The 576,716-nt window shown below is 39.8% G+C and overlaps 2 protein-coding genes and 1 long non-coding RNA gene across 5 annotated transcripts; 1 reads left to right on the forward strand and 2 right to left on the reverse strand.

Annotated features, from left to right (window-relative positions):
* Window positions 1–5,736: 5,736 nt before the first annotated feature.
* Window positions 5,737–481,311, forward strand: si:dkey-215k6.1 (transmembrane protein 132B). Its single transcript, XM_057831448.1, has 16 exons — window positions 5,737–6,460; window positions 135,001–135,416; window positions 139,892–140,460; window positions 271,216–271,359; window positions 386,087–386,273; window positions 408,622–408,765; window positions 454,199–454,431; window positions 456,572–456,635; window positions 456,712–456,843; window positions 457,819–457,896; window positions 458,133–458,195; window positions 460,462–460,590; window positions 471,125–471,253; window positions 474,914–475,222; window positions 475,446–475,714; window positions 476,006–481,311. Exons 1-16 carry the CDS (start codon window positions 6,376–6,378, stop codon window positions 476,586–476,588), a joined length of 3,534 nt encoding a protein of 1,177 aa, XP_057687431.1. The 5' UTR covers window positions 5,737–6,375; the 3' UTR covers window positions 476,589–481,311.
* On the reverse strand, window positions 363,390–382,847 carry LOC130913115 (uncharacterized). Of its 3 annotated transcripts, none has more exons than XM_057831445.1 (17): window positions 382,457–382,847; window positions 381,492–381,611; window positions 380,500–380,641; window positions 378,138–378,330; window positions 377,924–377,983; window positions 377,722–377,793; window positions 376,371–376,430; window positions 374,177–374,248; window positions 372,936–373,007; window positions 370,383–370,485; window positions 370,222–370,274; window positions 368,029–370,111; window positions 367,582–367,875; window positions 366,673–366,717; window positions 366,334–366,384; window positions 366,163–366,198; window positions 363,390–364,736 (listed from the first exon to the last, which is right to left on the reverse strand). In XM_057831445.1, exons 2-17 carry the CDS (start codon window positions 381,604–381,606, stop codon window positions 364,522–364,524), a joined length of 3,666 nt encoding a protein of 1,221 aa, XP_057687428.1. In that variant the 5' UTR covers window positions 381,607–381,611; window positions 382,457–382,847; the 3' UTR covers window positions 363,390–364,521. The 3 variants fall into 3 exon arrangements, with proteins under 3 accessions (XP_057687428.1, XP_057687429.1, XP_057687430.1); XM_057831447.1 differs by lacking the exon at window positions 363,390–364,736 and adding an exon at window positions 365,364–365,818; XM_057831446.1 differs by lacking the exon at window positions 382,457–382,847 and having other exon boundaries at window positions 381,492–381,929.
* On the reverse strand, window positions 472,645–474,008 carry LOC130913119 (uncharacterized). The gene is made up of 3 exons (XR_009062703.1): window positions 473,852–474,008; window positions 473,736–473,786; window positions 472,645–473,355 (listed from the first exon to the last, which is right to left on the reverse strand). It is a non-coding gene; the product is annotated as an uncharacterized LOC130913119 (long non-coding RNA).
* Window positions 481,312–576,716: the final 95,405 nt, after the last annotated feature.

The following is a 576,716-nucleotide window of genomic DNA, read 5'->3' on the forward strand; positions in this document are numbered from 1 at the left end:
ACTCCTACTGCCTGTTTGTTGAAGCGCGACTTTTTTTGTTGTTGTTGCTGTTGCCCTGTCATAAGTAGATAGGTTTGCTGACAGGTCTACTCATGTGATTTTATGACTATATCAATAGGTGTTATGTAAATTCAAATGTTCCCAGCACCAAATAGGTCCTTGGCTTGTTGTTTTTTGGCCTGTCACAGGGTAAATATAAAGCCTATACATTAAACAATCCTCTGCCCGGCCCTAATGTATCAAATACATCTCAGTAAAACAATAACTATTATACTTCAACATCAAGGTCTTCCTATTTGAAGAGGGAACAATAGCATCAAATAGATGCTGCTTTGACTGGGGCATTATTATTTGATCACCAAGAAATTATTATTAAATTAAAATTAGGATCCATCCAATATTTTCATGTTGCTGTGATTTTATTTTATTTTTCTCCAGGAAGCCAAACATAAAAAATTAAGCGGCGGAAACCCTCAACACGATGAAAAAAGCGTTGCAAGTCAGTCGCCACCCAGTTTCCCAAAATCAAGAGAGAGTGTGTCGAGTCATATGATGACCCAAGTGATGCGGTGTCCAGCGATGACGACTGAAGAGATCCTATGAGGCCTGCCAGATGCTGAATTTCTACCGTCTGCGACATCAGATGATGATGACTTAGGAGAAATAAATGTAGCAAATTTTGATGACATAAAATCATAAACTAGTCATATATACAGTATACATTTTTTAAAAGAAAAATTTACCTTCACATTTTAATGGTAATGCATTAACTTTGTACAGAGAACACTTAACGCTACAGAAAAGAGTAAATACATATTTCCCACTGCGATTATCATTTTTCAATGTTGCGCTAGTCCGTTGCTATCCTAACTTTGTGTTGCTCACTAAATTTATGTTCTTTGATGTGTGCCATTTAATGAGGATAAATGGCACACATCATTTGTGTATAACATTTGGTATAACTTAGCTTATATGTTGTGTCACAATCTGACAGCGAAAGCTGATGCTGATTCAACATGAATCTGGTATAATTTATTATTGTGGCCTATTGAATTTTTTTCAGAATGTAATATAATTACAATATATTATATACCAATAGAATACATTAAACAGTCAACAAAATGTGTCAATGTTGTTTACAATTTATGTTTTTTTTTTTTTTAAATGTAATTCATGCCCCTGTCAGTGCTTCAGCCTCCTCAAGTTTGGCTCTCACGTCTGGGATCTCCTGATGACACAGGCATACTCTTGGAAGGGTAATTACTTGACGGTTTACAGCAACACCTGGAAAATAAAATCGTTTTGTCACTTATTTTGAAAAATCAATAACATATCATTCATTTAGCCACATTTGGGCTAGCTTTACCATATTTAGATCAGTAGGAACTGTCCCATTACCTAATATCCAGTTTTAGCTATGTGGAGAGCGTGGAAAAATATACAACCATGTAATCGCATTCTCTCTAATAAAAAAAAATCACGATGCTGGACTTAGGGGCAGTTTACATGGCGACTCTGCGACACAAAGACACAAAGACTGAGTTGTGGACTCGCCTCGCGTGCATATGGTGCCAGCGAAGACGGAAGGCGAAAACGAAAAATTCTGAATCCTGCCTCCAAAGTGAAAGAATCCGATTGCGGGGGGTTAAGGGGAGCTTCCTCGGCATGCATATCAAAGGCTCCTGCCGCGCGAGACCGCGCTGTTAACGTCAGCACTCGTACACGTCACATCGGGCGTGCGCAGCGCTGCTACTAAACATTAAAAACAGCAAATATGGCGGAATGTCAGCTTAAATTTACTGTTTTAATAATATTTTTAAATTAAATATGTTGAACGTTTCAATTTTTGTGCCTTTTTGAACAAAAGAAAAATGACATCGCTTCGAATGGGCGGGCATATTTTTATCCAGGCTGAGGGAGTTTGGTGGGGTCAAAGTGCATCATTCTTTGTCGCCCGGTAAATCTGCACTGCCCCCTAGGGCTTGGCATGAATACTACATCGTTTTCATGCTGAATTTCGACATTGTTCAAATGGAGACGCAAATGCAAATTTGAATTTGTTCGTATTCTCAGAGAGTCACCATGTAAACTGCCCCTTATGCTTACCACTCACTCTCCCGTTCGTGAAGTGTCGAGCTGTTAATTGGCGTCATGACGCCATCTGCTGTGTCAAGTAAATCGCCGTCATCTGATGCCTCAGGTTAAAACATGTAGGGATTAATTGTAGTTCATCTTTCCTGAGAGTCTTTGCCATCGGTAGCGTCACGAAAGAGCGATCCTGAATGGTTACCTTTGGTGGAAATATCTCTGACATCGTTGTTGCTGCTATGCTAGCTGTAGGTAATCTTCTGTTGCCTACGTCACACTTCCGGGTTTGCGAAGGGACCATTAACGGAGTGCAAAAAACTAAAAAAAAAAAAAAAAAACGCAAATTATCCTTGCAATTACGTGTTGATAATGTCATGGTTGTTTTGATGAACTCGTCCAAAGTTTATATTCGTAAAATTACATCAAAATCCGGAAAGGTCTTCAGTTGCCCTTTAAACAGCATTTGAAACAAATTTTTATGAAGTTCAATTCAATTCAATTCAATTTTATTTGTATAGCCCTAGGGGGCTAGGAGGGAGGGGCAGCAACGACGTCCAACCAGCCAGGGGTCTGGATAGTCAGGAGGCTGCGGCTGAAAAATAGGGGGAAAGGGGACACCGGGTGACTAGTGATGAAGAGACTAGTCAACTAGATAATAAAATTAGAAAAGAGAAATAAAGTAAGACAAAACAAGTCAAGACTAACATTTAAGTCAGGTGTGTGCCCAATCACTGCTGAGTTGTTTGAAGTAAAAACATTTTTAGAAAGTTAAAAGTAAAATTTGTCATGATGAGAAGCATTGTCTGATGTGCATCATGGCTCGGTCAAAAGAGCTGTCTGAAGACCTGCGATCAAGGATTGTTGATTTGTATAAAGTTGGGAAAGGACACAAAACCATCTCTAAAAGTCTGGATGTTCATCAATCGACAGTCAGAGAAGTTGTCTACAAATGGAGGGAGTTTGGCACTGTTGCTTCTCTCCCAAGGAATAGCCATCCACCAAAGATGACGCAAAGATTTCAGCGCAGAATACTCGGAGAGGTAAAAAAGAAAACCCTAGAGTGTCTGCTAAAGACTTACAGAAATAACTGGCACAGTCCAATATCTCACACATCAACTATATGTAAAACTATGGCCAAGAATTGTGTTCATGGGAGGACTCCACAGAGGAAGCCATTGCTGTCTAAAAAAACATTGTTGCTTGTTTAATGTTCCCAAAAAGGCACTTGGACACTCCACAGATGTTTTGGCAAAATATTTTGTGGACTGATGAAACCAAAGTTGAATTGTTTGGAAGTAACACACAAGGTCATGAGTGGAGGAAAAATGGAACAGCTCACCAACATCAACATCTCATCCCCACCGTGAAGCATGGTGGAGGGAGGTTCAAGATTTGGGGCTGTTTTGCTACCTCAGGGCCTGGACAACTTGCAATCATTAATGGAAGAATGAATTCAAAAGTTTATTAGGATGTTTTGAAGGAAAACCTGCTGTCTGTCAGACAGTTGAAGCCAAAAAGAGGATGAATGCGGCCACAAGACAATGATCCAAAAGACAGAAGTAAATCAACTTCAGAATGGTTTCAGAAAAACAAAATACACGTTCTGGAGTGGCCAAGTCAAAGTCCAGACTTGAACCCCATTGAGATGCTGTAGCATGACCAAAAGACAGCAATTCATGCCAGACGTCCCAGGAATCTGACTGAACTACAGCAGTTTTATAGAGAAGAATGAGGCAAGATTAGTCCTGATCGATGAGCCAGACTGATCTGCAGCTACAGGAAGCATCTGTTTAAAGTTATTGCTGCCAAAAGGGGGCACAAAATATTAAATTTGATGGTTCACTTCCTTATTTTCCCCCTGCTGTCATTGATTGCATATTAACCTCATTAAAATATGAACCTAGAAATGTTTGGGTGGTTTTAGTGAAAGCAGACACTGTTTTTTTTCCCCATCTGTGTCATCTTGACAAAGATCAGATCACATTTTATGGTGATTATATGCAGAAATGTGACAATTTCCAAAAGGTTCAGATATTTTTTTTCAAAGCACTGTATATCTGCATTTTTATACGGAAAACGTTGAGCAGTTATGATTGAGTAGCTCGCACGATAGCCGTAGTTGTCAGATTGGCACACGGTTACACTGTTCTGATAAAATATGCTGGTCTGACAGAAAATTGGCCCAGAAGGGTGCAGACTGAATTAAGATACAGCTTTAGAATGTCACTCAGTAGGACACCCTCCTTAAAGAAATACATGTAAAACATAGGTACTACTATTTTAATGACTATTAATTGACTCAGTTTATGTCTTAAAAAAAGAACAAAAAAGTCTTACCTCCTTTGGTAACTCATTAGGACGAGACATGAATACGCACATGAATGCCACTAGAGGGCGCGCTCACTCCTCTCAAAAAGACTCCCCAGAGTCACCTCACACACAAACGCGGCATTCGCGCAGATGCACACGCACAAGAGAGTCAATCGAAAGTGGATGCATTTTATCACAAAGTGGTTCTCCGATGCGCGTTCACGCGGCGCGCGCATGAAGAGTCTATCGATTACACGGAGAACAGGTGTCGCGTGTGTCTGCGGATGAATAATACAGAGAGTACTCACGCCATTCACGCACGCGCAGGCATCCCTGCACGGAGACTTGTGTTATTGATCTTTAATGGACACGTGATGGCATGCGTGTTTTGACTTCAAAGTAATTAGACAAAAAGGTTCAATCGTTTTAAAAAGATGACGTCAAAAATTATGCAGTACGATCAAATAAATTTCATAATGTAAAATATGATACAAAGGTGTGCAACATAAATATTAGAATAATAAAAAATATATACATTTTCAGGGGTAAGTAAAAAAATAAAAGATAACTAATGTGAAAAAATATAAAAATGCAAAATACACCCCCTCAAAAAAATCATAATAAAATAAAGGATTAAAAAAATAAAATCAAATAAAGGATTTAAAAAAAAAAAAAATATATATATATATATATATATTTGTACCTATAGTGGCATATTAAATAAATTACAAATTACAAAATAAAATAACATGTAAAATAGAAACAAAATACATACTGCCTTTTAAAATAATACCTAAAATTTTAAATTCAGGACCCATGATAATAAATATAACAAAACAGATATGTAGAATAATATATAATAATATTATAGCATGCATGAGCATAGTAAAAATAATTAATACATTAAAAATTACACTAATAATTATTAATAATGATTAAAATAAAAAAAATTAAAATCAATAATAAAATTAAAATAATCAATAAAAATGTAAAGAATACAATTCAGGAGTGACAGTGTATGCATACTATAGTGCACAGAATGCAAAATATTGGAAAATAATTATAAATATAAAACAGAAATCACATATTTTCAAATAGATATGCAATCAAAATATACAAGTATATGTATACGTTGAAATCAAATAATTGCACCATGTTTTTTATTTTATTTTTTAAATTAATTATTTAATAATAATATTAATACGGGATATGGAACAATAAACTCATGTATTAAAAATAGAATGTAATGCAGAGTAAGGAAGTAACCACCCCCCAAAATTTAAAAATTAAATGAAAATTGGTACTTCTTTTTTTTGGTCCGTCCAATTGCCACATCCCCTACCCTACCTCATCATGACCATATGCAATGCACCCTTCTCTTCCCACTTCTTCCATGCCGCTTCCGATCGCTCAACTTGAACGCCCCCTCCACCCACCCCTCTAAAAACACACACGCTCACTCTCTCTCTCTTTTTCTTTCACACACCCATCCAGGGTTATAGGCATTGCCCGGTTTCGGAGGACCACAGTGACAGTTCGGTGGCGAGGAGGAGCACACCATCTTCACCACCATCTCCTAAAACCCAAATTGGATCTATTCAACTCACGTGACTCACTTTTTGCGGGAGTTGAAGACTGGACTTATCATTTTTTGGCCTCGTTTTTTTCTTCTTAACTTACTCGCAGGTTATAAAAGTTCGGATTGTTAAAGGAGGTTTGCGCACCTTCCAGTAGTGGATCCGTTTCAGGTCCGCTTCCGACCTCTCTGGTCGTGCATGCTCGAATTCGGATTGTAAACACTTCCGCTTGACTATTCGACTCCGCAATGAGGTCGCTCAGCTCGCCGTAGTCGCTCTATTCTCATCCCCTGCTACCGACGAGACGCTTTCCCCTCCATCCGGAATCAAGTTCCCTCATCGGCGGGAATCGAGTGTCCTCGTCCGTCCGTGTGCGCGGAGCTTCCCCGCCCGTGGAGGCATGGAGGCTACCCGGGCGAGAGCAACGGGAGGACCCGGGGGTCGCGCGCGCTACTGGGGGACGCTGGTGCTCCTCCTATGGGAAGGTAGGAAAAGTTTAGTTGGACTATTTTTTATTCAATAGCTTATGCATTTTAGCGTTGTTTATAGACAAACCGAAAAAAGGCGCACTTAAGCATTTATTTAAGGCTCGAAACGCGCCACTTTTGGGATGGACTTGACCACTTAGCGATCCTGATTTGTTGGGGTCGACACGTTTTGTGATGTATTTTATTCGTTTTAAGAAGTCACTCCATCGCGTAAAAGGTACTTTTACGCTTTCACGTGTCCATTTGGATGATAGACCACAAATAGCGATATTTTGTTGTAGCAAATGCAACAAAATTGGAGTGAAAAATCTTTTGCACTTTTGAGGATGCAAAATGGTCCACGCGCAAATTGCTTCATTTACGTTTGACGTGCCTTCATATGTAAGTTGTCTTGTATCATTACGCACGCGTTTAACGGACTTTTTTTTTTTACTATGAATTGGCGCATGCAAATGCCAAAGACCGTTTTGTAAGTCCGATGCAACATTTGTGCGTGCGTGTAATGTTCTTTTTGCGCCAAAGAGGCGGCAACATCTAAGGATTGGTTGCAGGTTTTGCACGTTATTTTTGGGGGGTAATGGGAAAGGTTGCGTCTGTGGCAGGAGGAACATAAATACTTTGTTACTGCATTTAAATACAACTTCATGTGTTTGAGCTTTACTTAATTATTGTTTTTTCCAAAGATTTTCACTCCCAACATTTGAAATTGATATGATAAAGCTATGGGTAGCATTTTGAAATTGTTTCAAAAAAGAAAGTGTCTGTATCTATACACATATATCAAGGGCGTATGTTTGGTCTCAACATTGGTAGGGACAATATATCAGTATAACCTGCATGTACACTTTTTTTGCTGGGGACGAGACATTAATAACACCAAACAGATTGGGTGAACGGGGGTCAGGACTACATTTCTCACGAATATGAACCTAATTAATTGATAGGCTAAATGATCAATGCAAAACTAAATCTGTATTGATTTATGCTAACTTTCAGGTGATACAGCGTGCGATTCAAACCTTTGTTTAAAAAAAAAAAATAAAATAAAAAAAAAATAAAAATAAAAAAAAAAGAACTACCAAAGAAAGATTGTGAAAAATTCAAGAATAAATGTCAGGATTTTTTTAGCAAATTTAATTTGCAATATTTGAACATAATTAATAATACCATACACACTAAATACACACATGTTAATAATCTCTTAACTATCCAGGAATGCAAAAAAAATAAACATTTGTCTTAAGACCACTTGACATTGTCTAAATAAATGAATATAATTGAAAAAAAACAACAACAACTTAAAAACAAAAATAAAAAATGGAGCCTTCTTTCTGGTAAAACTACTGCTTTTGTCCACAACCACAGCTACAAAACAAAAAATGAAAACTTTTTTTACCTCGATTAATGTATAATTATCTAAAAAAGTGTCTGCATAGGCTGCAAATAAAAATATTTTAAAACAGGGGTGTCCAAACTTTTTGCAAAGGGGGCCAGATTTAGTGTGGTAAAAATGAGGGGGGCCGACCTTGGCTGACGTCCTTTACGCAGAACAATATATTTCAGCAAATTTAGCAAGCCATTCTGTGTGTCACATTTGCTTTATTAGTTTTTTTAAATTAATAATTTCAACAATCTCACACCTGCCGTTCTGTTTCGACACTCGGGCTCTTGCGAGATACTACTGCTGTGAAATTAAACTTGCTTCAAAAGTTGCTTCATTTTCTCGCTGCGTATCTTCCCCGTAATCTTGTCGTACATGTCAGCGTGTCTTGTTTGGTTATATCGCCTCACATTGAATTCTTTAAAAACAGCGACTGTCTCTTTGCAAATGAGGCAGACTCAGTTGTTGTGTATTTTATTGAAGAAATAGTCCAATTTCCACCTATCATTGAAGCGTCAGCCGTCGCAGTCAAGTTTTTGTTGTTGTTGATTGTCGCCATTTTAGAAAATTGGAAGTCAAGGATCACACGGGGTAATGTTGCTTAGAGTGCTGCTGCCTTTTAGTGGGTAAATGAGGAGCAGCATTTAGTATGTAAGCTACTTCATATGCTGGTAGCAGTACTGCTGACCAATTTATTAAGTCTGTGTGCGGGCCAGACGTTATTGATCTTATGACAGAGGCTGGGGGCCGGATGAAATTTGACCACGGGCCGTATTTTGCCCCTGGGTCGCACTTTGGACATGTCTGTTTTAAAATAAATAATGTTGAAAATAAATAAATAAATGCAAGTCATCAGCCAATCAAACATGTGTTTGAGGGGGCAAAAAATCGACCTGCACATTCAGCAAGTGAAAAGGGGTAAATATAAGTCTGAACATAATGAAAATACCTACTTATAGTGGTAGGGTCAATTCTATCCTTACAGCATATGGGAAGACAATCTGAATGACCTATATAATTGAACTCATTATATAATGCAAATAAGGTTCCTTAAAAGTTGGTGGGGACAATTTGAGCATCCTGAAAAGTTGGTAGTGTTATATCCGTACTGTCCCTATGGAAACCTATGCCCTTGATCATTGTGCCAAATTATCAAAATGGGTATTGTAAATGACTGAAATCAAAATTTCATATTCACTTCTACTGATTCACTGCTGTGGACGTTTCTATTTGTCAACTGGAATCCATCACTTGAATGCCGCCAACATGTATATTTTCAGTGAGTATGTTTTGCCATGGTGGTAGAGGTTCTCTTGTCTGTGAAAGTCAGTTTTGTAAACCACTGCACTGGCAAACATTCCTGTAGATGGTAGCGTTACGTCGCCTTGGATTTGAGATCATTGCAATGTTTGCAGAGAGCATGAAGACTACGTTGAATTGAATTATAGGCTCATGCAATGAGTGACAGAATGCCAACACAATGAGATTTAGTAAACCAACATTTGACCAGAGTGGGTATATAGTTACATATATATATCTAGACATATATATATATATATATGTGTAACTGGTTTGATGGTAGAGGTGACATGATTACACGGCATTTCTTATCCCACCCGGGGATTGAATCTGCTTCGTTACCATTAAAATCGAGTGTGCTGATCGCTGAGCTAATAAAGTCAGAACATACAATAGCCAGTACTTTTAGCAGTTTTTTTTTAAACTACACTGTTATCCTCTATTTCGCATTTTCAACCTCCATAATCGATAGCAAAATTCTGTCTTACTTTGGTCCTTAAAAACTTGTCAGTCAAAATACTTAAGAGGTGAATACGCACATTTCCTTTTACTGGATTCTTTTTTACACATGTGTCTGTACTTGGACTGAAGTACAGTGTACTTGTGGCATCAGTGTAACTGAGGCTAAAACTTCTACTTTCAAGGTCTTTCAATGAAATAAAATAGTTTAATCGCACTCATTCGTTTACTGGCGTTTACGTCATCATCTGTCCTTGTACATGTATGTGAGTAGGTTTTTTTGTGTGTGCCTGTGTGCGTATGTATGTGGGTGCGTGTTAATCAAAGCCCGGTCGAGCAGCTCACGGTCCGGTGGAGACTTAACAGGACGTGCTGATGTGCGCTGGCTTGAGACCGGAAAATAGTGCAGCGATTATGCCGGAATGAAAAAAAAAAAACATAACAGCTGGGGCTGAGTTGGCACAAATAAAGTTGAGTCACCAAATATAAATTCAAGAACATCTGAGGTCCATTTTTTTTTCTTGTAAAGAAAATAATTGCACTTATTGTTTGAAAAGGTAATCGCCATCCAATCCTCAATAGCAGTGGTCCCCAACCTTTTTTGCACCACAGAGTGGTTTTATGTGGGCCTTTTTTTCATGGACTGGCATTGTGTGGCAAAAAATTACAGTAAATAGAAAAGAACACAATAGGGCTCAAAATGAACATGAAGTGCAGGGAAATAGGGGGCCAGTGGCTTTTGAAGTGGCTTTTTGAAGTTCACTGGCCCCACAGTCAAAACCCACTGGGCCAGGTCAATGCGTCAGTTATTGTTCCCAATAATCACGAAAAAGAACAATTTATAAAATTAAATAACATGAAAAACATTTTTTTTAAAGGTAGATTTAATGAAAAGTGCAGCAAAATGGTGCAAAAACATGAATCTAGTGTAAATAATCCCACGGGATATGTTATACGACAGAATTAAAACAAAATTTTTTAATGGATGGGTCATGTTTTAAAATAGAGTAGTTAACTACATTACCAAAACACGGAAATCAAGCAAATCAGTGGAGCTCAGTGGCTCCGCCCAGGTGATACAATTTTTGACTACATTGGCATGACACCGGCGAGCGTACCATATTCAATGGATGATGAACCTGGCGAAAAGTATAGATATCCTAACCAGCCTGATTTAGAATTCCCCTCGAGAATGATGGGTAACAAAAAACGCTCATTTTCAACTTATTATTATAAATATTTTTATAAGTTAATTTAATTGCTTACACTGCGTTTCAGGGTCATCAACATGTTGTGCACCCCCAGCCCCAAAAGTCAAACTCCGCCTTTGTGTAGAAGTCCCTGAAAGTGCCCCACTGTTGTATTTGATATATAATATAATGTACTGTTATTTTGTACCTGGGTCAAACTACGGCCTCAATGTGTAACAAGGAGCGCTCCACTGTTAACATCAGGTTTGCTGTGTATTTAGCTACCATTTTATCGTCCCAATTAGCGTGTAGGGCTCACTTCCTGTGTGTTTGTGTGCATTAGGCCTGTCCCAAACGATTATTTTTTTCCCCCCGATTAGTCTGCAGCCTATTTTTTATGATTAGTCGACTAGTATACTTTTTGTTGATGATTATTATTTCATAAAAACATTTTGGAACACTTGCATTCTTTATTAAAGTACAAATAAACACATGAATAACAATAATAAATAACAAATAAACAATTAGGTCAAAAGCTAATGGCATTAACTCGTGGAAAAGAAAGGAATGTAAACAGATTCAGAACACATGACTTCACTTTTCCAACAGGATTCAAAACAATTCTTACTTTCTCTTTTTGATACATGTCTATATTGTCTAAGCATGAGAGCACCATCAGAGTGGATAAGTAAATGTCACATATCACTGGAGTGAAGTACTTGAAAAAACAAACAAACACCTAATGATACACATTGATACAATGCTACGACAGTTTTTAGGGCCTAAAAAATAAATTAAAAAGAGATCAAAGTCGAACTATTGCTCTGAGAAAAAAAAGTCGCATTATTACGTAGGTGTATTGTAGCTGTAAACCGCTACGCACTTTACGTACATGTACCTTAGCTGGGAGCGACGATGAAGTGAATAGTTCTATTGATTATAATTTGATGGAGATGAGGCAAAACGATAAGGATTTCCTTATTTTTAAAACAGATTCTAAAACATAAAATGCTATCAAAATTGTTGATTTTAACAGAGGCGGCAACGCGCTACGTAAAATACGCCGCTGCTTATTCAGCTACATAAACCCAACGTAATAGATGAATTTTTTTCCGCGTACTATTAGTATGAGAATAAGTCTTGTTACACCTACGTAATAACACGACTTTTTTTCCACGTAGCAGTAGTACGACATTGCGACAGCATTGCAGAGAATGCCCATGACAGTGACACCCTCCTTTATGTCTTGAAAATAAGTCCATACTTTGGCCACTCTGGTCTGGTTTTTTGGCTTTGTCCCGCTTTCTCCGCTTGCATCCCTAGTGTCTGCCGTTCTCAACTTTCTACGCATACAGTTTAATTTTTTTTTTTAACTCGACTCTGACCGTCGTTGTGCTCGTCAACGCATTTACTTCATTGACAACGTCGACAATTCGGGACGGCTCTAATGTGCATGTGTATGCGTGTTTAGTGTGTGTATTTAGTTTGTCATGTGTGCGGGGTTTAAGGTTGTGTTAATCAGCGACTATACATTAACTTCACTCGGTTGACTTTGTGCATGTGTGTTGATTGTGGGTTATTATCCCGACAAGACTACTCAGGTAGGGCTCATAATGGATTAACATTTTTAGTCCAACGTCATTTATCAGCATGCGGAAATAATGACCATATATGCGTTTAAGGGATTTAAAGGCACAGCTACGTTGCTTAATCATCATTGGCCGGACAATCGCTCAATTTCAATATACATTTGTTTGTAGTGTTTCAACAAAAACTAAAACAATCCATGTGTCTAAAAGAAAAGACTTTAACTCATTCACTGGATGTGTATCACTGTCAATGGCAGCCACCAATGTTCCCTCTTTACTCGTAACTTTTCATGTGTCTGAGCAGACACACAAGCTCCCTGCGGACCACGGTGAGCAACATCAGATGTATACGTTTTGGCCACACACCAGTTTCACGCCTGTTCAAAACCTTGGGTCATAGCAAGTTACATGGCTTATTAAAAGAATGACATTACGGCACAAATTTCATTAGTTTACTTTTAATATAGTTGGTTTGGCCCACTTAACTCATTTGCTCCCAAGAACGTATAGATACGTTCTATTTTTAATTGTTTCAGTGTCCCAAAGACGTATTTACATCTTTTACGTTTTTTTTCATAAGAGACATCTCTGGGTTCTGATTCAACTGAACTCCAAAGCACAAAGCTAAAAATCCATTTTAAAGCAATTAAACAACCATTGGAGGGCAGTAGTCCATTTGGTACCCGATTCAACGGCAACGAACAGCCGGGCCACACGGCCGGAGTGCCGGTGGAATGATGCCAGGCAGCGGACGACCGAATGACCGGGACCACCAGTGCAGCGGACGATGTCGTTGAGTCTGTGCTGCTCGCTGGCAGACCCTGCAGACACTCAAAAAAATCCATCTTTATGAGACAGGCGCCGATGAGTGAAAAGTTAACCCGGCTGTCGCGACCACATCTCAGTTATTTATGTGTAAATAAATTGTTACTTTGCTATCAAAAGCTCTATTTGTCTTGTTGTTTATGTTATTTTGTAAAAGGAAAACATTATTCAGATGTTTGAGATGTAACTAAAGCAAGAACTAGCTGTGTTAAAGTCAAAGGTATGTTTGAAATATATGCTTTCACAAAAAGCTCAATTTCTCTGTTTTTTCATCAGAAATTGGAGAATTGCTGAAACTAAGCTATTTTCTAATGCTGATTTCTAAAGAATGGAAAAAGATATGAATTTATTTTTTTCCTGCTGAAAGAAGATATTCTAATCTTTCTTTTGGTGGGTTCCATGTTTATATAGCAATAGAACAGAATTTTATGTGGGCCTTGCAAAATCAGTCAAAAACCAGTAAAACTTACGTGAGCGAAGGGCCTTGCTCCGGTGAAAATGGCTGGGAGTGAATGAGTTAAAATGAAAAAGACAAAGATCTCGTTGTTCATGTGATATGGACTGTTATATGTAAGAGTCCTGCTGTAACCATAGGAAGAGTCCTGCTTTGGCCTAGGTAAGGTCCAGTTGTGGCATGGGTGAGCTAATGAATAAAACATAATGAACAACCACAATGGGAGAATATCATATTCCCACATTAAACTGTTCAGACAATAATGACACTCAATATTCCTGTTCCACATGTCTAAGCAGCTATACAGGACAGGTTGAAAAAACATAAAGACACACCGAAAAAAGTCTCACTTAGTTTCACTGCTTGTTCTTCTATTTGCACATACTCCGAAAGCCATTCCATCTTAAAAGAACTGGATTTCTTTTTTTACTTTGGCTTGATGAGTGTAGTATCGCTGCCCGTTCCTTTCGCCATGATAAGGGGTTAGCATTTGCGCCTCTTAACTCCACTGCACTGTTGTTAGCTAACTAACCCGCACTGCGCATTTGAGCAGGGCAAATATGTGCACCTCTGTCAATGCTATGATTGGCTGCGTCACGTAAGTGAAGTGAACTGTATTGTATCAATGGCTAGACCCCTTTTGCTATTGAGTTACACTGCAAAATGGTATGGAAAACTATTTTGTTGGTCTATTTTACTAGATTGATATCAGTTCTAAAATTAGATATTTATTGGTATTGTAGCGCTTGCAAAAATTGGCAACGGAATGTTGCTTCACTAAATCAGCACAGGAGTCTAGCTCACATTTCACTCTTTATTTTTCCCGTACCCACCCAGGTAATCCCCACCAATGGGAGCATCGCGTTGCCGTATCGAACGCACCAATAGGAATGTTGCTTACATAACAAACTGCTGACACATCACCGTGGCGCCGACAGTAGTCCTGGTGACGCTTAGATACATTTCTGATGAATATTACCGTAATTTTCGGATTATAAGTCGCAGTTTTTTTCATAGTTTGTCTCGGGGTGCGAATTATACTCAGGAGCGACTTATGTGTGAAATTACCAACACACTATGATATAATTTCACATGTTATTTTGGTGTTTTGGAGTGATACTGATGGTTTGGTAAACTTCTGCCTTTGGCAATGTGTGTAAAATTGTATTATTGACTTTTTTTATATTGAAATGCATGCTTGTAGTTTGTGGTGCTTTCACGCCCAAGTGGGGGCGCACTCGCACTTGTTTACGCAAAGAAGAGCGCTCACACGCCAGAAGAAGACGGACAGCTACGCAGCGTCTCTGAGCGAGTGGGCGAGAGAGAGAGAGAGAGAGAGAGAGAGAGAGAGAGAGAGAGAGAGAGAGAGAGAGAGAGAGAGAGAGAAACACTGCTGCGAACATACGTTAATTGTTTATGCTTGTAAAACATCTCTACAGAGGCAACACCTGTGTGTATCATCTTTTCTGTTGTTGTCTGTTTTCCACCTGCGATCGGAAACTTAGGGCCAGTTGTGTGGTTGTTTGAACGATGTGCTAATGCTAGCGAACGCATGCGAACCGTTTGTTTCATTGTTGTAATAGCGACTAATTATCATTTATTTACGTTGATGCGAACCTGTTTGGTATCGAGGACGAAATTGATTCAGGAAATTATACGGACATCCAGCATCTTCATTTGGGAGTTAGGGTTAGTCCGAAAAATACGGTATTTTGTGCGCTGCATTATTTTCTTGTGCGTTGAGTATGTGCAAGCAGTGCACGATTGCACACGCGCACAGCTAAGAGGGAACACTGACGGCCACTATGTGTAAAGTCACAGGCTACAAGTATTTTTTTTCTAAACGTTCATAATTTCTCTTATTTTTTGTCAAAATATATGTATTTTGCTCAATGTTTTGTATGTATTCTAAAATTGTACACTTACACCACTTTTACTAGCTTGAGGCCTCCTATAAAAAGATCTGGGCATTGTGAAGTTATTGGAGTTATGTTGATGCCACTTGTATCTGAAATTTTTGTGCCCAAGTCAAAGAAAAATGTTGTCTGAACGTCAATGGTAAAACAGTAGGGTCACACGTATCTCAAATCACCACATTTTTCTCACCTTGCAATCCCCCTGCAATTTACCAAAACTTCAGTGTATTGATATTGAAAAAAATAAAGTAAAATATTATTATTCAAAAAGACGAAAAGAAACATTACTCAAAATTATTGGAAAATAATACTGATACCTTTCACTTGCCATTTCTATTATCTGCTATGGGAAGAAATCTGAGAAGCTTAGATTGGACGCTTGTTTACGACAACCACATCACAGCACACTATTGATTTTTACACGGACACACACACAAAAACGCACAAATACGCACATAAAACCGACAGGCACTTTCAGGGTTGCAATGTGTTTGTGCGGCGAGATGAAGGTTTTCAATTTGATTAGCGTGATCAAATGGAGCGCTGTTAACAGGCGCAGGCGCTAATAGAAAATCATTTAGATCTAGCACACACTCTCTCACAGGAATGTGGACGCGCAAGGGACAGGAGGTGGAGAGTAGCAGGTGGAAGAATTTCTGCAAGAGGTTGGAGAGGAAAGGAGGCGGACACAAAATGGATGAACGAGAAGAAGCGGGATGAATATTTTCTTTCTGTTTGACGAGAAAAACAAGATGATAAAAGAAAGGATAGCAAAAAGTACAGCCAACGGATAACCTTTTCCTCTGCAAACTCATCCAAAAAGTTAGTATCAAAGCAGAGAAAAAGTGGAATGCAATGTGATTCTGCAGGTTGTTTTTTTTCCCTCTCTGGAATTATGTAATGATGTCACGCACTTGGTAGCTCAAGTCATCCTGGGACCAAAGCGTCGGCGGTTCGATTCCTGGCTACAACTGCCGACTGTCCAAGTGCCCTTAGTCAAGACACTGAACCCATAGGCGGGGATTGGGGGGGGGGGGGGGGAGTGCCCCCCGGTGGTCAAAAAAGGTCATTGCATGTAAATGACTTGCCTATAAATGAATTTAAAGTGTTAAAGTGAAGTTCAGAATTTCTGACATAAGGCTCAATCTTCCAGTTAGCTAGGTTTAATTAGCCGGTTATTTGATTTCAGCAATTCTGTGCAGTTTGTTAGTTATTTGTTAGTTTTAGGGCTCCGGAGTGGCTAAGATAGCCCGGGTCAATGGTGCCTGCTTAGGATACCCCTAAAAAACAAGATATGGATGTATGAGAATCTCCAATGTAGTATGAACAGCAGCATTTGTAATTCAGCAGCTCTGCAGGGAACAGGCTGTCGTGGCAAGCATGGCGGAGCAGTGTTGTTTTTGGCAGCCCTTTTAAATTTTAGTCTTAGTCTTTATAATATATCTATACTACTTAATACTTATTAGTCAATTATATTTTAGTCATTTCAAAATGTGTTTGTCTTCATCAAGTTTTTATTGATGAAAACTCAAGACTAATTTCGTCCAGTTTCAGTCAACGTTTGCTAAAAAAGTTTTTCTCTGTAAAATAAAATAATACTCCATAAATAAATAAATAGAGTCGAATGAACATTGATAAACGAGCACATATTGTAGCGTCTACAAGGAAAACGCGAACTTGGTGAGAATACACACAGCAGGAAAACAGTACATTATTTTCAATCAATTATACCCACCTGGATGCCAAAAACCGTATGTAAAAAAAAAAGTTGATGCTTGCTGTTAGCATTAGCCTAATGCTAATGCGAAAGCTATGCTAACGCTATGAGTTACATTTATTGTTTGATGATCACACAGCACAGACCTTTAAAGGCTAAAACAAATTTGCATATTCTCTCTGGCCATGATAAGAAAACATCTTACCGTGTGTGCAAGTCTTGGGACTGGAAAGGACACTGAACTGGTGAGTGGTGAGGTGAAGCATGTCACCTGAGTGACACAACCTAGATGCAGGCTAATTACACAAAAAATGTCACACATTGTGACCGTGACGCAAACTATTGCACATTTTTGTCTTGTCTCGTCACACGAAAACTGGCATTAGGCCCGTTATGTTTTTGTCTCCCAAACACGTTTTTAGCTTGTTTTCATCCCATCATCGTCATGAATAAAATGATTGTTGACGAAATATTTTCGTTATAATTAAAGTTGCACCGATACCGATACCAGTATCGGCAGGGGGCGCTGATCCGGCCCGAATTGGTGGAATCGGTATCGACGAGTACCAACATTTAGGGCGCCGATACCATCTACTGGCATCACTTGAACGCAAATGCACTGTCCTCCCCACGTGAGCTAACTTCCCAAATCCCGATGCATGACATCTGTATGTCTTTGTCTCAAAATTACCAAACGAAATTAACTGCTTCGTCTTCAATTTTAAGGATGTAAACTACAACGCATATCCGCGAAGTTACGCTGCTCATCTAACATGGCATTCACAAACAATTAGCATGCGTAAGCTAACGCCTGCTATTTTAGCGCCGATGGGATCAGAAAGGTTAAAATCGTGGGAGACTAAGCAATATCACGGTTTCATGATGAACAATGAGTGGCAAATTAAGAGCACCGTACTTCAAACTCGTCCTGTTTATGAAAGTCGATTGTCATATGTGTTGTGCAGTAATGAACAGAAGTGACTTCTGTGGCCAGAAAACACTCAAGCGGCGCAGCGCGCACACTAGATATCATCAAATAGCAACCTAGATGTGCTAGATTAGATCCCATGCCATTAGCTGCGTGAGCCTAGAGCGACGCGTAGTCCATATACTACAATGATGAATTAGAAACCGCCATGACTGAACGGAAGTTAAGCAGGCCAAATCAATCCATACCAGTGACTATAGATAATGCTACAAATAGTGTTAATTCAGTACATGTTACAGATGGACTCGGACCACAAATAGGATATTTTTCTTATATGGTAAATATAGCTGCTAAGAGAGCTGCAGCAATCAACAGTGTGCCCCACTGTACAAACAGTAAAGATTGTTCTCAGCACTTATATCCAAAATTTCTTCAGATCACTAAGAAGTAAGCACATAAATATTATGCACTAAAATGCTTTTTTATATGATGTTATTTTTGCTTGTTAGCAAATAATAATAATAATAATGACAACAGTTGTATTTTTTGTTTCAGAGCATTAAATGTATTGAATTGTATCGAAAATCGTACTGAACCATGACTTAACTGTATCGTTGTATGTATGTGTATTTTTTATTTTTATTTTTTGCTAACAGAGTGGTATCGGAATGGTATCGGTATCGGCCGATACTGCACAGCCAGGTATCTGTATCGGTATCGGGCCCAAAAATTGGTATCGGTGCAACACTAGTTATAATCATCTTTGGCGAAAACAACTCTGCTCTCAGCATTGATGGTAAGTGTAGTATCTTATTTTTTATTTTATTGATATGACGTTTAATTCATGTTTTTATATCGTTATTTTGAGATTAAGGGGGTATTTTGGGGTAAGGGTAAGGGTTGATTCCGATTTACGCGTAAATTCGGGTTACATCGCCAGCGTAGGAACGAACTCGTTCGTAACCTGTGGACAACCTGTATTATATATTGGAAAGAAATTAAAATATAAATGAATTCAGAAAGCGTATTCACTCATATGATTTTAAAGACAAAAATAGTAATGAAAAATGTTTTATTTATACTGACACATCCTACACAAATTAAATTGGGTAAAAATGCTCATTAAGATGAATAAACATGTCACAACAATTAAAAAGTAATACAAAATAGTAGAAAAAAATATTAATATGTACAATACTAATAAAATGTTAGGAAAATTTAAAACAATACAAAATAAATGTACTAATATGAGGTTAAAAAAATCAATTTAAAATGTTATAGTACTTAATAAGTGAAAAGTAGAAAGTAGAAATAAATACAAAAAAGTAAACAGAAAAATTTACTCGAAACACACAATAATCAAAGTCTTTTCATCTTTAACATCCATGTTACTGCCTTCCCTCGTCCACGTCCACCCCACCACCACCATCACCACAACCGCAACAACTAGCCTTAATGCTACTCAACTTGAGCTGTCCGCCTTCTACTCACCAGCCTGAAAATGTGCAAAAGCGCAAGCAAGGCAAACTCAAATCTAATCCAATTTGGGAAGAGGCCACGCTGTATGAGTGCAATTGTGTGTTTGTGTGTGTGTGTATGTATGATGTCATTCGACTTCTTGCATTTGAGCGGGGGGGGGGGGGGTTGCCACGGGAACGGAGGACAACACTCGACAGCATCCGCTACATTCCCACAGCGCGGAGGAAGAAGGAGAAGAAGAGTGTGTGTGGGACATTAAAAGGCCAGACGAGGCCAACAAGCTGGATGACACAGAAAGAAAAAAAATGGGATGAAGGGAGATGATGTTGTGGTGTGAAATGAGAATTCGGGCGGCGGCGGAGATGAGCCAAAAGAAAAAAAAGATTGAGGAGGAGGATTGAATGAGAAGTGAGGAGGAGGAGGAGGAGGAGGAGGAAAGGGAAGGATGTGTAAAAACAAAGCAACCAAAGCAGCAGCCTGCAGGCCTCATGGTAAGACACGCTCCTGCGCGTCACAATCAAGTACGCCATGCGCAGCAATCGGCAAGTTGCATTATGACGTTTTGCAAAATAGAAATGTGTACACACTTCATTATAACAACTTCCAACTTGCACAATAGAAGTATCCACAATTCCATATTCCACGCGCTGGCGCAGCTCCAGCGACCCGGGCCGGCGAGAGGCCAACAACACAGCCAAAAGCCCAAACTCATTCACCTTAGTCTTAACCCATTGTACTGACTCCTTTTTGAAAGCTGAAAGAATGCTTCGAAGCAAAAGTTGAGAATTTATTCTGAGTCGACAACAATCATACAGCAAAGAGAGGGACCCAGGCGAGGATCCAAGGTCACCATATCACAAGTCAACAAAAGGTTCCCGAGAAAAATGACCATGTTTAGTTCAACATTCAGTCTTTTAAAGGCTCTCGCTGGGCTGGCAGTGGGAAGAAAGAAGGGTGTGTTTGGGCGTTGTTTAGATTTAGTGCCAGTTTGTGGATTGGACAGGAGGATTCGGGAGTTACTGTTGTGGATTTTGCCACCTCAGCGTCAAAGGGGCTCTTGGAGTCTTGTCAGTCATGTTATTAGTTGGATATCGGGCGTTCTCCGGTGTTCATTGTGTTGGGACACAACGTTCCGCCATTTGTTCTGGACTGTCCGGGAGAACTTGTGTCAATCTCGCTCAGTCAGTTGCATGACGCACACCTTGGGCTTTCATGATAACAAGGCGTCATGTATCTCTTATGCCCTATGGCAAATATATTCTGCTTGTTTTCCTTAAACTATTGTATAAGTGCTATTTATTTTATGTTGGATGTGTTAGAGGAATACAAACAGTTAGACGGTGCCTACAAGAAAAGGTACTATCTCCTTTATTATCCATGCCAACCACCAGTACCTAGCACAATAAAAATTGTACCCATTGACTAATAACTACCATCATGCACAATAGAAATCATGATCTACTTACTTACTATTGATAATAATCAGCTTGCACAATTCAAAGTCTGACACCATCTTTGCAAAGTGGAAATTTGCATGTAAGTATTAAAGCGTACCTCTAGTTGGCGGCAGACAAAATACTTTATCTGGTTCCTGAATCAAATCTCATACAGTTTGATATACATCCTGGGTTATGATATTTGGTTCTGGTCTTGTGTTTGCCAAAATTATTCCTAAGGTGCATTTACATGCGTAGCTACCAGTTGCTATTACCGTAAGTGATCGGTCGTATGAGTGTTATTTTCATATTTTCCTCATTCAAAAGATCATTCTGAAATAACATGTTTCGACACAAAGATGTTTTTCTTTTGAGACATCAAAACGCTTCACATTACGCCATGATAGCTCAGAATTCTGTGTAAGCAGGTCTGCCTGCAGCAGCTCCTGTTAGCGGTAAACGACGCTGCATAACTGCTCCGCCTACTGCGAGCATCATCATTGCATTTGCAATGGCGTCACCACCCCCTTCCCTCCTGCCCCTTCCCACTCTGCTCTCTCCCAGGATGCTCTGACAAATCAGGCAACTCTCATTTCATTCAACCAAACTGTAGTAACGCTCCTCCGTAACGGTTGCAAAGATGGGAAAAGTAATTACTTGATAATTAGTCGAACGAGTTTTGTTCTTACGCTGGCGAAACCCGAATTTCTGTGTAAGTCGGAATTAACACTTCAATTACCCCAAAATAACTATTCAAAAAGTATACCAACAGTATTGCATTTTGTTTAATGGTGGAGTATATACTGGGAAATGCTGCCCGCAAAAAGGCGGTCCAAACCAGATGGGACAGTGACGGAATCTGGAATTTTAGAGTTACCTTGTTATTAACTCATTCAAATTCCCTTGATGGCGACAGATGTCCAATCTGTTTGAACTAGGAGGGATGGTAGTGAATGATCATGTTTCATACGAAACAGTAGAAAACTGACATTGTGACTTATTGGGGGTTTGTGATATATTGCGATATTGTAGCTAGAAGAATTGTCACCAGATGACTTCAATAGCTCTTTTTTGGGAAGACTGTGGTTGACTCACCATGAACACATTGTATTCATATAATACCTTTTAATCCAGGCTGAGGGGTTCATCTGTGAATAATGAAGATTCTTGAAAATAAAAGGGATCCAGGAGGTGTCTCTGCATACTTGCTGCTTTTATGAAGCAAAGCAAAAGTTTATGTTAAAAAAAAAAAAAAAAAAAAAACAAAACAAACAAACCAAAAAAAACCATTAGTCGCATGTCCTGCGATTGGACTATTGCGCACATCGCGATGACGATGTTCAAGCGATATAAATTGTGGAGACCGAGTTACAATATTATTTTCAGTCCATTGTCGATTTCAGCTGAGAAGGGCTGGCAGTGATCATTTATTTAAACTGGATTGATCGGCCATCGCCATCAATGGCAGTGAATAAGTTTTTGATAATTACCTCCCCAGCCTCACACACGCAACTAAACCCCCAATTTGGCTGGACTTTCTGTGCTCGTTTGTTAAAGAAGCAAGGAAGTGATTAGCATCCTGCTAAGAGCACGTCCTCCTTAACCAAGACGCGCTAATGAAGCCCGAGGGCATGGCTGTGATGGCGGCCTCCTAATTAGATGCGCAAATAGAGTAGCTCGTTATGCAAACAGGGGAGGGAGCTCGTTATGCACAACGCTGGCGGCTTTACCTGATACGGTGGCAAGTTCAACAGCTAAACGCCCCGTTTAGCTTGCTGGCTAAAAATAAACAATGTGGACTTTTTGCAGGTCGTCTGCAGGTCAACTCTCAAGTGAGGATGACTTCATGTGTGTGAGCCTGCTTCTTTGCTTGGCATCTGCGTGCGTGTGATGTGAAAGTGTCAGTATGTGAAGACTTAGCTTTGCTCAAGTGTATGACGTGTGTCTTTAAATGTGTGTGTCTGGACCTGTCTGTTCTGGCTGGGGTTGATGGCTTTGACCTCGGCGTGACATCCGGGCTCCTGATGGATAACCCTGTTCTCTTCAATGCGTGCATGCGCACACACATCTTCGCATGTGCATGAGCACAGACACATCAGATCTGTGTTTGACACCTTGCGGAACCAGGTGGGCTACAGTTTGTATTTTGTACACTTTTTTTTTTTATTTAAAAAGGATGGAAGCTGGGAAGAAACGGACAGAGGAGGAATGGAAGGAAACAAGGATTAAAGAGAGAAGTGAATTAGGATAATGAAAGAGAGGAAGGAAGATTAGATACACTACTTACAGTAAATACCAAGATCGTTGGTTTGCAGAGGGACGGTAGTGACTTAACACTACCAACTTTTTAGGATGCTCAAATTGTCCCCACCAACTCTTAAGCTACCTTATTTACATTATATAATGACTTCAGTGATATAGATCATTTAGACTGTCTGTCGTCAGGATAGAATTGTCACTACCATTATTGAGTAAATTATTTTCATTATGTTCAGACTTATATTTAGCCCTTTTCTCTTGCTGAATGTGCCAGTCCATTTTTTTCTCTGAAACGCATGTTTTATTGGCTGTAACGTATACAATATGTCGACAACATGCCGCTTCCTTCTTCCAAGAACAGGGATATTAGAAGTTTTTTTTTTGGCCTGCAGCCGATGTAAGTTATTATAAAAAGACATCAATGTGACACAAATTTTGCTACTGAAAGTCCGACCTGCATCATTTAGCATAACATTAAACTATGTGAATTTGCTAACCTGCAAAACTTGAGTAGGAAGCTGCTTCAAGAGAAATGTCCTCCTGTGTTTTCTACTGTTAACGTTAATTAAACTGTCGTGAACTGAGGTTTAACCCCTTCCCCCCAATTTTCATTTTTATTCTTTTTATGTGGTCTTTAAGCAGCCCAAAGGAGCTTTCATTTTTTGTTGAGTTAGGAAGGCTCCATTTTTATTATTTTATTTATGCCTTGACTAATACCCCTTTCCCTCTGGCCCAAAAACTCGTGTCAACCCGCTAACAATCGGCTTTTGGTGGCAGTGGGAAAGGTGCAGCGATCCGCCTCGACCCGTGTCAATCAACCTGCCAAGCGACCCGCATTAAAATCACCTCGGCTCTGATCGCCATGCAGTGTAAAAGCAAAACCCCGGGTCAACAGTCAACACCCTAATCTACGTGGTGACGTAGGCTAGTAAGTGATGCGTCATAACAAAAAACAAAAAACGTGCTCTAGCCCAGATCCACATACGGCGAACAGTCGGTGTAGCAGCGTTAGCAATAGCCATAACAGATGAAACAAAGGCTCTTCTCCTCCTTCTGTGACATACACGACTCCTTTCAATTTCAAACTAAAATTTACGTCGCCTACGTTGCCTCAGCTGAAGCACAGTGTTGATCCTTTGCTGCATTTCGACCATTTTGCGGGCAGTAAAAAGCATGAAAACAGAGAGCTTTGCATTGTTAACTTCCTTGAACTGAATGAATTCGGTCGCAGTTGTCGAAGCCTATCTTAGCGTGCTGACGTCACGCACCTTACGCACGGCTGAGGAGGGGTGTGGGTTAGACGGGTGAAAAAAAAAAAAAAAAGACACGGCTTTTTTCGTCAATGGGAAAGGTGCCAAATGCCAATTGCTAGTGGGATGCATCGGCTTGGAAAAACGCACGTTGACCCACTAATTTCAGTGGGAAAGGGGGTTAAGACGTTTTTTCAGTTAAATTATTATTATTAGTTTTTATTTAGACTGACAATGTTGAGTGATCTGACATTTTTTTATTTATTACATTCCTGGACAGTTAAGAGATTATGAAAAATTTCATATTTATTGTTCATGTTATTATAATTTTTGTTCAAATATTGCAATTTAAATTTGCTAATAAAATCCAGATATTTATTTTAGAAATTTTCAAAAACTTTCGTTAGTCGTTTTTGAAAACAAAGGTTTGAATCGAACGGTGTAACACTCGAACCAATACATATCCGAATTAGTATAAGTACATACAGATTTATTTTGCATTAATCATTTAGCCTATCAATAAATTAGGTTCATATTCGTGAGAAATGTAGGTTTGACCCCCGTTCACCCAATGTGTTTAGTCTTCTTAATGTCCCATCCCAGCAAAAAGTGTACATGCAGGTTATGCTGTTACAGTATATCGTCCCTACCAATGTTGAGACTAGGGCAGTACTTCTCAAATAGTGGGGCGCGCCCCTTAGGGCCAGGGGTGGCAGATGTGACCTCAGGGAAACATACTTTTTTGCCATATGAGCCATACGAGAATAAAGTGTACTTGCACACCCACTCAGTAGGTGGCAGTGGTGCTCTCATTTTCAGAGTGTACGCAGTATTTTTTAAGAGAATAAGAGCACACACAAAAGAATACTGTAGGAGACGAAGAAAGACCAGTCTGTTTACTCTGTCTAAAAAATGTTTGCAGCGGACAGCGGGAAGCCAAATCGATTAAGACGTCACTTAAAAACATAAGACCCCGATCACATTGATAATCCGCTTGATTGTTTTTCAGTGAAAACCTGCCGAATATTGCCAGCAATCGTCCCTTTTTTTTGATATTTTTGAACTTGACATCAATGTTACAACAGTGAACCAGCATGCAATGTTAGCATGCTCAGTACAAAATAACCCCACACCATAGCAAAGGAGCTGATACTGCCTGCAGCAAAATAAAAACTGTCCCTCTGTCCAATGACACTGTCGTTTAATTTGAATTTATTATTATTGATTGATTTCATCAAGTTTTATTTTTCAATATCAATGTCAAAAAATGTACTTTGTATTTTTTACAGTTTCGATGAGACTTTTTTATTCAGGCAAATTGACTCTTCTGTTAAACAAAACAATGTTAATAAAGTTATACTTTATTCTAAGTTGATTTATATTACTTTTTTCCCTTTAATATAAAAAAGGACATTGTTGTGCAGAAGTGTACTCATAATAATAATTTTAGAGACAATTGGTACTATTTACAGTGGCGGCAGAAAGTTGGGGGGGGGGGGGGGCGTGAAACGTCTTTGTGGGCAGGTGGGCGGCGTAACAGAAAATAATTTAGAAGCACTGGACTAGGGTGACCACTTCCATGAGGTCAGAATGGAGGACATATGTGAAAAAACAAACAAAAAAAAAAAAAAAAAAAAAAAAAAAAAAAAACATCGGACCTGTGGTGTATTTTCATTAATAATGAGTTTTTGCACGGTTTATAGACCATATTTGTGTAACTAAATAGTAAAAAAAAAAAAAAAAAAAATTAAAAGTCAAACCTTTTTTGACTTTTTTATTTAGTTTACAGTAACAAGTTGCAATGTGCCCAAGAACAAAGCTTATTTTGAAACTGTGTTCTGCCAAAATATGCTACACGGTGAAATGTTTTTTTTTTTTTACCTTTCCACTGCCTCAAAATACTTTTGATATGTGTTTTCCTCTGATAACTTTTAAGCATTGCGTGTTTTTGTGGTAGCTTTAAAGCAGAGTGTTTATCTGTTGACCACATTAGTCATGTAGTGTATTGAAACTAACCTTATTTTATATTATTACGTTTAAGTATTTTCTTAAGGCATTTTTGTACGTTCTTCCTGTAGGCATCAAAACACAACAAACTGAAAGTGCATAGTGGTACTTAGGGTGTCAAAGAGGATGTTTGGCAGAACAACGGTATTAACAAGGAACATTTGTAAAAAACTAAATTCTTAAGAAGATTTTATGGTGTAAATACAAGGTGAGCATTGAACTGCTCAAAAGAAGTGAACACTTTAAAAAGGAACAACTTTACAAAGTTCAGCTGCAGTTATTTTGTTATCCAGAGGCGATGAGGGTACTCCAAAAAATGTTTTCAATGTGGACGCACCTGCTGTTCACCTCATTCTTCTATGTTGCGCGCTTTACGCGTGACATTCTACGGCCATTTTGCCCCTACTGCTCATGTCCTCGGCAAAGCGTGTAGAAACTGTGGAACAAATCTCAACTACTTTTGGTGAGGAGATTGTGCTATTTCCTCCATTCAATGTTTTGACATGTTTGCTAGCACTGTTGTAAAATCTTTGCTAGGATATTATGTCGTCAGCCACATGTGAAGCTTTGTTTACATTTTATTGAGCCAGTAATATGGGACTTTTTTTAACTGAAGCCACTCTTGGCCATTCACAGACCAGTTGTGACAACCGTGGGGCTGAGTTGCATCACATAAACTGAACCGCAGCCCATTTTCTTTAAAAGCCGGACAGGTGGTTGCCCTAGTTGGGACCAAACCTACGCCCTTGGTATTTACAGTATATGAGTGGGTGTTTTAGGTCTCTCTGCCCCAGGAAAAGTTAAAGAATAACTCGAAAAAATGTATAACTACTTAACTGTGTTTATGTGTGAGGGAGTGTATGCGTGTATGTTTTTCAGTCATTAGCGTGCTGGTTCCTAGGTGATTATTTATTGTCTTTTCACAGCCTGCTGAGTTGCGGCACAGTCAGCAGCCTTTTTCCTCCCTAATTTTTTAAGCAACCATGCACACACTTGCACACACACACCACCCTACACACCTGTGTAGTAGTTTACACAGTCATTACAATGCTTCATTCTTCAACAAGGTGGGACAAAAGACTAAATTCACAAATAGCCATGAATGTTGCACACTCTAACATTTATTTTGCGTATTTATTTATTTATTGTACAGCCCCTTGTGATGCATCATTTCATTTTAAAGGAAGTACATGCACTCACTAACTTTTTACAACATTTAGCCAAACATGTACTGCCTCTTCACATAAAATTACAACTTTTCTTTCAGTGGAATTTTGAGGCAAAAAAATTTATACTACTATACTGTACGATTCTGCAGAAATAATAGTTTAGACTATGTACTAGTATTACGATATTTAAAAAAACTACCATTGTGATTTATGAGGGGATTGCGATATATTGCGATATTAAATCTAGGAGAATTTTCACCAGATAACTTGAATAGCTCTGTTTGGGATAGGCCTGAGCAATATTAGAGGAAATTAACATTACATGCGATATACAGGGGTTGGAAAAAATTATGGAAATAACTAATATTTTGGCATCATAATCATTGAACATAATTGTTAAAGAGTGGCATGAGGAACATTCTAATGAAATTGAGCATCTCGAATGGCCGGCACAATCTCCTGACTCCAACATTATTGAGCGTTTATGGTCAGTTTTACAGATTCAATTAAGACATCGATTTCCACCGCCATCGTCTCGAAAAGAGTTTGAGGGTGTTCTCATTGAAAAATGGTTTAAAATTCCTTTGGAAACAATTCACAAGTTATATGAATAAATGCCTCCTAGAATCGAGGCTGTAATTGCCACAAAAGGCGGACCTACACCATATCAAATTTGTCTTTGTTGATTTTTTTTTTGTAAAGGTGTTTATTTGTTTTTGTTGATTTTTTAAAGGTGTTTCCATTATATTTCCAACCCCTGTATATTGCCAGGGTTCACACTTTTTCTTCAGGGGCACTAGCCAATAATGTAGGCGCACCCACATTTTTCATTGCATCACCTTTAACGCCATACTTTTAATCACTCTCCATAACATTCATATAATTCATTCATCTTCTGAATCGCTTATCTGCACGAGGGTCGCGGGGGTGTTGGAGCTTATCACAGCTAACTAGGCACGTGCTGGGATGAGATTTTGACGGTATGATAACCTTGAGCAAAAATATTGCGGTTTCACGGTATTACGGTATTTCAATTATATTTTTCACAAGATATTTGCACACTGGAACATCAGCATGAATATAATGTTAAAATAATTAAATAAAAATAAGTAAATATTTTAAGAAAACATTATTACACAATAATAAACAATACACAATAATAAACATTATTAAAATAAACATTACAACAAAAATAATTATTTCCCATAATAAAATAAAAACACACACACAAAAAAAACAATACAACACAATAATTAAACAATATATATATATATATATATATTGTTGTATTGTTTTTTGTGTTTTGTATATATATATATATATATATATATATATATATATATATATATATATATATATATATATATATATATATATATATATAGATAGATAGATAGATATACACACACACATACACACACATACAGTGCCTTGCAAAAGTATTTGGCCCCCTTGAATCTTGCAACCTTTCGCCACATTTCAGGCTTCAAACATAAAGATATGAAATTTAATTTTTTTGACAAGAATCAACAACAAGTGGGACACAATCGTGAAGTGGAACAACATTTATTGGATAATTTAAACTTTTTTAACAAATAAAAAACTGAAAAGTGGGGCGTGCAATATTATTCGGCCCCTATACTTTCATTGCAGCAAACTCACTCCAGAAGTTCAGTGAGGATCTCTGAATGATCCAATGTTGTCCTAAATGACCGATGATGATAAATAGAATCCACCTGTGTGTAATCAAGTCTCCGTATAAATGCACCTGCTCTGTGATAGTCTCAGGGTTCTGTTTAAAGTGCAGAAAGCATTATGAAAACCAAGGAACACACCAGGCAGGTCCGAGATACTGTTGTGGAGAAGTTTAAAGCTGGATTGGGATACAAAAAGATTTCCCAAGCTATAAACATCTCAAGGAGCACTGTGCAAGCCATCATATTGAAATGCAAGGAGCATCAGACCACTGCAAATCTACCAAGACCCGGCCGTCCTTCCAAACTTTCTTCTCAAACAAGGAGAAAACTGATCAGAGATGCAGCCAAGAGGCCCAGGATCACTCTGGATGAACTGCAGAGATCTACAGCTGAGGTGGGAGAGTCTGTCCATAGGACAACAATCAGTCGTACACTGCACAAATCTGGCTTTTATGGAAGAGTGGCAAGAAGAAAGCCATTTCTCAAAGATATCCATAAAAAGTCTCGTTTAAAGTTTGCCACAAGCCACCTGGGAGACACACCAAACATGTGGAAGAAGGTGCTCTGGTCAGATGAAACCAAAATTGAACTTTTTGGCCACAATGCAAAACGATATGTTTGGCGTAAAAGCAACACAGCTCATCACCCTGAACACACCATCCACACTGTCAAACATGGTGGTGGCAGCATCATGGTTTGGGCCTGCTTTTCTTCAACAGGGACAGGGAAGATGGTTAAAACTGACGGGAAGATGGATGCAGCCAAATACAGGGACATTCTGGAAGAAAACCTGTTGGTATCTGCACAAGACCTGAGACTGGGACGGAGATTTATCTTCCAACAGGACAATGATCCAAAACATAAAGCCAAATCTACAATGGAATGGTTAAAAAATAAACGTATCCAGGTGTTAGAATGGCCAAGTCAAAGTCCAGACCTGAATCCAATCGAGAATCTGTGGAAAGAGCTGAAGACTGCTGTTCACAAACACTCTCCATCCAACCTCACTGAGCCCGAGCTGTTTTGCAAGGAAGAATGGGCAAGAATGTCAGTCTCTCGATGTGCAAAACTGATAGAAACATACCCCAAGCGACTTGCAGCTGTAATTGGAGCAAAAGGTGGCGCTACAAAGTATTAACACAAGGGGGCCGAATAATATTGCACGCCCCACTTTTCAGTTTTTTATTTGTTATAAAAGTTTAAATTATCCAATAAATTTTGTTCCACTTCACGATTGTGTCCCACTTGTTGTTGATTCTTGACAAAAAATTAAAATTTTATATCTTTATGTTTGAAGCCTGAAATGTGGCGAAAGGTTGCAAGGTTCAAGGGGGCCGAATACTTTTGCAAGGCACTGTATATATTTCATGGCGGAAAACACTCAGGGTACTTGAAGTTCCGCTCTGAGACCCCCAATTTGACCAAATTTCTGCATGTCCCCCCCCCCCCTCCCCCCCCCCCCCCCCCCACACACACACACCTTCTCTCAACACAGAAAGTCACCAGAGAGACAAAAAATACCACAGGCTGTATTATGAAAATGTTATTTAGAACACATGTTTACAATGGCGGGAGACTTTACAAAAGTATGCTTATAGTTAATAGTTAATGTTAATAGCCTCGTTAACTAGCTTACGGTATACTATATGTTTTACCATCGCTAGACCCAAGAAGCACGCTGGGGTGAACCTTCATAACTGGTGGAAAACGTTCATGACAGCATTTACTTACCTTAAAATTTGCGTAAAGTGACGAATGAGGTCACGTAAACGTGAACTCATGTTGGAAGTTTTGCCTGAACGTCGGATGTCCTTCCCCCTCTAAGCCGCACCCGTCTGTTTCTTTTCAGTAGCCGAAATACTAATACCTAATACTAATACCATACTAGCGACTGTGTTTTTTGAGGAGAGAAAAAGCTTAAGTGTCATGTCACAGACACAGGAGAGAGCAAAAGCTGGAGGGGGAGAGGTAAGCGCTGCCGTTCCAAGCCATTTCTCACTGCATTTTTGAGACATAAAAAATAGCTAATACCTTACTACGGTATGACGGAAAATTTTAGTGGTTTTGAAAGTGTGATGTTTTTATAACACGGTAAACCTTGAAACCGGTAACCGGCACATGCCTACAGCTAACTCCAGGCAGAAGGCGGGGTCGCCCTGAACAGGTTGGCAAACAGTTGCAGGGCACATATAGACACACAACCATTCACCCACACACTCACACATAGGGACAATTTGGAGTGTTCAATCAACATACCAAGCACGTTTTTTTGGGATGTGACAGGAACACAGAGAAAACCCATGCAGGCAGGGAAGAATATGCTAACTCCACACAGGAAGGCCGGAGCCGGAATTGCACCCACAATCCCAGAACTGTGAGGTGGACATGCTAATTGCTAACCACTGTATCACCGTGCCGCCTTAACAATGTGAATTATTTTTAAACTACAATAACATAGAAAAATGCTTGATTTCATAAAATGCTTCATTAAGTGTGTCCACTCAAATTCACTCACGGTGCCGAGAACAGCCTCTCACTTACACAATAATGAGTTGGCACAACACACTTCAGACTAGGCTGCTAGTTTAACAATGATTAAGACATTTGTGTCTTTGATCGGAGAGGTTTCTCATGCCAGATCAAAGCTACAAACCTGTCTAATCGTTAACCTTAAGTACCAAACGCCAGGTGCACTGGTGACCAAGAAAAACAGTTCTGTCGTATTGCCTAGCAGAAGGGAGGGTGAGACGCTGTGGCGCTGTATGAGCATGAAGCAAATAAACTCTTTTCTTTTTACCCAATTTTGATCCTCTGAAAAATGGCGTAATCAGCCCGATTTCTGATCACGTGATCGGATTGGGGACTTACAGAATTTTTCGGACTATAAATCACAGGTTTTTTTCGTAATTTGGCTGGGGGTGCGATTTATAATCAGGAGCGACTTATGAAATGATTAACACATTATGATATAATTTCACATGTTATTTTGGTGTTTTGGAGTGACACTGATGGTTTGGTAAACTTGTTAGCATGTTCTTTATGCTATAGTTATCTGAATAACTCTTAATAGCTATTGCCACGTTCGCGTTCTGCCTTTGGCAATGTGTGTTCAATTGTATTAATGACTTTTTATATTGAAATGTATGCTTTTAGTCTGTGGCACTTTCACACCCAAGTTGGGGCACACTTGCACTTGTTTACGCGAAGAAGAGCGCTCACACGCCAGAAGACGACGAACAGCTATGCAGCGTCTGAGCGAGTGGGTGAGAGAGAGGGAGAGAGACACGGCTGCGAACCTACGTTCATTGTTTATGCTTGTAAAATATCTACAGAGGCAACGCCTGTGTGTATCATCTTATCTGCTGTTGTTGTGTGTTTTCCACCCGCGGTCGGACACTTAGACCCAGTTGTGTGGTTGTTTGAACGATATGATAATGCTAGCCAACGCATGCTAACCGTTTGTGTCATAGCTGTAATAGCAGCTAAATATCATTTATTTATGTTGATGCGAACCTGTTTGGTATCGATGACAAAATTGATTTGTATTATTTCTATTTTTAGTTTCACTCTTCAAACGATGGTGTCATAACGAGGGCCAAAATAAAGTCAGCAAATTATATGAACGTCCACCATCGACATTTGGGAGTTTAGCTTGCTGTATAGCGTCCTGGTGAGGACAATATATTCGCATTTTGCTTGTTCATGCATCATGTAACATTATCATACTGTACACTTATTCAGCATGCTGTTATCTATTGTATTTTTGTATTAAATTGCCTTTCAAGATGATATATCTGTTCTATGTGTTGACTTTATCAAGTAAATTTCCCCCCAAAATGCGACTTATACTCCGTTGAGACTTATATATGTTTTTATTCCTCTTCGTTGGGCATTTTATGGCAGGTGTGACTTTAAGTCCGAAAAATACGGTACTCAATTTATATAATGGTGTTTAATCCAGGTTTGCTGTACATAAACGGAATCCAGGATCTCTACACTTGTTGCTGCAATTAAAAATCGACAACAACAGTTGACATGTTAAAAAAAAAAAACAATTGCACGTTCTGTGGTGTGACTATTGCGCATGTGCACATTGCGATGGCGATGTTCAAAAAATAAATTGTGCAGGCCTATATTGCAGCCCCCTTTTTGAAAAAAAAGTTGTGCTTGCAAAATATTAAACAAGTATCAATTATTTGACATATGCATCAAATACATTTTCAATTTTCTCAAAAAAAAAAACAAAAAAACCCCAAACTTTTTAAAAAATATAGTTCTTACTTTCTGCTTCTCTATTACTGTTATTACTAATTAAACAACCTTTACAAAGTAGCTTTTCATTGTTAAATAATCTCCCAAATTTAAAAGTTTCTTTGTTCGAGTTGTCTTTGAAAAGTTAAAACTTTTTTGAATATTATAATGTGTTTACAAGGTACCTTTTAGCACATACAATGCAGTAGTTTTCTTTTTAATGTATTAACCCCCTTCAATAAAGATAAAAATCTTCTCATTAAATCACTTTATTCACTAACATAAAAAAACATTGCTACGTCCTTTTTTCTTGTACAATTACTTTTCTTATGAAACTGTCAACTTTTTCCTCAAGAAAATTAAACTTGATTTCATTTGGTTCTTATATCATTTGCTGGCAATAAGAGTCAAAATTAAAAAAAAAAAAAAAAAAAAAAGTGTGTGTTTGTTAATGTGAGAGCACGCATCATATCATTGTTTTTCATGGCTTCATGCCTCCGGCTTGCCATTTTGAGGAACAGCTGACATTTGCCTCTTGTCTCCATCAGATGCATTACTGGACACGGCCTCTGACATTTTCAATTGTGTGTGTGCGTGTGTGTTTTTGTGTGTTTGGGCAGTGCCCCTCCCTCCCAACTGACATTTTGTTGGATACTAATACTTATTCATGGTCCCAAAATGGCACCTGTCGCTCACCTGTATATGTGTGGAATGGGGGTGGAGTAGGGCGGCGGCTGTTGTGTGTTTGCTTTCCCGTTTGATGACGACAGGACAGTGGAGTACACCCAGACTTCATCAGTAACATATGCAAACAGTGCTTTTAACAAATGTTTAAGCAAACCACTTTGTTTTGTCTAAGTGATGTCAGCTCACTGAAAGCTAATCTATAATATCAGGCGACATCAACAGGCCAAATGAAATTAGCATGGGTGTAAGTGTGCTGCTTGTCGTATTGTGCCGTAAAGTGGTACTGCACAGAAGGTGTAGCTCGTTTGTGTCCCTATACTTTTGTCTTAGGGTTCGTGGTATTTGTGGGTTGTTACGCGACTAATGGTGGACGCTCAGTGGCGTTGCAGCAATGAGTTTGTGTGTCTGTGTGTGTGTGTGTCTCTGGAGGGCAGGCAGATAAAGGTGTCTGCTTTTTTCCGATAAGGACTCCCACCTCCACCTCTTCATCACTGTGCTGTTCACCCTCCCTTTGCTCCTTTTCCTCCTCATCCTCCTCATGCTTGTCTTCTTCAGCCGCCATTTGCTCCTCAACTTCACCTTGTCACCTTCTTCATTTGTCAACTTTGGTTAAGTATTTTTTTTTTAGCCGAAAGCAAAATTCTTGGCCGAAAAATACTCATGCATAGAATTCATTTTTCATTTCATTTCGAAAAAAAATAGTAATAGATATTTTAATTAGGGCTGTCAAACGATTAAAATTTTTAATCGAGTTAATTACAGCTTAAAAATTAATTAATCGTAATTAATCGCAATTAATCTCAATTCAAACCATCTATAAAATATGCCATATTTTTCTGTAAATTATACATATATTCTGTAAAATAAATTGTTGGAATGGAAAGATAAGACACAAGATGGATATATACAGTACATTCAACATACGGTACATAAGGACTGTAGTGGGCATTTCACTCTACTGTCATTTAAATCTGTCTATGCTGTCCTCACTCCGAAGTGTCTACTTTTTCCATAGCTAGACAGCTAGTGAACGACGCCTTAATAATCAGACTTCTTCCTTTTTCATCTGATTTATTAATAAAATAGCCTTAAACCATTGTCCTCTTTAGACCGTCATAAAACTACAAAAAAAAAAGTACACAAGCATTGCATTAGCAACAACGTTAGCTTAGCACGCTATACAGGTTCACTAAACATAAACAAAAAGCGTCTCATACAAAAAATAGAACATTTCGCTTACTAACAAAATATGTACATTCTTTACAACAACCATACTTACGGACAAATCTTGTCCAACGATCATATAAGCACAACATTACAATGTAGGCTTCAGCCCGAGACGTCGTGCAGCCATATGAATTGGCAAGAAAAAAATAAACCATGTCGCAAAGTGACCACAAGAGTTCGCTGTTGTGCTGCAGCACAAAAAGCCTTGCTGTAAAACTTACCAAAAGGCAGAATACTGTCTGAGCGGGACATGTGCGTTAATTGCGCCAAATATTTTAACGTGATTAATTTAAAAAATTAATTACCCCGCGTTAACGCGATAATTTTGACAGCCCTAATTTTAATAAATGGTTTTTAAGCACTGCAAATGTAATTGTTATGATATAAATGAGGGATATATAAAAGAAAACAATGATTTGTACAATTTCTAAATATTTTTCAATAAAATACTGTATTTATTTATTAATTTTAATTGAAAAAAATCTCCGATAGACTGAGGGCGCAAATTTAAAGGGCAATATAGCGAGGGATCACTGTATAGTTGTTAGCGCATCTGCCCATTCAGTTCTCCGGCTCTGGCTTTCCTGTTTGGATTTTGCATGTTCTCCTCATGCCTGTGTGTTTTTTCACCATCTACTCCGGTTTCTTCCCACATCTTAAAAAGCAAACAGTAGTTGGCTGATTGAACACTCCAAAATTGTCCCTCGTTATGGGTGTGAGCTCAAATGGGTGTTTGTCTCATTGGACCATGTGATTGGCTGGCAACTAGCTCAGAGTGTACAACACCTCCTGGCCATAGAGTGGTCAGTTGGGATAGGCTTTGACAACGCCAACTTGGTGATTATACACACTCATCAGGAAAACAGTACATTAATTTCAATTAATTATAACCACCTGGATGCCACGAATTGTATGAAAAAAAAAGTTGTCCGAAGGTTTAAGAGGACGCTTGCCGTTAGCCTACGGGCGGGCGGGCGGGCAGGCAGGCAGGCATGCAGGCAGGCAGTGGCGTTGCAAAGATGGGAAAATTAATTACTTAGATTACACACCACTGAAAAAAAATAGCGCTGTTAGAAACACTGTTATACTCTAAAGCCATTATTAATAACACTGGCAGCCGTTAGTTTGAAATGACCTTTAAAGAGCATACGACAGGAGCAAAAAAGTCTTAAATGGCATTATTATGTGAATTAGAATCATATTTTGAGACGATTCGACTATATACAACAATTTAGCAAAGCGCAGATGACGAGAAATTAGTCTTTTAATCTGCCGGTTAGCCACGCCTACCATTATAGGGCTTTAGCGTCCCCAACAGGTGGATGACGTCAGCGGTAGACTGGGCTCATCGGTTTTACTATTCAGCCCATTGAGGGGGAATTATTCAGAATGAGGAAAACGCGACGAAGCGAGCCGCAAAATGTCATTGTTTCAGTCTCTCTACTCCAATATTTTTTACAGGATATTCTTTTTATCCAAGTATTTTTCCCCAATAGCTATATAAATGGCTTGAGAAGGACCAGTCAGCCCGTCGAGGGGGAACTATTCACAACGAGGAAAACGCGACGAAGAAAGCAGCAAAATGTCATTGTTTCTGTCTCTTTACTTCAATATTTTTACAGGATATTCTTTTTATCCAAGTATTTTCCCCAATTGCTAAATAAATGGCATGGTCATGACAAATAACAGTCTTGTGCTAAATGGAATATGAAATAATAAAAATGCATTTATTCAGGACGACATGGCAAAATTACTCCATAATGGTCAAAATTGTTGACCTTTACTGTCGCACTTCCCGAACGATATTTTATGACACCTAAATCGGACATATATCATTTCCCTTCCCCGGCTTCGGAGAATGTAAACAAACCAAAAGGATAGCCGACATGCTAACCCGAACCGAGTGACGTTTCAAAGTCTTCGAACCGTCTGGATTATTTGACATGACGACTGGGTTGTCGATTGTCTTCGTGGATCGGCAAACCGCCCGGTGGAGAGCAATTTACAGTTCGTTCCCCAGAGGAGGGTGGCTGCAGTTGTTGTGCAGCTAACGTGCTGCTAATGTGCACGAGGAGAGCTTTTTACATGCCTATCAATGATCAAACGTAAGTAGTCCTTTATTTGAAGAAAGTTTGTAGTGTTTACTTTGTAATCGCTGTATTCGTATTTGACATAATACAAAACAAGATGTTTACTCACTTCCTCGTAAATCCAATGGTCCCACAGTAAATATCCATGGTGAATGGAAACCTTTTGAAACTCCCAAAAGGCACATACGCCTCTCCCTCATACAGAATGATTTTTCTGCAGCCGTTTGGCTGGCGTGATGCGAAAAATAAACGTATTATTCCGCAAAATCAGCTGAATTCTTCGTCCTCATACACAACAGTCCGCTGTACAGTGAAGAGGACGTCTTCTACCGTACACGTCACAGCGCCCTCCTCCTCAATGCAAGACCAAAGCCGGGAGTCACTCATTTTCATGGCGCGGGATTCAAAAAACTAAATAAATATAGCGATCGCTTCCACACAAATCCAATTGGTCCATATCATTCAGGAGCATAAAATACTGCGTGTATTATGAAATAAACATGCTTTTTCGTGTCACATGCACTTTAATCTCCCAAAGCACGTTTTAAGCTCGTTATTGTCTTGTCGGCATGAAAAAAATATACATTACATCAAAGAAAAAAAAAAATTTGGCTGCCGCGAGCTACCCACACTGGCGTTGCAATCAACTGGTCGATCGCGATCGACGTAATGTGCACCCCTGGTATAAGGCATCCTCACCCTTCTGCCTCTTTTGTTTTCTACACTTAAGTGTAGACATCAAAGGAATTGCTTCGTTCCTTGCTTCCTCGTTCTCCTCACCTTCCTTACAGCTGGCTCTTCAAGAGCTGCTTGCCATCTGATCATTTCCTGGGAGAGGTCGTTAAAAGCTGACTCACGCGCTATCTGCGTGTGTGTCTACGTCTTGTTCTAGTTTCCATTTTTGCTTTTTTGCAAGGTTAATGACTCGAATGTTTCTTTGCTACTTGAAGCTCTCAAAGAGGTTTTGATCACATGACTGGAACGAGTCTTGTCTGCCTTCTTGTTGTTGTCATTAGTCGTGTTGCGGCCACGCCCACGCAGACGCTCATCCATCACGGGCCTGCGTGTGCGATTGTCTTTTCATCTGTTCTCTCCTGCTGCTGCAGTTTGTTCTTACGCCGAGATGAAAAGGCAAAAAATAAAATGAACCAAACTCAAGCTTTCGTGTTCATAGATAGCAGTCCTCTTTTTTTTGTATGCTTCTATAAACTTGCACTTTAAACTTTATTGGCTTCCTCTAATTTCTCATTGTTTCTCTACGACTTCATCCAAAATTACACGTGCATATTTTAAGTGAAATAAACGGAGAAATTGTTGAAACCTTCTCACCACTAGACTGAAACAGCACCATGGATTGCTTTTGTTCAATCTGGTAGTCTTTCATTCAGCACCAAGGACAGTTCTACTACACTATTCATTCATTTATTTTTTTTTAAGCCCCATATTCAGAAGCATCTTCAGTGACCATGGATTATTTTAGTGCTTTCCATTTCCAAGTAAAATAAATAAATACGTAAAGAAATATTAGCCAGTTACGGTTGGTTGTAAAGCTTTGGCTGAGGGTTGGAGCCTTTCAATTGGCACCTAGGTTAATGTATATGATTTAATTATTTAGCTCATCCATTGCCTTTGTCCTTAAAACTTTAATTTTTCATTCACAGTAGCTAGATTTTGACTTTTAAAGGGATCCACGGATAGAAAGACATGTAGTTGGTAAAAGATAAATGTTAGTACGAGTTATATTAATATGTATAATAAATTATATTAAAAACCCTCTTCATGTTTTCGTGTTACTAGAATTTGTAAAATGATTTTAACTAGTTGGTCGCCATTTTTGTTGACACCGCAGGGCGGTGACGTCACATGGACACGCTACCGGACTTCCAAAGTGTCACTCTTTAACTACGTACATAAACATAAAGGAATTCCAAAAAAATCTATTATTACATGCATCACGATTCGACGCGTGACACTTCGATTACGATTCATAAAGGTTCAAAATTGATGATTTTCCCTCATAACTTTATGGCAGCCGCTCGTAGAGGAATGAAATTCAAGACACGTCTGCCACCCGGACACCGTCAACGGACACACGCACAATGTTATGATGGATGCTTCCGGTTACTGGGAGAGATTTACTCATTTTTAAAAGACTGGAAAACAAATGTGTGTATGAGACAGGCAGGGACAGAAGTGCGACCCGGCGGTTGTGCTTTTGTTCGCAAGTTATTTTTTTAGAGCGAGAGGGGAAGAGAGATAGTTCGTTGCTCCTTGTCTTTCAGATGTCCAGCTGTAGTTTTAAGGCATTTCAATTGAAAAATGTCCTGAGTGTGTTGCTAAGACCTGTGTGCGTCTATAAGAGGTGAGTACACGAGCCCTCTTGTACTGTTTAGCCTTTGTTGTTGCTGTTTTTGAGATGTTAATAGTAAGCGCCGAGTGCTAAGCTAATTAGCTAATTCGATAACGTGTATTTCATATGCAGAACGTGTAAAACCATGATTAAGTACAGTGGTAACACTACTAACATGTGAAATAGTACAGAAATCTGTTGTTTCCAGTGCTGCTTGGGAGCCGACAGGCAGGGAAAGAAGAAAGTGCACGCGCTGTAATGACTGTGTGTGTGGTATGTTGGAGGCTGCCGGACTTTTTTATGTGCTCGGCAATAAACGCTACAAGTTAAAAGTGATCAAGAGCAGTGATTTCCACCTGTCACTCCAAGAGTTACACAAGGGAGTTAACACTGTAAAAACAAAGTATATTGGTTAAAAGAAGTCTTATTTGTAAAAACACTTTATTTGTGTACAGAAAATGTGGAATTCATTCTACCAGTGTAAATTTTATTGTATTGTTGAGATAAATAAGTACTCCCTTTAAAATGGTTAATGTTTTTGCACTTTCTTGTAAAAAAATAAAATAAATAAATAAAAAATGCAGCTTAAGGAATGATTCCATTGTTCCTGTTGAATCATAAGGATATTTTAAATAAGTAATGGACATACATTTGTTTGGCTGCTTTATTAATCAGTAATGTACGATGCACCGATAATCGCGATAACCGTGATAATCGCGATAACTGTGATCATCGTCAATACTGTGATCATCGTTCAAAAATTGAATTGTAGCACCCTGAATCGTAATCGAATCAAATTGTGGGGTGCCTAAGATGGCACACCCCTAATAAACATGTCGTTGGTTCTGCCCTTCCAATTTGAACCCGAGCGCAAAATTGACGAGAGGGACAACCCTGTCGACATTTCACAAAACGAGCAGCAAAAGCTAAATGAAAATGAAAGACGGGATGAGAGGAGTAGCATACATGTGTCAAGTTCGCTAGTGACAGCTAGGACTCTCCTGCTCTGTCACTAGAGCAGGAGAGTCCTAGGCTGATGATAGACGTGGAGAGCCCTTTTACGTGACAAAAATAAGGTATGCTGTCATTACAATTCTCAGTAGAGGCAAACTATCAACGTTTTCGTGTGATATAGGAAAATTATCAAACTGCTGCCAGCTCTGGGTGCTAACTATCTCCATAATAATATTTGAATTAATTGGATTGCACAATAGTTTACCGTGAAGATCTGCAAATATTTTCTGACATCAAACACTCTCCTGCATTGTCACTAGAGCAGGAGCTAGCTGTCACTAGCGAACTTGACATATGTCTGCTACTCATCCCGTCTTTCGTGTTCATTTAGCTTTTGCTCTTCGTTTTGTAAAATATCGACAGGGCCGTCCTTCTCATTAATATTCTGCTTGGGTCCAAATTGGAAGTGGTTCAGCTTGACAGACAGCAAACAAGGCAATTGTGGTTTTTGAAGCCTTTTACTTCCTTCACTTTTGACAGTTTGTAAAGCTGTAACACACTTATGTTCAAAGCGACACACATTTTAACAATGAAACACTAGACAAAAACAATTTGTGTTCAAACGTCCATTTGGTCTGATACATATGTAAAATTGATAGAGTAAATTAGCCTAATTTGCCTAACAGAAATCCGTTAGGTTAAATGCTACGAATGCTAACGTATTACAATTCTCATAGCAAATCTCTCACACATAATTCCATAAACTGTAGCTGTAAGCTTAATTACAAATGCATACACCTTACGTGGGCAAAATCAGAGCACAGCTGTCTTTTATCCATGTCAGACGAGTCTGCTCCACAGTCATACAAGGCGCCAGTCCAGCCAGATCCCAGACTGCCACCAGAGATCAGTCTATCCTCCATCATTAAACGAAATACAATACTTTTGGACTTTTTGGATCATTATTTTGAGATTTTGGTGTACATAAAGGGTTCATTCTGATGAACGTGGAATTTTGGGTTACGTCGCTAGTGAAAGAACGGAACCCAGGGACTACCTGTATTGACAAACCACAGTTGAATTTCTTTACCCTGATATTTGACATTTGAATACAATTCCAGGATATTGTAAGCATAATTTTTATCCCTTTGTGAAACCCACCGAATTTGAAAAAAAAAATAGAATAAATAAAATTAGCATACAGTGGATGTTTGATATTGTACATGATGGACAGAAGGTGCACTCAATATATATATATTTTTTTGCATCGGTCCCACACAAAGGCTGAGCAGTAAATGAGCAGTTCGATGGCTGTTGTTGTCAGAGCACTCTCAGTGTGCAGATTGGAGAAATTAAACGACTAAGAAGAAGAATGGGTCCAGTGATATTAGCCGGGGTGAGCGCGAGGACAAGCAGTTTTTCTTTTCCCTTTTTTTTTTTTGGTCTTCACTTCTGTTGCTGTTTTGGCAGGCTGCGCAGCACTCGCCTTTTTTCCAATTTTGTCTTCCTCTCTGCTCATAGCCACTCAATGTGTTAGCTTTCGCCTTTAAAAAGCACCCGTGCCAGCTAATCCTCCTTCCCGCTCTTTGAGTGTGTGATGACATCTGTTGATTAGCATTCAGAGTGTGTAAGACAAAGTGGCAGCTTAACCCGTTTGAAAACATCGTCATGTAATGCTGGCGTAACACAAGCCATAAACTAAGAATGAAAAAGGACTTTAGGCTTCATACTTATGTACCCATTTATCAACAGCACAACTTTTTCAAAAAAGTTTGAAATTGACCTTACGGTAACTTTGTTGGGTACACCTGAATCTCAGTTATACCAGTGTTTTTTGAGCCACAGCATTTTTTCTTTAAAAAAACAAAATCCCAAGGCATGCCACCAGCAAAAAAATGTACACATGAATTTCTGCAGACTATATTAACACTTTAATGTCATTTATTGAATAGGAATAAATACTACACAAGAAAAACATATTTTATAATCATATTTTTACTCACTCAGTGTGACACTTGGGCTTTCGTATTGGAGTAGATCACTGCATGCCCACTGAAAGTTAATCACAGTATGCAAAGATAGCTTTTGCTTATTGCCTTACACCAGAGACCCTCCGAGAGGGAATGGTATTTGCTTCCTTTTGACAGCCATTCAATGAATTTTGTCCAATTGTGAGTTAGCATCTTTCAATTTTAAAAAACCCTACCATCGCTGTCACCGTTATAGTTTCGCTGGCTATCCCCAATGCTAGCCCCTTACCTCTTACACATCACTGAACAAAGTAATTAGCTACCTACTGATATGGAAGAGTATTGCACGATTACCGATTTCAGATATTTGGAAATTTGACGTATACCGGCATCGGCCTTTTTTTTCGGGGGCTCCGACCGGCCGATATGAAAAAATCCATTTAAAACTGGGTTATTTCGGCTTAGATGCAACCGCTCCTGCACAAGTATTCACCCCGTCCCCCTGATTGGTTAAATGCTAATGGTAACTGGAGTTACACTTGTATTGCGCCTTTCCACCTTTTTAAGGCCCTCAAAGCGTTTCACCCTATATCCTCATCTACCTACTGGTGACTCAGCACAAGGGATACTTAGACGGACATTTGTTTTCTGTGGAAACATTTCAGAGAGATATTTATTTAACCTTTTATACAACTTTAGAAGAGATATTTCTGAGTCTAAGAAATCCAGGCACTTCTGGAGCTATTATTTTCTATTTTCCATGCTATGCTATCAATTGGAAAGACACAGACACCAGATTTTGCGCATTTTGGGTTCACTGTGTGATTTTATTTTGAAATAAAAAAAAAAACCATTCGAATGGAAATTACTTATTTATTTATTAATTTATGGGTTTTCCCGTTGGCAGTGTATCAAATACTTGTTCTCCCCACTGTATATATATATATATATATATATAAGTATATTATGAACATACTGTATTTGTGTTTATGTACAGTATGTACTCTATATACAGTAAATATTGTATTGCAAAGTTAATTTCCTCTACTTTTGAGAGTCTTTTTTTCAAATGAGTTTAGTGTTGAGCGTGAGTAGAAGTATAAAAGTATGTCAACGGCCGCCACAGTGCTTACGCTAAATCAGCATGAAGGCCTACTCGGACACAAACACAGCAGCGTCACATTAAGCCACTGAGTGCGCGTGTGAGCGTGTGTATGTTTAGACAGGAAACATCTGGCACGATTCGACGGGCCCGCAAGCGAACACACGGGCCCGACGACCCGTTTTTGACGCGTCATGAATTCTTCATTTGCCCAAATTTCAAGAGGACGCTCCGGCTTTTTGAGGCCGCTGTAATCCTTTTAGTATCCGTCAGGCCGCTAATGTGCCATGGCGCGTTTTCAAAGTGCTCCTTGAAATTACTTCTACAACCTTCACACACATACACACACCCCCACACACACCAAACACATTCATAGAGAATTAGAAAGAAAAAAACTACATGGAGTTTGATTACAACTGTCAAAATGTGTCTCATAACAGTTTGAGGACATCTGTTGACAGTTGCAACTGGTGGAAAGATGGATATGGTGTGTTTGTTTCATCATACCAACTTCATGTGAATTGAAAAAGCTCATCAATAGTTAGTCACGATTGTGCTGATTAGCACCCTCATGACATCAACTGCTAATGTAAACACAGATACATGCATATTAAGCATTATTACTTTTTGTTTACAAATTCAAAGCAGATGGCAGGTCGCACTAGGAGCTAGGCCAGCGTTTTACATTGCTCACTGTTCATTCTTATCAAACATCAAACAGATGGACTAAAATAACAGTAGCAGAAATGACAAAATCATCGGTCTTTTGCTCACAAAAGGTTCAGCGAGAATAACCAGTACATTTTGCTAAATGAACACTAATCAACTCCAAGTGCAATGTTAAACGTTATAGTGATGTGCCGATCTGATCATGTGATCAGAAATTTGGCCATTTTTCAGAGGATCAGAATCGGGTGAAAAAGGATCGAGTTTTTAATTAAAAAACATATATTTAGGTTTTTTTTCGCTTCATGCTCGTACAGCCTCTCAATCCTGCTGCTTTTCTTGGTCAGTAATAGCCTAGGGTTAGGTATTTAAAGTTAATGATGATTGACAGGGGTGTAGCTTTGATCTTGCCAGAGTAGCTTAGTAACTCTGACACAGGGGTGGTGTGGCTCAGTGGTAGAGTAGTTGTCCCCCAACCCAGAGGTTGTGGGTTCAATTCTCCACCCTGATGAACTCACCTAAGTGTCCTTGAGCAAGATACTGAACCCCACATTGCTCCTGGTGCTGCGCCTTGAAAGGTGGAAAAGCGCTATATAAGTATAACACCATTTACCATTACACAAAGGCCCGAATCAATTATTGTTTAGTTGGTTAAACACTAGCGGTAGTGTGTTTTGGCAACTCATTGTTTAAGTGAGAGGCTGTTCTCAGCAGCGTGAGTGGATTTGAGTGGACTCACTAAATGAAGCATTGACTAAAGACAAGCATTTTTCTACGGTACTGTTGTTTTAAGATAATTCACAATATGAAGACTTTTTTTCTATTAAATTCTATTAAAAAGGTGCTAAATACTGTTTACATGGTGACGCTCCAAGAATACGACATTCATGTTTGCATTTACATGGTTCCGTCTTGGTTCCCTCTTCATTTGGACAATGTCGCAAATCTGTGTGAGAATGTTGTATTCATGCCGGGCTCTAGAGGACAGTGCAGTTTTCCATTGGGCAATGTTTTTTTTAATACCCCCCACGTTTTATTTTTGATGTATATTTAATTTTTATCTCGTATTTCTAACGTTTGCTGTTTTTACAAGGCCTTTACAAGTTTGATTGTTTGACATTGCTTGAAAAAAAAAACACGCAATGGCGTTTATGCATTTTTTCTTTTTTCTCTATAAGGCACACACACGGGCAAATAAAATATATTTATATTAAAGATATTATAAAAACATTAAAATAAAGCCGCCTATCCCACATGTTTGCTGTTCAGAATGTTTACTAGCAGGTACTGCGCATGCCCAAAGTGACGTGCGCGAGTGCTGACGTCATCGGAGTGAGAGCATTCCATTCATATGGTTGCGGAGCAATACCTGCAATTGAATCGTTCCGCTTTGGAGGCCGGAATCAAAAGTTTCTTTCGTTTTCACTGTCACCATGTAAAGGCAAGGCCATTGCACACCACAATTGTTGCGTCTTGGTGACGCAGCCTCACCATGTAAACGCAGTAGTAGTACAATATAGTAGTATGTATTATTATGTGTGGAAATAGTCAAAATTCTGCTTGTGAAGAGGGAGCACATCTTCGGCTAAATAAAATGTTGTCAAAGGTTAGTGAGTTCATTTTTCTTTTTTTTTTCTGTTATGAACAACACTTTTTTTTCCGATATCGGATCGGGACTCGGTATCGGCAGATTCTTCAAATCAGGTGACTCGGACTCAGGTAAAATCAGATGACTCGGACTAAGGTGCAAAAATATGCGATCGGGACATCCCTAGTATAAAACAAAGTTGATAACTCCAGAAACCAGCTATATGTTTACTTTTTATGTAAATTTTTTTTTTTATTTTCAAAAACTTAAAAACTCATGATAAATAACACGAATCAACATAATGTAAACATACATATTTTGAGCACTTTTCTTACCTGATGTTAAGTCGAACATAAAACTGAAAATAAAAACTTAAAAACTGAATTTTTCCCACGATAAAGGGGACGACAATTTATTATTGCACTAATGTAAACACACATGAACCACTCTACCTTGTTAACTCAAGTGACAAGAATATTGTGGGCTAGCTTTATATCCTACTATAACTGTAACTATCTCAACTCATTGCTCTCACAGATGGACTCAAATGTCCCACGCCAGCCAAAGATACAAATTAGAATTGTCTGTTCACAAAATACTGCTGCCATGACATCATTTCCAACTATGATTAACATTGAAACACTGCGGGCAAGTATTTGGACATCCCCATACTTTTCGGCTGCGAAAGTGTGCCACTACTTTACGTTTGTGCTTCATTCGAAGGCGCTTTCTTTCTTTTTTGTGCACATTCAGCACCTGCCAGGCTGAATTGTTCTGCCTGGTGTCAGCCGTTGACACTTTACTAGGAACATGTTGAGATACACCCTGTGTGTGCGTGAGTGCGCGCAAGAGTGCGTGTATGAGTGCATGTGTGTGTGGAAGTCCGAGAGAGATAGAAAGTAAATCTGTCTTCCCGCTTCTGCCGACAGCCCGGGGAGAGGATGAAAAAGATTTAATACCTCTGCCAAGGTGATGCCCTACAGTGCTGCCTGTCTCTCACATGCACACGCTAACACACACACACCCTCCTGTGTAAAATACAGCACAGTCAACCAGCAGATGTTTAGCTGAGCAAACTACAGACTAACATAAGCACAAACACATTACTAACAGTGTGAGGCTTTGTTTTGAAGCTGTTTAGTTAGTTACAGTAAGGAAGTGAACATGCAAAAAGTTTTGATTAAAAAAAAATGACAACACAGTACACAAACCATCCAATTACGTTTCGTTTTTATTTATTATTATTATTATTATTATGTTTTAAAAAAAACTTTGCCTAAAAAGTGATGAGTTATTCAAAGGTGTGCTGCCATCTCTAACCGCAATTAGGGAATTTCCCAGACAGACGGGACGTTCACATGAACATAAACCATCTCACACACAATGATACATTGGCATCATTACGCCTCCCTCAACAGCTGTGCAACACACACACACTTATAAATACACACACTAACACTTCCTGACATCCTGGTGCGCGTGCGGACGCAACACGTTCGAGGTCAAAGTCAAGAGAAGAAAAAGAAAAAGTGAGCAGGTGGCTAGGGCGAGACGGCAGCCATCTTGCTTTCCTTGCATGACCTCCGGGTGATTTTCTTGTATAGCTCAACCATCTTACTAAAGAAACAGCGATGCTCGTCTCATTAGCAAGCCTCTGACATTTTGTATTGTGTTAGAATCAACGTAGCTAGCTTTCATATGTTTTGTTGGTTGATCACTCAAGGTATAATTGTCATTGTTTGTGTCAAACTTCAACTGGGAATGCAGTAGGGTGGGACAATACACTTTAACTCGCGATTCGATGCACCTCGATATGCCAAGGTCACAATATTATATGTTACGATTAGGGCTGCAGCTATCGATTATTTAGATAATCGATTAATCTATCGATTAATTAGTTCGAATAATCGAATCATTGGATCACGAACATTCGATGCGCTGCAGAATAAATTTTAGCAGATATACCTGCCTGCGATAGCATTTATTTTGACTCGCTAAGGTATAACTTTCAAATTTGCATTAAATCCGAATACAAAATTCCTGAGTGTTTCTTTAAAAGGCAGAATTAAATCATCATTTTTGCATTTTATGTGTAGTTAGCCTGCTACGATCATAACAGTGTCTGTTTGAGTCACTTGTGACGTGCTGTGCCCCCCCCCCCCATTCCCAACTCACCAGTGTGATCATCAATCATTTCACAAGCGCAGTAAATGCATTTAAAACTACTGATGCACCGATACCGATACCAGTATCGGGGGGGCTGGGGGGTGAGCCGTCCCGAAAAGGTGGTATCGGTATCGGCGAGTACCAACAAACAGGGCGCTGATACCATTTACCAGTAAACACTGAACGCAGCATTTTTTCTCCTGAAAGTCACTGCACTCTGTGTTGTGTGATGACAAGTGATCACTTTGCATGCCAAGCAACTATTTTTGCTATTGACCTAATCCAGACCAATGAGAGCGGGCCAATGGCTGCTCTCAACCAATGGCGGGGAAGCTTTTTTAACATGTAGGAAAAACAAACTACGAGATTAAAATACCAGCGGTCGTATTTGCGTCTTGAAAGTTTCGAGTGGTGGAGTTAAATCAGCCAGGTTTAATACCTCGAACCAGATAAAACATTTGAACATGTGACACATGTGATCGAACACAAAGAGTTTGAGGCTGCAACAGCAGGACTGCTATCCAGAGGAAGTGGGCTGGACCGGAGCAACAATCTATGGTCAGTTCACTACGTCTACTTTACTTTTATTGTTTTTACTGAAAGAAATGCAGCAGTAATTTGAGACCTGTTTCCAAAGTAGGGTTGCCACCTTTCAGAAATAGAAATAAGGGACTCCCCAGTCCTGCCGAAAGCCGTACAATCAATGAAAAAAAGGGACGTCCCCAAACTCCTAAAATGCATAGAAATGTATCTATTTATATATATTCCGTATTGGTTCAATACGGAACGCAACTTTTAACTCCCAACTGAGAACGATTCCTTGTTTCAAAGGAGTAGGGTAGCAAGCCTGTTCAAAATTGCAGTAGAAAAAGGTAAGCTAAGTGGCTAAGTGTATGTGGCTGCTGGTGCACAGAGAGGGAGGCTAATAGAGAGACTGTGAGACTGCTGTGGTCAATTATTGCTACGTATAATTTCATGAAAGTTACACTGTTTGGCCTTTGAGAGCCAATACTTGGGTTTAAAAAACTTTTTTCAGTTAATTCACTGTATTTTTACTTTCTCTCTGTTGGGCTGGTATTATACATGTTTTATTTTCACGAATTTAGCAGTAATTTGACCTTTGAGAGCCAAAGGTTTATTTAACTATTGTCACCCATACCATGTATGCAATAAAATGTTCTACTGGATTCACTTTATATATACATTTCAAACAAAGTGATAACCTTATGGTATAAGTATCGGCCAATACTGCACAGCCAAGTATCGGGGCCAAAAAATGCACTCGAAAAACTGATCCAAGCCCTTCTTTGATGTAACACATTAAATTTTTGTTTGATTTGCTAAAACAAATCTATTAAATACGAAATATATGTACTTTTCATAGTGTCAACGTAATAATTTCATCTTCACATGTTGTTCATCCTCGTCTGGACTTGCTTTTTCACCAACAACTTCTTTTGGGACTGCTGCGGGGTTATACTTTACAGAGACGCTCAAAGGTGCTGCAATCCCACTCATTGGTGAGTACGTGATTATGTGATATTTTTAAAAGCTTGCTGTGAAAAGACCGTGAGACAAATTTCACCGTTAGTGAAGTCAGACATTGCGGGCTTGCTAGCTAGCTAGCTAGCTAGCTAAACTACACGAGGGAGAGTTTATATAACTTGTGGAATGCGACAAATGGCATCAGCACTCTTGCACCTTGCATATTTTTTTTATATCGTGGGGCTAAATGTAACTGTGCAATAATATTTTGTATATGATTTTCTGATATTGCACTTTATGGTAAGATTTCATGTTTAATTGGAGTTGGTTATACCATGCCTTAGCCTTCGCAAATATTATACTTGTTGTTGTACTAGTACTTGTGCTACTTTGTTTGAACCTCTTTTCAAGTCAGCAGATTACTAAATGTGATAGGTCATGCACTGTCTTCATCATAGAGGAAAAAACTTAAGAGAATGTTTTTCATCATTATTTTGATGAGTTCCATGTTGATGATAGGTATACTGTAAATTGGGATGCCTTTTATTTGAGTTGGGGCTACATAAATTTAATGGATGGAAATCCTGGCCAAAATGTATTTGTCTTCAGCCAATGAGTTATTTTTTCAGTGTGGTATCAGTGCAACACTATTTAAAACTAAATTAAAATAGTGATCCCTCATTTTTACTTTTTTAACTTTTATGTATATAAAGTTTAATAAATGAATTTTTAAGCACTTGAAATGTAATAATTATGATAGGTTTGAAGGAGGGATGTGCCTGTCCCTCAGAATTATTTTTGAACAAGGAAAAAAAGTAGGCGCACAGTCCATTGAAAAAGAGTAAAAAAAAAAAAATGTTTGTGCCTTGTTAAATGCTTCATTGAGTGTCCAATCAAATCCACTCCAGCTGCTCACTTACACACAAGGAGTTGCCGTAGCAACTGTTTAACAATTTAAACAATGATTGACGCATGAGGCACTTTGAAGTTCAAGTCTCTGGCAAGATCAAAGCTTAAATGTCTGTCAATCATACTTTACTTTACTCTTCACTCTCTGATGAACAAAAATCAGGGAGAGGGAGGGAGTGAAAGAGAGTGAGACTGCGCTATTGGCTCGAGACAGCTACTCTGTATTTATTTTTAAATTTTTGAATTAAAAGAAATTCCGCGATGGACTGAGGGCGCAAAGTTTGAAGCGCGGAGTAGGGAGGGATCACTGTACCTTAGCTTAGCCTCAAATGGTATAAAAAAAATGAATAAATGAGAATCTAAGTACAACAAAAGAACAATTGGCTAACATGCATAGCAAAAGTCCACTAGCTTAAATATAGTTTAAATGCTATGAAATGCTATGAAATGCTAATGATTTATATATATATTTTTACAAAGCTCTTAACAAGTCTTTCAAACACATATTCCCACCAAAAAAAGGCTAAACACACCTATAAGCTAAATTCCGAATGCATAAAAAAAATTAATGTTGTCTCATGTCGGCCCTAACAGGCAGGAGCTGGATTCAACCATGTTAGACGAGTTATAGCATATTCCCTGTTGCCACTGGCAGAGGGCAGTGTATCCACCTAAATCAATAAGACTAAATGCAACACTTTCAAAACAAACCATTACAACCTCACTCTAATTAAATGAATACTTGAAGCAGCGAAATTTGATTCGAAACTTTTTTCTAATCAAATTTCTCGAGTTAATCGATTTATTGTTGCAGCACTAGTCATGATGATTGAAAAAAGTATAAAAAAATAATAACTATTTAATTGAAACTTAGTTATTTTTGTTTCACTTGCACATGCAAATGTATAAAGCGGCCACAAAACAACTGCTTAAAGCCAAACACAATGGGAAAGCTATTATCTCTAAATAAAAATGAAAAACAAATGATTGTTATATCACTTACAGTGACACAAGTACATTCATATTTTCTAAAACAACTAGCCATAGAATTCTCAACACTGCCCAGCTCTTGACAACTCTTTCAGGACAACTTGTTAGAGCCGTCGAGAACCAATTGGCTGCTTCAAGAAGCTTGGCCATCACTGCTCAATTCTCAATGATCACTGAGTTTAATGATTTAATCATCAATAAAAATCCTCGAAAACAGCTGGCACTCTCGCGGCGAAAGCGAGTCAATCCGGGACTAACGGGCACTCAGCAGGTGCTTTGTGAAATGTAATTGGATTGCATATTATATAACACAAAAGATGTACATATATCTTGGTAGTTTATCCGTGACCATTCTTTACATACTACAGGCAATCTGGAAATAATGTAACTACTTATGCACTGCATTCTCTGTGTCTCGATACAATTTCTCCTTATTCTTACATGTGTGACGTCACATTCCTTCTGTTCCCTGGCATTCATTGCTGTAACATGAAAGAAATTGGGGGTCTGGTCAGCATTGTCTTTGGTTTGGCCAAAATGCTGTTTCTGTAGGCGAGAAGGAAGAGTAGACAGATGAAAGAAAAACATGGCGGGTGAGCGCTTGTTTTCACCTGCCTTGTTGCTTATCAAAGCTGGTGACTCTCTTCATTTCATCTTCCCGTTTCTCGCTCATTTCCTTGCTGGCTCGGCTCGCTCGCTTTCATTGACTCTCATTTCCTGGCGTTATTGTGGCGACGGCCCAGCTCGTTGGCTTTCCTCTGTGAGCGGCAACAATGAAGGTGGAGGATGTTCCTAAAAAACAACATCTGACGCTGCGTCTGCGCCGTCACTTTGCCCAAACGCTAGCTTGTTAGCCGGCGGTGCCACTTTTGCCGCCTGTTCGTCAGGCCGAAGACTATTTTCTGAGGTCGACACAGTGCAATGAGAGCCAATCTTTTGGCAAATATCCTTTTTTGTGTTCGGTGTTTGTAAAAACAAAACAAACAAACAAACAAAAAATAATAATTGATGCAAAAAATGTCATTTTATTAAAGTATCATTAAATGTAAAAATGTTTGCAAACTAATTCAACAACGACAAGACATTTTCTTTTCTCTAGATGAAAAGTCAAAAAAAAAAAAAATATATATATATATATATATAAATTTTGCTCAGTTTTTCTTTCTACATCCCAGTTTTTTTTAACTTAATTACAAATATACAATAATTCATTAAAAAATTTAAAATTAATTTCCTAGTCATATATTATTTCACCCTAAAATAATATAAAATATACAAAATAGGTTAAAGTGGCCTTTTCAAAACCAATGATAAATGTTAAAATACTTTTTTGCATGTTATTTATTTACTTCTTGAGAAACAAATACAAAACAAGGGCAACCAAGTAGCAGAATCATTCTTCACATGACTAACATGCTAGAGTGGCTCCACACGTGACTAGGTACCACTAGACACATACTGTACCTGTACATTAAACTGTTGGTACCAGGATTAGCGGTCACATACGGAAACTAAAAGTAGGATGTTGACTCATTAATACTCACAGGTGATTTTTCCAAGTACTGGATTCCCCACTACACATTACTAACATCGATTGCGTGCTTACCTTATCTAATCAATCTTTTATCCTTTGGAATCCCCTCCCCACATAGGTAAAAGTAGTCATATCAACATAGAAACTCTACTTACATTAGGTAGCATGTATATTCAATCATGTTTTTGTATCCCTATTCCCTTCAGCTCTTTCTTTCGAACCCTTTTCTGTACAGCTGCATTCTCGGAGTAAACAGAGAGACTGTACTCAGCTCAAGTTTGCACTGAAATGTCTTCGCATTGCTAATGCCACAACATTGTCACATGTATCTCTCTAAGTAGTATGTTCTCAGACATCCGTCTCAATCTGGGTTGTGCATAATCTGGGTACAGTATATACAATATTTGCAGTTACATTACAGCATTTTTGTAACGTTACATAAATATCTATGCACAAACTGTCATTTGCTCTGTTATATCAGGTCATCCAGCCTTGTGTGAGTACTGTAAATTGTCCTATACACACATCACTACTTGCTGCTAGTCACATGTTCACTTTATTCTCAAACTGTGCACAGTGTAACCTGTGCTTTATATTACCCTTATTGTACTTTTGCTTTATGCGGCACACATTCTATTCTATTCTATTCTATTCTATTCTATTCTATTCTATTCTATTCTATTCTATTCTATTCTATTCTATTCTATTCTATCCTATCCTATTCTATTCTATTCTATACAACACAATATAAACTAGGAATGTCCTGATCGGATATTTTGATATTTCTGCCGTTACCGAGTCCCAACCTGATACTGAAAAAAAAAAATGTACTCACTAACCTTTTACAACATTTTATTTAGCCGAACATGTGCTCCCTTTTCGGATTCAATTACAACTTTTCTTTTAATAGAATTTTTACTGTTTCCACACAAAATAATTTATACTACTATACTGTACTATTCTACAGATTAGAAATAATAGTTTAGACTAAGTATTACAGCCCCATTTTGAAATATATTGGGTAACACTTTATAATAACTATCCGATTTACTAGTTAATAGTTAATAGATCATTAGTAAACTGTTGATAAATGATTTATTGTTGATTTGTGAAGTATTTGTTAACAGTTTGTTAAGCATTTACAGGGTGTTCCAATATGGTTGAACCATTCTAAATGCTCATGCTAGTTGATGGATCTTAATAAAATTATATACACTTTATGTTGAAGGTGATAAGTTCTATTGGTTAAATATACAAAGAAAAGTACAAATATTTGTTGGTTCTATGGCAGATTTTCATAAATGTGCAACATGAGCGCTGCCTGCAAAATGCCTTATCAAAATGCCTTTTCTTTTGAAGTGAACGGCATTTCTTAACCTGAAAAGAAAGAAATGCTAAACGTTACACACAAAAACTTGAAATGTTTCTACACAAACTGTGTTTCAGGTTAAGAACACCCTGTAAATGCTTAACAAACTGTTAACAAATACTTCACAAACCAACAATAAATCATTTATCAACAGTTTACTAATGATCTATTAACTAATAAAATGGAGAGTTATTATAAAGTGTTACCATATATTGTGTATACTTACAAAATATTTAACAAGTATCAATTATTTTACTTCAAAATAAAAAACAATGGAGATTTTACTTTCTATGGTCTAATTTGAGAAGATTGAAAATGTATTTAAACCTGAAAAACTTTTATGTCTGCTCTTACAGTTACAGCTAGGGATGTCCCGATAGCATATTCGAGTCTGAGTCACCTGATTTTGATGATCGGCCGATACCGAAAAAAAGTGCTGTTCAGAGAAAAAAAAAAAAAAAACATGTTACTGTCCCACTCTTCCGCCTTAATATTGTGATTTTTTTTAAAAAGCAAGAATAACGTAGGAAAATATTTGTCTTTATCAAATGCTTCATTGAGTGAGTCCACTCAAATCCACTCACACTGCTGAGAACAGCCTCTCACTAATGAGTTGCCACAGCACACTGCCGCTAGTGTTTAACAAGCTAAACGATGATTGACATATGTGCGTCTTTGTTGGTAGATGTACCAAGCTTCTCTGGCAAGATCAAAGCTACACCCCTGTCAATCATTATTAACTTTAAATAGCTAACTAGTAGGAGTTATAATAAGCTTTTAATAAACCCCCTTTTAATGTTTTCGTTTTAATAAAATTTGTAAAATTTTAAACCCAAAAATTAACGAATAGGTTGCCATTGTTGTTGACGTCGCAGGGCGGTGACGTCACATGCACATGCTGCCACAGTGTCACTCATTAACCACATGAACCTGTCGTCTGTTCTGTCCTTCCAATTTGAACTCGAGCGGAATATTAATGAGAAGGACAGCCCTGTCGATATTTCACAAAACGAGCAGCAAAAGCTAAATGAACACGAAAGACGGGATGAGAGGAACATCTGATAAACAGAACAACAGCAGAATGATCATAGACGTGAAGAGCGCTTTTACGTGACAAAAATAAGGTAAGCCGTCATTAGACGTCTCAGTAGAAGCAAACTATGAACATTTTCGTGTGATAAAAAAAATTATCAAACTGCTGTGTTTCACTGTATACCTTAATCATATGTAAAGCACACGGAAGCTCTTGATGCTAACTATCTCGATAATATTATTGGAATAAGTTGGATCACACAATAGTTTACCGCGAAGATCTGCATACATTTGTTGACATCAAACACTCTCTTGCTCGTCACTAGAGCAAGAGAGTGCTAGCTGTCACTAGCGAACTTCACACATGTATGGTACTCTCGTCTTATCCTGTCTTTTGTGTTCATTTAGCTTTTACTGCATGTTTTGTGAAATATCAACGGGGCTGTCCTTCTCACTAATATTCCGCTCGGGTTCAAATTGAAAGGGCAGAACCAACGACATGTTTATGTAGTTAAAGAGTTACACTGTTGAAGTCCGGCAGCATGTCCATGTGACGTCACCTCCCTTTGACAGCAACAACAATGGCGACCTACAAGTTCAAATAATTTTGCAAATGTTATTAAAATGAAAACATTAAGAGGGGTTTTAATATCAAATTAGTATAACTCGTACTAACATTTATCTTTTAAGAACGTCGAACATCTTTTAAGAAGTCTTTCTATCTGTGGATCCCTTTAAAGATACCAAGATTCAACATTCCCTGCATCTAAGCATCTGAACGGTACATAATAACAACAAAATATTAACCTTGGTTGTCAAATGTCCTCTTTTTTGTGGATCTTTTTTGTTTAAATGTCGAAAATACACACCCTTGTGTCTTTGTGTCCAGTGATGTGAATATACTTAGACACACATGCCACTGCTGGCGCGGCGTGTTCTTAACATGTCACGTGTTTACACTACACTGCTGTGTTCCATGTGCATGCGTGTCCATGTATATTTTTAGTCACAATGACCAAGCCCAGCGCATCTGGTACCCCTGGCCTCAGGGAGGCCGTGAACACACGCATGCCAGTATAGCTGGGCGTGAAAGCGTCCTCGTCGTCATGACAACAAAACATGACTGCATCTCGTTATCTCTTTTAATGGCGTTTTTCCGCTGCCTCAACTCCTGCTGAACCTTCCTGCAAAAGTTGTCTGCATCGGATGTGATTAAAAATAAGACAATGAGTTCACAGGGAAGAAATTGTTTGACAGAGGAGAAAGTATCCCGATTCCTACTTGTTAGCAGTGCTGCCATGCACAAGCAGACGTAGATTTAAAAAAAAAAAAAGAAATTTAACAATAACGAGAAATTTGTGGCGTCTTCTCATCCTTGTTCTATTTTTGCTGATTTGTTGTTGTGATTGACAGGAGAATGGTGTTAACACCAATTGGATTTTGTAACCTGATTTCCATGGGTGTCTTTCTGGTTTGAAATCCAAACAAAAAACACACAGACTGAATTATTTATTTATTTATCTATACATTTATTTATCTATTTTACAAAAACACGTGATGTCATCACACCAATTCTTTAGCATTTTAGAGTACTTGATTAAAAAAAAAAAAAAAAAAAAAAAAACTTTTGTAAAATGATTTTTTGCTTGAGCGGGTTCATCTTCAATTTTAAATTTCTGAAAAAAAAAAATAAATAAAAAATACTGAATTTTTTAAATTCAATTGCTTACCTCTCTCGCAAGTGTTGCAAGTTCTTTTTTTTCACACAAAAAAAATAAAAAATAAAAAGATGTTTTCAAGTTGATATTTTGGAAAACCAGCACAATATTAACCAATATAATCTACTTTTTTACTTTATGTTCCCCTTCATAACTTCATGTGTCATGTCATTATATGTCCATGAAAAACAAAATCAAATGTATATCTTTTGATTAAAAAAACAATAGATGAAGTCTTTTTTTTTTTCAAAACATGCTGTAGATGTTCATTCAAATGAGTTTACAAATCTAGTCAAATGTCTTTCTTTCTTTCTTTTTTTTTTTTTTTTTTTTTTTTTTTTAAAGCTAAGATAACATGGAAAATGATATTATGATATACATGTTCAGGGGTGCAACTACCCCTTCTTGTTAGGGCATGTGAAATGAAAAATGGCACCCCCCGCGTTCCAACCGGCACTAACCCAGACACACACACACTATTTTTTTGGGAGCATCTTTGCTGATTTTTTCAGTTAGTGATATGGCTGTAACTATTATTTTTATAATGAATTAATCAGACGATTAATTAAACAATTAATCATTTAATTGGATAGATTACACTTTTTTCAATTACCTTCATATTTTCACTTGACGTTGTTTTAGTCATGTTGTAAGTAACAATGAAGACAAAATGGATCACTATTACCTTCAAAAATATTTGTTACAGCTTCCTGACTAAGCTGTACAACTGTACTGTTTCAAGTACTTAAACTAAAGTTTTTGATTAAAGTGTTGTGTATAAAGAATTACTGAGTATAGTATACAAATCAGACAAAAGTCCTGTTCATTCAAATAAAAAAAGTGCTGCTGATTGACATTTTTTTTCTTGTGGGAAAAGCGCTGACATAAATTGTGGAAGTGAATCATTTCGTTTTTTTACACAAACTAAACAATAAAATCAAATAAGGAAGAGGCAGACTGTAATGAATCAGTTTTCTTTATCAAACAGTTGTTAATAATAAACAATATAAATCCAATTCCAAAGCACACTTTCATATTGATGATTTACAGTTTAAATGTTAGTTTTTTTTTGCTGAGACCCTCAGCTGTTATATGAATGGGTTTATATGTGTGGTTTATGTATAAAAACAAATGATACAACTTTACTATCTAACAATAACTGAAGTGCTAATATGCTTCTCCAAAACACAATACAAACAGACACACTGATTAGCATGATCTCTAACTAGCTTAGTGCTCCATCCTAAGTAGTATCATCTCATCAGCAAAGAATAAAATTGGCTTCATTTACTCACCTCACCACTGACAGAGGCAAACTGGATCTAACAACACACAAGACAATCCAACTCGCGACACTCGCGACCCGGTAGGACCAGTAAAAATAATGTGTCGATTAAAAAACAAAAAAACAAACAAAAAAAACTTATTTCACATTAATTATCAGTGGTTCCGTGTTTTGACAACGTTACGCTATCCCGATCAAAAACAACCTTACAGTCTATGCTACAGCTGTTGCTCTCTGTGGGGCGTAAACACACCTCGTTCACTCGCTCCTGTGTTAACACGCGCAACCTGATTTCTTATGCTGATTGATTGTCAGTATCTCAGCCCACCTAACGTTATACGGCAAGATGACATGTTTGTGAAACCCCCAGCACTCGGCAAAGCACCTGGGAGAAAAAAAAACACTGAAGAAAGATAGAGTCACTGGAGGAGTTGAGGGAAAGCCAGATCCAATATAAAAGGAAAGTGAGAGAAAGTTACAGCTCCAATTGGCTCGGCTGCGATGAGACAAAAAAAAAACAAACAAGGTTTACTGTGAGGCGTGCAGAACAATGCCCACATATGCAGACAAATCAGAGAAAACTTGTATGAAACCTACGGTATGAACGTAATTCGTATCATCATAACTAGGGATGGGAATCGAAATCCGATTCCAATTCGGAACCGGTTCCTAGTGTTTCGAGGCCTCGACATCATAATGAAAAAGCCTTAACGATCCCTTTAACGAGTCCTGAAGACGCATATTGCGTCGTGACTGTCTTGTTGTCCAAACACATCAAACTAGCATGGTGCCAAGAACCACCCGCTCCAAAGTTTGGCTACACTTCACCAGGAAAGAGGGTGAAAATGAAAGGTTATGATAGTTTAGCACGAGCATTGCAGCCGTAAACATAACAATGACAGCACGTAGGTTCAAACGCACGACAGTGTGTCTTCACTTCACGAGGAAAAATTACAACAAAACGACTTGCAATCATTGCAAGGTGGAGATAACTGCATCGGGAGGGAAGGTGGAGATAACTGCATCGGGAGGGAATAGACTGCACTGTCCTCACCGAGACAGCTATACAGCTAGCTAAACTCTGAAATGACGATACAGAAGACGTTGGTATAATTTGCTGACTTTATTCTACCTTGAAGAGTGAAACTAAAAATAGAAATGAAACAATTCAATTTCGTCCCCAATAACAAACAGGTTTGCATCAATGTAAATCAGCGATGATTAGCTGCTAATTCAGTAATAACGAAACAGTTAGCATGCGTTCGCTAGCATTGGCACATCGTTCAAACCACTACACAACTGGATTTAAGTGTCCGATCGCGAGTGGAAACACACAACAACAACACAAAAGATAATACATACAGGCGTTGCCTCTGTAGATATTTTACAAGCATTACCAAAGAACGTAGGGTCGTAGCAGTGCTTCCCTCTCTCACTAACTCGCTTGGATGCGGCGTGTAGGAGCGCTCTTCTTCACGTGAGCGCGGTCTTCTTCGCGTGAGGAAGCGCAAGGGCGCACCCACTTGAGCGTGAAAGCACCATAAAAACTAAAAGGCATACATTTCAATATACTGGTAAATAATACTTTAACAGGGGTCCCCAAACTAAGGCCCGCGGGCCGAATACAATACCAGAGAGCATTTTGAATTTTTTTTTTTTTTTTTTTTCTCAATAGTGTTAATTACTTTCTGGTCTTTTTCTGTGAAGAACTCAGAGAGGGTTATTTGGTTATTATCTATTTGATTAATCGTGTTATTATTATTAATTATTATTATATTATATTATTATTTTTATTTTATTTACTTTTGCTCCGTGAAATATCCAGAAAGGGTTATTTGATTGTGGCATTCTGAAAAACAATAATTTTTTTTACATTTAGGCACTCCTGCAATCGTCACACTTTTTCTGTTACAAACTGACCCCGGCCCCTCATCAGAGAAGGGAAAAGTTATGTGGCCCTCACTGGAAAACGTTTGGGGACCCCTGCAAGTTTAACACATATTGCTAACGGCAGACCAACGACCTATATGACAATATATACCAATATTTTTTTATTTCTATTAGAAAAATGTTTCAGTAAAATGCTACATTCTTGTGCATTTGCCACTCATTGCCACAGTTAATATTGAGGCTTTGGGCCTCTTTTGACCTTGTTGTGAGTTTTTAAGGTTGTGACTTCTGATTAAACAAACTCAATGCCAATCAAAACGTTTGTTCTTCTTTTTCCCAAAATTAGAATCGATAAGAGAATCGATAAAGAATCGAATCGTTAAGCAATATCGATAATGGAATCGGAATCGTAAAAATCCTATCAATTCCCATCCTTAATCATAACGACGGTCTAGCTTGAAAATCGTTAGCCGTAACTGCCTTAGTCATCTCTTTGACCTCTAAACCACGACAACCTAGCCGGGGGATACTTTTGAGGGCGGTAAGGGGAAGACATTAAATCTTCGCCCGGGCACCCGCCTACCGCTGGTGTTCACAAGAAAAAAATGTTTTCTTTGTGTGTTTGTTTCCTGAAAACATTAACGTCATTAGTTGAATTTTTTGTTTCATCACAGACAAACGTGTTAGGTTGTTTCATTTACCTGACAAGAGTACTTCCGTCTTCATCAGAAGAATTGAAATAGGATTATTTGCACTTGATTCATGTTTTTGCACCGTTTTGCTGCACTTTTCATTAAATCTACCCCACAAAAATTAATGTTATTCATGTTATTCAAGAAAAACATTTTTTTCTGATTATTGGGATCAATAACCGAGGCATTGACCTGGGCCAGAGGCTTTGATCGTGGGGCCAGTGAACTTCAATTTCCCTTTTTGTGTACCCCTGTGTCGATGCGTTCGTAAGTCGAGGTACCACTGTACCACTGAAATACAAAAAAATATTATTTCCAAGACAAAGTAGAAATGTTTTGGTTTTATTGTTAATAAAAAAAAAATGTTGAATAAAATTTTAAGAGGCAGGTATAAAAATAACCAAGTGTACTGAGAAAAATGTTTGTTTTTTTTTGGCAAAAACTAATACTGAAATAAATTAATATAAATTGGAAAAAATGCAATAAAACAATTGAGACATTTTAAAAAAATGTTAGCATTTAGTAAGTCCCAGCAACAGTGCAATTTTTGGAAAATGGCATTTGAAAAGATTTTTTTTTCCTTTGCACATTTATTCATTATATGTACTGCATATCTTCGTGAGGGTCACGGGGGTGCTGGAGACTAATCCAGCTAACTAAGGGCAGGAGGCAGGTCCTCCCTGGTTGCCAGCCAATCACAGAGCACAAAGAGACACACATCCTTTCACAGTCACAATCACACCTATGGAGAATTCAGAGCATTCAGGCTACCATGCATGTTTTTGAGATGCGGGAAGAAACCAGAGAGAACACGCAAACTCCATACAGGAAGGCTGGATCCTGGGATTGAACCCTTGATCTTAGAACTGTGAGGCAGATGTGCTCACTACTCCACCAGTTTTTTTTGTTGTTTTTAATAATAAAAAACGAAACAAAAAAACGTAACAGTCTTCTCCAAATTGTTGCATCATCAAAACGCAAAAACAACATAAAGCGCTTAACTGCTAAACAGGAAGTGACAAGGACGGATTGACTTCCTTTCTCGGCAGCCATGTTGAAATGCGCGGCTGTCAATCAAACCTTCGATGATTCCCCTCACCCCATCCCCCCCGCTCTCAACTTTCTTGGTTCCTGGTTTTTCGTGTTGTTGTGTTTTTCTCCTCGTCCTGGTTTCGCCACCTCCGCCTCCCTTTGCAGCTTGTGTGTCGGCATGTCTGTGTTTTGGCTGCGTGGGCACCATCCTGTCAAAGCCCTGCTGCGTGTGTGTGTGTTTTCTTCAATCACTGTATGTGTGTGGCTGTCAGGTTTGATAAAAAGCCTCTTTTTCTTCTTCTCCTTCGCTTGTTTTTTTATTTTTTTATTTAAAAAAAAAAATAAACAGCTTTTCCCACTCTGTTCGAAGGAGCCCCTTTGATCGATTGCCTTGCTCGAATCCCGTCTTTGATTGTACGGCGTGCTGATCAATGGCTGCTCACACGCTTTGTGCACGCCTTCAGTTGAGTGCTTCAAACGGCGAAAAAGTCAAGTGGCGCCGCGCCGTGCCGGGTCGAGTCAGGTTTTCCTTAAAAGGCGGGCGGGAGAGATACTTCTCCAAGAAATAGATTAAGAAAAGCTAAAATCCTCTGATTTGCTATCGTTTGCCTTGAACGGAAACATTGCGGAATCAACAGGACCATTCATCCGTTTCAGCCACCCACATAATATTATCTTAAATACACCAAGTCTAACTTTCTTTAGTTCTATGTTTACTTTCACAAACATGCAGACTAAATGATGACTTGCATCTAAAAATACCCCGCAGGTGAGCTCACTCGTATGTCAAGGAAACATCAGTAAACAATTTGGCACACCAAAAGTGTTGTGAACAAGCCTGCCATAGTTGAATTCATGAAAGAAATTGCACAGTATAAGCAATAAGTCTTCAAAATGAGGAAAAATAAGTCTGGCTTGTCACATCTTAGAAACTGACTATGCTTACCACGGCCCGCTCATGTGCCCTATTATCGTTTGAACATTGCCATCGCAATGGGTGCATGCTCAATAGTCACGTCACAGGACGTGGAATTGTTTTTAACATGTAATCTTTTGTTTTACTTCATAAAAGCAGCAAGTTTGCAGATCCTGGATCCCTTTTATTTACAGCAAGCCTGGAATAAACTTCATTATATAAATTAGGGATGTCCCAGATCCGATCACGTGATCGGAAAACGGGCCGATCGTGATTCATGTTTTTTAGCTTCATGCTTGTACAGCGCCACAGCCTGTCACCCTCCCTCCTGCAGTGCAACCAAATTCTTTGTCTTTCGCCAGTGTAGCTGGCATTTGGTACTTAACGTTAACGATGATTGACTGGTTTGTAGCTTTGATCTGGTCGGAGAAGCCACTTTGCAGCCCAGTCCAAAGTGTGCTGTGCCAAATCATTGTTGTGTAAGTGATAGGGTGTTCTTGGCAGCGTGAGCGTCAAAGCGTGAGTGAATTTGAGTGGACTCACTCAATAAAGCAATTAATAAAGACAAGTATTTTTCTACATTTTTTTTGTTTAAAACTAATTCACATAATGAAGACACATAATGAAGACGTCCACCTCACAGCTCTGGGGTCATGGGTACCGACTCCGGCCTTCCTTTGTGGAGTTTACATGTTCTTCCCATGCCTGCATGGGTTTTCTCCAGGTTTCTGCCAACTCCCCCAAAAAACGTACATGATTGAACACTCCAAATAGGGTCGTAGATGTGAGTGTGTACGTGAATGGTTGTGTGTCTATATGTGCCCTGCGACTGGCAACCTGTTCAGGGTGTACCCTGCCTTCTGCTTGGAGTTAACTGTGATAAGCTGCAGTACCCTCGCGACCCTCGTGAGGATGAGCGGTTCAGAAGATGAATTCATTATATGAATGTTATGGAGAGTGATTAAAAGTATGGCGTTAAAGGTGATGCAATGAAAAATGTAGGTGTGCTTTTTTTTTTTTTTTTTTTTTTTTTACATTTTTTGCTGGTGCACCTTAAGAAAAAAGTTTGGTGCAAAAGTGAGTACACCCCTCGCATTTCTGTAGATATTTAAATATATCGTTTCATGGGACAACACTGACAAAATGATACTTTGACACAATGAAAAGTAGTCTGTGTGCAGCCTATATAATAGAGTTCATTTATCTTCCCCTCAAAATTACTCAAAATATAGCCATTAATATCTAAACCCCTGGCAACAAAAGTGAGAAGACTGAAGTCAGTGCAGCGTGCCTTCTTCACAAATTTTGCAAAGAAGGCACCAGCCACAAAAGAATTAGGACTTGGCACCAAAAATTTCAAGAAATTTCAGCGAGTTTGGCACGAGCTCGAATACCGACTCGACGTGTGCAGAGTCACAGGAGGCGCTCATTTTGAACATTTATGAAAATATGTCATAGAACCAACAAAAATTTGTACTTTTCTTTGTAAATTTAACCAATAGAACTTAAGACCTTCAACATAAAGTGTATTTAGTTTCATTAAGATCCATTAAGTAGTTTCCGAGATATGGGCATTTAGAATGGGGTCAACCATTTTGGAACACTCTGTATATATGTATAGTGAATCCAGTAGAACTTTTTATTGCATACCTGGTATGGGTGACAATAGTTCAATAAACCTTTGGCTCTCAAAGGACAAAATAGTGCAACTTTCATGAAATTATAATTATTAATTATTGACCACAGCATCCTGTCTCTCTATTAGCCTTCCTCTCTGTGCACCAGCAGCAAAACACACTTAGCCACTTAGCTTAGCTTATTTTGCTTACTTCTACAGCACTTTTGAATGTTACCACCCGTCCTTTGAAATAAGGAGTCGTTCTGAATTGGGAATTAAAACTTAAGTTCCGTATTGAACCAATACGGAATATATATAAATAGATATATTTCTGTGCATTTTAGGAGTTTTGGGGATGTCCCTTTTTTCGTCGCCTGTATGGCTTTGGGCGGGTGGGGGGCATCCCGTATTTCTATTTCTGAAAGGTGGCAACCTTGCTTTGGAAACAGGTCTCAAATTACTGCGACATTTCTTTCAGTAAAAGGCAATAAAAGTAAAGTAGATGGTGAACTGACCTGGGATTGTTGCTCCGGTTCACCCCCCTTCTTCTGGACAGCAGTTCTGCTGTTGAAGCCTCAAACTCTTTGGATTCGTTCACACGTTTCGTCTTCAAATGTTTTATCAGGTTTGAGGTATTGAAACTGGCTGATTTACCTCCACCTCTCGAAACTTTCAGGCCGCAAATCTTGCATGCAGCCATTGATTGTAATCGGCGGAATTTGTATGCTGAATTATTTTCAGACCGCCACCATTTCTCTTGGTTTGTTTTTCCTCCATATGAAAAAAGCTGCCCTGGCATTGGTTAAGAGCTGCTATTGGCCCGATCTCATTGGTCTGAAGTAGGCAAAGTGATCACGTGTCATCACACAACACAGAGTGTAGTGAGCGTCAGGAAGAAAAAATGCTCCGGTCAAGTGTTATAATACTAGACCGGTAAATGGTATCCCCGCCCTGTTTGTTGGTACTCGCCAATACCGATACCACTATTTCGTGCCAGATCGGCTCCCCTTGGCAATACTGGTATCGGTATCTGTGCATCAGTAGTTTTAATCAGCTTATCTGAGAGAACCATACAACAACAGAATCACTTTGCACAGTCAAGTAAAGAAATGGAGCAGGGATTGGAAAAATGTCTCACATTCCACTACATTCGTTGCTTTGGACAACATTACTAGTCGATGTCTAATCCATTTGATCTGTGAATGATTATTGCTAGGATGTCGGGATGTCCTGATCGCATATTTTTGCACCCGAGTTAGAGTCACCTGTATTTGAGAATCTGCCAATACCGAGTCCCGATCCGATATTGAAAAAGAAAATGTTGTTAAAAAAAGTTTTAAACATGTTACTGTCCCACTGTGCCACCTTTGTAATGTGAATTAGTTTAAAAACAAGAATAACGTAGAAAAATGCTTGTCTTTTTTAATGCTTCTTTGAGTGAGTTCACTCAAATACACTCACCCTTTGACGTTCACGCTGCTGAGAACAGCCTCTCACTTACACAATGAGTTGCCACAGCGTACTACCGCTAGTGTTTAACAAGTCAAATGATGACTGACACATTCGGCCCTTTGATGGTAAAGCTACCCAGAGCCATGTAGAAAGAGAGTTTCGACACTCCCATAGCGATCCATTATACGATTTTACTTCCAGATATTGAAGCCTCGAATAGTCCCAAACATGGCTTCGACGAGGGCGGACCCCATTCATTTGAATAGCTGGCTGTCAAGTATATTCGGATGTAAGTTGATTAAAAAACGGCCCCTTTTGAATTTTCAACTGTCTGCATATTATTATTGATCCTTTGAAAAATGGCGCGATCGAGTTGATCGGATCGGGACATCCCTAATCATTGCCTTTGATGGTGATAGATGTGCAATTATTGAACGGTGAATGATAACTGCCAGCCCTCCCAAGTTCATCGCCTCTCGCAGTCAATTGAAACCAATCACAAAAAATCTTTGCACATAATTTGGCATCTCACCATCATATATTTTTATCTCGGCATGTTCCTATCTGTGTATAATGTGTGTGTCTACAAGTACATTCAGCTGAGCAATTAAATGGAGCTAACGAGAGGAAGTGTGGCTAACGACACAGTCACTGGCCTTGTGTGTGTGTAAGTGTGTGCGCGTCTACACATGTGTATGTGAAGGAAGCAGTAGGAAGTCTTTTAAAAGGCATATTAGCGAGTGCCTTGAAAGCCGAGTGGCAGCTTTAATATTCGCTCATAACCGCACGTGCACACACACGCAGTTTTAATCACAAAGTGTGTGTGTGTTAAAGGCTGCTTGATGTTGATAATAACGCCGGCGTAATAGATGTGTCACTCGGCACCGTTAAAACGGCACACTGACTATACAATTTCAAGAAGCCATCTAAGCTTGTGCTTAGACCCATTCATTTAGAGTTGTAAAAAAATGTGGCGCTGGAATGAAGGATTAGGTCAGTGTCTGTCGCATTTGCTCCCCACTTGAAACGAAGTCCAATGTGACACACAAACGCAATCAAAGTCGTAGTGGGCGGCCATTTTAGCTTTCAACCTGAGTAAGATGCTTGTCAAGTCAACGGTGGCAGGCAAATATCCTCCACGAGAGACATGTAACACTTCATTACTGGAATGATAAGAAGATAGGAATAAACACTTAATTTTACTGTTTGTAAACTATGTCTCCAAATTTCCTTGGTCCCAATTAGAGGGTATTTTTTAATTTTATTTATTTTTTGCCACAAACCCACAAAACACCCCAATAGTAGGTAACTGCGTGCGGGATTCGGCCTCAGCTCGCCAGATCCGCATAGCAATCACACCTGCTTAACGTCAGTGCGCCAGATGCGGTCCGGATCAGCACAATTAAAGTCCAAATGATAGGTTACGCACTATTCCGGGGCGGACCGTGCAGAACGGAAGCACTCAAACTCTGAAATTTAACGTGTGACGTCATTTTCAGTGCGCACCTGAAAGGCAACTAAACAGAAGAGCACACAGGAGTCACGACACATCAGCGGACAGCAAATTTGTATGGTAAGTGCTTTATTCAAAGTCATAATCGCGTTGTGAAATCACTCCTTGATTGATAAACAAGTTTTTCAATCGAACTTTAATAAAATGGCCGGTGTATACAAGTGATCTGCTATGCCTGCAAGTTAAGTAATTAAAAATTTGTTGCACAGCAACATATAGAGGGAGAAAGCATTTACTCTGTGTTGCTTTAAATGTTTCGATGTTTGAATACTATTTTTCAAACTGAGCACCTCCTCCTTGTGTTTGTGTATTTGTGTCACTTTGCCTTAATAGTCGCCTTGATTGCACAGATGGGTGAGCCTGGGACCAGGTGCTGCTGATCATTGTCAGCAGCTTACTTTAACCGGTCCTTGGCCTCACATCAACAACTCACCTGCAGGTATGTGACTTTCAGCTAACAAAGAACCTTGTAATTCTGATACTGAGCTCGTTTATGTGTTTTTCCCCCTAGATCCTGTACTGCTTGCCTGGCAAAACGCCTGCCCGTTCACCTGTTCTATCATCAAACTGTCTACCAGATTCTTCGGACACTATCTACCACTCCCTCTCATCGTCAATGAAATAGGTCCCTCGTTACCCCAGAACCTTAACAAATACAATATATTGTTTACAGTCTAAAAATGGGTCATCTTTAATGTGGAGTTGCTTGTTCCAATTAAAATATTTTGTGAAAAAACAATGTTGTATTGTTATGTTGCATTAATATGATTGCATTGATAAATGGCATGAAAAAAGTTGTCATTATTGCTTTTAATAGACAAATTTAATTTGCAATATAAACACATTACAGTATGATACATTGAACAAAATGGCCCCCAAATTTAATACTGAAAACGGTTTTGATACAAATCTGGCCCAGATTGGGTAACGTGTGCCATATCCGGGCCATACATTAATGTCGTTTCTGCAACTTTGAACCAGTTCTGGCCCAAAGTGGTTGCTGATCCGGCAAGTGACTCCTTACTGAGTTTAGGCCATTGTTCAAAAAGACACTGGGGTGGAGCCGTTTTCGAAGTTGGGCCGAAATTTGCAGTACATCTGGCTCATGTCCGCTCCAGTTATATTTTGCTATCTGGGTGTTGGGGAGAAAAAAAGTGTTTTGGTATTCTTTTTTTTTTTTTTTTTTTTTTTTAATAGATCAATAAATAAAACATATTGAAACGATAACAACAATTAACTTTGAGAATGAAATTTATATGTTGTTTATATGTACTGTATATATATTTTTGTTAATAACATGGTCACCACTAGGAATGGGAATTGATAGGATTTTTACGATTCCGATTCCATTATCGATATTGCTTAACGATTCGATTCTTTATCGATTCTCTTATCGATTCTAATTTGGGGAAAAAGAAGAACAAACGTTTTGATTGGCATCGAGTTTGTTTAATCAGAAGTCACAACCTTACAAACTCACAACGAGGTCAAAAGAGGCCCAAAGCCTCAATATTAACTGTGGCAATAAGTGGCAAATGCACAAGAATGTGTAACATTTTACTGAAACATTTTTCTAATAGAAATAAAAGATTTTGGTATATACTGGCATGTAGGTCGTTGTTCTGCCATTGGCAATGTGTGTTAAACTTGCAGGGGTCCCCAAACTTTTTCCTGTGAGGGCCACATAACTTTTCCCTTCTCTGATGAGGGGCCGGGGTCAGTTTGTAACAGAAAAAATGTGACGATTGCAGGAGTGCCTAAATGTAAAAAAAATATTGTTTTTCAGAAAGCCACAATCAAATAACCCTTTCTGGATTCTTCACGGAACAAAAGTAAATAAAATAAAAATAATTATATAATATAATAATTATAAATAATAATAACACTATTAATCAAATAGATCATAACCAAATAACCCTCTCTGAGTTTTTCACAGAAAAAATTCAAAATGCTCTCTGGTATTGTTCAGGGGGCCGGACCAAATGTCGGGGCGGGCCGGTTTGGGGACCCCTGTTATAGTGTATTATTTACCAGTATATTGAAATGCATGCCTTTTAGTTTTTATGGTGCTTTCACGCTCAAGTGGGGGCGCCCTTGCGCTTCCTCACGAGAAGAAGAACGCGCTCACGTGTAGAGCTCGCTTACATGCGAAGAAGAAGAAATGCCACATCTAAGCGAGTGAGCGAGTTAGTGAGAGAGGGAAACACTGCTACGACCCCACGTTCTTTGTTAATGTATGTAAGGTATCTACAGAGGCAACGCTTGTATGTGTCATCTTTTGTGTTGTTGTTGTGTGTTTAAATCCAGTTGTGTAGTAGTTTGAACGATGTGCTAATGCTAGCGAACGCATGCTAACCGTTTTGTTATTACTTTATAAGCAGCTAATCATCGCTGATTTACATTGATGCAAACCTGTTATTGTGGACGAAATTGATTTGTTTCATTTCTATTTTTAGTTTCACTCTTCAAGTGATGGTTGAATAAAGTCAGCAAATTATACCAACATCTTCTGTATCGTCATTTGGGAGTTTAGCTAGCTGTATAGCCAGGACTAAGCCTTAGCGTCTCGGTGAGGACAGTGCTGTCCATTCCCTCCCGATGCAGTTATCTCCACCTTGCAATGACTGCAAGTCGTTTTGTTGTCATTTTTCCTCGTGAAGTGAAGACACACTTTCGAACGTTTGAACCTACGTGCCGTCATTGTTATGTTTACGGCTGCAATGCTCATGCTAAACCATCGTAACCTTTCATTTTCACCCTCTTTCCTGGTGAAGTGTAGCCAAACTTTGGAGCGGGTGGTTCTTGGCGCCATGCTAGTTTGATACGTCTGGACAACAAGACACGCCACGACACAATATGCGTCTTTAGGAATCATTAAAGGGATCGTTAAGGCTTTTTCATTGTGATGTCGAGGCCTCGAAACACTAGGAACCGGTTCGGAATTGGAATCGGATTTCGGTTCCCATCCCTAGTCACCACCTGACACCTTTCTTGCTACCAGATCACGTTGAATAAGGCGCTATTGGAAAGGAAAAGTTAACTGTTGACAGAGTAGGCGTTAACATGGCGCAAAAACAAATTAGCGTTTTTTTTTTTTTCTTTAAAAAAAAAAGACTTTTTCTAAAATTCAATTCGAGGTTGAAAATTAAGATGATTATGATAGTTTTTAATATTACCCAGGGAGGAAATGCTAGCTGCAGATTTAGACCGTGGAGAACAAATCACTTGCATTGGTGTCATATTATTGTTTGTTGAGCTGCCGCCATGCTGAGTGCTGTTGGATATTGGTGTGCAATTTATTTGAGTGTTGTGAAAAGTGGGTGTTAACCCGAGGCTTATTGGACCTAAAAGTTTTCAAATGTGTTTGTGTTTCTTTGCACCGTCTAGCTGCGGGGATTATTTTACATGGGCGCTTTTACTTCCAATACAAAAATTCCAACATGCACTGCAGGTGAAATAGAACGCCTAGAAGTAGTACGTAAACTATCTATCATGCGTGTGTACTGCCATTGTTCACGTCTTGTATGGAGAAAAAGCGTGAGCATGACAAACCGAAACAGCTTCTTTTGGATGGGATAAACAAAATAAGATGTTCAGCAACCCTACTGTGAGTTACTTTCAGGGCCCCTGCCCCGATCTCATATTTTTGCACCCGTGTCCGAGTCATCTGATTTTGGTTTTCGCTGAAAAGCAGACCACACCCTAAACTGGTCACGAGTCAGTCATAGGACAGAAGACAGACGGACACATAAAACCATTTAGACTCACAATCGCACCTCCACTGAGCGGAAATCAATCGCATGTTGCCTGCGCCGAAGTCAGGCAAACGTTCCTCAACGCGAACGGCGACTTGCAAAGGACAGATTTTAATGAATAATTTGTTATCTACCTGAAAAATGAAAATAATTTAGATTGAGAAATAGTTTATCTTCTCTGATCTGCCACTAGTGAAACAAATTTTCTCAGAAATCAACTCATTTTTGGCAAAACCAAGAATGACCTTGCAGTCAGACTGGCACTCGCGCCGACTTTTGGTCCCTAACATTCCATCCAGTGACTTGTTTGTCCTGCCAGCTCTCATTTGCCAGGTCAGCAAATGTGTGCGTGTGTGTATCAGCATGAGGTTAGCGCTGTAGAGGACGGCCAATATCAGTGTTGTGTGAGGCCCCCCGAAAAACGAAAATCCAGTGCGTTGATCCAAAGTCAGTTTGGTGTGCGATCCCTTTTTGATTTCACAGGGAAGTTGACTTTTTAAAAAGTGCTTTTGATTTGCAGTAAGAAGAGAAATAACCCTGCTTTTGAATCATTTAGCGGAAACCGAGGCTAAGCGTCCTTTTCTCGCAGCTTCACATTCAATAATTCAGTATTGTCTGTGTGTGTGTGTGTGTCTGATCTTCTTTAGGGTTTGGCACCAAAGATCATACGATGTTGTCATGCTCGTTTGACGACAAAAAACAAATGCACTAAAGACTAGCGTCACAGCTTATCAGAGAAAACTTCACATAACATGTAGCATCTTGTATATGGTTCATTTTCTTGTCAAAGACATTTTGGCATAAAAGTGTGGAAAGATAACATCTAGCATCAAAAAGATCTCACCTTAAATTTAATGGCACTATTGTGGTGGTGTCAACATCTTCAGCTTCCAAAGAATCGGTCAGTATCATTTAGGTTGTCTGAAATAGTGAAAAACCAGCTGGATTCATTTTTCATACAATAGCAGTATAAACAACTCATTCTGCATGTATTTATGTCATGAAGGAAGTTAATTCACTTTCAGTTTCACTTGCATCTCAGATGCACTGCCACCTTCACTAAAACACTAATGTGAAGCATGTGATGTAAGTACAAACATCTGTTAAATTCATCAGTGTTTCAAGGAAAATGAATGCCATTCACTTGATGCCCTGACATCCAAGGCATAGCGCGATTGTGCAATAGTCCACACATCTATCTTCTAAATCTTCCTGTGTTTAATGAATGATGAGAAACACATTGTTGGGAAGTTGATGCAGTTTGGCACATATGATTTTAGTCTGGGCCCCAAATCAAAAGAAGGCTTTAAATAAGAAGTTGTAGGCATTTTTGAGGAAAAGTAATTCAAGTGTTGTTTCTATATAATTTTTGGGTGCTGAATCCATTTCTGCCATATGGCAATCACGAAAAGTTACGGTTTAGCCGAAAACGACAAAACAAATATGGCCGCCTGTATTTCTTGTCCGTCCAATAACTTTGGAGTCGACGGATGGATTTGCACCAAATTTTGTGTGCTAATACCCTCTAATAGAGAAATGAACAGACACAATTTTTATGGTTTGTATCAACAAAATTATGTACGAGGTTTTAAGTTTCCATTGAACTTCATCGATTGTCAATTACGCCCAATTATGCCTAATATTACAACATGTCTCCTCATTTGCATATGTAATCATAGTATTTTAGAAAACTTGCAATACAAAAAGTGTTTGTACAAATGTAAGCAAGAAACTGGCAAAGTTTTTTGGTGATATGTAAAAGTTAAAAAATGCCTGCAGGGTTACAGAACTGAATATCCTGACCTGGATAAAACCCTGATTTGGACCCTCTAAAAGTTAGACATTTTCTCTTGATATTTGTTGCCTTGAAAACAACAACAATGGAGTTAGCCCATTTGAATTCTCAGGGCCTCAAACCAAGCTGTGGACTGGATGAGGCATGTATTTTTGTGTTTATGTGTGAGCCCCTCTAAATGACAAAAGCCTTTATTCATCACGTTTAGGGTGACCACTTCCATAAGTTCAAAATGAAGGACATATTTAAAAAAAACAACAAAAAAAACCATCAAACTTGCGGTTCATTTTCATCAACAATAATGTTTTGTACAATTATCGATCATATTTGTGTAACTAAATAGTATAAAGTACCAATTAAAGGTCATACTTTTTTGGACAATTTATTTAATTTACAGTACTGTGTTTTCAAATCGCAACATGCCCAAGAACAAATCTTATTTTGAAACGGTGTTTTGCCAAAATTTACTACACGGCGAAGCGTCTACGAATGCTCAGTGCGCTTGTGCACACATGCGCACATCAGTTGAAAGCAGCGAGTACTTATTATTGTAGTTTTTATTGATTGTTTTTATACCTTGCCTCAAAATACGTTCGGCTTGTGTTTTCCTCTGATAGCATTTAAGCATTGTGTTTTCTTGCGACAGCTTTAAAGAAGAGTGTTTATGTTGACCACATTCGTCACATAGTGTATTTACTCCAGTATTATTTGATATTATCACGTTTAAGTATTTTCTCAAGGCACTTTTTAGTACGTTCTCCCTATATGCAAAAAAAAAAAAAATTAAATTAAATTAAAAAAAAAAAGCTGCAAGTGCACAGGAGTAATTAGGGTGTCAAGTTTGCTATTGGTAGACATTTCACCAGTGTAGGATATTTGGTATTCATTAGGAACATTTGGAACAAACAAAATTCTTAAGAACAAGATTTTTTTTGTGTAAAAACAATATGAGCATTGAACTGCTCAAAAGAAGTGAACCCTTTATAAGAGAAACAACTTTACAAAGTTCTGCTGCAGTTATTTTGTTATCCAGAGGCGATGAGAAAAAATGTTTACTATGTGGACGCACCTGCTGCTCGCCTCATCCTTTTATGTTTCGCGCTCTCAGCGTGTCATTCTACGGCCACTAAGTTTCGTGCCATATAAGTCCATGTCACACCAAAAAAAGCGGGCAGAAACTGTGGAACGTGTCTCGACTGGTTTTGGCGAGGAAATTGTGCTTTTTCGTCTATTTAATGTTAAAAAATGTCCACCATTGTGGCGTGTTTGCTAGCATTGTTGTAAAATCTCCGCGAGGAAATGATGTCGTCAGATAGCCACAAGTGAAGCTTTGTTTACTTTTTATTGAACTAATGATATAGGATGTTTTAACTGAAGCTACTTTTTGCCAATCACCACTTGTGACAACTGTGTGGCTGAGTTGCGTCACATAAACGTTGGGCTGATGACGCGTTGGGCTAATGGGTTTTTCCGGATGCCGGAACATCACTGAAAAGGCTGAATGTCCCTCCTAAAACTGGACAGGTGGTCACCCTAGCTGACTCAGATGTGCCACATGATCCAAGTGAGAAATTGGTAGGGAAAAGTCTAAGTTGCAAAGAAAACACCAACCCGAAAAAGAAAGCAACCAAAAAGAAAATTATAGTTTGCAGCTCTGAGGAGATTGATGTCCTTGTCCCACTTGTCTGATGAAGAGAGTTCTGAAGATGAAAGAAATGATTCAGGAAACACAGAACTGGCCATGGGTAATTTTGTCGTATTATTGTTATGATGTATGATGATATATTCTATTATAGTGTAGTAGATCTTGAGTTGCGTTCAGGTGTTTAAAAAAATGTGATTGACCAAACCCAAAGATGCTGTTAATATTCTGACATTATTTCTGAATTGTCTTTTTGTCAAGCTACCTGTAAGGTTTCTAACTTTCACAACATTTGCTATTTTGATTTTTGATATAAAAATGGAAAAGCCCTCATTGGTTCACTTTACCCCTTTCATTTTTCTAGTCTGTCTCAGTTTGCACTTTAAATGGGGTAAATAAGACATAATGCCACTTTTTATAAACTACCGGTAGTTATATTTTAAATACCATTCATCCTTAGTACATTCTGATCATTTCCATTGCTATAAAACATCTTAAATTAATGGAAAATATGTAAACCTTACTATTTTGTTGTTTTAGCTTGCCTAGAGGAGAGCAAATGTAAAAAATGTCTCACATTACCCCAGTCTCAAAATTTACTCAATAAAATTGCGATAACAATTTACACTCATTTTGATAGAGTAAAATTTAACCAATTTTAGTGAGTAAATTTTACCTAAATGCGTCAACAATAATATACTCAAATAATTTGGGTAAGGTTTACTTAACCTTTTAAAACACATTATATCGCGTAATACCTATTAAAATGGAGTATTATTTACTCATGATTGTAACGTATTTTCATGTATATTTCACTTAAGGTTTAAAATAAATAAATAAATAAATAAATAAATCAAATAAAATATCAACTTAATTATTACTATTATAGATAAGGATTGTTTTACCCTAAAGCCTAAAGTCATTGCACACAAGAGAAACATTTGATTGGAAACTGTTTTATTGACAATCCACTCATTAAACATTTAACAAATCTTCTCCACAATATAAATTGCATGCAAACATATTTCCTCATAGTGTGAGCTTAAGTACAGTACAGTATAAACTAATAATGATTAGGTAGATATTATCTTGTTTGTTCAAGTTGAAGCTTTTACTGATTAAAATTAGGTAAAGACAGTTTATTTTAACCAATTTATTTCAGTTCACTGGCTTACCTAAATAATTTTAGTATAATTTATATGGATCATAATTACTACCCACAAAAATCATTTTTTATAGTGTGTGTGAGCCACTCCAAATGTCACAAGCCTTTATTCATCATGTTACATTATTTTAGGAGCTCATTAAAACCCTCAAAATACCCACACCTCACTTCAATAGAGCTCTTTTTAGCTCCATTTGCTATTATTGCACATGCTTTTGTATGCTGCATTATGCCACTGTGTGCTTTTGTTTGCACAAAGATTGTGTAGGTGTGTGTGTGTGTTTATGTGTGTCTGTGAAGGAAAGGTAGGATTACCAGCTTGTTGTTGCGAGATAGACTTGGATTACGTGAGGGGCGAGACACACGGGAAGGAAAAAAGGAAAGGCTGCTGGTGTACACAAACACACACACACGCAGCCCAACAGACACACATACAAACAGGAAGTGGAGACGTGAGGTGCGGGTGAAAGCACGACAATATAGGGTTGACAGAGGACATCCGAGCCGAGTTCAAGACGGAAGCAATAGATAGAGGAATTGCAAAGAGTGGAACCAGCCATGTTGCTTTTAGGCTAATTACACTTAGGTGTCAATTTCAGTCACACACAAAGGCACACCTGGAAACAACTGCGTTGGTCAGTTACCTCGTCAGTCTGAACTTTTACACCACTTTATTGTAAGCCAGCGCAAAGCAGGAAATATTCGATAACTTTTCTGCTGGTTGGTTGGTTTGTTTGGTAGTGCGTTGAATACTTAGTTAATGCTTTGCTAGCTGATAGTTACATGTTTGGTGTGCTGTTTAATTGGCTATTTTTACTGTTGGTAGGAGAGTTAATAAATGTCTTAGTTCATGTAACTAAATCTTTTGGAAGTTTGACTAAAAAGTTTGATGTTTCCCTCAACATTTATCTCTTTACTAAGTTAATAAATCGTTTGGTCATTCAGGCGTCTATTTATACGATAAGTAAATGGTCATGGAAACCTGTTTTTTCGTAGGCGTCTGTGGGACGTTTTCAGCAGACAGAAGGTTCCCTACAAAGAATGTCATTATGAAAATAAGGCAGCCTGCAGCTTCTTATTAATGTTTGTTTATATTTGGCTGCAAAGTGACACGAAAGCAGAGCCAGGCGCTAAAGGTGCGCTGCGGGTCGGACCGCCACTATGCTAATACACGCGCACACTCACGCATGCACTTACGCACACACACACAATCTGCTCAGTGTCATCCAATAAATTGCGCTTTTTTTGCACGTCATTTTCCAGCTGCTGGACTTGGGACATTCACTCACATTGGTTGCTTGTTGACTGATTAGTTGCGTATGAACCCATTCACTGCCATTGATAGCACTAGAGGGCAGAGATCCTTCACAGGGAATGAATTCACAGGAGAGCAAAAGAAAATGTTAATTTTTGATGTGACTTCGGCGTTTTCGCAATTTGAGCGACACAACAAAACCCCACCTTCTTTACGGATTTATTTTCGACAACGCCTACCCTTGTCAGGCTAACGCGGGTGCTGGAGCCTATCCATAGACTCCATTAGTATGGACGTGACTCTTCGTCATTCTTTGCGTAACGCCTTATCAGAGGGGGCCGAGCTTCATTTAGTAATAGCCGAAGTCGGCACACGCTCATGTCGGATTTAAGCTTGGATTTACTTAGGATTGGATTTAACTACGAAAGCTGCACCGCATACAAAAAGAAAAGATTGTCTCAGGAGTGATTTGTTTGAGGATTCAAGGTAAATATTATATTTTTTTGTACCATGCATGCGTGATTGAAGCATTTATTTGCAGGAATTTTCTTCTTTGTTTACACATGGAGGCGTCTAATTTTCGTAAATGACTAGCCTCATAATTGACTTTTAACCAAGAATCGAGACTGTTTTACGTCCATATCTATAAAGAATTCAGGGATTTAAGCATTTATTTACAATAATTTTCACCAGAAAAGCTCTGTTTACACCAGGCGGCTGCTAGCCACATTCGCTAACAGAGTAGCATTGTACTTCGATAATACACGTAAAATAAACGCTAACTGCACGGTTTCTTTGCTTTTAACCAAGAATCGAGACTGTTTTACGTCCATATCTATGAAGAATTCGGGAATTTAAGCATTTATTCAAAAGAACTTTCTCCAGAAAAGCTCTGTTTACAACAGGCGGCCGCTAGCCTTATTCACTAACAGTATATAGTGCATAATGATAATAAAGGGCTATTCTATTCTATAATAAGTTGTGATTGTATATAGAATGTATTAATAATTTATTTACATATAATTTATAATTGATTCTGCATGTTTTCCTCAAGTATTAAGTTTCTGATGTTAAATTGAGTAGTGATTTATTAGCTGGTTAAAACTTGCAGTGAAAAATGAAGTTGCTATTTTGGTCGAAAACCTATGTGATATATTAAATATTACAATTGATCCCAAAAATATAGGTGATTGTCTCTGCTTTTGGTGATTTATGTGCATCTAGTGTAAAATATGAGACTTTTATAGCCATCTTAGGTTGTGTTATACCTAGTGTTGTCGCGGATTACTTTAAAAAGTAATTTAATTACTGATTACTGATTACACCTAAAAAAAGTAATCTAGTTACTTTACTGATTACTTTATTATCAAAGTAACTAAGTTACTTTAAAAGTAACTTATCAGTTACAGCCCATCCCTCCTCTTGCCGCCCAGCAAAGGAGCCACCGCCCCCCCCCCCCGGGACCCAGGGTGGTCCCCCGGGCCACCCGCGCGCCCATCAACCGGCCTTCAGGGATGGCAGGAGGGGACGCATCACCAACCCCACGCCTACACCCACCCCCGCCCGCCCACCCGGGCCACGAGCCACAGCCAGCTCAGTTACTTTTTACCAATTTTTTTCCCTTTTGCTGCCTCAACATAAAAATAACTGAAATATGTCATCGCGTGTAATTGAGTTTCTCACATAAGGCTTAATCTTAGAGTTAGCGGGGGTTTAATTAGTCGACCAGCCATTGACTTGCCCTAGCTTAGCCATTCCAGAGCCCTAAAACTAACAATTAACTGACAAATTGCACAAAATTTGTTTGAATCAACTCCAACGACTAATTAAACCCCCGATAACTCCAAGATTAAGCCTATTGTAAAAAATTCTGAACTTCCCGTTTGAAATAAAGACCTAGCCGTCAAAATGTTGTCTCCAAACGTTGTAAAGCAATAAAACAAACAATAAAAATGAATGAAATGAACAAAAATCCTACAAAGTAAAGTTTTCCTAATGGGTCAAAATCATTTTTCGAACAGATCATGAGACTAGCACCTCGGAGACTATCCTTTGCTATGCTAAGCCAAAACTACACCAGAGGAGGCAAGATGGATATTTAGAATTTCTTTAAACCTAAGCTTTCAAACACTGCCAACAACACCTTGAACAGTTGATTGAACTCGAACAGTGTCAATATGTGTATATATATATATATATGTATATATACAGTATTGGCCAAAAGTTTGGAGACACCTCAAAGGTGGATACTTTGAAGAATGTAGAACACAAAACCTGTTTTCAGTTATTTAACTTTTTTTGCCATTCCACATGTTCGTTCATAGTTTTGATGAAAACTTCGCCTATGATTACAAACTCTAAGTATAAAATGTACATAATTACACATATTATAAAGGGTGGTTACAAACTGTAGAAGTGCTGGCTGTCTCGTTACCTGTCAGCTTTGATTCGAGTTTTTTGGCGTTGTGCTGTAATTCCAAGTGCTTCCTTGTTGAATTGGATGTCGAGTTTTTAGCGGTCGACAGTCTTTCTGAGCCTGTGCAGAGTTTGCAACGCACGGAGATATTTTTGTCATCTTTACTGGACGGATATTTGAAGTAATGGCTGCATCTCCAGTGAGCAAATGCAGCCGTTTGTTGTATCTCTCCGGCTCCTTTACTGTTAGCATCCTGATAGGTAGCCACTAGCCAGGCTATGTTGTTGATCGCCGTGGCAGACGGCGCGCGCACAGGCAGGATGGTAATACACGTGACCAGTTTTTTTCCCCCCGATGAGAAAACGTGAGATATGATGTCACTCCCAAACTCAAGTGCAGTATTTTCTTTTCAAATGCTCTTCGTACATGACTACAATATTCTTCATTCTACATACAGTATGAGGCAACAACAAAATAGTAACGCATAGGCACCGAGGAAACTAACTTTAATCAATTTTAATTTTTACTGGCTTGGAAAAATTAGCGCGTTAGATTGCTCGTTACTGAAAAAAAGTAATCAGATTACAGTAATGCGTTACTTAGTAACGCGTTACTGACAACACTGGTTATACTTATATAAAAAAATAATTAATCGTGATTTTATAAGTGATCGACTTTGAATTTTTTGATGGCGCTGCTCATGGAGACTCATATATGGCTAAGGAAGGTGCCTGTTTTGGTTTTAGGCTGGTAGCAGCTTTGGTTTTTAAAATATTGGAAGTTTTTGAAAGTAGGCCCCTCCACGTATTGGCCCCGTTTCCCGTGTCATGTCAATAGGTTATGAAGTCTATGGCCTATCCCACCTGAACTTTGGCAAAAGACAGACAACACCCTAAACTGGTCACTAGTCAGTTGTAGGCCACACATCTTCTTTACCTACATGACTAATTAACTTTTTTTTTTTTAATAAAACGGAAGTGTAGCACGTGAGAATACCTTCTTGTTTGCGTTTTTACCATAACCAATGAAACGGATATGTTAGCATTTCCTATACACTGAATTTAAGAGCAACAGTTTCAGTGTAAATGATTGTTTGCAATTCAGACACACTCATGCACACACGCATCACACCCGAAGGTGAAACACAGGCGTGACAAGTGACAGTGATGTCAGCCTTTGTTACACCCTGGGAAATGCGAGATTTAGAAAAAAAACAAAATGACTAACATGGCAAAAGTGTTGCGTGTTTTTGATTGTGTGTTCTTTGTGTTCGGATTTGGAATGAATTTTTAGAAGAAATACAACAAATAGAAATTGAAAATGTATTCAGACACAGCAAGAAAGCAGAGATTCTCTCCTTTTTTTACTTTTGATCACTGCTTTGTATTAAATTAAAAATGTTAAATTAAAAGAAAATTCGAATCAAACATAAAAAGTGGCTTTACAGTATAAATAAGATAAGCACAGAAACAAAAAAACAAAAAAAAAAAAAAATTAAAATGACTCAAAAAAAGGAGCATGTCATTACTTAAATATATATTATGAAATGACTGCTCTGTATGAACTGCATAAATGTCAAAAATTGTAGCTTTGGTGCTTAAGCTCACCCCAAAAATCAAGACACAAAAGGTGATTGAAAGTAAAAGGTGGGACACGTTGTTACCATGGCAATCTTTCCTACTCACAACACCCTGCCCCGTTTAAAGGCACACACGTGTATTTTTAACACCCTTTATGTGTGCGCATGTGCTGACTACAGTAAAGTCCAAATGGCACCTCCATCTTTCACAACAACCCCATCCTACACACGTACACATACACACGCATATATACACACTTCTGCGTAAGCACCAACTGTCCGGCTAATGAAGTTTAATGAGCACAATGTCGGATCTGTGCATTTTTTTTTTTTTTTAAAGCAGGGATGCTCACCTGGCTTCTACTTACAAGCTGCTATTACTTATAACCCAGAACAGCCAAGACACAGCAGTGATTTCCCCTGTAACTTGCCTGAGAAATAGTCGAAGAACCTGCCATCTATGCGGCATTCAAGACCGCTGGGATATGGCAAAATATGAGTTATTGGAGTTTCCTCTTTTATGGTGAATCATCCAATTTTTCCCGCGTAGTCTGCTCACTCGCAATGACTAAACCCCATTTTTTTTCCATTTTGCATTGTCCACCTCTTTAGTGTATGTGGTTCAAATGCTATATTATTTATTATTTGTTTCTAATTGTTCAACTGTTTTTCCTACCAAATTTAATAGAGTGGTACCGCTACATACGAATTTAATTTATTCCTGGACCTGGTTTGTATGTCAAAATGGTCACATGTCGAGCGGGATTTTTCCATAAGAATACATTATAATTCGATTATTTCGTTCCACAGCCCAAAAACCTACACTTAATCCTTCATAAATACTGCTGGTACAATTACAAACAGCAATTACACATAGCAAAACAAATATAATAAATACAAATTGGAATAACTTAATGTTTATTATTGTTATTATAATTAGAGAAAACTTTCGGCTGAAATTGCTAAAATTGCCATGAATAGTGTGAAGAACCTTAGTCCTCTTGTGATGACGTCATCAAAACACGGCGAGAAGCAACAGTACAGGCTAACAGCCAACATGTCCAGTTTGGAAGTATTTTGAGGTATCAAAAAAATAAATAATTTTTTTAATGAAGGAAAATGAATTTGCTTCATCACTGCTACACACTTGCTCTATTTTAGTCGTTGATCTCCATTGATGTCCCACGTCACATCGAGTATAGTGCATTTGAGCCCATGCGTGAGTAGTTTGGAGTTCAATCAGTATACAAATAAAGCAGTATTTACAATGGTATGATAAAGTATCTGAACCTTTTGGAATTTCTCACATTTCTGCATAAAATCACCATCAAATGTGATCTGATCTTTGTCAGAATCACACAGATTTAAAAACCGTCTGCTTTAACTAAAACCACCAACATTTATAGGTTTTCATATTTAATGAGGATAGCATGCAAACAATGACAGATAGGGGAAAAATAAGTAAGTGAACCCTCTGCCTAAGGAGACTTAAAGAGCAATTGAATCCAATTTTTACCAAAAGATTTAAGTCAGATGTGTGCCCAATCGCTGATGAGAGGTTTAAAGCTGCCCTGCTCACTATAAAAGACACACCTGGTAAAAATTGTCTTGATGAGACACATTGTCTGATGTGCATCATGGCTCGGTCAATAGAGCTGTCTGAAGACCTGCGATCAACGATTGCTAATCTTTATAAAGCTGGGAAAGGATACAAAACCATCTATAAAAGTCTGGATATAAGTCCATCAACAGTCAGAGAAGTTGTCTACAAATAGGAGAGAGTTTGGCACTGTTGCTTCTCTCCCAAGAAGTGAACGTCCACCAAGGTGACGCCAAGAGTTCAGCGCATAATACTCTGAGAGGTAAAAATGGTAAAAATGGTGTTCATGGGAGAACAAAAAAACCATTGTTGCTCGTTTAATGTTTGCAAAAAGGCACTTGGACACTCCACAGAAGTTTTGGCAAAATATTTTGTGGACTGATGAAACCAACGTTGAATTGTTTGGGAGAAACACACAACGTCATGTGTGGAAGAAAAATGGAACAGCTCACCAACAACAACCCCTCATCCACACCGTGAAGCATGGTGGAGGGCGCATCATGATTTAGGGCTGTTTTTCTGCCTCAGAGCATAGACAACTTGCAATCATGAATAGAAGAATGATTTCAAAAGTTTATCAGGATGTTTTGCAGGAAAACCTGAGGCCGTCTGTCAGACAGTTGAAGCTAAAAAGAGGATAGATGCTGCAAAAATACAATGATCCAAAACACAGGAGTAAATCAACTTCAAAATGGTTTTCAGAAGAACAAAATACATGTTCTGGAGTGAAAGTGGAGTCAAAGTCCAGAACTGATCTCCATCGAGATACTCTGGCATGACCTAAAGACAACGATTCATGCCAGATATCCCAGGAATCTGACTGAACTACAAAAGTTTTGTAGAGAAGAATGGGCAAAGATTAGTCCTGATCAATGTGTTCGACTGATGTGCAGTTACAGGAAGCGCCTGGTTGAAGTTATTGCTGCCAAAGTGGGGGTGCCACAAAATATTAAATGTGATGGTTTACTGACTTATTTTTCCCCCTTCTGTCATTGTTTGCACTGAAATATGAAATCTATAAATGTTTGTGTAGTTTTGAAAAATATCAGATCACATTTGATGGTGATTTTATGCAGAAATGTGAGAAATTCTGAAAGGTTCACATACTTTTTCATACCTCTGTAAATACATACAGTACACGCACCCGACCATTTCCTCTCTTTGTCACATTTTTTCCACGACTTCCACACCCCCTCTGCCTGTCACCGTTTAATCCGGCCGTGAGTGACTTCGCTTGGCTTTGTTGCCGCTAGGACTCGGCCCACTCGCCTGGCTCTCGTTGAATTCCACATGTTGCACAAGAAAACAACAAATCTTATTTTAGGGAGTGTGAGAGATTGTAATAGCCTTGGAAAGAGCTTTACAAGTTTCGGTGTGCACTAAATAGTTTTTTATTCTTGTTGCAGTTCCACACAAACGTACATCAAGCTCTCATTTAGCTTAGCAACTTGGGGCGTGAGACCTATTTTTTTGAGTGTCTGAAACTTCCAAGAAAGCGCTTTTGTCAAATTTTCATCAGCAGTGATGTTCACCGAACAGAATGCTACACCGGCATCTCTCCTATAGGACACGTTCAGAGTTTGCCACAAATGCTCATTGACGCCGTGAACGCACCCACCCAAGGGGTTTCAGAATCTGTATCTTTCAAACAAAATTTCTCAAGCCTCGGGGGTCGTAGAACATTTGGAAAATGTCTGCGTACTTGTGAGAAGGAACCATATTTTACTTCCGCATAGGACCATATTTTACTTCCGCCTAATCGTTCAAAAAAAAAAAAAAAAGGACATTAATCGAGAAAAAATGAAATAAAAATTTTTAAAAATTGTATGCATTGTTCGCATCATTCGGCCTTTTGTTTTTTGTTTTTTTCGGACAACTGTTTTCAATATTCGGTTTTGGCAAAGAAATTTGCTTACAGTACATCCCCAATTATAATGTAATGAATCGGGTGGTAATGTGGCGGTTGTGTGTTGCATGCTGTTCGTGAATCCACCGTGTGACTGATGAGAGAGAGAGAGGTGCGGTAGAGTGGCCAGTTCTTACTTTTTTTTATGTGAGTGGGCAGCGGACGGTAGCCGTGTTGTGTTGCTCAAGTTCGGAAATAAATATTAAAGACCTGACAAAGCTGGCAACTTCGTTGCCAATGTTACAATAATAATAATAATAACAATAATAATAGATGGGTGGTGGAAGAGGAGGAGGACCATCAAGATTGTAGACATGTTCCCATCTTATTGTCAAGCCAGTTCATTGATGCGCACACCACGCTCATATTTTTCAATCATTTCCATGTTAATTTTAATGGTAGGCATCACCTTTTTCCTTTTTTCACCACCTGCACTAACTTTCTTGGGACTCATGTTGATTTCTCTCACAAGAAAATCTTCCGTGCCTCCGTCTTGCGGGAAATCTATAAAATTGCGACGCTGTTGTAACACCTATGTACTGATTACAGCCAAATTAATTATGCTATGGACTAGTGCTAGGTTCGACTACAGAAGCAGTATTTGCGTAAACCAAATAAATGACTCAGACAAATTATGCTTTTGAACTGCCGGCCTATTTTTTATATACAACAATAGACATACAATTAACATAAAATTTGAAAAAATACAAATTTTATACAAACATTTTAAGTCAATAACACTTATAGTGTTAAAGACAGGTGCATAAAAAATAAAAATGACAAGAATAATAAACTCAAAACAATTCAGCAAAAGGCTGAACGACTCCAATAGAAGTCTATCTGTTCGCTGTATCAATGTCTTTTTTTTTTTTTTTTTTCAGCTGTTTTCTTGTGATCCAGATTGGGGGGGGGTCCTCCGCTGGGCAACAAAAAATATGGTGGGTCCTACCAGGTTGAAGGATGTCAAACCGAAGTTTCGCGTGCGTCTCGCTCCTGCGTGAGTCACAGTTCAACAGAACGTCTTTGGATAGCTCGCCATCTCGTCTCTCGGTTGGAATTTTTCTCTCCAACAATTTTTCAGTTGCTTCTGAATCAAGCTTTAATAGCCTACCGATTTAACAAAAATACATATATAAATAAACATTTGCACACTAAAGAGCTCTAAGTACGGTTAAGAAATGAATTTTTTGTCGAGTGAAGTCAACAATAGTGCAATGACGCACGTTAAAACCGATAGAGCAGGTGGCTAGGCTAGACAAAAAGGAGACATTTTGCGACGTCATACGTTCAATTAACCACCAATTTTCGGTTTACAACAATCGTGCGACATTTGTATCATAAAATTAAACACTTTTAACTACGGATGGGAATTGATACGATTTTTACGATTCCGATTCCATTATCGATATTGCTTAACGATTCGATTCTTTATCGATTCTCTTATCGATTTTAATTTCAGGAAAAAGAAGAACAAACATTTTGATTGACATCAAGTTTGTTTAATCAGAAGTCACAACCTTACAAACTCACAACGAGGTCAAAAGAGGCCCAAAGCCTCAATGTTAACTGTGGCAATAAGTGGCAAATGCACAAGAATGTGTAACATTTTACTGAAACATTTTTCTAATAGAAATAAAAAATATTGGTATATTTTGGCATATAGGTCGTTGTTCTGCCTATGGCAATGTCCCCAAACTTTTTCCTGTGAGGGCCAAATAACTTTTCTCTTCTCTGATGAGAGGCCGGGGTCAGTTTGTAACAGAAAAAGTGTGACGATTGCAGGAGTGCGAAATGTAAAAAAATTATTGTTTTTCAGAAAGCCACAATCAAATAACCCTCTGTGGATTCGTCTCGGAACAAAGGTAAATAAAATAAAAATAATAATATAATATAATAATAATAAATAATAATAGCACTATTAATTAAATAGATAATAACCAAATAACCCTCTCTGAGTTATTCACTGAAAAAGGCCAGGAAATAAATAACATTACTGAGGGAGAAAAAAAAAAAAAATTCAAAATGCTCTCTGGAATTGTTCAGGGGGCCGGACCAAATATGGAGCCGTGGGCCGTAGTTTGGGGACCCCTGTTTTTATTTTCCAGTATATTAAAATGCATGCCTTTTAGTTTTTATGGCGCTTTCACGCTTAAGTGGTGGCGTCCTTGCGGTTCCTCGCTCGAAGAAGAGCGCGAAGAAGAAGAAATGCCGCATCCAAGCCAGTGAGCGAGTTAGTGGGAAAGGGAAACACTGCCACAAGCCTACGTTCTTTGTTAATGTTTGTAAAATATCCACAGAGCCAACGCCTGTATGTATCATCTTCTGTGTTGTTGTTGTGTGTTTCCACTCGCGATCGGACACTTAAATCCAGTTGTGTAGTGGTTTAAACGATGTGCTAATGCTAGCGAACGCATGCTAACTGTTTGTTATGACTGTGTTAGCAGCTAATCATCGCTGATTTACGTTGATGCGAACCAGTTTGTTATTGGGGACGAAATTGATTTGTTTCATTTCTATTTTTAGTTTCAAGTGATGGTTGAATAAAGTCAGCAAATTATACCAACGTCTTCCGCATCGTCATTTGGGAGTTTAGCTAGCTGTATAGCCAGGACTGAGCCTTAGCGTCTCGGTGAGGACAGTGCAGTCTATTCCCTCCCGATGCAGTTATTTCCATCTCGCAATGACTGCAAGTCGCTTTGTTGTAATTTTTCCTCGTGAAGTGAAGACACACTTTCGAACCTACGTCATTGTTATTTTTACGGCGGCAACGCTCGTGCTAAACTATCGTAACCTTTCATTTTCACCCTTTTTCCTGGTGAAGTGTAGCCAAACTTTGGTTCTTGGCGCCATGCTAGTTTGATGCGTCTGGACAACAAGACACGTCACGACGCAATATGCGTCTTTAGGGATCGTTAAAGGGATCGTTAAGGCTTTTTCATTGTGATGTCGAGGCCTCGAAACACTCGGAACCGGTTCCGAATTGGAATCGGATTTCGATTCCCATCCCTACTTTTAACATACACTGACGAAAACAATATGACTTAAAAATTCAACAAATATAAGTAAGTATAATTTCTAACTCACCAAGTCCCTTTCAGCAAGCAGTTTGTCACAAAGATGAACAGTGCTTGTGAATAATCCAAAAATACACTGTAACGTAAGCTGATGCGTGGAGCTGTAATAGAGTGTTTAAGTGTTAAAATATCTCTGCCAGCCCCCTGCTTACCCAGTCGTCTGGAGGGGACCACAAAAAAAAAAAAAATCAACTCGCACCCCCCCCCACACACAATTGTCTTGAGGGGACCACGAAAGTGTGGAAGGGCCTGTGAATAATTGTCTACTTGAACCCCCCAGGCCCCTACCGTCGGACAGTTCACTCGGTGGGCTCCCGTTAAAGCTCATCGCACTAGCATGCGTTGTTCGCATTTGTTTCGCAACTAGCAATACCTACGCCTCAAAACCAAATGGCAAACATGCTGTTTGTTTTCTAAGTGAGGCTGGTTTAAGGGAAATAGGTTTGAAAAAGACCTAAAAAATGGCAGACTTCCTGTGGAATTTTGAACATGGCTTCTTCAGACGTTTTTGTGGGTCTACTCAAGATAAACTTGGCCACAAAAATTTCTGGCAGGTTGATTAAACAGGCCTTTCAAAACCGAGGCATTTTGTCATCTTGCTCTCTAGTGAGACTTACTTAGACTTAGTTCCTCTCTAATGTTCCTCCTGGAACATTGGGCGACGAGTCCCCTCCATTTGTTCCGGTCACTGGCCCTATTTGCTCCATGCCAGCTGACTCACATCTCTCTGAGGTCTTCCTTGGCTGTAACTCTCCACATCTTCTTTGGCCGTCCTCTCTTCCTCTTTCCACCTTTCGGCACCCAGTCCATTGCCACACTTCCTGGTCTTTCCCTTGGCAGTTGGAGTACGTGTCCAGCCATTCTCCTGTTTGAGACTATATCACACAGAGGTGCTACCCCTGCCCTTCTCATCAACTCTTTATTGGTGATGTGGTCTCTCCAGAGATTCTCAGGATATATCTGTGGCACCGTCTGTGGAAGACATGCAATTGGGTGGTGATCCCGGCTGTCTTCATCCACGTCTTGCAGGTGTAGGTCACTGTATGGATGACCACTGACATTATAAAGTAACGTACTGATAGATTTTGCTCACCAGATGTTGCGTTGGAAGACTTCTGCGGCTTTTCCGATTCTGATCCATATATGTTTTTATGCGTCTCCGATCTCCTCTAGTGAGCCTTTAGTGTAAACAAAAAAACAATAGAGTGCTTGCATGCATGCTGAATTTTTCAATGTTTTTTTTATGCCATCAAAAAAGACGAATAGCATCACATCATGGTATCTCTTTAGGGACTCTCTGACTCTGACGCTAATTAACGCTCCCGCCGTGGTTGAAAGCATCCATCAACATGACAACGCTGGCTGTTGTCACGTCTTGGCCATTTTTGAGGGATTATTGCACACAGGGACACTAACGCGCACATGTTTATGTAGATGTAATAGCTGTGGATTAACAAGTGGAACATGACTAGTGAATACAAATGATAACCTCTGCTGCTACATAAGAAACAGATGCATTGGCATCGAAAATAAATGGATGACAATACAACAAACAAGCGAATTAATCATTATGTTGGTCTCTGTTGATTTAAAAACAAAAAAACAACAACTGATTGTTAAAGTAGTGATTAAAATGTTGACCGAGTGTTTAAATCTCATCATCTGTATTGTGCTATTTTGGAGTTATTTCCAGGGTGATTTCAGCCTAGCACCAAGTGACCCTGATGGCTCAACATCGACCCCTTGAATTTTTCAAAAAGGCCTCTCCTATTAGGTTTTCTCAACGTAGAGCGGTGAAATTTGGGCAGTCGATACCTTGTGCAAAACTGCTCCAAAAAGTCTCTTGCGCCAATATTCCAAACCCAACAGGGAATTGGGTGCTTTGGATTGAATCTGAAAATTATATCGAGTTACCAGGTGCATATCTGAGACTTTAGCACCTAGGGGGTAAGTTGAATCCTCCTCAAAATTGGTGAGACTGCTCATGAGACATATGAAATCTAAAGTTATGAAAATAGTGGGTTTCCCCTAATGGGCCTGACCTGGGCAGGGTACCAAAGTCAGACTTTTGCTGGCAACACACCAAATTCAGTATATAAGTAATAACTACCTGATCTAAGGTGCAGTTTTTTTCGTATCTGGCACGTATGAGAGGTATCCCTGCCTGAACATGACTGCAATGTAATATTACCCATTAGGCCTGGCGCCACCGAAACGGCCTTTTTTTTTTTTTTTTTTTCTTTTTTACAAGACAGAATCCTCCTTCAAGGGAAAAAAAAAACAATTGATCTCAAACTGAATCAGGGGCTGAATAAAAATATTGAGGTTCCGCTGAAGCAGAGGAGTCCAAAAAGGAAAATGAAAATGACCGTCGACATTTTGTCCCACCAAAAATTTTGAACAGTCGTAACTTTGAAGATATACAACATATTTGCGCCAAAATTCCCAGGCTTGATGAGACTTGTACTTTGAAAGGTTTTGAAGGGGTCATTTGCATCAACCCTACAGCGCCAACTAGTGGCAACAGAAAGTCACCCATTTTACTGTTACATGTCCAGTTCGTTTCAGGTTGGTCAGTTTAGTTACAAGACCTTTTGTAATACTGCATTTTCAGGCCCATGTCCACATGTCTCTGTCTGCTTGCTGTGACGACTTTTTGTTCACTATTAAAAGGATATAGATTTGTTTAGGGACTTAGGCAAATTTTAGAGCCACAAAATTTGGCACACTTGGTCGAATTGTCCTAATCAGAAGATTAATTTTTGTTTTTAATAAGGGCATGGCTGCAAAGCTCAGTAGTGCCTCGTTTTTTGTCAGATCCGCTTTAATAAAGGTTTTTCACCTAGGTGTGTGAATGTATTTCTCATCTCAGGATATACAAAAACATCTCCGTCAGCAATGCCCACAACACAAAAGAGGTTCCACACAAAATACGAGGTGAGTTTCAAGCACTTGTTAGTTTCTCATGAGATGATGAGAGGGGAATGATGTGCCACCACCCTGAGCTGCGTACCGTCCGATTTGCGCCAAACTGCAAGGGCCCATTCAGTCCTGCTTGCAGGCCAAGTTTGAAATTCATTACAGAACTGTAACTTGATTGTGAAATATTTTTTCCCCTTTTATTTTGAGAGACATTTTGTGAATCTTGCTTAAAAGTGACTGCAAACATAATTCGTCTAATTATATTGCCCCGGCTTTGATACCAATTTGGCACCTAATAACGAGCATCAATTCTCCTAAGAAGTACAGCTAAACTGAACTACATCACACATCTAACTTTTTTTTTTTTATTCTGTCAATGTCTAGGCTAATAATATTCGTGTCCTGTCATGCCCTAGTATTAGCTGTGACAGTTGATAGGAGGCAAACAAATCAAAATGCACCATGGTTAATGTGACATGTTAGCTCACACCTCTCATGTGTAAAAGTTACCCTTGGGTCAGTGATGTGATTGTGGTATTTTTTTTCCAGGCTAAATGTGAAATTTTTAAATCGATGTTGCAGATTTTTGGGTGCAGGAAGGTAAAGGTTAGGATTGATTGACTGTAAATGGTGTCGTTGGGAAAATGTCAATCTGTGGAAGTCAATGCATTGTCCTCTGTATTTTTTTTTTTAATATGCTGACAAAAAGGACAGGATTGGCACTGATAAGTCAAACGGACTGTTTAGATGGGCCGCATATAATCCGCATTACTGCCACCCGCAGGACTGGAATGCAATGGTATTGCCCGCAATATCATCAGTGGTCCATTAAACAGATATTTTTAGGTAAAATGACATTTTAAATGGCATCTATGCTTCTACTGTCTACATTTAATCCTTGTTATCACTACCTGAAAGACTGTAATGGAGCAGTATTGCCTGACATGCCATGATTTGTCAATCAAATGGATGTGTTTTGCTAAGCAGATGCGAAGCTGACATTTGAAGTGATGTGCCCACTTAGATGTGCTTGGTTTAATGAAAATTACTGCTACCTGCAGGAAAGGATTGGAATAGTATTGCCTGCTGCATGATGTTTTTAATCAAACACAGCAAAGTGACTTACTTAGCAATGAAGATAAAAAATGTACATCTTAAGTGACGTATGCGCTTAGACAGGCTGTATTTAATGGGCATTACTGTCATTTGACTCTGCGCATCATGATTTGTCAATCGAATGGACATATTTGCTAAGCAGATGCAAAGATGATATTTTAAGTGTTGTCTGTGTTTGAATGGGCCACGTTTAATTTGTGTTACTTGTCAATCAAACGGACATGTTTCGCTAAGATACCGATGTTTTACCTGTATGTGATGTATCTGCCTAGATGGGTTGCATCAATGCACAATTCCAGCACAGTGAAAATTTGTTCTATTAGGCTTGTTAGGGTCCGAGCACTAAGCGTGCGAAGGACCTATTGTTTTGCAAAGGATTATTTATTTATTTATTTATTTTCAGGGCAAATGAAAACGGCCAATTTGGAGGCCTGAACATGCACGAAAAGTCACCAAAATTTGCACCTACGTGCGGAAAATTGTAAATTTCGATAATTTTGCAACGTTGCAAAAGAATGTAACAAAATGGCTCAGTGGCGCCCCCTTGAAATTTTAAAATTCGCCTATAACATGAGGGTCCGTCAGCGTAGAGCAATGAAATTTGGGGAGTCTATACCTTGTCCAAAACCGCTCCAAAAAAGCATTGGCACCCATATTCCAAACCCAACAGGAAATCGGTTATTTTGGATCGAATATGAAATTTTTATCGATTTACAGGGTGCACATTTGAGACCTTATCGCCGAGGGAGTTAGTTGGATCATCTTCAAAATTGGTGAGACTGTTCATGAGACATATGAGATCTTAATTTTTGAAAATGGTGCGTTTTCATTCACGGGTCTGACCTGGGCGTGGTGCCAAAGTCGGCCATTTTTTCGGCAAAATGACAAATTCAGTAAATGACTAATAGTTCCTTGACACAACGTTCAATCTTTTTCATATCTGGCATGTATGTGCGGTATCCCACCCTTAACACGAGTGCATTGAAACATTACTCATTAGGCCTAGCGCCCCCTAGTGAGAACAGGAAATGCCTTTTTTTACGAGACAGGCTCCTCCTCCAAGGGAAAAAAATCTGGTGACCTCAAACCTGTTTTACGGGAGCCTCAAGACATGTGTTCAGGTGCCTGATGAAAAATATTGAGTTTTCGTTGAAGCGGAAAGGTCCAAACTGGAAGTGAAAATGACCGTCAACAATTTGTCTCGCCAAAAACTTTGAACAATCATAACTCGGCAGATATACAACATATCTGCGCCAAACTTCCCGTGTTTGTTGAGAGTCATACCCTGAAGGTTCTTGTAGGGGTCATTTGCATCAACTCTACAGTGCCAACTAGTGGCGACAGAAAGAAGTTTTAAAAAAGGCCTTTCCTATTGGGTTTTTTCAACATAGAGCGAGGAAATTTGGGGAGTAGATACCTTATACAAAACTGCTCCAAAAAGTCTCTTGCACCCGTATTCCAAATCCAAAGGGAAATTGGGTATTTTGGATCGAATGTGAAATTTTCATGGGTTCACAGTAACAGTTTACATTTTGAGGCTTGAATATGCACAAAAACTCACCAAAATTTGCACATACATGCAGCTTTGGATAACGTTCGATAATCTTGCATTGTTACGAAAAAATGTAACAAAATGGCTCAGTGGCGCCCCCTTGAATTTTTCAAAAAGGCCTCTCCATTTAGGTTTTTTTAACATAGAGAGATGAAATTCGGAGAGTCAAAACCTTGTGCAAAACTGCTCCAAAAAGTCTCTTGCACACACATTCCAAATCCCACAGGAAATCGGGTATTTTGGATTGAATGCGAAATTTTTATCGATTTACAGTGTGCACATTTGAGACCTTGGCACGGAGGAAATTAGTTTGATCATCCTCAAAATTTGCGAGACTGTTCATGAGACATATGAAATCTTAATTTATCAAAATGGTGTGTTTTCATTCACGGGCCTGACCTAGGCGAGGTGCCAAAGTCGTCCATTTTTTCGGCTAAACGACAAATTCGGATAATGACTGATAACTCCCTCATACAACCTTCAATCTCTTTTAAATCTGGCATGTGTGTGAGGTATCCCAGCCTGAACAGGACTGGATTGAAATATTACCAATTGTGCCTGGCGCCTCCTAGTGGGAACAGGAAATGCACTTTTTTACGGGACACACTCCTTCTCTAAGGGAAAAAAAAAATCAATCAACCTCAAACCTGCATAAGGGAAGCCTTAAGACGTGTTGAGATGGCTGATGAAAATTATTGAGGTTTGGGTAAAGCAGAAGGGTCCAAAAGGAAAGTGATTATGACTGTCATCATTTTCTCTCTCCACATATTTTGAACAGTCATAACTTGGGAGATGTAGAAGGGGGCTGTCTGCCACCACCCCGACCTGCATGCCGTCCGAGTTTGCGTGGCGTCCGAGTTGCGCCAAACTGCGAGGGCCCGTTCAGTCCTGCTTGCAGGCCTAGTTTTATTTATTCTTTCATCCATTCATTTTTTATACCACTTATGCTCATGAGGGTTACGGAAGTGCAGGAGCCTATCCCAGCTCAGTACGGGCAGAAGGCAGGAAACAACCTGAACTGTTTGCCAGCTAATCACAGGGACATATAGACAAACAACCTATCACACTGACATTTACACTTATGGAGAATTTGGAGTGTCCAATCAGCCAACCATGCATTTTTCGGGGGAGGACGTGGGAGGAAGCTGGAGTACCCAGAGAAAACTTACAGAGGCACGGGGAGAACATGCAAACTCCACACAGGAAGGCCAGGTCGTTCCTGAAACGAACTCTTGATCTTAGAAATGTGAGGCACAAGGGCTAATCAATCATCCACTGTGCCGCCTCATTTTACTTAGTTTAATCAAATTTGGTAGCCATACAGTATAAGTCGTAAGTGGACCCACAAATAGTCTCAAGAAGCCCCATCTGTAAAGACACAGGAAGTCTGCCAAATTGACTGTTGTGTTTAATTCAGGGAAGCATATTCCCGCTGTTAATCCTTGGTATTTACAATCGTGGTGTCAGTGAACACAAAAGTCTTTGTGCCTGCGTATCCAACCAATGGGCGCGTCACGTTGGCACATCGAATGCACCAATAGGAACGTCGCGCTGACACACAATCCCGGAGCCGGCAGTACTCCTAGTGACGCTACAATATAATATTCATTCACATAAGTATGAAGTAATATTTTACTTCAATATTTTACATCATGCGTATGTCCCAAATAAAAATATTGAAAGCGGTTGAAGATGTATGGAGGGATTTATAGCGGAAGCCTCGTTCGCGTCTTTGGTAATGCTCAATTTCAAATACCACACCAGAAGTGAAATAATAATTTATCAGTACCTATCCTTAATGGTAGATTCGTCCAATCAGCGTTGAGTGTAAGACAGGCCGCTAGAGTTTTTTAATTTTTTATTAAATTCAGCGTCCAGACCCAGATTCAGTTGGTGTGAAAACTGTTTGACATAACATGAGAAGACCCACAAAAAGCCTTAAGACACAATGTCTGAAAATACAGTGAATCACAAAAGTGAGTACACCCCTCGCATTTCTGCAGATATTTTATATCTTTTCATGGGACAACACTGACAAAATGACATTTTGACACAATGAAAATTAGTCTGTGTGCAGCTTCTATAATAATTTCTTTTCCCCTCAAAATAACTCAAAATATAGCCATTAATATCTAAACCCCTGGCAACAAAAGTGAGTACACCGCATGGGAACTACGTACATCCCTAAATGTCCAAATTGAGTACTGCTTGTCATTTTCTCTCCAATATGTCATGTGACTCGTTACAGGAGTGTTGTCAGCATTGCTGCAGAGATTAAAGAGGTGGGGGGTCAGTCTGTTATTGCTCAGACCATACGCCACACTCTACAAATTGGTATGCATGGCTGTCACCCCAGGAGGAAGCCTCTTCTGAAGACGGTACACAAGAAAGCCCGCCCGTCTCATCAGACTATAGGACATGGTTCCAGTAATCCATGTGCTTTGTTGACATGCCTTCAGCAAACTGTTTGGGGGCTTTCTTGTGTACCGTCTTCAAAAGAGGCTTCCTCCTGGGGTGACAGCTATGCACACCAATTTGATGTAGAGTGCAGCAAATGGGCTGAACACTAAAAGGCTGACCCCCCACCTCTTCGATCTCTGCAGCAATGCTGACAGCACTCCTGTAACGAGTCACATGACATTTTGGAGGGAAAATGACAAGCAGTACTCAATTTGGACATTTAGGGATGTACGTAGTTCCCATGCAATGTACTCCCTTTTGTTGCCAGGGTTTAGATATTAATGACTATATTTTGAGTCATTTTGAGGGGAAAATAAATCAACTCTATTATATAAGCTGCACACAGACTACTTTTCATTGAGTCAAAGTGTCATTTTGTCAGCGTCGTCCCATGAAAAGATATACTTGAATATCTGCAGAAATGCGAAGGGTGTACTAACTTTCGTGATACACTGTACATACTCCATTTTGCTTTGAACATTTTAGCTGAGTTTCGAAGACAAAGTTTTTCATGATTGCAACACAATTTAGATAGGTATACAGCACAGATGCACAACACTATATTGCTAAACATTGCAGTTTTCCATTGATCAAAGATCTTTATCCTTCTACAATTTATGTGAATTTATTGTGGTGATTACCTAAAGAATGTTTATTGGATTATTTTGACTAGATTAGGTTTATAATAAAATAAAGGATGGATTAGGGCTTTACTTAGTCTAATGCTGGCAATGATACTGCATATTTTGCTCTTTCTAAATCTTGGTGGTCATGAATGTATGAGCGGTCACCATCACATCCCCTTTTACCTGGCTCGATTCCTGTTGGTCCATTAAGTCTGTCTAGGCTGTGAGTCCTTTAGCCCCATTTTTTTTCTTTTTATAAGCAATTTTTACAAGTTGGCTCTCTCCAGTGGAGATGAATGTTAGTTCTTTTTTTACTCCTCCTCGCGTCCATGTGATTCACAGCTAGCCAGGTGATCCCGAGCCTGACCCACTCTGCTCAGCTGGAGAGGTTCGCTCTTGATCCACTGCATCGGCTGCCCTGTTTGTTGAGCCTGAGACTCTGTTGGCTCGATTTATTACACTCCCCCTCCAGCAGATATACTCCAGAGCGTCTCAGTGAACATGTTTCCAAAATTCTGCCCTGAAGCTTGTTTGATGTGGCAACATGACATTTGGTAAGCATGTCTGTCATGTGTAGACCCACAAAAAAGTCACAAGAAGCAATGCCCGGAACGACACGGGTAGCCTGACATTTTGCTTGAAAGCAAAACAATTTTAGGCAATTTGTCGACATTAAGCTAAGTAAGGTTTTCAGCACTCCGTTAATTAAAATGATGACAATCTTGTAAAGGAAATGAAAAGATTACAAATGAGCTATGACACTGTTGATAGTACCTTATCAAAAGTTGATGACACTTTGATGGTTAAAACAAAGTAAAGTGGTGCCGCTACATATGAATTTACGAACAGCAATTACACATAGCTAAACAATTATTGAATTGAATTATAAATACAAATAGGAATAATATTAATAAATGGAAGTTTTAAAAAAAGCATTTTTGTTGTCACCCTAATTTATAGAGCCTGGCGAACAGAGGTGGGAGGAGACGGCGGGTGTATGTGGATACGGTGAGCCGTGTTCTGTCTGATTTGACAAATGCATTCAATAAGACACATGTAGAACCAATAGACAAGTTTCTGTGTTACTTCCGCCTTACTTCCGCATTTCTGCTCGCGACTTCCGATTGACATATTCTCTAACCAAAACAACAACGAAACTGGAGTGGCATTACTCATCAAAAATCCCTCAAAAAAGATGATTTGGAAATACCGCATCCAACTGCCATCATCACGACATGGGAGAGCAACATGAAGAAATGGCTAAGAGTCACCACAACCAATATATTTTTGTATTTTATTGATTTAATGGTAGTGGAAGAAAACGTAATCAGGAACCTGAAAACTTCCGAGGCGTCCAGTCCCTGCACAGCAACAACGTTGAATGTTTCCTAATACATGAACACGGGAGCTTTATTTCATGAAGGCAGATGTGGAATCAAGACAGTGCCACCACGAACATGGGTGCTGTTAATAGAGTTGGGAGTTGTCGATACTGCAGGCTGCACACCCGGCCATTCATGTAGCCATGCTGCCGCTGCGTTATCAAAGGTATGTTCTAAATACTAAAGCTAAAATATTGCGAATGGGACAGCTGAGACATCATTAGCTTTTATAAACGTAGATATACAACGATAAAGAAATGGAAAACGCTCATCGACTACAAGTCATACACAGGTTTTTTACCATAACTACAATTTAACCATGTGAAAAATACCTTGTAGTATGTCCTCGTAACAACAAAATCCTTTGCAGTTCTTCGGCAACTGTAATATTATTTGTAATTTCGCCTAATTTTGGTCTCTCAGGTGGTCGGCGCGTAAATCTACACTTCATGTTAACACAAGTTGTACAGATTGTTAGAATTTTGTCCACGAACGATCAATGAAATGATAAGAAAAAAACATAATCTTTTAGTTTGATCCTTTAAGTTTAAAGCGGCGAGCCACATAAATTAACATATTGTTTGCTGCTGGTTTTGATTTAAGGCATATGGCGGGGAACATCCACACTGGCGCTTTGCAGCTGGTCAGTGATGAAAACATTCCACTTCCAACCATATTTAAAGGCGCTTCCAGTTGACATAACCACGCACAGCACAGAAAGTCTCGGAATCTCATCTACGTGGTGCTGATTCCAGATTCCGTGGGTTTCTCTAGATTGATTTTGAATTTAACTTTGTTTACACACTGCTTACTTCAGCCGCACTTCATGTTGCTCTGTCTAAACCGGAAGTCCGTAGCAGAAATTGTCAAAGATAGTGCCGTACAATTTTCACTCAGGAAACTTATCTATAAATTATGACATTCTCTCACAAGAAAATCCGCTGTGCGTCTGTCTTGTGGGAAAACAATGAACTTGTGACGCTGTCATAAATCGTTGTATTTCGAGCATGTCATCATATGTCGAGACAAATGATGAGTCAAATTTTACGTCAGATGTTGAAAGGATCATATGTCGAGGTACCACTGAAATTGCAGCCTAAGGTTTAGTCTGTTATCATTTAGGATGTACAATTGTTGATAGTCCATATTCAAAGTTGTTGAACCTACCTTGTTGTGACAATCTCGTGAATTAAATCAAGGATGGGACCCAAAATGACAATTATTATGATTTATACATATATTACATTAAACATACTTCATTTCTCTAATGGATATGTGCATGTTGACTGTACAAAGTTGCCAGCTCTTGGTTTGTAACAACATTCAATATTTAAACATCAAGACAAGACATAATTCATGTAAATTTGGTTTTCAGTGCCAATGTTGAACACAAAACAACTGAATGATTTGCAACTAGTATAAAATGCCGCAGCGAAGACAAAAAAGTGTGATCATATTACTTCTATATTGCTCTTAATTTTCCTTTTCACCTGCTGGTCTTGGAGTAGCGTGGGTGAGGAGCTGCTTTCCTGAAGGGCTTGTCCTGTGGCGCTTCATGGATGGACTATTGCGTTAGTTGTCTTCATGCAATGTCCTCTTGGGTGCACTGTTACATTGGTTATGTTAGTTAGATCTGTGGTATGGTTGGCATCCCTCGCGGCCTCGTCAATCCTAGAAGTCTTTGAAAAGAGGGCCCTTTTGTGGTCCCTTCTTCCCTGACTTGTCAATGCCCAAAGTTGTCAATAATGAGTTTGTGTAATCAAAGTAAATTTTTAAAATTCATATTTTGTCTCTTCTTTAGGTCCTTATTTGTTGACAGTATACTGCCCAAGGTTGTCACCCCTCGGTTTATCAGACAAATGGCAATATCCTATATCCAGTGAACACATGATTGATAAAAGTACGATTTCACTCCCATCCCAGAGGAATTTTCTGGGGCACTGGCTTTTGGACCACACTCTTGTTCTTGCCCTTTGGCCGCGTTTCATGTCGCTCTCCTATGACGCTTGAGTCGCCGACATGACACTTAAATGATGGCTCGTATGATCACTGATGACACTTCACACCCCCGTACAACTACATTAAAGCGATCCTATGTAAAGGTGCTGCTGGGGCACACTGGAAAGATGGGAGTGAGGGTGTGTTTGTGTAGTCAGGTTAGCCGGACTGTGTCTGGGGAAATGTGACTGCACTGACCCTCTGACAGGCGCATCAATCAACAAATGTAGTGTGTACGGGCCAGCTCCCGCAGCAGGTAGATAAACATAAACGACTCAAGTCGGACGCTTGTGCTGAATTCTAATTGTTGACAATGTTGCGCGTCCATTCTTCCCGCACGCACTCTTTGTTTTTATTAAAAAATATATATATTAAGAGAAAATGTTAATATTTGAATTGATTTTTTTCTTGAACACCAAGCTCGCGCACAGCTTTTACGACATTTTCTTGATTGATTTTGAGTTTGACATGTAATTTCATACAAGCAATGTTTAGATTTAAACATTTTTATTTCCACCATCAACGGCCATCTAGTGAACACTCAATGTTTTAGTCATCGATGTAAGCTCTTATTTCTGGCCTTTAAAGCACAAGCCCAAGAGCCATTTCCACAGGCTAACATTTAGCTTCCTCTTTGACGTTTTGCCATCTTTCAAGTGAGTAGAGAGCATAAAGACAGGAAGACGAGGGCAAAGGAGACGAGAGACGGCCAAAATAAACCCCCTGATAAATGCCGGCTCCGAAATAGAAAGTCCATCCTTCTCTCCATCGCTCTATTATCTTTTTTCCCTTCCTCTCACGTGGAACGGCGTTGCTGCCTTTGCCTCCTCCGCGGTTCGAATGTTCGCAGACAGCGCGCCATCTGCGTGATCAATGGAGTTCATTCTTTCAAAGAACATTGGGCTGTGATGGATCTTTTCATTCGCCATTCTCAGTGCAGCGCAAACTGAGTTTCTCAGCCAAGGTGTCGTTTTTGCTGTCCTGTCTGTGTTTTTGCTGTATTGGGCGCACATTTGACCCCTAAAAGGGCGGAAATTTACATGCATTTGCACACCATTTGCTCGATCATATCATTGTTTGCTGATGATTCTAATGAAACTTTGTAACAGAATAAAATCTTAAAATATGACAATTTCGGAAAATAGAGTAATTGCACCCCCCCCCCCCCCCCCACACACACACACACACACTCATTATTGGGACTTGATTTCTTAAATCTGGCACCAGATGCTAAACAACCATTTGGAACTGTTGTTTAATTATTACTCCATGCCATACCACTCTACTGAATTTCTTAGATTTTTTAATGGGGCGCTAGCTTCCAATGGCACATGGAAACAAATATAAATAGGTGTAATCTCACATTTTATTTTCTATTTATAGTCAATTTTATTTTACCCAAAACACCCATGAAAATGATTACGTATTTGTGTAAAAATCTCCACAAATGATAACTATGCATTTGAATGCAGCACAAAATTAAAATATATGGAATATCAGTGTTTAAATAGGAGAGTATTTTAGAGATTAATGCAATTATTATTATGTTTTTTTTTAATTTTTTTAATTTTTTTATTTTTTTATCATGACAATACCTGTAAAACTCTCGATTTCGGGTTTACCAAACTGTAGCACCACATCCCAACGAAACATCTCAATCAAAGTCTATCTGCGCTATAAATAACCTATAGAATTTACTCAATATAATTCAGGTAATAATTTATACTCAGTTTAATCATGTAAAGTTTAGCCAGTTTTACTTCGTAAATATTACTTAAAAGCGTCAATAATAATATACTCAAATAATTTGGGTAAAGTTTACCTAACCTTTTGAAACACATTATATCACTTAATACCTATTAAAATTGAGTATTTTTTACTCATGATATTTGTGTTGCAATTTTTACTGAATGTTTGATAATACATATTAATTCAAATATCAGCTTAATTATTACTACTGTAGATAAGGTTTGTTTTACTCTAAAGTCATTGCACACAAAAGAGAAACATTTTATTGTCAACTGTTTTTATTGACAATTTGCTCATTAAATTTAACATTTAACAAACTGTCTGCCCAATATAAATTGCATGCAAACATTTTTTCCCCATTGTATGAATTCAAGTACAGTATGAACTCGAGGAGGGAATCTTTGGGCACCTAACGATTCGATTACAATTACGATTCAGAGGCTCCGATTTGATTATAAATCGATTATTGATGCACCCCCCCTTCCGCTTTTAATTTTTTTTTTACACTACTTCCAAAATTGTTCAAAAATCCTCTCAGGCTAAACAAACTACTATTTCAGTATCAAGTTAACCATTAAAAACAGTAAATAAAATACTCAAGGCCCCATTCTGTATCGGCAGCTTTAAACTACATTCAATTAATTTAATGCTGTGAATCAACCGTTAAAGTTGTTAAAATTGCTCCAGTTTTTCCATAATTTCCCTTCTGTCTACTTTCGACGTAAAAGTTTTCAAACTGTTCCACCATTTAAAGATAGATTCAAGTCAAGATTTTGCCGATTTGTTTTAGTTTTTTTTTAAGATAAAAATTAATTAGGTTCGCTACAACAGAGCCTTCTAGAGAAGTCTACTGCTTTAAGATGGCACCTGTTTACTAGTGCGGGAAAGTTTGTCATTTTGCATCTAGTTCTTGGTATATGATCTAACACCATCGTCGTCTGTCATTTCACATCTAGTTCTAGATATATGTGATATCTACCATAGCCGTATGTTTGTAACAACTAGCAACAGGGCGCTGTTTGTAGCGGCTGACGGCCGCAGTCAGGTATTATTGTTGTTGTTGTTTTTTTTTTTTTAATTTAGCGGCATGAGTTGAACATGATATTTACTCTCGGTCCGTTCCTCATTGCGTCCTGAAGACTGCGCTGACTGTGTTTTATTTCCGCTTTCCCTGGTATAATTCAATAATCGGAAATTTGGATGTTTGTGAATCGTTCTCGAATCTCCCACGGCCGAATCACGAATAATCTAAGAATCGGAAATTTCGCACGCCTCTAGTATTAATTGTAGAGTTAAATGAAGAACACGAGGGCATCAGTCCAAAATAAGTCATTTGCAAACAATGTGAGTTTAAGAACAGTTTTAACTGAATAGTGAACAACACAAGTGCATCAAGCATCAATTTGACATACAAATAGGACAAAAATTCTGTACCATAGATGTTTGAACCCCCAGGAGTGCTGTGTTGTAGCATGTTAAACTACAGTGCAAAATAGTTTCATGAAATTAGTGTGCAAATTATTTAAGAAACAAATATAAAAGGAATACATTATTAGCAGAAAAGACTTCCTAGGGGAGGGGTAACCAGCTGCAGTCCTCGAGGGCACCTATCCAGTTTTTTTTCTTTTCTTCCTTCTCCAACGCACCTGGATCAAATAATCAGGATCACTTTCAGGCTATTGGATATATTGCTGAAGAGTTGTACCTTAATAGATATTGACTAATCCGAGTTGTGTTGGCCTTTAGTGTTTGCCGCCATTACTGGGTGTTTACACGCCTCAGTAACAGCCCAGCGTCACTCAATTATACTGAAGGGTGAAACATTTGACAATACTGTGCGCCATAACTGAAAAGTTATTTAGAAAATAAGGTTAATAAACCACATTACTACCAGCAACTCATATTGCTATGCCCTGAAAAACATTGTTAGCTCGCTATCAGGATATCAGGAATGGGTGTAGAAAGCCAGGAATAAAATATAGAAATATTTTTACTTTAGGGCCTTCTTAATTTAACATGCAGCATACCAAGCTTGTTAATGTTTTCGCGTTGTCAATTTTAAAAGAAACAGTAAGTTCAAACTTACTTGCTATTGTACGATGCCATCCTAGTTGGAGTGTCCTGCCAAATGAAATGGTCCTCCTTTGTGTTTCAAAGGAGACATGTTGGCGCATGTGCAACCTTGAGCACACCTAATATTTTTGGGTAGATACAGTATTATCTTACTTGCTCAAGCTAAACTTTTTACTAGGGGTGTCAAACGATTAAAATTTTTAATCGAGTTAATTACAGCTTAAAAATTAATTAATCGTAATTAATCGCAATTAATCGCAATTCAAACCATCTATAAAATATGCCATATTTTTCTGTAAATTATTGTTGGAATGGAAAGATGAGACACAAAATGGATATATCCATTCAACATACGGTACATAAGTACTGTATTTCTTTATTATTACAATAAATCAACAAGATGGCATTACCATTATTAACATTCTGTTAAAGCGATCCATGGATACAAAGACTTGTAGTTCTTAAAAGATAACTGTTAGTACAAGTTATAGCAATTTTATATTAAAACCCCTCTTCATGTTTTCGTTTTAATAAAATTTGTAAAATTTTCAATCAAAGAATAAACTAGCAGCCCGCCATTGTTGATGTCAATAATTACTTACACAATGCTTGTATGGTTGCTAAAGCCTATTAAATCAGTCGCACCCAAGCGCCAGCAGAGGGAGCCAAAACTCCGAAAAACACAAGTACACGTTTCACTGTGCTGTCATTGTAATCTCTTTGAGCAGGGTATTTGAGCTTTAATTGTGTCAAATATTTTAACGTGATTAATTTAAAAAATTAATTAACGCGATAATTTTGACAGCCCTACTTTTTACTGATTAAAATTTGGTAAAGAGAGTTAATTTTAACCAATTTAATACAGTTCACTTGCTTACTTAAATACTTTTAGTATAATTTATACATTTTACATGGATCATAATTACTACCCACAAAAATCGTTTTTTATTGTGTCGATCAGTACTTCTCAAATAATGTGGTGTGCCCCCCCAGGTACTGAAAAAAAAATTAATTGCACATCCACTCAGTGGGTGGCAGTGGCGCTCTCATTTTCAGACTGTGCGCAGTATTTTTGAACCAAACGAGCACACAGCAAAGAGCATCTGAGATATGAAGAGCAAAGACAAGGAAATATGATGAAGCGTATGTAGCGTTTGGCATTGACTTTTAATACAGTGGGAGACGAGGAAATACCAGTCTATGTCTAAAAATGTTTGCAGCGGATAGCAGGAAGCCAAATCAATTAAGACGTCACTTAAAGACATTAGACCACAATCACATTGATAAGCCGCTTGATTTTTTTTTTCAGTGAAAACATGCTGAATATTGCCAACAATCTAACTTTGTTAGTGTTACATCAGTAAACCAGTGAGCACCGTTAGCAAAAAGTATAAAGTGACATACCAATTTGCTCAGTGCAAAATAACCCCACACCATAAACTGTACGTGCGTTCTTCTTTCGATCAGATTGAAGTTAAAATGCGACCATAAATCCTGTCGCCGTTTCAACTGCCATTGCTATGTTAGATCACCGCTCATGTGCACTGCCTCGGGGGAGAGTGGGGGCGTGCGCAAGTCACATGACTGACAAAACACGGCTCAGGAGCAGGCTGACTATCTACAAACACAAATAAATAAAATAAAATAAACTACGCGCACATTGTGAATGTGAACATATGACAGGTACGATGGCACGTTTTCATGTCGTTCTTGTCTTGTCAGACATAAATTGGCAATCTTTTCGTCATTTTACAGTCATTCAAGACGTGTTTTCAGCTTGTCAAACGTCATCGTCATGAAAAAAATGGTCGTTAATGAAATGTTTTCGTTGTCGTCGTTGTTGACGAAAACAACACTGATTCAGGCAAAGTGAAGGGCTTTATCTTTTCTGTAACAAACAACACAATGTTAATAAAGTTATACTTTATTGTAAGTTGATGTATATTACTTTTTTTTCCTATTAATATTAAAAGGTAAACAATGTTATCCAGAGGTGTACTTCTAATAATAATAATTTTCTAGACAAATGATACTATGTACAGTGGTGGCAGGGAGTTGGGGGGGGGGCGTGAAACATTTACGTCTTATGGGTGAGAGGTAACATAAAATAATTGAGAAGCACTGGTTTAGATCAAGACTGAGAGACATGTTGTTAATAAATGGATCTCATTAGATGCGAGTGTAGCAAATGTGTGTGTGTACACGCTTATGTGTAAAATTGGACACAAACACAGCCAGATGTACAGATACGACTAAGCCCATCTGCCATTATTCTCCACGCCCCCCCCCCCCCCCCACATACACACACATGCAGAAATGCCCATTCTGTTCCATTTTCCCCGGATGCACATATCCACACACGAGGGCAGTCGAAAGCGAGAGTACTAAGCACAAAGTATTACTTGATGCTGTGTAGGTCAATTATTGACACTTGGTTCTCTTACATTACACACAAACACAAGCAAGCCTGGGGGGAGGTATGTCTGTTTTTTTCCCCACACACATATACATACTAATAATAATATACTAGTGGCAAGAGAACCAGAGGGAATGTGATCTTCATTGATTCAAACGCGCACAATCAACAACTGCCATCTGTCAGTATCCTTCCGCTCTGTTTTTCCTGTGTCTTTTTCTTTTTGTGTTTTTGTTTGGCGGCAAACTACGCCCGATGCATGAAATGCCATCTTGCGTTCCGAAACCAGTCTGCCTAATGGAAGGCATGCTAAGGATGCTTATGAAATTTGTATTCAGAGGCAATTAATTCATTAACTGCTGTAATTTGCCAAGCTCATGATTGGGAGAAAGTCCATTTCCAAATGCCTGTTTTAATGTGAAGATCTCCCTGGCCAAAATTTTGTGAAATGCTTAGTAGGTTTGCTTTACTTCCTCTTACTGTACCAAGTAAAAGGCTACATTCGTCATCTGAGCAAATGTATTTCTCCTCTCGTCAAATAAAGGGCGAGATTTGCTAACAAGTCTGTCGCTCTTAGAGGGAATGCAAAACGGTTGCTGATTGGTTTGGTCTATCTCAAGTAGAGATATAGACCGATTATTGGCCGGGCCAATTATCGGCGCCGATATTTGGAAATTTGATGTATATCGGTACCGGCTTTTAATCGGCAATATTGAAAAAAATCAATTTAAAACTGGGTTATTTGGGCTTAGATGCAGCTGCGCCTCTCTCTCCTGCCTGGAGGAAGTGTTCGCCGAAACATGTCAGGCGTTAAAACTAGAGATGCCGATCGATCGGGTCCGATCACATCATTTTCAAAGTATCGGAATCGACAAAAAAATATCGGACAAGCCTTTTTTTAATATATATATTTTTTTTAATTAAATCGTTTTCTAATTATATTTAACGTTACAGACATAATATGTTACACTCATCCAGAGTCTTTAGTTTAGGCTTAAGGTAGTGTTATCAAATTTATCCCGTTAACGGCCGTAATTAATTTTTTTTTTTACAAACTTATCACGTTAAAATATTTAACGCAATTAACGCATGCACTGGACGACCCACTCACCCATTGTCGCATTCAATCTGTAAAGGCACCGTTTTACCTATATATAGAGCTAAAAGGCAGTGTAAAATGAGTCGAGTGAATTTTGGCAGCCTTTGGAGCATTTTTTTAATTGGCTAAAGCCTTACAATCCCCCTCCCTACGATTAGAAATATCGTGGGAAGCAATGTGGGAAAGAAAGGTAGTAATTGATCTTTTTCTTAACACCGTATGTTATTTCCCAACACAGAGAAGATATATCAATTGGTACCACTAAGCACAGTCATGGGTGAACTTCCTATCATGCATTTGGGCACAACAATTAAATGGCTACAGTATCATTTACTGAAAGCTCAACAAATACACTAGATGGCAGTATTTAGTCACAATATACAAAGTCACATTTATCCTTTAAGAATTACATGTTTTAATAATTGGAATTGAATCGGGAGCAAAAAAAAAAAAAAAAGCAATCGGATCGGGAAATATCGGGATTGGCAGATACTCAAACTAAAACGATCGGGATCGGATCAGGAGCAAACAAACATGATCGGAACAACCCTAGTTAAAACAACCTAAAACAATTGTCTAGGATAAAAGAACAATTAGACTAATCTATTAATATAGACAAAATGAACTCAGTACAACTGGTAATGGTAAATGGAGTTACACTTGTATTGCGCCAAAGTGGCAACGTTCGAATCGGCAACGCGACACTCCCTTTGGTGGGTTACTACACCATGATTGTATAAGGTTGTGACGTGCATGACCTGGGTGGATGCAGACAAAAATAAAGAGCGAAAAGGGAACTAGACTCCTGTGCTGATTAACTGTAGCAACATTCTGCTGCCAATTTTACAAGCGCTACAGAATTAAATAGAACTAAAATAAATATATATATATGAAATATCAATTTTAGAACTGATATAATCTAGTTAATTATATCATTTTGCAACTTAACGAAATGCGCAACAGGTGTCTAGCCAATTATATGATACAGTTCACTTCACTTACGCTACGCAGCTATACCATTGACAGTGTTGCGCTTATGTGCCCTGCCCATACGGGCCGTGCAGGTCAGTTAGCTAACAACAGTGCGGTGGAGTAAAGAGATGCAAATGGCAACCCCTTATCATGGCGAAAGCAACAAGCAGTGATACTACACTCATCAAGCCGAAAATCCAAAAGAAGTGTGGTTCTTTTAAGATGAAATGGCTGTCGGAGTATGTGCAAATAAAAGAACAAGCAGTAAAACTGAGTGAGATTTTTCGTTTTTTTTAAAACATTTTTTATTTTTTAACCTGCCCTCTATAGCTGTTTCGACACGGACAAGAGGAATCTTGAGTTTCCTTATTGTCAGAACAGTTTTAATGTGGGAGTTTGATATACTCCAGGATTTCCCCTACACATTAAATATTGTGGCGCACCGCCACACCAAAAAAAAGCCGCCACGCCGTGGAAAAGAGATTTTTATTTTTTTTTAAAGGCCGTTTCAAACTAGCGGCAGCCTAGTGTGAAAGGTTCAGCGGCAACCTATTCATTGTGTATTTTAATGTCCGTAACTTAGCAAGCCCCCTTAAGAGACGATCGGATGGGGAGCTGTGATGAGGGGGCGAGATAGTGGTGGCATGTTGCGGAAGCCCGCTGTTATTTTGTTATTGTTTTCTTGATTATTGTTGCCACAATAAAGTGGGTAAGCCAATACAGGCTCCTCTCCTTCTTCCCCCCATCCGGGGCATTACAGTGTTTTGGATCAGACTTTTCGGGGGAAGTGAGCGGGGGACGGCCATCTTGGACGGAATGGCAAGTTTAAATGAAATTGCACCGAGAGGCGGGCAGAACACCGACACACTAATGTCAACAACGCATTCAATAGCAGAGGGACAGACGTACTTATATCTGTGCTATCAGGCTGTTTCGGCAGACGGATATATGCAATCACGGCTGATGAAACCTTGATAAATGCACTTTTTTATTTATGTTTTGCGAGCTCTGGGACACTCGAAAAATGACTCTCATACCTCTCCTTGCTAAGTTAATGGTACCTCCATGTGCGTTTGTGTCACTAACAAGAACAAAAAACTATTCACCTTCTCACGGAAACTAGTAAAACTCTTTACACGGCAATTAGAATTTCCCCCTACTCATTGAAATGGGTCCATTGGGCGTAGGTTTGGTCTCAATATTGGTAGGGACGATATAACAGCATAACCTGCATGTACACTTTAGCCCGGGACGGGACATTAATAAAACCAAACAATTTAGGTGGTCAGGGCTACATTTCTGACCAATATGAAACTAATTATTTGATAGGCTAAATAATCAATGCAAAAATGAATCTGTATTGACTCTTCTTTCACACCTGACTTTTACTCTGCAAATTTATAACGTTTTAATCTGATGATTTTTCTTAAATCTATTCGAATGATTTTATCCATCTTGTTTTGAGTGTTAAAGACTAGCTAACAGATTAACTGCTCAGTATATTCAATTTACTTGAGGTAAATATTACCATGTGTTCTTATTAAGCCCATACATCTAAAGGTTGGCCATTTTTCACCCAAATCAAGTGGAAAAATGCTTTCAAATAATGTTTTGAACAATATCACTTCTTGAATTAAGAACATTTCTAACGAAAAAAAAAAAAAACCAACACTTTTTTGCCTAAAATCAATGTGTTAAGATTATTTTCAGATAGCTATTTTTCTTATTTCAGGAAATCTGAGTAAAATTTACTTGAAGCACTGGCAGATAATTTCACTTATTTCTAGTAGATTTACACTGAAAACAGGGGAATTGAATTTGTCGTCAGCCAATCAAACGTGCGTTTGAGGGAAAAAATTGGTGTAAATGTAAGTCTGAATATATTGAGAGTAATTCACTTAATAATGGTACGATCAATCCTATCCTTACAAAATATGTGAAGACAATCTAAATGACCTCTGTAACTGAACTTATTATATAATGCATATAAGGTTGCTTAAATGTTGTTGGGGACAATTTGAGCATCCTGAAAAGTTCCTCGTGTTATGTCTCTAACATCCCTATGCAAACCTAGGCCATTGGTCCATTGACAGAAGGACTATTATTTTTGTGTTAATGTAGTACATATTAGGGTCAAATAAAAGGAAAAAGAAGGACTATGAGATGTAAGTCGTGCTAATGCTACGAGAAAAAAAAAAGTATTATTCGTAGGGTAATGTAGCTGTAATCAGCTACGCATTTTACGTACATGTACCGTAGCTGAGAGGTACGACATTAGCCTGGCTAATGAAATATTTCAAATAGATCTTTGTTATGGTTCCTCTTGGGAAACAAAATGTGAAAAAAAAAAAAATTGTCATAATATGACGCAATTTTGCCAGGGCACGAAATGGTGAGGCGGTCCGACTCCGATGCAGCCCACCACCGCAGCTTCAAAAAATTCTAGGGGAAACCCTGTACTCCCATTGTGGTTGTTCATTATGTTTTATTTATCAACTCACCCATGCCACTACTGGACCTTACACAGGCCAAAGCAGGCCTCTTCCTATGGTTAAAGTAGGACTCTCACATACAACATTGTACACATCTCATGAGCAACGAGATTTTTGTCTTTTTCATGATAGGTTGGCCAAATCAATTTTATTAAAAGTAAACTAATGAAAATTGCAGCCGTAATTTCATTCAATTAATAAGCCTGTAACTTTCTATGATCCAAGGTTTTGAACAGGCATGATACTGGTGTGTGGCTACAGCGTACACATCTGATGTTGCTCACAGTGGTGGTCCTCTGTGTGCTCAGGGAGCTTGTGTGTCTGCTCAAACACATGAAAAATTAGAAGGAACATTGCTCTTCACTTATTGATGTTAGGGAGCGCTGGGAATCGGACCCCAAAGCAGACAAGGGAGAATTCCGTTATTATTTAACAAGGTTTATTTTCAGCGGCACGTCGAGAGTCGTTGTAGCACACGTGCACGTCGTGTGGTCGCTGGCAGGCGTAGACGTGATATCAGGCAACGGTACAGGTCAGGGAGCAGGCACGAGGAATCCTGGGACGGAGCAAAGGTCAGATTAGCAGGGAGAATATATGTTGGTAAATACCTGAGTGCTGGACGTGACTGACGGGAATGCCGAAAGAGTTGGTCTGGCGACGAGTGGCAACGACGATCAGGCTTTTGTAGGCAGCTGATGTTAATGGCTGGCACCTGTCGCCGCTTCCCCCCGTCTGGTTTCCAGCCTGCAATCAAGGAACCCTAACAGTACCCCCCCCCCTTACGGGCGCCACCAGGCGTCCGAGACAGGCGACCGGGATTGGCACGATGGAAATCGCGTATCAGGGACTTGCACAACACCTGCCTGGCAGGGATCCAGCTCCGTTCTTCAGGCCCATAGCCCTCCCAGTCAACCAAATACTGCAACCCACGGCCACGGCGGCGAACGTCCAAGAGCTGCCTCACTTTGAAAGCTGGGTGCCCGTCAATTGACAATGGAGGAGGGGGAGTCGGAACTGGTGGGGACAAGGGGCATGACGAGACTGGCTTGATCTGGGAAACATGGAAGGTGGGGTGGACACGGAGAGACTTTGGGAGTTTGAGGCGGACGGAGCAGGGATTCACCACCTTCTCTATTTCATAGGGGCCAACGAACCGTGGAGCCAGTTTCCTGGAGTCAACCCGTAATGGCAGGTGCTTTGAGGAGAGCCATACCCTCTGACCCACAGAGTAGACAGGTGCTGGTGCACGGCGGCGGTTGGACTGAGCCTGGGAACTTTGAGAAGAGCGGATAAGTGCAGCCCGTGTTCTTTTCCAGATGTTGGTGCACCGGCTGATGTGCCTTTGCACTGTGGGTACCGCAATGTCCTGCTCTTGGGAAGGAAACAAAGTGGGCTGATAGCCCAGTGAGCACAGGAAGGGGGACAGGCCTGAGGAGGCATTCGGCAAGGTGTTATGGGCATATTCGACCCAGGGAAGATGGTCACTCCAGGAGCTGGGACATGACTGTGCGACACAGCGAAGGGCCGCTTCCAGCTGCTGGTTTGTGCGTTCACACTGGCCGTTGGTTTGAGGATGGTAACCTGAGGAGAGACTCACCCCAACATCCAGAGCTGCGCAGAAAGCCTTCCATACCTGGGAGGTGAATTGTGGACCCCTGTCTGACACAATCTCAGCCGGAATGCCGTGCAGGCGGAAAACATGCTGAACCAGTAACTCTCCGGTCTCCTTTGCTGATGGGAGTTTTTGAAGTGGGATGAAATGGGCCCCCTTGGAAAATCTGTCAACCACAGTGAGTATTATGGTGTTACCTTTGGAAGGGGGGAGACCGGAGACAAAGTCCAGGGCGATATGAGACCACGGGCGGCTAGGGATGGGAAGAGGGCAAAGCAAACCAGAGCTGGGTTTGGTGGAGGTCTTGCTGCGGGCGCAGACGTGGCAAGCCGTGACAAAAGCCCGAGTGTCCTCCGACATGGTGGCCCACCAGAACCGCTGACGCAATACAGCCAGGGTCCTGCGGATACCCGGGTGACAGAACAGGCGGGACGAATGGGCCCACTCTAGCACCTGTTGCCGGACTGAGGCGGGAACAAACAAGGTAGTCTGAGGTCCCTCTCGGGGGTCAGGGTGCTCATCAAGGGCCTCCTTGACCTTTGCCTCTATCTCCCACTCCACTGAGTGGAGAAAACAGGTGGAAGGGAGTATAGGAGCCGGTTCTTCTTTAGTTTTGCTGGGCAGGAACTGGCGGGACAGGGCATCAGGCTTGATATTGCGTGACCCTGGGATGTAGGAAAATGAGAAATTAAAGCGTTCAAAAAACATGGCCCACCTGGCTTGGCGTGGATTGAGTCTCTTGGCGGATTTGAGGTACTCTAAGTTCTTGTGGTCTGTCAGAACTATGAATGGCTGGCGAGCTCCCTCCAGCAGGTGTCGCCACTCCTCCAGGGCAAGCTTAACAGCCAGCAATTCACGGTCACCAATGCCATAGTTTTGCTCAGCGGGGGAGAGCCTGCGGGAGAAAAACGCACAGGGGTGCACCTTGCCATCGCTGGTCTGGCGTTGGGACAAGACTGCTCCCACGCCCACTTCAGAGGCGTCCACCTCCACGATGAACTGCAGGGTGAGGTCAGGATGCGCCAGCACGGGGGCTGAAGTGAAGCGTCGCTTAAGGTCCTCAAAGGCGGTGTTGGCAGTGTCGGACCAGCGAAAGGGCAACGTAGTTGACGTCAGGGCCGAGAGTGGGGCGGCGACCTGACTGTAATTTCTAATGAACCTCCGGTAAAAATTAGCAAACCCTAGGAAACGTAGTTGTTTCCGATCGGTGGGGCGAGACCACTCCACCACCGCGGTTACCTTGCTGGGGTCCATTCGGAGTTCTCCACCAGCAATGACGTAGCCAAGAAATGAGACCTCCGGAACGTGGAACTCACACTTTTCCGCTTTAACGAACAGTCGGTTCTCCAGGAGCCTCTGGAGGACCTGGCGCACATGCTGCTGATGCTCTGTGGGGTTGGAGGAGAAAATCAAAATATCATCAAGATAAACAAACACAAACCTATTGATCATGTCCCCCAGCACGTCATTGACCAAGTTCTGGAACACTGCGGGGGCATTGGCAAGTCCAAAAGGCATGACGAGATACTCGTAATGACCATGGGGCGTATTGAATGCAGTTTTCCACTCGTCTCCCTCCCTGATGCGGACCAGGTGATAAGCGCTGCGCAGGTCTAGCTTTGTGAACACGTGCGCACCATGAAGGGGGGTGAATGCAGAGTCCATCAGGGGAAGCGGGTACGTGTTCTTGATTGTAATTTTGTTGAGGCCCCGGAAATCAATGATGGGCCTCAACGTGCCATCCTTCTTTCCCACAAAGAAGAGACCGGCGCCGACGGGGGAGGAGGACGGACGGATTATACCAGTGGCCAAGGACTCCGTGATGTAAGACTGCAGCGCCTCCCTCTCAGGCTCAGAGATCTTATAAATATGCCCCTTCGGCAGGACGGCGCCAGGAAGCAGGTCTATGGCACAGTCATAAGGACGGTGGGGGGGCAGGGCCCCTGCGCGGTCCTTGCTGAAGACCAGCCCCAGGTCATGGTAGCACACTGGAACTGACGAGAGGTCGGCCTGGACTGGATCCTGAACAGGATAGGTCGGAGCTAGGGCAGACCGTAAACAATTATTGTGGCAGTGGGCACTCCATGAGGTGAGCTTGGGGTGGGTCCAATCCACCACCGGATTGTGAGTCTTTAGCCAGGGTAGGCCTAAGACCAACGGCGTGCGAGGGCAGTCAATGACAAATAGGCTAATCATTTCTTGGTGATTACCCGAAAGGAGAAGTTTAACTGGGTCGGTCTGCTCCCTCACACTAAACAGCACCTGTCCATTGAGTGCGACGGTTCTTAACGGAGCGGGCAACGGGCGTGTTACGACGCCCAGCTGTTTCACCAACCTGCGATCGATAAAACTTTCATCAGCTCCACAATCAATAAAAGCCTTCAAACTGCAGGACTGGTCTTTCCAAGAAAGAGTGGCTGGGAGCTGGAGCCGGGCTGCAGGATTGTTAGACGCCTGACTCAGCAGTATTTCCTCATCTACTGGAGAACCTGCCCCTCCTCCCAGACGTACCGGACAATGGCGGAGGAAATGTCCCGCCTGGCCACAGTAGATGCATAGCTGGGCAGTGAGCCGCCGAGTGCGTTCTTCCTCAGTAAGTCTGGCTCGCCCTAGCTGTATTGGCTCCGGATTCTCAGCAGAGGGCAGTGAGGAGGCGCCAGCAGGTCGAGGAACCCTAGTAGGAGGGGCCAAACCTGAGGCAACAGAGCTGCGAAACGCGGAAGACGGCAGCTCGCAGCGTTGTCGTCGCCTCTCGCGAAGTCGATTATCGATCAGAATCGAACGATTAATGAGCTGATCGAGATCTCCTGGATCGTCCCTGGAAGCCAGCTCGTCTTTGAGGGATTCGCTGAGAGCGTTAGTGAAGACCTCTTGAAGCGCGGCGTCATTGAAATGGCTCTCCGCCGCAAGCGTGCGGAATTCCACGGAGAACTCTGCGACGCTGCGTTCCCCCTGACGGATGGACATTATGCGTTTGGCGGCTTCCTTACCACGGACTGGGTGATCGAAAACTTTGCGCATCTCCGCTGTGAAATTGGCATACGAGGCGCACGCCGCTGAGCCCTTCTCGTACAAGGCTGCCGCCCAGCTCAGGGCTCTCCCACGAAGGCACCCGATCAGGTAAGCGATCTTGGCCCGCTCGCTACTGTATGTATGCGGCTGTTGATCGAACACGAGACCGCACTGCACTAAAAATGCACGACAAGAGCCCAAGTCGCCATCGTAGGGAGCGGGGGGGGCACGTGTGGCTCACGTGGCGTCGGCGGGGGGGAGACGAAGCCTCGGCGGGGTGACGATGTCGGTCGCTCGGGGAGTGGCGTAAACTGCGTCTGGATAGACTGAATAGCCAGAGAGATCTCTCCTACCTTTTGGAAAAGGTACTCGAGGGCTTGCACGTGGCGGTCCAGGGCGGGGGACGACGGGGAAGCGGAACTCTGATCCATGTCCGCGGGGTCCACGTGGCCAGACCAAAACTGTTAGGGAGCGCTGGGAATCGGACCCCAAAGCAGACAAGGGAGAATTCCGTTATTATTTAACAAGGTTTATTTTCAGCGGCACGTCGAGAGTCGTTGTAGCACACGTGCACGTCGTGTGGTCGCTGGCAGGCGTAGACGTGATATCAGGCAACGGTACAGGTCAGGGAGCAGGCACGAGGAATCCTGGGACGGAGCAAAGGTCAGATTAGCAGGGAGAATATATGTTGGTAAATACCTGAGTGCTGGACGTGACTGACGGGAATGCCGAAAGAGTTGGTCTGGCGACGAGTGGCAACGACGATCAGGCTTTTGTAGGCAGCTGATGTTAATGGCTGGCACCTGTCGCCGCTTCCCCCCGTCTGGTTTCCAGCCTGCAATCAAGGAACCCTAACAATTGAAACCTTTCAGAAACCAACCTACCTTCCACTGCCGATTAAAAGAAAAGGAACATAGCATACTGTTGATCTTGAAAGATGGCTGGCATTGAATGAAATCAAAGAAAGATGAAATAAATACAAGAAAAAAAAAAAACATTTATAGAATCACATTTCGAATGTCAAACCTTCACAAGTTATTGTCTTGCTGTTTTCTTTTGCTTTATTTTGTTTTTGCCATTACTAATACATCAGGAAAAAAAAAAAAGTTTTACAGAACAACCACACACACACCTACGCCGACATGACAAAAAGATAAAAGAAACCCCAAAAAAGATCATAGCGAAACCCCAAAAAGACAAAAATCCAAGACAAAGCCAAAAGTATGTGTCGCTAATCCTCCCCATGCCCATTGAACTGAAATCTCCCAAGATTTATCATTATCTTGCGAGCTATGCGGCCTGAAAAAGGGATTATATGAGATTATAGAATTCAGTGACGAGAGTATGCCTAATATTCCGTCCGGTGTGTGCATGCTCAAAAAGTAAAAGCGTTAGAGTTTCATTCCCCCCTGCAGAGCCCACCAAGAAGGAACAATTTACAAGATGGGAATGGCGAATTGCTTCAAAATGCCAGCGAAAAAACTTTGAAAAAAAAAAGACAAATTTCCGCACTGGTGGATCCAAACCACTCACACACACACTCAAACATCTGTGTGCGTGTGTGTCCCTTGCCAATGTGCCAGTGTAGCAGAGTGTGAAAATATAATGAGGGTGGGACAGTGCATCGCTGTTGGGGCGAGCCATACCAGCGTATCATAACACACAAACGCACACACGCACACACACACACACACACACATAATATTAATAATAATAGCAGCAGCAATACCTCAGAGTGACTTGAATACACGGACACGAGAGCGGGGGTGATTTGTAATGACAGCAAGAGAGCGCAAGATGAGAAACAAGCCAGGATTCTGATGTTTTTTCATGGCATCCAGCATGACTGAATACAAATGATGCTGAAGGAGTCTCTTGAGGATACGTGATTCAAATTTGGGAGCAATTCGGACAAAATCTTCAGGTCAATTTCTGCTTTGATGGACCCTTTAAAATGACGCTTTGGACTAAAATGGTACACTTCAATGTGTGCTTGAAACTGAATTTGGAAAGAGTCTTTTGTAGGTGGAGTTTGTAGAACCACTCGATGGGCCATTCCTACCAAAACGGTGGACTTCTTGCGCATTCTCAATCATCAGTTCTTGAGACTTTGTTGGACTGTTTGTGACCAACCAAAGACTTCATTACTATTGACGTGTCACTTCGTCATTCTTTACTTAATGCCTTATAAGAGGGGGCCGAGCTTCATTTTGTAATAGCCAAAGAAGGCACACGCTCATATCGGCTTTAAGCTTGGATTTTTGAAGAACTACGAAAGCTGTACCGCATACAAACAGGAAGGATTGTCGAAGGAGTGATTTGTTCGAGGATTCAGGAAATTATTCGCAGGAAATTTCTTCTTTGTTTACACATGGAGGCGGCTAATTTTCATAACTGACTAGCCTCATAGTTTGCTTTTAACCAAGAATCGAGACTGTTTTACGTCCATATCTATAAAGAATTCAGGGATTTGAGCATTTATTCACAAGAATTTTCACCAGAAAAGCTCTGCTTACACCAGGCGGCCGCTAGCCTCTTTCACTAACAAAGTAGCATTGTACTTCGTCAATATACATAAAATAAACGCTAACTGCACAGTTTCGTTGTCTTTAACCAAGAATCAAGACCGTTTTACGTCCATATCTATGAAGAAGTCGGGGATTACAGCATTTATTCACAAGAATTTTTGCCAGAAAAGCTCCTTTTACACCAGGCAGACGCTAGCCTAATTCGCTAACATAGTAGCATTGTACTTCATCAATATACGTAAAATAAAAGCTAACTGCACGGTTTCTTTGCTGTTAATCAAGAATCGAGACCATTTATGTCCATATCTATGAAGAATTCGGAGAGTTAAGCATTTATTCACAAGAATTTTCGCCAGAAAAGCTCCTTTTTCGCCAGGCGGCCGCTAGCCTGATTCGCTAACAGTATATACAGTGGGGCAAATAAGTATTTAGTAAACCAATTGTGCAAGTTCTCCCACTTTAAAATATTAGAGAGGCCTGTAATTGTCAACATGGGTAAACCTCAACCATGAGAGACAGAATGTGGGAAAAAAACCCAGAAAATCACATTGTTTGATTTTTAAAGACTTTATTTGCAAATCATGGTGGAAAATAAGTATTTGGTCAATATCAAAAGTTCATCTCAATACTTTGTTATGTACCCTTTGTTGGCAATAACGGAGGCCAAACGTTTTCTGTACCTCTTCACAAGCTTTTCACACACTGTTGCTGGTATTTTGGCCCATTCCTCCATGCAGATCTCCTCTAGAGCAGTGATGTTTTGGGGCTGTCATTGGGCAACACGGACTTTCAACTCCCTCCACAGATTTTCTATGGGGTTGAGATCTGGAGACTGGCTAGGCCACTCCAGGACCTTAAAATGCTTCTTACGAAGCCACTCCTTTGTTGCCCTGGCTGTGTGTTTGGGATCATTGTCATGCTGAATGACCCAGCCACGTCTCATCTTCAATGCCCTTGCTGATGGAAGGAGATTTTCACTCAAAATCTCTCGATCCATGGCCCCATTCATTCTTTCCTTTACACAGATCAGTCGTCATGGTCCGTTTGCAGAAAAACAGCCCCAAAGCATGATGTTTCCACCCCCATGCTTCACAGTAGGTATGCTGTTCTTCGGATGCAATTCAGTATTCTTTCCCCTCCAAACACGTGAACCTGTGTTTCTACCAAAAAGTTCTATTCTGGTTTCATCTGATCATAACACATTCTCCCAGTCCTCTTCTGGAACATCCAAATGCTGACTGACTGAGATTGTGGACAGGTGTCTTTTATACAGATAATTAGTTAAAACAGGTGCCATTAATACAGGTAACGAGTGTAGCCTTGTTAGACCTCATTACTTCTAATGAGGTCTAACGAGGCTCACCTCGTCAAGTTAGACCTCTTTGACAGCCAGAAATCTTGCTTGTTGGTAGGGGACCAAATACTTATTTTCCACTCTAATTTGGAAATAAATTCTTTAAAAATCAAACAATGTGATTTTCTTTACCCCCCCCCCCCCCCCACACATTCTGTCTCTCATGTTTGAAGTTTATCCATGTTGACAATTACAGGCCTCTCTAATCTTTTCAAGTAGGAGAACTTGCACAATTGGTGGTTGACTAAATACTTATTTGCCCCACTGTAGTGTATAATGATAATAAAGGGCTATTCTGTTATATAATAAGTTGTGATTGTAAATAGAATTTATTAATTATCCATTTACATTGTGTTTATAATTGATTCTATATGTTTTCCTCAAGTATTAAGTTTCTGATGTTAAATTGAGTGATTTATTAACTTTTGAAAACTTGCAGTTAAAAAAAAAAAAAAAGTTGCTATTTTGGTCAAAAACTTATATGATATGTTAAACATTGCTTTGATCCTGAAAATATAGGTGATTATCTCTGGATTTGGGGATTTTTGTGCATGTAGTGTAAAATTGAGACTTCTATAGCCATTTAAAGATGTGTTAGACTTACATAAAAAATAATCGGGATTTTATAAGGGAACGACTTTGAATTTTTTGATGCCGCTCCTCATGGAGACTCATATATGGCTAAGGCAGGTCCCTGTTTTGGTTTTAGGACGGTAGCAGCTTTGGGTTTCTAAATATTTGGATTTTAAGTTTTTGACAATAGGCCCCCTACAAATCGACCCCGTTTCCCGTGTGATGTCAATAGGTTATGAAGTCTATGGACAAACATGAAAAACGAACTTTATTAAATAAAACAGTGTTTTAGGGGGGCATTTTTAATAACCATCATGCAGGGGCGTCACTAGACCTAATACAGTACTGGGGCACAGTGGGGCACTGGCGAGCGAGCACTTTTTAAAAGCACTTATGTATTATAAAAATTCAGAAATAGCACTTTAAACTATATGTAATCAAACCAAAATACAATTTTCCTAAAAAAGTGACTTTTTTTTTGGTTTTTTTTCCAGCCATCAGTATTCAAAATCAAAATTGGGACATCCTTTGTTGATAGTCAGTCCACCTCTGCTAATGCTCATCAACATCCATCTGTCCTTCACCTCTACCTGCACTCTGCTGCTCTATTTTGTCTGGACAGAAATGGGGATATCGCACTGTAACCGTAATGCAATTAATCCGTGTTTTTCATCTGGTAGGTTGTGACCTAAAAGTGGTTTATGTTGCCTAGGTGGGTTACTTAGCTTTTACCTCTCTCATTCTTCCTTGCTGCAAGCAAATAACTTTCTAATATCTATTTGCAAGATTAATGTTGTTTGAGTCAAATAGAAATAAGTAAGACATCTGATTACAGATTACAGGGACTGCAGTAACAAATAAAATGCTTGTAAAACAGCTGGAGATTGTGATAAGCACACATGCAAATTGTGAGATGTTATATCCCAAAAATACACAACTCATTCATCCAGATTGATTCTACTCATTTTGGTCATATAAACAAATAGCAATAATTAGCATCAGGATTGATACAGTTCACATACCACATATCAGATCAACACAATATTAGACAAAGAAAGCTCTTGAGTGAGAGCCTCTCTCTCAAATCACATTTAATTGTCATTGTATTCATATCCAATGAGCTAAAGGACAGCAAGTAATCTGCTACTTTAAATTTGCAACCAGAGTAGTTTACGGCAGTTAGCTGCCTGATACCTAAATAGTAAAATTGAACAATTTAAATGAACAATTCAATGGAATAAGCGACCAAACAAACATTAACACAGAGGTAAAAACGAACGACAAGGATGAGCACTAACCTGTAAAGCAGGTGGGAAGATGTCATTTGCACCATCGACTGTATGATTGGCACACGCACCGTAATATTGATGCTGCATTCACGTGTTGCTGGAGTAATAGAAAAAAATGATTCTCTATTACAAAGTGTGTATAAAAAGCGCCAAACATTCACTCAACTTGTGATGTGCCGTTGGATCATTAAAATAGGCTGCCCTTCTTTGTATCAACCATGTTTTTTATTCCACATTACGACTTTACAACACAACAGAACAATTTTCCAACTTGGGAGATCAGATCTCCCGAAAGTGCTTCGCAGAAGTATCAATGCATATGCCCCATATATTAAAGAGCCATTTGCAGATTGTGTATATGGAGTGAATAGTAATATGACCATATTAAATAGGCACATTCTGCAGATTATGCTATGTAGACGTTAAGCCTGTCGCAATATGCAATAATTCCATTTATCGCGCGATAAATAAAAATGAAGGCGGTAATTTTTCCGCGTGCGTGTGCGCGTGCGGCAGACGTGCTGTTAAAAGTTCGGATTCCTCATTACCAACTGCGCAAAATGCATCTTCGTTCCAGGTCCGGCAAAAACTAGCGCCGGAGCCAATCGTTCCCATTAAATCCTATTGTTCAATGTATAGCGGCCGCGTCAGTGCTCCGGAGTGACTGTGGACCATCTGGCGCGCTTGTGTTTTTGACGTGTGGGAGCTCCCGTCAGGAGTGACATTTCACGCGGGGCGGCTATTTTTCGGCACAACACCGGATATTTACGACAAAGTCCGCCAAAACATTGTTACCGACTTGGCTGCTACGAACAACCTCGCTTTGACAACGAACAGCTGAATGAAATTAAGAGCGTTGTGCTTCAAACTCGTCCTGTTTATGAAAGTCGATTGTCATATGCTGGTGTTGTGTAGCAATGAGCAGACGTGACTTAAGCGGCGCTTGCTAACTTTTTTAATGCGCCCACACACTAGATCACATGAAATGGACAACTAGGTGTGCTACTTCCCATGCCATTGGTTACGTGAGCCCAGAGTGATTATGGGTCACGTATTCCATATACTACATCGATGAATTCTAAACTGTCATGACTGAATGGAAGTTAAGAAGGCCAAATCAATCCATACCAGTGACTATAGTTAATGCTGCAAATATTGTTAACTCAGTACGTGACAGAGATGGATTGTGACCACAAATAGGATGTCTTGTTCATGTAGTAAACCTAGCTGCTATGAGAGCTGTAGCAATCAACAGTGCAGGCCCGGATCTAGGATTACCCACCAGAGTGGGCACTAAGAAATCTTGAGGGGGCACCCCCAATGCAGGCTTTTTTTTACCCTCTGTATTTCTCCGGGCTTGGGACTGGCACAAGTAGGACAGTGGCTTGTGTCACGTTGAAGCTGCATTAATTTTTGAGGGGGGTTATTTGTTTTTTTTCCCATTCATCTATCTACTTATTCTCGCGGTCGGCGTAATGTCACGATGAAGTCATCTCGCATCGCAAAGTGTCACCATTTTGAGATGGGGGCATGCACCGGTAAACATCCGTAGACAAACGTCTGAAATTCATATATTTCAGCTGTGTTTTGCGTCTTTTTTTCATAAAAACGTCTTAAACATGACTTATTATTATCACGAGTCACTGCCGATAGACACGAGGAGGCAATACAACTTAAAATAAGCGTGTATTGGCCTACAAATCTGCCCATACAAAGTCGCAGCTGATAGCTGGATAAACAATCCAAAGGAATTGCCTGCAGTGGAGTTCGGAAACATCTGCAACTACCTCATAAAGTCACCCAGTAAGTTGACCTTCATCAATTACGTGGAATATGTACTGTGTGGAACTAAGAAAACTGGTAGTATATACGGAGGGATTATTTCTGCCGTAACCGGTAATTCCCCTCCAAGCATTACTGTATTTAGCCGTGAACACGTCATGGCAAAATAACCAATTCCCACCAGGCCAATAATATACCGATTGACCGATCAGAGCAGATAACGGCAGAAAAAAAATAACGGTTTGCAAGTTGTCGGTTACGGTAATAATAACCACTGCCTAGTCTATTGAATCCTAGCAGCTAATTGGGGCAAAAAAAAAAAAAATCCATTAAAGTTTACTCATCAGTAATAAAATGTCGGCTGCAAATGTAAATGTGCCTGGATTTAGGTTTCCACTGGCGAGAATGGTCCACGGAACAGTCTTCTTTTACTGTTCCTCGATTGATTGCTTTCAGCCATTTGCTTGTCCTGTTTTTCTCACGAGGAAGAATGAAGAACTTCAAATGCGGCTCTAAACTCTTCCTTGTGTTACAACCCGCAACATGGCAACTTTTAGTCATTCCGACGGGGAAAAAAAAGACCGCAAATAAGACAAAAGTTCAACGCGTTTGTACTACAATGCGCGACAGAGCAACTGCTTGTGACTCGTGTTTTTGCCCCCATATCAATATGGCGACGCGTTGTTGTGGCTGGTGACGTCATTAATGCCGGATGTCCGACTGCGAGAATGTGTCTGGAAGAGTGAGAGGAAGCGCGCGGATAACAAACGAGGTTGGAAAAACAGCTTGTTTTGGTGATTGCTTGTTAGATGTGTGTGAGGATTTGGGGGTCGGTGACAATATTGCCGGCTGAATATAATCCTCCGGTCAGAGAAGATGCAGCAACTTCAGTTGATTTGATGAAATTAAATTACAGTTTTTTCATTCCTTTGAGCCGTTTGAATGCATTTGGACATTAATTTGAAAGTGTGTTGTTTGTGTATCAAAAAGAAATAAAGAAAAACATCAATAAACGTATTATAGTGAAATAACATGTACAATTCACAATAAAATGAATTGAATGAATTCCAGCCTAAACTGAACTAGGCGTTATCCAAAAAATGACCACTAGATGTCCACATTGGACAAGTAATGAACCATCAATAATAAATGGCAATTCCCACAAACAAGAGGGCTGCTATAGCTGCAAGCTAAGCACTCGGTAGCTAAATGAATCAGAAAACTACCATCACGATGGACAGCGATCTCAAATCTGAACATTGAATGGGATTAATTTCGGATGTACCCTTAGCGATCCAATACAGTGCAACTTGTACATATATTATCACGCTCTAGGCGCTACGTTAGCAATAGAATGCTCCGTTAGCAATGGGATGCTACGAGCGGCGCTAACGTGCTACGAACTACAAACAATAATAAAGAGTACTGATACAAGCACAAGCATCACATATATGATTGCAGTATACGTGGAGAACATTATAACTTACTTATCGGCCGAGAACTAACTTTTTTCCCTCAACCGCGGTCTTTTTAGAATACTCTGCGCATGTGCAACAACGCAGTTGTCCCAAAGCGAGGCAGTTCGCTGTCCAGCCCTCACAGCATGGAATTCACAACAGCGTGGTTGCGGCCAACAGTAACCGTTAATCGTGCAATAAAAAACTAGGTGAGACCAACTCTCCGTGCGTTCTCTATATCCAGTGTGACGCTACAATAGATATTCCCGACATTTTTATTGGGTGGGCATGACTCACGTATGGGTGGGCCGTGCCCACCCCGGCCCCCCCATACATCCGGCCCCGCAACAGTGTGCCCTGCCTCACTTTACAAACAGTAAAGATTGTTCTCAGCACTTTTATACAAAATTTTTTCAGCTCAGTAATAAGTAAGCACATAAATATTATACACTAAAATGCATGTTTATATGATGGCAATTTAATTTTTGCTCGTTAAAAAAACAAAACAAAAAAACAAAAACGTAACAGAAAATATAATTGTTATTTTTTTACAGGGCATTAAATGTATTGAATCGGATCGAAAATCATGTCCCCCGTATCAAAAATTGTACCGAACCGTGACTTAACTGTATCGTTGCATCCCTATGGAACACCACTGCAGAAGCTATGACGGGAAAAGTTTTCATTTGCCTAAATGCTTAAGTTATTAAGTGAAATTTTATTATTATTTTTTTTTAAACACATTTTATTTATTCTGTGTTTCTGTGCGGTATCAATATTGTTGTTTTTTACTTAAGAGGCATGGTCTATTGTTTTGAGTTGTGATTTCTTGAAAAATATTTTTGAATTTAAGAGTAAATATGTGTCGCGTTTAAATGGGTGTACTTGATCTATTAATATATACTGTATTCTCACTGTGTTATTGTAAATTGGTTTAAAAAAAAAATTGGGGGGCGCAATAATATCGCATATCGCAATAATTTATGAGAATAATTATCGCACACTAAAATTTGTTATCGCGACAGGCCTAGTAGACGTAAAACTCCGACATACAGTGGTACCTCTACCTACAAAATTAAATGGTTCTGGAAGTAGTTTCTTAACTTGAAAATTCTGTAAGTAGAGATGTGTTTTCCATGTAAATGCCCTAATCTGTTCCAAACCCTGCAAAATTCAGACATAAATCTTTTATAATGCTTAAAAATGCATCAAAACATGTAAAAAAAATATGTGTTACAATTAGATTATTGCACAATAAACATCATATCTGAGTTGTTTGTAAAGTAAAAAATCAAGAATAGAAAAAAGAATAAAAGTTTAATACACTGAACATGAGGGGCGAATGAAGAGACCGCTGGGATACACGCATACACATACAGTAGCGGTCCCTTTTAGCCAGGACTGCTAGGCAATAGCTAGTGGCAGAGCAGCTTTAAATATGTTACGTTCAGTGAACTCTGTGAGCTGCAAGTACCAGACTATACTTTTGCCTTTCTTGTCCTTAATTTTCTTTAACAAGAGGCAATATTTTCCCATTGAGGCCTGTCTTAACCTAAAAAATGCTCTATGTAGAGACGTTCGTAAATAGAGGTACCACTGTATTTTATTTATTTATTTTTTTTACTGGTGAAATTTATACTGGGGCACTGCAGATCAATGCTGGGGCGCGTTCCCCAGTGAAATATGTCCGGCAATGCTGATGCTGTCTTGTATTTTTTCAAGAGTTTTGTATTCTGTGGTGAGTTGTAAAATTTTACTATGCATCATGCCCTGCACCCATGGATAACAAATTGAAATCTCTCCCAATTTCATCAGGATCCATCTTTTCGGTATTATACACGATAGCAATTGGAAAATTGAGTTGTTTGTCTCTGAAAGAGCCCTTAAAACACAAAATGACCTTAAAATGTTTCCTTAAAACTGAAACCATGGAACTGCTATGGTGTATGTGTTTTTGTGTGTCTGTGCATTTGTGTCCGCGGGATCCTCATGAAACATATGTCATGTCATGTCCTCATACAGAGAATGAGGTCATCATACTCACACATCGGTGTGGGCCTGACTGAACCTCGTGTAGAAGCGCTAGTGTTGCATGAGTTAATGCAACCAAGCAGAAGAAACAAGAAGAATCCTGACATTTACTTGAACTGATGTTTACTGACATATATATTCACTTTTTTGTAATTCCTAATGCTTTGCAAGGGGGAGCGGATTGGTGTCACCTCAGTAGGTGGTGCTACGCCTGATGTCACAGCTTTGCAAGCTGGCACCTTGATTGGGCGCCATTAATGCTGGGTTTAACTGTTGTCATTGGCACCAGAACAGCTCGAGCAATGACCCACTGATGCATGCATGTATTGGTTGAATGGATCAGTGCCACTACAGCTTTCACTACTAATAATACTTGTGAATGGATTTATTAATTGATAATTTATTGACATACTGAGTAAAGTCAACAAACAGTAATTCTGGATTCATTTTGGGATTAATCCCTGAATAAAAATTAAAGCCCTGGAATGCACCTTCTTCTGGGCAAAATGGCCTACTTGAGTCCTTGAGTTTTTTGAGTGTTCTGTAATGATATACAGTACATATCCACCAAATTTCAGACTGATGAAACAAGAGTAAGGGATTGAGTTCTCGCTTACATTCTAGGGTGTGCTACCAAGTCCCCCTATTTTTCGGACTGTAAGTCACAGTTTTTTCTTTTTTTTGTCCCATAGTTTGGCAGAGAGTGCATTTTATACTCTGGAGCGGCTTATGTGTGAAATTTTTAACATATTGTTATATCATTTCAAATGTTATTTGACGTTTCAAATGATATGAGGGCTCTCAAGGCGTGTATTTCAACATTGGCGGTAACTTATAAAAACAAAACCAAAAAAACTGAGAAGGGCTGAACAAAATGGCACCGAAAAGAAAATTATATTCTGCATATTACAAGTTGCAAGTAGTGAAATATGCAGCCGAAAACGGTAAGTTCTCAGTTTGTTGTTTATGCGTCGTGTAACCTTAGCATACCATGCAGTTATTCAGCCTGTTGTTCTATATTCCATTTTTATTTTAAATTGCCTTTCTTTTTATTTTTTTAAACTTGTCCTGTTCAGCTGCTATGTCACAGAATGGGAATCAGTGTCCTTAAGGTGTGAACAGTTTTAATGTATCACAAGGGAGTATGATATACTCCCTCTGTGATTATTCATTGTGTTTCATTTATTAGGAGAAGGCAGCGAGCTGGAAGGGTTATGGGGGGACAGAAAGGAAAATAAAAGAGGGGAGACAGGGACAGAAAAGGAGAAGAACAAACAACAAAAGGAAATGCATTGAATGCCGACACTACCTGACATCCTATTCTATGCTGCCTGATCGCAAATCCTGGCACCGACATTCTCTCTATTTGAGTGTGTCTAATTTTTACCCTGTCATGCGTGAATCCCATCAGACGTGATAAGGTCCGCCCCAGGGCCACGGCCCCTACCCAGCCAATCGGGGAAGTGAGCCAGTGCAGCCCATCCCTCCTCCCACAACTCCAGCAATTGGGCTGCCGCCATCCCCCCATGACCCAGGGTAGTCCCTCGGACCATCCGCGCCCCCAAATAACTGGCCTTCAGGGAAGGGATGAGGGGCGCCCCTCACGCCCGCCCCCACCACCGCCCGCCCATCCGGCCTACCAGCCACTGCCGCAAACCCCCAATCGACATGGCACACAGTGGGAACTCCACAGCCTATGAGGCCCGTGGCAGGACAGGATCCCCACCCGGAGTGGGCAACACCCCGCCGACCCACTGGCACTCAGTCACCGACCGCGCTGCAGCCCAAGGAGGATAGGTAGAAAGAGGTAGAAAAGAGAGGGGAAGAGCTGGAGCCCCCGCCTCTCCCTGTAAACAGAAGCCCAGACGAAGAGGAGGCCACGCCCGGGAGTCACGTCGTAGAGAAAAGTGCGGGACCCAACTACCACCCTATTTCCGTGGCTGCCAGGTTTTAAATTGCCTTTCAAGATGACATATCTGTTCTTGGTGTTGGATTTTATCAAATAATTTTCCCCCAAAAATGCGACTTATACGTCAGTGCGACTTGTATGTTTTTTTCCTCTTCACTGCGCATTTTCGGCTGGTGCGATCTATACTCAGGGTAGGGCTGGAGGTATCGAATATTTTAGTAATTGAGTATTCGACTGAATATTATATAAATTAATTGAGTAATCGGTTAAAACACTTTTTTTTAGGTAAAGGGCAATTATAAATATACATGAGAAAACAAGACATTTCACCTAATGTTGAACCATTTTCAGACAATGTCTTTATTTTTTATGGACATTGTTGAAAACAGCCAACAATTTCATCTCAGATGTGACTAGAAAAAAACAACAAATTTACTGCTTTCACTTTAAAAACTTCTAGATCTTATTAAAAATAATCTTATTTCTTACATAAAAATGCCATTACGCTTGATAACACACATCAAGTATTTTTTTTGTGTGTTTTTGTGTTTTTTCCATTTTCAATTGATTCAATTCATTTGATTGTTTCAATTGAATTTCCATTCGTGTCAAACTATTTTTAAGTTCTAGTTTTAAGTATAAGTCTAAATTGTAAGTCCTAATAGGATTTTGAGTTTTTGCAGTGTTCAAAATTAATGTATGATAACTGTTGTATACCTGCGCATTAGGCACCAGTGCTACTTGTTTTATCCATCAATGACTACTGAGCTCAAATTGACAACATCTCAGTTATTATGTTTTATTTTACACCCTCATCACTCTACAGCGCTTTTTTCCCCACAGATTAATTAAAGCCTGTATGAAAGGAACGTTAGTCATGCATTGACAAAACCTAGCCCTCCGCAGGGCTAACGTGACGTTAGCAAGGCACAGTAACGTTAATCTTATTGAATAGCGCTTTGTTAACTTCATTTTACCTTGTCCCGAGTATCGCCATCGGTAGCCGGAGCCGGGCTGGGGTATTGTTATGCAAGCAGTGAATACATGAAACAGTGTTCGCAATGGTCTCCAGCTTGAAATGCTCCCAAACTTTTGACATTTTCTGCTTTTTCTTGGTGCATTTCTCTTGGCTTTCGTCAGCTTCTTTGTCGTAATCTTTTCATCCATGCATGGTTGAAATTAAATATATCTGCTGCTGCTGTTTTCTACCGGATCGTACGTAATGTCAGCGCGCTGTTCCACATTAAAAGTAGTCCGGGCAAAACGTGATGCTGAGAGCTGGCAAAATTAAACAATTCCTCGAGGCGAATAAAATGACTCGGATCAAGTTTTAAACTCGAGTTACTCAAGTATTTGTTTCATCTGTACTTGGTGCTACTGATAGTCTGAAAATTACCATAAGTAGGTTTTGGGAGGTCAAACATTTTACTGCAGGATACAAACATGCTTAATACTGCTACTGCTTTAAATACTTGTTTGTTTACAAGTGAATGTATATACTTCGGTTCTTTGTGTGTTATATTGTATATTGTATTGATATTGTATGTGATATTACGTGTATGTCAATCTTTGATGCTTTGAATAACACTATCATCTCGTCCATTACTACAAAACACAAAAACAAAGTGTCATCCGAAATAATCAATCCTCAAACGTTAATTATCTACAGTTTCCACATATTTTGTAACTGTGGGGCGCTAATGCATTTATTTTGATAATCATACGCAAGAAAAAAATACAAAATTGCTCTCCTGGTGGAACACTGTCACCTTGTCTTCTTTTGATAAGAAATGGGCCAGAAAAAGCCGCAGTAATCCTCCCTCGCAACCTCCCTGAATTGTATCGTAAATACTGGTGGAATTGGATAATAAAGTGCACGGGAATATATTGTGCCGGAGCACTGTGTGTCATTTTGGCTGCACGCCGCTGTAAATCCTTTTGGAATTGGGGATGGAAAAAGCCACGCGTCAGAGTTAGATCCCTGTGCGATGCCGAGAACTGATGCGCTGGTGTCCAAATATGAACAATTCCCGGGAATGTGTCGTATCATGGCTAAATGACGCGAAAAATGTGTGGCTTCATGCATTATTCGCCGAGAAGCATACACAGTACTAAAAATGACAATGTGATGATTTTACTGAGTGGCAGATCTTCATTAAAATTTCATGTTTTTTTGTCCTTCCCCCACACTTAACACCACTAGAAATATTCTTCTAAATCAGTCAAGATGTTTACGTGCAATCTTTCTGACAGAGAAACAGACGGGCGGCAGACATAGCATCTTCCAGAAGCTTATTCCAGAGAGCCAAAATTAACGAGTTTGATAAATCTTTTTTAGACAAATTGGTGAAGATAGCTTCCTAGAGTTTCAAGCCAAAATGGCAAACATCCTGTTTTTTTCATGCATGGTTTCCTGAGATTTTTTGTGGCATTAATTATGCGAGACAAGTCCACTTAGTCAAGCCATCTCCAGGGGTCAACAATATAAATGGCCCGGTGGCCCGGATTTAAAACCGTCAGGGCCACCAGAATGCTTGAACCACTGGCCCAGTGGGGCCAGTAAAAATAATTTGTGACAATTTAAAAAAAAAAAAAAAATTAATTCCCTGCGGTTCCGTGTTTTGATGACGTTACACTCTCCCAATCAAAGACAACCTTACAGTCTATGCAGCCAGGCGTTGCTGTCCGTGGGGCGTCCTCCCTCCCACGTGAACGCGCACAACCTGATTACTGCTGCTGATTGATTGTCGGTATCTCAGTACCCACCTAAGTATGGACTACGAGACGACATGTTTCTGAAACCCCCAGCCCCCGGCCAAGCAGTGGGGAAAAAAGTGGAGTGATTATGGATTTGCAATAGAAGCACAGTTTTGCTGCACTTTTCATTAAACCTCCCTGAATAAAAAAATGGTTTTCAAGCTAATTGTTCTTTTTCGTGAATACTGGGATCAACAACTGACAAGTTGACCTTGGCCAGTGGCTAATTTCCCTTATTGTCTACCCCTGTTCTCTAGGATCTGAATTTTCAGAAACGTTTTTGAAGAACTACACAAGACCCCTAAAGATACCGCTAAATTGTTGAATTCAAACCAAAATGAATATTGTTTTTCTTTTGAGGCATGGCTTCTTGAGACTTTTATTGTCGCTTTACTCATGATCGAAATGCCTACCAATGTGCACATACTAGTCCTTCTCAAAAAATTAGCATATTGTGATAAAGTTCATTATTTTCTGTAATGTAATGATAAACATAAGACTTTCATCTATTTTAGATTCATTACACACAACTGAAGTAGTTTGAGCCTTTTATTGTTTTAAATATTGATGATTTTGGCAAAAAAGTCAAGACCCAAAAATCTAGAAAAATTAGAATATTTCATCCGACCAATACAAAAAAGTGTTTTTAATACAAAAAAAGTCAACCTTCAATTATTTCAGCTATGCACTCAATACTTGTTCAGGAATCCAGCTGTGTGTAATGAATCTAAAATATATGAAAGTCTAATGTTTATCAGTACATTACAGAAAATAATGAACTTTATCACAATATGCTAATTTTTTGAGAAGGACTAGTGTGGTCAAAATTTGGATTTATAGAATTTACTGCTCTGCCAATACCCAAACAGCAGATAACATGTGCCTTTCAAAGCGTGTGCCCTTTATTAATTTTCTGTCTTTCATTTACATACACTTAAAACAAAAGTACTCCTGATTGGAAGTCCGCTTAGCTCATAGAAAATTTGGCTGCCAGCTGCTGGGGAACATAAGCAATTTTTCTGGAACACCCTATATATTAATTACCAGACTTAGAACAATTAAGGAACTATGCTTAAATAATACACTTCACTGGTCCTTGGCATACATTTAAGGGTATTTGATAAAGCTCTTCTTCTGTCAGCTTTACAGGTTGAGTTTGTTGGCGTCCTGCCCTGGGCCGTCCCGTCGCTGGTCTTGGCCCCGGGATTTTCAACTAGGGCTTGTCTGGTTGCGTGTGGTGCAAAGGTCCCGTCGGACGCGCGCTGGTCTCGCCGGCGGGTGGGGGTGCTGCGCGGGTGCCGATCCGGGGTCGCGGACCCTCCCTGGCCGGCCGGGGTGGGGGCTGGGTGGTGTGTGTGGCGGCCATAGCTCCCTCCCGGCTCGGCCGGGCCGGTGCCGCGTCTCCCTGTGCCGGGTGCCGGGGAGGTGCCCCCTGGTGTCATACCGCGCGCCCCTCCTGGCCCGGGGATGGGTTGGAGGGGGGTGGGCTTCCGTCCCCTTGGTCTGTCTCCGGCCCTGTCCGCTGCCCTCCTGACGGGGCGGGGTCGTCGACGGGTCCCCTTGGGGCCCGCGGGGCCTTGGGTGGGGCTTGCTGTCCCTTGCCAGTGGGGTGGATGTCCCCTAGTCTCCGGCGCTTGGCCTAGCGCCTGCTCGAGGTGTGGGGTGGGTGCTCGGGTGGTGGGGGGAGGGGTGGGCGGCCCGCCTCCACATTTGGTCCGGCCCCCTGAACAGTACCAGAAAGCATTTTTTTTTTTTAATAGTGTAAATTATTTCCTGGCTTTTTCTGTGAAGAACCCAGAGAGGGTTATTTGGTTATTATATATTTACTTAATAGTGTTATTATTATTCATTATTATATTACCGTATTGGCCCGAATATAAGACGGATTTTTTTGCATTGAAATAAGACTGAAAAAGTGGGGGTCGTCTTATATTAGCGGTCTAGACATTATACCCATTCACGACGCTAAATGGCTCCAGATATCATTGAAGCGATGTTCTGTCATGACAGATCTCAAGTTTAACCAGTTTGCATTATTTTATTGCAATGTTTTTCCTTATTCAGATTTGTTTCAAGACTACAGTTACAGTTAGACTTCACTTTGATGGTTAATGCAGTTATTGCAATTTTGTTGTCTTATCACAATAGATTGGTTTATTTACATTTCAAAAACCTGAAGCCATTCATTTACGAACGTGATTGCACTTTAGTTTACATATTTAAATGTTCAGATATTAAGATTTGAATGAGGCAAAATAACATGATTTTTCTCTCAAATATATTGTTATAATCATATGTTTCAGATGTATTGTAATTATTTTCTGTATAAAAATTAATCTGGTTTTCAAAAAGTCTTTTTTTCAAACTTGAGTCTTTAAAAAGAGGGGGTCTCTTATAATCATATTATATTATATTATATTATATCGTATTATTATTTTTATTTTATTTACTTTTGTTCCGTGAAGAATCCAGAAAGGCTTATTTGATTGTGGCTTTCTGAAAAACAATAATTTTTTACATTTAGGCACTCCTGCAATCGTCATACTTTTTCTGTTACAATCTGACCCCGGCCCCTCACCAGAGAAGGGAAAAGTTACGTGGCTCTCACAGGAAAAAGTTTGGGAACCCCTGGTGTAGGCGTTCAATGTATTTCTTGGTGTAATTTGTGTACTTTTCTTTCTTCTCTTGTGTTTCTTTTCTTCTGTTCCCCCATAACCCCTTCCTGTTCGCTGCTTTGTCATAATAAACGAGGTATGTTGAATGATCACAATGGGAGTATATCAGACTCTCAATGTGAAACATTAAAACTGTTCAGACCATCCGGGCACTTAGACTTCCATTCCCCATGTCAAACAGCTGAACAGGACAGGTTTAAAAAAAAATAAAAAAAGATAAAAAAAAAAAAGGAAGTCCGTTTAGCTTAATACACTAGCTTAATGTGTCGTACTCTCAACAAGACGGGCCTTTTTTAATTTCACATGTCATTTCAAGCTAAGTGCTAATGCGCTAATGCTAATGCTCCTCTCCTTGCTGCCCTTGTGCTAAACAATTTGGTGTTCCTGAATTTCATGTTGCTCAGTGAAACATTTGGCAAGGATTTGACCTTACTGAATTATAAGACACTCATGTAATATTGTAATTTATCAATTATTGCAGTCCATAATCCATCCACATCTACAGCGAAAACCTTTCACCATTTAATACCATCCATCAATAAACTAGTGTACTAGATAACACTTTGGTATTAATCCTACAAAGTTTGTTTTTTCGGTCTTTTGGGTCTTAATTATTAAACAATATTTTTATGTCATTTACACAGGCTATTAAAATTCCCTACTACGCTCTGCCAACATGCAATAGCAAAGCCTCTAATTTTACCAAATTTTGCATAAAATAAGAATTTCAAATTTGATAAAAAAGCTTTGGGACAACATTGTTAATGAAAGGGTGCCTTGAAAAGCTGCTTCAAATCAAAATGAACCATTTCCTGTGTCTCTTCAGGCTGAACTACTTAAAAGTTTCTTTGTAGGTCCACTCATGATTGAAACGAACTACAAATTTATGTTGCTACGAGAAACATTATGTTGAGATTTTGGTGTATTCTGTGACGTCAAACCAATCACTTACCTTTTTTTCTTTCTTTTTTAGTATGTCGGAGTCACTCTGGATCTTCGGGTCCCGGCCAGGCAACACCGGACTCGGCCCAGCCCCGTTTTTCCACTTCACTTCCTACCTATCTGCCTGTGCAGTGCCACCTAAGCGGTGCCGATACAGCCTTCTTCCTGCGCGAAGCTCACCAGGATGTTATGCGTAATGGCAGCCTATCATCACGCACTGAACCTTTCTTCCTGCATCGGCTGGAGGCAGGTTTGGCCGCCCCGCATGCCCTGCCCAGTGTGGCATGCAGCTACGCCAACATGAGCGCTGAGCAGCAGATCCCTGTGGAGCTACTGCAGGGGCCACCACCTAGTCTCCAGCACACCGCCAGTCACATCACCCTGAACTGGAAGGTGAAGGGCCATGTTGTGGTGTCCAAAGTGGGGTCCACACAACCCTGGATACAGGTACTGTTTATCATTAATGGATATTTTCAGGGCTTTACCATGCTTGAACATTTACTTTGGAGAACGTTTAGTTAGTATTTCTATTACGAGTAGACCAAAAAAATAGTCCTGCGGCGAGTCAGGAAAGGAGTTGGAGACGGAGTATCGAACCACGGAGCTAATCTGTGTTGTTTATTTGACATGTATGCTGAAACAACTCTTAGCAGTATATACAGTATCTCACATTCAAGCCGCGGGAGATAACTAACTTCCGGCTGTTCCCTAAACGAAATAATTCCCACTGAGAACTACGCAACGTGCCAACATAAGTTCCGCCGGTGAATTCTGTTAACACTCGCTACAGGCCATTGAAGCTAAATTAATTTCTTTGGAGCCCCTTTGTCTTCGGTTCATTAAATTTGGTCGGCATTCTTATCATGAATAGACCCACAGAAAATCCTGTAGAAGGGAATCAGTCATCATACACATATATACACGGTTTCGTCACATATTAAATATTGTGGCGCGAATAAAAGTCATATTACTACGTAGGGCTAATGTACAGTAGCTGAATAAGCAGCTATGTACGTTTTTTTCGTCGATGAACACATTTTTCATGACAAAGACGAGACAATACCGAGCTAGAAAGGTGTCTTGGGAAACTAAAACAAAACGAGACGAATGTTTGTTTCCGTCTGACAAGACGAGAACGAGACAAAAATGCGCCATAGTTTCAGTCATATGTTCACAATGTGTAACATTTTTATGTGTATTTAAACTGCAACGTAGCAGTGTCTGATTGTGTCACTCATGTGACGTGCTGCGCCCACGCACACCCCCAACTCGCCAATGTCCTCTCCAGGCTTGCTTTTTTTGAAAGATACATACCAATATTTGTTTTATCTTGGCAAGAGACTCAGCACAGCACAGCACATATTGCTGTAGACTTAAAGGTCTGTGCTGAGTGATCATCACATAAAAAATCTAACTCATAGTGTTAGAAAAGCATTTGCGTTAGCCTTAGGCTAATGCCAACAGCGAGCGTCCTCTTAAACTCTCTGACGACTTTTTTACACACAGTTCGTTGCGTCCATGTATGTATAATTAATTGAAAATAATGAACTGTTTTCCTGCTGAGTGTGTATTCTCATTAAGTTACTTACCAGTACTTGACAATAAATAATAATAATAATAATAATAATACATTTTATTTGTAGAGCGCTTTTACCAATGCTCAAAGACGCTTTACAGTAGGAACAGAAACAGCAAACAACGTGGACAGAACAAAACAAGAAAATAATTATAAGTTAAAAGCTAGTTTAAAAAGGTGAGTTTTTAACAGTTTTTTGAATGTGGGAAGGTCTGAACATGAACGAATGGGTTTTGGGAGTGAGTTCCAAAGGGAGGGGGCGGCAGCGGAGAAGGCTCTGTCCCCCCTAGTTCGGTGTGTTCTTTGTTTGGGCGGTGCGAGGATGCTTCTGTTAGAAGAGCGGAGGTGACGGGAAGGGGTGTGGGGACAGAGAAGGTCTGTGAGGTAGGGCGGGGCCAAGTTATTGAGTGCTTTGTAAGTGAGAAGGATGATTTTGAACTGAATTCTGTATGAAATAGGAAGCCAGTGCAGTTTGTGGAGGACGGGGGTAATGTGGTTCCTATAGGGGGTCTGGGTGAGAAGGCGTGCAGCAGAGTTTTGGATATATTGTAGTTTATTGATGAGTTTGGATGGAGAACCGAAGAGAATGCTGTTGCAGTAGTCAAGTCTGGAGGTTATGAAGGCATGGATGAGGGTTTCAGCAGTAGAGAAGGTGAGGGAGGTGCGAAGACGGGCTATGTTCTTGAGGTGGAAATGATTTTATGAACGCCGCTCACAACCGCTAGATTGAGCGAGTTCACAGTAACGTTCATGAGACAAAAATATGATGTGTTCAGTTCACGTTTGCCCAAAATATAAACATGTTAATGAACGATCGTTCATTCAACGCGTTCATGCACAACAATGATCCCTACCTATGCTACCGATGAACATAGTGGTGCTATCGTTATCGAATTATATTTACCCATTGACACTGTGGGGGCCCTGACAGGTAAGTCGAACAAAGTTAGGCGGTATGAAGTGTACATAATTGAGGTGGGAAACCCAGTATTATGCAATTCACCTGTAAATGTGGATATATGTTGACATCCTATTCAATTAGGGTGACCATATTTTGATTTCCAAAAAAGAGGACACTCAGCCCGGCCTCAAGATATTTGAATTTTACTCGAAGTTCTCTCAAAGATGCCTATATCACTTTAATATATTTAAAATGTGCCCCTCACTCTGGATGGAAAAATGCAGTTTGAAAAAAATAATGACTTTAAAAAAAAAAAAATATATATATATATATATATATACATATATATATATATATAAGGGCTGTCAAACGATTAAAATCTTTAATCGAGTTAATTACAGCTTAAAAATTAATTAATCGTAATTAATCGCAATTCAAACCATCTCTAAAATATGCCATATTTTTCTGTAAATTATTGTTGGAATGGAAAGATAAGACACAAGATGGATATATACATTCAACATACAGTACACAAGTACTGTATTAGTTTATTATAACAATAAATCAACAAGATGGTATTAACATTATTAACATTCTCTTAAAGCGATCCATGGATAGAAAGACTTGTAGTTCTTAAAAGTTGAATGTTAGCACATGTTATAGAAATTTTATATTGAAACCCCTCTTAATGTTTTCGTTTTATTGAAATTTGAAAAAAAAAATAATGAAAAAATAAACTAATAGGTCGCCATTGTTGATGTCAATAATTACATTTCTTACTCATGGTGCTGAAAGCTATAAAATCAGTTAGAGCCAAGCGCCAGCAGAGGGCGCCAAACACAAAAAAACAAGTAACAAGCGGACATTACACTACTGTCATTTTAATCTGAGCAGGGCATGTGATTAATTTTAAAGAATAATTACCGCCCATTAACGCGATAATTTGGACAGCCCTAATATATATATATATATATATATATATATGTATATACATATATATATATATATATATATATATATATATATATATATATATATATATGTATATATATATATATATATATATATATATATATATATATATATATATATATATATATATATATATATATATATATATGTATATATAACCCTAACTAAACATTTTTATAAGTTACTATCACGACAATGGTCCTTGACAAATTTTTATTTTCATTCAATTGATATTCTCATTCAATGGTCTAGATTGTACACAAACAAAAACCGAAATAAACTGACAAACTATTCAACCAGCATGTTTCCAAACGTAGCAGCTCAAAACTACCTTTCCCATAATGCCTAGCGCGGTTTAGCTTACTGATAGCTAGCTGAGGCAAAAATCAAACGTTGCTATAAAAGTTTACAATCATTGGCAGTGCAACGATGCGACACCAAATGGGATTTTACAGTCAAAGCGCCAACAGAAGTCAACAGTTGCCATTATATACGTATTTATTGTAAAAAACATAACAACTGGGCAGGCGTTGTGGCCAAATCATACGGTAATGCCTCATAATAGGGGTAAACTGCCAACAAAAACAAGAAGAACTACTCCTTCCCTCCTTTCTAGTAGGAGCCATGTCAACTGCAACTGTCAACTGATTCTCTTCAAATTGGTCCCGTGAAAAATCATAAAAAACTGACATTTTTATGAATTTATAAAACCCGCCCGGACGACGAGGATACTACATGAAAGTAGGACTTGTCCGGGCAAAAGAGGACGTTTGGTCACCCTATATTCAATGCTACCTGATCGCTAATTCTTGTCACCGCCGTTTTCTCTGCCTGAGAGTGTCTTATTGCACCCAGTTATGCGTGAACCCACTCAGACGTTGTAATAGTCTTGCAGAAAAGTGGAAATGCTGCCCCAGTACTGGCCCCACATATCGTGGGGGGCGTGTACGGCACACCCCTACCCCACAGCTCCGGCAAAGGCACCACCGTCCTCCCCCGGGATCCTTGGTGGTCCATTCCCCCATTTACTCCAGGCATTCTTCAACGACCACCCCATGAAACTAAAGCCCATTTTGATTAGCAAAATGAAATGTAGTAAGCAGGTTAATGCTACAGTAATTAGACAAAAAAGTCCCAAGAGGCTGTAGCCTACCTAGAAAATAAGAGGAGGTCAGCCATTTTGGCTCAATATGGTCATTTTATGGGTCATTTCCACAGGTCCCTTAAAGCCAAACTTGTCAAGGAAATATCGTCTGATTAATTAAAAAGCAAACATGTCAAAAAATACATATAAAGTCTGCCATTTTGGTTATGTCAGGCCATTTCGGGGTCATGCTAATGTTGTCCAGCGATAACCAAATTTTCACATAAACCTCATAAATGGCTTTGATGCTTACTTTTGTCAAACCTCAGATCGTATTACAGCCTTGGTGAAAATGTATTTTCCATTATGTTTCTTCATTTGGTTTTCAGGTTCTGTTTTATTTGGTGGGCCGGCGTTGGGACGAGCCTGACCCAACTCCTCCGAGCCTCCTCCCATGTGTCCGAGCCTTGGCGGTGCGAGACCCAATCGAGGCGTCCCCCTCGGCTGGCTGCCGACTGGTGGGGCCATCGGGCATCTGCGTGGTTCGTTTGGAAATCCCCCCAGCTTGGTTTGTACCCCTTCAAGCCAAAAGACGACCGGCTGAAGGGACACTGCCCTCCCTGGATGTGTACTTCTCTGTTATACCAGTAGAGGGACCAAGAGTGGAGTGTCCTTCTTTTGTAAATGAACCCTGGAAAAGTCCAAATGTGAATACTGGGCCTCTTGGAGGTCTGGGCATGAGCCCATGGAGCCCCCTGGTGGAAGGAGGTCTTCAGGACATGCAGAAAGCTGGTTCAGTGGCTATGCGCGTGGGCCCAGTGGCACCCAAAGGGGAAATGCTCACTCTGGACCGCAATGTGGACATCCTTGTGCCTCCCAGCCCCGTCCGGTTGGGGAAGATGGTGGCGTTCGCTGTCTATATGAAGACTGAGTCGCTTGCTGAGCAATTCATCCTGAGGTAGTATGCAAATCCTAAATCTCTGCCTGCTTTTTTAAAAAAAAAAATTTATTTGTAACCTTGTGCTCAAGGCCACACGATCTGAGACAAAGAATTTTCTGAGATCAGATCTCACTGAGACATAGGGCGCTTTCGCATTAGACCAAGAGGACCAGGTTTTGGTTGGAGAACTACCTCACAACAACACTTGCAAAAAGCAAATGACTTGTTGAAAAGGTTCAGCAGTCACACTGCGCAAACCAAACTTAGTAACATTACGTGGACGCAAGGTGCACTCATTGATTGGACAAATAGAAAAGGAAATATCTCCCTCCTGGAAGGGGGATGGAGCGTGGCGCTGTGACGCTGCACGTAATGTATCATATTTAAGTCGCCGCCTGGCCAGCCGTAGGGTCAGTCCCTCCCGACTCGATGTTGAGCGAACTGGATTATATAAAAAATGCACAGGGGAAAATTAAACCACAAAAGGGAACCGCGTGGTACCCTAAGTCACACAGGCAGTATCGCTCCCTCTTTAGTGACTTTTTGGACTGTCAAATTGTCCCAACTTCCAGGAGAGCAAGACTCACAAAACGGCTGTCCCGGGAAGCTTGTCCTGGCCACTGTTTTTCTCACACAGTGCATTCACGAACAGCATGCAAAACACAACCGCCACATTAGAACCCAATTCTGTGTGTCAAATGCAACTGCTTAGTGCAACACAACAAAATTTGGCCATGGTTAATCGTTTGTCATCTTGAATAGCAAGCACGCCGTGTTCCGCTTCAAAGGACACCCTACGTGTAGCATTACAGCTGCATGCTGTGAAGCTGCACTTAAGGTAGCAAAAGCCCACCCTGCCCCGGTTGGATTCACAAACGAAGCAGGGTGCGCTTAAAGCGGACTAAGACCCACGATTTTTTAGTGGACCAGAGTTTGTTTGTTTGGTCCGATTAGTGCGCGTTCACATTTAGAAAACGAAGTGGACTATCTGAGAATAAGAACTCTGGTCCATTGAAAACGAACCATAGAGTGTTAGTATGAAAGTGCCCATAGACCCTTTGGGATTCACCTTGAGTCCAAAAGATGATTATTTTTTTATACATTCTGCCACCATGGCCAGCTTAACTTTGATAGGTTGATCCACAAAAAAATAAAAATAAAAAGTCTCAAGCCGTGCCCGAAAAAAGCACCACAGAAATCGAGCATTTTTGTTTTAATGTGGTTGTTTTTGGCCACTTCCAGGTGTCTTTTGTGTTGTACAGCCCCTGAAACTCACTTACCTTTTTCAAAATTTATTGTACCGGTAATAACCATGTCCATCAAAAGTAGACCCACAAAATAAAATCACAAAAAAGACATGTTTGAAAAGACACATAAAGTCTTGACAGCTTAGTTTAAAACGTTTTTCTTATTTTAGGGTCATTTGAGTCATTTCCAAGTCAAAGGCGAAAATTCAGTTCAAACTGAGGTAGGAATGCTAATTCTCCATCTCCGCTGGCTTTTCTCCCCCTGTTGTTTTGACTTCTTTTCTCAACTCCCCCATCCACCTTTTTCTGTCATCGCTCAACGGTGCAGCCGCCGCCTCCCGAGCTTGATGGCTGTCACCTTTGTGTACTCAGCCTCTTTTCAGGAGGCAGCAATGCAAATAACACACTCATGAATATGCATGGTGCATACCAGGAGAGTGGGAAAACAGAAAATGAGACATAGGTGAGGGAGATGTAGACTGAAGAACGTTTTACGATGAGAACTGCCCGTAGGCTACAGGACAACACAAATATTTGAAAACACACCTCAAACAGCATGGCGAAGTGGCGTGTTTTACCCTGGTTCAATTTGTTGACCAATCAATGGACAGCAGTTTACATAGTTGGGCTAAAGCTTAGCAAAGTAGTGGAGTGGTACAGGTCAGCTATATGGGGATACCTTCCGTTTTGTGTGTTTGTAAACGTGCACAGTTCTGCTCGGTGTTTGTGATGTTAATGGGGAAATTGTGTAAAACAAATGAAATGTTACTGTATGAAAAAAAAAAACAGATATTTTAAGTCAAGTAAAGCCGTGGCTGAACTTAGTGGGGTGCTGGCAGCTGGGCCCTGGCCTCTAAGGGGCTTCACTTCCCTCCCCCTCACACCCACACAATCCACTCGGGGTGTCCCATTTATGCTCATCATACCCGGGTCCTGAGGTTTTTTAAAAACATTTTTTATAATTATTATTAATATTATTATTAGTGTTAAAATTACAGAAAATGCTGAAAAATACAAGGAAAAAATAAAGCTTAAATTCAAAAACACAAATACAAACCATGTTAAAGCAAAAATAAAATCCATTAACCAACAATTTTACTTTATAAGTATACAAATACAGAAGTTACGACGACGTAGAAATATTGAAATTAGGACTGCAACTCCCAATTAGTTTTATAATCAATTAATCAGATGATTAATCAAATGACTAATCGATTCATCATATATATGTGTCCTTTTTTTCCAATTATTTTCACAATTTATTTATTTTTTCATCTTGCTTCAAAAGGTACAAAAAATTCGAAAATGAAGTATATTCAAATTAAAGATATTATAAAAAGAGTAAATTAAAGCCGCCGATCCGCCACGTTTGCGGTTTTAAATGTTTACTAGCAGTGACTGCGCACGCCCAAAGTGTCCACTCCACTCTAAAATAGGTTTATGTGTGGGGTTTCTTTGTAAAAAGAAATGATACAAATTTACGATCTAAAACTAACTGAAGGGCTAATATGACTTTCCAAAACACATCACAAACGGACATTTATGACACTGATTAGCATCATAGGGACATCTCATCAACAAAGAATCCAAACAATACAATTGGCTTCATTTACTCACGGCTGACAGAGGCACACTGGATCTAACAACACAAAAAATAATCTAACTCTCGACCCTTCGTAATGTTGATTCAGCAACCCAACCTGAGTGGCGCAGTGAACTCTCTCTCTCTCTTGGTCATATCACTGGCACGTGCGTGCAGCCTCACATTACACACAAACAAGGACCCCAACGGCTCATAGTTGCCGGCAAAAATCAAATATCAGATTAGTTGGCAACAAATGTATTAATTGATTTTAATTGATTTATAATCGATTAGTTTTTGCAGCCTAAACTGCAATGCTGCAAACAGACACTTCTATTACATGAATTAAAAATTTAAATACATTAAAAAAAACAACAACAACAACAACCTAGGGAAGATTCATAAAATACCAGAGGTAATGCTTTAAAAACAATGATGAAGAAAGTACTAGATATAAATCCTGAAAACAAAGGCAAGATAGAAAATAAAGCTAATAAAATACAGGGTGATTCAAATAGAATGCACCAAAATCCTCATGCAATGTGTAAAAAACAACGTAACAAAAACATTCTAGCTTGGACACATGTTCAAGATTTGTACAGCATAATGTTTTACAAGCGCTGATTGCTGCCAGGAGCACGGACAACATTAATCTTTGTTTTTTTAAAGGAATATATACATGTTTTCAAAGGATTGAAAATGTTTAACTATGTATATATATATATATATTCTGAGCCCCCCAATTTGGCCAAATTTAAAATTGTCCGATATGCATGTGTGATACATCATTGGAAAGCTTAAAATCTCAATTTTCTGGGGGAAGAAAAAAATTGAACAGGAGGGAGGGCATTTAAAAAAAAAAAAAAAAGGTTTTTTAAACAGCAAAACCCTATCTGGAGGCGAGAGCACGTGAGAGCAGAAATACAGACGCCATGACTTTAATGAGATATTGTCGCGTACTTACCTTGTTTTGATCCAAAAACTCCATATAGCATGTATCACTGAGTGTCAAGACACAGTTGTGAATGCCCACAGCTGGACTTTTTGGGGATTTTATCGGTGAAACATGGCAATATAACAAGGGTCGCGATGCAGAAATTGCAGACATCAAGGAGTGGTCGAGGTTTTCTTTTTCATATATTTACCCCTTTAACGTATTTTTTTTCAATTTTTCTTTGTTTGGATAGATTATTTACCATCTAACATATCGGAGAAAATGCGACAGTAACAAAATAAATACAATTAAGCGATAGTTATATGAGGTAGATATCCGTGACTTTTTTACAGACGCCATTTTTTTCATTGCGACGTCATTTGTTTAAAAGTTTCAAATATGCAAGTGAATAATTTTTTTTTAAGTTTTTTTTTTTTTTTTTTTTAAACGAAATATTAGACATCAATTAATGATTCTAAGCTAAAAATGACATACATTTTGAGTGATAAATATAATAATTACCTTAGTTTTATGGCAGGGTTAAAACAAAAGTGGTTGTGCGACTTCTGTAAACAGGGGTTTTCAGGGTAAAACACAAATTAAAAATAGTTTGGGGGCTTAATGCGCCATGAATCTGCTATGGCAGCATATAGACATATTGTTCTATCAAACACAACAGTTGTTGTGGCTTAAAATACAGCAGTTTCACTTTCAGAGGAGTGCAAGAGCAGAAACTGTTTTTTCAGTCTTGTCTGTGTTTTCTGTATATATATATTCAGTGGGGCAAATAAGTATTTAGTCAACCACCGATTGTGCAAATTCTCCTACTTTAAAAGATTAGAGAGGCAGGTAATTGTCAACATGGGTAAACCTCAACCATGAGAGACAGAATATGAAAAGAAAAAACAGAAAATCACATTGTTTGAGTTTTAAAGAATTTATTTCCAAATCAGAGTGGAAAAAAAGTATTTGATCTATACCAAAAGTAACTTAACTTAACTAAAGTAACCTAACTTCTTCTAACGAGGTCTAACTCGGCTCCACCCGTTACCTGTATTAATTTCACCTGTTTGAACCCATTGTCGGTATAAAAGACACCTGTCTCCATGGGCTCCATGCAAGATCTCACCCCGTGGCGTCAAAAATGAGAACAAGAACGGTGAGCAAAAGTCCCAGAACCACACGGGGGGACCTAGTGAATGACCTACAGAGAGCTGGGACCACAGTAACAAAGGCTACTATCACTAACACAATGCGCCGCCAGGGACTCAAATCCTGCACTGCCAGACGTGTCCGCCTGTCGCTAGACAGCATTTGGATGATCCAGAAGAGGACTGGGAGATTGTGTTATGGTCAGATGAAACCAAAATAGAACTTTTTGGTAGAAACACAGGTTTTCGTGTTTGGAGGAGAAAGAATACTGAATTGCATCCGAAGAACACCATACCCACTGTGAAGCATGGGGGTGGAAACATCATGCTTTTCTGCAAAGGGACCAGAACGACTGATATATGTAAAGGAAAGAATGAATGTGGCCATGTATCGAGAGATTTTGAGTGAAAATCTCCTTCCATCAGCAAGGGCATTGAAGATGAGACATGGCTGCGTCTTTCAGCATGACAATGATCCCAAACACATAGCCAGGGCAACAAAGAGGTGGCTTCGTAAGAAGCATTTCAAGGTCTTGGAGTGGCCTAGCCATTCTCCTTATCTCAACCCCATAGAAAATCTGTGGAGGGAGTTGAAAGTCCGTGTTGCCCAACGACAGCCCCAAAATATCACTGCTCTAGAGGAGATCTATATGGAGGTATGGGCCAAAATACCAGCAACACTGTGTGAAAAGATTGTGAAGAGTTACAGAAAATGTTTGGCCTCCGTTATTGCCAACAAAGGGTACATAACAAAGTGTTGAGATGAACTTATGGTATTGACCAAATACTTATTTTCTACCATGATTTGAAAATAAATTTTAAAAAATCAAACAATGTGTTTTTAAGTTTTTTTTCCCCACATTCTGTCTCTCATGGTTGAGGTTTACCCGTGTTGACAATTTCTGGCCTCTCTAATATTTTCAAGTGGGAGAATTTGGCCAACTTTCAAAATTGTCCGATATGCAGGTGTGATACATCATTGGAAAGTTTAAAATCTCAGTTTTCTGGGGAAGAAAAATTTCTAACAGGAGGGCATTTAAAAAACAAAACCCTATCTGGAGGTGAGAGCACACGAGAGCAGAATTACAGACGCCATGACTTTAACGAGATATTATCGCGGACTTACCTTGTTTTGATCCAAAAACTCCATGTAGCATGTATTACTGAGTGTCAAGACACAGCTGTGAATGGCCACAGCCTGATTTTTGGGGGATTTTATGGGTGAAACATGGTAATATAACAAAAGTCGCGACGTAGAAATGGCAGACATCAAGGAGTGGTCGAGACTTTCTTTTTCATACATTTACCTTTTTAAAGTTTTTTTTTCCAATTTATCTTTGTTTGAATCGATTACATATCATCTAACATATCTGGAAAAAGCGACAGAAACAAAAAAAATACAATTAAGCGATAGTTATGAGGTAAATATTCGTGACTTTTTTTACAGACACCATGACCTTTTTACAGACACCATTTTTTTAATTGTGACATAATTTGTTTAAAAGTTTAAAACACGCTAGTGAATAATTTTTTAAAGTAGTTTTATTTTTTTTTTACTAAATATGAGACATCAATTAATGATTCTAAGCTAAAAACGACAGACATTTTGAATAATAAATATAACTAGGCCTGCAAGCAGGACTGAACGGGCCCTCGCAATGTAGCGCAACTCGGACGTCACGCAACTCGGACTGTGTGCAGGTCAGGGTGGTGGCAGATCCTCCTCTCTAATCATCTCATTAGAACCTAACATGCTCGAAAGTCGCCTATTTACATTCCCACACCCAAGAGATAAAAACCCCTATTGGAGAGAGTACTACAAAAAAGGAGCCACTACTGAGCTGTGCAGCCAAGCCCTTATTCAAAACCAAAATTAATCTTCTAACTGGGCCAATTCGACCAAGTGTGCCAACTATTGTGGCTCTATAAGCTCCCTGAGTCTCTGAAAAAAAATATTTCCTTTAAATGGCGAACAAAGGGTCGTCACGGCAACAGACAGAGACACGTGGACATGGGCCGTAAAAAAGTATTTTAATAGGTCTTGAAACTACAATGACCAACATGAAAAGAACTGGACATGTTTTGGAAAAACGAGTGACTTTCTATCGCCACTAGTTGGCGCTGTAGGGTTGATGCAAATGACCCCTACAAGGCCCTTCAGGGTATGACTCTCAACAAGCACGGGAAGTTTGGCGCAGATATCTTGTATATCTGCCGAGTTATGACTGTTCAAAGTTTTTGGAGAGAAAAATTGTTGACAGTCATTTTCACTTTCCTGTTTGGACCCCTCCGCTTCAACAAAACTTCAATATTTTTCATCAGGCACCTGAAGACAGGTCTTAAGGTTTCCCTTATGCAGGTTTGAGGTAGATTGATTTTTTCCCTTTAGAGGAGGAGTGTGTCCCGTAAAAAAGGGCATTTCCTGTTCCCACTAGGAGGCGCCAGGCACAAATGGTAAATTTTCAATCCAGTCCTGCTCAGGCTGGTATACCTCACACACATGCCAGATTTAAAATAGATTGAACGTTGTATGAGGGAGTTATCAGTCATTTTCCGAATTTGGTGTTTTGGCGAAAAATTGGAAGAATTTGGCGCCCCGCCCAGGTCAGGCCCGTGAATGAAAACACACCATTTTTATAACTTAAGATTTCATATGCCTCATGAACAGTCTCACCAATTTTGAGAATGATCAAACTAATTCCCTAGGTGCCAAGGTGTAAAATGTGCACACTGTAAATCGAAAAAAAGTTCACATTCAATCCAAAATACCCGATTTCCTGTAGGATTTGGAATGTGTGTGCAAGAGACTTTTTGGAGCAGTTTTGCACAAAGTATCGACTCTCCAAATTTCATCACTCTACGTTGAAAAAACCTAAATGGAGAGGCCTTTTTGAAAATTTCAAGGGGGCGCCACTGAGCCATTTTGTTACATGTTTTCGTAACGTTGCAAGATTATCGAACGTTATCCAAAGCCGCATGTATGTGCAAATTTTGGTGAGTTTTTATGCATATTCAAGCCTCCAAATGTAAACTCTTACTGTGAACCCATGAAAATTTCACATTCGATCCAAAATACCCGATTTCCTGTTGGATTTGGAATACGGGTGCAAGAGACTTTTTGGAGCAGTTTTGCATAAGGTATCTACTCCCCAAATTTCCTCGCTCTATGTTGAAAAAACCCAATAGGAAAGGCCTTTTTTAAAACTTCTTTCTGTCGCCACTAGTTGGCACTGTAGAGTTGATGCAAATGACACCTACAAGAACCTTCAGGGTATGACTCTCAACAAACACGGAAAGTTTGGCGCAGATATGTTGCATATCTGCCGAGTTATGACTGTTCAAAGTTTTTGGCGAGACAAATTGTTGACGGTCATTTTCACTTCCAGTTTGGACCTCTCCGCTTTAACGAAACCTCAATATTTTTCATCAGGCACCTGAACACATGTCTTGAGGCTCCCCTGAAACAGGTTTGAGGTCAATAGATTTTTTTCCCTTGGAGGAGGATCCTCTCTCGTAAAGAATGCCATTTCCTGTTCCCACTAGGGGGCGCCAGGCCTAATGAGTAATATTTCAATGCAGTCGTGTTCAGGCTGGGATATCTCATATACATGCTAGAAATGAAAAAGATTGAACGTTGTATCACGGAGTTTTTAATCATTTTCTGAATTTGGTATTTTGCCTAAAAATGGCCAACTTTGGAACTACGCCCAGGCCAGACCCTTGGATGAAAACTCACCATTTTGAAAACTTAAGATCTCATATGTCTCCTGAATAGTCTGACCAATTTTGAAGACGATCCAACTACTTTCTTCAGCGACAAGGTCTCAAATGTAAATCGATAAAATTTCGCATTTGATCCAAAATTTCCGACTTCCTGTTGGATTTGGAATATAGGTGCAAGAGACTTTTTGGAACAGTTTTACACAATGTATCGACTCACCAAATTTCATCATTCTACGTTGAAAAAACCTAATAGGACAGGCCTTTTTGAAAATTTCAAGGGGGCGCCACTGAGCGATTTTGTTAATTTTTTTCAAAGATTATCAAAATTTACGCAAAGTTGAACATATGTGCACATTTTGATGAGTTTTCGTGCATGTTCAAGCCTCCAAATGTGAACTCCAACTGTGAACCGAAAAAATTTCAGATTCGATCCAAAATAACCGATTTCCTGTTGGATTTGGAATATGGTTGCAAGAGGCTTTTTTGAGCAGTTAGGCATAAGGTATCTACTCCCCAAATTTCATTGCTCTACGTTGAAAACCTGAGAGGAGAGGCCTTTTTGAAAATTTTATGGGTCAAGGGGGCGCCACTGAGCCATTTTTTGACATTTTTTCAAAACGACGCAAGATTATCGAAATTTACGCGAATCTGCACGTATGTGCAAATTTTGGTGACTTTTCGTGCATGTTCAGGCCTCCAAATTGGCCATTTTCATTTGCCATGAAAAAAGAATAATAATAATAACTAGGCCTGCAAGCAGGACTGAACGGGCCCTCGCAATCTAGCGCAACTCGGACGTCACGCAACTCGGACTGTGTGCAGGTCAGGGTGGTGGGAGATCCTCCTCTCTAATCATCTCATTAGAACCTAACATGCTCGAAAGTCGCCTATTTACATTCCCACACCCAAGAGATAAAAACCCCTATTGGAGAGAGTACTACAAAAAAGGAGCCACTACTGAGCTGTGCAGCCAAGCCCTTATTCAAAACCAAAATTAATCTTCTAACTGGGCCAATTCGACCAAGTGTGCCAACTATTGTGGCTCTATAACCTCCCTGAGTCTCTGAAAAAAAATATTTCCTTTAAATGGCGAACAAAGGGTCGTCACGGCAACAGACAGAGACACGTGGACATGGGCCGTAAAAAAGTATTTTAATAGGTCTTGAAACTACAATGACCAACATGAAAAGAACTGGACATGTTTTGGAAAAACGAGTGACTTTCTATCGCCACTAGTTGGCGCTGTAGGGTTGATGCAAATGACCCCTACAAGGCCCTTCAGGGTATGACTCTCAACAAGCACGGGAAGTTTGGCGCAGATATCTTGTATATCTGCCGAGTTATGACTGTTCAAAGTTTTTGGAGAGAAAAATTGTTGACAGTCATTTTCACTTTCCTGTTTGGACCCCTCCGCTTCAACGAAACTTCAATATTTTTCATCAGGCACCTGAAGACAGGTCTTAAGTTTTCCCTTATGCAGGTTTGAGGTAGATTGATTTTTTCCCTTTAGAGGAGGAGTGTGTCCCGTAAAAAAGGGCATTTCCTGTTCCCACTAGGAGGCGCCAGGCACAAATGGTAAATTTTCAATCCAGTCCTGCTCAGGCTGGTATACCTCACACACATGCCAGATTTAAAATAGATTGAACGTTGTATGAGGGAGTTATCAGTCATTTTCCGAATTCGGTGTTTTGGCGAAAAAATGGCCGACTTTGGCCGCCCGCCCAGGTCAGGCCCGTGAATGAAAACACACCATTTTTATAACTTAAGATTTCATATGCCTCATGAACAGTCTCACCAATTTTGAGAATGATCAAACTAATTCCCTAGGTGCCAAGGTGTAAAATGTGCACACTGTAAATCGATAAAAAGTTCACATTCAATCCAAAATACCCGATTTCCTGTAGGATTTGGAATGTGTGTGCAAGAGACTTTTTGGAGCAGTTTTGCACAAAGTTTTGACTCTCCAAATTTCATCACTCTATGTTAGAAAAACCTAAATGGAGAGGCCTTTTTGAAAATTTCAAGGGGGCGCCAGTGAGCCATTTTGTTACATGTTTTCGTAACGTTGCAAGATTATTGAACGTTATGCAAAGCCGCATGTATGTCGAAATTTTTGTGAGTTTTCGTGCATGTTCAAGCCTCCAAATGTAAACTCCTACTGTGAACCGATAAAAATTTCACATTTGATCCAAAATACCCGATTTCCTGTTGGATTTGGAATACGGGTGCAAGAGACTTTTTGGAGCAGTTTTGCATAAGGTATCTACTCCCCAAATTTCCTCGCTCTATGTTGAAAAAACCCAATTGGAAAGGCCTTTTTTAAAACTTCTTTCTGTCGCCACTAGTTGGCACTGTAGAGTTGATGCAAATGACCCCTACAAGAACCTTCAGGGTATGACTCTCAACAAACACGGAAAGTTTGGCGCAGATATGTTGCATATCTGCCGAGTTATGACTGTTCAAAGTTTTTGGCGAGACAAATTGTTGACGGTCATTTTCACTTCCAGTTTGGACCTCTCCGCTTCAACGAAACCTAAATATTTTTCATCAGGCACCTGAACACATGTCTTGAGGCTCCCCTGAAACAGGTTTGAGGTCAATAGATTTTTTTCCCTTGGAGGAGGATCCTCTCTCGTAAAGAATGCCATTTCCTGTTCCCACTAGGGGGCGCCAGGCCTAATGAGTAATATTTCAATGCAGTCGTGTTCAGGCTGGGATATCTCATATACATGCTAGAAATGAAAAAGATTGAACGTTGTATCACGGAGTTTTTAATCATTTTCTGAATTTGGTATTTTGCCTAAAAATGGCCAACTTTGGGACTACGCCCAGGCCAGACCCTTGGATGAAAACTCACCATTTTGAAAACTTAAGATCTCATATGTCTCCTGAATAGTCTGACCAATTTTGAAGACGATCCAACTATTTTCTTCAGCGACAAGGTCTCAAATGTAAATCAATAAAATTTCGCATTTGATCCAAAATTTCCGACTTCCTGTTGGATTTGGAATATAGGTGCAAGAGACTTTTTGGAGCAGTTTTACACAATGTATCGACTCACCAAATTTCATCATTCTACGTTGAAAAAACCTAATAGGACAGGCCTTTTTGAAAATTTCAAGGGGGCGCCACTGAGCCTTTTTGTTAATTTTTTTCAAAGATTATCAAAATTTACGCAAAGTTGAACATATGTGCACATTTTGGTGAGTTTTCGTGCATGTTCAGGCCTCCAAATGTGAACTCCAACTGTGAACCGAAAAAATTTCAGATTCGATCCAAAATAACCGATTTCCTGTTGGATTTGGAATATGGGTGCAAGAGGCTTTTTTGAGCAGTTAGGCATAAGGTATCTACTCCCCAAATTTCATTGCTCTACGTTGAAAACCTGAGAGGAGAGGCCTTTTTGAAAATTTTAAGGGTCAAGGGGGCGCCACTGAGCCATTTTTTGACATTTTTTCAAAACGACGCAAGATTATCGAAATTTACGCGAATCTGCACGTATGTGCAAATTTTGGTGACTTTTCGTGCATGTTCAGGCCTCCAAATTGGCCATTTTCATTTGCCATGAAGAAAGAAGAAGAATAATAATAACTAGGCCTGCAAGCAGGACTGAACGGGCCCTCGCAATCTAGCGCAACTCGGACCTCACGCAACTCGGACTGTGTGCAGGTCAGGGTGGTGGCAGATCCTCCTCTATAATCATCTCATTAGAACCTAACATGCTCGAAAGTCGCCTATTTAAATTCCCACACCCAAGAGATAAAAACCCCTATTGGAGAGAGTACTACAAAAAAGGAGCCACTACTGAGCTGTGCAGCCAAGCCCTTATTCAAAACCAAAATTAATCTTCGAACTGGGCCAATTCGACCAAGTGTGCCAACTATTGTGGCTCCATAAGTTCCCTGAGTCTCTGAAAAAAAAAATTTCCTTTAAATGGCGAACAAAGGGTCGTCACGGCAACAGACAGAGACACGTGGACATGGGCCGTAAAAAAGTATTTTAATAGGTCTTGAAACTACAATGACCAACATGAAAAGAACTGGACATGTTTTGGAAAAACGAGTGACTTTCTATCGCCACTAGTTGGCGCTGTAGGGTTGATGCAAATGACCCCTACAAGGCCCTTCAGGGTATGACTCTCAACAAGCACGGGAAGTTTGGCGCAGATATCTTGTATATCTGTGGAGTTATGACTGTTCAAAGTTTTTGGAGAGAAAAATTGTTGACAGTCATTTTCACTTTCCTGTTTGGACCCCTCCGCTTCAACGAAACTTAAATATTTTTCATCAGGCACCTGAAGACAGGTCTTAAGGTTTCCCTTATGCAGGTTTGAGGTAGATTGATTTTTTCCCTTTAGAGGAGGAGTGTGTCCCGTAAAAAAGGGCATTTCCTGTTCCCACTAGGAGGCGCCAGGCACAAATGATAAATTTTCAATCCAGTCCTGCTCAGGCTGGTATACCTCACACACATGCCAGATTTCAAATAGATTGAACGTTGTATGAGGGAGTTATCAGTCATTTTCCGAATTCGGTGTTTTGGCGAAAAAATGGAAGAATTTGGCGCCCCGCCCAGGTGAGGCCCGTGAATGAAAACACGCCATTTTTATAACTTAAGATTTCATATGCCTCATGAACAGTCTCACCAATTTTGAGAATGATCAAACTAATTCCCTAGGTGCCAAGGTGTAAAATGTGCACACTGTAAATCGATAAAAAGTTCACATTCAATCCAAAATACCCGATTTCCTGTAGGATTTGGAATGTGTGTGCAAGAGACTTTTTGGAGCAGTTTTGCACAAAGTTTTGATTCTCCAAATTTCATCACTCTATGTTAGAAAAACCTAAATGGAGAGGCCTTTTTGAAAATTTCAAGGGGGCGCCACTGAGCCATTTTGTTAAATTGTTTCGTAACGTTGCAAGATTATCGAACGTTATCCAAAGCCGCATGTATGTGCAAATTTTGGTGAGTTTTTATGCATATTCAAGCCTCCAAATGTAAACTCTTACTGTGAACCCATGAAAATTTCACATTCGATCCAAAATACCCGATTTCCTGTTGGATTTGGAATATGGGTGCAAGAGACTTTTTGGAGCAGTTTTGCATAAGGTATCTACTCCCCAAATTTCCTTGCTCTATGTTGAAAAAACCCAATAGGAAAGGCCTTTTTTAAAACTTCTTTCTGTCGCCACTAGTGGGCACTGTAGAGTTGATGCAAATGACCCCTACAAGAACCTTCAGGGTATGACTCTCAACAAACACGGAAAGTTTGGCGCAGATATGTTGCATATCTGCCGAGTTATGACTGTTCAAAATTTTTGGCGAGACAAATTGTTGACGGTCATTTTCACTTCCAGTTTGGACCTCTCCGCTTCAACGAAACCTCAATATTTTTCATCAGGGACCTGAACACATGTCTTGAGGCTCCCCTGAAACAGGTTTGAGGTCAATAGATTTTTTTCCCTTGGAGGAGGAGCCTGTCTCGTAAAGAAGGCCATTTCCTGTTTCCACTAGGGGGCGCCAGGCCTAATGGGTAATATTTCAATGCAGTCGTGTTCAGGCTGGGATATCTCATATACATGCTAGAAATGAAAAAGATTGAACGTTGTATCACCGAGTTTTTAATCATATTCTGAATTTGGTATTTTGCCCAAAAATGGCTGACTTTGGGACCACGCCCAGGTCAGACCCTTGAGTGAAAACTCACCATTTTGAAAACTTAAGATCTCATATGTCTCCTGAATAGTCTGACCAATTTTGAAGACGATCCAACTATTTTCTTCAGCGACAAGGTCTCAAATGTAAATCGATAAAATTTCACATTTGATCCAAAATTTCCGGCTTCCTGTTGGGTTTGGAATATGGGTGCAAGAGACTTTTTGGAGCAGTTTTACACAATGTATCGACTCACCAAATTTCATCATTCTACGTTGAAAAAACCTAATAGGACAGGCCTTTTTGAAAATTTCAAGGGGGCGCCACTGAGCGATTTTGTTAAATTTTTTTGTAGATTATCAAAATTTACGCAAAGTTGCATGTATGTGCAAATTTTGGTGAGTTTTCGTGCATGTTCAGGCCTCCAAACGTAAACTCCAACTGTGAACCGAAAAAATTTCACATTTGATCCAAAATATCCGATTTCCTGTCGGATTTGGAATATGGGTGCAAGAGGCTTTTTTGAACAGTTAGGCATAAGGTATCTACTCCCCAAATTTCATCGCTCTACGTTGAAAACCTGAGAGGAGAGGCCTTTTTGAAAATTTTAAGGGTCAAGGGGGCGCCACTGAGCCATTTTTTGAAATTTTTTCAAAACGACGCTAGATTATCAAATTTTACGCGAATCTGCACGTATGTGCAAATTTTGGTGACTTTTCGTGCATGTTCAGGCCTCCAAATTGGCCATTTTCATTTGCCATGAAGAAAGAAGAATAATAATAATAATAATAATAATAATAATAATCCTTTGCATTACAATAGGGCCTTCGCACGCCTAGTGCTCGGGCCCTAATAATAATAATAATCCTTTGCATTACAATAGGGCCTTCGCACGCCTAGTGCTCGGGCCCTAATAATAACTAGGCCTGCAAGCAGGACTGAACGGGCCCTCGCAATCTAGCACAACTCGGACGTCACGCAACTCGGACTGTGTGCAGGTCAGGGTGGTGGCAGATCCTCCTCTCTAATCATCTCATTAGAACCTAACAAGCTCGAAAGTCGCCTCTTTACATTCACACACCTAACAGGTAAAAAAACTATTGGAGAGAGTACTACAAAAAAGGAGCCACTACTGAGCTGTGCAGCCAAGCCCTTATTAAAAACCAAAATTAATATTCTAACTGGGCCAATTCGACCAAGTGTGCCAAATATTGTGGCTCTATAAGCTGCCTGAGTCTCTGAAAAAAAAAATTTCCTTTCAATGGTGAATAAAGGGTCGTCACGGCAACAGACAGAGACACGTGGACATGGGCCGTAAATAAGTATTTTAATAGGTCTTGAAACTACAATGACCAACCTGAAAAGAACTGGACATGTATTGGAAAAACGAGTGACTTTCTATTGCCACTAGTTGGCGCTGTAGGGTTGATGCAAATGACCCCTACAAGGCCCTTCAGGGTATGACTCTCAACAAGCACGGGAAGTTTGGCGCAGATATGTTGTATATCTGCCGAGTTATGACTGTTCAAAGTTTTTGGAGAGAAAAATTGTTGACAGTCATTTTCACTTTCCTGTTTGGACCCCTCCGCTTCAACGAAACTTCAATATTTTTCATCAGACACCTGAAGACAGGTCTTAAGGCTTCCCTTAAGCATGTTTGAGGTAGATTGATTTTTTTCCCTTTAGAGGAGGAGTGTGTCCCGTAAAAAAGGGCATTTCCTGTTCCCACTAGGAGGCGCCAGGCACAAATGGTAAACTTTCAATCCAGTCCTGCTCAGGCTGGTCTACCTCACACACATGCCAGATTTAAAATAGATTGAACGTTGTATGAGGGAGTTATCAGTCATTTTCCGAATTCGGTGTTTTGGCAAAAAAATGGAAGAATTTGGCGCCCCGCCCAGGTCAGGCCCGTGAATGAAAACACACCATTTTTATAACTTAAGATTTCATATGCCTCATGAACAGTCTCACCAATTTTGAGAATGATCAAACTAATTCCCTAGGTGCCAAGGTGTAAAATGTGCACACTGTAAATCGATAAAAATTTCACATTCAATCCAAAATACCCGATTTCCTGTTGGGTTTTGAATATGCATGCAAGAGACTTTTTGGAGCAGTTTTGTACAAGGTATCGACTCTCCGAATTTCATCCCTCTACGTTGAAAAAACCTAAATGGAGAGGCCTTTTTGAAAATTTCAAGGGGGCGCCACTGAGCCATTTTGTTACATGTTTTCGTAACGTTGCAAGATTATCGAACGTTATGCAAAGCCGCATGTATGTGCAAATTTTGGTGAGTTTTTATGCATATTCAAGCCTCCAAATGTTAACTCTTACTGTGAACCCATGAAAATGTCACATTCGATCCAAAATACCCGATTTCCTGTTGGATTTGGAATATGGGTGCAAGAGACTTTTTGGAGCAGTTTTGCATAAGGTATCTACTCCCCAAATTTCCTTGCTCTATGTTGAAAAAACCCAATAGGAAAGGCCTTTTTAAAAACTTCTTTCTGTCGCCACTAGTTGGCACTGTAGAGTTGATGCAAATGACCCCTACAAGAACCTTCAGGGTATGACTCTCAACAAACACGGAAAGTTTGGCGCAGATATGTTGCATATCTGCCGAGTTATGACTGTTCAAAGTTTTTGGCGAGACAAATTGTTGACGGTCATTTTCACTTCCAGTTTGGACCTCTCCGCTTCAACGAAACCTCAATATTTTTCATCAGGCACCTGAACACATGTCTTGAGGCTCCCCTGAAACAGGTTTGAGGTCAATAGATTTTTTTCCCTTGGAGGAGGATCCTCTCTCGTAAAGAATGCCATTTCCTGTTCCCACTAGGGGGCGCCAGGCCTAATGAGTAATATTTCAATGCAGTCGTGTTCAGGCTGGGATATCTCATATACATGCTAGAAATGAAAAAGATTGAACGTTGTATCACGGAGTTTTTAATCATTTTCTGAATTTGGTATTTTGCCTAAAAATGGCCAACTTTGGGACTACGCCCAGGCCAGACCCTTGGATGAAAACTCACCATTTTGAAAACTTAAGATCTCATATGTCTCCTGAATAGTCTGACCAATTTTGAAGACGATCCAACTATTTTCTTCAGCGACAAGGTCTCAAATGTAAATCGATAAAATTTCGCATTTGATCCAAAATTTCCGACTTCCTGTTGGATTTGGAATATAGGTGCAAGAGACTTTTTGGAGCAGTTTTACACAATGTATCGACTCACCAAATTTCATCATTCTACGTTGAAAAAACCTAATAGGACAGGCCTTTTTGAAAATTTCAAGGGGGCGCCACTGAGCCTTTTTGTTAATTTTTTTCAAAGATTATCAAAATTTACGCAAAGTTGAACATATGTGCACATTTTGGTGATTTTTCGTGCATGTTCAAGCCTCCAAATGTGAACTCCAACTGTGAACCGAAAAAATTTCAGATTCGATCCAAAATAACCGATTTCCTGTTGGATTTGGAATATGGGTGCAAGAGGCTTTTTTGAGCAGTTAGGCATAAGGTATCTACTCCCCAAATTTCATTGCTCTACGTTGAAAACCTGAGAGGAGAGGCCTTTTTGAAAATTTTAAGGGTCAAGGGGGCGCCACTGAGCCATTTTTTAACATTTTTTCAAAACGACGCAAGATTATCGAAATTTACGCGAATCTGCACGTATGTGCAAATTTTGGTGACTTTTCGTGCATGTTCAGGCCTCCAAATTGGCCATTTTCATTTGCCATGAAAAAAGAATAATAATAATAATAATAACTAGGCCTGCAAGCAGGACTGAACGGGCCCTCGCAATCTAGCGCAACTCGGACGTCACGCAACTCGGACTGTGTGCAGGTCAGGGTGGTGGCAGATCCTCCTCTCTAATCATCTCATTAGAACCTAACAAGCTCGAAAGTCGCCTCTTTACATTCCCACACCCAAGAGATAAAAACCCCTATTGGAGAGAGTACTACAAAAAAGGAGCCACTACTGAGCTGTGCAGCCAAGCCCTTATTCAAAACCAAATTAATCTTCTAACTGGGCCAATTCGACCAAGTGTGCCAACTATTGTGGCTCTATAAGCTCCCTGAGTCTCTGAAAAAAATATATTTCCTTTAAATGGCGAACAAAGGGTCGTCACGGCAACAGACAGAGACACGTGGACATGGGCCGTAAAAAAGTATTTTAATAGGTCTTGAAACTACAATGACCAACATGAAAAGAACTGGACATGTTTTGGAAAAACGAGTGACTTTCTATCGCCACTAGTTGGCGCTGTAGGGTTGATGCAAATGACCCCTACAAGGCCCTTCAGGGTATGACTCTCAACAAGCACGGGAAGTTTGGCGCAGATATCTTGTATATCTGCCGAGTTATGACTGTTCAAAGTTTTTGGAGAGAAAAATTGTTGACAGTCATTTTCACTTTCCTGTTTGGACCCCTCCGCTTCAACGAAACTTCAATATTTTTCATCAGGCACCTGAAGACAGGTCTTAAGGTTTCCCTTATGCAGGTTAGAGGTAGATTGATTTTTTCCCTTTAGAGGAGGAGTGTGTCCCGTAAAAAAGGGCATTTCCTGTTCCCACTAGGAGGCGCCAGGCACAAATGGTAAATTTTCAATCCAGTCCTGCTCAGGCTGGTATACCTCACACACATGCCAGATTTAAAATAGATTGAACGTTGTATGAGGGAGTTATCAGTCATTTTCCGAATTCGGTGTTTTGGCGAAAAAATGGAAGAATTTGGCGCCCCGCCCAGGTCAGGCCCGTGAATGAAAACACACCATTTTTATAACTTAAGATTTCATATGCCTCATGAACAGTCTCACCAATTTTGAGAATGATCAAACTAATTCCCTAGGTGCCAAGGTGTAAAATGTGCACACTGTAAATCGATAAAAAGTTCACATTCAATCCAAAATACCCGATTTCCTGTAGGATTTGGAATGTGTGTGCAAGAGACTTTTTGGAGCAGTTTTGCACAAAGTTTTGACTCTCCAAATTTCATCACTCTATGTTAGAAAAACCTAAATGGAGAGGCCTTTTTGAAAATTTCAAGGGGGCGCCACTGAGCCATTTTGTTAAATTGTTTCGTAACGTTGCAAGATTATCGAACGTTATCCAAAGCCGCATGTATGTGCAAATTTTGGTGAGTTTTTATGCATATTCAAGCCTCCAAATGTAAACTCTTACTGTGAACCCATGAAAATTTCACATTCGATCCAAAATACCCGATTTCCTGTTGGATTTGGAATATGGGTGCAAGAGACTTTTTGGAGCAGTTTTGCATAATGTATCTACTCCCCAAATTTCCTTGCTCTATGTTGAAAAAACCCAATAGGAAAGGCCTTTTTTAAAACTTCTTTCTGTCGCCACTAGTTGGCACTGTAGAGTTGATGCAAATGACCCCTACAAGAACCTTCAGGGTATGACTCTCAACAAACACGGAAAGTTTGGCGCAGATATGTTGCATATCTGCCGAGTTATGACTGTTCAAAATTTTTGGCGAGACAAATTGTTGACGGTCATTTTCACTTCCAGTTTGGACCTCTCCGCTTCAACGAAACCTCAATATTTTTCATCAGGGACCTGAACACATGTCTTGAGGCTCCCCTGAAACAGGTTTGAGGTCAATAGATTTTTTTCCCTTGGAGGGGGAGCCTGTCTCGTAAAGAAGGCCATTTCCTGTTCCCACTAGGGGGCGCCAGGCCTAATGGGTAATATTTCAATGCAGTCGTGTTCAGGCTGGGATATCTCATATACATGCTAGAAATGAAAAAGATTGAACGTTGTATCACGGAGTTTTTAATCATTTTCTGAATTTGGTATTTTGCCCAAAAATGGCCGACTTTGGGACCACGCCCAGGTCAGACCCTTGAGTGAAAACTCACCATTTTCAAAACTTAAGATCTCATATGTCTCCTGAATAGTCTGACCAATTTTGAAGACGATCCAACTATTTTCTTCAGCGACAAGGTCTCAAATGAAAATCGATAAAATTTCACATTTGATCCAAAATTTCCGGCTTCCTGTTGGGTTTGGAATATGGGTGCAAGAGACTTTTTGGAGCAGTTTTGCACAATGTATCGACTCGCCAAATTTCATCGTTCTACGTTGAAAAAACCTAATAGGAAAGGCCTTTTTGAAAATTTCAAGGGGGCGCCACTGAGCCATTTTGTTAAATTTTTTTGTAGATTATCAAAATTTACGTAAAGTTGCATGTATGTGCAAATTTTGGTGAGTTTTCGTGCATGTTCAGGCCTCCAAATGTAAACTCCAACTGTGAACCGATAAAAATTTCACACTTGATCCAAAATATCCGATTTCCTGTTGGATTTGGAATATGGGTGCAAGAGGCTTTTTTGAACAGTTAGGCATAAGGTATCTACTCCTCAAATTTCATTGCTCTACGTTGAAAACCTGAGAGGAGAGGCCTTTTTGAAAATTTTAAGGGTAAAGGGGGCGCCACTGAGCCATTTTTTGACATTTTTTCAAAACGACACAAGATTATCGAAATTTACGCAAAGCCGCACGTATGTGCAAATTTTGGTGACTTTTCGTGCATGTTCAGGCCTCCAAATTGGCCATTTTCATTTGCCCTGAAAAAAGAATAATAATAACTAGGCCTGCAAGCAGGACTGAACGGGCCCTCGCAATCTAGCGCAACTCGGACGTCACGCAACTCGGACTGTGTGCAGGTCAGGGTGGTGGCAGATCCTCCTCTCTAATCATCTCATTAGAACCTAACATGCTCGAAAGTCGCCTATTTACATTCCCACACCCAAGAGATAAAAACCCCTATTGGAGAGAGTACTACAAAAAAGGAGCCACTACTGAGCTGTGCAGCCAAGCCCTTATTCAAAACCAAAATTAATCTTCTAACTTGGCCATTTCGACCAAGTGTGCCAACTATTGTGGCTCTATAAGCTCCCTGAGTCTCTGAAAAAAAATATTTCCTTTAAATGGCGAACAAAGGGTCGTCACGGCAACAGACAGAGACACGTGGACATGGGCCGTAAAAAAGTATTTTAATAGGTCTTGAAACTACAATGACCAACATGAAAAGAACTGGACATGTTTTGGAAAAACGAGTGACTTTCTATCGCCACTAGTTGGCGCTGTAGGGTTGATGCAAATGACCGCTACAAGGCCCTTCAGGGTATGACTCTCAACAAGCACGGGAAGTTTGGCGCAGATATCTTGTATATCTGCCGAGTTATGACTGTTCAAAGTTTTTGGAGAGAAAAATTGTTGACAGTCATTTTCACTTTCCTGTTTGGACCCCTCCGCTTCAACGAAACTTCAATATTTTTCATCAGGCACCTGAAGACAGGTCTTAAGGTTTCCCTTATGCAAGTTTGAGGTAGATTGATTTTTTCCCTTTAGAGGAGGAGTGTGTCCCGTAAAAAAGGGCATTTCCTGTTCCCACTAGGAGGCGCCAGGCACAAATGGTAAATTTTCAATCCAGTCCTGCTCAGGCTGGTATACCTCACACACATGCCAGATTTAAAATAGATTGAACGTTGTATGAGGGAGTTATCAGTCATTTTCCGAATTCGGTGTTTTGGCGAAAAAATGGAAGAATTTGGCGCCCCGCCCAGGTCAGGCCCGTGAATGAAAACACACCATTTTTATAACTTAAGATTTCATATGCCTCATGAACAGTCTCACCAATTTTGAGAATGATCAAACTAATTCCCTAGGTGCCAAGGTGTAAAATGTGCACACTGTAAATCGATAAAAAGTTCACATTCAATCCAAAATACCTGATTTCCTGTAGGATTTGGAATGTGTGTGCAAGAGACTTTTTGGAGCAGTTTTGCACAAAGTTTTGACTCTCCAAATTTCATCACTCTATGTTAGAAAAACCTAAATGGAGAGGCCTTTTTGAAAATTTCAAGGGGGCGCCACTGAGCCATTTTGTTAAATTGTTTCGTAACGTTGCAAGATTATCGAACGTTATCCAAAGCCGCATGTATGTGCAAATTTTGGTGAGTTTTTATGCATATTCAAGCCTCCAAATGTAAACTCTTACTGTGAACCCATGAAAATTTCACATTCGATCCAAAATACCCGATTTCCTGTTGGATTTGGAATATGGGTGCAAGAGACTTTTTGGAGCAGTTTTGCATAAGGTATCTACTCCCCAAATTTCCTTGCTCTATGTTGAAAAAACCCAATAGGAAAGGCCTTTTTTAAAACTTCTTTCTGTCGCCACTAGTTGGCACTGTAGAGTTGATGCAAATGACCCCTACAAGAACCTTCAGGGTATGACTCTCAACAAACACGGAAAGTTTGGCGCACATATGTTGCATATCTGCCGAGTTATGACTGTTCAAAATTTTTGGCGAGACAAATTGTTGACGGTCATTTTCACTTCCAGTTTGGACCTCTCCGCTTCAACGAAACCTCAATATTTTTCATCAGGGACCTGAACACATGTCTTGAGGCTCCCCTGAAACAGGTTTGAGGTCAATAGATTTTTTTCCCTTGGAGGAGGAGCCTGTCTCGTAAAGAAGGCCATTTCCTGTTCCCACTAGGGGGCGCCAAGCCTAATGGGTAATATTTCAATGCAGTCGTGTTCAGGCTGGGATATCTCATATACTTGCTAGAAATGAAAAAGATTGAACGTTGTATCACGGATTTTTTAATCATTTTCTGAATTTGGTGTTTTGTCCAAAAATGGCCGACTTTGGGACCACGCCCAGGTCAGACCCTTGGATAAAAACTCACCATTTTGAAAACTTAAGATCTCATATGTCTCCTGAATAGTCTGACCAATTTTGAAGACGATCCAACTATTTTCTTCAGCGACAAGGTCTCAAATGTAAATCGATAAAATTTCACATTTGATCCAAAATTTCCGGCTTCCTGTTGGGTTTGGAATATGGGTGCAAGAGACTTTTTGGAGCAGTTTTGCACAATGTATCGACTCACCAAATTTCATTGTTCTACGTTGAAAAAACCTAATAGGAAAGGCCTTTTTGAAAATTTCAAGGGGGCGCCACTGAGCCATTTTGTTAAATTTTTTTGTAGATTATCAAAATTTACGCAAAGTTGCATGTATGTGCAAATTTTGGTGAGTTTTCGTGCATGTTCAGGCCTTCAAATGTAAACTCCAACTGTGAACCGATAAAAATTTCACATTTGATCCAAAATATCCGATTTCCTGTTGGATTTGGAATATGGGTGCAAGAGGCTTTTTTGAACAGTTAGGCATAAGGTATCTACTCCCCAAATTTCATTGCTCTACGTTGAAAACCTGAGAGGAGAGGCCTTTTTGAAAATTTTAAGGGTCAAGGGGGCGCCACTGAGCCATTTTTTGACATTTTTTCAAAACGACACAAGATTATCGAATTTTACGCAAAGCCGCACGTATGTGCAAATTTTGGTGACTTTTCGTGCATGTTCAGGCCTCCAAATTGGCCATTTTCATTTGCCCTGAAAAAAGAAGAATAATAATAATAATAATAATAATAATAATAACTAGGCCTGCAAGCAGGACTGAACGGGCCCTCGCAATCTAGCGCAACTCGGACGTCACGCAACTCGGACTGTGTGCAGGTCAGGGTGGTGGCAGATCCTCCTCTCTAATCATCTCATTAGAACCTAAGATGCTCGAAAGTAGCAAAAACCCCTATTGGAGAGAGTACTACAAAAAAGGAGCCACTACTGAGCTGTGTAGCCAAGCCCTTATTCAAAACCCAAAACTAATCTTCTAAGTGGGCCAATTCGACCAAGTGTGCCAAATATTGTGGCTCTATAAGCTGCCTGAGTCTCTGAAAAAAAATATTTCCTTTAAATGGCGAACAAAGGGTCGTCACGGCAACAGACAGAGACACGTGGACATGGGCCGTAAATAAGTATTTTAATAGGTCTTGAAACTACAATGACCAACCTGAAAAGAACTGAACATGTATTGGAAAAACGAGTGACTTTCTATCGCCACTAGTTGGCGCTGTAGGTTTGATGCAAATGACCCCTACAAGGCCCTTCAGGGTATGACTCTCAACAAGCACGGGAAGTTTGGCGCAGATATGTTGTATATCTGCCGAGTTATGACTGTTCAAAGTTTTTGGAGAGAAAAATTGTTGACAGTCATTTTCACTTTCCTGTTTGGACCCCTCCGCTTCAACGAAACTTCAATATTTTTCATCAGGCACCTGAAGACAGGTCTTAAGGCTTCCCTTATGCAGCTTTGAGGTAGATTGATTTTTTCCCTTTAGAGGAGGAGTGTGTCCCGTAAAAAAAGGGCATTTCCTGTTCCCACTAGGAGGCGCCAAGCACAAATGGTAAATTTTCAATCCAGTCCTGCTCAGGCTGGTATACCTCACACACATGCCAGATTTAAAATAGATTGAACGTTGTATGAGGGAGTTATCAGTCATTTTCCGAATTCGGTGTTTTGGCGAAAAAATGGCCGACTTTGGCACCCCGCCCAGGTCAGGCCCGTGAATGAAAACACACCATTTTGATAACTTAAGATTTCATATGCCTCATGAACAGTCTCGCCAATTTTGAGAATGATCAAACTAATTCCCTAGGTGCCAAGGTGTAAAATGTGCACACTGTAAATCGATAAAAATTTCACATTCAATCCAAAATACCCGATTTCCTGTTGGGTTTGGAATATGCATGCAAGAGACTTTTTGGAGCAGTTTTGTACAAGGTATCGACTCTCCGAATTTCATCCCTCTACGTTGAAAAAACCTAAATGGAGAGGCCTTTTTGAAAATTTCAAGGGGGCGCCACTGAGCCATTTTGTTACATGTTTTCGTAACGTTGCAAGATTATTGAACGTTATGCAAAGCCACATGTATGTCCAAATTTTTGTGAGTTTTCGTGCATGTTCAAGCCTCCAAATGTAAACTCCTACTGTGAACCGATAAAAATTTCACATTCGATCCAAAATACCCGATTTCCTGTTGGATTTGGAATACGGGTGCAAGAGACTTTTTGGAGCAGTTTTGCACAAGGTATCGACTCCCCAAATTTCATCACTCTCTGTCAAAAAAACCTAATAGGAAACGCCTTTTTGAAAAATTCAAGGGGGCGCCACTGAGGCATTTTGCTACATTTTTTCGTAACATTGCAAGATTATCGAACGTTATCTAAAGCCGCATGTATGTGCAAATTTTTACGAGTTTTTGTGCATATTCAAGCCTCCAAATGTAAACTCCTACTGTGAACCCATGAAAATTTCACATTCGATCCAAAATACCCGATTTCCTGTTGGATTTGGAAAATGGGTGCAAGAGACTTTTTGGAGCAGTTTTGCATAAGGTATCTACTCCCCAAATTTCCTTGCTCTATGTTGAAAAAACCCAATAGGAAAGGCCTTTTTTAAAACTTCTTTCTGTCGCCACTAGTTGGCACTGTAGAGTTGATGCAAATGACCCCTACAAGAACCTTCAGGGTATGACTCTCAACAAACACGGGAAGTTTGGCGCAGATATGTTGTATATCTGCCGAGTTATGACTGTTCAAAGTTTTTTGCGTGACAAATTGTTGACGTTCATTTTCACTTTCCTGTTTGGACCCCTCCGCCTCAACAAAACCTCAATATTTTTCATCAGGCACCTGAACACAGGTCTTAAGGCTCCCCTGATGCAGGTTTGAGGTCAACAGATTTTTTTCCCTTGGAGGAGGAACCTGTCTCGTAAAAAAAGGCATTTCCTGTTCTCACTAGGGGGCGCTAGACCTAATGGGTAATATTTCAATGCACTCGTGTTAAGGGTGGGATACCACACATACATGCCAAATATGAAAAAGATTGAACGTTGTGTCAAGGAACTATAAGTCATTTACTGAATTTGTCATTTTGCCGAAAAAATGGTCGACTTTGGCACCACGCCCAGGTCAGACCCGTGAATGAAAACGCACCATTTTCAAAACTTAAGATTTCATATGTCTCCTGAACAGTCTCACCAATTTTGAAGATGATCCAACTAACTCCCTCGGCGAAAAGGTCTCAAATGTGCACCCTGTAAATCGATAAAAATTTCATATTTGATCCAAAATAACCGATTTCCTGTTGGGTTTGGAATATGCGTGTAAATGCTTTTTTGGAGCGGTTTTGGACAAGGTATAGACCCCCCAAATTTCATTGCTCTACGCTGACAGACCCTAATGTTATAGGCCAATTTTAAAATTTCAAGGGGGCGCCACTGAGCCATTTTGTTATATTTTTTTGCAACGTTGCAAAATTATCGAAATTTACAATTTTCCGGACGTATGTGCAAATTTTGGTGACTTTTCGTGCATGTTCAGGCCTCCAAATTGGCCGTTTTCATTTGCCCTGAAAAAAAAAAAAAAAAAAAAAAATAAAAAAAAAAATAATCCTTTGCAAAACAATAGGGCCTTCGCACGCTTAGTGCTCGGGCCCTAATAATAATAATAACTAGGCCTGCAAGCAGGACTGAACGGGCCCTCGCAATCTAGCGCAACTCGGACGTCACGCAACTCGGACTGTGTGCAGGTCAGGGTGGTGGCAGATCCTCCTCTCTAATCATCTCATTAGAACCTAACATGCTCGAAAGTCGCCTATTTACATTCCCACACCCAAGAGATAAAAACCCCTATTGGAGAGAGTACTACAAAAAAGGAGCCACTACTGAGCTGTGCAGCCAAGCCCTTATTCAAAACCAAAATTAATCTTCTAACTGGGCCAATTCGACCAAGTGTGCCAACTATTGTGGCTCTATAAGCTCCCTGAGTCTCTGAAAAAAAATATTTCCTTTAAATGGCGAACAAAGGGTCGTCACGGCAACAGACAGAGACACGTGGACATGGGCCGTAAAAAAGTATTTTAATAGGTCTTGAAACTACAATGACCAACATGAAAAGAACTGGACATGTTTTGGAAAAACGAGTGACTTTCTATCGCCACTAGTTGGCGCTGTAGGGTTGATGCAAATGACCCCTACAAGGCCCTTCAGGGTATGACTCTCAACAAGCACGGGAAGTTTGGCGCAGATATCTTGTATATCTGCCGAGTTATGACTGTTCAAAGTTTTTGGAGAGAAAAATTGTTGACAGTCATTTTCACTTTCCTGTTTGGACCCCTCCGCTTCAACGAAACTTCAATATTTTTCATCAGGCACCTGAAGACAGGTCTTAAGGTTTCCCTTATACAGGTTTGAGGTAGATTGATTTTTTCCCTTTAGAGGAGGAGTGTGTCCCGTAAAAAAGGGCATTTCCTGTTCCCACTAGGAGGCGCCAGGCACAAATGATAAATTTTCAATCCAGTCCTGCTCAGGCTGGTATACCTCACACACATGCCAGATTTCAAATAGATTGAACGTTGTATGAGGGAGTTATCAGTCATTTTCCGAATTCGGTGTTTTGGCGAAAAAATGGAAGAATTTGGCGCCCCGCCCAGGTGAGGCCCGTGAATGAAAACACGCCATTTTTATAACTTAAGATTTCATATGCCTCATGAACAGTCTCACCAATTTTGAGAATGATCAAACTAATTCCCTAGGTGCCAAGGTGTAAAATGTGCACACTGTAAATCGATAAAAAGTTCACATTCAATCCAAAATACCTGATTTCCTGTAGGATTTGGAATGTGTGTGCAAGAGACTTTTTGGAGCAGTTTTGCACAAAGTTTTGATTCTCCAAATTTCATCACTCTATGTTAGAAAAACCTAAATGGAGAGGCCTTTTTGAAAATTTCAAGGGGGCGCCACTGAGCCATTTTGTTAAATTGTTTCGTAACGTTGCAAGATTATCGAACGTTATCCAAAGCCGCATGTATGTGCAAATTTTGGTGAGTTTTTATGCATATTCAAGCCTCCAAATGTAAACTCTTACTGTGAACCCATGAAAATTTCACATTCGATCCAAAATACCCGATTTCCTGTTGGATTTGGAATATGGGTGCAAGAGACTTTTTGGAGCAGTTTTGCATAAGGTATCTACTCCCCAAATTTCCTTGCTCTATGTTGAAAAAACCCAATAGGAAAGGCCTTTTTTAAAACTTCTTTCTGTCGCCACTAGTGGGCACTGTAGAGTTGATGCAAATGACCCCTACAAGAACCTTCAGGGTATGACTCTCAACAAACACGGAAAGTTTGGCGCAGATATGTTGCATATCTGCCGAGTTATGACTGTTCAAAATTTTTGGCGAGACAAATTGTTGACGGTCATTTTCACTTCCAGTTTGGACCTCTCCGCTTCAACGAAACCTCAATATTTTTCATCAGGGACCTGAACACATGTCTTGAGGCTCCCCTGAAACAGGTTTGAGGTCAATAGATTTTTTTCCCTTGGAGGAGGAGCCTGTCTCGTAAAGAAGGCCATTTCCTGTTTCCACTAGGGGGCGCCAGGCCTAATGGGTAATATTTCAATGCAGTCGTGTTCAGGCTGGGATATCTCATATACATGCTAGAAATGAAAAAGATTGAACGTTGTATCACCGAGTTTTTAATCATATTCTGAATTTGGTATTTTGCCCAAAAATGGCTGACTTTGGGACCACGCCCAGGTCAGACCCTTGAGTGAAAACTCACCATTTTGAAAACTTAAGATCTCATATGTCTCCTGAATAGTCTGACCAATTTTGAAGACGATCCAACTATTTTCTTCAGCGACAAGGTCTCAAATGTAAATCGATAAAATTTCACATTTGATCCAAAATTTCCGGCTTCCTGTTGGGTTTGGAATATGGGTGCAAGAGACTTTTTGGAGCAGTTTTACACAATGTATCGACTCACCAAATTTCATCATTCTACGTTGAAAAAACCTAATAGGACAGGCCTTTTTGAAAATTTCAAGGGGGCGCCACTGAGCGATTTTGTTAAATTTTTTTGTAGATTATCAAAATTTACGCAAAGTTGCATGTATGTGCAAATTTTGGTGAGTTTTCGTGCATGTTCAGGCCTCCAAACGTAAACTCCAACTGTGAACCGAAAAAATTTCACATTTGATCCAAAATATCCGATTTCCTGTCGGATTTGGAATATGGGTGCAAGAGGCTTTTTTGAACAGTTAGGCATAAGGTATCTACTCCCCAAATTTCATCGCTCTACGTTGAAAACCTGAGAGGAGAGGCCTTTTTGAAAATTTTAAGGGTCAAGGGGGCGCCACTGAGCCATTTTTTGAAATTTTTTCAAAACGACGCTAGATTATCAAATTTTACGCGAATCTGCACGTATGTGCAAATTTTGGTGACTTTTCGTGCATGTTCAGGCCTCCAAATTGGCCATTTTCATTTGCCATGAAGAAAGAAGAATAATAATAATAATAATAATAATAATAATCCTTTGCATTACAATAGGGCCTTCGCACGCCTAGTGCTCGGGCCCTAATAATCCTTTGCATTACAATAGGGCCTTCGCACGCCTAGTGCTCGGGCCCTAATAATAATAATAATAATAATAATAATAATAATAATCCTTTGCAAAACAATAGGGCCTTCGCACGCTCAGTGCTCGGGCCCTAATAATAATCCTTTGCATTACAATAGGGCCTTCGCACGCCTAGTGCTCGGGCCCTAATAACTAGGCCTGCAAGCAGGACTGAACGGGCCCTCGCAATCTAGCGCAACTCGGACGTCACGCAACTCGGACTGTGTGCAGGTCAGGGTGGTGGCAGATCCTCCTCTCTAATCATCTCATTAGAACCTAACATGCTCGAAAGTCGCCTATTTACATTCCCACACCCAAGAGATAAAAACCCCTATTGGAGAGAGTACTACAAAAAAGGAGCCACTACTGAGCTGTGCAGCCAAGCCCTTATTCAAAACCAAAATTAATCTTCTAACTGGGCCAATTCGACCAAGTGTGCCAACTATTGTGGCTCTATAAGCTCCCTGAGTCTCTGAAAAAAAATATTTCCTTTAAATGGCGAACAAAGGGTCGTCACGGCAACAGACAGAGACACGTGGACATGGGCCGTAAAAAAGTATTTTAATAGGTCTTGAAACTACAATGACCAACATGAAAAGAACTGGACATGTTTTGGAAAAACGAGTGACTTTCTATCGCCACTAGTTGGCGCTGTAGGGTTGATGCAAATGACCCCTACAAGGCCCTTCAGGGTATGACTCTCAACAAGCACGGGAAGTTTGGCGCAGATATCTTGTATATCTGCCGAGTTATGACTGTTCAAAGTTTTTGGAGAGAAAAATTGTTGACAGTCATTTTCACTTTCCTGTTTGGACCCCTCCGCTTCAACGAAACTTCAATATTTTTCATCAGGCACCTGAAGACAGGTCTTAAGGTTTCCCTTATACAGGTTTGAGGTAGATTGATTTTTTCCCTTTAGAGGAGGAGTGTGTCCCCTAAAAAAGGGCATTTCCTGTTCCCACTAGGAGGCGCCAGGCACAAATGGTAAATTTTCAATCCAGTCCTGCTCAGGCTGTTATACCTCACACACATGCCAGATTTAAAATAGATTGAAGGTTGTATGAGGGAGTTATCAGTCATTTTCCGAATTCGGTGTTTTGGCGAAAAAATGGAAGAATTTGGCGCCCCGCCCAGGTCAGGCCCGTGAATGAAAACACACCATTTTTATAACTTAAGATTTCATATGCCTCATGAACAGTCTCACCAATTTTGAGAATGATCAAACTAATTCCCTAGGTGCCAAGGTGTAAAATGTGCACACTGTAAATCGATAAAAAGTTCACATTCAATCCAAAATACCCGATTTCCTGTAGGATTTGGAATGTGTGTGCAAGAGACTTTTTGGAGCAGTTTTGCACAAAGTTTTGACTCTCCAAATTTCATCACTCTATGTTAGAAAAACCTAAATGGAGAGGCCTTTTTGAAAATTTCAAGGGGGCGCCACTGAGCCATTTTGTTAAATTGTTTCGTAACGTTGCAAGATTATCGAACGTTATCCAAAGCCGCATGTATGTGCAAATTTTGGTGAGTTTTTATGCATATTCAAGCCTCCAAATGTAAACTCTTACTGTGAACCCATGAAAATTTCACATTCGATCCAAAATACCCGATTTCCTGTTGGATTTGGAATATGGGTGCAAGAGACTTTTTGGAGCAGTTTTGCATAAGGTATCTACTCCCCACATTTCCTTGCTCTATGTTGAAAAAACCCAATAGGAAAGGCCTTTTTTAAAACTTCTTTCTGTCGCCACTAGTTGGCACTGTAGAGTTGATGCAAATGACCCCTACAAGAACCTTCAGGGTATGACTCTCAACAAACACGGAAAGTTTGGCGCACATATGTTGCATATCTGCCGAGTTATGACTGTTCAAAATTTTTGGCGAGACAAATTGTTGACGGTCATTTTCACTTCCAGTTTGGACCTCTCCGCTTCAACGAAACCTCAATATTTTTCATCAGGGACCTGAACACATGTCTTGAGGCTCCCCTGAAACAGGTTTGAGGTCAATAGATTTTTTTCCCTTGGAGGAGGAGCCTGTCTCGTAAAGAAGGCCATTTCCTGTTCCCACTAGGGGGCGCCAGGCCTAATGGGTAATATTTCAATGCAGTCGTGTTCAGGCTGGGATATCTCATATACATGCTAGAAATGAAAAAGATTGAACGTTGTATCACGGAGTTTTTAATCATTTTCTGAATTTGGTATTTTGCCCAAAAATGGCCGACTTTGGGACCACGCCCAGGTCAGACCCTTGAGTGAAAACTTACCATTTTGAAAACTTAAGATCTCATATGTCTCCTGAATAGTCTGACCAATTTTGAAGACGATCCAACTATTTTCTTCAGCGACAAGGTCTCAAATGTAAATCGATAAAATTTCACATTTGATCCAAAATTTCCGGCTTCCTGTTGGGTTTGGAATATGGGTGCAAGAGACTTTTTGGAGCAGTTTTGCACAATGTATCGACTCACCAAATTTCATTGTTCTACGTTGAAAAAACCTAATAGGAAAGGCCTTTTTGAAAATTTCAAGGGGGCGCCACTGAGCCATTTTGTTAAATTTTTTTGTAGATTATCAAAATTTACGCAAAGTTGCATGTATGTGCAAATTTTGGTGAGTTTTCGTGCATGTTCAGGCCTCCAAATGTAAACTCCAACTGTGAACCGATAAAAATTTCACATTTGATCCAAAATATCCGATTTCCTGTTGGATTTGGAATATGGGTGCAAGAGGCTTTTTTGAACAGTTAGGCATAAGGTATCTACTCCCCAAATTTCATTGCTCTACGTTGAAAACCTGAGAGGAGAGGCCTTTTTGAAAATTTTAAGGGTCAAGGGGGCGCCACTGAGCCATTTTTTGACATTTTTTCAAAACGACACAAGATTATCGAATTTTACGCAAAGCCGCACGTATGTGCAAATTTTGGTGACTTTTCGTGCATGTTCAGGCCTCCAAATTGGCCATTTTCATTTGCCCTGAAAAAAGAATAATAATAATAATAATAATAATAATAACTAGGCCTGCAAGCAGGACTGAACGGGCCCTCGCAATCTAGCGCAACTCGGACGTCACGCAACTCGGACTGTGTGCAGTTCAGGGTGGTGGCAGATCCTCCTCTCTAATCATCTCATTAGAACCTAACATGCTCGAAAGTCGCCTATTTACATTCCCACACCCAAGAGATAAAAACCCCTATTGGAGAGAGTACTACAAAAAAGGAGCCACTACTGAGCTGTGCAGCCAAGCCCTTATTCAAAACCAAAATTAATCTTCTAACTTGGCCAATTCGACAAAGAGTGCCAAATATTGTGGCTCTATAAGCTGCCTGAGTCTCTGAAAAAAAATATTTCCTTTAAATGGCGAACAAAGGGTCGACACGGCAACAGACAGAGACACGTGGACTTGGGCCGTAAAAAAGTATTTTAATAGGTCTTGAAACTACAATGACCAACATGAAAAGAACTGGACATGTTTTGGAAAAACGAGTGACTTTCTATCGCCACTAGTTGGCGCTGTAGGGTTGATGCAAATGACCCCTACAAGTTCCTTCAGGGTATGACTCTCAACAAGCACGGGAAGTTTGGCGCAGATATGTTCTATATCTGCCGAGTTATGATTGTTCAAAGTTTTTGGAGAGAAAAATTGTTGACAGTCATTTTCACTTTCCTGTTTGGACCCCTCCGCTTCAACGAAACTTCAATATTTTTCATCAGGCACCTGAAGACAGGTCTTAAGGCTTCCCTTATGCAGGTTTGAGGTAGATTGGTTTTTTCCCTTTAGAGGAGGAGTGTGTCCCGTAAAAAAGGGCATTTCCTGTTTCCACTAGGAGGCGCCAGGCACAAATGGTAAATTTTCAATCCAGTCCTGCTCAGGCTGGTATACCTCACACACATGCCAGATTTAAAATAGATTTAACATTGTATGAGGGTGTTATCAGTCATTTTCCGAATTCGGTGTTTTGGCGAAAAAATGGAAGAATTTGGCGCCCCGCCCAGGTCAGGCCCGTGAATGTAAACACACCATTTTTATAACTTAAGATTTCATATGCCTCATGAACAGTCTCGCCAATTTTGAGAATGATCAAACTAATTCCCTAGGTGCCAAGGTGTAAAATGTGCACACTGTAAATCGATAAAAAGTTCACATTCAATCCAAAATACCCGATTTCCTGTAGGATTTGGAATGTGTGTGCAAGAGACTTTTTGGAGCAGTTTTGCACAAAGTTTTGACTCTCCAAATTTCATCACTCTATGTTGGAAAAACCTAAATGGAGAGGCCTTTTTGAAAATTTCAAGGGGGCGCCACTGAGCCATTTTGTTAAAATTTTTCGTAACGTTGCAAGATTATCGAACGTTATCCAAAGCCGCATGTATGTGCAAATTTTGGTGAGTTTTTATGCATATTCAAGCCTCCAAATGTAAACTCTTACTGTGAACCCATGAAAATTTCACATTCGACCCAAAATACCCGATTTCCTGTTGGATTTGGAATATGGGTGCAAGAGACTTTTTGGAGCAGTTTTGCATAAGGTATGTACTCCCCAAATTTCCTCACTCTATGTTGGAAAAACCCAATAGGAAAGGCCTTTTTTAAAACTTCTTTCTGTCGCCACTAGTTGGCACTGTAGAGTTGATGCAAATGACCCTTACACGAACCTTCAGGGTATGACTCTCAACAAACACGGGAAGTTTGGCGCAGATATGCTGTATATCTGCCGAGTTATGACTGTTCAAAGTTTTTGGCGAGACAAATTGTTGACGGTCATTTTCACTTCCAGTTTGTACCTCTCCGCTTCTACAAAACCTCAATATTTTTCATTAGGCACCTGAACACATGTCTTGAGGCTCCCCTGAAACAGGTTTGAGGTCAATAGATTTTTTTCCCTTGGAGGAGGAGCCTGTCTCGTAAAGAAGGCCATTTCCTGTTCCCACTAGGGGGCGCCAAGCCTAATGGGTAAAATTTAAATGCAGTCGTGTTCAGGCTGGGATATCTCATATACTTGCTAGAAATGAAAAAGATTGAACGTTGTATCACGGAGTTTTTAATCATTTTCTGAATTTGGTGTTTTGCCCAAAAATGGCCAACTTTGGGACTACGCCCAGGCCAGACCCTTGGATGAAAACTCACCATTTTGAAAACTTAAGATCTCATATGTCTCCTGTATAGTCTGACCAATTTTGAAGACGATCCAACTATTTTCTTCAGCGACAAGGTCTCAAATGTAAATCGATAAAATTTCGCATTTGATCCAAAATTTCCGACTTCCTGTTGGATTTGGAATATAGGTGCAAGAGACTTTTTGGAGCAGTTTTGCACAATGTATCGACTCACCAAATTTCATCATTCTACGTTGAAAAAACCTAATAGGAAAGGCCTTTTTGAAAATTTCAAGGGGGCGCCACTGAGCGATTTTGTTAAATTTTTTTGTAGATTATCAAAATTTACGCAAAGTTGCATGTATGTGCAAATTTTGGTGAGTTTTCGTGCATGTTCAGGCCTCCAAACGTAAACTCCAACTGTGAACCGAAAAAATTTCACATTTGATCCAAAATATCCGATTTCCTGTCGGATTTGGAATATGGGTGCAAGAGGCTTTTTTGAACAGTTAGGCATAAGGTATCTACTCCCCAAATTTCATCGCTCTACGTTGAAAACCTGAGAGGAGAGGCCTTTTTGAAAATTTTAAGGGTCAAGGGGGCGCCACTGAGCCATTTTTTGAAATTTTTTCAAAACGACGCAAGATTATCAAATTTTACGCGAATCTGCACGTATGTGCAAATTTTGGTGACTTTTCGTGCATGTTCAGGCCTCCAAATTGCTGCTCAGGCTGGTATACCTCACACACATGCCAGATTTAAAATAGATTGAACGTTGTATGAGGGAGTTATCAGTCATTTTCCGAATTTGGTGTTTTGGCGAAAAAATGGCCGACTTTGGCACCCCGCCCAGTTCAGGCCAGTGAATGAAAACACACCATTTTGATAACTTAAGATTTCATATGCCTCCTGAACAGTCTCGCCAATTTTGAGAATGATCAAACTAATTCCCTAGGTGCCAAGGTGTAAAATGTGCACACTGTAAATCGATAAAAAGTTCACATTCAATCCAAAATACCCGATTTCCTGTTGGGTTTGGAATACGCATGCAAGAGACTTTTTTGAGCAGTTTTGTACAAGGTATCGACTCTCCGAATTTCATCCCTCTACGTTGAAAAAACCTAAATGGAGAGGCCTTTTTGAAAATTTCAAGGGGGCGCCACTGAGCCATTTTGTTACATGTTTTCGTAACGTTGCAAGATTATTGAACGTTATGCAAAGCCGCATGTATGTGCAAATTTTGGTGAGTTTTTATGCATATTCAAGCCTCAAAATGTAAACTCTTACTGTGAACCCATGAAAATTTCACATTCGATCCAAAATACCCGATTTCCTGTTGGATTTGGAATACGGGTGCAAGAGACTTTTTGGAGCAGTTTTGCACAAGGTATCGACTCCCCAAATTTCATCACTCTATGTTAAAAAAACCTAATAGGAAACGCCTTTTTGAAAAATTCAAGGGGGCGCCACTGAGGCATTTTGTTACATTTTTTCGTAACATTGCAAGATTATCGAACGTTATCCAAAGCCGCATGTATGTGCAAATTTTTACGAGTTTTTGTGCATATTCAAGCCTCCAAATGTAAACTCCTACTGTGAACCCATGAAAATTTCACATTCGATCCAAAATACCCGATTTCCTGTTGGATTTGGAATACGGGTGCAAGAGACTTTTTGGAGCAGTTTTGCATAAGGTATCTACTCCTCAAACTTCCTTGCTCTATGTTGAAAAAACCCAATAGGAAAGGCCTTTTTTAAAACTTCTTTCTGTCGCCACTAGTTGGCACTGTAGAGTTGATGCAAATGACCCCTACAAGAACCTTTAGGGTATGACTCTCAACAAACACGGGAAGTTTGGCGCAGATATGTTGTATATCTGCCGAGTTATGACTGTTCAAAGTTTTTTGCGTGACAAATTGTTGACGTTGATTTTCACTTTCCTGTTTGGACCCCTCCGCCTCAACGAAACCTCAATATTTTTCATCAGGCACCTGAACACAGGTCTTAAGGCTCCCCTGATGCAGGTTTGAGGTCAACAGATTTTTTTCCCTTGGAGGAGGAACCTGTCTCGTAAAAAAAGGCATTTCCTGTTCTCACTAGGGGGCGCTAGACCTAATGGGTAATATTTCAATGCACTCGTGTTAAGGGTGGGATACCACACATACATGCCAAATATGAAAAAGATTGAACGTTGTGTCAAGGAACTATTAGTCATTTACTGAATTTGTCATTTTGCCGAAAAAATGGTCGACTTTGGCACCAGGCCCAGGTCAGACCCGTGAATGAAAACGCACCATTTTCAAAACTTAAGATTTCATATGTCTCCTGAACAGTCTCACCAATTTTGAAGATGATCCAACTAACTCCCTCGGTGAAAAGGTCTCAAATGTGCACCCTGTGAATCGATAAAAATTTCATATTTGAACCAAAATAACCGATTTCCTGTTGGGTTTGGAATATGCGTGTAAATGCTTTTTTGGAGCGGTTTTGGACAAGGTATAGACCCCCCAAATTTCATTGCTCTACGCTGACATACCCTAATGTTATAGGCCAATTTTAAAATTTCAAGGGGGCGCCACTGAGCCATTTTGTTATATTTTTTTGCAACGTTGCAAAATTATCAAAATTTACAATTTTCCGGACGTATGTGCAAATTTTGGTGACTTTTCGTGCATGTTCAGGCCTCCAAATTGGCCGTTTTCATTTGCCCTGAAAAATAAAAAAAATAAAAATAATAATAATCCTTTGCAAAACAATAGGGCCTTCGCACGCTTAGTGCTCGGGCCCTAATAATAATAATAATAATAATAATAATAATCCTTTGCAAAACAATAGGGCCTTCGCACGCTCAGTGCTCGGGCCCTAATAATAACTAGGCCTGCAAGCAGGACTAAACGGGCCCTCGCAATCTAGCGCAACTCGGACGTCACGCAACTCGGACTGTGTGCAGGTCAGGCTGGTGGCAGATCCTCCTCTCTAATTATCTCATTAGAACCTAACATGCTCGAAAGTCGCCTATTTACATTCCCACACCCAAGAGATAAAAACCCCTATTGGAGAGAGTACTACAAAAAAGGAGCCACTACTGAGCTGTGCAGCCAAGCCCTTATTCAAAACCCAAAATTAATCTTCTAACTCGGCCAATTCGACCAAGTGTGCCAAATACTGTGGCTCTATAAGCTGCCTGAGTCTCTGAAAAAAAAAATTTCCTTTAAATGGCGAACAAAGGGTCGTCACGGCAACAGACAGAGACACGTGGACATGGGCCGTAAATAAGTATTTTAATAGGTCTTGAAACTACAATGACCAACCTGAAAAGAACTGAACATGTATTGGAAAAACGAGTGACTTTCTATCGCCACTAGTTGGCGCTGTAGGTTTGATGCAAATGACCCCTACAAGGCCCTTCAGGGTATGACTCTCAACAAGCACGGGAAGTTTGCCGCAGATATGTTGTATATCTGCCGAGTTATGACTGTTCAAAATTTTTGGAGAGAAAAATTATTGACAGTCATTTTCACTTTCCTGTTTGGACCCCTCCGCTTCAACGAAACTTCAATATTTTTCATCAGGCACCTGAAGACAGGTCTTAAGGCTTCCCTTATGCAGGTTTGAGGTCGATTAATTTTTTCCCTTGGAGGAGGAGTGTGTCACCGTAAAAAAGGGCATTTCCTGTTCCCACTAGGAGGCGCCAGGCACAAATGGTAAATTTTCAATCCAGTCGTGCTCAGGCTGGTATACCTCACACACATGGCAGATTTAAAATAGATTGAACGTTGTATGAGGGAGTTATCAGTCATTTTCCGAATTCGGTGTTTTGGCGAAAAAATGGCCGACTTTGGCACCCCGCACAGGTCAGGCCCGTGAATGAAAACACACCATTTTGATAACTTAAGATTTCATATGCCTCATGAACAGTCTCGCCAATTTTGAGAATGATCAAACTAATTCCCTAGGTGCCAAGGTGTAAAATGTGCACACTGTAAATCGATAAAAAATTCACATTCAATCCAAAATACCCGATTTCCTGTTGGGTTTGGAATACGCATGCAAGAGACTTTTTGGAGCAGTTTTGTACAAGGTATTGACTCTCCGAATTTCATCCATCTACGTTGAAAAAACCTAAATAGAGAGGCCTTTTTGAAAATTTCAAGGGGGCGCCACTGAGCCATTTTGTTACATTTTTTCGTAACGTTGCAAGATTATTGAACGTTATGCAAAGCCGCATGTATGTCAAAATTTTTGTGAGTTTTCGTGCATGTTCAAGCCTCCAAATGTAAACTCCTACTGTTAACCGATAAAAATTTCACATTTGATCCAAAATACCCGATTTCCTGTTGGATTTGGAAAATGGGTGCAAGAGACTTTTTGGAGCAGTTTTGCACAAGGTATCAACTCCCCAAATTTCCTCACTCTATGTTGGAAAAACCCAATAGGAAAGGCCTTTTTTAAAACTTCTTTCTGTCGCCACTAGTTGGCACTGTAGAGTTGATGCAAATGACCCCTACACGAACCTTCAGGGTATGACTCTCAACAAACACGGGAAGTTTGGCGCAGATATGTTGTATATCTGCCGAGTTATGACTGTTCAAAGTTTTTGGCGAGACAAATTGTTGACGGTCATTTTCACTTCCAGTTTGTACCTCTCCGCTTCTACAAAACCTCAATATTTTTCATTAGGCACCTGAACACATGTCTTGAGGCTCCCCTGAAACAGGTTTGAGGTCAATAGATTTTTTTCCCTTGGAGGAGGAGCCTGTCTCGTAAAGAAGGCCATTTCCTGTTCCCACTAGGGGGCGCCAAGCCTAATGGGTAAAATTTAAATGCAGTCGTGTTCAGGCTGGGATATCTCATATACTTGCTAGAAATGAAAAAGATTGAACGTTGTATCACGGAGTTTTTAATCATTTTCTGAATTTGGTGTTTTGCCCAAAAATGGCCAACTTTGGGACTACGCCCAGGCCAGACCCTTGGATGAAAACTCACCATTTTGAAAACTTAAGATCTCATATGTCTCCTGTATAGTCTGACCAATTTTGAAGACGATCCAACTATTTTCTTCAGCGACAAGGTCTCAAATGTAAATCGATAAAATTTCGCATTTGATCCAAAATTTCCGACTTCCTGTTGGATTTGGAATATAGGTGCAAGAGACTTTTTGGAGCAGTTTTACGCAATGTATCGACTCACCAAATTTCATCATTCTACGTTGAAAAAACCTAATAGGAAAGGCCTTTTTGAAAATTTCAAGGGGGCGCCACTGAGCGATTTTGTTAAATTTTTTTGTAGATTATCAAAATTTACGCAAAGTTGCATGTATGTGCAAATTTTGGTGAGTTTTCGTGCATGTTCAGGCCTCCAAACGTAAACTCCAACTGTTAACCGAAAAAATTTCACATTTGATCCAAAATATCCGATTTCCTGTCGGATTTGGAATATGGGTGCAAGAGGCTTTTTTGAACAGTTAGGCATAAGGTATCTACTCCCCAAATTTCATCGCTCTACGTTGAAAACCTGAGAGGAGAGGCCTTTTTGAAAATTTTAAGGGTCAAGGGGGCGCCACTGAGCCATTTTTAAAAATTTTTTCAAAACGACGCAGGATTATCAAATTTTACGCGAATCTGCACGTATGTGCAAATTTTGGTGACTTTTCGTGCATGTTCAGGCCTCCAAATTGGCCATTTTCATTTGCCATGAAGAAAGAATAATAATAATAATAATAACTAGGCCTGCAAGCAGGACTGAACGGGCCCTCGCAATCTAGCGCAACTCGGACGTCACGCAACTCGGACTGTGTGCAGGTCAGGGTGGTGGCAGATCCTCCTCTCTAATCATCTCATTAGAACCTAACAAGCTCGAAAGTCGCCTCTTTACATTCCCACACCCAAGAGATAAAAACCCCTATTGGAGAGAGTACTACAAAAAAGGAGCCACTACTGAGCTGTGCAGCCAAGCCCTTATTCAAAACCAAATTAATCTTCTAACTGGGCCAATTCGACCAAGTGTGCCAACTATTGTGGCTCTATAAGCTCCCTGAGTCTCTGAAAAAAATATATTTCCTTTAAATGGCGAACAAAGGGTCGTCACGGCAACAGACAGAGACACGTGGACATGGGCCGTAAAAAAGTATTTTAATAGGTCTTGAAACTACAATGACCAACATGAAAAGAACTGGACATGTTTTGGAAAAACGAGTGACTTTCTATCGCCACTAGTTGGCGCTGTAGGGTTGATGCAAATGACCCCTACAAGGCCCTTCAGGGTATGACTCTCAACAAGCACGGGAAGTTTGGCGCAGATATCTTGTATATCTTCCGAGTTATGACTGTTCAAAGTTTTTGGAGAGAAAAATTGTTGACAGTCATTTTCACTTTCCTGTTTGGACCCCTCCGCTTCAACGAAACTTCAATATTTTTCATCAGGCACCTGAAGACAGGTCTTAAGGTTTCCCTTATGCAGGTTTGAGGTAGATTGATTTTTTCCCTTTAGAGGAGGAGTGTGTCCCGTAAAAAAGGGCATTTCCTGTTCCCACTAGGAGGCGCCAGGCACAAATGGTAAATTTTCAATCCAGTCCTGCTCAGGCTGGTATACCTCACACACATGCCAGATTTAAAATAGATTGAACGTTGTATGAGGGAGTTATCAGTCATTTTCCGAATTCGGTGTTTTGGCGAAAAAATGGAAGAATTTGGCGCCCCGCCCAGGTCAGGCCCGTGAATGAAAACACACCATTTTTATAACTTAAGATTTCATATGCCTCATGAACAGTCTCACCAATTTTGAGAATGATCAAACTAATTCCCTAGGTGCCAAGGTGTAAAATGTGCACACTGTAAATCGATAAAAAGTTCACATTCAATCCAAAATACCCGATTTCCTGTAGGATTTGGAATGTGTGTGCAAGAGACTTTTTGGAGCAGTTTTGCACAAAGTTTTGACTCTCCAAATTTCATCACTCTATGTTAGAAAAACCTAAATGGAGAGGCCTTTTTGAAAATTTCAAGGGGGCGCCACTGAGCCATTTTGTTAAATTGTTTCGTAACGTTGCAAGATTATCGAACGTTATCCAAAGCCGCATGTATGTGCAAATTTTGGTGAGTTTTTATGCATATTCAAGCCTCCAAATGTAAACTCTTACTGTGAACCCATGAAAATTTCACATTCGATCCAAAATACCCGATTTCCTGTTGGATTTGGAATATGGGTGCAAGAGACTTTTTGGAGCAGTTTTGCATAATGTATCTACTCCCCAAATTTCCTTGCTCTATGTTGAAAAAACCCAATAGGAAAGGCCTTTTTTAAAACTTCTTTCTGTCGCCACTAGTTGGCACTGTAGAGTTGATGCAAATGACCCCTACAAGAACCTTCAGGGTATGACTCTCAACAAACACGGAAAGTTTGGCGCAGATATGTTGCATATCTGCCGAGTTATGACTGTTCAAAATTTTTGGCGAGACAAATTGTTGACGGTCATTTTCACTTCCAGTTTGGACCTCTCCGCTTCAACGAAACCTCAATATTTTTCATCAGGGACCTGAACACATGTCTTGAGGCTCCCCTGAAACAGGTTTGAGGTCAATAGATTTTTTTCCCTTGGAGGAGGAGCCTGTCTCGTAAAGAAGGCCATTTCCTGTTCCCACTAGGGGGCGCCAGGCCTAATGGGTAATATTTCAATGCAGTCGTGTTCAGGCTGGGATATCTCATATACATGCTAGAAATGAAAAAGATTGAACGTTGTATCACGGAGTTTTTAATCATTTTCTGAATTTGGTATTTTGCCCAAAAATGGCCGACTTTGGGACCACGCCCAGGTCAGACCCTTGAGTGAAAACTCACCATTTTCAAAACTTAAGATCTCATATGTCTCCTGAATAGTCTGACCAATTTTGAAGACGATCCAACTATTTTCTTCAGCGACAAGGTCTCAAATGTAAATCGATAAAATTTCACATTTGATCCAAAATTTCCGGCTTCCTGTTGGGTTTGGAATATGGGTGCAAGAGACTTTTTGGAGCAGTTTTGCACAATGTATCGACTCGCCAAATTTCATCGTTCTACGTTGAAAAAACCTAATAGGAAAGGCCTTTTTGAAAATTTCAAGGGGGCGCCACTGAGCCATTTTGTTAAATTTTTTTGTAGATTATCAAAATTTACGTAAAGTTGCATGTATGTGCAAATTTTGGTGAGTTTTCGTGCATGTTCAGGCCTCCAAATGTAAACTCCAACTGTGAACCAATAAAAATTTCACATTTGATCCAAAATATCCGATTTCCTGTTGGATTTGGAATATGGGTGCAAGAGGCTTTTTTGAACAGTTAGGCATAAGGTATCTACTCCCCAAATTTCATTGCTCTACGTTGAAAACCTGAGAGGAGAGGCCTTTTTGAAAATTTTAAGGGTAAAGGGGGCGCCACTGAGCCATTTTTTGACATTTTTTCAAAACGACACAAGATTATCGAAATTTACGCAAAGCCGCACGTATGTGCAAATTTTGGTGACTTTTCGTGCATGTTCAGGCCTCCAAATTGGCCATTTTCATTTGCCCTGAAAAAAGAATAATAATAATAATAATAATAATAATAATAATAATAATAATAATAATCCTTTGCAAAACAATAGGGCCTTCGCACGCTGAGTGCTCGGGCCCTAACTAGGCCTGCAAGCAGGACTGAACGGGCCCTCGCAATCTAGCGCAACTCAGACGTCACGCAACTCGGACTGTGTGCAGGTCAGGGTGGTGGCAGATCCTCCTCTCTAATCATCTCATTAGAACCTAACATGCTCGAAAATCGCCTATTTACATTCCCACACCCAAGAGATAAAAACCCCTATTGGAGAGAGTACTACAAAAAAGGAGCCACTACTGAGCTGTGCAGCCAAGCCCTTATTCAAAACCAAAATTAATCTTCTAACTGGGCCAATTCGACCAAGTGTGCCAACTATTGTGGCTCTATAAGCTCCCTGAGTCTCTGAAAAAAAATATTTCCTTTAAATGGCGAACAAAGGGTCGTCACGGCAACAGACATAGACACGTGGACATGGGCCGTAAAAAAGTATTTTAATAGGTCTTGAAACTACAATGACCAACATGAAAAGAACTGGACATGTTTTGGAAAAACGAGTGACTTTCTATCGCCACTAGTTGGCGCTGTAGGGTTGATGCAAATGACCCCTACAAGGCCCTTCAGGGTATGACTCTCAACAAGCACGGGAAGTTTGGCGAAGATATCTTGTATATCTGCCGAGTTATGACTGTTCAAAGTTTTTGGAGAGAAAAATTGTTGACAGTCATTTTCACTTTCCTGTTTGGACCCCTCCGCTTCAACAAAACTTCAATATTTTTCATCAGGCACCTGAAGACAGGTCTTAAGGTTTCCCTTATGCAGGTTTGAGGTAGATTGATTTTTTCCCTTTAGAGGAGGAGTGTGTCCCGTAAAAAAGGGCATTTCCTGTTCCCACTAGGAGGCGCCAGGCACAAATGGTAACTTTTCAATCCAGTCCTGCTCAGGCTGGTATACCTCACACACATGCCAGATTTAAAATAGATTGAACGTTGTATGAGGGAGTTATCAGTCATTTTCCGAATTTGGTGTTTTGGCGAAAAAATGGAAGAATTTGGCGCCCCGCCCAGGTCAGGCCCGTGAATGAAAACACACCATTTTTATAACTTAAGATTTCATATGCCTCATGAACAGTCTCACCAATTTTGAGAATGATCAAACTAATTCCCTAGGTGCCAAGGTGTAAAATGTGCACACTGTAAATCGATAAAAAGTTCACATTCAATCCAAAATACCCGATTTCCTGTAGGATTTGGAATGTGTGTGCAAGAGACTTTTTGGAGCAGTTTTGCACAAAGTATCGACTCTCCAAATTTCATCACTCTACGTTGAAAAAACCTAAATGGAAAGGCCTTTTTGAAAATTTCAAGGGGGCGCCACTGAGCCATTTTGTTACATGTTTTCGTAACGTTGCAAGATTATCGAACGTTATCCAAAGCCGCATGTATGTGCAAATTTTGGTGAGTTTTTATGCATATTCAAGCCTCCAAATGTAAACTCTTACTGTGAACCCATGAAAATTTCACATTCGATCCAAAATACCCGATTTCCTGTTGGATTTGGAATACGGGTGCAAGAGACTTTTTGGAGCAGTTTTGCATAAGGTATCTACTCCCCAAATTTCCTCGCTCTATGTTGAAAAAACCCAATAGGAAAGGCCTTTTTTAAAACTTCTTTCTGTCGCCACTAGTTGGCACTGTAGAGTTGATGCAAATGACCCCTACAAGAACCTTCAGGGTATGACTCTCAACAAACACGGAAAGTTTGGCGCAGATATGTTGCATATCTGCCGAGTTATGACTGTTCAAAGTTTTTGGCGAGACAAATTGTTGACGGTCATTTTCACTTCCAGTTTGGACCTCTCCGCTTCAACGAAACCTCAATATTTTTCATCAGGCACCTGAACACATGTCTTGAGGCTCCCCTGAAACAGGTTTGAGGTCAATAGATTTTTTTCCCTTGGAGGAAGATCCTCTCTCGTAAAGAATGCCATTTCCTGTTCCCACTAGGGGGCGCCAGGCCTAATGAGTAATATTTCAATGCAGTCGTGTTCAGGCTGGGATATCTCATATACATGCTAGAAATGAAAAAGATTGAACGTTGTATCACGGAGTTTTTAATCATTTTCTGAATTTGGTATTTTGCCTAAAAATGGCCAACTTTGGGACTACGCCCAGGCCAGACCCTTGGATGAAAACTCACCATTTTGAAAACTTAAGATCTCATATGTCTCCTGAATAGTCTGACCAATTTTGAAGACGATCCAACTATTTTCTTCAGCGACAAGGTCTCAAATGTAAATCGATAAAATTTCGCATTTGATCCAAAATTTCCGACTTCCTGTTGGATTTGGAATATAGGTGCAAGAGACTTTTTGGAGCAGTTTTACACAATGTATCGACTCACCAAATTTCATCATTCTACGTTGAAAAAACCTAATAGGACAGGCCTTTTTGAAAATTTCAAGGGGGCGCCACTGAGCCTTTTTGTTAATTTTTTTCAAAGATTATCAAAATTTACGCAAAGTTGAACATATGTGCACATTTTGGTGAGTTTTCGTGCATGTTCAAGCCTCCAAATGTGAACTCCAACTGTGAACCGAAAAAATTTCAGATTCGATCCAAAATAACCGATTTCCTGTTGGATTTGGAATATGGGTGCAAGAGGCTTTTTTGAGCAGTTAGGTATAAGGTATCTACTCCCCAAATTTCATTGCTCTACGTTGAAAACCTGAGAGGAGAGACCTTTTTGAAAATTTTAAGGGTCAAGGGGGCGCCACTGAGCCATTTTTTGACATTTTTTCAAAACGACGCAAGATTATCGAAATTTACGCGAATCTGCACGTATGTGCAAATTTTGGTGACTTTTCGTGCATGTTCAGGCCTCCAAATTGGCCATTTTCATTTGCCATGAAGAAAGAATAATAATAATAATAATAATAATAATAATAATAATAATCCTTTGCATTACAATAGGGCCTTCGCACGTCTAGTGCTCGGGCCCTAACTAGCCCTGCAAGCAGGACTGACGGGCCCTCGCGTATGGCGCAACTCGGACGTCAAACAAAGTCGGAGGGCAGGCAGGTCGGGGCGGTGGCAGTCGACAACAGACAGATATCCAGGCAGATATATTGCATGTCTGAATGTTCAGAATTAGTGGGGAGAGAAAATGGCGACGGTCATGATGACTTTCTTATCGGACCCCTCTGCTTTAACAAAACAAAAGTGTTTATTAGGCACCTGAACACGGTCATTATGACTTTCCTATTGGACCCCTCTGCTTTAAGGAAACAAAAGTCTTACCCGAGTATAAGTCGCATTTGTGGGTGAAATTTACTTGATAAAATCCAACACGTAGAACAGATATGTCATCTTGAAAGGCAATTTAATATAAAGATACAATAGAGAACAACATGCTGAATAAATGTACAGTGTACAGTGCATAAACAACGAAATGCGAATATACTGTCCTCACCAGGACGCTACCGCTCAGTCCTGGCTATAGACAGCGAACTCCAAAAAGACAATTCTGGATGTCCGCATAATTTGTTGAATCAATTTGGTCCTCGATAGCAAACAGGTTCACATCACCGTAAATAAATGATAATTACGTACTATTACAGCAAAAATGTAACAGATTAGCATGCGTTCGCTAGCATTAGCACACCATTCAAACAACCACACAACTGGCTGTAAGTGTCCGCTCGCGGGTGGAAAACACACAACAACAGAAAAGATGATACACGCAGGCGTTGCCTCTGTAGAGATATTTTAAAGGCATAAACAATGAACGTAGGTTCGCAGCCGTCTTTCTCTCTCGCTAACTAGTCCACTCACTCACTCACTCTCACTCACTCACTCACTCACTCACTCACTCACTCACTCACTCACTCACTCACTCACTCACTCACTCACTCACTCACTCACTCACTCACTCACTCACTCACTCACTCACTCACTCACTCACTCACTCACTCAGAGCTACGTGGCTGTCTGTCTTCTTCTGGTGTGCGAGCGCTTATTCACGTAAACAAGTGCGAGTGCGCTCCCAGGTGGGCGTGAAAGCGCCACAAACTAAATGCATCCATTTCAATATAAAAAAGTCAATTATACAATTGAACATACATTGCCAAAGGCAGAACGCGAACGTGGCCATAGCTATTAACAGTTATTCAGATAACTATCGCATGCTAACAAGTTTACAAAACCATCAGTCCAAAACACCAAAATAACACGGGAAATTATATCATAATGTGTTAATAATTTCACTCACCAGGGGGCACCAGGCCTAATGGTTTTGTAAACCTGTTAGCATGCTATAGTAATCTGAATAACTGTTAATAGCTATGGCCACGTTCGCGTTCTGCCTTTGGCAATGTATGTTCAATTGTATAATTGACTTTTTTATATTGAAATGGATGCATTTAGTTTGTGGCGCTTTCACGCCCAACTGGGAGCGCACTCATTATTATTTTTTCATGGCAAATGAAAATGGCCATAGCTATTAAGAGTTATTCAGATAACTATAGCATGCTAACAAGTTTACAAAACCATTAGTCCAAAACACCTAAATAACATGGGAAATGTTATCATAATGTGTTAATAATTTCACACATAAGTCACTGCTGAGTATAAGTCGCAGCCCAAACCAAAATATGAAGAAAAAAAAACACAACTTATAGTCGGAAAAATACAGTAGTCTTTTACTGAATTGTATTGTCAAAAATAAGACACATTTGCTCCCCTGCCCAGGAAAGGGCCGTGAATGAAATGTCACCATTTTGATAACCTAACATCTCATATGTGTCATGAACATTCATTCATTCATTCATTTTCCATGCCGCTTTTCCTCACGAGGGTCGCGGAGGTGCTGGAGCCTATCCCAGCTAACTCGGGGCAGTAGGCAGGGGACACCCTGCACTGGTTGCCAGCCAATTGCAGGGCACAAGGAGACATACAACCATTCACGCGCACACTCATACCTACGGACAATTTAGAGTGCTCAATCAGCCTACCATGCATGTTTTTGGGATGTCTGACCAATTTTGAGAAGCATTCAACTTACTGCTTCGGCGTAATGGTCTCAAACGTGCATGCAGGTTTTTGACAAAAATGCAAGATTCAATCCATAATACCCGATTTCCTGTTGGGTTTGGAATATGGGTGCAAGAGACTTTTTGGAGCAGTTTTGCACAACGTATCCACTCCCCAAATTTCATCACTCTACGTCGAAAAAAACTAATAGGACAGGCCTTTTTTAAAAATTGAAGGGGGCGCCACTGAGCCATTTTATTACATCTTTTGGCAATGTTGCTAAATTCATGAAATCTACATGAAGCCACATGTATGTGCACATTTTGGTGAGTTTTCGAGCATGTTCAGACCTTGAAATTTGCCATTTTGAGAGAAAATGCCGAGGGTCTTTTCACTTTCCTGTTTGGATACTGCAACATCAACGAAAACTCAATATTTTTCATCAGATACCTAAAGACATGTCTTAAGGCTCCCCTGATGCAGGTTTGAGATCAATTGATGTTTTTCACCAGGAGGAGGAGCCTTTTTCGTAAAAAAGGGTGTTTCCTCTTCCCACAAGGGGGCGCCAGGCCTAATGGAAAATATTTCAATGCAGTCGTGTTCAGGTTAAGACACCTTACATGCATGCCAAATATGAAAAAGATTGGACCTTGTATCAGGAAGTTATTAATCATTTACTGAAATTGGCGCGTTGCCAAAAAAACACCCGACTTTGGTACCCCGCCCAGGTCAGGCCCGTGGACGAAAACTCACCATTTTCACAACTTAGTATCTCATATGTCTCATGAACACTTACACCAATTTTGAGGAAGATCCAACGTACTGGCTCGGCGCAACGGTCTGAAACGTGCATGCTGGTTTTCGCCCAAAATGCTATGTTTTTCAACATTCAATCCAGAATATCCCATTTCCTGTTGGGTTTGGAATATGGGTGCTTTAGACTTTTTGAAGCGGTTCTGGACAACGTATCCACTCCCCAAATTTCATCGCCCTACGTTGAAATACATCAAAGCAAAGGGCATTTTGAAAATTGCAAGGGGGCGCCACTGAGCCATTTTTTATTTTTTTTTGTAAACGTTGCCAAATTGTCGAAATTTTCGCGAAGCCGGATGTATGTGCAAATTTTGGTGAGTTTTTGAGCATGTTCAGGCCTTCAAATTGGCCATTTTCATTTGCCATGAAAAAAAAATAATAATAATAACTAGCCCTGCAAGCAGGACTGACGGGCCCTCGCGTATGGCGCAACTCGGACGTCAAACAAAGTCGGAGGGCAGGCAGGTCGGGGCGGTGGCAGTCGACAACAGACAGATATCCAGGCAGATATATTGCATGTCTGAATGTTCAGAATTAGTGGGGAGAGAAAATGGCGACGGTCATGATGACTTTCTTATCGGACCCCTCTGCTTTAACAAAACAAAAGTGTTTATTAGGCACCTGAACACGGTCATTATGACTTTCCTATTGGACCCCTCTGCTTTAAGGAAACAAAAGTCTTACCGGAGTATAAGTCGCATTTGTGGGTGAAATTTACTTGATAAAATCCAACACATAGAACAGATATGTCATCTTGAAAGGCAATTTAATATAAAGATACAATAGAGAACAACATGCTGAATAAATGTACAGTGTACAGTGCATAAACAACGAAATGCGAATATACTGTCCTCACCAGGACGCTACCGCTCGGTCCTGGCTATAGACAGCGAACTCCAAAAAGACAATTCTGGATGTCCGCATAATTTGTTGAATCAATTTGGTCCTCGATAGCAAACAGGTTCACATCACCGTAAATAAATGATAATTACGTACTATTACAGCAATAATGTAACAGATTAGCATGCGTTCGCTAGCATTAGCACAGCATTCAAACAACCACACAACTGGCTGTAAGTGTCCGCTCGCGGGTGGAAAACACACAACAACAGAAAAGATGATACACGCAGGCGTTGCCTCTGTAGAGATATTTTAAAGGCATAAACAATGAACGTAGGTTCGCAGCCGTCTTTCTCTCTCGCTAACTAGTCCACTCACTCACTCACTCACTCACTCACTCACTCACTCACTCACTCACTCACTCACTCACTCACTCACTCACTCACTCACTCACTCACTCACTCAGAGCTACGTGGCTGTCTGTCTTCTTCTGGTGTGCGAGCGCTTATTCACATAAACAAGTACGAGTGCGCTCCCAGGTGGGCGTGAAAGCGCCACAAACTAAATGCATCCATTTCAATATAAAAAAGTCAATTATACAATTGAACATACATTGCCAAAGGCAGAACGCGAACGTGGCCATAGCTATTAACAGTTATTCAGATAACTATAGCATGCTAACAAGTTTACAAAACCATCAGTCCAAAACACCAAAATAACACGGGAAATTATATCATAATGTGTTAATAATTTCACTCACCAGGGGGCACCAGGCCTAATGGTTTTGTAAACCTGTTAGCATGCTATAGTAATCTGAATAACTGTTAATAGCTATGGCCACGTTCGCGTTCTGCCTTTGGCAATGTATGTTCAATTGTATAATTGACTTTTTTATATTGAAATGGATGCATTTAGTTTGTGGCGCTTTCACGCCTAACTGGGAGCGCACTCGTTATTATTATTTTTTCATGGCAAATGAAAATGGCCATAGCTATTAAGAGTTATTCAGATAACTATAGCATGCTAACAAGTTTACAAAACCATTAGTCCAAAACACCTAAATAACATGGGAAATGTTATCATAATGTGTTAATAATTTCACACATAAGTCACTGCTGAGTATAAGTCGCACCCCAAACCAAAATATGAAGAAAAAAAAACACGACTTATAGTCGGAAAAATACAGTAGTCTTTTACTGAATTGTATTGTCAAAAATAAGACACATTTGCTCCCCTGCCCAGGAAAGGGCCGTGAATGAAATGTCACCATTTTGATAACCTAACATCTCATATGTGTCATGAACATTCATTCATTCATTCATTTTCCATGCCGCTTTTCCTCACGAGGGTCGCGGAGGTGCTGGAGCCTATCCCAGCTAACTCGGGGCAGTAGGCAGGGGACACCCTGAACTGGTTGCCAGCCAATTGCAGGGCACAAGGAGACATACAACCATTCACGTGCACACTCATACCTACGGACAATTTAGAGTGCTCAATCAGCCTACCATGCATGTTTTTGGGATGTCTGACCAATTTTGAGAAGCATTCAACTTACTGCTTCGGCGTAATGGTCTCAAACGTGCATGCAGGTTTTTGACAAAAATGCAAGATTCAATCCATAATACCCGATTTCCTGTTGGGTTTGGAATATGGGTGCAAGAGACTTTTTGGAGCAGTTTTGCACAACGTATCCACTCCCCAAATTTCATCACTCTACGTCGAAAAAAACTAATAGGACAGGCCTTTTTTAAAAATTGAAGGGGGCGCCACTGAGCCATTTTATTACATCTTTTGGCAATGTTGCTAAATTCATGAAATCTACATGAAGCCACATGTATGTGCACATTTTGGTGAGTTTTCGAGCATGTTCAGACCTTGAAATTTGCCATTTTGAGAGAAAATGCCGAGGGTCTTTTCACTTTCCTGTTTGGATACTGCAACATCAACGAAAACTCAATATTTTTCATCAGATACCTAAAGACATGTCTTAAGGCTCCCCTGATGCAGGTTTGAGATCAATTGATGTTTTTCACCAGGAGGAGGAGCCTTTTTAGTAAAAAAGGGTGTTTCCTCTTCCCACAAGGGGGCGCCAGGCCTAATGGAAAATATTTCAATGCAGTCGTGTTCAGGTTAAGACACCTTACATGCATGCCAAATATGAAAAAGATTGGACCTTGTATCAGGAAGTTATTAATCATTTACTGAAATTGGCGCGTTGCCAAAAAAACACCCGACTTTGGTACCCCGCCCAGGTCAGGCCCGTGGACGAAAACTCACCATTTTCACAACTTAGTATCTCATATGTCTCATGAACACTTACACCAATTTTGAGGAAGATCCAACGTACTGGCTCAGCGCAACGGTCTGAAACGTGCATGCTGGTTTTCGCCCAAAATGCTATGTTTTTCAACATTCAATCCAGAATATCCCATTTCCTGTTGGGTTTGGAATATGGGTGCTTTAGACTTTTTGAAGCGGTTCTGGACAACGTATCCACTCCCCAAATTTCATCGCCCTACGTTGAAATACATCAAAGCAAAGGGCATTTTGAAAATTGCAAGGGGGCGCCACTGAGCCATTTTTTTATTTTTTTTGTAAACGTTGCCAAATTATCGAAATTTTCGCGAAGCCGGATGTATGTGCAAATTTTGGTGAGTTTTTGAGCATGTTCAGGCCTTCAAATTGGCCATTTTCATTTGCCATGAAAAAAAAAAAATAATAATAATAATCCTTCGAAGAACAATAGGGCCTCGCACGCTGAGAGTGCTCGGGCCCTAACTAGGCCTGCAAGCAGGACTGAACGGGCCCTCGCAATCTAGCGCAACTCGGACTATGTGCAGGTCAGGGTGGTGGCAGATCCTCCTCTCTAATCATCTCATTAGAACCTAACAAGCTCGAAAGTCGCCTCTTTACATTCACACACCTAACAGATTAAAAAAAAACCTAGTGGAGAGAGTACTACAAAAAAGGAGGTACTACTGAGCTGTGCAGCCAAGCCCTTATTCAAAACCAAAATTAATATTCTAACTGGGCCAATTCGACCAAGTGTGCCAAATATTGTGGCTCTATAAGCTGCCTGAGTCTCTGAAAAAAAGTATTTCCTTTAAATGGCGAATAAAGGGTCGTCACGGCAACAGACAGAGACACGTGGACATGGGCCGTAAATAAGTATTTTAATAGGTCTTGAAACTACAATGACCAACCTGAAAAGAACTGGACATCTATTGGAAAAACGAGTGACTTTCTATTGCCACTAGTTGGCGCTGTAGGGTTGATGCAAATGACCCCTACAAGGCCCTTCAGGGTATGACTCTCAACAAGCACGGGAAGTTTGGCGCAGATATGTTGTATATCTGCCGAGTTATGACTGTTCAAAGTTTTTGGAGAGAAAAATTGTTGACAGTCATTTTCACTTTCCTGTTTGGACCCCTCCGCTTCAACGAAACTTCAATATTTTTTATCAGGCACCTGAAGACAGGTCTTAAGGCTTCCCTTATGCAGCTTTGAGGTAGATTGATTTTTTCCCTTTAGAGGAGGAGTGTGTCCCGTAAAAAAAGGGCATTTCCTGTTCCCACTAGGAGGCGCCAAGCACAAATGGTAAATTTTCAATCCAGTCCTGCTCAGGCTGGTATACCTCACACACATGCCAGATTTAAAATAGATTGAACATTGTATGAGGGAGTTATCAGTCATTTTCCGAATTCGGTGTTTTGGCGAAAAAATGGCCGACTTTGGCACACCGCCCAGGTCAGGCCCGTGAATGAAAACACACCATTTTGATAACTTAAGATTTCATATGCCTCATGAACAGTCTCGCCAATTTTGAGAATGATCAAACTAATTCCCTAGGTGCCAAGGTGTAAAATGTGCACACTGTAAATCGATAAAATTTTCACATTCAATCCAAAATACCCGATTTCCTGTTGGGTTTGGAATACGCATGCAAGAGACTTTTTGGAGCAGTTTTGTACAAGGTATCGACTCTCCGAATTTCATACCTCTACGTTGAAAAAACCTAAATGGAGAGGCCTTTTTGAAAATTTCAAGGGGGCGCCACTGAGCCATTTTGTTACATGTTTTTGTAACGTTGCAAGATTATTGAACGTTATCCAAAGCCACATGTATGTCCAAATTTTTGTGAGTTTTCGTGCATGTTCAAGCCTCCAAATGTAAACTCCTACTGTGAACCGATAAAAATTTCACATTCGATCCAAAATACCCGATTTCCTGTTGGATTTGGAATACGGGTGTAAGAGACTTTTTGGAGCAGTTTTGCACAAGGTATCGACTCCCCAAATTTCATCACTCTATGTTAAAAAAACCTAATAGGAAACACCTTTTTGAAAAATTCAAGGGGGCGCCACTGAGGCATTTTGTTACATTTTTTCGTAACATTGCAAGATTATCGAACGTTATCCAAGGCCGTATGTATGTGCAAATTTTTACGAGTTTTTGTGCATATTCAAGCCTCCAAATGTAAACTCCTACTGTGAACCCATGAAAATTTCACATTCGATCCAAAATACCCGATTTCCTGTTGGATTTGGAATATGGGTGCAAGAGACTTTTTGGAGCAGTTTTGCATAAGGTATCTACTCCCCAAATTTCCTTGCTCTATGTTGAAAAAACCCAATAGGAAAGGCCTTTTTTAAAACTTCTTTCTGTCGCCACTAGTTGGCACTGTAGAGTTGATGCAAATGACCCCTACAAGAACCTTCAGGGTATGACTCTCAACAAACACGGGAAGTTTGGCGCAGATATGTTGTATATCTGCCGAGTTATGACTGTTCAAAGTTTTTTGCGTGACAAATTGTTGACGTTCATTTTCACTTTCCTGTTTGGACCCCTCCGCCTCAACGAAACCTCAATATTTTTCATCAGGCACCTGAACACAGGTCTTAAGGCTCCCCTGATGCAGGTTTGAGGTCAACAGATTTTTTTCCCTTGGAGGAGGAACCTGTCTCGTAAAAAAAGGCATTTCCTGTTCTCACTAGGGGGCGCTAGACCTAATGGGTAATATTTCAATGCACTCGTGTTAAGGGTGGGATACCACACATACATGCCAAATATGAAAAAGATTGAACGTTGTGTCAAGGAACTATAAGTCATTTACTGAATTTGTCATTTTGCCGAAAAAATGGTCGACTTTGGCACCACGCCCAGGTCAGACCCGTGAATGAAAACGCACCATTTTCAAAACTTAAGATTTCATATGTCTCCTGAACAGTCTCACCAATTTTGAAGATGATCCAACTAACTCCCTCGGCGAAAAGGTCTCAAATGTGCACCCTGTAAATCGATAAAAATTTCATATTTGATCCAAAATAACCGATTTCCTGTTGGGTTTGGAATATGCGTGTAAATGCTTTTTTGGAGCGGTTTTGGACAAGGTATAGACCCCCCAAATTTCATTGCTCTACGCTGACAGACCCTAATGTTATAGGCCAATTTTAAAATTTCAAGGGGGCGCCACTGAGCCATTTTGTTATATTTTTTTGCAACGTTGCAAAATTATCGAAATTTACAATTTTCCGGACGTATGTGCAAATTTTGGTGACTTTTCGTGCATGTTCAGGCCTCCAAATTGGCCGTTTTCATTTGCCCTGAAAAAAAAAAAAAAAAAAAAAAAAAAAAATAATCCTTTGCAAAACAATAGGGCCTTCGCACGCTTAGTGCTCGGGCCCTAATAATAATCCTTCGAAGAACAATAGGGCCTCGCACGCTGAGAGTGCTCGGGCCCTAATAATAATAATAATAATAATCCTTTGCATTACAATAGGGCCTTCGCACGCCTAGTGCTCGGGCCCTAATAATAATAATAATAATCCTTTGCATTACAATAGGGCCTTCGCACGTCTAGTGCTCGGGCCCTAATTAATTAGTTTCGTTTTATGGCTGGGTTGAAACAAAAGCGGTTGCGCGACGTCTGTAAACGGCACTTCTCAGGGTAAAACTGACAAATTAAAAATAGTTCGGGGGCTTAATGCGCCATGAATCTGCTATGGCAGCATATAGACATATTGTTCTATCAAACAACCGTTGTTTTGGCTTAAAATACAGCACTTTCTTGTAGAGCGCAGTGCAATAGCACAAACTATACAGTATATATATAAATATATATGTTTATGTCTATATATATATAGAGAGAGAGAGATATATGTATGACAGTGTGAACTAGTGGCCTGGCATGCACATTAAAGATATTTTTTCCTTTTATGTGCTCATCTAAACTTATTTTCGAAAAGGTTGCAGTTTTGTGGGGAAAAATGGCCTCATATAAAGGGTATGCGGAATTGGTTCTCAGGTGTGATTTCAAGGGGTCGCCTCCACACTTTCTGCCAACTATTATCCTGGGAAACAAATGTATTCTCGCTTGGCCGGCTGAAAATAATCCACTCCAAACGGTGCGTTCATGTCCGCCTCGTCATTGCTTTGGCCGCTCTCGCCATGACAAATGACATGTCTGCAAACAAAAAAGCAAAGAACATTTACATAACAATCAACTGCAATTCAGGATTTTTTGTGCATAAATTTACTGTTTTTCCATCTAAAGAATTCTGCTTTGGGTCAAGGAAGCGGAAAGTCATTATGTGAGTGGATTGGCTTCTTTCTATACTTTTTGATTGGTAGGCTGAAAGATGTTTCATTTGACATCAAATAACAATTTTGCCTGCCCTTTATTTGCCATATTTAGCTATCTTTGCCTTTAACACGTTTAATAACTAGAGATTGACCGTTGTGGGATTTTCAAATGCCGATACGGACATTTGAAAAAAATACAGCTGATTTTGTCAGCCGATATTTGAGGGGGATTTACTCTTTTTTTTTTTTAAATCACTTAGATTGTAAAGGCATTTAAAAAAAATGCTTCAACATCTTCAAATTCACAAGGATGACCTGAGACTTAAAGGATTGATTTTTTCGAGTGCTACCAAACCAACGAATGCATCACTTCTTTTTATAATTATACAAACTCGGCAAGATCAGTATTTTCAAAAATTAAACCCATCAGGACCTCAGGTCGCGTCGTAAAAAGGTGAGAGTGAGAATTTAAGTGGATGCTTGCCATACTAAAGCGAATGCTAAAACGAATGGTAGGCTCACGCTACAAGTTACATTTAGAGTATAAGGATCACTCAGTAAACCCTTTAAAAGTCTAAAGTAACATTGCTTATCCTCTCATACAAGATAAAAAATTAAATCTTTCAATATTTCCAAATCAGGAAAGCCTGAAGCTTCCTGTAGCAGCCTGCCTTCAAGCTGCTGCAGGGTCCTTCCGAGGTCCAACCGTCAGCGGCGGCCACAGTTAGCCACACAGATGCCTGATCAAAATCCAAATCCATTTTTATTGGCTTATTTGTTTTGTTAATCGGCCGATGGTTGGCCGATACATCGGTCGACTTCGAAAATGACGAAAAATAAAATTACATTCCTTGATCATTTAGGAAGAAATACGGGCACTTTCTGACAAAACAAGGAAAATCGAGGAAAAAAAGCACCAAAAAATCTAGATAAATTGAGAAAACACAAAATAATAAATGCAGTATGTATAAAAATTAGTGAAAGAATAAAACGGTACACATATAAAACAAAATATATCAGAACAGCAAATGAATAACCTGTTGTTTTGTGATTACAGTTTAGAAAAATATACAACCCCTGAAAAATTATGTAACCACCATTCTCGGTGGATGTTCAGTTGTTCACTGCAGTGTTTCATTCATTCATTCATTCATTCATTCATTCATTCATTCATTCATCATTTGAACCGCTTATCCTCACAAGTATCGCCGGGGTGCCGGAGCCTATTCCAGCAGACAACAGGCAGGAAGCAGGGTACACACTGAACTGATTGCCAGCCAGTTACAGTAGTTATTTTATTATGTAGAAAAAAGGAAAAACTTACAGAAGACATAAAACTTCATTCATTTCAAATGGCAACTCTCTGGCTTCAAGAAAGACCAAATGAAATAATGAAAAATAAATGGTAGTGCCTAGGGGTGAAAGTGGCTAAAATTCCAAGAAAACTGCTTTTTGCAGTTATACCAAAACACACAATAAAAGACAACAGGTTTTACACATGCATTAAGCTACTGCATTACACTTATAAACAGGCATACATTAGAAACTGTTTTTTTAAACGCACCACGCACATCATACTCCACAGGAGAGCTCTGGCAAAGGGCGGTGGGACGGGCAGCTGGGCTGAATTTCCATGCTGCGGTCCCACTGCCCCAAGCCAAAATCTCCTATTTTAATGCATACAATTAACTCCCCTCCCCTCACAATCCCATCACGGTGCTGGGTTATAGCTGCCAGCAGGGAACCTAGCAGCCACAGTAATAGGGTGGTAGGTGGGTCCCACACTTTTTTTCTATGGCATGGCTTCCGAGGCGTGGCCTCCTCTCTGCCGGCCACGGGAGTGGGGGGAGGTCGGGGCTCCGGTCTTGCGTTGCCCCACGGCGGCTCCTCGGCGTTCTCCTGCCTCCGCCTTCCCCTCTCTTCTCTAACTGGGTATCCGCCCAGTGCTCCGCCGCGGATCGCTGGCTGGGCTGCGGTGTATCGGCTGGATGTTGCCTGCTACGGCGGGGGACCCTGCCCTGCCCTGGGCTTTGTGAGCCCTGTGGCGTACCGTGTCGGCTGGGGGACTGCGGCGGCGGCTTGTGGCCCGGGTGGGCGGACGGGGTTGGGGTTGGTGGTGCGTCCCCTTTTGCCATCGCGGATGGCCTGGGGGACCACCCTGGATTCCGGGGGGGCGAGGGCTCCTTTGCTGGGCTGCGGGAGGAGGGATGGGCTGCGCTGCCCCCCCCCGGAAGGCTGGCTGGGTGGGGGGCCGTGGTCCCGTGTCTCCGCTCGTCTGCGTGGCTGCTGTGTGCCCGCCGGGACTCGCGTGGGGCTGGATGTTATTGGGCGCGCTCGGGCGGGGGGTCCCGGTGCCAGGATTGGCAATGGGGCGGCGTAGGGTCTGTTGCCAACGGGCTTACACTCACAAGGGATTCACACGATTACTGGGTTCTAGATCACAGAGATGATTAGTGTACACTCTACCCCTTTCTATCACTTAGCTTATAGACTCCCCCACCTTCTTCCCCCTCTTTCCCTGGTCAACAGGCCCACCACATGGTGTCGACCGGAAATACATAGAGCTGACGATAGCACCAACATATTAGTAGTTAGTTTAGTTAGGCGTTCAATGTATTTCTTGTTGTTTTTTGTGTTTCTTCTCTTGTGTTTCTTTTCTTCTGTTCTCCCATGACCCCTTCCTGTTCGCTGTTTTGTCATAATAAATGAGGTATGCTGAATGATCACAAAGGGAGTATGTCAGACTCTCAATGTGAAACATTAAAACTGGTCAAACTATCCGGGCACTTAGACCTCCTTTCTCTGTGTCAAACAGCTGAAAAGGACAGGTTAAAAAAAAAATAAAAAATTGAGGTGCAACAGGTCTCACAGCAACTCGAAGCAAGAAAATGTAAACATTGACTTATACAGTGGTACCTCTACATAGGAAGTTAATTCGTTCCAGGACCTTGTTTGTAAGTCGAAATGGTCGGATGTCCAGCATAAGAGTACATTATAATTCCATTAATTCGTTCCACAATCCAAAATCCTACACCAAATCCTTAATAAATTCAGCTGGTACTATTACAAATAGCAACTAGGCCTGCAAGCAGGACTGAACGGGCCCTCGCAATCTAGCGCAACTCGGACGTCACGCAACTCGGACTGTGTGCAGGTCAGGCTGGTGGCAGATCCTCCTCTCTAATTATCTCATTAGAACCTAACATGCTCGAAAGTCGCCTATTTACATTCCCACACCCAAGAGATAAAAACCCCTATTGGAGAGAGTACTACAAAAAAGGAGCCACTACTGAGCTGTGCAGCCAAGCCCTTATTCAAAACCCAAAATTAATCTTCTAACTCGGCCAATTCGACCAAGTGTGCCAAATACTGTGGCTCTATAAGCTGCCTGAGTCTCTGAAAAAAAATATTTCCTTTAAATGGCGAACAAAGGGTCGTCACGGCAACAGACAGAGACACGTGGACATGGGCCGTAAATAAGTATTTTAATAGGTCTTGAAACTACAATGACCAACCTGAAAAGAACTGAACATGTATTGGAAAAACGAGTGACTTTCTATTGCCACTAGTTGGCGCTGTAGGTTTGATGCAAATGACCCCTACAAGGCCCTTCAGGGTATGACTCTCAACAAGCACGGGAAGTTTGCCGCAGATATGTTGTATATCTGCCGAGTTATGACTGTTCAAAATTTTTGGAGAGAAAAATTATTGACAGTCATTTTCACTTTCCTGTTTGGACCCCTCCGCTTCAACGAAACTTCAATATTTTTCATCAGGCACCTGAAGACAGGTCTTAAGGCTTCCCTTATGCAGGTTTGAGGTCGATTAATTTTTTCCCTTGGAGGAGGAGTGTGTCACCGTAAAAAAGGGCATTTCCTGTTCCCACTAGGAGGCGCCAGGCACAAATGGTAAATTTTCAATCCAGTCGTGCTCAGGCTGGTATACCTCACACACATGGCAGATTTAAAATAGATTGAACGTTGTATGAGGGAGTTATCAGTCATTTTCCGAATTCGGTGTTTTGGCGAAAAAATGGGCGACTTTGGCACCCCGCCCAGGTCAGGCCCGTGAATGAAAACACACCATTTTGATAACTTAAGATTTCATATGCCTCATGAACAGTCTCGCCAATTTTGAGAATGATCAAACTAATTCCCTAGGTGCCAAGGTGTAAAATGTGCACACTGTAAATCGATAAAAAATTCACATTCAATCCAAAATACCCGATTTCCTGTTGGGTTTGGAATACGCATGCAAGAGACTTTTTGGAGCAGTTTTGTACAAGGTATTGACTCTCCGAATTTCATCCATCTACGTTGAAAAAACCTAAATGGAGAGGCCTTTTTGAAAATTTCAAGGGGGCGCCACTGAGCCATTTTGTTACATTTTTTCGTAACGTTGCAAGATTATTGAACGTTATGCAAAGCCGCATGTATGTCGAAATTTTTGTGAGTTTTCGTGCATGTTCAAGCCTCCAAATGTAAACTCCTACTGTGAACCGATAAAAATTTCACATTTGATCCAAAATACCCGATTTCCTGTTGGATTTGGAAAATGGGTGCAAGAGACTTTTTGGAGCAGTTTTGCACAAGGTATCAACTCCCCAAATTTCCTCACTCTATGTTGGAAAAACCCAATAGGAAAGGCCTTTTTTAAAACTTCTTTCTGTCGCCACTAGTTGGCACTGTAGAGTTGATGCAAATGACCCCTACACGAACCTTCAGGGTATGACTCTCAACAAACACGGGAAGTTTGGCGCAGATATGTTGTATATCTGCCGAGTTATGACTGTTCAAAGTTTTTGGCGAGACAAATTGTTGACGGTCATTTTCACTTCCAGTTTGTACCTCTCCGCTTCTACAAAACCTCAATATTTTTCATTAGGCACCTGAACACATGTCTTGAGGCTCCCCTGAAACAGGTTTGAGGTCAATAGATTTTTTTCCCTTGGAGGAGGAGCCTGTCTCGTAAAGAGGGCCATTTCCTGTTCCCACTAGGGGGCGCCAAGCCTAATGGGTAAAATTTAAATGCAGTCGTGTTCAGGCTGGGATATCTCATATACTTGCTAGAAATGAAAAAGATTGAACGTTGTATCACAGAGTTTTTAATCATTTTCTGAATTTGGTGTTTTGCCCAAAAATGGCCAACTTTGGGACTACGCCCAGGCCAGACCCTTGGATGAAAACTCACCATTTTGAAAACTTAAGATCTCATATGTCTCCTGTATAGTCTGACCAATTTTGAAGACGATCCAACTATTTTCTTCAGCGACAAGGTCTCAAATGTAAATCGATAAAATTTCGCATTTGATCCAAAATTTCCGACTTCCTGTTGGATTTGGAATATAGGTGCAAGAGACTTTTTGGAGCAGTTTTACGCAATGTATCGACTCACCAAATTTCATCATTCTACGTTGAAAAAACCTAATAGGAAAGGCCTTTTTGAAAATTTCAAGGGGGCGCCACTTAGCGATTTTGTTAAATTTTTTTGTAGATTATCAAAATTTACGCAAAGTTGCATGTATGTGCAAATTTTGGTGAGTTTTCGTGCATGTTCAGGCCTCCAAACGTAAACTCCAACTGTGAACCGAAAAAATTTCACATTTGATCCAAAATATCCGATTTCCTGTCGGATTTGGAATATGGGTGCAAGAGGCTTTTTTGAACAGTTAGGCATAAGGTATCTACTCCCCAAATTTCATCGCTCTACGTTGAAAACCTGAGAGGAGAGGCCTTTTTGAAAATTTTAAGGGTCAAGGGGGCGCCACTGAGCCATTTTTTGAAATTTTTTCAAAACGACGCAAGATTATCAAATTTTACGCGAATCTGCACGTATGTGCAAATTTTGGTGACTTTTCGTGCATGTTCAGGCCTCCAAATTGGCCATTTTCATTTGCCATGAAGAAAGAAGAATAATAATAATAACTAGGCCTGCAAGCAGGACTGAACGGGCCCTCGCAATCTAGCGCAACTCGGACGTCACGCAACTCGGACTGTGTGCAGGTCAGGGTGGTGGCAGATCCTCCTCTCTAATCATCTCATTAGAACCTAACATGCTCGAAAGTCGCCTATTTACATTCCCACACCCAAGAGATAAAAACCCCTATTGGAGAGAGTACTACAAAAAAGGAGCCACTACTGAGCTGTGCAGCCAAGCCCTTATTCAAAACCAAAATTAATCTTCTGACTCGGCCAATTCGACCAAGTGTGCCAACTATTGTGGCTCTATAAGCTCCCTGAGTCTCTGAAAAAAAATATTTCCTTTAAATGGCGAACAAAGGGTCGTCACGGCAACAGACAGAGACACGTGGACATGGGCCGTAAAAAAGTATTTTAATAGGTCTTGAAACTACAATGACCAACATGAAAAGAACTGGACATGTTTTGGAAAAACGAGTGACTTTCTATCGCCACTAGTTGGCGCTGTAGGGTTGATGCAAATGACCCCTACAAGGCCCTTCAGGGTATGACTCTCAACAAGCACGGGAAGTTTGGCGCAGATATCTTGTATATCTGCCGAGTTATGACTGTTCAAAGTTTTTGGAGAGAAAAATTGTTGACAGTCATTTTCACTTTCCTGTTTGGACCCCTCCGCTTCAACGAAACTTCAATATTTTTCATCAGGCACCTGAAGACAGGTCTTAAGGTTTCCCTTATGCAGGTTTGAGGTAGATTGATTTTTTCCCTTTAGAGGAGGAGTGGGTCCCGTAAAAAAGGGCATTTCCTGTTCCCACTAGGAGGCGCCAGGCACAAATGGTAAATTTTCAATCCAGTCCTGCTCAGGCTGGTATACCTCACACACATGCCAGATTTAAAATAGATTGAAGGTTGTATGAGGGAGTTATCAGTCATTTTCCGAATTCGGTGTTTTGGCGAAAAAATGGAAGAATTTGGCGCCCCGCCCAGGTCAGGCCCGTGAATGAAAACACACCATTTTTATAACTTAAGATTTCATATGCCTCATGAACAGTCTCACCAATTTTGAGAATGATCAAACTAATTCCCTAGGTGCCAAGGTGTAAAATGTGCACACTGTAAATCGATAAAAAGTTCACATTCAATCCAAAATACCCGATTTCCTGTAGGATTTGGAATGTGTGTGCAAGAGACTTTTTGGAGCAGTTTTGCACAAAGTTTTGACTCTCCAAATTTCATCACTCTATGTTAGAAAAACCTAAATGGAGAGGCCTTTTTGAAAATTTCAAGGGGGCGCCACTGAGCCATTTTGTTAAATTGTTTCGTAACGTTGCAAGATTATCGAACGTTATCCAAAGCCGCATGTATGTGCAAATTTTGGTGAGTTTTTATGCATATTCAAGCCTCCAAATGTAAACTCTTACTGTGAACCCATGAAAATTTCACATTCGATCCAAAATACCCGATTTCCTGTTGGATTTGGAATATGGGTGCAAGAGACTTTTTGGAGCAGTTTTGCATAAGGTATCTACTCCCCAAATTTCCTTGCTCTATGTTGAAAAAACCCAATAGGAAAGGCCTTTTTTAAAACTTCTTTCTGTCGCCACTAGTTGGCACTGTAGAGTTGATGCAAATGACCCCTACAAGAACCTTCAGGGTATGACTCTCAACAAACACGGAAAGTTTGGCGCAGATATGTTGCATATCTGCCGAGTTATGACTGTTCAAAATTTTTGGCGAGACAAATTGTTGACAGTCATTTTCACTTCCAGTTTGGACCTCTCCGCTTCAACGAAACCTCAATATTTTTCATCAGGGACCTGAACACATGTCTTGAGGCTCCCCTGAAACAGGTTTGAGGTCAATAGATTTTTTTCCCTTGGAGGAGGAGCCTGTCTCGTAAAGAAGGCCATTTCCTGTTCCCACTAGGGGGCGCCAGGCCTAATGGGTAATATTTCAATGCAGTCGTGTTCAGGCTGGGATATCTCATATACATGCTAGAAATGAAAAAGATTGAACGTTGTATCACGGAGTTTTTAATCATTTTCTGAATTTGGTATTTTGCCCAAAAATGGCCGACTTTGGGACCACGCCCAGGTCAGACCCTTGAGTGAAAACTCACCATTTTGAAAACTTAAAATCTCATATGTCTCCTGAATAGTCTGACCAATTTTGAAGACGATCCAACTATTTTCTTCAGCGACAAGGTCTCAAATGTAAATCGATAAAATTTCACATTTGATCCAAAATTTCCGGCTTCCTGTTGGGTTTGGAATATGGGTGCAAGAGACTTTTTGGAGCAGTTTTGCACAATGTATCGACTCGCCAAATTTCATTGTTCTACGCTGAAAAAACCTAATAGGAAAGGCCTTTTTGAAAATTTCAAGGGGGCGCCACTGAGCCATTTTGTTAAATTTTTTTGTAGATTATCAAAATTTACGCAAAGTTGCATGTATGTGCAAATTTTGGTGAGTTTTCGTGCATGTTCAGGCCTCCAAATGTAAACTCCAACTGTGAACCGATAAAAATTTCACATTTGATCCAAAATATCCGATTTCCTGTTGGATTTGGAATATGGGTGCAAGAGGCTTTTTTGAACAGTTAGGCATAAGGTATCTACTCCCCAAATTTCATTGCTCTACGTTGAAAACCTGAGAGGAGAGGCCTTTTTGAAAATTTTAAGGGTCAAGGGGGCGCCACTGAGCCATTTTTTGACATTTTTTCAAAACGACACAAGATTATCGAATTTTACGCAAAGCCGCACGTATGTGCAAATTTTGGTGACTTTTCGTGCATGTTCAGGCCTCCAAATTGGCCATTTTCATTTGCCCTGAAAAAAGAAGAATAATAATAATAACTAGGCCTGCAAGCAGGACTGAACGGGCCCTCGCGATCTAGCGCAACTCGGACGTCACGCAACTCGGACTGTGTGCAGGTCAGGGCGGTGGCAGATCCTCCTCTCTAATCATCTCATTAGAACCTAACATGCTCGAAAGTCGCCTATTTACATTCCCACACCCAAGAGATAAAAACCCCTATTGGAGAGAGTACTACAAAAAAGGAGCCACTACTGAGCTGTGCAGCCAAGCCCTTATTCAAAACTAAAATTAATCTTCTAACTGGGCCAATTCGACCAAGTGTGCCAACTATTGTGGCTCTATAAGCTGCCTGAGTCTCTGAAAAAAAATATTTCCTTTAAATGGCGAACAAAGGGTCGTCACGGCAACAGACAGAGACACGTGGACATGGGCCGTAAATAAGTATTTTAATAGGTCTTGAAACTACAATGACCAACCTGAAAAGAACTGGACATGTATTGGAAAAACGAGTGACTTTCTATTGCCACTAGTTGGCGCTGTAGGGTTGATGCAAATGACCCCTACAAGGCCCTTCAGGGTATGACTCTCAACAAGCACGGGAAGTTTGGCGCAGATATGTTGTATATCTGCCGAGTTATGACTGTTCAAAGTTTTTGGAGAGAAAAATTGTTGACAGTCATTTTCACTTTCCTGTTTGGACCCCTCCGCTTCAACGAAACTTCAATATTTTTCATCAGGCACCTGAACACAGGTCTTAAGGCTTCCCTTTTGCAGGTTTGAGGTAGATTGATTTTTTCCCTTTAGAGGAGGAGTGTGTCCCGTAAAAAAGGGCATTTCCTGTTCCCACTAGGAGGCGCCAGGCACAAATGGTAAATTTTCAATCCAGTCCTGCTCAGGCTAGTATACCTCACACACATGCCAGATTTAAAATAGATTGAACGTTGTATGAGGGAGTTATCAGTCATTTTCCGAATTCGGTGTTTTGGCGAAAAAATGGCCGACTTTGGCACCCCGCCCAGGTCAGGCCCGTGAATGAAAACACACCATTTTTATAACTTAAGATTTCATATGCCTCATGAACAGGCTCGCCAATTTTGAGAATGATCAAACTAATTCCCTAGGTGCCAAGGTGTAAAATGTGCACACTGTAAATCGATAAAAATTTCACATTCAATCCAAAATACCCGATTTCCTGTAGGATTTGGAATGTGTGTGCAAGAGACTTTTTGGAGCAGTTTTGCACAAAGTTTTGACTCTCCAAATTTCATCACTCTATGTTAGAAAAACCTAAATGGAGAGGCCTTTTTGAAAATTTCAAGGGGGCGCCACTGAGCCATTTTGTTAAATTTTTTCGTAACGTTGCAAGATTATCGAACGTTATCCAAAGCCGCATGTATGTGCAAATTTTGGTGAGTTTTTATGCATATTCAAGCCTCCAAATGTAAACTCTTACTGTGAACCCATGAAAATTTCACATTCGATCCAAAATACCCAATTTCCTGTTGGATTTGGAATATGGGTGCAAGAGACTTTTTGGAGCAGTTTTGCATAAGGTATCTACTCCCCAAATTTCCTTGCTCTATGTTGAAAAAACCCAATAGGAAAGGCCTTTTTTAAAACTTCTTTCTTTCGCCACTAGTTGGCACTGTAGAGTTGATGCAAATGACCCCTACAAGAACCTTCAGGGTATGACTCTCAACAAACACGGAAAGTTTGGCGCAGATATGTTGCATATCTGCCGAGTTATGACTGTTCAAAATTTTTGGCGAGACAAATTGTTGACGGTCATTTTCACTTCCAGTTTGGACCTCTCCGCTTCAACGAAACCTCAATATTTTTTATCAGGGACCTGAACACATGTCTTGAGGCTCCCCTGAAACAGGTTTGAGGTCAATAGTTTTTTTTCCCTTGGAGGAGGAGCCTGTCTCGTAAAGAAGGCCATTTCCTGTTCCCACTAGGGGGCGCCAGGCCTAATGGGTAATATTTCAATGCAGTCGTGTTCAGGCTGGGATATCTCATATACATGCTAGAAATGAAAAAGATTGAACGTTGTATCACGGAGTTTTTAATCATTTTCTGAATTTGGTATTTTGCCCAAAAATGGCCGACTTTGGGACCACGCCCAGGCCCGACCCTTGAGTGAAAACACACCATTTTGAAAACTTAAGATCTCATATGTCTCCTGAATACTCTGACCAATTTTGAAGACGATCCAACTATTTTCTTCAGCGACAAGGTCTCAAATGTAAATCGATAAAATTTCACATTTGATCCAAAATTTCCGACTTCCTGTTGGATTTGGAATATGGGTGCAAGAGACTTTTTGGAGCAGTTTTGCACAATGTATCGACTCGCCAAATTTCATCGTTCTACGTTGAAAAAACCTAATAGGAAAGGCCTTTTTGAAAATTTCAAGGGGGCGCCACTGAGCGATTTTGTTAAATTTTTTTGTAGATTATCAAAATTTACGCAAAGTTCCATGTATGTGCAAATTTTGGTGAGTTTTCGTGCATGTTCAGGCCTCCAAATGTAAACCCCAACTGTGAACCGATAAAAATTTCACATTTGATCCAAAATATCCGATTTCCTGTTGGATTTGGAATATGGGTGCAAGAGGCTTTTTTGAACAGTTAGGCATAAGGTATCTACTCCCCAAATTTCATTGCTCTACGTTGAAAACCTGAGAGGAGAGGCCTTTTTGAAAATTTTAAGGGTAAAGGGGGCGCCACTGAGCCATTTTTTGACATTTTTTCAAAACGACACAAGATTATCGAAATTTACGCGAAGCGGCACGTATATGCAAATTTTGGTGACTTTTCGTGCATGTTCAGGCCTCCAAATTGGCCATTTTCATTTGCCCTGAAAAAAGAATAATAATAATAATAATAATAATAATAATAATAATAATAATAATAATAATAATAATAATCCTTTGCAAAACAATAGGGCCTTCGCACGTCTAGTGCTCGGGCCCTAATAATAATAATCCTTTGCAAAACAATAGGGCCTTCGCACGCTCAGTGCTCGGGCCCTAATAATAATAATAATAATAATAATAATAATAATCCTTTGCATTACAATAGGGCCTTCGCACGCCTAGTGCTCGGGCCCTAACTAGGCCTGCAAGCAGGACTGAACGGGCCCTCGCAATCTAGCGCAACTCGGACGTCACGCAACTCGGACTGTGTGCAGGTCAGGGTGGTGGCAGATCCTCCTCTCTAATCATCTCATTAGAACCTAACATGCTCGAAAGTCGCCTATTTACATTCCCACACCCAAGAGATAAAAACCCCTATTGGAGAGAGTACTACAAAAAAGGAGCCACTACTGAGCTGTGCAGCCAAGCCCTTATTCAAAACCCAAAATTAATCTTCTAACTCGGCCAATTCGACCAAGTGTGCCAAATACTGTGGCTCTATAAGCTGCCTGAGTCTCTGAAAAAAAATATTTCCTTTAAATGGCGAACAAAGGGTCGTCACGGCAACAGACAGAGACACGTGGACATGGGCCGTAAAAAAGTATTTTAATAGGTCTTGAAACTACAATGACCAACCTGAAAAGAACTGAACATGTATTGGAAAAACGAGTGACTTTCTATTGCCACTAGTTGGCGCTGTAGGTTTGATGCAAATGACCCCTACAAGGCCCTTCAGGGTATGACTCTCAACAAGCACGGGAAGTTTGCCGCAGATATGTTGTATATCTGCCGAGTTATGACTGTTCAAAATTTTTGGAGAGAAAAATTATTGACAGTCATTTTCACTTTCCTGTTTGGACCCCTCCGCTTCAACGAAACTTCAATATTTTTCATCAGGCACCTGAAGACAGGTCTTAAGGCTTCCCTTATGCAGGTTTGAGGTCGATTAATTTTTTCCCTTGGAGGAGGAGTGTGTCACCGTAAAAAAGGGCATTTCCTGTTCCCACTAGGAGGCGCCAGGCACAAATGGTAAATTTTCAATCCAGTCCTGCTCAGGCTGGTATACCTCACACACATGGCAGATTTAAAATAGATTGAACGTTGTATGAGGGAGTTATCAGTCATTTTCCGAATTCGGTGTTTTGGCGAAAAAATGGCCGACTTTGGCACCCCGCCCAGGTCAGGCCCGTGAATGAAAACACACCATTTTGATAACTTAAGATTTCATATGCCTCATGAACAGTCTCGCCTATTTTGAGAATGATCAAACTAATTCCCTAGGTGCCAAGGTGTAAAATGTGCACACTGTAAATCGATAAAAAATTCACATTCAATCCAAAATACCCGATTTCCTGTTGGGTTTGGAATACGCATGCAAGAGACTTTTTGGAGCAGTTTTGTACAAGGTATTGACTCTCCGAATTTCATCCATCTACGTTGAAAAAACCTAAATGGAGAGGCCTTTTTGAAAACTTCAAGGGGGCGCCACTGAGCCATTTTGTTACATTTTTTCGTAACGTTGCAAGATTATTGAACGTTATGCAAAGCCGCAGGTATGTCGAAATTTTTGTGAGTTTTCGTGCATGTTCAAGCCTCCAAATGTAAACTCCTACTGTTAACCGATAAAAATTTCACATTTGATCCAAAATACCCGATTTCCTGTTGGATTTGGAAAATGGGTGCAAGAGACTTTTTGGAGCAGTTTTGCACAAGGTATCAACTCCCCAAATTTCCTCACTCTATGTTGGAAAACCCAATAGGAAAGGCCTTTTTTAAAACTTCTTTCTGTCGCCACTAGTTGGCACTGTAGAGTTGATGCAAATGACCCCTACACGAACCTTCAGGGTATGACTCTCAACAAACACGGGAAGTTTGGCGCAGATATGTTGTATATCTGCCGAGTTATGACTGTTCAAAGTTTTTGGCGAGACAAATTGTTGACGGTCATTTTCACTTCCAGTTTGTACCTCTCCGCTTCTACAAAACCTCAATATTTTTCATTAGGCACCTGAACACATGTCTTGAGGCTCCCCTGAAACAGGTTTGAGGTCAATAGATTTTTTTCCCTTGGAGGAGGAGCCTGTCTCGTAAAGAAGGCCATTTCCTGTTCCCACTAGGGGGCGCCAAGCCTAATGGGTAAAATTTAAATGCAGTCGTGTTCAGGCTGGGATATCTCATATACTTGCTAGAAATGAAAAAGATTGAACGTTGTATCACGGAGTTTTTAATCATTTTCTGAATTTGGTGTTTTGCCCAAAAATGGCCAACTTTGGGACTACGCCCAGGCCAGACCCTTGGATGAAAACTCACCATTTTGAAAACTTAAGATCTCATATGTCTCCTGTATAGTCTGACCAATTTTGAAGACGATCCAACTATTTTCTTCAGCGACAAGGTCTCAAATGTAAATCGATAAAATTTCGCATTTGATCCAAAATTTCCGACTTCCTGTTGGATTTGGAATATAGGTGCAAGAGACTTTTTGGAGCAGTTTTACGCAATGTATCGACTCACCAAATTTCATCATTCTACGTTGAAAAAACCTAATAGGAAAGGCCTTTTTGAAAATTTCAAGGGGGCGCCACTGAGCGATTTTGTTAAATTTTTTTGTAGATTATCAAAATTTACGCAAAGTTGCATGTATGTGCAAATTTTGGTGAGTTTTCGTGCATGTTCAGGCCTCCAAACGTAAACTCCAACTGTGAACCGAAAAAATTTCACATTTGATCCAAAATATCCGATTTCCTGTCGGATTTGGAATATGGGTGCAAGAGGCTTTTTTGAACAGTTAGGCATAAGGTATCTACTCCCCAAATTTCATCGCTCTACGTTGAAAACCTGAGAGGAGAGGCCTTTTTGAAAATTTTAAGGGTCAAGGGGGCGCCACTGAGCCATTTTTTGAAATTTTTTCAAAACGACGCAAGATTATCAAATTTTACGCGAATCTGCACGTATGTGCAAATTTTGGTGACTTTTCGTGCATGTTCAGGCCTCCAAATTGGCCATTTTCATTTGCCATGAAGAAAGAAGAATAATAATAATAACTAGGCCTGCAAGCAGGACTGAACGGGCCCTCGCAATCTAGCGCAACTCGGACGTCACGCAACTCGGACTGTGTGCAGGTCAGGGTGGTGGCAGATCCTCCTCTCTAATCATCTCATTAGAACCTAACATGCTCGAAAGTCGCCTATTTACATTCCCACACCCAAGAGATAAAAACCCCTATTGGAGAGAGTACTACAAAAAAGGAGCCACTACTGAGCTGTGCAGCCAAGCCCTTATTCAAAACCAAAATTAATCTTCTAACTTGGCCATTTCGACCAAGTGTGCCAACTATTGTGGCTCTATAAGCTCCCTGAGTCTCTGAAAAAAAATATTTCCTTTAAATGGCGAACAAAGGGTCGTCACGGCAACAGACAGAGACACGTGGACATGGGCCGTAAAAAAGTATTTTAATAGGTCTTGAAACTACAATGACCAACATGAAAAGAACTGGACATGTTTTGGAAAAACGAGTGACTTTCTATCGCCACTAGTTGGCGCTGTAGGGTTGATGCAAATGACCGCTACAAGGCCCTTCAGGGTATGACTCTCAACAAGCACGGGAAGTTTGGCGCAGATATCTTGTATATCTGCCGAGTTATGACTGTTCAAAGTTTTTGGAGAGAAAAATTGTTGACAGTCATTTTCACTTTCCTGTTTGGACCCCTCCGCTTCAACGAAACTTCAATATTTTTCATCAGGCACCTGAAGACAGGTCTTAAGGTTTCCCTTATGCAAGTTTGAGGTAGATTGATTTTTTCCCTTTAGAGGAGGAGTGTGTCCCGTAAAAAAGGGCATTTCCTGTTCCCACTAGGAGGCGCCAGGCACAAATGGTAAATTTTCAATCCAGTCCTGCTCAGGCTGGTATACCTCACACACATGCCAGATTTAAAATAGATTGAACGTTGTATGAGGGAGTTATCAGTCATTTTCCGAATTCGGTGTTTTGGCGAAAAAATGGAAGAATTTGGCGCCCCGCCCAGGTCAGGCCCGTGAATGAAAACACACCATTTTTATAACTTAAGATTTCATATGCCTCATGAACAGTCTCACCAATTTTGAGAATGATCAAACTAATTCCCTAGGTGCCAAGGTGTAAAATGTGCACACTGTAAATCGATAAAAAGTTCACATTCAATCCAAAATACCCGATTTCCTGTAGGATTTGGAATGTGTGTGCAAGAGACTTTTTGGAGCAGTTTTGCACAAAGTTTTGACTCTCCAAATTTCATCACTCTATGTTAGAAAAACCTAAATGGAGAGGCCTTTTTGAAAATTTCAAGGGGGCGCCACTGAGCCATTTTGTTAAATTGTTTCGTAACGTTGCAAGATTATCGAACGTTATCCAAAGCCGCATGTATGTGCAAATTTTGGTGAGTTTTTATGCATATTCAAGCCTCCAAATGTAAACTCCTACTGTGAACCCATGAAAATTTCACATTCGATCCAAAATACCCGATTTCCTGTTGGATTTGGAATATGGGTGCAAGAGACTTTTTGGAGCAGTTTTGCATAAGGTATCTACTCCCCAAATTTCCTTGCTCTATGTTGAAAAAACCCAATAGGAAAGGCCTTTTTTAAAACTTCTTTCTGTCGCCACTAGTTGGCACTGTAGAGTTGATGCAAATGACCCCTACAAGAACCTTCAGGGTATGACTCTCAACAAACACGGAAAGTTTGGCGCACATATGTTGCATATCTGCCGAGTTATGACTGTTCAAAATTTTTGGCGAGACAAATTGTTGACGGTCATTTTCACTTCCAGTTTGGACCTCTCCGCTTCAACGAAACCTCAATATTTTTCATCAGGGACCTGAACACATGTCTTGAGGCTCCCCTGAAACAGGTTTGAGGTCAATAGATTTTTTTCCCTTGGAGGAGGAGCCTGTCTCGTAAAGAAGGCCATTTCCTGTTCCCACTAGGGGGCGCCAAGCCTAATGGGTAATATTTCAATGCAGTCGTGTTCAGGCTGGGATATCTCATATACTTGCTAGAAATGAAAAAGATTGAACGTTGTATCACGGATTTTTTAATCATTTTCTGAATTTGGTGTTTTGCCCAAAAATGGCCGACTTTGGGACCACGCCCAGGTCAGACCCTTGGATAAAAACTCACCATTTTGAAAACTTAAGATCTCATATGTCTCCTGAATAGTCTGACCAATTTTGAAGACGATCCAACTATTTTCTTCAGCGACAAGGTCTCAAATGTAAATCGATAAAATTTCACATTTGATCCAAAATTTCCGGCTTCCTGTTGGGTTTGGAATATGGGTGCAAGAGACTTTTTGGAGCAGTTTTGCACAATGTATCGACTCACCAAATTTCATTGTTCTACGTTGAAAAAACCTAATAGGAAAGGCCTTTTTGAAAATTTCAAGGGGGCGCCACTGAGCCATTTTGTTAAATTTTTTTGTAGATTATCAAAATTTACGCAAAGTTGCATGTATGTGCAAATTTTGGTGAGTTTTCGTGCATGTTCAGGCCTCCAAATGTAAACTCCAACTGTGAACCGATAAAAATTTCACATTTGATCCAAAATATCCGATTTCCTGTTGGATTTGGAATATGGGTGCAAGAGGCTTTTTTGAACAGTTAGGCATAAGGTATCTACTCCCCAAATTTCATTGCTCTACGTTGAAAACCTGAGAGGAGAGGCCTTTTTGAAAATTTTAAGGGTCAAGGGGGCGCCACTGAGCCATTTTTTGACATTTTTTCAAAACGACACAAGATTATCGAATTTTACGCAAAGCCGCACGTATGTGCAAATTTTGGTGACTTTTCGTGCATGTTCAGGCCTCCAAATTGGCCATTTTCATTTGCCCTGAAAAAAGAATAATAATAATAATAATAATAATAATAATAATAATAATAATAATAATAATAATAATAATAATAATCCTTTGCAAAACAATAGGGCCTTCGCACGCTCAGTGCTCGGGCCCTAATAACTAGGCCTGCAAGCAGGACTGAACGGGCCCTCGCAATCTAGCGCAACTCGGACGTCACGCAACTCGGACTGTGTGCAGGTCAGGGTGGTGGCAGATCCTCCTCTTTAATCATCTCATTAGAACCTAACATGCTCGAAAGTCGCCTATTTACATTCCCACACCCAAGAGATAAAAACCCCTATTGGAGAGAGTACTACAAAAAAGGAGCCACTACTGAGCTGTGCAGCCAAGCCCTTATTCAAAACCAAAATTAATCTTCTAACTCGGCCAATTCGACCAAGTGTGCCAACTATTGTGGCTCTATAAGCTCCCTGAGTCTCTGAAAAAAAATATTTCCTTTAAATGGCGAACAAAGGGTCGTCACGGCAACAGACAGAGACACGTGGACATGGGCCGTAAAAAAGTATTTTAATAGGTCTTGAAACTACAATGACCAACATGAAAAGAACTGGACATGTTTTGGAAAAACGAGTGACTTTCTATCGCCACTAGTTGGCGCTGTAGGGTTGATGCAAATGACCCCTACAAGGCCCTTCAGGGTATGACTCTCAACAAGCACGGGAAGTTTGGCGCAGATATCTTGTATATCTGCCGAGTTATGACTGTTCAAAGTTTTTGGAGAGAAAAATTGTTGACAGTCATTTTCACTTTCCTGTTTGGACCCCTCCGCTTCAACGAAACTTCAATATTTTTCATCAGGCACCTGAAGACAGGTCTTAAGGTTTCCCTTATGCAGGTTTGAGGTAGATTGATTTTTTTCCCTTTAGAGGAGGAGTGTGTCCCGTAAAAAAGGGCATTTCCTGTTCCCACTAGGAGGCGCCAGGCACAAATGGTAAATTTTCAATCCAGTCCTGCTCAGGCTGGTATACCTCACACACATGCCAGATTTAAAATAGATTGAACGTTGTATGAGGGAGTTATCAGTCATTTTCCGAATTCGGTTTTTGGCGAAAAAATGGAAGAGTTTGGCGCCCCGCCCAGGTCAGGCCCATGAATGAAAACACACCATTTTTATAACTTAAGATTTCATATGCCTCATGAACAGTCTCACTAATTTTGAGAATGATCAAACTAATTCCCTAGGTGCCAAGGTGTAAAATGTGCACACTGTAAATCGATAAAAAGTTCACATTCAATCCAAAATACCCGATTTCCTGTAGGATTTGGAATGTGTGTGCAAGAGACTTTTTGGAGCAGTTTTGCACAAAGTTTTGACTCTCCAAATTTCATCACTCTATGTTAGAAAAACCTAAATGGAGAGGCCTTTTTGAAAATTTCAAGGGGGCGCCAGTGAGCCATTTTTTTACATGTTTTCGTAACGTTGCAAGATTATTGAACGTTATGCAAAGCCGCATGTATGTCGAAATTTTTGTGAGTTTTCGTGCATGTTCAAGCCTCCAAATGTAAACTCCTACTGTGAACCGATAAAAATGTCACATTTGATCCAAAATACCCGATTTCCTGTTGGATTTGGAATACGGGTGCAAGAGACTTTTTGGAGCAGTTTTGCATAAGGTATCTACTCCCCAAATTTCCTCGCTCTATGTTGAAAAAACCCAATAGGAAAGGCCTTTTTTAAAACTTCTTTCTGTCGCCACTAGTTGGCACTGTAGAGTTGATGCAAATGACCCCTACAAGAACCTTCAGGGTATGACTCTCAACAAACACGGAAAGTTTGGCGCAGATATGTTGCATATCTGCCGAGTTATGACTGTTCAAAGTTTTTGGCGAGACAAATTGTTGACGGTCATTTTCACTTCCAGTTTGGACCTCTCCGCTTCAACGAAACCTCAATATTTTTCATCAGGCACCTGAACACATGTCTTGAGGCTCCCCTGAAACAGGTTTGAAGTCAATAGATTTTTTTCCCTTGGAGGAGGAGCCTGTCTCGTAAAGAAGGCCATTTCCTGTTCCCACTAGGGGGCGCCAGGCCTAATGAGTAATATTTCAATGCAGTCGTGTTCAGGCTGGGATATCTCATATACATGCTAGAAATGAAAAAGATTGAACGTTGTATCACGGAGTTTTTAATCATTTTCTGAATTTGGTATTTTGCCCAAAAATGGCCGACTTTGGGACCACGCCCAGGTCAGACCCTTGGATGAAAACTCACCATTTTGAAAACTTAAGATCTCATATGTCTCCTGAATAGTCTGACCAATTTTGAAGACGATCCAACTATTTTCTTCAGCGACAAGGTCTCAAATGTAAATCGATAAAATTTCGCATTTGATCCAAAATTTCCGACTTCCTGTTGGATTTGGAATATAGGTGCAAGAGACTTTTTGGAGCAGTTTTACACAATGTATCGACTCACCAAATTTCATCATTCTACGTTGAAAAAACCTAATAGGACAGGCCTTTTTGAAAATTTCAAGGGGGCGCCACTGAGCCTTTTTGTTAATTTTTTTCAAAGATTATCAAAATTTACGCAAAGTTGAACATATGTGCACATTTTGGTGAGTTTTCGTGCATGTTCAAGCCTCCAAATGTGAACTCCAACTGTGAACCGAAAAAATTTCAGATTCGATCCAAAATAACCGATTTCCTGTTGGATTTGGAATATGGGTGCAAGAGGCTTTTTTGAGCAGTTAGGCATAAGGTATCTACTCCCCAAATTTCATTGCTCTACGTTGAAAACCTGAGAGGAGAGGCCTTTTTGAAAATTTTAAGGGTCAAGGGGGCGCCACTGAGCCATTTTTTGACATTTTTTCAAAACGACGCAAGATTATCGAAATTTACGCGAATCTGCACGTATGTGCAAATTTTGGTGACTTTTCGTGCATGTTCAGGCCTCCAAATTGGCCATTTTCATTTGCCATGAAGAAAGAATAATAATAATAATAATAATAATAATAATAATAATAATAATAATAATCCTTTGCATTACAATAGGGCCTTCGCACGCCTAGTGCTCGGGCCCTAATAATAATAATAATAATAATAATAATCCTTTGCATTACAATAGGGCCTTCGCACGCCTAGTGCTCGGGCCCTAATAATAATAATCCTTTGCATTACAATAGGGCCTTCGCACGCCTAGTGCTCGGGCCCTAATTACACATGGCAAAAGAAATAAATTATTGACCGCGTCGCTGATGTGACAGAGTGAGGGAGCGTTGCGGTTGAGGGTTTACTTTCACTTTTAATGTTTTGTTGAGAACACCGTCAACTGCGGCGGACAGTAGGTGTATTGTTTTGGACAAGTTCTGAAATGAATGATAAAAACCTGATGAAGCTGACAATTTCTTTGGCGATGTTATCACAATAATAATTTTCACTTTAACTTTTAAAGATTGGCGAACAAGTGTTAGGTTTTGTGTTGGTTTTCTCCTAGTGTGACTTGTTCCCGTGATTGCCCATTGATTTCACCTGTTGTGCCTGCTCCTAGGGTATCCTTAAACCTGCGCCGTCATGTGTTGCCCAGCTGTTCCTCGTTGTCTCGTTACCCCTTGTCTGTGTGTGTGTGTATATAAGCTCCCATTTTCTTTTCACTCCTTGTTGCGTCATTGTCTATGTCAATGTCATTGTCGAAGTCCTGTCCAAGCCCTCGTGTGGTAATACCTCCCGAAGTAAGTTTTGTTTGAACCTGGCCTGTTTGATCCCCAGTACTTTTTGTTTTTACTTTGTGTTTTTGTTAGTTATCATTAAAACGTTTTTTTTTAAATCACCGACACCTGCCTGGTTGCTTTTGTTTTCCTGCATTTGGGTCCACACAACCTGCCTGCCTGCGTTTTCCGTGACAACAAGGGTCGGAGGAGGACCGTGGAGATCGTTCTGCATTCTACGGCTGTATTGTTGAGCCAGTTCACAGATGTGCACCCCACGCTATTATTTTTCTATCATTTGCATCTTCATTTCAATGGTACCTGTACCAACCTTTTTGAAACCTGTGTTGATTTCTCTAACAAGAAAATCCGCCATGCATCCGTCTGTGGCGCTGTCATGTGGTCGTATTTCGAGCATGATGTCGGATGTAGAAACAAATGGCGAGTCAAATTTTACGTCAGATGTCGAAAAGATCCCGTGTCGAAGCGATCCTATGTCAAGGTACCACTGTATATTGTTAGAAAAAAAGTAACATACATTAACAAAAATAAGTACAAATGACTTACATTATGCACAATGAAATGGAATATATTCTGAAGATCACACAAACATCGACTTTTTTATATTATAAGGAAATAAATAAGTAGCCTAAGATACGTAAATAAACAAAAATAAGTCCAAAGTGCAAATTAACTATATTGCCAAATGTATCACACTTGAGACAAGCATTTCTGCACCTCATTGCAGTAAAAAAAATGTTTAAAACCTTATGTGTTCAGTTTCTTTCTACATACTATGGTCAAAAACAGGTTATATATACAGGAGACGAAAAGTGCAAAATAGTGAAAATATATAAATACTGTATAATATAGTATGTACCGTAGTTTTCGGATTACCAGCCGCTACTTTTTTCCTCCATTTTGAATCCTGCGGTTTATAGTCCAGTGCGGCTTATTTGTTGATTTATTTGGTTTAATAGATAACACTTCAACACTGCTTTTTGATGATGTGGTGTTATTGGCTTCATCGGGCCGTGACCTTCAGCTCTCACTGGAGTGCTTCGCAGCCGAGTGTGAAGCGGTCTGGATGAGAATCAGCACCTCTAAATCTGAGACTATGGTCCTCAGTCGGGAAAAGGTGGAATGCCCTCTTCCAGGTCAGGGATGAGGTGCTATCCCAAGTGGAGGAGTTCAAGTATCTTGGAGTCTTATTCTCGAGTGATGGAAAAATGGAAGGGGAGATCAACAGGCGGATCGGTGCCGCGTCTGCAGTGATGCAGACTCTACATCGGTCTGTCGTGGTGAAGCGGGAGCTGAGCCGAAAGGCGAAGCTCTCTATTTACCGGTTGATTTACGTTCCTACCATCACCTATGATCACGAGCTGTGGGTCGTGACCGAAAGAACAAGACCCCGGATACAAGCGGCCGGAATGAGTTTCCTCCGTAGGGTGTCTGCCTCTCCTAAAGAGATAAGGTAAGTAGCTCGGTCATCCGGAAGGGGCTCGGAGTAGAGCCGCTGCTCCTCCACATCGAGAGGAGCCAGATGAGGTGCATCTGATTAGGATGCCTCCGGGGCGCCTCCCTGGTGAGGTGTTCCAGGCACGTCCCACAGGGACGAGGCCATGGGGCCGGCCCAGGACACTCTGGGGAGACCATGTCTCCTGGCTGGCCTGGGAATGCCTTGGGATCCCCCAAGAAGAGCTGGCTGAAGTTGCTGGGGAGAGGGAAGTCTGGGCTTCCCTTCTGAAGCTGTCGCCCCCGCGACCCGACCTCGGATAAGCAGGAAAAAATGGATGGATGTAACACTTCATTTGACAGTGGCGTTGTAAGATCGTCATAATTATGACATGACACTATCATGGGCATAACTGAATGCTTATGACAGATGTCATTAGGTGTCATCCAGCAAATTATGTCACAAACTCCATTTATGTCCAGCTCGGATCTTTTACATCCATTCAAAAGAGAGATAATTTGCCAGATGACATTAAATAACATGTAATAAGCATTCATTAATGCTCATGACAGTGTCGTGTCATGTCATGTCATGATTGTCTTATGACAGTCATATGGCACCACTGTCAAATAAAATGTTACCAAATACAATGACTAGCAATTAATGAAACAACTGGAACAGTAATTGAAGAAACAATTAGCACAGGAACATGCATTTTGATTGTTATTTAAATCTATAGCGCTGCAATGCATGCTCGGAGGCATGTTGAACGACAACAGTGTTGACAGCAGTTGGCAGTAGAGGTTGACGGTCTCCTCCTAGGGAGCATGGATAGCTTCTTGAAGCAATGAGTCTTTTCAGCCAATTGGTTCAAAGCTTCACGGTGGTTCATTTGTTGTTATGTTGTTATGATGCCGCTGTCAATTAAGTGTTACCGGTTAATATCTTTTGGTGTGAATATCAGATAAAACAGTGATGATAGCCGTGGCTTATAGTGCAGTACGGCTTACAGTGCAGTACGGCTTATAGTGCGGAAATTGCAGTACACAAACAGTCATGGATGTCATTACCTGGAATTTTTCCAGAAAATACAGTTTCTCAGAGAAATGAATGCAATTACAAATGTTTTCAGTATGAATGTGTTTATTTCTTGGATGTGCATTGGAAAAATACAAAACAGTGGAGGAAAAAAGTCAAAATTGACTTAGACTAAACTAAAAAAATAGGCAGGACAAAATTGTTGGCACCCTCACCTCAATATTTGGTTGCACATCATTTGGAAGAAATGACAGAAAGCACTCATTGATGGCCACCCCAGAATTCTCCAGCGCTTTGTCTCCAACCATTTCTTGGTGCTGTTTGAAGTACATTTTGGGTTATTGTTCTGCTGGAGCACCCATGACCTCTGAAACAGTTTTCTGACACTACACCCTACATTCCGGCCCAAAACATTTTGACAATCTCCATATTTCATGATTCCTTGCACACTGTCAAGGCCCCCAGTGCCAGAGGAAGCAAAAAACCCCAAACCATCATTGGACCTCCACCATGTTTGACAATAGGCACTGTTTTTTTTTTTTTTTTTTTTCATTTTAGGCCTCATTCATTTTTTTCTGGCACTGGGCACTGGTCTCCAACCATTTCTTGGTGCTATTTGAGGTATGTTTCGGGTCAATGTCCTGTTGGAACACCCATGACCTCTGACGCAGACCCAGTTTTATGAAAGTACACGCTACATTACAGCCCAAACATTTCGATAGGCTTCATATTTCATGACTCCTTACTCACTGTCAAGGCACCGAGTGCCAGAAAAAAGACCTACAAACAAAAGAACACAGTACCTACACTCAAACATGGTGAATGTCCAATGTTTTGGGGTAGTTTTGCTGCCTCTATAGAGCGGATTGAAGGAAGCCATTTTTTGTTTGAAAAATGAATTCATTTAGTATTGTTTTGAAGATACATAGAACAGAATTAGTTGTTAATAGTTTATTGCACATTTATACAATAAAAGGAACATAACCCTTTTTAAAAATTTGATTTATATGTTCTTTAACTAGCATTGAGAGTTGTGTGAAATGCTGGCTGGTAGGCTACAATTGGCCTGTAGTTCGGACAGTTTTTCGTGGCCTGTGCCTGAGCGCGTTTCCCCTTTGCCGTGCAAAAAAACATGTCTCCTTACCCTGACGTAAACACAAGTGACCCTCATTCGGCTCAGCGCGTCCCTTTCCCGCTGACGCATTCAATGCGGCGTGATTTCCGCAGTTCCCGAAGTATTACGGTAAGGCTTCGCTGCAGGTCCAGAAGTGGATAATCTGACATGCTAGAAACACAGTCAGACATGTAATACGGCTTAAGTGGAACTCATCGTGTGTGTGTGCACACGCACTCACTTGTGTCCTAATCAGGCCGAAGTGTGCTCCATCACAGCAATGTGGATGTGATTATGCTAAACTACTGAAGAGATGGAGGAGCACGCAGCTAGTGTGGACAGTGGCAATGGAGGGCCATCAAAGAAGAAGAAAAAAACAAAACAAAAAACAATTGTTGTTCTGAGCTTTTTTCGTGACATCCACTGGACATTTAACCTGGACTTTTCATTTTGTATTTTGCACTCTCGAAAGTAATCATGTTAAAAGTGCTGCAAAGCTCATCTAAGGCAGTGCTTCTTAATTATTTTCTTTCACGCCCCCACCAAGAAGACACCCCCCCCCAACTCTCTGCCGACACCGTTAAGAGTATCATTTGTCTCTAAAATTATTATTATTATAAGTACACCTCTTCATAACATTGTCTTTTTTAAGATTATTAGAACTTGTTTACATTGTTTGTTTGCAACAGAAAAGACTTAAAGCGCATTAATTTGCCTGAAATGAAACTTTAAAAATACACTCAAGGTACATTTTTTTGACCATTTGATGCTGAAAAGTAAAATTTAATAAAATCAATGAATAATTTTAAATTTAAATTGATTAGCATTATTAACTCATGCCAACAATATGCCAAACAATTTGACCGTAAAAAAAAAAAAAAAAAAAAAAATTGATAGAACAAAAACGATAGCATCATTAGACAGAGGGACACTTTTTATTTTTGCTGCAGGCGATATCAGCTCCTTTGCTATGGTGTGGGGTCATTTTCCATTTAGCAACTTGGTATGCCACCTTATATAATGCTAACAGTGCTCGCTGGTTTACTGATGCAACGGTGACAAAGCGGGAAGATTGTTGGCAATATTCGGCAAGTTTTCACTGAGAAAAAAAAAATCAACTGGCTTATCAATGTGATTGGTGTCATTAAGTGACGTCTTAATTGATTTGGCTTCCTGCGTTCCGGTGCAAACATTTTTAGACACATTAAACAGACTAGTCCTTCCTCATCTTCCACTGTATTAGAATTCAAAGCCAAATGCAACATATGCTTTTATATTTCCTCATCTTAGCTCTTCATATCTCCAGTGCTCTTTGCTGTGTGGTCTTGTTTGGTTCAAAAATATTGCGCAAACTCTGAAAATGAGAGTGCCACTGCCACTCACTGAGTGAATGTGCAATTACACTGTATTTTAGTACAGCAAAAAAGTATGTTCCCTGAGGTCACATGTGCCACCCCCGGCATCACACCAGGGGGGCCCACTCCACTGTTTGAGAAGTACTGAACTACGGTAAGGTAACTAAAGTCATATTATTTTTCAAATAGCAGAAAGAACTGAATGTGTGGGTACATTTATACATTATACACATATGTATTGTGACCGCACACGAGGTAGGGCTGGCCAGGAAGGAGCTCGAGATGCTAAGGTGTCCAACCAACCAGTTCATTATTCAGAAAAAACAGTGGGTTTCCCCAAAAGTAAAAGGCCGAAATGCGGCACAAGAAGTAACGAAACAATCAACTAAAATGTCTTAAAAATGGCTACTAAGGTCTGTTGTCATTAAAATACTTTCTTCCAAGTCTTTCTGTCAATCTCCTTTCTCCTCTCTCTTCGCTTAATCTGGTCATCTCTTATACAGTCCTCCAGGCCAGCTGCAATTAAGTGGCTTAAGCAGCCACACCTGGAGGAATTCTGTGGCATGCTGGGAGGCATAGTCTTTCGACTGGCGGCCATTTTGACTGGATTCTTCATCTCTGGCCTAAGAATGTAACGACCCTCCACTACTTGCCCCCGCATGATGTCAGAGTATATAGTATTTGTAAATCTTTAGATATATTTGGTAAAATAGATATATACAGTACTTATAGTTTTTTTCTCTCAAATATATGGTGAATAAACAGAAAACATGTAAGTACATGAAAAAAAAATACAAAAAATACAAATAAAGGAAGATCTAGAAAATGTGGGGAAATATAAATACAAAGCAGCAAAAATAAAGAAAGATAAACACAAAATGATATACTGTACATACAAAAAACATTTAATTTTTGTCCAGGTCTTGTTCAGCCTCACTTGGTTTACCTTTTTATTCCGTTCGTGTGTGCGTGAGCTTGTGTGTGAAGGGACTAGAAGATATGTAGAGCTTAGTCGATTTTTTCTTGGGATCAGAGAGGAGATGAACTTGGGCAGAAGCGGCGGAGTCCTCCGGTGGCCACTTTACCGGCTCCTGGCGTTTATTCCTCCAAAGCCCCCCCGCCATTGATTGAACTCGCTCATGCCCCCTGCACATCAATACTCACTTTTTTCGGCAAGGCAGTGTACACAGTTTGAGGTATTTGCGCATTTATACACCGTGAGCGCAGCTGTCTGTACTGTATATTGTAGTATATTTACAGTGAGTGAACAGCAATTTATTACAGGACCAATATTCAGACCTACCTGGGATAGTTGAAGGCTGTACAGGTCTCCAAAATTATAGCTAAGCATGAATGCTTCAAGGTAGGAAATACATTATGTATGTATTGTTGCATGCATTATACATTATATACACTGTATATGTGTGTGTATATAGGGCGGAAAACCCTCAGGTGGCTTGAATTTCCGCTCTGAGACCCCCAATATGGCCAAATTTCAAAATTGTCCTATATGCATGTGAGATGCATCATTTAAAAGCTTAAAATTTAAATTTTCTGGGGGAAGAAGGGTTAAAAATAGAAAAATCTTTGAGACCTTTCATTTGTAAAAGAAAAAAAAAAATGTTTTGGACACCCGTCCTGGTACATAATAAATAACAAACACTTCGAGTAACATTTTGTAACAGAAACTTTATTTTATATATTTCTTAAAGATGATTTCCCCACTCCTCGTCATTTCATAGTCATTGGGTGAAAGTATACATCGAAAAAGAGATGTAACCGTTATCTCAGGGCCGTGCCATACTTCCCAGGCAGATACTGAACCATGTCCTTGGCGTTGCGGACGTTTTTTCCAGAGTACTCGGCTCTTCTGAGGGCCTGGGAGAGGAAACCAATCTCTCCATCACTCTCCCCTTTGCCGTGCTCAGTGCCATTGAAGCAATGTTGAGGCTTGAGGGGCAGCGTTGTCAAGTCATGGAATGTTGATTCATTCTGATGAATGGAATCAATAGAAATGATGACTAACAACACAAACAAAAAATATCCTCCATAACACACTTATGAAGTCTGATAAACAAAACCTACCATGTACTGACTCGCAGCAGTATCACTCCACATTGTCACTGTCATTTTTGTGCTCATCCTTGACAGGCTCTGTGTTTTAAACTCATACACCGCCTTGTGGTCGTCTTTGATGTCATCTGTCATACAGATGTGGGCCTCCTTGACCACACTGTCCTCACCATATCTAAAATAGCCTCCCTCCACATCTCATATTTATCTGGATCATTGTGTCTCATTTCTCTAGTCCACTGGGTAAATCTATGTGGCATGATGTACTGAAAAATAATACAGGCCATAGTTTGAAAGTGAATGGAGAATTCCCAAAAAAAAGATTGATCTATCTATCCATCTATCTATTGTGTTTAGCCTCAAAGCCTGGGACCTAGTCTTTATAATTTACGCATGTATCTAATACATCAATATGATCCCATAATAAGCAATACAAACGGCAACACAGGTCAAAAAGATAATTGATAGAATGTGAGTCAGTTAGCCTGCTATGTCCATACTGCAACGTAGTCTTTTTATATGGCTGGCGCACATTTCCGGTAACTCATCAAGCGCGAGCACAATTAAAGCTACACTGTTTTTAATTAGACATTATTGCGTACTTACCTTGTTTCGATCCAAAAACTCTGTGTCGCATGAATCACCAAGTGTAAAGACACAACTGTGAATGGCCACAGCCACGGCTTTGTTTGGCTTTTATATCTTAAATAGTTATTTCACATGGAGCGCGAGATGATAATCGCAGACAAAACAAGTGGTCCAGATTTTCTTTTTCAAATATTTTCTAGTTAATTTTTTAAACATTTTAATTGTTTATGTCAATAGTTATAAGGTAGATATCCGTGAGCTATTTACAGATGCATTTTTTTTTTCATTTTTTATTTTGTAAACTGAATAATAGACACAAATTTATGGTTCTGAGCTTTAGAACATTCAAATAATAAATGTAATCACTTATCTTGTTTTTATGGCTGGGTTGAAACTAAAGCAGTTGCGATGTGTCAGTAAACGCGGGCCTCAGGGGTAAAACGGAAAAATTAAAAATAGTCTGGGGCATATTGCACAATGAAACTGTTATGACAGCATCTAGACATATTGTTCTATCAAACACAACATATCTTTTGTCTTAAAATACAGTAATTTATTTGAAAGTCGGTTGCACGAGCACAAACTGCTTTTCAGCCTTTTGTGTGTTTTCCACCATAGGTCAAACGTTATATCGGATGTTTCGATGATGCTCCAAATTGAAAGTGCTGACGAGCAGACTGAGAGGAATGTTATTGCCTTGCGTTCATATTTTTGAGCACTTATGCCGAAAATGTGATAAACTATCATGGGCATATAGTCACTTTAAAACAACAGAACAGAAGGTCTGCACATATATTTTTTCATGGCAGACAAATGTCATTCTATACCCAAACTGTAAAACGCGTTTTTTGGAAAAAAAAAAAAAAAAAAAAAGTGATCGGCAACTCAAAATGTTGAAAGAGCCTTACTGGACAAAAAAAAAAAAAAAAAAAAAAAAAAAAAAAAAAAAAAAAAAAAAAAATGTGTATGTATATATATATATATATATATCGGTATATGATATGAAAAAATTAGGTTATTTCAGCTCAGGTGCAGCCGCGCCACTCTCTCCTGCCTGCTGTCTCCTGCCCTAGTATTCACCCTGTCCCCTGATTGGTTAAAAGGTAAATGGAGTTACAGTTGTATTGCGCCTTTCCACCTTTTTAAGGCCCTCAAAACGTTTCACACTATATCGTCATCTGCCTATTGGTGACGCAGCACCAGGAGCAACGTGGGGTTTAGTATCTTGCTTAAGGATACTTAGACAAGGTCATCAAAGCAGAGAATCAAACCTACCACCTCTGAGTTGGGTAACGACTACCACTTAATCACGCCACCTCCTATTATTAGCTATTATTTTCCATTTGTGTGATTCAATAAACATGCTTTAGGCATTTCAATGAAGTTCGGTGTTTGTCCTGAAAAAACCCACATTGGTCAATCTCTAATTTGGGGTATTAGGGTAACACATTTTTGACAGAGGTGTCATAAAAGTGTCATAATTATGACATGACACTGTCATAGGCATTAATTAATGCTTAGGACAGATGTCATGAAGTGTCATCTGGCAAATTTTGTCACTAACTCCATTTATGTCGAGCACGGATCTTTAACATCCATTTAAAAGTGAGATAATTTGCCACATTACACTAAATGACATCTGTCATGAGCATTCATTAATGCCCATGCCAGTGTCTTGTCATAATTATGATGGCCTTATGACAGTCTTATGACGCTGCTGTCAAATAAAGTGTAACCAGTTAATATCTTTAGGTGTAAATATCCCTTAATACAGTGAGGACAGCTGTGATTTAAAGTCCGGTGATGCGTATCCATGAACAAATGCCGTTTTGGCGTCAAATTTGGTGGGTGGCAGCTTATAGTCAGGTGCGCCTTATAATCCGACAATTACGGTACGTCTGGAGCTGCGAAAAATGAAAAGCCTCAGATAAACTTTATAATGAAGGCAAAACATGCTGTACGTATCTGTATTAGCTATATTAGCCTACTATCAAAACTGCTAGATTGGCTACAAATACATAATGAGCCTTCATGATTAAATATTCATTTACCCTGTGGTGCATTCTGTAGAGCAGGGGTCGGCAACCTTTAACACCTAAAGAACCATTTCTACCAGGTTTACATGAAAAAGACAACACTGGGATCCGCACACACTTTTTACCATCTCAAATTAACATGTTAGCCAAGCGGTCGGGAACCAGTTAGGTTTGTGTTTTATACACCTTTATTCACAGAACAATAATGCAGGTTATTTTTTCACCAACAATGTAAAGTGACTGTGTCACTTGTAAGGGGGCACCATGACTTTACATAGTTGGTGAATTAATGACCTGTGTGTGTGTTCAATTTACAAAGAAAGTGAGCCTGACTTGTTCTGCTAAAGCAACGCTTAATTCCTTTTTTTTTTTTTTTTTTTTCAAATCTCACAAGCTGCACAATATGTTTTAATGAAATACTCGTGTTTTATTTTTAAAACTGAGCCGCATCAGAGAGATCAAAGAGCCACATGCGGGTCCGGTGTCATTTTGTAAAAAGGAAATAAATGTGAAAGAATGGTCAGGAAAACAGTGGTCCAAGTGACGGTCTTTTGTAAAGAAGACAAGACAAGCGTTTGATAACAAAAAAGTTAATTTTCATTCAAAATTGTATTTTGTCAATGATATGCAAAATAAAAGTTAACTGCTAATTGTTTTCTGACAAATGTTCCCCAAAAAAGGATTAAATTAAAGCAAGAGCATAGTGCGTGAATGTACGTTAAAAAAATTATTTGGGAATAAGTATGCCTAAAAAGAAATATGAAATCAGGAAAGCTGGCATTTGAAATTATTAATGATTTTAATTTCATTATTTTATCCAGGAAAAAAAAAGCTATTTGATAAGCTGACACGCTCGTGCTTTGTGGCAAATCAGTGTCCCCCCACACCAACAGACAAAAATGGCAATCATCCTATCTTTTCAGATACAATTCAGCTTTTATTGGACCTCTGTAAATGACACTAAACTTCTCAGCAATATTTGGCTTCTGCTATTTTTTCAAGGTACTTAGGTACTTGAAACTTTTTTGTGGTGCTACTCATTATAAATGTATGAACCAAATTTTTTGTTTGAAGGACGATACAGGATTTTTTTTTAGTTAATTTAAAAAAACTTTTCGACCCCATGTATGCTCCACCAATGCCTTGAGGAGTAGACAGAGTCCTGACATCAATGTTGCTGCTACATTTTCATGTGTCTAAGCAGCCACACAAGATCCCTGAGCACACTGAGGACCACTGTGAGCAACATCAGATGTGAACGCTGTGGCCACACACCAGTATCACGCCTGTTCAAAACCTTGGATCATAGCAAGTTACATGGCTTATTAAAAGAATGAAATCTTCACCCAATTTTCATCGGTTTACTTTAAATATAACTGATCTGCCTCACTAAATGGAATGGAAATGGAAAAGACAAAAAATCTCGTTGTTCATTCGATGTGTGCTATATGAGAGTCCTACTTTAACCATAGGAAGAAAATGAAAATGACAAAAGATCATTATTCATTAGTTGTGTACTATGTTATACTGTATGTGAGAGTCCTGCTTTGGCCTGGGTAAGGTCCAGTTGTGGCATGGGTGATCGATTAAATGAAACATCATGAACAACCACATTGGGAGTATATCGAGCTCCCATATTAAAACTGTTTGGACAGTAAGGACATTCAAGTTTCCTACTCTCGGCAGCTATGCAAAACAGTTAAAAAAAAAAGTAAAATAAAGAAAAAATCTCACTCATTTTCACCGTTTGTTCTTCTATTTGCACATACTTCGACAGCTATTCCATCTTAAAAGAACCACATTTCTTTTTTATTTGGCTTGTGTGTAGTATCGCTGGCCATTCCTTTCGCCATGATAAGGGGTGAGCATTTGCGTCTCTTAACTCCGCTGCACTGTTGTTAGCTAGCTAACCTGCATGGCGCCTATGGGCAGGCCACATATGCGCAACACTGTCAATGCTATGATTGGCTGCAGAGCATAAGTGAACTGTATTGTATTATTGGCTAGACACCTGTTGCTCATTGAGTTACGTTGCAAATGGTACAGAAATTTTGTTGATTTAATTAACTATATTAATCAGTTCTAAAATCTGATATTAATTAATACTGTGACGCTTGCAAAAATTAACAGAGGAATGTTATTTCAGTAAGTTAGCACAGAAGTCTAACTTTCACCCTTTACTTTTCCCCGCACCCACCGAGGCCATGCACCTCACAACTATTAACAATCGTGGTGTAGTAACTCACCAATAGGAGCCGTATCGAACACACCAATAGGAGCATCACATTGCTGTATGGAACACACCAGTAGAAGTGTTGCGCTGACACATACTGCGATGCAGACAGTAGTCCTAGTGACACTTTACAATAAGTTTTTGTTGAATTTTTTGTGTGGGCTGAATAGATTTTCTTGTGCGCTGATTATGAGCAAGCAGTGCGCGATTGTGCACACGTGCAGCTTTGAGGGAACATTCCCTGACATTTTAAATGAGCCTTCCCCAAAAAGCCCTTTTTCTTCCCATCAATGGAGAGTGTTGGGGTCGACCACTTTGGGCGAACATGTGCCTGTTATCGTTGATGCGAGTCCTTGCAGCAGCACTGCTTCACCGAACGCTTTTCTAACCCACCCAAGACTTGCTAACTGTTTTTACTAGGGATGCAACGATACAGTTAAGTCACGGTTCGGTAGGATTTTCGATACGAGGGACATGCTCACATGCTTAATGCTCTGAAACAAAAAAAAAATTCAATTTTTTAAAAATATTTTGCTAACAAGCAAAAATAACAATGCCATCATATAAACATGCATTATAGTGCATAATATTTATGTGCTTACTTCTGACTGATCTGAAGAAATTTTGTAAAAAAGTGCTGAGAACAATCTTTACTATTTGTAAAGTGAGGCAGGGCACACTGTTGATTGCCACTGCTCTCTTAGCAGGTACTGTATGTTTACCACATGAGCAAAACATCCTATTAGTGGTCCGAGTCTATCTGTATTACGTACTGAATTAACAATTATTTGCAGCATTCTCTTCAGTATAGTCACTGGTATGGATTGATCTGGCCTGCTTAACTTCCATTCAATCATGGCGGTTTTTAATTCATCGATGTAGTATATGGACTACGTCTCCCAGTATCACTCTGGGGTCATACAGCCAATGGCATGGGACTTGGGGGGGGGGGGGGGGCTTGGGGTTGGGGGATTTCTAGCGGAGTATATCTAGGTTGCTATTTGATGATATCTAGTTTGTGCGCACAAATGTTGTCAGGCATTAAAAAAGTCAACAAACGCCACAGAAGTCACGTCTGTAACCGTGAAATAGCTCTCAGTGTCGTCCCGGGGTGTCCAGCTGTCTATTGTCAAAGCAAGGTTGTTCGTAGCAGCCAAGTCGGCAAAAATATACAGGTATTGGCGGACTTTGTTGTATGTATCAGTGAAGACAGTTTTTTTTGTTGAATATGTATGAGTGGGGATAGCAGCTCACACAAAATGCTGCCAAACAACGGATCTGTACAACATTGAAGCCGACAAGCCGCCTCCTTATGTTTCTGTCTTTCTTCACGAGCAATGATCCTCGTGCGCCACACCTAGCACCTTTCAGGCAGTTTGGGGGAGAATTGGAGGTGGGGGGCTGCTAGCGGCAGAGTTTGTTTTTTTCAAGGCAAAGCTGTGCCAGACATTTTAGCGAGAGAGACGACAAAAATAAATTTGGCAAATACATTTTGGGAGGTTTTCATTTGGATCCAGTGATTTTGCCTATTGAATCTAAGAGGGCGTATCGAACGGTTCAGTATTGTTGCATCCTTAGTTTTTACGTTTGTGAGCTGATTTGATGGGCCAAATGCTCGTTGCTTCATGTTTATGCTCATACAAGCATGCACGCCATTTATGAGCTGCAGTTATGCTTTAGGCCGGAGGTGGCAGCCACGAATCAAAAAAGTCACAAACTCCGTATAGTCCCTTTAAATCATTCTTCGAGGGCTGAAGTTTCGAACACTTGCCTTTGAATCAACTGAGCCTGGTAGTTAGTAGTCACACTTCTCCACCATACTATGCACTGATGATTTTTTTTGTTTTTTTGTTTTGCTACATAGTTAGACCAAACAGCCTTTGACATACAAATGTCACTGATTGTGAACATATTGTAAAATGGCCGTAGTGGATTCCAAACAGAAGGTGGAAGTCTAAAATTGTTCATTGGGGAGCCGTCGGGGGCTCCCCGTCGTGCTGAGCGAAAGGCGGAATGCACAAAGAGAGAAAATGATCTGGCGAATTGCATTTTATTTTTTTCTCTCTCTGCCGTGAATTAAAGCGGAAAGAAGGCCATTGTGAGGAAATGGAACGGAAAGAAAGGAGGAAAAAACATGTGGAAGCCTGCGAGCAGATAAAGGCTCTACTTATAGAAACGTGGCTGATGGAGATGAGCAAAGCCTCAAACATGTTTTTTTCTATCCTGAAGGAGGCCCTTTGTAACACAGGCTCCATTCAGTGATCAATTCAGGTAGTGTAATATGTACTGTTTAAATATTTATCATCATCTTTGTCATATCTATTGTCTATACACGCTGAAAAAAAGTCCTGACCTAATGCTTTCCAAAACCAAGGCTTTGCATGACTCTAGTAGTGTGGATTCCCCAAACATCCACATTTTTATGCCATTTTGTAGAAAATGTGAATTCTAACAATGGGGTCAGGGATCGATTTTTTTTTGTTTTTGTTGTTGTTGCTGACAAATTCATTCGTGGTAAAATCTACTAGTCGGCGGTAGTTTAACAAGCTGGTTTGCAAATGGAAAATACAACGGAAGAAAAGGAAGATAGAGGTGGGCGATGTGTCAAGCGGTCACCGCCCGGCCCCTTTTGACTCAATCCCGAGCAAACTGGAGTATAAAAAAGTGCACAGGGGAAAATTAAACCACGAAAGGGAATCACGCGGTACCCCAAGTCACACAGACGCTTTCAATTTTGTGACTTTTTGGACTGTCAAATTGTCGCCACTTCCAAGAGAGCTTGACTCGGAGAGTCTCCGCATGTCTTGGCCACTGTTATGCACACATCCAACTGGTCGTCTCCAGTTGTTTCCGCTTTCAGGAAATATACGCGGTGCCACACCAAGTTTCTATTTGTTATTTTCCAAGTGATGAGCGCACAACTGCACAACAATCGTAACGTCCCAAGTAATGATGATAGACACTCTTTGTCGTTTTCTAAAGATTTATTTCAATCACAACTGCTTGTAAAAGCAGAGTGTGACCATGCTCGCCCTTCCGTGTGATGCATTGAAATGTGTTCACGAAATCACACAAAAATCTCGGTTCGGTACGTACCTCGGTTTTGAGGTCACGGTTCGGTTCATTTTCGGTACAGTTAAAAAAACAAAATGCGAAATATCAATGTGCTAGTTGTTTATTACACACTATTTTGCTTTCAACAATAGGAACATTAGCCTATAAAAAGCTAGAATTCTGCTCAAAAAGTAGCAGGCATTTAAAGATAATCCAACAACAATTTGCCTTTCAGACCCCGCGTATTGGTTAGCTTTCTTTCTGATAGAAAGAAGAAAAAAGAAGTCCTGTGCTAAAGAGAAAAGCAATCCCAATGACAAAGATTTTAACATGTATTTTACAATTGAAATGCCTCAGTGAAACATTTTTTTCCCTTATGAACGGTTTTTAAAAGCTTTATTTTGGATTTTCTCAAGTTGAAGCGCCACACAGAAATTAATACATTGAATTGTGTAAGCAAGATGTGTGTATTATTCTTATTATTTAATTACAGGTGTTTTAGCTCATTTCAATTTATTTTATTTAAATGGGCTATTATTTATATTTTACAAATGTGATGTAGTATTCATCTATATTGTATATTTTATGTTGTATAACTTTAGTTCCTATGTGAATATTAGTTCCTACTTGTTTTGTTGTGATAGGAGGGTTTTGTATTGAACACGGGGCCGTGTTGGTTATTATTATAGCAGAGAAGACAGCAGTAAATCAACAAAGACAAGTCAACTGTGCCTCGATCTACCACTCAAGGGATCTGATGGACTCAAAAAGTAGGTTACGATTGCATATTAGTTTGAAAATCGACCGGATCCACCGTATTTTTACACTAGTGACTTCCGGCCTGATCCTAGCTACCGGTAGTCGTATTGACGCAGGAGGGCTGCGTCTCGCGTCAAATAATAAACTCTGCTGTTCTTTTCGCGTGCGTCGTGTTGAGCCGCTTCTGGGATGCATCTAACACGCGGCCGCAGTTCGACTGGTGTGCATTGGCTGATTGACTCTAACGCCCGCATTTCACTGCGTTCTCGCGGCGGCGACGTTGTCGCGTCGTTGACGTTTCTGGGTTACTGTCCTATTTTGTCATGAATAGGTCACTCCGCATCCATGTTACAGCTGCGTCTACCTAAAAAAATTCTCATGTTAATTTAGTTTCTAAGCAAGGGGTCAGCAACCTTAGATACTCAAAGAGCCATTTTAACGGTCTTCCGCCAAAATAAAAATACCAGGAGCCACAAAAACCCTTTAAGATCCAAAATTTTAATGAACTGCAACACAAAACACTTTTTAGTTACCTATACAATAGTTTACTTATAGTCTGCACCAAAATCTTCAAATTTAGAATTAGGTTGGAAAACAGTACAATCCAATTTAATTCCACGTCAAATACTCGTTAACTCAATGGTTGCCATTGACGGTGATAATGTCCAATCGACTTGAAATGGATTAAACGTCTACTAGTGAGATACTCATTTCAGTTCATTGCAGAAGCAAAAAAAGACCTTTCATTGCCCCTACCAACGGCCATGTTGCTAGGGGTGACGTTCCCATCATAGTCAATGCATTGACGTTAAAATGAGTTTATAACTAGCTTAGTTCTCAACCGATCAGTTTATCGAAATCAAAGCATCTGCGATTTACTCAGTGCCTGCCATTGATGACGTTAGACTGCCAATCCATTTGATTTTCTTTGATTTTACCAATGTTTTTTGATGCAGGATGAACAGTAGGTGTGCTGTGATTGACCCCTGGGGAACACCACGCTCATAATCCATTCCCGGTTCAAATAGACTGGATGTCTACTAGTAATGAACTCATTGAAGTTCACAGTGGAAGGATAATTGGGCGTCGAATACTGTCAATGGCACTGAAAAAGTAATATTAAAGGGCCACATGCGTCTCTGGAGCCGCAGGTTGCAGACCTCTGCTTTAGCAGTATACTGGTTGATGTAAAAACTGATAGAGAATAAAATATAGAGTCAAGCGTTTTTAATTTTATGCGTTTATTTAGTATTTATCGGTTAAACAGTGAAAATTACAGGAAAACTTTACATGTTAATTTACATTGTGGACCCCTGAATCTTCTGCTTGCACCCCTAAGTTAGGGGCCACTGTGCTCCTAGTAAAAAATGTTAGTCTGGAGCCCTGATTTCAGTTTGTGTATTGCTGGCAGCCAGAGCAAAGGCGCTGACTTAAAAAAAATGTGGAGATTGCAGCCCGGCTTTAAACAAACTTCCATTCAGCCGCTTTGGGCCTTTGTGGCGCTTTAAAGAGGACTTTAATCGCCGGGGGAATTAAAGGCGAGCCAAGGTCCAAACAGCTTGCATCACCCCGCTACAACTCGCTCTCTTTTCTTTATTATCCCAAAAAAGGACAAAACCAAGGCACCCACGTGACGCCGACGGACCCAGTCAGCAGTAAATTGGGAATTGGACAATAGCGGGAATATTCCAACAGGCTCAATCTGAATCTTAAAAGGGACAATATGTTTGCATGGCAAATGTGACTCAAGGTGCAAAAATGCTGCGGGAAGGAAGCAAGAAAGGCAAGGAAGGGCTTTTGTTTGCCAGCGGCAGACATCTCCACCCACACTGCTTGTTAAATTCATCAAAAACAAGCAGATAAAAAAAAAATCACTGGTTCTGAGCTCCTGGGGTAATTTAGAAATGAGGGTGGAATCTTATCAATACTAAAGAAAATTGTGATACACCATATCCCTTTTGAAAAAATTTAAAAGTGCATTTAAAAAAACAACTTTTTTTTAACATGTTTGAAACATTTTAGCGTTGCATATGATTTGAAGTTTTTTTTTTTTTTTTAGACATAAAATATTTATTAAATGAAAACACACACACACACGTACACCCACACATCTATATATGGCGGAAAACACTCAGGCGGCTTGAAGTTCCGCTCTGAGACCCCCAATTTGTCCAACTTTCAAAATTATCCGATATGAATGTGTGCTACATCATTGGAAAGCTTAAAATCTCAATTTTCTGGGGGAAGAAAGAATTTGAACAGCAGGGCATTTTACAAAAAATAAATAAATAAACAGGGAAACCCTATCTGGAGGTGAGAGCATGAATGAGCAGAATTAAAGAGTTTAACAAGATATTATCGCGTACTTACATTGTTTTGATCCAAAAACTCCATTTAGCATCTACCACTGAGTGTCAAGACACAACATTTTTGGGGGAGTTTATGGGTGAAACATGGTAACATAACAAGGGTCGCAATGCAGAAATCGCAGACATTAAGGAGTGGTCGTTTTCAAAATTTTCCAGTTTTACATACAGTATATGTATATAAGGTATGTATTACGGCTGTCAAAATTATCGTATTAACGGGCGTTAATTATTTTTTTTTAATTAATCACGTTAAAATACTTGACGCAATTAACGCACATGCCCGCTCAGACTAATTTAAATGACAGTACAGTGAAATACTCCCTTGTGTTTTATGGAGTTTTGCCGCCCTCTGCTGGCGCTTGGGTGCGACTGATTTTATAGGCTTCAGCACCCATGAGCATTGTGTAAGTAATTATTGACATCAACAATGGCGGGCTACTAGTTTATTTTTTGATTGAAAATTTTACAAATTTTATTAAAATGAAAACATTAAGAGGGGTTTTAATATAAAATTTCTATAACTTGTACTAACATTTTTCTTTTAAGAACTACAAGTCTTTCTATCCATGGATCGCTTTAACAGAATGTTAATAATGTTAATGCCATCTTGTTGATTTATTGTTATAATAAACAAATACAGTCCTTATGTACAGTATATTGAATGTATATATCCATCTTGTGTCTTATCTTTCCATTCCAACAATAATTTACAGAAAAATATGGCATATTTTATAGATGGTTTGAATTGTGATTAATTGCGATTAATTACGATTAATTAATTTTTAAGCTGTAATTAACTCGATTAAAAATGTTAATCGTTTGACAGCCCTATATATATATATATATATATATATATATATATATATATATATATATATATATATATATGTATATATATATATATGCTTGTCACAGTAAATGAGCAGATTTACCTCGACAATGATTAATGACAATAATTTCGCCCAAGCAGACTGCTGCATAATTTGAAAATCTGAATCAATGCATGAAATACAGATGAACCGTTTGTCATTGATTTATTTACCAGCTTTCAATTTACACATTTAACAATAGTACATTCAGTGTAATCATTAAGTATATAAAATATCTTGTTAGCAATAAGCATTCTAGTATAAACGTTTAAAACTGCTTGTATGACTTGAACAATCTACAACATTGTAAATATTGCTATGGCCATGAACACAAATGAATTACAGCAAGAGGGGCTTGAACAGTGCACTTCAGAGAGATGACTGAGTATCAGACAACTTATTGTTAATGGCTGCTGTGTCATGATTACTCAACACAAGTATTTACTTAAAGGTTTCCATTTTTTTCAGACCATTTTCTGAAATATATGAAAGCACCGCCCCTCCTACACACACATTAATAAGCTATACTGCTCTAACTCTTATGCCAATGAAACCATCCATCCATCATCTACCGCTTAGTCCGGGGTTGGGTCGCGGGGGCAGCAGCTTCAGCAGGGAAGCCAAGACTTCGCTTTCCCCAGCCACCTCAAATAGCTCCTCCGGCGGGATCCCAAGGCATTCCCAAGCCAGTTTAGAGACATAGTCTCTCCAGCATGTCTTGGGTCATCCCCAGGCCTTCCTACCGGTGGGACTTGCCCGAAACGCCTCTCCAGTGGCGTCCAGGAGACATCCGAACCAGATGCGCGAGTTACCTAAACTGGCTCCTCTCATTTCAGAGGAGTAATTGCTCGACACCGAGTCCCCCACGGATCACTGAGCTTCTCACGCTATCTCTAAGGGAGAGCCCAGACACCCTGCGGTGGAAACTCATATCGGCCGCTTGTATCCGAGATTTTGTTCTTTTGGTCACGACCCAAAGCTCTCGACAATAGGTGAGGGTAGGAATGTAGATCGACTGGTATATTGAGAGGTTCATCTTTTGGCTCAGGTCCTTCTTCAGCACCACAGACAGGTGCAGAATCCGCATCATTGCAGACGCTGCACCGATCCACCTGTCGATCTCCCGCTAGTCCCACTTGTGAACAAGACCCCAAGATACTTGAACTCCTCCATTTAGAGCAGGATCTTATCCCCGACCTGGAGAAGACACGCCACCCATTTCCAACTGAGGAACATGGTCTCAGATTTGGAAGTGCTGATCTTCATCCGGTCCGCTTCACAATCAGCTGCGAACCGCTCCAGTGAGAGTTGGAGGTCACGGCTTGATGATGAATAACGCGACATCCTGATTGCTAGATGCATTCCGTGCCCTAAGCTCTGCTCACCAACCCACTCCTTGAGTTCAGCCGCTTTGACAAGGTTAGAGCCGCTGTCGGTGGTGATGGCGACTTCATGTCCCATGCAGAGAGCATTTTGTTGACTATGAAATGGAACGTCAAACTGAGGTAGTGTTACATGGTTCTTGTCCTTCTCAAATCCAAAATACTTACAGACAACCGACGTTGTCTGTAAGTTGACCCGTTGAGTTCTTTGTAGGAACCAACACCACACTATGTGTGTTGACTAATGCTATACTCCAAATGCATATGGCCCGGCTACCGGTAGCCGTTTCACTCTTATCCGACTTCATCATGTTGACTTGTAGTGTTAGTATTCGCGTACCGATTGATAGACACATGCTTCTGTTTGATTTTCTGATAGCCACGATACTTCACACGTAAGCACACTGCCTGTACTTTCTTAAAGGTGAATTAGCATAGCCGAACAACACATAGTAAACGCGGGCTGAAAAGACCTATGTATATATAAAAAAAGACAAACTTTTTTTGTTTCATAAAAAAAAAACAAAAAAAAAAAACTACCAACAAGGTTGGTAAATTCGCTTACACATACACTCCTGATCAAAAATCTTAAGACCAGTTAAAAAATTGCAAGAATTTGCATTTTGCACTATTGTATCTTAAGAAGGTTCTAAGTAGAGTTTCAAAATGCAAAAAGAAGAAATGAGAGCAAGAGACTAAATGTTTTGAGCAGGCAATTTATTGAAAAGAACATTTTAACTAAATTAGGCTGTTCATCAGCTGATCAAAAGTTTAAGACCAAAACTAAAAAAAACCTAAAACAGAAATTAAAGTCTCAAAACAGACTCTGTAATGAGTAGCTCCACCATTATTGTTGATCACATCAAAAATTCGTGTTGGCATGCTTGATGCGAGTTTTTCCAAAAGGCTTGTGGGAATGTTGCTCCAAGTAGTGAAGATGGCTTCACGAAGAGCATCCACTGTCTGGAACTGATGTCCATTTTTGTAAACTTCCCTTGCCATCCATCCCCAAATGTTCACAATTGGATTTAGATCAGGGGAACATGCAGGATTATCCAAAAGAGTGATGTTATTCACCTGAAAGAAATCCTTTGTCAGAAGGGTATTGTGAATTGCAGCATTGTCCTGCTGAAAAACCCAGTCATCTCCACACAGACGAGGGCCCTCAGTCATTAGGGATGTCCGCTGCAACATCTCCACGTTTTTTAACCTGTCTTAAGATTTTGATCAGGAGTGTATATACTGAAATATACATACAGTACATTTAACATATTTTGAGCATATTTTAGCCAATGTGAACAAATTTGTAAACATTTCGTGAAACTATATTGGCATTTTTTTAAAAAACAAAATGTTCATTTTTTTATGACTGAACATTTTCACAGGAAATCATTTTCACCCCAGATAGGCTCCAGCACCCCTTAACCCTGACCAAGATTAACAGTGCTGAAAATGGATAAAATTATCTATTTTAAGGAATGAATATCGAACGCTTTTGTAAAAGATTTCTTGAAAATTATTTGAACATCGGCTTCTTCTGAACAGCTCAGAATATGATATGAAGCATATTTTCAAGGATATATTTGGTGAAAATTCCAATCCCCAAATTCTTTTTTCTAGCTTCTGGGGTAACTTAGAGGTAAGCACGGAATAAAAGTGCAGACACGCACATGCACGCGCACATCAAGAGTAAAGCGTGGCACTGCTTCAAGGAGCCGCAGCGTTCCCGGCGTAAAAAGGGCACAGAGGAGCGCCTGTGTCTAAATGGAGCGCTCCTCTGTAGTGCAACAAGCAGCTAGGCGCGCACACAATCAAAAGCGGTCTTGCATTTGCATATCAAGCGCACCCCAAACAAGCACAAGCGCTCTCGAAAGAGCGAGGCAGCCACCAGTCAACGCACACGTGTGAGTAGACCACGCGCGCAACACTTTGGAGTGGTGTGACAAATCGCCTCTTTATCGCCACTCCCAGGTAAAGTTAACTGTAAAACTACAACATGAAACAAAGAGTATTACGTCTTGAATGTGCAATCTAATTATACATTACGTTGTCGGTCAACAGTTGCTATCTTAATCAGGGGTCAGGGGCGTAGGTTTGCATAGGGACAGTAGGGACAAAACACTACCAACTTTTCAGGATTTTCAAATTGTCCCCACCAATTTTTAAGCAACCTTTTTTGCATTATACAATGTGTTCAGTTATATAAGTCATTTAGATTGTCTTCCCATATGTTGTATTGATAGAATTGACCTTACCATTGTTAAGTGAATTGTTTTCATTATTTTCAAACATTTACCCCTTTTTCACTTGCTGAATGAGCTAATCTATGTTTTATTCCTCAAACACACGTTTGATTGGCTGATGACTTGACCCCCCCACCCCCCACGCACGCACACTCTCTCACAGTACAGAATTACGTTACATGTCGACATGCCGCCTCCTCCGCCCACTTCGAAGAGGAGGGATATTAGACTTTTTTTTTTCAGCCAGCAGTCAATGTAAGTAATGTGAAAAGTCATTGTTGTGAAGGTGAGAAACGCACCACTAATTTTGCAACTGAAAATCCGACCTAAATCACAGTTTAGCATTACCATTACATTAAACTGTGTGAACTTGCCACCTGAGTAGGAAGCTGCTTTAGGAGAAGTGTCCTCCTATAGGTGTATTTTACAATGTTAATTTTAATTAAACTGAGAAACACAGTGAACTCTGCTCAGGAGTAAGAAATGTAATGAACCAACGTTTACCCCCTTCTTCTCAGTTTTCATTTTTATTTTGCTAATGTGGTCGTGTGGAGTTTGGCTGTGCTTGTGGACAAAAGCAGTAGTGTAATTCCTGAAGGAAGGCTCCATTTTTATTTATTTGTTTTTAATTCCCTGACCCACAACTTTTTGTTGTTGTTATATTTAGTTTATTTAGACAGACAATTTTGAGTGGTATTTTAGCAGTAGTTTATTTTTTAGCATTCCTGGATAGTTTAGAGATGATTAACAATTTTGTATTTCTTTGGATGTTAATACACAACTTTGTGTTCAAATACTTCAATTTAAATTTGCCAATAAAATAATTAAAAAAACATTTAAAAAAAACAAAACAAAACATTTATTGTGTGGAGTTTGCATGTTCTGCCCGTGCCTGCGTGGGCTTTCCCCGGTACTCCGCCCCCCCCCCCCCCCCCCCCCCCACACACACACACACACATCCCAAAAACATGCATGGTAAGGTAATCAAACACTCTAAATTTACCCTAGGTATGAGTGTGTGCGCGACTGGTTGTTCGTCTCCTTGTGCCCTGTGATTGGCTGGTAACCGATTCAGGGTGTACCCAGCCTACTCCCCATAGTTAGCTGGGATTGGCTCCAGCACCTCCATAACCCTCGTGAGGATAAGTTGCTCGTAAAATGAATGAATGAATGTGATCTTCAAAATATTATTCCAATTCACTGTGCATAATGTAAGTCATTTGTACTTATTTTTGTTAGCATGTTACTTATATATTTAAGATTTAAAAGAAATAAGTGTTTACATTATCTTTAATTTTAATGGACATCTTATGTTCTAAAGTAGTTAAAATTGAGGTTTTGCATTTAGATGTGAGTAAATAAGGGAAAATAAAAATTAGGAGGTGTTACTGCTGTTTTTGTTAACTTTTATTTTGTAAATCATTGCCAAAATGCAATTTTGAATGAAAATCAGTTTCTCATGTATGCCTGGTAGTATGTATAATGATGTTGCTTAATGCATGTGTAAAACCAGTTTTTTGTGTGTATGTGTTCAGGGGTAGACAATAAGGAACATTTTGAACTTCACTGGCCCCACAAACAAAGCCACTGGCCCAGGTCAATGTGTCAGTTAATGTTCCCAATAATCACAAAAAAAAAAAAACAATTTGCTTGAATAAATATTTATGAATAGATTTAAGCAAAATGGTTCAAAAACATGAATCTGGTGCAAATAATCCAATTCCAATTCCATAGTCATTTCATAACCACTCCAGTATACAAAAATAAACCCAAATCGACTTCACTGACCACTTATACATATTTTAATGTTTTCGGGAAACAAACACACACAAAAAAACATTTATTCTTGGGAGCTTCAGAGCTGGCCCGTGGGAGAGCCCTGTGCCTGGGCAAAGCTTTCCTATCTTCCCCTTACCACCCTCTAGAAGTCTCCCTCGGCTCGGTTGTTGTGGCAACAATTTAGAAGTCAAAGAGATGACTAAGGCAATTATGGCTTAAGATTTTCAAGCTAGATCATCGTTATGACGATATTACTTTCTCCGTTGTCACGCGGATGAATTATCACGTTATGTTCATACCATAGGTTTCATACTCGTTAACTTTTCTCCAATTTACTTGCCTGCATATGTGGGCATCGATCTGCACAACTCACAGTAAACCTCGTTTTTTTGTCTCATCGCAGCCGAGTCAATTCGAATTGCATTTGTTTGGTTTCATCAACGTAGAGTGTTATTTTTCTGATTAAATATCACTTTTGTGGTGTTTCTATAGTTTATAATTGAGAACAATGTTAGACAAAGATACAAGTGTTTTTGTGTTTGGAGCGCGGTCACGGTCACTGTAGAATACATTCAAAAATAATGTTGACATACACTGTTGGCCAAAAGTATTGGCACCCTTGCAATTCTTTCAGGTAATGCTCAATTTCTCCCAGAAAATGATTGCAGTTACAAATGATTTGGTAGTAATATCTTCATTTATTTTGTAAAAACACAAAAGAGAATTGAATTTTTTTAAAATCATTATCATTTTACACAAAACTCCAAAAATGGGCCGGACAAAAGTATTGACACCCTTTAAAAATCATGTGATGCTTCTCTAATTTGTATGATTAACACTTGAGAAGCAAAATTGTGAGAAGGCATGGGCAATCTCAAGGCTACAAGTCCATCTCCAAAAACCTGAATGTTTCTGTGTGTACCATGCACAGTGTTATCAAAAAGTGTAAAGCACTGTGGCTAACCTCCCAATAGGTGGACGGAAAGGAAAAATTGACGAGATTTCAATGAAAGATTGTGCGGATGGTGGATAAAGAACCTCGACTAACATCCAAACAAGTTCAACCTGTCCTGCAGTCCGAGGGTACAACTGTGTCAACCCGTACAATCCGTCGGCATCTGAATGAAAAGAGACTTCATGGTAGGATACCCAGGAAGATCCCATTTCTGACCCAGAGTCATACAAAAGCCAGGTTGGAGTTTTCCAAAACCTACCTGAGAAAGCCAAGTTTTGGAAGAATGTTCTTTGGTCAGATGAGACAAAAGCAGAGCTTTTTGGGAAAAGGCATCAACTTGGAGTTTACAGAAAAAAAAGGAAGCCTTCAAAGAAAAGAACAAGGTCCCCACAGTCAAATATGGCGGAGGCTCCCTTATGTTTTGGGGTTGCTTTGCTTCCTTTGGCACTTGACTGCTTGACCGTGTGCATGGCATTGTGAAGTCTGAAGACTAGCAACACATTTTGCAGCATAATGTAGGGCCCAGTGTGAGAAAGCTGGGATCATGGGTCTTCTAGCAGGACAATGACCCAAAATACACTTCAAACAGCTCTAGAAAATGGTTTGAGAGAATGCACTGAAGACTTCTAAAGTGGCCAGCAATGAGTCCAGACCTGAATCCCACAGAACACCGATGGAGAGATCTGAAAATGGCAGTTTAGAGAAGGCACACTTCAAGTCTCAGAGACCTGGAGCAGTTAGCCAAAGAAGAATGGTCTAAAATTCCAGCACATCGTTGTTATGTTGTCTAAAGGTTGTGCTACCAACTATTAGGCTGAGGGTGACAATACTTTTGTCAGACCCATTTTTGGAGTTTTGAGTAAAATTACAATGATTTATTTTTGTTTTTCGTTCTCTTTTGTGTTTTTACATTTCAAGCAAAATAAATGAAGATATTACTTCCAAAGCATTTGTAATTGCAATCATTTTCTGGGAGAAATTGAGCAATAGCTGACAGAATTGCAGGGGTGCCAATACTTTTGGCCAGCAGTGTATATTTGGAGGTAAAAAAACAACAACTTGAACATGGATCTACAATCTAAATACATTTAGGAAATTTGTTTACATACTGTAGTTAATGTAAAAATAATGACCCAATTATCTGACTTTTAATCAATATAGGTTCTCTTGATCATGTTAAGTTTCCTCCTTATACATTATTACAAACCAATAAGTGATTTAAAAAAAAAAAAAAAAAAAAAGGAATTTATAGGTCAATCCCAACTTGCCAGCGAAAATTTCAATTCCTTCCAAGAGTTAAAAAAATACTTTACATTCTGCGATTTCCAAGTCTTGACTTGAGCTGCCGTCCAGCATTCCAGACACGATCCAGATTAGACACACTTTGCTGGCCCTTTAAATGTTTACTGTTTTCGCCTTTGACGAGAGTACTATTGTTTTCTACTTTTGATCCCCCACCTATGTTTAGACTCTGAGCAGTTGCTCCACAAGAACTCACAAACCTGCCGATCTATAGCAGCCAAATACCGTCCATCCTTGTTGGTGACGTCTCTAGGGATCAGTCGAGCTTTATTGATTGATGTTAATTAGTGCATGGAAGGCAAGGCTGACTGGAAGGGCCTGGAGGGTGTGAAGCGTGTGCGCTGAGAATGCGTGTTGAGAGCATGTGTTGAGAGTGTGTCAAGGGGTGTTGTTTGTCATTGTTTTGCTGTTCTTGCTGTTTTTAACTCTTATACTTCCATTGTGAAAATAAGCACACCATAAGCTTTTATTTGTCAGTCCCAAACACATACCTGTCAAGTTGTACGGTTTCGGCGTAATTTGTACAAGTGAGCACTTATTTTTAAAAGTGTACGCCGTACGTTCAAAATCTGTCCATTTTTCGTGCATTACGGTTTTTTTTTCTCCGTTCCGATTTTGTCACCGTTTCGGCAACGAGACAATGTGCGTTACTATGCGTTGCTACGTTGGTTGAATGACACGAAAAAAGTCAGAGACACGGAGAGAGAAGAGCGGGAGTGGGAAGGAGGAATGAGTGTTGTGATGCTGTTGCAAGTGCGATGCTAGGCTAGGTGGCTCCAATATTACCTGCCTTTAGCCAACAGCCTACAATTTATGCCCACTTGATGCTAAACTAGATATGACATGCATTTAGAATTAGATGCGGAATGACAGACTTTAAATGCTGCCATCTTCAAGCAGTACACATCTCACAAAGGCTCTGTTGTAGTGAACCTTCCTAGCGAACCTAAGTAACTTTTTATCTAAATACTCCTAAATTGGCAAAATCTTGACTTGAATCTATCTTTAAATGATGAAACCATTTAAAAACGTTCACATGTCGAAAGTAGACAGAAGGGAACTAATGCAAAAACAGGAGCAATTTTAACAACTTTAACGGTTAATTCACAACATTAAATGACTTCCATGGCAAAGGTTACTATGTTGTTGTTCTTTCAGTAACTTTTTATCTAAATACTCCTAAAATGGCAAAATCTTGACTTGAATCTATCTTTAAATGATGAAACCATTTAAAAACGTTCACATGTCGAAAGTAGACAGAAGGGAACTAATGCAAAAACAGGAGCAATTTTAACAACTTTAACGGTTAATTCACAACATTAAATGACTTCCATGGCATTTCTTTCTTTCTTTATGGGGAAAAAAACATGAAAAGTAACACCAGTTACTTTGCCAAGTAACTAATTACTCTTACATTCAGGTAACTGAGTTACTAACACAATTACTTTTTGGGAGAAGTAATTTGTAACTGTAATTAATTAGTTTTTAAAAGTAAGATTAACACTGATCATAAAGATGCAGTCTGCAGAATGAAAAGTAACAAAAGCGGAAATTTTCTTCTGCCAATTTGTTGCTGAACACAATTTCCCTGCAACTATTGCTGATCACTTCTCAGAATTAGCAAAAGAAATGTTCCCTGACTCAAAGATTGCATCAGTAAGTTAATTTTATCAATTGACCTTTTTAATTTACACTTGGATACACTAACGAACTACCTTCAAGTCAAACTGAATTGCGAGCTGAAGTGCAGCCATCAAAAGACATGATAGAAATTGCCAAAAGTGCTACTTACAATTATATCAAAAGTCACTGTTAAATTTTATTAATCATGATGTAGGTGAAGATTGTTCTTTGATTGCACCAGGTTATGTGTGACAATATTACCAATAAATTCATATTGGTATATTACAAAATTGAGTTTTATTTTTGTTTCATATTGCACGCGATACAAAACATAAGATTAGTCACTAATTTGTAAGGGCATACGTCACTATTTGTAAGATTGCCAACAGCCTCGGGTTAACAGGTATGCAAACACCAAAATGTTGTCCAACATCAGTCTGATATCTTAATGCTAACGTACAATGTGAAATGCCATAAACCACTTCAAGAAAATAAGGACAGATGTTTAGAGTAACCTTCGACAACTGTGAATTTAATGCAAGGGGCACCAACACATGTCAAGTTCAAATACGAATCCTTAGGTAGACATTTATAATATTACCCCAAATAAGGAGAGAAGGCACTCAATTTAGTTGAAAAGCTCTCAAGAAGAAAAAGGGGAAAGCTATACAATGGACTACAAAATACAGTTTCCGCAATCGTTCTAACTAGCTCCTCCGTCACCTCGCTTTTTATTTGGGATGGCCCGAGCAACAGTCGGGTGTCTTGCCCTAAAAGGGAAAAAGGGGAAGCAAGATGGTGACACCCCTTGTCTTTGTTTGGCTATGTGTGTGCATGTAGGTGGAATTATATACATACAGTATGTGTCAGCACATTTCAGCAATGCAAAGCGGCGTCTTCTGCCCTTGACCAGGCAAGAGGCTTTCTTTGTGAACAACAATAATATTAAGCAAAAGCATTTCTTCATTGTGAGGAGCAATTGATTAGAGCAAATATATAATAACTTAATAAATATCTCATCAAATACATTTATGATGCAATAGCATTTTGCAAGTAATAAAACGCAACAATACAATTTCTTAAATATCCCAGACAGCTTTTGTTCCTCAATGTCTGTGGCTTGTATTGAAGTTGACCTGTGGAACCTAGGCCGGTTTAAACCGGTCAGAATGACAAGGCAGTTCTATCAAGGGGACTGCAATCAATTATGGAACATACTATTATTGCAATCAATACTTTATTGTGAGTCTCCATTGGTAAAATCAAATATTTCTTTTAATAATTATCTTATTAACACATTACAAATATCAGGTGACAATACATTTAAAAAGCTCAGGTGAGTCACGATTAAAAGTAAAAAGGCCACAATTCAGAGTGCCCCTTTTACTCTGTTCAAAGTTGTTAACTGGTGCGTTTCCTCCGCTTATTTCTCGATTATCCTCACTGTCTTTTTGGCCCAGAGGGGCTTGAAATCATTGATCTTGAACCGGAAGCTTATTTGAAACAGCCGCTCACCTCACCTGCGTGACCGAGCGAGCAACCACCTCGATTCCCGCTGGCTAGTTCGTTGCAGGTAATTAGCCGTGTTAAACTGCCCATTAGGCTCTGAGAGGACATTACTTCAGCTGTTATGACTAATGGACCCAGTTGGGGATTAAAAAAAACCTAATACGCTTGTTTTTGTTCCTTTATCGGATGTTAGCCGGCAAATGCGTACAGTCCGATAGGTTGGTAAGAAAAATTCTTAACTCACAGGCTAATTAGCTGCTAGTCATAGCTGGAGTTTTGTGGTGGGGCAAAACATGTTGATGACCCCGAAAAGCAGTGTCAGCAATAAAATGGACTTACAAAATGTATATGGCGGAAAACACTCAAGTGACTTGAAGTTCCGCTCTGAGACCCCCAATTTGGCCAACTTTCAAAATTGTCCGATATGCATGTGTGATACATCATTGGAAAGCTTAAAAATCATAATTTTCTGGGAGAAGAAAAATTTTAAACAGGAGGGCATTTAAAAATATATATATAAACATTGAAACCCTATCTGCAGGTGAGCATGAAAGAGCAGAATTAAAGACGCCATGCATTTAACGAGATATTATCGCGTACTTACCTTGTTTCGATCCAAAAACTCCATGTAGCATGTATCACTGAGTGTCAAGACACAGCTGTGAATGGCCACAGCTGGATTTTTGGGGGGGAATTTAAGGGTGAAACATGGTAATATATTAAGGGTCGCAATGCAGAAATCGCAGACATCAAGGAGTGGTCGAGATTCTTTTTTACAAACACCATCTTTTTCATTGTGACGTAATTTGTTTAAAGTTTCAAATATGTGAGTGAATAACTTTTAAAGTTTTTTTTTTTTTTAACGAAATATTAGACATCAATGAATGATTCTAAGCTAAAAATGACAGACACTTTGAGTAATAAATATAATTAATTACTTTCATTTTATGGCTGGGTTGAAACAAAAGCGGTTGAACGACGTCTGGGTTTCCAGGGTAAAACGAACAAATTAAAAATAGTTCGGGGGCTTAATGCACCATGAATCTGCTGTAACAGCATATAGACATATTGTTCTATAAAACACAACAGTTGTTTTCGCTTAAAATACAGCAGTTTCTTTGAAAGAGGAGTGTTCTTGCTCCTTTACTCCACTGTATTTTTACGGACTATAACTTCGCTTGCTAATTCCCATTAGCAGTTCTGGGGTTCCTGTCTATCCATCCTGGGAGTGGATCTCTCCTGACTGTGGTACTCCCCAAGGTTTCTCATTTTTCTCCCAATTGACTCTGGAGTTTTTGGAGTTTTTCCTTGCCGGCATGGAGGGTCTTAAGGATAGGGGATACCAAGGACTTGAACTGTATCTAGCAACAAAGATGAATATCTTTGTTGCTTCATTTCTAATTGTGTATCATATTGCCTCTGTAAAGCCCTTTGAGACTTCTGTTGTGATTGAGGGCTATACAAATAAAATTGAATTGAATTGAATTGAATTAAGAGCAGAAACTGTTTTTTCAGTCTTGTCTGTGTTTTCTGTCATATAGTATGTGTATATACTGTACATCTTGACATTGTTCGTGTTCAATCCTCGGTTCCAGCTCAGTTGTTGTTGAAATTTTTGAAAGCTTACGTTTAAAAAAATTCAAAATATCCATCCTTGCCTCCTCCGGGATAGTTTTGGCTAAGCAAAACAAAGGACCGTCTCTAAGGTGATCGTCACCTGATCTGTTCGAAAAATAATTTTGACCCATTAATAAATATTTTGTTGGATTCTTGTTCATTTCATTCATTTTTATTGTTTGTGTTATTGCCTTACAACTTTTATAGACAACATTTTAAAGGTTATGTCTTTATTTTAAAGGGGAAGTTCGGAATTTTTGACATTACCGTATATATCCAAATATAACGCGCACTTTTCCTCCCAAAATGCACTTGTAAAATTATGGGTGCACGTTATATACATGTACAGGGATAGAGACAGAAAGATTCATCATGATTCATGTTCCAGTGTCAGCATGGACCAGCACAATACTACCTGATCCGAATGACAGTGATATAATAATCAACTTTCATGTTGTAAATAATTATTACCATGATGATATTTTTCATATCTAATAAAATTAAACTGCTTTTATTGTACTATTTGCCTATTATTTATCGGTACATTTTTCTTACCTTGTTGTCGCAACATGCCGGCTTATTGACACGGGCATGTTGTCTTGAAAAGAACGTATACGGCAATCCGTTTTGTATAAATGTTGACCGTGTGGCGAGCTAGAAGAGGGATCTGAGGAGGAGTGTTGAACCACAGAGCCAAGCCGCGTTGTTTTATTGACATTGAAACTTGCAAAGTAACAACGCACGTCTTGCATGCAACTTGCGGGAGACGTCTGTTTACTTCTGGCTGTTGCCTTAACTAAACTCTTCCCTCTGGGAACTACACAACTTGCCAACATTAGTCCCACAGGTGAATTCTGTTAAAACTTGCTACAACCGCTTACTTTGTGAAAATTAGTAACGTATACTCTGAGCAATTTTACCACAGAAAATTTTACTTCCCCTTTAAATTCATATATAGTAAAGTCAATTACATGCAATGAGATGTTTCAACCACTGGGGGGCACCCCCCCGTCCCCCCGCAACCCCCTCCCTTAATCTCCGCCTATGCTGCTAGCTGAAATTCTGAATTTAAAATGCGAACGTTCCTACAATTTGAAGATTACGTTTTTAGCAAAACCTACTTTCGTACCGTACATCGGAATCTGCCGTAGGCGTATCTAACGTAACACATAAAATGGCAACATGAAAGACTGTTCCAGTCATTTTCGCGGGGGATGATGACAACTTCACGTTTGATGCTATGGCTTTTGTTGCAGTAAACACGTGTTTACAGGCGTGAAATGTGAGCGCCTACCTCTGCCATGCTAATCTTAGATTCACGCATCAAGTCCTTTCACACTGTCTTTGTCACCCTTTGTGCTGAAAGAACATGGCTGGTGGCTATTGTCCATGTCTATAAACGCCACTAAGCTCATTTGTCCCGTCTTTATTTCTCATCCCGCAATCTTTCCCTCCCTGCACCTACACACACCCCTCACCCCGCCCCTCCCTCCAATTAGCCTGATTAGTGTTTATTAAGGACGCGGCTAATTCATTAAAGTAAGTACTGTACTGTAGTCATCTTGTGATTAGTAGGAAAGACTCATCCCTGCGGAACATGATCCAGAATGATACCTTACACACACCCATCCACACACCCCAGCATGCATGCACACATACGCTCACACACTGACATCATACACCCAACAAGTGTGCAAACACATATACATAATCTCACATCAGCCACAGAACACATATGAAGCACATGCTTACACAAAACACATTTTCACACATATACATACTGTGGACGCTTACTCTGCCTAGTCATTGTTTTTATTTTTCCTGCTCAAGGTTGTGTATATCATGAACAACTGTAGTGAATCAAAATCTTCCAGTTTAGCAACTTTTCTCCTGCTGTCTTTCATAACAAGATGATGTTATTTCCTGCTATCAGATTTAGTTTCCTCCTCATCCTATTCATCATTTTACCCTTCTTTGTCTCCTCTTCCCAAACCAGCAGGTGCGTTGTCATGCTGCCATCGTGGTTAATCAACGTCTGCAAAATGTTCATTTTGGCCATAGACGACAAAACGGTGTTTTGATCTCGCTCTACAACTGTGTGTGATATAGTGTGTGTGTGGTATTAGTTGAAGATTAGAGCTGAAAAAGAAGACGAAGAACGTGGTAATGAGTCCTCCAGTGGAGAGTGATAAGAGGCAAGCTGCATTAATGAGCCATCCAGCAATGCAGGACACCCCACGACAGGATTGGACTACATCACACACGATAAACGGGAAAATCAGATCCCAAGGCACAGGAGAGTCCCGCCCCCAGACTTAAAATCACTTGCAGAAGAGCAAAATTACCTGCCAATTTAGCTCGTGGTTGCATTAAAATACTCCACATTCTCCACTATGCTGCAGTGCTCTAATTCCTTCCTGCCCTTCGTCTCCTTTCAGATGAAAACTTCTTCTCTTCGATGCTTGCCCATATGGAAAAGATTATGTACAATTTTGATAAAGTTCATATATGTCTTATATGGAACTTGCATGTAAATCATGTGACACTCAAGCCACATACATTATATGATCCTTAGTAAATTGTACAATATGAAATTTGTATAATTTAGCAACTTAACCCATATGGAAATTATATATAAACTGTATACATGATTCATAAAGTTCATATATGTTTCATCTGGAATTTGTATGTAAAACATGTGGCACACTAACCACAGTAAATTTCTACAATATGATACTCTGGTAGGGTGGGTGGCTGCTCATCTCACGCTCGGGTCCTCTATCAGAGGCCAGGGAGGGTCCTGGGCAGCATCTTTGCTGTTCCTAGGACTGCACTCGTCTGCACAGAGATGTCTGATGTTTTTCCAGGTATTTGCTCTAGCCACTTCCCCAGTGTGGGGGACACGGCCCCGAGTGCTCCTATGACCATGGGCACCACTGTTGCCTTCGCCTTCCAGGCTCTGTCCAGTTCTTCCTTGAGCCCTTTGTATTTCTCTAGTTTCTAGTGTTCCTTTTTCCTGATATTGCCATGATTGGGAATGACTGCATCGATCACAATGGCTGTCCTCTGCTGCATATCCACGATCACAACGTCCGGTTGGTTGGCCACAACCATCCTATCAGTCTGTATCTGTTAGTCCCACAGGATCTTAGCCCTCTCATTTTCCACCACCTTCAAAGGTGTTCCCCATTGCGTTCTAGGGGTCTCCAGTCCATACTGCTCCTGTGCTGCCATGATAAGTGCCTCTGTTCTATCTTTCAGTCCAGCTCTCTCCAACCATTGGTGGGCCTTGTTCAGATCAGTCACTTCAGTTATATGTCAGTGGTACATCCCATGCAGAAGTTTTTCCTCCCATGATGGTTCCTCCAGCGCCTCTTTTTCCAGTTTCCAGTGCCTGAGACATTCACTAAGTGCTTCATCTCTTGGGGCCATCTTCGTGAGGTATTTGTGGAGCTTGGATGTTTCGTCTTGGATAGTGGTCCAGATGTTCACAAACCCTCGGCCTTCCTCCTTGCTCTTAGCATATAGCTTCTGGATACTGGATTTGGGCTGGAACCGTCCGTGCATGGTGAGCAGTTTCCTTGTTTTCACATCTGTGGATTAAACTTGCTCCTTTGGCCAGCTCATTATCCCAGCAGGGTATCTGATCACTGGTAGGGCATAGCTGTGAATTACTCGGATCTTGTTCTTGCCATTGAGCTGACTTCTCAGGACCAGCCTTTTTGGTTGCAGATACTTGACTGTTGCAACTTTCTTTGTCGCCTCTTCGTGGTTATGTTACGGGTGAGAGAGCAGGAAGGGACACTAGTGCAGACAAATGGGTTGTGGCGAGTAATATTTTATTTGCGAGCACCAGAAAGAGCGTGGCTGGTGGAAGTTTGCTTGGCTCGGAGTAGTTGAGCTGGCGTAAGACGAGGAGGCTCGAAAGGGAGGCAGGCGTGGAATCCAACGAAGGGCGCGCAGAAAACAGGGCCTGGGACGAGAGCAAGGTAGTTGTGAGCCAGTGATCAAAGATATCATGGAGGAAATGAGAGATACAACTGACGTGAGAAACAAATGAGTTGATCGGGCGATGAGGTAGAGCGTCTGCTAGGCTTTAAAAGCTGGCTGATGTTAACTGCTCTCAGCTGTTACCACTCCAACCGTCTGATCTGTAATCAGCTTAAAACATGCACACCTGCCCAAGGTGCGTCAGGCCTCAGGAGTGAGGGGCAGAGGCTCTAACAGGTTACCATTTGCCTGTGGTATTCTAAGGTACTTGTAGCTCTCCTCAACATTTCCTATCCTGTCCTCTGGGAGCACAACCTCCTCTGTCCGGACTACCTTCTGTCTCTTAGTCACCATTTGGCCACGTTTCTCCATTCCAAATGACATTCCGATGTCCCTGCTGTAGATCCTGGTGGTGTGGATCAGTCAGTCAATGTCTCGTTCGCTCTTAGCGTACAGCTTGATGTCATCCATATAGAGGAGGTGACAGACTGTGGCCCCATTCTTAAGTCTGTATCCATAGCCAGTCTTGTTGATTAATGGGTTGACGGGGTTCAGGCCTATGCAGAAAAGCAGTGGTCATAGGGCATCTCCTTCGTATATGCCACATTTGATGGAGACTTGCTCAAGTGGCTCGAAGTTGGCCTCATTGCCACAGCCTCATTGAGTTTGCAACAAAGGCTCTTAATGTGGTGTTGACCCTGTACAGCTTCAGAAATTCCAGGATCCATGTGTGCGGCTTTTAGTCATGGGCTTTCTGGTAGTAAATCCAAGCAGTGTGCATGTTTTTCTGTCTAGTTTTGCAGTCTCGGGTGACAGTTCTGTCAACCAGTAGTTGGTGTTCGGCTCCTCTTGTGTTTCTACCAATGCCTTTCTGTGTCTCTGTCATGTATTGGTCCATGTGCCCACTTAGCTGCTATGATGCCCGACAGAAGCTTCCATGTTGTGTAGAAAAAGGATATCGGCCGATACTAAGATGGGACTGTTCCTTTCTGGGGGTCTTTTTGGATCAGAACTGTTCGTCCCTTGGTCAACCATTCAGGGTGGTTCCCATTCTTCAGCAATTCATGGAGTTCATGAAGGCCATGGTTTTCATGGAGTGAAGTGAGCTTCTATAACCAGTAGCTGTGAATCATGTCCGGGCAAGGTGCTGTCCAGTTCTTCATACCAGAGATTCTTTGTCTGATGTCTGCCACTGTGATGGTCACCGGGCCTTGGTCAGGGAGCGTGCTGTGGTCTGCTCTTAGGTCTTTTAACCACTGTGCTTCACTGTTATGTGATGCTTCCCTCTCCCATATGCCTTTCCAGTATTGTTCGGTCTCCAGCCTTGGTGGGTGAGGGTCTTGTTGTATTGCCCTGCCACTGAGAATACACTTTAGCTGGGTTAGTGGAGAACAGCCAGTTTATTTTCATGGCTTCTATTTCTCATGTGTATCTCCTCAGTCTTGCAGGCAAGGCTTGGAGTCTATATTTGGCAGTTTCCACAGCCTCAGGTATGGACATCTGACTCTACTTCTTGGGTACCCCTTTTTTGGTTGCACCTTTTCAGAGTTTTGGCAATTGGCTTAAATCCCTCCGTGGTGTCTTCTTGTTGATTTTCATGTTGTCATTATACTTGCCAAGCATCTCCAGGATCTGTTGCTGTACTGTAAATCAGCTCATTGGTTTCAATTATTTTTGCAGTAGCGGTCCATCTTATTGCTGCATTTGCATCAGCAAGGAGACTTTCTGGCGTTACTTCACCCATTCTCGCTAAGTGGTGTCGGGGTTGAAAGGCTCATATCTTAGCCATGATCTTATCTCTTAGGTCCGTTACTCTCTCATTCAGCTCCCCTGTCACTGGACCTTGGTACCCAATCTCTGGGGGGGCTGTTAGAATCAACTCCCCCTTCTGACCTGGCGTCCTGGCTCCCCCTCATCGTAGCATTAACGTTTTGTACCTCCTTAATCTCTTGCTGTGAAAGCAGTTGCCGTTTGCATATGTTGGAATACTGAGCTACTAGCTGTTTCTGTGTCAATGTAGACTGAGGGTATCAAAGTATCCATATGTCCCAGTGGGCTGAATGATATTGGATATTGGTTTGAGATATATTGTGATAAATAGCGCAATATTTAAATATTTAATTTTCATCAGATGACTTTAATAGCTTTGTTTGGCAAGACTTTGTTTGACTCACCATGACCACATTGTATTCATTTATTACAGTTTACTCCAGGCCAAGGGGGTTAATCTGTGAATTATGAAGATTGATGTATATAAAAGGGATCCAGGAAGTCACGTCTATGCACATTTGCTGCTTTTATGAAGCGAAACAAATGTTTACGTGTTCAAAAAAAAAACAATTGCACATCCTGCGATAGGACTGTTGCGCAATCACATATCGCGATAGTGAATTCAAACAATATATTGTGCAGGCCTGGTCCAACATTCTCTTCATGTAGCCCCACTCACTAGGGTTCCTAGAGTAATAGCATTCCAACAGTGCCTTGTTCGCATCTCGTGTCGTGTCGCATCTGTTGCGTGTTCCACATTCCCAAGAACACCATCCCGACTGTGAAACACGGGGGTTGGTAACATAATGCTTTGGGGGTGTTTTTTTTCTGGTCATGGGACGGGACAACTGCACTGTATTAAGGAGATAATGACCAGGGCTATGTATTGTGGGATTTGGGGGAATAACCTCATTCCCTCAGTTAGAGCATTGAAAATGGGTCATGACTGGGTCTTCAAGCATGGCAATGGCCCGAAGCAGACAGCCAGTAGAAAGCATATCAAAGTTTTGGAGGGGCCTAGCCAGTCACCAGACCTAAACCCAATAGAAAATCTTTGGAGAAAGCTCAAACTCCGTATTTCTCAATAACAGTCCACAAACCTGATTGATCTAGAGAACGTCCGTGTGGAGCAATGGTGCAAAATCCCTGCTGCAGTGTGTGCAAACCTGGTGAAAAGTTACAGGAAATATTTGACCTCTGTAATTGTAAACAAACTGTACCAAATATTGAAATGAATGTTTTTCAGGTGTTCAGATATTTATTTGCAGCAGTATAATGCAAATAAATTGTTTAAAAAATCATACACTGTGATTTCTGATTTATTTTTTTAGATTGTCTCTCACAGTGGACAAGTACCTAGCATAAAAGTTTCAAACCCACCCATTGTTTTCAAGTGGAAGAACTTGCAAAATCACAGGGTGTTCAAATACGTATTTTCCTCACTGTAAACATAGATATATACATAAATACACATACATACCTATATCTTATCATATATCACCTAACTACCTCACCTTAATCACATGGCATATATTGAACCTATATGAAGGAAGCATAATCTCCCAGCTAATATACTTTACATGAAGTAAACATACATGAAAGGAGTATGTCTTTAAAACTGACATACAGTTAAAACTTCAAGAGATATATGAAACTTCACTGGAAAATATAATCAGCAATATATTTTCCTTTTATAACTCATATATAATTTTACTTGTTTTATACTCAAATCATTTAACTATTTTGTATGAAAAGAATGCAAAAGTGGCCACAACAGTAAATCATAGTATAAGACTGATAAAGATTTACTACTGGAATTGCTGTAAATTCTTATACAGTGGTACCTCTATTTATGAAATTAATTGGTTCTGAAAGTAGTTTCTTAACTTAAAAATTCTTTAAGTAGGGAAGCGTTTTCCAGGTAAATGCCCTAGTCTCTTCCCAGATCCCCAAAATTCAGACATAAATATTTTATAATGCATAAATATGCATCAAAACATGTAACAAATACATGTTACAATTAGATTACTGCCAGTGTTGTCAGTAACGTGTTAAGTAACGCATTACTTTAATCTGATTACTTTCATTCAGTAATCTAACCCGGTCATTTTTCCAAACCAGTAATCTAATCAAAGTTAGTTTTGTTAGTGTCTGTGCATTAGTATTTTGGGATTGCCTCATAAAATATGTAGAATGAAGAATACTGTACAAAGAGCATTTTGAATAGAAAATGTTGCTCTTGTGTTTGGGAGTGACATCACAGGTCACGTTTTCCCATCGGAGGAAAAAAACAAAACAAAAAAACGCGTCACTTATATTACCATGCCGAGAGTCTCTGGCCATAATGACTTAGCCTAGCTACCTCGTCAGGATGCAAACAATCAATGAAAGAGGCAGAAGAGATGCCACAAACGGCTGCATTTGTTCACTGATTTAAAATACAGCCATTTCTTCACATTTTTGTCCACTAAAGATGACAGAAAATACAGTGGTATGAAAATGTATCTGAACACATTTCTGCATAAAATCACCATCAAATGTGATATGATTTTTGTCATAATCACACACATGTAAAAACAGTGTCTGCTTTAACTCCACCACACAAACATTTATAAGTTTTCATATTTTAATGAGGATAGCATGGGGCCATCATTTGTATTGCATTGAATGAGGTGTGTCCAAATTTTTAGCCTGTACTGCATATGCGTATGTATATATATATATATATATATATATATATATACACAGTGCCTTGCAAAAGTATTCGGCCCCCTTGAATCTTGCAACCTTTCGCCACATTTCAGGCTTCAAACATAAAGATATGAAATTTAATTTTTTTGTCAAGAATCAACAACAAGTGGGACACAATCGTGAAGTGGAACAACATTTATTGGATAATTTAAACTTTTTTAACAAATAAAAAACTGAAAAGTGGGGCGTGCAATATTATTCGGCCCCTTTACTTTCCGTGCAGCAAACTCACTCCAGAAGTTCAGTGAGGATCTCTGAATGATCCAATGTTGTCCTAAATGACCGATGATGATAAATAGGATCCACCTGTGTGTAATCAAGTCTCCGTATAAATGCACCTGCTCTGTGATAGTCTCAGGGTTCTGTTTAAAGTGCAGAGAGCATTATAAAAATACAAGGAACACACCAGGCAGGTCTGAGATACTGTTGTGGAGAAGTTTAAAGCCGGATTTGGATACAAAAAGATTTCCCAAGCTTTAAACATCTCAAGGAGCACTGTGCAAGCCATCATATTGAAATGGAAGGAGCATCAGACCACTGCAAATCTACCAAGACCCGGCCGCCCTTCCAAACTTTCTTCTCAAACAAGGAGAAAACTGATCAGAGATGCAGCCAAGAGGCCCATGATCACTCTGGATGAACTGCAGAGATCTACAGCTGAGGTGGGAGAGTCTGTCCATAGGACAACAATAAGTCGTACACTGCACAAATCTGGCCTTTATGGAAGAGTGGCAAGAAGAAAGCCATTTCTCAAAGATATCCATAAAAAGTCTCGTTTAAAGTTTGCCACAAGCCACCTGGGAGACACACCAAACATGTGGAAGAAGGTGCTCTGGTCAGATGAAACCAAAATGGAACTTTTTGGCCACAATGCAAAACGATATGTTTGGCGTAAAAGCAACACAGCTCATCACCCTGAACACACCATCCCCACTGTCAAACATGGTGGTGGCAGCATCATGGTTTGGGCCTGCTTTTCTTCAGCAGGGACAGGGAAGATGGTTAAAATTGACGGGAAGATGGATGCAGCCAAATACAGGAACATTCTGGAAGAAAACCTGTTGGTATCTGCACAAGACCTGAGACTGGGACGGAGATTTATCTTCTAACAGGACAATGATCCAAAACATAAAGCCAAATCTACAATGGAATGGTTAAAAAATAAACGTATCCAGGTGTTAGAATGGCCAAGTCAAAGTCCAGACCTGAATCCAATCAATAATCTGTGGAAAGAGCTGAAGACTGCTGTTCACAAACACTCTCCATCCAACCTCACTGAGCTCGAGCTGTTTTGCAAGGAAGAATGGGCAAGAATGTCAGTCTCTCGATGTGCAAAACTGATAGAAACATACCCCAAGCGACTTGCAGCTGTAATTGGAGCAAAAGGTGGCGCTACAAAGTATTAACGCAAGGGGGCCGAATAATATTGCACGCCCCACGTTTCAGTTTTTTATTTGTTAAAAAAGTTTAAATTATCCAATAAATTTTGTTCCACTTCACGATTGTGTCCCACTTGTTGTTGATTCTTGACAAAAAATTAAAATTTTATTTTGCAAGGCACTGTACATATATATATATATATATATATATATATATATATATATATATACATACACACACACACACATATTGACACTGCTCAATCGCAGGTTCAAGCTCAGTTGTTGTTGAAGCTTTTGGAAGCTTAGGTTTAAAGAAATTCTAAATATCCATCTTGCCTCCTTAGATATAGTTTTGGCTAAGCAAAGCAAAGGACCACCTCTAAGGTGCTAGTCATATGATCTGTTCGAAAAATAATTTGGACCCATTATGAAATACTTAAAAGGATTCTTGTTCATTTCGATCATTTTTGTTTTTTGTTTTCTTGCTTTACAACTTTAACAGACAACAATTTTAATGGCTTTATTTTAAAGGGGAAATTCAGAATTTTGACATTAGGTGTTGAGGCAGCAATACAAAAAATGTAAAGCTGTCGGAACATGAGGGGCAAAAGAAGAGAACGCTGGCATACACACATGCACATACAGTAGAGATCCCTCTTAGCCAATCGGAAGCCAGGCAATAGCCAACGGCAGAGCAGCTAGAATGTTACGTTCAGTGGACTCTGGGAGCTGCGAGTACCAGCCATTTTTGCCTTTCATATCCTGAAACGTCTTTCTTAACAAGATAACAAGAGGCAATATTTTCCCATTGAGCCGTGTCGCAACCTGAAAATTCTGTATATAGAGACGTTCTTAAGTAGTGATTGTTTTTTTTCTATTTCTTTTCCATATGGGTAAAATCGCTGATTTTTCTGTATGTCCCTTTCTACATGCATATACTTAGACTTTCCTCCTGGTCCAGAAGGAAAGCCTGGTACTAACTTAGTGTGAATGCAGGTATCTTGATGCTTCCAGAAAATAGCATCAAGAAAGTTGTTTCTTTGTCAGTCTGAGCGGTGTCAGGATCAGGAAGCAGTTTTTGACAGTTACGTAAACGCGGCACAGCGGGAGGAAGCAAGAGTTACGGGGGAAGAAAAGAAGAGGACGACGAGAGGGACTCTGAGAGAAGGGAGAAAAGAAAGGAGGTGTGAGCGGGATGAGAGCAGTGAGTAGGTGTATGTTGAAAGGATTCCGGGGGAGCGGTGGAGAGGACGCCAAGTGCACCTTCCAGAAAGAGACGGCTAAAAGTCTGCAGATGGAACAGTTTGCCTTAAGCGTGCAATATGTTCAGCAATATCTTGAATTTGATATAAAGGGAAAAATGAAAAGGAAGGCGTTTGAAGACCTGATTTTAAAGTTGAAAAATCAGTCATTGTTTATTGGTGACAAATGACATCGAATTCATTTGAAATGAGAAGGTCGGCAGTGAATTGTCATGTTTCAGTGCCATTGACGGCGATAGATGTCCACTGCATTTAAATAGGGATGGATCGGCAGTCAATGACTACTAATTAAGCAATCAGCATTCCAGTCGTCTACACCAGTGATTGTCAATATTTGCTATGAGTACCTCTAGTGGTGCTTGAAAGAATTACTGCGCAATTACAGTTCAAGCATCTGTAAGAAAATTTCAATTTCAAACCATTATGTTCAAAACACTTTAATTGAATCATTTACATTTTCTCTACACTGATGATGTTTTTCCAGACTATTATTATTATTTTTTTTAACATTATCATCTCGTAAATTACATATTTATTTTTCAAATAATTAGCTTATTGCTATTTAATTGAGATTGTCTCCTTTTCATAAATTTTGGGGGACATTTTATCTCAATTGGTTTCATATCTCTTATGTAATATATAAGGCTGCAACTAATAATTATTTTATAATCGATTAATTAAACGATTAATCAATTAATTGGATAAAGGGTTAAGGCCGAGTTATGCTTCCGCGTCAGACCTGCGCCGTCAACGGAAACCCGATTTACGCTGCGCTGTAGCCTCTCTGACTCCTTCTTTTTTTTCAAACTTTGCGTCTCGTCAACGCGTGTGACGTGGTGGAAATGGACTATGATTGGTCCGCTCAGACTGTTGTTTCCGGCTCAGCGCGAAATCACCGCTATTCTCAAAAATTATTTTTCTACACGCAAAAATGGACAAAGCCGATGAGAGTATCAACGAAGAGCAAGTACGACAACTACAATGTTTCATCAAGCCATTATGAAGATTGCCAAATGGCAATCAATTCGTGGGAGGAGATTGCTGAAAATACGGGGCTGGAGGTCAGCCAGCGATTGAATAAAAAAAGTGGAAGAACCACCGAGACAAGTACAGTATGTGTGTGTTTGGAATGGAATAGCCACACGAAGCTTGCCTGGTACACCAGACTCACCGCTGTTCCAGCTATTGAGTCTGGCCACCATTCAGCGGATACAATTTCCAGGGCGGAGCAAGTAACAGCAAACAGACAGCGGAGTGGACCAATCAGCGACGGGCAGACGTGACGTCAGTAAAACAAGGAGGGCAGGACGAGGGACTTGCACGCGGAAGTAAACATACGAGGAGAGCGGAGTTTATTTTAAATGGCTAGCGCGAGACAGACTGTTGTCAATGACTCCTGTCGATGTGTTTTTGGTAATTTAAAACTGATTTTACCGTGGATTGGAACATATTCTCGGCTCTCCTGTTCACCATCTGTGTTGTTGTGGAGACGACTTTTGACGCATGAGAGTGACGTTGCTCGTTAAGAACACGTCACGCAAATAAACGAGTCTGATTTGTCAATTGATTTTGTACCTGCTCGAGAGGCCGTTAATGGGCTGGGTCCCAGACTTTTCTCTCAGCGTTTGAAAAATACAGGGAGAACAGTCTGGCCATGCCAGGCAAACATGAAGCGGTGACCCAGTCGGCTAAAATCCAGCTTTTTATAACTTTATGTCATATTTTTGGTCGGTGCACTTCATCATTTATTGTGTACATATGTTTGCTGTGAGTTTGTGACTTATTTACGTGTCACACTTCAAGTATATGAAGAATAAAGCATAGGTTTGGTGTCAAAAGAGTTGTTTTGATGTTTAATTTTCAACAACAGACAGTTCACACACGGTACATCATCACTGATTGAGAGTGCCTCGGTGCTTTTATGATAACGTTAACATCAAGGCTTCCGACGCAGTTTGGGAAATTCCATAGACGCCAGAAATCTGCTACGGCTTCCAACTGACTGTATGTAGGACACGGCAAACAAATCAGGCTGGAGTGCTTTGCAGACCTTGGACAAAACGCTGGACGCAGTGCTCGACGCCAGTTTGAAGCTAGCCGCTACAAATAACTGGTTTCCACCCGAGGCTAGAACTCTCTATGCGGCATCAAAAGTTGGACAGACTGCCTCGAAAACATCTTCTGCGTTGCCTGCGCCTCGACATTTGTATGATCAACATTTATTCAATGTTGATGAACTGAAGATCCATATTCAAGTTTTCCATCTTGCATTGTTTATTTTTTCTCCGTTAAACTACACAAGAGGAAGTCAACAAGCATGCCCCAAAACAGTACAAACATAACACCACACCTCCCTAGTGGCTTAGCGGTGAATTACAGAGCAACGCGTCACCTGGCCGGAGAACCATCGAATGTCAAATGATGCCGTAGTCGCTGCGCCGTCACCGCAAGGCAGGAGTATAACTCAGTCTTTAGACTTTGCCAAGGCTGCCCTTTGTCACCGATTCGGTTCATAATTTTTATGGACAGAATTTCGAGGCGCAACCGAAGTGTTGAGGGTGTCCGGTATGCCGGCCTCAGCATTGCATCTTTGCTTTTTGCAGATGATGTGGTGCTGTTGGCTTCATTAAGCCGTGACGTCCAACTCTCACTGAAGCGGTTCGCAGCCGAGTGTAAAGCGGTTAGGATGAGGATCAGCACCTCCAAATCCGAGGCCATAGTCCTCAGCCGGAAAAGGGTGGCGTGCCCTTTCTGGGTCGGGGATGAGATCCTGCCACAAGTGGAGGAGTTCAAGTGTCTTGTGGTCTTGTTCACGAGTGAGGGTAGGAGGGAGCGGGAGATCGACAGGCGGATCAGTGCAGCGTCTGCGGACTGTGCACCGGTCTGTAGTGATGAAGAAGGAGCTGAGCCGAAAGGCGAAGCTCTCGATTTACCGGGCGATCTACAAACCGGATTCGGTTGAAGTTGGGAAATTGTGTAAAATGTAAATAAAAACAAAACACAATAATTTAAAAATCCTTTTCAACCTATATTCAAATGAATGCACTACAAAGACAACATATTTAATGATAAAACTCATAAACTTTATTTTATTTTTCAAACAATAATTAACTTAGAATTTCATGGCTGCAACACGTGCAGTAGAAGTTGGGAAAGGGCATGTTTACCACTTCGTTACATCACATTTCCTTTTAATAACACTCAATTAACGTTTTGAAAGAGAGGAGACTAATTCTCTTAGCTTCTCATGTGGAATTCTTTCCCATTCTTGCTTGATGAACCGCTTCAGTTGTTCAACAGTCCGGGGTCTTCTCTGTCATATTTTACGCTTCATAATGCGCCACACATTTTCAATGGGAGACAGGTCTGGACTGCAAGCGGGCCAGGGGAGAACCTGGACTCTTTTACTTCGAAGCCACGCTTTTGTAACACGTGCAGAATGTGGCTTGGCATTATCTTACCGAAATAAGCAGCAGTGTAAATGAAAAAGACGTCGCTTGGATGGCAGCATATTTTGCTCCAAAATCTGTATGTACTTTTCAGCATTTATGTTGCCTTCACAGAAATGTAAGTCACCCATGCCATGGGAACTAATGCACCCCCATACCATCACAGATGCTGGCTTTAGAACTATGCGCTGATAACAGTCCGGATGGTCCGCTTCCTCTTTGGTCCGGAGGACACGACGTCCAGTGTTTCCAAAAAGAATTACAAAAGTAGACTCATCAGACCACAAAACACTTTTCCATTGTGCATCAGTCCATTTTACATGAGCTTGGGCCCAGAGAACCCGTCAGCGTTTCTGGATGTTGTCCAAAAACGGCTTTTGCTTTGCATGGTAGAGTTTTAACTTACTGATGTAGTGACAAACTGTATTTACTGACAGTGGTTTTCTGAAGTTTTCCTGAGCCCATTTGGTGATATCCTTTACACACTCATGTCAGTTTTTAAGGCAGTGCCGTCTGTGGGATCGAAGGTCATGGTCATTCAGTCTTGGTTTCCAGCCGTGGTGCTTACGTGCATTGATTTCACCAGATTCTCTGAACCTTTTGATGATATTATGTACCGTAGATGTTGAAATCCCTGAATTCCTTGCAATTTTGCTTTGAGAAATGTTGTTCTTAAACTGTTCAACTATTTTCTCCCGCAGTTGTGGACAAAGTGGTGAACCTCGCCCCATCCTTGCTTGTGAATGACTGAGCATGTCTGGGGAGGCTCCTTTTATGGTACCCACCTGTTCCCAATTAGCCTGATCACATGTGGGATGTTCCAAACAGGTGTTTGATGAGCTTTTCTCAGCTTTCTCAGTATTTTTTGCCACCTTTCCCAACTTCTACTGGACATGTTGCAGCCATGAAATTCTAAATTAATTATTATTTGGCAAAAAACAATTAAGTTTATCAGTTTGAGCAATAAATATGTTGTCTTAGTAGTGTATTCAATTGAATATGGGTTGAGAAGGATTTTCAAATTATTGTATTTTTATTTATTTATTTATTTATTTTACATTTTACACAATTTCCCAACTTCAACCGAATCTGGTTTGTACGTTCCTACCCTCACTTATGGCCATATGTTGTAGGTCGTGACCGAAAGAACAAGATCCCGCATACAAGGGGCCAAAATGAGTTTCCTCCGCAGGGTGTCCGGGCTCTCCCATAGAGATAGGGTGAAAAGCTCGGTCATCCTGGGGGGACTCGGTGTGGAGCTGCTTCTCCTTCTGTTGAGAGGAGCCAGTTGAGGTGGCTCGGACATCTGGTTCGAATGCCTCCTGGACACCTGCATGGAGCAGTGTTCTGGGCATGTCCCACTAGCAAGAGGCCCCGGGGATGACCCAGGACACGCTGGAGAGACCGTGTCTCTGGGTTGGCCTGGAAACGCCTTGGGATCACGCCGGAGGAGCTGGTTGAGGTGGCTGGGGAGAAGGAAGTCTTGGCTTTCCTGCTAAAGCTGCTGCCCCCGCGACCCAACCCCAGATTAAGCAGCAGATGATGGATGGATGTATTTATTAACTTTTTTTTAAATTGAAAAAAATCCACGATGGACTAAGGGCGCGAAGTTTGAAGCCCAAAGTTCCGAAGGATAACTGTACATTCACAATTTGACTTGAAGTTGTTTTAGGCATGTTGTAAGAAACACTGAAGACAAAATGCATGACTATTTCCTTCAAAAATCATAATTTATTACAGCTTCCTAACTAAACTTTAGCCTACTGTACTGTCTACTGGTTCAGAGTATAAAACATAAAAATAATTCCTCAGTACATAAATCAGACAAAAGTCGTGTTCATTCAAGTAAATAAAAAGTAAGGTGGGCAAAGCCCTGATATAAATTAGTTGTATGTGAAAAGCCAATTCCTTATTGGGTATTGGTGTAAAATTACTCATGTACACAACATACAATATGTAAACAGACAGTAGACGTCTACTGCATTTGTGGTCATCTAATATTCTCTTTTCCTCTTAATTGAGTATAAAAGTAAGAAGGGATAGCATTGAAAGAAGAAGTTTTGTTATCACAGCACAACACCTGGATGGACGAACAGACGGGGGGGCGAGGCGGGACCGTCACGTCCGTCAAACACAATCGCTGGTCTGCAGTGAGAAAGCGGAGAGTCTATTTGTTTAGACGTCGCTCATGCGTCTGGGAAAGGTCGCCGCCACCGTCCTGTCATTTTCTCTTCTGTCTCCATTCGTCTCGCTGTCACTCGCCGCCCTCTTCACGCCCTCACTCAAGATGGCTTCTTTTTGCCTAGCGCGGCTTCATAACACTTTCTTCTTGCATAAACTCAAGTGACCCTCATTTTACATACAACTTTCATGGTTTCGTAGTTTGTAAGATGCATTTTTTGGGGGGGAAAACCAGATTGATTTATGCAGCAAGAAAAGTGTCATTGGCATCGAGTCAAATCACTCTAATCTTTGATGTATTGTGATGTTTTCCCTTTGATCGTACGCCTCTCTGTGGCAACATATAGGTGCCATTTTAAATCCATATATCTTCCCGTCTTTAAAGGGCGGCACTTGTGCATGTGTGCGTCGTGTTTATATGCCTGTGAAGTGCAGGACTGACACCAGCTGCCAGGCGATGTGTGTGAGCGCATAAGCAAGTTTGAAGTGTCACTGAAGAAGAGACGCAAATGAGTGTTCAGATTTTTTTTTTTAAATGACAGTAATGGAACCCCGATGCGTCGCGTCTTTTACCGCAGCGGGCAGCTGTTTTAACCTTTGAGCCACATGTTAGATTAACACCGCGGCATCAGCATACCCAGTAAATCACAAAGACATGCTTTTACAATGTACTTTATTGTTAAGGAGAGCTCTGGATGCAGTATAAAAAAGAAACTACAACCACTTTAAGGAACATTTCATGGAATTAATACATTAGAATTTTTTTTTAAAACAAACTATGTACGGTAAAATACACGGACAAATGCGCTCGTAAAATAGAGAAGTGTTTTGCTGCCACACCAAAGACGAAAAGTTTTGGATTTTTTTTTTTTTTTTTTTTATTATAATCACACATATGGGATTTTTAAAGACCAATGCCAATCAAGAAAAAAAAAAAAAAAAAAAAAAATCAGCCAATTGCCGATGTCTGCAGCCAATTTTGTAACCCATATTTGAGGCCGATATACTATTTCATACAAAAGCTTTTTGAATGTGGAAGACAACTGAAACACTCATCATATAAATGTTCATATCAGAAATGAAACACACCATTAGAATTCCAACCATTTATAGAACTTTAAGTATATCCATATATACTCATACCCAAGTAAAACAAAAAGTACTGAATGGGTAAGAAGCAGGAAAAAAAATTAAGTTGACATACAATAAAGTCAAAACAGTAACCGAATTGACAAATGGTTTCAATTCAAGTACAGGTAGTCCCTGTTTTTTTTTTTTTTTTTTAAATAATGTTGACTTTTGTTCAGTGGTGGATGAAGCACTCACTTTTTTTACTTAGGTGAATGTACAGATACAACTGCAAAAAAAATTACCTAAATAAAAGTACCTAAGTATTAGCGCTAAAATTTATGTTACAAATAAAAAGTTTATTGTTGTTTCATTCTGCAATTGTTGATGTCATAAGCAGCTGAATAATGTCAGCAAACCACACAGTCTAACATTGTCATTTTAGAACTTAGCTCGCTGTCTAGCTATAGGACTTAGCTCCAACGTCTTGGCGAGGACAGTACAATGACGTATAATACAGGTTTTTGGATAGCTATTTTAAGATTTAGGGGATATTTAGGGGTTCTTAAAGGGTTATTTCAGATTTACGCAGAAATTCGGGTTACGTCGCCAGCGTAAGAACGGAAGTCATTCGTTACCCCTGGGACTACCTAGAGTTGCTTTAAAGACAGTTGTCGGCTGCAGCTTGCCTACGCGGGTGCCTCATAGATCCCTTACAGCCATACCACCCTGAAAACGCATGATCTATGAAGCTAAACGAAGTTTGACCTGGTTAGTACTTGGATGAGACACTGGCAAGGAATAATCCTAATATAACCACCGGTAGCCAATATTGAACAAAAGTCCATTCATCGGACCGATATATCGGCCGGCCAAAATATCATTGACATGTACATTTCCAGTGGCAATTTTAATGTTTTAATGTGATACTTTTTCACGTTCAACTTAATACATTTTTACTCCACATTCGGCAAATCACATTGAAGCAAAAGGTTCAGATCAGTCTTTTTTCTGACTTCTCAATGAAATTACTTGCTACGTAAATATGTGCTGCCTCTCTTATTCTATTCACTACACTGTTTGGGTGGTTACCAGCAGACAGCTACAAAACTAGCAACCAACCAGCCCCTTTTTTTCCAATAACAATACTGTTGGTTATTATATATTTACTCACATTAAAGGCCTTTAAACTGAGCTGAATTGATACCAGCCTCTTCTGTCATTTATAGAAAATATTAAAGGAGCTGTGTGTGTGCTCATCTATGCACCTAAGCTGTAATAACGTGATGAGCCACTTAAAGACAAACTTTTTTGTAAAAGAAAATGTTTTCTTTTCCACTAAAAGAGTAATTTCTGAAAATAATAAATTCACTTTTCAAATGAGTCATTTTTAGTTTGAATGCTATCCATGTGCATTTCCCCCTATAGGAAAAAATGGAAGTAGAAACAACACTAGTGCATTTGGCAAGACTTGAGTCAACACACACAACAAAATAACAACAAGAAGAATAATGATCACATTGTTATGCTTGTTTTTGTGTCTTCAATCCAATAAAACTCAAGAGGCATTAGAAACATTTAGCATTTGCCAACGCACGTACTGTATGAACGCTCATAAGCACGCCAGCGCACACATTGTACAATGTCCAAGTGGAACTGTTTGAAGAACGTGTATAGACATAATAATTTTTTTACTCTGAATCATATTTTAATACTCTCATCCCAAATTTAAACCTTAACTTGACACTGCAATTTGAAAATCTGTTCAATTGAAACCCCCATTAGAGGCCCTTTGAAGTCTTACCTTATTAACCATCCTTGCTTGAAAGCAATAGCAAAGCCCTAGTGACAGTTAGAAACCCTCATTTGAAAAACTAATCTTGTTTTACGGTTTACTAGGTTAAACCTTTACCCTTGCAAACCAACATCGAGAACACAAATCTCCTTTTACAGATAATCATGGCCTTTTAACCCTTTAAGGTCCGGGCCTATTTGATCAGATTTTGCATGCCTTTGATGTTGCCTTCATATTTCAAACAAAAAATTGTTCACCATGGCCTGGTTGAGTCCATTTCTTCAGGACACCATAACCTTCATGTCCAAACTGGTGTTTTCTTCACTGATGAATTATAATCAACATTTTGGACCCAAGCTATGCAAAATTTGTAATATTGATGTCCCAAGAGCAGAAACTACTGTTTCAGTCTTGTCTGTGCTTACCGCCATATACATACATATACAGGGTGTTCCAAAATGGATGACCCCATTCTAAATGCCCATATCTCGGAAACTACTTGATGGATCTTAATGAAACTAAATACAATTTATGTTGAAGGGCATAGGTTTTATTGGTTAAATTTACAAAAAAAAGTACAAATATTTGTTGGCTCTATGACAGATTTTCATAAATGTTCAATATAAGCGCCGTCTGTGACTCTGCACATGTCGAGTCGTTATTCGAGTTTGTGCCAAACTTGCTGAAATTTCTTGAAATTTTTGGTGCCAAGTCCTAATATTTTTGTAGTTGGTGCCTTCTTTGCAAAATTTGCAAAGATGGCACGCTGCACTGTCTTCGGTAACTGAGTCCGAGCATACTCTAACACGCAAAATGCCTTTTCTTTTGACGTGAACGGCATTTCTTAACCTAAAAAGATAGAAATGCCAAACGTTACACACAAATACTTATATATATATATACACATAAAAACCGTAACCCTACTTCGACATATGACCACATCGACACAGGATCCTTTTGACATCCGACATAAAATTTTGACTCGTCATTTGTTTTGACATATAACAACATGCTCAAAATACGACTATTTATAGCAGCGCTGCAATTTAAATGTTTTCCCGAAAGACGGATGCACGCCAATAATCAACATGGGTGGTGAAAAAAGGAAAAAGGTGACGCTTATCATTGAAATTTAGAAGGAAATGATAGAAAAATATGTGCGTCATGCGCACGTCAGTGAACTGGCTCGACAGTCGAGGATGACTATCATAACTATTATTATTATTGGAACAACGGCAAGGAAGTCGCCAGCTTCGGCAGGTTTTTTAATAATTGATTTTAGAACTTGTGCAACACAAGCTACTGTTCGTCGTATCCGAAGCCAACAAAAACCAAACATGGAAAGATAAAGTAAAAAAATCTGCCACATCTCTGTCACTCTCTTGTCAGTCACACGGTGCGTTCAGGAACAGCATGCAAAACACAACCACCACATTGGAACCCAATTCGTTATTCAATATTATTATAATTTCGATTTGTATTTATATTTTATTTGTTTTGCTATGTTTAATTGGTATTTGTAATCGTACCTGCAATATTTATTAAGGATTTTACATAGGATTTGGGGCTGTGGAACGAATTAATCAAATTACAATGTATTCTTATGGGAAAATCCCGCTCGATATACGAACATTACGACATACAAACAAGGTCCTGGAACTAATGAATTTCGTATGTAGACGTACCAATCCATGTAGCATTTTAATCTTCATTTATGAGGGCAATAAAACTCTAAAACTCAAATGACATTATCACCCTAGCTTGGACCTCAACTTCCGCACTTTCAAATGAGACCAACTAGCAGCAAGCGGGTGACGTCATTACACTGTGACAAGGCTTCAAAGATGATGTGCATATATGATTTGCAGGACGCCGTCAATGCATGTGGAAAGGTGACGTGTGGTTTGCAGCACAACTGTTGCCTCAAAACAATTTGAAACCTTAACATTAATTAAAAATTCTAATTCAGAACTGGTTCAATTTAGCACAAGCATTGACTAGCCTGCTTTTTATCTGCGTGTGCAGGGTGTGGTTCCAGTCTGGCATCAGCTTCCTGGCGGTGAAGCCCAGCGACTTGGTGGCCTGGGAGATCAAACAGGAAATGGCGCCTGGTGGAGGATCCCTGGCCGTCATGTGCCAGAGGAAGTCATCTTCCACCACCACCGCGAGGTAGGAGATATAGATTTTTGCAAACGCAATGTTGGATTATGGATGTACTTGATGTAGTAATTTAAATCTATGATGGGTGTCTATGAAATACTAGTACATTGAGAATGGATATCTCCAGCATCATTCAAATCCAGCATGAACTGTGGATGTAGGATGCAAATCTATAGAACGTAGACCTCTCCTTTGGATATATGAGCTTTTAATCATCTAACATCTACAATGGAGATCCAGTATTGGATCAATAGTTCAAATCAATAATGTGTTCGATTTTTTTGAGCCAAATCCTGATATAGTTCGAGTGTGTGGATATTAGACTGGGTCTTGAAAACAGAAAAAGATGATAGTGTAATTAGGAGGTTCCTTTTTTTATCTGGATCTAGGATTTAGAACTAGGATGTAGACTACTAGGATCGGGATCATAAAGCAGCATCTGGTATCTTCAACACTGATCTGGATCTGGGGTGTCCGAACCGATCCTCAAGGGCCGCTGTGGGTCCTGGTTTTTGATCCAAGGGTTCGAACATAGACAGTTTAACGAATGAAGTTTCTGCTAAAACAACAGGCACCTGACTGCATTGAACTGATTATACTTGTAAGACACCAGATTGGTGAGAAGGTGTTGGCTTGTTTTGTTTGAATGAAATCCAGCACCCACTGCGGCCCTATTTGGAATAGTTTTGACATCTCTGATTTAGATCTGTAATCATGCAGCCTATGAGGAAGATCCAGGAGTATTGATGCCCATAGGTTTAGCACAGGGGTGGGAAAACCGGTCCTCAACAGCCATAGTGGGTCCTCACCTTTGTTCCAACTGATCCAGCACAGCCAGTTTAACCAATGAGGTTTTTGCTGAAACAAGAACAACTTCACTGCAATTAACGGATTGCGTTTGCAAGACACCACATTGGTGAACAGGTTTCCTCATGATGAGTTGGAACAGAAATTCGCACCCACTCGGCCCTTTGTGGAGTAGTTTGCAGCACTTGGATCTTGACTGCGAATTTAGAAGCCAGTTGCATACCAGAATGAAAGTCAAAGATCTCGGATAGAGAAACAGGATGATGATGAAAATTGCAGATCGCGATTGTGGTGGAAGAATGGTTGTCCAAGCTGTCGGATTTTGGACTTGAGAAAAATTTGGATCAATATGTGTAGTTCTTGGAAGCAGTCTTGTACATGAGCTAATCAATGATGAAAATTTAGAACATTCTCATACATGTATCGCTACAATCTGCATCTAGAACAGGGGTAGCCAACTCCGGTCCTTGAGGGCCCCTGTCCAGCTTGTTTTTTTCCATGTCTCCCTCCTCCAACGCACCTGACTCAAATAATTAGGATCATTTTCAGACTCCTTCAGAGCTTACTAATGAGCTGATCATTTGGTTCAGGGGTTTTTAAGGAGGGAGACATCGAAACCAAGGTGGATTGTGGTCCTTGAGGACCGGAGTTGGCTACCCTTGATCTAGAACAGGGGTGGGCAAACCGGTCCTCGAGGGCCGCAGTGGGTCCTGGTCTTTGTTCCAACTGACCCAGCACAGATAGTTTAACCAATGCGGTTTCAGTAGAAATGAGAAGCACCTGACTGCAATCGGCTGATTACACTTGTAAAACAGCAGATTGGTGAAAAGGTGTCCTCTTAATGGGTTGCAACTAAAACCCGCACCCACTGCGGCCCTTTGTGGAATAGTTTGCCCACCCCTGATCTAGAATGTGGATCTACGTCTCAGATCTGGATGAACAGATGAGCTTTCTAATGTGGCTTTCGTAAATATGCCAATCAAGGGCATTGATCACAGCTGCTGACCTAAGAGGTGAATCTAGAATGCACATCTAGGAAGTTGTTTAGATCCACATCTTAGATGTAATCCCTTATTGTGCAGGATAAAGGCCTGAAAATCCAAAATGCACACACGATACTGGAACAGATACATATTCCTAATTATTCGGAGAGCTTGACGACTTGAGGTGGGAGTGAAGTACACACATTCACACACTCACACACGCACCCCCACACACGTTCTGTGAGTGCGATTGTGTGGGCTGTCTGGCTAATTAAAAGGATCTGATGGGTATTAATCTCTAATGAGATATTAGCACATTTTTCTATGAATGAGCGTGGGAATTTATCACATGCCTCAATTCCTGCTTGGAACAAATCCTTTGCTACCTAACGTCTTTTGTTGTAGCACAATGGAGATGATAAATGCTCATTAATACTAGCGTGGAGGCAGGGACTCAGATATACAGTAGATACATAGATACCGTATGACATATATCCGTGTGTATCCATCAGTGTTGTTAATCTAAATTTTAAAAAGTAATTCATTACAGTTACAAATTACTTCTCCCCAAAAGTAATTGAGTTAGTAACTCAGTTACCTGAATATAAGAGTAATTAGTTACTTGGTTTGGCAAAGTAACTGGTGTTACTTTTCATGGTTTAACAAAAAAACAGGTCACACTATGTGAAGTTGAAAGGGCTTTTGGCACAATTGGCCCTAGCCCACTTCTTGACCCTAAACTCAACTAGACACAGGGGTACTGCAGATATAGCGATAACTAGATAGTAACCTTTGCTATGTCTGGAAGTCATTTAATGTTGGGAATCAACCGTTAAAGTTGTTAAAATTGCACTTGTTATTGCATTAGTTCCCTTCTGTCTACTTTCGACATGTGAAACTGTTTCATCATTTAAAGAGAATCAAGTCAAGATTTTGCTAAATTTATGAGAACTTTAGATAAAAAGTTACTAAGGTTCGCGAGTAAGGTTCTGTACAACAGAGCCTCCCTGAGAAGTCTAGTGCTTTAAGATGGTGGCTGTTTACTAACGCCAGCGAACCTATCATTTCACATCCAGTTCTCTATACATGTGATATCTCTCGTAGCATAATGTGGCCGTAGTTTGTAGGCTATCGGCTATAGTCAGGTATTATTGGAGCCAGGTGTCACAACTCCATTTCCTCCTCCGCACTCCCGCTCTGCTTTCTCCGTGAGTCTCTCACTTTTCTCGCGTCATTCAACCAACCTAGTAACGCATAGTAATGAACGCCTTTACATCCTCAGTAAAGGACACGGCGTTGCAAAGATGAGAAAAGTAATTAATTAGATTACTCACTGCTGAAAAAAATAACACTAGTAACGCCGTTATGCTCTAACGCCGTTATAAACAACACTAGTATCCATGCGTACTAAAATTTACTTTGAAACCCTAAACCTAAAATAATTTCCGGACTATTGGGCGCCCCTCATTACAAGCCTCAATCAGTACATTTTTAAAGAAAAAACAATTTTGTACATACATAAGCCTCTACTGTCTATAAGCCATGTGTGCCCACATAGTAACACGAGATATTTATAAAGAAATACACATAGTCTTTTAAGTTTTGATAACATACTTTAAAGAATCAGGTTATAATATAGCGCGTGACTTACGGGAGTAAGGAAGGTGCGGAAGAGCGAGAAACGTGACTTCCTGTTGTTGTTGCGGGTGTGTGTGTTCGTCGGCTGCTGCAGACAGCAGTCGCGTGTTGTTCCACAAGTTTCCAAAATAAAGAATCACAACCTAACTAAGCGGGTGACTCTTTATCAACATTATAATACCTTAACGTTTCTTTCCAAACAGCGCCAGCAACACGGCACTTAGCTGACTCCTCAAGCTCATGCCTGAGCTTGCGTCGTCCTCTTCGTCACGCAGCAGACCGGCTTTTCGAAACCCGTTGGTGATGGTGGATTTTTTTCACACTGCACCAAGCTGCCAGACTTGTGCAAAAGTTGCTCTTTGCATGCGGCCAGTTTTGGTAAACGATCTCTCGCTGCTGGTCATCCAAGCCTTCAATTCAGCTCGGCACGTCATATCCATTTCTTCTAGCATTTTCTATGAAGCAGGTCTGCTAATTTTACTGGCACTGAGGGTTTGCTACTTCTATTCGTGCACAAAGCACAAAGTTAAACTACTGGTAAGAGTGCAAAATAGCGTCTTCCTCGACACATATATTCCACGTGTCACTCTTGTATTTTATACTCGAGCGCTCCTGGCGGTCGTTAGAAAAATTGATAAATTAGCCACATTATTGCATATGCCGCAGGATTCAAAATGAGGGAAAAAAGTAGCGGCTTGTAATACGGAAATTACAGTAGTTAAAAACCCTGTTTTGTGAACTAGCTATTTTGCTTAAAATTCTAGTCCTGGTTTAAAAATCTTAACCAGGCTTGAAACCACAATTTGAAACCCTAACCAGTGTTTGCTCGAAACTCTAATTTGCTCAGACATCTTGAAGAGCTGAATTTAATTATTTGAACTTTTGGCGTGTGTTCCTTTCTAACATGTTGTTAAAACTCTGAATGAATCATGTCATACCTCCAAAGCTCACACACGTGTACCGTATATAAAGCCAAACCACAGTGTTTGCCTCTTAAATAAATTAATTATCATAAATCCATGTAAGATTCATGAAATGTATGACAGGACAGGATGAATAAGCCATGTTGTGTGCCGCTCATGTTTAGCCTGAAATGACAACATGTTGATTTAGGGAAGGGTACAGGAGTCTGCTGGTTGCCTTCAAACATATTAATGGAAATCAAACAAACAACCATAAGAAGAACGAATCACATTCACATCCAGCCATTCAAATGAGACAGGGAGGTCGTAGAAGGCAACACCGTCAGCTTCAAGCTACCCCAGGGATGCAGCGGAACATTTCTTGAGAGGGGGCGTTAATGCCTCCAACTTCTGGTGTGTCTTCCTGCACTTACAGAATCAAGAAGTGCTGAGGCTGGACGCATTCCTCTTAAGGGAGCACCCGGCCTCCAGCTTCGTGTCATTCTAACTGACGTCTTGTAGTTGACGCTCACTTAGCTTCAGCTCGCTTCACTTACTCAGTCGGTGAATTTATTTTAGAAATGCAATGAAGGCCTCGACCCCAAATACTGTACAATTTATCATGTGAGGTAAAGAAATTAGTTGGGGGTTATTTCCCAGTTGAGTGATTTGTAATGGATTTCCTCATAGAACCAGCCCTTGAATAAGAATTATTATATAATTAAACTCATAGTAAAACTGACAAATCTATACTATAATATCTATATAAAATCTATAATATTTGTGCATTTTCTCAAATGATGGCTGTGTCTGAATTAGTTAATGAGTGTGCCATCCATTTGAATAAATGAACGCCTCAGTGCAATCATCAAAATATGTAAAATACTACACCTTTATTCAATTTTCAAGGACTCCAGGCATCTAGCTTGGAGTCCATGAAAATTAGCTAGAAGTTTCCTCATTTTCTCAAATAGCAGCAATGCCCACATAAAAATATATGCCTTTTGCCGAATAGGAAACTATAAACAGTGAGAAAACACGTTGGCAATTTGACCCACGTGAAACCATGCTGCGTAATTCCTATTATTATAATTGACTAAAATAAACCCAAGAGTTTTTTTCTCTAGCTTTACACTTGAATTTGTATTAATACCCCCAATTAGAAATACATTCAATTTTGTGCACATTTATGCAAATGAATACATTGTATACAAGTCCTTACTTTATGCAAAGTCACAGCCCCCCTTCACATACAAGCTGGTCTCCCTCAACAGTAGCCCTCTGTGGTGACCCGCATCGGCTAATTACTGCTCTCCTGTAAGCGAGGCGATCGCTAGCTTAGCATCATTCTGTCGCTCAATGCAATGACCTCGACCACCTGGGCACACTCCATCACACACGAGGGATGAAGTCATTACACAAATATCTACCCAGCAAATATACTCTTTATTTTTTTTTGTAGGCCAAGCTTTAAATAAGCCTCTCTTTGTGCTAATACTCAATTTCTCAACGCCTCGCTCCAGACATCCCTCACCCTGTTAAATACCCCTGGGGAATGGGGTATCGCGGCATGCTGCAGCTAATTAGGCGACCTACCTGGGACCTGCCGCCATCCTCGAAGGACCGTCACGGTGTCGCATGCCTCGAGCTAACGCCAATTCTTGTCCCTCCCAAGCTTAAAGGGGATTCCACTTGTTTGTCTTCTCTTTCTGTTTCATTGGTAGGCTACTAATAACAAACACTTTCCTCAAATTGATGTTTTCATTCAATTATTTAATAAGACCTAGCAATGGAATACAATATTTTTCTCGAAGTCGAATAGTGGCAGAGTCTCAAATCTTTGCCAGTTGGTTCTCCATGTGAAAAAATAAACGCTATAAATTGCCTGATATGGGTTTTTCAGGACCGATTATTAATGATTATTAGTAGTTAGAGGGGCCGATAACCGATTTTTGGAGCCGATATTCATTTGAAGTAAAACTGTAAAAAATATTGTCTATCAGTTTCACCCAAGCATTTGGCCTAATTATACATTTCTCTCAAAAAAAGATGCATTATTTCAACCAAATTTGAAAATATATGATACTGTATATTCCCCCAAATTTCATTTGTTTATGCAAAAAATAAACAACTTTGCAATTGTGTGTTACATTCACTCCGTTACATTTCCCTGAATAACTTTTTGAGAAAAATATACTTTGAAGAGTAGTTTTAGTAAACCATACTTTTGACTTTTAGTTAAGCAGATTTGTGAAGAAAAAACACTACTTACCTTACCGCTACCTTGGGCTACAATTGTCGTTACATTTTTCTTCTTTATGCTATATATTAGATTTTACAGCTTTTTTTTTTTTTGCCAGCGAGGCCTACAGTAGCTCTACATGTCTCACCAATGAGACATCGCAACAATAATCACGTGACTCCATGATACCGATCAGACTCAAGCTAACGGTTCAATAATAAATGTTGTCCTTTTAACTAGACCAAGTTATTACTCAAAACCAAATTTAAAAACAAAGTGCAAATAGTCCTTACTCTGGGATGGATTGGTACTTTTAAACTAAACACCGCCCTCAAATACGTAAATCCCTTGTTCTGTGTTTTGCTGTAACACTTTTAGCTCGTTTTTCTTTTGTGCTCTTTGATGTGTGTTCTCCCTCTTACACGCCGGAGAGGTCCCGCGCCTGTTGTTTAATTGATTCTTTTCATCACGTTAATCAAAAAGCCGAGCTGTGGCGTCCTTGAGTGCTGAGCGCCTCACCATGCATGAACGCTGGCCAGCGAACAAGCTGAGCTCTCCCGGGACGTCGCCCGCCTAAATGGCTAAAAAGGGGTAAACGCTGTTAAAAAGAGCGGAAAAACAAACTCTGAGTGCTCGACCAGAGGGCAGGTAGAGGGCAGTGGTGTGAAAGGGTGTAATAGATTTTCATGTAGAAGACAACTGGGTATGCACTATCGCCTTGTTTAAAATCACTTCTGTGAGAATGTTTTTTTATTCTTCCTAAAGTAGTTACAATAGTTCTAACAGAAGTAGTAATAGCAACATTTTAAGGACAATCAAAATGAACAAATTCACAGCTGTTGACATTCATTGTGTATGTGAGAGTGGACTTCTCGGCGAAAGTGAAGGGTGGGTGGCCGTTTTGGGCGGAAAGGCAAGTTTAAATGAATTCGCGCATAGAGGTGGGGCTATTTTCAGAGTGCTGCCGCACTGACGTCAACAACGCATCTAATAGCAGAGGGGAAGACGTACTTATATATGTGCTATTAGGCTATTTTGCCGTACGGATATACTCAAACCACGGCCGGCAAAACCTTGATAAATGCACTTTTTTAAAATTCTCGCGAGCTCTGGGACACCTGAAAAATGACTCTCATACCTCTACTTGCTAAGATAAATAATACCTCAATGTGCGTTTGTGTGGAAATGTAATTCACGAACAATAAAAGTAACGATTCACCGTCTCACCGAAACCAGTAAAACTCTTTGCACGGCTATTATAATGCCTCCTATTCCTTGAAATAGGAAAAGTCACTGTTTTCTTGTGCAACAATGAAAAATAAACGCATTGGTTCTTGGGACTGTAGTAAATATGCTCACCACTTTTCACTTCCTTACAGCGTCTACGTCAGGCAATGCGGCTCGTCACGTTTCGTGTTTGCCGTGGACCGCTCTTCACACTGGACTGGCGCTAGTGTGAAAAGGCCTTTATTGGCTATTAGTCTTGGAGTAGTATTTGGGGTTTAGCATAATATCATGCATATTCTCATCATCCAGAATTGGAAAATATGCAAACATTAAACACAAATCATTTGACTCCCTCGTTGTTTTCTTATCTTCCCAACAAAACTTAAGTCATGTCTACACGTAGCAAGGTATTTGGCAAAAAAGAAGAACTTTTAGTCACGAGTGGACTCAAGGGAGGACCGAAATGCAGAGTTGTCTTGGTTAACAAAAGGATTTATTTAACAATGTCTCTCTTAAGGTGAAAACAAACAAGGCAGGTTCTTCAACAAAAATTCTCTTCATTTAGGATGGCAAAACGTTATCAAAACACAAAGTAGCAAAGAAACTCAGAAAAGCTTACAAAATATTCACAATCAGAAAGCAGGTTGTTCAACAAAAATTCACTTCACAAGGAGGGCAAATATACCATCAAAAAACAAAGTAGCAAACAAACTCAAAAGCCTTACTAAATTCTTCAGGACTTGATTCACATGGTGATTTTGGCTGTGGACGATAGCAGGCTGGGGTGATGCGTCAGCGGACGAAGACACTCTGGCACAAGACACAGGGGAGGCTGACTATATATACACACACAGGAGGTAATGGGGAACAGGTGGAACCAATTGGTGATTAGGGAGGACATAAAGAAGGGCAAGTGCTCGCAAACAAGGAGGAAAAGACTTACAAAATAAAGCAGGAAATGACCATTACAAGACAAACCTCACCACGGTGTGACAGAACCCCCCCATGGGAACCATGGGACTCTCCACAACAGGCTTGACTCGGCTGACATGAAACGTGGGATGGACCCGGAGGGAGTGAGGCAGACGAAGACGGACAGCCGCAGGACCAACAAGCTTTGATATTGGAAAAGGGACCACAAAACGTGGCGTAAGCTTCTTGGATGGAACCTTGAGGGGCAGATCCCTAGCATTGAGCCAAAACCTCTGTCCCTGCTGGTAGGGAGGTGCTGGACGCCTCCTGCGGTCTGCGGCTTTCTTGATCCTGTCCCCTTGGCGAAGAAGGACCTGCCGGGCGGCTGTCCAAATATGGCGAAGCCGGCGAATCATGGCATGAGCGGATGGCACTGACACTTCCTGCCCCTGGGCTGCGAAGACAGGTGGCTCAAAACCGAACACACATTTAAATGGGGAGAATCCTGTGGCTGATGTGGGCAATGTGTTATGGGCGTACTCAACCCAGACCAGGTGTTTGCTCCATGTTGTTGGATTCTGGAACACAAGACACCGGAGGCCGGTTTCCAGCTGCTGGTTAAGGCGTTTGGTCTGGCCGTTTTACTCGGGATGGTCGTCCGAGGTCAGGCTTGCCTTGGCCCCGATTAGGCGACAGAATTCCCTCCAGAAGCGGGACACAAATTGGGGCCCCCGATCCGAGACTATGTCTTTGGGGAAACCATGAACCCTGAAGACATGGTTGATCATGATTTCAGCTGTTTTCTTAGCTGTGGGTAATGCAGGTAAGGCAATGAAGCGGGCCATCTTTGAAAAGCAGTCGACTACATTGAGGATTGTGGTGTTCCCTTGAGAGACTGGGAGCCCAGTGACGAAGTCCATTGATATGTCAGCCCATGGCCTGGTAGGAATGGGCAATGGTTGCAGGAGGCCCATTCGTGTTTTTGCAGAAGTCTTGTTTCTGGCACAGACCGAACGTGCTCCGACGTATTCCCGGACCTCCGGTTCCTTAGAGGGCCACCAGAACCTCCGGGAGATGGCGTGCATCGTTCGCCGCACTCCCGGATGACAGGTAAGCAGCGAGGAGTGGACCCAGTGAATCACCTAGGGGCGCATGGCAAGGGGAACGAAAAGTCGATTCTCTGGACACCCCCTAGGTGGTGGAGCCTCACCATTGGCTTGCTTGACCTCATTTTCTATCTGCCAGGTCACCGCTCCAACCACACAGATCAGTGGAAGGATAGGTTCAGGAGCCTTGGCAACAGGTGCAGGGTCATAGAGCCGTGACAACGCGTCAGCCTTAGTGTTCTGGGACCCTGGCCTGTAAGAAAGGGAAAAAGAAAAGCAATTAAAAAACAGCACACACCTGGCCTGGCGGGAATTGAGGCGTTTGGCTGTGTGTAGATACTCGAGGTTCTTATGATCTGTCCAAACAGTGAAGGGGTGCTCTGCCCCCTCAAGCCAGTGCCTCCACTCCTCCAGCGCCACTTTGACAGCCAGGAGCTCTCGATTGCCGACATCATAGTTGCATTCTGCCTTGGCCAGCCGCCGCGACAGGAAAGCACAGGGATGCATCTTCCCATCTTGCTCGGAGCGTTGAGAGAGGATGGCGCCAATGCCCTCGTTGGAAGCGTCCACCTCTACTACGAATTGTCGTTTGGGGTCTGGCATGGTCAGGACCGGTGCTGTAGTGAAGCGGGTCTTGAGGTCCTGAAAAGCAGCCTTCGCCTCTGAAGTCCAGGCGAATTGCACCTTAGAGGAAATAAGATAAGATAAGATAAGATAAGAAGACCTTTATTGATCCCACCATGGGGAAATTCTCGGTGTTACAGCAGCAAAGATATAGGTAGCTCAGAGGACGGCGTGATGTGGCCATTAATGTATAACATTAGCAGTCAACATTCGAAAACACATTAATAGTCTGTACATAGTACAGAGGGAAAAAAATAGGTGGCAGTGCAGCAGTGCAAATATAAAGTACAAAATTAGAAGCAATAAAAAATACAGTAGTGGAATGTTAGATATTGCACAGTATAATCACAAGTGTTGAACGGCACATTTGCACCAATGACCGGCAGTTTGTAGAGACTATCTAGTGTTCTTATTAAACAGCCTGATAGCGGCAGGCAGGAAGGAATCTCTCCTTTGCACAGCGGGTGTGTAAAAGTCTATTACTAAAGGAGCTGTGGAGTGCTGTAAGGGTGCCCCGGAGGGGGTGGGACGGGTTGTGCAGCATTGATGACAGCTTTGCCATCATCCTCCTGTCCCCCACTGAGTCCAGGGAGCAGCCCAGGACAGAGCCGTCCATCCTCACCGGTTTGTCCAGCCTCTTTTTTCCCGGGCCGAGACGCCGCCTGCCCAGGAGACCACGCCATGGAATATGACCGATGCAACCACCGAGTCATAAAAGTTCCTGAGAAGTGCCCCCTGAACGCCAAAAGACCTCAGCCTCCTAAGTAGGAAGAGTCTGCTTTGACCCTTTCTATAGAGAGCGTCGATGTTGTCACTCCAGACCAGTTTATTGTTCAGATGAACACCCAGGTACTTGTAAGTTGAGACTCTCTCAACATCCGTTCCCTGGATATACACTGGTGCAGGTCGAGAGTGCCAGCGCCTGCCAAAATCCACCAACAGCTCCTTGGATTTTTCTGCGTTGATCTGGAGGCGGTTCTGCTGTCACCAGTCGACAAAACCCTGAGTAAGTTCTCTGTACTCCCGATCATCACCGTCTGAGATGAGGCTGACGATCGCAGAGTCATCGGAGAACATCTGCAGGTGACAGGTGGACGTGTTGTATTTGTAGTCCGAAGTGTAGAGGGTGAACAGGAAGTGAGCCAAGACAGTTCCCTGCGGTGCCCCAGTGCTGCAGAGAAGCACGTCAGACACACAGTCCCGTGTCCTCACGTACTGTGGCCGGTTTGTGAGGTAGTCCTGGATCCATGTGGTGAGGTGGTGGGCCACTCCCTCCCGCTCCAGCTTGTCTCCCAATAGGGTGGGCTGGATGGTGTTGAAAGCGCTTGAGAAATCAAAGAACATGATCCTCACAGTGCTCCGCGCCTTCTCCAGGTGAGAGAGTGAAGTGTGGAGTAGGTAGATGATGGCATCATCTACACTAATACCAGGCTGTTATGCGAACTGGAGTGGGTCCATTGAGGAGCTCACCAAGGGGTGCAGGTGGACAAGGACCAGTCTCTCCAGGGTCTTCATCAGATGAGACGTCAGCGCCACTGGTCTAAAGTTGTTGAGCTCTTTCGAGTGTGGGGTCTTTGGCACCGGGACCAGGCAGGATGTTTTCCACAGCTGGGGATCTCTGCCCAGCTTCAGGCTCAGGTTGAACATGTGCAGGACGATTCCACACAGCTTGTCTGCGCAGGATTTGAGGAGCTGGTGGGAGATGCCATCTGGACCCGCTGCCTTCTTCGCCTTCATCTTCCTCAGCTGGTTCTTCACCTGAGATGTTGTAAAAGACAAGGGTGAGCAGGAGGGAGTGGTGGCTATCTGATGTGGCTGGGAGCCGAAGACTGGGGGGGAAGGGGGGTAGAGGGAGACATTCACAGCAGGAGGGGCTGCAGTAGGAGAGACTGAGTGGAAGCAGGCCTCTGATCGAACCTATTGAAAAACAGGTTCAGCTCATTTGCCCACTGCAAGTCCCCCCCAAACTGGGTCTTAGGGTGTCCGTGGCCTGAGATGTTCTTCAGGCCCATCCAGACTCCCCTGGCGTTATTCTGCTGCAGCTGCTCCTCCATCCTCTTCCTGTAGGACCTTTTCCCCTCTCGGATCCTCCTTCTCAGCTGGCGCTGCACAGTCTTCCACTCCTCCTTGTTGCCTGACGCAAAAACCCTCCTCTTTTCCTTCAGGAGAGCTTTAATATCCGGTGTGATCCAGGGTTTGTTGTTGGAGAAACATCTTACTGTCCTGGTGGGTATAGTGTTCTCCATGCAGAAATGTATGTACTCAGTATGTACTGTTAGACTATCAATGTCATCCCCGTGGGCATCGCTAAATACTTCCCACGAAGTTGTACTAAAACAGTCCTTTAAGGCCTCCTCGGCCTCTCCAGACCATCTCTGAAATGTGCGTGTCACAGCTGGCTGCCTGCAGACTAGAGGTTTGTACACAGGCTGGAGAGCCACCATGTTGTGATCAGCTTTGCCCAGCGGGGGGAGGGGCAGTGATATGTATGCCTCCTTAGTGTTGGCATAGAAAAGGTCCAGTGTTTTATTGTCTCTAGTGTGGCAGGTGACATACTGCGTGAATGAAGGCAGAGAGGAGGAAGGAGAGGCATGGTTGAAATCACCAGAAATGAGGAGCAGGGCGTTTGGGTGCTGTGTTTGTAGCCTGCTTACAGCTGCAGTCAGGACATCACATGCTGTATCACTATTGACAGTGGGTGGGACGTACACAGTCACCGCGATCACGTGACTAAACTCTCGCGGGATGTAGAATGGTCTCATGCCAACAGCTAGCAGCTCAATGTCCCTACTGCAGAGCATGCGATGGTGCCGCTATTACGCTGAAGCCTCTGATAAACCGCCTATAGAAGTTTGCAAATCCAAGGAATTGCTGTAACTTCTTACGGCTATCTGGATTGGGCCAGTCGACCACAGCGCTCACTTTAGCCGGGTCCATCTGCACCCTTCCAGGGGCTACAATGAAGCCCAGAAAGGAGATGGTTGTGGCATGAAATTCACTTTTCTCGGCCTTGACATAAAGATTATTTTCTAACAGTTGCTGCAAAATGGCTGCCACATGCTTCTTATGAGTGCAAAGGTCAGGTGAATAGATGAGAATGTCATCTAAGTAAAGGTAGACAAAGTGATCTAGGAAGTCTCTTAAAACGTCATTGATCATGGCCTGAAAGACTGCTGGGGCATTGGTGAGCCCAAACGGCATAACTAAGTACTGATAATGACCACTAGGTGTGTTAAACCCCGTTTTCCATTCGTCCCCCTCCCTGATTCTAATGAGGTGGTATGCGTTACGAAGATCTAACTTGGTGAAGATTCCCGCCTGTTGGAGTTGATCGAACACTGATGACATGAGAGGCAGTGGATATCTGTTCTTTATAGTAATTACGTTCAGGGGGCTGTAGTCAATACAGGGCCTTAATGACCCATCCTTTTTAGCCACAAAAAAGAGACCAGCTCCAGCCAGAAGAAGGATGAATTAGCCCTGCCTTTAGCGAAGTCTCTATGTATTCAGTCAGAGCTGCCTTCTCTGGACCGGGAACTGGGTAAAAGCAACCCCTGGGGATGGTGGAACCAGGTATCAGATCTATGGTACAGTCGTATGGTCTATGCTGTGGCAGTGACATGGCTTTGGATTTCATGTCCAAATGTTCAGTAAACTGTTCATAAAGTTTGTTTAATCTCGGAGATGGTGGTAGCAAGAGGGCACACCCCTCAGGTCGACTTCATGGTCTGTGGTAACATGGAGAGAAAACATTATTAACAGAGGTGGCAGATGGGCCAGCGTCAGGGTGGAGCGCACAATGATTAGAGCAGTCTTTTCCCCAACCCAGTATTTCCCCAGACCCCAGTCTATGTGGGGTCTGTGCCTGCACAGCCATGAGTGGCCCAGAATTAGCATACGGGCTGGTGACTGAAAGAGATGGAAGGTTATGTGTTCTTTGTGACCATGAGTATATAGTTCCACTGATTCTGTAGAGTGTGAAATGGTGAACAGTTTCTCGCCATTCAGAGCTCTGGCTTCGAGAGGCCTGGCTAAGCGTACGGACTCAAGCCCTAAGTCTGAAAACAAGCCTCAGTCCATTAAGTTCTCATCTGCCCCTGAGTCAATGAGAGCCCTTATGTCAGTAGTGGTTGCACTGTGGGTTACCTTAACTGGCGTGAAGGGTCGAGGAGCAAGCTCTGATGTATTGTCTTGACTGCCAGTGTTCGGTCTTTTGACTAGACAGGAAGCAACAAGGTGACCCGATTCCCCGCAGTAGAAGCAACAGCCTTCTTGCTGTCGTCGCCGTCACTCCTCTGGCGTCAACCGCGCTCGGCCAAGTTGCATGGGCTCTGTCTCTTCCACAGGGGGTAAAAGGCCTGCTTTGGATGACGAGTTGCGGTGCTCCGGCCACTCTTGCTCCCGGGATTGCGGTGACACATCCCTTGTGGGTCGGCCTCTCTGCCGCTGCTGGAGTTCACGAAGGCGATTGTCAGTCCGGATGACCAAGGCGATGAGAGAGTCCAGGTCTGACGGGAGGTCCAAGGGCACCAGTCGCTCTTGGATGGGGACTGACAGCCCTTTCAGGAACACATCGTAGAGGGCAGTAGGGCACCAACCACTCTCTGCCGCTAATGTGCGAAAGCGGATGGCATAATCACTAACTGAACCATTGCCTTGCTTTAGCACGCTCAGCTCCCTTGCCCTTTCCCTCTCTGTGGAAACCGGGTCAAAGGTTGTCATGAGGGCGATTTTGAACTCCTCAAGAGAGTGGCATAGCAGTGAATTTCGGCCCCACTCAGCCATGGCCCAGGTTCTTGTCCTCCCGGCCAGGTGGGAAATCATGAAGGCAATCTTTGATCGGTCTGTGGTAAATGCTTGGGAGGAGTACTCAAAATGAATTGAACAGTCAATTAGGAAATGTTTACATTGCCCCGGCTCACCGGACAATAGTTCCGGGGAGGCCAGCTTGGCCCCGGTCGCTAGAGCAGGGATTGCTGGGACTGGAACAGCCACAGGGGGAGTGGGCTCTGCTGATGGTCTGGCGGTCGATTGCAGGCTGCTGGTTAGGTCTTTAAGCTAGGATATTAACCCAACCAGCTGAGCTGCCATGGCGGTCTGGAACTCCTCCTGTCGAGCAATACGGGCCTCTTGGGAATGCATGGCTGCAGACAGCTGGTTAAACTGCTGAGTCCATTCTGGCCAGAGTGTACTGTCACGAGTGGACTCAAGGGAGGACCCAAATGCAGAGTTGTCTTGGTTAACAAAAGGATTTATTTAACAATGTCTCTCTTAAGGTAAAAACAAACAAGTAAGGTTCTTCAACAAAAAATTACTTCATTAAGGAAGGCAAAACATTATCAAAACACAAAGTAGCAAACAAACTCAGAAATACTTACAAAATATTCACAATCAGAAAGCAGGTTGTTCAACAAAAATTTACTTCACAAGGAAGGCAAAAATATCATCAAAAAACAAAGTAGCAAACAAACTCAAAAGCCTTACTAAATTCTTCAGGACTTGATTCACGTGGTGACTTTGGCTGTGGACGATAGCAGGCTGGGGTGACACGTCAGCGGACGAAGACACTCTGGCACAAGACAAAGGGGAGGCTGACTATATATACACACACAGAAGGTAATGGGGAACAGGTGGAACCAATTGGTGATTAGGGAGGACATGAGGAAGGGCAAGTGCTCTGAAACAAGGAGGAAAAGACTTACAAAATAAAGCAGGAAATGACCATGACAAGACAAACCTCACCATGGTGTGACACTTTTTCTACGGTTTGTCCTATCATCCACACGCTCACGCACGTTTTGTGTATTGAAAACGAGGCTTCTTAAAAACTCTGACCAAAGTGAAGATGTGCAAATTCTGCATTTGTGGCACCATCATATGGACACTGATAACCAAAGATTTAACTGTGGATACGTCACTGTCTGCGACGAACTGTGTTCCTATGTCACACATGAGACCAATGTTTATATTTGAAGTCAAAATGGATGCTTTTACAGTGGGTTTAGATCTAATTATTAGACGGGTGCTTTTTGCTTCCATTTATTTACAAACTTTTGCATTGCTCCAAATTGAGGAACACATTATTCATTCATTATTCTTCTCAAATTCTTATTAATGTAATTACAAATGAATGAATGCGGTTGGCTGTGGATGCTTTTCTTTTTTTCTACAAACGTGGTGGTGTAGACATACAGTAATTATTTTTTCCGGATGTAGGAGGGCAGGATCTTCGGTTTTAGAAAACAGTGCTAGGTGTAGACATGGCCTAAAACATGGCGGAAAGAAGCATATCCTGCACTTGCGTGACTGTTTTCCTTGATTCCAAAAGCCAGCCCACGTATGGCTGTCACTTTTTGGTGGCCGCTGTCAATAAAATGTGGCATTTTGGGGGCTGTCAAGAACACCTGCGCTTTTGTATCGTGCGTCTACTATCTTTTTGTCACAAAGCCGCCCCCCACAACCCCCCCAGTCCTTTCCTCCCAGGACGCCATCCTTTCATACCTCCCTCCGTTTCTATTTCATTTCTCCTTCATTCTTTGCTGTTTATACGGCGTCTCTCTCATTATCTATTTCCATCTCTGCTTCGCTCCGCTAACAAGGCGCTTCCTGTCTGTCTGGCGCATCTGTTGATTACCTAATTACCTCACAAACACACAAACACACATACCAAACAAGAGGATGAGGCCACATTACGAATCTACTGTTTGCAATCAGTCAACTTGTATGATTTGCGATTGTTTTATTCTGTATTTTACACCAAAAGAAAAGAAGAACAAAGTTCCGGTTTGCCGTTGTCATATTTTTGCTCCTGGACATCACTAGCTTCCAAAACAAGATATGTTAGTTCAACACAAACGGTTTTAGGAAGTAAACGAATTTCAATAATGTGTTCATTTAGTGAAGCTTTTTCCCCTCCTCAAATTAATTAATTTTAAGTAATAATTAATGAAACAGTCTGAGGCTAGGCTTTCACATCACTTGTTGTCCTACTTTAGAGGTATTTTCATGCAAACATCTCTTTCACCTGCAAATGACATCTGGAACAAATGGGAATTCAGAATGTTTCTTATGGTCGGTTGATGCCATAACTTTCAAATTTCTTTCTTTGTTTTTTTAAATATACTTGCTTTATTAAACAAGCAAAGGAGTGAGGGCTGTGTGTCCATGCCCTCCATTGGCTAAGTCGTCACATACAGGCAACACAGGCACCAAAATAAGTCCGCAATTAATTAATCAGCCCTAATACAAAAATATCAAAAATGTATTATTGGTTCGATAGATACTCATGCTACATAGGGTTAGGGTTCCAATACGATCTGTTCACGTATGACTGAGGAGTAGAGCTAAGCTGTAATCTTTCCCCTCTCTCTCTCTCACTTGGCTGCGTGACTTCTTCATTGGAGCCAATACGTTCTTCCTTGTGTGTGAAGTACTACCTGCTCTATGCTTCCTGTGCCAAAATAAAAGCCTGCATCACAAAAAAAGTCAATGTTGTAATCAAATACACGTTTCGCCAAAGGGCAGAACAGTCATAATTAATAAAATAAAGTAAAAAATAAGATACTGTGAGGTACAGTAAGGTACTGTTTACACAACTTAAAAAAACTGCTGGAGACAAAATGGGAGACGAGACTCCGTCGCCGTGAAGTCCAAATCATGTAAGTCGGGTATTTCGTAACACAGGTACTACCGGTGTAATGACTATTTGAGTTGTGCCCATACAGGCCTTCTCTCTGTAAAAAAAAAATAATAATAAAAATAAATAATTAAATGGTTTTGTTGTAATACTTGTGCCCAGTATTTTAGAAGTTTTATGCTACTATGATACAAATATACAATTTCTCTTAAAAGAAAATGGTAATCCTCCAATGCATGTTATGAAATCCTTGGTCAAGATTTTTTTGTTATGTTTTTATTCTTCTTCAAACATGAAAAAAATGTTCAATTTCTTATTTTTTTAGAAAATATTCTTTTTTCATGAAGTTCCAGATATGCAAAAAAGGTTGGGGGGCCCTAGGATATAGTAAAGCATACTAACAGTTGATAAAGATGAAGCTGTGCTGAGAAAAAAAAAAAAAAACAATATTTTAAAAAGTTAGACATTTTAGGCAGTTACTCACAATATTACCCATTGCTTTAGAATTCTTTTCAATGTTATATTTTTTTACTGCTACTTAAGTAAATTTTTGGATGAGTACTTTTACTTGTGTAATATTATTTAGAAGGAACTAGTGTTGATCTTGGCAGCCCTTTTAATTTCTGTCTTAATCTTTTGGACAAAAACACTCAGTCATTTTTTAGTCATTTCAAAATGTGTTTGTCTTTGTCTAATTTTAGTCCATGAAAACTCAAATTTTGTCTAGTTTTAGTCTACAAATCTCAAAATATTTTCATCTGTAAACTTCAAAAGTTTTAGTTCATGAATAAATCAATCAAATAAATAAAAGGTTTGTCATTGACAGACGAGCACATAATTGTAGTTTACAAGGATGTCACCATGACCATATTCATGATGATAATACACACTCAGCAGGAAAACAGCACATTATTTGCAATTAATTAAACTCACCTGGTCGCCACAAACTGTATATAAAAAGTTTTCCAGGAGTTTAAGAATACACTCATGGTCCCCTTGGTCTGTCTCTGGCCCTGTCTGCCTTTCCGGACCGCGGCGGCTGCCGCTGCCCTCCTGCCAGCAGGTTCATCGGTGGGGCCTTTTGGGGCTTCTGTCACTTGCCGGTGGGGTTTACGTCCCCTGGTCTCCGGCGCTTAGCGTAATGCCTGTTCGGGGTGCGGGATGGGTGCTCGGGGGGAGGGCGGGGCGGTTGCAGGTGCGTCGCGGGTGGTCCAGGGCGGGGCCCTGGCGCTTCTCCTGCCCTGCAGCCAGTGGTTCTGGTAGACGGGGCCACGTCTGGAGGAGCCTGCATCTTAATTCACGCACTCCTCACTTTGCACTGTAAATAACTTTCACCCTGGCACCTACATGCTCATTCATTCCTCCAGGAAGAGTTGGGACGGGGGCATACAGTCCCGGCCCGGCTCCCCCCTGTTTTTAATGCATCACACACCAAGCTCGTGGAATGGATGGGACCTGTTGGGGGGCGGGGGGGGGGTGCCTCACGATTACCTCCTCACGGCAGGCCCCTCCATTCCTGCTCCTTTTTTAACACATCACACATATCATGCTCCATGGGAAAGATCCGGCAAAGAGCGGCGGGATGGGCGGCTGGGTAGAATTTCCATGCAGCGGTCCCTCTGCTCCAAGCCGAGCTCTCCTATTTTAATGCATACATTGCACTACCCTCTCCACACAATCCCATCATGGTGCTGGGTAATGACTGCCAGCCGGGCACCTGGCAGCCGCAGTAATAGCGTGGTAGGTGGGTCCCACACTTTTTCTCTATGGCGTGGCTCCCAGGGCGTGGCCTTCCCTCTGCCTGGGCTGCCGGCCGCGGGAGTGGGGGTAGGTCGGGGCTCCGGTCTCGTGTCTCCCCGCGGAAGCTCCTTGGCATTCTCCCGCCTCCGCTTTCCCCTCCCTTCTCTACCTGGGTATGCGCCCTACACTCCGTTTCGGGTTGCTGGCTGGACGCCAATGTCTTGGCTAGATGTCGCCTGCTCCGGCGGGGGACCCAGCCCTGCCCTGGGCTTGGTGGGCCGCTGGGGTCCCGTGGCGTGCTGTGCCAGTTGGGGGGCTGCGGCTGTGGCTTGTGGGCCAGGTGGGTGGGCGGGGTTGGGTGGCCCGGGGGACCACCCCGGATCCCGGGGGGGTGACGATGGCTCCTTTGCGGGGCTGCGGGAGGAGGGATGAATGATCACAATGGGAGTATGTCATACTCTCAGTGTGAAACATTAAAACTGTTCAGACCAACCAGACACTTAGACTTCCATTCTCCGTGTCAAACAGCTGAACAGGACAGGTTAAAAAAGAAAAAAAGTGAAAAGTGATCACTCATCACAGACCTCAAAAGGCTAAAGCAATATGGCAAATCTAGCCAAGATAAAGCAAAACTTACCAAGCAGCACCTGACACGTTTCAAAAAAGGAGCCTGGAATGGGCACACGCTTACTCACTGGTGTGTAGGGCGGCGGGGCAGCACGTTACATGAGTGAAACGGGCTAAAATGCGTGCTAACCACACATATGATAAGAAAAAGTCACACATTGTGAGCTTATGTCGGAAACTAAGGCAAATTTTTATCCTGTTCTCGTCTCGTCAGACGACAACTGGCCTCGATCTCGTCATGTTTTAGTCCCCTAGACACACTTTTAGCTCGTCATCGTGACGTCATCACCATGAAAAAATTGTTGGTTGACGAAATAGTTTCATTATCGTCATCGTTGACAAAAAACAACACCGGAAGAAATGCTACATAAGTAAAATTTTTGGCTACTCTACCCACCTCCCCCAGAATTCCAATCTGTGAGGTGGGGGTGAGACACCTTTAAAAAGCTAAAGAAAAAGTGCCAGTGTAGTAAAGTCAGTTGTTTATATTGTTTGTTTTTTCCTTGCTAATAAAAAAAGCTAATTGGAGGTTTTACCATCTTTTCTTTGAGCAGCTTTAAGGTGTCATAAAAGCTTAAGAATTGATCGGGGACGTGCTTGTAAAAATTGGCGAAAGCATCCAGCCGGATTCAGTGTGACGTTTGCTGACAATGCAGAAAATCCCCTCCTTTTTTTCACCCCCAACTCTTGGACGCATCTAGGAGGCTAATCGGGAAGCTAGTCTCTCATGTGGAACGCCCATTAAACACACTGACTGATGTGTCCCATTTTAGCCTTTTGGACTGCTATTGACTTTTTTAAAGCGGGTGCGGCGCGAACCGGCGGTGATTAACGGCGTGATTATGTGTGCCAGGATGCCCATTAGCTTACATTCACACTCACACCCCACACAGGTGGCACACTGCGTGTGTATGTGTGGTGACGGTACGAATGCTCTCGAGACTAATTATCAGTCAGGTGTGTCATCTTGCATTTATTTGGGCCGCTAGGGCGCTAACAAGCGTTTCCTCTGCTTTTTTCCCCCCCTTTCCGCTTTTTCCTGTGTTTTGCCATCTGTCTGCCGTATTTCCTCTGTGTTGATGGGTAGGATGAGGCAGTGGGAGGGAGCAGAGTGGGCGGCGGATTAGGAAAGAGGTGGCGCAATGCATTCAGATGAGGAAGGAACAGAGGTGGGGTTTTGTTTGTGGCATCGTGGTGCCCGAGAACAGGCATAAACGCCGAGAGTTGTGTGTAGGACATCAAGAAGAACAGCAAGTTCCGAATCACAAACATTATGGCTATTTAAATTTTGTATATAACAGGGGTGTCACTGGACCTAATACACTACTGGGGCACAGCAGGGCACTGGAGAGCAGGCAAATGCTTTTTTTTTTTTTTTTTAATTGCACTTATCAATCATAAAAAGTTGGAACTTGTGTTTTAAACTATATATAATCAAGCCGAAATATAAATTTATGTAAAAAAAAAAAAAATTGGGATACCCCTTTGTGATAGCCCATTTACCTCTGGTCATGCTCATCAACTTCCACCTCTTCTTCACCTCTTCCTGCGCTCTGCTGCTGTTCTTTGTCTGGACAGAAATGGGGATATATCACCATAAATGTTTTGCAACTAATCAATGTTTCTCAACTGATAATTTGTGACCTAAAAGTAATTTATGTTGCCTAGGTGGGTTACCTAGCTTACCTCTCTCATTCCCCATTGCTGATTTATCCTTGCTGCGAGCAAATAACTTTCTAATATCCCTTTGCAATAGTAACACTGTTTGTGTCAAATACAAATAATTTTTAAAATCTTGTTACATATTACAGGGACTGCATTAACAAATTAAATGCTTGTAAAACAGCTGGAAATTATGATGAGCCCACATACAAAATTGTTAGAGGTTATACTCTAAAGATAGGCAATTAATTCATACCGATTGATTTTATTACTTTTGGTCATATAAACAAATATCAATAAATAGCATCCGTATTGATACAGTTTAAATACCACATATCATATCAATACAATATTAGACAAAGCTTGTTTGTCAATGTATTCTTAGCCAGTTAGCTAAAATAAGGCAACTAATCCGCTACTTTAATTTGCGACCAGAGTAGTTTACCGCAGTTAACTGCCTGATCCGTAAAGAGTAAAGTTGAACCATTTAAATTCACAATTCATGGGAATAAACGACCAAACAAACATCAACACAGAGGTGAAAATGAACAACACGGATGGGCAGTTTATCTGGCACTCACCTGTAATTCAGGTGGGATGTAGAGCTTAAATCTTGAGCCCGAACCCGACCCGACCCGACCCGACCCAACCCAACCCGAATAAATGTTTATTGAATATGCATCTTACAGTCTTGTTTAACTAGGAGAATTCATTACAAAAGACAGGCTTTAATTTGCAATCATTATGCACAGGCATCGTCATAAATGTGATCACACAAAACGCAACCACTCATCGCATCTCTGCATTTCCTTCTTCTCCGGAGTCCTCCCAAATAAAATAAATTTCGGGTTTTTTTTTTTTGGGCTCGTGCCTTCAAATAAATAGAATAGAATAGAATTTTGGATTTTTTCGGGCCTGCAAATCAAGTTAGTTGATCAGGCTGGGGCCAGGTCGGGCTTTATTACCTGCGGGCCGGTTCCGGTCGGGGTGGATTTTTTTAAGCCGGATCTAACCTCTAGTGGGAAGATGTCATTTGCACTGTCGAGTGTATGACTGGCAGTTTGGCACAAGCACAGTAATATTGGTACTACATTTAAACTACTTTTAAATCTGTGTTTTTCATTGTATTTACATTACCTTTGTGTTTTTACAAATTAATGAATCCATTGTTGTATTTAACATGTAAGAGAGTCAAATAAAACACTAATAAATAGGCATTGCTTAATATATATATGTAATGTGATTTTAACTTTTAAATAGGTGTTTTTCATTCTATATACACATTAGCTTTGTGTTTTTACAAATTACTGAATCATTTGTTGTATTGATTATGTGAGTCACTTAAAACACTTATGAAAAAGCATAGCTTAATACCGTATTGGCCCGAATATAAGACAGTGTTTTTTGCATTGAAATAAGACTGAAAAAGTGGGAGTCGTCTTATATTTGAGGTCTAGATATTATACCCATTCACGACGCTAGATGGCGCCAGATATCATTTAAACGAATGCTGAACTTGAGGAGTAATGTTCTGTCATGACAGATCTTAGCTACTCTCAAGTTTAACCAGTTTGTATTATTTTATTGCAATGTTTTTCCTTATTCAGATTTGTTTCAAGACTACAGTTACAGTTAGACCTCACTTTGATGGTTAATGCAGTTATTGCACTTTTGTTGTTGTAACACAATAGATTGCTTTATTTACATTTCAAAAACCTGAAATAAATTAGTCTAATTTTCCCAACAAGAGTCCAATAGCTGAACTGCTATGAATGCTAACGTATTTACAATTCTAATAGCAAATCACTCACACAAAACTCCACAAACTGTAGCTGTAAACTTAATTATAAATGCATACACAAACATATCAGCTGAAAAAACTTACAGCCTTATGTGGGCCAAACCAGAGTGCAGCTGTCCTTTATCCATGTCAGATGAGAGTCTGCTCCTCAGTCATAAGGCAGCATTCCAGCCAGACCCAGTGCTGCCACTAGAGGGCAGTTAAACAAAATGCAATACTTTTGGACTTTTTGGATAGTTATCTTGGAGTGCTTAAAGGGTTATTTCCGACTTACCCGGAAATTCAGTGTACGTCGCCAACGTAGGAGGAAGACTATTTGTTACCCGGGGACTACATGTATTGTGAAAAGTACAGTACTCTAACAAGTTTGTAACTTTTATTAATAAAAAAAAAAAAAAAAAGTCAGTATCGGGTCGGTACTCGGTATCGGCAGATTCTCAGAATCAGGTGACTTGGACTCGGGTGCAAAAAGATGTGATCGGGACATTCCTAATACGAAATCCTCTCTGGAACGAATACATTTCGTATCTTGAGGTACCAATGTACTTTTTTTTTTTTTTTTTTTTAATTCCTCACCTTAATTTTTTATTTTTCACCTTTATTTTTTACAACCTACCGGTAATATATATATATATATATATATATATATATATATATATATATATATATATACATACAGTGCCTTGCAAAAGTATTCGGCCCCCTTGAACCTTGCAAACTTTCGCCACATTTCAGGCTTCAAACATAAAGATATAAAATTTTAATTTTTTGTCAAGAATCAACAACAAGTGGGACACAATTGTAAAGTGGAACAAAATTTATTGGATAATTTAAACTTTTTTAACAAATAAAAAACTGAAAAGTGGGGCGTGCAATATTATTCGGCCCCCTTGCGTTGATACTTTGTAGCGCCACCTTTTGCTCCAATTACAGCTGCAAGTCGCTTGGGGTATGTTTCTATCAGTTTTGCACATCGAGAGACTGACATTCTTGCCCATTCTTCCTTGCAAAACAGCTCGAGATCAGTGAGGTTGGATGGAGAGTGTTTGTGAACAGCAGTCTTCAGCTCTTTCCACAGATTCTCGATTGGATTCAGGTCTGGACTTTGACTTGGCCATTCTAACACCTGGATACGTTTATTTTTGAACCATTCCATTGTAGATTTGGCTTTATGTTTTGGATCATTGTCCTGTTGGAAGATAAATCTCCGTCCCAGTCTCAGGTCTTGTGCAGATACCAACAGGTTTTCTTTCAGAATGTTCCTGTATTTGGCTGCATCCATCTTCCCGTCAATTTTAACCATCTTCCCTGTCCCTGCTGAAGAAAAGCAGGCCCAAACCATGATGCTGCCACCACCATGTTTGACAGTGGGGATGGTGTGTTCAGGGTGATGAGCTGTGTTGCTTTTACGCCAAACATATCGTTTTGCATTGTGGCCAAAAAGTTCAATTTTTGTTTCATCTGACCAGAGCACCTTCTTCCACATGTTTGGTGTGTCTCCCAGGTGGCTTGTGGCAAACTTTAAACGAGACTTTTTATGGATATCTTTGAGAAATGGCTTTCTTCTTGCCACTCTTCCATAAAGGCCAGATTTGTGCAGTGTACGACTGATTGTTTTCCTATGGACAGACTCTCCCACCTCAGCTGTAGATCTCTGCAGTTCATCCAGAGTGATCATGGGCCTCTTGGCTGCATCTCTGATCAGTTTTCTCCTTGTTTGAGAAGAAAGTTTGGAAGGACGGCCGGGTCTTGGTAGATTTGCAGTGGTCTGATGCTCCTTCCATTTCAATATGATGGCTTGCACAGTGCTCCTTGAGATGTTTAAAGCTTGGGAAATCTTTTTGTATCCAAATCCGGCTTTAAACTTCTCCACAACAGTATCTCGGACCTGCCTGGTGTGTTACTTGGTTTTCATAATGCTCTCTGCACTTTAAACAGAACCCTGAGACTTTCACAGAGCAGGTGCATTTATACGGAGACTTGATTACACACAGGTGGATTCTATTTATCATCATCGGTCATTTAGGACAACATTGGATCATTCAGAGATCCTCACTGAACTTCTGGAGTGTGTTTGCTGCACTGAAAGTAAAGGGGCCGAATAATATTGCACGCCCCACTTTTCAGTTTTTTATTTGTTAAAAAAAGTTTAAATTATCCAATAAATGTTGTCCCACTTCACGATTGTGTCCCACTTGTTGTTGATTCTTGACAAAAAAATTAAATTTCATATCTTTATGTTTGAAGCCTGAAATGTGACCAAAGGTTGCAAGATTCAAGTGGGCCGAATACTTTTGCAAGGCACTGTATATATATATATATATATATATATATATATATATATGAGGAATAAGCGGCATGGAAAATGAATGAATGAATGAATGAATATATATATATATATATATATATATATATATATATATATATATATATATATATATATATATATATATATATATATATATATATATATATATATATATATATATATCGGTCTTATCTTTTCATTCCAACAATAATTTACAGAAAAATATGGCATATTTTATAGATGGTTAGAATTGCGATTAATTGCAATTAATTACGATTAATTAATTTTTTAGCTGTAATTAACTCGATTAAAAATTGTAATCGTTTGACACCCCTAATATATATATATATATATATTTTTTTTAAATCATTTTTCTTTTCTAATACATATTTCTCATCTTTTCTGCATTATTTATTTGTCTTTTAAGATTGTGACAATTAACCATATTTTCTGACTTTTTGCCATTCCGGTCATGAAGTAAAATCATCCGACCATTTCATTCCGCCACTTGTAATTGTGAAAGTTGTTCTTCCACATCAAAATCATCCAGGCATGCCTTTACGCTGCTTGCGTTGTGCACTGGGAGGACAAAAGCACATCCTGGTACCACGTCTTTCTTTGGAGCATGTATCCATCAAAAATCACCCTGTCCATCAATTGTGCTCACATGTAAAAGGTTCCGTGTGAGCAGCCAGATGTGCAACACACTTATCTTAACAACGAGGTAATTCGTTGTTAACCCTGCGGTGTCGACAATGCTTCCGTGTCACAACACGTGTGTTTTATGGAAGCACACGAGATGTGCTAGTGCACAGATGTGTATGGCTATGTATGCATGAATAATTTTGGAAAAAAATGAAGCGTTATCACAAACACGATGTCTAGCCAAGGTCTGACCTCACGGACTTATTAGTTTTGTAATTCTTGGCAATTCATCACACTTTGCCACCATACTCAGCCCACACATATTTAACAGAAACTCATATTCCGCACAATTAAGCGTCTGCCATCTGTCTTGTATACGTGGTTCTAATTTGGTAGAAATTGGACAAAACCTCCAGCCTGCTTTTGCTTGTGAATGGCCAAATGGCCTCTAAAAAGGCTATTCATATCTAAATGGCAGACTTCCTGTGTCCAGTCAGGCATGGCTTACTGAGACCTTTTTGTGGCTCTACTCATGTTAGACATGGCCTCCAAATTTCATTGGATAGCTAGCTGCTGTAGTGACCCTAAATAACCGAACTTTAATGGCAAGTGTTATTGGGAAACCACACAGTTATGACTCTTGGGATAATCCCGGGGGGTAAATTTACAGCTACCCGATGTGCCCCCCAGATGACATTGTGTGTGAAAGTCCATTAAAATGTATGACCACCTCTGCTGGCCACCAGCCAAAGCCAGGCCAAAAAGTGAGACCCCGAGGCTCAACGTTGCTTACGCTCTGATTAGCAAATTAGCATGTCCCGACAAATGGCAGGGGACATTAGCATGGGAGCTAACGGAAAAAGGCCATCGAACGGAGGCAGTTGGCGACATTTTGTGCCGCGTCATCGTTAATCAATGTAATGCTAAGCGCTGCTAAGTGGCTGATAATGTGCTTTTAGGGAGGCGTGCACCCTCAGGTCAGACAGGAAGCTAGCAGGACCTGGGGTAGAAGGGGTTGTGACCATGACCTTCGTGTTTGACGTGATGCTACAAGTGCAGCTAAACTTTTTCCCCTCTAAATTTTGATGTTGATGCAAATTTAATTGGCGTTGACACACTATAATATTTCTTTTGAACAAAGGGTGAATGGACCCCCTGGTGTGTGAGTAAAACCTTTAATACAGGCTTTCAGTTTTTTAATTTGCATCTTGATAAGATGTCTTTTTACCTATAAATGGCTTTTTATTGAGTGTAAGTGCCAGGGATCAGGGGTGCGTCTTGTCTTCAATCTGTCACTGGGAAACTTAAGATGCACTCTTTTTGCCAAATATAATGTTATTTGTCCTCAAACTGATTTTAATGGAATATATTCGGCAAAATGTACTTTGAACTGGGATTAGGTGCATGTCGGGGTTCGTGAGTGAAAGTTTGATGTGGTGTTTTGGTTTAATTTGCATATTTTTATGACTCAACAGGGGTCGACAATATAAATGGCCTGATGGCACGTACTTTTAAAAACGTCAGGGCCACCAGAATGCTCCAACCACTGGCCCGGTGTGGCCAGTAAAAAAATAATGTATCGCATTTAAAAAAGAAAAACTTATTTTACTTTAATTCCCAGTGGTTCTGTGTTTTGATGATGTTACGCTGTCCCGATCAAAGGCAACCTTACAGTTTATGTGGCCTGCCGTCGCTCTCTGTGGGGCATAAACACACCTTGTTCGCTCGCTCGCTCCCTGCCTTCCGTGTGAACATGCACAACCTGATACCTGATTACTGCTGCTGATTGATTGTCAGTATCTCATTATCCACCTAATGTTATACTACAAGACTACATGTTTCTGAAACCCCCAGCACCCGGGCAAGAACCAGGGGAAAAAATACCACTCAAGAAAGAAAAGTCACCATAGGAGTTGAGGGAAAGTAAAATCCAATATGATAAGAAAAGGGAGGAAACGTTTCAGCCCCTGTGGCGACAACGCTGGAATTGGCTTGGCTACAATGAGACAAGAAACGAGGTTTACTGTGAGGTGTGCAGATCAATGCCCACATATCCTGACAAGTACTGTAAATTAGAGAAAAGTTAACGAGTATGAAACCTATGGTATGAACATAACGTGATAATTCATCCGCGTGACTGCGGAGAAAATATATCGTTGGTCAAGCTTGAAAATCGCTAGCCATAATTGCCTTCTAAATTGTTGTCAGGACAACCGAGGTGGGGAAGACTTCCAGAGGGCGGTACGGGAAAGATAGGAAAGTTTTATTATCATATCATATATTTTTTGCTCTAGATTCATAATTTTGCTGCATTTTTCTACCTAAAAAAAAAAAAAAAAAAAAAATGTTATTCGTTATATTCACGTAAATTGTTGTTTTTCATAATTACTGGGATCAATAAATGATGCAGTGACCTGAAGCCACTAGCCCTCAATTTCCCTTATTGTCTACACTTGCTTAACATGAGACCTTTATTGGATATACAGTAAACGGTTTTGGCTTACTTTTTTTTTTTTTTTTTTTAAATTTTCATTTTTAGACAATGTGTGGGAGGTGGGGTCTGCCTCTCAGTTTGAAACTTGAAGGGAATGTATGGCTTTTTATACACAAAAATTATTTTATGCCCTTTCCACTCTAAAAATTCTAAAAAGATTTCGATGCGAGAGTGAGGGGGCTTGCAAACTTTTGAGGGGTTTTAAAGATATTACTCTTTTTTTTCTTAAAATGTTTTATTTTGAAAATTTAAAAAAGTGGATGCTTAGCCTCAATGTTTTAGACAACTCAAAAAGATCCTTCAGCCAAATAAAATACTCATACATATTGCATTTTTTCCCCAGTATGTGTCGGGATGGTAAATGAGGTGAGTAGTGGAGGAATCTTACCTTTTACCCAGATTGCCGGAATCACGCCAGCCGAACCGCCGGACCCGCGCTGACACAGCTCCAATGATCCGGGCGGGCGAAACTCCACCAACCCAGCCAAAAGGCCAAACTCCGCGCAGTCACCTTAGTCTTAACCCCATGTACTGACTCCAATTTGAAAGCTGGAAGAAGGCTTCGAAAACAATTGACAATTTATTCAGGTCGACAGCGATCAAACAGCAAGGCAAACAGCAAATAAGTCCCCGACAGAGAGGCAATTCTGGATCCAGGGTCAGCAAAACAACGAGCACATCGGAATGTCACTGAGAAGCAACAGTTGTTAGCTAAACGTTCAGTCTTTTTGAAGTCTGCAGTACGGTGGGCCGGACGAAGCGTGTCCCTGGGTGTTGTGTAGGATAATTCTTCTGTTGCAGATTTGGGCGGTCAAGTTCGTGTGTCACTGTTCGTTGCTGGGTCATGGTTACTGAGGCAACTGAGGTGGGAGGTCCGGCGCGCCTCACCGTCTGAGAGGCGCTGAGCTATCAAACTTAGAGTTGTTTTTGTTATCGGGTGTTGTGGTAGCACAGGACATCCAGCCAATTTGTTCTGGAATGTCCTGAAGAGCTGATTGCGGGATTTGGTGTTGCAGACGTGTGCTTATAGATGTCTTGCCTATCACCCGGGAGTCAGCATCAATCTTGCTCAGTCAGCAGCATGACGCACGTGTTGGGCCTCCGTGGTCAGAAGGCGTCATGTATCTCTTATGCCCTATTTCAAATATATTCTGCTTTTTTTCCTTAAACTATGATATAAATGCTATTTATTTCATATTGGGTATGTTACAGTAATACAAACAATCAAACAGTAAATACGAGAAAAGATACTATTCCCTGATTGATTATATTAAGTGTGTTAGAGTAATACAAACAGTTGAACGGTAAGTACGAGAAAAGGTCCTATTCCCTTCAGTTGCTCACAAAATAAAATAAGTGTTGACATGTTTCGAATATTTTTATGGAAGCTACAGTATATGTGGAGAAACAAAATCTGTTTTTGTAAAAGGATTCTCACACCACCTGAAGGGCCATTGACATTTTTTGAGTCAGGTGCATTCAGTTAGAGAAGAATCTAGTAATTCTGTCTGGATATTGAAGGAGATGTGTTGAAGGTGTTTTGTAGTTTGGGAAATGATGTTGTTACCACCAACTCATCTTCGGCTTTAGTGGAATGTTTTTTTTTTTTTTTTTTTTTTTTTTTGACGCGTGCATGATAAGAGGTGGGGGGCAAACAGTGGTGCACCAGGTGCACCTCCTGCAATTTTGGTAGCTCATTCCGCCTTTTCTGCTCATTTTCTCCGGCCGTCATCGCCACTTTGGCTTCATGCCAATACTCATTTTTCATCACCGACTAATAGCCTGTGTGCATGTGTATGTGTGTCTTTTGATTTCATTCCAAGCTATTTTTTTCTCTCAATGACTCAGATGGCACACAGGTTGATTTTCTTGGTTATATGTGCTAAAATAAAATAAATGAAAGTCACCTAATCTTCCAGAGCCGTCATAATTAATTCCAAAATGATTAGTGGCCCAATGTTCCCTTTTGTTTCTGATTATTGGCGACGGTATTTGGAATTTCTAGACTAGCCAACAAGTACAAACTGTATTAAATTATTGACAGCTAGTGACGGCAAAAGGCATTCAATCCATTTGAACTGGGTGGGGCTGGCAGTGAAAATACAGCAATTAATCAAATGCAATTCACATACATTAAACCCCGTCAGTGGCGGGGATTGTACATTTTGGCCCGCAACACGCCGTCATTGCATAGAATTAATAACATAGTGGTTCTCACATGCAAATGTTCTTCATTCTCTGTTAAGACTGCTATTATAACTGAACAGATGACGTTTACTTTAGAACTTTAAAACCAGAGGTGGGTCGTAACGCGTTACATTTACTCCGTTACATTTACTTGAGTGACTTTTTGAGAAAAATGTACAAGTAGGCCCCGGGGGTACGACATACCTGACTTACAAGATTTAGACTTTATGACGCCGGGGTCTCGTCCGCCATTTTGTCTCCAGTTGGTTTAAAAAAATACTATATATACACAGTATACTGTAATTATTAGACGTGTGCAAAATTTTTGATTCTTAGATTATACGCGATTCGGCCGTGGAAGATTCGAGAACGATTCATAAACATCCAAATTCCGATTATTGAAATATGTCAAGTAAAGCTGAAATAAAACACTGTCAGTGCCATCTTCAGGACGCAATGAGGAATGGACCGAGAGTAAACATCATGTTTGTCATTACCCGGGGTAATAACAATGCTCAAGGGGTAGGTAAAAAAAACAATAATACCTGACTGCAGCCAACAGCCGCTACAAACTACGTCCACATAATGCTACGGTACTTATCACATGATATACAGTATATATCATATCTATAGTTATATATATAACTAAATTCAAAATAGCGGACTTGGCGGTGTTCGCAGCACATGTATAGAAAACTAGATGCGAAATGACAGACTTGCCGGCGTAGTAAACAGCCGCCATCTTAAAGCAGTAGACTTCCCTGGAAGGCTGTTGTAGCGAACCTTCCAAGCGAACCTAATTAACCTTTTATCTTAAATACTCCTAAATCGGCAAAATCTTGACTTGAATTTATCTTTAAAACAGTTTTAAAACTTTCACATGTCGAAAGTATACAGAAGTGAAATTATGGAATAACGGGAGCAATTTTAACAACTTTCGCAAAATTAAATTAATTAAATGTAGTTTAAAGCTGCTGATACAGAATGGGGACTTGAGTATTTTATTTACTGTTTTGAACTGTTAACTCGATACTGAAATAGTCGTTTATTTAAGCCTCAGAGGCTTTTTGCACAATTTTTGCAACTAATGTACGAAACATTAAAAGCAGTAAATAGCTTGGGGGGGGGGTGTCATCAATAATCAATTTATAATCGAATCGTAGCCTCTGAATGGTAATTGTAATCGAATCATTAGGTGCCCAAAGATTCCCACCTCTAGTAAAATATATATTTATCAGACTTATCAGATGTTGCTCCCGAAGCTTTAGTGGCAGTGAATAAGCGACACGGAAACAAATGAATAAATGTTTCAAACTTAGTTTGATTGCTGGCTATTCGTGTCATTTTCTGCCCAACAGATTATAATGATGCCTTATTTTGCACATTGAAATATAAGAGGACTGTTGTGTCCTTTATTTGTACTTAAAGCATTTGAGACACATTGTGAGCAAACGCCACACTAGTGCTGCATTAAGGGAGCGTTCAAGACCACACTGTTGAACGTTAACGAACACAAGGACCATGTTATTTTTTTCTACATCGATAATATGTATATTGCTTATCAATCAATTAGTTGCAATCAGTAATTGAAGTCCTCAGATGAAAAGTAACACACGGTCCACGAATGCGGAAGCAAGGCTTGACCACAAGGCAGACAACAATAACAGAGGGATTGCGTACAAGGGTTTATTGAAGACACACAAAAAACATGCGATCGTAAAAAGGGAGACAAAAAAAGGGTCCGTGACAGCAGGTCAGGATCCAAAAAAGAAAAAAAAAAAAACAGGGATAACAGCTGTGAGAGGCTGCAAAAGCAGGGCGAAAACAAATAATGCGCTTATTACACTTATTATTATTTTTTTTTCTTTTTTACAAATTTGAAAAAAAAAAGGTTTCATTAAGACCTTATTTTTCAAATTTTGTGATTCTCTGACAATTGCTTCATATTGCAGGCATTAAAGGGTTCAATGGCAATATTTTATGTGTTTTTATTAACATATTTTAGTAAAACAGAACAATTGTGGCTTATTAGAGCCTACCAGTCTTTAAGTGTGTGGTTCCATTTAAAGGGTTAATTCCCATTTATGTGGACATTTGGGTTACGTCGCCAGTGTAGCAACAGAACTCGTTCATAACCCGGGGACTACCTGTACTTCGTAGGATGTTTTACCATGCAATACTTTTTACTTTTACTTGAGTAGATTTGTGAAGAAGAAACAGTGGTCTTACTTCACTACTTTGGGCTACACTAGAGTCCATACATTTTTTCTCTTTATTCTACATTTTGATTCATTTTTGCCAGAGGTAGCTACTGTGGCAGTCTTAACAATGAGACGTCACAACAATAACACCATGACTCCATTATACGATTCAGGGGTAACAATGTTTTTTTCTCCACTTGAGGGCACTCATGCTGTGTTGTCCTGGTGTAAATTTGATGATTTCTGTGTCAACTTTTTTGACTAATATGGTCATGTAATTGGTTACAGTACAGTATAATAATAATAACAGTTCATATCAATAAAGTTGTACTGAGAAAATAAATAGCATTATTTATAAAATCTGACACTGTAAGCAGTTAATCACAATGTTACTCATTACTTGATTATTCATTTCAACGTATACTCTTTTACTTGTACTTGAGCCAATTTTTTGATGACTACTTGTACTTTTACTTGAGTAATATTATTTAGAAGTGACGCCACTCTTACTTGAGTCAAATTTTTGGCTACTCCTCCCACCTCTGTTTAAAACTGATGCATTTCAACATCACAATGTTCAACCATAGACTTCATAATGATATTGATGGGTCACATTCATCAGACACTACGCCACACCTTAAAGTAGGGGGCCGTCCTACACTACGCTTCAGGCAGTCAAAGTCGGTCACAGTTATCCTCCAACGCCAAATTTAGGTTGAAAAAGTACGAAAGCTGTACCGCATACAAACAGGAAGGATTGTCTCAGGAGTGATTAGTTCGAGGATTCAAGGTAATTATTATATTTTTCGTACCATGCATGCATTTTAAAACGTAAAAAAAAAACAATGGGAGAAATTAACCGCTATGGCATTGCCGTCATAATTGGCAATACTTACATAAAATAAATGCTAACTGACCGGATTTTTGCTTTTAGCCAAGAATCGAGACTATTTACGTCTATATCTATAAAGAAGTCACAGATTTAAGCATTTATTTCCCAAAAATTTCAACGTAAAAATCTCTTTGTGGTAATAAGGCGGTGCCATAGTGGCTTAAAGTCTGGTGGCACATTCGACATACAGTATTTACATATAATAAATTCTAATTGCCCTTTTTTTTTTTTTTTTTTTTGGGTGTTTAACCAAGAATCAAGACTGTTTTACGTTCATATCTATAAAGAATTCAGGGATTTAATCATTTATTCACAAGAACTTTTAACGTATAACGCTCTTTGTCTGTGTTTCCACTTGGTCAGCTTTGACGAAGATAGGCCCCCTATTATTCGGCCCTGCACCCCGTGTCCCGTCAATATATTATGAAGCCAATGGTACAACCAAGCCGTATTAATTGGTCTAATGAAATTCCACTACTTTTAAAGCTTTAAACAACTGCTACTTTAACACAGCGAGCTTCATCATATAAAAACAGCACATACTGCACTCAGGGTGCACAACTTTAAAAGTCGGCTTTGCCTGTATCTTTAAAAACCATTGAAAAACCCAAATTGTTCTTATAGAAGAAAAATGTCAGTCTCCCTTTGTTTTCCGTCACCTTCCTACTAGTGTCGTTTCTCATCTCGGATTCCCGTCACTTTCTCCCGCCCTCATCTCGAATGCCGCTTTGACACAAATGACCTGAACACATATCACAATTCCAGTCTTGTTGTAGAAAACATCCCGCCGGGCCACGCAGGGCCATATTAAAAGCCCGTTTACGGTCTCGGCTGCCCGTCGTAAAAGGATGTACAGTAAAGTTTTATGGACATGCGGCGAGCTCGCATTCATTAGCCGTGGGGATTCTTTGCATTTTAAAGAACACGTGAAAAAAAATGGCTTGTTGTTGAAAGAAGATTCGATTTGTATGCATGAGGCCTTTAAGACCTCATCCAGGGAAGCACACACAAGTAATGTTGACACACACACGCTACATCCACAATGGCGGAATATTACGGTGATGGGTGACCCTGAGTGGGGGAACTGCTGTGGGGAACCTTCCGTTTATGACCTCAGCAATGGAAGAAGCGGACAAGCCTGCTGACAAAAAGTAATATAAAAGAGAAACTTTCTCAAGGAAGATAACTCAGATTCATGTGAGAATGTGTTAGTGGAATTATGTGAAATTCTTACCATTAAAGATAATTATGTCAAAACAACAAGGAACTTTAAAGAATATGTGTCAATGGTTTCTTTCACAAACCAACAGCACATGCTGCTGAAAAAAAATTGAAAGCAATTTTAGAGTTTTAGACTAATCTAACATGCATATTTTGGTAAATAGCAAAAAAAAAAAAAAAAAAAAAAAAAAAAAAGTTCGTAATCATACTAGTGTGTTTTTATAACTTTCACGGACAAATTAGTTTTCAACAAACAAGAAAGCCATCCATTCGTAAGACTGAAGACAATTTTAGAATCTTAAAAAAACTGTGTTTTTGTCAAGGCTGAACAGTTTAAGAGTCTAAAACAAACCTTACATTATTTTCATTTCATTCTTCTTGTAAACATTAAGGACAAGTGAGAGTGATAGGTCTTCATTTGAACTAGTGTACATACTTCTGTTAAAGGAGAAGTTTCAGTGCCCTGAAAAAAATAAAATCAATAATAATCATCTTTTGCATTAAAATAGGGCTCTCGCACCACTTGGTGCTTGGGCCCTAATTACTCTAAAAATATCTAAAGCTTTGAGGAAATATGTATGTACAAAGAAGATTTTAAGTAATAAAGAAAGAAGAAAAATATTTATAATAAAACGTGAACAAATAAATAAAATAAAGAAAATTACATTTACAAATATAAATGAAAACAATTTTTCAAACAAATCTAATAAACTGAAAAAGAAAATTGTTAAATGACAACATTTGTAATCCAGCAGCTCTTCAGGTAACGGGGCTGCAGAGCGGAGCGATATTTTTTCCACCGTTGTGTTTATGTCGTAGCCAGCAGCAAGTAACCCCAGTTTATACTGTTCCTCCTTCTTCATAGGAAATTTCAAATCAAATTTATTTACGTAGCCCTTTACAAAAACCCAAAAGGTTCTCAAAGTGCTTTACAACAACGAAAAATACAGTTCATGATAAACAAAAGCCAGGAAAGTATCATACAATAAAATTGAGGAATGAAACAAAAGAAAAACGTCACGCTAAGAGTCAAAACAGATATAATCTGAAAACATTAAAACCCTTAAGAAATATAACCTGGCTACCCTAGTCCGGAGAAAAATAATTTGTACAAACTTTAATTTGCCTATTTCTTCTGTCCATTCCCAAAGCCTCTAAGGCTACCTCTACACTAGGACAGATAATGTTCTCCAGGGTACTTTGCCGACTATTTTTGTACTTGTCCACATTACGTTTAAGGTGCGTTTAAGGCCCCCAACATAGAAAGGAGTAGCCTCATATGTTACATCATCGCCCTCGCGGTTTACCTCTGAACCGGAAACTCATCATTCACCGGCGGCAAATTTCGAAATTACTACACCTTCTAGACCAGACTTGTTCAAAGTCCGGCCCGGGGGCCAAATGCGGCCCGTGGTCAGATTTCATCCGGCCCCCAGCCTCTGTCATAAATTCAATAACGTCTGGCCCTCACACAGACTTAATAAATTGGTCAGCAGCACTGCTAGCAGCATATGAAGTAGCTTACACATTAAATGCTGCTCCTCATTTACCCACTAAAAGGCAGCAGCACTGTACGCAACATTACCTCGTGTAACCCTTCCAATTTTCTAAAATGGCGATAATCAACAAAAAAAAGAAAGTTGAATGCGTTGGCCGATGCTTCAAGGATAGGTAGAAATTGGACTATTTCTTCACTAAAACATGGAAAGGATAGGATAGGTGGAAATTGGACTATTTGTTCACTAAATTATGCAACAACTGTGTCTGCCCCATTTGCAAAGAGACAGTCGCTGTTTTTAAAGAGTTCAATGTGAGGCGATATTACCAAACAAGACACGCTGACATGTACGACAAGATTACAGGGAAGATACGCAGCGAGAAATTGAAGCAACTTGAAGCTAGTTTAATTTCACAGCAGCAGTATTTTGCTAGAGCCTGAGAGCCGAAAGAGAACGCCACAAAGGCTAGTTGCGAGATTGTCGAAATTATTGAAAAAAATAACTAATCAAATGTGACACACAGAATGGCTTGCTAAAACATGCTTAAATATATTCTACGTAAAGGACGTCAGCCAAGGTCGGCCCCCCACATTTTTATCACACCAAATCTGGCCCCCTTTGCAAAAAGTTTGGACACCCCTGTTCTAGACCATGGGTGTCCAAACCTGTCCTCAAGGGCCGCTGTGTGTCCTGGTTTTTGGTCCTACCAATCGAGCACAGACAGTTTAACCAATGAAGTTTGTGCTAAAACAAGCAGCACCTGACTGCAATCAACTGATTACACCTGTGAGTGCGGGGAGAACAAGTATTCGATACACTGCCAATGGGGAAACCCATTGGCAGTGTATCAAATACTTGTTCTCTCCCCTGTACCAGATTGGTGAAAGGTTGTCCTCATGATGGGTTTCAACAAAAACCCGCACCCACTGCGGCCCTATGTGGAATAGTTTGGACACCACTGTTCTAGACTGTCATTATTTTGTGATCACCAATTTTTTTTGTGAACGCAATTGAACGTATCACGCAGGAGTGAGCGTGAAGGGAGAGCACGCTCGGCTTTCACGAGCAGTTGTGATAGTTGTAAATCTTTCCTAAACAAAGAAAGCCTGACATCATGACTTGGGATGTTACAATCGATGCTCAGTTGCTCTCTCACCACTTAGAAAATAACAAATAGAAGCATATGGTGTATATTTCCTGGAAGCCGCAACCAGGACTGCTTGTGCAGTGGTGATCCTGGAAGTGGCGACAGTTTTGACAGGCAGAAATGTCTTGGAAAAAAAACGATCGCGCCTCTTTGACTGTGTGTGACCGCGCAGGTCATTTTCGGGCTTTAATTTTCCTCTTCGCATTTTTATATACAGTACTCATGTTCGGTTGGCATTGAGTTGGGAGGGGCCAGCCCCGCAGCTGGCTGATCGGAGACAACTCGAGAGACGAGCTCTGTAAAAAACGTTCATCTCCACCTCATCTGTGATGGGAGGACCCCAAATAGGCACTAAATTGAAGCATATTATTAAGTCGGAGTGTAAAGGTTCAAGAAAAATGTGTGCAAAAGAAAAGAGGAGCAGGAATGCCACGTCGTGATCGTCCGCCTCCATTGTTTATAATGCTGTCATGCCGCACTAAAAATAGCGAAGGCATGACGTCCCTTCCTGAGTATCTGAATGTTGTTCGGAGACAGCAGTCCTTATTAGGCGGCTCATAGGCGGCGGGTAACATTACCCGCCTACGTTATCCGTCTAACAACTAATCCAGATAATAGGCATACTAGTGTAGCCGACATGCCGTATAGTCCAACTAATTACACGTTTAAGGCCATTATCCGTCCTAGTGTATGTCATGTCATTTCCTGTTTTATTTTGAAGTCTTTAGCCTTTTCATAGTCGCGTACTTGCCCTTCCTCTTGTTATCTAATCGCCTATTGTTTCCACCTGTTTCCAATTACCTTGTGTGTACATAAGGCCCTAGTTCCCCTTGTCTTGTGCAGAAATGTCTTTCTTCCAAGGTTAGTAACATCAGCCTCTCGCCATAGCCTGTCATATTTATACTGAATATTATCCTCCATTTAAAGCGCTTTGTGTTTGAACCATTTTGATCTTAGCCATCTTGACCTTTTCTTCCATTTGGAGCGTTTAGTGTTTTTGCCTTTCCTCCCTTTTGGAGTGCATTTTTGTTTGAACATTGATTGTGGTTGCCCTGACTTATTCCTCCGTTGGAGAGCTTTTGGTTTGTACTTTTTTCTCATCCCCGCATGTCAGCGGAAGAACCTGTTTCCAAAATAAAGTTTTTGCCTGAACCTCCGCAGGTGAGTCCGCCTCGTCACCACAGCCTGACAGTGTAGACATAGCCTAAATCGCCTAAATCAAATTATCATCATCAAGCTCTGCAAGAGCCTGATAACGATCCTGATTATTTGAGTCAGGTGTGCTGGAGGAGGGAGACATGGAAAACAAGCTGTATAGAGGCTCTCAAGGGCAAGAGTTGGATACCCCTGCTCTAAATGCACATTTCATAATGTTGCAATTCTTCACTCAAGACACAGTAGACTGATGCTGCATCCGAGGATGGTGGGAAGTCGGATTTTACCAACCTCCCACCAGTAAAATTGGAACAGAACTTAAACTGGGAGGCTCTAGTCGCGAAGTCAGGGGAAAAAACTGCAACTACACGAGTTGCTTTAACACAAAAAAAAATGGCGCTGCCCCTCAAAAAGACCGTCAGTAAAACTAAAGAAGGCAGGTTACACTGTGTGCTATCGACCTTAGCCGTTGTTTTTCCTCCACTATTTGATCCCTTAGGAAAAGGCACGTTTGCTGGACGTCAAAATGTCTTTTGATGGCAAAAATAAAAAATAGCTTGTCGTGATTAGCCTTCTTGCTGTTTACACTCGCTCGGGTTGCAACCACTTCCATCCGAGTTCCCATGTTCGCTGAATGCAGCACTCCTCTCTACTGTGGTTGCATTGCGCATCTAGTAAAAATAGTCCCGCAGAATAAAATGAATTTTAGTGGTGTTTGGTGTGACATTGTTTTGGCTGCATGGATATGTGGAAAAATGATCTGCATTTTGAATTTATTTGACTAAGATCTTTTAATATCATTTTTTTATTGATATGCAAAGTTGGGCCATTGACTCGCGCTAAGCTTAGCCAATCTGGAGCCTTGAAACTAACAAATAACTGACAAACTGCATAGAATTTGTTGAAATCCACTCCACTGTAGTGTTGTATCGGTCGTGAATTCGTTCAATAAGAACGAATTGTTTGGGTGAACGAGACCGAACTAATCACCTTCAGCACTGATTCGTTCTATGAAGTTGGGGCCTGTTGGCTGCGTGCATGGGAGGGCGTTAAGCGGCAGCGTCTTCTGACATCACACACGACCAATCAGACGCCAGCCTCATCGCGGGCAGGGGAGGGAGCGGAAACAGAATCAGGGCGTCCGTCACTCACTTCCACGTGTGGCCAATAAGCAGCCAGCGTGCACGCAGGGGGCAAGACTGAGTTATGTCACTTCCAGTGACGTGCGGTGAGGTTCATGGTTGGTGAGGCACTGACTCCTTTAGTGTCAGATTTCCAAAAGGGTAGCTTATTCAATTGGCTACTGGTTATTTCATATCTCATCAGCATTCTTCACAAAACACGCACACACGGTACATATTATCGATATGTAAAAGTAAGAAAATAACATGCATTTGCGATAATTCATGCAACATAAATGAGGGTAAAGAGTGGTGTACGAAACCACAGAATTCTGACCTTTAGTGAAATATTCAGTTTTTCAAACTTGTAATTCTGATACTTTAATCAATTTATTACAGATTGCTAAACAAAAAGTGTGAAAAGAAAAACAAAGAATATTTTATTTAAGGCCAAAATTTAGTTTTTAAATATTCTATTGTATTTTTCTTAGTCTAAGCTCTTTTTTTTAAATTTTTTTATAAGATTGAAATGAAAACTGTTTGTGGTCTTGCACCTGTCCTTCACCACAAAAAACGCCATTACTTTGGAAGAGCATAGGTTTGGTCTCAACATTCGTAGGGATGATATAACAGCATAACCTGCATGTAGGTACACTTTTTGCTGGGGACGGGACATTAATAAGACCAAACAGATTGGATGAAGGGGGCAAAGGGCCACATTTCTCATGTATACGAACCTAGTTAATTAATAGGCAAAATGATCAATGCAAAATAAATCCTTATCTACTGATAATAACTTTTATGTGCATTGGTTCAGATGATACACTGTTCGATTCAAACCTTTGTTTTCAAAAAATACTAAAACATTTTGAAAACTTCCTGAATAAATGTCTGGTTTTTATTAGCATAAACATAATGAAAATAATTCACTTAATAATGGTAGGGTCAATTCTATCCTTACAACATATGGAACTATTGAAAGATCTAAATTCTCTATATAACTGAACATTATATCATGCAAAAAAGGTAAGGTTGCTTAAACGTTGGTGGGGACAATTTTAGCATCCTGAAAAGTTGGTAGTGTTGTGTCCCTACCGCCCCTATGCAAACCTACGCCCTTTTTGTAAAAGTCCTCCTTATTTTCCTTTACTTTAAAAAAATCTCTCCGCCTCAATGGAGAGGCTTGCTTCAATTAGATCGCTGTGTTCTATTTGACAAGCCAGAACACATAGTGGATGTGTCCAAATGTCTAGCTAACCTTTCATCTTTCTCAGCAAAACCATGTAATCGTTCTACATATATGCCACGTTTAGAAGAGCTTACACGCTCATCGTTACCACGAAATGCTAACTCCTGTTTAGCTAGGATGCAGGTTGCATTAATGAGGTATTTCAAACTCTTTACCTTAGCGTTCACGATGCTACCGTTGAGCTTCCGCTGTTCGTCAAAGCCAAATCGATCCTTGAGCTTCCAAAAGTTCTTAAAGCAATCAGGCTTTGAATGTGAGTGGTCGAGCTCTCGTGTTTGCTGGGGCTTCGTGGTAGTTTTTTAATGTCACAATATCTCGTGTTAGTCCAGACATTGGCACAAGTTGAGAAAAAAAGGCAGGGAAAGCAGCAAAGCCGATTTTTTCGAAGGACAGCCACATAGCCAGTCTTTTCGGGTGTACCAGTCCGTTTGAAAAGTGCGAGTTATCTTCTGTCCCGTAGTTTGAAGCAAACCTTTTAGCTCCGGTGTTGTTAATCGCGTCCACTTTTGACGGAAAGTCCAGTTTCACGTACGCCCCCTTTCAGTGCGGCAGAGTACTATCTGCCGCAGCCTGTGCCTTTTCATTGCGGTTTTATTTCCCATCAGCAAAACTAAATATGTCGCTAACAAACATTAAACTTTAAGGGTTAAAGACATTAGCCAGACTGTGGAAAATCAGGTCAAATAAACGTATCTGGAAACATTATAATGGCGACATGCAGATGTACGGCAACCAGCACGCTCCAATTCCATGTATCAACACAGTTTGTTATGGATTGCGCAATCAGAGGTGAGGCTTTACTCGTTGCTGCCGCACCTCTCGTTTCATTTCGTTATTTGAACAGGAAATGGGCAAATTCAGCGATTTTGACAATAAAAAATGTTTGAAATGAGTCATACATAAAGAGCAATGGACAAATATTAATATAAATTTGATGCTATAATTATTTTTTTGTCTTGATGACAGGTGAGGCTCTGCCTCACCTGCCTCCCCTGACCGCACGTCACTGGTCACTTCCCGTTCACTTACTCGGTCCTCCGACTCCTGACCGAGCTTGTTGCTAACTAGACCTGCCAGTCACGCAGTGAACGAGTCAAAAAATGAAAGGAAATGACTTTGTCACATATTTGTTAATGTGGAGCCAATCATATGTTGCTCAAACAGACAAAAACACCACGCAAACCTAGCGAGCATGGTTTAGTGTACTACTTTTCTCGTCAGACTCGGGACTACATATGAAGACCTACTATCAAATTTACAGTAGTATAAAACTCGCTAGTCGCAGGCAAGCAAAAGCTGAGCAGCGGACAAGTCACGGCAGCGCATGGGGGAGACAACTGTCAATCAATGGAGGCTTCAGGCAGCGATATTAATCTCATCTGTGCACAGGAAAATTAATATTTAGTATGATCACCATAATACTGATTTGCAATTAAAAAGTATATGCATGTCATTTTTTTTCGAGTGTTTTATTTTTTTCGTGTAAGAGCGTGTCGGGTGTTGGTTGGTTTGACAAATGTTGTCCATCCGTCCATCATGTGCTACTCAAGCGCCCAAAAACGACATACGCGGGCACGGGAGATCTCGCAATATGTCTACATTTTTCTTAACAGACTAATGAGAGTAGATAGGCGACATCGTAAAGAGCAAACAATTACTTGTCGTCAGCATTTGACCATCTTAGATGAGGGGACGACAGGGGAGCTGACCGGATTATTTTATTTATTAATACCAGTGCAAAAATTCAATACGATCATCTTTATACTGATTTGCAATGAAACTGTCTAATATCAAAATGTAGTTATGTTTTCATTTCACAGCAACACATTTGACAACTAGCTATTTACACTTTAGTTTTAACAATAGTTACCAAAAATAATAGTGATGAGCATAAAAACAAAAACACAACAGAGCGTGAGGTAAATATGATGTGTTGGTCGTTCCATATTTAGAAAGTAAACTTTCGGTTTATTTCTATTTTCGTGGCAGCAAGCATGCCGCGTTGGCTGGTAGCAGCAGCATTGTATTTGTGATCAAGATCATGCTAAAGAAAGTCCGTGCGCCCCCGACCCCAAACCCCCACTACCACCACAAAAGGAAAATGTTTAACCGTGTCCTAAATCGAAATGCAAGCACGAGCCATGACTTTGATCCCATAGAAATATGACAGACGACGCGGAAGTTTTCCCTCGCTTTTGCAGCAGCGGGAGGGAGACGAGGCTCGGAAAGCAGAATGATATCGTCTGTCACTCATTTCTGAAACTACGACCAGCGGTCAATGAGGAGCCTGTGTGCAAGAGAGGGAGGGGCCAAGCAATGTCACTTCCCGTTCAGTTATACTGCGAAGCGGTCTTTGGTGATTCATTCGGCAACGTCACTTCCCGTTCACTAACCGAACGATTCATTTGGGCGGGGGGGGGTGTGGGGGGGGGCGAACGAGTCATTGAACGATTTGTTTGAACGAGTCTTTTTACTGAACGAACTGGAATGGATTCGTTTCCTCAAGTGAACGACGGATCCCGTCACTACTCCACTGACTGATTAAAGCCCCTCTAACTCATAGACTAAGCCTAATCTAAAAAAAAAAATCATGAAAACATAATCTCCATTCTTCAATGATTTCAACGCATGCGTCTGGCAAACATCATATACTAGTAGAATATAACATTTTGAGAACTTATTTAGAGGCAATGCACTTTTCAATGGATGAGATGGACTTGTTTTTAAGTTTTGTATTTCAACTAGACCTTTAAGTTGAATTCCACCTTGGCCCTTATTGGCCTTATTTTTGTGCTTCTTTTTCTTCCTTTCTGGTCTGAATCCTCCAGCCACGCGCCCCTGATAGCAATGATTGACGGGGTCACTGGCGCTTCACACTGCGACCGGTCCGCTTACCATCTGACATGAGGGGTTATAGTGGAGTTTTACAGGGGCATGTTCCCAACTCACCATGTTTCCTCCACAGCTCCCTTATCCATTAGCATAAAAGTAGCAAACTCCGCCTCCATTCATGCTGTCAACCAGCGAGCGAGCGAGAGAGGCAGGCGGCGCACGGTCTTCTGGGAGTTTGACTTGATTTATTTATCTTTTTAAAGGACCAGGCGGTCGGCGCGGTTGACAGGCCAGACTTGATACCTGGCCTGATTCAGTCACTCTGGCCCACTGCGTCGCTGTGCGCTGTTAACTGCTAAATATACGCCGGGACACATTCCAGCGCTTTAAAGGTTACAAACATCATGAAACATCTGAGTTACAGACAAAAGTGGCCAAATTTGAAAACACTGGCTGCTATTGATCAGGATAAATATCCAATCCATTTGAACTGGGAGGGCTGACGTTGTAGCAACGAAGGATGAAGTACTCACTTTTCCTACTTAAGTAAAAGTGCAGATACAGGGGCAAAAAATTACTTAAGTTAAAGTGCCTGTGACAGCATAAAAAATCTTAAATAGCATTATTATGAATTAGAATCATTTTTTGAAACGATTTGACTATATACAACAATTTGGCAAAGCGCAGATGATGAGAAATTAGTTTTTTAATCTGCCTTTTAATCCGCCTGTCATTATAACGCTCTGGCGTCCGCAGATGAAGATGACGTCGACAGGGTCACGATTTCATCTGATTTAAAATTCAGCCCATTGAGGGGGAGGATTCAGAACGAGAAGAATATGACAGAGAGCAGCAAAATGTCATTATTGTTTTAATCTCTGTACTCCAATATTTTTACAGGATATTCTTTTTATCTAAGTATTTTTCCTGTTCTGTTTCCTGTGTATTAAAAATGCATTTATTCAGTACGACAAGGCAAAATTACTGCATAATCGTCAAAACTGCCAACTTCTTCCTTTCCTGAACGGTATTTTATGCCACCGGACATAGTCCGGCGCGTAAACAAAACAGAAGGTGTGACAGCTAGCCGACAAGCTAACCTGAACCGAGCAGCTTTTCCAAAACTTATTCTCGCCTTTCAAAACAATAAAATCACACAAAACTGTTAGGGTGTGCGACGAGGAAGGATCCAAATGCAGACACAAGGTGGTTGCGGTGAGTAATATTTTATTTGCAAACACCAGAAATAGCGTGGCGGGTGGAGCTTGCTTCGTTTGGGGTAACTGAGCCGGCGTGAGACGTGGAAGCTTGGGAGGAGGCAGACGTGGAAGCTCAGAAGGAGGCAGGCGTAGAATCCGACCAGGAGCGCGAAGAAGACAGGACCTGGAGCGAGAGCAAAGTAGTCGTGGCCGGGAATCAGTGATACCATATAAAGAAGGTGAGAAGCAACTGACGGCGAAACCAGACGAGTTGATCGGGCGACGAGTGGCAGCGTCCACTGGCTTTTAAGGATGGTTGATTGCCATAGCCAGCACCTGCTGTCGCTCCACCCGTTTGTCATCCAACCTGCAAATCAGTAAAAACATGCACACCTGCTGGAGGTGGCCAGGTCTCAGAAGGAAGGGGAAGAGGCCCTAACACAAAACTACCCGGACTCATGTCACACATGGCAGCAGGGTTTATTGTCTTCAACAGCCTTCGGCGGCGAGCAAGTTATGGTTCATCATTCTGCTGTGGCCATAGCGGGTTGGCAGTGCTCGTCGCCGGGAATGTCCCCGAAAATAGCCCATTCTCGGTGGACAAACCAGCCAACGTCGGAGCGGGGGGCTGCTAGTGGCCCAGCCGAGGAAAGCGCATTCTCTGCGGGCATGCAAATAGGACAGTGGGGGTTGACGTGACCATGGTGTGTGACAAGCCGCCGGTCATCAGTCGAGTGGCCTTCCCGGTGGACAAGGAGTGTTGTCACCCACAAAATGCAAGCCACCTCCTTATTAAAATGTGCGCTATGATCCCAGTATTAGACACAATATAAAACACGTAGTTTACTCGCTTCCTTGCTGGTCCAATGGTCCCTCAGTTGTTTTGGCCATTATCCGCGGTGAAAGGGAACTTTTTGAAACCCAAAAACTCATACGCCTCTCCCTGGTGCAGCAGTAATAGCCTGCAGCACATTGGGCTGGCGTAATGCGAAAAATAAATGAAATAATCCACAAAATCAGCTGAATCCGCAGTCGTTCTGCATACTGTAGTATTGGCTGTATACTGAAGATGATTATCCCGCTGACTTCACATTTGCATTCTTCGTCAATCCAGGAAGTCACTCATTTTGATCATCATCTCTAATCATCCCTGGCAAGAGCCTAAAAAGGCTCCAGTATGTCCAAAACAGCGCTGCCAGGGTCCTGATGAGGGTGTGTAAACACGAGCACATCACCCGCATCCTTCACACCCTACACTGGCTCCCTGTTCACCTCCATATTGAATTCAAAATCCTCCTTCACACCCATCCCTGTCTACACGGTGTAGCCCCCACCTACCTCACCGAACTCGTCACACCAAATACTTCAGCCAGAACCCGGTCAGGCCAACTGCACGGTCTACTTCCGCCCAGGACTCGGCTCAAGACTATGGGCGACAGGGCCTTTGCAGCTGCTGCTTCCCGTCTGTGGAACGCCCTCCCAGACCACATCAGAGCCCCGCAGACAGTGGATGCCTTTAAAAAAGGACTAAAAACTTACCTTTTTCAAAAAGCTTACCCTGGCTAATTTTATCTGATTTTATCTGTGTTTCTGTCTATGTTTGCTTTTACTCTTTTATTCTTAGTCTTTTTTTTTTTATTATCTTACATGGTAATGTGCACTTTGAGATTTGTTTTTCAAATGTAAAGTGTGTTATAAATAAAATGTATTATTATTATTCTCATGGTACGGGATTCAAAAAATTGAATAAATATATCGATCGCTTCCATACACATCCAAGTGGTCCATTTCGTTCAGGCGCGTAAAAATATGCATAAAAAATGCTGTCATAGGCACTTTAAAGTACCATTATACAGTGGGGCAAATAAGTATTTAGTCAACCACTAAAAAAGTTCTCCCACTTGAAAATATTAGAGAGGCCTGTCATTGTCAACATAGTTAAACCTCAACCATGAGAGACAGAATGTGGAAAAAAAAACTGAAAATCACATTGTTTGATTTTTAAATAATTTACTTGCAAATCATGGTGGAAAATAAGCATTTGGTCTATACCAAAAGTTCATCTCATTACTTTGTTATGTACCCTTTGTTGGCAATAACGGAGGCTAAACGTTTTCTGCAACTCTTCAAAAGCTTTTCACACACTGTTGCTGGTATTTTGGCCCATTCCTCCATGCAGATCTCGTCTAGAGCAGTGATGTTTTGGGGCTGTCGTTGGGCAACACGGACTTTCAACTCCCTCCTCACCCCGTGGCATCAAAATGATAACAAGAACAGGGAGCAAAAATCCCAGAACCACTCGGGGGGACCTAGTGAATGACCTACAGAGAGCTGGGACCACAGTAACAAAGGCTACTATCAGTAACACAATGCGCCGCCAGGGACTCAAATCCTGCACTGCCAGACGTGTCCCCCTGCTGAAGAAAGTACACGTCTAGACCCGTCTGCGGTTCGCTAGAGAGCATTTGGATGATCCAGAAGAGGACTGGGAGAATGTGTTATGGTCAGATGAAACTAAAATAGAACTTTTTGGTAGAAACACAGGTTCTCTTGTTTGGAGAAAAAAGAATACTGAATTGCACCATTCCCACTGTGAAGCATGGAGATGGAAACATCATGCTTTGGGGCTGTTTTTCTGCAAGGGACCAGGACGACTGATCTGTGTAAAGGAAAGAATGAATGGGGCCATGTATTGAGAGATTTTGAGTGAAAATCTCCTTCCATCAGCTAAGGCATTGAAGATGAGACGTGGCTGGGTCTTTCAGCATGACAATGATCCCAAACACACAGCAAGGGCAACAAAGGAGTGGCTTCGTAAGAAGCATTTCAAGGTCCTGGAGTGGCCTAGCCAGTGTCCAGGTCCCAACCTCATAGAAAATCTGCGGAGGGAGTTGAAAGTCCGTGTTGCCCAACGACAGCCCCAAAACATCACTGCTCTAGTGGAGATCTGCATGGAAGAATGGGCCAAAATACCAGCAACAGTGTGTGAAAAGCTTTTGAAGAGTTACAGAAAACGTTTGGCCTCCGTTATGGCCAAGGGTTAGGGTACATAACAAAGTATTGAGAAGAACTTTTGGTATTGACCAAATACTTATTTTCCACCATGATTTGCAAATAAATTATTTAAAAATCAAACAATGTGATTTTCAGTTTTTTTTTTTTCCACATTCTGTCTCGCATGGTTGAGGTTTAACCATGTTGACAATTACCGGCCTCTCTAATATTTTCAAGTGGGAAAACTTGCAATTAGTGCTTCACTAAATACTTATTTGCCCCACTGTATAAGAACAAAATTACTCAAGTTAAAGTACAAAAGTAGTTGCTTCAAAAATTACATTTTACTTACAAGTAAAAAGTGAAAGTCTCTCTGAAAAGTTTCTCCCGATGAGAAAATGTGATTAGTGTATGTATGTGTATATATACGTATGTATATATATATATACACAGTGGGGAGAACAAGTATTTGATACACTGCCAATGGTTTTTCCCATTGGCATATATATATATATATATATATATATATATATATATATATATATATATATATATATATATATATATATATATATATATATATATATATATATACACACATACATACACAGTGGGGGAACAAGTATTTGATACACTGCCGATTTTGCTGGTTTTCCCACTTGCAAAGCATGTAGAGGTCTGTAATTTGTATCATAAGTTCTCTTCAACTGTGAGGGATGGAATCTAATACAAAAAAACAGAAAATCATGTTGTATGATTTTTAAATAATAAATTTGCATTTAATTGCATGAAATGAGTATTTGATACATCACAAAAATCAAACATAATATTTGGTACAGAAACCTTTGTTTGCTATTACAGATACCAAATGTTTCCTGTTGTCCTTGACAAGGTTTGCACACACTGCAGCAGGGATTTTGGCCCACTCCTCCATGCAGATCTTCTCCAGAGCCTTCAGGTTTCGGGGCTGCTGCCGGGCAACACGGACTTTCAGCTCCCTCCGTAGATTTTCGATCGGGTTCAGATCTGGTGACTGGCTAGGCCATTCCAGGACCTTAAGATGCTTCTTACGGAGCCACTCTTTAGTTGCCTTGGCTTTGTGCTTTGGGTCGTTGTCATGCTGGAAGACCCAGCTACGACCCATCTTCAGGGCTCTCACTGAAGGAAGGAGGTTGTCAGCCAAGATCTGGTGATACATAGCCCCACCCATCCTCCCCTCAATACATTACAGTCGTCCTGTACCCTGCCTTGCCTAGGAGAATACAACCTTGGTTTTTCAAAGACGTAAGTAGACCCCGGCTGGCGTTTCTAATTCTAAAATTTAATTCAGTCCTGTTGGAGGTCGTCTATTCAGGTGAATGATACACTAATTACTAGATCCATACAACTACTAATCTGTTTTTGCAATTACTGATAATTATATCACAAAATGACTGGGCAAAGAATGGTTCAGAGAGAAATCAGGACAGCTTACAACTTCCTTTCGTGAAGTGTCGAGTGCCGAGTAAATCGTCATCATCTGATGCCTAAGGTTCAAACATTTAAGGATATCATCCTTCCTCGGAGCCATGTCTACTGTTTCCTTCTCTAAATGACGTCACACTTCCAGGTTTTGGACAGCAGTATTGACAGAGTGCTAAAAAACTAAAAAAATGCAAATTCTTCTCGCAGTAACACATTAGAAAGGAAATAGTCGTTTTGACAAACTCCTCAAAAGATTAAATTTGTCAAATTACACCAAAATCTGACAAACTCTTCATCTGCTCTTTAACATGCTCAAAAAAACCTTCCAAAATTGAACTTAATGGCAGATTGCAACTAACGATCAGGTGCATACCCCCACTTCCTGTACAAGCGTGTGCAGCACCCACCCATCTGAAGGTGCACTGCTTTAACTGTTGGTTTTTATTGGTCAGTATCTTGTTCTCCTGCCTAATCTTGCTTGTATTTGTGTTGTTGCCTCTAGTGCTGAATTACGGTATAGTTGCACGGGGCTTATCGAATGCACCAGAGGCATGAAAACAAAACTACTAATCAGAGGAGGAGTTTGACTTTTGTGAGAGGAGGGGCAAAACATGTTGATGACCCAAAAAACAGTGTCAGCAATAAAACTAACTTACAATACATGTATATACTGTATATACAGTATATATATGTATTAGTGTTGCATCGATACCATTTTTTTGGCCCCGATACCTGGCTGTGCAGTATCGGCCGATACCGATACCCTACCGATACCACCTCGTTTATATATATAGAGAGAGATTTTTTTTTCAAAAAGCTACATACTTGGATGTGAAATCATTGCTATCAAGGCTTTGTCAGGCTGCTGCTTACCTTTGCGAAATAGGAAAAAAGTACAAAGTGAAAAGTCTACTAAACCCTAGTAGACAATAGCTGAATAAAACTTTGGCTCACAAAGGCCAAAATAGTGCTACATTTGTGAAATTAAAACATGTATAATACTAGCCCAACGGTAAGAAAGTAAAAATAAATTCATAATAATAAACTCTGAATGAACTGAATAAACTTTTTTAAACCTCTCAAAGGCCAAATAGTGCAACTTTCATGAAATTATTGTCACATACTGATGCTGGTTAGATTGTGTTTTGTTGCAGAGTTGCTAGTGGGGGCGTCCCTGACGTTGCACCTGAATCCAATGCAGGCTCATCAACACAGCATTTAAGCATGGGTGATCACAGAGAAGGCTGCCGAGATATTTGCCTTGTGGATCGCAATTCAACGTCTCGCACAATAGTCTAGCTACATTTGCTTGTTACGCCCCTGCACAGGGTTTTTTCTGTTCGTGTGCTGCTGTCGTTTGTAACCGCTATGCTGTGCAGGTATTTGAGTGTTTTTATTTTGGCTTTTTGGCTCGCTGCCTATCATCTTAGTTAACTTTCGAGTTTGTTGTATTGAACCCCGTCGACCTGCTCTAATGGACCCCTTTTGTTATTTCTACTATCCTGCGATCGCGTGCTATTTTTTTGTTTGCAATCATTAAACCCTTATATGGATCCCCCGCTTGTTGTCTGCTTCCGCGGTCCAACCTTGTTTCCGCATTTGCGGATGCTAACAATTATAAGTAATAATAATTGACCACAGCATCCTATCTCTCTATTAACCTCCTTCGTTTCGTCGCGTGTACGGCTATGGGCTGGAGGAGGGAGTCCCTTATTTCTATTTCTGAAAGTAGACAGCCCTACTTTGGAAACAGGTCCCAAATTACTGCGGCATTTCTTTCAGTAAAAGACAATAAAAGTAAAGTAGACGTAGTGAACTGACCAGAGATTGTTGCTCCGGTCCAGCACCCTTCCTCTGGATTGCAGTCCTACTCTTGCAGGCTCAAACTCTTTGTGTTCGTTTACGTTTCGTCTTCAAATGTTTTATCAGGTTCAAGATATTGAAACCGGACAATTTAACTCTGTCAACCTCTCGAAACTTTCAGGCCGCAAATCTTGCATGCAGCCATTGATTGTAATCGACGGGATTTCTATTCTGAAATATTTCCGGACCGCCGCCATTTCTCCTGGTATGTTTTCCCTCCATATGAAAAAGCGGTCCTGTCATTGGTCAGGAGTGGTTATTGGCCCGCTCTCATTGGTCTGGAGCAGGCCAATAGTGATAGCTGCTTGGTGTTCATGTGGCATCACACAACACAGAGACAGTGTAGTGAGCGCCAGGAGGAAAAAAAGGTCCCGGTCAAATGTTATAGTATTGGACCGGTAAATGGTATCGGCGTCATCTTTGTTGGTTCTCGCCGATACCGATACCACCATTTCGGGCCGGATCGGCACCCCCTGCCGATACTAGTATTGGTATGGGTGCATCTTTAATATATACTAGTATATACCCATCTTGACACTGTTCATGTTCAATCCGCGGTTCAAGCTCAGTTGTTGAAGTTGTTGAATTCTAAATATCCATCTTGCCTCCTCAACTGTAGTTTTGGCTAAGCAAAGGTGCTAGTCACATGATCTGTTTGAAAAATGATTTTGACCCATTATGAAATACTTTAAATTTCTTGTTCATTTCATTCATTTTTGTTGTTTGTTTTATTGCTTTACAACTTTTATAGACAACATTTTAACAGCTAAGTTTGTTAAAAGGGGGAGTTCAGATTTTTTTACATCAGGCTTAATCTTCGACTGGGGGTTTAATTCATTGGTGGAGCCTATTTCAACAAATTCCGAGCAGTTTGTCAGTTTCAGGGCTCCAATACTTGGGTACGTTCCCCAGTGAAATATGGCTGGCGACGCCCATGGTTCTGTTCCTGTGCTCCAGCAAATGCGGGAAAGTATCTGCTTCATTTTCTGCGAACATTTGATAAGAGGACATAGACATTTATTGTTTACTTTTCACCGCCAGTGAGTTCTTTTGCCTCGTGTGATTCTATGGCTCGGCCCTAAAGGTTGGAATGAACTTGATCATTTACATAAGACCAATATAAACGCTGGCTGGGGGACCGCTCAGGCGGGCCCGCACGAAGAAACATCTTACTTTTTTTCTACCTCAGAGGCCAACTTTCCTTACTTATGTTTATATTTTCTTTATTGAACATTTGATTCATTACTCGGAACTATTGTTTTCTTGCTTTCCTGAGATTGTGTGTAGTCATCTTCTGTTCATTTACGAGAAGTAAAAAAAAGACAAAGGTGAGAAGTCTATCTTTGCCTCAACATTTTGTACTGGACACATTATGGAAGTGCAGCAGACAAATCTGCAGCAAGAGTGTGATGCTATCATGTCGATATGGACAAAACTCTGACATGTTTCCAGTATCTTGTTGAGTCTATGTCACGAAGGTTTAAGGCAGTTCTGAAGGCAAAAGGGGGTCCAATCCAAGCAAGTTGTACATAAGAAAGTGGCCAGTGACTGTCAATATATGTAAATAATGTAACACAAAATATGTATTTCTAATGATGTCCTAGAGAGCCAATTTGAAGGGTCCTTTAAGATTTTGTTAGTGGTCCCTGGTGAAACTCATTGTCTCTTGTGGACTCTCATCTTCCCATCTTTAGCATATTTGAATAATATTTTAATAATAATGCCATAGAGTCTTTTGTGTGTAAACTGCTTCATGGCTAACTGCTGTTTTTCACTCTATTTGTTGTGATAAATGACTGTTAGATGTAATTTCCCCAGGATCATATCTCTCTGGGACACACACACTGTCTCACACACATACACACACACTCCATAATTAGACTGCCTGATTAATAATTCATTGTTACTTTTTTTTTTTTTTCCAGTCACAGATATACTGGAAATGGGGAAGTTTATTCCCAACCAATGTATAAACGAGTACAAAAATAAGTGAGATCGAGAGAGTGAAAGGCAGATCATTTATGATAAATATGAGAAGAATATACAATCTTGCAGGGGTTCATCTTGGTGAATATCGACATTTGTTGGCTACAATAAATTTAGTCTCCAAAGCCAGTTTCAAATAGAAACATTAATTTTGGTAGTTGGAGAACCACAAAAACGTCTCAAAAAGCCATAGCTGCTGCTATGGAAAAGACATATACTGTATAAAATTTATAAAGTTCATATACTTAATGTTTTATATGGAACTTGTATGTAAAGCATGTGACACTCAAACCATGCATACGACCTTTTGTAAATTTGTACAATATGAAACTTGTAAATTTGGGAACTTAAAAAAACAATATATGACAGGAATGGAACATACAATATCCTTAGTAGGTATGTGTAGAATCAAACTTATACGAGTTACAAAACCATCAGTGAAACTAAAATCTCGCAAGTATTATAGAATACACAATAGGGGCAGTGGCACATGCATCGTATATGGAAAAGATATACCGTATTTTCTGCACTATAAGGCGCACCAAATTATAAGGAACATAGAAACTACAGTAGAGGCTGGTGTTATGTTATGCAGTTATGAGGTGCTTAATTCATGTATAAGGATTGTAAGGCGCACTGTTGGCTTGTAAGAAAATTTAAGGCTTTTATAGTAGGTGCGTCTTATAGTGCGGAAAATATAGAACCGTATTTTTCAGACTATACGTCGCACCTGAGTATAAGTCAGTCGGTTGTTTGCTTTTGTTTGCTCCAGAGTATAAGACGCACCCTCTGCCAAACTATGAAAAGAACTGCGACTTATAGTCAGAAAAATACGGTATATAACCTTTATAAAGTTCATATCTGTTTTATATGGAACTTGTAAGACAAGCATGTGGCACTCAAGCCAACATATACGATCCTGAGTAAATTTGTACAAAATGAAACTTGTATAATTTTGGCGTTTAAGGGAACAATATATGACAGGAATTGCACATACAATTTCCTGATAAGATATGTGTAAAATAAAAAAATGTGTCAGTGAAACTAAAATCTTGCATGTATTATAGAAAACATGCAGTGTCACATACATGATACATTGAAATAAAAAAAACTAAAAAAAACATACCGTAATTTCCCGAATATAACGCACACAATTTCCCCCCAAAATCACCTTGTAAAATCATGGTGCGCATTATACACGGGTACAGGGATGGAGACAGAAAAATAAATATAAAATACTTGTTCTCCCCACTGTATATATAAAGACCGATTTTTTTTTTTTATTGACACGGCAATGTTGTGTTGAAGAAATGCATGCGGCGATCCGTTGCCGACCATTATGGTACGTGATGTCACCATTTTGTGTCGGTAATACTTCACTCTGATCGGTCGAATGATTTCATCTGTGTTAAATTCTGCTTTTTTCACTCTTCATAAAGCACAGAATTTAGTTTCTTGAACTCATTTGAGTCAACGTTTATTGCAGCTCCACAACTCGGACCATGACAAACGTAACACATCACAGACTTCCTGTGGCCATCAACTATATCTGTCCCTCGGGAAACTCAAACCCAAATAACTATAGTTCCTATTGTACTATGTACTGTCGTGTCTACAGCGATGAGCTCGGATTTCCGACTTACGTTCTCACTTTCATTTTACCGTATCAATCCATGGAGGAAACATTTATTCATCATGATGAAACGAGCAAGTTATACAGCAGCCTTTAAAAGAAAAGTCACATCTGTTTTGTTCTCTCCTGGATTCTGGTAAGTTGAAGAAGTTATCAGATCATATTATTACTGTACATACTGTCAGTTTACGGTAATGTTTTGAACTACCAATGTGCTATGCTTGTGCTGTGTTTCACCAGTCAGTAAAATGACATTTCTGTATCTGCACACGAGCTCTGTTTTCTTGTATTCTTCTATTTATTGGTGCTAAAATTAGGGTGCGCGTTATAAACGGGTACAATAATTTCCCCTACATTTTACAAGTAAATTTGGGGTGCGCATTATACACGGGTGCGCCTTATATAATTACGGTAGTCCTTAAACAAAATCAAATGGAAATGAATGCACAAATTACTAAAAGTATGTTTTTGTTTTGACACATGGTAACACGAATGCATTTTCCCCAAGCCTGGTAGCTCATTGTCTCTCAACCGATTGATTTTTTAAAAAGTATTACATAGGTAATACATGATATTTTAGCAATGACAATAATCCATCGCTACTTTGCAGTTTTACTATCATATATTCATGACTTCGCTGGCCGAATTTATATACAAATATATATATGTATATATAATAAATCTAAAAACATGAATATAAAAGATTTCATTAAATCCCTTAAAATATTAAAAACAACTTTTATTTCATGGTGTATGAAAAATTAAACAGGCGTAAAATAGGAAAAAGTATTTCTATGGCAGAAAACAAGTTCTGCTCTGAGGCCCCCAATTTGGCCAAATTTCAAAATTGTCCTATATGAATATGTGATACATCACTGGAAAGCTTAAAATCTTTATTTTCTGGGGGAAGAAAATTTGTGCCTTTTGAAATTTTCTTTAAGTTTCTCATTTAAAAAAAGGTTTTGGACACCCATCCTGGTACATAATATATAAACACTTCAAGATGGTACAATAATAAAGGAAAATGGAGTGTGAGTAAATTTAGATTTAAGTTAGCCCTGTCTTTTATTTAGTAAATAAACATGGATAAACGGGCAGTTAGCTGTATAGTTAATTGTAACTTTACTGCATACATTTTTGATTTGGCTAATCTGTGCAAAGAAAAACATTTCCAGGGGAATCTTAGGGGTTAAATTCCAATACCATAATATTTTAATTTTTGCAGTAAGCTTTTAGAATATTTTTTCAATTATGATTAAATACTATGAATGCAAGATACTGATAATAAAAGGCTTCATGTGCATATAGAGAACATATAAATGTGAGTACATAACACTATTTATTGTATTTAGCCTTGAAGCCTAGGAGATAGGCTTTTTTATTTAAGCATCTACGAGATCGTCAGGTGTGCCGCGAGAAATTATCTAATGTCGCATTTCTATATATAAATATTGTAATGTCCGTAACTGTGCGGGCCCTTGAAGGGGCCATCAGACTGCAGAGTAGTGACGTAGCGGGTTGCGTGTTGCGGATGCCGCTTTTATTTTGTTTATTATTTTCCATTGTTGCCACAATAAAGTGAGAAAGTCATCAATGGCTCCTCTCCTTTCTATTTCCCCATTCAGGGGTATTACAATCATTTTTTTTTTACGTCGTCGTGCGGAGTTGCAGTAGGAAGGTAGGAAGGAGTAGGTAGAAAGTTCTTGGTCGTGTGCAGATGAGCGCAGTAATGCTCGTGTCCCGTTCAAAAACTGCTCGGATTTCTAGCCATCAACGACCTTGCTGTCTGCGACAATGTGGACCCCAGCACGTCTACTGCACATTATTTGGTTAGACTCGTCATATGTTGATATACTCGAAAGTGTCCTTTCTATTTTATCCATATGTGACGACCGTCAATCCTCCCCCTGTGTTTTTTTTTTTTTTTTTTTTTTTTTTTAAACCTGTCCTGTTCAGCTGTTTGACACAGAGAATGGAAGTCTAAGTGCCCGGATTCTGAACAGTTTTAATGTTTCACATTGAGAGTCTGACATACTCCCATTGTGATCATTCAAAATACCTTTTTATTATGACAAAGCAGCGAACAGGAAGGGATTATGGGGGGACAGAAGAAAAGAAACACAAGAGAAGAAAGAAAAGAAACACATACACAAACAACAACAAGAAATACATTGAACATCTAAACTAGTTACTAATATGCTGGTGCTATCGTCAGCGAGATGTATTTCCGGTTTACACCATGTGGGGGCCTATTGGCCAGTGAAAGAGGAGAATGGGGGTGGGGGTGTCTATAAGACTATAAACTAAGAGATTGAAAGGGGTAGAGTGTACACAAATTAGCTCTGTGATCTAGAACCCAGTAATCGTGTGAATCTCTTATGAGTGTAAGCCCGTTGGCGACCAACCCTACGCCGCCGCATCGCCAATCCCGGCACCGGAACTCCCAACCCGAGCATGCCCTACCACATCCAGCAGCACGCAAGCCCCACCGGGCGCGCGACAGCCACGCAGACGGGCGGAGAAACCGCGCGGGCGCCAACCCAAGGCCACGGCCCCCACCCAGCCAGCCCGTGGGGGGGAGGGGGGGCCATGCGCAGCCCATCCCTCCTCCCGCCGCCCAGCAAAGGAGCCATCGTCCCCCCCCCGGGACCCAGGGTGGTCCCCTGGGCCACCCGCGCGCCCATCAACCGGCCTTCAGGGATGGCAGGAGGGGACGCATCACCAACCCCACGCCTACACCCACCCCCGCCCGCCCACCCGGGCCACGAGCCACAGCCACAGCCCCCCAACCGGCATGGCATGCCACGGGACCCCCAGCGGCCCACCAAGCCCCAGGCAAGGCGGGGTCCCCCGCCGGTGCAGGCGACACCCCGCTGATACACCGGCGCCCAGCCAGCGACCCGCGACGGAGCGCAGGACGGATGCCCAGTCAGAGCAGAGAGGGGAAGGCGGAGGCAGGAGAACGCCCAGGAACTGCCACGGGGCGATGCAAGATCGGAGACCCGACCCCCCAACCCACTCCCGCGGCCGGCAGCCGAGGCAGAGGGGAGGCCACACCCCGGGAGCCACGCCATATAGAAAAAGTGTGCGACCCACCTCCCCCTGTGTTTTATTCCAACACATTGTCAAGGACAGTAAAATGGCTGATGGCTAGAAATCCGAGCAGTTCTTGAACGCGACAAGAGCAGCTCTCCTAAATGTCATCTCCAAACTAAACACCCGTCACTTCAAAACTACTCGATGGACTATTTTGTTCGCCTTTGTGAAAACAAAGAGAAACTGGCAACTTTTTTGAAAAAAACTACGAAGGTATATGAGAAAGCCCTCAAAGCCAGTGACCTTGTTGCTAAATCCAGAAAGTCAGAGACATTAATACTACCTGCCTGCAAAGCCATTGTCTGTGAAATGCTCGGCCCTGATGTGGTTAAAGACATTGCTCAAGTCCCCCTGTCTGATAATTCTGAGCTTTTTCAAGCCTAACTGCTATAAAAAAATAAAAACAAACAAAGACAGAGCTGTTGAAGAATAAGGATATCGACTTTGTGTTCATCTAAACAGGCTCAAGTTTCACTCCGAGTAAGTATACATACTGAGAAATTATTTTATAATTAAATACACTGTACAGAAAATAATTTAGGAACATTTTTGGTCTGGGTGTGCCGCGAGATTTTTTCCAATGTAAAAACGTGCCGTGAGTCAAAAAAGGTTGAAAAACACTGATCTAACGTATATAATAAATTGATATAATCCCCGAATAAGCAATCCAAACGGCAACAAGCGTCAAAAATATAATGAGCACCATGCTAGTCAGTGAGCCTGCTGTGTCAATAATTCTTGAGCTAGCGTTCCACTGCAATGTAAGTCTTTTTGTGGCTTTCCGGTAACTCGAGGTGAGAGCATAAGAGAGCATAATTAAAGATACCATGACTTTAACAAGCTATTATTGCGTACTTAGCTTGTTTCGGTCCAAAAATTCCGTGTAACATGTATCACCGAGTGTCAAGACACAGCTGTGAATGGCCACAGCCGGACTTTGTGGGGATTTTATAGGTCGAACACGGTAATATACGCGGAATTCACGGACAAAAAGGAGTGGTCGAGATTTTCTTTTTCGTATATTTACCCTTTTAAACATTTTTTCCCCCATTTTTTCTTTCTTTGGATCCATTTTTTTATCACCTAAAATATCGGGGAAAATGTGACGGGAACAAAAAAAAAAATAGAATCAAGCAACAGTTATACAGTAGATATTCGTGAACTATTTACGGACACATTTTTCATTGTGACGTAATTTGTTTAAAAGTTTAAAATATGCAAGTGAATAATTTTTTTAAGTTGTTTTCTTTTTTTTTTTTTTACTAAATATTAAACATCAATTACGGATATTAAGCTAATAATGATAGACATTTCGAATTATAAATATAATTACTTACCGTTTTTTTTTTTTTATGGCTGGGTAGAAACAAAAGCGGTTGCACAGTGTCTGTAAATGGGGGTCTCCAGGGTAAAACAGACACATTTTGAAAATAGTCCAGGGGCATAATGTGCTGCTATGGAAGCATATAGACATATTGTTCTATCAAACCTAACAGGTCTTTTGGCTTAGGTGTTTGCATGCAGAAAACACATACAGTGGGGCAAATAAGTATTTAGTCAACCACCAATTGTGCAAGTTCTCCTACTTGAAAAGATTAGAGAGGCCTATAATTGTCAAAATGGGTAAACCTCAACCATGAGAGACAGAATGTGGAAAAAACAGAAAATCACATTGTTTGATTTTTAAAGAATTTATTTCCAAATTAGAGTGGAAAATAAATATTTGGTCACCTACAAACAAGCAAGATTTCTGGATGTCAAAGATTATTAATGTCACCTGTTTTACCTCATTATCGGTATAAAAGACCTGTCCACAATCTCAGTCAGTCACACTCCAGACTCCACTATGGCCAAGACCAAAGAGCTGTCGAAGGACACCACAGACAAAATTGTAGACCTGCACCAGGCTGGGAAGACTGAATCTGCAATAGGTAAATTGCTTGGTGTAAAGAAATCAATTGTGGGAGCAATTATTAGAAAATGGAAGACATACAAGACCACTGATAATTTCCCTCGATCTGGGGCTCCATGCGAGATCTCACCCCGTGGCGTCAAAATGATAACAAGAACGGTGAGCAAATATCCCAGAACCACACGGGGGCACCTAGTAAATGACCTACAGAGAGCTGGGACCACAGTAACAAAGGCTACTATCAGTAACACAATGCGCCGCCATGGACCTCAAATCCTGCACTGCCAGACGTGTCCCCCTGCTGAAGAAAGTACACGTCCAGGCCTGTCTGCGGTTTGCTAGAAAGCATTTAGATGATCCAGAAGAGGACTGGGAGAAAGTGTTATGGTCAGATGAAACCAAAATAGAACATTTTTGTAGAAACACAGGTTCTCGTGTTTGGCGGAGAAAGAATACTGAATTGCATCCGAAGAACACCATACCCACTGTGAAGCGTGGGGGTGGAAACATCATGCTTTGGGGCTGTTTTTCTGCAAAGGGACCAGGACGACTGATCTGTGTAAAGGAAAGAATGAATGGGGCCATGTATCGAGAGATTTTGAGTGAAAATCTCCTTCCATCAGCAAGGGCATTGAAGATGAGACGTGGCTGGGTCTTTCAGCATGACAATGATCCCAAACACACAGCCAGGGCAACAAAGGAGTGGCTTCGTAAGAAGCATTTCAAGGTCCTGGAGTGGGCTAGCCAGTCTCCAGATCTCAACCCCATAGAAAATCTGTGGAGGGAGTTGAAAGTCCATGTTGCCCAACGCCAGCCCCAAAACATCACTGCTCTAGAGGAGATCTGCATGGAGGAATGGGCCAAAATACCAGCAACAGTGTGTGAAAAGCTTGTGAAAAGTTACAGAAAACGTTTGGCCTCCATTATTGCCAACAAAGGGTACATAATAAAGTATTGAGATGAACTTTTGGTATTGACCAAATACTTATTTTCCACTATGATTTGCAAATAAATTATTTAAAAATCAAACAATGTGATTTTCTGTTTTTTTTCCACATTCTGTCTCTCATGTTTGAGGTTTACCTATGTTGACAATTACAGGCCTCTGTAATATTTTCAAGTGGGAGAACATGCACAATTAGTGGTTGACTGAATACGTATTTGCCCCACTATATAATGGTATATATTCACATATGAAAGGAGTACAGTGGTATGAAAAAGTATCTGAAACTTTTGGAATTTCTCACATTTCTGCATTGAATCACCATCAAATGTGATCTGATCTTTATCAAAATCACACAGATGAAAAAACAGTGTATGCTCTAACTTAAACCACCCAAACATTTATAGGTTTTCATATTTTAATGAGGATAGTATGCAAACAACGACAGAAGGGAGAAAAATAAGCACGTGAACCATCACATTTAATATTTTGTGACCCCTCCTTTTGCAGCAATTACTTCAACCAGACGCTTCCTGTAGCTGCAGATCAGTCTGACACATCGGTCAGGACTAATATTGGCCCATTCTTCTCTACAAAACTGCTGTCGTTCATTCAGATTCCTGGGATGTCTGGCATGAATCGCTGTCTTTTGGTCATGCCACAGCATCTCAATGGGGTTCAAGTCTGGACTTTGACTTGGCCACTCCAGAACGTGTATGTTGTTGTTCTGAAACATTTCTGAAGTTGATTAACTCCTGTGTTTTGGATCATTGTCTCTTTGAAGCATCCATTCTCTTTTTAGCTTCAACTGTCTGCCAGACGGCCTCAGATTTTCCTGCAAAACATCCTGATAAACTTTTGAATTCATTCTTCCATTAATGATTGCATGTTGTCCAGGCCCTGAGGTAGCAAAACAGCCCCAAATCATGATGCTCTCTCCACCATGCTTTACGGTGAGGTGTTGATGTTGGTAAGCGGTTCCATTTTTCCTCCACACGTTACTATGTGTGTTAATCCTGAACAATTCAACTTTGGTTTCATCAGTCCTCAAAATATTAATCCAAAACTTCTGTCGAGTGTCTAAGTACCGTTTTGCGAACATTAAACGAGAAACAATGTTTTTTTAGACAGTAGTGGCTTCCTCCGTGGAGTCCTCCCATGAACACCATTGTTGGCCATAGTTTTACATATAGTTGATGTGAGCACCAGAGGTTGCGCTAGACATTTTCGTTGTCTGTCATTTTGACTGACAGGGTCATAAAAATCCAGTCATAATCTATTTTTACCAGTCACTTAAATTTTTAAAATGATAATGATGACATATTCAATAGTGTTTAGTTTTCATTCATTTTTAATTAATATTGTAACGCTTGCTTGGCAGCGAAAAATTAGACACGGAAGTTGTATTTTTCTCCCTCTTTTTACTCTGCTTACCGCCAACACCAACAAAACAACTCCACTCCCAAAGAAAAAGAGGCAACTATATAGACCCCAATCACCAACGTCACACAATGATCTTAATTGTGGTTGTCAGCCCAAAATCTTCTAAATATATATTAAATGCATCTTACCAGATATAAAATGACTACTACATAGTCTGTGGATCGTTTGGTGCCCAGATTTCTTGTTGAATTACAGCAGTCCATCTCGCTCTCCTCTTCGGGTCTCTCAGAATACGGTAGAACTTCAAGTCTCTCCGTCTATCTTCTCTGTTACTGCAACCAACCGCCACACACTTCTTCGCCATTTTGATTATTAATGTTAACGAGCAGAAAAACATGCCGTAATAGGAGGCATGTACGTAGCGGTAATGTGTAAACACGACGAGCTGACGGACAATATGGCTGCTCCAGTCAGGGGGCGGAGTTGTGACGTCATGTGATTGGGGTCTATAGACAAGTTTCCTGAGCGAAATACGGGCGCCGCTATCTTGGAAAATGTCTGCTTCGCACTTCCGGTCGGACCGGTCGAGTAGCAGTGTATTAGCAGTGTATTGACGACGATAAAACTACGAAATCAAGCCAGAGCAACCCATGGAATCTTCAAAAATTGATTCAGCACGACCTAGATGACACGTAGATGAGATTGGATGGCAGTTCGTGTCACTTCGTTGATCATTCGTGGACAAAATTATTAACAACGGTCAGCCTGTGTTAACGTGAGGAATGGATTGATACTACGGCCATTAGTGACCAAAATGTGGTGAAATTACAAGTTATATTACATTTGCCGACTGCAGAAGGGCTGACATGGATTGTTTTGTTACAAGGAAATGCTACAAGGTTATGTACATATGATGTAAACACAAATAGTATGTCATTCTTTTTTTTATTGCAGGCATTGATCGCAATAAAACATTTAGACATGATTCAATTTCTTGTTTTATTTAAAACGATTGGTGCACTCCAAAACAGGTCAATAAATCACATTTATAAAAGTATTGCAAAAATAGCATACGAGAATGTCATATCAGACTGCAGAGCTCCAGAGCCTCGTGAACAAATAGCGACATCACGGAGGCCCTCGGCGGCATTTAGATGTGCTTTTTTCCCATCCTCGGTAATTCCAGCTCCAATAGCATATATTTAAAGATGCTACCGTTCACAAGTTCGTAGTTGGATCACGGCGATCTCGGCGAACCACTGTCTGTCACAATTCCTGCCTCTCTCGGCCTCTCCCGGAAGTCGAGCTGTCATCATCATTGTGGAACGCAAACGATATATGTTCGATATATGTCCATCAACGTACAAGTCAAGTTGTCTTCTCTTCTATAACAGCATTTCCCAGCTGTAAACAAACGAATAAAAACTTGTAACACTTGGATTTATGCGGTGCATTCAAACACGATTAGCAACAGGCGGCTAGCAGCAGTAGCATAAGCTAGTTGTTGTAAAAATGATAAAACTTCGTAATTACAATCATCATCGTAATATCAATAGCAAAGGCAACAAGTCGTTTCATGCGCCAGATTTTAGGTTTCTTATTTTTAGAGCACATTACCTTCCATAACAGCGGGGGCATGACTGCAGGAGCTGTCAGTTTTGTACATCTCCTTCCCTCCCACCTGTATGACGAGTACGAGCACCCATGGTTTGGAAATCGACATGGTACGAAGCATGGAGGCCTTGGCTTGGTTCTCCACCCGCCTACATCAAAATAACATTCCCGGGATCTTATATAAAGACCTTCCAACTTTGATTCCACCGCCATTGACATCAACGGTAAACAGGCGGAAACGGAAGGGGAAGGAAGACATAAGGAAGTAAACCGGAAGTACCTCGGAAACTTGTCTATACACAGGCGAAAATCTAGTCCACCAATTGGATGACGCGCTGGCACACCGGGTACACCAATAAGAACCTCGCGTTGATGTGTCAATCACGGTGCTGCCGCCAGACCACGGTGACACTACAATATTCTGACAGAATAGCCAACGACGTCATGCATTAAGAGAGACAATAGCTAATTAATATGCCACCCTGTGGTCTGGGGTGTGAATTGCAACCTGTCAAAATGACGGACGGACTTCAGTTTTTTCCGTCACCGTTTTAAAAAACCGGTCAACGACGGAAAATATTCGGTTAACGCGACCCCTGGTGTGCACAGAGATATTGGATTGGACTGTGCCAGTGATTTCTGTAAGTCTTTAGCAGACATTCTAGGGTTCTCTGAGTATTTGCACTTAACTCTTTGAGTCATACTTGGTGGACGGCCACTCCTTGGGAGAGAAGCAACAGTGCCGAACTCTCTCCATTTGTAGACAACTTCTCTGACTGTCGATTAATGAACATCCAGACTTTTAGAGATGGTTCCTTTCCCAGCTTTATACAAATCAACAATCCTTGATCGCAGGTCTTCAGACAGCTCTATTGACCGAGCCATGATGCACATCAGACAATGCTTTTCATCAAGACAATTCTTACTAGGTGTGTGTTTTATAGTGAGCAGGGGAGTTTTAAACCACTCATCAATGATTGGACACACACCTGACTAAAATTGTTTGGTTAAAATTGGTTTCAATTGCTCATAACGTCTCCTTAGGCAGAGGTTTCACGTAGTTATTTTTTCTATCATTGTCATTGTTTGCTATCCTCATTAAAATTTGAAAACCTATAAATGTCTGGGTGGGTTTAGTTAAAGCAGACACTGTTTTTACATCTGTGTCATTTTGACAAAGATCAGATCACATTTGATGGTGATTTTATGCAGAAATGTGAGAAATTCCAAAAGGTTCAGATGTTTATTCATACCACAGTATGTCTTTAAAACTGACATATGGTTAGAAACCTACATGAAACATCAATGGAAAATATGATTTTCCATATATTTTCCTTTTATACTACATACAAAATTATTACTTTTTTCGTACTCAAATCCTTTAACTATTTTGTATGAAAAGATTGCAAAAGTGGCCACTTTCTAGAGTAAATCATAGTTTGAGACTTATTAAGATTCATTACTGGAATTGGTGTAAATTCTAATGTTTTTTTTTCTATTTTTTTCAGTACTGCTGAAAATAGACAAGATCCTTCTCTGATAATGCAGTCACCCAGAGCCAGTTAGATTTTTGGGGTGTAGCATTTGCCCGGTATTGTATGTCGATTACAATGAAATCCACAAAAAATTCTGTATAACAACAGGGATCCTGCTGTTTTGGTTTGAGGCAGTCACTTTTGAACACCATTCTGCGGTCTACTATTTGTTGATCTACAAAAATGTTTCCAGATGTATAGCCATGCTGTTGCTGGAGGACACAGATGATAATATATATATATATATATATATATATATATATATATATATATATATATATATATATATATATATATATATATATATATATATATATATATATATATATATATATATATACATATATATATATACTGGACTGTCTCAGAAAATTAGAATACACAATATTCTAATTTTTTGAGACAGTCCTGTGTATATATACAGGACTGTCTCAGGAAATTAGAATACACAATATTCTAATTTCCTGAGACAGTCAGGAAATTAGAATATTGTGTATTCTAATTTCCTGAGACAGTCCTGTATATATACACAGGACTGTCTCAAAAAATTAGAATATTGTGTATTCTAATTTCCTGAGACAGTCCAGTATATTATATAAGGATGGCATACGTGGTAGGTAAGAAAATGTGTTGCAGTATTAAGGCAAACAAAAATGATCAAAAAAATATAATAGAATGATCAGCAAATATGCAGTGCAGTAAAAACTGCTTTTAATCTCACCGTAATGACCTTTTTCCCGATTGCAGGTGTCGTTGCTGCCGTGCGCGTCTCGGAAAGAACACGTTTAAAAAGGCCTGGAAAGTGTCTTCTTGTCTTCTCTCTTTTCCAGACAGCAGCCGCAAATCTGCGACACTCACTCAAAAATAGATTTAAACAAAATATGAAAAAACTGAGAGATATGAAGGAGTTGGAGTGGAAACTTTTTGACATGTTTACAACTTTTTAACACAAAAGTTGCCTTTGTATAAACTATTCTTGTGAAAGTATTTCCTCTTCGACATTATCTGGGGTAACGTCAACCTTCCTGAAAATTGTTGGTCTGAAAGGCTTTTGGGTCATGTCCTCCTAGTCATCAGGAATTATGCCATTGAGCTGCTACTTATCATCTCATCTCATCTGGACAGTGGTGGATGAAGTACTCTCTTTTTTTTTTACTTAAGTACAGATACAGAGGCAAAAAATTAATTAAAAGTACAAGTATCCAAAAAAAAAAAACTCAAGTACAAAGTATTTGCTTTAAAAATTACTTTAATTTAAAACTGTGAACAATTGAAAAAACTAGAAATAAAATTGACGGCACTGTAAACAGTAGCTTAACAAGCTCAAGTGGATTGCTAACAACTATCAGGTGCATACCCCCACCTAATGTACAAGAGTGTGAAGCACCCACCGATCTGAATACACACTGCTCTCACTGTTGGTTTTTATTTGTCAATATCTTGTTCCCCTGCCAAGTTTTGCTTATACAGGTAATCCCCGGGTTACGACGTACTCGACTATCATGATTTCGACTTTACAACACCGGAATCTCGTCCAACATTTTGTCTCCAGTTATTTTTTTTTCTTGTCACATAAACCTTATTGTATTTCATAGTATCTTTTTTTTTTTTTTTACTTTTCTTTATTAATATGAAGGGTTCTGTCTTCACTAAATGTGAAGTACCAGACAGCGACCAAGACAATTGTGGCTTTTGAAGTTTTTTATTTCCTTCACTTTTGACAATTTGTAAAGCTGTAACATATGTACACTTCTGATCAAAACGACACAGATTTTAACAATAAAACACTAGACACAAAACAGTTGGTGTTCAAACGCCCTGTAGTCTGATCTATATGTAAATTTAGTAGATTAAATTAGCCTAATTTGTCCACTATCTTAGAGGCTACGAATGCTAACGTATTTTCAATTCACACACGTCATGTCAGACAAGTCCGATGCTCAGTCATACAAGGCGACAGTCCAGCCAGACCCAACACTGCCACCAGAAGGCAGTGTATCCTCCATTGTTAAACAAAATGCAATACTTTTGGACTTTTTGAATAGTTATTTTGACATTTAGGGGTACTTAAAATGTTAATTCCGATCCACGCAGAAATCCGTGTTACATCGCCAGCATAGCAACGGAACTCATTCGTAACCAGGGAACTACCTATACTCTTGTACACGCTGCCTCTAGTGCTCTGTTAGGGTGTAGTTGCACGAGGCTTATCAATTTCGCCGGAGGTTGTAAAATGCAGTGAAGTGCAGTGTAGTAAAGGTAAAAAGTACCACTTCATATTTGTACTCAAGTACAGATACACAAAAATGTACTTAAGTACAGTAACAAAGTACTTCGTTACATTCCACCAGTGCATCTGGACTTACGAGATGACTTTTTATAAACTATATTCCAATCCAAACCAGACATCTTCATACAGCTTCTCCCTCAAGCCCAACCTTTTCTGACATCATCCAAAAAATACAATTCATGGCATTTTCCAATGTAGAGTCTAAATCTTGCCTTTGCCACTTTAAGTATTTCTGCGACTGTGACTGTCATTCGACTTTTCCTCTGTGCCATCACTCCTAACCCTCTATTGTGACACGAATATGTTGCAACATCCACATTAGCATATACAAAACACACTCACGCACATGCACCTATAAAGGGACACACGCGAACACAGGTAAAATGTAGCACCCCACTGCACGCTTTCAGCTCTTCTCAGTGCGTGTAATCAGATATTGATTTAATGCGCCACTCGCTGTGACATCCATCTCTGCTTTTCCACCATCTTCTCTGATGCCTCTCTGCTTTTATGATATTACACACGTATAGACGAGCACACATACATATACACCTACACACACAGACACAAAGTGTGAGCTTTGGATTTCTCGGTGGCGATGGCCGGGACAAAAATTGGATTTTTCCCCCCTCCTTTTAATTTATTTGAACAAAGGCTATTTGTCCTGGAAGGAAAATGCTTGTCTATTGCACAGTAGTGGTGGGGATGGAGGAGTGAGGGGTTGTGGACCATTGCACTATCATGTCGTATCAAGCCCGCAACTCGTGCCCCAAACCGGTCTTGCTGCTTCTAACCCTCGTCACAGCACAGGAGTAAGACATTAGAAAAATTGTGCTTGAGATGACAGCAGGCATATTTGATTCCAAATGAAAATAGCATCTATAGCATCACTCTTTACGGTATCATAAAGAATGCATACTCTGCATACTAATGCAGTACTCTTTGAAATAATCCTTTTCTATTGTTACATTTGTGTTTCACAAAAAAAAAAAAAAAAAAAATCTTTTTTAACATCCACTGGGCTGTGGGTGAGAAAATTGTCGTTTTCAGACAAGGTGGGTCAAATGACCTGTACCGCCGGACCAGTAAGGGGAGTCTATGCAGCTCGACCTCTAACCCTGTCCCTCCCAATTCCTGCGTATTCCTTCTACTTCCTCCCCCTCACTCTGACCGTCTCTCCCTAAATTGCAGACAGACTTCATAAATTCATAACTGGTTTGTCAATAGCTGCACTCCGTAGTACCTATAGTACTGTATATAGTATCTTTCCATGTAGTTCAAGGCACCATGAAAACAGCATTTCACCCTTAAAAAAATCCTGCCATCTAGAATGTTTTTTATTGAAAGCCTTTTTCTCCAATCAGTTTGTGTTCATACTGTATGTAGATGTTTGTTATCGATAGATACATGTAGTTCTAGAGACAAAAAAATACATTAGTTTATTATTTAGCAAAGTGATTGAGCATGTATTTTGTTATAGCACTTAGATTTTAACTATTTGTATTTTTTTCCCTAAAATGTAGTTCAAGGCACCATAAAAACAGCTTTTCTACTTTGAAAAAAATTGCCATTTAGAATGTAATTTATTGACTCTTGCTTCAATCATTTTGTGCGCATATTTAGAGGTTTGTTTGTAGATAGCGATATTTTGTTCTAGGGACGAAAAAACGATAGTTCATCATTCATTTATTCATCATAGACATAATAATATATTGACGTGACACATTCCCCATTCACTGCATCACGCCTTCCCGAAGGAGGCCGTCCCACACTCCGCTTCATTTATTAGCAGTCGGTCACATGCAGCGATCTAACGCTGGATTTAGGTTGAAAAAGTACGAAAGCTGTACTGTATACAAACAGGAAAGATTGTCTCAGGAGTGATTTGTTCGAGGATTCAAGGTAATTATTATATTTTTCGTACCATGCATGCATTTTGAAACATTGTGAAAAAAAATCAATGGGAGAAATTAGCCGCTACACATTTTCCTTCACAATATTTATGTAAAATAACTGCTGACTGCTCGGTTTTTTTTTTTGCTTTAAACAAGAATTGTGACTGTTTTACATCCATATCTATAAAGAATTCAGGGATTTAAGCATTTGTTCACAAGAATTTTCAACGGAAAAAGCTCATTTACATATGGCGGCCGCTAATTTGCTTACTGACTAGCATCATAGTTTGCAATATTTACGTAAAATAAATGTTAACTGCATGGTTTTTCTTGCTTGTAACCAAGAATCACGTCCATACCTATAAAGAATTCAGGGATTTAAGCATTTATTTCACAATAATTTTCAACGAAAAAAGCTCTTTGTCTGTGATTCAACTAGGTCAGCTTTGTGCAGGCCCCCTATTAATCAGCCCCATGCCCCATGTTGTTCTCTATTCTATTTTTAGTTTAAATTGCCTTTCAAGATGACATATCTGTTCTATGTGTTGGATTTTATCAAGTAAATTATCCCCAAAAAAGTGACTTATACTCCGGTGCGACTTATATTTGTTTTTTTTTTCCTCTTCTTTGGGCATTTTATGGCTGGGGCGACTTATACTCAGGTGCGACTTATAGTCCAAAAATACGATACACACCCCAACACCCGCACAAAACATTTTAAAGCTGAGTTATGCTTCTGCGGCAGACCGACGCCGTCAAGGCTGACCCGATTTACGACCCTCTGGCGTAGTCTGATGTGGTCCTCCACAGAATCCTTACTGAGCATGGTGGCGTGACACAAATGGACTGTAATTGGTTCGCTCAGACTGTTGTTTCTGCGAAATCAACACCATTTTCAAACATTGTTTTGCTCCCCGCAAAAATGGACCAAGCTGACGAGAGTATCATCAAAGAGGTCCGCAAGTACCATAACCTCTACAATGTCTCGTCAAGACATTATAAAGATTGCCAAATGACAAGAAATTTGTGGAAGGAGATTCCTGAAACTATGGGGCTGGAGGTCAGCGATTGCATAAAAAAATGGAAAAACCTTCAAGAAAGTATACAGTATGTGTGTTCGGAAACAAATGGCCACACGAAGCGGTGACAGTCGCCCAAAAACTGCCAGCTTTTTTTCACTTTATGTTGTATTTTTGGTTGGTGCACTTTATCCTTTGTTGTGTACATATGTTTGCTGTGAGTCTGTGACATATTTATATTTTACACTTCAAGTATATGATGAATAAAGCGTGAATAAAGGTTTGGTGTCAAAAGAATTGTTTTGATGTTTCATTTTCAACAACAGACAGTTCATACACTTGATACATCATCACTAATTAAGAATGCCTCGGTGCTTTTGGGATAACGTGTTTGCCAGCAAGGCTTCCAAGCAGTTTGGGAAGGTCCACAGCCGCCAGAAATTTGCTATGGCTTCCCACTGGCTGGTTGTAGGACACACAAAGAAATCAGACAAAACGCTGGAAAACGCAACTTGCTGGCTTCCACCTGATGCAGGAATTGGTTATGTAACTGCCAGTCTCTGTGTGGCATCAACAGTTGGACAGACCACCTCTGAACCGCCTTCTGCGTCGCCTGAGCCCTGACATTTGTATGATCAACATTTGTTGTTCAATGATGATGAGCTGAAGATCCACATTCAAGCATTCCTTCTCCGTTGGCACTGTTGTGTAACGGGAAGAAAACTAGAGGAAGTAGACAAGAGTCCCCCAAAACTGTACAAACACAACGCCACCCTCTAGTGGCTTCGCAGTGAATTACAGAGCAACGCGTTCTCTTGCCGCAGAACTATCGAATGCTCATTGACGCCGTAGGGTCTACATCAGGGGTGTCCAAACTTTTTGCAAAGGGGGTCAGATTTGGTGTGGTAAAAATGTGGGGGCCGACTTTGGCTGACGTCCTTTACGTAGAATATATTTAGGCAAATTTTAGCAAGCCATTTTGTGTGTCACATTTGCTTTATTATTTTTTTAAAATAATTTCAACAATCTCGCAACTAGCCTGTGTGGCGTTCTCTTTCGACTCTCAGGCTCTTGCGAGCAAACTTCAAGTTGCTTCAATTTCTCGCTGCGTATCTTCCCTGTAATTTTGTCGTACATGTCAGTGTGTCTTGTTTGGTAATATTGCCTCACATTGAACTCTTTAAAAAACAGCGACTGTCTCTTTGCAAATGAGGCAGACACAGTTGTTGCATATTTTAGTGAAGAAATAGTCAAATTTCCACCTATCCTTGAAGCGTCGGCCAATGCAGTCAACTTTCTTTTTTTTTTGTTGATTATCGCCATTTTAGAAAATTGTAAGTAAAAGGTCACAAGGGGTAATGCTGCTTAGAGTGCTGCTGCCTTTTAGTGGGTATATGAGGATCAGCATTTAGTGTGTAAGCTACTTCATATGCTAGTAGCAGTGCTGCTGACCAATTAATTAAGTCTGTGTGCGGGCCAGACGTTATTGAATTTATGACAGAGGCTGGGGCTGGATGAAATTTGACCACGGGCTGCATTTGGTCCCCGGGCCGGACTTTGGACATGTCTGGTCTACATCATCGCTACGCCGTCACCGCAACGCAGAAGCATAACTCAGGCTTTACATGTGAATGGCAGGTATTTTCATGGGTAGCCAGAGCCTTTTATGAGATTCTGCTGGCTACAATTGGCCTCCATTGTCAAGACTTTGGTGGCTTTGACTGAACAATGGGCCAGCATTTCTTGTGGGAGGAGGGAAAGAAGACGAGTAGGAGGGCGGGGAAGGAAAGGAGACATCTAGTAGATGTAACTGGAACAGCAGCTTTAAAAAAAAATGGCTTTGTGCTTTTGAATGGGATAAGGCTGAAATAATGTTCAAATGGCAATTTATTGGAGTGATTTGATCATTTTAAAAATAGAGTGAGGTAAAACAAGCAGTTTTAGAAAAAGTCATGAAAACACGACACTGTAAGTTAATTACTTAATAGTGTTAACCAAGTAATATAATCAATCAATGCAACTACAAAGCAGCTAGCCCAACTAGCACACCTAATTTACATGGATAAACTACTAAACAAATCCCTTCAATTTATTTCAATAGCACATAAGAATGTCTGTACACTTGTGAGTTTTTAATGATTGTCCTCATTGTCCTGCTTTTTCTTTGTTGTTTGTAGTGCATGAGAGGATGAGGCAGTACATGTACTAGTAGTAGTGGGAGGTAATGTCCTATTCATTCCACTATTCACTTGTGACTCTTATTGCACATTAGACATAAGATGACATGTGCAACCCTGGCCCCACATAAACCTCCAAACAAACGCTGCTGTTGTCTCCTCGCAACATCGGGCCTACGAAAAAGCCCCCCGCAAACACCACATCGCCCTACCCTCATACATGTTAGCAACACACACACTTACACGAACACAGACAAAGCAGCATTTTCGCAGCCCCCCTGACATGTGCAACATATAAATGCTTTTAGGAGGAGACTACTGTGTGTGCGTATGTTTGCGCGCGTGCTTGCATCAAACATATCCAGCTGTGATATTTTCCCCCATTAATTCTTTATTTATTTATTTTAAATGCAGCCAAAAGCTTCCCAGAACACGACGGGAAGCCAGAAGAGCGCAGATAAAAATGTATTTTTTAAAAAACAGAAAAAAAGACAAGATAAAAAAATACAACAGAAGAAGATTGTCCGAGTGTTTGTGTATATAGATTCCGAATGAGGAGTGTAAAAATTAGGGTTGGGAAACTCTGGGTAGCTCACGATACGATACGATTTGCGATGGAAAGCTCACGATAACGATTATCTCCCGATATGACGATACAACAATTATAGATACATCGGTCATGAAATTATTTTTCGATACAATTAATTACGATACAACTTATCACTAGTAGACGTCCGATCCATTTGAAGTGGGAGGGTGGCAGCGAATGAAGCTCATTCGATTCCAGTGGCAACCAATGACTTTATTTTTGGGGCATTTTACATCATTTGCTGTTCATTTCAGTCTTCCTTTAGATTTTGGTGCATTTATGGGTCAGTTCTTGTTGATTTTGGGTTACAGAACAGGAATTGACCCATGAATGAATAGGCAGTGTCTCACATTTAAAAGGAAGTGACCTGTAAATGCTCTAAAATCAACACAAAGTTTTAATTTTAGAGCATTTACAGGTCACCTTCTCTTACCTGTCAAGTTGTACGGTTTCGGCGTAATTTGTACAAATGAGCACTGATTTTTAAATGTGTACGCCGTACGTTCAAAATCTGTACGTATTTCATGCATTATGTTTTTTTTTCTCCGTTCAGATTTTGTCACCATTTCGGCATCTAGACAATGTGTGTTACTATGCGTTGCTACGTTGGTGGAATGACGCGAGAAAAATCAGAGACACGGAGAAAGAAGAGCGGGAGTGGGAAGGAGGGAAGAGTGTTGTGACGCTGTTTCAAATGCGATGCTAGGCTAGGTGGCTCCAAAATTTCCTGACTGTAGCCGACAGCCTAAAATCTACGCCCACTTGATGCTACACAAGATATCATACGCATATAGAACTACAGTAGATGCGAAATGACAGACTCGGCGGCGTTAGTAAAGAACCACCATCTTAAAGCAGTAGACTTCTCAGATAGGCTTTGTTGTTTTGCACCTTCCTTGCGAACCTTTTATCTAAAATACTCCTAAATCGACAAAATCTTGACTTGAATCTATCTTTAAATGATGAAACAGTTTTAAAACTTTCACATGTCGAAAGTAGACAGAAGTGAACTAATGCAAAAATGGGAGCAATTTTAACAACTTTAACAGTTGATTCAAAACATTAAATGACTTCCAAACATAGCAAAGGTTACTATGTTTTTTTTGGGGGGGGGGCATGAAAGGTACAGTAACACCAGTTACTTCGCCAAGTAACTAATTACTCTTACATTCAGGTAACTGGTTTACTAACTCAATTACTTTTTGGTAGAAGTAATTTATAACTGTAATTACTTCTTTAAAGTAAGATTAACAACACTGGTCATAAAGATGCAGTCTGCAAAATGAAAAGTGACGAAAGCGGAGATTTAATTCTCCCAATTTTTTGCCGAACACAATTTGTCCGCAACTACTGCTGATCACTTTTTAGAATTAGCAAAAGAAATGTTCCCTGACTCAAAGATTGTATCGGTAAGTTAATTTTATCAATTGACCTTTTTGATTTATAATTAAACACACTAACGAACTACCTTCAAGTCAAACTGAATTGCGAGCTGAAGTGCAGCCATCAAAAGACATGATAGAAATTGCCAAAAGTGCTACAGACAATTATAACAAAAGTCACTGTTAAATTTTAGTAATCATGATGTAGCTGAAGATATTGATTGTTCTTTGGTTGCACCAGGTTATATGTGACAGTATTACCCATTAAATTCATATTATTTCAGAAATTGAGTTTTATGTTTGTTTCATATTGAACGCTATATTAAATGTTGTAAGATTAGTCATCAATTTGTAAGGGCATACGTCATCAATGGCCTCGGGTTGACAGGTATGCCTTCTGTTGATTGGGGCATTTTATGGGTCACTTCCTGTTTTGAGTTTCGGAACACGAAGTGACCCCGGAATGAATAGGCAGTGACTCAAATTCAACTGGACCTGACCTGTAAATGCACTAAAATGAACAGGAAGTGACTAGTAAATGCCCCGAAAATCGGAAATGACTGGCTGTGAATGCTCCGCACGTTCAATCAAGTCCCAGTCCAAATGAAAATGATATACACTGCTGGCCAAAAGTATTGACACCCCTCCAATTCTGTCAGATAATGCTTAATTTCTCCCAGAAAATGATTGCAATTACAAATGCTTTGGTAGTAATGTCTTCATTTATTTTGCTTGCAATGAAAAAAAAATCATTATCATGTTACACAAAACTCTAAAAATGGGCCGGACAAAAGTATTGGCACTCTCAGCCTATTACTTGGAAGCACAACCTTTAGACGTGTCTGGTATCCATCAATGAGTTTCTTACATTGCTCTGCTAGAATTTTAGACCATTCTTCTTTGGCCAACTGGTCCTGGTCTCTGAGATTTGAAGGATGCCTTCTCCAAACTGCAATTCTCAGAGCTCTCCACAGGTGTTCTTTTGGATTCTGGCCTGGACACATTGCTGGCCACTTTAGAAGTTTCCAGTGCTTTCTCTCAAACCATTTTCTAATGCTTTTTTGAGTGTGTTTTGGGTCATTGTCCTGCTGGAAGACCCATGACCTCTAAGGGAGACCCAGCTTTCTCACACTGGGCCGTACATTATGCTGCAAAATTTGATGTTATTCTTAAGACATCATAATGCCATACCAGCGGTCCAGTGCCAGTGTAGCAAAGCAGCCCCAAAACATCAGGGAACCTACGCCATGTTTGACTATGGGGACCGTATTGTTTTCGTTGAAGGCCTCATTTTTTCCCTGTGAACTCTATGTTGATGCTTTTTCCCAAAAAGCTCTACTTTTTTCTCATCTGACCAGAGAACATGCTTCCAAAACATGTTTTGCTTTCTCAGGTAAGTTTTTGCAAACTCCTGCCCGGCTTTTTTTATGTCTCTGTGTCAGAAGTGAGATCTTCCTGGCTATCCTAACATAGAGTCCCTTTTCATTCAGACGCCGACGGATAGTACGGGTTTAGACTGTTGTACCCTCAGACTGCAGGACAGCTAGAACTTGTTTGGATGTTAGTCGAGATTCTTTATCCACCATCTGCACAATCTTTTGTTGAAATCTCTCATCACTTTTTCTTTTCTGTCTACATCTAAGGAGGTAAGCCACAGTTACAGGGCTTTACACTTATTGATGACACTGCGCACGGTAGACACAGGAACATTCAGGTCTTTTTGCCTTGAGATTTCCCATGCTTCCTCACAATTTTGCTTCTGAAGTCCTCAGACAGTTCTTTGGCCTTCTTTATTTTCTCCATGCTCAATGTGGTACACACAAGGACACAGGACAGAGGTTGAGTCCACTTTAATCCATTTTAACTGGCTGCAAGTGTGATTTAGTTATTACCACCACTTGTTGTGTGCCACAGGTAAGTAAGAGGTGCTGTTAATTACACAAATTAGCATTCAAGCATCACTTGATTTTTCAAAGGGTACCAATACTTTTGTCCGGCCCATTTTTGGGGTTTTGATGATGACTTAATTATTTTTCCATTCTCTTTTGTGTTTCGCATTTATTTCAAGCAAAATAAATAATGAGATTACAACCAAAGCATTTGTAACTGCAATCATTTTCTGGGAGAAAGTGAGCATTATCAGACAGAATTGCAGGAGTGCCAATGCTTTTGGCCAGCAGTGTATTGATTCCTGGCAGGAGAAAGCCCGCAAACAGTTTGCTGAAGACATATCAACAAAGCACATGGATTACTGGAACCAGGTCCTATGGTCTGATGAGATTGGCGGGCTTTCTTGTGTACCGTCTTCAGAAGAGGCTTCCTCCTGGGGTAACAGTCATGCGCACCAATTTGATGTAGAGTGTGGCGTATGGTCTGAGCAATAACAGGTTGACTCCCCACCTCTTCAATCTCTGCAGCAATGCTGACAGCACTCCTGTAACGAGTCACATGACATTTTAGAGGGAAAACGACAAGCAGTACTCAATTTGGACATTTAGGGATGTACGTAGTTCCCATGCGGTGTACTCACTTTTGTTGCCAGGGGTTTAGATATTAGTGGCTATATTCTGAGTTATTTTGAGGGGAAAATAAATTAACTCTATCATATAAGCTGCATACAGACTACTTTTCCTTGTGTCAAAGTGTCATTTTGTCATTGTTGTCCCATGAAAAGATATACAGTACTTAAATATCTGAAAAAATGCGAAGGGTGTACTCACTTTTGTGATACACTGTATATGAAACAAAAGCAAAACATAAGTTCAAAGCGATGCTTTTTCAAAGCACAAACAGCGAGATGAAATAGCAAGCAATGGCGGCCGAAGTTAGCTCGTCTTTGAGCACTCTGCGTTTGCAATGTGCTTGACTTCCGACTGCCCTGGAAAACTAAATGGCATCCCCTCTACTTATTGTCCTTTGAGATGAGTGCTCTGGCTTACTTCCCATTGAGGGTGGTTGGTGTTATTGCTTGTCCTTTCCTCACCGCATGACTAACATACATGGAAAAATGTGAACACTTTCCAATAGGTATCACTAAGCACTTATCGGGATATAGCTGTTTGGACATGGACTAACAATGATATAGTGTAGAAACGGATGGCAACTCTCCAATGCCCACTGGTGTTTACCCTTAATATTGCTTTTCCTATTGCCTGTCAAAAGAAAGCCCACAAACAGTTTGCGGAGACACGTCAACAAAGCACATGGATTACTGGAACCATGTCCTATGGTCAAATGAGACGGGTGGGCTTTCTTGTGTATCGTCTTCAGAAGAGGCTTCCCCACTGGGGTGACAGCCATGCACACCAATTTGATGTAGAGTGTGGCGTATGGTCTGAGCACTAACAGGCTGACCCCCCACCTCTTCAATCTCTGCAGCAATGCTGACAACACTCCTGTAATGAGTCACATGACATTTTGGAGGGAAAATGACAAGCAGTACTCAACTTGGACATTTAGGAATGTGCATTTTTTCATAGGGGTGTACTCACTTTTGTTGCCAGGGGCAATGTTGTTAATAACGGCGTAACAATATAACGTCGTTACTAACGGCGTTATTTTTTTCAGTAGAGAGTAATCTAATTAATTACATTTCTCATCTTGGCAACGCCGTTACCGTTACTGAGGATGGATTACTCTGAGTATATACCAATATAGTATATATTGGTTGAATGATGTGAGAAAAGTCTGAGGGAGACGGACTCACCGAGACGACAGAGCAGAGCAGGAGTGGCGAGGAGGCAAAAAAGTTGTGACGCCGAGCAAACATGATGCTAGGTGGCTCCGATTATACCTGACTGTAGCCGACAAACTACGCCCACATGATATGGTAGATATGGTAGACATGGTAGATATGACATATATGTATAAAACTAGATGCGAAATGACAGACACGGCGGCGTTAGCGACGTGTACAGTATGGGAACTAGATGCGTTAGTAAACAGGCGCCATCTTAAAGCAGTAGACTTTTTAGGAAGGCTCGGTTGTAGAGAACCTTCCTCGCGAACCTAAGTAACTTTTTAGTTAAAATACTCCTAAATCGGCAAAATCTTGACTTGAATCTATCTTTAAATTATGAAACAGTTTTAAAACTTACACATGTCAAAAGTAGACAGAAGGGAATAATGGGAGGAATTTTGACAAGTTTTCACGGCTGGGAGAAGTAATTTGTAACTGTAACTAATTACTTTTTTAAAGCAAGATTAACGACACTGGCCAGTGGTTTAGATATTAATGGCTATATTTTGAGTTATTTTGAGGGGAAAATAAGTTAACTATTATATAAGCTGCACAAAGACTACTTTTCATTGTGTCGAAGTTTCATTTTGTCAGTGTCATGAAATGATATACTTAAATATCTGCAGAAATGCAAGGGGTGTATTCACGTTTGTGATACACTGTAAGTGCCTGAATTTCCTAGACTCAGAAACATCTCTGATAAAGTTGATTAAAAGCTTAAATAAATAGCTCTCTGAATTTTTTCTACAGAAGTAAAAGCCCTGATGACCTTGTCTAAGTATCGTTGGGTTTGATACAAAACCCCACGTTGCTCCTGCTGTTGCTGTGTGACCAGTAGGTAGATGAGGATATAGTGTGAAGCGCTTTGAGGGCCTTAAAAAGGTGGAAAGGCGCAATATAAGTGTAACACCATTTCCCATAAATATTTAACCAATCAAAGGACAGGGTTAAAATACTAGTGCAGGAGGCAGCAGGCAGGAGAGAGAGAGGCGTGGCTGCATCTGAGCAGAAATAACCTAGTTTAAAAATTTTTTTTTTTTTTCATATCGGCTGATATGAAAGCCTGATATATACGTCAAATTTCCAAATATCGGCCCGGTCGATAATCGGGCTGTCTCCATAAACAACGACAAAAACAGCATTTTGAAATCCTTCATGGCAGGATAAAACAGTGTAGCATTTCAGCACATTTAGATTTACCATTCTCCATGTCCCAGCAGCTGAGTAAGAATATAAAAAAAAAGAAAAAAAAAAAGGGAAAAAAGGTTAATTTTATTGGCTAACAGGCCTTAACAAAGCAAGTTCAAGTATAGATTAGCATGAGTGAGTAAATGTGTATATATTTTCAAAAATGTAATTTTCTTTTAAGTTACTTTGAACCTTGGCTCTACTGTGACATTCTAATGGGCTCTATGTTTGTGCGTGCACATGTATGTCCTTCGTTTTTGGCAAGATCATCCCCCCAATGTCCACAATGTCCTTTAAATCCAATCTTACTGTTTAGGCACACACACACTCACAGTGTACTGTAATATATAATATATGTTTTTTACATATACGGTGACTTCATTTCCATGTAAAGTGGCCACTGCGAAATCCCCGCTATGTGTGTGTAAAAACCTCACACAATTACAGACACACACACATACACACAAAATAACCCATCACAACATGATGCCAGCCACTCTCTTGTTGTGTTACAGAATGCACAATGTGTGTTTATGTGCATGTGTCCTTTCACTTTGATACGCTTGTGTTAGTGCAAACTGACAGGAGGCCCAGTATGCCTACGACCAGCTGTGTCACAAATGCACACATACCTACACACACAGGTGTTGTTGTGTGACAGTGTTGTCAACTTGCGGTTCCGCCTGGCGTCGTTTTACCTACTTGTCTTGTTCTTGTCGCAAGTACACCTTTGAAAGCCCCCGTGTGTGTGTGTTTGTATGTGTCTGATGGACAGGTCCTTGCCTCTAACTTCTACCACCACAAGGCCACTAAACGTGTGTGTATTACAAAAAAGAAAAAAAAATCAGAAACACACAAGGACAATTTTATTTACAATATGTTTACTTTTTTTTTTTTTTTTTGCCTGACATATGTGAAACTAGCGGCACAGTGGAAGAGTGATTAGCACGTCTGTCTCACAGTTCTGAGATTACAGGTTCAATTCTTGGCTCCGCGCTTTCTCTGTGGAGTTTGCATTTTCTCTCCATGCATATAAATTTAAAAGGGAACTTCTAAATTTTTGACATTAGGCTTAATCTTCGTGTTAGCGGTGGTTTAATGAGTCGGTGGATTTGAAATTAAAAAGTAACTTGCAGTTTGTCAGTTATTTGTTAGTTTAAGAACCCTGGAGTGGCTAAGTAGCGCGAGTCAATGGTCCCATCTTAGCATGTCAATAAAAAACAATATTAACAGATCTAACATAGTCAAATAAATTCAAAATGCAGATCATTATTTCAAATATCCATGCATCCAAAACAATGTCACACCAAACTGCCGTGTATATGTTTTTTTATTGGCATGCTAAAATGGGACTATTCACTCGTGCTAGCTTAGCCATTCCAGCACCCTGAAATTAAAAAATAACTGACAAACTGCATGGAATTTGTTGAAATCAACCCCACTGACTAATGAAACCCCTGCTAACTCAAAAATTAAGCCTAATGTGAAAAATTCTGAACTTCCCCTTTAACAACTATGCTTAATGTTTTAACACTGATTTTACACTAGCATTGTAGCATTGTGTGCAAAGGACCACAGATTTGATATGAACTGGACGAAACACATAACACTACTGGTGTCTCATATCAAATCCAATGTAACCAAAAATTTGAAATTATCCACAGTTAATTGTATGTGTGTGTGTGTGTGTGCGTGTGAGTGCGAATGTGTGTGTGTGTGTTTGTGTTGTCTAACTGGGCCCCTGCTAAAAGCTTTGAATAGCTTCTTTGGAGGGTCCTATTCGCCCATCTTAACATGTGAACTGCTAGCGTATGATCATGTACTGTATTTGATGATGTGCGAATAAACTGAAACTGAAACTAAACTAAACTAAACTAAACTAAACTAAACTAAACTAAACACTTGTCAAATTTTCTTTTTCAGTTGATTCTATTCATTTGACAAATTGCTTTCATTTACAGTGCCTTGAATCTTGCAACCTTTCGCCACATTTCAGGCTTCAAACATAAAGATATGAAATTTAATTTTTTTGTCAAGAATCAACAACAAGTGGGACACAATCGTGAAGTGGAACAACATTTATTGGATAATTTAAATTTTTTTAACAAATAAAAAACTGAAAAGTGGGGCGTGCAATATTATTCGGCCCCTTTACTTTCAGTGCAGCAAACTCACTCCAGAAGTTCAGTGAGGATCTCTGAATGATCCAATGTTGTCCTAAATGACCGATGATGATAAATAGAATCCAAATGTGTGTAATCACATCTCCGTATAAATGCACCTGCTCTGTGATAGTCTCAGGGTTCTGTTTAAAGTGCAGAGAGCATTATGAAAACCAAGGAACACACCAGGCAGGTCCGAGATACTGTTGTGGAGAAGCCGGATTTGGATACAAAAAGATTTCCCAAGCTTTAAACATCTCAAGGAGCACTGTGCAAGCCATCATATTGAAATGGAAGGAGCATCAGACCACTGCAAATCTACCAAGACCCGGCCGTCCTTCCAAACTTTCTTCTCAAACAAGGAGAAAACTGATCAGAGATGCAGCCAAGAGGCCCATGATCACTCTGGATGAACTGCAGAGATCTACAGCTGAGGTGGGAGAGTCTGTCCATAGGACAACAATCACACACTGCACAAATCTGGCAAGAAGAAAGCCATTTCTCAAAGATATCCATAAAAAGTCTCGTTTAAAGTTTGCCACAAGCCACCTGGGAGACACACCAAACATGTGGAAGAAGGTGCTCTGGTCAGATGAAACCAAAATGGAACTTTTTGGCCACAATGCAAAACGCAACACAGCTCATCACCCTGAACACACCATCCTCACTGTCAAACATGGTGGTGGCAGCATCATGGTTTGGGCCTGCTTTTCTTCAGCAGGGACAGGGAAGATGGTTTAAATTGACGGGAAGATGGATGCAGCCAAATACAGGAACATTCTGGAAGAAAACCTGTTGGTATCTGCACAAGACCTGAGACTGGGACGGAGATTTATCTTCCAACAGGACAATGATCCAAAACATAAAGCCAAATCTACAATGGAATGGTTAAAAAATAAACGTATCCAGGTGTTAGAATGGCCAAGTCAAAGTCCAGACCTGAATCCAATCGAGAATCTGTGGAAAGAGCTGAAGACTGCTGTTCACAAACACTCTCCATCCAACCTCACTGAGCTCGAGCTGTTTTGCAAGGAAGAATGGGCAAGAATGTCAGTCTCTCGATGTGCAAAACTGATAGAAACATACCCCAAGCGACTTGCAGCGGTAATTGGAGCAAAAGGTGGGGCTACAAAGTATTAACGCAAGGGGGGCGAATAATATTGCACGCCCCACTTTTCAGTTTTTTATTTGTTAAAAAAGTTTAAATTATCCAATAAATTTTGTTCCACTTCACGATTGTGTCCCACTTGTTGTTGATTCTTGACAAAAAATTACAATTTTATATCTTTATGTTTGAAGCCTGAAATGTGGCGAAAGGTTGCAAGGTTCAAGGGGGCCGAATACTTTTGCAAGGCACTGTATATTTGTACATTTATTTTTCTTTCTTATTTTATTTAATTATTCACGTTTTGTTATAAATATTTTTTTGTTCTCGGTTAGTCAGTTTGTCAGTTGAAATCTTCTTTGTACATATATATTTCCCCAAAGATTCAGTTATTTTTATTATAGTTAAGGCCCGAGCACCAAGTGGTGCGAGATGAGAGGGGGATGATCTGCCACAATCCTGAGCTGCTTGCCGTCCGAGTTGCGCCAAACTGCAAGGTCCCGTTCAGTCCTGCTTGCAGGCTTAATTATTATCATTATTGTTTCAATACCAACAATCAATGCAACTTTAAATGTTATTAAAAATTAACATTTTTTTTTTCCCCATTGTTTTTTATTTTTTGTGTTATGAACAGGCACCATTGTTTATATGTCTTTGGAAGCTAACAACAAGCAACAAGTGTTAAAAAAAATTTGAATTCGTCTTTGGTAGTGAATTAGCTAAATGCTCGTAAATCAAGTGGGTGTGCATGTGTTTTTCTTTCTAGCTTCTGGAAGCCCTTTATGTTTTTAATCATCAGGAAAAAAATGAACATTTAAAAATGCCATCAGCCCCTTTCCTAATTATGATGATGACAATGTAAAAAGAAACAGACAGCAGCTACACATTTTATTTGACATTAAAACAAATGGTTATCCCAGCTGATTATCTGGAGGAAAAAAATCCAATAATCGTAGAGGCAAATTGTTTCAATGAATGTGATCTGCAATCATCGTTAAAAAAGAAATTTTTGCTAATGGCGCGAATCTGTTGGAATATAAAGTTTGTGCTAATGCAAAGAAAATAAATATTTTATTGAACTTGAGGTGCAAATTAAAGGTATCAAAAAGATATTAAAATGTAAATTGTTGTCCGTCTTCAGAACTGTCAATCAAACATAAGCATAACTCACAGATGACAATCATGTTGTGGAGCTAAAAATGGTATGCTCACAGTATTTTCCAAGAGTGTGTTGAAAATGTTTACTTGTGAGATTTCTCCTTTTTTGTTGTGTTGTGGACGTAGCTAACACCTGGCTGCAGCTGTCAGTATGGACACAATGCCTTTTCAGCTCCAGTGATTACACCTCCCCTGCAGACATGCCTTAAGCACATCACCTCTGTTTAATATAAATACGGTTGGGGGCAGAGAGCAAAATACTTCAATTTGTGTAATATTTTAAAACATTTAATTGCAAATAATGTATGAGCCATTGATTTTCATATTTTCCTTTTCCAAATTAATTGAATTTATACATAACATTATATCAGAGCAATGTGTTTAAGTACAAAAATTGGACTTTTGTTGATGCCAAATTGGGGGGAAGTTTTTTCATCTATAATAATGACCTTTTTTTTTTTTTTTTTTTTTAATTATACCGTATGTATGTATGTATGTATGTATCATAAGCCGCACCATCAATGGACGAGTTTGTTTTAGACAATGTTGAGTGGTCTTAAAACAAATGTTTCTGTTTTGCATTCCTGGATAGTTAAGAGATTGACAAATGTGTATTTACTGTGTACGTTAATATAATTGAATTTATGTTCAAATTTTGCCATTTCAATTTGCTAATAAAATCCAGATATTTATTCTGGAAGTTTTCAAAATGTTTATTTAGTATTTTTTGAAATCGAATGGCGTATCACTTGAACCAATACACATGAAAGTTAGTATAACTCAATAGAGATTTATTTTGCATTGATCATAGCCTATCAATTAATTAGATTCATATTCGTGAGAAATGTAGCCCTGAGCCCCGTTCACCCAATTTATTTGGCTTTATTAATGTCCCGGCTCCAGCAAAAAGTGTACATGCAGGTTATGCTGTTATGTCATCCCTATATTGTTGAGACAAAATGAAAGTGAAACGGACGTGCTAACCACCATAGGCGTCGCCAGACATATTTCACTGGGGAACGTGTCCCAGGATTGAGCTTCAGTACCCCAGAATAAATTTCAACTGAAAAATAAAATAAAATACTTTGGAGTTTTAAGTCTACATAGCATAATGCTTCAGAACGCATCTATTTAATATAGTCATATTCACTCCACATACACAATTGGCTCATGGCTCCTTAATATGGTAATTTATGCACGTAACTTTGGCTGCGGTAGGCATATGAGTTGATACTTCCACGAAGCACTTTTGGGAGATAGGCTGCGTTCATGTGTGTCGGGAGAGTTCCCAAGTTGTAAAATCGTTCTGATGTGTTGTAAAGTCGTAATGTGGGATAAAAACATGGTTGTTAGAAAAAACAGTAGCCTATTTTAATGCTCACAAGTTGAGTGACAACAATGATTGACACCTCTTATAGACACCATGTAATAGAGAATAATTTTTTCGATTACCATAATTTTTGGACTATAAGGCGCACCTGCCTATAAGCCGCCACCCACCAAATTTGACACTAAAATGGCATTTGTTCATAGATAAGCCGCACTGGACAATAAGCTGCAGCTGTCCTCACTGTAAGATGGGATATTTACCCCTAAAGATATTACCTGGTAATACGTTATTTGTCAGCGGCATCATAAGGCTGTCATAGGACCAAATGAACCACCATGAAACTTTGAACCAATTGGGTGCAAAGCTTCATTGCTTTGAGAAACTTCATTTGGCCATCACTGCTCCCTTGGGGAAGACAGTCAACCTCTGCTGCCACCTGTTGTCAACATGGTTATTGTCCAACATGCCTCCTAACATGCATCGCAGCATTACAGATGTAAACAACAATCAAAGTTCATGTTCTGTGCTAATTATTTCTTCAATTACTGTTCCAGTTGTTTCTTTAATTGCTAGTTATGGTATTTGGTAAAACTTTATTTGACAGTGGCGCCATAAGACTGTCATAAGACAATCATAATTATGACATGACACTGTAATGAGCATTAATGAATGCTTATAACAGATGTCGTTTAGTGTCATCTGGCTAATTATCTCACTTTTGAACGGCTGTAAAAGATCTGAGCTGGACATAGAGAAAGTTAGACATAATTTACCGGATGACACTGAATGACATCTGTCATAGGCGTTCAGTAATGCTCATGATAGTGTCATAATTATGACGGTCTTATGACAGTCTTATGACGCCGCTGTCAAATAAAGTGTTACCTATTAACCCAAATAAAGAAACAAATAAGCTGCACTGGACTATAAGCCGCAGGATTCAAAATGAGGGGGAAAAGTAGCGTCTTATAGTCCAAAAATTACAGTATTCCAACAACACATGATTGCAGCATCAGTATTACTGTGCGTGTGCCAAACTGCCAATCATCCAGTCGACGATCCAATTGACACCTCCCCACCTGCTTTAATTAAGGTTAATGCCAGATAAACTGCCCGTCCTTGTTCGTTTTTACCTCTGTGTTGATGTTTGTTTGGTCGCCTATTCCTGTGAATTGTGAATTTAAATGATTCAACTTTACACATCAGGCAGCTAACTGCGGTGAACTACTCTGGTCGCAGCCATCTTTTATCTGACTGGCTATAAATACAATGACAACTAAATGTGATTTGAGTGAGAGACTATCACTCAAAATGAATCGAATCAATCTGTATGAATAAATGCCTATCTTTTGGATATAACCTTTCACAATTTTGTATGTGTGCTCATCATTAATTCCAGCTGTTTTCCAGGGATTTTTTTTTGTTACTGCAGTCCCTTTGATCTGAAACAACATATCTTATTTTTAATTTGTATCTGACACAAACAGCAGTAGTCCTGAAAATGGATATTCAAAAGTTATTTGCACACAGCAAGGATTAATCAGCAAGGAGGAATGAGATAGGTAAGCTGGGTAACCCACCTAAGCAACATCAACCACTTTTATGTCACAACCTACCGGTCAAGAAACACTGATGGATTGCATAACAGTTACAGAGATATATCCCAATTTCTGTGCAGACAAAGTAGAGCAGCAGAGTGTACAAAATGGTGAAGGAGAGATGGACGTTGATGAGCATGAGCAGAGGTGAACTGATTATGTACAAGGGATGTCCCAATTTGGATTTTGAATACTGATGGCTGAAAGACAAACAAACAGAAAAGTCACTTTTTTACAGAAACTTGTATTTTGGTTTGATAATATACTGTATCATTTAGCGCTATTTCTGACATTTTTATGATAGATAAGTGCTTAAAAAAATTTGCTCACTCGCCTGTGCCCCACTGTGCCCCAGTATTGTATTAGGTCTGGTAACATCCTTGTTAACTGAAATAATCTGACCTTTTAGCCAGATTGCAGGAATCATGGCAGACGATGGCAGACTGACCCGCTCTAGCGCAGCTCCAACAACCCGGGCTTGCAAAACTCCGACAACCCGGCCAAAAGGCCAAACTCCGCGCATTCACCTTAGTCTTAACCCCTTGTATTGACTCAATTTTGAAAGTTGTAAAAAGGCTCGGAAGCACCAGTTTACAATTTATTCCGAGTCAACAGCAATCATACAGCACAGGGGGACCCAGGCGGGGATGCAGGGTCACCATATCACAACTCAACAAAAGATTCCCAAAAAAAGTGAAAACGATTAGTTAAGCATTCAGTCTTTTAAAGGCTCTGGTGGGGCGGGCCATGGTCCGGAAGAAGGGTGTGTTTGGCCGTTGTTTAGGATAATCTTCTATAGCAGTTTGGGCTTTTCAGTTCATGCGTCACAGTTGCTGAGTCCCCGTTACTAGGGCAACCGCAGTGGGAGATTTTGCCTGCCTCAGTGTCAAAGGAGCACTTGGAGTCTTATCAGTCGTGTTATCAGTTGGCTATCAGGCGTTCTCCGGGGATCCTTGTGTTGGGACAGGATGTCACACCATTTGTTCAGGACTGTCCTGAAGAGCTTATTGTGGGATTTGGTGTTGCAGATGTGGGCTTGTCTTGCCAATTACCTGGTTGTCACCGTCCATCTTGCTCAGTCAGCTGCATAACGCACGGGTTGGGCTTCCGTTATCAGAAGGCGTCATGTATCTCTTATGCCCTTTGTCAAAATATATTCTGCTTGTTTTCACTTAAACCATGATATAAATGCTATTTATTTTATATTAGGTGTGTTAGAGGAATACAGTCAAACAGTAAATAGGGGAGAAGATTCTATTCCCTGAGTGATTATATTGTGTTAAAGTAATACAAACAGTCAAACAGTAAAAACGAGAAAAGATACTATTCCTTCATAACCATTCTACCAATTTGCTGTCAATTAAAAATAAAACGTTAAAAGAATTATTATTATCATTTTTTTTTTTACAATTTAAATGAAAAATCTTAAATAACACGTATGAAATTACACCACATAAGTGAAAAGAGGAAGACGAGTCAGGTAAAAATACCTTAGGCCTGAAAACACCTTCTCGCATTTAGTAACTTCATTTATGTATGACAGATATGTTTACAAATTGATAAAACATTTACAGTACTTTAATGGCTATTTCGACTCTACAACACTGGTCTCTTGTTTTGCAGTAATTTCTTTTTATGACATATGGATTTTTGCGGATAATAATAACAAGTAAAGTGACAGTTAAAGAGAAACGTTTCAATTCGGCTTGTTTTGTGCTATCGATGTAACAATAAAGGCCGTGATTACGCTCGTCAAGCTGTTAAGATCTGTCGTAAAGTTATTTGACTCCCACTCCTGCTTCTCCCACACCCACCCACCCACGTACACACACACACACACACACACACACACACACACACACACATACAGGTTTGGGTGGTTTATCAGGGCATTTTTCTCAAACCGGTCCAGTGGTGGTTTATGGGGACCTACCTTTCCCTTTGTCCTAGAGAGGTCCAACAAAGATAAAACTGGTCCAAAAAAATTGAGAAAAATTCCTGTCTATTTAGAATTCAAATATTGTGAAAGAATCTGTAGATATGGCCACCTGACATTTTCCAGCATTACGAGGACGGGGCGGGAGGGGGCGTTTCCTAGTACAATGGTGGCTTAGGGGGGCACACCTGGTTTTAAGGGTCATATGACACACATTCAGGACAAAACCCTTGTTTGTAAGGACCACATTGATTTAACAAGACATTCTCCATACACACACATATTATATGTTTTTCCCCCCCTCAAACTTCACTTTAAGGCTCCTTTTGCATTAACTGGAACATTGTAGACCTTTGTCATTCTAGCTGTAAATATGTCAATTTAATCTTGAGAAATTTGACCCCACGCTTCCAGAAGTCCCTTCCATAAATTGGATTGGCTTGATGGGCACTTTTTCGCGTACCATTTGGTGAAGCTACTCCCACATTAATTCATTGGGTTTGAGCTCTGGTAACTGTGCTGGCCACTCCACTGAAGATAGAATACTAGCACCTGTTCCCTAGATAGTTCATGCATAGTTTGGAGGTGTACTTTGCGTCATCGTCCTACTGTAGGATGAAATGGGCTTCGTTCATGCATTGTCTGCAGGGAATGGCATGACAATGCAAAATGGAGCGATAGCCTTCCCTTTTCAAAAACCCTTTTACCTTAAAGAGAATCCCATAGAGTGCTTGAAGCCCTCTGTCAAGCATGGTGGGAGTAATGTAATGGTGAAGTGGGATATTTGTACAGGGTATAAAAGATAGGGTATAAAAGCCCATTTCATGCCACAACAGAAAAAATGACCCAAAGAACACCCTCACATTTTAAAAACTATTTTGGGAAGAAGCAGAATGCTGGTATTCGATCTGTAATAGTGACTCGCACAGTCACCTGATCTCAATCCATTGAGCTGCTGTTGAAGCTTGGCTGCATGGTACACATGACGTGCCCATCAAGCTCATCCATTTAATGGGAGCGTCTTCTTGAAGGATGAGTGATTTTTTTTTTTTTTTACATGACCGACAAATGAACAGCTAGAATGCCAAAGGTCAATCCTGTAATTGTTGCAAGTGAAGCATTCTTTATCGAAAGCAGTTTCAAGGAGAATTTTCAAATAAAAATTATTTTTAACCCTGTCAATAGTTTTGAATATATTTCCTATTTATTTTGTAAGTCGTTTGATTAAACAGTTTTCATGGAAAACACGAAATTGTCTCGGTGACTGTAAACTTCAAGGGTAGGGACACACAATCCAGACAAAACCCTTGTTTATGAGGACCATACTGATTTGACAGGACATTACCCACACATATACAGTATACATACACACAACCCAAACAAAACCCTTGTTTGTGAGGACCACACTGGCTTGAGAGGACATTATCCACACATACATACACAAAATCCAGACAAAAGCCTCGTTTGTGAGGACAATACTGGTTTGACAGGACATTACCCACACATATACAGTATACATACACACAACCCAAACAAAACCCTTGTTTGTGAGGACCACACTGGTTTGACAGGACATTACCCAGACATGAACTATGCACTCACACAATCGGAATAAAACATTTGATGATCCTGCTGGTCCTATACTACTGTCGACCCTAGTTTTATATGGCAAATCAAATTTATCACTAAAGAGTGAACACACCATTAGTACCACTGGTGCAATCTGAAATCCTAAAGAGAAAGTTTATCTGGATGATTCTCTTAACAGCGTGCTTGCAATGTCAGAACAGTAGCTTGAGCGACACTGCTGTCATAATTGATCAACCTGGGCGTCGGGTAATTGAAGGCTGCTGATACTGAAAACCTCAACCATAATTTTTTTCCCAAATGCCCAATGGTCATTAACTTAACATCTTGCTTCACTGCATGGTGTAGAAAATGTTCTTCAGCAGATAAATCAGCAAATAATTTCAATGACTACCTCGCACCAGTATTCTGAAGAACCTCACTCACCTTGCCCATAGAATGTTTACAGCCCTCCACTCAAGCAGGATGCACAGCAGAGCCAAAACAGCTAGACTTCAAACAGCTACACAAAGTGTTCCGGATTAAAAAGACCTTGAAAAAGATGTGACAATCCCTGATTTTGATGACTGTGAAACTGATTACAGTAAGGAATGCTCACAGAAATAATTGTACAACAACGCTACAGTACAACCTTATTAGAAAGTGCTTTATTGTTCAACAAACATTAACAACTTTTGAAAAAACTGATCAAATAACCCCTTAACTCCTGTCTATAAAAATGCCCACTTGGCCATGAATAAATTTTAATACTTTTATCATAACTTAAAACAATGTGCAAGAAAAAATATAAGGACAACAACCTGAACTTGCCTTTCACAAAAAAAGTCATTTTTCTGCAAAAAATCTTCAAATAAAATGTAAACCAAATATTGCACTAATAAAAGTTAACATAAATACTTAATTAGAACCTATTTAACCTAACAACGCTACAGTACAACCTTATTAGAAAGTGCTTTATTGTTCAAAAAACATTAACAACTTTTGAAAAAACTGTTCAAATAACCCCTTAACTCCTGTCCATAAAAATGCCCACTTGGCCATGAATAAATTCTAATACTTTTATCATAACTTAAAACAATGTGCAAGAAAAAAAATAAGGACAACAACCTGAACTTGCCTTTCACAAAAAAAGTCATTTTTCTGCAAAAAATCTTCAAATAAAATGTAAACCAAATATTGCACTAATGAAAGTTAACAAATACTTAATTAGAACCTATTTAATCTAACAACGCTACAGTACAACCTTATTAGAAAGTGCTTAATTGTTCAACAAACATTAACAACTTTTGAAAAAACTGTTCAAGTAACCCCTTAACTCCTGTCTATAAAAATGCCCACTTGGCCATGAATCAATTCTAATACTTTTATCATAACTTAAAACAATGTGCAAGAAAAAAAAAATAAGGACAACCTGAACTTGCCTTTCACACACACACAAAAAAAAAAAAAAAAAAAGTCATTTTTCTGCAAAAAATCAAATAAAATGTAAACCAAATATTGCACTAATAAAAGTTAACATAAATACTTAATTAGAACCTATTTTTTTAACTTAAGGCCACGGTTCCTCACAAAATCCCTAATATTTTGAAGGGTTCTATTCTTCAAAATCGGGTCCTCAGCTAGTTTGCATTGTTCACACTCAATCTTACTTGCCAATTTCCCTTTTTCGATGTGGGTTTTGAAGAATTTCATGACAGCGCTGATTTCGGCGTTGCTCCATGGCCTCTTCACATATTTTCTGCGTTTGATCTCTGTCAATGAAAATGCCATATGTTAAGATTCAAGACAATAGGTGCTTAGTGTAAATTTTATTGAAAATAACATTTGAGCTAGTGAAATATTATTTAATTATGTTCTACTTATAATTATTGTTAAATTAAAAATTTAGAGGGAAATTATCATGATTACGGTGAGAACACCATAGCAGTTGCCCATTTGGTGTCCGAGTCCCATATGACTCAACCAGGTAATTTCTGTCCTTCACAAGCATAATGAAGGTTTCTTTCAAAGTGATGTGCTTTTTAGTACCAATAGCATATTAAAAAATCTGGAGAAATAAATGTTAATTTGTTTGGAAAGCCAGTGACTGTTAGGGGAAAGATATCATATACAGTGTACAGTGGGGAGAACAAGTATTTGATACACTGCCGATTTTGCTGGTTTTCCAACTTGCAAAGCATGTAGAGGTATGTAATTTGTATCATAAGTTCTCTTCAACTGTGAGGGGCGGAGTCGAATACAAAAAAAACTGAAAATCATGTTGTATGATTTTTAAATAATAAATTTGTATTTAATTGCAAGAAATAAGTATTCGATACATCACAAAAATCAAACTTAATATTTGGTACAGAAACCTTTGTTTGCCATTACAGATACCAAACGTTTCCTGTAGTCCTTGACAAGGTTTGCACACACTGCAGCAGGGATTTTGGCCCACTCCTCCATGCAGATCTTCTCCAGAGTCTTCAGGTTTCGGGGCTGCTGCCGGGAAACACGGACTTTCAGCTCCCTCCATAGATTTTTCTATCGGGTTCAGATCTGGTGACTGGCTAGGCCACTCCAGGACCTTAAGATGCGTCTTACGGAGCCACTCTTTAGTTGCCTTGGCGGTGTGCTTTGGGTCGTTGTCATGCTGGAAGACCCAGCCACGACCCATCTTCAGGGCTCTCACTGAAGGAAGGAGGTTGTCAGCCAAGATCTGGCGATACATAGCCCCATCCATCCTCCCCTCAATACGGTGCAGTCGTCCTGTACCCATGGCAGAGCAGCAGCCCCAAAAAAAGATGTTTCCTCCGGTAATGAGTGGAGAACAGGAGGGGTTCTTAAAAAAGAACTAAGAGCCGAAATATTTACGAGTTGGTAATGTATCAAATACTTATTTCATGCAGTTAAATACAAATGTATTATTTAAAATTATACAATGTGATTTTCTGGATTTTTGTATTAGATTCCGTCCCTCGCAGTTGAAGAGAACTTACGATACAAATTACAGACCTCTACATGGCTTGCAAGTAGGAAAACCAGCAAAATCGGCAGTGTATCAAATACTTGTTCTCCCCACTGTACACTGTAGCGAATACCTAGCGTATTCTATGAACAAATGTACTTTAAAAAATTTGTTATTTAGCTTTTAATTGTTAATTATGGATGAATTACTGGAATAAATGGATTAGATACCTCTGGAACTGCTGACGACACACTTTTTCTTCTGTCCTGGAGAAGCAACAAATTCTGTTACTATAGACAGTATAAAATTCAATCCATTCAAGGAGACTTTTTTTCCCTAAACAAAACTAATCACTGAAACATAGCTGTAACATCACTGCAATTATAAAGAAATGACTGTACCTTTGGAAGTCTTGACCAAATCCTCAGTCAATATAGTTGTTTTTCGTTTTCCTAAAACAAAAATATAAAATTTCTGAAATTACATTAAATATCCTAACTGCAAACTAAAAAAAATTCCACAGCCACTGAAATCTTGCAAACTGTTACTGCAGTATGAATCACTATAAACAGTACATGCAATTTTACCTAATGCCACCAATCAGGCTCCTGGAAGAGGGTTGCAAAGCTAATCTCCAGTATCAGACTAACCGCTAATTGATTAAAAGTTTATATTGGCTTGTGTTCTTATTGGCAACAAAGACAGATATTACTGACTGCAATAGCTTTATTTTGTATTACCAGAGGAACTGTTTTGCTCTTCGTCGATCTCCATTCTTTCGTTTTCTGGTCAAAAGAGAACAAAACATCTATCAGCACTACTTTGGTCATTGCAGATACTTGCACATAGACAAATACAGGCATAAACTAAAGTATTGCAACCTCTGGAATGTTTCCTGAAAATTCATAATTTCTCCTTATGAGAAATGCTTTTACTATTTTAGCTTCTTAAATCCTTATACAATTTTTCCCTTCATGACAAGCATACAACAGCAAGGTCAAATTTTAAACATTCTAGGTCAGGGGTGCCCAAGTCCAGTCCTCGAGAGCCCCTATCTAGCTTGTTTTCCATTTCTCCCTCCTTCAACACACCTGACTCAAATAATCAGGATCATTATCAGGCTCTTGCAGAGCTTGCTGATGAGCTGATCATTTGATTCAGGTGTGTTAAAGGAGGGAGACATGGAAAACAAGCTGTATAGGGGCTCTCGAGGACCGGACTTGGGCAGCCCTATTCTAGGTGGCTTCACCACCCCCCACTCTTTTTTACAAGGAGCCAATAATATTCCCTGGGCCATTTTTTTTTTTTTTATGTTTTGTTTAAAAACGTATCAATTTGTGCTTTTTTTCTTCATCATTTTGTGTCTTTATAATGGAATATAGCAATTAATAAACGTGCATACCAACATTTCAAATTTCAACAAATTGTGGTAGAAATGGATTTTTGGGAAACATTTCAGGATTGCCAATATTTTTGTCCATGCCTTTAACTCCTAAACCACACCAATGATGGTACCCAGATAGTATCGTTCTTCATCATCCTTATTAGATCCGTTTATCATAGGGTTTATTAAATCAATACCACAATGCCAAAAAATATGGTTTTTGAGCGACATAATGCCGCAAATGCACAAGACATTTAATACACACCAATTAGTCCAAGGGGACAACCTCTGCCTCCGTCTTCGGCTCCACCATTTTCTTCGTCTCTCCCTGTGCCTCCGTCTTCGTCTCCACCATTTTCTTCGTCTCTCCCTGTGCCTCCGTCTTCGTCTCCACCATTTTCTTCGTCTCTCCCTGTGCCTCCGTCTTCGTCTCCACCATTTTCTTCGTCTCTCCCTCTTTCACCTTCGTTGTGTTCATCGTCACTGCTGCTTTCATCATCCTCATCCACTTTGTCGTCTCCATCATCCAACTCACCATACATTTCTGGATCCAATTTATCTTGGGGGAAAAAGGCAAAAATATAAATCTTCTGCTTGTACTTTTTGCATTCCAAATATTTGTTTATATTCCCAATTTAGGAAAATAATGAATATAACTATTATTTCTTGCATATTTGAGCTTTGTCAATTAGTGTGCCTTACCACTACATACCTTCAATCTCAATCTCATCAAGAGACTTCCCCTTGAACTGTGCCAACGTTCCTTTCTCCATAGCAAGCAGAATCTTCGTGATTTTTGCCACTTCAATCGTGGCTTCTGGCAGACGGTAAAAGTCTCTGTGAACTCTAATATCATGGCCCAAAAAGTTAGCCAGTTGATCCAGTTCGTTGTTCTTAAGGTTCAAGATTTGGGATTGGGTCGCAATGTGCTTTCGAAGTTGTGTAGACCTCAGATACTGTGGATTCTTTGCGCCACACAAGCGTGCAAATGTTCTAACACAATCCTGTCCTCTGTAGTGGCTTGTGAAGGGGCATTCTGGCCTTCCAAATAGGAAAGGGTTGTCCTTGTGCACATTGCACATCTGTCTTTTCTCTACGAGAAGTGTTGTCGCACAAACAACCTCAGGGTTCAACAAAACTGCCACTTTCCTGCCTCTTTTACCCATAATTTCCACTCTGCTAAAGTGCCTTGCTAGCTTCTGTTCAAAAAGTGACAGACTGGCAGCTACATCACCATGAAGCTCAGTTTGGTCTCTTTTCTTGAAGGATTCCAGAGACATTTTTGAAACTTCACCTGCACGGCGTCTATTAAAGAGTATTATTTGTGAAAGTGTCAACCTTGCAAGTTCTCCATATGCCTGAGGAGACTCATGTTTTTTTAAGTTGTGTATGGCAATAGCCGAGTTCTCCTCCAGGTATTTATGTAACTTTTGCACATCCTCTGTGAATGGTATGATGGATGGTTGATTGAACCTTGACTTTCTCAAAGTAGCCAGTGCAGTGTGAGAGACATATCCGGCCCATTCTTTTGAGCAGAGTCTGATGAATCGTTCAGTTGCTTTTATCAAATGTTCATCCTCTGCTGCTATAGCTCTGCAAAGAATAATGTCCCCAATTTTTTTCAACGAGTGCCCCAACTTCAGGGCAAGACTTGGTGTGGAATACGAGTTTTTCTCTTCATCATATCCTGAAACTCTTTTCACAGCATTAACAATTTTGTAGAAGTTGTTTGGTTTTACACCATCTTCAAAGCTTTGAATAGAATACATCACTCTTAGAGTCAATAAAAGTCTACCCATTTCCCGAACCTTTGTCCTAATGTACTCAAATTTTGTGGGATCATTCCCATGCTTGTTGTACAGCGACTGGGCCAGTTGCAATATGATGAAATCATTGCGCACTACAGATCCTATGTCGTCTTGCCTCATCTTTCCGAGCACCTTCCACACGCCAGTGGAAATGGTGTGACAGCTGGTTGACTCCGCCATATCAGCCAGAGATAAGACTTTGCTCCTTTGATGGTCCTCAGTTTTTTTCTTTAATGGACACCTTTTTGTGTGGCGCCACAGCTCTTTGCGAAGAAACATACCTTTGCAATATGTACAATGGACATACCTTTTGGAGTTCTCAGAGACTTTTGATGATCCAGCTCTTCTTCTGACTTTCAGTGATCCACTATGGCTATTTATTACCTCCTGATTATGCTCATAATTTCCTTTGTTCCGCAACTTATCCAATAACATTTTTCTCTCTTTTGAGTTCTTGGGTAATGACAATGCTCGGGCAATGTCCAAATCTTCTTTCTCATGCTTTTTAAAGTGCCGAGAAATTTTGGATTGGGCTTTTTTGCAAACATAGCAGTAATTCTTTAAAGTGCAAGAAGAGATTTGTTGAGTTGATATGCTAGGAAGAGGCTCAGCCGGGGTGGGAGGCTGCTCGGCCGGGGTGGGAGGCTGCTCGGCCGGGGTGGGAGGCTGCTCGGCCGTATTTGTTGAAATAATCCAGTTATCACGATGAGTCACTCCATTATCAGAACAGGGTTGGTCATTGATGCAGTCAGATTTGGAGGCCTTCTGTTCCAACAGTGGAACTCTCTTTGTTTTTCCTTCAGAAGGAAGTGGTTTAACTTGTCCAAGATATGGCAAGATTACCGATTGTGCATCCTCATTATGTTCAGTGTCAGTAGGAAAATCAGAGCTGGATCCATCAGAGCTTCTTGATGGAAGGTAGACATCGTCTGAACCTGAATCACTGATTTCAGAGTCAGAAACATGATCCCAAGACTTAGTAGCATCCTAAACAGCAAAAAAAAAAAAAAAAAAAATGTTGACATAAGTCATATGTCACAGTTCAAATATCAAACAGTTTGGAGCAAAAGTTCAAATGCTTATGAAGACAAACATACCAGTGATGAATTCTTCTTCAAAAAACAGGATTTATGCCATGATCTTGAACATACTAAAAGCACATTTAAGAGAACCATTAAAGTGAACAATTTTGCTTTAGTTCAACAAATATTTTCAGTAACTTAATAAAATATCTGTTTAAGTAATGAAAAATACAAACATTTGCATGTCACACCAAGCCATTTTAAACTGGAGACAGGCCCAGTGCAGTCTTCACAATTTTCCAAAGCACTGAGAACTGCACCAAACATTCTATGGTGGCACTAAAAAAAGAAAAAAAAAAAGTATGACAATCAAGAGGGTTCAACACGACAGGAATATGTCTATGATCTGGAAGGTTCTCAAGCAGATGGAAGCCATCAAAATGGTCAAAGCATCCAAGGGGGCAACTATTCTCTATAAACGTCAGAGCGCTATGTCGGAAGAGATTAAACGCCTTTTGCTGATACGGATTAAGGATAAAGAGACTAGAGCTGTCCCGACTAGTCGACGTCGTCAATGACAAATGCGTCGAGCACAACATTCCGTCGACGGTTAATAAAGGGTTAAAATAAATAAATATATATATATATTTATAATGTAGAAAGTTGAGGATGGCGGAGCGCAAGCGGGTAAAGCGACACAAAGCCAAAAAAAAGCACACCATTGTAGCCAAAGCATGGACTTATTTCAACGAAACAAAGGAGGGTATACGGTCGTGTGCAGTCTGCAACGCCAAGCTTGTCGGCCACGAATGAACATCTGAAGAGTCGTCAGCCAGTTGTAATTTTAGAAGATGACAGAAGACAACAAGCTGGCAGATCAGAAGTCCACATAACCAGTGTTGTTAATAACAGCGTCATTTTTGTTAGTTGTGAGTAATCTAATTACTTTTCTCATCGTTTTTGGGCTTTGAAACGAATTAACCCAATTATAGTATTAAGTATTCTTTTGGGAAATCCCGCTCAACATATGACCATTTTATCTTAAAGTCCTTGGACAAATTCATATCTAGAGGTACAACTTTATTGAAACATTTAAACACAGGAAAAAGAAGTGCCTGCAAAAATCAAGTACATCACATGAACACTTGACACACTAGCTTGTTGTCAGATCTAGTAAGTACAGTGGGGCAAATAAGTATTTAGTCAACCACTAATTGTGCAAGTTCTCCCACTTGAAAATATTAGACAGGCCTGTAATTGTCAACATGGCTAAACCTCAACCATGAGACAGAATGTGGAAAAAAAATAAAAACAGAAAATCACATTGTTTGACTTTTAAAGAATTTATTTGCAAATCATGGTGGAAAATAAGTATTTGGTCTATACCAAAAGTTCATCTCAATACTTTGTTATGTACCCTTTGTTGGCAATAACGGAGGCCAAACGTTTTCTGTAACTCTTCACAAGCTTTTCACACACTGTTGCTGGTATTTTGGCCCATTCCTCCATGCAGATCTTCTCTAGAGCAGTGATGTTTTGGGGCGTTCGTTGGGCAACACGGACTTTCAACTCCCTCCTCACCCCGTGGCGTCAAAATGATAACAAGAACGGGGAGCAAAAATCCCAGAACTACACGGGGGGGTGGGGGGGGACCTAGTGAGTGACCTACAGAGAGCTGGGACCACAGTAACAAAGGCTACTATCAGTAACACAATGCGCCGCCAGGGACTCAAATCCTGCACTGCCAGACGTGTCCCCCTGCTGAAGAAAGTACACGTCTAGGTCCGTCTGCGGTTCGCTAGAGAGCATTTGGATGATCCAGAAGAGGACTGGGAGAATGTGTAATGGTCAGATGAAACCAAAATAGAACATTTTGGTAGAAACACAGGTTCTCTTTTTTCGGAGGAGAAAGAATACTGAATTGCACCATACCCACTGTGAAGTATGGGGGTGGAAACATCATGCTTTGGGGCTGTTTTTCTGCAAAGGGACCAGGACGACTGATCTGTGTAAGGGAAAGAATGAATGGGGCCATGTATTGAGAGATTTTGAGCGAAAATCTCCTTCCATCAGCAAGGGCATTGAAGATGAGACGTGGCTGGATCTTTCAGCATGACAATGATCCCAAACACACAGCCAGGGCAACAAAGGAGTGGCTTCATAAGAAGCATTTCAAGGTCCTGGAGTGGCCTAGCCAGTCTCCAGGTCTCAACCCCATAGAAAATCTGCGGAGGGAGTTGCAAGTGTGTTGCCCAACAACAACCCCAAAACATCACTGCTCTAGAGGAGATCTGCATGGAGGAATGGGCCAAAATACCAGCAACAGTGTGTGAAAAGCTTGTGAAGAGTTACAGAAAACGTTTGACCTCCGTTATTGCCAACAAAGGGTACATGACAAAGTATTGAGATGAACTTTTGGTATTGACCAAATACTTATTTTCCACCATGATTTGCAAATAAATTCTTTAAAAATCAAACAATGTGAGTTTCTTTTTTTTTCCACATTCTGTCTCTCATGGTTGAGGTTTAACCATGTTGACAATTACAGGCCTCTCTAATATTTTCAAGTAAGAAAACTTGCACAATTAGTGGTAGACTAAATACTTATTTGTCCCACTGTATGTCCCTGTCCACACAGGACTGCTTCTAGGCTGTCCTAATCTGTATTCTGTATCAAGTAGTTACATCGTTCCGTAAGGTGTTGACTCTTGAGCATCTTCATATGGCCAAATAAAGCTAAATTATTATTGGATTCAAAAGCATAACATCACAAAATACAGTCAACTCACTGTATTATCCTTGAATGATCCAACACCAGGACTGACTCCTGTCATCTCTGCCTCAATGCCGGCCACAGATTCCTGTGGATAAATTAATAAACAAAAATTAGAGATTACTTGAAATAGAAAAAAAAAAAAAAATTATTCAATAAACAATATAATATAAAAATAATTTTTTGTAAGGCTAAAGTATGTATTATTCCAGAGCTTCTGCACGTTTTATGGGATCATGGAGCCAATAAAGGTTTTATTTTCAACAAACCAACATGTGAAATCTAATGAGGGAAAACTAATAGGTGTTTTACAATTAAAGGTCTCTTCATAATGCAGGCGAGTCGGGTAAACAGCAGACACATACATCTTGGCTTACTGCTTGATCAGCGTATAAGATATAGGTGGGTGGCGGGAGCTTAAAAAACAGGTGTCCTCATAATGGAAGTAAGTCAGGTGAACACCTGAAACACACATCTTTGCGTACTGCCTGATCAACGTTAAATATGTAGGTGGGGGAGGGGAGACTAAAAAAATAGGTGTCCTCATAATGGAGGTAAGTCAGGTGAACACCTGACACACATCTTTGCGTACTGCCTGATCAACGTTAAATATGTAGGTGGGGGAGGGGAGACTAAAAAAATAGGTGTCCTCATAATGGAGGTAAATCAGGTGAACACCTGACACACATATTAGCGTACTGCCAGATCAACGTTAAATATGTCGGTGGGGGAGGGGAGACTAAAAAAATAGGTGTCCTCATAATGGAGGTAAGTCAGGTGAACACCTGACACACATATTAGCGTACTGCCTGATCAACGTTAAATATGGAGGTGGGGGAGGGGAGACTAAAAAACGGGTGTCCTCATAATGGAGGTAAGTCAGGTGAACACCTGACACATACAGCATAGCTTGCTGCCTATCAAACAATTCTGGCACAGTAAAAATACAAACTTGGCAGGATTCAAAAATTAAACAGAAAATATTTAAAAAGAAAAAAAAAATCACAAAAAGATTGTAGCCATTTTAAAGTATTGAAAAAAATTGTCATAAGATTTAGTTAAACTTTAAAAATATATATACACTTTTCAAATGTTGTTCTTAACACCAATCAGTGTGGTAATGCAAATTAAAATCATAAAACTACTGTCCACAAAATGTGTCATCATTGGAACGGCCAAGTGTTTCTAATATAGGGTTTTTGGTTTTGGCCAAGAATTTTGCTTTCGGTACACCTATAACAAAAATAGTCCACTTACCGTATCATCATTTGATTCAACAAGACCGGGACTGACTCCTCTCCTCTTGGCCTCACTCCCACCCAAGGCTTCCTGTGAATATGTTAATGAAAGAGCCAACTTAGCGATTCCATGAAAGAGAAAAAAAAATCCAGGGGCACTGTCCCCGATGTCCACGCGATGTTTCAGAGGTGTGTCAACCAAGACAACCCCTTAACATCGAGAGCCTTCATCCCACTTTTGCCACTGAGGAGCTTTTTAACCACCTCAGTGACTTCAACCCTTCCTCATGAGAAGGTGTGTTGGTAAAGTCGAGGAGTATAAAGTATAACCGAGTATAAAGTATTTGGCCCAACAACTCACAACATCCCAGACTGAAGTCTGCAGCGCCCCAAACACACTATGCACAGTGATGGTGGTGCAATGCTTTCACTTCCTGAGATGCCGAACGATGGACCAAATTTTCTTTGAAGAGGTCCTGATGTTGTTGTCGAAGGCTTTAGCAAACTCCTCGTATGCCTGCGTTTTTGCCTCAGTGACCACCAGAGACGCATGTTCCTTGGCCAGTCGATACCCATCAACTGCCTCTGGAGTCCCGCAGGCCAAAAAGGTGCAATAGGACTCCTTCAGCTTGACGGCATCCCTCACCACTGCTGTCCACCAGCGGGTTCCGGGATTGCTGACACGACGGGCCCAGACCACCTTGCGGGCTGAGCTACGGTCAACCTCCTCTGCAATAGAGGCGCGGAACATGGTCCACTGGGGCTCAATGTCCCCTGCTTCTCCCTGGACAGGGGTCTCCGCCAGGCGTTTCCAGCAAACCCTCATAAAACGCTTGGGTCTGCCGGGCTTTATGACGCCCCTCCAGGTCCCACTGTCATTGCCCATGTGAGCATTAAAGTCCCCCAGCGGAACAAGGGAGTCCCTAGAAGCATACTCCCTAGCACCAGCTCAAAGGACTCCAAAAAGGGTGGATACTCTGAGCTGCTGCTGTTTGGTACATTAGCACAAACAACAGTTAGGATCCCCCACCGAAGGCAGAGGGAGGCTACCCTCTTGTCTACCAGGTTAGACTGCAATGTACACTAGGCAGCAAGACATATGTACAACCCCTAGCAAAAAGTATAGAATCAGCCGTTTCGGATGAGCACTCTCAGACATGTTATTATGTAGAACTAACACAGATAAAGAGCTTGAAAAAAATAATGAGTTAGTTCAAAAGTGCAACTCTTTAGCATTCAGAAACACTAAAAGAAATGAATAAAAAAAACATTGTGGTGGTCAGTAAATGGTACTTTCATAGCGCAAGTGCAGGGAAATAAGTACGGAATCACTCAATTCTGAGGAAAAATGTATGGAATAATGAGAAACAAAGAAATAACACATCTCTAGTATTTAGTTGTACCACCTCTGACTTTTATGACAGCTTGCCGTCTCTGAGGCATGGTCTTGATGAGTATTCTTCATCAATTTGGTGCCAACTCTCTTTGATTGCAGTTGCCAGATCATCCTTGCAGGTCGGAGCCTTGCTGTGGACCATTTTTTTTTCAATTTCCACCACAGGTTTTCCATAGGGCTGAGATCTGGGCTATTTGCAGGCCATGACATTGACTGGATGAGTCTTTCTCCAAGGAATGCTTTAACAGTTTTAGCTCTGTAACACGATGCATTGCCATCTTGGAAAATGATTTCATTGTCCCCATACATTTTTAATTCAAGGGATAAGAAAGCTGTCTAAAATTCCTATGTAAACTTGTGCATTTAGTGAAGATTTAACCACAGCCATCTCCCCAGTGCCTTTGCCTGAAATGCAGCCCCATATCATCAAGGACTTAGGGAATTTTGATGGTTTCTTCAGGCAGTCATCTTTGTAAATCTCACTAACGGCACCAAAGAAAAGTATGATTCCATATATTTTTGCTCAGAATGAAGTAATTCCATATTTCCCTGCACTTGCTCTATAAATGTAACATTTACTGACCACCACAATGTTTTTTATTCAATTTTTTGTGTTTTAGAATGCTAAAGAGTTGTACTTTTGAACTAATTCATTATTTTTTCAAGCTTTTTATCAGAGGTTGTTCTACATAATAAAATGTCTGAGTGCTCGTCCGAGACTGGTGATTCCATACTTTTTGCTAGGGGTTGTAGTCGTAATATATGATGACTATATTAAACCAGCCAAGTCACTGTGCTAGTACAAGTCATCACTTACCTTTTCTGATGCTGGCTCACTTTTGTGAATCTTCAGATCACTTTGCTCTTCACAAGGTGCCTGAAATTACAGAGGAAATGCACCGTCTCAAAATACTCTCACTTGACTTAATTTGGGAATATAACAGGAGGCTTGAGTCAAAAAGATATTTTTTGCAGCCTGACAATTGAAATTTGGAACCCACAGTACAATAGAATATTTATACACTATATTTTTTTAAAGTCACAAAAAACAGGCGCCAAAAACTTCCGGCCGAAAATATCTAAACTTGCATTTTTGGTTTTCGGTTAAAAGAAACTTTACAACAGAATAGTGTGAAGAACCATATAGTCTCTTTTGCTGACGTAATCAAAACACAGCAAGACGCAACACTAGTGGCTCACAGCCAACATGTCTGCGGTTTAAAAGTATTCTAGTGAATCAAAGAAATATATAAATTATTAAACGAAGGAAAAGAAATTTGCTTTATCGCGGCTGCATGCGCGTTCTGAAGTTTCCTTTCCAATGATGTCCCGCGTCTCATCAAGTACAGTGCATTTGAGTCAATGCGTGAGTAGTTTAGAGATTAATCAAGTGAACAGTATTGAAATAAAGTACGATTTAAATGCAAATATGTGCATTTGCTGGGGTTTAGAACAATAGGTTTATCGTACGATCACTTCCTCTATTTGTCACATTTTTTCCCCCCGAGACTTCCACACCCCTACGCCAGTCGCTGTTTAATTCGCCCGGGATCGATTTTGCTCTGCTCGGTCGCCACTAGAAATCATCCGACTCGATCAATTCCGCTTCTTGTACATAAACACACCAAGTCTCATTTTAAGGAGAGATTGTAATAGCCTTGTAAAGAACTTTAATAGTTTCGTCAAGATTGGAATAGTTTTTTGTTGTTGTTGTTGTTGTTGTGAACTATATACATACAACGAGATCTCATTTAGCTTTGCAACTGGAGGGGTGAGACCCATCTTTAGAGTGTCCCAAACTTCCAAGAATACGCATTCATCAAAGTTTCATCGGTCATGACGTCTGTTGCTACGATGACGCCAGCACCATTTAGAGTTTGACACCAAACGCTCACTGCCGCTGGTAACGCACCTTCCCATGGGGTTTCAGAATTGGCACCTTTCAAACAAAATGTCTCGTGCCTCCTGAGTTGTAGAACAAATGCCAACGCAAAGGGCATTAATCGGAAAGTAAATAATTGATCAAATTACGGTATATAAAACATGAATTATATACATTTGCATTTTTGGCCCTTCGTTTTCAGCCAAGTGTTGCCAATATACGGTTTTCGATTTCGGTCAAGAATTTTGCTTTCGGTAAATCCATAACAAAAATCGAGTCCACTTACTGGTTCATCATGGGATGAAACAAGACCAAGACTGACTCCTGTCCTCTCAGCCTCACTCTTACCCAAGGCTTCCTGTGGATGAGTTAATAACATAGCCAAATTTGATTAATTGAAACAGAAAAAATATGTTCCATTCAATAAACAAAATATGATGAATATATTTACGTGCCAAGTCACTGTCCTAGTACAAGTCACTACTTGCCTTTTCTGATGGTGGCTCACGTTCGTGGACCTTCAGGTCACTTTGCTCTTCACAAGGTGCCTGAAATCACGCAGAGGAAATGCAGTCTCAAAATAGTCTCACTTCATTTAAATTGGGACTTAACAGGAGGATTCAGTCACATTGAAAAGATTTTTTGCAACTTGACAATCAAATTTTGCAGCATACAATAAATAACATGAAAACATTGACTCACCAGTGAGCGCCATGGCCAAGAGGAATCACCATAGTTATAAGTTATTTCTTCTCCTGGAAAGATGTCTTTGATAGCGAACAGACACAAGTGTGGTCTCCCTCGAACCATGATTCTTTTGACTTTGCAGTTTGGATGAACATGATCATCATTCACTAGTCGTCCCAGTGTTTGGTCTTCTTTTGAAGCATTTATGCTGTGGGGAAAAGGCGGTGACTTTAAACTTGGCTTGTGGTTCCATTATTTGTAGGGTATTACGGAAAATCACAATTAAAAACAGTTAAATTAAAAACAAGCTATTTTGTTTTTCCAATAAATGGTGCATAATGTATCCCTTACTCATATATTGTATTCTAAAGTCCTGATACCTGATAATATAAAGGAGTTACAATACTGGTAAATTAATTAAAACTAGAAAGGGACTGTAGACGACTATATGAAAACTGTTCTAATACAATAATTCCCTAAGACAGGGTCAGGACCCAAAGTTGATTCATGAGAGATTCTATTTGTACTTGAAATAAATTAACCTGAAACTATTTAATACACAAGTTTTAGCCTTCTAATATGAATAGTAAAATCCATTTTTTGGACAATATGCTACTTTAGATACTTATTTATAGTCAAATTTATATGCCTTATATTGATTTTCCTTCCACTGCATATTTAATTCAATCAGGAGAGTAACTTTGAACTACTAATGACGACAGCAAATAAAGGGTTAAATAACTCAAAGGGTTATGCAACTCCAAGTTCTTCTTCCAAACCACAATGGGTGCCCCAAACAGCTGTATTAAATCCGAGATCAGTTGATGAAATGAGTTCAGGGTTCTTGCACCATTTTGAAGGTAGAACTTAATGCTTTTAAAGACATAATTAAGACTTTAAAAATAAATAGAATTTAAGACCAAGACATGTCACAACAATTTTTTTAAGGAAAAAACATTTTATTTTACTGTAAACGCAACTGTTGCCACAAATGGTATTTTTCCAACTATCGTGTGGGAATCGATGGCTTTAACCCCTATTGTCCTAACGAAAAAGTTGCTGAGTTTGCATTTGGGGTGGAAATCTCTGGATACCTCACGATAATCATAATCATAACAATGATCTCAGGATATGGCGATAAAACAATTATCGATATATGTGTCAGGAAATCATTGCATGAAACAAGCAATAAGCAAAGAAAAAAGGTCTTTATATCTTTCTGCTGTGAACAGGAATGAGTTTATCAATAATGTTCATTCGCTGCCACACTCCCACTTCAAACAGATTGGACATCCATGGCCATCAGTTGTAGCTAATAGCAGAGAACCAGTTCATTTTGTGGCATTTGACGTCATTTTCTGCTGATTTTCGGTCAATTCCTTTTGCTGTTGAGGCATTTATGGGTCACTTCCTGCTGATTTGGGGGCATTTAAAAGTCCCTTGTAGTCTATCTTGGGTTACTGAAAAGGAAGTGACTCAAAACCAACAGGAAGTAGCCTGTAAATGACCTAACATGAACATGAAGTGACCTTTAAATGCCCACAAAAGACTGGCTGTGGATGCTCTAGTTTCAGTAACTGGATTGTACGTCTAGTGCCGTCAATGGTAACCAGAGAGCTAAAGCAGACACTACTCTAATGGAAGATTTTGGTCGCAACCTGTTGGTTCCTTTTTTTTCCCCCCCAAACAGTGACACCTTTTAAAAATGATATACTGATTCTTGGTGGAAGCATATTGATAACCTTTGGCCCATAAAGTACCATGATATTCCACCTTTCCAATATATTGTCACATCCCTACTTTGTACCGGGCACTGTTGTTATTTTGACCAGGGGCCAACCACCGCTTACATAAAAGATCTTCGGTCCCTTATTTATTAAATTCCAACTTCCCCATCTCGGCATATTCCCACTCACCTCTACAACCGCGAACAACCAGGAAATGCCGTCATGTCAAGTCGCGTATGCTGAGGTAGTGGACAACGTACCGTATAACATATTAATCCAAAACTCTTGTATATCGTGCAAGGCCATTGATAAAACAAATGCACACCATTAGAAGTTTTACGGAAGACGGTCATTTCCCTGGCATTACATGCATCGTCTGGAAATGTAATACCTACTGCAATTTTCCATTAAATTGAAGGCAATTTAAGACCTTAATGATCCGGATTTTAAATGTAAGACATTTTAAGACTTTTTAAGGATCTGCGGGAACCCTGCAGTTATTCATGTTGCAGACTTGTTAGACCAGAACCCTTATTTTAACAGAACAAGATTACTTTCGCATTTTCGAATATGCTACTGCATTTTATCTCAAATATATATATTAATTTTTATGGACAAGTAACAAGGAAATAATTGGGTAAGATACTTACCAATATTGCTTTCCATTCCATATGAAATCAAATGCATATTTGTTGCTTTTGTCATCTGCACCTTTACTCAGAGACAGAACTCCTCGGTACTCCACCACAAAACTTTTGGGTTCAATGTACTCTCTTGCAAATACACCTCTCCCTGAAAAAAAAAAAAAAAAAACTTTTGTAACCAACCTTATTTGTGGTCATCTTTTCAAGGGGATACGAGTGGAATAAGTCAATTATTAACTCTTTACCTGCTGAGAAAATAAACTTTCTGGAGTACCAAAGGAAAAAAAGTTTCCAAACAGCAGAGTTGCATGGCAACAAGTTGTATTTAGTAATAAAACGGCCCCAAAGGTCTCCTGAAGCCACCCTATCAATTAATCATGGACACTGTGCTTTTAAATTTAACTGCAATGTTTGACCACGGAAGCATTTAAAACTACAAAAGAATTATCAAGTGTTTGTTGGCTTCAATAGTCTTGCACGAACTTGCACAAGCTTCTTTGTAGCCACAACTGGTTGCTTAAAATCAATACTGTGAGGAAATAATTTTAGTGTGTTAATGATGAGTAGGGGGTGGCTTTGGTCACACTGGGAAAGTAATCAGGATGAGGTTTGAGCATCCACCATCCAGAGGTTCTGCAGCAGGGGTGTCCAAGTCCGTTCCTCAAAGATACATATCTAGCCTGTTTTCCATGTTTTCCTCCTCTGACACATCTGGATCAAATGATCACATCATCAACCGTCCTGATTATTTGATTCAGGTGTGTTAGAGAAGGAATATTGGTAAACAAACCGGATAGGTGACCTCGGGGACTGTACTTGTTTACAGCTTGTTTCCATGTCTAGTATGCATGTATATTTCAATTTAACATTGTTTCTTAATTAGGCCAGCAACTCAGTTTAACAACCAGATTTTTCTTGATTTAACCACATTAAGAACTATTTTTATATTCCAAGTCTAGTACGCAAGGAGACAAAGTTTAATAAATTATGAAATTTACCTTTATAGTGGTTGATAAATCTTTCCTCAATGAATGTTTTATCTTTTTCCTCAATTATATGTTCCACAGCATCTTGTTCTGGACTCTTTCTCCTCCTGCTTCTCTTCTCAGCCATCTTTGCTGTAATCCACAGACAATAATATTACAATATAATATTTCAGACAAACTAATAGATGTCATGAATAAAGAAGGCTATTAATTGTTAGAATGTGTAATTCAGCAATATTTAAATTTAAATATGACGGCAGTTAAAATATCATAATGTTACTGCTCATATAGCACCATATAAAATACAATCTACACATAAACGCCACATATTATAAGGAACGTTAGATCAGTCTACCAAAACCAGGAAGGCTGGCAGGGCTCTAGATAGAAGTTTTGCATTACAACTCATGAATGATGAATAAAACAAGGTGCATTTAAAGAGTTTTTATGTTGTCGTTTTTGTTTTTTGTTTTAAATGGAACGATTGAGGCACCGAATGAGCAGAAATAGGCTGATGGATAAAACGGCGTTTTAGAAACGTATTCATGTTAAATCCGTAACTCTACAGTGTTTATATAGATGAAGATCGACGTCGCTTTTACCCGCTGACAATTTTGAAAAGCTTCAGTTGTGGACTGTGAATGTGGCTTGACGAAAAAGTATCGAAATAAATCCGTTTAAACAGCTGGATGACTCCGTGCAACAGAATTAAACGGGAGAGCAAACGACTATGGCACAAACACATTAATATACTTAGACTGTAGTGTTTAATGTCCTATAGACGAACATCGACGTCCCTTTAACCTGTTGACTATTTTGCCTAGTTGCAGAGTTGACGAAAAAGTATCTAAACTCCGTTAAAACAGCCAGACAACTCGGCGAAATAGAGTCAGTAGGGAGAGTAAACGACTATAGCACGAACACATTAATACACTTCGACTGTACTTTAAATAGCTTTTATCAAACATTTGCCTTACCTCCTCCATTGAAGGGACATTACATGTGCTCAAAAAGTGTCCACTCACCAGCCAATCACTGACAGCGCTCCCCTCTGGAGCTTCCGGGTTGACGCCAAAGGCATTCCTCCAATCACTGCGGAGAACCTCGTTGATTGACGTTTGACTGACGTTGAGAACAGCCAATCGGTGACCAATACGTCAAGGAAGTACTCCGCCAATGAAGTCCGCTAAATTTGTGTGTTCTTTTCCCGCGTTTGTGTCTGAAAGCCCAATGGCGGGAAATTTTTTCTGCGTGTATGACTTCGTGTGTGAGACACAAATATGTCGGGTTTTCGTACTTATGAGGACATGACGAGAAAAAGCGGGAGGATGTCATTTCCATTGTTCTGAATGCATTTACAGTGCTTGAATTATCGGGACACCAAAAGTGTCCCGATAAACCGTTTGGTCCTGGTAATGCTGGTACGTAAACCGATAAAATGTCCCGCTAATGTAGCGAAACCAACGCACACACACACACACACACACACACACACACACACACACACACACACACACACACACTCTATATGGATATCCAGCTGTGTTGTCATCAATGTTCTTGTCACTTTATGAATAAGTTGACTTGACTTGAGGCAGCAAGAGCACTGAGGCACAGCTGCAAGAACTAATCAATCAATGAAAGAGTTTATTTTCTTTATTTTCTCCCCTTGGATTTAATGATGCAAGAAGTAAAAATTCAGATGAAAAATAATCTCAAGGGTGTTAAAAGTACAAGGAAAAAATTGAAGTGTGCAGTGATCTCATTGAATGGAGGATGGTGTCCAACCAACTAGCTACTGTACCACTTTGGATTTTTTTTTAGAATACATTGCTACTTACATGTTATTTTAAAAATATGTATACAGGTAGTCCCCACGTTACGACGCACCCTACACGTGATTTTGGCTTTACGAAGCCGAAGTGTCGTTCGCCATTTTGTCTTTGTTTTTTTCTTTTAGTTGTGTAAACAGTGCCTTATTGTACCTCACAATATATATATATTTTTAAACTTCATTTTATTAAAATAATGTGTTCTGTCCTCACTAAATGTGTTGTTGTTTAGCTTGACAGACAGCAAACAAGGCAATTGTGGATTTTGAAGCTTTTGACTTCCTTTACTTTTGACATTTTGTAAAGCTGTAACACACAAATGTACTCTTACAGTATGTTCAAAACGACACACATTTTATAAATTAAACACTTGACACAAAACAATTGGTCTTCAAACGTCCAACTAGTCTGATCAATATGTAAAATTAGTAGATAAAATCAGCCAAATTTGTCGCTGACTAGTCCTTAAATGCTACGAATGCTATCGTATTTACAACCCTCATACCAAATCGCTCACACGTAACTCCACAAAATGTAGCTCTAAACTTAATTTCAAATGCATTCACAAACATCTATTAGCTGAAACAATTTACAGCCTTATGTAGGCCAAACCAGAGCGCAGATGTCCTTTTGGCAGACAATATTGCTCCTCAGTCAATACAAGTCCAGCCAGACCCAACGCTGCCACCACAGGGCAGTGTATCCTCCATCATTAAACAAATTACAATACAGTACTTCCGAACAAATAGTTCTTTTGAGATTTAGGGGGTATTTAGAGGTACTTGAAGGTTTAATTCCAATTTAAGCGGAAATTTGGGTTACGTTGCCAGCATAGGAACGGAACACATTCGTAACCAGGCGATTAATATATATACTGTCATTTTGCTCCTCTTCTTGTCTTCTTGTATTCTATATAGCAGTCTATTTCCTAGGGCAGTTTTTTTCAACCTTTTGCGAGCCACGCCAGTTGTTTTTACATTGGAAAAAGTCTTGTGGCTCACCACGAACCAAAAATGTTCCAAAATTATTGTCTGTACAGTATATTTAAATATAATATAAGACGGCCCTGATTATAAGACAACCCCCTTTTTTAAGACTCAAGTTTGAAAAAAGACTTTTTGAACACCAAATTAATTTTCATACAGAAAATAATTACAGTACATCTGAAACAAATGATTATAACAATATATTTGAGAAAAAAAACATCTTATTTTGCCTCATTCAAATTTTAATATCTGAACATTTAAATGTGTAAACTAAAGTGCAATCACATTCGTAAATGAATGACTTCTGGTTTTTGAAATGTAAATAAACCAAACTATTGTGAAAAAACAACAAAATTGCAATAACTGCATTAACCATCAAAGTGAGGTCTAACTGTAACTAGTCTTGAAACAAATCTGAATAAGGAAAAACATAGCAATAAAATAATGCAAACTGGTGAAACTTGAGAGTAGCTGAGATCTGTCATGACAGAACATTACTACTCCTCAAGTTCAGCATTTGCTTCAATGATATCTAGCGCTATCTAGCGTTGTGAATGGGTATAATGTCTAGACCCCGAGTATAAGACGACTCCCACTTTTTCAGTCTTATTTCAATGTAAAAAAACACCGTCTTATATTCGAGCCAATACGGTATAAATTAATTTCTCAGTATGCATACTTACTCAGTGTGAAACTTTAGTATGTTTAGATGAACAGAAACCCAACATTCTTATTCTTCAACAGCTCTCTGTCTTTCTCCTTTCTAAAAATTATTATGAGCTTTTTCAAGCCTAACTAATATAAAAAAAATAATTATCAGAAAGGGTGACTTGAGCAATGTCTTTAACCCCATCAGGGCCGAGCATCTCACAGACAATGGCTTTGCAGGCAGGTAGTATTAATGTCTCTGTGACAGTGTGGGACTTTCTGGATTTAGCAACAAGCTCAGCAACAAGGTAACTGACTTTGAGGGCTTTCTCATTTACCTTTGTAGTTTTTCTGAAAAAGGTTGCCTGTTTCTCTGTTTTCAGGAAGGCAAGCAAAATAGTCCATCTACTTGTTTTGAAGCGACTGGTGTTTCGTTTGAAGATGACGTTTAAACTTGCTTGGCACCGTGGCGCTGTTGGATAGCTGCTTGTGTCACATTCAAGAACTTCTCGTATTTCTAGCCATTAGCCACCTTGCTAACCTCAACAATGTGTTGGAATAAAACAGAGGTGGAGGGTTGACGGTCGTCACATATGGATAAAATAGAAAGGACACTTTCGAGTAATCGACACATGAAGAGCCTAACCAAATGATGAGCTGGGGTCCACGTTGTCGCGGACCGCAAGGTTGCTGATGGCTAGAAATCCGTGCAGTTCTTGAACGTGACACGAGCAATACCTCACTCATCTGCACACGACCAAGAACTTTCTACCTACTCATTTCTCCCTTCCTACAGCAACTCCGCCCGACGACTCAAAAAAAAAAAAGTATACATATATATATTTATATATATATGAATGCAACATTGGATGATTTCTCGCGGCACATCTGTCAATCACTCATGGCACACTAGTGTGCCGCGCCGCACCAATTGAAAAACACTCCTCGAGGGTATGAAACACAATGTTAGCCCGACAGGACTATACCATTTTAATTCATGGTTCTGGGGGTGGTTTTATTGTTACTTGAACAATATAAAGCAAAAAGGAAATTCCACTTTTTTTGTTGTTGTTTTTAATTTGAGTTAGTAGGATACTCTTCCATCATCTGTAATTGAACTGTGCCAATTTCCATCTTACAGATTGGAGAGTCCATCATATGAGGTGATGCAGTTGGACTTTGAGGTGGACAATGTGATCACGTTGGCCCCCACTCAAACTTTGCACTGGAGCGTGGAGTATGCATCGGGAGCTCCGTCCTCAGCGGAAAGAGTGTCGCACATTTACATCAGCAACGATGACATCCAGGGCATCGTACCACTCGCACAGGTCAGCTCTTCTTCTATGCCTCTTCCTCTTTGCATTTTGCTTCTTTACTCGATTCTTCTAAACCTGATTCTTACGAAATAAGTTTTTATTTTTATTTTTATATTTATTTATTTTATATTTTATTTTTATAATTTTCTGATTCAGAATCTCTGATTTCATCCCTTTTTCAAAATCTACTTCTTCTGCCACTGGTGTTTCTTTTATACAGTGTATCAGAAAAGTGAGTACACCCCTCGTATTTCTTCAGATATTTAAGTATATCTTTTCATGGGACAACACTGATAAAATGACACTTTAACACAATGAAAAGTAGTCTGTGTGCAGCTTATACTAGTATGATAGAGTTAATTTATTTCCCCCTCAAAATATAGCCATTAATATCTAACCCCTGGAAACAAAAGTGAGTACACCCCTTAGAAACTACGGACATCCCTAAATGTCCAAATTGAGTACTAATTGTCATTTTCCCTCTAAAATGTCATGTGACTCGTTACAGGAGTGCTGTCAGCATTGCTGCAGAGATTGAAGAGGTGGGGGGGTCAGCCTGTTAGTGCTCAGACCATACGCCGCACTCTACATCAAATTGGTGTGCATAGCTGTCACCCCAGGAGGAAGCCTCTTCTCAAGGCAGTACACAAGAAAGCCCGCCCGTCTCATCAGACCATAGGACATGGTTCTAGTAATCCATGTGTTTTGTTGACATGTCATCAGCAAACTGTTTGCGGGTTTTCTTGTGTACCGTCTTCAGAAGAGGCTTCCTCCTGGGGTGGCAGCCTTGGTGTTGAAATTTGAGGATAAGAAAGGCAAAAATACAGTACAGTGATCCCTCATTTTTCACAGTTAATAGGGCTCCTACCTACGAAAATCGAATATCTGAAGCGTAGAGGCGGAGCTTATTTACCTTAAAAATATACATATAAGACATTGAAACAAGATACATATAAGACATGCTAAAAAAAAAAAAAAACCCTCATATGATATGAATGATTTACATCATATGTTTATAAGAATACAATGATTTTTACACGAACACATTCATATAGCTTAACATTTTCAAATAATATAATCTTTTTAATTGGAAAAAAGAAATCAGGATGGACTGAGGGCGCAAAGTTTGAAGTGTAAAATAGTGAGGGATGACTGTATGTCTGATACATGCAGCTCCCAGAGTTTACTAAACGTGACATACTTTAGCTGCTCTGCCATTGGCTATTGCCTAGCATTCCTGGCATTTGATTGGCTAAGAGGAATCTCTAATCTGTAATCTTAATTATAAAATGTATTTGTTACATGTTTTGATGCATTTTTATTAGGGCTGTCGAACGATTAAAAATTTTAATCGAGTTAATCACAGTTTAAAAATTAGTTAATTGTAATTAATTGCAATTCAAACCATCTCTAAAATATGCCATAGTTTTCTGTAAAATATTATTGGAATGGAAAGATAAGATATAACACAGATATACACATTCAACATACTGTACATAAGTACTGATAAAATTAACATTCTTTCTGTTAAAGGGGTCAACCAATAGAAAGACGTTCTTAAAAGATAAATGTTGGTACAAGTTAATGTTTTCATTTTAATACATTTTGTAAAATTTTCAATTAAAAAATCCCTGCCGTTCTTCCACAGTGTCTTTAACTACGTAAGGTAGTGATTGAAATACACTAGAAGCTGTCAGTGGGGAGTTTTAAATTACTTAGAAATCCAGCCTATGAGTGTTTTGTCCCTCGACTGACGCCATATTATATTGCCATCCTGTGTATTTGTTGACCTAAACGAAATGTTTTAATAGAGTTTGACCAAAGTCTGAGTAAGTTTTATGTGTATTTTGCATAGCTATTTTGACTGGGAATTAACTTTTTTTTTTTTGAGTGATAGGAATATTATTTTGTTGTGCTTTCACTAAATGATACTTATGTTTGTTGTGAAGGTGTTGTCGAAGCTTATGCCAATAAACGGCACGGTCCAATGAACGCTTGTATTCATTGGCCTTTCTCTTCCTCTTAGCTCTCAATGTGCAAAAAACAGCGTCATTGTAATCTGTTTTAGGCAATGCATGAGCAGCTCATTCCGCGCATGCGTTAAATGCGTCAAATATTTTTGACGTGATTAATTTAAAAAATGAATTACTGTCTGTTATTGTGATAATTTTGACAGCACTAATTTTTATGCATTATAAAAGATTTACGATGTGTCTGAATTGGAACGGATTTGGGCATTAACATGGAAAACGCATCTCTACTTACAGAATTTTCAAGTTAGGAAACTACCTCCAGAATCAATTAATTTCATAAGTAGAGGTACCACTGTAAATTGTACACCTGCTTCTTGCATTTTATCTGGGAATATTGTTCACATAAATGGAAAAATATGCATTTTCTAATCTAATAAAATTAATTACTATGTTCTCATTGATTAAATAAAAGCTGTTACAAACCTGCACAAAACAATAATTGTCAGCAGGAAGGGAAAAATAAAGCATCCAGCTGCTCCAGATGCTTTTGAAAGCTCTCCATCTTCCATTAGCGGCGAGCTAATCTGGCTTGATAGCCCTTCCTTCAGACAGCAAAGCCCTGGTGAGAAAAGCCAATTTGGCATGGTGGGCATCTGCCTTCAGTACACACCAGACAGGCAAAACAAGACTGCAACATGCACTCCACAGTCATTAGAAACATACGGAATGTACATCTTATTTTTGTGACACTTTTTAGAGACTTAGTGTGAGAAAGAAAATGGAATGAAAAAAATAAATAAATAACACTTCAATTGAAAATGGCAATCTGTAATTGATCATAATCACAGTATTGTCCGTACAAGTAGTTGTTGAGCAAAACTAGGGATGTCCCAACCGCATATTTTTGTACCCGGGTCCGAGTCCTCGATTTTGAGAATCTGCCGATACAGAGTCCCGATCTGATATTGAAAAAAAAAAAAAAAAATTCCAGACATTTTACTGTCCCACTGTGCCACCTTCATAAATGTATTGAAATTATTTATGAATTATATTGAAACAAGAAAAACGTAGAAAAATGCCGGACATTACGTCATATTTGGTCGACATCTGCTACAAAATAAACCACACAAAATAAACTACACATTTCCAAAGATGGACAATGGACTGTCTCTTCCTCGGCTCTAATTTCGTGATGTTTCCAGTTTAATTTTGCTATCTTTTCAGTCTGCCATATTTATAATTGTGATGTTTGTTTACCACTTTCCGTCTTACTGCGAAGAAAGAGGAAATGACGATCTCACAGCCATGATATTTACTCCATCAGCCTTTGCACTGTGACCCGGGAATTAAATGGCTTCTTTCACACATGCCGCGTCTTGGGTAAATGCCAGGCATTATACTAGGACGCAACCCGGTTAATGTCCGTGTCAATCGACCAGCGAAACTGCTTTTCGACATAATGGGGTACCCGTTTAAATCACGGGATGAAAGGACCTTTAGTGAGTCCCCTCAAATCCACTCAGGCTTTGACGCTCATGCTGCCGAGAACAGCCCATCACTTACATAATGAGGTAGCAGAGCACAGTTGCAAATTTGACGATGACTGACACATATGTGCCTTTGATGGTAAAGCTACCAAGCTTCTCTTGCAAGATCAAAGGTACAAACCTGTCAATCATCGTTTACTTTAAGCACCAAGCAAGCTGGCCAGTTTGGCTGCACTGCTTAGCAGGAGGGAGGGTGAGAGGCTGTGGCGCTGTACGGGCATGAAGCAGAAAAACATACCGTAAATATATAATTTAAATTTAAAATTTTAATCCTTTTCACCCGATTCCGATCCTCTGAAAAATGATCGGGACAACCCTTAGCAAAACATCTGGCTCTCCTTTTCACCATCCTTATTCATTGTTTCTTAATTGATCTGTTATGTAGGTCTTTTAGTCAATGACTCTATATAGTTTTTTTTTGTTAATTTTGACAGTCTCTCCAGCTGAAGATTGATCAGCTACTTGTCTGTGTTTCTGTCTCTGTATTTCACTCTATATTGGTCAATCAGTCAGACTGTCTTCTAATTCTTTTTTTGGGTGCTCAATCTGCCAGTCTGTTGGTCAGTCTCTTAGGCAATAGATTGCTCAGTCCGTCTGTCTGTATCTTGGACATACTATGACCCTCCCAGTTTTTCTCTCTGTCCTTCAGTCAGTCAGACTGGCGTCATTCTGTCTTATACAGTACTTGGTCAGTCTTTTTCTTGCCTGGTCTTTCTGTCTCTCTGTCTATAAAGCCCCTTTCAGGCATATACTGAATTCGGGTGAAATCCCAGGGTTTAAACGGGTAGACCTTAGGTCTGAAAGCAATTTCCCGGGTCGACTGACACGGAGATGACACGGACATTAACCGGGTCACATCCTAGTATAATGTCCGGGACTTACCTGGGATGTGTGAAAGCAACCGTTTAATTCTCGGGTCACGGCGCAAAGGCTGATGATGTAAAGATCATGGCGGGCCGATTGTCATTTCCTCTTTCTTCGCAATAAGACGAAAAGCAGTAAACAAACATCGCATTTATCAACATCGCAAACTGGAAAGATAGCAAAATTAAACTGGAAAAATTCTGAAATGAAATTGCTACTGGATCTTAGAGCTGAGGAATAGACAGCCCATCGTCCATCTTTGGAAATGTGTGGTTTATTTTGTTGCTGATACTGACTTAAAATTACGTAAAGTCCGGGTTACAAAATCCCGCCCCTTGCCCTCTCTGCACATATAGCGCGGAATTACCTACACGGGACAAGTCTGAAAGTGTCCAACCAGGGTAATTCCCTGTACATGTCTGAAATTCATGAAATGGTTAAATCCCGCATCACCTTGCATGAGAATTTAGCGGGATATAAATCCAGAAGGGGCTAGAGTCTCCCTTTTTTATTTGTTCGGTAGGGCTGTTCATTGATTGTTTCAACCTTTAGTCTATTAGTCATTACATCGGTTGGTTATAAATCATTGATTCAGGTGTTAATGATAATTCATCCCAGCCCACACACAGGAAATACTGTAGATAATTGAACTAATGCAATTATGAAGTTGTACTAAACAAACTGCCAGGCTGTGTCTCTCAGTAGCTAAAACATCTTTAAAAAAAAAAAAAAAAAAAAAAAAAAAAAGTAAAGAGAGTCCACTTGTTTGCTTGTTAGCAGGGTCTAGTTGTGGGATGGGGTGTCTTCGCTACATCAAAGCCAAGGGCAGTCAGTAAAGGATGTGCTGATATTTGTGCACATTCAGTATTGTAAATTGGATCAGTAATAATGTTCTGTGATGTCTCCGACCACCACCATTACACGTCCTCACTCGCCCCCTGCAGCTAAAAGTAAAAGCCAAAGCCTCCCACAGGGTCTGAGAAGGGGGGCATAAATGTGTTCTTGTCAGACATATTTTATTTATTCATCGCTGCCCGTCGACTACTTGTTTGCGTTTTTTCACCATGTTTCAGACTAAAGTGGAAGGTCTTAATAGACCACACACGAAAGGTTTGGGGTATCGGGCTTTGGGGGGAAATTTGCAGATGTCCTGCTTGACAAAAAGGTAAGTGGACTTGTGACTGATTCCATTAGCTTCTTGCACAAAATGCAGACCATATAGCTGGAATGTCACTTCCTACCAAAACAATGTCTAAACATTTCTGTTTTCATCTCTTGTTGACTTCAGACTTTGTTAAAATGCTTTTGTTGACCCATGATGCATGAGTTGTTATATTATCCTATATTTTGTGTAGTAAAATGTTTTTTGGCACTGAATAAGCACCCAAGAGTTATAAACTGTTTTTTTTCCAGATACCATTTCTGAGCAAATATATTGTTGTGAAATTATTTGAAGACAGGAGAAAACAATGTTTGTGTTTAATAGTTTTTATTTGCCTCTGAGTCTTTGGTTGCTTCCAGTCAACGACCTTTTTACCACTTCATCCCAGAGGTGGGTAGAGTAGCCAAAATATTTACTCAAGTAAGAGTAGCGTTACTTCTAAATAATATTACTCAAGTAAAAGTAGTCATCCAACAATTTACTCAAGTACAAGTAAGAAAGTAATCGTTGAAAAGAATATTCAAGTAATGAGTAACATTGTGAGTAACTGCTTACAGTGCCTGATTTACTGATGTAGTAACTACGAATGAACTACTACATTGATTTTGTTTTTCAAATGGGACATGATGTCTGACCTGCTGGGTGGACTCATATGCTCCTTACTGGTGATAGACGAGCCGAATAAAAGTATTTTAACTTTTGGACTATGAGCTGCTACTATTTTCACCCACTTTGAATCAGTGTTGGTTTTGGCAGCCCTTTTAAGTTTTGTCTTATTCTATTGGACGAAAATACTTATTAGTTTTAGTCATCTTTTAGTCATTTCAAATTGTTTTAGTCTTCGTCTAGTTTTGGTCGACAAAAACTCATACAAAGTTCATCTAGTTTTAGTTCAAATACTTATTTGCAGCTGTATCACACAAATAAATTGTTAAAAAAATCATGCATTGTGATTTCTGGATTTTTCTTTTTAGATTATCTCTCTCACAGTGGCCATGCACCTACGATGAAAATTTCAGACTCTTCCATGATTTCTAAGTGGGAGAACTTGCAAAACAGCAGGGTGTTCAAATACTTATTTTCTTCGCTATATGTCACTTTCATATTTGGTTAAAATCCAATCAGGGCCACATTTTTCCAGAATGGGGCTGCAATCTGTAACGATTTACAGGCAATTTAGAGGTCACTTTTAGTTCATTGTAGGGCATTACCAGGTCACTTCCTGTTCAGTAAATCAACAACACAGGAAGTGACCCATAAAATGCCCCAAAATCAACAGGAAGTCACTTAAGTGACCTGAAATGCCCTAAAATTACGCCACTGCCTGGCATTGGCTGCCATTGACGGCCATGGACATTCAATCTGTTGGAAGTGGGAGAGATGGCATTTGTTCATTTGCTGCCACCCTCCCAATATAAATAAATTGGCCAGTTCAAATAGATTGGACGTCTAATAGTGATAAACTCATTCCAATTCATAGCAGAAGTTTGTTTTTCTGTTTATTAGTTATTTTGTAAAATTTGGATTATTTCCTGACCAATGTATCCATAATTGTTGTATCGCCACATCGTGAGATCATCGTTATATTTAAGCTTTGTATCGAGGATCGTAGAATCGTAGGAGGTACCAAATGGTTCCCACCCCTATTATATTATGTGGACAATTTCAGCTTATAGTCAAGTGCGGCTTCTATGTGAATAAAGATAATTCTCTTTCAAAATTTGTGGCTGTGGTTTATAGGTTGAAAATTACAGTACAGGTAGTCCACGGGTTACGACAAACGTGTACTCAAAGTTAACCCTAACCCAATTCGTGCCCAATCGTCCATCTAGTCAGATCAATATGTAAATTCAGTAGATAAAATTAGCCTAATTCGCCTAACAAAAGTCTGATAGCTTAAATGCTCCGAATGCTAATGTATTTACAATTCTCATAGCAAATCGCTCACACCCAACTCCACACACCGTAACTGTAAACGTCAGTAAAAATGCATATACAAACGTATTTTAGCTGAAACAACTTACCGCCTTATGTAGCCAAACCAAAGGGCAGCTGTCCTTTATCAATATCAGACGAATCTGTTCCTCAGTTGTACAAGGCGACAGCCCAGCCAGACCCAATGCTGCTACCGGAAGGGCAGTGTATCCGCCATCATTAAACAAAATAAAATACTTTTGCACTATTTGGATAGTTATTTTAAATTTAGGGGGTCATTAAAGGGTTAATTCCGATTTAGGCGGGAATCCACCTTACGTCGCCAGTGTAGGAACGGAACTCGTTCGTAACCCGGGTACTACCTGTACTTTGTTCATTAAAAAGTTAGTAATGGGTAGTGAATGAGCTAAAAATGCAGCTTACATCATCATTCTACGTTAATGTTTTTTTTTTTTTTTTTTTTTTTTTCAAAAACAAATATTACTTCCAATAATATTGCATATCATATTATTACGTTCGAATTAGAGAGACGTACAATACAATTTATAGACAATTCAAATCAATGTCCTTTGCTCACAAAATTTGCTCAATACTTGCCACGAAATGAAATCAGCCACTAATGTTGGCTATCAGGGAATACATTTTCTAATGACATTGAAACAATGTGAACATATTCTTCGCTGGTTAAAAGGTGTTCCATTACTTTTGTCCCTGTGAGGATTTGCATCAGTGGCATTGATTCATCTGGAGTCTGACAGATCACAAGCAAGCAGCGTGTCACTGTTTGCTCCAAGTAATTACTCTGTCCAACAACACACTTGATGACAGCACACACAAGCTCACACACCCCATCCAACACTCACACACACTGCCGGCAACTCAACGAGCCTGAGGCTTATTAATCTGACTGTAATGAACATTGTCATCATGATAATAGGGATTTATCCGTGACATATCACATGGAGACATCCACCCACATTAGCGCACACACAAACACACAAACATTCAGTATTTTCCCTCTTTGTTGCTGCTTGTATGAAAGTTACAAGAAAGAAACTGTGTAAAACCATTTCTGTTTCCATTATACAGTGGTATGAAAAAGTATCTGGACCTTTTGGAATTTCTCACCTTTCTGCTTAAAATCACCATCAAATGCAATCTAATCTTTAAAATCACACAGATTAAAGTACAGTGTCTGCTTTAACTAAAACCACCCAAACATTTATAGGTTTTCATATTTTAATAAGGATAGCATGCAAACAATGACAAAAAGGGGTGACAAATATCAGTGAACCCTGAGCCTAAGGAGATTTTAAAACCAATTTTTATCCAATTTTTATCAAACATTTTAAGTCAGGTGTGTGCCCTGCCCACTATAAAACACACACCTGGTAAGAAATGTCTTGATGAGAAGCATTGTCTGATGTGCCTCATGGCTTGGTCAAAAGAGCTGCCTGAAGACCTGCGATCAAGGATTGATTTGTATAAAGCTGGTAAAGGATACAAAACCATCTCAAAAAGTCTGGATGTTCATCAATCGACATTTGGAGAAGTTGTCTACAAATAGAGAGAGTTTGGCACTGTTGCTTCTCTTCCAAGGAGTGGCCATCCACCAAAGATGATATCAAGAGTTGAGCACATAATACTCAGGTCAAGAAGAAACCTAGAATGTCTGCTAAAGACTTACAGAAATCTGTGGCACAGTCCAATATCTCTGTGCACACATCAACTATATGTAAAACTTTGATCAAGTATGGTGTTCATGGGAGGACTCCACGGAGGAAGCCACTGCTGTCTAAAAAACATTGTTGCTCGTTTGATGTTCGCAAAAAGGCACTTGGACACTCCACAGAAGTTTTCGCAAAAATGTTTTGTGGACTGATGAAAACAAAGTTGAATTGTTTGGTAGTAACACATAATGTCATGTGTAGAGGAAAACTGGAACAGCTCACCAGCATCAACACCTCATCCCCACCGTGAAGCATGGTGGAGGGAGCATATTTATTTGGGGCTGCTTTGCTACCTCAGGGCCTGGACAACTTGCAATCATTAATGGAAGAATGAATTCAAAAGTTTATCAGGATGTTTTGCAGGAAAACCTGGGGCTGTCTGTCAGACAGTTGAAGCTGAAAATAGGATGGATGCTGTAACAAGACAATGATTCAAAACACAGAAGTAAATCAACTTCAGAATGGTTTCAGAAGAACAAAATACGCGTTCTGGATTGGCCAAGTCAAAGTCCAGACATGAACCCAATTGAGATGCTGTGGCATGACCTAAAGCCAGCAACATGCAAGACATCCCAGGAATGTTATTTAGTCATGATTGATATGCCAGACTGATCTGCAGCTACACGAAGCGTCTGGTTAAAGTTATTGTTGCCGGGGGGGGGGGGGGGGGGGGGTGTTACAAAATATTAAATGTGATGGTTCAGTTACTTATTTTTCCCCCTTCTGTTATTGTTTGCATAGTTTCCTCATTAAAATATGAAAACCGATAAATGTTTGGGTGGTTTAAGTTTAAGCAGGCACTGTTTTCTCATCTGTGTGATTTTGGCAAAGATCATCACATTTGATGGTGATTTTATGCAGAAATCTGAGAAATTCCAAAAGGTTCAGATACTTTTCATAACACTGTAAATGATGTACAGCAGGGGTGCCCATTACATTGATCGCGAGTTCACCAGTCGATCGCAACACTAGTGTGGGTAGCTCGAGGCATCAACAAATAAACAAACAAACAAACAAAAAAAAACTAAGCTAAGCTAGCACGACTCAATGGTCCTGTCTTAACATGCCAATACAAAAGGAATGAACAGACAAAACTTCTTTTCCTTTTGGCTTCTCCCATCAGGGGTCCCCACAGCATTGTCAAATAAATTCAAAATGCCGATCATTGTTCAAAATACCCATGGGGCCAAATCAATGTCACACCAAAATGCCATAATTCATTTCATTCTGCGACTATTTTTTTTAGATGCGTAATGCGACCACAGTAAAGAGGAGTGATTCGGCCACTCGTGCTATTGCTGCATTCAAGGAAGGTGGGAAGTCGGACAATGAACTTCTTATTTTTGACAATGTATTCTGACCCGTTTTAAATTCAACAAATGTGCTTGAATCTATTCACTTTTAATAGACCTGTTAAAGTTTCGTCAACAGGACATTTCATCCAATAAGAATGTGCATTTACCCTCAAGGTTGCGAACAACAAAAAACAAGCAAGCATTTATTTTATTTTGGATTTGATTCAGTCCAAAACAAGTGTGAAAAATGTGAGAAAATACCGATAGAAATAATGCTCCATTTCCAAGCGTACGTACCAACACGTGTACATGAATCATTTGTGTGACATCTCAACATTTTCGCGCTCATATAAAAATTGCAATTGGTCCTTTAACAAGCTGCACATCAGATTTGCACACGTGTGCACCTCCATTGACTTTACTGCTTATTAATGCAGTGTCATGCCGTAAACAACATACACACAGGCACACACACAAGGAGAGAGGCGTGAGCTGCCATATGTTCAAATGGCTTCACTTCTCTCTGCATGGCTGCACACAAATTAAAGCACTTTTTATTTTATTCTTATGATTGTCTTTTTACGAGCGTCTCAACTTGTTTGAGTGGCGAATATGAGAGAGGAGGCCGAGCAAGCCAATGCTAGAAATTGCCGATAAATCACGCAAATGAATCGACGGGATAAAAGGCCGGGAGACGGGAGGGGCGCAAATGTCTCACACTTGTATGAGAAAACAACATTTAATAGGCTGCTTTTTATAAGGAGGACTTGAAGACCAGATTTTTTAATAGTCTACACACCCCTGTTTAAATGTCAGGTAATTGTGATAAGAAATAAACTAAAACTACAGTTGGTAGATTGCTAATGCTTAACACGCTTAACACACACACACAAAAAAAGACTTCATGTGGGGTTAATGGAAGCATTTTAACTCCTTCGTGCGAATTTAAATGAGTTTAACAATAGCATAGACTTTATAATGATATTGATGGAACACAGGGCGCGGGGCCGATTAATAGGAGGGCTATCTCCGTCAAAGCTGACCGAGTAGAAACACAGACAAAGAGCTTTTTTCGTTGAAAATTCATGTGAAAAAATGCTTAAATCCCTTAATTCTTTATAGAGATGGAAATAAAACAGTCTCGATTCTTGGTTAAAAACAAAAAAAAAAAAAGCACAAAAAAAAACCGGACAGTTGCCATTTATTTTACGTAAATTTTGTCGAATGTGCTGCTAGTCTTTGCTAAGTCCCTGTGGCGCCGCCTTGTCAGCACAAAGAGGTTTGTACGTTGAAATTCTTGTGAATAAATGCTTAAATCCCTGAATTCTTTATAGATATGGACACTAAACAGTCTCATTTTTTGGTTAAAAGCAAAAAAACGGGCAGTTAGCAGTTATTTTCTGTAAATATTGCAAAATATAATGCCAATGCTATGGTGGCTAATTTCACCAATTGATTTATTCACAACATTTCAAAATGCACGAATGGTATGAAAAATATAATAATTACCTTGAATCCTCGAACAAATCACTCCTGAGAATGCGGTATGCGGTACAGCTTTCATACTTTTTCAACCTAAATCCAGCGTTAGAGCGCTGCGTGTGTGTGTTTGAGAATTACTCCTCTTGATGTGGGCAGGCCCCCTACTTGAAGGTGTGGCGCATTGTTTGACGGTTGTGACCCCGTCAATGTAATTATCAAGTCTATGAAATAGTATATTACCAGAAGACGTCCTATCCATTTGAACTGGGAGGGTTGGCAGAGAATGAACATCGTTCAAATAGATTGGACGTTTACAATTGTTAACGGCAGCCAATGATTTAAAAGTTGGCAGCTGTGTTGGCTGACATTTAACCAGAGGTGGGTAGAGTCGCCAAAAGCTTTAATAAGATTAGTGTTACTTAAAAATAATATTACTCCAATAAAAGTAAAAGTAGTCTTCGAAAAAATGTACTCAAATGTAGGGTGAAAAAAATACTCAAATAATGAGTAACAGGTAAACAACGGTGTATTTTTTTCTCAATACAATGTCATCTATATGAATTGTTCCTATAACCTTATATAACAATATCAGGACAAAAAATACCCCCAAAAAATCATTGAATTTCGGCAGGAAAAATCCACCGGAATGAAAAATTACCCATCCGAAGAGCACGAATGTCCTGTAGTGGAGAAAGTTTTATTTCCTACCATGAAAATAAAATGATCATATCTCTAGTTTTCCATTATTTATCGTTGCCGGATAAACACTGGGAGAGAGGTTGAAGTCCGCACTTTTGAGACATGTAGTCAGTCAGAACAGTTGTTTTATAGAGATTCTAACTATGATTTGAAAATTTTCATTTTAAAGTTACATAAGACATGGATTGTTGGATTTGGTTGATCTGATTTAGTTTTATTATTTTGCTGTATTTTAATTGTTAGCAACATTGGTTAAAAATTAAATTCTACTATTTGACTTAGGTATTTTAAATTATTGATATTATTTTTTCTTTCTTTTTTTGTATCTTTTGTATTTGTATTTTTTGTATATTTACTATCATCTAGAGCAGTGGTTCTTAACCTTGCCAAAGGTACCGAACCCCAGAGTTTCACACGTGCATTAATTGAACCGTTTGGAATTAAAAAAATATATATTTTTTTCAAATTCAAAATCGATATATCTAAGCTAGATAGCTCAAACCCAAGTGAATTTCCATTTACATTTCCTCTCACTTAGACAGCATGTTTTTAAACAGGCCAGAATGTATGTTTTTATCTTTAGGCCTGCAGTATCATCAGACCACTAAACCAAGACCGGCCTAATGTGCATATCTTAGAGTTTTTCATTCAAATTTGGAGGAATATATCTCATATTGTTCAACATTAAACCCACTTAGTGCCATAAACCTTGACTGTGCAGTTTCTGTTATGATTACATCTTAAATGATATCAAATTTAATGAAACACCTTCATTTTACACTCTAATTTTTTTTTTCATGTCGACATTCTCATTCCATCACATCCTTGCCTCACATACTGTTTTCATGGCGTAAAATGTGACGCAAATAATGTTTTTTTTTTTTTTTTTTTTATGTCAATGCAGTACGGGCCACCCATAGGTCTGTTGTACCTCCTAATTCCAAGTGAGAGTCCACTTTCAACTGAGCAAACCATTTTCTCCTCCCATCAGATAGAGGAATAGAAGAATTGATATAATGCCTGTTAAGTGGGGACTAACCAGTCCAAAACCTGGTCTAAAAAAAATCACTCTGCCTAAATTTATTCAGTGTCCAAAAATAGGGCCGTGAGTGTCTTAACCTTTCACGAACTCCTGAGACTGTCTCACCGAACCCCTTGGGTTCAATCGAACCCAGGTCGAACCACTGATCTAGAGTCTAGATAATCTTAGGAGATTTACATATATTCCAGTTTCTAGATTATTCTAGACTCTAAATTCTAGACTATTTAAATATTTAAAAAATTTTGAATTAGCAAATACTGCAGTAATTAGCATGACAATTAAACTAATAGACTTGTAAACTAAACCAGTCCTTCAATTACCTTACATTTTTACATGCAACCAATGAACTTCATCCATTTCTAGAACGTCACAAAACTTAGCAACACACGTACTGTCAATCACGATAATATTTGTCTGTGCTGTTTTTCCTTATCCGATACGACTCAAACTCAAGTGCATGCACAACCCTAGACCGCTTGATCACACATACTGAAACACACCCTTACTGTGCATTCATTTATACTTTGAAACACTTAACACACAGACCTCAGTTGTCATGGTGAGCGTGCGTCTTGTCTCAGTTGCTAGAATTACTTTGGACGCACATTGAAAATATGTTTTTCTTGTGAGGGGACTTGCTAGCCAGTCAGCACTGCACTGTCTGTCCCTATAGTTGTGTCCAGGTAAAACATATTTTTCTCAAAAATAATGTTTTTTTTTTTTTTTTTTAACATCCTGACAATGGAATTCTTCCTCCCTTCCTACTTTGGTCCATAGCATGGTTCTATCTAAGTGTGTCCCAATGCTTTGTCGATGCAATACATGCTTTTTCACTATGGTATCTCAATCCTTTTGTCTTTGTGTTTTCTCAGAACCAATGTTCCCTCTAATTTTTCATGTGTCTGAGCCAGGGGTTGGCAACCCAAAATGTTGAAAGAGTCATATTACGCCAAAATACCAAAAAAATAAATATGTCTGGAGCCGCAAAAAATTAAAAGCCTTATAACGAAGGCAACACGTTTTATGTATCTATATTAGTCTACTATCAAAATGTCGAAGTTGGCTAGAAATGCATAATGAGCCTTCATGATTAAATGTGTACTTTCCTTGCAGTACATTCTATAGAGAATGACGCACCACGTGCACCACATGGCTAGATGTTGTTGTCAGATACTGCCTCAAGTTTAACGTCATTACAATATTAATGAATTATGTTGAGTTGGTTTGATAAAATTAAAGAAATTCAATAAAGAAATCTGAGTTTTGATGTCCTTTATATTTTGAAGATTCGAAAAAAAAAAAACCAACAACAACAAAACAGAATGTGCGTGCCCCTTAACTGGGCAACAGACATAGTGCAACAAAATGCAGCATGCATGTATAAAAAATAAAACAGCACCCTTTTCAAAAAGGTAAAGTATATAATCAGTTCAATATCGATCACATCACACGACTCATCACAGAGTTAGCTACTGCTGAATTAATGTCCTTGATTTGCTGATTGGTGAAATTGCCTGCCACTTTTATGGCCCTTTCCTTCATTGTCTTAGTACGAGAGGCATGTATTTCATTTTCTGTATTATCTCGGTTTTGTTTATGAAGGGGCATGTATTTCACTTTCTGTATTCTCGGTTTTGTTTTTGAAGTCTGCAAATATGGTGATGAATGACTTCTTCATTTAGCAGTCAACGTCTGTTAACAGGGTTAGTTTGGAGATGCAATCCACTTTTAAAATCTATTTTTGCACTCCTCTAATTTCTCTAGAAGTAATTCAATCGCACTTACTGGGTGCTCGGCTGCAAAAGTAGTATGCCTTCCCTGGAAATGTCTTTCCACAATACTCCTTTTGTTATTTGACAACTTCTCACTACAGAGCAAACATTCAGAAAATCCTTCCGCATTGGCAATGGATGCAATTGATCCGGCCCAAGAAATGTTGAATCCTCTGTTCTCCTCAGTTTTTTTTTCTTTTCCTCTTTGGAATTCATGTCCTATTATATAGCAGCCGGTTTGTTTACAACAGCCGCCCTGCTGATAGAAACGTGTGTCGCAGGCTATAACCCAAATCTTCGTTGACAGAAATGTTGAAATGTAATAATTATTGTACACATTTTTACAGGATTGGAAAATGTTAATATTGTTTGTGTCATGTTTCTCCTTCAACAGAAACCATGTCAAAACAAAAAATATATTTCCCTCCCTCATCTTTTTCCCTTTTCAAACATTTTTTAAACACTCCAGGGAGCCACTAGCGCAGCGCTAAAGAGCCGCATGTGGCTCTCAAAACACGGGTTGCCGCCCCCTGGTCTGAGCAGACACACATTGTCCCTGAGCACACTAACGACAATTCTGAGCAACATCAGATGTGTACGCTGTGGCAACACACCAATCATAGCAAGTTACATGGCTTACTAAAAGAATTAAATTACAGCAGCAATTTTCATTAGTTTACTTTTAATATAATTGATTTGGCCGACTTAAAATGAAAGACAAAAATCTCGTTGTTCATGAGATGTGTACAGTTACGTATATGTGAGAGTCCTGCTTTAGCCATAGGCAAAGTCCTGCATTGGCCTGGGTAAGTCCAATTTTGCCATGAGTGAGTTAATAAATAAACCCTAATGAACAACCACAATGGGAGTGTATCAAACTCCCACATTAAAACTGTTAAGACAATAAGGACACTCAAGATTCATATTCTCCATGTCTAAGCAGTGATACAGGACAATTAAAAAAAAAAAGAAAAAATCTCACTCAGTTTCACCACTTGTTCTTCTATTTGCATATACCCTGACTGCCATTCCATCTTAAAGTGATCCTCTACCTTAAATACATGTAGGCTCTAATAAATTAAATCTAATAAATTGTTCTCTTGTACTAAAATATATTGCTAGAAACACATAAAATGTTAAATCAATGGCAATATTTTATAATATTTAGAACACATTTTGACCGATAGTTGGCGCCATGTTTTGCGGGCTCTCAGTGATGACCTAAAGGGGATCTTTCCAAATGTGTAGCGTATATAACAATTCCGTATTGCTGCCTAAACTCGCAAAGTGAAATGCCACAATGTGCTGCTTTTGGATGCAATTTCCAGTCAAATTGAAACAAGGGGAGTGATGTGAGTGGTCAAGGTGGTATTATTATTTTTTGTGAATAAATGTGCATAAGTGGAAGCTTCTCCCCTTTTTGGTCCCTGTATGCACATATCCTACCTACGACGCGTTACAACTGGCGCACGAACATTTTTCCTGGATCCTTAGTCAAGTAAGGGATCCGTCTATTTTCTGGATCCTACGGTCCCACCGCGGCTGCAAAGTTGCCATGGGATCGGTCTAATTCCCGGATCTTCGAGAAAGTGAAAAAAACACGGATTTGGATTACTATTGTTATCTTTTTTTGTTGACTATTCTTCGTGGGAGTTATCCCCAAATCACACCAAATAATTAAAGCACTATGGCACGCTACAGTGATGACAGTGACTCTGACATGGACATTACTTTTATGTTGGAATTCGTCTGGGAATGCGTGTGTGTGTACCGCTGAGCTCCCGAGTGACGAGTGGTCAAGGTGGAAATATTTTTTGTGAATAAATGTGCATAAATGGAAGCTTCTTCCCCTTTTGGTACTTTTAGTCACGTATCCTACCTGCCACGCGTTAAAATGTACAAGACATGGATTACACTCGATTCCAGGATTTGTTCCCGTCAGATGACAAATTTAATGAGGACAGTTAGCACACGACAGCTCTGGATGCTAAAAATCTACATAATTATACTGGGATAAGTTTGAAAACGCAATAGCTTACCTTGAGGAACATAAATCGGTGTTCTCAACAGCATACACTCTCTAGCTCCATTGTCATTGAGACGCACTTGCCGCGAGTACATCACCAGTTTTTTCCAACTCGTCTAATCAGGTACTGAATTTCCTGCTCTCATTTAGCCTTTGCTGCTCGTCTTGTGAACGACCAACAGTGCTGTCCTGCTCTTTTTTTCCGATCTGGTTCAAATTGTAAGGGCAGAGCCGACGACATGTTGGGGTAGCTAAGAGTGACACGCTGAAAGTTCGGCAACGGGCCAAGTGACGTCACGCACTGCGACGTAACAAGAATGGCGACCTATCACTTAAAATAATTTTACAAACTTTGTTAAAACGAAAACATTAAGAAGGGTTTTAATATCAAATTATTATAACTCATACTAACATTTATCTTTTAAGAATTACTTGTCTTAAAGATCGAGGATCACTTTAAAGGAACCACATTTCTTTTTTTACTTTGGCTTTATGTGCGTGTTGTATCACTACCCGTTCCTTTTGCCATGGGTAGCTTTTGCCTCTGTTAACTCCACTGGACTGTTGTTAGCTAGCTACTCTGCATGGCGTGTTTGGGCAGGGCACATACGCGCAACACTGTCACTGCTTTGATTGGCTACGTTGCGTAAGTGAAGTAAACTGTATCAAATTATTGGCGAGACACCTGTTGTTCATTGAGTGAAGTTATAAAATGGTACAGTAAAAAATGTTGGTCTAATTAACTAGATTATATCAATTCTTATCTTAGATATTTATCAATATTGTACCGCTAGCAAAAATTGGCAGCGGAATGTTGATTCAGTAAATCAGCACAGGAGTTTAGCTGATTTTTCCTCTTTATTTCTCCACACCCATGCATTTCACAAATATATAGAGTACAATCCCGGTGTCAGTAACCCACCAATGGGAGCGTCGCATTGCCGTACCGAACACACCAAGAGGAGTGTCACGTTGACACATCACTGTGGCGTTGACGGCAAGGGTGGACTTGCATGTGAGGATTCCGGGGATTTCCCTGGTGGGCCCGTGGTCAAATGAGCGGACCCTAAAATTAGCGCACTCGCATAATCCAAGCATTACGGTAAATGCAGTGAGCGGCAAGGCGGTTGACTTCCATGTGTTTGCGTTGTTCCCAACTCTTCAAAACAATCTCAACACTCCCAAATATATGGCGGAAAACACTCAGTTGACTTGAAGTTCCGTTCTGAGACCCCCAATTTCAAAATTGTCGTATATGCATGTGTGATACATCATTGGAAAGCTTAAAATCTCAATTTTGGGGGGGAAGAAAATTTTTGAATAAGGAGGGCATTTAAATTTTTTTTTTTTTTTTTTTAAACAGCAAAACCCTAACTGGAGGTGAGAGCATGCTAGAGCATAATTAAAGAAGCCATGATTTTAACAAGATATAATATAATCGCGTACTAACCTTGTTTTGATCCAAAAACTCCATGTAGCATGTATCATCGAGTGTCAAGACACAATTGTGAATGGCCACAGCTGGATTTTGGGAGGATTTTATGGGTGAAACATGGTAGTATAACAAGGGTCGTGATGCAGAAATCACAGACATCAAGGAGTTGTCGAGATGTTCTTTTTCATATATTTACCATTTTAAATGTTTTTTTTTCCAATTTTTCTTTGTTTGGATCGATTATTTATCATCTAACATATCGGGGAAAATGCGACAGGAAGAAAAAAAATAAAAATTAAGCCATAGTTATGAGGTAGATATCCGTGACTTATTTACAGACACCATTTTTTTCATTGTGACATAATTTGTTTAAAAGTTTAAAATATGTGAATCATTTTTTAAAGTGTTTTTTTTTTTTTTTTTAAACGAAATATGAGACATCAATTAATGATTCTAAGCTAAAAACGACAGACATTTTAAATGATAAATATAATTAATTACTTTCGTTTTATGGCTGGGTTGAAACAAAATCGGTTGCGCGACGTCTGTAAACGGGGATCTCCAGGGTAAAACGGGCAAATATAGTTCGGGGGCTTAATGCGTCATGAATCTGCTATTGCAGCATATAGACATATTGTTCTATCAAACACAACAGTTCTTTTGGCTTAAAATACAGCAGTTTATTTAAAAAAGGGGTGCAAGAGCAGATACTGCTTTTTCAGTCTTGTCTGTGTTTTCCGCCATATAACACCACCATCGTCATCATTTAAGGAAATAAAGTCACCTAATCTACATGTTTGTTACGTGCTCTGTCACGTCAGTACAGTATTATGCGATTCCCCTGAACAACGGGTCATTTTAGTAGATGGTATGATACAGTTCTCATTTTCTGGGCACTGTAAATGCACAAATCTGAATAAGTACTGGCTAAGGTTGGTGAATAGCAGTAGTGGACCTCTCTGACTACTCCCATGCTTAAAACTATGCATTTTTACCGTACCAACATCTAGAAAAATGAATTGAAAGTCCCTCATGTACACAATACTTTGATCAGGTTACAGTTCTCATTTTTGAGGTACTGTAAATACACAATTTTGAATGAGTTCTGGACACGGATGGTGAATATTAGAAGTGGACCTCTCCGAATACTCCCAGACTCAAAACTATGCATTTTTACTGTACCAATATTTAGAAAATCTGAATTAAAATTCCTAAATGTGGACTTTGATCTGGGTACAGTTCTCATTTTTGTGGCACTGTAAATCCACAATTTGGAATAGGTTCTGACCAAGGTTAGTGAAAATTAGTATTTGACCTCTCTGACTACTCACATACTCAAAACTATGCATTTTTACTGAACCAAAATTTAGAAAATTTGAATTAAAAGTCCTCTATTGATACTTTGATCAGGTTACAGTTGTCATTTTTGTGAACTGTAAATCCACAGTTTTACATAAATTCTGGCCAAGGTTAGTGAATGTTAGTAGTGGACCTCTCTGTGTTGCCAGCTGAACGGCTTCCAATCCCTTCCATGAAGTGGGCTGGTCTTTAAATGACCCCTGGTTGACGGTAGTCCTAGTGACGCTACAATGGATTTCTGTTTAATTTTATTTTGCGCGCTGCATAGATTTTCTTGAGCGCTGAGTATGTGCAAGCAGTGCGCGATTGAACAATGGTCACCCCCCGCCACCCCAAAAAAGATAAAAACTCCTGAAATACCTGCTTTTGTTGTTTGGGAAAAAAAATCTGATATCAGCTTTCTACCATTTGAATTTGTCTCATGCAGTACTTTTGTGCAGACAACAATGCATTAGTGCAATGAGTTGTGTGCGTGCATGGGGGCGCGTGTGTGTAATCTGCTGCATCAGTGTGTCTGGGGATATAACAACAACAACATGACTTTAATGGACACTGGCTGACATCACTGTCCACTTGCAGCCTGCAGTCAAGATAGCGACAATGTGGATGTGATCATATCTCGGCATTTCAACGCATGAGAAACAGACACACACACGTACGTGCGCACACATGCGAGTAAACATCTCTCTTCCCACTCGGCCTGCAGGCAGAATCTTTTCCTTGATATCTTCTTTCATCACTGTGCGCTTTTTTTATTGTCTTTGTCATGCTTTTAATCCTCTTTATTCCCTCATGGCCGCTGCTGCCTCCTCCACGTCCTCCTCGTCACCTGCTTCTCAACCTCCACCTGCTTTTTACATTTACATACAGGAAAGGTTTTAGAACCTCCATTGTCTTTGATGTTACAAAGTGTGTACTTTGGGTTATAGATGTTTAGAAAAACACATGATCCTTTTTTTTTTTTTTTCTAAGATGAAACATCAAGCAATATAATGCTATGATATGCCGCTATCTCTGTGAAAGTAACCAGGACTGTTTTGTAGAAGCAGTGCATGCAGTCAATTTTATGTTTATTTTTATGATAATTTATGATGGCTGAATTGGCCTGGTTGGCCTAATAACACTCACAAACATGCTATCCACAAACAATAACCCATAATCACTAGCGCGTGTGTGTGTGTGGATAAATGCCCCTCTTTGCAAGCGTCATGCCATCTAATCAAGATGGACGCCAGCACGTCGGCAAGCGACTAATCGCACTCAAAGCACTGATTATAATAATCATCTTTTGGTCTCCACTGTTGGGTCCACAAGAACATCTTTGCCCCATTCAATTAGAATTTCACCAATATGGATTTTTTTAAAGGGTACCACGGATAGAAAGATGTAGTTCTTTAAAGATAAATGTTAGTACTTAAGTAAGTACATGAAAGCCCGCAAACAGTTTGCTGAAGGCATGTCAACAAAGCAACTGGATTACTGGAACCATGTCCTATTGTCTGATGAGACGGGCGGGCTTTCTTGTGCACCGTCTTCAAAAGAGGCTTCCTCCTGGGGTGACAGCCATGCACACCAATTTGATGTAGAGTGCGGCGTATGGTCTGAGCACTAACAGGCTGACTCCCCACCTCTTCAATCTCTGCAGCAATGCTGACAGCACTCCTGTAACGAGTCATATGACAATTTGGAGGGAAAATGACAAGCAGTACTCAATTTGGACATTTAGGGATGTACGTTTCTTCAAAGGGATGTACTCACTTTTGTTGCAAGGGGTTTAGATATTAATGGCTATATTTTGAGTTATTTTGACACTACTTTTCATTGTGTCAAAGTGTCATTTTGTCAGTGTTGCCCCATGAAAAGATATACTTAAATATCTAATTAATCTAATTAAATATCAGAAATATGAGGGGTGTACTCACTTTTGTGATACACTGTATTTATTTTAACCTATTCCAACATGAATAAACGTGCAAGGAGCAATTTTATTATGAATATTATCCGATGTGTAACTTACCTTTGTCATGTTTGTCGGTTAGGACACAGAACTGTTGAACACGGCCATTCTGACTGGACGCCGGGTGTCTGTGCCTGTCAAACTGGTCACGGTGGGGATGGACGGTCAGGTGAGGGAAGTGGACGATGCGCACAGCTGCAGCTCGGCTGATGTCGACGTGCTCAAGGTGAGAGATGATAAGACACTAATGTTGTCTTTAATGCCTACAAAAACACGTATGTTAGTAGATTAGTTGAAGACCAAGGCTACGTCTTTACTAGGACAGAAATTTTTTTGCCTTTCAATTAGTACAATACAGTATTTCATACCTGTCCGCTTTAGTACAATACAGTATTTTATACCTGTCCGCACTACGTTTAAGGTGCGTTTATCAATGCCACCCTCCTGCAAGGGACGCCTGCATTTGCGCAGACGACGCTTGTGCAAAAAGTAGCAGCCTCGTGTGTGACGTCATCGTCCGCGCAGGTCACATCTGAACCGGAAGCTTATAATTTTTCGGTGTTGTGCGATGTCGTCTCTGGACATATTCAAATGTAAAATTTACAAGCTCTTTCAGTTGTAAAAAGAGTAGCGGAAAAGCTATACCTATACTAAGTTTAATTATTAAAAGATGTACCAATGTTCACTCTATTTTTTTATGCGTCTGAGCAGACTCACAAGCTCCCTGAGCACACAGAGGACCACTCTGAGCAACATCAGATGAGTACCCTGTGGCCACACAGCAGTATCACACCTGTTCAAAACTTTGGATCATAGCAAGTTACATGGCTTATCAAAAGAATAAAATTACAGCAGCAATTTTTGTTAATTTACGTTGATATAATTGATTGGCCCATTTAAAATGAAAAAGACAAAAATATCATTGTTCATAGAATGTGTATTATGTTATTGGTGGGAGTCCAGCTTTAACCATAGGAGGAGTCCTGCTTTGGCCTGGGTAAGGTCCAGTTGTGGCATGGCATGGTATTCCCAACACTCAAGTTTCCTATATTCAGTGTCTGAGCAGCTTTACAGGACATGGTTTAAAATAAATAAATTGCACAAACTCTGACAGCCAATCCATCTTAAAAAGAACCAAATGTTTATTTTAAGATGATCCCAAACCAAAGAAGCAAACTGGTACAGTAACAATATTATTGGTCTATTTAACTAGATAAAATCAGTTTTAAACTTAGATATTATTTAATACTGTAGCGCTTGCACAAATAGGCAGCAGAATGTGGCATCAGAAATCAGCACAGGAATCTTACTCACTTTTCACTATTTATTTTTCTCCGAACTCCTCAGGTCATGCACCTCACTACTATATACAATCGTGGTGTCAGTGACCCACCAATGGGTTGACGTATCAAACGCACCAATAGGAGCGTCGGGTTGCCATATCAAACGCACCAATAGGCGCGTCGCGTAGCCGTAGCGAATGCTCCAATAGGTGTGTCGGACTGACACATCACTGTGGCGTCAACAGTAGTCCTAGTGACGCTACAATACGTTTCTGTTGAATTTTATTTTGTGTGCTGCATAAATTTTAGTGTCTGTGCAAGCATTGCACGATTGCACACTGTTGAAATCCCCCCCCCCCCCCCCCCCGCCAAGACGCACTCGGGAACCGCGACAGCCAAAACAAGTGCCGCTCGGCTGACGCTGCCCCCGCGCGCGCCAAACGGGAAGGCAGAACTTCGCGCCTTATCTCTGACATTAATCCTTTGTACTGACTCCATGTTCCAAAAGTTTGAAAAAGACTCGCCGAAAGCAGGTTGACAATTTATTCGTCGACAATGGTAAAAACAAGGCAAAAACAGACGACGGAGGGACAATTCTGGATCCAAAACAAGGCTACATGTTTCTGAGCAGCAAAAATCTGTGTTATCTCAGTGTCCAGTCTTTTTAAAGTCTTTGCTGAAGCGGGCCGGGTCAAAGGTGTGTCCGAAGGTGTGTCTGGGCGTTGCTTTTGGGTCTTCCCCTCTGTGGCCGGTTTTGGGCGGCTTAGGTTCGTGCGCGGATGGAACGCCCGCTATCAACTTTGTTGTCCGGGCTGGCTTGTACTTGTTTTAGGACAAAGCGCTTTGTCCTTGGAGTTTGCTGGGAGAGCTGATTGCAAGAGTTGGTGCGTCAATCTTGTGATAAGACGGCATTGTGTATCTCTTCTATTTCTTCTCATTAAACTATGGTGTGGTATTTATTTTATATTAATAGTGTAGTCCTCCCGTAAATATGAAAATGATACTATTTCCTGATTAATTATATTACGTGTGTTAGAGTAATGCAAACAGTTAGACGGTGCCTACGAGAACCTGTACCATATGTATATGTTAGACTATATATGTGTTAGACTAATGCAAACAATTATATGGCGTGTGCGATGACGATATCTTTTCCCCTTCAACACTCATGCAGCTTGCAGGGAACATTGGTCCCTACCATTGGCCTCCATTGTTTACCATGACGTAATGCCACACAATTGTTGATTCCATTCCGTTGCCTCCGATTTTTACACCGGCTACAGTAGAACAGGTATCCGCCGTTTAAGAAATTAGCTGGCTCTCTAGCCCGTGTTATGAAATACCCGGACAGGCGGTACATTAGTGTAGCCGACATGCCAAATAGTATAAAAAAATTCAACGTTTAAGGCCATTATCCGTCCCAGTGTAGATGTGGCCTAAATTATCTCTGATTTACACAACAACAAGATCATCAAATCAAAGACATTTATCTTTACAAAACATGTTTTTATTTTAAATAACTATTTCCGTGTTGTAAAATGTCAAAAAACATAACGAAACTTTCTTTGTTTCTTAAAATGATTAAATCGATGTTTATATAAATGCACGTAATAACTTCATCGAAGACGAAATTTTAGATTTACAAAAACAAACATTATGTTCTTTGACAACTAAGTTAATTTTAATACTTGCAAGATGTTAATCAGGAACATTGACAACTTGAACAGTTTTTGATGTTTATAAAATAAAATTGTCGATGTTAACACAAATGTAGCTCTTGGTTCTATATAACGCTAAACTCTTTTTATGTTACGGAAAGACGAAGCTGCCTGCGTTTCATAAATTGAAGGTTAAATTGTCAAAGGTTTGTTAAAGCTTGCATCACAGGCGTCACTAGACCTAATACAACACTGCCGAGTGAGCAAAAAAAAATTTTTTTGCACTTATATATCATAAAAAGTCAGAATTAACAATTTGAACATGTACAATCAAATCAAAATGCACATTTTTGTAAAAAAGTGTTGTTGTTTTTTTATTGTGTTGTTTTTGTGTGTTGCGTCATTAGGATAAAAAATAAAAATTGGAACACCCCTCGTTAATAGTCAATTCACCTCCGTTCATGCTAATCAACTTCTATTTCTTCTTCACCTCTTCCTGCATTCTGCTGCTCTACTTTGTCCGGACAGAAATGGGGATATATCCCTGTAACTGTGATGCAATTAATCAGTGTTTCTTAACTGGTAGGCTGTGACATTAAAGTAGTTCATGTAGCTAGGTGGGTTAGCATACCTGTTAAGTTGTACGGTTTTGGTGTAATTTGTACAAGTTAGCGCTGATTTTTAAATGTGGACACTGTACGTTCAAAATCTGTACGTTTTTCGTGCATTACATTGTTTTTCTCCGTTGGGATTTGGTCACCGTTTTGGCAACGAGACAATGTGCGTTACTATGCGTTACTACGTTGGTTGAATGACGCGAGAAAAGTCAGAGACATGGGGAAAGAAGAGTGGGAAAGGAGGAGTTGTGACACCGTTCTAAACGCGATACTAGGCTAGGTGGCTCCAATAATACCTGACTGTAGCCGACAGCCTACAAACTACGTCCACATGATGCTACGCTAGATATCACATGTATATGAACTAGATGCGAATGATACACTTGCCGGCGTTGGTAAACAGCCGCCATCTTAAAGCAGTAGACCTCTCAGAAAGGCTCTGTTGTAGTGAACTTTCCTGGCGAACCTAAGTAACCTTTTTTCTAAAATACTCCTAAATCGGCAAAATCTTGACTTGAATCTATCTTTAAATGATGAAACAGTTTTAAAACTTTTGCATGTCGAAAGTAGACAGAAGGGAACTAATGCAAAAACGGGACCAATTTTAACAACTTTAACAGTTGATTCACAACATTAAATGACTTCCAAACTTAGCAAAGGTTACTATGTTTTTTTGTTTTATTTATTTATTTTTTTTAATGAAAAAAAAAAAAAACATGAAAGGTAACACCAGTTACTTTGCCAAGTAACTAATTACTCTTACATTTGGGTTACTTAGTTACTAACTCAATTACTTTTTGGGAGAAATAATTTGTAACTGTAATTAATTACTTTTTTAAAGTAAGATTAACAACACTGGTCATAACGATCCAGTCTGCAGAATGAAAAGTGACGAAAGCAAAGATTTTATTCTGCCAATTTGTTGCCAAACACAATTTGACGCAACTATTGCTGATCACTTATCAGAATTAGCAAAAGAAATGTTCCCTGACTCAAAGATTGCATCGGTAAGTTAATTTTATCAATTGACCTTTTTATTTTATAATTGGACACACTGACGAACTACCTTCAAGTCAAACTGAATTGCGAGCTAAAGTTCAGCCATCAAAAGACATGATAGAAATTGCCAAAAGTGCTACATACATTTAAAACAATAGTCACTGTTCAATTTTAGTAATCATTATGTAGCTGAAGATATTGATTGTTCTTCCATTGCGCCAGGTTATATGTGACAATATTACCAATAAATTCATATTATTTAAAAAAAATAGTTTTATTTTTGTTTTATATTGCACGCTATATAAAACGTAAGATTGGTCACCAATTTGTAAGGGCATACGTCCCTATTTGAAAAATTGCAAACGGCCTCGGGTTTACAGGTATGGGTTACCTAGCTTACTTCTCTAATTCTTATTGCTTATTTATCCGTGCTGCAAGCAAATTAACGTTCTAATATCCATTTGCAAGACTAATGCTGTTTGAGTCAAATAAAATAAAAAAAAAAAAAACATCTTGTCACAGATTACAGGTACTTCAGTAACAAAAAATGCTTGTAAAACAGCTGGAGTATATGATACGCATGCAAAATTGTTAGAGGTTATATTCCAAAAATAGGCAGTTCATTCGTACAGATTTAATCGATTCATTTTGGTCATATAAACAAATAGCAATGAATAGCATCAGTATTGATACAGTTCAAATACTACATATCATATTAACACAATGTTAGACCAAGCTCTCGAGTGAGAGCCTCTCACTCAAATCACATTTAATTGTCATTTTATTCGTAGCCAATTAGCTAGTACTTTACCGCAGTTAACTGCCTGATACGTAAAGAGTAAAGTCGAACCATATAAATTCATAATTCATGGGATTGGGCGACCAAACAAACATCATCTCAGAGGTAAAAATGAACAACAAGGATGAGCAGTTCATCTAGCACTAACCTGTAAACAGGTGGGAAGATGTCATACACACCGTTGACTGTATGATTGGCACACGCACCGTAATATTCATGCTGCATTCTTGTGTTGTCAAAGTAATCGAAAAAATTATTCTCTATTATATGGTGTCTATAAAAAGCGCCACACAGTCACTCAACTTGTGATGTATCGTTGGAGTATTAAAATAGGCTACTCTTCTTTGTAACAACCATGTTTTTATCCCACATTACGACTTTACAACACATCGGAATGATTTTCCAACTTGGGAACTCAAATCTCCTGATACACGTGAACGCAGCCTATCTCCCGAAAGTGCATCGCAAAGTGTCCACTCATATGCATATCACAGCTAATGTTATGTGCATAAATTACTATATTAAGGAGCCATGTGCAGATTGTTTAGATGGAGTGAAAAGAGTAATGCGACTATATTAAATAGGCTCATTCTGTAAATTATTCTGTGTAGACTTAAAACTCCAAAGTGTTTTTTTTTTGTTAACGGTGAAATTTATACTGGGGCACTGCAGATCAATACTGGGGCATGTATGAGCCCCATTGAAATATGCCTGGCAACGCCCATGGCTTGCATTCATTGAATCTAAAATAGTTGTTTTCTGTATTCTTTTATATTTTGGTGTTTCTTTGCTGAGATATCTGCAGTAAAATCTGACTAACCTCACCGAGATCTCGTACTTTGAGATTTTAATTCACTTTGTGCAGCAGCGCGTTTAACGACTCGTCTCCATTCATTATGCTACTCGTCTCCTCCGAAATGATGGAATATGATGATGATGAAGATGATAATGATGATGATGCGTTTACAAACTGGGAAAAATAGTCTCTTTTGATGAAATGTCACTTTTACACATACTGCACAGAGCCTTATTGTTGTGGTTTTTAGTTCACTTTTATGATTGATGATTCCTTGTTCACATTATTGAGATGCAACCCCAACAAGAATTAGAGCGTGCATATCATCATCGTTATGCTCATTCAAGACTCTAATTGTCTTTGAAAAGAATAAAATGTTGATGTTTACAAACAGTGACGGAGGCTTGAAGTGGTCTTTAACATTTAGAAAAACATGTAAACAATGATAATTTAAGACACTGATATAAGTATTGCAGAACATGTTTATTGTGTTAATTCATATTAATCCATCCAGATTAAGTTATGAATCATGACTGTAATGTGTCCTTGCTATATAAACAACAGATTTATTAACGACGAGAGCAAAACCGGCCTCATTTGATATGTTGTCACATTTGAAAATGGCAGTTTTATTATTATAGTTGTTGTTTTAAGCTCATTTCTTTGATTGGTCGCTTTCTGTTGTTCCCCCTCTCAATAACAAATCCGATGAAGAATAAGAGCGTGCACAAACACAGCAAAGTTAAATCTATACGGGCTATAAAACGGTAATGTTTATGGTGAACCAATGTAGCAAATTCATCCTGCAATAAAAAAAAAAAAAAAAAAACTTTAAAGTGGCGGTGACGCTACGAGCGCTAGCTGTCGCCGCCGGAACGCTAAATGAATCAAGCGGAGGAATCTTCGCGGTGAAAGATAGAAGATTGATTCCTCTGGCGTGGTGTCGCCTTTGTCCTCGGGAAGCACAAATGAAACGCACCCTCGCTGTGACACTTTCAATATGGAAACAATTTCCTTTCACGAGCCGACAGGAGCCACGCTGTTTAAGTGTGATCAATAATACTGGCAATAGAGGCCACTCATTTCAATGCAGCTCACTGCGTGTTTCTTTTTCTTGTGGGTGTGTGCTCGCGCCTGTGTGTCTTTGAGGGTGTCTTTGAGGATGTGTATTCCTGTCAAAGATTTATGCCACGTTTTCAACGCTCTCACAAAAACATGTCTCATTAGTTCCTTTCTAAATTTAAATTGTTTTTCGATGGCTACAAAAATTCTGGTTCCGTTGAGGTTTGGAATTGTCTTTACAATTGGCAAAAATAAATGAATATCAATAGAAGACTAAACTGAGTTTTCAATGTGGTTCACATTAGTTTAAAAATGGAAAGCAACAATTTAACATCTCACATAAAAAAACTACACCATAAATGTGTGGAATTAATTTTTTTGGTTTTGTCTAGAACAGTGATTCTTAACCTTGCCAAAGGTACCGAACCCCACGAGTTTCATATGTTCATTCAGCGAACACTTTGCATTTATATTTGATGAAATGAGGGAAAATGAGATGTTTACTGAGCTAAACATATCAATTCTGTCTGAAAATAATGTCCCTGGTGCCAAATTCACCGGTAAAGATGTGGAAGAAGATACAAATATCCAGTTAAAGAGATGGCTTGGCTGAAAATGACGGGAAAAAGAGCCGACCTGATCCAGAGTTAGCTTTTTTATCTACACCTTTTTCTTGTGTGCATTGCCTTACGCCACTGACAATGACATTCTCCTGTTTCAACAATCTATCCTTTACCACCATATGCCCTGTCTTTCTTATATATTACATCCTCTGGTTGTCTTACGTCTCTGACCGTTCTTGGGGGTCATTTACATTGCTATATCATAGACTTCATTACTATTGACGTGTCACTTCATCATTCTTTGCGTAATGCCTTACAGAAGGGGCCAAGCTTCATTTAGTAATAGCCGAAGACGGCACACGCTTATGTCGGATTTAAGCTTGGATTTACTTACGATTGGATTTAACTACGAAAGCTTTACCGCATACAAGCAGTAAGGATTGTCTCAGGAGTGATTTGTTCGAGGATTCAAGGAAAATATTAATATTTTTCGTACCATGCATGCGTGATTGAAGCATTTATTTGCAGGAACTTTCATCTTTGTTCACACATGGAGGCGTCTAATTTTCGTAACTGACTAGCCTCATAGTTTATTTTTAACCAAGAATTGAGACTTGTTTATGTCCATATCTATAAAGAATTCAAGGTTTTAAGCATTTATTCACAAGAATTTTCGCCACAAAAGCACTGTTTACGCCAGGCGGCCGCTAGCCTCATTCGCTAACAGAGTAGCATTGTACTGCGACAATATATGTAAAATAAAAGCTAACTGCACGGTTTCTTTGCTTTTAACCAAGAATCGAGACTGTTTTACGTCCATATCTATAAAGAATTTGGGAATTTAAGCATTTATTCATAAGTATTTTCACCAGAGAAGCTCCTTTTACGCCATGCGGCCGCTAGCCTCATTCATTAACAGTATATAGCAGGGATAGCCAACTCCGGTCCTCGAGGGCCCCTATCCAGCTTGTTTTCCATGTCTGCCTCCTTTAAAATACTTGAATCAAATGATCAGCTCATGAGTAAGCTCTGCGGGTGCCTGATAACGATCCTGATTATTTGACTCAGGTGTATTGGAGGAGGGAGACATGGAAAACAAGCTGGATAGGGGCCCTTGAGGACCGGAGTTGGCTACCCGTGGTATATAGTGTATAATGATAATAAATGGGTATCTATTCTATAAAAAGTTTTGATTGTATATAGATTTTTTAATGTTCTATTTACAAAATATTTATAATTAATTCTGCATGTTTTCTTCAAGTATTGTTTCTGATGTTAAATTGAGTGATTTATTACCTGTTGAAAACTGAAATATTAAGTTGCTATTTTGGTCAAAAACTTATATATGTTAAATATTGCTATTGATCCTGAAAATATAGGTAATTTTCTCTGCATTTGGTGATTTTTGTGCATCTAGTTTAAAATCGGAGAATTTTATAGCCATTTTAAGTTGTGTTATACTTATATAAAAATAATTAATTGGGATTTTATAAGAGAACAACTTTGACATTTTTTGATGCCCCTGCTTATGGTGACTCATATATGGCTAAGGAAGGTGCCTGTTTTAGGTCGGTAGCAGTTTTGGTTTTGTAAATATTTGAATTTGAAATTTTGGAAAATAGGCTCCCTACGAATCGGCCCTGTTTCCCGTGTCATGGCAGTAGGTTGGCTATATTTGTGTAGCAATCGCAAATGCTACTCAGTGATAGCCAATGAACACTTTAAATTTTTTCATTAATGACAAATCTTAATTCTATAATTTATTTACACTCCCCTCTTACTAGAATTTTTTTTTTTTTTTCAACAGAAAAGGCAACAACAGTGGCAATCAGATACCATTTAAATTTTTTTCAGGTCATTCATTGTCAGACAGAAGCAGCACGGCAAAACGCCACGCTAAAAAATAAGTAAAAATATCAAAATGGCTTACTTGTTCGTCCTCTGTAGGACCATGGGCCCCAACAAAATGTTTACTGCATATGAAGGTGAATGGCTTCACCTTGCTGGCGTTAAACTGGCCTTTTGACGTCTGCACAAGTTGATCCATTCTTCACATTTTTTCCTCCAAGTTTTTGGCTTCAGGAAACGTATGAAGAAAACATCTTTCATATGCCACAATCTCTAGAGTTGTTTCTACAAGTTCCATAGCAGCAGTGTTTACTCGGCATGTGTTTATTTGAAAGATTACCGGCAGAAAACAAGCAGTAATAACATGGATTGTATGTGAGGGCATGTCTATGCTGACCCATTCCCGGATTAAGATGGCGACCTCATGGTCTAAAAATAGCATTCGCGCGGTGCGCTACTGCCAGAACACGAATGCAGATGGCTATCAAGGTACCACTGTACTTACCAAATCGATGTGAAGTAGGTAAAGGTAGGTGATGAAGAATGCTCTGGTTTTACTACTTTTCAGTTCACACTAAGCATCAACACCTGTTTATATTGTAGAATTATTTCAGGTAAAAAAAAAAATGCATATAATGAATGAGCAGCACTAAAGCTAACTAAGGTATCACTTCGGTAATGAAAACTCAAGTTAATTTCAGTACAGCAAACTGAAAATAAACAATTTACCATAATCCAATTATTAAGATTAATTTGAGTTCTTAAAACTTGAAATAATTAAGTAAATTGTATCTAATAAATGTAAGTAACATAAATTTCATTTTCTAAGGCAGCAAGTTCGCTTTTTTTTTTTTTTAAGTAAAGTCAACTTATCGTATTTTACAGTGCAATAGCAAATGCCGCGCAAACAACGTTTATGCGTCCTTGTGCTAATTACTAGATTACTTATACCTCCCATCGAATTGTCACTTGTAATTTGATTGGAAGACGTTTGTGTGTGTACGTGCGTGCTTGCAAGCATGAGTGCATGCGAGTGTTTTAAGAGAACTGTTTGTACACGGATGGACACAAGGGTGATTAAGAATTGATCCGAGCGACATTTAATAAAGCACTCGCCCGCTTTGACACGCGTGATCTTTACACACGCGCACACAATGTCCTTGGATAATGTGTGCGTGTGTGCACACCTTTGCTGACTGGTACAGTAATAATCACTTTATATGCATGTTTCGCACCAACCCCTGAAAAAGTGGAGTGAAAGTGAAAAGGAAGCCTCATCATAATCCCAAATGACTTGCACTTTTTTGTTTTTGCTGAAAACGTATTTTGTATTACTAGACGTCATGAAACACTCCTCCTACTACTACTTTTTTATTTTATTTTATTATTTTTTTTTTTTTTACAGTGCTGGCCAAAAGTATTGGCACACCTGCAATTCTGTCAGATAATGCTCAATATCTCCCAGACAATGATTGGTATTGCAAATGCTTTGGTATTTATATCTTCATTTATTTTGCTTGCAATGAAAATATAATTATCATTAAAAAATAATTATCATTTTACACAAAACTCCAAGAATGGGGCGGACAAAAGTATTGGGACCCTCAGCCTAATAATTGGTAGCACAACCTTTAGACAAAATAACTGCAAACAACAACTTCCGATATCCATCAGGTGGTTTGTTACAATGCTTTGCTGGAATTTTAGACTATTTTTCTTTGGCGATCTGCTTCAGGTCTCTGAGATTTGAAGTGTGCCTTCTCCAAACTGCCATTTTCAGATCTCTCCACAGGTGTTCTGTAGGATTCAGGTCTGGACTCATTGCTGGCCACTTTAGAAGTCTCCTGTGCTTTCTCTGAAACCATTTTCTAGTACTTTTTGAAGTTTGTTTTGGGTCATTGTCTTGCTCGAAGACCCAAGACCTCTGAGAGAGACCCAGTTTTCTCACACTAGGCCCTACATTATGCTGCGAAATTTGTTGGTAGTTGTCAGATTTTATAATGCCATGCACACAGTCAACCAGTCCAGTGCCAGTGTAGCAAAGCAACCCCAAAACAACAGGGAACCTCCGCCATGTTTAACTGTGGGGACCGTGTTCTTTTTTTTGAAGACCTTGTTTATTAAACTCTATGTTGATGCCTTTTACCAAAAAGCTCTACTTTTTGTCCGATCTGACCAAAGAACATTCTTCCAAAACGTTTTTTTGATTTCCCAGGTAAGTTTTGGCAAATTCCAGCCTGGCTTTATTATGTCTCTGGGTCAGAGGTGGGGTCTTCTTGGGTATCCTACCATAGAGTCCCTTTTCATTCAGACGCCGACGGATAGTACGGGTTGACACTGTTGTACCTTCGGACTGTAGGACAGCTTGAACTTGTTTGAATGTTAGTCAAGGTTCTTAATCCACCATCCGCTCAATCTTTTGTTGAAATCTCTCGTCAATTTTTCTTTCTCGTCCACATCTAGGGAGGTTAGCCACAGTACCATGGGCTTTACATTTATTGATGACACTGCGCATGGTAGACACAGGAACACTTAGGTCTTTGGAGATAGACTTGTAGTCTTGAGATTGCCCATGCTTCCTCACAATTTTGCTTCTCATTTCCCCAGACAGTTTTTGGGTCTTTCTTCTTTTCTCCATGCTCAATGTGGTACACTCAAGGACACAGGACAGAGGTTTAATCCATTTTAACTGGCTGCAAGTGTGATTTACTTATTGCCGCCACCTGTTATGTGCCACAGGTAAGTAACAGGTGATGTGAATTCCAGCCCATTTTTGTTTTGAGTTTTGTGTAAAATCATAATTATTTATTTATCATTTTCCCTTCTCTTTTGCGTTTTTTCATTGCAAGCAAACTAAATGAAGATATTACTACCAAAGTATTTGTAAGTGCAATCATTTTCTGGGAAAAATTGAGCATTATCTGACAAAATTGCAAGAGTGCCAATACTTTTGGCCACCACTGTAAACCATTGGCTGATTAAAAAAAAAATGCCTCTGATGCAGCCACACCACTCATGTTATCATACCGTATTATTCGGACTATAAGTCACACCTGAGTATAAGTCGCACCAGCCCAAAAATGCGCAATGAAGAGGGGAAAAAAAAAAAAAAAAAAACATATAAATTGCACCAGATTATAAATCGTTTTTTGGGGAGAAATTTACTTGATAAAATCCAACACGTAGAACAGAAATTTCATCCTGAAAGGCAATTGAAAATAAAAGTACAATAGAAAACAACATGCTGACTTAGTGTACAGTATGATAATGTTACATGATGCAAGAACAACGAAATGCGAATGTGGCCGGTATGTTAACATAACATAACTATTAAGAGTTATTCAGATAATTATAACATAAAAAAACATGCTAACAAGTTTACCAAACCATCAGTGTCACTCCAAACACTATAATAACATGTGAAATTATATAATAATGTGTTAAGAATTTCACACAGAAGTCGCTCCAGAGTATAAGTCGCACCCCCAGCCAAATTATTTTTAAAAAACTGTGACTTATAGTCCGGAAAATACGGTAATGTTTCTGACCCCGGGAACTTTCTTCACTTTTTGTCAGAATTTAGAAATAAATGGTCTTGTTTCAAGTTGCTTTTTTTTTTTTTTAATTCTGCAAATCTGAGAAGCTGTTCAACTTTTCCTGCCTGACATTTATTGAAATATCTCAGAAAAAATTTGAGCCTTCTGACTGATCTTTCCTGGCCATAAAAAATGTGCTTTATGCTTATGTGTTAGATAAAAGACAAGACTCTTTAATTTTACCAGAAAAACGAAGATTGATGCATTCATGTCCCTAGAAAATACCTGCCAAATTTCATTTTGTCCACAAATAACGGAGACGCCGCCTTATAGTTATGTCCTCCCCTAGAAGAAAAACAAGGAAAAAGGCCTCTTTTAAGTTGAATACATTATTCTCTTTGTATCAGCAGTAAAACATAGGTTTGTTTAACCCAGTACTTCTCAAATTATGGGGAGCCTTGCAGAGCAATCCTGGGGGTGGTGCATGTAAACCAAACATGAGCACACAGCAAAGAGCGCTTGTGAAATAAAGAGCTAAGATGTGTATGTAGTGTTTGGTTTTGACTTTTAATACAATGGAAGACGAGGAAAAATTACTGTGTCTAAAAATATCTGCAGCGGACAGCAGGAAGCCAAATCACTTAAGACGTCACTGAAAAAAATCAGAACCAATCACGATGATAAACCGCTTGATTTTGGCATTTTTCTCACCTAGACAAAGCCAAAATAACATAAAACCCATAAATATGAGAGAAATGATGTATTCAGAGGCTGTAATTTGGCAGCACAGCCAAATATAGCGGCACTTGGCATTTATATAGCAGGAGAGGGGGAGAAAGCAGAGTTTTAGGGGACATCACCTAGGACCCTGTTAAGGCCCACTCCAAAAATCCAGTAGACTGAGAAGCTAAAATAGATAAAATAGTTTCTTGCTCTAATGCAGCGATTCAGCAGTAATTGCTTCCAGTCTGTGCACCTTTTCAGCTATTATTTTAAAACATATGTCATGTATTAGAGACAAATAATAAAAATGACTGTGAAGTTCCTTAAAATGTAGAAACCACTATATATAATTCACAACAGTGACTGACACTCATATTGTTTAAATTCGTGACACCTAGGACATACAATGTGTTCCTCATATTTGACGCTAACAAAAACAGTGAAAATCTGATTTTGATGGCAAAATGACTAATGAAATTGTCCAAGTTTTAACATTTATTCATTTGACGCACCAACTGTGCTGGGATGAATTCGCTGATTATTGTTGGTACTATGACAAGCTGGGCTGTGACAAAATGCTCATCTACGATGTATCCATCGTGTCATCATTCCCACTTCAAAATCAAACTGATCTTTTTCTTTTCTTTCTTTTGTGATACTCTTAGTAGTAAAACATCACTTTGATGTAATGATAAGAAAACTTACTTTTTCATGTGGGGAGGCTAAGCATGCTTGCTTCAAGCTATTTGTCACTTCCAGTTAAAAATTTCTTTTAAACAGAATGTGGTTCAATGTATTTCTAAGTTGATAACCTCTTAGTCTACCTTCCTCTCCAACTAAAACTTCTAGCCAGCTCCCCGATTGAATATTTTGACTTTGTTTTGACTCCAAAGTGGTGAATGATGGCCCATAACTCCTCATTGAACATGCTCCCACACTGACAGCTTTTTAGAATGCACATCAAAAGTCGCTTTCAAGCCCACCGAGCGGACGGACGCAATGTCAGACTGGTCTCCCACAGTTACCTTGACCCAAAAGTTTTACTCTTGATGGCGTTGCACTCAGTTCTACACTCACAATGAGGCATGGAATAGCCCCAGTACATGCATACTGACAATCTAGAGTCCCTGTAAAATGAAATTAAGTGTCTTCTAAATTTGAGATTTGAGTTGCATTAACAACCTTGTCAAATTTAAATGATTAAAAAAGAAACTACAGGTTGTCCCCGGGTTACGACGTACTCGACTTACATGATATTTCACGACGCTGGAGTCATCCAGTCATATATTTTTTTTGTCGCGAAAATAGTACCTTATTGTACCGCACAATATCTTGCTTTTTTTTTTTACTTTACTTCATTAATATAGTTTTCTGTCCTCACTAAACGTGAAGTTGTTTAGCTTTACAGACATCAAACAACTGTGCTTTTTGAAGCTTTTTAGTTCCTTCACTTTTGACCATAGACTTCATAATGATATTAACAGGGCGCGGGGCCGATTAATAGGGGGCCTATCTCCATCAAAGCTGACCGAGTGCAAACATTTTTAGATTTTTACATTGAAAATTCTTGTGAATAAATGCTTAAATCCCTGAATTCTTCATAGATATGGACGTAAAACTGTCTCGATTCTTGGTTAAAAGCACACACAAAAAACGGGCGGTTAGCATGTATTTTACGTGAATATTTTGAATGTGCTGCTAGTCTCTACGTCACTGTGGTGCCGCTTTATCACCACAAAGAGCTTTTTTAGTTAAGAATTCATTTGAGTAAAGGCTTAAATCCCTGAATTCTTTAGAGACATGAACATAAAACCGTCTCAATTCTTGGTTAAAAGAGCAAAAAAACGTGCAGTTAGCATTTATTTTACGAAAATATCGCAAATTATGATGCCAATGCCGTAGCGGTTAATTTCTCCCATTGATATTTTTTCTTCACAACATTTCAAAATGAATGCATGGTACGAAAAATATAATAATTACCTCGAATCCTCGAACAAATCACTCCTGAGACAAATCATCCTGTTTGTATGCTGTACAACTTCCGTACTTTTTCAACCTAAATCCGGCGTTGGATCGCTGCATGTGTTGAATAACTATGACCGACTGCGAATAACTGAAGCGGACTGTGGACGGCCCCCTACTTGAAGATGTGGCGCAGCGTCTGTGGAATGTGTCACGTCAATATCATTATGAAGTCTATGTTTTGACAATTTGTAAAGATATACCACGCATACAGTCTGTGCACTTATGTTCAAAACGACACACATTTCAACAATAAAACAGTTGGTGTACAAAGGTCCATCTAATTTGATCCATATGAAAATTTAGTAGATTAAATTAGCCTAATTTGTCTAACAGAAACCGGCTAGGTTAAATGCTATGAATACTAAGGTTTTTACAATCCTCATAGCAAATTGCTCGTACATAGCTCTACAAACTGCAGCTCTAAACTAAATTACAAATGCATACACAAACATATCCACGAGTCTGCATCTCAGTCATACAAGGCGACAGTCCAGCCAGACCCAACGCTGCCCCCAGAGGGCAGTGAATCCTCCATCATGCAACAAAATACAATATTTTTTGGATAGTTATTTTGAGATATAGGGGTGCTGAAAGGGTTAATTCCGATGTGCGCATAAATTTGGGTTCCATCGTCAGCGTAGGAACAGAACTCTTTTGTAAACTGGGGACTACCTGTATTTAATTATTTCAAACGATGCACGTTATCAATCAAGCCATTCACTCCAGTGAGTTATTCAGAACCATGCACCGGTCAGCAATCAGTGCTGTCTGTTAAACATGTTAATAACAGCCTCTTTAATGCCATTCATTTTTTTGAAACGCGTAATTAATTATGGTCCTTCCCACAATCCATAGTTTGGACCTCAAGACAACATGAGTGAAATCCTGGTTCTCAGGCGAAACGTATTTTGGGCTTTTAATAGCTAAAATGGGGCACGTTGAGCCGCTTGGCACAAGCCATTATGTTCATTTATGAGCATGTTTCGATAAAATTACAGTGCTGAAACTCAAGGCGCTTTGCTGGCATGGCCGTCGAAGACACACTATATGTGTACAACCCCACATAGAAAAGATATACTGCATATAAAATGTATAAAGTTCATATATGTTTTGTATGGAGCATTACATTTGTATGTAAAGCATGTGACACTTAAACCACATGTATGATCCTTAGTAAATTTGTACATCATGAAACTTGTATAATTTGGGAACATCGGGGTGAAATCCCCATTCTCAGGCGAAATGTAACTTTGGCTTTTTAGCCCAAAATGTGGCCTTCTGCGGCGGACTGTGGCATTTCTTTTGTCATTTATTCAGCTGCAATGCACAGATAAACTCTCTAAACTAGTCATCAAAGTCTTCTTGTGGAATGAAAGGATGTGTTTTGTTCAATCATTTCATCAGCAATTTTATTTCATAAATGATATCAAACCAATAATCACAAATGTACCTCTTACCAGCCATTTACCAACTCCATATGAATACAATAAAAAAGTATATCAAGAGTGTCTGAGCAGACTTGACACTTGTGCTCTGCCTGGTGTGCACTGCCTTGCTCACGTGGTTGGAGATAGCCAACCCTTGTTTTCCATTAAGCATAAATTTTAATTATGTATTTTAGGCACATCCATCCTCACCTGTGTTAATCGGAGTAATTAAAACTTAAATCAGAATCATTTTTGTATTTAAAAAAAAAATACAATTATAAAAAAAAACAAAATTGATTCATCGTGAGTTAATTATAAAGCGATTAAAATTTAATCGCTTGAGAGCACTAGTTTAAAAATAGCACATTCAAACTCATCGACCATTATATGTCATCTAAAAATGGTACATTAGAAGTGAATTGACATGGAATATGAGGTAAATGTATGCATGTGGGTGTGAAGTAGAGCCTGCCTGGCCGTAGAGTATGACCCGTGTCATGCCTCCATAAAACATGGTCACTCAGGTCGATAACTAATTAGCGGTTAATTAGCATGCAAACATACCCAACCAACAGAAGCCGTAAACGCTAAACAGCACATATACAGACAGCATGGGCATGTTGGAATCTTAAATGCCTGTACAATCTAGCTATTGTATCATCTTATTTATGATAATATTAGCAGTAATATAGACCATGAAGAGTAAAGTGATACCTCGACATATGATTGCTTCGACACATGATCTTTTTGACGTCCGACGTAATACTTGACTCGCCATTTGTTTCTACGTCCGAAGACATGCCCGAAATACAACGATTCATGGCAGCGCCACATTTCTGTGTTTTCCCGCAAGACAGACGCACGCCGGATTTTCTTGTGAGAGAAATCAACATGGGTTCCAACAAGGTTAGTGCAGGTGGTGAAAAAAAGGGAAAAAGGTTACACTTTCCATTGAAATGAAGATGGAAACAATAGAAAAATATGATTGTGGTGCGCGCGTCCGTGAACTGGCTCGACAATACGGCCGTACAATGTCTACGATGTCAACAATCCTCCTCCGACCTCCGTTCGGCAGTCTTTATACAGTAAGTCAGTACTTCTCAAATAGTGGGGCGGGCCCCCCCAGGGGGGCGCAGAGCAATGCTGAGGGTGGCACATGTGACCTTGGGGAACATACTTTTTTGCTGTATTAGAATAAAGTGTAATTTCACATCCACTCAGTGGGTGGCATGCAGTGGTGCTCCCATTTTCAGCATGTACGCAGTATTTTTGAACCAATGAAGAGCACACAGCAAAGAGCACTGGAGATATGAAAAGATAAGTCGAGGAAATATGACAAGGCGTATGTAGCATTTGACTTTTGGCTTTGACTTTTAGTGCAGCGGGAGAGTAGGAACGACCAGTCTGTTTACTTTATCTAAAAATGTTCACAGCGGACAGCAAGAATTTTTTTTTCAGCGAAAACGTGCTCAATATCGCCAACAATCATCCCACTTTGTCAGTGTTACATCAGTAAACTCTCGAGCACTGTTAGCATCATATAAGGTGGCATATCAAGTTGCTCAGTGCAAAATAACCCCACACCATTGCAAAGGAGCTGATACTGCCTGCCAGGCCCGGATCTAGGATTACCCACCAGAATGGGCACTAAGAAATCTTGAGGGGGCACCCCCAATGCAGGCTTTTTTTTACCCTCTGTATTTCTCCGGGCTTGGGACTGGCACAGGAAGGACACTGGCTTGTGTCACGTTGAGGCTGCATTAATTTTTGGGGGGTTTATTTGTTTTTTTTTTCATTCATCTATCTACTTATTCTCGCGGTCGGCGTAATGTCACGATGACATCATCTCGCATAGCAAAGTGTCGCCATTTTGAGATGGGGGCACGCACAGGTAATCATCCGTAGACAAATGTCTGAAATTCATATATTTCAGCTGTGTTTTGCGTCTTTTTTTCATAAAAACGTCTTAAACATGACTTATTATTATCACGAGTCACTGCCGACAGACGTGAGGAGGCGATACAACTTAAAATAAGCGTGTATTGGCCTGCAAATCTGCTCATACAAAGTCGCAGCTGATAGCTGGATAAACAATCCAAAGGAATTGCCTGCAGTGGAGTTCGGAAACATCTACAACTACCTCATAAAGTCACCCAGTAAGTTGACCTTCATCAATTACGTGGAATATGTACTGTGTGGAACTAAGAAAACTGGTAGTATATACGGAGTGATTATTTCTGCCGTAACTGGTAATTCGCCTCCAAGCATTACTGTATTTAGCCGTGAACACGTCACGGCAAAATAACACATTCCCACCAGGCCAATAATATACCGATTGACCGATCAGAGCAGATCACGGCAGAAAAAAAAATAACGGTTTGCAAGTCGTCGGTTACGGTAATAATAACCACTGCCTAGTCTATTGAATCCTAGCAGCTAATTGGGGCAACAACAAAAAATCGATTAAAGTTTACTCACCAGTAAGAAAACAGTCGGCTGCAAATGTAATTGTGCCTGGATTTAGGTTCCCACTGGTGAGAATGGTCCACGGAACAGTCTTCTTTTACTGTTCCTCGATTGATTGCTTTCAGCCATTTGCTTGTCCTTTTTTTCTCACGAGGAAGGATGAAGAACTTCAAATGTGGCTCCAAACTCTTCCTTGTGTTACAACCCGCAACACGGCAACTTTTAGTCATTCCGACGGGGAAAAAAAGACCGCAAATAAGACAAAAGTTCAACGCGTTTGTGCTAAAATGCACGACAGAGCAACTACTTGTGACTCTTGTTTTTTAGCCCCCATATCAATATGTCGACGCTTTGTTGTGGCTGGGGACGTCATTAATGCCCGGATGTCCGACTGCGAGAATGTGTCTGGAGGAGTGAGAGGAAGCGCGCGGATAACAAACGAGGTTGGAAAAACAGCTTGTTTTGGTGATTGCTTGTTCGATGTGTGTGAGGATTTGGGGGTCGGTGACAATATTGCCGGCTGAATATAATTGACCTAATCCTCCGGTCAGAGAAGATGCAGCAACTTCAGTTGGTTTGATGAAATTAAATTACAGTTTTTTCATTCCTTTGAGCCGTTTGAATGCATTTGGACATTAATTTGAAAGTATGTGGTTTGTGTATCAAAAAGAAATAAAGAAAAACATCAATAAACGTATTATAGTGAAATAACATGTACAATTCACAATAAAATGAATTGGATGAATTCCAGCCTAAACTGAACTAGGCGTTATCCAAAAAATGACCACTACATGTCCACATTGGACAAGCAATGAACCATCAATAATAAATGGCAATTCCCACAAACAAGAGGGCTGCTATAGCTGCAAGCTAAGCACTCGTTAGCTAAATGAATCAGAAAAGTACCATCACAATGGACAGCGATCTCAAATCTGAACATTGAATGGGATCAATTTCGGGATGTACCCTTAGCGATCCAATACAGTGCAACTTGTACATATAACATCACGCTCTAGGCACAACGTTAGCAATAGAATGCTACGTTAGCAATGGGATGCTACGAGCGGAGCTAACGTGCCACGAACTACAAACAATAATAAAGAGTACTGATACAAGCACAAGCATCACATATATGATTGCAGTATACGTGGAGAACATTATAACTTACTTATCGGCCGAGGACAAACTTTTTTTCCTCAACTGCGGTCTTTTTAGAATACTCTGCACATGTGCAATTACGCAGTTGTCCCAAAGCGAGGCAGTTCGCTGTCCAGCCCTCACAGCAGGGAATTCACAACAGCGTGGTTGCGGCCAACAGTAACCGTTAATCGTGCAATAAAAAAGTAGGTGAGACCAACTCTCCGTGCGTTCTCTATATCCAGTGTGACACTACAATAGATATTCCCGACATTTTTATTGGGTGGGCACGACTCACGTCTGGGTGGGCCGTGCCCCCTCCGGCCCCCCCATACATCCGGCCCCGCCGCCTGCAGCAAAAATAAAAACCATCCCTCTGTCCAATGACACTGTCGTTTTTGTTCTATTAATTTTTGTTTTTTCGGTCTAATTGTTTGGCATATTGTCCTCATGAGTTAACTCCTTAATGCCTGCAACATGAAGCAATTGTCAGAGAATCCCAAAACTTAAAAAATAAGGTCCTAATGGTACTTTTTTCAAATTTGTGGAAAAAGACAAATCAAAATGAATATGTGTAATAAGCGCTCTAATATCTATAACCCTTGCTAAATCCAGATTTTTTTTCTCATGGAACCTGCAGATGCATGTGTTCACTTGCATCCATCATTTTTTTTTAAATTTCAAAATTCTAAATTAGTCTCAAAATAATGAAATTCTGAGTGTATCAAATGTGATACATTAGGCTAGAAGGAGTTTTAATGTTGCTAATCAATTTGAATTTTTTTTACACTTTAATATTTAAAAAGGACACAATGTTATGCAGAGGTGAACTTATAATAATAATAAGAATTTTAAAGACAAGGGGGGGGGCGGAACGTTTATGTTTTTCTGGGGGAGGGGGGCGTAACAGAAAATAATTGAGAAGCACTGCAGTAAGTCAAGGTGACAATTATTATTGCGGTAATACCGCCAAAGAAATCGACAGCTGTGTCAGGATTTAAATAATTTATTTCAGAACTTGTGCAACACAAATCGCCGACTGTTAGAACAACAGAACATTAAAAGAGAAAGTAAAATCTCAACCACACGTATCTCACTGTCACGTCAGCCACGCCTTGCGTTCAGATACAGCATTTTTTTTTAAATTTATTTGTTTTGCTTCGTGTAATTGACATTTGAAATAGTACCAGCAGTATTTATGAAAGATTTTGTGTTGGTTTTCGGGCTGTGGAATAAATTAATGGAATTATAATGTATTGTTATGGGAAAAGCCTGCTCGACATACAACCTTTATGACTTACAAAGTCCTGAAACAAATTAACTTCCTATGTAGAGGTACCAGTGTATTTTGGGTAAAAGAAGAAAAAAAAAATACAAATACAGTATTTTTTGGACTATAAGTCTGTATATAAGTCAACTGAGTATAAGTCATAACAGCCAAAAATGCCCAACTAAGAGGAAAAAAACATATACTGGTAAGTCGCACCAGAGAATAAGATGCATTTTTGGGGGAAATATACTTGATAAAATCCAACACATAGAACAGAGCTTGAAAGGCAATTTAATATAAAAATACAATAGAGAACAATATGCTGAATAAGTGTACAGTGCATGAACAACGAAATACTGTTCTCACCAAGACAGTATATTCGCGAGCTAAACTCCCAAATAACGATGCTGGACGTCCGTATAATTTGTTGACTTTATTTTTGGCCGTCGTTATGACACCATCATTTGAAGAGTGTAACTAAAAATAGAAATAATGCAAATCACTTTCATCCTCGATACCAAACAGGTTCGCATCAACATAAATAAATGATAATTAGCTGCTATTACAGCAATGACACAAACGGTTAGCATGCGTTCGCTAGCATTAGCACATCGTTCAAACAACCACACAACTGGCTCTAAGTGTCCGATCGCGGGCGGAAAACACACAACAACAACAGAAAAGATACACACAGGTGTCGCCTATGTAGAGAGATTTTACAAGCATAAACAATTAACGTAGGTTCACAGCCGTGTTTCTCTCTCTCTCTCTCTCTCTCTCTCTCTCTCTCTCTCTCTCTCTCTCTCTCTCTCTCTCTCTCTCTCGCCCACTTGCTCAGATGCTGCGTAGCTGTCCGTCTTCTTCTGTCGTGTGAGCGCTCTTCTTCGCGTAAACAAGTGCGAGTGCGCCCCCACTTAGCGTGAAAGTGCCACAAACTAAAAGCATGCATTTCAATATAAAAAAGTCAATAATACAATTGCCAAAGCCAGAACGTGAACGTGGCCATAGCTGTTAAGAGTTATTCAGATAACTATAGCATAAACAACATGCTAACAAATTTACCAAACCATTAGTGTCACTCCAAAACGCCAAAATAACATGTGAAATTATATCATAATGTGTTAATAATTTGACACATAAGTCGCTCCTGAGTATGAGTCGCACCCCCAGCCAAACTATAAAAAAAAAAGGCGACTTATACTCCGAAAAATATGGTAATTTTTTTTCCCACTTGAATATTTTTTAAATTTTTTATTTTACATAATCTGTTTTGATTCTATTTATTTCATTTCAGTAAGTTTTTTATTGATTTCATGCTGTGTTTTTGTATGTTTGTCCCTGTTTAAAAATGTTGTTTCATGTTTAGTTTTAAAGGGAACTATGAATAATAAAATGATAAATGTTATAATAGTTGTATAATAATAATAATTTTATATTAAAACCCCTCTTAATGTCATTTTAATAAAATTTGTAAAATTAGTTTGTAAAACTAGTAGGTCCCCATTGTTGTTGACGTCGCAGGGCCGTGATGTCACATGGCCACGCTGCCGGAATTCCAGTGTCACTCTTTAACTACATAAACGTGCCCGTTTCTGCCCTTCCAATTTGAACCCAAGCGTAACATTAATAAGTAGGACAGCCCTGTCGATCCATCCATCCATCCATCCATTATCTTCCGCTTGCACTCTCCTGCTCTGTTTGTAGATCTTCATGCTAAACTATTGTGTGATCCAACATATTCCGATATTATGGAGATAATTAGCATCCAGAGCTGTCGTGTGATTTACATATGATCAGGGTATACTGTGAAGCACAGCAGTTTGATTCTTTTTGCAGATAGCCTGTGCATCACAGTACACTAAAACATTGATGCAGTTTGCCTCTCAACAGACGCTCATTCACGAGAGAATGCTGTCTTACCTTATTTTTGTCACGTAAAAGCGCTGTCCAGATTGTTGATCATCCTGCCAGTTTTCTCAGAAATATCAGATTTATCAGATGCTTACTTCCCAGTGAATAAGCGACACAGAAAACAAATGAATAACTATATTAAACTTAGTTTGACTGCTGGCTATTCGTATCATTTTCTGCCCAACAGATTATAATGACGCCTTATTTTACACGTTGAGATCTAAGAGGACTGCCGTGTACTTTATTTGTACTTAAAGCATGTGAGAAACATTGTGAGCAAACGTGATTCTCTTTTTATTCTACTCTGCGCTATTACGGCAATAAGGGAGTGTTCAAGATCACACTTTTGGCAACATTAAAGAAACACCATAAGGACCATGTTATTTTTGTCCTACATTGATTACATGTGTATTGTGTATCTATTCCTCAGATGAAAAAGAACAAACGGTCCACGGAAGCGAGGCTTGACCATAAATCAGACAACAATAATAGAGGGACTGCGTACAAGGGTTTATTCAACACACAAAAAAAACATGCGATCGTGAAAAGGGATCTCGACCTGCTATCACGGACACGTGATAGCAGGTCGGGATCAAAATAACAATAATGGACTCAAATACCTGCACATGGTAGATGAATCCAAAAACCAGAGCAGCAGACAAATAAAAAAATAGGAAATTGCAAGGGCAGAACTGACCATGTTTATGTAATTAAAGAGTGACACTGTGGAAGTTCGGCAGCATGGCCATGTGACATTACCGCCATGCGACGTCCACAACAATGGTGACCTACTAGTTTTACATATGGTTTTAAAACAGAAAGATTAAGAGGGGTTTTAATATTAATTTATTTTAGCTCCTTCTAACATTTATCTTTTAAGAACTACATGTCTTTCTATCCATGGTTCCCTTTAAGTTGTTTACTGGTTAAAAAATACAGTATAAATAAATGCATTTCCATGTAAAAACATTGTATTACTTGGTATTTGGTGATGGTGCCCCATTTTGTATTATTAGTCTTTTTTTTCATAATACCAGTATTGTACCTTCATCATATGTTTTGAAATTACTGTCCGCTCATGAAATAATGGCATTTTATAATGGTATTTCATACTCATATTAAATAGCATCATTTCAATAGTTTCAATTTACTTTCATAAACAGGACATTTATTACATATTTTTCTATTTTGGTATTAATGATTTTTAAAAATGTATCTTTATATTTTATGTCATACGTTCATTTATTTTCCTTTCATTTGATTTGCCATATTTTTATTTTAAACTCGTTAATTTTTTTCTCTTTAAAGCACAGTTTGTCGTGAGTGTTGAGCTAACTGTAATGTCCCTGATTAAATGCTGAAGTGTCAGAAAACAATATTTGTTTTGATTTATTTTTTCTTCAAACTGTAATAATGCGCCTGTAGATATTGCTGGGTGAGGGCGGTGAGCGTTAAGACTCCTCACTTCAAGTGAGTGTTGTTCCTGTAATGAGCTGCGACAGTGGACTTGATTTGCCGGCACCGCTGGTAGCAGTGATTACTTGGCTAACTCGTTCACATTTGACATGTTTGACACACAATGGCCGCACAGCGAGCTGTAAGCGGATGTCAACATTAAGCGGCACCCCAGACTGCTCAGGCCGGTGCATGGGGCACCGCCACAACCTCCGATGTTAATAGCCCCTCAGGCGAGCTGTGAGAGGGAGGCCGTTTGGGAGGAGGGTACTAACGAAGGACTGAGCTTTGCATGAACTTGTGGCATTTGTAATGAAGCCAGACATCTGCGAAGGCCAACCAAATAATAAAGAAAGATATATACACTCATGCACATATACTGGACTGTCTCAGGAAATTAGAATACACAATATTCTAATTTTTTGAGACAGTCCTGTGTATATATACAGGACTGTCTCAGGAAATTAGAATACACAATATTCTAATTTCCTGAGACAGTCAGTCCAGTATAGCAGTCCAGTATAGTATACTGTATGTTCGTACATGTACATACGGTATATACAATATACCAATAATACTTTTGAAGTACAAGAAATGGCCAAAGTGAGGTTTCTCCATCAGGTTTTCAAGTTCTCCCTTTGATGACCGAAAGGGATTCAGAGTTGAGCCTGGTTTCCTCCATATTGAGAGTAGCTAGATGAGGTGGCTCAAGCGTCTGATAAGGATGTCTTCCTGATGAGGTGTTCCAGGTATGACACACTGGAAAGAGGCCCAAGGGATGATCCAGGGAACACTTGAGTCAATGTCTCCTGACTTTCCTGGGAAAGGAGGTCACCCTAACTGTATGTATGGGTATCTATATACATATAAGTCTGTTAAACCTATCTTTAGCTAGCTATTTTTCCAATTTCAAGAAATCTGAGTAAAATTTACTTTAAACCCTGGCGGGTATTTTCAATTATTTCTAGTAGATTTACACTTTAAATCAGGGAATTTAACTAGTTTTAAGGAGGTCTAGTTTTGCGTGTGTATACAGTGGGGAGAACAAGTATTTGATACACTGCCAATTGACTGTGTATCTGTATGTCTATACAGCATACAGAAGTTGAATGCACCTCATTAGGTTTTAATCTGAAAAGGAAGGAAGTAGTCTTCTGTGAAGTCACTGGCCATGTGAACGTGCTTCAACGTCTTAAACTTTCGTGACTATAAAGTCAGCTGTGACTTGCTTTAACTCCAAATATTATTCCGCGTTCTTTGATGTCTTTGTCTCATTTAAATAACGCGTGATAAAACACACACTCACAGACACACACCAGACATGTGTAAAGTAAAAACTTAACACACACACACGCTGTGAGGCCACGCAAACAGACATATTGGGGCCAGTGTTGACTTATATCCCTATGCTAATAAGGCTGCTAATTCACACACACGCGCATACGCACACATGCAGACACACGCACACCTTTTATTTAAGCCCACTAGACGGGCCTGACAAAGAGCCAAAAGAGTGGAAGCTTTTGAAGCTAATACGAAGAAGTAGATTGTATTTTTCAAGACTTAAATACAATAGAAGAAGAGGGCACTGAAGAATTTTCCCCCAGCATGCTGCAGCGCAGCACAATCCCTGAGCAACTTCATGGCACTTGGAGTCAACTTGGGACAAGAGTTGACATGAAAGTCCACTTCAAGGCTAAAACTTTCTCAGATTAGCATTTAGATGTAGCTGTTTTTTATTTTTTATTTTTAATGTCGCGCATTTTTATCATTGTTGCACGATATGTAACTTAAGACAGTGGAACCTCGGTTTTCCTGAGAGGTAGTTTTAATACAGCTTGCTTCTCACAATTTTGTCACAGTTTTTGCACATTTGTTTTGTTTTCGTACAAAGATGTGCCATTCAATACCCGGAACAGATGCGCATTTATCGGAAGCATTTTGTACTTTGTATATGACAATATACAGTATAACAATTTTTTTTAAACAAACTTTTATTCACAGCTCAAAGTCAGGACCTTCCTTATCTTCTCTGTAAAACTCAGGCATCAACAATCTGACCTATGAAATATAAGGCAGAGAACCCAATTTCATCACTCTCATAAGTGGTATGAAAAAGTATCTAAACCTTTTGGAATTTCTCACATTTCTGCATAAAATCACCATCAAATGTGATCTGATCTTTGTCAAAATCACACAGATGAAAAAACTGTCTGCTTTAACTAAAATCGCCTAAACAATTATAAGTTTTCAAACAATGACAGAAGGGGGAGAAATAAGTAAGTGAACCATCACATTGAATATTTTGTGTTTGTGATTTGGACAAAGATCAGATCCCATTTGATGCTGTTTTTATGCAGAAATGTGAGAAATTCCAAAAGGTTCAGATACTTTTTCATACCACTGCATATATTATACTTGTGTGCTTATATTTTGACTATTGCAGAGTCCCAACATGTATTGAATTCAGAATCCAGATAATATAGGTCTTAAAGTTCTTATATTGCGCTTTATCTACATTGTTACAATGCCCAAAGCGCTTTACATTAGCACACATTTACCCTTTCACACACACCCACACACACCCACCCACACACACACACCAATGGTGCTGTTTCCATACAAGACTCTGCCAACCCATTGGGGGAAAGTTAGGGTTCAGTGCCGTGCCGACAGGCACTTCGACAGTGGGCAGTCATAATCGGGAATCGAACCGCTGACCTTTCCGTCCGAGGACAACTCAAGCTACCAACTGCGCCACAGACGCCCATATTTAATGTCAAATTGCATTAGATATTACATTTTCAGACGATGCATTTAATGCCAGGGAAATCACTGTAGTGTACCATAACATTTCTAAATATGTGTATTTGTCTTATTCATGGCCGTGCACTAAATACCAAAGTTTGGGATTAATATATGTCATACGGTACGTTGTCCGCAACCTCAGCGTACGTCAGCGACTTGAGTTATCGCGATGACACCATTTCCTGGTTATTCGCAGTTGTAGAGGTGAGTGGGAAAATGCAGAGATGGGGAAGCGTAAATGTAATAAAAATAGATGGAAATTGGTTTATTTAAGAAGTGGTGGGGCCCTGGTGAAAATAACAACAGTGCCTGGTCTTGCAAAAAGACATTTTTGTTTGGAACAATGGGGATCAAAGTCATCAGCAGTTCTATGTTTAAAGTGAAATAATTTTTTTTTTCTTCGTCAGAAATTGTTGTGACATTATTTTGGTCTTGAATTTTATTTTTAAGGTCATAAAAATGTTAAAAACATTAAATTTGACTTTTAAAATGGTGCAAGAACCCTGTTTTGGTAGAATGTTACGCAGCTGATGTCTGACTTTGCAAGGTTTTTTTTTAATTTCATGTTGAAGTTCCATAAAAGTTGTTTTTAAAGCAACACTAGGTAACTTTTCAACCTTTATAAAATATTTCCATAACATTTGTGATGATATGTTGACTGACAACTAGTTGAATGCCACCTCTGTTATGGCATTAGGGGGTCTGTATCACTTTCACCGGCACTAATCAACTTTGAGGAGGGTGGCAGGAACCCTCCCACACAAAAAAACTACAATTTTGCTGACTGCTTTACGGCATAGTACATCACTTCGCCCTTTCCCCATTCATTATAAAGACAGTGTAGGTACATAATCCAATCGGGTTGCATGATCTGCACAGGGCCCTGTGCCCGCTGATGACGTCACAGCAACGCTCATGTTGTACAAACTGTTCAGGTTGGCGATTCATTTATTTTATGGTTGCCCTATTAGTGCTAAATTTTGGATTGAACTTGAAACCAAACAAAAGATTATATTAAATACGGGGGGAATACGGTACAAAATTAAAGGTTCTTATTTTCAACATCGACATAAGCTATTGTTTATCGACAACTGAATTCATTACCCTATCACTATTCATCCTTCACGCAGCCACTGGAAACAGAAATGTCTGCAGGCGACCAGGAGATCAGGATTTTACGACACTGTGCGATGGTCCTCATGGGAAACGCAGTCTTCTGTAAGGCAAAACTCTCCCGCCTTTGTCCACCTGCGTCGCTAAAATCGACCAAAACTGAAAAGTTATGTAGTTGCTTTAAGTATTTACTCTATGTAGTGTTGGAAGTGGGAGTCGAAACCAAACCCACAACAACTTTTTTTTTAAACACACCAGTAAAGTTACTAGATGTTAGAAGTGACATTCAAATCTCATGCACATTTTTTGTACTTTTGTAAAAGACATGGTGATAAGCAAAGTCTGTTATAAGTGTTTTCATAGTGGCTACCCCAAAGGGGCCAGAAGTGGGATTCTAATCTCACCCATTTTTTTAGTCATTAATGAGATTCACAGAAAGTTAATTATATACTGTATTGTTGCCTGTAAGGTAAAGGTATTTGCTGTCAGAAGTGGAATTCATGTATTTGAAACTGTGCCTCGGAGGCGATTGGCCCTGGCGTGGCCCCTTTCAAATGACGGACAGGCAGGCGGTATAATCCCATCAGCGGGCTGGTTATCCTGCCCCCTCAGGGTCCGCCCCCGTCACGTGGCGGAGCATCCTGATTGGATGAGAGCCTCCCCAAAGCCTGATGGATGGGCTCTCCCACGGGCCACGGAGGGGAAATGCGGCCGGAAGAAAAGCGAGACCGAGCGAGATGGATGAGTGCCATGCAAGGAGCACAAACGCAGACGAATGTGTGGCCTCCAAGGGGGGAGGGTAGCGAATACCGTCAAATAAATGTGTGCATTTTACAAAGTGCTTGGCCTACCCACATTGAGGCTAAATGGGCTTGCCCGGGTTCACCTGAACGGCGACAGTCAAGCTCTGTGCAATGAACGACACTGCACTGTATTCAAAACACAAATAAAAATATATATGCTGTATATAATTCTAATTTAACTTCCAAACCAAAATAAATAACTTTATGGCTTTACCTTTACTTGTGCATGAAATCCATGCGACAATCTTTCTGGACAAAAATGGATTAGATTTTTTTTGAAGAGGAACACCTTGTTGTCCTACAGTTTTGAAAGTCTTTCTCTCTCAATAAAGATCATTTCCTGGGATGAAAGCCATCTTTGACGAGTTCCTCTTCCAACGCTATGCTTTGATTTTTTTCAGTGGTGACTCTAACGTGAGTGGCTGATTATTCCAGGGCTGTTCCAAATGACAAATTTTCTCCCGGTTAGTCATCCAACTATTTTATTTTGCTAATCTAATATATGCTTTTTTGTGGGGTGGGTATGTTTTTTTTTTTTTTTTTTTTTTTATAGAAATTTGGCAATGAATTTTTTTGAAATGTAATAATTCACAAAAACATTTTGGAACACTTAAATTATTTATTTAAGTGCAAATTGTAGCGAGTGTTAACAGAATTCACCGGCGGAACTTATGTTGGTGCGTTGCGTGGTTTCCGTGTGGACTTATTTTGTTGAGGGAACAGCCGGAAGTAGTGTGTTCTTCCGCGGCTTGCATGTCACAGAGATACAGCTAATATTTGTTGCTGCACACATGTTAAATAAACAACGCGGTTTAGCGCCTTTGTTTGATACTCCGCCTGCGACTCCTTTCCTAACTCGCCACAAAATAAACATATAAATAACAATAATTAATCACAAATAAACAATGAGGTCAAATGCTGATAGCATTAACTAGTTCAAAAGAATGAAAAAAATATATCTAGCATTAATATTATACTTTGCTACTATATCGAATAGTATTATCATAATTATTCATTGACAATCAGATTTTTCATAAATTGTGTCATTTTAAAGCTATTGTTAGTGTAGAATCAGAATTTTAAAGTATGTGGGATTAACACCAGAAATATAGGATTAACACCAGAAATCGTTATTTATAGGACAAACAAGACCTGATTTTTTTTTTGTTTTTTATGTTCACCGGAAGTAAATTCACTAAACTGCTAACCGTTTTAAACTCCGCAAAAAAAGGACTTTTCGTCATTGCATGTGGTGTCATAGATTTATTTATTTATTTATTTATTTATTTATTTATTTATTTATTTATTTATTTATTTATTTCGTTTGCAAATGCTGTTATCCAGCGATTTTTCATGATTGAAGCGTCACCTTTAATCGCAAGTTTGCGTTTTGGAGAAGACTGCCAATGTTCTATAGCAGGCTGAAGTAGGTTGTCTTTTTTTCTCCACTAGCCTCAATTTAGCAATGCTAACATTTACAGTGTTTAATCTTATTTTGAATGTCTGAACTTTAATTCTACGGCGTGTTGATGACCAATAAAAATCTGTGGAAAGGAACTGGAGTCTCATATGCCATCAACACTCATGCACAAATGCATGCACGCACGCACGCATCCAGCGATAAAACGCAGCTGTGAAAATTACCGCCCTCGTTTTTATTTACCATGCGATAAATGGACTCACAGGCTTAGCAACTTCAACAAAACATGTCGTTAGTTAGTTAGATGGACTTACGATCTACCAACTTGTTGTCTCCTGTTGTCCTCCAAAATTAAAACTGGGTGACAGAGCTTTAGGTGTTCACTTACGGTCGACGTGCAGCCAAGCTTGGCATTGAAGACACACCAGCAAACTACTGAACAAAACTAAATCCTTTTTAAATGATAAAGCACGCCATATCTTGTTCTTTTCATTTGTAATGCCATACCTCAGCTACTGTGTGGAGGCTTGGGGCAATACATATCCCAGCAATTTACAGGCACTTGTGTTACTTCACAGAAAGCCAATAAGAATAGTGCACAAGGCTAGATACCTTGAACATACCAACAAACTGTTCTTGGAATCCAAGGAGTTAAAACTCCTAGATTTGGTAAAATTTAAAACGGCCATAATCATGTTCAAGGCACGGAAAAATGCATTGCCTGGAAATATATAAGTTTTGTTTTCAAATCGACAAGGAGGGTATAATCTGGGAGGGGATTTAAACTTCAAAAACTACAAAAAAGTGCTTTTGTCCTTCAATATGTGGATATGTAATCAATAAATTTACTAAGGACCTAAAGAAAAGCGCTAATTTGTGTGTGTCACTAGAACTACCAGGGATGAATCGGTTGATACAAATCACTTTTTTTATCCAGAGAAGGGTCATCTGACTCTCATCAGCATATGTTTTGTGAGCATTGAGGTCCTAATTTGTCATTGCCATTCACACTCGCAAAACCACAGGGTTGGATTGCTCCAATTAGCATCTTGAGTGCTTACAGGGCAGGGCTGCCTGTTTGTGGAGGACTATCTGACAGTACAGCATTGAGAAAGAACAGCTGTCTCAATCCCTCTGAATATTTGGTTGCACTGTTTCTTGTATGTATGGAGCTATAATTGTCATATTGCTAAAGATCGATGGCTGAAGAAACAATAAAGACAGTTTGTGAGAAAGACAACAAAACAAACTACATATACAAGGGACGGTGTCCTGAAAAAAAACAAAAACATTTTTTATGTGGTGAGATATCAAACTTCGCCGTTTCCCCGGGGCTAAGTGTTGGAGGTTGTTGCCGAAGCAACTTTTCCTTCTGCGCCTTCTTTGCGCCCACATGCGAGTGAGCCAATTCCTTTGCAAGACCCACCAAGAAGTCCACCCGTCTCCCCTGCCTTCTGGTGCATGCCTGATACAACACAGATGCACACAGTGCTGCAAAGTCATTCATATTGTACAACACGGCGACTGGCCTTCTCCGTGTTCCTCCGTGTTTGTCAAAGCCCAGGGAGCCCTGGATTTGCAAATATTCAAGATGCTAATTGCAGCTATCCAGAGTGAAACCCCTTGTTGCTTGTTTGAATGGTCTATTGTTTGACAAAGCCAAGTAGTCAGTTTGGTATCGGTGTTATTTGACGGCTTTCTGGTCTTTATAGCCAAAAAACCCCGCAATAAAAGCGGATATGCTTCCTCTTTCTTGAGTGGTATTTTTTCCCCGGTGCTTGGCCGGGTGCTGAGGGTTTCAGACACATGTCTCTTGTCATATAACGTTAGATGGGTACTGAGATACAGACAATCAATCAGCAGCAGTTATTAGGTTGCGCGCTTTCATGCAGGTGCGAGCGTGCAAACGAGGTGTGTTTACGCCCCACGGAGAGCAACGGCTGCTGCATAGACTGTAAGGTTGTCTTTGATCGGGATAGCGTAACGTCATCAAAACACGGAACCACTGGGAATTAAAGTGAAATAAGTAGTGCTGTCAAATGTATCGCGTTAACGGGCGGTAACTATTTTTTAAAATTAATCGCGTTAAAAGTATTTGACGCATTTATCGCATGCGCGGAATGACCCGCTCATGCATTGCCTCATACAGATTACAATGACGCAGTTTTTTTGCACATTGATAGCTAAGAGGCAGAGAAAAGCAAGTAGACACAGGCGTTCAATGAACCGCGCCGTTTATTGGCATAAGCTTCGGCAACTCCTTCACAACACACATAAAAAGTATCATTTAGTGAAAGCACAACAAAAATAATATTCCTATCTCTCAAAAAAATATATGTTCATTCCCAATCAAAATAGCTATGCAAAATACACATAAAACAATATTTAGTCACAATATACAAACTATCTGTGGTCTCGTACGTTGTGAAGGCAGTGCTCAAATGACCGTGAAGTACAATGGAAACAGGGAACTACAGCGTCAGTCGAGGGACAAAACGCACCCATTGGCTTGATTTCTAAGTAATTTAAAACTCACCATTGACACCTTGTGGAGTATTTCAATCACTACCTTACGTAGTTAAAGACACTGTGGAAGAATAGCAGGGAGCCCATAACACGTCACCGCTCGGCGACGTCAACAATGGCGAGCTATTAGTTTATTTTTTGATTGAAAATTTTACAAATTTTATTAAAACGAAAACATTAAGAGGGGTTTTAATTAGAGCTGTCAAAATTATCGCGTTAACGGGCGTTATTTTTAAAAAATTAATCACGTTAAAATATTTGACGCAATTAACGCATGCACTGAATGACCCGCTCGCATATTGCCTCAAACAGACTACAATGAGGCCGTTTATGGACATTAAAAGTGAAGAGAATGCCACCGGCCGCTTGGGGGCAGCGCCGTTCCATACTCATGTTATTTCTTCTAAACGTGGGAGAATTAGTAGTTGTGAGACGTTTATGCTGTATTCACAATACAATGCAAATTGCTATTTGTGCTCCACACATATTTCGGTACGTTTTCTTTCTTTTAGTGGCAATTATGTGTCTCTTGTTGTATTTTGGGTAAGATATGTACAGATATGTTATACAGTAAAGGCGAGTGGACACATGCGTTCTTTGGACCGCGCCGTTTATTGACATAAGCTTCGACAACTCCTTCACAACAAACTTAAGTATCGTTTAGTGAAAGCACAACAAAAATAATATTTCTATCCCTCCAAAAAAAAAAAAAAATGTTCACAAAAAGAAAAGCACTTCAGTCTATAGTAGGCCCTATTCTGACACACAGTTAAACAACAATGCAAAATGAACTGGAATTCAATATCAAAATAGCTATGCAAAATACACGTAAAACTTAAACTTTGGTCACTCTATTTTTATTATTGTTATTTTTATTCTTCTAATTATTATATTAACTCTACTTTTGATTGAAAATTGTACAAATTTTATTAAAACGAAAACATGAAGAAGGGTTTTAATATAAAATTACTATAACTTGTAACTATAATATTTATCGTTTAAGAACTACAAGTCTTTCTATCCGTGGATCACTTTAACAGAAAGAATGTTAATAATGCCATTTGTGGATTTATTGTTACAATAAACAAATACAGTACTTGTGTACAGTATGTTGTATGTATATATCCGTCGTGTGTCTTTCCATTCCAACAAAAATTTACAGAAAAATATGGCATATTTTAGAGATGGTTTGAATTGCGATTAATTGCGATTAATTACGATTAATTAATTTTTAAGCTATAATTAACTCGATTAAAAATTTTAATCGTTTGACAGCCCTAGTTTTAATATAAAATTACTATAACTTGTACTACCGTTTATCTTTTAAGAACTACAAGTCTTTCTATCTGTGGATCCCTTTAACAGAAAGAATGTTAATAATGTTAATGCCATCTTGTGGATTTACTTTTATAATAAACAAATACAGTACTTATGTACAGTATGTTGAATGTATAAATCCGTCTTGTGTCTTATCTTTCCATTCCAACAATAATTTACAGAAAAATATGGCATATTTTAGAGATGGTTTGAATTGCAATTAATTACGATTAACTAATTTTTAAGCTGTGATTAACTTGATTAAAATTTTTAATCTTTTGACAGCCCTAGAAATAAGATTTTTTTTTTTTTTAATCGACACATTATTTTTACTGGCCCCACTTGGTCAATGGTTGGAGCATCCTGGTAGCCCTGACGGTTTTAAAAGTATGTCCGGGCCACCGGGCCATTTATATTGTTGACTCCTGGTATGTATTTCTTTTATGAGGCTTTTATGAGGTCATTATGTTGTAGAGTGGGAGTACCTAATCAAGTGACTCACCCACCCAGTAAGCATATATAGTCCTAACCTGTAATGCGTGGTGTGTTCAATTAGCTTTATAATTAGTAAATAGCACTAATTGTACAGTACGTGACAAGACCGACCCACACGCATGATTGGCTGATTCTATTTCAAGTAGTTGAAAGTGGCTCGCTCTTGTATGAAAAATGATAAACAAAGAAACTATAGTTGTTTTGAAGCGATCTAAAAAGTCAGGGGAAAGTTTTGCGATTGCTTTTGTGGTACTTTCTGATGAAGTTTGACAGTTTTTTTTCTTCTCTGTCTTCCTGTACCGCACACTTGTTGAAGTGCTGAGGCCGCCGCTTTTCGCCGCTCGATTCCTCTCATCTCGCCTTTCCCATCGTGGTTGGTGTGGCAAAGCAACCCAGATTAAATCCATTCTTCAGTGTCTTCAAAGCTCACACTCAGCAACACACACACGCACAAAACAATACACTTGTTCGCTCCGTATCTATTATTGGATGGATCTTTTAAAGTTTTTTTTTTTTTCACTTTGTTCAGCACGCGCTCAGCAAAAGTCGCACACACCAATTCAGTTTAAAAATATTACGAAACCTAACTAGGAATGATTGTTTACCTTCAAGGTGCTGAACGTAAAAGTACAGGAAAAAGTCATTTCAAACATTGAAAATAGAGTTCATCATTTGATTTGGCTATTTTTTAAGTTTTATTTTTATAACGTAATTTTTCAAGGTGTTGAATGTAAGAGTACAACATAAAGTAATTTTAAACATTGAAGATAGAGTTAGTCATTTGATTTGACTGTTTCTCTAATATTTTTTCATAATGAATTTTATTTTTATAGCGTAATTTTTCTGCTATACTTTGTTGCTCAGTTGAAACAGTGCCTGTTTTTATTCTCCTTTTATGATCAAATTTAAGATTTCAAGCAAAATACTGTACCTAAAATTAACTCGGCCACCAGTGTTGTTTTTGTCAATGCTGACAATGACGAAAATATTTTGTCGACGAACAATTTTTTTATTACGATGACAACACGATGACAAGCTAAAAACTTTTCTTACAAGACTAGAACATAACAAGACAAATGACAGTTTTCGTCTGACAAAACAACAACGAGGCGAAAATACGGCATCGTTTCCGTCATATGTTCACAATGCGTAAAGTTTTCATATTGTACGTGGAATACCTGAGCTTTCATCGTAGCAGTGTTTGGGTCGTGTCACTCATGTGAGATGTGCTTCGCTTCTCCCTCACGCTCCTCAGCTGTGTTTAGGATGTGTCTTAAATTAGGCTATGTTCCATTTTGCTTGTTTGGAACCAGAGTAAGATTTGTTTTCTTATCTTGGCAAAAGAGAATATGCATTGCTGCTTTAGCCTTTAAGTTCTGTGCTGAGTGATCAAAGTGTTAGCGTAGCTTTCGCATTAGCATTAGCTTCAGAATGGCGGGTGTCCCCTTAAAACACTGGCCAATCTAAGGCATGCAGAACCACTTGACTTTTCTGTTCAGGAAATCTAGAGGAGAGCCAGTTGGCAAAATGGCATTTCACTCATTTTACGTTACATTTTTGGTCATACAATTCGTGGGTTTCAGGTGGGTTTAATTGAAAATGATGTACTGCTTTTCCTGGTGAGTGAGTATTATCATCACCAAGTTGGTGTTGTCCTTGTAGACAGACCTGGAGTTGCTATTTGGGAGGATTGGGTCAAATCCCTGTGGGCCGGCCAGGCAGAAAGGCCGATTGTACACTGTTTAATACTACAGTATTATAATTTTTTGTTTGGTATTTATTAATGACAGTGAGTATTACTTCCGTGCTTTTACCGCTGTCCCTGTGGGCTGTCTTAAAAAAAAAATATATATATATATATATATTTTTTTTTTTTTGCAGACACATCCTGACATGTGCAGGGGGAAGAAAAACATGCAGCTCCGCCCGCTGTATTGAGCCAAATGTGCTACTAACGGGTGCTATGCTGGATCATGGATAAAAAGAGCAAGTGTGGAGCCGAAAAAAATAAGAATTAAAAAGAGAAAAGCGCTTGTAAAAGAATGGGCATAATTAGCAAAAACAGCAATTTTTTAAATACAAGGAGCCCGCTGCCTGAAACGACAGAGGATTACAAGATGAATAAAATGCAAATTCGCAATCCGTGTGATACGACAACAACGCATAACTGTGGAAACTTTGGACTTTAACATCTCACAAGGGAGATAAAGCAGCAAGCACCAGCCGCGATGAGAACACCACAGGTGCAGAGTAGGGAGGTAGGATTGCAATGTTCAGTGAGTGAATATTAAAATTAATATCATCAATTACATGCCGTCATCCATCCGCTGATAAAGACGCGTCACACCAACCCCAGTGACTCTCTAATGAAGGCGGAAGTGTTCGCCGAAACATGTCAGGTAATCACACCATCTATAACTATTGTCTGGGATAAAAGAAAAAATTGACTAATCTATAAGTGTTGACAAAATGAACTAAATAACACATTTACATGGTGTCTTTAAAGTGCCATAAAATTGACTTGAATTGATCAGAATGCTTTGTAAAAAAAAAAAAAAAAAAAAAAAAAAAATTAAAAAGAAAAAAAAGAAAGAAATCTGTGGTTCTGTTACGTTCCTGCCTTGCAAACTCTTATGTCTGTAAGTATTTTACATCTATCTGTGTGTTTGAGGGGAAAGGCTATATAAACGAAATTTCCTGCTGTATGGAAGCTAACCTATACTTATAGCTTGTAGCCTCAAGTGAAGTTTGGCATCTACATGCAGTGTTTTCAGTAACGCGTAACCATCATCTGATTACTTTCTTTCAGTAATGAGCAATCTAACGCGTTCATTTTTCCAAGCCAGTAATCTGATTAAAGTTAGTTTCCTTAGTGCCTGTGCGTTACTATTTTGTTGTTGCCTCATAATGTATAGAATGAAGAATACTGTAGTCATGTACGAAGAGCATTTGAATAGAAAATATTGCTTTTGAGTTTGGGAGTGACATCACATCTCACGTTTTCTCATCGAAAAAAAAAAAAACACGTCACGTGTATTACCATGCTGTTTGAGCGCTGTCTGCCTCGTCGGTCAACAACATAGCCTCGCTGCTTCGTCAGAATGCTAACAGTGAAAGTCAGGAGGTATACCACAAATGGCTGCATTTGCTCACTGGAATTACAGCCATAACTTCACATTTCTGTCCAATAAAGATGACAAAAATATTTCCGTACGTTGCGAACTTTGCGCTGGCTCAAAAAGACTGTCGACCGCTAAAAACTCAACATCCAATTCAAGTAACCACTTGTAATGACAGCACAATGCGGCAAAACTCGAAACAGAGCCTACAGGTGACAAGACAGCCAGCACTTCTACAGTTTGTAACCAGCCTTTATGTACATTTTATAGTTAGAGTTTGTAACCATAGGCGTAGTTTTACTTTTGTGGGACTGGGAGCAAAACATGTTGATGACTCCGGAAAAAAAGTCCAAAGTTTGGACACACCTCATCATTTTTGTGTTGTATATATTTTCACTACTATTGTTAGTTCTCACTGAAGACATTAAAACTATGAACGAACATGTGGAAGAGCAAAAAAAGTGAATTAACTGAAAACAGGTTTTGTATTCTACATTCTTTAAAGTATCCGCCTTTGAGGTGTCTCCAAACTTTTGGCCTACTCTATATATATATATATATATATATATATATATATATATATATACATCTTGACACTGTTCGTGTTCAGTCAACTGTTCAAGCTCAGTTGTCGTTGGTAGCGTTTGAAAGCTTAGGTTTAAAGAAATTCTAAATATTCACGTTGCCTCCTCAGGTATAGTTTTGGCTAAGCAAAGCATATTCTCTAAGATGCTAGTTACATGATCTGTTGAAAAAATGATTTTGACCTGTTATGAAATAAGTTGTAGGATTCTTGTTTATTTGATTAATTTTGTTGTACCATACCATACCATCCGCTTGCTCCGAGGTTGGGTCACGGGGGCAGCAGTTAAAGCCCAGAACACCTCTCCGGGGAGGTGTCCAGGAGGCATCCTAACCAGATGCCCGAGCCACCTCAGCTGGCTCCTCTTAATGCGGAGGAGTCAACGCCAAGTCCCTCCCAGATGACTGAGCTTCTCACCCTATCTCTAAGGGAGAGCGCAGACACCCTGCAGAGAAAACTCATTTCGGCCATTTGTATCCGGGATGTTGTTCTGTCGGTCATGACCCACAGCTCGGACCATAGGTGAGGGTAGGAACATAGATTGACTGGTAAATCGAGAACGGAGATTTCAAAAAGAGTGTGAAGGTGCTGTATAACCAGACGCTATGGTGGGAGTTATCGGCTCTGTTGGTCCTTTTGATGAGCTTGTGGAACAGTGGAGCTCGTACACTGAGCAGTTTGGCTATTTCGCGGAAGCTAACGAAATAGCGGAGGAGAAAGTGGTGCCCACATTTTTTAGCGTTATTGGGCCAAAGACTTTTAATTTACTAATAAACTTGCTTCAACCTGATAAACCTGGCGGCAGAACGTACAGGGAGATCGTGGAAACTCTTAATGCTCATTTTTCACCCAAGCCCCTTGTGATTGCAGAGATATTCCGATTTCACAGGAGGAATCAGGAAGAGGGGGAATCTGTCACTATGTTTGTAGCGGCACTGTGGAAGCTGGCTGAACATTGTGAGTTTGGTGATGTTTTAGAAGACACATTAAGAGACAGATTGGTATGTGGACTGAGAAATGAAACAACACAAAAGAAGTTACTCTCAGAAAGTGGACTGACATTGAAGGAAGCCTTTGATGTAAGTAAGGCTATGGAAATGGCTTCAAAGGAGGCTCACCAACTGAACATGAATAGCAGAATTCACCAAGTGGCAAGTACTCAAAGCAATTTTGCTGGTCCCTGTTTTAGGTGTGGTAAAACGGGGCACCTTGCCTCCACCTGCTGGTGCAAAGAAATAAATTGCCGTAATTGTGGAAAGAAGGGTCATGTTGAGCGTGCCTGTCGGAATAAAACAAGCACAGAAAAAGAAAGTTTTATTCATTTATTTAATTATTTATTAACTTTTATAGACAACATTTTAACGGCTAGGTCTTTATCTTAAAGGTGAAGTAGATTTGAACAAATTATTTTTAGTTTGTCAGTTATTTGTTAGTTTCAGGGCTCCGGAGTGGCTAAGCTAGTGCGAGTCAATGGTGGTTGAAATCAACTTTATCGACTAATCAAACCCCCGCTAAGTCAAAGATTAAGCCTTATGTGAAAAATTAAATTACATGCAATGACATTTTTCCATTTTCTGCAAAAGGAGAAAAAATGGTAAAAAGTTACTGATAAGTTACTTTTAAAGTGCCTGTGACACGAAAAAGCATGTTTATTTCATAATACATGCGGTATTTTATGCCCCTGAATGATATGGACCGCTTGGATGTGTGTGGAAGCGATCGTTATATTTATTTAGTTTTTTGAATCCCATGAAAATGAGTGACTTCCGGCTTCGGTCTTGCATTGAGGAGGAGGGCGCTGTGACGTGTACGGTAGAAGACGTCCTCTTCACTATACAGTGTACTGTTGTGTATGAGGACGAAGGATTCAGCTGATTTTGCGGATTAATACGTTTATTTTTCGCATCACGCCAGCCAAACGGCTGCAGAAAAATCATTCTGTGTGCGGGAGAGGGGTATGCGCCTTTTTGGAGTTTCAAAAGGTTCCCATTCACCGTGGATATTTACTGTGGGACCATTGGACTTACGAGGAAGTGAGTAAACATCTTGTTTTGTATTATGTCAAATACGAATACAGTGATTACAAAGTAAACACTACAAAATTCCTTTAAATAAAGGACTACTTACGTTTGATCATTGATAGGCATGTAAAAAGCTCTCCTCATGCTCATTAGCAGTTAGCTGTTAGCGCGTTAGCTGCACAACAACTCCAGCCACCCTCCTCCTGGGAACGAACTGTAAATTGCTCTCCGCCGGGCGGTTTGCCGATCCGCGAAGACAATCGACAACCGGGTCGTCATGTCAAATAACCCAGGCTAGTTACGTGTGATTTTCCACTTCGAAGACTTTGAAACATCCCTCGGTTCGGGTTAGCATGTCGGCTAGCTGTCACTCCTTCTGGTTTGTTTACATTCTCCGAAGCCGGGGAAGGGAAATGACACATGTCCGATTTAGGTGTCATAAAATATCGTTCGGGAGGTGCGACAGTAAAGGTGAAGTCGACAGTTTTGACCATTATGGAGTATTTTTGCCATGTCTTGAATAAATGGATTTTTATTATTTCATATTCCATTTAGCACAAGATTGTTATTTGTCATGACCATGCCATTTATTTAGCAATTGGGGAAAATACTTGGATAAAAAGAATATCCTGTAAAAATATGGAAGTAAAGAGACGGAAACAATGACATTTTGCCGCTCTCTTCGTCCCGTTTTCCTCGTTATGAATAGTTCCCCCTTGACGGGCTGACTGGTCCGTCTCAAGCCATTTATATAGCTATTGGGGAAAAATACTTGGATGAAAAGAATATCCTGTAAAAATATTGGAGTAGAGAGACTGAAACAATGACATTTTGCGGCTCTCTTCGTCGCGTTTTCCTCGTTCTGAACAATTCCCCCTCAATGGGCTGAATAGTAAAACCGATGAGCCCAGTCTACCGCTGACGTCATCCACCTGTTGGGGACGCTAAAGCCCTATAATGGTAGGCGTGGCTAACCGGCAGATTAAAAGACTAATTTCTCGTCATCTGCGCTTTGCTAAATTGTTGTATATAGTCGAATCGTCTCAAAACATGATTCTAATTCACATAATAATGCCATTTAAGACTTTTTTTCTGGTGTCATATGCTCTTTAAAGTAAATTAGTTACTTTGATAATAATCAGTAAAGTAATTAGATTACCTTTTTGAGGTGTAATCAGTAATTAAATCACTTTTTTAAGTAAACCGTGAAAACACTGTCTACATGGTACAGTATTGGTATACCAGCGAGTATTGTGCAGTTGTGTTGAATGCATGCACGTTTCTTTGTAACAGTTTCACAAACATAAACATATTACTCCATACAAAAACAAGAAAAGATGAAGCCTTGTGTTTTATTGGAGGACATTCGATGTTAGCTAGCTGTCGGGCAGTGCACTTATGTATTTTTGTATTTTTAAGAGCTAAAAAGTAACAAAATACGTAATCCAGAAATACAATGACATTTCCAAAAGAAACATAAATATACATGTTTTATCCTCCGAAACATTTAAAAAAGAGGAAAAGGAAATACAGTACTGTAAAATGTTTGGAACTTTTGTTCAAAAAAATATATATACTGGACTGTCTCAGGAAATTAGAATACACAATATTCTAATTTTTTGAGACAGTCCTGTGTATATATACAGGACTGTCTCAGGAAATTAGAATACACAATATTCTAATTTCCTGACTGTCTCAGGAAATTAGAATATTGTGTATTCTAATTTCCTGAGACAGTCCTGTATATATACACAGGACTGTCTCAAAAAATTAGAATATTGTGTATTCTAATTTTCTGAGACAGTCCAGTACTGTATACTGTATATACAGTTGTGGTCAAAAGTTTAGCTACACTTGTGAAGAACATAATGTCATGGCTCTCTTGAGTTTCCAGTTATTTCTACAACTCTGATTTTTCTCTGATAGAGTGATTGGAACAGATACTTCTTTGTCACAAAAAACATTCATGAAGTTTGGTTCTTTTATGACTTTTTTTATGGGTGACTGGTTCTTTTATGACTTTATTATAGGTGAACAGAAAAAAGTGATCAAATCTGCTGGGTCAAAAATATACATACAGCAGCGCTAATATTTGGTAACATGTCCCTTGGCCATTTTCACTTCAATTAGGCGCTTTTGGCAGCCATCCACAAGCTTCTGGTTGAATCTTTGACCACTCCTCTTGACAGAATTGGTGCAGTTCAGTTAAATTTGATGGCTTTCTGACATGGACTTGTTTCTTCAGCATTGTCAACAAGTTCTCAATGGGGTTTAAATCAGGACTTTGGGAAGGCCATTCGAAAACCTTAATTCTAGCCTGATTTAGCCATTCCATTACCACTTTTGATGTGTGTTTGGGGTCATTGTCCTGTTGGAACACTCAACTGCGCCCAAGACCCAATCTTCGGGCTGATGACGTTAGGTTATCTTGAAGAATTTGAAGGTAATCCTCCTTCTTCATTATCCCATTTACTCTCCGTAAAGCACCAGTTCCATTGGTAGCAAAACAGCCCCACAGCATAATACTACCACCACCGTGCTTGACGGTAGGCATGGTGTACTTGGGGTTAAAGGCCTCACCTTTTCTCCTCCAAACATATTGCTGGGCATTGTGGCCAAACAGCTCGATTTTTGTTTCGTCTGACCACAGAACTTTCCTCCAGAAGGTCTTATCTTTGTCCATGTGATCAGCAGCAAACTTCAGTCGAGCCTTAAGGTGCCGCTTTTGGAGCAAGGGCTTCCTTCTTGCACGGCAGCCTCTCAGTCCATGGAGATGCAAAACACGCTTGACTGTGGACACTGACACCTGTGTTCCAGCAGCTTCTAATTCTTGGCAGATCTGCTTTTTGGTGAGCCTCGGTTGAATCTTCTCCCTCCTGACCAATTTTCTCTCAGCAGCAGGTGATAGCTTGCGTTTTCTTCCTGATCGTGGCAGTGACAAAACAGTGCCATGCACTTTATACTTACAAACAATTGTTTGCACTATTGCTCTTGGGACCTGCAGCTGTTTTGAAATGGCTCCAAGTGACTTTCCTGACTTGTTCAAGTCAATGATTTGCTTTTTCAGATCCATGTACTGTATGTATATTTTTGACCCAACAGATTTGATCACTTTTTCTGTTAACCCATAATGAAGTCATAAAAGAACCAAACTTCATGAATGTTTTTTGTGACAAAGAAGTATCTGTTCCAATCACTCTATCGGAGAAAAATCAGAGTTGTAGAAATAACTGGAAACTCAAGAGAGCCATGACATTCTGTTCTTCACAAGTGTATGTAAAGTTTTGACCACAACTGTATGTATATATATAGATTTTTTTTTTTTTACCGCATCGGGAGTCTATCGGCAGATCCTCAAAATCACGTGACTCGGACTCAAGTGCAAAAATATGTGACACGGACATCCCTATTGTAAATGATATAAAGTGGGCCGGTCTGAGGCATGAAACTCCTGGCCTGAAAATGAGTCCCACTCCGGCCCTGCTTGTAGATGCTACAATACAATATGTGCTTGTCTATGTTTATTCAAAATGATCAGAAATCTTTCATTTTTAGACTAAAACTTTAAAGAATTTTACAGATGAAAACTCAACAAAATTTGTATGAGATTCCGTCGACTAAACCTAGATGTAGGCAAGCAGATTTTGAAATGACTAAAACATGAAAAAGACAACTAAGTATTTTCATCTAAAAGACTAAGACTAAAACAAAAATTAAAAGGGCTGCCAAAAACAAAACAGCTCTAATCTAAAAAGAAGAAGAAAATCAGCTCTATTTTGCTGCAAACTCTGAAGCAACGATGGGAAAGCGATGACTGAATCTTGAATTGTGGCATGTTTTGACTCCAGCTGAGTTTAGGTTCTCCTCTTCTTTGTCCAGGTATCACCAAACTGTGACGAGGTTCTGGTGAATGGCAAGGAGATACGCGGGCGTCACAGTGTGTCAGTGGCTTTCGCGTACATGCACTTGACGGCCAAGCTCCTCCTGAACGTTTGGGTGCCCAAGCTGCCTCTGCAGATCCATGTCTCCGACACCGAGCTTAGCCAGGTCAAAGGCTGGCGTGTGCCTATCGCCCCCAACACAGCTACCACCACCAACTCCAACAGTCGGAGGTGACTCACTCCAAATATAACATTTCAAGATGTATTTCAGTTTGAAACGCAATTTTATGGGGAAAAAAATGGGGTGAAGTGTTAGGGTCCGCGACCGTGGAAACAAGGTTGGACCTCACATCAGACACAAACGACTGAGGGAAGCGTACAAGAGTTTATTAAATACAAAACAAAAACACACGCAATCGCGGCAAAAAGGGGAAATAATAAAACGGGTCCTTGACAGGAGGGCGACGGGGATCAATATACAAACGCGAAGGTAAACCAAGGTGGTAGGCAGAGAGCATACGTACATACTGTAAGTTTTTTTTTTTTTTTTTTTTTTTAATTAAACTTTGGTAATAAAATTAAAAAAAAAACAAAAAAAACAATGTAAATTAGATCTGCTTTTACTTCGCGGATGTTCGATTTTTGCAGAGGGAGGGGGTCCCCATTAACGACAAAAAAAAAAAAAAAAAAATGAGGGATTACTGTATAATGTATAATATATATATATGTACACCTATATACATATACAGTACATACATAAGTTTTTTTTTTTTTTTTTTTACTTATTAAGGGAAAAAAAAAATCTCATATTTATCTCTTTCCTGTGCTGTTAAATCTGAATAAATAAATTGAGCGCACACACACATTGCTATACTGGACTGTCTCAGAAAATTAGAATACACAATATTCTAATTTTTTGAGACAGTCCTGTGTATATATACAGGACTGTCTCAGGAAATTAGAATACACAATATTCTAATTTCCTGACTGTCTCAGGAAATTAGAATATTGTGTATTCTAATTTCCTGAGACAGTCCTGTATATATACACAGGACTGTCTCAAAAAATTAGAATATTGTGTATTCTAATTTCCTGAGACAGTCCAGTATATAATAATAATTATTATTATTTATTTAAATAAGCTCTGCCTCCACTTCACAGATTTTCGATTGGGGGGGGGCGGATTCGCCATTAACTGCGAAATACAAGGGATCACTGTATAACGTATAATATGCGTACCATATTTTTTGGATAATAAGACGCTACTTTTTCCCTTCATTTTGAATCCTGCGGCTTATAGTCCTGTGCGTCTTATTTGTTGATTTATTTGTATTAAAAGGTAACACATTATTTGACAGTGGCATCATAAGACTGTCATAATTATGACACTATCATGGGCATTACTGAATGCTTATGAGAGATGTCATTAGGTGTCACCCGGCAAATTATGTCACTAACTCCATTTATGTCCAGCTCGGATCCTTTACATCCATTCAAAAGTGAGATAATTGGCCGGATAACACTAAATGACATTTGTTATAATCATTCAATAATGCTCGCGACAGTGTCCTGCCATAATTATGATTGTCTAATGACAGTCTTATGGCGCCACTGTTCAATAAAGTGTTACCAAATACCATAGCTAGCAATTAATGAATACAGCTACAACAGTAACTGAAGAAATAATTAGCACAGAACATGGATTTTGATTGTTATTTACATCCGTAGCGCTGCAATGCATGCTATGAGGCATGTTGGATGACAGCAGTGTTGAATGCAGGTAGCAGCGGAAGGTTGACTGTGTCCCCCAAGGGAGCAATCATGACCAGCTTCTTGAAGCAATGAAGCTTTGCATCCATTTGGTTCAAAGATTCATGGTGGTTCATTTGGTCTTATGACAGTCGTATCATGCCGCTGTCAAATAACGTGTTACCGGTTAATATCATTTGGTGTAAATATCCCATAATACAGTGCAATACAGCTGCGGCTTATAGTCCAGTGCGGCTTATCTATGAACAAATGCCATCAAATTATTATTCAAAAGACAAATTAATAAAATATGAAATAAAAACAGCAATAAAACTTAAAATGGAATTTTAACTCGAAGTACACTCTGGTTATGATCCTTAATAACTCTAAAGTTATTTTTTTCCCCCTGTTGTATTTAACTCATATAATGTGAGTGTCTTTCACAGGTGTTGATGGCAACATACGTCCAATCCCTTTTGACTAGTAGTCAAAAGGGATTGGACTTCTAGCACCGTCATCTGCAGCCAATTAGTTAAAGGAGTGCCCTAAAAAGGTTTGAAATGGGATCAACTTAAATCTAAAGTTAGTTGTCTTAACTGTCATGGAAATGTATATTTGGCAGGCCTACAAGAGATAGCGATGATGACGATGACGACGAAAGGAAGGGCAAAGGATGCACGCTGCAGGTTCACCTTTTTCTTTGCTTTCCATGACATTCTGCTGTAGATGAAATGATGCAATGACATTTGGCTTCTCCTCCAGTACCAGTACGCTCTGGTGAGGGTCCTCACTCACTTTGTGGCCGAGCCTGCCGACCCAGGAGGGGAGGTGGTTCACATGCTGGGTGCCGACTGGCAGGCTGACATCACTCACCTTGTCCTGGATCAGCTCAAGGTCCTAGAAAATGCTCTTCAGTGTTACATTGAAATTGGGATTTTAAGATTTTTTTAAAAAAGTATGTTTTTTATATCAGTAAAATCAAATAAAATGTTTTAATGTATTTTTTATTTAATTCATGTTGTATTTAAAAAAATCTAAAATGATTATATTATTATTGTAATAATTCATGTTCTGATATGTAACTAACAATATTTAATTAATTAAATGGATCTAATCTGTAATTACAGTAAGAACAAATGAATGTTTTTTTTGAATGAAATTTTACTTTTGAAGTACTGGACAGCTATAAAGTTGACGAATTAATATTTTTAAACAAACATTTGATTGCAAGTTATTTAAATTAATTTATAGAAATGTCCCTATCGCATATTTTTGGACCGAGTCCGAGTCACCTGATTTTGAGAATCTGCCGATACGGAGTCGTGCTCCGATATGGAGAAAAAAGTGTTGTTCAAAAAAACTTTTTTTAAGTTTTAAACATGTTATTGTCCCAACGTGCCGCCTTCATAATGTGAATTGTTTCTAAACTAGAACGATGTAGAATTTGTTATTTAATAAAGAAAAAGCTTTTCTTTATTGAGTATGTCCACTCAATTCCACTCACACTTTGATGCTCACGCTGCTGTTGTTGATATTATTTAGAATAAAAACCCGATCCTTTTCACCCAATTCTGATCCTCTAAAAAAGGGCACGATCGGCCCGATTTTCAATCATGTGATCGGATCGGGACATCCCAAATAATATAGTATATCGGATAACAAGCCATCTTTTTATTTTATTTATTATTCTAGCTAAAAACTCCAGATGTGTCTTAAAAGTCTTGAATACTTTGATATGATCGTACATATATACTATACCGTACACCGACTGTTCACTTTAACAAGTAAGCCTCCCTCATCTAATGGCACAATGTACTGTACACTAGATACTGTAGGTGTACCTAATTAAGTGATTATTGTCATACAAAGGTGGAAGATGAACGTATCGCCAGGCTAGTGGACGGACGAGTTCTCATTGGACGAGACTTGGGCATCACCACCATACAGGTGCGTGCATACCCCCCCCCCCCTCCCCCCCAATCACACAGACAGAAGGAAGTTAACTAGCACATCTGTGGATGTTCCGGTCACCATTTTCGAGTGTGACATTTAAATTTTAGCCACAACAATCTTCACTCTTTTGAAGTACAGTATCATTCTTCAAATTTTGATTGGGATGGAATTGAACCAACTACAATTGTTGCCACCTTTTACCGAAAAGTTGTCCTGTTTTTTGTTGCCAGGTGTTGTCGCCTCTGTCTGACTCCATCCTAGCGGAGAAAACAGTAACCGTGTTGGATGACAAGGTAACAAAACGCAAGTGCAGGAAACCTCTATTTCTTGCGAGCAATATGTGCAAGGTCATAATCTGTGATTGAGCGAGACCATATCGTTTAAATTACAAAAATAATTGCTATATCCCTCCCAAACACTTTAAACACATTTAGATAATAGATAACATCAAATTTTTCATTTAAGTGTCACAGATATTCAAATATTCAATATTCAAAGTGAAAGCAGGTGTTTGCAAATGATAAATAGTCTGCTAAGAAACCGTTTACTGTTAAGAGACTGAAATCCCTACAATTTGGACATTTTTTTGATGATCAGCATAATAGAATTTACTCAAATTTATTTTGACAGTTGTTTAGTTGTCGGTTAATCAGTTAATTGTGACACAGCCCCCCCCCCCCCCCCCAACAATTTGGCAAAGCGCAGATGACGACAAATTAGTCTTTTAATCTGCCGTTTAGCCACGCCTACCATTATAGGGCTCTAGCATTCCCAACAGGTGGATGACGTTGGCAGGGTCATGGTTTCTAATTTACAATTCAGCCTATTGAGGGGGAATTATTCTGAATGAGGAAATTGCAACGGAGAGAGCTGCAAAATGTTATTGTTTCAGTCTCTCTACTCCAATATTTTTACAGGATATTCTATTTTATTCTAATTCTATTTCTATTCTATTTTTTCCTAAATAATTGTATGGTCATGACAAATAACTCTTGTGCTAAATGGAATATTATGTAAACGTAATGTACAATGTAAACAAACCAAGAGGCGTGACAGCTAGGCGACATGCTAACCCTAACCGAGTGACATCTCAAAGTCTTATTTTCGCTTTTCAAAGCGAAAAATCACACAAAACTAGCCTGTACCATGTCACATGGCGGCAGGGTTGTCGATTGGCTTTGCTGATCGGCAAACCGTCCGGCGGCGAGCAAGTTACAGCACGTTGCCCTGCTACGGACAGGAGAGCTCACCGGGGAAGCAGCTGGAGTGTACCGCCGGACAAACCGGCTGACGTCGGAAGAGCGCGCAGCTGCCACATGGTCAACACGAATATGGCGTAAAATAATGCTTTACTACACGGCAAAGACATAAACATAGAGCTGCTTGCAGTTATTTTGCAGCGAACATGGCAGGATATGTCAGAGGAGAACTTCTCTACATGTCATTCCATGAGCAATCGTAAGTAAATAGTCCTCTATTTAAAGAAAGTTTGTAGTGTTTACTTTGTAATCGATGTATTTGCGGCCATTTTGAACACAATGTTGCAATTTCTGATAGGGTTAAAAATTTGACAGAACACTGGGTACCCGAAGAGGGCAATGAGCCGAGTATAGTGCTCTCCTTATCATCATTATCGTCCTCTGAAAGACCACAGCCCCCAACAAAATGTTTACTGCATATGAAATGTGAATGGCTTGACCTTGCTGGCTTTAAACTGGTCTTTTGGACTTCCGCGCAAGTTGACCCATTCTTCACAAAGAAAAAGGTGACGCCTTGCATTGAAATCAGGACGGAAATGGTCCAAAAATATGAGCGTGGTGTGCGTGTCAGGACACTGGCTCGATAATTTGGCAAGGAAGTAGCCAGCTTAGTCAGGTTTTTAATAATTTTCATTCAAAACACATCACGGCTACTTTCAGCCGTAGTAAGATAACCTCTTACGCATCTTTCTCAGTCTGTCATCAGTCACAGGAGCAGCATGGAAAACATAGCCCAACAGAACCCAATTCGTTACGTAATAATAATTATTATTGTTATTATTTGTATTTAAAATGTATTTGTTTTGTATGTGCAATTGCTATTTTTAATTGTACCAGCATTTATTACAGATTTAGCATGGGTTTTTGGGCTGTGGAACGAATTAATCGAATTGCAATGTATTCTTATGGGAAAAATACCGCTCAACATACGACCATTTTGATTTACTAACCAGGTCCTGGAATGAATTAAATTCGTATGTAGAGGTACCACTGTACTAACATTTACCAACAGTTTGGCACGCTAACGTTCTAGGTACTTCTTCTCTTTTGCCACCACCATCACAAATAATTGGCAGTAGAAAAGCCACAAGTACTCCTGGCCTGAACTGAACTGAACTGAACTGACACTCCTGGCCTGAACTGAACTGAACTGAACTGAACTGAACAAAACCATCAGAATAACCCCAAGTTTTCCATGTGACCTTCGGCTCTACAATGATAAAAATAGGAGTGTTTGCCTGTGCATGGTGGTTGGGTCATGTCGGGGGTCCGAATAAACGGTTGGTCCTCCTGTGCGCAGGTCACCATCACAGACATGGGAGTCCAGCTGGTTGCTTCTCTGTCTCTCGGCATGGCGGCCGCTGGTGGAAATTACCAGGCCATACAGCTGAGTGCTACTGCCAGTGACCTGATGCACGCACCCAAACAGGTAGGCTGATGGGAAGAATTTTATGAGTTTTGAAGAATTTTTCCAAGGTGGAACATGCCAGCCTCATGAGAATATATATATATACAGTGCTGGCCAAAAGTATTGGCACCCCTGCATTTCTGTCAGATAATGCCCAATTTCTCCCAGACCAGAAAATGATTGCAATTACAAATGCTTTGGTAGTAATATTTTCAATATTTTCAAACGATTAAAATTTTTAATCGAGTTAATTACAGCTTAAAAATTAATTAATCGTAATTAATCGCAATTAATCGCAATTCAAACCATCTATAAAATATGCCATATTTTTCTGTAAATTATTGTTGGAATGGAAAGATAATGCACAAGATGGATATATACATTCAACATACGGTACATAAGGACTGTATTTGTTTATTATAACAATAAATCAACAAGATGGCATTAACATTATTAACATTCTGTTAAAACGATCCATGGATAGAAAGACTCGTAGTTCTTAAAAAAAAAAAAAAATGTTAGTACAAGTTATAGAAATTTTATATTAAAACCCCTCTTAATGTTTTCGTTTTAATAAAACTTGTAAAATTTTCAATCAAAAAATAAACTAGTAGCCCGCCATTGATGTCAATAATTACACAATGCTGATGGGAGCTGAAGCCTATAAAATCAGTTGCACCCAAGAACCAGCAGAGGGCGGCAAAACTCCATAGACACAACAAGTGAGCGTTTCACTGCACTGTCATTTAAATCTGTCTGAGCGGGCCATCTGCGTTAATTGCGTCAAATATTTTAACGTGATTAATTTAAAAAATTTATTAACGCCCGTTAACGCGATAATTTTGACAGCCCTAATATATATATTAGGGCTGTCAAATGATTAAAATTTTTAATCGAGTTAATTACAGCTTAAAAATTAATTACTCGTAATTAATCGCAATTAATCGCAATTCAAACCATCTATAAAATATGCCATATTTTTCTGTAAATTATATATATATTCTGTAAAATAAATTGTTGGAATGGAAAGATAAGACACAAGATGGATCTATACAGTGGGGAGAACAAGTATTTGATACACTGCCAATGGGTTTTCCCATTGGCAGTGTATCAAATACTTGTTCTCCCCACTGTACATTCAACATACGGTACATAAGGACTGTAGTGGGCATTTCACTCTACTGTCATTTAAATCTGTCTATGCTGTCCTCACACCGAAGCGTCTACTTTTTCCAAAGCTAGACAGCTAGTGAACGACGCCTTAATAATCAGACTTCTCCCTTTTTCATCTGATTTATTAATAAAATAGCCTCAAACCATTGTCCTCTTTAGACCGTCGTAAAACTACAACCAAAAAAAGTACACAAGCATTGCATTAGCAACAACGTTAGCTTAGCACGCTATACAGGTTCACTAAACATAAACAAAAAGCGTCTCATACAAAAAATAGAACATTTCGCTTACTAACATAATATGTACATTCTTTACAACAACCATACTTACGGACAAATCTTGTCCAAGGATCATATAAGTACAACGTAGGCGTCAGCCCGAGACGTCGTGCAGCCATATTGAACTGGCAAGAAAAAAAATAAACCATGTCGCAAAGCGACCACAAGTGTTCGCTGTTAGACAGCACAAAAAGCCTGCTGTAAAACTTACCAAAAGGCAGAATACTGTCTGAGCGGGACATGTGCGTTAATTGCGTTAAATATTTTAATGTGATTAATTAAAAAAATTAATTACCGCACGTTAACGCGATAATTTTGACAGCCCTAATATATATATACACACACACACACACACACACCCACCCATATATATAAATATGTATATATATACATATATATATATATATATATATATATATATATATATATATATATATATATATATATATATATATACATACATACATACATACATACATATACATACATATATGTACACAGTTGTGGTCAAAAGTTTACATACACTTGTGAAGAACATAATGTCATGGCTCTCTTAAGTTTCCAGTTATTTCTACAACTCTGATTTTTCTCTGATAGAGTGATTGAAACAGATACTTCTTTGTCACAAAAAACATTCATGAAGTTTGGTTCTATTATGACTTTATTATAGGTGAACAGAAAAAAGTGATCAAATCTGCTGGGTCAAAAATATATATACAGCAGCGCTAATATTTGGTAACATGTCCCTTGGCCATTTTCACTTCAATTAGGCGCTTTTGGTAGCCATCCACAAGCTTCTGGCAAGCTTCTGGTTGAATCTTTGACCACTCCTCTTGACAGAATTGGTGCAGTTCAGTTAAATTTGATGGCTTTCTGACATGGACTTGTTTCTTCAGCATTGTCAACAAGTTCAAGTCAGGACTTTGGGAAGGCCATTCGAAAACCTTAATTCTAGCCTGATTTAGCCATTGTGTACTTGGGGTTAAAGGCCTCACCTTTTCTCCTCCAAACATATTGCTGGGCATTGTGGCCAAACAGCTCAATTTTTGTTTCGTCTGACCACAGAACTTTCCTCCAGAAGGTCTTATCTTTGTCCATGTGATCAGCAGCAAACTTCAGTCGAGCCTTAAGGTGCCGCTTTTAGAGCAAGGGCTTCCTTCTTGCACGGCAGCCTCTCTGTCCATGGAGATGCAAAACACGCTTGACTGTGGACACTGACACCTGTGTTCCAGCAGCTTCTAATTCTTGGCAGATCTGCTTTTCGGTGATTCTCATTGTGATGTCATTTGTTTAAAAGTTTAAAATATGCGAGTGAATAATTTTTATTTATTTATTTTTTTTAAATGCAATATTAGACATCAATTAATGATTCTAAGTTAAAAATGACAGACATTTTGAATAATAAATATAATTAATTACCTTCGTTTTATGGCTGGGTTGAAACAAAAGCGGTTGCACGATGTCTGTAAACAGGGGCGTCAGGGGTAAAACGCACAAATTAAAAATCGTTTGGGGGCTTAATGCACCATGAATCTGCCATGGCAGCATATAGACATATTGTTCTATCAAACACAACGGTTGTTTTGGCTTACAATACAGCAGTTTCTTTTAAAGAGGAGTGCAAGAGCAGAAACTGCTTTTTCAGTCTTGTCTGTGTTTTCCGCCATATATATAGATAAGTAAGAGTAGCGTTACTTCAAAATGATATTACTCGAGTAAAAGTAAACGTAGTTATCCAAAAAATATACACAAGTACGAGTAAAAAAGTATTTAGTGAAAAAAATACCAAGTAATGAGTAACACTGTGAGTGACTGCTTGAGATGTTTGATTTTTTTTTTTTTTTATTAACAATGGTATTTTTTTTCTCAGCACAAAGTTATCTATATGAACCGTTATCATTATATTATACAACAACCCATTACACACCCACATTAAACAAAGAAATCATTTAAAAAGATAGAAAAGAAGCGTCATTTGTGCAAATAGCATGGGTGCCCACTAGTGGACAAAATAGTTCCATAGTTTGAATAGTGAAAAATTCCTTCATAGTTCCTAAATGAAAAAAAAAGAATTATATCTCCAGTTCTCCGTGGTCAATCGGTGCCAAATAAAAACAGGGAGAGAGGTTAAAATCCGCTTTCGAGTCATGTTGAGGGCAGCACTATATGTCAAATACTACATTTTTCTTTACAGTGCTTTAAACAAAACAACGTGATTGAACAGGCCGGCATGATCATAGATTGGCATGCTTGAGTCTGATTGGTTATGATGGAGTCATGTGATTATTGTTGCGACATCTCAGTGGTGAAACTGGAAAAATGTAACAACTAGTTTAGCCCAGAGTAGCGTTTCGTCTTCACAAATGTATTCAAGTACAACTAAAAATTATGGTTTAGTAAAACTACTCTCAGAAGTACCTTTTTCTCAAAAAGTTACTCAAGGGAATGTAAAGTAGTTAATGTAATGCGTTACAACCCACCTCAGTCTATATTACACATACATATTGATTGATTGATTGATTGATTGATTGATTGATTCATTCATTGATTTCAAGTAGCAATGAAAAACAAAAACAACAATCAGCCTTTACCTTAATGATAGTAGCGTACTTTGATGTGAAGGTGAGTTTCTTTGGTTCTAATTTACGTCTATTTATTTATTTTGTTAAACATTTTTATTGTGATACAAGAAAACATAAAAAACAGAGCTACTCTTTGCCGTGAACAGAAAAACAATAGCCCTCAGTCTGAATTTGAGCAAAAATATTTATTTCTGTGCTGTCATTTTTTTATGAGAGCTAATGTAGACGCATTGTTTTTTAATGCCACTTCTAGCAATGTTAAACTACTAAAACCACTAAAAACGTTACAAAAATAAATATCTGTAAGGTTTACTATTAAAATGTGCTTCTAAATGTTGCATTTAGATTTTATGAAGCTGTTATGATTGCATTATTTGCATTTTTGTTATTTTGTATGGAAGGAAAATCGGAAATGGGAGTTGACTTCTCCTACTGGGCTTTTCATGTTTTCCCAATGAAACTTGAGAGTCATACACACACACCTAGCACAGAGTAGACGGCAGGTCGGTGTGGAAGGAGAAGCCCTGAGGTTGTAATCAGCGAATCCAAAGAGTAATCCTGCGCTGAGAACATCTCTTGCTGCTTATCTGCCTTACATGATAATCACTTTCTAATTAGCTGCATGCCTAACTTGCAGCCACTAACACACTCCACTAACTGTGTGTGCGTGTGAATATTTATATAGCATATCGTGTACATGTGTGTGTTTATGCAACACCAGATATGCTGTTACTATCTTGTTCTCACCTCTGATATGATATTAGGCTACACGTGTTTACTGTAATGAGTGGCGGGAAGTAGCTCGTTGCCATGTCTACATTGTTTTTAGTCAATTTGTTCAATTTGTTTTTCGGTATGTCGGTTAGTCATTCTCTCTGTTAGTCACTAATTAATTAGTAAGTTCTTAGTGAGTTAGCCAGAATGTTTGTTGGGCAGATGGTCTGTTTGTAACACCACCAGTAGAGACAAAAAAAAAGGACACCTCATTGGTAGAGCCGGCAGGTCACCCTTTAATTATTTTTTTGTATGGGAAAAGTGTTTTCGTTTTTTTGTTTGTTTTTGTTATAATCATAATATTATAATAATTTTACTCAAAACTGAATTAATTGAGTACATATTTTAGTTATATAAGCACATAGAAAAACAATAATTATCAGCAATATATTTTTAATACAAAATATTCTTGAATGAAATCTGTCCTGCTAAATTTAAATTGTATAGTTTAATTCTTAAGGTCCTGTGCCTTGGTGTATGTCTGTGTGTGTATGTCGAGAAAAACGAAGAAAAAAAAAATTAAGTGCAAACAATCTCTCAGGTAAAGTTTTTTTTGTTTGTTTGTTTGTTTTACAATTTTGGTGCATTCCCTTAGTAATAACATTTTCGCAAATCATCAGTCAAATATAATAAATTTGACTGAACACAAAAATAGAAACAGCTTTTTCTGGCGAAATTACATTTCCTGTTGATTTGGGGACATTTCTGGGGCACTTCCTGTTGATATCAGGTCACGTCCTGTTAATTTGGGGGACACGTCCTGTTGATATCTGGTCACTTCCCGTTAATTTGGGGACATTTTTGGGACACGTCTTGTTGATATCAGGTCACTTCCGGTTGATTTTGGGGACACGTCCTGTTGATATCAGATCATTTCCTGTTGTTTCGGGGACATTTCTGGTTAGTCCTGTTGCATGGCTGTCAATAGCATCGACTTACTTGGGCACCAGTTGAATGTCAATGAGATGTCATGGTAAATGGTCAAAAATCACAAGGACCTATGTTTTCCTGCCATTGATAATGAATGGGAAATTTGGATGTGCATGGATGTCAATGGCATCTTTTTATGAATGGGATGCCAAATGAATGGGACAGTTTTTGGCAAATTGTGGGGAGTTATTAAGTCTGTATACAACTTTTTTGCTCCTTTAATGTTGTAGATTTCTTTATGTGTAAATTATGCGATTTGGTCAAATTTATTTATTTATCTTTCTTCAAAAAAACCTTCATTGATGGGCAAACGAAAAATTTTGGGTGGGTCATTCAAAAAATTCCCTGCCTCGCGTGAAAATTCCTTTCATTTTGATATTTGAATGGGGCAGGTTGGTCAAACGGTTTGGCCTATGCGGCACGCCGAAGAAATTCCATTTAAAAAAAAAAAAAAAAAAGGAATTTTACTATCTGGGCCTTTGCCTTGCAAAGCCCCATCTAATTAGTGAAAATGGAGTACACAGAGAAGAAAAAGAAAACAAATTATCATCATTTTCAGCACGCTTTTTACTCTCGCTTCACTCAAACTTCATGTTTCCCACACTTATGTTGTCTTCCGTTACCAACAGTACTACGACCAATGAGATGAGTGGGATTTCGTATCATCACTGTTCCGTCAGCTCATTAGTCAAAAAACGGGGTCGGTGGGGGAATGCGTTTCCCACACTGTAAAAAATTGCTGTAAATTTACGGCCGATTTTGAACACTAAAATACCGTTTCCGTGTTAAACAGTTAATTACTGTAGTTAGCAATGCATTGTGGGTAATTAGCAATGTATTGTGGGTTACCAACATTAAAGCAACAAGACAAATGTTGTAAACGGTATGTTAATGTTTCAATTACATAACACTACCGTATTTTTGGGAAACTGAGTTTTGACTGGAAATTTGGAGCATGGTCAGAAATCTGACATCTTTTGTGGCAATATAGACTGTTTTTTTTTTTTTTTTTTTTTTTTGCCAATTTAAATTAAAATAAAAAATAATTTGCCATCAAATCCTGGAGAACCTAATTACCCATAATTTGGATGTTGGAGACTCTTCAGAGGATGACTTTAGATGACATATGCTGCTATTCAGTGCTTGTTTTTCAACTTATATTCGGATTTATGTGTACTAATTTATAAACGGTAAGTTAATTAAGTCTTACTCATATTACCTAAAATATTTTATATTAAACTAAAGTTAAGAGGATTGCTGGATAGCGATATATAATATTGATGTTTATTCGTCTGGAGTGCCAGTAGAAGGCAGTTTTCTATTGTTTTGCAGAAGATGCAGATGAGAAAATTTTTTGGGGAAATAAATAAAAGGTGTTTGCCAGCGAGCGGTTAAAAAGGCAAAATCAGAGTGTCTCATATGTATCCAACAGTGGAGTTACAATACGATAAAATTTATTTTTAATTATTTCTCTATTAATATTATTATTTATTTAATAAATGTAGTATGTTTATGTTTTGATAATGTTAGTAGTTTTAAATTTTGATGTTGCAAATATTAGCTAAATGCATTAGCGTTAGCTGTAGCGGATGATGTATGGGAGTTGAGCATCAGACTACAACACAATCACATCAACGCAAACTCTAGACTGGATGTTTTGTTGGCCTATAGCAAGAGTGGCCAACCCTGGTCCTCGAGAGCCGCAATCCAGCATGTTTTCCATGTCTCCCTCCTTTAAAACACCTGACTCAAATAATCAAGATTGTTATCAGGCAACTGCAGAGCGTGCTGATGAGCTGATCATTTGATTCAGGTCTGTTGAAGCTGGATTGCGGCTCTCGAGGACCAGAGTTGGCCACCCCTGGCCTATAGGTTATATTATTATATTATTTGGTGTCACCTCCATTCTATTCTTCCCATATATTGTATGTTTCTTGTTGTATCCCCACTCTGATCTAAACTGGCCCTTCTCCAAAAATTGTAGTATTCCATTACCCTGACGACTGATTTATGCTTCTGTGTAGCGGTGACGGCGGACCTACGCCATAGCCTGACGTGCACCTCCAAAAAGTCAGAACATTGTTTCCGGTTCAGCACAACAACAACAAAACCAACACCATTTTCAAACATTCGCAAACGACTTCTATGTCGCCTACGCTTCAACATTTGTATTGACAACATTTGTTGTTTAATATTATTCAGCTGCAGCTGCAAATGCACACGTTCCATCTCCATTGCCATTGCTGTCAATGACCGGTGGAAAATAAAGGAATTCGACAAGAGTCCCCCAAACCCACACAAAGACAAAGCCACACCAATCTAGTGGTATGGCGGTGAATTAAGGCCCAAGTACACCGCATGCGTGATCGTTGCGTTTGCGTTCCGGTTCAGTGTTGCCTGCGTGCCACGCAGTCCGTCAAAAACAGGCAAATCATACCGGCTGCTGCACGGCTGCGGTCCGCCAACCTCGTCCCCCCCCTCCCCCGTGAGCTCTCGCGTGATCGCGCGCGATAGTGTGCCATTTAAAACAACGAAAAACACACGGAGTCTATATTCATCAGAGAAGCAGAGAGAGAGCACATATTTTCTTTGCATTATATTTTAGTTAATCTGGAATTAAGAGACAGACATGACTGCATCATGATGAGATCGGGACAGAAAAACACACATAATAGGACACCTTGCAGCTTCCTTTTTTATATTGTCCTTATTGAAAGGATCTGCTGCATCATGAATTATTTTGTGAGTTTCCACCTCCATGATGAAGCGCTCATCATCCATCTTCGCTCGTGTTTAAACCGTGATTAGGCACCTGGGTTGTTACGTCCAGGCCCAGCTCCGCCCATTTTGCCGGATGCGTGTCCGGCAAAAATAGAAAATAGCCTATACCATCCGGCGGGCATGCGGCACGCCGGAGGTGGTACGCAGTCAAGCCGGAGCACTGACGCGGCCGGTATACGTTGAACAATAGGATATAATGGGAACGGATTGGCTCCGGCGCTATTTTTTGCCGGAGTCGGAACGCAAACGCAACGATCACGCATGCGGTGTACTTGGGCCTTTACTGTGGAAACGTCACTGGCTGGGACAAACTTTGTCCCCACATCATACAAGAGACCAATGTTTACATTTGGAGTAAATAAGACAGGTGCTTTTTTGCTTCAATTTATTTATTTATTTTTTACAAACTCTTACTTCATATTGAAGAACCCATGCAAAGAAAGGGAGTATTATGGACAAAGATTTTTCATGCATTGTAAAGTCGAACCCTGATAAACATCAACAAATAAGCATTGAGCAGACAACCAGGGCGTGAACTGGAAAATCACCGACATGCAAGCACTATGGAAACGATGCACAGCTGGAAGAGATTGGCCAATCAACCCATGAGCAACCCAGAGCTTTAAAAGCAGGAAAGGAAGATGGCAGCCTGGTTTGGCTATTGACACTTGCAGTCCTGTGCAGCTGGAAACATTGGCAAAAGATAACCAGAGAGGCAGCCGGTAAGCAGCAGAATTAAAAGATGAAATGTGCCAGCAGCAGCCATTACCACATGGCTTGACTCACCGGTGGAAATGTTTGGACAATTGTAGTATATTGTTTAGGGGTAATTTGGGATTTGTCCTTGACCGATCACCACTTCCTACCCAGCCTGTCCTGCTTGACCCGACGACGCCAGAGTTCCAGCCCAATCAACTTGCTCAGCCTGTCTTGCTTGACCAGACTATGCCAGCACTCCATTGAGCTCAACCTGTCCTGCTTGACCCGATTACGGCAGATCTTCAGCCTGACCTACACGACCTGACTGCACCATCTCTCTGGTTCCTGTCCGTTTTCACTGCCTGCCAACATGATGAAATAAAACCTGTTCTGTTTCGCACCTAACATCAGCATTATTTTTCTGTACTAGACTGAAATATATGCATTCATAGACTGTAGTCATTTTCCCAAATACCGTTAAAACACAGTATATCGTTAAAAACGCAGCATACTGTAGCTCCTCAGTTGCCTGCTCTTTACTGTGAATTCTGGTAATACAGGAATATACAGTTTTTCCTGGATTATACTACTACTGTTAAATATTTTTACATTACCAAGACGGTAAAATAAGTCTGGTAATAGCAATCCTGCTAACGGACTTTTACTGTATTTTCTATAAATACAGGTATCAACCGTTTTTCTTGATTACGGACTATTATTGTGAAACATTTTTACATTACCAAGACTGTAAAATAACAGTCTGGTAATGGCAATCCTGCTAACGGACTTTTACTGTATTTTCTATAAATACAGGAATCAACAGTTTTTCTGGATAACGGACTATTACTGTGAAACATTTTTACATTACCAAGACTGTAAAATAACAGTATAGAAATGGCAACCCTGCTGCCAGCTCTTTACCGTTATTTTACACTGAAATTTTTTACAGTGCAGCATATTCTTGTAAAGCACCATAGCAGCATTCGTTCCTTCAACAAGTAAGACACTGTTTTTGAGTTTTAGTGATAATAAGGGACAAAGCGCATCCCTTGAAAGCTCAATAAGGGACGCGTAACTTTGTTTCTGAATACCGGATGATTCCGCTTTTCAACGGACAGTTGGCAACCCTAGCCACCAGCCAGTTGCTTGACTGTTTGAATTTGAGGCATAAGTGAACATATGAAGTGATTTTGTAGACACGGGTGACCGGGTGGCACACTTGTAGACGTTTGTCAGCCTCTATTGGATCTAAGTGGGGCAGTGATCTGACATCTCCAGCAGGTGGCGTTGGGGCAAAATGTTAGATGCGTTTAAATTGTTTGTGTTTTTTTTCTTCAGGAAGCAGCCATCAGCGCATGGATCCACTATAGCGATGGCTCGGTTACGCCGCTCGACATCTATGACCCCAAAGACTTCCTGCTGACTGCTGTGTCATTGGACGACAATATCATCTCCGTAACCAATCAGGTGAGGGCTCCCAAGCGCATTGACAAAGTTTTTTCCTTTGTCCTCGTATTGGTTGAGTCTATTGTGACGGCTCATTTAATTATTCCGATATTTACACAGTTATTACTGATCCCACTGACAAAAATCGGTTAGTTTAAAAGTCTGTCACTTAATTATCTTATTCTAAGATTGTGATGGCAGCCATCTAGTTAGTAGTCTTGTGATTCAGGTAATTAGTCACTTGGCTACACTAATGTACCTCTTGGCCGGATATTTTATTAGCCAGGTAATATCCTAAACGCCATCGCCATTTTTTTGTGTGGCATTACCACTAATACCTGACTACAGCCCAGAGCCAAGCGACAACCACTACAAACGACGCCTTATACAAACTACACCCACGTGATGCTCTGTTGGTAATGTCTGATGTGTCTCATAGATATCATATATATAGAACTAGATGCGAAATGACAGACTTGGCGGCGTTACCAGCCGCCATCTTAAAAGGCAACTGAAGACCTTTCCGGATTTTGGTGTAATTTTATGAATATAAACTTGGGACAAGTTCGTCAAAACAACCATGACATTATCAACACGTAATTGTAAGGATAATTTGCGTTTTTTTAGTTTTTTTGCACTCCGTTAATGGTCCCTTCGCAAACCCAGAAGTGTGACGTAGGCAACAGAAGACTACCACAGCTAACATAGCAGCAACAACGATGTCAGTGATATTTCCACCAAAGGTAACCATTCAGGATCGCTCTTTCGTGACGCTACCGATGGCAAAGGCTCCCAGGAAAGATGAACTACAATTAATCCCTACATGTTTGAACCTGAGGCGTCAGATGACGGCGATTTACTTGACACAGCAGATGGCGTCATGACGCCAATTGACAGCTCGACACTTCACAAACGGGAGAGTGAGTGGTAAGTCCAGCATGGTGATTTTTTTATTAGAATGCGATTACATGGTTGTATATTTTTCCATGCTCTACACATAGCTAAAACTGGATATTAGGTAATGGGACAGCTCCTACCGATCTAAATATGATAAAGCTAGCCCAAATGTGGCTAAATGAATGCTCTACACATAGCTAAAACTGGATATTAGGTAATGGGACAGCTCCTACCGATCTAAATATGATAAAGCTAGCCCAAATGTGGCTAAATGAATGCTCTACACATAGCTAAAACTGGATTTTAGGTAATGGGACAGCTCCTACCGATCTAAATATGATAAAGCTAGCCCAAATGTGGCTAAATGAATGATATGTTATTGATATTTCAAAATAAATGACAAAACCATTTTATTTTCCAGGTGTTGCTGTAAACCGTCAAGTAATTACCCTTCCAAGAGTATGCCTGTGTCATCAGGAGATCCTAGATGTGAGAGCCAAACTTGCGGAGGCTGAAGCACTGACGGGCATGAATTTCATTAAAAAAATAAAACCATAAATTGTTAACAACATTGACACATTTTGTTGACTGTTTAATGTATTCTATTGGTATATAATATATTGTAATTATATTACATTCTGAAAAAATATTCAATAGGCCGCAATAATAAATGATACCAGGTTTATGTTGAATCAGCATTAGCTTTCGTTGTCAGATTGTGACACAACATGTTATACCGAGCACACAACGGCACACATCAAAGAGCATAATTTTAGTAAGCAACACAAAGTTAGGATAGCAACGGACTAGCGCAACACTGAAAAATGATAATGGCAGTGGGAAATATGTATTTACTCTTTTCTGTAGCATGAAGTGTTCTCTATACAAAGATAATGCATTATCATTAAAATATGAAGGTAACTTGATTTTTCTTTTAAAAAATGTGTACTGTATATATGACTAGTTTATGATTTCATGTCATCAAAATTTGCTACATTTATTTCTCCTAAATCATCGTCATCTGATGTCGCAGACGGAAGAAATTCAGCATCTGGCAGGCCTCATAGGATCTCTTCAGTCGTCATCGCTGGACACCGCATCACTTCGGTCATCATATGACTCGACCCTCTCTCTCTTGATTTTGGGAAACTGGGTGGCAACTGACTTGCAACGCTTTTTTCATCGTGTTGAGGGTTTCCGCCACTTAATTTTTTATGTTTGGCTTCCTGGAGGAAAAAAAAAATCACAGCAGCATGAAAATATTGGATGAATCCTAATTTTAATAATAATTTCTTGCTGATCAAATAATAATGCCCCAGTCATAGCAGCATCTATTTGATGCTATTGTTCCCTCTTCAAATAGGCAGACCTTGATGTTGAAATATAAAAAACAACGAGCCAAGGACCTATTTGGTGCTGGGGACATTTGAATTTACATAACACCTATTGATATAGTAATAAAATCACATGAGTAGACGACATGTCAGCCAACCTATCTACTTATGACAGGCCAACAGCAAAAAAAAAAAAAAAGGTCGCACTTCAACAAACTGGCAGTAGGAGTCCCCCTCGTTTATCAAAAAAAAGCCATTAATGTTCTACTTACGTCTTTGGAAAACCAAGGTTGCATTGTTGTAGGTTTTCAAAGCTGTCGTGGCTGAAATGATGAAAACAATGAGCCGATTGGGGACCTGTATGCATGCTAACAAAAACGGTCCAAACCTTTGCAGGAGAAGTTTTTTTTTTGACCACTCCTAGAGTCTCGAGTCTTCCTGTGAGTAATTCATATCGCTACACATCGAGATGGCATGACGAATCCCGCGAGTAAAACCCAGAAAATGTAATATGCAATATATGGCGAGGATAGCGTGGTGCTATATTTCCGTGTTCAGAGTGGTGGCGAGGCTTCCTGGAAGTTACGTCACGAGGTAGGGGTCGGCAGGACGGCGCGTCCCTCGTTGCTATGGTGTTGCTATGGCCATAACTCAAAAACTACGCGGTCAATTATTTATTTATTTTTTTTATGTGACTTTTTGAGAGAGCGAATGACGCATTTAATACAATTCAACTGAGTAAAACACTTAAGAGCGAAATCTGAAAAGCTCTTCAGTTCCCCTTTAAAGCAGCAGACTTCTCAGGCAGGCTCTGTCGTAGCGGACCTAAGGTGAATAACTTTTTATCTATAATAATCCTAAATCTGCAAAATCTTGACTTGAATCCATCTTTAAATGTTGAAACAGTTTTAAGACACTTCTCGGCATTATGGCATCGTAACAATAGAGGCGAATGGTTCAGCTGGTGGCAGCTTTGCTGCTCCTCTTTTTACAACTGGAAGAGCTTGTACATTTTACGCTTGAATATGTTCCGGAGAAGATATCAAACAACACTGAAAAATTCTAAGCTTCTGGTTCAGAGGTGACCCATGTGGATGATGATGTCACACACGAGGCTGCTCCTTTTTGCACATGCGTCCCTTGCAGGAGTGTGGCGTTTATAAATGCACCTTAAACGTCGTGCAGACAGGTGTGAGATATTGTCCGAATTACAAGAGGAAAAAAATATCCGTCCAAGTGAAGATGTAGCCTCAGTTAGTAAGTCAATCTTTCAGTTACAGTCGTAAGATGGTCATCTAGTTAGGCAGCCGATTAGTTTTTAATCTTTGTGAGCTTGTTATTTAGTAGTTTACTTAATTAAGAAACTGGACACTTAACCATCCTGTAGGCAAATCAGTCAACCATACTGTTAGTCAGTTAATGACTGTATGTCTTCTGGTTGCTCCACCAGGAGCAACAGTGGCCCGTGGTGATGGCAGAAGGTGAAGGCCAGGGTCCGCTGGTGCGTGTGGAGATGGTGATCTCAGAGACATGCCAGAAGTCCAAGAGGAAAAGTGTACTGGCTTCAGGTATTGGCAACGTTGCAGTCAAGTTTGGTGTTTCTCGGAGTGACGGAAGAGGAGAAGATGGAGACAGAATTCTGGAGGAAGGAGGCGGAGCAGACAATGGCACAGAACAGCTGAGAGCTGGAGACGGAACGGAGTGGAAATCTAAAAGTGTAGCAGTGGCTGTGGACCGCGAGGAAGGAGCCATGAGGAAGGTGGGAAAAAATCAACAACAAGAAAACAATGTAAAAAATAATGTATGTTATGTTATGTTAAGTTATGTTAGTGATGTTGAAAACTCAGCAGTAAAAAAAAAAAAAAAAAAGAACATTTTCAAAATGTCTGTAAATGGTCAAGAAAAGACAACTGAGCAGAAAAGTAGCAAAAGAAAACAGTAACAATCAATTCTGACTTATCAATTGCACGTGAAATCATCAGGTCAGCCTAACGACAAAGAGCACCGTGACCCATCGGTCATCAGGCGGGAAAGCAGGAAGCGGCGGTCGCATCGGGAGCGGGGGTCCGAGCCAGGCCGGGGATTATGCCAGCTACCCGGCACAAGTAGAGGTGCCCGGACCCGCGGACAGTGAGCTGACCCAAACTACTAGAGGACTGTCTGACCTGGAGATCGGAATGTACGCCCTCCTTGGGGTCTTTTGTCTGGCCATACTTGTCTTCCTCATCAACTGTGTCAGCTTTGCCTTCAGGTACAGAGAAAATATTGAAGGTGCCAAAGATTACCCAACTTGAAAGTTCATATTTTCAAGGTGTCAAAGGCTACACAACTTTCTGTCTAGGTATTATTACTCATATAATTCACCATTAAAGGCACAAAGAGATGCCAAAAGTCATTTTTAATGTACAAAAGACGGCCTGAATGCATTTAAATCTACATGAATAACAGCTTGCCATTGAAGGTATCAAACATGAATACATTTTGTTGAAGTACGGATTGGTCACGGCTGTTTTTAACACACTTAATGGTATGTAATCCTCAGGTACCGACACAAGCAGGTACCTGTGCTGGAGACGGGCGGCAACATGAACCACGCCCACGATTGGGTTTGGTTGGGTAACGAGGCCGATCTCCTGGCGGACCACCCGGACCACACCGACCCGTGTCCGGGGCCGCTGCCCGACGAGTGTACCACCATCATCGACCGCAACGAGGATGCCTACGAGGAGAGCAAGTACCTTCTTAATGGATCAGGTGCCCCCTTGGCCGTATCCGCCAACAGGGGCGGCGGGGGGCACCGAGGCGTCTCCCGCAGCCAGACCTTACCCCGATCCCTCCAGGATTCCCACCAGTGCCTTTCCGCTATCACCTCCGCCCGACACGACCCCGAGCATCTCAACAACTCCCCGAGGGCGACCGCCAAGCGCAAACGGGTCAAGTTCACGTCGTTCGCCACGGTGCTGCCCAACGACCATCATCAGGGAGGGGGCGGCGGCCCGTATGCCAACCCCTCAGTCCTGCTTGGAAAGGGCGGTGAGGACGACATCAAGTGGGTCTGCCACGATGTGGACATGGGCCAGTCGGAAATCAGGAGCTACATGGAAAGGCTACAAGACAGTTTGTGACTATGTGGAGGGACAAGGTGGTGGACAGAAGACCAGGGGGGTGGCACTCAGGAGTCTGACCAGTCAAAAGACAATTTGTTCTGTGAGATGAGGCATGTGGGTTGGGGTGAACCCATGAAGACAATTCACCTGTAATGCCTTTGGACTGAAGGGAGCACAGGAAGGATGAATGCAAAGGAAAGGACGGCCAAGAATGTTGTGCAACACAAACAGAAAGTGGCTGTCGGGTCAACGCAATAAAAGACAAGAATTCCAAATGAGAGCAAGGAAAAAAATAATAATAATAATTCGTAGGGTGTGCCAAGACAAGTGTACAAAACGACCATCGAGTTGGCCCTTTTGTTGCCATTTCCGGGAAACCATTGTGCTTTTCACAATAAGAGTTGCCATTTGCAAGTAAAAGAAAATCCAACAAATTTTATTTAGAAATGTTATTGTCTTGTACAATGATATATTTTGTTCTGTGATCAATTTTTAATATACACAGAAAATGTTTTTTTGTTTTTTTTTTTGGGCCATTTCCTGTGTACAAAATAGCTCACTTGAACCATTTCCTGTGTACAAAATGAAATTATTTAGCATCAAAACAAGATTGTGTTACAAGAGGCAGTCAAACTTGCATAAGGAAATAAGAAAACAAAATCATTAAAAGCTATTTTTTTGTAGCCCGTGCTGAGACGAGTTTAGGAAAGCAACCATTACTGTTGCCATTATTGTCGCCTTTTCAAGAAAACCATTGTGCTTTTCACAATAAGAATTTCCATTTGCATAAAGTCATTTTATTATGTAATATTTATTTCAAGTTAAAGAAATCAGATTCATGCTGGGGCGCTGGAAGTCACTCATAGCAGGGGGTGCTGAGTATCTTATTCTGATTTCCCATCCAAAAGCAGCCGTTTCGGTCCAAATTTGTCATGCTTGCACTTTTTCTCCATACAAGGCGTGCACAATGGCAGTATACACGCGTGCTGGATCGTTTACATACTACTACTAGGTTACTACAAAGACAGTGTTCTATATCACCTACAGCGTATTTTGGAGATTTTGGCTACGTCTACACTACGACGGATAATGGCTTTAACGTTTAATTTGTTGGACTATACGGCATGTCGGCTACACTAGTGTGTTTATTATGTGGATTAGTTGTTAGACGGATAATATAGGTGGTTAACATTACACACTGTTTAATATTGACTGCTGTCTCCGTACAACAATCATATACTTAGGAAGTGACGTCATGCCGTCACCATTTTTAGTGCGGCATAATGGCAACGATCACAACGTGGCATTCCTGCCCCTCTTTTCTTTTCCAAACATTTTTCTTAAACCTTCAAACTACGTCGCAATAACATGCTTCAATTCAGTGCCCATTTGTGGTCCTCCCATCGTGGATGATGCGGGGGAAGCGTTTTTTTACATAGCTCGTCTCCCGCGTTGTCTCTGATCAGCCAGCTGTGGGGCTGGCCCCTCCCAACTCAATGGCGACCGAACATGAGTATATAAAAATGCGTAGAGAAAAATTAAACTCCAAAAAGTGACCTGTGTGGTATCCCCAGTCAAAAAGGTGTGCGATCAGTTTTTTTTCATGACATTTCTGCCTGTCAAAACTGTTGCCACTTCCAGGATTGCCGCTGTTGTGCACAAGCACTCCTGGTTGCGGCTTCCAGGAAATATACACAGCGCCACACCATATGCTTCTATTTGGTATTTTCATAGTGGTGAGAGCGCAACTGAGCATTGATTGTAACATCCCAAGTAACGATGTCAGGCCTTCGTTGTTATGTAAAGCTCGTAAGAGCCGAAGGAGTAGGTAGAAAGTCGGTTGTGTGCAGATGAGTGAGGTATTGTTCGTGTTGCATTCAAAAACTGCTCAGATTTCTAGCCATCAGCCACCTTGCTGTCCGTGACAATGAGGAACCCAGCACGTCTACTGTACATCATTTGATTAGACTCGTCAAGTGCTGATGTACACGAAATGGTGCTTTATATTTTCTCCATATGTGACGACCAATCGTCCCCTTGTGTTTTATTCCAACATTGTTGAGGACAGCAAGGTGGCTAATGGGTAGAAATCCGATCAGTTCTTGAATGTGACACGGGCAGCTAGCCAACAGAGAAACAGGCAACTTTTTTGAGAAAAACTACAAAAGTAAATGAGAAAGCCCTTCAAAGCCAGTTAGCTTGTTGCTGAACTTGTTGCTAAATCCAAAAAGTCCCACACTGTAGCAGGGACATTAATATTACCTGTCTGCAAAGCCCTTGTCAGCGAGATGCTCGGCCCTAATGTGGTTAAAGACATTGCTAAAGTCCTCCTGTCTAATAATTCTGAACTTTTCAAGCCTAACTGCTCTAAGATATAAAAACAGAGAGACACTGAGAGCTGTTGAAGAAGGGTCCTGCAAGGATATCGGCTTTGTATTCATCTAAACAGGCTTAAGTTTCACACTGAGAAAGTATAAATACTGAGAAATTATTTTATAATCAAACATACTGTAAAGAAAGAAATTTTGGAACATTTTTGGTTTGTGGTGTGCCGCGAGATTTTTTCCAAAGTAAAAACGTGCCGTGACTCAGAAAAGGTTGAAAAACACTGGTTTAGAAGGTGTAGTAATTTCGAAATTTGCCGCCGGCGAGTTTCCGGATCAGAGGGCGATGACGTAACATATGAGGCTGCTCCTTTCTACGCATGCGTGGTTTGCGCAAATGCAGGCGTACCATGCAGAAGCGGGGGGGCCCTAAACGCACCTTAAATGTAAGTGTGGACAGGTATAAAAATAGTCGGCAAAATATCCTGGAGAAAATTATCTGTCCTAGTATAGACGTAGCCTTTGTCTTGGAAATAAAAGCGCCCCGTGTATTATAATGCAAATCCCCGCAGCTAGACGGTGCAATGACACACAAACACATTTGAAAACTAAGAGGCCCAATAAGCCACAGTTTAACCCTTTTTTTTACAACCCTCAAATAAAATGCACATGAATATCCAACAGCAGGGCGGCATTTAAACAGCAACATCAAACAATAATAAGGCTGCAATGCATAGTACCGTACTGGCCCGAATATAAGACAATGTTTTTTGCATTGAAATAACACTGAAAAAGTGGGAGTCGTCTTACATTCGGGGTCTAGACATTATACCCATTCACAACGCTAGATGGCGCCAGATATCAATTAAGTGAATGCTGAACTTGAGTAATGTTGCGTCATGACAGATCTCAGCTACTCTCAAGTTTAACCAGTTTAAATTATTTTATTGCAATGTTTTTCCTTATTCAGATTTGTTTCAAGACAAGACAGTTAGTTTGACCTCACTTTGATAGTTAATGCAGTTAATGCAATTTTATTGTTTTATCACAATAGAATGGTTTATTTACATTTCAAAAACCAGAAGCTATTCATTTACGAATTTGATTGCACTTTCGTTCACATATTTAAGTGTTCAGATATTAAGATTTAAATGAGGCAAAATAACATGCTTTTTCTCGCAAATACTGTATATTGTTATAATCATTTGTTTCAGATGCACTGTAATTATTTCTGTATAAAAATTGATTTGGTGTTCAAAAAGTCTTTTTTCAAACTTCACAGTCTTGAAAAAGAGGGGGTCGTCTTATAATCAGGGCTTTCTTATATTCGAGCCAATACGGTATTTGAAGTTCTCCGCGGTCTAAATCTGCAGCTTTATTTGCAACTTTTTTTCGCTGGCCACTATTATAAACTGTTATAATCATCTTCATTTTTGACCTCGAATTGAATTTTAGAAAATTTCGCTGTTTTTGTAAAGAACAAAATCGCTACTTCGTTTTTATACCATGTTAACGCCTCCTCTGTCAACAGTTAACTTTTCCTTTCCAGTAGCGCCTTATCCAACGTGACCTGGTAGCAAGCAAGGTGTCAGGTGGTGACCATGTTGTTAACAAAGAAAAAACTGCTTTCAACGTATATATTTAAGCCCCAAAGTTGAATACGCTATTGTTTCAATGTTTTATTTATTGATTTATTTTTAACAAAAAATAAGAATCTACCAAAACATTTTTGGTTGGTTTTTGGTTGCTGTAGCACCCTCACCACCCCTCTTCCGGCGCCACTTGATTTATGATCTATTTTGAATATTATCATTTTTGTTGTTGTCAATTCCTGTATTCACAATTTCTCAACACAGCCATTTCTTGTCTACAAAATCAAAGACTTTTGTCATCAGAAGTTCGGAGGTGTGGGGAAGGAACTTGGACTCAAACTTGCACAATTAGCAGCAGGAAATGATCTGACTTCATGTCATTTCAAACTAAAATCAATGACAGTGCAGGGAGCACTTCCTGTTGATTCTGACCCCTCCTCCAAGTGGGCGAAAAGACTGCGCCCTGTTGGGGAAGCTATAGCGAGATGATGGACCACTTACTGAAAGTTTTTTTTTTTTTTTTGTAAACTTTATTTTGGGATATAGTCTGTTTTTCCTTGTGTTCTTCACCAGTGTGTTGGTCTTTTATTTCAGAGAAGAATAATGATTATTTATTTAAATTAAGCACTGAAATGAGTTTGTGTGGGTTAACACATGAGTTGTGGGGATCACCTTGGTTGTGTTGTGTTATAAGCTCAGGTGATGACACAGAGAAAATTGACAATAAAGAGAGACGACATCGTTAGAACGGCAATATTTATTATTTGTAAACATGAGTCAGTGCAATGTAATCAAATGTTGTAAATAAACAGGATCAACAACAAATTGTCACAATTTGCCAATTTCTCACACACTAGTGGCTGTAAAATTGTCCTTTGTCATTTACTTCATACATATTTATTTTTAGCATATACAGTATATATTAATTTGCATTTCATATAATAAGCAAAACAGGAAATTGCCAAGTGTTCACTACGGTTTGACATCGAAGCACTGAGAAACAGGCAGATGCTATTTCGAAGAACACTGTATAAATTATAATAAATTAACCAATAATCAGATTTTGTTGAACCCAACACTTTATTTTTTAGCAAACCAAACAATGATTTAAATGCACTTAACATTCTGAGGTGTAGCTTATTTCTAATGTTGGTTCCAGCCTCCCCGCATTCCGCTTGTCTATTCCACGTAAACCATGTTCTTCCTTCCCATCTCATCTCTGGCCGCCTCTGATTTACAGCGTCTTATCAAGTGCGTATTGCCGCCTTTCATTTGCACGCCCTGCAAATTCGACGCGCGACATTAACTGCAAAAATGACTGCCGACGCCAACGCGCGGCAAGTGTGAGTGTGTGTGTGTTTGTGAAGGATGGGTTGCCTTGCAAAAGTACGAGTTGCACTTACAGTAAGTGTGAGTTAGTGTCTTCAAGGTGGAATAAAGCTTGGTCCAATTAATAGAAAAAAATATATACTGTATGATAATTACATGATTTCATCCTTCCCAGAATTTTTCCCTAAAATGTTTTATTTCCCCGATAATAATTTACTTTTCTTGTGGGGTGGGGGTGGTGGGAAACTGAATTTAGGGATAACGAATTGAAACAAATTTAAAAAGGGTTTGGGCAGGGTTAGGTTATTTCATTTTTTCACATGATTTATTATATTTATTATATAATATAATTATATTATATTTTTTTGAGAAAATATACTAAATGTCTTTTTTCATAACCAAAAAAGAACAACTTTCTTCTTCTCTTAAAGGTACTATATACAAATTACAGGTAGTCCCCGGGTTCTGAAAGAGTTTGTTCCTATGGTGGCGACATAATCCGAAGTTCCACGCAACCCGGAATTAACCCTTTAAGTACCCCTAAATGCTCCCTAAATCTCAAAATAACTATCCAAAAGCATGTACTATACGACATTGTGCTGTCCTCGCCAAGATGTTGGATCTAAATCCTAGCTAGACAGCGATCTAATCTCCGAAATGACGATGTCAGAAGTTTGCTGATTTTATAAAGCTGCTCACAACATCAACAGATGCGGAATGAAGCTAAAATCAAAATAAAATTAAATCAGTTTCATCGTCCTTAACAGCAATTCAAATTTGCATTTATAACTAGCTGCTGATACAGCAATAACAAGCCACACAAACGATTAGCATGTATTACCGCTGTACTACCGCTGTGTGCGGCACTCATCCGAAGGCACGCTCACTGTTGTTTTTTATTGGTCAATATCTTGTGGACCTGCCTAATCTCACCAACCAACGTGTACTCGTGTTGCTGCCTCTAGAGGTCAATTATGGTATAGTAGTACGGGGTTAATCGAATGCGCCGGAAGCACAATCAATTCACAATGAGAAAAAAAGAAAACAAATAAAAGTAACGCTTAATGTAGACAGTTTGAAAAGTGGTGGAGTAAAAAGTAAAGATATCTGCTGTAAAATGTAGTGAAGTAAAAGTACCTCGTCATATTTGTCCTCAAGTAAAGTACAGATACACAAACATGTACTTAAGTACAGTAACGAAGTACTTTGACTTCGTTACCTTCTACACCGTCATTAACCAAAAAGAATGAAACAATCCTCCCGGCCTTGCAATATATCATTTTCATGACATTGGAGGGCAAGTTCAGACTTGCCTGTAGACTATAAAACAGGACAGAAAACATGGCGTGAAAGACTGCAAGGTAACGTTTGTCTGTCCACCTGCTGCAGTAAAGCCGTGCCGGGGTGCTTTAAGAGCACCCTTCGACCCCCGCCTGACAGCGCAATGATGGTCCGGTAATTGCCGTTGTGCCGCTTTCAGTGAGGGGAAGAAAAAAAAGTCAGTCTCAAAGCAGCCAAAGTACTTTTCTGGATGCAAGCAGTAGAACTGTTGAAACCCCCCATACACTCCTCACACCGTACAATTATTTGACTGTATACAGTAAGATCACCCCCTCCTCCCAATTTTGTTTTGTACATGTCAAATTTGCGCCATGACTGTTTTTCCTGTTTTGTTTTATTTGCTGCACATGTGTTCTGTTGTTGTACACACTAATATGATGAATTGAAAACAAATTAATTTAATCCATTGAATTGACAAGTATAGTGGTATGAAAAAGTATCTCAACCTTTTGGAATTTCTCACATTTCCGCATAAATTCACCATCAAATGTTATCTGATCTTTGTCAAAATCACACAGATGTAAAAACAGTGTCTGCTTTAACTAAAACTACCCAAACATTTGTAGGTTTTCATATTTTAATGAGGATAGCATCCAAACAATGACAGAAGGGGGGAAACTTAAGTAAATGAACACTCTGCCTAAGGAGACTGAAAGAGTAATTGAAACCAATTTTTACCAAACATTTTAAGTCAGGTGTGTGCCAAATCACTGATGAGTGTTTTAAAGCAGCCCTTCTAACTATAAAACACACACCTGGTAAGAAATGTGTTGATTAGAAGCATTGGCTGATGACGCCAAGAATACCGAAAGAGGTAAAAAACAACCCTAGCGTGTCTGACACAAAAATCAGAAATCACCGGCAAAGTCCAATATCTCTGTGCACACATAAACTATATGTAAAACAACAGCCAATAATGGTGTTCATGGGCGGACTCCACGGAGGAAGCCACTGCTGTCTAAAAAAAAAAAATATTGCTGGTTTAATGTTCACAAAAGGGCACTTGGACACTTCACAGAAAGTTTGGCAAAATATTTTGTGGACTGATGAAACCAAAGTTTAATTTTTTGGGAGTAACACACAACGTCATGTGTGGAGGAAAAATGGAACAGTTCACCAAAATCAACACCTTATCCCCACCGTGAAGCATGGTGGTGCGAGCATCATGATTTGAGGCTGTTTTGCTACCTCAGGGACTGGACCACTTGCAATCATTAATGGAAGAAAGAATTCAAAAGTATATCTGCTTTTCAGGAAAACCTGAGGTCGTCTGTCAGACGGTTGAAGCCAAAAAAAGGATGGATGCTGCAACAAGACAATGATCCAAAATACAGAAGTAAATCAACTCCAGAATGGTTTCAGAACAACAAAATATACATTCTGGAGTGGCCAAGTCAAAGTTCAGACTTGAACTCCATTGAGATGATGTGGTATGACCTAAAGACAGCGATTAATGCCAGACATCCCAGGAATCTGACTGACCTAGAGCAGTTATGTAGAGAAAAATGGGCCAAGATTAGTCTTGATCGATGTGCCAGACTAATCTGCAGCTACAGGAAGCGTCTGGTTGAAGGTATTGCTGCCAAAGGAGGGGTGGGGGGCGCACACAATATTAAATGTAAATGTGATGGTTCACTTACTTATTTTTCCCCCTTCTGTCATTGTTTGCATACTATCCTCATGAAAATATGATAACCTATACATGTTTGTGTGGTTTCAGTTAAAGCAGACAGTTTTTTCATCTGTGTGATTTTGACAAAGATAAGATCACATTTGATAGTGATTTTATGCCGAAATGTGAGAAATTCTAAAAGGTTCAGATTCTTTCTCATACCACTGAATGTTGATCATTGATTTCTTTTCTTTTCAAATTCAAATTGTCCAGATCTTTGGAATTTCAACCTCTTAACTGTAAGTCTCTTAGCAAAAGTACCCCTTTTTCTCGCAGTAGCAGTTAGCCTTTTTTCTTGTAGTAACTGTTCGACTTTTTTTCTTGTAGTAATCGAATGAGTTTTTTCTTGTACAATTACAATTAGAATAAAAGTCGTATTATTTCGTTGGGCTAATGTAGCTGAATAAATTGCTACTTACTATTCGTAGCGCTTTGCTTGTGTCAAAACCCACAATATTGAAAGAGTCTTGTGTTTTAAAATTAGTTTTACAAATAGGGGAAAGGAAGTCCTTCATATTTCTGCTCATCTACATCAAATCATTATCAAAAGGATGATTTATAGGCTACCAACACATAGTCTTAGCTCACAGCTACTGTATGTAGTAGCTTTACGACATAAGTGACGAAATAGCAAATTGGAATAATATTGTGCATCTCCTGAGTCTATATTTTAGAATCTGCTTCATAAAGAAATCATTTATCTTTTAGCTAATTTACATCATATTACAATCAATAGATCTAATAGATAGATAGATATAATCAGGGGTGGCGTGGCTCAGTGGTAGAGTAGTTGTCCCCCAACCCAGAGATTGGGGTTTCGATTCTCTGCCCTGATGAACTTGCCTAAGTATCCTTGAGCAACATACGGAACCCCACATTGCTCCTGGTGCTGCGTCACCAATAGGTAGATGGTGACAAGCTTTTTACGAATCCGATTCCATTATCGATATTGCTTAACGATTCGATTCTTTATCTATTCTCTTATCGATTCTAATTTGGGGAAAAAGAAGAACAAACGTTTTGATTGGCATCGAGTTTGTTTAATCAGAAGTCACAACCTTACAAACTCACAACGAGGTCAAAAGAAACCCAAAGCCTCAATGTTAAATGTGGCAATAAGTGGCAAATGCACAAGAATGTGTAACATTTTACTGAAACATTTTCTAATAGAAATAAAAAAATATTGGCATACAGTGCTGCTCGAAAGTTTGTGAACCCCACAGCGATGGTCAGATTTTTTGTAAAAAAAACTAAAATAACCTTATTAAATGTTAAGTTATACCCAAATCCACAATACTGACATTCCAAATAATGGACTGAAACAAAAGAAATAGTTATATTGTCATTCTTTATTTAACAAAAGTGGTTGATTTAAGAAAAACTCAGATACCATGTGTGCAAAAGTATGTGAACCCCTTCAGTTAATGGGATATTGCGCCTCCTTTTGCAGAGATTACCTCAACCAAACGGTTTCTGTAGTGACTAATCAGCCTCTCACATCTACTTTGGGGGATTTTTGCCCATTCTTCCTTGCAGAACGCAGTCAGTTGAGAGAGGTTTGATGGGCGTCTGGCATGAACTGCTCGCTTCAGGTCCCGCCACAGCATTTCAATGGGATTTAGGTCAGGACTTTGACTGGGCCAGTCCAGAACACGAATCTTCTTCTTTTTCAGCCATTCCTTGGTTGTATTGCTGGAATGCTTTGGATCATTATCATGTTGCATGATCCACCTTCTGCCAAGCTTTAACTTCAAAACAGATGGCGTCAGGTTATGTTCTAGGATTTGACAATATTCCTCAGAATTCATGATTCCCTGGACTATGTGGAGTTGTCCAGGTCCTGAGGATGAAAAGCAAGCCCAGATCTTGACATTCCCACCTCCATGCTTCACTGTTGGGAGAAGGTTCTTTTGGTGGTATGCAGTGTTAACTTTTCGCCAGACATGGCGGTTTTGGTTGTGACCAAACAGTTCAATTTTGCACCTACATCAGTTGATGAAAACTCTTTTTAATTTAGTCTCGACAACACAACTGTTAAAAAAACAAAAAAAAAACTACTGAATTGATTGATTAGGAAATCAGGTTGAAATAATAGAAAATTCCAAAATGTTGAGGGGGTTCACAAACTTTTGAGCAGCACTGTATATTGGCATATAGGTCGTTGTTCTGCCTTTGCCAATATGTTTTAAAGCAGGGGTCCCCAAACTTTTTCCTGTGAAGGCCACATAACTTTTCTCCTCTCTGATGAGGGGCCGGGGTCAGTTTGTAACAGAAAAAGTGTGACCATTGCAGGGGTGCCTAAATGTAAAAAAATATTGTTTTCAGAAAGCTACAATCAAATAACCCTTTCTGGATTCTTCACGGAACAAAAGTAAATAAAATAAAATAAAAATAATAATATAATATAATAATAATAATGAATAATAATAACACTATTAATTAAATAGATAATAACCAAATAACCCTCTCTGAGTTCTTCACAGAAAAAGGCCAGGAAATAAATAACACTATTGAGAAAAAAAAAAAAAAAAAAATCAAAATGCTCTCTGGTATTGTTCAGGGGGCCGGACCAAATGTGGAGGTGGCCCGCGGGCCCTGGTTTGGGGAAATAATACACTTTATCAGTTCAAGTGTATTATATTGAAATGCATGCCTTTTAGTTTTTATGGTGCTTTCACGCTCAAGTGGGGGCGCCCTTGCGCTTCCTCACGCGAAGAAGAACACCCTCATGTGAAGAAGAGCGCGTCTACACGCGAAGAAGAAATGCCGCATCCAGGTGAGTGAGCGAGTTAGAGAGAGGGGGAAACACTGCTACTAGCCTACGTTCTTTGTTAATGTTTGTAAAATATCTGCAGAGGCAGCGCCTGTATGTATCATCTTTTGTGTTGTTGTTGTGTTTTTCCACTCGCGATCAGACACTTAAATCCAGTTGTGTAGTGGTTTGAATGATGTGCAAATGCTAGTGAACTCATGCTAACCGTTTGTTTTATTATTGTATTAGCAGCTAATCATTGCTGATTTACGTTCATGCAAACCTGTTTGTAATTGGGGACGAAATTGATTTGTTTCATTTCTATTTTTAGTTTCACTCTTCAAGTGATGGTGTCATAACGACGGCTGAATTAAGTCAGCATATTATACCAACGTCTTCTGCATCGTTATTTAGGAGTTTAGCTAGCTGAATAGCCAGGACTGAGCCTTAGCGTCTCGGTGAGGACAGTGCAGTCGTATTCCCTCCCGATGCAATTATCTCCACCTTGCAATGACTGCAAGTCGCTTTGTTGTAATTTTTCCTCATGAAGTGAAGACACACTTTCGAGCGTTTGAACCTAAGTGCTGTCATTGTTATGTTTACGGCTGCAATGGTCGTGCTAAACCATCGTAACCTTTCATTTTCACCCTCTTTCCTGGTGAAGTGTAGCCAAACTTTGGAGCGAGTGGTTCTTGGCGCCATGCTAGTTTGATGCGTCTGGACAACAAGACACGTCACAACGCAATATGTGTCTTTAGGAATCGTTAAAGGGATCGTTAAGGCTTTTTCATTGTGATGTCAAGGCCTCAAAACACTGGGAGCCGGTTCGGAATTGGAATCGGATTTCGATTCCCATCCCTAGTTAAAATAATTTGAAATAGAAACCCCTCTTGATTTTTTTGTTTTTATACAATTTGTAAAATTAGTTTAACTAGTAGGTCGCCATTGTTGTTGACGTCACAGGGCGTTGACGTCAATGTGTTACACTGTCGGGCTTCCAGAGTATGACTCTAGCGACATAAACAGCTCATCTGTTCAACCCTGTCAATTTGGACCTGAGAAGAACATTGATGAGCATGACAGCACTGTCGATATTTCACAAAACGAGCAGCAAAAGTAAAATGAACAGGAAAGACGAGTTTGACAAAACCGGTGTTCTGCCAAAATGTGATACACTGGCAAAATGTCCTACAAGAGGCGAATTTGGCACCCAAAGTACTATCGTGTGCTTCCAGCTTGTTTTATTTAGATACATACAGACAAAACATACTAAAGATACCTAAAGAAAATACTTAAATGTAGTAATATCAAATAAGGGTGATTTAAATACGCTACGTGACTAATGTGATCAACAGATCAACAGTCTGCTTTAAAGCTACCGTAAGAAAACACAATTCTTAAAAGTATGAGAGGGAAACACATGCAAAAAGTATTTTGAGACAATAAAAAGGTAGCAAAAGACTCAATTAAAACAAAAATGGTAATTACTCAAACTTTTAACCGATGTGTGCATGTGTTGGACGTCTCGTCGCGTAGCAAAGAATTGCTGAACACCGGTAATGTTCGTCTAGTGACAGTGACAAACTACATCATCACCCTGAGCGTCCATTGCGCGAATAACATAACATGGCGCCCTCCGTAGGTCAAAACATGTACTAAATACTATACATTTTTAAATCAATGACAATATTTTATGTGTTTCTAATAACATTTTAGTTAAAGAGAACAATTGTGGCTTTTAAAATTTTTTAAAAATTTTAACGAAAAATATGTTGTTTTTTTTCATGTAAAAAGGTACTACTGATATGATTTAAAACTAAAATTATTAAATAAATATATTTTGGGCATTGTACATTTTTTAAACAACAAAATAACAATAATTGCTGTCAAAACCTGTGAGCTGAAAAATAATTGGTTAACTGGAAAAACAGTGGTACCTTGACATACGATCACTTCAACACGCAATCTTTTCGATATCCGACGTAAAATTTGTTTGTACATCCGATGACCTGCTCGAAAGACAACGATTTATGTCTCTCTCTCCTTCTTTTCTTCTGTTGCCCCATTACCCCTTCCTGTTCGTTGTTTTCAGACTTCCATTCTCCGTGTCAAACAGTTGAACGGGACAGGCTTAAAAAAAAAAAAAAAAAAAAAGAATACATTATAATTCCATGAACTTGTTCCACAGCCTGAAAACCTACACTAAATCCTTAATAAATACTGCTGGTACTATTACAAATGGCAATTATACATAGCAAAACAAATAAACTATAAATAAAATCAGAATAATGATATAATAATAATTCCTGTAGTAATATAATGAAATGGGTTCTAATGTGGCGGACGTGTTTTGGGTGCTGTACCTGAACACACTGCGTGGCTGACGCAACAGAGTAAGAAAGGTGCAGCTCACAATTTATGTTCTCTTTTAACGTTCTGCTGTTGCTTTCGTAAACTTCGGCAGACTGTAGGCGTATTGTGTTGCACAAGTTCCGAAATAAATGATTGAAAACCTGACGAAGCTGGCGAGCTCTTTGGCGGTGGTACGACAGCAATAATTGTCACCTTAACTTATAAAGACTGGCGAACGGAGGTCGTCGGAGTATTGTCGAACCAGTTCACAGATGTGCACACCACACTCATATTTTTCAATCATTTCCACCTTTTTTTCGCCACCTGCGCTAACCTTCTTGGAATCCGTGTTGCTTTTTCTCAGAAGGAAATCCGCCGTGCGTCCGTCTTGCGGCAAAACAAGGAAACTGTGACAGATGTCACTAAATGTCATCCGGCAAATTATATCACCAACTCTATGTCCAGCTCAGATCTTTTACATGCAGTCAAAAGTGAGATAATTTGACATCTCTCATAAGCATTCATTAATGCTCATGGCAGTGTCATGACATAATTATGATGGTCTTATGACAGTCTTATAGCGCCACAGTCAAATAAAGTAGCTATGTAGCAATTAATGAAACAACTGGAACAGTAACTGACGAAATTATTAGCACAGAACATTAATTTTGAATGTTATTTACATCTGTAGAGCTGCAATGCATGCTAGGAGGCATGTTGAATGACAACAGTGTTGACAGCAGGTGGCAGCAGAGGTACCCTGTCTCCCCCATGTGGGAAGTGATGGCGAAATGACGCTTCTTGAATTAATGAAGCTTTGCAGCCAATTGGTTCAAGCTTTGCAGCCAATTGGTTCAAAGCTTCATAATGATCCATTTGGTTTTATGACAGTCTTATGATGCCACTGTCAAAAAAAGGGTTTCCGGTTAATATCTTATCATTTAAATATCCCATAATACAGTGAGCACAACTGCGGCTTATAGTCCAGTGCAGCTTATCTATGAACAAATGCCTTTTTTGTGTCAAATTTGGTGGGTAGCGGCTTATAGTCAGGTGCGCCTTATAGTCCAGAAAGTAGGGTAATTGAATTGAACTCATTTTTTCATTAAAAAAATAACAAACAAAACATAGGTCACACTTTTTACATATTTACATTTTTTTTTATTTAACCTATATGAGATTTTAATGGTATACATACTTTAATTTTCAAATGTTGTGAGATAAAAAGCCTTTTTTGACACGAACCAGGGAACAAATGAAGCGAAATGAGCAAATTCCTAGAAAGGAAGAATCCTTGTCTTTCTGTGAAGTCTGGGAGGTTGGACGAACGGAGGGTTTAAGCAAAGCAAAGGCATGGAACATTCCGGGTCCGGTTCCCGTTGCAGCTTGAGGGTCACTGAAATACAGGCAGAAAAAAGCAGAGGCACAGGCAGGGTATGGGCTAGAGGCAGAGGTCCAAGAGGTCAAAAACATGTATCAAGGTCCGGGAAGGCAAGATGACAGGAAAACGTTTGCAACCACAAATTTCCACTCAATCCGCGTGCGCTGCGTTGCACTGCGCTAAGCTGCGTTCTGAACGATGGAACGAAGCGATATCTTCCCAGTTTGAAGAGTCAGCATAAAAAGTAGGAGAAAATCGCTCGTCAACCAAGATAAAAAATATAATTATGCCATGAGCATACAAATAAAGCTCAAAATATATACTTCTAAAAAAATATAAAGGGAACATGAACATAACACGTTGTAGATCTGAATGAATTAAATATTTTTATTAAACACTTTGTTCTTTCCATAGTTGAACGCGCTGACAACAAAGTCAGACAAAAATTATCCAAGAAAATGAAATGTATCAACCCATGAAGGTGCGGATTTGGATTTATACTCAAAATATAAGTGGAAAAACACACTACAGGTTGATCCAACTTTGATGTAATGTCCTTTAAACAAGTCAAAATGAGGCTTAGTAGTGTGTTTGGCCTCTGCATGCTTGTATGACCTCCCTGCAACGCCTGGGCATGCTCCTGATGAGGTGGCGGATGTTCTCCTGAGGGATTTCCACCCAGATCTGGACCAGCACATGACTGAGTACCTGGACAGTCTGAGGACCAACCTGTCGTCCTGTAGGAAATTCCAGGAACAGGTAGTCCAGGAGAGCTGGACAGGGCCTTAAACCCTCAGCAGGATCTGTATCCACTCCTTTGTTCAAGGAGGAGTAGGATGAACACTGCCAGAGCCCTACAAAATGGCCTCCAGCAGGCCACTGGTGTGAATGTGTCTGACCAAACAATCAGAAATGGGCTTCATGAGGATGGTCTGAGGGCCAGAGATCCTGGAGAGAGCCCTGTGCTCACTGCAAATCACCATGAGCTTAAGAGGCATTCGTCATAGACCACCAGAATTTGCAACTATGCCTCTGTGCTCTGCACCGATGAAAGCAGGTTCAACCTGAGCACATGCAACAGACGTGAAAGGGTCCAGAGATCCTATGGAGAATGTTATGCTGCCTGCAACATCATTCGGCATGACCGGTGTGGTGGTGGGTCAGAGATGGTCAGGGGAGGTATATCCCTGAAAAGACACACAGACCTCTACAGGTTAGATGATGGTATCCTGGCTGCTATTAGGTATCGGGATGAAATCCTTGGACTCATTGTTATAAGCTATGTTTGTGCAGTGGGACCTGGGTTCCTCCTGGTCCACGACAATGCCCAACTTCATGTGGCTGTAGTATGCTAGAGTTCCTGAAGGAAGAAGGAATTGATAACATTGACCGGCCTCCTCAGACTGTCCAGGAGCTCAGTGATGCCCTGGTCCAGATCTGGGAAGAGATTCCCTAGGGCACCCTCTGTCGTCTCATTAGCAGCATGCCCAGCCGTTTTAGAGAGGTCACCCAGGCACTTGGAGGCCACGCACACTACTGTGCCTCATTTTCACTTGTTTACATCAAAGTTGAATTAGCCTGTAGTTTTTCCACTTTAATTTTGAGTATACCGTAACTTCCCGAATATAACGCGCACTTTTTTTCTCCCCAAAATCAACTTGTAAAATCATGGTGCGCATTATAAACGGGTACATGGATGGAGACAAAAAATAAATAAATAAATAAATAAATAAAATATATATATATATATATATATATATACATACAAACCGATTTTTTTTTTTTTTTTATTGACACGGCCACGTTGTGTTGAAGAAACGTATGCAGCGATCTGTTGCCGACCATTACGGTACGTGACGTCACCATTTTGTTTCGGTAATACTTCACTCCGATCGGCCGAATGATTTCGTCTGTGTTAAATTCTGCTTTTTTCACCCTTCATAAAGCACAGAATTTAGTTTCTTGAACTCATTTTAGTCAACGTTTATTGCAGCTCCGCAAGACGGACCATAGCAAACGTAACAAAACAGACTTCCTGTGTGTGTCCGTCAACTATATCTGTTCCTCGGGAAACTCAAACCTAAATAACAATAGTTCCTTTTGGTACTGTCGTGTCGACAGCGATGAGCTCGGATTTCCGACTTACGTTCTCACTTTTATTTTACCGTATCAATCCATGGAGGAAACATTTCTTCATCATGATGAAACGAGCAAGTTATACAGCAGCCTTTAAAAGAAAAGTCACATCTGTTTTGTTTTCTCCTAGATTCTGGTAACTTGTAGAAGTTGTCAAATCATATTATTACCGTAAATATTGTCAGTTTATGGTAATGTTTTGAACTACCAATATGCTATGCTTGTGCTGTGTTTCACCAGTCAGTAAAATGACATTTCTGTATCTGTACACGAGCTCTGTTTTCTCGTATTCTTCTATTTATTGGTGCTAAAATTAGGGTGCGCTTTATAAATGGGTACAATGATTTTTTCTAGATTTTACAAGTAAATTTGGGGTGCGCATTATACACGGGTGTGCCTTATATTCGGGAAATTACAATAAATCCAAATCCAGACCTCCATGAGTTGATACATTTGATTTTCATTCAACTTACTTCCGAATATACTTGACAGCCAGCCATTCTAATGAATGGGGTCCGCTGCTTGGAACTATTTGAGGCTCCATTACCCGGACGTACACGGAAGTAAAACTGTATAATGTATACCTATGGGAGTGTCGCAACTCTCTTTCTCCAGTAACACGCATATGCAGAGTTTAAGGGGGGGCCAGCCCCCCACCCCTCGGTGGCTGAAAAGTGTCATTGCATGCAATTGACTTTTTCTATATACAATTTTAAAATTAATTTGATTTTTTATTTTAAATTAAATTAAAGTTTTCCAGTAAAATATTGTCTATAAAATGTGTAAAGCGATAAAACAATCGACAAAAATGAATGAAATGAACAAAAAACTTTTTTTTTTTAATGGGTCAAAATTATTTTTCGAACAGATCATGTGAATAGCACCTTAGACAGTCATTTGCTTTGCTTAGCCAAAACCACCCGAGGACCGAAGAGACAAGATGGATATACGTAATTTTTTCAAACCAAAGCTTTCAAAAGCTACAACAACTGAGAAGAACCATGGATTGAAAATGTGGAGCATAAAACGCTAGAGAGCATCGCCATAATGGTGATCAGAGTTTCAATTTGCCCCGCTAAAGACGCTAATTGTACAATAGAGCCACTACTGGCATACACACACATTAGTTATGAGTTATGTCGACTTAAACAATTAATTGAAGCCAAAAAAGAACCACAGTTATATATTTTGAACATCGACGTTAATTAAACTGGAGAAATGCCATACAGGATTTGAACTACAGTAAAAACAGTTATAGAAGTAAACCAGTAAAATGCGGATGGGCCATGTTTTAAAACCTCGTAGATAATTACATCACCAAAACACAGAAATCAAGCAAAACAGTGAAGGGCAGTCGCTCCGCACAGGGGATACAATTTTTGCCAGGGGTAACTACATTGTCACGACAACGGTGGGCGAGCCATAATCAGTCCTAAGTAGCTTGATTTATAATTCACCTCAAGAATGATGGGAAACAAAAAACCCTCATTTTCAACTTATCATTATAAATATTCTTGTAGGTTATAGCTGACACTGCATTTCGGGGTCATCAACATGTTGTGCCCTCTTGGGTAGAGGGGGCACAAAAGTCAAACTCCGCCCATTGACCCCCCCTTTACGTCATCAGTAACAGTAACAGCGTTGCAAAGAGGGAAAAAGTAATTAATTAGATTTTAAAAAATAACACCGTTAGGAATGCTGTTATACTCTCAAACGGTTATTAACAACTCTCAATGTTCTTCTTACAGATTTTCTGTTAAACAGAATTCATGGTTCGTTCAATCACAGGAAGTCGTCTTGGGTCCTGTAGTAAGTAGCAAAGCAGCACTAGACTGTCACAATACCCCATGATGCTTGAAAGTGCATGGTATGATGTTGTCTTTCTTAAACACAGTTGTCACACTTAGTCCAGATGATTATCAGATGTTCATTTTTCATCTAGTTAGCCTATGGAATGTTTTCCATTGTAAGACAAGCCTTAATAATCGAGGTCGACCGATATATGAACTGTTTTCAAACATTGGCCATTGGCCGATTAACAAAAAAGATAAGCCGTTGATAAGGATTTTTATCAGGCATCTGTGTGTGGGCACCTGTGGCTGCTGCTGACTGACGGTAGGACTCCAGAAAACCCTGCAGCAGCTTGAAGAAGAAGGTTCTGACTGCAGCCAGAGCCATGCGACAGCTGCAACAAACCACGCCTCTTCCAACTACGCCCCTCCAAACCATGCCTGCTGTTGGTACGGTGGCGCGAAGAATTTGTTTACTGTACTACAGTATGTGAAGTTCAAAGGGTTTTTGGAGCCCTAGCCCAATTATTTACCCTAAACATAACTAGACACAGGGGTATTGCTGGTATTGGGATAACTCTATTGTAACTATTGCTATGTATGGAAGTCATTTAATGTAGTGAATCAACCGTTAAAGTTGTCAAAATTGCTCCCATTATTGCAATATTTCCCTTCTGTCTACTTTCGACATGTGAACGTTTTAAAACAGTTTAATGATCGAAAGGTACATTCAAGTCAAGATTTTGCCGATTTAGGAGTATTTTAAATAAAAAGTTACTCACCTTAGGTCTGTTACAACAGAGCCTTCCTGAGAAGTCTACTGCTTTAAAATGGCGGCTGTTTACTAACGCTGTCGAGTCTGTCATTTCGGCCGCCGAGTATTTCATTTCGCATTTAGTTCTATATACATGTGATATCTATGAGACGCATCAGAGGTTACCATCGTAGCATCATGTGGGCGGAGTATGTAGCAACGTAGTATCATGTAGGCGTAGTTTGAAGGGGATGTCGGCTGCAGTCAGGTATTAATGGCTTAAAGGCAGGCTGCTACAGGAAGGTTCAGGCGGTTTTGTAAATATAGTATGATTTATTTTTTTATCTTGCATGAGAGAATATGCAATGATGCTTTTGCCTTTTAATGTGTTTACTGAGTGATACTCACACTATAAATGTAACCCGTAGCATTAGCGTAGTATCTTAAACTCTCACTTTTTTACATCTCGTGACGTCCTGATGGGTTTATTTTTTGAAATAATGTACTGTTCTTGCCGAGTGTGTATAATTATAAAAAGATGTGCTGCGTTCGTTGGTTTGGTAGCACTAGACCAAATCAATCCTTTTAGGCTCATGTCATCATTGCAAAATTGAAGCAAATAAAACAAAATCCTTTAATAATTTACGTGCTTTAAAAAAAGTATATTGCCTTAAAATATCAGCTGACAAAATGAGCTTGGGATAACGGCAACTGTCTGATTTTATTTTTTTAGATGTCGGTGTCGGCATTGTCACTTGAAAAATCCCATACCAGTTGACCTCTACTTAATAATTATGTTTTTTTATGGAATTCTGTCATGAATGTCATTTTGCCATGCAGTCTCTTACTTATTGTTATTATCCTAATCTTTTTAAACAATGTTGGGGATCATTACCCAATAAGCAAAACACATTACATATTACTTTCAGAAATACAGTAGCAATACCTTACAAAATGACAAAAACACCTATGACCATATCAGAATTTTCTGATGAATTATAAAGTATAAAACTATTCAGTCTCATTTTTTTCAGTTGAGTGTCTGACAAGATGAATAATATTATCAAACTCAAAATTGTTCATTGAGCATGTTTGGTTTTCAATGGGACATCAATATTACACATTTTGAAAAAAATTTTTTTGGATCGTTGGAACGTTGATTATAATTAGTCAGTGAAGAAAACAACTGTTTGGACATGAAGTTTGTGGTGTCCTGAAAACAGCAACCCAACCAGGCAATTGTGATGAAATTTTTTCTTTGAAATATTAAGGCAGCATCAAAGGCATGCAAAATCGGACAAAATAGGCCCGGACCTTAAGGGTTACCAGCTCTGAATGTTGCTCCAAAAACTTTTAACAATAGCTTTGCAGCCAATTCAAGACTGAAATGGGCCAATTATTTTATTTTTCATGTTTATGAATTTCTTTGCATTGGGACATTTTGTTGCCGCTTGACAGATCTTTTGGCTGTCTGTATTATGTCATTCAGGTTTTATTGAAGTAATTTCCTGATTGAATGGAGCTGCAGATAATTTGGCTTGGTGAATGAAAGTAAACTCAGCTTTTTCAGAACTGTGATTAGCGAGTGTTAATTCATAATTTCAGATTTGGGGGCAAGTGCCTCTTTGTAACACCAACGGAAATGTATTAATGATAAGCCACTTCTTTCTTTCTTTCTTTCTCTTTCTTTCTTTCTTTCTTTCTTTCTTTCTTTCTTTCTTTCTTTCTTTCTTTCTTTCTTTCTTTCTTTCTTTCTTTCTTTCTTTCTTTCTTTCTTTCTTTCTTTCTTTCTTTCTTTCTTTCTTTCTTTCTTTCTTCTCATCGGGTCCCCAAGTCCCGGCACTCTCCATCGTGGCGTCCAGGTGACTAATGGAATGACACAGCAACAATGGGCCATTGTGTTTTATTGAGCCTTTCCCCTCCTCCTCTCGCTATTCTTTCCATCTATCTATTTTTCCCACACCAGGCTGTAAAGAAGGCCTGATGAATGGATGAGTGTGCGATGGGATGAAAGACAAACCGGAGAGCGTAATGAAAGCGTGTAAATGTAGAACAAGAAGAAGCGAGGCGGCTGATGACGGATAATGGGATAATGGCGCTGAAAGAAAAAACAGGGGAAATTGCGGCGGATGGAAAAAGAGGAGAACTGTACGTAAGAGAACAGGTGAAAAGAAGAAGAGGAGGAGGAAGAAGAGCACATAAAAGGATGAATAGATGGTGAATAACGTGCGGTCAGTGTTTAAGGCTGGAATCGATGCTTGATTAATATTAATTCCCTTGGCCCTGGCAGGTGGGCGGGGCTAAAGCCACCACTTCCTGCTCAGATTGATCGGGGCCAGAGCATCAAGGGCGCACTAACATTGTCAACTCGGAATTACTCATGTGTGCAATGTGCTGATTTACATGAACTTTACGTACATCAGTGTAGCAACTAAAAAACAGGAAATTAAAAAAAAAATCGGACTAAATTCAATGTAAAAGTGTTACGGAAGTATATTTACAGCACATCAGAACAGTGGTGCGGGAAGTGGGGTGTGGCAGCACCCTCTGGTGTTGAGGAGAAAAGTGTTTTGGTAGATTATTTTTGTTGTCGTGAAAAATAGATAAATATAACATTGAAACAATGCGTATTTAACTTTGGGGATTAAATATATACAGTACTGTGCAAAAGTTTTAGGCAGGACACCTGCCTCAAACTTTTGCACAGTACTGTATGTTGAAAAAACTTTTTGACACCTTGCTCGCTGCTGTATCACATTGAATAAGGTGCTATTAAAACGGAAAAGCTAACTAAAGCAAAAACTAATTAGTGATTTTTTTCTTTACAAAAGCAGTGACGTTTTCTAAAATTTAATTCGAGGTAAAAAATGAAGACGATTATGATAGTTTATAATAGCGCCAAGCGAGGAAAGGTTAGCTTCAGATTTAGACCGTGGAGAACACACTCTGCTGTGAGTAACTTCCCACCCCTGGATCAGAAAAGAAAAGTTCAGTGTCACATTAAAACATGATAAATTTCACATTTTACTGTGTTACAATAGATTTTTTTTTATTTTTTATTTTTTTTATGTGATTACCAAATTTTGGTTTTAATGTTTAATATTTCACTAATCCGTTTATCCTCTGAGCCCCTTGTCTCTTACGAGGGTCGCAGGGGTTATAGAGCACTGGTCCCCAACCTTTTTGCATGACGAACCACCGTGATGTGTGGCAGAAATTACATGAGTGCAGGGAAAATGTAAACCTGACTGACCTGGAGTACGCCGATGACACCATCCAGCTCAGTATAACCTACAGTCAGCTGAGCGACGCTCTGGGCATTTACGGAGAGGAGGCAGCACAGCTTGGCTTAAGTGAGCTGGACTAAAACCAAGTTCATGTACGTCGGTGATGGACAGTGTTGTTAATAACGGCGTTACAATATAACGGCGTTACTAACGGCGTTATTTTTTTCAGTAGTTACTATGCGTTACTATATTGGTCGAAAAGTCAGAGGGAGACGGACTCACCGAGAAAGAGCAGAGCAGGAGTGGAGGCAAGAAAGTTGTGACGCCGAGCAAACGGAGCTAGGTAGCTCCAATAATACATGTCGTAGCCGATAGCCTACAAACTACGCCCGCATGTTATGGTAGATATGGTAGACATGGTAGATAACACATGTACTGTATATAGATATAACTAGATGTAAAATGACAGACATGGCACTAAATGCGTTACTAGACAGCCGCCATCTTAAAGCAGTAGACTTTTTAGGACGGCTCTGTTGTAGAGAACCTTCCTAGCGAACCTAAGTAACTTTTTATCTAAAATACTTCTACATCGGCAAAATCTTGACTTGAATCTATCTTTAAATGATGAAACAGTTTTAAAACTTTCATATGTCGAAAGTAGAGAGAAGGGAACTAATGCAATAATGGGAGCAATTTTAACAACTTTTAACAGTTGATTCAGGGTAAAGGGTAAATTAGGGTAAAGAATTGGGCTCGGGCCAATTGTACCAAAAACCTTCACAAAAAACTTCACATAGTGTGGCCAATGTTTTTTTTTTTTTTGGAGGGGAAAAAAAAGTAATCATCACCAATTACTTTGCCAAGTAACTGATTACTCTTACATTCATGTAATTGAGTTACTAACGCAATTACATTTTGGGAGAAGTAATTTGTAACTATAATTAATTACTTTTTTTCAGTAAGATTAACAACACTGGTGATGGACCAGATCCACCTCCTATTTACATCGGTAGCAACATCTTAGAGCCTGTCAAGGACATTGTGTACCTGGGGTCCATGGGGACAGATAGCGGGGACCTAAAACCAGAGATTATTCGCAGACGAGCCCTAGCAGCATCCACCCTGCAGTCTCTCTGGAATCCACTCTGGTGCCACCAGACCAGCACACGCAAGACGAAGCTCCGGATTTACAACTCTGCTCAACTCTCCATCCTGCTTTGTGGCTCAGAAACAAGGCCCCAAAACCACACTCTCGCCGCAAGAATCAATGGCTTAGATAGCAGAGCTCTCGGAATCCTCGAGAATATCAGGTTGCCCCAGAGAGATTCGAGTGAAGTCCTTAGAGCCTTCAAGCGCCAGCCCCGCATCTTCCTTGGTGACAAAACACCGCGCCCACTGGTTCGTCAATGTCCTCCGTCTGCCTCCTGACCATCCGACACGAGGTATCCTCCAGTTTGACCTAAAGGCCCTAGGCTGGAGACAACCACAAGGGAAGTCCCACACCCGATGGCTTGACGTCATCGAGGGCGACCTCCAACAACAATGGAGTTACCATGGGGGATGCAGAAACGCTGGGCAAATATCCTCGGTCGCAAGAATAATGTGTTCTGTATGTAATCTCAAATCGTGAAAGGTTTCTTGGCTTTCGCAATACGGTGCGCCACGAGGTATGGTGCTCTCAGTGCATTCGGTTTTGTTACCTCATTTACTAGCTTTTACCCACATGTTATGCAGAATTGACTTGGTTGTAGGCCCTCATCTGGCTTTTTTCCCGTAGTAAAGCTGTCCAAAGACGTCGCCGCCCACATCACACAGGCAACAGCCGCTAATGTTACTGTTTACATTGACTGACGCTGGGCTGCTTTAGATGTGCAAACACCCCAGTAATGGCGGCCAACCATTAGAAGGCGACATACACAAATCTCTACTCAGATTAGTCATTATGGTCGTAAACTAATTATTTATTATTTCTCTGCGGCCCGGTAGCAAATGCCCCACAGATCGATATATTGGAAAGGCGCTATACAAGTGTAAGACTAGTTACCATATTGTCTTTAAAAAAACAGTGAGAATAGAAGCAATTTTTTTATATTTCCAATTTCTTTACTATTCATTTCCCAATCCAACGGCAATACGAATGTACTAATACCCCTCACCCGGCCTTGGATTTATTGAATATGTCTTCCTGTATGACAGTGGTCTCCAACCTGGTCCTCAAAGGCCTGCTGCTGGTCGTGGTTTTTGTTCCTGCCGATCCAGCACAGATAGTTGGACCAATGAGGTTTCTGCTAAAACAAGCAGCACCCGGCCGCAATCAGCTAACTGATTGAACTTGTAAAACACCAGATTGGTGAAAAAGTGCAGACCGGGTTGGAGACCACTGCTGTAGGGGTTGAAGGTTTTTTTTTTTTTTTTTTTTTAACAGGATAGTATTACAAAGTAGACTCCTATGTGTGAGGTTTATGGATGGATTGTCACCAGAGCTATTGTGTGTCGATTTGTGCATCTGTCGTTAGTTTTTATTGTAACAGCAAGTCATCCTCTATGCGTCCCTTTCTATTTGTTCCCTCTATGCCTCTCTGGCCCCGCACCTTTTTAATCAGGTGGTATCTTCCTTTGAATTCGTCCCATTCTTTCCTCTCACTCGCTCACCTTTACTGCTTATTTTTAAAAGGGCCGAACCTGTAAACTGGCAGATTTGTTGGGAGTTGGGCTTACTCAAGATCTGACCTTGTGGGGTTGACTTATTAGATTCGGATTTTATGGTGAATCGTTACGGCCACTGGACATGGTAAAAACTAAGCAACAAAACTCAAACAGTTAGGCTTTGGTGGGGAACAAGAAATGTAGAAAATTATTGGCCAAAGCTTTACACTTCATGTGTCTTAGTGTGTCTAGTTTCGTGAGACATTTTGTGGGTCCTTTCATAATAGAGATGGCTAATACATTTTATGCTACTAAGTAAAACAAGCTTCCGGGGTTTAATATTCATCCTAGTTTGAGTTTTATAAAGCCACATTGACTCAAAAATGTGTTTTTAATAGAAAGTCTTGTCTTTCAAGGCATGGTATGGAATTTGTTGAGGTCTACAGATGATGGACATGTCTACAAATGTTCTTATTGCCAAGTAAAAGAGGCTGAATTTCTCACTGAGTACTTTGTCCTATTGGACCACCACTAAAATGGCTGCTTAAAAGCAAAACGGCTGACTTCCTGTGTTTTAAGGCATCACTTCTCAAGACTTTTTTGTGGGTCTACCAGTTTTTATTTTGCCAAATAGTCCAGTGTCTGAAATTTGAAGCGATTTGTTTTTGTCGAAACTCTGGAAACGACCCACAATAATGGTTTCGGCAAGCCTTCTTGGGACTTTTTCATGCGTCGTCTCATTTTAGAAAAGCCCAGCACATTTCATTTTTCTAAGGCTGGGTTCATACTGCAGGTTTTAATACACAAATCCGATTTTTCCGTGTTTTTCCGACTCGAGTGAGGCATTAACATGACGGTCTGAATGGGACAAGTCGCATAGAATTGGACCATTTCAAATCCAATCTAAGTCACTTTCGTATGTGGTTTCAACTCCGATCTGGGCCGAATTTTTCCAGAATATGGCTGCAGTCTGACCTCTCAAGTGTTCTGAATCGGATGGGGACCCTGACCTGCCCCGGGTCTAGTGGGCCATGGGGGTCCCACGGTGTGCCGTGTTGGTTGGGGATTTTCGGCAGAGGCTGGTGGGTGGCCGGTGGCGTGTCCCCTCAACCCTTCCCTGAAGGCTGGTTAATAGGGGCGCGGATGGTCTGGGGGACCACCCTGAGTACCGGGGGGATGACGGGCTGGGAGGACTATTAAAGAGTCTGATGAGATTCACGCATGTTTGGGTGCAATTAGACACACTCAAGTAGAGAAACTATCGGTGCCAAGATAAGCGTTCAGCTAGCATAGAATAGGATGTCAACATTTCTACACTTACAAGTGATTCACATAATACTGGACTCTACACCTCACATTGCCGATTTGTGTACGCTCCACCCCATCTAATCACATCTCTTTCTGACTCTTCCCCCCTGCTTTTCTCCCCGGTCATCAGGCCCCCCACATTGTCAACCAGAAATACAATTAGTCAATGATAGTGTTACTATATATATTACTATATTATTATTATTATATATTCATAGATAGCGTAGCCCATAGACCATCATCAATTGACGGAAGCGGGGCGCGGAGCCAATCCGTAGGGGCCTATTATAAAGAACTTAAAGTGCATATGATAGCAAAAAGCATGTTTATTTCATATTTCATGCTGTGTTTTATTCTCATGAATGAAATGGACCACTTGGGTGTTTGTGGAAGCGATCTTTTTATATATTCAATTTTTGTATCCTGTGCCATGAAAATGAGTGACTTCCGGCTTCAGTCTCGTTTAGGACGAATGCGAATGTGATACCACCCGGGTCAGCATCTCACAATACAGCATTGCTTTATAGCATGCAGATGGACTGTGGATTTAGCTGATTTTGCGATTAATTCATTTATTTTTCGCATCACGCCGGCCAAACGGCTGCAGAATATTGTTGCGGCACCAGGGAGAGGCGTGTGAGCCTTTTTGGGTTTCAAAACGTTCCCGTTGACCTAGGATATTGGCCAAAACAAGCCCTGCAACTGTGGAAGTGAGTAAACATCGTATTTTGTATTATGTCAATTACTGGGATCATGGCACACGTTTTAATACGGAAGTGGCTTGCGTTTTGTGGTTGATTGTCCACCATGAATGCCACTCGGCCGACGACCGGCGGCTTGGCACACCACCCCCACCACCGGGAGAGTGCTATACCCGGTTTATTGCCTCTTCGTGTGCCCGGAGTTCTGTCAAATTTCCCAACCCCATCAGAAATTGCAACTTTGTGTTAAAAATGGCCGCGAATACAGGGATTACAAAGTAAACACTACAAACTTTCTTTAAATAAAGGAATATTTACTTACGTTTGATCATGGACAGAGATGTAGAAAAGTTCTCAGACATATCCTGCCATGTTAGCTGCAAAACAACTGCAAGCTGCTCTCTGTTTATGTCTTCGCCGTGTAGTAAAGCATTATTTTATGCCATATTCGTGTTGACCATATGGCAGCAACACGCTCTTCCAACGTCGTCCAAGGGTACTCTCCAGCTGCTTCCTCGGCGAGCTCTCCTGTCCGTAGCAGGGCAGTGAGCTGTAACTTGCTTGCTGCCAGTTGGTTTGCCGATCGGCGAAGAAAATCGATAACCCCGCCGCCGTGTGACATGTCCAAGCTAATTTTGTGTGATTTTTCACTTCGAAAAGCAAAAAAATGGGACTTTGAGACGTCACTCGGTTCGGGTTAGCATGTCGGCTAGATGTCACGCCTCTTGGTTTGTTTACATTCTCCGAAGCCTGACTAACTACAGTGGCATAAAATATCGTTCGGGAGGTGCAACAGTAAAGGTGAAGTCGACAGTTTTGACCATTACGGAATAATTTTGCCATGTCGTACTGAATAAATGCATTTTTATTATTTCATATTCCATTTAGCACAAGACTGTTATTTGTCCTGACCACACCATTTATTGAGCAAATGGGGAAAAATACTTTGATTAAAAAGAATATCATGTAAAAATATTGGAGAGACTAAAGTAATGACATTTTGCGGCTCTCTCTTTGTCGCATTTTCCTCGTTCTGAATAATTCCCTCTCAATGGGCTAAATTCTAATATCAGATAAAACCATTACCCTGCCGACGTCATCCACCTGTTGGGGACGCTAGAGCCCTTTCATGGTAGGCGTGGCTAAATGGCGGACTAAAAGACTAATTTCTCGTCATCCGTGCTTTGCCAAATTGTTGTATATAGTCGAATTGTCGCAAAATCTTAACGTTGCAGCCGTCAAAAAAGTTTTTTAATTTAAAAATTCTTGTAAATGAATGCGTAAATCCCAGAATTTCTGTAGACATGAACGTAAAGCATTGTATAATATTGGATAAAAGCAAAAAACGAGCAGCTATCACTCATTTTACGTAAATATTTCAAGCAATAAGTCACGCAAACATTTCACAACGTTTCAAAGCGCACGCATGGTGGTATTTTATATAATAATTGCCTTCAATTCTTCACCAAATCACTCTCGAGACATTCCTGCCGGCTTGTATGCACTAAAAGTGTTGTTGCTGTTTCCATTTGTTCGGCGTTAAAACGCAGCGTGTTTGAGTTTATCACAGTGAAAGCCGCAACAACGCTCTGCCTGGCCCTGCCCCCTACGGGAAGCCGTGGCACAATGTCTGTAGAAGCTGTCTCGTCAACTGATGGTTAAGTTTATGTGATGCCATTGAATGTATTTCTTGTTGTTGTTTCTTCTTCTCTTGTGTCTCTCATTTTCTATCTCCCTTTCTGTCCCCCTATAACCCCTTCCTGCTCTCTGCGTTTTCCTAATCAACGAAACACAATGAATTATCATTACAGTGGGAGTATATCATACTCCCATGTGATACATTAAAACTGTTCAGACCAATAGCACATTCAGATTCCCATTCTCCATGACAAGCAGCCGAACAGGACAGGTTAAATAAGAAAATGTAATCCGACACAAAAAATCGGCTTTGTGCATTAAGACCTCTGGTATGAACCTAGCCTGAGTGAAGAGTGTTTTTGAGGCTGTATTTTTCTACCTCTCTGAGGAGTAACTTTTCATAGTTTGCTTGAAAATGGCTACTTCAAAGTAAAATGGCTGATTTCCTGTCTTTTGAAGGACCAGTAACACACACACAAACACACACACAGCAAATAAGTGTTTATCTTAGCTGTGGTGAGCTTCATACACATAGACACACACAGCATTAAAATGAAAGCAGTGTGCTCCCTATCTTGGTGATGCGATTTTCTTTTTTTCTTTATCTGCGCCGTGGAGATATATGGTGGCGACATGTCGCTATTAGTTTGCCTTAAATGCGGTCGTGGACTAGAAAACACAAGCACACTTGTTTGGTTTACACGTTTGTCTGCATTATCCATCACATTGTCCACGTTCTACACAATAATCAAGTTGTTGGAGCGAAATGTCTTGCATTGCACAAATCGCACATTCTCTGAAGGTAATATTATTGGTTGCTGCATTTCATATTCAATGGCACAATATGTAAGATCAGGGGCGATCAGGGACCTAATAGAATACTGGGGCAGAAAGGGGCACTGGCGAGCGAGCATTTTTATTTTTGGGCACTTATCTATCATAAAGTCAGAAATAGCGCTTTCAGCTATACATAATCAAACCAAAACAAGTTTCAGTTAAAAAAAAAAAAAACATTTCAGCCATCAATATCAAAAGACGAATTGTGACGTCCCTTGTTGATAGTCAATTGACCTCTGCTCATGCTCTTCAACATCCATCTCTCCTTAACCTCTTTCTACACTCTGCTGCTCTACTTTGTCTAGATATATCACTGTAACTGTTATGCAATTAATCAGTGTTTCTTAACTGGTAGGTTGTGACCTAAAAGTGGTTTTTGTTGCCTAGGTGTTTAACCTAGCTAACCTATCTCAAAATTTTCTTCCCCCAGAAAACTGAGATTTTAAGCTTTCCAATGATGTATCACACAATTTTGAAATTTGGCCAAATTGGGGGTCTTAGATCGGAACTTCAAGTCACCTGAGTGTTTTCACCCATATATATATACATTATACTTATGCTCTCGGGTAATGGACACAACTAAAAGTTAGTTAATATTGTTTCCCTTTGGCACCAACTGGGATCCTGTGGCATATACAGTGCCTTGCAAAAGTATTCAGCCCCCTTGAACCTTGCAACCTTCCGTCACATTTCAGGCTTCAAACATAAAGATATAAAATTTTAATTTTTTGTCAAGAATCAACAACAAGTGGGACACAATCGTGAAGTGGAACAAAATTTATTGGATAATTTAAACTTTTTTAACAAATAAAAAACTGAAAAGTGGGGCGTGCAATATTATTCGGCCCCCTTGCGTTAATACTTTGTAGCGCCACCTTTTGCTCCAATTACAGCTGCAAGTCGCTTGGGGTATGTTTCTATCAGTTTTGCACATCGAGAGACTGACATTCTTGCCCATTCTTCCTTGCAAAACAGCTCGAGCTCAGTGAGGTTGGATGAAGAGTGTTTGTGAACAGCAGTCTTCAGCTCTTTCCACAGATTCTCGATTGGATTCAGGTCTGGACTTTGACTTGGCCATTCTAACACCTGGATACGTTTATTTTTTAACCATTCCATTGTAGATTTGGCTTCATGTTTTGGATCATTGTCCTGTTGGAAGATAAATCTCCGTCCCAGTCTCAGGTCTTGTGCAGATACCAACAGGTTTTCTTCCAGAATGTTCCTGTATTTGGCTGCATCCATCTTCCCGTCAATTTTAACCATCTTCCCTGTCCCTGCTGAAGAAAAGCAGGCCCAAACCATGATGCTGCCACCACCATGTTTGACAGTGGGGATGGTGTGTTCAGGGTGATGAGCTGTGTTGCTTTTACGCCAAGCATATCGTTTTGCATTGTGGCCAAAAAGTTCCATTTTGGTTTCATCTGACCAGAGCACCTTCTTCCACATGTTTGGTGTGTCTCCCAGGTGGCTTGTGGCAAACTTTAAACGAGACTTTTTATGAATATCTTTGAGAAATGGCTTTCTTCTTGCCACTCTTCCATAAAGGCCAGATTTGTGCAGTGTACGACTGATTGTTGTCCTATGGACAGACTCTCCCACCTCAGCTGTAGATCTCTGCATTTCATCCAGAGTGATCATGGGCCTCTTGGCTGCATCTCTGATCAGTTTTCTCCTTGTTTGAGAAGAACGTTTGGAAGTGGTCTGATGCTCCTTCCATTTCAATATGATGGCTTGCACAGTGCTCCTTGAGATGTTTAAAGCTTGGGAAATCTTTTTGTATCCAAATCCGGCTTTAAACTTCTCCACAACACCTGCCTGGTGTGTTCCTTGGTTTTCATAATGCTTTCTGCACTTTAAACAGAACCCTGAGACTATCACAGAGCAGGTGCATTTATACGGAGACTTGATTACACACCGGTGGATTCTATTTATCATCATCGGTCATTTAGGACAACATTGGATCATTCAGAGATCCTCACTGAACTTCTAAAGTGAGTTTGCTGCACTGAAAGTAAAGGGGCCGAATAATATTGCACGCCCCACTTTTCAGTTTTTTATTTGTTAAAAAAGTTTAAATTATCCAATAAATGTTGTTCCACTTCACGATTGTGTCCCACTTGTTGTTGATTCTTGACAAAAAAATTAAATTTCATATCTTTATGTTTGAAGCCTGAAATGTGGCGAAAGGTTGCAAGATTCAAGGGGGCCGAATACTTTTGCAAGGCACTGTATACTTCAGATTTCTAACAACTTCCAATTGGATAAAATGTGCAAGTTGTGTGATACCATACCAACAACTGAATAAGATGAAATCCAATCTTCATTTTGTTCAGAAGCAAAAACAAACAAAACAAAACAAAACAAAATTAAAGAACATTGTAACCTTCTCGACTTGACCCGAATGCAACATTTCCTTTTTTTTCCCCCTTAATTTATTTTATTTTATTTTTTTTACATGTTATTTTGTGTTACTTTAACTGCATTCCTATTTTTTTTTTACTGTTAAAAATGTTAAATATTATATAATAATTTCTCATCAAACATCCAAATTCAAATTGGTTTACAAAAGAAAATTAAACTCACTATTAAATTAACTTTTTATAAACATTCAAAACCTTAACTTATTCACTTTATTTTTTGAACAGGCAAAACACAGCATACATATAAGAGTACACTGTAAGGTGAAGCAAATTCATGAGGTTTTTATTTTTTCTTGTTTGGATATACTGTAATGTTTTCTAGGTCAGAGATGGACAAAAAGAATGTATTGAATATTTCTAGTGGCATTGTAGAGCCGAGCCAGGCTCTGCAGGATGATGTGATTTCAAGGTGACTGCATGGTGATATAGGAAAGCAACCTTTGAGTGGATCAACCTTCCCTCCTCCGTCCGTCCGTATGTGAGCTTTTGCACTTGTGTGTGTTGGCCTAAAAATAGGTGCCAGCATAATCCAATAAAAAAGACACAAACACACCTCTCAATATGTGTGTGTGTGTGTGTGTGTGTGTAAGAGAATTAAAGCAGCGGCACATTGTATACGTGAAGAAGGAAACGTAGAAAGAGTCACAAAGACGAGATTTCTGCCTCAGAAACAACGGCTAGGTTAGCAAGACCAACATTACAGTAGTTTTGCCAAACTAGGACTGAACGTGGCATCCAAACCAGTTGAATGTGTAACAACATCTTATAAACTAAAGCTATGACCTTCAATTTGTTTTCTCTCTTCCACCAGTTTTGTATTGTAAACAAGTCAGCATTTTACCTGATGAAGTGCACAGTATCTGGATAGAGCAATGTTTGAAGATCAGTGACGTGCGGTTAGGGGAGGCAGGTGAGGCAGCCTCACCTGTCATCATGACAAAAAAATTATAGCATCAAATTTATATTAATATTTGTCCATTGCTCTTTATGTATGACTCATTTCAAACATTTTTATAGTCAAAATCGCTGAATTTGCCAATTTCCTGTTCAAATAAAGAAATGAAACGAGAGGTGCGGCAGCAACGAGGAAAGCCTCACCTCTGATTGTGCAATCCATAACAAACTGGGTTGATACATGGAATTGGAGCGTGCTGGTGGCCGTACATCTGCATGTCGCCATTATAATGTTTCCAGATACGTTTCTTTGACCTGATTTTCCACAGTCTGGCTAATGTCTTTAACCCTTAAAGTTTAATGTTTGTTAGCGACATATTTAGTTTTGCTGATGGGAAATAAAACCACAGTGAAAAGGCACAGGTTGCGGCAGATAGTACTCTGCCGCACTGAAAGGGGGCGTACGTGAAACTGGACTTTCCGTCAAAAGTGGACGCGATTAACACCACACCGGAGCTAAAAGGTTTGCTTCAAACTGCGGGACAGAAGATAACTCGCGCTTTTCAAACGGAGTGGTACACCCGAAAAGACTATGTGGCTGTCCTTCGAAAAATCGCCTTTGCTGCTTTCCCTGCCTTTTCTTCTCAACTTGTGCCAATGTCTGGACTAACACAAGATATTGTGACATTAAAAAACTACCACGAAGCCTCAGCAAACATGAGAGCTCGACCACTCACATTCAAAGCCTGATTGCTTTAAAAACTTTTGGAAACTCAAGGATCGATTTGGCTTTGACGAACAGCGGAAGCTCAACGGTAGCAGCCACAACGCCCAAGGTAAAGGAAAACCGAAAGAGTTTGAAATACCTCATTAATGCAACCTGTATCCTAGCTAAACAGGAGTTAACATTTCGTGGTAACGATGAGCGTGTAAGCTCTTCTAAACGTGGCATATATGTAGAACGATTACATGGTTTTGCTGAGAAAGATGAAAGGTTAGCTAGACATTTGGAAACATCCACTGTGTTTTCTGGCTTGACAAATAGAACACAGAACAATCTAATTGAAGCAATCCTCTCCATTGAGGCGGAGAGATTTTTTTAAAGTAAAGGAAAATAAGGAAGACTTTTACAAAAAGGGCGTAGGGACATAACACTACCAACTTTTCAGGATGCTAAAATTGTCCCCACCAACTTTTAAGCAACCTTACCTTTTTTGCATGATATAATGTTCAGTTATATAGAGAATTTAGATCTTTCAATAGTTCCATATGTTGTAAGGATAGAATTGACCCTACCATTATTAAGTGAATTATTTTCATTATGTTTATGTTTGCTAATAAAAACCAGACATTTATTCAGGAAGTTTTCAAAATGTTTCTTTAGTATTTTTTGAGAACAAAGGTTTGAATCGAACAGTTTATCATCTGAACCAATGCACGTAAAAGTTATTATCAGTTGATAAAGATTTATTTTGCATTGATCATTTTGCCTATTAATTAATTAAGTTCATATACATGAGAAATGTGGCCCTTTGCCCCCTTCATCCAATCTGTTTGGTCTTATTAATGTCCCGTCCCCAGCAAAAAGTGTACCTATAGGCAGGTTATGCTGTTATATCGTCCCTACGAATGTTGAGGCCAAACCTATGCCTTTCCAAAGTAACGCCGGTTTTTGTGGTGAAGGACAGGCGCAAGACCACAAACAGTTTTAATTTCAATCTTATAAAAAAAAAAAATTTTTTTAAAAGAGCTTAGACTAAGAAAAATACAATATAATAATTAAAAACTAAATTTTGGCCTTAAATAAAATATTCTTTGTTTTTCTTTTCACACTTTTTGTTTAGCAATCTGTAATAAATTGATTAAAGTATCAGAATTAAAAGTTTTAAAAACAACTGAATATTTCACTAAAGGTCAGAATTGAATTCTGTGGTTTTGTACACCACTCTTTACTCTCATTTATGTTGCATGAATTATAGAATTGCGACGGCCAACACAGTGTGTAGAGCAAATGCATGTTATTTTCTTACTTTTACGTATCGATAATATGTACCGTGTGTGCGTGTTTTGTGAAGAATACTGATGAGATATGAAATAACCAGTAGCCAATTGAATAAGCTACCCTTTTTGGTTTATATATTTGGAAATCTGACACTAAAGGAGTCAGTGCCTCACCAACCATGAACCTCACCGCACGTCACTGATATATATATATATATATATATATATATATATATATATATATATATATATATATATACAAGGGCTGTCAAAATGATCGCGTTAACGGGCGGTAATTAATTTGTTTAATTAATCACGTTAAAATATTTGACGCAATTAACGCACATGCCCCGCTCAGATTAAAATGACAGAAGTGTAATGTCCTCTTGTTACTTGTTACTTGTTTTTTGTTAGTGTTACAACTTTGTCTACACACTGGTTACCTCAGCCGCACTTCATGTTGTTCTGTCTAAACCAGTAGCAGTCCGTAGCAGAAAATGTCAAAGATTGCGCCACCCAATGTTCGCTCAGGAAACTTGTCCATAGTCCAAAGTTTGAATAAATTAGCATCTAATCACATAATGAGATTAGATGATATCATGATGAAGTGATGTCATGTGCATCCCTCCTGGAAGCGTTGGGGTCATCGCTGGTTCCCTCTTCTGTGAGCTGGCGTGACCTGTTAAGCTGTTATTTCTATTGCGCTAAACAATTTATTGTCCTTTACGTATAGCTTGTCTGTAGGTGAAAAGTACTAGATGCATCTTGGAGAAGTACCACTTATGATTTCACACATGCAGCTAATTTTTACGGTACACTATAGAGGTAAAAAGTTCTCTTTCTCACGGAGTCAGCAAGCGGGCATGTGACCAGATGTTACCATTCTGCTGAATGGAAGTCTACTTCATACAGTAAATGTGATCAAATAAGTTAATACGAGTTAATTGATTAAGGTACGATTAAAGTGTGACGTAATACGAGTATATGCGAGTAAATAAGGCGCAAAATGTATCAAAAATGCTCTTGACTATGTTGTTTATGCTTGCTGTCACATCATTTTTTTTTCTCTACACACCCATCTTTTGGACTTGAATTTTTTAACAGGGAGGTTGCCACCACCATCGGGAATTAGGTGGTGATCCGCGCTTCATCCAGCGACATTTCGACAAGCTTGTGTGGTGTCAAAAATTCATGCCTAACGGCTGCTTTTAGTATGAGCGCCCTAGAGTGTAATAAAAAAACAAATTAAAAAATGACATCCTGGCAATGCAATGTCGACATTTCAGACAACATAGAAAAGAACATGCACAAAATGCAACCCTTGTTTTGAGGTGTAATAGAAGTAAACAAAATGTAAAATGTACAAAACGTTTATGTAAAGAAGCAATTGAAGAAATATGTTTTACATAATGAATGTATTTTTTCCCCAGTGTTCTTAAACTGTGCCTCAAGGGCATAGGTTTTCATAGGGACAGTAGGTACATAACACTACAAACTTTTCAGGATGCTCAAATTGTCCCCACCAACATTTGAGCCACCTTATTTGCATTATATGATGACTTCAGTTGTATAGGTAATTTAGATTGTCTTATATTCTGTAAGGATGGAATAGACCCTACTATTATAAAGTGAATTATTTTCGTTATGTTCAGACTTAATTTATCCCTTTTCACTTGCTGAATGTACCGGTCCATTTTTTCCCCCTCATTGGCTGATGAATTGACCCCCCTGTCCCCCCATCCCTCCATACAGACGCACACTCACAAAACCCCGCCGACTGAAATGCAACATGCCGCCTCCTCTGCGCCTTTTGAAGAGGAGGGATGTTAGAATATCACCTCTAATTTTGTTACTAAAGGGCCGACCTGCATCAGAGTTAGCATAGCATTAATCTGTGTGAATTTTCTAACTTACTAAACTACTGCAGTCAGCCCTGCCTCCACAAGGAACAGCAAAGTCAAGCTAGCTGTCCGTCATTTGGATCATTGTTTGCCTTATGTGCAATATTGTAATGCAACGCGGTGGCTTCTGAGTGAAAGTCCCAAGAATGGGTCCACTTCAGAGGGACATTGACATGAACGTGAACATTAACTGACATAAAACATTTATTTTTTTTAAATCTGTGAAATCACACATCAGAATTTCATGAAAGTACTTTGGTTCGAGTCTTGGGGTAGTCTAGGCTGCCTCAAATGTAGATTGGTCCTTGGATAGCTCAAATTTTTTTTCATGAATTTTTTTCCCAAATTACTTTATATTACAATACTTTAGTTTGAGTCTAGGGGTGCTCCAGTGTCCCCCAGATGTGGACCCATTCTTGGATAGCTTCCAATTTTTTAATAAAGGAACTTGCGCTTCAAAATACTTCTTGAGTAGTTATTGAAAACGCAGGTTTGAATCGAAAGTTGTATCACGTGAACAATTTCACATAAAAGTTAGTATTAGTCAGAACAGATTTATTTTGCTTTGATCATTTCGCCTATCAATTGATTGGTTCATATTTGTGAGAAATGTGACCCTGACCCCTGTTCAATAATCTACTGTATTTGGTCTTATTAATATTCCGTCCACAGGGAAAAGTGTACATGCAGGTTGAAATGTTATTTCGTCCCTACCAATGTTGAGACCAAACCTACGCCCTTGCTGTGCTTCAACTTATGCATAAGAAGTGGCCGTCCCCTTTTGGTAAACAAAATGAACTCTTTTCATTTTAAAGATGATAAATGAAAAGGAACTGATTGTTTATACTTATTATTTTTCAACTGTGTACATTTGGGCAGGGAATTTCCACTAGTGAGTCTTTATTTATATGTGGACTGACACAAGCTAGCCTATTTGGCTGGGATAGGCTCCAGCACCCTTGTGAGGACAAGCAGCTTGGAAATTGAATGAATAAATAATTAAGTGTATCACTGAGTGAGGTGGAGACAGCATCTTTTTGAAGGCATCATATTGGATTGGAGAACCGAAGTCCAGGTTAGGGTTAGTAGTGGGTAGCTTGTGGCTTCAGAAAAACAAATAAACAAACAAAAAGGATGGGTGTCCAAAACCTTTTTTTTACATGAGAAACTTAAAGAAAATTTCAAAGGTCTCTAAAATGTCGATTTTTCACTCACCTGATTTGACCTACTTTTAAGGTGTCAAAAAATGCCCTCCAGTTCAAAATGTTTCTTCCCCTAGAAAATAGAGATTTTAAGCTTTCCAATGATGCATCACACATGCGTATAGGACAATTTTGAAATTTGGCTTAATTGGGGGTCTCAGAGCGGAACTTCAAGTCACCTGAGTGTTTTCCTTCATATATATACTGTATATACCATATTTTTCGGACTATAAGTCGCAGTTTTTTTTTCATTGTTTGGCAGAGGGTGCGGCTTATACTCTGGAGCGACTTATGTGTGATTATTTACGGTCAGGTCAGGCCGACTTCTCTCTCGCTATTTTTTAAAAAAAATATATATATAAATTCATATATTTATACTAAAACGATGTATGGATGTTAAATAAAATAAATAATTTGGATAAAGCAGAGAAAGTGCTGTGCATGCCTGTGCACCTGGACGCAGTGGCCCCGCTATCTTTTCAATCTTCCCCTCCGCGAGCATTCTCGTATTTCTTTTTCAATACGGAGCAGTTATAGGAGTGAAAACAAACGAAAGACAGGTGAATTGAAAAACAAACAACTTCAGTAGGAGTGGGATATGGAATGGATTCAAATTGAATGTTGAAGGTGCTATACGGAAACCTGTGTCGGCTTCGCTGAATGTAAACGAATGTGGTGCTTTGGTCTTAGACGAGAAATATATTTAACAAACTTTTCCAGCGTTATTTAGTTGTTTAAATGCATTTATAATGAACATGAAAATATGTAGACTATTTAAACATTGATAAAACAAGCTTTTTTTCTGCCAACTCGAGGAGATTAAACTCAAGGAGATTAAAATAAATGTCAAATCCACCATTCGCCTGTTGGAACGGTCACGCAAATATAAAAGATATACATTTTTTAACTAGGAGAATTCGTTACAAAAGACAGGCTTTGTTATCATTATGCATATATGCACCTGCATCGTCACAAACGTGATCACACAAAACGCAACCGCGCATCGCATCCCCGCATTTTCTCCTTCTCCCGAGTCCTCACAAATAAAACATAAAATTTTGTTTTTGGGCTCATGCCTACAAATAAAACATAGAATTTGGGGTTTTTTTTGGGCAAGCAAATCAAGTTAATTGATCAGGCTTTATACCTGTCGGGCGTCGGGCTTTAAATGACTTTTTTGAACTAAGTTTGAGGATTGCGCTCAAACCAAATGTCCTAGAACCAAATTTCCAAATGTAACTACTAGATTGTGATACAATACACTATTGGGTGATGTTTGGTTGACTTCTGCGCAGCGGTTTGGGAGTTAACATCGAAATTACATTTCTCGGCCGAATTGCGTAGATCTCACTGTCAAAAGGCTTAAATGACTTTTTTGAACTAAGTTTGAGGATTGCGCTCAAACCAAATGTCCTAGAACCAAATTTCCAAATGTAACTACTAGATTGTGATACAATACACTATTGGGTGAAGTTTGGTTGACTTCTGCGCAGCGGTTTGGGAGTTAACATCAAAATTACATTTCTCGGCCGAATTGCGTACATCTCATTGCCAAAAGGCTTAAATGACTTTTTTGAACTAAGCTTGAGGATTGCGCTCAAACCAAATGTCCTAGAACCAAATTTCCAAATGTAACTACTAGATTGTGATATAATACACTATTGGGTGAAGTTTGGTTGACTTCTGCGCAGCGGTTTGGGAGTTAACATCAAAATTACATTTCTCGGCCGAGTTGCGTAGATCTCACTGTCAAAAGGCTTAATACCTGTGGGTCGGGCTGGATTTTTTTTAGGCCCAATCTAACTTCTAGCATCATGTAATGTTAGCATACCTTACACCTATTCAGCCTGTTCTCTATTGTATTTTAAATTCCCTTTCAAGATGACATGTCTGTTCTCGGTGCTGGATTCTATCAGAACCCCCCCCCCCCCCCCCCCCAAAAAAAAAAAAGCGACTTAAACTCCAGTTTGACCTATATATGTTTTTTTCCTTTTCATTGCGCATTTTTGGGCAGGTGCGACTTATACTCAGGTGCGATGTATAGTCCGAAAAATACGGTAATTGGCCGTTTGGCAGACGCACTGTAATATTGATGATGCATTCATGTGTTGTTGGAGTAATAAAAAAAATAATATATATTCTCTCTTACATGGTGTCAATAAAAAGCGCCAAGCAGTTACTCAACTTGTGATGTATCGTTGGCACATTAAAATAGGCTGCCGCTCTTTGTAGCAACCATGTTTTTATCCCACATTACGACTTTACAACACAACAGAACGATTTTCCAGAAGTCAGATCTCCCGATACACATGAATGCAGCATGTCTTCTAAAAAGTGCTACTCGGAAGTATCAACTCATTTGCCTATCACAGCCAAAGTTACATGCATTTATGTTTAGACGTAAAACTAAAAAGTACTTTATTTATCTATTTTACAGTGCCTGTGAAATTTAAACTGGGGCACTGCAGATCAAAACTGGGTCACGTGCAATGACGGTTCCTGGCACGGGCCAATGGTGCAGTCGCCTGGGGCGGCAAATTGCTTGGGGCACACGCGCGCTAGGTGCACAAGAGTATTTGTCTACATTGCCTTGTGTTAATTTGTGCCATACAAATAAATTTGTATACATTTTTCTGCAGATCACGGTTTCTGTCTGCATGCCACACATAACAGGAGAAGGAAGGGGGCGGAGATTGGATCAGCGAGTGACATCATTCACCTTGACTGTCACACTACTGAAAAACGTGGGGCGTGGCGCTCTTATCCCCATTGTTGGACTGCAGTGTGAGTAACTTAGTATCCTAATGTTCTCAAATAGTCTAAAGAAATTCATAATACAAGCTGTTTACGCTAGTCTTATTTCAAATTCCATTTTGTCTTGATTTTTATCTACGTGGGCTGTAACTTCTAATCAAGCCCGTCGATGGGAGGGAGCAACCACGTATGATGTCCCAGGCTTCATGACCATAGGGGCCCCTGAATGACCCTTAATTTATTTTACTTTACATTCACATATTTCTTTTTTATTAAAATCGTTGTCTGATTAAATATTATGCTCTACTCGATATATACTTAAAAACTTAAATATTTAAAATATGGATTTTTTTCCTTTTTTTGCACAACCCCCTCAGCAGAGAATGGTTTTACCCCACTCTGGTGCACTCAAGTGCTGCGCATGTTCTTGTCTTTGCCAGTGATTGTAGCTGGAGGAGAACGAGCCTTCAGTAAAATGAAAATAATAAAAAAGCTACCAATGCTCCACCATATCAAAGGGCAGTCTTAAAAACCTAGCCATTGTTACCAAACTGCGCTTTATAGTAAGTTGCGGTGCTCTCAATTCTGCACCGTAGTGTGGAGTAGACGGCACGTTTGTTGTCAGTTCATCCGGGTCTTCCTTCAGAAAGGTGGCAATGTGCATAAAAACTCAGAGACACGTCGGATGGCTTTTTGCTGGAACTTTTATTAACAATGGGGGACTCACAGCCACTCAACTCAGCACTACCGCGCAACAACTCCTCTCTCACCCCCTTATGTTCGCCCACCTCTTCGTCTGCACCAAATCGGTAAAGCCGGTCATATTGTAGGGGACAGCGGCCCCTTGGGGATGCCGGTAACACCATGCTCTCCAGTGAGCGTAAGCTTGCTCAAAAAATGGATTTCACTGATGTTATAAATTACTTTGCTGTCAATAAATCTAGGCGCATCACCGTTTGAGGGCTTGATAACCCCAGGGATGTGGAGGGGGCAGGCACAGGATGTTTAGTTATACTGTTTTGTTGCTTAGCAGGCAGGCATAGCACTCTCAGGTGTATTGTATTGTAGCCTACATGGGATAATAGATGGAAATTGTTTGTTTATATTGTGTCAGATCACATTATGGTCTGTTAAATTTAAATATATCTCAAATTAAATAACTTGAAAATTTACACTGGCATCGCTTGCAAAGCGTTAAAGTACTGCGTATGTTGTTGTGACTAGCTGGTGGCAGGGGTGGGGTGGGGGGGGCCTATAATGGTCTCTTGTCCCCGGGCCCCTGCAAGTCTGTTGACAGCCCTGCGTCTAATACGCCCTTACACTATCACTACATTAAAATGAGACTATCTGTACACTTAAAGTACAGTATTGGTTTTGTCTTAACCCTGCCACTGGTCGTAATATCAGAAACACCTTGTGGGAAGGGTAACTTCCACTGTTGATTAACGAAGAAATGGATAAGAAAGAAAAAAAAAAAAAAGGCCTAAACCCTCTTTTTTTCAGAAGAAAAGGTAAGAGGCTATGAAAAAATGAGAAAAAGACAAAGGTAAGTTGCTAATTCTTTCTCTCTTGCCATTGACTTAAAACCTACATAATGAAAAGATATGCAACAATAATTTAGAGGTTATTTCGTTATGTGTGCTAGTTATAGGATCACTGTCAGAAATAACAGGAGTTATGGACTACAAGAATACCATATTTTTAATGTAATAAATGTCTATAGCACGTTATGATATATTTATGTCACCATTACCAATGGTATCGCCGTACGAATTTTCCATGTAGTAGCTAGCTTTCTCAATTGGTCACATTAGCAGAATTTAGCGATGAAATATTTCATGGTTAAATATCCATGTGCGTAGGTCATAATAGCGGAATGACATCAAGATATCATATTTTTCTGTGGACTGTTTTGGCCTATCATTGATCATGCTCCTTTCTAGGGTCACTTCTAAAATCTTTGGGAGCACCAAAGCAAAAAGCGTATGATCGCACAGGGCACCATGTAGGCTAGTACCGCCCCTGGCCACGTGCCCCAGTGAAATAGGTCTGGCGATGCCCATGTTTGTAACATGAGGCAATATTTTCCCCTTGAGGTGTGTCTTACTGTGAAAAAACTGTATGTAGAGACATTTGTAAGTAGCGGTACCACTGTGGCTAATGATGTTGTGTGGGAAACAGCCTCATATGTTGCTCAAACAACATAATTAACTACGTACACACACACACACACACACACACACACAAAAAGACACAGACTATGTTTATCATTGACTTTTTTCCTTTTCACAAGAAAAAAGGACAAAGAAAATCTTAATTCAAAAATTGTGTTTTGGAAAAACAATTTCAAAACTTTTAAAATAATTTTGGGACTGATCAAAAAAATTCTTTGAGAAGTCCACACTGTTTTGTTGTTTTGTGTTTGATGCAAACAATAGCAAGATTTCAAGATTTAAATGATTTTTTGAAAATAGTTTCTAAAAGGAGTAATTGTTGGATTTTCTTTACAATTTCTTAATTTTTTTTTAATAAATCTTGACTGAAATAAAGTTTTGTAAAAAAGTGGGGGAAAGTCAGAAAAATCATTTTTAATTTTTTTATTTTTATTCTTTATGCAATTCTCAACCTATGTACATTTCACATTTCAAGTATCCTTAGTCATTATACAATTGAAATAGCAGCTCTCATCTAATCCCGGCTGGTGAATTATTACTTACTTTCAAAAACCCTTTCCTGTTATAGCTAAAATGTCAGGCGGTGATGCTATTTATCAATTGGGATTCTTTTTTTATGTAAACTAAAAATGTTGCCTGAGAGAACAGAAAAGTGGATTTAAAATCTGTGATGTATGATTTATGCATCGGGTGCACAAGTGAGTTGAGCACACATGAGTGAGACGAAAGATGACAAATAGAAACTTTCATTCTTTTCCCTCATATGCAGTGAAACAAAAAATGGAGAGAAAAAAATAATGACAAGTTCCGTTTTTTTTTTTTTTAAACAATTTTTGTATTTTAACTTTCTAAAAGCAGCAACTAAAGTACACTGACATTTCCACAAGACGTCACCCAGCAAATGATTTTATTTTTAATGTGCACATATTATTCACCCAGTTGTTAGAATGGATGCTCATTTTATTCGCTCAGTTGTTAGAATGGATATGAATTTCTGAAAAATAATAATACAGAGGTGTATGGTGGCCCTGAAGTGCAAAACACAACAGAAAAAAAAAAAAAAAAACAACAACAGGAAATTAAAAAAAACAATGACAAATCAGAAAACCCAACGTCAAATAAAAAAACTAAATTACATTAAGGAACTGGAAAAAGTAAGTATCAGTGAAAACGTACACTCATCGCTGATTGTACACAGAATAAATAACTGGTGGATTTACTTGATAAATTCATTGTAACGATTTGCACTTACTTCTATTAAGTAAATTTTACTGCTTGCAATATTCAGTTCACAAGCAGTAGAATTTACTCAATAGAAGTAAGTGCAAATTGTTACAATGATTTTATTAAGTAAATCCATCAGTTATTTTTTCAGTGTACGAATCTACAGTTAAGGCTAGGCACTGAGGAACTAGCAAGGTATTCCGCTTCTTCTGTGGTATTTGAAAATGAGCATTACTAAGACACGACAGTGGCTGCTGCTATAAATGAATACAGGTAGTCCCTAGGTTACGAACGAGTTTCAATTTTCCCGAATTTCCGCGTTAGTCAGAATTAACCCTTTAAGTACCCCAAATTTGGGGTACCTCAAAATATCCTCCAAATCTTAAAATAACTATCCAAAAGCATGCATTATACGCAGGGGTGCACATAATGTTTTTCGACCAGGTTCTCAGAGGAGGACCTGGAGATGTGACTTGGTCCTCATTGAGCTTGGGAGCCGACCTGCCTGATGCGATAAATTTATGACAAGCTTTACTTAGAGCCAATTAACTTTAATTAATTATATTAACAATTATTGCTTGATTAACATCAACTGGCACAACAAAATTGGCATTACTTTGAAGTGAAATGTAAAGAAATAAACATAAAAGCACCAATTCAAAATAAAGGGCATTATGCGGCTCCCACATTAACTCCAAGCCTTTTTAAAAGTGGGATGTCCTCCTCATAAGACCTCATTGAACGTGCATGTTTAGCTTTGTAAAATGCGAGCAAAAACACGTTTGTCAGTGCATGTCGCTGTTCATTACCTTTATTCCGCGACTTGTCCATAGGGCAAGTTGGGTCATGTCTGACATCGATAGTTTGCTTAATTGCCAATTAATTGCCATAAAAATGAAATTAAATCAGTTTCCTCTTCAATAACAGCAATTTAAATTTGCAGTTGTACTGAGTTCATTTTGTCTACCCTTATACAACCCCTTGCAAAAAGTATGGAATCACCAGTCTCGGACGAGCACTCACTCAGACATTTTATCATGTAGAACAACTCATATAAAAAGCTTGAAAAAAATAATGAATTAGTTCAAACGTGCAACTCTTTAGCATTCAGAAACACTAAAAGAAATGAATAAAAAACATCGTGGTGGTCAGTAAATGTTACTTTTATAGAGCAAGTGCAGGGAAGTATATATATATATATATATATTGAATCACTCCATTCTGAGGAAAAAATATGGAATCATGAGAAACAAACAAATAAATAACAATCAAAACACATCTGTAGTATTTAGTAGCACAACCTCTGGCTTTTATGACAGCTTGCAGTCTCTGAGGCATGGACTTGATGAGTATTCTTCATCAATTTGGTGCCAACTCTCTTTGATTGCATTTGACAGACCATCTTTGCAGGTCGGAGCCTTGCTGTGGACCTTTTGTTTTTTCAATTTCCACCACAGGCTTTCAATAGGGTTGAGATCTGGGCTATTTGCAGGCGATGACATTGACTGGATGAGTCTTTCTCCAAGGAATGCTTGAACAGTTTTAGCTCTGTGACATGTTGCATTGTCATCTTGAAATATGATTTCACTATCCCTAAACATATGTTTAGAAAGCGGTCTAAAATTTCAATGTCAACTTGTGCATTTATTGAAGATTCAACCACAGCCATCTACCCAGTGCCTTTACTTGACATGCAGCCCCATATCATCAAGGACTGAATGAATTTTGATGTATTCTTCTGGCAGTCATCTTTGTAAATCTTATTGGAACAGCACCAAACCAGAGTTCCAGAATCATCAAATACAGTGCCTTGCAAAAGTATTCGGCCCCCTTGAATCTTGCAACCTTTCGCCACATTTCAGGCTTCAAACATAAAGATATGAAATTTCATTTTTTTGTCAAGAATCAACAACAAGTGGGACACAATCGTGAAGTGGAACAACATTTATTGGATAATTTAAACTTTTTTAACAAATAAAAAACTAAAAAGTGGGGCGTGCAATATTATTCGGCCCCTTTACTTTCAGTGCAGCAAACTCACTCCAGAAGTTCAGTGAGGATCTCTGAATGATCCAATGTTGTCCTAAATGACCGATGATGATAAATAGAATCCACCTGTGTGTAATCAAGTCTCCGTATAAATGCACCTGCTCTGTGATAGTCTCAGGGTTCTGTTTAAAGTGCAGAGAGCAATATGAAAACCAAGGAACACACCAGGCAGGTCCGAGATACTGTTGTGGAGAAGTTTAAAGCCGGATTTGGATACAAAAAGATTTCCCAAGCTTTAAACATCTCAAGGAGCACTGTGCAAGCCATCATATTGAAATGGAAGGAGCATCAGACCACTGCAAATCTACCAAGACCCGGCCGTCCTTCCAAACTTTCTTCTCAAACAAGGAGAAAACTGATCAGAGATGCAGCCAAGAGGCCCATGATCACTCTGGATGAACTGCAGAGATCTACAGCTGAGGTGGGAGACTCTGTCCATAGGACAACAATCAGTTGTACACTGCACAAATCTGGCCTTTATGGAAGAATGGCAAGAAGAAAGCCATTTCTCAAAGATATCCATAAAAAGTCTCGTTTAAAGTTTGCCACAAGCCACCTGGGAGACACACCAAACATGTGGAAGAAGGTGCTCTGGTCAGACGAAACCAAAATGGAACTTTTTGGCCACAATGCAAAACGATATGTTTGGTGTAAAAGCAACACAGCTCAACACCCTGAACACACCATCCCCACTGTCAAACATGGTGGTGGCAGCATCATGGTTTGGGCCTGCTTTTCTTCAGGGGGGACAGGGAAGATGGTTAAAATTGACGGGAAGATGGATGCAGCCAAATACAGGAACATTCTGGAAGAAAACCTGTTGGTATCTGCACAAGACCTGAGACTGGGACGGAGATTTATCTTCCAACAGGACAATGATCCAAACCATAAAGCTAAATCTACAATGGAATGGTTCAAAAATAAACGTATCCAGGTGTTAGAATGGCCAAGTCAAAGTCCAGACCTGAATCCAATCGAGAATCTGTGGAAAGAGCTGAAGACTACTGTTTCCAAACACTCTCCATCCAACCTCACTGAGCTCGAGCTGTTTTGCAAGGAAGAATGGGCAAGAATGTCAGTCTGTCGATGTGCAAAACTGATAGAAACATACCCCAAGCGACTTGCAGCTGTAATTGGAGCAAAAGGTGGCGCTACAAAGTATTAACGCAAGGGGGCCGAATAATATTGCACGCCCCACTTTTCAGTTTTTTATTTGTTAAAAAAGTTTAAATTATCCAATAAATGTTGTTCCACTTCACGATTGTGTCCCACTTGTTGTTGATTCTTGACAAAAAATTAAAATTTTATATCTTTATGTTTGAAGCCTGAAATGTGGCGAAAGGTTGCAAGGTTCAAGGGGGCTGAATACTTTTGCAAGGCACTGTAGCCCATATCTCCAACCTCTTGAAAACCTGTGGTGGAAACTGACAAAAATGGTCCACAGCAGGGCTCCGACCTGCACGGATGATCTGGCAACTGCAATCAAAGAGAGTTGGCACCAAATTGATGAAGAATACTCATCAAGTCCATGCCTCAGAGACTGCAAGCTGTCATAAAAGCCAGAGGTGGTGCTACTAAATACTAGAGATGTGTTTTAATTGTTATGTCTTTGTTTGTTTCTCATGATTCCATATTTTTTTCCTCAGAAAGGAGTGATTCTATATTTATTTCCCTGCACTTTCTCTACAAAAGTAACATTTACTGACCACCATGTTTTTTATTTATTTATTTTAGTGTTTATAAATGCTAAAGAGTTGCACTTTTGAACTATTTTTTAAAATTTTTTGAAGCTTTTTAGCTGAGTTTGTTTTGCATGATAAAATGTCTGAGTGTGTGTTCGTCCGAGACTGGTGATTCCGTACTTTTTGCTTGGGGTTGTAGATTAGTTGAATTTTTCTTTTATTCCAGACAATTGTTTTAGGTTGTTTTGACTTCGTGTCATGTTTTGGCGAACACTTCTGCCTTCGTCAGAGAGTCACTGGTGTTGGTGCAACGCGTCTTTTCAAGCGGGGCCCGAGGACCATCAACAGGGACGAGGGGCTTACATGCTCTCTGGACCTGCATCCTGGAAGAGTGAATGGTCAGCAGAGGGCGTGACTCGCCTGTCAACCTGACAGGTGAGTCACGCCCTTATCCATCAGCTGATAAACTGCCGCAGAACTGCCTCTTGCTCTCTGTAGCACAAACCTTGGCGCCTTGCTTACCTTTTAACAGTAGTTATTTCCCTGGTAAAAACCCAGAGTGGGCACATTTTTAAAAACTTTAAAATCACACGTGCTGCCACATAGAAAAGATCTGTGTGGAGCAGTGGTGCAAAATCCCTGCAATCCTGCAATCCCTGCAATGGTGTGTGCAATCCTGGTGAAAAGTTATAGGAAATGTTTGACCTCTGTGATTGTAAACAAAGGCTACTGTACCAATTATTGACATTGATTTTTCCAGGTGTTCAAATACATATTTGCAGCAGTGTAATAAAAATAAATTGTTTTTAAAAAATCATGAACTTCTGGATTTCTGGATTTTTTTGTCTCTCAAAGTGGACAAGCACCTACCATGAAAATTTCATACCTGTCCATCATTTCCAAGTGGGAGAACTTGCAAAATCACAGGGTGTTAAAATACTTATTTTCCTCACTGTATACTACGTATTCCTCACTGTATATACGTATTACCTCAGGTATGTGAATAAAGACATTTTCTGGAAAAAACATTGTGAAAAAGGAAAAAAATTAAATCATCTTGCATTTTAATGTAAAAGTTCATTTCCCATTCTAATGCTAACACAAACATGAAACTTTCCCTGCAACATGGGAAATTTCCTTTCTGCGTAACAATTTACATCCTTTTCAGTTACTACTCCAAATGTACTAAATGTAAAACTAGCATTTACAAATATATCATAGTGCAATAAGATAATCAAACAAGTATTTAGATGTGTGATTTTATCTCTTTTCCCCATAAATGTCGCAATCACCACTGTCAGTTCCATTGGAAATTCACGCCTGAACCATGTGACCACACGTGGCGCGGCCAGATTTCTTCCTAGGTGGCTCTGCCCTTGGACACTCATCTGAGGCGTGTAGGCCAGAATTAACCCTTTTAACCTCTCAAAATAACTATCCCAAAAGTCCAAAAGTATTGTTTTTGTGTTTTTTTTAATGATGGAGGGTACACTGCCCTCTAGTGGCAGCTTTGGGTCTAGCTGGACTGTATGAGTGACGAGCAGACTCGTCTGACATAGATAAAGGACAGCTGCACTCTGGTTTGGCCCACATAATGCTGTGAGTTGTTTCAGCTAATATATGTACGTGTATGCATTTGTAATTAAGTTTCCAGCTCCAGTTTGTGGAGTTACGTGTGAGCGATATTCTATGAGAATTGTAAATACGTGACTATTCGTAGATTTTAAGATAGCGGACTTTTGTTAGGCAAATTAGGCAAATTTACTCTATTAAATTCACATATTGATCAGACTATATGGACATTTGAACACCATTGTTTGTGTGAAGTGTTTTATTGTTAAATTGCGTTTAGTTTTGAACATATGTGTACATTTGTGTGTTACAGCTTAAGAAATTGTCAAAAGTGAAGGAAGTAAAAAGCTTCAAAAAGCACAATTACCTTGTTTGATGTCTGTAAAGCTGAACAACTTCACGTTTAGTGAGGACAGATCATGTCATATTACGAAAGTGAAGTAAAAAATAATCTACTGTGAGGTACAACAAGGTACTGTTTATGCGGAAAAAAAAAAAAACACTGACTGGTGACAAAGTGGCGGCTGAGACTTCAGCGTCGTAAAGTCGAAATCGTGAAAGTCAAGTACTGCGTAACCTATGGAACAACCAGGAGCAGTACAGTAATTGGTGACCATTGTAGGGCACAACATAAATGTTGCTATGTTGATGAAACACATCCATAGCAATCCGAACCTTGTCTTAAAGCCGTCATTTACCAACCCAATTTGAAATCTTATTTTTGATTTAAAGTCCAAATTAAAACCCTAACCAAGAGGGCGTAGGTATTCATAGGGACATAACATTACCAACTTTTCAGGATGCTCAAAATTGTCCCCACCAACTTTTAAGCAGCCTTATTTGCATTAATATAATGACTTCTGTAATGTATACAGTACATACAGTACATATACATTTAGATTGTCTTCCCATATGTTGTAAGGAGAGAATTGACCCTACCATTACTAAGTTAATTTTCATTATGTTCAGACTTACAGTTACCTCTTTTCACTCAATGTGTCAGTCCATTTAACCCCTCAAACACACGTTTTAAAAAAAAAAAATTTACCTGTCCTGTTTAGCTTCTTGACACGCAAAATGGGAACCGGAGTGTCAGACTGGTCTGAACAGTTTTAATGTATCACATGGGAGTATGACATAAGCCCATTGTGATCATTCAACGTGCCTCGTTTATTAGGAGAAAGCAGCGAACAGGAAGGGTTATGGGGGGACAGAAGAAAAGAGAAGGAGAAAGAGGCAGAAAGAAGCACAAACATCAACAGCAAATACATTGTTATCAACACAAAAAAAATACAAATAAAAATAACTATGAATATGTTGGGGCTATCGTGAGCTAGTTGTATTTTTGGTTGACACCACATGGGGGGCCTGATGACCAAGGAGAAAGAGGGGGAGGGGTCAGAAAGATAAATTATTGGGAGGGTTGAAGTGTACACAAATCAGCCATATGGGGTGTAGAACCCAGTATTTGTGTGAATCCCTTGTGAGTGTGGATATGTTGGCATCCTATTTTATGCTGTCTCATCGCTAAAACTGACACCAAATTTTTGTACTTGAGTGTGTCTAATCGCACCTAGTCATGCGTGAATCCCATCAGAATTGTGATAGTCCTGCAGGCAAGTGGAAATGCTGCGCGGGACCCGCCCAGGGCCATAGCCATTTTCCAGCCAATAGGCGGACGAGCCAGTGCAGCCCATCCCTCCTCCTGCAGCGGTAGCAAGGGAGCCGCCGTCATCACCCCAGGACCCAGAGTGGTCCCCCAGACCATCCGTTACCCCATCAACCAGCTTTCAGATATGGGATAAGGGGACACACCTTCGAGGGAATATTATAGGCAGCCACTGTAAGTAATGTAAAAACGTTGTGGAGGTGGGAAACATACCACTAATTTTAATACTGAAAGTCCAACCTGCATCAGAGTTAGCATAACATTAAACTGCATGAATTTGCTAACCTGCAAAACTCGAACAGGAAGCTGCTTGGAGAGAAATGTACTCCTGTATGTGTTTGCTACTGTTAACGTCACCCCCGTTCACCTAATCTGTTTGGTTTTATTAATTTCCATTTCCCAGCTAAAAGTGTACAAGGTTATGCTATTATATCGTCCCTACCAATGTTGAGACCAAACCTACGCCCTTGCTTAACCATGCCTTGAAAACTTTATATAGACACCCCAAAATCCTCCTGGCATCCTAATTGAGAACTCAAGTCCTGGATTTAAAAACCAAATTGACTTTAAATTCAAAGTATCCGAGTAGTGGTATCCAGCAAATGTGGATTTTTCTTTCCTGGTATAAATTCATCGAAAGTGTTGCATGGAAGCTATATTCTTTGCCGCATATCAATTTAAGGTGAAGATGAACAACTCAGGGGGGGCCAACAAAATATCTCATCTCCAACACCGTTTCTTATCTGCCCCGCGGCATTAAAATGTCTGAGGGGGAAAAAAAATAACACTTCACCCGAGTTCACCCCGCTGTGTTTTTATTTCGGCAAACATTTAATGGTGTAATTTGAACACCTGTGCCATCAGATCAAATGTAATCAAATAAGCAGATGTGAAAGGGGGAAAAAAATCTGTTTGATTTTCATATCATTGACCGTGATCGGTGGAAGGAAATTTAGAGATGCGATCTGATTAAAACTGAGCAGCAATTTGGAACAATTTATGGAGTGGGGGGGGCACATGGTTAAAAGGGCACTTTTGGGAAAAGGGCAAATAAAGTACTGAAGTTCTTAATCTATTACCTACTACTGAGTGCCAGTGGCGCAGTTGGTAGCTCGAGTTGTCCTGGCACCAAAGGGTCAGCGGTTTGATTCTAGGCTATGATTGGCCACTGTCGAAGTCCCCTTGGGCAAGGCACTGACCCCTGATTTGCCCCCAATGGGTTGGCAGCACCATTGGTGCGTGAATGTGTAAATGTGTGCTAATTTAAAGCGCTATATAAATACTCTCCAATTACCATTACTACTTGTACCATTTGATTTCAAAATGTCATTTTTAGCTTAGAATCATTAATAGATGTCTAATATTTTGTTTTAAAAAAGACTTTAAAAAATAATTCATATTTTTTAAACTTTTAAACAAATTACGTCACAATAAAAAAAAATGGTGTCTGTAAAAAAGTCACGGATATCTTCCTCATAACTATCGCTTGATTATATATATTTTTTTTTTGTTACTGTCTCATTTTCTCTGACATGTTAGATGATAAATAATCGATCCAAACAAAGAAAAATTGAAGAAGAAAAAAATGCTTAAATGGGTAAATATACGAAAAAGAAAATCTAAACCACTCCTTGAAGTCTGCAATTTCTGCATCACGGCCCTTGTTATATTACCATGTTTCATCTACAAAATCCCCCCAGAAATCCAGCTGTGGCCATTCACAGCTGTGTTTTGACACTCGGTGATACATGCTACATGGAGTTTTTGGATCGAAAAGAGGTAAGTACATGAAAATATCTTGTTAAAGTCATGGCGTCTTTGTTTCTGCTCTTTCATGCTCTCACCTGCAAATAGGGTTTTGCTGTTTAATTTTTTTTTTCTTTTAAAAAAATGCCCTCCTGTTCAAAATTTTTCCTCCCCCGGAAAATTGAGATTTTAAGCTTTCCAATGATATATCACACATGTATATCGGACAATTTTGAAAGTTGCCAAATTGGGGGTCTCGGAGCGGAACTTTAAGTCACCTGAGTGTTTCCGCCTTATATGGATCTACAAAATAAATGTATCAAATTCACACGAATAGACGACCTGTGAGCTGTTCTATCTACTTATGACAGGCCAGCAGCCACTACACTGTTTTTTACATAACAGTGTAGTGTGTGTGAGCTCTATATTTTTCTCAGTGGAACAGCAGTCAAGTTTCCCTGAAAATATTTGTTTCACCAATAAAAGGAGCTGTTGTATCATTAAGGTTAGTTGAAAATTTACATGATGCACAATTTTTTTTTTTTTTTTTTTACATTTTTTTGTTTTCCTGTCGTCATTGTACAAATTTTTGGGACTATATTGTTAACAATAATTTGTTTAGAAGTTAAATCAAAATGGTAAAATTTATAAGCTTAATTATCATGAATGCACACCCAATCTGGTCGCTTTCTGTTCTCCACTGAGGAAGTAGTAGTAGTAGCTCGACCAGTGTTGTTAATAACGGCGTTACAATATAACGGCGTTACTAACGGCGTTATTTTTTTCAGTAATGAGTAATCTAATTAATTACTTTTCTCATCTTGGCAACGCCGTTACCGTTACTGAGGCGGGAAAGGCGTGCGTTACTATGCGTTACTAAGTTGGTTGAATAAAAAAAAGTCTGAGAGAAACGGACTCACGGGGACGAGAGCAGAGCAGGAGTGGGGAAGACGCCGTTGCAACCGCGATGCTAGGTGGCTCCAATAATACCTGACTGCAGCCATAGCCGACAAACTACACCCACATGACACGGTAGATATCATATTATAGAACTAGATGCAAATGGCAGACACTGCTGCATTGCCAACATGTTTTAAGGACTACATGCGTTTGTAAAGAGCCGCCATCTTAAAGCAGTATACCTCTCAGGAAGGCCCTGATGTAGAGATCCTTCCTAGCGAACCTAAGTAATTTTTTTTAATCTAAAATGCTCCTAAATCGGCAAAATCTTAACTTAAATCTATCTTTAAATGATGAAACAATTTTAAAACTTACACATGTTTAAAGTAGACAGAAGGGAACTAATGCAATAACGGGAGAAATTTTAACAACTTTAACGATTGATTCACAACTTTAAATGACTTCCACACATAGCAAAGGTTACTAGCTAGTTATCGCAATACCCTTGCGTCTAGTTAAGTGGAGGGTAAAGAATTGGGCTAGGGCCAATTGTCCCCCAAACCCTTTAAGCTTCACATTGTGTGACCTGTTTTTTTTTTTTTTTTTTTGAGGAAAAAAAAAATATCACTAGTTACTTTGCCAAGTAACTAATTACTCTTACATTCAGGTAACTGAGTTACTAACGCAATTACTTTTTGGGAGAAGTAATTTGTAACTGTAATTAATTACTTTTTTAAAGTAAAATTAACAACACTGCATGGCACTAAATGCGTTAGTAGACAGCCGCCATCTTAAAGCAGTAGATTTTTTAGGACGGCTCTGTTGTAGAGAACCTTCCTAGCAAACCTAAGTAACTTTTTATCTAAAATACTTCTAAATCGGCAAAATCTTGACTTGAATCTATCTTTAAATGATGAAACAGTTTTAAAACTTTCATATGTCGAAAGTAGAGAGAAGGGAACAAATGCAATAATGGGAGCAATTTTAACAACGTTTAACAGTTGATTCAGGGTAAAGGGTAAATTAGGATAAAGAATTGGGCTCGGGCCAATTGTACCAAAAACCTTCACAAAAACTTCACATAGTGTGGCCAATGTTTTTTTTTTTTTTTTTTTTTTTTTTAGGGAAAAAAAAAAAATAATTATCACCAATTACTTTGCCAAGTAACTAATTACTCTTACATTCAGGTAATTGAGTTACTAACGCAATTACTTTTTGGGAGAAGTAATTTGTAACTATAATTAATTACTATTTTTCAGTAAGATTAACAACACTGAGCTCGACCTTGTCCAAGTGGCTGAAATCAAGCTCTAAATAAGCTTCATAAGTCACTTTGATCTCCCTGTTTGTTCACTAGCAGGCCAAAGTGTTCTATGGTGTGTCTGGGGTTTAAAAGTAAAACTACAGCAAACACCAGTGAAACATGAACTCTTGTGTCTTCAATTACGAACATCCCAGCATACTCAGAGTAACTTTTTTTATCATCCATTAGCATTTATGGTAAGAACAGTATCTTTTTTTTTTTTTTTTTTTACTTTGTTTTATTGATATGACACGTTTTTGGATAGTTATTTTGAGTTTTTGGGGGTATTTAGGGGTATTTAAAGGGTTAATTCCAAGTTACGCTGGAACTCGTTCATAACCCGGGGACTACCTGTATTGTACAGCTCTCCAGTATTGGAGTGCTGCCGAGGTCTTCTGTAAATTACGTCATCAGGTAGCGACCGGCAGCGAGGCACGTCCCTCATTGCTAAGGTGTTGCTATGGCAGTAACCTAAAAACTACACGGTCAGTTTTTTTTTTTTTAAATGTGAGTTTTGACACAGCGAATGATGCATTCAATAAAATTTCACTAAGTAAAACGCTCAAGAATTGAACTTTTACATCAGCCCTTTAAAGCCAGTGAACTTTCAGTTTTGATTGATTTTAGCGGTGCCAGTGGACAAAAGCGGTAGTGTGTGGTGTTGCATTGCACACAATTCACCTAGAGGAATGTGTTTATGTAATTAGTTCCGCCTGGCCCCTTTTGAGGCAGACACACCTCTCTAGACTCTCCCATGTGCCTCATGTTACTAGTGGAAGTTCCGTTGTGAGAAGAATAAATGTTCTCAAGTTTGGACACCAATACTCCACCTTAGACTCCTTCTTCCTGGCACTAGAAGTGTTTTCTTTTAAGGAAGACTGCATTTCCCATGAGGACCAGCACACAGTGTTGTAATTTCTGACTGCCAGCAGTTGGAATGAATGACATTTCTTTTTCCAGCGGCTGAGTGAAGGACGAATAGTGATGAGGTAATGAATCAAGTTGTGGCTAAACAATATCATATGACGATGCTGAAAATAAGAAATGTTTAAATTTGTTCCGTATTCTCCCACCCATCCACCCCCACAAACCCGAGCCCATCAGCGACTCCTGAAGATCAGAATTGGGTTAAAAAGATTGTTTTTACAAGAATGTATGTTTTTTTACAATGCAACATTTTTAGAAGATCAGGATCAGGTGGAAAAATAGTTATCAGCAGATCCTCAAAATCCGGTGACTCGAACTCGCGCAGGGTGCCAAAATATATGATCGGGTCAACTTTACACTTGACCTTTTATCGAACAAGTGAATAGTTTTGGTATGTAAAAAAGGAAAAGTGGTGACATGGTGGATGAGTGCTCAGCACAGCCGCCTTGCAGTTCTGAGATCAAAGGTTCCTTCCCAGGCTCTGGCCTATTTGTGTGGAGGTTGCATGTTCTTTTTGTGCCTGCATGGGTTTTCCCTAGGTATTCCGGTTTCCTTGCAAATCTACAACACATGCATTGCAGGCTGATTTAACAAGCCAAATTGTCACTAGGTGTGGTTGAGAACCATTTTCTCATTTCCTTGTACTGGCAACTAATTCAGGGTGTACTCCACCTGCTGCCCATAGTTAACTGGGATAGGCTCTAGCACTTCTGCGACCCTCATGAAAATAAGTGGTTTGGAAGATGAATGGATTAATTAAAATAAAAGGTTTTTTTTTTCACTTGACTGTTACTTCTCAAATAGTGGGGTGCTAACCACTGTTGCTTTCACCTTCCAGGCTCTCTTCAGCTCTTCCTTGAGCCCTTGGTATTTCTCTAGTTTTTTGTGTTCCTTTTCCTATTGCCGTCGTTGGGAATGGCTCCATCGGTCACAACGGTTGCCCTCTGCTGCTTACACATGATCACGATGTCCGGTTGGTTGGCCACAACCATCTTATCAGTCTGTATCTGGAAGTCCCACAGGATCTTAGCCCTCTTATTTTCCACCACCTTGGGAGGTGTTTCCCATTGAGATCTAGGGGTCTCCAGTCAACACTCTTAACAGATGTTTCTGTACACTATACTGGCTACTTGGTTATGGCGTTCCATGTTTTCTTTTCCTGCCGGTATCTTACACCCTGTAGTTATGTGCTGGGGTCTCTTTCCACAGCCTGCACCTGGGATTCTGCCTGTTGTGGTACTGTATATCTGGGCCTCTATTGCTCTGGTGCTCAAGGCCTGTTCCTGTGCTGCCGCAATGAGCACCTTTTTGCTGTCTTTCAGTCCAGCCCTCTCTAACTATTGGTAGGACTTGTTCAGATCTGCCACTTCAGCTATCTGAAGTACATCCCATGCAGAGGTTTATCCTCCCATGATGGTTACTCCAACTCCACTTTTTTCCAGTTTCCAGTGCCCGAGACATTCACTAAGTGCCTCATCTATCTGGGCCATCTTCGTGATGTATTTGTGGAGCTTGGATGTTTCGTCTAGTATAGTGGTCCTGATGCTCACTAACCCTCTGCCTCCCCCCTTGCACTCAGCGTATAGCCTCTGGATACTGGATTTGGGGTGTAACCCTCCGTGCATGAGCAGTTTGCATGTTTTCACATCTGTGGGTTGAACTTCCTCCTTTGGCCAGCTTATTATCCCAGCAGGGTATCTGATCACTGGTAGGGCATAGCTGTTAATTGATCGGATCTTGTTTTTGCAATTGAGCTGACTTCTCAGGACCTGCCTAACTCGTTGCAGATACTTGACCGTTTCAGCTTTCCTTGTTGCTGCTTCGTGGTTACCATTTGCTTGTGGTATTCCAAGGTACTTGTAGCTCTCTTCACCATCTTCTATCTTGCCCTCTGGGAGTGCAACGCCCTCTGTCCGGACTACCTTCCTTGGTCAAAATTCGGCCAAATTTCTCCAGTCTGAATGACACTCCAATGTCCCCGCTGCAGATCCTGGTGGTGTGGGTCAGTCAGTCAATGTTTTGCTCGCTCTTAGTGTACAGCTTGATGTCATCCATGAAGAGGAGGAGACTGACTGCGGCCCCATTCTTAAGTCTGTATCAATAACATGTCTTGTTGATCAATTGGCTGAGGGGGTTCAAGCCTATGCAGAACAGCAATGGTGATAGGGCATCTCCTTGATGTATGCCACATTTGATGGAGAATTGCGCAATTGGCTCGAACTTTGCCTCAAGGGTGGTTTGCCACAGCCTCATTGAGTTTGCAATGAAGGGTCTAAGTGTGGTGTTGACCTTCTATAGCTTCAGACATTCCAGGATCCAGAATATATATTTATGTTAGAGCTGTCCCGACTAGTCGACATAGTCGACGTCATTGATGACGTAAATCCGTCGACGAGCAAAACATTCCGTCGACGGTTAATGAAGGGTTAAAAAAATATATGCGTGGAAAGTTCAGAATGTCGGACGCTCTGTATGCAAGCGGGGAAAGCGGCACAAAGCCAAAAAGCGCACCAGAGTGTCCAAAACATTGACTTTTTTCAAAGAAACAAAGGAGGGTACACTCTTTTGTCCTGTCTCTTCAATGCCAAGCTTGGTTGCACGTCGGCCGTGAATAAACACCTAAAGCGCCGTCACCCAGTTTGTAAGTCCATCTAACTAACTAACGACATGTTTTATTGAATTTGCTAAGCCTGTCACGATATGCAATGAGTACACTTATCGCACGGCAAATAAAAATGAGGCCGGTAATTTTCGCGGCTGCCTTTTATCGTTGCGTACGTGCGTGCGTGCGTGCGTGCGTGCGTGCGTGCGTGCATGCGTGCTGATGGCATATGAGACTCCAGTTCCTTTCTCTTATCAACACGCTGTAGGATTAAAGTTCAGACATACAAAATAAGAAAACACCTCTATATTAAACACTGTAACGTTAGCACTGCTACACTGAGGTGAATGGGGGAAAAATGCAACTTACTTTAGCCTCCTATAAAACATTAGCAGTCGTCTCGTGAAAGCAAACTTGCGGTTAAAAGGTGACACTTCAAACATGAAAAATAGCTGTTTAACAGCATTTGCAAACGAAAAAAAATGACCAAAAAAATCTATTACTGACACTACATGCAATTACAAAAAGTGCTTTTTTTGTGGCGTGTAAAGCTGAAGTTAACGGTTTAGCAAACGTACTTCCGGTGCCCATATCAAAATAAAAGCATGTCATGTTCTTCATATAAATAGCGATTTCTGGAGTTAATCCCACATACTTCAAAATTCAGATTCTACACTAAGAATACCTTTAAAATGACACCCTTTATGAAAAATCTGATTGGCAATGAATAATTATTATAATTATTATAATCCTATTATATATAGTACTATACTATAATATTAATGCTAGGTGTTTTTTTAAGAATTGCTTTGAATCATGTTGGAAAGGCAAAGTCAGTGTTCTGAATCTGTTTACATTCCATTCTTTCGCACTAGTTAATTCTATAAGCATTTGAACTCGTTGTTTATTTTTTGATTTATTATTGTTATTTATGTGTTTATTTGTACTTAAATAAATAATTTACGTGTTCCAATATGTTTTTGTGAGTTGATAAGCGTCAACAAAAATTTCATTGCTAAAATAGTAAAAAAAATTTTTGTTTAATTTTAATTATTAGATTAGTCGACTAATCGTAAAAATAGTCGGCTGACTAATCGGGAGAAAATTAGTCGTTTGGGACAGCCCTAATATATGTATATATGTATATATATATGTATATATATATGTGTATATATATATATATTTATAACAAGTATTTGATACACTGCCAATGGGTTTTCCCATTGACTGTGTATCAAATACTTGTTTTCCCCACTGTATGTATGTATGTATGTATATATATATATTATATATTAGGGCTGTCAAATTTAACGCGTTAACGGGCGGTAAGACTACAATGGCGCAGTTTGAAGTATATTGAGAGCTAAGGGCAGAGACAAGCAAGTGGACTGGATGCAGGTGTTACCAGCACCCGCCAAGCGGGTCGTTGTTATTTTCAATGTGACAGGCATTGTCAGATTGAGCAGTGAGGAAGAAAGTGGTCGAGCGAGAGAGGGAGCGAGAGAGTGGAGAAAGTGCCCACATGCTTTTGTTTTGTTAATAAAAGAACCCTCAAAAAGCCATCCAACGCTCCTCGGTATTTATATATACGCCGCCATCTTCCTCTGGAGAAAATCAGACGAACCGAGCCAACCGACGACAGAGAGCCAATATGGATCGCTGGTCCATAGCACCGCCAATTACCAAGAAGGGCGAATTGGTAACGCAAGCATTTATTATAGCCGCACTATTTAATGGAATAAGCGGTGGCATCTCTTCCACAACTGTTATAACAATTGTGGCAAGCGACATGTGGTAGAATAACTGGAGATGATCTTTTTCTTAACACTATGTATTGTACTCAACGCAGAGAAGATATACCATTTGCAGCAACCACCGTGACTCATCATGTCTTTGGGCAGTTAAGAACATATAAGTCGCTACAGTATCATTTAGTGAAAGCACAACAAAAATAATATTCCTATCTCTCAAAACTAAAATAATGTTCACAAAAAGAAAAGCACTCATGCAAAGAAATCTGGCATTCCCAATCAAAATAGCTATGCAAAATAATACTCTATTCACACATTAAGTTTAGCTCAACAAATACACTAGATAGCAATATTTAGTCACAATATACAAACTATCAAAATTACTATAACTTGTACTCACATTTATCTTTTAAGAATTAGAAGTCTTTCTATCCGTGGATCCCTTTCACAGAAAGAATGTTGATGTTAATGCCATCTTGTGGGTTTATTGGTATAATAAACAAATACAGTACTTACAGTATGTACAGTATGTTGAATGTATATATCCGTCTTATCTTTCCATTCAAACAATAATTTACATAAAAATATGGCATATTTTAGAGATGGTTTGAATTGCGATTAATTGTGATTAACTACGATTAATTAATTATTAAGCTTTGATTAACTAGATTAAAATTTTTAATCGTTTGACAGCCCTAATATATATATGTATATATATATATATATATATACATATACTGTATAGTAAATTAATTTTATTGACGATACTGCGTTTCATTTTTGCCCTTCTCCCCAAAAGTGTAACTCCACCGATATCTAAAGTTGATAGTTTTTTTTGTGTGTTTGTTTGCGTTTTTTTCAGTATTTAACTCATTGCATGCCATTGGTGATTGATGTCTGAGTCATTTACATCGGGAAGACTTGGTGTTCATCTGTCAGTGCTATTGATGCTTGATGTCCAAACCATTTTGACTGAGAAGGATGAATAAATGAATTTTTCCCTCCCACACTTTCCCACTTTTTTTTTTTTTTTTTTTTTTTTAAAGAATTTATTCTTGGCCCTCTCTTGATGAATTTTGTGGTGGTGGTTTTTGTACCCCAGATGTGCAATTTTGTAATGCGTGGCTGACACAAGCTATTGCTCTCATGACTTTTTGTTTTGCTTAAGTAAGTCGACTTGTTGAATAAAACATCTTGGCTTTCGTGTGTGTTTTTGTCAAAACAATGAGGGCCCGCTCGCCACCTACTAAAATGCAATCGCACTATGTTTATTCCAAGACAAGACCACCGCTCCTCGTGCAGCCTGAGAAATAAATTGCCAGGACACTCTCCAGCAAGGAAGCAACTTGTTCAATTTTGTAAATTTGAACTTACATGCAAAAAATTACTGTATATCAATTAAGCATTTTTTTGCAAATTCCTGCTCATTAAAATCACAAACCAAAACCATAACCCCTAAAAACGGCCTTGTCGTTTTCCATTTCCATTTTCATGTCAATTTGGAATAAAGTTACGATAAAAAAAAAAAAAAAAAATTCTGAAAAAAATCTACCAGAAAACAGACTTTCTGAATACTAAACCAAAATAAAATATATTCTTTAAAAAAAGCCACATTTAAGCAAATTTCAAAATTATACTTTAAAAATGATGAAAACCTTTCCTGAAATTAGGTTCTCATTCAAAAAAGTAGGTCCTTGCGGGGAAAAATCTTGAGACAATAAACTTTTCTTCAAAGACTTTTCTTGATTAAAGATAATTTGCTAAAAAAAAAAATATATATATATATATATTAAAAGATAAAACTTCAAGTAAGATTTTAAAACCGTGCATTACTAAAACCTGCATGACTAACACATGCCGGAGTTGTTTCACACATGACTAGGTGCAGCTAGGCACATTCAGGTTGGTGCCAGGATTAGCCATTGAGTAGCAAAGAGCAGGATATTGACCTACAGTAGTCACAGGTGATTTTCCTAATACTGGATCCCCCGCCTTGCATTGTGTGTGCACCTGCCTTGCCCTATCACGTCCCTATCCAACCTATATTCCTTTGCACTTCTACGTTCATATGTACTGTGTGTTAATGATGTATTTTTCTTGTATGTAGGTATGTATATATTTTTGCTATTCTCCTTTTCTGTCTCGGTTTCCTTTCTTGAGTTCCTCATTGTTGGACTTTTTCAAGTCATGAGCATTAGCTTGTTGCAGACAAAAATTTCAAGGCAGGCTCCAGCTGTGAGTAAAGTGAAAATTTTAGTCATGTGGAAATGAGAACAAATGAAATGCAGACATTCGCAAGGAATGAAATGACAGTGGTACCTCTACATACAAATTGATTTCTTTCCTGGACCAGGTTTGTAAGTCCAAATGGTCGTATGTCGAGCAGGATTTTCCCATAAGAATACATTATAATTCAATGAATTCGTTCTGCTGGTGCAGTTACAAATAACAACACATAGAAAAGCAAATAAATTATAAATACATATCAAAATAATAATACAGATCATAAAAATGTAACGAATTGGGTTCTAATGTTGTGGCTATTCTTTGCATGCTGTTCCTGAATACACCATGGTTTTTTTTGTGTCTTTTTTTTAACCTGTCCTGTTCAGGGGCTTGACACAGAGAATGGCAATCTGAGTGTCCTCTTGGTCTGAACACTTTTAATGTATCATATGATAGTATAAAATACTCCCATTGGGATTATTCATTGTGTTTCATTTATTAGGAGAAAGCAGCGAGCAGGAAGGGGCTATAGGGGGACAGAAAGGAAAATAGTAAAGGAGAGCGAGACAGAAGAGAAGAACAAACAACAACAAGAAATACATTCAAGGTCCACACTAACTATGAATGTTATCGTTAGCTAATTGTATTTACGGTTGACAGTATGTGGGGGTCTGATGACCGAGGAGAAAAAAGGGGAGTGGAGAGTCAGAAATAGATATGATTGGATGGGGTGGAGCGTACACAAATGTGCAATGTGAGTTGTAGAACCCAGTATTATGTGAATCGCTTGTAAGTGTGGATATATTGAAATCCTATTCAATGCTGCCCGATCGTCAATCCTGGCACCGATAATTTATCTACTATAGTGTGTCTAAATTGTGGCGATGGCTGAGTGGTTAGCACGTCTGCCTCACAGTTCTGAGATCATGGGTTCAATCCCGGGCTTCGGCCTTCCTATGTGGAGTTTGCATGTTCTCCCCGTGCCTGCCTGCGTGGGTTTCCTCCGGGAACTCCGGTTTCCTCCCACATGACACGACCCTCGTGAGGAAAAGTGGCATGGAAAATGAATGAATGAATGAATAGACTGTCTAAATTGCACCCAGTCATGCGTGGATCCAATCAAACGTGTGATAGTCCTGTAAACTAGTGGAAATGCAGTGCAGGGGCTCCCCCAGCCAATCAGGGGGGTTGAGCCAGCGCGGCCCATCCCTCGGGTCGCAGCTCCAGCAAGGGGGCCGCCGTCATCCCCCTCGGGATCCAGGGTGGTCACCCGAACCATTTGACCCCCGACTTTCCGGCCTTCACGGAATGGATGAGATGACCCAACACCGCCCCAACTACCGACCGCCCACCAGCCACCGCCGCAACCTCCCAACTGACACAGCACACCGTAGGACAAGGTCCCACCCTGAGTGGGCAGCAACCCGCCAACCCACTGGCACTCAGCCAGCAACCCATGCCAGACTCCAAGGAGGATATTCGGGCAGAAAAGAAAGGGAAAGGCGGAACCAGGAAAGCTTCGAGAAGCCGCAGCTGAGCGCACCATGTGACTAATGAGACAGAGACGTGCGGCATAGTTTTACTTTCTCTTTCCATGTTCTGTTGTTGTTGGCGTCGGCTACAGGGGACAGTAGTCGTGTTGTGTTGCACAAGTTCTGAAATAAATGATTAAAAACCTACCAAAGCTGGCGACTTCCTTGCTGTTGTTACAATCGTAATAGTTGTCACCTGAAAGTGCCTGTGACAGGATAAAAAAACAGTCTTGAATAGCATTATTATATGAATTAGAATCATATTTTGAGATGATTCGACTATATATAACAATTTGGCAAAGCGGAGATGACGAGAAAAGTTTTTTAATCTGCCGTTTACACCCGCCTGTCATTATAGCGCTCTAGCGTCCTCAGCTGGATGATGACGTCAGCAGGGTCACGATATCATCTGATTTAGAATTCATCCCATTGCGGGGGGGGGGGGGGGGGGGGTTCAGAATAAGGAAAATATGACAGAGAGGAGCAAAATGTCATAATATTTCAATCTCTCTACTCCAATATTTTTACAGGATATACAGTATATATTTTTAAAGTATTTTTTTCCCCAATTGCTAAATAAATGGTATAGTCATGACAAATAACAGTCTTGTGCTAGATGGAATATGAAATATTAAAAATGAATTTATTCAGTATGGCAGGGAAAAATTACTGCATAATGGTCAAAACTGGCAACTTCTTCCTCCCCAAACGTTATTTTATACCCCCGGAGTTTGTCCGACTTTTGTTATTTCCCTGCCCCAGCTTCAGAGACCGAGGAAAGCGTGTCGTTTTGCTGCGGCCAAGGCAGTGCTCGTAGCCGGGAATGAACGCCAAAAATAGACCATTCTCGATGGAAAAAACGGCTGACGTGGGAGCGGGTGCTGCTTGTGGCCAACTGAGGAAAGCGCACTCTCGGCGGGCACGCCTTTATCGGCCAGCGACCATGGTGTGGGACAAGCTGCCGGTCATCGGACCATGGTGTGGGACAAGCCGCCGGTCGTGTTTCCTTCTCGGTGGACAGGGAGTATTTTCAGTTCACCCCTCCTGATTAACACTGGGCTGGCGTGATAGGTAAAAATAAATGAAATAATCCGCAAAGTCAGCTGAATCCGCAGTCGTACTGCATACTGTAGGATTGACTGTATACTGAAGATGTTTATCCCGCTGACATTCACATTATTCGTACTCACTCATCTTCATGGCGCGGGATTCAAAAAATTGAATAAATATATCGATCGCATCCACACACATCCAAGCCGTCCATTTCATTCTGGAGCATAAAATACCGCGTGAAATTAGAAATAAACATGCTTTTTGCTGTCATAGGCACTTTAACTTATAAAGACTGGTGAACAGAGGTCAGAGGAGGATCGTCGAGATCGGAGGCATATTTCGAGCCAGTTTGTGAAGCGCACACCATGCTCATATATTTCTAAAATGGCCATCTTAATTTCAATGGGTCCTTCCTGGGACCCATGTTAATTTCTCTCATAAGAAAATCCGTCGTGCCGCTGTCTTGTGGGAAAGCAATCAACTTGCGATGCTGTTGTAAATCGTCTTATTTCAAGTATGTCATATGTCGAGACAAATGACGAGTCCAATTTTACGTCGGATGTCGAAAGGATCGTATGTCGAGGTAGCACTGTACTTCATATGTAGCCATTGTACATTTTTTTCTGGCATTTGTGGATTTCCTGCAATAAAGTAAATGTGTTCATTGGTAAGTGTCAAGTGCTTTGGACTGATTTGCTGCCATGCCCTGTTTCAGAGAGAAGAGATTTATTTTTTAAAAAATAAAAAAGGATCATCGTGACACGATTAATTGAGTTTCCTCACCCGGGGCTTTTGTTTCCCCTTCAGGTTTTGCGATGAGTATCAGCAAAGCATTAGCCACGAGTCGTTTCGTGTTGTGCCACCTCAAGGAACAGTGCAAAACTCAAAGTCAATGTCAACAAAAAAGCCTCCATTTGATTTTGCAGTGAAATGTTGTTTTATAAAGTGAAATGCACATATTGCTTAACAAATGTCTGTGGGATAATAGGGAATACCTGTAAGAAAACTGTTCTATTCTTTAAAAATACTTTACTGAAAATACAAAATACTGGATGATGAAACTAGTGCCAAAATTTTAGTGATCCAAATCAAAGATGGACTCATCATCAAAACCAGTCTCAATTCACATGTTGAAGGTGTTGAGTGAGTCTCGAGCTCGACTCGTGAAAGTCCCATCTTAAACAAGTATTATTAAAAAAAATAAATTAAAAAAAAGTGGAAAAGAAAACTAAATAAATAAGCATTGGAAAGAAAATGTAAATGCACAATGTAAATAAATACAAAATAATTTGTCAAAATATTTTCTTAAATATTAGAACAAGAAAATTTGCAATATAAAATCATAACCCCCACATAAAAAAAAAAAAAAAAAAGCACGCAATAGACGCTTAGTCCTGATGACGTAGATTGTCTACTACCGGGTAACTGCGATTCCTTCCACGCGGCGAGAAGTCCATCACATGCGCTCATCTTTTAAAGCTGCCAGCACTTACTATTTGTGTTTTTATTCTTTTATTTCCTTTCCATTGTCTTAAAATACTGTTTGCATGTGTTTCCCTCTCATATTTTTAAGCATTGTGTTTTCTTCTGGTTGCTTTAAAGCAGGTTGTTGATCTGTTGACCACATTAGTCACGTAGCATAAATAAACCACCTTATTTGATATTACTATGTTTAAGTATTTTCTTAAGGTATCTGTAGTATGTTCTGTCTGTATGCATCTAAACAAAACAAGCTGAAAGCGCATGGTAGTGCTTTGGGTGTCAAATTCGCCTCTTGTAGAACGTTTCACCGGAGTAGCACGTTTTGGCAGAACATCATTTTTTTCATTTTGTTTTTGCTGCTTGTTTTGTGAAATATTGACAGTAATGTTCCTCTCGGGTTCAAATTGAAAGGGTTGAACAGATGACATGTTTATGTCGCTAGAGTCATTCTCTGGAAGCCCAGCAGTGTATTGTGATGTCACCGCCCTGCGACATCAACAACGATGGGACTCACTAGTCAAACTAATTTTACAAATAGTATAAAAACGAAAACATCAAAAGGGGTTTCGATATCAAATTATTTTAACTTATATTAACGTTAATTTTTTAAATTTCTATCCGTGGATCCCTATAAAACAATACAGTACAATAATTGTCATAAAGTACAGTTATGTCGGCAAGCTGTAATAAAATGTTATTTTTCAAGGAAATAGCCATCCATTTTGTCTTCATTGTTACTAACAAAATGCCTAAAAAAAACTTTAAGGTAATTGAATAGAGGGTAACACTTTGCAATAAGGGTCCCTTAATTAACATTAGTTAATGCATTTTTAGACAATAATTATTTTTTAAGTAAGATTCTAATAATTCATATAATCCCTTATCTGATATTAATTAATACGGTACATTAATTAACATTAGTAACGCATAACCAGACAGTAACTAAACAAATGGTTTAGTACCACTGAAAAGATTAATATTATGCAATACCTAACATTAATTCACCATGATGGATGTGGTTGGTTTTTTTGCATATTCTGTATACTTTAACATATACTGTATAACTTTTATGCCTCTTAGCTTCCTGAATTTTTTGATGTATGATTTATGTGAATGGAATAAAAATTGTAGGACTGAATACATTTTTTTTTTTTTTTAAACCTGCGTTTTGGCGGGAACGATAATTTTTAGAGGGCCATTTGAAAGATTCCCTGTGTCATTATGGTATTCCAACGATATTGATGGGCTAAACTGTTTGGGCAGCGCGGCGTGCTGAAGAAACGCCATTGAAAAAAAATAACGTAGATAGTTGTTTTTGCATTACATGCAAAAACTACCATCAATTACTGTTATAAAACAAAAACAAAACAAAAAAAAAGAACAGCATGGGACGACAAAAACAGAAACACGTGGCCAGGTTTACATGTGACTGTCATTATTCCCCCGTTGCAACTTCCTTTGTGCTTATCTCACAAAGAATTAGTCAGGTGTTGAAAAAGTGCGTGCCAGATTGGGTGTGTGTTTTCACTCATCCCGGCGGAATACCAATCAGCGGGACAAAATGAGTCGTGGTAAAAGAGAAGTTAACTCTGCACGTTGGAATAACGCAGTAAGAGGAGGAGATTAAGGTTGTGGGGGTTGCTGACAGCTCTAATTACACTCGTGCCCATTAGCAGAGTGTTAATTGGATGATTTATTGTCCCGCGGGAGAAGCTGACAGTCAATTGATGCTGATAGCGTTCAAATGGACAGATGAAGAGTCACGCCCTGTAGGTCGATGTGTCACACAATATTGAAAAAATTGATCGGTTGAAAAACACATGGGATAAAATATTGTCTCAGAATATTTGAAAACAAAAATAATGTGACAGACAAGTTAGAAAAGACAACAAAATAGTAAATGCAAAATACTATGACAAAAATTGTTTTTAAAAAAAGTGAAATTTAGAAAACATATTAACAAATAACAAAACATAAACAATATTGACTTTTGACAGTAAAGGGATCCTCTGACCTAAAGACTTGTAGGCTCTAATAAGCCACAATTGTTCTCTTTTACTAAAATATGTTATTAGAAATGCATATATGATTGCCATTGATTGAAAAATCTATAATATTTAGCGCATGTTTTGACCTACGGAGGGCGCCATGTTTTACACGCGCAATGCACGCTGAGGGTGATGGCGCGGTTGGCCTGGACTGGGAGAAAGGCTGTGCTAGCTAGCAAGCGAAGCTAGTATGATGACTGGCATGATTTTGTCACATTCTGCTGCTGGTCAGATTGGTTTGTTACAGAGATGTGGGATGGAATCCCAACGTTGTACCTGCATCCAATTCCAGTTCATCAGCAGTGTCTTTAAACTGATCTTAGGCGGCTTGTATTGACTTGCTGCCATCCGACAGTTTTTATATCCCTTCGTTCTCAGTGGTATCATTTCCTTGATTTTGACATTTGTCTGCCTCTTTTTTTTTTTTTTTTTTTAATTGATCCCGACCTACGGGCCCTTTTAGCATCTCCTTTTTCGCGATCGCGTAATTTTTGTGTGTTCAATAAACCCTTTTACACAATCCCTATGTTCCTGTTGTCTGCTTGCTATCTGAAGTCAGCCACGTTTTTTAATTCCGTGGTCAAGCCAGCCGCAGTTTCTTTTCAGTTGTGTTTCCCTTTCTGGTTTTACAGCACAGACAGCGCATGTGAGTTGCAATTGCTTTCTAAGGGAAATCGTGACTCAAATGTCACGCAGAAGTACAGTCCTGTGGTCTAAGTGCTCGTGTGTTGCATGGGAAATTTGGGTTCAAATCCCGCTGGAGACTTTCATTTAATTGCTTTTACGGCAACTGCCCAGTGATGTCACCATATTGTGTCGTCAACAACAATGGCGACCTATTATTTAAACAAATTTTTCAAATTTTATAAAAACGAAAACATTAAGAGGGGTTTGAATATTAAATTATTATAACTGATATTAACATGTATCTTTTAAGAATGACAAGTCTTTCTGTCCGTGGTTTCCTTTAACATAAAAAGTTTACATACAGAAAGATTAACGGTTTTGGGGAAAAAAACTCAGGCAAGAGTTCCACGAGAGAATTGTGGACTTGCACAAGTCTACTTCATCCTCGGGTGCAATTTCGTAATGCCTGGACATGACAAACAATTTTGAGAGATGAATGTGGTTTGCTAATTGCATGAATAACATTGTGTTTTACATATATATATATATTTTTTTTAAGAATAAAGCACTTTACTGGAGCAGCACTCTAATTCCGTTGTATTTATTTTCAATGACAACAAAGGCATAGGCGGAGATTGATAGATTAATATCGTTTTGTTTTGTTTTTTGGCATGCTAGGCAGGCAACATTGACCCGCGCTAGCTTAGCCACCCTGGAGCCTTGAAACTAACAAATAACTGACAAACTGCACAGAATTTGTTGAAATTGTTAAGCCTAATGTCAAAATTTCTGAACTTCCCCTTTAAAATAAAAACCTAGTCGTTAAAAGGTTATCCATAAAAGTTTTAAATCAATAAAACAAACAACAAGAATGAATGAAATGAATAAGAATCCTACAAAGTATTTCATAATGGGTCAACATTATTTTTCGAACAGATCACATGACTAGTACTTCTAGAGACGGTTTCTTGCTATATTCAGATTAAATAACAACTGAGCTTGAACACTTGAACACGATTAGTGTCAAGATGTTTACACCCCCTCCCCCGCACACACACACATATGTTAATTTTTTTTTTAGCTAACACTGCGTTTCGAAGTCATCAACATGTCCCCCACCACAAATTCAAACTCTGCCTATGATTAAAAGGCATTCTAATTCTGATTATCATTGCGACGTGTACCCAGTTAAATGGATTGCTCGCTCTCTCGCTTACGCACCTCTCGCATGAATCAATATGCAAAACGGCGGTTCCAAAACACAAGTCCTTTTTCTCAAATGCAAAACTTTCAAAGTGTGGCTCCCAAAAACTTCATTTTCTTCATCTCCCTCCTGGCAGGCAGGCAGACATCAAACAAGGGGAGTTAATGTCATCTCCAAACGCCTGATATTTTATCTTTTGACACTTTTTGTTCAAGCGAGTGTGTAAGATTGTGTGTTGTGCTGCCTGCGGGCCATGTGTGAGTGTTTCACCTGTACTTCCCCTTTCGCCAATGAGCTTTGTTGGATTGCCATCTTTTCGTATATTAAAAAAAGAAAAAAACGGTAAGGGTGATCTACAATGGTTTTAGCGCTTTTGGCCACTTTTCTGAGACACCTGAAAGTTTTTGAGTGACTTCAAAAGCACCGATCAAGATTTAAAAAATACAAGAATTGGAAAAAGTAGCAAAGCCAGAACAAAAAATGTTATAATACAACAAAATGTGTATGTAAAAATAAAATATCTAGGAGAAAATGTTACTATAATATAAAAAGACATTTTTTTAGAAATACAAAAAACTATTTAAAAGTAAATAATTATATTTATATGTGAGTATATATAAAAGAATACAAACATAATATAATACATATACAGTGGAATGAAAAAGTATCTGAACCTTTTGGAATTTCTCACATTTCTGCATAAAATCACCTTTAAATGTTATCTGATCTTTGTCAAAATCACACTGATGAAAAAAAACAGCATTTGTTTTAACTAAAACCACCAAAACATTTATAGCTTTTCATATTTTAACGAGGATTGTATGCGAAAAATGACAGAAGGGGGAAAAAAATAAGTAATTGAAAAATTGGGAGTCAAGTGTGATCATGTGTGCGTGGTCCGTTGTACTCTCGAGTAACGAGTGGTTCAGCTGGATTTATTTATTTTTGTCTTTTAAAAGTGCATAAGTGGACGTCTGCTCCCTTTTTTACCTTTCTTGTAGTCAATCCAGGCAGTGCACTGGTTGGTGCTCCTGGCCTTGCAGTCTCTAGGGACTGCCCTGTCCACCAGTAGTTGGTGCTTGGCTCCCCTGGTGTTATTGCCAATCCCTTTCTGTGCTTTGTGCATGTATTGCTCCATGTGTCTGCTCATTTTAGCCGCTATAATGCCTGATTGGAGCTTCCATGTGGTTCTGAGGCAGGTGATAGGCAGGCCGGTAGTTGGATGGTACTGTTCCCTTCTGGGGGTCCTACATGATGAAGACTGTCTGACATTGGGTTAGCCACCCAGCTAACCCAATATATATATATATATATATATATATATATATATATATATATATATATATATATATATATTAGGGCTGTCAAACGATTAAAATTTTTAATCGAGTTAATTACAACTTAAAAATTAATTAATCGTAATTAATCGCAATTAATCACAATTCAAACCATCTATAAAATATGCCATATTTTTCTGTGAATTATATATATATTCTGTAAAATAAATTGTTGGAATGGAAAGATAAGACACAAGATGGATATATACATTCACCATACGGTACATAAGGACTGTAGTGGGCATTTCACTCTACTGTCATTTAAATCTGTCTATGCTGTCCTCACTCCGAAGCGTCTACTTTTTCCAAAGCTAGTCAGCTAGTGAACGACGCCTTAATAATCAGACTTCTTCCTTTTTCATCTGATTTATTAATAAAATGGCCTCAAACCATTGTCCTCTTTAGACTGTCCTAAAACTACAACAACAACAAAAAAAGTACACAAGCATTGCATTAGCAACAACGTTAGCTTAGCACGCTATACAGGTAAACATAAACAAAAAGCGTCTCATACAAAAAAATATAACATTTCGCTAATTAACAATATGTACATTCTTTACAACAACCATACTTACGGACAAATCTTGTCCAAGGATCATATAAGCACAACAGAGACGTTGTGCAGCCATATTGAACAGGCAAGAAAAGAAAAAACCATGTCGCAAAGCGACCACAAAAGTTCGCTGTTAGACAGCAGAAAAAGCCTTGCTGTAAAACTTACCAAAAGGCAGAATACTGTCTGAGCGGGACATGTGCGTTAATTGCGTCAAATATTTTAACGTGATTAATTTAAAAAATTAATTACCGCGCGTTAACGCGTTAATTTTGACAGCCCTAATATATATATATATATATATATATATATATATATATATATATATATATATATATATATATATATATATATATATATATTTATATATATATATATATATATATACACACATATATATACAGTGGGGTTAATAAGTATTTAGTAAACCACCAATTACTCTCCTACTTGAAAAGATTAGAGAGGCCTGTAATTGTCAAAATGGGTAAACCTCAACCATGAGAGACAGAATGTGAGAAAAAAAAAAAAAAAAAAAAATCAAATTGTGTGATTTTAAAATAGAGTGGAAAATAAGTATTTGGTCACCTACAAACAAGCAAGATTTCTGGCTGTCAAAGAGGACTAACTTCTTCTAACGAGGTTCCACTCATTACCATTATCATACTTATTAGCCCCACTGTATATATATATATATATATATATATATATATATATATATATATATATATATATATATATATATATATATATATATATATATATATACTGGACTGTCTCAGAAAATTAGAATACACAATATTCTAATTTTCTGAGACAGTCCTGTATATTGTTCTATGTAAAGGACGTCAGCCAAGGTCGGCCCCCCACATTTTTACCACGCCAAATCTGGTCCCCTTTGCAAAAAGTTTGGACACCCCTGCTTTAAATGGTGGATTAATGTACAGGACTGTCTCAGAAAATTAGAATACACAATATTCTAATTTTCTGAGACAGTCCAGTATATATATATGTGTGTGTGTGTGTGTGTATATATTGTTGTATACACAAAAAAAAAAAAAAAAAAAAAGTTTTAAATATCTTAATTGTGTTGAGCAGTTCTGTACTCCAGTCTCTACTTTGTTGAATCGTGCCCTCAGTCTCCTCCTGGATTACATTGGCCTCCTTATATGGTGAAGTAAACACAGCAGAGCTTTTTTATTCCTCTCATATTTTTGCTTTAACTTGTCCAGCAGAGGTGTTTAGAGCATATCTGTGACTTAAAAATATTGTAAATGAAGCGAAGGCGGCGTGTCCCTTCCGCAGACGTCTCACCCTTGGCCTGGCTAACGAGCCACTGAGTGTCTAAACGTCATCCGGCCTGACGACTTACGGCCTAAATGGCGCTAAACGGATGGATAGATGGACCGTTCAGCGTTAATGGCGGCCACACAATATTCTAAATGCTATTTAGCAGACACTTGGATCTAAAACAACTCAGCACAGCGCATTGAGTGCTTTTATTTTTAGACTTAGACGGCCCCAGGAAGACATATGTGCCGTTATATCTTTTAGCAAAGAGAGAGAGAGTGTGTTCACATCACATGACCTTGAAGCCAGCCAATCATGCTACGTTACGGTAAAAAAAATATATATATATTTTGATAAATTCATAAATGTTACATGTTATAATATAACGACAAAAACGGAGAAATATTATCATAATAATAGACATGTGGCGCCCCAGTGATTGGTGCTTAAGGGCTCACCACAGAGGTTCAGTACCTTGGACAGCGAACTCACTGCATGGGGACAAGAATTAGTAACCCTGGAAAGTGAAACTCCAGAGAGGTGACCATCGCACATGCAGCCAATAGCCTCCCACATGGTCGCTCGTCACCAAGCAAGGAGCTCTCACCAGCATATGGACAAGTTTCCTGAGCGAAACATGGGCGGCGCCATCTTTGAAATTTTCTGCTACGGACTGCTACTGGTTTAGACAGAACACGATGAAGTGCGGCTGAGGTAAACAGTGTGTAGACAAAGTTAAACTGCAAAATCAACCCAGAGGAACCCACGGAATCTCCAAAAATGGATTCAGCACGACTTAGATGAGGGTAGGGGATTATCTGTGCTGTGCGTGCTTGTGTCAACTCCTGGAAGTGCCTATATACGTACGTATATGGTTGGAAGCAGAATGTTTTGATCAGCGACCAGCTGCTTGAAAAGTGCCAGTGTGGATCTAACTTGCCATACGCCTTAAATTGAAATTAGCAGCAGATAATAAGTTATGGATTTGGGTCGCTGCTTTAAACTTAAAGGATCCAACTAAAATAGTATATATTCTTTATCACTTTGTTGATCATTCATGGACAAAATTCTAAGAGTCTGTGTAGCCTGTGTTACCATGAGTTGGAGATTGATACGCCAGCCACCTGAGTGAGCAAAATGAGGCGAAATTACAAATAATATGACAGTTGCCAAATACGGTGGCCGGATGGTTAGCACATCTGCCTCACAGTTCTGGGTTTAACTGTTCAATCCCGGGCTCCGGCCTTCCTGTGTGGAGTTTACCTGTTTTGCCCTTGCCAGTGTGGGTTTTTGCCGGTGACTCCCCTTTTCCTCCCACATCCCAAAAACGTGTGTAGTAGGCTGATTGAACACTCTAAATTGTCAGTAGGTATGAGTGTGTTCGTGAATGGTTGTATGACTCATTGTGCCCTGCGATTAGCTGGCAGCCAATTCAGGGTGTACCCTGCCTACTGCCCGTTGTTAGCTTAATAGGCTCCAGCATCTCAATGACCCTCGTGAGGATAAGCGGCATGGAAAATGAATGAGCTGCCGAATGCAGAAGTGCTGCAACAAATTTTGTTGTTACAAGGAAATACTGCATGCTATTTTTCATCTGGTTATAGTAATGGAATGAGCTCATCACCGATGTACATCCATATAAACTTAGACAAAAACCTTTTTTTTTTATTACATATATTGAACACAATAAAACTTTTGGACAACATGATTCCATTTCTTATTTTTATAACAGTTTGCGCATGTGCAAAACAGGTCAATAGATCATAATTTATAAAATAATTACAAAAAATTTAACGTAGGTGGAGCATAACTCGAGCCTTCCGTCATTAGTCATCCACAACTTTAAGCAGCATGGGTAAAAAGTAAAATGCACATAGTCTTGATATATGTCCATCAACGTACAGTAAGTTGTAAGGCACATCAAATTATCTTCCCTGGCATAACAGTGTTTTCCATCTGTAAACAAAAACCTGTAACACTTGCATTCGTGCAATTTTGGGTAAGAAGTCCGTGCATGACTTGTAGTAGGCCTGAACGATATTGGGAAAAACTATTGCTGCGATTTTTTTTGGGTTTGCGATATATTGCGATATTATATTGCGATATTCAAAAACATTTTTTTTTTTTTTTTTTCAAGATATTTTCACAAGATGACTTAAATAGCTGTTTGGAAAGACTTTAGATCACCACAGTGTACAGTCATCCCTTGTTTTTTGCGGTTAATGGGGACCAGAACCCGCCGCGATAAGTGAAAAACCGCAAAGTAGCCCACCCCCCCATTTTAATTTTTTTTTTGTGTGTGTGTTTTTTGTGCCCAATGTATTTATTCAGATTTAGCATTGGAAAGAGATACATACAGGTTGACCCAAAAAAAAGTTTACACTCAGTTGACTGCTTGTTTAAAAGCCATTGAAACATATCTAAATAGGTTGTCATGCTTAAGTGATTCATTAATCACTCAATGCAGCTGGTAATCTCTCGTCTCTACAATTCCTGTGCTTCTGCTGAAAATGAAGAAAACTTTAGCTGTACCTGAATTGCTGCGTGCCGGTCTGACACCTACTGAGATTACAGCAAATCTGAGAATATCCAGATATGCAGTCTACAAAGTTAAAAAGAAGCTGAAAGATATTGGAACAGCCTCACGAAAACCTGGGTCTGGAAGTGCCGATCTGTGCCGACCAAAAAGTTGATTGACAAGGTGATATGTGGCCACCCCAGAGTCCAGATCTCAATCCCCTGGATTATAGCATATGGGCAACTGTGGAGGACAGTGCCTGTAAGAAGCCACAAACTGCTGTGGCAGCCTTGGAGAGGTCCATTGTTAGATCTTGGGAAAAGATGACAGCATCCTACATAAAGAAGCGTTCCGCAGGCGCCTGAAGGCTGTTGTGACACTTAAGGGAGGACACATTGAAAAATAGAGTGTACTGTACATGTTCTTTACAATAACGTATAATTTGTGATTCAATTCTAATTCTAAGATGAATAAACATGGCATTTAAGTTGTATTATGGCAGTGTAAACTTTTTTTTGGGTCACCGTGTATAAGACATGTTTTTTTCTCATCCCCCCCCCCCCAAAGTGATTTAAAAAATGTATAAAAATAAATGGTTTTTAAGCACTTCAAATTTCATAATTATGATAAGTTTAAACATAACTGTCCAACCAAATCATTTTTGAACAAGAATAAAGTACTGTAGCAGATAAATGCTTGGCTTTATTAAATGCTTCTGTTTATCTACTTTAGCTGTGATCGTTGAAGTGACATGTAGAAATTTCAAACTCCTCATGATCACTTCTGGCATTTAAATGTCTCCAACGTCCCCACAGTACACACATTCATTCCAGCGCGGCTTCCTTGCAACTGTTTAACAAGTTCAACGATGATTGACAGATGCCCGTGTGAAGTCTGCTTCTTTGGCCAGATCAAAGCCATTGTTGTGCCGCAGTGACTGAGAGGATCAAAAGGCTGGGAGAGGGAGGGTAGGAGGCTGTGCGCAGACCAGAAAGTGAGGCGTATGTGGATCAAAAAAAAGAAAAACTATCGCACGTGCTTGCGATGGGACTATTGCGCACACGCACATCGCGATGGCGATGTTTAAACGATATATCGTTCAGGCTTAACTTGTAGTCAAGTGTTTTCCATTTCTTTATCGTTGCATAACTACATTTAGCAAAGCTAACGTCTCAGTTGTAAGGCAAAACTCAGAATTGTAAAATTGTACATAATTGTACAATCTACACAGACATTACATGTACTGATTAGCAGCAGTTGCGAGCATAGTTTAGTATTAGGCATGTGTTCCAGCCATAGCAGAAGTTGAAGTAAATAATATTAAACATCATCATAATTACAATCATCATCGTGTCTTGGTTCCACGTCTGCCTTCATGAACACAAAAGTCCTGTGTTCATGTATTAGGACCAGTGTTGTTAATCTTACTGAAAAAAAGTAATTAATTATAGTTACAAATTACTTCTCCCAAAAAGTAATTGCGTTAGTAACTCAATTACTTGAATGTAAGAGTAATTAGTTACTTGGCAAAGTAATTGGTGATAATTACTTTTTTTTTTTCCCTCAAAAAAAAAACACACACAAAAAAAAACCATTGGCCACACTATGTGAAGTTTTTTGTGAAGGTTTTTGGTACAATTGGCCCGAGCCCAATTCTTTACCCTAATTTACCCTTTACCCTGAATCAACTGTTAAAAGTTGTTAAAATTGCTCCCATTATTGCATTTGTTCCCTTCTCTCTACTTTCGACATATGAAAGTTTTAAAACTGTTTCATCATTTAAAGATAGATTCAAGTAAAGATTTTGCCGATTTAGAAGTATTTTAGATAAAAAGTTACTTAGGTTCGCTAGGAAGGTTCTCTACAACAGAGCCGTCCTAAAAAGTCTACTGCTTTAAGATGGCGGCTGTCTACTAACGCATTTAGTGCCATGCAGTGTTGTTAATTTTACTTTAAAAAAGTAATTAATTACAGTTACAAATTACTTCTCCCAAAAAGTAATTGCTTTAGTAACTCAGTTACCTGAATGTAAGAGTAATTAGTTACTTGGCAAAGTAACTAGTGATATTTTTTTTTCTCCCAAAAAAAAAAAAAAAAAAAAAACAGGTCACACAATGTGAAGCTTAAAGGGCTTGGGGGACAATTGGCCCAAGCCCAATTCTTTACCCTCCACTTAACTAGACACAAGGGTATTGCGATAACTAGCTAGTAACTTTTGCTATGTGTGGAAGTCATTTAAAGTTGTGAATCAATAGTTAAAGTTGTTAAAATTTCTCCCGTTATTGCATTAGTTCCCTTCTGTCTACTTTAAACATGTGTAAGTTTTAAAATTGTTTCATCATTTAAAGATAGATTTAAGTTAAGATTTTGCCGATTTAGGAGCATTTTAGATAAAAAAAAAATTACTTAGGTTCGCTAGGAAGGATCTCTACATCAGGGCCTTCCTGAGAGGTCTACTGCTTTAAGATGGCGGCTGTTTACAAACGCATGTAGTCCTTAAAACATGTTGGCAATGCAGCAGTGGCTGTCAAATGCGTCTATATCTATAATATGATATCTACCGTGTCATGTGGGCGTAGTTTGTCGGCTATGGCTGCAGTCAGGTATTATTGGAGCCATCTAGCATCGCGGTTGCAACGGCGTCTTCCCCACTCCTGCTCTGCTCTCGTCCCCGTGAGTCCGTTTCTCTCAGACTTTTTTTTATTCAACCAACTTAGTAACGCATAGTAACGCACGCCTTTCCCGCCTCAGTAACGGTAACGGCGTTGCCAAGATGAGAAAAGTAATTAATTAGATTACTCATTACTGAAAAAAATAACGCCGTTAGTAACGCCGTTATATTGTAACGCCGTTATTAACAACACTGATTAGGACACATTCAACTTTGTTGCTGTGCCTCGGAGATTTTCAGCTTTCTGATTGTGTTTCCTTCCAATGCCATAAAATCAATTAAATGCAATATATATTTTGGCTGTGATGACTCTTAGCTATTCCTTCATGTTGCCCTCCTATGTCATGATGATGGCATATGGATGTGATATTTCCAGATTGTTTTTTTGAGGGATTTTGATGGGTGATGCCACTCCAGTTTCATTGGGGTTGAAGTAAATAGTTACTTTTCTCTTAGACGCCATATAACTCTTTGCATTAGTCTAACACATTTATTATAGTTAAGCATTTAACCAAAGCTTAAAGAAACAGGCCCATGCCCTTAGACACAGTAAAGTGAACGAGCCTATCGCCTGATAGGCGAAGAAAAGCGTCATCAGCACTCCGGTAGGTGTCAGGGCGCTCCTGCCCTACCAACAACTTGATAGCAAGGGCGCCTAGGACGTCAAGGCCTGCGTCGGTCGCTATGGCAACCACGTCCCACTGCCTTCAACCCGGCCCAATCCAGCGCAAGCGTTAAAAAGACTGAACACTGAGATAACAATTTGTCGCTTCTCGGAAACATTCCTATGTAGCCGTTGTGTTACCGACCCTGGATCCAGCATTTTTCCCCCGTTGTCTGTTTTGCCTTGTTTTTGACCACTGTGAACAAATAAATTGTCAACCTGCTTCCGGTGAGCCTTCTTCAAACTTTTTGGAACTTGGAGTCAGTGCAAAGGGTTAACACAGAAACGCGCAGAGTTTTGCTTCCTCCCAGTTTGGCTCGCGGGGGCGTCGGGCAGCGAAGCACCTTTTCCGTTCGGCTGCCCGCGTCTCCGTGCAGCTTTGGCTGGGAGGACTAAATTCCTTCAGGGTTTTGGTTAGAGAATGTCTAAAACGAAAGTCGCGAGCAGAAAGGCGGAATTTCCTCGGAAACTTGTCTGTAAAAGGTGGGAGAAAATCACAAAGAGGTGTTTGTGAGAAGTGAGTATGCGGGAGCTCTTGGTGGTGGCTCGGACGTTTTTATTGTGGTTATGTAACCCTGATGGAGACCGCTGACTAACATTAGTTTTTTTTTGTTTGTTTGTTTCTTCTATCTCCAGGATTAGAGATCAACCCAGGGAGTAGCATTCCACAGCGTGGCCGTGATCCCCGGAAGCAAAAGTTTTTGTTTTGCTTGTTCTTTCCTTTTTGTTATTGATACAATAACAGGCACCCAGCCTGCCTGCAACCCGTCCTACTTCCAACCCTCAACATTTACAATTGCTCTAAAACATATATATGTATATACAGTACATATGTACAGTGAGTAGTAGAAGTATTTGCAAATACTTCTGCTCCTTACTCTATATGTATGTACATATGTCAGGGGCGTCACTAACCCTAATATATTAATGGGGCACAATGGGGAACTAGCAAGCAAATATTTTTCTTTTGTTTTTAGCACTTATCTATCATAAAAAGTCAGAAATGGCACTTTAAACTATATCAAATGAAGGGAATAGTATCTTTTCTCGTATTTACCGTTCAACTGTTTGTATTACTCTAACACACTTAATATAATCCTTAAGGAAATAGTATCTTTTCTCATATATACTGTATACTGTTTTACTGTTTGTATTACTCTAACATACCCAATATAAAACAAAAAGCATTTTTATAACTGTTTCAGGAAAACAAGCAGAATATATTTGAGATAGGGCATAAGAGATACATGACGCCTTCTGACCATGGAAGCCCAACGCGCACATCATGCAGCTGACTGAGCATGATTGACGCTGATTACCAGGTGATAGGCAAGACATCTACAAGCCCACGACTGCAACACCAAATCCCGCAATCAGCTCTTCAGGACAGTCCAAACAAATGGCGGGACGTCCTGTACTACCACAACACCAGATAACAAAAACTCCAAGTTTGATAGCTCGACGCCTCTCAGAAGCTGAGGCGCACCGAACCTTCCACCTCTGTTGCCTTAGCAACCATGTCCCACCACCAAGTTCGTGCGTCACCATGAATGGTGACGCACGAACTTGACCGTCCAAATCTGCAACAGAAGAATTATCCTAAACAACACCCAGGCACACCCTTCGTCCGGCCCACCGTACCGCAGACTTCAAAAAGACTGAAGGTTTAGCTAAAAACTGTCGCTTCTCGGGGACATTCCGATGTGCTCGTTGTTTTGCTGACCCTGGATCCAGAACTGCCTCTCTGTCGGGGACCTATTTGCTGTTTGCCTTGCTGTTTGATCGCTGTCAACCTGAATAAATTGTCAACTTGTGTCTTGAAGCCTTCTTTCAAAATGGAGTCAGTACATGGGGTTAAGACTGAGGTGAGTCAGTACGAGGGGTTAAGACTAAGTTGAACGCGCGGAATTTGGACTTTTGGCCGTTTTTTCGCCGGCCAGGGTCGTTGGAGCTGTGCCAGCGCGGGTCTTGCTGTTCCGCTGGCGTGATTCCGGCAATTTGGCTAAAAAGTCAGATTCCTTCACAAACCTAAACCTAAATCAAAACAAAACACGTTTCTGTAAAAAAGTGACTTTTTTGTTTTTCAACCATCAGTATTCATAATCAAAATTGGGACAGCCCTTGTTGATAGACAATTCACCTCTACTCATTAACTCCCATCTCTCCTTCACATTTTCCTACACTCAGGAGCTCTAGCTTGATTGGACAGAAATTGGGATATATCACTGTAACTGCTATGCAATTCATCAGTGTTTCTCAATTGGGAGGTTGTGACCTAAAGGTGGTTCATGTTACCTACTGTATCTTTCCTCTCTCATTCCTCCCTACTTATTTATCCTTGCTGTGAGCAAATGGAGTTAACACTAGAAGTACACACAACACAACACATGCACAAAGATGTGGAGCACTACTAGTGCTAGTACATTCAAATAATATTCTAACAGCCGATGACCAATTTATCTACTCTCAATGTGTTTTCTTGAGTCAGAAAAGTAATAGTTAAAAAAGATTGATCACGATAAAAAAGTGCACTAATTAGGGGTGTAATAAATAAAAAAAAGGACACCACTAATTGTAATGTTAGTTTATTGTTCATTGTGTTTCTTCATTTGTAATATTTGTTTTGTTTTTCAGTTTTGCTAAACGTACAAGTGCACTTATTGCACTTTTTATCGTCACTTTGGTTACGTAAAAACTGGCCGAACGGACTTATGACGTACGTGAGTGTGAAGGGGTGTCCCAATTCATAGGGCTGACGTTTCAAGCCCTACCCCTTATTGCTCCATTTGAAGGGCCAAGGGGTAGGAGTAGAAAAATAGAAATGGGATTGGGCCGACGTGTCCTTCCTTGGTGCATCAGTAATGGCCCTATTTACAAAATAGGCTACACTCTGTCCCAAAGTGGGACAGTCTTGGGGATGATCCCAGGATGTCCCAAAATGGGACACCCATGGGACTTGTAGTGTTAAAAAGTAAGACATTTTACTACAGATCACTGGGACCGCAGTGACAAATAAAATGCTTGTCAAACAATTGGAAATTATGAGGAGCACACAGAAAAAATTGTGAGACGTTATAACCCAAAGCTTGGCAATTCATTCATACAGATTGATTCTATTCATTTTGGTCATATAAACAAATACCAATAAAAAAGCATCAGTATTGAGACAGTTTAAATACTACATGTCATACAAACATAATATCAGACAAAGCTCTAGAGTGAGAGCCTCTCACTCATATCACATTTAATTGTCACTGTATTCATAGCCAGTGAGCTAAAAGACGGCAGCTAATCTGCTACTTCAATTTGCAGCCAGAGTAGTTTATCGCAGTTCCCTGCCTGATTCGTAAAGAGTAAAGTTAACCCATTTAAATTCACAGTTCGTGGCGATAGGCGACCAAACAAACATCAACATAGAGGTAAAAACCAACAAAAAGGATGGGCAGTTTATCTGGCAGTAACCTGTAAAGCAGGTGGGAAGATATCATTTCATCATCACAGTCATCACCGTCAACTGTATGACTGGTAGTTTTGCACACGCACCGTAATATTGATACTGCATTCACATGTTGTTGGAGTATATGGAAAAAATGATTATCTATTACACAGTGTCTATAAAATGTGCAAAAAAGTCACTCAACTTGTGATGTACCGTCGGAGCATTAAAATAGGCTACTCCTCTTTGTAGCAACCATGTTTTAATCCCACAATGCAACTTCACAACACATCAGTTCGATTTTCGAACGGGAATACTAAGAACTTCCGATACACTTGAATGCAGCATATCTCCCAAATGTTCTTCACGGAAGTGTCAACTCATGTGCCTATTACAGCCGTGCATAAGTGCATAAATTACCATATTAAGGAGCAATGTGCAGATTGTATATATGGAGAAAATATAGTAATATGACCATATTAAATAGGCACATTATGCATGTAGACTCAAAACAAAGTATTTTTTTAATTTTTAATTTTTTTTTAAGGTTAAATTTATACTGGGGCACTTCAGATCAATACTGGGGCACGTGCCTCAAAGAAATATGTCTGGCGACGTCAATGATATATGTTAGACAAAATGCACAGCCACAAAAAATGTGAGATAAACCAAACAATTCCTTGAATCGTTCTTGAAAATTTAGAAATCAGGTCCCCCTAAAATGCTGATTCACATTTGTTTTTAGCCCGCTCGCTCAAAAAGTCATTCTTTTTTGTGATTAATAATGATGCGAACCATTCAAGTAGTTGTTGTTCTTCACCTTGTGGAATCTACCTTTCAAGTCCTATTCCTCTGTTATTCGTGGACGGATCGTCTTGAAAATTGGAGCCCATTCTCAATTTCTTTTTTATTTTATTTTTTTTCATTTGTAATTGTTGATTAATTAACTACAGACTAGTTGCCTGCAGGTTACGAGTTAGCCAGTAGAGGGCATGCATGCTCTTTGTCATCATTTTCAGCCTGTAGTGTGTTGTAGCACTCATCCCCCCAACCATACTTTTTCCCCTGTCAATAAGCTTTGCTTTCTATCCATGTGGTTTGATAACTTTAAAATATTTTAATATTAAAATATATTATGAATAAATAACAAACTACCTATAGAACAAACTAATGAACTGTGCCCAAAAAGTTTCCTTTTCTAAATAATCCCAATTCGAAGCTGTATCGTGATCTGTTCTTAATAAAAATATAATAATAATCAGCCCTGGAGTTGGTTTTAGGTGGTCTCAAGTGCCACGCAACATTCACGCACACATCATAAAATAGTAATTATCAAGCCTTGGAGAATAGAGGACTTTTTGAGTGTTAATTGCTCTAATCTGTGATAAAGCACTTAAGAGGCACATTGAGGATTTAACTTATCACTCCACCAAGAGTTTGGAACAGCTTTTTATGACATTACTTCAGAAAAATGACTTTAAGCTTCAGAGCGCACATTAACATTAATGTTTGTTTGGAAATTAGAAGAAATAGAAATCCCTCGCCAAAGAAGGGAAACAGCATAAAGGACCAAAGAATGGTAAATGGTAAATGGTGTTATACTTATATAGCGCTAAATTGAAGATTTCCTCAAAGAAACATTCAGCTTATTTTTTCATGCCTGTCTGTTCTGTTCAACCACCTCCACCAAAGAAAAACAGCAGCGGCAGCAAATGATGTTTTGTTTGTCTGTTTGTTTGTTTTTAAAGAAACAACCTGTTATGGCTCACTCCTCTTCACCTAGACATCCTCCTCTACCTCCTCACTGAGGCTACATCTACACTAGGACAGATACTTTTCTCAAGGGTATTTTGCTGACTATTTTTGTACCTGTCAAACAAGGGCAAAGGCTTGGTCTCAACATTGGTAGGGACGATATAACAGCATACCTGCATGTACACTTTTTGCTTGGAACGGGACATTAATATGAGCAAACAGATTACTGAACGTGGGTCAGGGCTACATTTCTCACCAATATAAACCTAATTAATTAATATGTTACATGATTAATGCAAAATAGATCTGTATTGAGTTATACAAACTTTCATGTGTATTGGTTCAGGTGATAATCTGAGATATCCAAGGACCGATCTACAGTACATTTGAGGCATACGAGACAACCCCGAACCAAAGTACTCTCATGAAATTCTGACGAGTGATTTCTTTCACGGATTTTTTTTTTCCATGTCAGTTCATGGTTATGTCAGTGTCCCCCTGAAGTGGACCCAATCTTGAATAGCTCCCAGTTTTTTTTCTTCTTTTTTTTCAATAAAGGGACTTGCACTCTGAAACCACTGTGTTGCATTATTGTAATGCACATAATGCAAGCAAAAATCCAAATGAGGGACAACTAGCTTGACTTTGTTTTGCTTTGTGGAGGCTGGCCTGACTGAGGTAGTTTTGCAGGTTAGCATGGCCACACAGTTTAATGTTATGCTAACTCTGATGATAGTCGGAATTTCATGAGCAAAATTAGTGGTGTTTCCCCCACTTCTGCCAGATTGACGTATTTTAACATTAGTGGCCAAACTAAACTGCTGCTGGCCAAAAAAACACTTCTAACACCCCTCCTTTTCGAGGGGGGCGGAGGAGGTGGGTTAGGTAAAGTCCAGGAGCGGGTAGTAACGCGTTATATTTACTCAGTTACATTTACTTGAGTAACTTTTTCTAGAAAAATGTAATTCTTAGAGTAGTTTTACCACACAATATATTTTACTTTTACTTGAGTAGGTTTGTGAAGAAACACTACTCTTACTCCACTACTTTGGCCTACACTAGTGTCATTACATTTTTCGTCTTCATTATACATATTGACTTTATTATTGCCAGGGATGTCAACAGTGGCCGTCTGTTTCACCAATGAGACGTCGAAACAACCACATGACTCCATTATACCAATTAGAGTTAACAATGTTTTTTATCCACTAGAGGGGACCCGTGCTCTTTATTTCGTATTGTTGTTGTGGTCTGTATTGGAGGATTTTTTTGTCATTATTTTGGATTAATATGGTCATGTAATAGGTTAAAATAATAATATAGTATAGTAATGATAACAACAGTTCCTATCAATCAAACTGTGCTGAGGAAGAAAATATACCATGATTTAAAAAAATAAATAAATAAAAAACATTGTAAGCAGTTACTCACAACGTTACTAATTACACTTTTTTTTTTTTTTTTAACTTTTTTTTTTATTACTACTCTCACTTGAGTAATATTATTTAGAAGCAATGCTACTCTCAAATTTTCGGCTACTCTACCTACGTGTACCTATGGTCATGTCATCAGGCAATCAAATGTAAGTTTGGGGGGGGTGGGGGGGCGGATGGACCATTCAGCAATTGAAAAGGGATAAATGTAAGTCTGAACATTACCTGTACTTGAATAATTTTTTTGATTACTACTCTCACTTGAGTAATATTATTTAGAAGCAAAACTAATCTTACTGTGAAATTATTGGCTACTCTACCTACCTATGGTCATGTCATCAGGCAATCAAATGTGTGTTTGGGGGGGGCGGGGGGGGGGGGCGGATGGACCATTCAGCAATTGAAAAGGGATAAATGTAAGTCTGAACATAATGGAAATAATGCACTTACTAATGGTAGGGTCTGTTCTATCCTTACAGCATATGGGAACACAATCTAAATTACCTACCGTGATTTCCCGAATATAAGGCGCACCCGTGTATAATCCGCACCCCAAAATTACTTGTAAAATCTAGCGGAAATTATTGTACCCATTTATAACGCGCACCCTAATTTTAGCACCAATAAATAGAAGAATACAAGAAAACAGAGCTCATGTACAGATACAGAAATGTCATTTTACTGAATGGTGAAACACAGCACATGCATAGCATATTGGTAGTTCAAAACATTACCATAAACTGACAATATTTACGGTAATAATATGATTTGACAACTTCTCCAACTTAACCAGAATCTAGGAGAAAACAAAACAGATGTGACTTTTGTTTTAAAGGCTGCTGTATAACTTGCTCGTTTCATCATGATGAATAAATCCATGGATTCCATGGATTGATACGGTATAATGAAAGTGAGAACGCAAGTCGGAAGTCCGAGAGCGCTCATCGCTGTCGACACAACAGTAACAATAGGAACTATTGTTATTTGGATTTGAGTTTCCTGAGGGACAGATATAAATGGTAAATGGACTGTACTTATATAGGGCATTTATCTGCATGTTTACCATGCCCAAAGCGTTTTACATTAGCACACATTTACCCATTCACGCGCATTTTCTCACACCAATGCACCAACGCTGTCAACCCATTGGAGGAAAATCAGGGCTCAGTGCCTTGCCCAAGGGCACCTCGATGGTGGGCAGTCGTAGCCGGGAATCGAACCACTGACCCTTTGGTTCAAAGACAACTCTTGCTACCAACTGCCACGGCCGCCCCATATAGTTGACGGACACACACAGGAAGTCTGTTGTTACGTTTGTTATGGTCCGAGTTGCGGAGCTGCAATAAACGTTGATTCAAATGAGTTCAAGAAACTAAATTCTCTGCTTTATGAAGAGTGAAAAAAGCAGAATTTAACACAGACGAAATCATTCGGCCGATCAGTATTACCGAAAGAAGTATTACCGAAACAAAATAATGGTCGGCAACAGATCACTGCATACGTTTCTTCAACACAACGTGGCCGTGTCAAAAAAAATATATATATTAGGGCTGTCAAACGATTAAAATTTTTAATCGAGTTAATTACAGCTTAAAAATTAATTAATCGTAATTAATCGCAATTAATCGCAACTCAAACCATCCATAAAATATGCCATATTTTTCTGTGAATTATATATATATTCTGTAAAATAAATTGTTGGAATGGAAAGATAAGACACAAGATGGATATATACATTCAACATATGGTACATAATGTCAGGGATTGCTGGGCGGGCAGGTGTGTGAGGACCCAAACGCAGGAAAACAAAAGCAGCAAAGCAGGTGGCAGAGAACTCAAAAAATGGTTTTAATTATAACTAACAAAAGCACAAAGTACAAACAAAAAGACTAGGGATCAAAAGGCAAGGTTCAAACCAAAACTTACTTAAACTGAGGGACTGCTACACGAGGGCGTGGAACGGACTCGACTTTGGCAAAGACGGACATAGACAATGACGCAACAAGGAGTGACAAGAAACTGGGTCATTATATACGCAGACAAGGGGTAACGAGACGAGGAACAGCTGGGTAACACAGGTGGATGCAGATTGCAGGATACACTGGGAAAACACACACAGGTGAGAGCAATGGGTAATCACAGGGACAAGTCACACAAGGAGAAACCAAACACAAAACCTAACAGTACCCCCCCCTCAAGGGACGGATCCCAGACGTCCCGAGGAAACAAAAAGTCAGAAGGTTGCTCAGAGGAGGGAGCAACACCAGCCCGTCACGGCCAGTCAGGCGGGCGTCCAGGACGCCAGACGTGGGCCGATCGCACGGGTCGATCGGGAGGGCGCCCGGGGCGCCAGACATTGGGTGACCGCACGGGCAAATCAGGCGGGCGTCCCAGACGAGGTAGTGCTCGGTCGTCCATGCCGCCACGTTGTGGCAGGAAACGGGGAGCAGCATCATCGGGGCGAGGGTCAGGAACAGAGTCGGAGTCGTCGTGCGGACCAAGGACGGAGTCGGAGTCGTCGTGCGGACCAGGAACGGAGTCGGAGTCGTCGTGCGGACCAGGAACGGAGTCGGAGTCGTCGTGCGGACCAGGAACGGAGTTGGAGTCGTCGTGAGGACCAGGAACAGAGTCGGAGTCGTCGTGCGGACCAGGAACAGAGTCGGAGTCGTCGTGCGGACCAGGAACAGAGTCGGAGTCGTCGTGCGGACCAGGAACAGAGTCGGAGTCGTCGTCGTCTGCTGGCGTGACAGCAGCGGAGTCGTCGTCGTCTGCTGGCGTGACAGCAGCGGAGTCGTCGTCGTCTGCTGGCGTGACAGCAGCGGAGTCGTCGTCGTCTGCTGGCGGGACACCAGGGGAGTCGCCGTCGTCTGCTGGCGGGACAGCAGCGGAGTCGCCGGAGTCTGCTGGCGGGACAGCAGCGGAGTCGCCGGAGTCTGCTGGCGGGACAGCAGCGGAGTCGCAGGAGTCTGCTGGCGGGACAGCAGCGGAGTCGCAGGAGTCTGCTGGCGGGACAGCAGCGGAGTCGCAGGAGACTGCTGGCGGGAGAACAAGACTGTGGGGAGTCGGCGCGGGAGGCACTTGACTGCGGGGAGTCGGCGCGGGTGCCACTTGACTGCGGGGAGTCGGCGCGGGAGCCACTTGACTGCGGGGAGTCGGCGCGGGAGCCACTTGACTGCGGGGAGTCGGCGCTGGAGGAACTTGACTGCGGGGAGCCGGCGCGGGAGGCACTTGACTGCGGGGAGCCGGCGCGGGAGGCACTTGACTGCGGGGAGCCGGCGCGGGAGGCACTTGACTGCGGGGAGCCGGCGCGGGAGGCAATTGACTGCGGGGAGCCGGCGCGGGAGGCACTTGACTGCGGGGAGCCGGCGCGGGAGGAACTTGACTGCGGGGAGCCGGCGCGGGAGGAACTTGACTGCGGGGAGCCGGCGCGGGAGGAACTTGACTGCGGGCAGCCGGCGCGGGAGGAACTTGACTGCGTGGAGCCGGCGCGGGAAGCCGAGCCGTCAAGACGTGCCCACGACGTCGGCGTGGACGAGATCGCCGAGGCTTTTGGGCAGGGTTCATTGACGGACTGGGTGGTATGGAATGAGGGAGGCCTAAAAAAAACCGAGAGGGTGAAGAAAAGGGCATGGGAAAAAAATCTGGGTCGGAGTCAGAATCAGAATAGAAGAGGTCATATAAATTGTGATCCTCCTCAAAGTCTGAAAAATCAGAATCCAAAAAAATGTGTTGTGGTCTGTGGGTGGATTGAGGGTGTCGGTGCGGTGGCCGAAAATGAATCTTTCCCGCTGTGTCCAGGATTGGTTGCGTCATTCTGTCAGGGATTGCTGGGCGGGCAGGTGTGTGAGGACCCAAACGCAGGAAAAGAAAAGCAGCAAAGCAGGTGGCAGAGAACTCAAAAAATGGTTTTAATTATAACTAACAAAAGCACAAAGTACAAACAAAAAGACTAGGGATCAAAAGGCAAGGTTCAAACCAAAACTTACTTAAACTGAGGGACTGCTACACGAGGGCGTGGAACGGACTCGACTTTGGCAAAGACGGACATAGACAATGACGCAACAAGGAGTGACAAGAAACTGGGTCATTATATACGCAGACAAGGGGTAACGAGACGAGGAACAGCGAGTAACACAGGTGGATGCAGTTTGCAGGATACACTGGGAAAACACACACAGGTGAGAGCAATGGGTAATCACAGGGACAAGTCACACAAGTAGAAACCAAACACAAAACCTAACACATAAGGACTGTAGTGGGCATTTCACTCTACTGTGATTTAAATCTATCTATGCTGTCCTCACTCAGAAGCGCCTACTTTTTCCAAAGCTAGACAGCTAGTGGACGACGCCTTAATAATCAGACTTCTTCCTTTTTCATCTGATTTATTAATAAAATGGCCTCAAACCATTGTCCTCTTTAGACCGTTGTAAAACTACAAAAAAAAAGTACACAAGCATTGCATTAGCAACAACGTTAGCTTAGCACGCTATACAGGTTCACTAAACATAAGCAAAAAGCGTCTCATACAAAAAATATAACATTTCGCTCACTAACATAATATGTACATTCTTTACAACAACCATACTTATGGACAAATCTTGTCCAAGGATCATATAAGCACAACATTACAACGTAGGTGTCAGCCCGAGACGTCGTGCAGCCATACTGAACTGGCAAGAAAATAAACCATGTCGCAAAGCGACCACATGAGTTCGCTGTTACAGCACAAAAAGCCTTGCTGTAAAACTTACCAAAAGGCAGAATACTGTCTGAGCGGGACATGTGCGTTAATTGCGTCAAATATTTTAACGTGATTAATTTAAAAAATTAATTACCGCGCGTTAACGCGATAATTTTGACAGCCCTAATATATATATATATATATATATATATATATATATATTTGTGTCTCCATCCATGTACCCACTTATCATGCGGACCATGATTTTACAAGTTGATTTTGGGGGAAAAAAAGTGTGCGTTATATTCAGGAAATTACGGTATATCACTGAACTCATATAATGCAAGTTTGGTTGCTTAAAAGTTGGTGGGGACAATTTGAGCATCCTTAAAAGTTGGTACTGTTATGTCCCTACCGTCCCTATGCAAACCTACACCCTTGCTGTCCACACTTACGTTTAAATTGCGTTTAAGGCCCCCCCCGCTTCTGCAAGGTACGCCTGCATTTGTGCAAACTACGCATGCGTAGAAAGGAGCAGCCTCATATGTTACGTCTTCGCCCGCGTGGTTTACCTCTAAACCGGAAACGAATTACTCATTGGGGGCAAATTTCGAAATAATTACACCTTCTTGACCAAGGGTGGGCAAACTGGTCTTCGAGGGCCGCAGTGGGTCCTGGTCTTTGTTCCAACTGATCCAGCACAGAGCTTTTAACCAATGAGGTTTCAATGGAAACAAGAAGCACCTGACTGCAATCAACTGATTGCACTTATAGCACACCAGATTGGTGAAAAGGTGTCCTCTTGATGGGTTGCAGCAAAAACCCACACCCACAGCGGCCCTTTGTGGAATAGTTTGCCCACCCCTGTTCTAGACTGTCATTATTTTGTGATCATTGTTTTTTTTTTCGTCGTAATTGAACGCATCATGCAGGAGCGAGAGTAGAGGGAGAGCACGCTCGGCTTTCACGAGCAGTCGCTGAGTTGTGATTGAACTAAGCCTGACATTGTTACTTGGGATGTTACAATCGCACCACAATGGCACCACTTCGGAACCATTTTGCAGTAAATTAGGGGCTTAGAGGGACGTCATCACTCGAAATTAATATCTCAGCCCCCCATTTTACTGCAAAATGGACCCTAATTTGTTTGCTCTACGTTTGTGCTAGTTGTTATTGAGAGAGTTGGTACGCTCCATTAGCCGCGGGAGCTAAGCTAAGGAAAAGCTACGTTGTCCTTTTTTTTTTTTTTTTTTTTTTTTTTTTTTTTTTTTTTTTTTTGTTATTTCTGGGTCTTCTTGCAAGCTTTTTACATTCGTGCTGCGAGCCATTTGCTGTCGTGTTGTGGCAATTGGGGTTCGTGCTTTTGCCAATTTGGAATTGCGCTGTAGGAATTGGGGATCGTGTTGTGGCAGTTTAGTTTGCATTCGTGCTTTTTTTCTTTTGCAAAGCGTTTGCAATTGGGGTTCGGGTTTTTTCTATTTGCAAAGTGTTTGGACTTTGCATTTCGCCTGACACCTCTTGGCCACCGTAGATTAGGGCACCAAACAAACATCAACACAGAGGTAAAATTGAAAAACAAGGATGAGCAGTTTATCCGGCATTGACCTGTAAAGTAGGTGAGATGTCATTTGCACCGTTGACTTTATGATTTGCACACGAAATGTAATATTGATGCTGCATTCAAGTGTTGTTGGAGTAACCGAAAAAAATGAATCTGTTACACAGTGTTTTTCAAAAGCGTCATACAGTCACTCCACTTTATTATTATTTTTTAATTTTTTAATTTTAATTTTTTTAATTTTAATTTTTTATTTATTTATTTTTTTAAACCTGTCCTGTTTAGCTGTTTGACACGGAGAATGGAAGTCTAAGTATACGGTTGATCTCAACAGTTTTAATGTTTCACATTGAGAGTATGACATACTCCCATTGTGATCATTCAACATACCTCGTTCATTATTACAAAGCAGCGAACAGGAAGGGGTTATGGGGGAACAGAAGAAAAGAAACACAAACAACAACATGAAATACATTGAACGCCTACACTAACTAATAATCTGTTGGTGCTATCGTTAGTTAGATGTATTTCTGGTTGACAGCATGTGGGGGGCCTGTTGACCAGGGAAAGAAGGGGACGGGGGTGGGGGAGTCTATAAGATTGAAAGGGGTAGAGTATACACAAATCAGCTCTGTGATCTAGAACCTAGTAATCGTGTGAATCCCTTGTGAGTGTAAGCCCGTTGGCGACCGAACCAACACCGCCCCATCGCCACTCCAGGCACCGGGACCCCCCACCCGAGCGCACCCAATCACATCCAGCCGCACGCGAGCCCCACCAAGCACGCGACAGCCACGCAGACGAGCGGAGCATTAAAATGGGCTACTCCTCTTTGTAGCAACCATGTTTTTATCCCACATCACAACTTTATAACACATCAGAACGACTTTCCAACTTGGCAACTCAGATCTTCATATAGAAATGAACGCAACGCAGCATTATATAGAATATGTCTGGCAACGCCCATGCTGCAGCGCCACCAATTCTCAACGATTTCCCTTTTTTGTACTTTGCTTAATAAACACGCCCTTGGGCTCTTTCTCATTAGTGACTTCTCGTTGCTTAGGCTTTTGGGTCACACCCTCCAGGAACCATAACACAACCTAACTTGGTAAAAGATAAAATAAAATACAGGCAGTCAAGTTTTCCGTAATCCGTTCCTACACCGCTAAAGTAACCCAAATTTCTGCGTAAATCAGAATTGACCCTTTAAGTACCCTTAAATTCCCCTAAATCTCAAAATAACTATCCAAAAACATGTATCGTACATAATTGCACAGGCCTTGCTAAGACTTTGAAGCTAAATCTTAGCTAGACAGCAAGCTAAGCTGTTAACTTTCACCCCTCTCACTTGGATGCGCAACTTCTTCGTGGGAGCAAATGCGCTCTTACTTGTGTGTGCCCAAATACCTTCTTCTTTGTGTGCACACGAGCTCTTACTCGCGTGCATACGACTTGCTCTACGCTTTCTGCGCCAAAATAAAAGCTTGTGTCACAAAACAAAAGTCAACATTATAATCAAATAGACGGCACAACTATCATATTACTTAAATCACATAAAAAATGAAATACTGTGAGGTACAATAAGGTACTGTTCATGTGACTAAAAATAAAATAAAAAAAAACAACTGGAGACAAAATGGCAGATGAGACTCTGGCGTCATAAAGTCGAAATCACATAGGTCGGGTACGTCGTAACACGGGGACTACAAGTAGTTAACTTTACTGGTTTGTCAGTTAATTAAAATAAATAAATGAATGGCATTATGAATAACAACTAACAATAAAACAGAAAACCCTACTAAATAGGTGTCTTTTAAGGTAGCACATGAACAGTTATTCAGAGAACTATCGCATAAACAACACAACATAAAACTTGTTTGGCATACTCTCAATCTCTCTCCGAATCACTAACTTATCCATTTATTTTTCTTCACTATCACTTTTCATCAGGTTCGCCATATCTGGCAGTAGAGGGCCAAGAGCCTAGAGCGCCCTTCACGCAGCTTACAATGTGTGTTTGCGTGTATGGGGGGAGTACATCCAGTATATATACAGGTGGTGAAAGATACATTTTACGAATCCGCTGGAGCACATCATTAGTGATATTAAATCCTGGGACCATCAGGATATTTCTAGTCTTTCAACCCTGGCGACCCGAACATGCGAGGTTTCTTGAAGTTGAGTGCAAGTTGGGTGTAGTTGTAGATTGACCTACTATACTTTACGGAAAAAAAGTGGGAATTATTTCCAGAAAGTAAAAAAAAAGTGTCACTCATCATTGCGGTACTTGTACAAACTGCTTTTTCCCTCCATCTGAATTCAATCTCAGCTCAAATCAAAAGTTTGTAGAGGAAGACAAGAGCAGCCAACTAGCTTCCTACTTTTCAGATCCATTCTTCCACTCGCTTGCCAACTTGTGATCCGCCGACCAGTCGGGCGCCAAAAGAGGATATGAGAAAGTCCAAAAGTACGGTGACACTAAACAAAGACGTCAGGCCACCGTGCCAGAATCAATTGCCACTTGGGCCTGCATTTTCTACTGACAACAATCCATTCGCTGTCCTGACTTTAACCTCCTGTGTTAATATGACACTTTTGTCTTTTATTAAAAACATTGGAGCAACAATCAAACACGTAAAGGTCATGCCTACAGTGTTTAGAGTATATTACAGTTTCTTGGGACCCCCGAGTGGATAGTGTTTACTAATACACCAGTCGGTCTCAAGTTAAAGGCCTTTGGAGTAAGATAGCTGTCAGAAACATTCGTACTCCTATTTACTCATTTGTGTTCACATATAAAACATTCATACTCACATTTACACATTCATGTTTGTATTTAGGCATTTTTATCTGTAACCACAAAATTCTGACTTCGGATTTTTTTGTGGGTGTGTGAATACAACTCTCTTTTCGACGACAACAAATCTTGTCTGAGGACAAATTCAAGTTTACGGCTTCGACTCAAAAGCGTTGAAATAACGTCACGTAGGTCTCAGGGAAAACTAATACATCTTCGAATCCTCTAACGGCAGGCCATGCCCCAAAACAAAAACTGTTGCGGGCTACAAGAGTAACTAAGTCCATGAACTGTACATTTTTGATAAAGTGTACAAAAACAAGAAAGAAGAATATTGGACAAACACGTTATTTACTTTACAAGTGATTGATCACTTTCACCTGACAGGTTAGCTCCGCGCACAACACTGCAGTCAGACATTTTTTTGTTTTGTTTTTCGGTTGTGTTTCTTTGAAGGCCTCTTTTTTTCCCCTGTAAACTCAATGTTGATGCCTTTTCCCAGAAAGCTCTACTTTTGTTTCATTTGACCAGAGAACATTCTTCAAAAATGTTTTTGGCTTTCTCAGATAAGTTTTGGCAATTTACAGCCTTGCTTTTTTATGTCTCTGGGTCAGAACTGGGCTCTTCCTGGGTATCCTACCATACTTTCCCTTTTCATTCAGACGCCGATGTATAGTACGGGTTGACACTGTTGTACCCTGGGACTGGAGGACAGCTTTAACTTTGTCTGGATGTTAGTTGAGGTTCTTTATCCACCATCCGCACAATCTTTTGTCTTCAATTCTCTCGTCAATTTTTCTTTTCCGTCCAAATCTAGGGCGGTTAGCCACAGTGCCATGGGCTTTACATTTATTGATGACACTGCGCACGGTGGACACAGGAGCATTCAGGTTTTTGGAAATGGACTTGTAGCCTTGAGATTGCCCATGCTTCCTCACAATTTTGCTTCTGAAATCCTCAGACAGTTATTTGGTCTTCATTCTTTTCTCCATGCTCAATGTGGTACACACAAGGACACAGGAAAGAGGTTGAGTCAAATTTAATCCATTTTAACTGGCTGCAAGTGTGATTTGTTTATTGCCACCATCAGTTATGTGCCACAGGGAAGTAACAGGTGCTGTTAATTACACAATTTAGGGAAGCATCACATGATTTTCAAAGGGTGCCAATAGTTTTGTCCGGACCATTTTTGGAGTTTTGTGTAAAATGATGCTGATTAAAAAATATTCATTCTCTTTAGTGTTTTGTCATTGCAAGCAAAATAAATACACCAAAGCATTTGTAATTGCAATCATTTTCTGGGAAGAATTGGGCATTATCTGACAGAATTGCAGGGGTGCCAATACTTTTGGCTAGCACTGTAAATCAGAAATCTAAAGTCGGTTCGTTGCTATCGATGACATTGACTGAAGCTTGTCAGAAACATGAATCGGCCTTCAACAAAGTTTACAAGTGCTTTCTTCGTTTTTGTCCGCGTACTCACTTTGTATTTCAACATTTTCTCAAGTTTCTACAACACACAGATAAAGAATTGATGACATTATCGTTATTCAAGGAGCCGCCTGAATAATTAACAGGAACAAAAGAGGTTTTTTTTTTTTTTTTTGGGCCACTGTCGTCGGAAGCATTAATCACTCTCATTCATCACGCCGTCTCCCTCAAACGCTGACGACGCTTTCCCATCGTCGTTCACAGCCCAGCAAAGACAAAAGCGGCGTATATTTTATGGAATCGTGGAAACAATGCCATCCATATATATAATTGGAAGAGGAACACGGCTAACTAAAAGCTTTAAAGTTTTGCTCCGAAGGAGATTTAACAGAATAGATATTAGAATTGGTTATACTGTAGTTGAAAGACAACTGAGGCGAAAGCACCTCAAAAGTAAAAAAAAAAAAATACTGAAATGTACTTCATCAAAGCCAGGTATTAAATCTACATGCATGACAATATAATCATTTTAACTTTCTGACAGACTGAAAATATTAGATGGCCAGGGCTATGATCCAAATCATTCACTCATTCCCTGCTCCTGTCTCATTATACAGCAGTGCATTGACTTACGAGTTAGGTAAAAATAAATGAATGAATAAATAAAACACTTTGGAGTTTTAAGTCTACATAGCACAATCTATTGCGTGCGCCTATTTCATTTCTCTACTTTATTACTCTATTCACTCCATATACACAATCGGCACATGGCTCCTTTAAATGGTAATTTATGCACGTAACTTTAGCTGTAATAGGCATATAAGCTGGTACTTCCGCGAAGCGCTTTCGGGAGATATGCTGCGTTCATGTGAATCGGGAGATCTGAGTGCCCTAGTTGGAAAATCGTTCTGATGTGTTGGAAAGTCGTAATGTGGGATAAAAACATGGTTGCTACAAAGAAGAGTAGCCTATATTAATTCTTCAACGATACATCACACGTTGAGTAACTGTTTGGTGCTTTTGAATAGACACGAAGTAATAAAAGAATCATTTTATCGATTACTCAACACGTGAATGCAGCACCAGTAGTACAGTGCGTGTGACACACTGCCATACTGTCTACAGCGCAAATGAAATTTTCCCACTAGCTTTAAAGGTTAGTGTCAGATGAACTGCCCATCCTTGTTCTTCGTTTTTACCTCTGTGTTGATGTTTGTTAGGTCGCGTATTCGGATGAATTGTGAAGCTAAATGGTTCAACTTTACTCTTCACGTATCAGTCAGGTAACTGCGGTAAACTACGTACGCAAATTGAAGTAACGGATTAGCTGCAGTCTTTTAGCTAACTGGCTATGGCTACATTGACAGTTAAATGGGATTTGAGTGAGAGGATCTCACTCGAGAGCTTTGTCTGATATTGTCTCGATATGACGTGATATTTGAACTGTATCAAAAGTGATGCTATTTATTGCTATTTGTTTATATGACGAATAGAATCAATCTGTATGAATTAATTGCCTAACTTTGGGATACAACCTCTGACAATTTTGTGAGTGTACTCATCATAATTTCCAGCTATTTAAAAAGCATTTTATTTGTTACTGCAGTCCCTGTAAACCGTTACGTCTTATTTGTTTTCTTTCTATTTAACTCATACGGCATTACTCTTGCAAATCAATATTAGAAAGTTATTTGCCTCCAGCAAGGATAAATAAGGAAGGAAGACTGAGAGAGGTAAGTTAGGTAACTCACCTAGGCAACATAAACCACTTTTAGGTCGCAACCTGCCAGTTCAGAAACACTGATTACCGTAATTGCATCACACTTACTGTCATTTCTGTCCAATCAAAGTAGAGCACTAGGGTGTAGGAAGAGGTGAAGAAGAGATTGACTATCGACAAGGGATTTCCCAATTTTGACTATGAATACTGATAGCTAAAAAACAGGAGATAAAATAAAAAAAAAACCTCACCATTTTTATTTTGGTTGGATTACATATAGTTTAAAGTGCTATTTCTGACTTTTTATGGTACATGATTGCTTAAAAAGATGTGCTCGCTCGCCAGTACTCCGCTGTGCCCAAGTATTGTATAGGTGTGGTGACGCCCCTGCTAGTATCTGCGCAAAAAGTGGAGAAAGACAGCTTTTTGTGAAAAGAACCATGTCAAGCAAAATTCTAACCTTGACATTTACATGCAACCTTCAAAATATGAAACAACAATTTCAAGACGGAGAATTTGCAAACGATTGCAAAATGCTGATTAACAGATATACAACAACAAAGCTTGCCCTTGAGTGAACTGTCATATTATCTCACAATTATGACACACTCTTCTACCACCTCTTGCAACAAATACTCTACATATACCGTACATCGGTGAATTGTGAAACTCCTAGATTTGTCAACCTTTATTTTTTGGTTTGTTCCAATCATGAATTAAACTTCTTATTCAAGGTGTACAATAAAATGTAATCTGAGATCATGAGTTGATTCAAACTTTCCTCGCAATGCATTTAAGGTAATGTTCCCAATCACTCAGGTTTCGTCGTCGTATCGTGGCTAAAGCAAATATTTCATTTAAAAAAACATAAAATCATCTCGTACGTTTGAAGTCACCGAGGAAATCATGTCACATCGGCACTTCAGAGCAGGACTGTGTTTTAAATTACTTTTTCCCTTCACTGATTTGCAGGCCCACTGGCTCATTACACATCCATTCCGGAAAGTTCTCTGAGATCAAATATACCGCACAGAGTAATTTTTTTCGATTGGGTAAAAAAAAAAAAAAAAAAAAGTTGGGCATCCGAAGTTGAAAATGGTATGTAATGGATGACACTGGAGCATTGATTGCTGATCGATGCAGACATGGACCTCGGTCGCCCCCGAGCTTCTCAAATCTGCTGATGGAGGAGCGAATGCGTTGCCCTCTTTCGTATCGTGTCGCACCCTTGCGACGCTGCTGTCATCACAAGTGCCACTCAGGGCTTTTGTTCTTAATCGTGTTGTGTAGTTAGAAAAATCATTTGGGCACATACATTTTATCCACTCAGTCAGAACATTTCCAGAGGTGGACTGTGGAGGACTCAAGAGCCATGGGTGTGGTATGTGAGGTTGATTGACTTAACTACCCAGTGCCCAAGTAGGAGGGGGGCCCATGAAAATCCGGATTTTTATTTTATATTTTTCATTTCAAATGAATTGGGACCACGATAATAAATAGTATGATAATGTAATTCAAATATATTGATAAGTTAGACAATTACCTTTAATTTACAGCTTGCCAACATTTTGGT

This window comes from Corythoichthys intestinalis, chromosome 3, assembly GCF_030265065.1.
Source record: "Corythoichthys intestinalis isolate RoL2023-P3 chromosome 3, ASM3026506v1, whole genome shotgun sequence".
Lineage (NCBI taxonomy): Eukaryota > Metazoa > Chordata > Actinopteri > Syngnathiformes > Syngnathidae > Corythoichthys > Corythoichthys intestinalis.

What these genes read in the sequence shown, in the direction of transcription:
- LOC130913115 (XM_057831445.1), bottom strand. Translation starts at nt 381,606, where the DNA reads ATGGCTGAGAAGAGAAGCAGGAGGAGAAAGAGTCCAGAACAAGATGCT. An exon ending in GTGAGCCACCATCAGAAAAG is followed by an intron (nt 377,794 to 377,923) that starts GCAAGTAGTGAC and finishes ACTCATCCACAG; the next exon opens with GAAGCCTTGGGTAAGAGTGA. An exon ending in TTGAATCAAATGATGATACG is followed by an intron (nt 373,008 to 374,176) that starts GTAAGTGGACTA and finishes ATTTATCCACAG; the next exon opens with GAATCTGTGGCCGGCATTGA.
- si:dkey-215k6.1 (XM_057831448.1), top strand. Translation starts at nt 6,376, where the DNA reads ATGGAGGCTACCCGGGCGAGAGCAACGGGAGGACCCGGGGGTCGCGCG. An exon ending in TAACCGTGTTGGATGACAAG is followed by an intron (nt 458,196 to 460,461) that starts GTAACAAAACGC and finishes TCCTGTGCGCAG; the next exon opens with GTCACCATCACAGACATGGG. An exon ending in TGTGTCAGCTTTGCCTTCAG is followed by an intron (nt 475,715 to 476,005) that starts GTACAGAGAAAA and finishes TGTAATCCTCAG; the next exon opens with GTACCGACACAAGCAGGTAC.